Source organism: Bos grunniens, chromosome 8 (assembly GCF_055505025.1).
Source record: "Bos grunniens cultivar Pamir isolate PY7600 chromosome 8, Bosgru_T2T1.0, whole genome shotgun sequence".
NCBI classification, from domain to species: Eukaryota; Metazoa; Chordata; class Mammalia; order Artiodactyla; family Bovidae; genus Bos; species Bos grunniens.
The window spans coordinates 17,880,222-18,456,937 of NC_141172.1; the positions used below are offsets into that span (position 1 = coordinate 17,880,222).

A 576,716-nucleotide genomic window follows, 5' to 3' on the forward strand; every position below is an offset into this window, starting at 1 on the left:
AGAACTCTTTTTCTTCTTCTGGGTTATCAAAATATCCTGGTCTTCCTGCCAACAAATCACTCCCACATGACACTGCAATGTCATTTTGCAGCAACTCTCAAGAGGAGGAGTTCCCTTCCCTGACCATTTAATTGGGTCCTGACTCTGTGATTTGTTTTAACCAATAGAAAATAGTAGAACTGACATCAGTTTTGTTTTATAGTCAATTCCCCAGCATTTCAGATTGCTGTAATGCCTAGCTATTAGCTTTTAGGGAGGAACTTGAGGAGTTCACTTTGCCTTCCAGGCTTGCCTCAGTTTTCTGAACCTTTAGGAAATAGCTGTCTTACTGTCTGCAAAGGCCTGGAATGTCACAGAGGACTTCTTAAATCTCTCCTGGCTGTCTCATATTTCAGGCCCCTGCCTTGCTCTTCTTGTAGAAGGGCCTATGTGCTCAGCAGAAATATCATTCAAATTTCCCTTTCTCCTCCCAGACTTGAGCACAATACTGCATTACACTAAGTGACAACTCATGGGAAAGATTAAACAGGTGGATGAAGACCTGTGCTGTGTGTGACTGGGCTCTTCAGACTAAGTTTCATAAAGGGTAAAATAGTTTCTCATTACTGCAGGCTATGGTATATCTCTCCTCTTCTTAGTATCCACAAGGTATAAGAAGTAGTCAAAGCTTTTTATGTGCCAATTAAGGGCTCATTACTTTCTGAAACTTAGTTTATCATTTTTTTTTCCATCATCATCAGTTCTTTTTTTTTTTTTTTTCATCATCAGTTCTTAAATGGGTTAAAACCAAAACATTTTCACAGGACTACAATAACAACTATAATCCCCATAGTCTTCCAAAAGGTTTTGTTCAAGCAACAGTGGTATCTTTTGTAATTTTCCACATTCTAATTAGAAGTTAAAATCTTCCTTCATAGATTTTTGCTCACCTCTGATGATAGAGATTCTCAATGAGCAGGTGTATGCTTAGGGATATATTAATACATATACATATCACTCCTTGACAATTTTCATGTCTAGCTTGGTCTCTAAACTTAATGTTTTATACAGGAAAACTTAAAAGGGTTCCTTCTATAGATTCAGCTCTATTGGAAATGGGAGTTCTGGACTTAAATATCAATACTAAAGATTGGTCAAAATTTTCATTCCAATAATTCAATAAGCTGACAAATTCATATTAATTTGTTAATATGTTCATAGTTAAACTGCATAAGTAGCAACTACAGTATAGTCAGACTCTAGCAAAATGAGTTTTTTCAAAGTTACATTAAGTAAAGTAGTATGTGCTTTTTAACAATCCATGAGATCATAAACAGAAACTCTTTGAAATATTGCTTAAATTGAGACTGAGTCTCTTAAGAAGCTTGAACAACAACTAGTAGAGGAAACCCATCTGTTAAGAACCATTTTGTAGATCTGGGCCTAAAAAATATTATATGAAGTCTAGCATCTAATTATTCCTCTGATTTCATTCCTACCATAATTGTGTCCACTTATTTTGTCTTCTGCTTCCCTTTTTTCAAAAAATCCAAGTATGTTACTATCTTAGAACATTTTTGTAGATGTTGCTCTGCCTAGAAACGTTTCCCCTCAGTTACGACTATGCCATTTCAGCTCTTTCCTTCCTTAAGTCTCTGCTCAACTGGTACCTTCTTAGCAGAAGTGTACTCTCATGAGTATATTTAAAACTACACTGACATTCCTGTATTTATTATCCTCTTTACTTGCTTAATTTTTCTCCAGAGGAATTATTACAATTTAATATATTGTTTTCTGATTTATTCTCTTTATTACTTGTTTTCTCACAACCTTCCAATCACTTACCCACAGTTGACCATAAGCTGTGAAAAGTATGAATTAGATTTGTTTTGTTTTTTTTTTCACAGCTTCCCTCTAGTGCCTATAATAATCTCTGGCCTCCGCTCAGTCACATCTGACTCTTTGTGACTCAGTGGGCTGTAGCCCACCAAGCTTCTCTGTCCATGGGATTTCCCAGGAAAGAATACTGGAGTGGGTTCCCATTTCCTCCTCGAGGGGATCTTCTTGACCCAGGTATCAAACCCATGTCTACTGCATTGCAGGTAGATTCTTTGCCACTGAGCTGCCAGGGAAGCCTGAATGAAGAAACAAAGAATAAAAGCAGAGAGGAAGGAATAAAGGGTTGGAGGGAGAAAGTGGGTAAGGGGAAAGGAAAAGAAGAAAAACCTTAAAGTATGCCATCTGGAATCATATTTAAAAGTTTAAAACTTTAAGCTCTCTTGCTTACTATAAATTTTCTTTATCCTTATGAATCATGAATACAAATTCCATAGTCTTTATTTGAGAGGTTTTAATTTTTCCCATAAAAATTTTGTAACATTTAAATAAGGTAAAGCCTATATAATAGTCCCTGGAAAATGAGCTTGAGCTCTTTTGATAGAGATTCTTACTACATATGTTTTAAAAACTGAGAGGACACAATATTGAAGTAGAAGAACAAAACTGAAAGACAAATGCTACCCGATTTCAAGACTCACTATAAAACTACAGTCATCAAAACAGTGGGGCATTTTGAAAGAGTAAACAAAGGATGGGAAAGAATAGAAAGCCCAGAAACAGATGCATATATATACTCTAATGACAACGGATCTTTGACAAAGGAAAAAAGACAACATACTGGAGCAAAGAGAGTCTTTTCAACAAACAACCTTGATCTTCTAGACATCCACATTCTTCCCAACACCTCCTGCCCTGAAAAACCGCCACAAGAATCTGGGCACAGAACTTACACATTTTATAAAAATTAACTCAAAATGAATTATCAAAGATCTCAGTGTAAAACACAAATCATTAAAATTCCTAAAAAATAATGCAGGAGTAAATCTAGATGACTTTGAATACAGTAATTACATTTCAAGATACAATCCAAAGGCACAGTCTATGAAAAGTAATTAGTAAGACTTCATTATAATTAACAAATTCTGTCTGTAAAAGGCAAAGTCAAGGGAATGTGAAGATAAGTCACAAACTGAGAGAAAATACCTGCAAAAGGCATATTTGGTAAATGAATATTATCTAAAATACAAAAGAGTTCTTAAAACTCAACAAGAAAACAATCTGATTTTAAAATGGGCAAAATATCTGATGAGATGACTCACATACACACAAAATCAGGTTGAAAAACTAGTGTATGAAAAATGATTTCAAAATTACTTGTCTTTCAGTTCAGTTCAGTTCAGTCTCTCAGTCATGTCTGACTCTTTGCAACCCCATGAATCACAGCACGCCAGGCCTCCCTGTCCATCACCAACTCCCGAGTTTACTCAAACTCACGTCCATCGAGTTAGTGATGCCATCCAGCCATCTCATCCTCTTCCGCCCCCTTCTCCTCCTGCCCCAATCCCTTCCAGCATCAGGGTCTTTTCCAATGAGTCAACTCTTCGCATGAGGTAGCTAAAGTATTGGAGTTTCAGCTTCAGCATCAGTACTTCCAATGAACACCCAGGACTGATGTCCTTTAGGATGGACTGGTTGGATCTCCTTGGACTCCAAGGGATTCTCAAGAGTCTTCTCCAACACAACAGTTCAAAAGCATCAATTCTTCAGTGGTCAGCTTTCTTCACAGTCCAACTCTCACATCCATACATGACCACTGGAAAAACCATAGTCTTGACTAGATGGACCTTTGAAGGCAAAGTAATGTCTCTGCTTTTTAATATGCTGTCTAGGTTGGTCATAACTTTCCTTCCAAAGAGTAAGCATCTTTTAATTTCATGGCTGCAATCACCATCTGCGGTGATTTTGGAGCCCCCAAAAGTAAAGTCTGACACTGTTTCCACTGTTTCCCCATCTATTTGCCATGAAGTGATGGGACCAGATGCCATGATCTTAGTTTTCTGAGTGTTGACCTTTAAGCAAACTTTTTCACTCTCCTCTTCAACTTTCATCACAAGGCTGTTTAGTTCCTCTTCATTTTCTGCCATAAGGGTGGTGTCATCTACATATCTGAGTTTATTGATATTTCTCCCAGGAATCTTGATTCCAGCTTGTGCTTCTTCCAGCCCAGCGTTCCTCATGATGTACTCTGCATAGAAGTTGAATAAGCAGGGTGACAATATACAGTACTCCTTTTCCTATTTGGAACCAGTCTGTTGTTCCATGTCCAGTTCTGACTGTTGCTTCCTGACCTGCATACAGCTTTCTCAAAAGGCAGGTCAGGTTGTCTGGCATGCCCATCTCTTTCAGAGTTTTCCACAGTTTATTGTGATCCACACAGTCAAAGGCTTTGGCATAGTCAATAAAACAGAAATAGATGTTTTTTTGGAACTTTCTTGTTTTTCGATGGTCCAGCAGATGTTGGCAATTTGATCTCTGGTTTCTCTGCCTTTTCTAAAACCAGCTTGAACATTGGGGGTTTACGGTTCATGTATTGCTGAAGTCTGGCTTGGAGAATTTTGAGCATTACTTTACTAGCGTGTGATGTGAGTGCAACTGTGTGGTAGTTTGAGAAATCTTTGGCATTACCTTTCTTTGGGATTGGAATGAAAACTGACCTTTTCCAGTGTGGCCACTGCTGATTTTTCCAAATTTCCTGGCATATTGAATGCAGCACTTTCACAGCATCATCCTTCACAATTTGAAATAGCTCAACTGGAATTCCATTACCTCCTTCATAGTGATGCTTTCTAAGGCCCAGTTGACTTCACATTCCAGGATGTCTGGCTCTAGGTGAGTGATCACACCATTGTGATTATCTGGGTCATGAAGCTCTTTTTTTTTGTATATTTATTCTGTATATTCTTGCCACCTCTTCTTAATATCTTCTGCTTCTGTTAGGTGCATACCATTTCTGTCCTTTATCGAGGCCCTCTTTGCATGAAATGTTCCCTTGGTATCTCTAAGTTTCTTGAAGAGACCTCTAGTCTTTCCCATTCTGTTGTTTTCCTCTATTTCTTGCAAGGATCTCTGAGGCTTTCTTATCTCTTCTTGCTATTCTTTGGAACTCTGCACTCAGATGCTTATATCTTTCCTTTTATCCTTTGCTTTTTGCTTCCCTTTCTTTACACAGCTATTTGTAAGGCCTCCCCAGACAGCCATTTTGCTTTTTTGCATTTCTTTCCCATGGGGCTGGTCTTGATCCCTGTCTCCTGTACAATGTCACAAACCTCCGTCCATAATTCTTCAGGCACTCTATCTATCAGATCTAGTCCCTTAAATCTATTTCTCACTTCCACTGTATAATCATAAGGGATTTGATTTAGGCCATACCTGAATGGTCTCGTGGTTTTCCCCACTTTCTTCAATTTAAATCTTAATTGACAATAAGGAGTTCATGATCTGAGTCACAGTCAGCTCCCGGTCTTGTTTTTGCTGACTGTATAGAGCTTTTTTATCTTTGGCTGCATCTTTGGCAGAATATAATCAATCTGATTTTGGTGTTGACCATCTGGTAATGTCCATGGGTAGAGTCTTTCTTGTGTTGTTGGAAGAGGGTGTTTGCTATGACCAGTGCTTTCTCTTGGCAAAACTCTATTAGCCTGTGCCCTGCTTCATTTCGTACTCCAAGGCCAAATTTGCCTGTTACTCCAGGTGTTTCTTGACTTCCTACTTTTGCATTCCAGTCCCCTATAATGAAAAGGACATCTTTTTTGGGTGTTAGTTCTAAAAGGTCTTGTAGGTCTTCATAGAATTGTTCAACTTCAGCTTCTTCAGCATTACTGGTTTGGGCATAGGCTTGGATTACCGTGATATTGAATGGTTTGCCTTGGAAATGAACAGAGATCATTCTGTCGTTTTTGAGTTTGCATCCAGGTACTGCATTTTGGACTGTTTTGTTGACCATGATGGCTACTCCATTTCTTCTAAGGGATTCCTGCCCACAGTAGTAGATATAATGGTCATCTGAGTTAAATTCACCCATCTCAGTCCATTTTAGTTCTTTAGGGAATTCCAAATTAAAACAACAAAGTACAACTCTACATCTATTAGAATGGCCAAAACCTGGAAAACTAACAATACCAAATGCTGGTGAGGAGGTAGAGCAACAAAGTCTCACTCATCACTGCTGGAGACACAAAAGAGTATAGCCATTTTGGAAGTTGGTCCGGCAGTTTCTTACAAAGTGAAATATACTCTGACTATACAATCCAGCAATCATACTCCTTGCTATTTACCCAAATGATTTTTAAACTCATGTACTCATATAAAAACTTGCAAGAGTACTTACAGCAGCTTTGTCCATAATAGCTAAAATGTGGAAGAAACAAAGACACCTTTCAGTAAGCAGGTGGATAGATAAACTGGTACATCCAGAAAGTAGAATATTTTTCAGTACTAAAGAAAAAAAGATATCAAAATCATGAAATGAATGAAGGAAATGTAAGTACATATTACAAAATGAAAGAAACTAGTCTGAAAAGTTTATGTACTGTATGAGTATAACTGTATGACATTCTGGAAAAGGCAAAACTATGGAGACAGAAACAGATTAGTGGTCACCATGGTTGAGGGGAGGGAAGGATGAATATGTGGAGTAGACAGGATTTTTAGTGCAGTAAAATAATCTTGTATGACACTACAATGCTGGATATATGTCACTATCCATTTGTCAAAAATCCATAGAATGTACAACACCAAGAGTAAACCCTAATGTAAACTAGGGATTTAGGGTAATTATGATACATCAATGTAGGTTCACTGATCCTAGTGTAGAACTTTGATAGTGAGAGAGGCTATGCATATGTGGGGGCAAGTGATATATGGGAAATCTCTATATTTTCTGCTCAATGTTTCTGTGAACCTAAAATTCATCTAAAAAGTAAAGTGTATTTTCTAAAAAACAAATAAAAATCAAAATATTAAAAACAAAACATAACTGGAGACTTCCACTACTAATAATGGTAGGCTAGGTAATTTGAATTAACTTCCAAACAAAGGTCAACTAAGAAAGCCAAAACAAAATAAAAAGGCTAAACATTTTATTTTCTATGTTAAAACTTTGTAGATTTAATACTATACTCAACAATTAGGAAGTCAAGAGTCCAGAATAAAAGGAAATTAGTGTGAGAAGCAAAACTTTTAGGGCCATTTTCTTCCAAAGACAATTTCAAAAAAGAAAAATGAGAATCTGGGCAGCATTATTGAGAGCCCAATATTGGTGAGGCACGTTTTGGTTTGAAAATGATAAATTACAAGTAGAGCTTGTAGGAACAAAACTCCAGTTTTGAATCTTAATCCTTAAAGTTGGATTAAAGACTTTATATAACTAATGCAAGTAGCATCCAATCAAAAAAGTTCTCTCTAAAGAAATATATTATCTTAGTTCACAGATTTTTTTCCCATAAATAAGATCTGTCCCTTAATCCCAAAACTGTCAAGCACACGAATAAACAAGACCACAGAAATAACAACTAGGAACAAAAGTGGGCAGAAACAGACTCAACGGAGCTACCATTTGATCCAGCAATCCCACTCCTGGGCATATATCCAGAGAAAATCATAATTCAAAAAGATACATGTATCCCAATGTTCATTGCAGCACTATTTACAAAATCCAGGGCATGGAAGCAACCTAAATGTCCACTGACAGAGAAATGGATAAGGTAGACATGGTACACAAATACAATGGAGTATGTTACTGAGCCATAAAAAGTGAAACATGTCATAGGCAGTGACATGGACGGACCTAGAGATTGCCATACTGAGTGAAGTGCGTCAGAGAAAGACACAAATCATATATCACTTAGGTGCAGAATCTAAAAAAAAATGTTAACAAATGAACCTATTTATAAAACAGAAATAGAGTCACAGATGTAGAAAAAAAACTTATGGTTATTAGGGGTAAAGATGGGGGAGACAGGTAAATTGGAAGACTGTGATTGACAATATTGTATATAAAATAAATAATAAAAACCTGCTGCATAGCAAAGGGAACTCTACTCAATAGTCTGTATTGACCTATGTGGGGATAGAAATTAAAAAAACAGTGGACATAGATACCTAGATAGCCAACAAAACAGTGTGTGTGTGTGTGTATACACACACATATAGATAATATGCAGCTCCACTCTCTTCCCAGAGAGAAACAAGTAAGATAATAAGGAAGAAGCAATTTGGAGGAGATAATGACTGAAAGCATCTTGAAATTATTGACTATAAAGGTCACTACAACAATACTTATGGAGCAGAAAAGTGAAGAACAAACAAATTCTAAAATCATCTAGAAAGAAGCCTAGAGTAATATTTAAATTAATAGGTGATTTTGGAAACACTTGTTGTTAGAAGGAAATTTATTAACCTAAGGGGAAAAAAAAAAAAAAAAACAAGAAAAAAATTAAGATTTTTGCCTCAAACAGACTCACTAAAAGAAACAGTACAGGAATGTTGCTCAGGCAGAAGAGAAAGGCTCCCAGAAACAAAGTCAGAAATTGAGGAAAGAAAGAGAGCAACAGAATTGTTTAAAATGTGGCTAACTCTAAATAAGTATGGATTGTAAAAAATTAACATTTCTTTTAGGTTTAAAATACTCATAGATTTGAAATAATCATCAACAACAGCACATAGACAAAAAGATGCGAAATAGTGCAAAAGTGTTTTACGACCATTGCATTGTCAGGAAAAAGATAAACATGGAGTGTTTTGAGAAGTCAGGATTGTAAGTTTTAGTTTCTAGGATAACTGAAAGGAAGAGTAAAAAGTCTACAATGACCAAGCTAATAAACGAGTAAAGTGGAAAAAAAAATTAAAAGGCAAGAAAGAAGAGAAAAGATGATATAGAAGGAACAGTTAGAAAGTAAGCAACATCATGGTAGAATTATTTATGTCAGTAATTATATTAAATTATATTATTTAGAATAAGTATTCTAACTAAAAGATAATGATTATAAGACTGGATAAAACCCAACTATTCTTGCAAAGACTAATTAAACACAGGCATGCAAAACACTTAAAAGGAGAATAACGGAAAAACATTTTCATGGATGTTCTAACTAAAATAAGACTTAAATGGCTGTATTACTGTGAGACAATAAAACAAAATAAATTGATATCTGGTTCCTGGCAGAGTTCCTGAAATTTCCTAAATGATAAGAGCATTAGCAGCATCTTTTTTTCTTGTGTTTGCTCCTTGACTCTGATTCCTCATACAGGACCACTGAAATACTTGTATTTTCCTGGGTAACAGGAGGATACTTTGTTCTTAATGAGGCAACACTGGTTGGGCTCATGGAAGAGGCTATGCATCTGAAAGACCAATCACAGTTCGAGTCTGCAGCGTGCCCCACATCTCTTAAAAGAGGTTCATGCTAAGTCCCTTCAGTTGTGTTCGACTCTGTGTAACCCTATGGACTGTAGTCTGCCAGGCTACACTGTCCGTGGGATTCTCCAGGCAAGAATACTGGAGTGGGTCACCATGCCCTTCTCCAAGGGAGAAAGGCTCAAAGTGCAGTTAATGATCCATTACACCTACCTGATGAAGCTTCTGGTATTGTGCTAGGAGAGGGGTGCCCCTGGAGAGGGCATGAATTTTGGGGCCCCCTTCCCACATACTTTTTTCCAAACATAGCTCTTTCATTTGGATGTTCCAAACAATAAACACTATTGTTAATAATTAATAAAATAGAACAGTATGTGAACTTTTTTGCTGAGTTCTGTGAGCTGCTCTCGCAACTTAATTGAACCCAAGAAGGGGGTAATGGGAACTTCAGAATTACAGCCAATCAGTCAGAAGCACAAGTGACCACTTGGACTTGTGAATGGCCTCTGAAGTGAGACTTAGCCCACTTCAGTTTCAAGGTGAGACTGAGCTATCCCAAGGGGCACCTGAGGCTATCCCCAGATCGTGTCAGAACTGAGTTAAATTGCAGGACACTCAGCTGGTGTCACACACTGCCTATGGGGGAGGGGAAATCTCTACATATCTGGAGTCAGGAGTAATATGAGTATGACAACAGTATGAGAGTAAAGGAGACACACAGAAGGAAAGACTTAGATTTTCTAATGCAATTATCATCAAACAAAAATGAACTACAGCAAAAAGTTTTACAAGACGTAAAGAGTTCTTTTTCATTAGCATGAAGTCCATCATCAGGATGGACATTAGGAAGACATAAAATTTTAAACATGTATACACTCAGCAACATAGATGAAAAATTAAAAAAAATTAAATTTATTTTTAAAAAAAGATAAATCATGAGGTTTTCTTAAAACAAAATTGCTCAGCTGAATAACACAACAAAGAGACTGAAAAAATCAAGATCAAAAACTATTTAAGCAATCAGATTAATAGAATTGACCTAATTAAAATATGTGTATTAATGCACTAAATAAAACCAGCATACACATTATTTTTAAATGCAGATGGAACATTTACTCACTTTCAGCTTATGTGGGTTTTAAAAAAAAGGTATCCAAAAATCCAAAAGCTGAAAAATGTTTTCTGAGTAAAGTGGAGTTAAGATGAAGACTAAAAGATAGCAAGTAGAAATCCTGAACTTTGGGAGAGTAAACAATAAGCATCTAAATATCTCATGTATCAAGGTAGAAATCACTAAGGAAGTGAGAAAATATTTGAAATGAACATAATAAAAATATGTAATAAAGTGTGTAGAATGTAGCTTAAATCATGTGTACAGTGAAATTAATACCCTTCAATTCATAACATATAACTGAAGAACTGAACATGTTGAAAAGTTATCTAGAAATCATCCCATGAAACTATAAGAAACACAGCAAATTTAACCCAAATAAGGTATAAGAAAGTAAATAAAATATAATTTAATAAATTATTACAAAATAAATATTAAAAGGCTCAACAAAATCAAAGTTTTTTAAAAGATAATAAAATTGATAAATTTGTCGATTAACCTTGAAAAATAAGAGACAGAGAGAGAAACAAAAATAGGGAAAGGCAAGAGAGAAGAGAGATACAAAAGCATAATTTTGTGACTATAAACAGATCACACTACATCAAAAGTGACTTTACACCATTACAATTGAAAGTGTAAATGAAATATACAAATTCTGAGCAAAGCATACTAAAACTGACACACCAAAAAGTGAAACTCAAAATAGTTTATTTTTATTAAATAATTTAAATTTATAATAAAAACACTTTCACAAAGAAAACTTCAGCTCCAGTGGTATAAATAATATTGACACCCCAGAAACCCTACTTTTTGCAGAATAGAGAAATAAAACCCATCCTAACTACAGTTAATGATATTAGATTAAATGTTTTCCTTCTGATATTGGTTACTAGATAAAGATGCCTATCACTATAAATGATAAAATAAAGCAAGATAAAGAAATAAGATGTATGAATGAAACAAAGAAAAATTGTCAATATGTTTAGATCACATAATTGACAACAAACAGTTGATAACTTTAGAATCCAAAAGTAATTTGAGTAAAGACACTGGATACCATATAAAAATCAATTTATTTCTAGATATCAAGAACAATAAGGAAATTAAAATTTTAAATGCCATCTAATTAAAAGGTTCTATGTTGTAAATACTTAAATTTTCAAAAACTGTGATATAATATCAATTCAGTTCAGTTTCGTTCAGTCGCTCAGTCGTGTCCAACTTATTGTGACCCCATGAATTGCAGCACGCCAGGCCTCCCTGTCCATCACCAACTCCCAGAGTTCACCCAAACTCAAGTCCATCGAGTCAGTGATGCCATCCAGCCATCTCATCCTCTGGCATCGCCTTCGCCTCCTGCCCTCAATCTTTCCCAGCATCAGGGTATTTTCCAATGAGTCAACTCTTCGCATGAGGTGGCCAAAGTACTGCAGTTTCAGCTTTAGCATCATTCCTTCCAAAGAAATCCCAGAGCTGTTCTCCTTCAGAATGGACTGGTTGGATCTCCCTGAAGTCCAAGGGACTCTCAAGAGTCTTCTCCAACACCACAGTTCAAAAGCATCAATTCTTCAGCGCTCAGCTTTCTTCACAGTCCAACTCTCACATCCATACATGACCACTGGAAAAACCATAACCTTGACTAGATGGACCTTTGTTGGCAAAGTAATGTCTCTACTTTTGAATATGCTATCTACGTTGGTCATAACTTTCCTTCCAAGGAGTAAGTGTCTTTTAATTTCATTGCTGCAATCACCATCTGCAGTGATTTTGGAGCTCCCCAAAATAAAGTCTGACACTGTTTCCACTGTTTCCCCATCTATTTCTCATGATTGATGGGACCAGATGCCATGATCTTAGTTTTCTGAATGTTGACCTTTAAGCCAACTTTTTCACTCTCCTCTTTCACTTTCATCAGAGGCTCTTTAGTTGTTCTTCACCTTCTGCCATAAGGGTGGTGTCATCTGCATATCTGAGGTGATTGATATTTCTCCCAGCAATCTTGATTCCAGCCTGTGCTTCTTCCAGCCCAATGTTTCTCATGATGTACTCTGCATAGAAGTTAAATAAGCAGGGTGATAATATACAGCCTTGATGTACATCTTTTCCTATTTGGAACCAGTCTATTGTTCCATGTCCATTTCTTTTTTTTTTTTTTAATTGACTGAATAATTTTCGTTGTATATTCTCAGGTCTAAAACAAAACATTGTACATCTCCTATGTCCATTTCTAACTGTTGCTTCCTGACCTGCATACAGCTTTCTCAAAAGGCAGATCAGGTGGTCTGGTATGCCCATCTCTTTCAGAATTTTCCACGGTTTATTGTGATCCACACAGTCAAAGGCTTTGGCATAGCCAATAAAGCAGAAATAGATGTTTTTCTGGAACTCTCTTCCTTTTCCATGATCCAGCAGATGTTGTCAATTTGATCTCTGGTTCATCTGCCTTTTCTAAAACCAGCTTGAACATCTGGAAGTTCGCGGTTCACATATTGCTGAAGCCTGGCTTGGAGAATTTTGAGCATTACTTTACTAGCGTGCGAGATGAGTGCAACTGTGCGATAGGCACAAGCAATTCTTTGGCATTGCCTTTCTTTAGGATTGGAATGAAAATTGACCTTTTCCAGTCCTGTAGCCACTGCTGCATTTTCCAAATTTGCTGGCATATTGAGTGCAGCAATTTCACAGCATCATCTTCCAGGGTTTGAAGTAGCTCAACTGGAATTCCATCACCTCCACTAGCTTTGTTCGTAGTGATGCTTTCTAAGGCCCACTTGACTTCACATTCCAGGATGTCTGGCTCTAGGTGAGTGATCACACCATCATGATTATCTTGTTCGTGAAGCTCTGTTTCCTACAGTTCTTCTGTGTATTCTTGCCATCTCTTCTTAATATCTTCTGCTTCTGTTAGGTCCATACGATTTATGTCCTTTATCGAGCCCATCTTTGCATAAAATATTCCCTTGGTATCTCTAATTTTCTTGAATAGATCTCTAGTCTTTTCCATCATGTTATTTTCCTCTATTTCTTTGCATTGATCGCTGAGGAAGGCTTTCTTATCTCTCCTTGCTATTCTTGGAACTCTGCATTCAGAATCACAATAAAACTTTTACATGACCAAGTATTTTGTTTTGCTTTTTGTGGGATAGGAGTGAAGAAATAAAGTACTTCTAAAATTGATATGGCAGTACAACCAGACCAGAATAGGTAAGACTCACTAGTATCAAAGTAGGAAGTTTGTTCCATAGAACAGCAAACTTAATGTAAAGTTGTTGTTGTTCATTCACCAAGACATGTCCAACTCTTCATGACACATGGACTGAAGCATGCCAGGGTTCCCTGTCCTTCACTATCTCCCAACGTTTGCCCAAGTACAATAACTAATATCGTCTACTACTGACCCAAAATTGAACTATAAGACCAAAGGACCAAAAATTGAGTCATGTAAATATGGAGACTTGCTTTATTATAAATGGTAAAGGACAGTTAATAATAAATAAATTAAACATAGATTTTAAAGTTTTAATAATAATAAAGGGTGGGTGTTTAAGGCAACCCACTCCAATATTCTTGACTGGGAAATCCCCTGGACAGAGGATCCTAGTGGGCCACAGTCCAGAGGTCTCAAAGAGTCAGACATGACTGAGTACACACACAGAGAGAAAAACATCATTCCTCAGCTTCATATTTCACAGATCCATCAATACCTTGTTAACTCTAGATTTAATTATGAAGACTACTTCAACAAAGATGTTAGAAGGCCATACAGAGACTAGTTTTGAGGCTCTGGGTAAGGAAAGAATTTCTTAAGTTAGATACGGAACACTGACCACAAGAGAAAGAATGATAAATTTATCAAAATCCCAACTATGACACTGAAAAGGCAAGGCATCCAATGGGATAAGATATTCGCCATACATGTAACACATAAAATGCTCATATGCAGAATAACATAAAAGAATCCACAAATTGATAAGAAAAAAACCTGAAAATTGAATAGAAGAAAGGTGCAATAAAGTAAAAATTAAAAAATACCCCCCCAAAAAAACCCAAATACCTAATAAAACTTTGAAACAGGAACCAAATTCCAGAATCAGTACCTGTGAATTTCCCCCTGATATGGTTAAAATTAAAATGACTTAAAATGTCACATGATTTAAAGACTGTGGAGCAACTGAATTTCACAAACACTGTTGCCAGAGTATATATTGGTTAAATAATTTTGTAAAACTCTTTGCCATTATTAACTAAGTGGAATCAAATGCCGATGTTCTGACCTAGCAATTCTATTCCTAAATATTTATGCAACAGAAATTCATGCAGCGAATAACATGCCTGAGAATATTATTTATGTTTTATTCATAAAGCAACAACTTTAATGTTCATCAGTAGTACAAAAGATAAATAAAGACATAATTGTTTAATTTAGTGAATTATAGCTACATGCAATAGCATGAATGGTCCTCTCAAACCTTTTATTGATGAAGTAATTTAATCATAAACAAAATACTATTTTTTTTGGTAGCATTTAAATTATAAGTCAGTCAAAACTAAACAACAAGATTAGAAGTTTGGATGGGAGATATTTTCATTATGATACAATGAGAATTCTAAAATTGAAGGTTCAAAGCCATTACTTAAATAGCAGAAAAATTTCTGCTTTATTGACTATGCCAAAGCCTTTGACTGTGTGGATCACAATCAACTGTGGAAAACTCTGAAAGAGATGGGCATACCAGACCACCTGACCTGCCTCTTGAGAAACCTGTATGCAGGTCAGGAAGCAACAGTTAGAACTGGACATGGAACAACAGACTGATTCCAAATAGGAAAAGGAGTACGTCAAGGCTGAATATTGTCACCATGCTTATTTAACTTATATGAAGAGTACCTCATGAGAAATGCTGGGCTGGAGGAAGCACAAGCTGGAATCAAGACTGCTAGGAGAAATATCAATAACCTCAGATATGCAGATGACACCATCCTTATGGCAGAAAGTGAAGAAGAACTAAAGAGCCTCTTGATGAAAGTGAAAGAGGAGAGTGAAAAAGTTGGCTTAAAGGTCAACATTCAGAAAACTAAGATCATGGCATCCGGTCCCATCATTTCATGGGAAGTAGATGGGGAAACAGTGGAAACAGTGTCAGACTTTGTTTTGGGGAGCTCCAAAATCACTGCAGATGGTGATTGCAGCAATGAAATTAAAAGACGCTTACTCCTTGGAAGGGAAGTTATGACCAACCTAGATAGTGTATTCAAAAGCAGAGACATTACTTTGCCAACAAAGGTCCGTCTAGTCAAGGCTATGGTTTTTCCAGTGGTCATGTATGGATGTGAGAGTTGGACTGTGAAGAAAGCTGAGCGCTGAAGAATTGATGCTTTTGCACTGTGGTGTTGGAGGACTCTTGAGAGTCCCTTGGACTTCAGGGAGATCCAACCAGTCCATCCTAAGGGAGATCAGTCCTGGGTGTTTATTGGAAGGACTGATGCTGAAGCTGAAACTCCAGTACTTTGGCCACCCGATATGAAGAGCTGATTCATTGGAAAAGACCCTTATGCTGGGAAAGATTGAGGGTAGGAGGAGAAGGGGATGACAGAGGATGAGATGGTTGGATGGCATCATCAACTTGATGGACATGGGTTTGGGTGGACTCCGTGAGTTGGTGATGGACAGGGAGGCCTGGCGTGCTGCAAATCATGGGGTCACAAAGAGTTGGACATGACTTAGTGAGTGAACTGAACTGATATTAGGAAAACTGAAATGGACACAGTGGATTATATGCCAAAATTAATGCATGCACCATGATAAACTCTACTTACAATCAAACACTTGTCAGATCAATTTAAAAACAGTCTTAAAATATAAGGATTATTTGTCAGTCATGTGAAGGAAAAACAAATTTTTTAGCTTTGAAATCACAGAAGAGATCACCTAAACAATACTGAGAAATGTAAACATAAAAACTTAACTGTGTTCTTTTCAGAATAAAAGTTGATTATTATGAATCACTCCAATGTAATAGTTGAAAACATTTATCAGGAGAAAATGAGGGGTCTAATATAAGCACATGAACGGTTATGAGGAATTTTTATAAAAATAAAATCACTAGAGTATGTTTGTGTTAGTCACTCAGTTGTGTCTGACTCTTTGTGACTCTGTGGACTGTAGCTTGCCAGGCTCCTCTGTCTATAGAATTCTCCAGGCAAGAATACTGGAGTGGGTTACCATTCCCTTCTCCAGGGGATTTTTCCAACTTAGGGAGTGAATCTGGGTCTCTTCATTGCAGGCAGGTTCTTTATTATCTAAGCCACCAGGAATAACTTATGCCAATATAACAGGGAAAATACAAATGATCATAGTGAATGGACATAGTTACAATGAAATTGACTTCTTTACTTAGAGCTGATGACATTGAATTTTATGCATACCTTTTGGAAATTGCGATAAGAATTTATGTCAAATGTCTTATAATAATACATTCATTTTCTAAACCACTCCAATTTTAGGATTGTACCCTAAGGAAACAATTCAAAACAATTTCAAACTAGTATGCATGAAAACATTTGTTGCACCGTTATTGGTAATGCTCAAAAAAAGGTCCAAATTTTGAGGACACTTAAAGAAATACCTGGTGTATCAAAATGGTAAAATTATCCATAGTCATTAAAAGACTAATTAAGACCACCATTTATAATACTTAAGAGTAAAATTTTAAGAATGAAAAGAAATATATAACATGGTATCTACATTGTGATTGTGACTATGTTAAAAAGTATGCATGTGAAAGAGAATATATATAAATAAAAATTGATAGAATTATGGCTGATGTTTTAAATGTGTTATCTTTTAGAATTTAACACAATAATGTCTATAAGAAGAAAATCAATGAACCAAGTTTTATTATTCTATATTATTTGCAAACCTACAAAGTGCATAATAATGTATAGGACAGACCATTAGAATAGAGAACATCATTGACCTTCTGCTTGGGGAAGAATAAAATGACCTTTGAGATAGAGAAGGGGTAAAGAAAAGCGAACGATTATGCATTAACCAAGTAACCTTGTTAATATCTACCAAAGAAATGAGATGGGAAGCATGTACCATCTTTGCTGACCTTCCAGGTACCCATGACATAGTATAACTTTGAGGCCTCAAATAAAAACTGCAGTCTATTGTGCCTGACAGCAAGCTTTGCACTTTCATTATGCATATAATATCTAATAGATCTTTTGAAATCATTACCTGTCAAGAAGGGAAAAGAAGGGTAGAGGAAAAACCTTGAAGAATAGAGTTTGTCAAGGGTCAAAGTAAATGGCAATATACTTTAATAAGCAATAAGCTCCACATTATCTCTGGGTGGCCTATACACTCAGTGGACTGCGGTATCATAGACTGAATTGCAGAAAAACTTCTCAGTATCTGAGAATACCCTTCTGGGATATTTTCTATTCATCACTTTATATGTAGACCAAAAAATTTTAAAAAAACATCAATGTCACTGTTACTCTAAGTAATACATAATTGAGAAGACAGATTTTTGAGCAAATAAAACCTTAAAATGTACTATGTATTTATGATTATTATCCTTATGTTATCTACATTACTGTTTCCTTATGTTAATAGTAACACTGAGAACTAATCTTGTATTTATCATATTTTTAGTACTCATTATCTAAGCAATGTATGCAGGCTAATAATAAGACCACAGACTAGGTATAATAAAATGCAAATTTTATTTGCTAACAATGAAGGAAAAATATCTTTCAGGTAAATCTCTCTGACCACTGTACGCCAGCAAAACAAAGAAAACTTCCTTTTCACAAACAATCTTGGATCTAAGAACATGGAAGTTAATAATTCCCTATTCTCCTAGACATTCCATAGATCACATTCTAGTGGCAGAGTAATTGACATAGAAACAGAAATGAGCGGGAGTCAAATTACTCAGATTCTAAGTTGCACTCTATTGTAGAACACTTGCCATCATCTCGAAGTCTTGGATTTTTATTTTCTCATTGTATAAAAAGGAGTAAATATTGATACATAAGATGGTCTCCAAAGTTACTACCAACATTAGAGCCCTAATTCTAATCAGAAGCTAGACAAAAATTTCCCCTTCCTTTGAATCATGCATGCAAAAAGGAAGCAATGCAGCTGCTGTGGTAGCAACAACATCCTGAAACAGTCTGGCAAATTGTTGAAATCATAAAGTCAACAAAGTTTTAATGACACGTACTACAGAAAAACCACTATCCCTCCTCCAAACACTACAAAGTCTAATGGGAAAATTCCCCTTGCTGCCAGCTTGCAATGAAAAAAGAAGTACGGAATTGACTAGCAAAATTTGCCTTTAATTTGAAAGGAGAATAAACTCAAGGTTCTCTTGGGGTTTTAGAAACCTGGAAACTTCAGAGCACAGTTTGTGGTGTGTAAGTGGTTGGTTACCTTCTTCTTGCTGGACCTTTTATAGCTAAAAATACCACTTGGTTAATCCTAAGTATAAAGACAGGAAATCCTAATAATAACCAAATATATACTTTGGCCACCTGATGTGAAGAGCCGACTCACTAGAAAAGACCCTGATGCTGGGAAAGATTGAAGGCAGGAGGAGAAAGGGATAACAGAGGATGAGATGGTTGGATGGCATCACTGACTCAATGGACATGAATATGAGCAAACTCCAGGAGGTAGGGAAGGACAGGGAAGTCTGGCGTGCTGCAGTCCGTGGGGTCGCAAAGAGTACAACTCAACTGAGTGACTGAACGACAACGAATGTGAATTTTATGCAAAAATATTTACTGAGATACTCTTAAGATTTAGACTACATATAACACTTTTTTTTTTCATTTACAGTTTTCAAAGATGAACTTCAAGAACACAAGTTTTGCTTAAAAAAATATTATAGTTCATTGGATCCAGGTGACAATTTTAAGTGATACAAATGTCCAGTAATTTATCTTGGCAGTTATTTTTAACTCTAAATATTAAATATATTGGCACTCTAATAACTCATATGCTTGTACTTATATTTTAACTTCCTTTTAAAAGAAAATAGATATAAAACTTTCAAGTCTAAAACAAAATACCTTTAGGACTAACTTTAAATAGAGATATTTGTTAAATAGAGTTTAAAACAAATAATTTGACTTTTATTCAAAGAAATTTTGAACCTGGTGAAATATCTCCTTAACTTTCTTTCTGTCATGGAAGTTCTAGTTTTCTACCATCTTTACCAGGAATTCTCCAAAACATTATCATTCTATTACTAATTCCCTTATTAATTCAACTTATTTCTCTTTAATAATATTAATTCACTTAATATTTACTATCCAACAAATTAAAAATCAATATTGAATTTAATAGAAATTAGAATTCTAGCTACTAGGAATATAGAGAAGGCAATGGCAACCCACTCCAGTACTCTTGCCTGGAAAATCCCATGGATGGAGGAGTCTGGTAGGCTGCAGTCCATGGGGTCGCTAAGAGTTGGACACGACTGAGCGACTTCCCTTTCACTTTTCACTTTCATGCATTGGAGAAGGAAATGGCAACCCACTCCAGTGTTCTTGCCTGGAAAATCCCAGGGACGGGGGAGCCTGGTGGGCTGCCGTCTATGGGGTCGCACAGAGTCGGACACGACTGACGCGACTTAGCAGTAGCAGCAGGAATATAGAGGCTGGTAATCTCCTTTGAAAATATTTGTATAAATGAAACATAAAATTGCAAGATAAATAGGAGAAAATATGTTTTCATCATTTTGTACTATTAAATTGTGGAAATACCATAGAAATCACCTATCAGGATTTTGAACTGCCATATTACCAATATCCCTTACATTCAAATTGTCTCTGTTTTTTTTTCCCATGTGTTTTTCACTTTGTTTTAGATTGCATACCAGACTAGCGCTCTCTGTATCATTAGATATTGATCATATGTAATGTTATGTTCTAAGCTGACTCCCGGCCTGCCGCTGCTGCTGCTGCTGCTAAGTTGCTTCAGTCGTGTTCGACTCTGTGCGACCCCATAGATGGCAGCCTATCAGGCTCCACCGTCCCTGGGATTCTCTAGGCAAAAACACTGGAGCGGGTTGCCATTTACTTCTCCAGTGCATGAAAGTGAAAGTGAAAGTGAAGTCACTCAGTCCTGTCCGATTCTTAGCGACCCTATGGACTGCAGCCCACCAGGCTCCTCCATCCATGGGATTTTCCAGGCAAGAGTACTGGAGTGGGGTGCCATTACCTTCTCCGGACTCCCTGCCTATTCATCACTAAATAACATTAAGCAATTCTATCAAGAAAATTAGCAGAAATGACAAGCACAATACACTAATAACTGGATATGCTATAGTTCCCTGGGAAATGGACTTTTCTTAATGGTTGTCTACCTTGAAAAAAGAAATGTTTTATTTATATATTATAGAAAGGTAAAGGTATGTGTATAAATTATATGCTTGCATGTGTGTGAATATACAGTGATTTATATATGTTATATATATGAATATTTTGTATGTATATGTGTACATATATATAATTTTGCAGAGAGATTATTTGCTATGTATTTTTAAACATTTATACATGGAAAATTGTCAAAGGATTAGCTTGCTTTAAAAGTTAACTGTATATCTCACAAGAGGTAATATGGAATGCATGAAATTTTCTTCCTGACTCTCTATTTCAAACATACTATGTCACTTATTGTGTACTTTCGATTTCACATAGGTCAAATAAAAATTTTATGAACATTCATTTCTATGAAACCATCCAGTGTTAATTCACACCTGAGAGCTACTTCTCTCAGTCTTTATCCATAAAAGAAATAAGCATACAATCTATTCTTTGAAGAGAGTCTCTCAACATAAATATCCAAAAATTTCAGGGCCGTTTTATTATTTATGGGATCTACGTATTACAAAATATTTCTGGTGTAAAATTCAACTCATGTTGACTTTACCTTGGGAACATTTTATTTTGTTTTAGTAAGCACAGTTTCTGCTCACAGCCTACCACTCAGAGATCAAGATGCAGCGCCCACAGTTGTGGTAACATGTGTAAAGACAAAGTCATGATCAACTACCAAATGGGATATTTGGATATTGGCAAGAGTTCTTTACTTTCCTGGCTACAAGCTGACAAACTCCATCTTTCTTCATACGTTACTGAAACAGAGCAGCAAATATAAGACAGTCCTATAAGCAAAGACAGTAGACTGCCCACAGGAAGTCTCAAACTCTAAGGAATTGATATCTTATTCATTGAGTCTTAATTTTTCCCCTTACTTGGCCTTATTTTATTGTTATTGTTGCTGTTGCTACTTTGATTGTAGTTGTTTGGCACCAAGGTTGAGAGGAGTTAAATTTTTGGGAGGTTTAGTAAGCCAAGGTTTTCATTCCAAAATAGTTGGGGAAACTGTTAATGTGATATTTACCACATGATTTATCTTTATGGGTTTTTATTCACTCACATGTAAAACCATTGTTAAAAATACCTTACTTGACGGAATATTAAGAACTTAAAATAGCATATGAAAAGTGCTTATAATGTTAATAAGCACATAGTAGGTATTCAACTAATGGGACCTGTTAATTTTACCATCTTGTTCATAAGTTTCAGATCCTTATTTAACATCAAATAACTAGAAAACAGGTTGGCAAGGTTTGCTTAAAGGGCACATAAATATTTTAGGCTTTGTAGGTCAAAATAAAAAAGGAAAGTCAATGCTATTATGAAGATATTTACATAATTACTTAAAATATAACCATTAAAACTATATTTAGCTCATTGGCTATTAAAACAAAAAGACAAAGCAAAACAAAAAAAAATACAAAGTGAAGCCAAGTCAGGCCCACCAGTCATTATTGCTCATGTCTGAACTAGAAGATTAAAATTGAGAAAAGAAGTAAAACAATTTGGACCAATTTCAGCTATTTTGGTAAAAACAAAGCAAAAAAATAATTAGATAAAATAGGAATGATCTGGTAATTGTTTCTGTCCTTAATGTTACTATGCCTTAGAATAAAATTATGTCCTATGGAGTGGACCTCAATCTACTACACTGTCATCCAACAAAAGCTAAGACATGAAGTGCACACACATCATGGGAAAATTTCATGACAGGGAAATTACTGGGGAAAAAATGGAAAAATATTTCAAAAGGATTCTTTGCTGTTCAAAACCATAATACAGCCTGTCAAATCACAGAAACATTGAGACTAAAATATTCATTTCTAGATACACTAAAGCTAATACTGATCATGTTATCCATTTAATAAATAGCATGTATTGTGCACTGACTATGTGTCAGACACTATTTGAGGCCAGAGGATATACAAACTAAACAAAAAATCTTCCTAATCATCTTAAAACATATATTTTGGTATAGGAAATAAGAAACAGAAAGATACACCCATCTGAATGCAGAGTTCCAAAGAATAGCAGGGAGAGATCACTTCCTAAGTGATTGCAATAGATTGGGAAAGACTAAAAATTTCTTCAAGAACATTAGACACACCAAGGGAATATTTCATGCAAAGATGGAGACAATAAAGGACAGAAACAATAAATGGACCTAACAGAAGCAGAAGTTATTAAAAAGAGGTGGCAAGAATACACAGAATTACACAAAAAAAGATCTTCATGACACAGATAAGCACCATGATGTGATCACTCACCTAGAGCCAGACAATCTGGAGTCCGAAGTCAAGTGGGCATTAGAAAGCATCACCTTGAACAAGGAGGTGATGGAATGCCAGCTGAGCTATTTCAAATCTGAAAAGATGATGCTGTGAAAGTGCTGCAATCAATACACCAGCAAATTTGGAATATTCAGCAGTGGCCACAGGACCAGAAAAGGTCAGTTTTCATTCCAATCCCAAAGAAAGGCAACGCCAAAGAATATTCAAACTACTGCACAATAACACTCATTTCACATGCTAGTAATGTAATGCTCAAAATTCTCCAAGCTAGGCTTCAACAGAGAACTTTGGTTCTATGTGAACTGAGAACTTCCAGATGTTCAAACTGGATTTAGAAAAGGCAGAGGAACCAGGGATCAAATTGCCAACATCTGCTGGATCATCAAAAAAGCAAGGGAGTTCCAGAAAAACATCTACTTCTGCTTTACTGACTATGCCAAAGCCTTTGACTGTGTGGATCACAATAAATTGTGGAAAATTCTTAACGAGATGGGAATACCAGACCACCTTACCTGCTTCCTGAGAAACCTGTATGCAGGTCAAGAAGAAACAGTTAGAACCATGCATGGGATAACAGACTGGTTCCAAATCAGGAAAGGAGTATTTCAAGGCTGTATATTGTCACCCTGCTTACTTAACTTCTATGCAGAGTACATCATGTGAAATGCCAGGCTGAATGAAGCACTGCTGGAATTAAGATTGCCAGGAGAAATATCAATAACCGCAGATATGCAGATGACACCACCCTTATGGCAAAAAGCAAAGAAGAACTAAAGAGCCTCTTGACAAAGGTGAAAGAAGAGAGTAGAAAAGTTGACTTTAGACAACGTTCAAAAACCTAAGATCATGGCAGCCGGTCCCATCCCTTCATGGCAAACAGATGGGAAACAATGAAAACAGTGACAGACTTTATTTTCTTGGGCACCAAAGTCACTGCAGATGGTGATTGCAGCCATGAAATTAAAAGATTGTTGCTCATTGGAAGAAAGCTATGACAAACCTAGACAACATATTTAAAAGCAGTGGCATTATTTTGGCGACAAAGGTCCATCTAGATAAAGCTATGGTTTTTCCAGTAGTCATATATAGATATAAAATTTGAACTATAAAGAAAACTGAAGGCTGAAGAATTGATGTTTTTGAACTGTGGTTTTGGAGAAGACTCTTGAGAGTCCCTTGGACTGCAAGAAGATCAAACCAGTCAATCCTAAAGGAAATCAGTCCTGAATATTCATTGGAAGGACTGATGTTGAATCTGAAGCTCCAATAATTTGGCCACATGAGGGAAAGAGCAGACTCATTGGAAAAGGCCCTGATGCTGGGAAAGATATAAGGTGGAGGGAAAAGGGAATGACAGAGGACAAGATGGTTGGATGGATGGCATCACTGACTGAATGGACATGAGTTTGAGCAAGGTCTGGGAGATGGGGAAGGATAGGGAAGCCTGGCAAGCTGCAGTCTATGGGTTTGCAAAGTCAAACAGGACTGACTGACTGAATAACAACGACAATAAGGCAATAAAGAAACAGTATGTTACGTTAAAGGCTGCTGCTGCTGCTGCTGCTGCTGCTGCTGCTGCTAAGTCACTTCAGTCGTGTCCGACTCTGTGACCCCAGACGGTAGCCCACCAGGCTCCCCCGTCCCTGGGATTCTCCAGGCAAGAACACTGGAGTGGGTTGCCATTTCCTTCTCCAATGCATGAAAGTGAAAAGTGAAAGTGAAGTTGCTCAATCGTGTCCGACTCCTGGGGATCCCATGGACTGCAGCCTACCAGGCTCCTCCATCAATGGGAATTTCCAGGCAAGAGTACTGGAGTGGGTGATTGTGTGTGTGGAGGTGGGGGTGGGGTGGATTATGGGACAGGGAAGTTGCAATTTATGTAAGTAGTTAGGGAAGGTCTCGCTGATCCGAAACTAAAGAAGGTAAAAAAAACCTTTCCTTATAGTCATCTGGGGAACAAATATACTCAGTTCAGTTCAGTTCAGTCGCTCAGTCGTGTCCGACTCTTAGCGACCCCATGAATCGCAGCACGCCAGGCCTCCCTGTCCACCACCAACTCCCGGATCTCACCCAGATTCACTCACGTCCATCGAGTCAGTGATGCTATCCAGCCATCTCATCCTCTGTCGTCCCCTTCTCCTCCTGCCCCCAATCCCTCCCAGCATCAGAGTCTTTTCCAATGAGTCAACTCTTTGCATGAGGTGGCCAAAGTACTGGAGTTTCAGCTTCAGCATCATTCCTTCCAAAGAAATCCCAGGGCTGATCTCCTTCAGAATGGACTGGTTGGATCTCCTTGCAGTCCAAGGGACTCTCAAGAGTCTTCTCCAACACCACAGTTCAAAAGCATCAATTCTTCGGCGCTCAGCCTTCTTCAGAGTCCAACTTTCACATCCATACATGACCACAGGAAAAACCATAGTCTTGACTAGATGGACCTTTGTTGGCAAAGTAATGTCTCTGCTTAGGCGGAGGTAAATGAAAAGTCTGTAAGTCTGAAAGGTGCCTGGTATCAGGAGGAAAGTGAACGGAGGCATGTGACTGACGCTGACCACATGAAAGGAAGGACAAATGTCCTGTAAGATGGTGCTGTGTGAGCCACTCTAAAAGGAAAATGCTTTTATCCTCTGAGAGAATACAGAAACCATTGGAGGTGTTACACAGGAGTGACATGATATAACTTTCATTTTGGCAAAATTACTCAATAATGATTTGTTCCTGGGATCTTTATTGGTATTCAGTTTGACAATGAGTGTAGGTAAATTATGTTACCCTAGTGAGAGATGTTCTTCAGCCTGGAATCATTTATCTTATTTTGATTTTGTTTGTAGATTAATTTTTCTTTCAAAATAAAGATTTTCAATAATCAAATTATCAATTTACTCATTTATTATGAAACCAACAAGTGAAAGTCACTCGGTTGTGTCCGACTCTTTGTGACCCCGGACTATCCTGTCCATGGAATTCTCCAGGGTATAATACTGGAATGGGTAGCCGTTTCCTTCTCCAGGAGATCTTCCCAACCCAGGGATCAAACCTAGGTCTCCCACATTGCAGGCGGATTCTTTACCAGCTGAGCCACAAGGCAAACCCCAAACCAACAAAGATACATGTAATATACCTTAGGTGTTAGAGTCTCTGTGGGTCACCTGCAATATAAGAATGGTTCAGAAATACTAAAAGAGTCCATCCCCTACTGGGGGGATTGTAATTAAACAACATGAAAATACGGGAAAAAATTTACAATGAAGAATCCAATACAAGCTATAATACCTTCCGCATCTTATTGATATCACCGATTCTACTACAAACAGCACCAATCACAATAGTAATAAATTATCAATCAATGAGCAAATGGGTGGCTTCTTGGAATAAGTGCCACTAACTCTATATGTGATCCAAAGGACCTCAATTTCCATTTACATAATATTAGAAGGTATAGTATTCTGTATCTTCCCATATTTCTGAGCATTTGTAACTATTATTGTTGGTTCAATTTCAGAAAAGTGTCTGCTTTTCTACAGTTCATAGTCTTTATCTTGAAACCGAAAAGAAAAAGGTTTTTTTTTTTTTTAAATATCTAAGAATTATATGCTACCAGCTAGTAGTAATCAAGGTGCGACAAAATTAGAATTGGTAATCAATAGCATAAAATCATGCAGTAGTGTTGTATGGATTTCCAATGAAGTGTATGTGAAAAAAACTCATGATTGGACATAAGGAAAAACTTAATTCAAATGCTAGCTTTGTGACTTGCTGTTGTTATGGTCATGTCACTTTTATATCAAGTTAAATCTATTTATTGTCTTATTTATTTTCTTTCTATCTAGGATGAAATTTTATCTCAAGAAAATTAACTGACCTGACCATAAAGGAAGTCAGAACTATTGGGATTTCAGCACAATCAAATCTAGATGAGGAAGTACCTGAAATATTGGGTGACTGCTAACAATTGAGCTCAGGAACAAATACCATGGGCACTGGTTGATAAAAATCAAAAGAACAGTATAAACGGTGAAGACTGCCTAAGGGCTCAGAGGATATAAAAATCACAAATAGAAGGAAAGATCAGTAAAACTTCACAGAGGAGGTTGAACATACTCAAGAAAAGATATTTGAAGGGGAGATGAGGCTTAAAGAAAGGGTAACAGAAAGGGCATTCCAATGAAATGGAATAACTAGTGATCCTAGTTGGTGAAACATGAGGCATGAACATAGCAGGGGAAGATGCCTGAATTTAGCTGCAAGAGAGGACACAGAGAGAGGAAGAGGTAATACACTATGCAAGGAAAAGGAGTTTGTGGCCAAATTACAGGGATTTCAAAACTCAAATTTTTATGACTTTAAAATTTTGTTACCAAGCAATGAAGTATTTACCTTGCAAATCAAGTCTGTGTTATTGTACTTACTATTTCTTTTAGGCTGTCATCTCACATTTGATTCCCTGGTGGCTCAGATGGTAAAAAATCTGCCTGCAGTGCAGGAGACCTAGCTTTGATCCCTGGGTTGGGAAGATGTCCTGGAGAAGGAAATGGCAACCCACTCCAGTATTCTTGCCTGGAGAATTCCATGGACAGAGGAGCTTGGTGAGCTATAATCCATGGGGTCCCAAAGAGTCGGACATGACTGAGCAAATAACACCCACACACTCACACTTCATGAGATCATATTCCACATGGTTTTTAGGACAAACAATCAAAATACAAAGAGATCAAATTTTAATGCATATGGCCACGAGAATTGGTAAGAATGTTATTAAAATTTTCTATAATAAAAGAGCAAAGCATTTTTTCCCTATGTCTAAGCTTTTTAAGTTAAAAACTTTTAGCTTAAAGTTAGAATTGTGGGTTACAGGTTGCTTTATAGTATAATTTTCAGTTCAGTTCAGTTCAGTTCAGTTGCTCAGTCATGTCCAACTCTTTGCAACCCCATGAATTGCAGCACGCCAGGCCTCCCTGTCCATCACCAATTCCCAGAGTTCACTCAGACTCACGTCCATCGAGTTGGTGATGCCATCCAGCCATCTCATCCTCTGTTGTCCCCTTCTCCTCCTGCCCCCAATCCCTCCCAGCATCAGAGTCTTTTCCAATGAGTCAACTCTTTGCATGAGGTGGCCAAAGTACTGGAGTTTCAGCTTCAGCATCATTCCCTCCAAAGAAATCCCAGGGCTGATCTCCTTCAGAATGGACTGGTTGGATCTCCTTGCAGTCTAAGGGACTCTCAAGCGTCTTCTCCAACACCACAGTTCAAAAGCATCAATTCTTTGGTGCTCAGCCTACATCCATGCATGACCACAGGAAAAACCATAGCCTTGACTAGACAGACCTTTGCTGGCAAAGTAATGTCTCTGCTTTTGAATATGCTATCTAGGTTGGTCATAACTTTAAATTGATTGCTTAAGCTCAGTTAAAGCTTATTTTATTGAAACATGTAAAATATCATGTAAGAAACGGGTTGCCAGTCCAGGTTCGATACACGATACTGGATGCTTGGGGCTAGTGCACTGGGACGACCCAGAGGGATGGTATGGGGAGGGAGGAGGGAGGAGGGTTCAGGATGGGGAACACATGTATACCTGTGGCGGATTCATTTTGATATTTGGCAAAACTAATACAATTATGTAAAGTTTAAAAATAAAATAAAATTTAAAAAAAACTGAATAGTTTGGATTAGATGTCCTCTGAGGTCACTTCCTAAAGGAATATTTTAAATTCAAAAATTTTAGATTTTAAGGAAAAATTTTCATGTGAAGATTAATGTTAATATAATATAGCCAAGTCTAGACAACACATCCAGAAGGTAAATCAATTTACTATGAAGTTCCAAATAACAAAACCAATTACCCTTGTCATTTAAACAATTTTCAGTCTAAATTGTTGAGAAAGGATAGATCACAGGAATAATGGGGAAAGGATTTACTTTTTATATCAGGTACAAGAATTTGATCCTCAGTCTTAATACTCTTGTGACCTTGAATATGTTACTTAAACTCGATGAGCCTCATTTCTTTTCTCCACATAATGTGGCTAATAATAAATACATATATTCTCTATGCCAATTTGCTTTTAAAGTACTATCCTCAATCTTTACTGGCTTTGCCATTTACCTTTTTTTATTGGTCAGAATCTGAAATATAAGGCTGGTGGATCATATTTTCCTTTGTAGTTGATTTAAATTTGTCTATTTCAATTGGTTTTGATATTTTTGAAGAAAGAAATGACCTCATCAGTGAATTACATATAGAAATAGCATGTTTGATCTGGAAAGCCAGTCTATTCCTTTCATTTCACATGTGAGTAAACAGTCACAAAAAGTAAACAGCTTGCCCAAGATTAAACCACCAGATTAAAGAGAATGGTAAACCACTTCAGTATTCTTGCCTTGAGAACCCCATGAACAGTGTGTGTGTGTGTGTGTGTGTGTGTGTGTGTGTGTTAGTTGCTTAGCCGTGTCTGACTTTTTACAACCCCATAGCCCGCAGCCCCAGTAGGCCCCTCTGTCCATGGGATTATCCAGGCAAGAACACTGGAGTGGGTTGGCATTTCCTTCTCCAAAAGGAACTATAGAAAGAAAGAAAGTGAAGTCGCTCAGTTGTGTCCTACTTGCAACCCCTTAGACTGTAGCCTACCAGGCTCCCCCATCCATGGAATTTTCCAGGCAGGAGTACTTGGATGGGTTGCCATTTCCTTCTCCATGAACAGTATGAAAAGGCAAAAAGATAGGACACTGAAAGATGAACTTACCAGGTCGGTAGGTGCCCAATATGCTACTGCAGAGCAGTGGAGAAATAACTCGAGAAAGAGTGAAGGGATGGAGCCAAACCAAAAACAACACCCAGTTGTGGATGTGACTGGTGATAGAAGCAAGGTTGATGACGTAAAGAGCAATACTGCATAGGAAACTGGAATGTCAGGTCCATTAATCAAGGCAAACTGAAAGTGGTCAAAACAGGAGATGGCAAGAGTGAACATCAACATTCTAGGAATCAGCAAACTAAAATGGACTGGAATGGGTGAATTTAACTCAGATGACCATTATATCTACTACCGTGGGCAGGAATCCCTTAGAAGAAATGGAGTAGCCATCATAGTCAACAAAAGAGTCCGAAATGCAGTATTTGGATACAATCTCAAAACCGACAGGACGATCTCTGTTCATTTCCAAGGCAAACCATTCAATATGACGGTAATCCAAATCTATGCCCCAACCAGTAACACTGAAGAAGCTGAAATAGAAGGGTTTGGGGAAACAGTGGAAACAGTGTCAGACTTTATTTTTCTGGGCTCCAAAATCACTACAGATGGTGACTGCAGCCATGAAATTAAAAGACGCTTACTCCTTGGAAGGAAAGTTATGACCAACCTAGATAGTATATTCAAAAGCAGAGACATTACTTTGCCAACAAAGGTCCAGCTAGTCAAGGCTATGGTTTTTCCTGTGGTCATGTATGGATATGAGAGTTGGACTGTGAAGAAGGATGAGTGCTGAAGAATTGATGCTTTTGAACTGTGGTGTTGGAGAAGACTCTTGAGAGTCCCTTGGACTGCAAGGAGATCCAACCAGTCCATTCTGAAGGACATCAGCCCTGGGATTTCTTTGGAAGGAATGATGCTGAAGCTGAAACTCCAGTACTTTGGCCACCTCATGCGAAGAGTTGACTCATTGGAAAAGACTCTGATGCTGGGAGGGATTGGGGGCAGGAGGAGAAGGGGATGACAGAGGATGAGATGGCTGGATGGCATCACTGACTTGATGGATGTGAGTCTGAGTGAACTCTGGGAGTTGGTGATGGACAGGGAGGCCTGGCGTGCTGCGATTCATGGGGTCGCAAAGAGTCAGACGCAACTGAGCGACTGATCTGATCTGATCTGATAAAGACCTACAAGACCTTTTAGAATTAAAACCCAAAAAAGATGTCCTTTTCATTATAGGGAACTGGAATGCAAAAGTGGGAAATCAAGAAACACCTGGAGTAACAGGCAAATTTGACTTTGGAATACGGAATGAAGCAGGGCAAAGGCTAATAGAGTTCTGTCAAGAGAAAGCAATGGTCATAGCAAACACCTCTTTCAAACAACATGAGAGAAGACTCTACACATGGACATCACCAGATAGCCAACACCGAAATCAGACTGATTATATTCTTTGCAGCCAAAGACGGGGAAGCTCTATACAGTCAGCAAAAACATGATCAGGAACTGACTATGGCTCTGGTCATGAACTCCTTATTTCAAATTCAGACTTAATTAAAGAAAGTGGGGAAAACCACTAGACCATTCTGGTATGACCTAAATCAAATCCCTTATGACTATACAGTGGAAGTGAGAAATAAATTTAAGGGACTACATATGATAGACAGAGTGCCTGATGAACTATGGACAGAGGTTCATGACACTGCACAGGAGACAGGGATCAAGATCACCCCCAAGAAAAGGAAATGCAAAAAAGCAAAATGGCTATCTGAGGAGGCCTTATAAATAGCTGTGAAAAGAAGAGAAGTGAAAATCAAAGGAGAAAAGGAAAGATATACCCATTTGAATGCAGAGTTCCAAAGAATAGCAAGGAATGATAAGAAAGTCTTCTTCGGTGATCAATGCAAAGAAATAGAGGAAAACAATAGAATGGGAGCAACTAGCGATCTCTTCAAGAAAATTAGAGATACCAAGGGAACATTTCATGAAAAGATGGGCTCAATAAAGGACAGAAATGGTATAAACCTAACAGAAGCAGAAGATATTAAGAAGAGGTGGAAAGAATACACAGAACTGTACAAAAAAGATCATCATGACCAAGATAATCATGATGGTATGATCACTCACCTAGAGCCAGACATCCTGGAGTGCGAAGTCAAGTTGGCCTTAGGAAGCATCACTACGAACAAAGCTAGTGGAGGTGATGGAATTCCAGTTGAGCTATTTCAAATCCAAAAAGATGATGCTATGAAAGTGCTGCACTCAATATGTCAGTAAATCTGGAAAACTTAGCAGTGGCCACAGGACTGGAAAAGGTCAGTTTTCATTCCAAGCCCAAAGAAGGGCAATGCCAAAGAATGCTCAAACTACCACACAATTGCACTCATCTCACACGCTACTGAAGTGATGCTCAAAATTCTCCAAGCCAGGCTTCAGCAATACGTGAACCATGAACTTCCTGATGTTCAAGCTGGTTTTAGAAAAGGCAGGGGAACCAGAGATCAAATTGCCAACATCTGCTGGATCATGGAAAAAGCAAGATAGTTCCAGAAAAAACATCTATTTCTGCTTTATTGGCTATGATAAAGCCTTTGACTGTGTGGATCACAATAAACTGTGGAAAATTCTGAAAGAGATGGGAATACCAGACCACCTGACCTGCCTCTTGAGAAACCTGTATGCAGGTCAGAAAGCAACAGTTAGAACTGGACATGGAACAACACACTGGTTCCAAATCGGGAAAGGAGTATGTCAAGGCTATATATTGTCACCCTGCTTATTTAACTTACATGCAGAGAAATGCTGGGCTGGAGGAAGCACAAGCTGGAATCAAGATTGCCAGAAGAAATAGTAATAACCTCAGATATGCAGATGATACTATACTTATGGCAGAAAGGGAAGAAGAACTAAAGAGCCTCTTGATGAAAGTGAAAGAGGAGAGTGAAAAAGTTGGCAAAATGTCAACATTTAGAAAACTAAGATCATGGCATCTGGTCCCATCACTTCATGGCAAATAGATGGGCAAACAGTGGAAACAGTGGCTGACTTTATTTTGGGGGGCTCCAAAATCACTGTAGATGGTGATTGTAGCCATCAAATTTAAAGACACTTACTCCTTGGAAGGAAAGTTATGACCAACCTAGACAGGATATTAAAATAAAGAGACATTACTTTGTCAACAAAGGTCCATATAGTCAAGACTAATGTTTTTCCAATAGTCATGTATGGATGTGAGGGTTGGTCTGTAAAGAAAACTGAATGCTGAAGAATTGATGCTTTTGAACTGTGGTGTTGGAAAAGACTCTTGAGAGTCCCTTGGACTGCAAGGAGATCTAACCAGTCCATCTTAAAGGAGATCAGTCCTGGGTGTTCATTGGAAGGACTGATGTTGAAGCTGAAACTCCAATACTTTGGCCACCCGATGAGAAGACCTGACTTATTTGAAAAGACCCTGATGCTGGGAAAAATTGAAGGCAGGAGGAGAAGGGGACGACAGAGGATGAGATGGCTGGATGGCATCACCGACTCAATGGACATGTGTTTGTATTAACTCTGGGAGTTGGTAATGGACAGGAAGGCCTGGCGTGCTGCAGTTCACGGGGTCTCAAAGAGCTGGACATGACTGACTGACTGAACTGAAGATTAAACAGTTGTAATATTTCCTCAGTAATTCTACCCCAGCAGAATATTTAAAGTACTCTACATAGCCATTGTATTTTAACTCAATTTCTACAATTTTACTCAAATCAGTCTTACTGAACGACTGCAAGTTATCTATAAGGAAAACAAAACATGCAAAATATGTGAAAATTTGGACTCTCCAAAATGATTGACTCTTGAAGCTCAAATGTCATACTAGATTATATAAAATATTGTCATTTGGTAGGAAGTTTGTACAAATAAAAAATTAAGCTCGAAGTGATCTTTAGTTACCTTTTTATTCTAGTATTAATTATACCATGTCTTGGTCATGAACTGAGCACAGAGTAAGATAAGAAAACCTGAGCAAATGTAACAAAATGGAAATATGCAAAAGAAAAAAATAGCAAAAAAAATCACTTCTATATGACACTAATAATGCTCTGTATTTGCTTTATTCTCTCTTTGTATAGTCAAGATAATTTCCTGAAAACAGGACCTTTGGTTTCTGAAAGCCCATCTGCTCTTGATTTTATATATCCTCTAATGTATTGACTATTATAATTTTCATCACATACACTGGATTTATTGCAAGATGCAAGGCCCAGCTTAGTTCTCACCTGACATAAACTTGTTTGACCACTTTTAAACAGAGTTAGCACCTAATAGAAGACAACATCATTCACTCTGCACACTCCCTAGACTCAGTGAGTAACAAAATAAAGTCTTTTATCCAACTTCATATCGAAAAGGGAAAAGGTGAAATCAATGGAACAATAAAAACTGCAATCTCTTTTTGTCACATTTTATGATCTCATCACCAGCAAACTCCACAAGGTCATCACTCTTTGTATTAGTCTGTTAACAGTCTGGGCACAATCACTGCTACCTTTTGAACTGTTGTTTTTTTTTGTTTGTTTGTTTGTTTTTAACAATATTGCTTTTTATTTGTTTGTTTTATAGAATATTACTATAGGTTACCCCTTTTTGGTTAAAATGAACCTTAGTGAAGAATGCTGTCATGGACTGCAGTAAACCTATGCAAGTAAGATACATATGGCCTTCCAGCAGCATTCCACAAAGCTTCTGTTGCCTAGCTACACCATTTCTTTATCAAATCAAAAGCAAAAACAATCAGTGCCCTCAATATACAGCTCAATATACACAATCAATAACCTCAGATATGCAGATGACACCACCCTTATAGCAGAAAGTGAAGAGGAACTAAAAAGCCTCTTGATGAAAGGGAAAGAGGAGAGTCAAAAAGTTGGCTTAAAGCTCAACATTCAGAAAACGAAGGTCATGGCATCTGGCCCCATCACTTCATGGCAAATATATGGGGAAACGGTGTCAGACTTTATATTTGGGGGCTCCAAAATCACTGCAGATGGTGATTGCAGCCATGAAATTAAAAGACGCTTACTCCTTAGAAGGAAAGTTATGACCAACCTAGATAGCATATTCAAAAGCAGAGACATTACTTTGTCAATAAAGGTCCATCTCATCAAGGCTATGGTTTTTCCAATGGTCATGTATTGATGTGACAGTTGGACTGTGAAGAAAGCTGAGTGCCGAAGAATTGACGCTTTGGAAATGTGGTGTTGGAGAAGACTCTTGAGAGTCCCTTGGACTGAAAGGAGATCCAACCAGTCCATTCTGAAGGACATCAGCCCTGGGATTTCTTTGGAAGGAATGATGCTAAAGCTGTAACTCCAGTACTTTGGCCACCTCATGCAAAGAGTTGACTCATTGGAAAAGACTCTGATGCTGGGAGGGATTGGGGGCGGGAGGAGAAGGGGACAACAGAGGATGAGATGGCTGGATGGCATCACTGACTCAATGGTCGTGAGTGTGGGTAAACTCCGGGAGTTGCTGGTGGACAGGGAGGCCTGGCGTGCTGCGATTCATGGGGTCACAAAGAGTCGGACACGACTGAGCGACTGAACTGAACATAGCAGGGAAATTCTCTCAATAAGTAACAGAATTATGAATGAAAACTATAGATTAATCCATTTTGGTTAACAATGATTTGGTTGATTACAATCTCTGCTATTTTTTGATGTATCAGAGCCAAGGAGATTATATTTGGATTCAGGATCAAAAAAATTTCCTTGATGCTTTTTATGTGATTTACTGTAGAATTGAGTTTGATAGTGACTTTAGAAATCTGTTATGAGAAAATATTAGAAACTTAGGCAGGGACTCTCATAGAGACTCTCATAGGTTCTACAGAACCTATGAATTTAATTCATAAATCTGCTCTTTAGATTTAGCATCAATGTATTTTCTGTCCTCTCAATAACCTCTCTGGACTTGGCTTTTCTTCCCTCTAAATCTTTCTACTTTTAATCGGAATACTGGCTTCTTCCATCCTGTAGTTAAGAACTTATCCACCCTCCATCTTTTCACAGGAAGTTTTTCTTAGCTCTTGGTGTGACTGATCCTGACTTTGCTTCAGTTTCTATATTGGAAAAAGTCTTTAAACTCTGCCACTCTGGTGTCTCAGTGGTAAAGAATGCAGGAGACACAGGTTGAAACCCTGGGTCAGGAAGAACCCCTGGAAAGGAAATGGCAACCCACTCCAGTATTCTTGCCTGGAGAATCCCATGGACAGCAAGCCTGGTGGGCTATAGTCCATAGGGTTGCAAGGAGCTGGACATGAGTGAACGACTTAGCATAACTGCATGCATCTTCCTTTTATCTCAGGACCTAGATGTCATGTGAATATTCACTTGTTTCCTCATTGCCAATTCCAGGTCATTATTTTGCACCAACATGCCTATATGCCTCCTATTTTAAATTGCATGGTAACCTTATATTTATGTTTGTAACTCTCATATATCAATACCTTAGCAAAGTCTCTCAATTCACCAAGTGGGAACAGTTATACTTACCACTTTAAGCCTTCATTCTGAAAGTAAAACATGCTTTCAAACAATGCAGTAGCTAAAAATTTCCCCTCCTGTGGGCTGAAGATAAGCCTCACCTCCTCAGCTATTGGTTTTCTAGTCCAAAGTGGACTTGAAATGGACCTGAAATGGACTTTTCAAGAATAAAATTCTAAAGCTCTACTGTTTGTGCCAAGCTTTCCATCCTTCCCTATGCATTACTTAGCCCTAGCACAGTGTTTCCTACCCCATCACCATGGTCTTTATCAATCCCTTTCCCTAGTTTCAGAAAAGAAAGAAGTTTGCTTTTATCCTTTTCAGAGCTGGACCCAGATATCAGGTCTATCTTAATTACTTATGTGTCTAGGAAAAATATTTAGGTCTTTAAATTTTCAGTCTAGACTCTCATTTGTAAAATGGGGTTACTGAAACTTCATCAAATTAAATAATTAAATAAAATAAAACTCATGAAAGCTTAGCAAACTTCCTGGCATTTCAAGGATTCTAAAATGCAGTGAATATTTTATTTATTTTCTTTTTAGAGAAGCAATTAGATATGCCTGCAAAAATGTATGTCCTAGGACTGCAGCGAGGTGAATGAAGGCAGTTTCCATAATGCCACACAGTAAAGGTTAGGGGACAGGCTTTCTTAGGAGATTCGAGGGCCAGGCAATAGAAGAGCCATGGTTCATTGCATTAGCATCATCCTGCCCCCAACACTTCATCAATTCATAGTGTAAACTTAGAAACATACTTTAGTAGGGATAAACAGGAAGGACTTAGGCATCAGGTAATCTACTGGTCAACTCTAGGTATAAAGAGAATTTTCTTGAATTCTTAAAGTTAGCATTGCAGATCTTTATTAAATTCAGATTCAAGCTTCTAAGAAGAAGGCACAATTTGGTCCTGTAGGAAACTGAGTTCATTCAGACATTCCTACTGAAGAAGAGGGAGCCCTCTCTTCTGTTCACTCTATTGCAAGGCAACTTGATATTCTGGGACCAGTCACTCTAACACTTCTTATTGTTCTACAAGAGGATATTTGGTGAAATTGTGTACAAGGGTAAAATCAGACTCAATCTCCACTGGGTAACAGTTTAAATAAGGTAAGTGATATCCATTTGGTGGAAAATTATAAACTGAAGTCGCTCAGCCATGTCTGACTCTTTGCGACCCCATGGACTGTAGCCTACCAGGTTTCTCCATCCATGGGATTCTCCAGGCAAGAATACTGAAGTGGGTTACCATTTCCTTCTCCAGGGGATCTTCCTGACCCAGGGATCAAACCCAGGTCTCCCGCATTGGAGGTAGACGCTTTAACCTCTGCGCCACCATTAAAAATGTTTCTTACTGAGGATTTAAATTGTGACAAGGACAATAATTCAGAACTGTATCTTTTAAAATAGCCTATAAAACATGATAGGTAAGAGAATCCAGTATACATTTCAATTTTGTGGAAATCATAATGAATTTGCTTCTAAAGAAAAAGAAACAATATTAAAAATATAATATTAAAATTGACAGAAAAAAGCAAGAACAATAAAATTAATATTATATAAAATACGTGCACTAGTTAAGGCAATAAAGAGTCTTCTTAAAGAGAATTTAAGTACTTTTGATTAGTATTTTCAAATGCAAGGAAATTCTAAGATGAAGTTTATGTATGGTACCAAAACTAAATTAGGTGGGAAAAGTACAAATATACAAGTAAGTAGTCAACTTAACATCACTGTTAGTCCTATCAAATTATAAGATTTTGTGGAATTTTATTCATTTGCAAGTACATTATTCTATTTCTGTTCTTAAAGCCAATCTCAAATGCCAACAGTACTGAGAAAACCACACACACCAGAACCGAGCATCAGCAGGAGTAGCAGCATGAACAATGAAAGCAGGAAAGAAAAAGCCATAAACATCAATTTAGTTCACTAGAAGCCCCATTATCATCACTGTAATCTTCAAAGTTGGATCACTCTGCAGTAGCTTCAGATTTAATGTTAGAATCTTCTGCGACTAAATTGAAGAAATCAGTTGCTATCATCTTCTGAGCAGAGAAATTTATTCTGTGTAATTTAATGTAAAAGAGCTTTTTATATTTGTGACCATTATGCCCTTCCACATTAGAGCAATAGCAAGACACACTGAAAAGCCAAAAGAAGCTTTACAAGCTAGACTGCTTTATTGATGCCACAAAGAAATAGAGAAACTTGCAACCCAGGACACAATGCTGATGATATTTCGAAAGCACTTTTCCCCAGTTTGTACATTGATCCAAAATTGGATTTTTATACACTGAACTCAAACTAATGTTTATGCTGATAAGGGTCAAATGTGATGGTGAATTACAGACTCTCTTAAAGAGACTTGTTTGTACTTTGAGTTTGACCTTGGATGATTTTTACTCAAATAATCATTTTGACTCAAATAACCATTCATAAAAAGTCTCAGAATACTTATAATCTCCACAACAAGGACTGATAGGTAAGAACCAGTATCCCTTTATGTCTTACCTGCCGTTCATGTTGAGTGGGACCTAAGATCTCTACAGATGTTAGGTTTCATTAGCATTAAGACAAAATCAACATCTATAACATGGTCTCTAAAGTCTTGTAGGATCTGGGGTCTGCCTAATTCAAGAGCAACGTCTTAGGCTTTGCACTCTCTTCTTGTTCAATGGAAATTTGCTCACAAGAATTCCACCATAGTTCTTCAAACTTGCCAGGCTTTTTTTTTTTTCCCTGACTTAGGACCTTTCCTCTTCATCTTATCTGTGCTTTATATTCTGACTCAGAATTTCTCTGCTGCCCTCCATTCCTCATTTGTTAGTTGTTATAGCATCCTGTATTTTTCCTTTGTAGCACTTCTCACAATTATATTTATTTAATTATGCAATTATGGCTGAATACCTTCTGTCTTGTGCCGATCCACTGACATGCACATTTCAGGAAATTAGAGTCTATATACCTCTAAAGGTCTTTACGCTTCTCCCAGTGATTAGACAATAGCTCCACAAAGGCACTCTGTATGCATTGGTTGATAAATTTGGGGATGCCACTGCCAAGCTCTTTACATATGTCAATTAAGGAATTTGGGCATTAGCCTGACAGGGTTATGAAGTTAAGTGAAGTGATAGTCACTCAGTAGTGTCCGACTCTTTGCAATCCCATGGACTGTAGCCGGCCAGACTTCTCTGTTCATTAAATTCTCCAGGCAAGAACAGTGGAGTGGGTTGCCATGCCCTCCTCCAGGGAAGGGAATAGGAGAAGTAGGAGCCAGTGTATGTGGCCTCTGATGGACTATCAGTCCCCATCATTTTGGAAAAGACTGATATCTCTCTTTGATTGATTGTCAGATTCTCTGAGGAAGGAAAAATAAATGTTCTGATTGAGTAAGCCCTGAAGATTTCTATATGCAGACTTCAGGTTCTTGTCATCTACTTGGGAGAAAAGGTAAATATCAGTCTACCTGGTGTTGTCCTGCCATTAATCCATGTGTTCTCTCCATTCAAGCATTTTTACTGAGTGGGTTCTCCCTAATAATCTCTCAACTAACCTTAGGGTTTACAATCCATCAGGGCAATATAAAGTACAAGCATATACACTTCCTAGAAGTACTACATTTAGGCACACAGAAGATTTGCCAAAATTCTTCCTTTCATATTCACTATGGGGCCTAGGGTCACTCATAAATGGACACTGATGACCAGCTCTGAGTTTAGGTTCCTAAAGATACATAATCAGCTGTATATATTAATATTCTTGGCATCTATCAGAGTGAGATGGAGCAATGGCCTTACCAACATTTTTTCTTTTTAGCCTTGAAACAAAAATTTTTTTCTCACTCAAAGAGGTATAAATAATAAAACTGGGGTTCCCTGGTGGCTCAGACAGTAAAGAATCCACCTGCAATGCAGGAGATCTGGGTTCAATCCCTGGGTTGGGAAGATTCCCTAGAAGAGGGCATGGCAACCCACTCCAGTATTCTTGCCTGAAGAATCCCCACGGATAGAGGAGTCTAGCAGGCTATAGTCCATGGGATTGCAAAGAGTCGAACATGACTGAGTGACTAACCACAGCACAAACAATAAAACTAATTAAGAAAGTGGTATTATAGGCACTGTAAACATACTACAACGAAGCTAATAAAGGAAGTATAAAAGTATTTATGATATGCTGTGTTCTATCATGACTCAATAGTAGACTAATGACATAAAAAATGATCCCGTAATCTCAGGCAAACATTTAGCTAATATACTTGCTACACTACACAATGTAAATCTTTGAATTAAAAAAGAGCATATATTTTATAATGTAAAGGACAAAAAGCTAAGTTCAAGACCAATAATGTAAGAAAGACTCCAGAATTTTAAATTTCAAAACTGCAATTTGGTTATTTCATGTACCATAAATCAATGTCCTGTGTAATCAAAAAAGGAAAAATGAAAGTCTGTCTAAATTAATAACAGTTGAGCAGTCCATGTATATTAATCTAATCTAACAGGTTTTATTACTCTGCAGAAATTTTCTCAAGACTTAATATCTCTTATATAAAAGAGAAAGGATGATTGGGAATGATTAAAAAATATAATTGGGGAAAATGTTCATTTCAACTATAAATGAAAACTGGTAATGAATGAGCAATGAATGACCATGAGCTCTGTCATTGCTCAGTAATCATATTTAACAGAAAAATATAGTTCAGATTAAAATATGTTGAAATGGAGCTTGAAAGAAATTAAAAAAAAAAAAACACCTAGGTATTTTAATTTCTAATTAGGTGCCTTGAAGCAGTGAGCAATTTCACTGAAACTAAATTGTCCTTGCTACTTAAAGCCTTATAGCCAGATGACATGGTCTAACAATCCTAACACTTTTACAACTGAACTATGCAGGTTTTTGTATGCTTTAAAATGTTTGAATAAAGTTTTAAAATACAGTGATATAAGCAATAATTATAAAGGATTTCCAAACTATAAAAAACATAGATATTAAAAAATAAAATACAGTTTTGTGTATACAAAAGTAGATATATATGTGGTATATATTTAAAGTCTATAAAAATAATACAAAAAACAAAACACAACTAAAATAGGTAATAAACATTAGGCAAAAGGAAAATATTCACCCTAAAAAATTTAAATCTGATCTATTAAATCACATAATATATACATCAGTTGTTAGAAGAGGACTTCAAAATGGACTGAATTTCTTAGCCAATAAGAAAAAAATCACATCATATGATTCAAAAACATGTCAAAAACTATACCAGATATTTAGAAGAATTAATAATATGTAAAACACAAGGTTTAGTAGAGAGAAGTTCCCCCTACGGCTTATCACAGGGCATGGTCAAACAATGAACAATAACCACAGTGACTATAACACACTTGAATTAACTACTTATGAATTATGCTGTGCCAGGCAACCTGGGTAGTAGATATTTTAAAAAGTAAGTAAAGCAAAAAAAATCTCCATTCACTAGATTTTTATTCCAACTAGGAATGTCATAAAACAAAATTTAACTCAGTTTGGAAAATGGGTATGTTGGGGAAGCACCTGTTTACTATTGGAATGCACAGCTACCATGATAAGGTTGAGTCTTTTGTTTATAAAGGTATAAATGTACCTGGTTTAGATTAAATGCATCATACCAGAACACATTTCAGTAGAAGCAAGCCTTTTCTGGTACAGAAGAATGTGGTATCTGTGCAGAGTTTTTTAATGCTGTACTTTAATTAAGTCATGTCCACCATGAAATTGACAGCTGCATAACCTTCAGCCAGCCATCCTTGTTTTAGACAGGATAGGCCAGGTTACAATGTAGTAACAAACAGTCTCCATAACTTGATAGCTTAGAACAATTATGACTCATCTAGCCCACATTACACATCAGGCATGCTTGGTGTACATACTTTACAATGTGGATGATTACCACAATACAAAGACAGGGATGGCAATTTATATACTGGCTTTTAAATGCTTCTGTCCTGACAGAATGCATGTCACACATTTCTCTGACCAAAGTAAGTAAATGAGGGTATCTAACTTCAAGGGAAAAGACAAAATCAATCCTATCCTGAATAGAAATTGGTAATGAAAACAATACCTCCTAAGTAATGTCTACAAGGTCTAGAAGATGCTGAGAATAGCTGTGAAATTCTATTACCCAAGAAAGGAAGACCTGTAATTCCACTAGGGAACAACTAAAATCTTCCTATAAAATTTAAGGAGAAACAAAATCATATGAGAGGAGAAAGTGTCCATAAAATCTGACATTTTCTTCATAAGTTTGGGGATAATCAATTTCAGTTCAGTCGTTCAGTCATATCCGACCCTTTGCGACCCCATGTACTGCAGCACGCCAGGCTCCCTGTCCAGCACCAACTCCCAGAGATTGCTCAAACTCATGTCCATTGAGTCAGTGATGCCATCCAACCATCTCATTCTCTGTTTGTCCCCTTCTCTTCCTGCCTTCAATCTTTCCCAGCATCAGGGTATTTTCCAATGAGTCAGTTCTTCCCATCAGGTGACCATTCAGTTTCAACATCAGTCCTTCCGATGTATATTCAGGACTGATTTCTTTTAGGATGGACTGGTTGGATCTCCTTGCTGTCCAAGGGACTCTCAAGAGTCTTCTCCAACACCACAGTTCAAAAGCATCAATTCTGCGGTGCTCAGCTTTCTTTATAGTCCAACTTTCACATCCATACATGACTACTGGAAAAAACCATAGCTTTGACTAGATGGATCTTTGTTGGCAAAATAAAGTCTTTGCTTTTTAGCATGCTGTCTAGGTTGGTCATAGCTTTTCTTCCAAGGAGCAAGTGTCTTTTAATGTCATGGCTGTAATCACCACCTGCAGTGACTTTGGAGCCCCAAAATAAAGTCTTCCACTGTTTCCACTGTTTCCGCCTCTATCTGCCATGACGTGATGGGACTGGATGCCATGATCTCAGTTTTCTAAATGTTGAGGTTTAGCCAACTTTTTCACTCTCTTCTTTCACTTTCATCAAGGGACTCTTTACTTCTTTTTCACTTTCTGCCATAAGGGTGGTGTCATCTGCATATCTGATGTCATTGATATTTCTCTCAGCAATTTTTATTGTAGCTTTTACTTCACTCAGCCTGGCATTTCGCATGATGTGTTCTGCATATAAGTTAAATAAACAGGGTGACCATATACAGCTTTAATGTACTCCTTTCCTGATTTGGAACTACTCTGTTGTTCCATGTCTGGTTCTAACTGTTGCTTCTTGACCTGAATACATATTTCTCAGGAGGCAGGTAAGGTGGTTTGGTATTCCCATTTCTTTAAGAATTTTAAGTTTGTTGTGATCCACACATTCAAAGGCCTTTGCATAGTCAATAAAGCAAAAGTAGATGTTTTTCTGGAACTCTTGCTTTTTCGATGATCCAACAGATGTTGGCAATTTGATCTCTGATTCCTCTGCCTTTTCTAAATCCGCCTTTTCTAAAAAATAATACTATCTGCCTTTTCTAAATAATAATAATAGAATAATAAAGGCCTCAAAGTTCTGAGCCATATTGTATGGCCATGGTACTTTTAGCCTGTTTGTTTTTTTTTTTTCATATAGGTGATAACAGAAGTCTACCTGATCTACAGAAAAGTCTCAATAAAGCATTAGTGGGATTCCCAGAATGGTTACCAAAACAAACTAGTTACAAAATCTATGTTAAGGTAACTAAATGAGGATCTCATTGGATGGGTTTATTAGAGATAATTTACTTAAAAGTTGTGAAATGTGTACCCCACATGACTGATTTTAATTTGTGAACAGATTTAAAAATCCTTCTTTCTGGCAGTAGTTAGAATGGACAGAAACACCTCAAAAATCAACACAGATGAGGTTTGCCTAATAAGTCAATAAATAACACATCTTTCATTCTTTTCACAAATCCAAGCATGCACATATGCACAAGCACTAAACACACACACACACACGACCCTTAATTAAAGAAAATGCACTTAACACACTTGAAGATATTGGCAAACAGATTTAACGTGTAGGTAGAATAATTGCTTGGTTGAAAATATAGATTGCAGAGAATAAGTTCAATATTTCAGATTTCCTTTCCATGAAAGAGCATAAAGGCATATTTTCATTGAGTACTGCTAAATATTGCATACTAGTCGACTGTACCTTATATGGGAGGATGATTCTCATCTTTGATTAATCTGATAATTACTCAAGATGGTGAAGAACATCATCATCCAAACTGAAGATGAGATGAAAATGAGATGTAGATAAGGTTCAAGCTAAGATTATATTCTCAGTCTAATTTGTAAAGCCTCCATGTATTCCACTATACCCAGGTTAAAACTTGGCATATTCTTTCATTCTGGGAACAGGTATTGTAAACTCATTAAGGTTACGTTGACACTTCTATTTTCAACTAAAACATCTGTTAATTTATACAGAGGTTTTCTTGGTTTAAACCAACTTGTCATTACTTCCTCTCAATGAGAGATAATGTGCTTAGGTTTTACAAGTGCTTTAAGTGTGAACTGAAAAGATTAACAGTTCTTGCCAATGGGTACTCTCTGTTCATATTTTTACATAATAGTTATCAAGAAGTCACAGGGTCTTAAGATAATAAATCATCATTTCTCACAACATATCTATAAACAGGATCAGGATTAATGAATTTCCTGGCAGTTTTTGGTTTCAGTTAGCCCAAATTCAACTACAGAAGAATCATAACTGTCCAAAAGATTTGGATTGTGCTAATACAGATCCCAAACAACCACTTCTGTCAATTTAATAAAGCAATTGGTCAGCAGTTTAAAGTCAGCAGTTCAAGCAAAAAAAAAATTTTTTTAAAAAGAAAAAAAAAACTAAAACAAAAAACAATGCTTAAAAATTTCATCATCTTTTCTGTTTATTTCACTGTGGTTTATATCTTTAATCAAATCTCTTACTCTACTTACCTGCCTTTTTAACTACTTTCAATGCAATATCATTTATCTTGTCTCTTTATGTGTGTGTGTATGTATATATATATATATATATATATATATATATATATGTTTTTTCTTATGTGTTTTCTTACAGACCGGCCTGATTTTCCTATTACCTTTCTTATCCTGGACAATTGCAATCAGTCCTCAGCATGCTTTATCATCTTGGCTGTCACCTCCTCTCTGAAGTTCTCTCTTAACCTCACACTGGATTCTAACTTCCAATGATATTACTAAATGCCATTTGAGAAATTTTCTCTTGCTGGGCTGGAGTTGTATAACTGTTCATTATTTTTTCTAACCGGACTCTTGAAAAACTAACCTCTTGAAAAATTAATGGAACTTGCAAAGAAAGTATGTTTAATAGCCCGCTCTTAATGAAGTATTAGCAGTCTAGCTATCAGATTTAAAAAGCCTTTATATCATGTCTGCTCTTTAATTGAGAGATATAATATCTGTACCAATAAAAGAAATTTCCTCTGCTACTTGTGTGCTGTTTCATGCAGCTAGTTTATGCTGACGCCACTCATTCATTCCTATTCAACGTCTTCATTCCTTAAACTTCCCTCCCTGGTCTGAGAAGCAAGCACCCAGAAATTTAGCAGGAATTTCAGGAAAGATTTCTGAAGGAATACAACGTCCCCTTAGAGAGAGTGTCCCCAGAATTACAAAGTGGCTACATAGAGATTCTGCATTCGGAGGATTGGCATTTTGAAACAAAAGATCAGAAAAGTTCCTAAAAGTCAAGAAGATCTGGGTAGGAGCTGAGTATAACTTAGACAAGCAGAATCTCACCAGATGAAAACCTTTCAACAAAGGGGAATGAAAGGCATGTTAAAAGACTCTTTTACTCACTTCTAGACTTGAGAAAAAGTGAGGATTAGAAATCTTGTTTGGGTCAGGGTGAGAAGTTCTAGCGGTTAATGAAGGAAGGATAGGAAATGAATTTGCTTATGTTTGAGCAATAAAGTTGACTTACTTGTAAAGGATGATTGGAGGTAGATGAGGAGGCAAATCTTGACACTTCAGAGGTACTGAGATCTGGCTGTCTACGTGTTCCTCAAACTCTGTGCTTAGCCCCTGCAATATACAGCCAGTACTACCTAAAATGGAATCCCAACATACTCTGTAGGAGAAGGCACTGGCAAGCCACTCCAGTACTCTTGCCTGGAAAATCCCATGGCCGCAGGAGCCTGGCATACTGTAGTCCATGGGGTCACTAAGAGTCAGACACGACTGAGTGACTTCACTTTCACTTTTCACTTTCATGCATTGGAGAAAGAAATGGCAACCCACTCCAATGTTCTTGCCTGGAGAATCCCAGGGACGGGGCAGCATGGTGGCTGCCGTCTATGGGGTCACACAGAGTTGGACACGACTGAAGCGACTTAGCAGCAGCAGCAGCAACGTATTCTGTTGGATTTTTAGTTCCTATCCATGTTATGGTCCTTATGCTGAGGAGCTCCAATCCTCCAAGTATTTTATCTCATTACTGATGTTTTTCTTCTCTCTTCCCAAAGTTTTGATACTTAGTCCTGCCATTCCAGTTATAACATTTTTTTTATATCTTAATTGGTTTTTTTTTAATTTTATTTTTAAACTTTACAATATTGTATTGGTTTGCTAAATATCAAAATGAATCCACCACAGTTATACATCTGTTCCCCATCCTGAACCCTCCTCCCTCCTCCCTCCCCATACCATCCCTCTAGGTCATCCCAGTGCACCAGCCCCAAGCATCCAGTATCGAGCATGGAACCTGGACTGGCGACTCGTTTCATACATGATAGTATACATGTTTCAATGCCATTCTCCCAAATCTTCCCACCCTCTCCCTCTCCAACTTTCTTGACCGCAGTTTGGATTTTCCAGTTTACTGTCTAAACAATAGAACTCAGGGGAATTCTCTCGGGAACCAGTTTTGCTTCAGGAACCCTCGTAATCAAGTCAATAGCTGTTTCGTTGTTGGTGTTGCTGTTTCTTTCTTTTGATTGTTTTCCTTCCTTAACAGATTAAAATGTTATTGAAATGCAAAAGTTAAGTAAATTGAGGACCTTATTTACTAAAATCTTTTGACTCCCTACCAGTTTTAAAATCTACAGAAGGCAATAAAAGAGAGATAAGGTAAATTAATTTGTGACAGATCAGGGGTACTGATGTGTATGTTTCTGACACCAAATCTCCTTTTTTTTCTTTCCACTATGCTACTCTCTTTTCCTATGCTTATCATGTAGGATCATTAGAATTTGAATTCAAAGACACCTTCATCTAAAATATAATTGTCAACACACATTTTTGTTCCAGTCTATTGCTATACTCCTCAAATTAGTCTGTTACATTTCTTACTTAATATAATCTAAATATTTTTGGATTACCCATGTGTCTACCATTTGCTGTGTGCATTCACCTATTTTCCTCTAGGTTTTCTTCCTCCTTTAAATGTGGGCCTGTGAAAGGTTATTTTATTGAATATAGATATATAAGTTAATAATTATGTCCCATCATCACGTTGCAGATATTATTCTGAATTATTCAAGCCTTCATGATTGCCACTGAAAAGCCATTTACCTTTATGGGTCATGACTCATTTCATTCTGTTTTTTTTTTAATTTTTCTTATTTTCCCTAGACTTTCTCTGTTCTGTTGCATTACTTGTGTTTAGAGGTATATCTATCGCTACCAATCTAATACATGTCTGCTTTTGCTTCTTCACATTGTGAATGTGAATGCATTTTTTATTATGATATATTATTAGCCGCAAACTCTTTAAATATTGCTTTTCCCCAAATTCAAAATATTCTCCAGTAAAAATTTTATTCAGCCTAAGTTGGAATCTGTCATTTAATTGTTGTACATAAAAGAATTCTCAATTTCTTAAGTTTCTTAAACACACTGACATATTTGTATATTTTATACCTATAAACATAGATGCACATCACACATTTTATATTTATACTGCATTCTGAATTGCTCTCAAGTTTATTTTCTGAGACTATCTATGATTCTTGCTACACAGGTATAAAGTGTGGCTTGGCACAACTATTGAGTTGTTATTTTAATCATTCTCCTTTTATAATGTGTTTGCCTTCTCTTTTGTTTTTTTTATATTAGATTTTCTTTTTATCATAGTATATTTTTCTTCCATTATATATTTTATAACAGTTTTACTGAGATATAATTCATATACCTTAGCACTCACCTTTTAAAGTGTACAATACGGTGGTTTTCAGTACATTCATAGTTAGGCAATTATTCTCACTAAGTTTAGAACACTTTTATTACTCCACAAAGAAACCTTATATTCATTAGCAATAATGCTAGAAAGAAAGAGAATATCTAGATAATCTTGCCAAATCCCATTTAACCATAAATGTAAGGGTTTATTTCTGGCCCCTATTCTGTTCTGTTGATCTCTATCTATATGTTTACCCCTTTGCGGGCACTGCATGGTTTTGATTACTGCCCTTTTATATTAAGTCTTGAAATTGGGAAATGTAAGTATTTCAAATTTCATATTTGTTTTTTTTTTTTTCAAGAGCTTTTGGCTACTGAAGTTCTATTGCATTTCCATATAAATTTTAGGGAAAACATGTCTATATCCTCCCAAAGTTAAGCAATAATTTGATAGGTACTGGGTAGAAATAAACTTGGGGAGTATTTCTCCCTTGACAACAAATTTAATATTCAAAAGTACAAGTATTCTTTGAGTCTATAAATATGCAATGCCATTCCATTTATATACCATTTCCCTCATTTCTTTCAATAAAGTTTTTAGTTTTCAGCGTACGGGTCTTTCACTTCTGTTGAATTTATTCCCTATTCTTATTCTTTAAATACTTTTGGTGCAATGGTAAATGAAATTGTTTTTCTAATTTCATTTTTTTAATTATTCATTGCTAGTGTAGAGAAATACAACTGAAATTTGATAATGTTCTTGTATCTACTTTGCTCACACATTAGTTTTAATAATTATTTATACATAACTTAGGATTTTCAAAATACCATGTCATCTGCAAATAGATATAGTTTTATTTCTTATCATCAAATTAGAATGTCTTTTATTTCATTTTGCTGTCCAATTGTCCATACCAGCACCCCCTGAGCAGTGTTGAAGGAGTAGGAACAGACAACCTTGTTATTCCTGATATTAAGGGGGAACCATCATGGTTTTGTTGTCTTCTTTTGTGTAATTATCAAAATCAACATTAACACTTTCTTTTTAGTAGTGAATAGTACTCTACTGCCTGGATGTACTACACTTTATTTACACATTACCTCCTGAAGGATATTGTGGTTTCTCCCAAGTTTTGGCAATTATGAGTAAAGCTGCTATAAACATCTATATGTAGTGTGTGAGTGTATGTGTGTGTGTGTGTGTAGACATATATTTTCAACTTCTTTGAATAAATGCCAAGGTACAAAACTGTCAGAGCATATGGTAAGAATATGTTTAGTTTTGCAAGAAACTGCTGAAATGTCTTCCAAAGTGGCTATGCCTGCTTTGTATCCCTACCAACAAGGAATGAGTTTTGGTTGCTCCACATCTTCTCCAGTATTTGGGATTGGCAGTATTCTGGATTTTAGCCATTTTAACACATGTATAGTGATATCCCATTGCTTTAATTTGCAATTCTCTGATGAAATGTGGCATACCTTTCATATGCTAATTTGCCATTTGTACCTTCTTTTTTTTTCAATTATTTATTTTTAATCAAAGGGTAAGTGCTTTAGTATTGTGTTGGTTTCTGCCATACATCAACATGAATCAGCCGTAGGTATATACATGTGTCCCCTCCCTCTGAACCTCCCTTCCCGACTTCCTACCTCATCTCACCTCTCTAGGTTGTCATAGAGAGGACTGAGCTCCCTGGGAGATAGAGCAAATTTCCCATGGCTATCTATTTTACGTATGATAACGTATAGTCTCCTTGCTACTCGCTCCATTGGGCTCACCCTCTCCTTCTTCCATTGTGTCCACAAGTCTGTTGTCTGTGTCAGTGCCTTCATAGCTGCCTTACAAATGGGTTCACTTTCTTTGGTGAGGCATTTTTTGAGGTCTTGAGCTCATTTTATAATCAGGGTGCTCATTTTCTTATTGTTAAATTTTACAAGTTTTTATGTTTGCTTTTTTATATTAATAATTGTAGATGATAGTCCTTTATCAGATATGTCTTTCGGGAAGATTTTCACACAGTCTGTGGTATCTTCTCTGCCTCTTGAAACATTTTTTAACAGAACAAATGTTTATAATTTTAATGAAATCTACTTTATCAATTATTTCTTCCATGGATTGTGTCTTTGGCATTATATCTCAAAAGTCATCACCATACCCAAGGTCATCTATATTTTCTCTTTTTTATCTTCTTGAAGATCTATTTTTTTGTTTTATCATTAGGTCTTGATTCATTTTGAATTAATTTTAGCAAGAGGTATTAAAGTCTATGTCTCTGTGAAGATTTTGGTGGTGTTGTTATTCTTGCTTTGTTTTGTTTGCATGTGGCTGTCCAGGTTTTCTAGAATTGTTTGTTGAAAAGATGACCTTTGTTGCATTAAACTGTCTTTGTTCCTTTATCAAAGATCAATTTACAATGTTTATGTGGACCTACTTCTGGGCTCTCTATTCTCTTTCATTGATTTATTTATTTATTCTTTTAAAAATACTACCCTGTCTTCTCAAAATGGAGAAGGTGATGGCACCCCACTCCTGTACTCTTGCCTGGAAAATCCCATGGATAGAGGAGCCTGGTAGGCTGTAGTCCATGGGGTCGCTAAGAGTTGGACACAACTGAGCTACTTCCCTTTCACTTTTCACTTTCATGCATTGGAGAAGGCAATGGCAACCCACTCCAGTGTTCTTGCCTGGAGAATCCCAGGGGCGGGGGAGCCTGGTGGGCTGCCGTCTATGGGGTCGAACCAGCAGCAGCAGTCTTCTCAAAAAGACCCTGTTATTCATTTTGACTAGTTCCTCCAAAATTTACCAAAAATTTACCTCTTTAATTAGTATTTGTCAACTTTGAAACTGAACAAGAACGAAAATATTCATCTTATGAGTTCATTCCCTTTCTCTTCTATAGAAGGATCAATTTGCCCATGTAACATAGGAAAAATCTTTCTATTAGTCAAGAAGACAGAGAACAAAACATTTATCCTACAGATCAGTTCAATAGTCCTCTTGATATTCTTTTTTCTTTGTTGGTCTTTTTATAATAGGCATTTTATAATTTTATAGGCATTTTATAATTTTCCTAATGATTCTCTTATAAACTCCCATAACACAGAGACTCTTTAATTTTTCTACACACCAAGCATCATTTAGTATGGTGATAGGAAACATTGCTTCATCTTACTACTCTCAAATGTTTCCTTCTATTCCTCTTTTTAGTATAAAGCATTTGGAATTAAAGTAATTAATATTCTTGAAGTATTAACTCATACCTTCAGGAGACACATACTATTCTTTGTAGCAGTAAGTTTTTTCTACATAAAAAACCATCTGAAAACATTAAACAACAAGCATTTATAATTTCTAATAATTCTTCAGACAGCCTAGCCAGCTTTTCTGATTTGGGCAAGATTTGATGGTATCGAATTGTCCAAGAAGGCATCCCTTGCAATTATACAAGTTGTCAGGCTGGTTGGTCTAGGCTAAAACAAGTAACAGACCCAAGCTGATATTCAAGAGATGGGGGAAAAAAATATCCCATATCTTAATAGAAAGAATAACAAAGTTACATTTCAGCAGGAATGTAAAACAGTCAGGAAAGCATGTGCATAACCCTTCTATGGCAATATTGAGACTCACGGTAAGTCATTTAGAGATAATATAGTTTCAGATATAATAAAGCATTCATAGAGTATAAAATATATACCCATCATCCTGTTAGAATGGAAGGCCTCTCACATGTTATCAATAGTTAATACAAGGCTCAGATTAATGAATTAGTAACTGTGATCAAAATTATAAGCTATATTTTTACTACTGTTTCTTACTAAATATGGCTATAACATGCAGTTCCAATGATCTTGTCTGCATTTTAAATGTGAATCAAACCTTTAACCAAATAAAAGTTGAAAGTTACATTTTATATTCTTCAATATGTAACCTTGTCCCATATTATAAATGCCAAACTAAAAATCTTTTCTTATATTATAGATTATATAAATAATTAGAGAAATCCACTTTACTTTCACCACGGTGTTGTTGGTTAAAGCACAAAACTAACATGTATGCAAAAATATAAAATATCAGAAAACTTGCCTATGCTTCAGTCTAGGCAAAAGTATCAGGGACACCTCTGCAAATCCCTTTTGATTATAGGAAACAAAACCAGGGTTGAACCTAATTTTAAGACACTGATGGGTCTACCACAGACTGAATTAAGCAGTGCACAAGGCAGATAGTAAAAATGCTGGGTTATCTTGCTCTTGTCCAAGGCTTAAAATCTGTGAGGACTTTTAAAATGGACAGAGCCCTTTCAATCACTTTCTCTTTCAAAGACTTTTTATGAAGGTAGATGAGCCCATAATAAAAGAAAGAACATTCACTTTGTCTTTTAAAAGGAGTCTTGAAGGCAATGAGGCTTGATATCAAACTGGCATCGGATTGTACCCATTTCCATAATTTTCTGTCACCTTGCTACTAATCTCTCTCCTGGGTTCATTTAAAGATCTAACTCCTAAATTCTTTGCTTGATTCCTTCTGTAAACTGTATCCTAAAAGCTCATATTGGACTCTGGCTTCACTCTCTCTTAAATTGAAGACTGCTTTTCAAGTTTGATGGTTGTCACCTCAGCTAACAGAACCCAGCCTAGTTTTATTTTTAGTTTACAACACCTGGTCTACGTATAATCCTTTTCTTCCTGCTCACTAACTTTTCTTCAGTCACGCTTTTTTATGTCCAACTAAGATGTTCATCTGTCCTTGAAATACTGATGAACAGTTTCAAACATATTTGATCCTGAGTAAACACATCTTTGGGAAATAATCTAAGGATATTACAAGCTACAAAGAACATAAAACAATCCCCACCCCCACACACAAAAAAAGAAAAACCACACAGCAAACCTCTGTGCCTATGAGACAGGCAAATGTGGCAGGAGAGATGAACCAAATGGGATGATTAATATGTTTAGTTTTATGGGCCAGTTAACTTGTCTAGGCCTAAGAATACCCAGACAGTGAAAAAACATTACTTCTGAGCATCTGTGAGGCTGTTTTTGGAAGCACGTGAACTGTAGACTGGATAAAATAGATCTCCCGTACTAAAGAAAGAGGTCTTCATCCAGTCTCTTAAGAGCTTGGATAAAACGAAAAGGTAGAGGAAGGGAGAATTTAATTTTTCCTTGACCTGGAACTTCCATCTTCTTCTGCCTTTATACATCAGTGTTCTTGGCTCTTGGAATTGAATCTACACCATTACCCTTTCTGACCCTGATTTTGGGGTCTTTGGACTATAACTGAGACACAATCAGCTCCCCTCATTCTCAGCCTTTAGGACTGAAACATACCTGGCCTCTGGTTTTCCAGCTCACAGATGATAAATCACAGGACTTCATAAATTCCATAGTAGGGTGAACCAATTCTTATAATAAATAAAGAATATATAATTGGAGCTCTAATTATATTTATCTATCTCCTATTTGTGCTGTTTCTCTGGTGAATGCTGACCAATACAGGGAACTTTACAGAATGATTGGGCTGGACAAGGTAGTATATCTGGTCCTTTGCTTACACTGTCTTAGCTAGTGCTTAGCAAAAGATGAATTATTATTATTATTATTTCTATTTTAAAGATAGTTTTTGATTTCTATTTTAAAATATTATTATTTCTATTTTAAGGATAAGAAACAGTGACAGATTTTATTTTGGGGGGCACAAAAATCACTGCAGATAGTGACTGCAGCCATGAAATCAAAAAACATTTGCTCCTTGGAAGGAAAGTTAGGACCAATATAGACAGAATATTACAAAGCAGAGACATTACTTTGCCAGCAAGGGTCCATCTAGTCAAAGCTATGGTTTTACCAGTAGTCATGTATGGATGTGAGAGCTGGACTATAAAGAAAGCTGAGCACCGCAGAATTGATGTTTTTGAATTGTGGTGTTGGAAAAGACTCTTGAGAGTGCGCTGGACTGCAAGGAAATCCAACCAGTTCATCCTAAAGGAAATCGGTTATGAATATTCATTGGAAGGACTGATGCTGAAGCTGAAACTCCAATACTTTGGCCACCTGATGTGAAGAATTGACTCATTGGAAAAGACCGTAATGCTGAGAAAGATTGAAGGCAGGAAGAGAAGGCGACAAACAGAGAATGAGATGGTTGGATGGCATCACTGACTCAATGGACATGAGTTTGAGCAATCTCCAGGAGTTGGTGATGGACAGGGAACCTGGCGTGCTGCAGTCCATGGGGTCACAAAGAGTGGGACACAACTGAGCGACTGAACTGAACTGGTGAACTGTACTGAAAGACAAGAAAGTAGATCTAACAAGATGAAATACTCTTGTCCAGGAATGTAAATGGTGAACTGAATGTAAACTCAGATTTTATGACTTCATGGCCGCTTTTTGCATTGGACCATGCAATATTTTTTTTCATAAGAACACCTAGACTTATTATACTTCCTTAGACAATGCATTATAGGAAAAAAAAAAAAAAACATTGAAAGATCAGGTGGGCAGAAATGTATTAATAGTGATAGCAAGGGGAAGTGGGAAAAAATAGGGTCCAAATAGTGTTAGGTCATCTAATGTGAAAATCATGGAAAGTCAAATGCTAATTTTTATCACATAATTTCTCTTTTAAACATATCCAACTTGAGTTTTTTTAAAGTCATAGAGTTTCATATTATAATATAGCCTATTTTTTTAAAGACAAAGCTTATTAAAATTAAATGTTCTATAATAAGAGAGATTTCAATAAAATAAGAATTTGCTGAACTACAAAAATGTAAATATGACACAGAAAGCACCTTTCCTCTGTGAAGCAAACTACAGATATTGTGGATGGGTAGTCTCACTAATTTCATTTTATCTGAAATACATTTTTGAGTAGACCAAACCATTAAAATCAAAGCCAGCAATGTGAAGTTGATGTTGATGAATTTGTATGGCAAAAGCCATCACAAATTGTAAAATAATTCCCCTCCAATTAAAACAAATTATTTAAAAAATAAAATTAAAAAGAAGAGTTCCCACTACAGATACCTGAAGACTGGTGACAGTTACTTTCTCTATTTGTAACCCCCATCCCCTGCCCCCCCACCCGGCACCAACATTTAAAAGCTAAGACTTAACTAATGTTTTTGTCCCTGAGGATAAACCAAACTTTAACTTAAATCTACAACTGGGAAACAGTTATTAAATAGTAAATATGACCCCTGTTTTATTGTCAAATAACATCATTTGTTTTAAATAAGTTCTTAGCTAATATAGTCAGTTATTATTCTTCACAGCAAGAAGTCTTATGCTTATATTTTTAAAATATGAAATGTTAGATGTTAGCTAATGTTACATTTTATGAAGAAAGGATCCAAAGTAGGTGATACTGAGTTTATCAATAAGGCAGATGTCTTATTTAAACGATGTCTTATTGCAAGTGATTATTATTTGCTATGAATTTGAAAAGCTTTACTGTAACTAATACTTGTATAAATACCTATTAGCAAATGATTAGCAGTTGAAAGATTGATATTGAGTTCATGTTTCAGTAGTCTTTCTGTATACCATCCCCAGATCTGAGAAGGAAATTTTTCTTAAATTTAATAAAGAAATACAAAGGTAAAGACATAATAAGACATCTCTATACTATAATAAATCATCCTTTTTCAAGTTACCTTGGTTTATATCCATTACCTTAGAATTTAATTACATATAAATAGCATTTATAAGAAATGGAGACTGAAAGAAAGCAGCTACTGTTTCTGATACTTTCATACAGATATCACTTTGAATGACCTAAAGACAATTAGTCATTTTAAGATATCATGATTTTTAACCAAAATCTTTGAAAAAGATATGTCTCCTTACATAAAGCATATATCCCCATTACAAATTGAAAATGAAATACATTTTGCAAGTGAGCATGTAATGTTTATAGATACCTTCTTGATGTGTTTAATGCATGTGAATACAGTTGATATCTAAGGGTAAAAAAAGGAAGACTATCTGATTTGAATAAGAACCTGTAGTGGAGGCAGAAATGAATTGTGTAATATAGTTTATGGCATAAAATTCTATTCATATCTGGCTTTCACAGACTATAGACTTCTCAGAGGGAAATCTATCCAATACAATGCATTTTTAGGGAAGGTGTACTTTAATTTATAAAGGTGTAAAGTGAATTACAGGGTTTTCAAAAGAAAAAAAAGAACTTGTTTTAACAATAGCCTTTGAAAACCTAAAAATGCATTCATAAAAAAACTCCTTTTATAATAATCCTATTTTGAAAATAGCAATATAAACTCACATTTTCATCAAAATCACACAGATCAGTCCTACATTGGGTATATTCTTGTTTCACTGACAATTCAAAAAGAAAAATATACGTAACTTGCTGCTGGGTTGGAGAATTACAAATGTTATTGCAAAAACATACACTCCTTATTTACTACCAATGTTACCAACTTTTGAATATCTACTTAAAAATATCAGATTAAAGACACAGCTAGCCCCCAAGCTAATGGATAATCTTACCAATATATTTGGCTATGAAATGTGTTTTACATCTGTATTTGGAGCATATTTCTAAATATATTTCCCTTATACAAATTTAGGCTGTATTGTATCTAATTCATATTGCTCTGGTAAAAACAAACAAACAAAAAGAAACCAATAAGACCTGTTAACTCTTCATTAAGTAGCATGGTAATTATCAAAAATTGTATCAGATGTCTTATAGAATTCTAAAAGGGTCTATGGTACAAAACCACCTCAAGGACATTAAGACTGCATGTAGAGATCCACCAGAGTTCTCTGAATTTCTATGTCTATCAACATAATTCATGGATCTCTCAGATTCTGTTTAACCTTTTTTTTTTTTTTTTTATCTCTTTCACATTTATTAAGTGCCTATTTATTACATGCCAGGCATTCTTCTAGGCAGTTGAGTTTATGGTAGTCAACTAAACAAAGTCTTTTCCTTTGAATGCCTTATATTACAGTGGGAAGAGATAAAATAAGTATCACATGTGTGTGTGTATTTTGATAAGTACCATAAAGAAAAAGCAATCTGAGAAAGGAGGATAGAGTGTTGTGTATTTGTGGCACTGGTGATGAGATGTGGCACTGGCTTATTTAACACAGGGTGATCAGAAATAAGGTATATGAAAATGTGGCATTTGAGCAGAAACATGAGGTAGTGGAATGACAAACGAGGGTAATATTTGAAAGACAACATTAAAAGACAGAACAGCAAGAGTAAATTCCCTGAGTTGTGAACAAGTTTTTGTCTTTTTTTTAACCCATTATCAACTAGATTCTTCACTGTCTATAAGTACTATTTATATGATCTACTTATTTTAATTACTGCTTCCTCATTATGTCTATACTTCATAATGAGATAAGACCTTTAGTTTACCCCATTATCCCATTTCTCAATGTGTTCTTTTAGCTTCAACACCCACTGCTTAACTATGTGACTGCCCATGATTCCCAATTCAAATTATGAAAGGCAAAAATCTCATGAGCATAGTTTCTCTGGCTATTTATGATCCTTGCCTAGTTTATAAAGTGGATAGGAGAGTTGAGTTGAGTCATGTAATATCAAATATCAAGAATATGCCTCATCAAGAATTACAGATGAGCATTTGTCTTTAAAAGTGGCTAAAAACAAAGCAGAACTCAAACATTCAGTAACGTTACTTGTCTTTGCCTCATATTTAACATCTATTGAATAAGCCAGGAGAAATATCAATAACCTCAGAAATGCAGATGACACCACCCTTATGGTGGAAAGCAAAAAGAAACTAAAGAGCCTCTTGATGAAGGTGAAAGAGGAAATGAAAAAGCTGGCTTAAAACTCAGCATTCAAAAAATGAGTATCATGGCATCTGGTCCCATCACTTCATGGTAAACAGATGGGGAAACAATGGAAATAGTGACAGACTTTATTTTCTTGGGCTCCAATATCATTGCAAATGGTGACCCCAGCCATGAAATTAAAAGACACTTGTTCCTTAGGAGAAAAACTATGAAAAACCTAGATAGCGTTTTAAAAAGCAGAGCCATTACTTTGGTGACAAAGGTCTATATAGTCAAAGCTATGGTTTTTCCAGTAGTAATGTATGGATGTGACAGTTGGACCATAAAGAAGGCTGAAGGCCAAATAATTGATGCTTTGAACTGTGGTGTTGGAGATGCCTCTTGAGAGTCCCTTGGACTGCAAGGAGATCCAACCAGTCAATCCTAAAGGAAATCAATACAATCCTAAAGGAAATAAATCCTGAATATTCATTAGAAGGACTGATGCAGGAGTTGAAGCTGCACTACTTTGGCCACCTGATGTGAAGAGCTGACTCATTAGAAAAGATCCTGATGCTGGAGAAGATTGAAAGTAGGAAGAGAAGGGGATGACAGAGGACGAGATGGTTGGATGGCATCACTGACTAAATGACATACGTTTGAGCAAGCTCCAGGAGTTGGTAAAGGACTTGGAAGCCTAGTGTGCTGCAGTTGACGGGTTGCAAAGAGTCAGACATGACTGAGCAACAGAACAACAACAACTGAATAAGTCTCTGAATTTTCAGATTCTAAAATATTTAACATTCTCAACATATCTACATGTTATTACAGAATAGATGTATCAATATTTAGATTTTTGACCAGTTTCCTCAGATGCTGAAAACTCTAATATAGAGAATTGAACAGTGTCTCCCAAAAATACATGATCATATGGAATCTCCAAATGTGACGGTATTTGGAATGAGTCTTTGCAGATGTAAGTTAAAGTTCTTAAGACAAGATCATGCTGGATTTAGGTGGGCTCTAAATCAAATGATGGTTTTGCTTATAAGAGAAAGCAAAGGGAGATTTCAAACCACAGACATGAATACACAGAGGGGAAATCATGTGAAGATAGAGGAAGCAACTGGAGTGATACATTTATAAGCCACACAATGTCAAGGATTGCCAGAGTCAGCAGAGGCTAGGAGAGAGGCATGGAATAGCTTCTGTCTCAGAGGCTGCAGAAGGAATCAACACTATCAATACCTTAATTTCAAACCTCTAACCTCCGGAAAGGGGAGGTAATAAATCTGTCTTGTTTTAAACCCCCCCAACTTGCATTAATTTGTTAAGGCAGGCCTAGGAAACTAATACATTGACACATGTATTAGGATATCTAAATCAATGCAGATACCCAAGACAAAATTTTCAGAAAAGAGAGAAATCAACACATAGGAAGAATAGATTTGTTATCAAACTTTGCTGCACACCTGGACAACTAGTTCTAAGTAAGAGTTCATCTTTTTTATTTGTTTTGATTGTTTATTTTTCATTAACCACATGATGCTCATTTTCTCTCAGTTATACATATAATACATGCCTTATTTTAAAACATCGTCTTTTTTTCTAAAAGCATATAAAGAGAAATCAAGGTAAAGATAATAGTTTGAAGAGGTGTGTCAGAGAAGTACAAGGTAGTCTAAGAATCCAGTTTTTTAGTGATCTGAATGAATACAGATAATTAGCCTTGAATATCAGGAATAGACTCTATCCCCTTTAAGCATTAACTTCCTTGAATGATACTATCTCAACAAAGTTTTCAATAAATATTGAGTAACATAGCATTCAAGATTGCTGTTTCTGAATTATGACTATATTTCTGCTTTTTAATCCCAGTTGGAAAAAAAGCCCATACACTCTAATAAGCAAATGTACTGTAGGTAAAATTGTTATCTTTTTTTTTGAAAGCAGAAGAGTCTGATGAGGAATTTTAACCAATTATAATGCCATTCCACCTCTCTCTGAGTTGTGCCTGGAGGAAACAGGATTCTATTCTGATGATTGTTTTGGATTTGCTTCAAGCATAGATAAATGCATAGTCAAAACACTAAAATTCTCTGCTATATAGAATGGCTGACAGAGTTAAAGCATGAAAAAAATAAGGCAGATGTAATTATACATATACTTTGACTAAATTAAAATTTTAATAAAGTACTCATAGCATTGCACAGCTCTGAGGTATACTGCTTCCATCTGTAAGATATACATTATTTATTAAGTGAAAAACAATATTATATGATGTATCATGTCTTTAAAAAATTGTTACATTAAATATCATTTAATAATAGGGGAGGTGATAACTCTACCAAAAATCACAACACCAACTTTGTAATGGTTTAGCTTTAATTCTTCTTGGAGGCATTAATTACCTTGTATAGTCTACCGACTATTCAATTTATAAAAATATATATTATGCATATAAATAATATTTTTTCCAAACTAAAAAGGAAGAACAAGCACATATACTTTTTAAAATCTAGTATCATGTCATACAGAAAAATAAAATTTAAAAGAAGATTCCTGAAGCAGTCATTACCAGTGACCTATCTACATTTCTTCTGAATTCACCTCTATCTAACAAAGCACTTACTGTGAATGCCTAGAACTCTCTGCTTGAAAGACTTTGCCACCAGATCATAGGAGGCCTAATAGTGAAGCAAGCCATAAATGCCAGAAAAGCCATGTATCTGAAAGTTTTCCTTAATAATGAGGTTCCTGAGCAAGATATATGCACAGAAAGAAGTGGAGAAAAAAGCAACAATTAGTTATTAGCCAATACACAGTATTGAGCAAAGTTCCCCCAAATCCACAACTACCTGGAACCTCAGAATATGATCTTTTCAGGGAATAGGTTTCTTTGCAGGGGTAATTAGTTGAGGCGAGGTCATACTGGATTAGGATGAACCCTAAATCCAATGGATAGTGGCTTTGTAAAAAGATGTATACCTGAAGGCATTCAGTAAAGAAACCCATAAAACAAGGGAGGCAAAGATTGGAGTAATGAAGCTACAGTTAAGGAATACCAAGGATTCTGAGCAGTCACCTGATGTTAGGAAGTTAGAAAGAGGCAAGGTAGCATTCTTGCTTAGCACTTTCAAGGGAGTATAAGCCTGCCTATATCATGATTTTGGACTTGTCGGCTCCAGATCTAAGAAAATAAATTTCTATTCTTTTAAGCTACCAGTTTGTGATACACACACACACACAACACACACACATATATATTTATGGCTAGGATATAAAAACACCAGGTAAAGCAAAAGAAGCATGAATGAAGCCTGCAGTCTCAGACAAATCTAAAGAGCCTCCTCATTTTGTCACTCCCGTAAACACACCTACCCATGTTCCCTTCTCTGTCCAAATCTTACTTTTAGCACCTTCCACAGCCCAGATAGTTGCCTGGAAGGAAGAGCTAAAGAAAAAAATAGACTCTAGGAAAAAGGTGGCCTGCACTGGCCTAAAAAGTAGATTCTGGGTCTGTTTACTTGAGTAGAAGAAGACAAGAAAAGGCACATCCACATTCAGGCTGTCAATGAAAATTGACTCTATTTACAAATGAATTATACCAATCAGTGCTTTGAAATTTAGCTGGTTAGATTATTAGATTGGCACAAAGATAATTGCAGTTTCGGACTGTGAATTTTAAATAATTATAACTAGGCACAAACACATCTTTATTAATCAAAATAGGAATCATTTCAATCAACATATCTTTGCCAATGAGAAATAAGTTTTATCCCTGTAGTATAAAAATCTGTGTTTTGAAATTCACTAAACTCTTAGAAAGCATTTTCTGCCTCCTGCTGGTTGTGGAAGCATTTTCCCTGCAAAAAGTTGTTGAGATGTTTAAAGAAGTGATAGTTGGTTGGCAAGAGGTCAGGTGAATATGGTGGATGAGGCAAAATTTTGTATTCCAATCTATTCAACTTTTGAAGCATTGGTTGTGTGACATGTGGTTGGGCATTGTCCTGGAGAAAAATTGGGCCCTTTCTGTTGACCAATACCGGTTGCAGGCATTGTAGTTTTGAGTGCATCTCATTGATTACCTGAGCATACTTCTCAGATGTAATGGTTTCCCCAAGATTCTGAAAGCCATACTGGATCAGATTGGCAGCAGGCTACCAAACAGTGGCCATGACCCTAATTGGTGCAAATTGCGCTTTGGGAAGTGCTTTGGAGCTTCTTCTTGATTCAGCCACTGAGTTGGTTGTCACCAGTTGCTGTATACAATCCACTTTTTGTCTCACATCACAACCCAACTGAAAAATGGTTCACTGTTGTTGTGTAGAGTAAGAGAAGACAACACTTTAAAATGACAATTTTTTGATTTGCAGTCAGTTCATCCGGCACCCATCTATTGAACTTTTTCATCTTTCCAGTTGACTTCAAATGCCAAACAACCATAGAATGGTCCATGCTGAGTTCTTCAGCAACTTCTCATGTAGCTGTAAGAGGATCGGCTTCAATTATGGCTCTCAGTTTGTCACTGTCCACTTCCAGTGGCCAGCCACTATGCTCATCTTCAAAGTTCTCATCTCCTTTGCAAAACTTCCTGAACCTCCACTGCACTGTACATTTGTCAGCAGTTCCTGGGGCAAATGTGTTGTTGATTTTGTGAGTTGTCTTCCCTGCTTTATGACCCATTTTGAACTCAAATAAGAAAATCACTAAAATTTGCTTTTTGTCTAATATCATTTCCATAGTCTAAATAAATATAAAATAAACAGCAAGTAATAGTCATTAGCAAAAACATAAAGTGAGAAATGCACATTAAAATGATGTCTAATATAACCATATTTATTGATAAGTATTCCAATATCAAACAATAAATTTCAACAATGCAAAAACTGCAATTGCATCAACCTAATATTAACTTCTCCAAAGATAAGGGGAAAAAAGAGAGGATATTTCCTCAGATAGTCCTCTTCCACCAAAAGATGATTATTTCATATTTTGTTCTTTAATGGAGACTTTGAGCTTATTATTCAAACCTTTGGTTAACCAGAGCATAACTGAGACAGGGAGGACAAGAGCACAGCTATTTAGGAAAAGGATCAGGGACTGGTTTTGGGCAAAACAGGCCTTGGAAGCTAAAGAACAAAGGTCCCGTGGGCCCGGGTCCCAAGAATAAAAACCAGGCTCCCAGGAACAAAAAAAAAAAATTAACTTTTATCTCTGTTACACAAGCAAGTATACTTAGTTGGCACAAGATAAGAAACTCAACTATAAATTTTAACCTTATCTCTTCCAGTGCTTTCTTGCAGAAAATTCTCATGGACTCCTTTTGGAACAGGAGGGGAGGGGCAGGGCACAATCTGTAAAAGAATGCCACAGGACATGACAAAGACTTTTTGTGGCACTGGTGGCTGGGTTATTTACCATGCTACTGTATTACAGTGAGTGTATAAAGAGGCTCAGGGTCTACTGGGTCCAAGATGGTAGAAGAGCCGACTTCCAGTAGACCCTGAGCCTCATTATAACTCATTGTAATACAGTAGCATGGTAAATAACATAGCCACCAGCACCACAACAGTTCTGAGCTAAAAATAAAAGGCCAAAAAGGTGGGCAGGATGGCCCAATTTCTAGAAATCCCCATCCCTTCTTCCAAAATACCTGGAATAATTCTTCCATTCCTTAGCCTATGAAATTTCCTAGCCCATAAAAACTACCCACACTGTATTTTGAAGCTCTCTCAACTTCAGAGATGTCCCACACTCTATGGAGTGGGTTTCTCTCTAAATAAGTCCACTTCTTACCTATCGCTGTGTCCCTGAATTCTTTCACAATGAAGCAAGAACCTTAAATTCACAAGCAACACACTTTCCCCTCACAGAAGAATTGCCTATTCCTGATAGCCACCATGGGGCTACTGCAGATAATCAAATGAGTTTAATGATTTCTGGAAATAATCAGTGATCATGAGACAAACCCTCCTTTTTTTTTCTTTTTAACAAAAGCAACTCGCCTCTTCCACTCAAGAAGCAGGCACTTTTTTCCACCTTCTCCCTTTGAAACTGAGCAGGAACCTGTGGGCCTCCAAGGCACAAAAGCCTTTCTCTGTCCCTAAATCTTCAGTGTAGGAAACAGGCTTCATTCAGCCTCCAAGACCGTTCCCTGTTCCAAAGGGCAGGATCAAGCAGTTGCTAATCAGGGAACGAAGGGGATACGGAGACAAGGGGGAAACAGTCAAGAAAAAAAAGTGCAGCCTTCCTTCAGGGTCCTGATGGCCCCTCAAGAGATATGCATAACAATATCTTTGAGGCGTTTGGCAGATATTGAAACCCCCACCAGGTAAAAGTGATCTGCTGTCCACAACTATGCAGATCTCAGGCCAGATGGAAAAAAGTTGATGAAGTTGACTCCAAATTACCTCAGTTCAGTTCAGTCATGCGGTCATGTCTGACTCTTTGCAACCCCATGGACTGCAGCACACCAGGCTTCCCTGTCCATCACCAACTTCTGGAGCTTACTCAAACTCACGTCTGTCAAGTCAGCGATGCCATCCAACCACCTCATCCTCTGTCATCCCCTTTTCCTCATGCCTTCATTCTTTCCAGCATCAGGATCTTTTCCAGTAAGTCAGTTCTTTGCATCAGGTGGCCAAAGTATTGGAGCTTCAGTTTCAGCATCAGTCCTTCCAATGAATATTCAGGACTGATCTCCTCTAGGATTGACTAGTTTGATCTCCTTCCAGTCCAAGGGACTCTCAAGAGTCTTCTCCAACACCACAGTTCAAAAGCATCAGTTCTTTGGTGTCCAGCTTTCTTAATGGTCCAACTCTCACATCCATACATTACTAATGGAAAAACCATAGCTTTGACTATACAGACCTTTGTCACCAAAGTAATGTCTTTGCTTTTTAATAGGCTGTCTAGATTGGTCATAGCTTTTCTCCCGAGGAACAAGTGTTTTTGAATTTCATGGCTGCAGTCACCATCTGCAGTGATTTTGGAGCCCAAGAAAATAAAGTCTCTCACTCACTGTTTCCACTGTTTTCCCATCTGTTTACCATGAAGTGATGGGACCAGATGCCATGATCTTAGTTTTTTGAATGTTGAGTTTTAAGCCAGTTTTTCACTCTCCTCTTTCATCTTCATCAAGAGGCTCTTTAGTTCCTCTTCATTTTCTGCCATTAGGGTGGTGTCATCTGCCTATCTGAAGTTATTTATATTTCTCCCAGGAATCTTGATTCCAGTTTGTGCCTCATCCAGCCTGGCATTTTGCATGATGTAATCTGCATAGAAGTTAAATAAGCAGGGTAACAATATACAGCCTTGACGTACTCCTTTCCCAATTTAGAATCAGTCCATTTTTCCATGTCTGGTTCTAACTGCTGCTTCTAGACCTGCAAACAGGTTTCTCAAGAGGCAGGTGAGCTGGTCTGGTATTTCCATTTCTTTTAGAATTTTCCACAATTTGTTGTGATCCACACAGTCAAAGGCTTTAGCGTAGTCAATAAAGCAGAAGTAGATGTTTTTCTGGTACTCTTGCTTTTTCGAAGTTCCAACAGATGTTGGCAATTTGATCTGGTTCCTCTGCCTTTTCTAAATCCAGCTTGAACATCTGGAAGTTCTCAGTTCATGTACTGTTGAAGCCAAGCTTGGAGAATTTGAGCATTACTTTGCTCACATGTGAAATGAGTGCATTGTGAGTAGTTTGAACATTTTTTGGCATTGTCCTTCTTTGGGATTTGAATTAAAACTGACCTTTTCCAGTCCTGTAGCCACTGCTGAGTTTTCCAAACTTGCTGGCACATTGATTTCAGCACTTTAACAGCATCATCTTTTAGTCTTTTGGCTTGATGTCCACCAAGAGTCAAACTCAATTTTTGGGTAGTGCTCCCTCTTAAGATACAGGGAAAGAACAGAGCCAATAAAAACCTTATCAAAATGAGAAATTAAAAACCAAATAGCCCCATCTCTAAATCTGAATCCCTTCTTTTCTGGTGTAACATGAAACCAACTGACAGTGCTGAAGTTTATCTAAGCCCTGAGTTCCCAGAAAGTAGCAAAGTATGTTAAGAAATCTACCCCTGTCTCCACATACATTTTTGTGTTCCAAGAAATATTATTACTGTTTAGTTGTTAAGTCATGTCCAACTCTGTGACCCCACAGCCCAACCAGACTCCTCTGTCCATGGAATTTCCAGGCAAGAACATTGGATTGGGTTGTCATTTCCTTCTCCAGGGAATCTTCCCAATCCAGGCATCAAACCCACACCTTTTGCACTGGCAGGCAGATTCTTTACCACTGAGTTAGGGAAGCCGAGATCCAAGAAATATCTAACTACATAATATAATGGACCACTCTGCCCTCATATATATAATATCCAAAACGAGCCACGCATCCCTTCTCTCTCCATGCTTCAAAACTACTCACTTGTTTATCTGCCTCTTAAAACCTAAAGTTTTCTCTCTTTGACATGTTCCTCATGAATGAACACAATTCCTATTTTAACATCCTGAATAAAAGCATATTTTTAATAACTGGGGATATTTTGTCTTTGTTAGACTCAGTCAAGAGCCTACCTTGGGTTTGAGTCCCTTTAAGAGCAGGTTTAAGTTGAGTCATCACCACCACATGTGCTATTGCACATTCAAATCTGAAAGTTGGATTCTCTATCTGATGGTTATTAAGTCCTTTCATGGCTTCCTCCTTCCTCTTTCTAACTATTCAGTGGTCACTAGGATTCATAAAAATATCACGTTATACATTTCACAGATACAAAATCCAAGAAACATAGGAAAGTCTTCTGGCACCAAAATAGTTGCTATCCTAAGTACCAACCTCCTTAAAAAACACACAAACATATATTTTACAACAGAAAACAAAAGCTATGTTTCCTGAATTTAATACATATTTCATTCTCTACCCACACGTTTCCTCAATAACTCTGGAGGTCCAGGATCCCAATGTAGAAATGGACTAGAGAAGTTAATGAAGTCAATATATTTTGACAGAGACAAAAAGAGAAACTCAATACAGGTCAACTAAAAATGAAGTCTGCACAACCTTGCTTAGTCATCTCAGTTATTCTTTCCTGAAACCTCTTCTCATTCCTATAATTAATGATCAGTAGTTTTCTCATCAGCCTCTTATTTTAGCCAAGGCTTTTTCAAGGCAAGAAAATTTATAATTACCTTTGCATTTTATTTGATTTGAGAAACCATTTTCAAATTTCATATAGAATAACTATAATCTTCAGTAAAGTTTTATTAATTTATTTGGCTGCCTGGTCATACTCATTAAATACAACATTTGAAATAAGAGACTCATATTTCTTTATCATTTTAGAGTTAAAGCTGGATTTAAGATAAGGGAGGAGGGTTCAGGATGGGGAACACGTGTATACCTGTGGCGGATTCATGTTGATATATGGCAAAACCAATACAATATTGTAAAGTTAAAAAATAAAATATTTTAAAAAAAGATAACAAAATCGGCAGATATGGGAAAATAAGGAAAACTTTAAAGAACTTCTCAAATAATAAGAAGCAGAGAAATAACTGAAATCAAGTCAATTCATTCTTTTTGCCCTCTGACCTTGATACATATATAATGTATGCAAACAGCCTCTGAAGGAAGGTAGTGCCTGGTAAAAACAGGGGAAATGATACCTTCTAAATGATGTTAAGAAAGATGACAAGTATACATATGCTAACAGAAATACAGTCTATAAAACTGACTCCAAAGCACAGATGCCCTTGTCCTCAGGATGTTCCTTTTTATTCTGGCTGTGCCACATGGCATGTGGAATCTTAGGTCCCTGACCAGGGATGGAACCCCAGTCCCTTACAGTAGAAGCATGATGTTTTTCTAACCTCTGGACTGTCAGGGAAGTCCCAAGGACACTCCTTATTTTATACCATGGAGTAGTTTTCCTTCATTCCTGTAAGTTTTCACTGCTGCAAGCACCACAAAAAACTCCTTACTATAGTCTAGTCAATAAGTAATTTTCTACATTTCAAATATTCCTATAGTATCTCACACTATACTGGTAACATGAATGATGTTGAAGAAATATTTATTTCGAAGGAAAGACAGGGGGAGGAAGGAAAGAGGAAAAATAGAATATTGGAGAATATTGTAATAATGCATAATGAACAATTACATAAATACAAGAGGATGATGTACTGAACAATTACATTTGTATTCTTCACATTTTTATATCTATACATGAATCAAAAAAAATTGAATTCACATTTTTGGCAGATACCCTGCATCCTCAGTTATGCTGAACGTGATGTTCCCAGTTGTTTTAGTTACAATGAGAGCTTTAATTAGTTTTCTTTTGCTTTGGCATAGAATACTCTTCTGAGGGAAAGCTATGGTATGTGGAACTGTTGTTACTTTTCCAGGCAATATAAGAATGAATTCGTAGTGATGATGGTGACAGTGGAGTGCCAAAGAGGAGTAAATAAAATTCTTCCTAGAGGCATAAAAGAAATAACATCCAGTGAAAAATGCGCAAAATGTATCCAAAAAGACATTAAAGAGCAATCAGTAAATATGCTTCATTGCAAACAAAAGAAAAAATAAATTCTGGTTAACTGAGCAGAAAGACCATTTTATTCAAGCTATTGGAGTGTTCATTAAATCAAGAATATGGCAAACCAGGCTCATAAAAGAAGCCATAAATATAGTCATGGGGAGAATTTAGCTATGGAAAAGATGTTATTAGTGCTGCCGCCGTCAGACAGCATTGTCTAATAAGTCTGCTGGAATCTCAACTCCAACAGTACCTCCACCCATCCCAGTGGGCACTAGACTCCAGATACTAAGACCAGGGTAAATTCTAAAGGTCCCAAGAGTAGTAGCGGATTGACTAAGCCCTTTATTACCTGCCTTCTTCAGACCAAGAAACATAGCCTTAAAATTTCCTTCAGTTTGACTAAACTTTAGATAGGTTTCTTCCTGACTAGAAGGCCCTGATATCCCTTTTCTTAAAGAATTTACTTTAGAAAATTGCAATTGTAAATTCTCTGCCTCTTTGAGATGTAAATCTTCTCAGCCCCTTGCCAGTTTTACAACTCAGAAATGTCTTTTTCAAGGACTTGAGAACCATCTCTTTGAAATATCATCATCAAAGAAGATAGCACCCCTATCTCCCAGTCTTTATGGAAAGGTAGAAGTCTAATTTTGATAAGTGCCAATTAGCAAACACAAATGATCTAATTATATTTGTTAATTGACCCGCTCCCCAGTAACATCCTCTAGTAAGTTTACTAGCTTATCCCATCTTTCATTTTAGGAGTCTTGAGTTTAATCTCTTTCCTTTATTTCTGGACTTCCCTGGTGGCTCAGATGGTAAAGCATCTGCCTACAATGCAGAAGACCCTGGGTTGGGAAGATCTCCTGGAGAAGGAAATGGCAACCCACTCCAGTGTTCTTGCCTGGAAAATCCCATGGACGGAGAAGCCTGGTCAGTCCACGGGGTCACAAAGAGTTGGACACGACAGAGCACTTTCACTTTTTTCCTCTTTTTCTATAGTATTGAATAAAATCTTCCTAGTCTGTTGAACTTTTCTGATGCAATTTTTCATTGATGTGCCCCTAGCTTCTATGAGTCTTGACAGAACAAATGTCTGGTCTTTGACAATTTTCATGGGTAGAGGCAGAATCATCTCTTACCTAGACTCAGACTGTAAACAAATCCTTGGAACATAAGCAGGAAGTGTCCATGTTGGACGGCAAAAAAACAGACTAATAATCACTGTTTCTTTAGAATATAATGCCTCTGTGTTCAGTCACTTCAGTCATGTCTGACTCTTTGCAATTCAATGGACTGTAGCCCACTAAACTCCTCTGTCCACAGAATTCTCCAAGCATGAATACTGGAGGGAGTTGCCATGCCCTTCTCCAGGGGATCTTCCCAAAGATTGCAGGCAGATTCTTTACCCACTGAACCACCTGGGAAGCCCAGAATATAATGTCTACAGGAGGAATAATGTCTTTAGGAGGATTCTTCTTTCTTGCATACATTGAATACTAACATACTTATAAAATGATGTCTAAGGCTCTTTATCTGTTACACTGAATTTCTTGAATATCCTTAGCCTGGATTCTGTATCAGTAAGCAGCTTCCAAAACTATCTTGACTAGTCGAAATTTCATATGTTTGGTTGAACGTGGTAAGTGGTTCTCAGCACAAAGGCAGAGGAACCAGAGACCAAATTACTGGACCATCGAAAAAGCAAGAGAGTTCCTAAAAAACATCTATTTCTGCTTTATTGACTATGCCAAAGCTTTTGACTGTGTGGATCACAATAAACTGTGGAAAATCCTGAAAGAGATGGGAATACCAGACCACCTGATCTGCTTCTTGAGAAATTTGTATGCAGGTCAGGAAGCAAGAGTTAGAACTGGACATGGAACAACAGACTTGTTCCAGATAGGAAAAGGAGTACGTCAAGGCTGTATACTGTCACCCTGCTTATTTAACATATATGCAGAGTACATCATGAGAAACACTGGGCTGGAAGAAGCACAAGCTGGAATCAAGATTGCCGGGAGAAATATCAATAACCTCAGATATGCAGATGACACCACCCTTATGGCAGAAAGTGAAGAGGAACTAAAAGCCTCTTGATGAAAGTGAAAGTGGAGAGTGAAAAGGTTGGCTTAAAACTCAACATTCGGAAAACCAAGTTTATGGCATCTGGTCCCATCACTTCATGGGAAATAGATGGGGAAACAGTGGAAACAGTGGCTGACTTTATTTTCTTGGGCTCCAAAATCACTGCAGATGGTGACTGCAGCCATGAAATTAAAAGACGCTTACTCCTTGGAAGGAAAGTTATGACCAACCTAGATAGCATATTCAAAAGCAGAGACATTACTTTGCCAACAAAGGTCCATCTAATCAAGGCTATGGTTTTTCCACTGGTCATGTATGGATGTGAGAGTTGGACTGTGAAGAAAGCTGAGCGCCGAAGAATTGATGCTTTTGAACTGTGGTGTTGGAGAAGACTCTTGAGAGTCCCTTGGACTGCAAGCAGCTCAACCAGTCCATTCTGAAGGAGATCAGCCCTGGGATTTCTTTGGAAGGAATGATGCTAAAGCTGAAACTCCAATACTTTGGCCGCCTAATGCAAAAAGTTGACTCACTGGAAAAGACTCTGATGCTGGGAGGGATTGGGGACAGGAGGAGAAGGGGACGACAGAGGATGAGATGGCTGGATGGCATCACCGACTCGATTGACGTGAATCTGAGTGAACTCTGGGAGTTGGTGATGGACAGGGAGGCCTGGCGCGCTGCGATTCATGGGGTTGCAAAGAGTTGGACATGACTGAGTGACTGAACTGAACTAAACTGAGTGCTTATCGGACATTTAGAACTTTTAAAATCAACTCTTTTAAATCTTAGAATTTTTAAGATGTTATTTCATTAAGAACAGACATCAAACAATGAAAGGAAAAAGATCCATCAATTACTATCATCTCACAGGTTGAAGGTGACTCCGTGTCTATACTTGTAACCAGCCTCTATAGAAATAATTCAAAAATTTAAACCTTGAATGTATAGATTTGAACTTGGGTCTTCCTAACTCCAAAATCCTTACTTTTGCTGCAAAAATAAAAACTCTACTGAAAACATTAATATTGAATAGCCTATACAGTGCGCTCCTTTCCTGGAGAGGTTTAGTTGTCATCTTTTTTACTTCAGAGAAAAGAACACACATAATACTCCTGGCTGAACACTTTTATTATTCCTAATTCAGTTTAATATATAACTCATGTTAAAAAGGCTTTGAATGGCATACATACTGCAAGCAATCTTTATCTAAGAAATATAGCTTTCCCTTGACCCAAGTCTGTCTCACATCTCTCTCTTCTTAACAGCTAAACCCTTCAATATAGTTATCTGCCCTTCATGTCTCCTCCTCTCTTGAATGCAACGCAATCAGGATTTATTACCACTCCAACCAAAATTGCTCTTTAGAATGTAAATTCTTATTTATTTAAGCTTTGGTGATACTTATTAAACTTTTCCTTTTCTTGATTTTGGAACAATTTTGTTCTCTTGGTTCTCATCTTACCTCCCTGGCTCCCCTTTCTTGGGTTCTTCTGGTTGTTATTCTCCACTATCCTGAATCTGAATTAATTGAAAGTGTTAGGATTTAGTCTTCTGGTATCTTCTAAAATATATTACATTAACTCCACAGGAGAGTTCATCCAACCCAAGGTCTTTAAATGTTGCTGAAATTCTGGTAACCCACATATGTTTATTTGTATACCAACGTCTGCTTTAAACTGTAAATGTATCAATATTATATACCATATTGGCTACCCACACCTCCATTATAGGAGGCAGTTGCAGTAAGATATAAATAAAATTAGACACTATTTTTAAAAAGACAAAAATGTGTATCCTGCTGCCTATTCTCTTTACAACCCCATGGACTGTAGAGAGCAGGCTCCTCTGTCCATGGGGTTTCCCTGGCAAGAATATTGGAGTGGGTAGCTATTTCATTTTCCAAGGGATCTTCTCCACTCAGGGACTGAACCTGGGTCTCCCGCATTGCAAGCAGATTCTTTGCAATCTGAGCCACCAGGGAAGCCAGACATAATTAAAACTAGACACTATTTTTAAAAAGACAAAAATGTGTATCGTGTTGTCTACTCTCTCAATCAGAGTTGGTCTTAGTCTGTCCTATTTCCCTGTACTAAACAATGTTATATCTACTATACCGAGATGAGGGTGTACATCAAAGCAGGATGTCTTTACATAAGCCACTTGTTATGAGACTAAAGGTGACAAATTCATGGGTGTTTTTTCATAGTTTTGTTAAAGAGGACATCTGAGAAATGTTCTATAATGTTAAATAATGACCTACGAAACAAACCAGCAGGATGTGATTGTAGTAAAAACTTTCAGTATAGAAATAAACTTATAAATTTAAGGAGTTGATGTTGAAACAATCTGACTAAATTTGAAATAAATTTAATGTATGTAATTTAATGTATGAAATAAATTTAATGTATGTAATTATGAAATAAATTTAATGTAAGTTTAATTCATGTATTTTTCCTTCAAATTGTACAGTCAGGAATAATTGAAAATTATTTCCAATAGAAATAATTTCCAGTAAATTCCAATAGAATATTTCTAATATTTTTGGTCTCTCAAGAAATATCAATAGTCAGTTAATACATTGGTTTAACTATGTATTTTTTTATCAGTATTGAAAACTATATATGAAAAAGCCTGACTTTTAAAATGCTGTCTAATAATTCTAGAGTACCTGTCTATTTTCACCCCTGCTTTTTCTTTTTAAATGTGGTTCATATTCAAAAATCTAACCTAGCCTTGGATAATTATACAGAAAACTATTAGGAAATGGAAAGTGTAAGATAAGTATTTTCTGTCATTAATTAGTCAGGTTTGGCATACAGTAATAGAACTTATTAGGCATCAAAACAGCATGGAAATGAATTACACAACTTTGACTTTAAAAGTTAAGAAATCTTCTCCAGGGCTTCCCTGGTGGCCCAGTGGTAAAGAATCCACCTGCCAATGCAGGAGTCATGGGTTCCATCCCTGGTCTGGGAAGATTCCACATTGAGGAGCAACTAAGCCCATGTACCACAACTACTGAGCCTGTTAGTGGCAAAGAGAATAGGCAGCAGGATACACAACTCTAGCCTGTTGGCTAGAGTCCACGAGCTGCAATTACCAAGCCCATGTGTCTCAACGTCTGAAGCCCACACACCCTAGAGCTTGTGCTCTGCAACAAGAGAAGCCAGCATAAAGAGAAGCCCACACACAGCAGCTAGCAGCAGCCCCTACTCACCACAACTAGGAGAAGGTCCGTGCAGTAATGAAGACCCAGAGAGGCCAAAATTAAATAAATTCAAGTTTAAATCTTGTCTAGTGGGTCAGCTATCACTCAGAATTCTCAAAATATGCCAGGAACTTTGTCCCCCATTCCTTCCTTTCCTTGAGTTAGAATTCCAGAGTTTGACTTTTAGACTAAGTATTCCACAACATGGAACCCATTTGCTGTCAGTCAGGAGGAATTGAAGAACCTCCAATTCAGTGCATATGAGATTTGGAATCTACATCATTTCCTGATACTCCCACAGGAAATGGGTGCTTTAGATCTGAAGGCAGAACATTTTCTTCTGTGATGATGCAACTAAGGCTCTACCTTTTCACTTCATTTCTGGTAACTGGATTTCTACTTTGTCCCTTTATGCTTGAGCCCAGTCTTAAACTGTTTACAAACTTTGGAGCTACCCAAAGCCCTTTCCAGATCCCTTCTTTTCACCAAGAAACTGAACCCTAAGCTCCCTTTCAAGTAAAATCTAATTCATCTGCAAGGGATTTCCCAGGTCCTAACTTCCTTTATGCATATCTAACTGGGTCTTAATCAATTTATCTGATTAAAAATAGTGACTATTTTGACAATAACCACGCCAGGGTTTTGTGATATTGAGCCAAACTGATCCTGTGCTCCAAGAATCTTTATGAAAGTGATTCAATATTGGATCAGAGTTCTTTAAAGAGGTTAACTGTGCTCACCTTGCACAATAATAAGTGATTAGCAGAAAAAGCACCACAGAATAATGAGTAGACTGTGAACACAGTATGGAAATTCAAACAGTTGTCATGTCAAATATTTCATAGCCTTTATGAGAGGTGCTATTTGAAGAGATTTTTTTTTCCCTCCATGCTTATTTATTGAAGAGTGCTAGACCATGGTATAGCTGAATATTTTAAAATAAATGTATAGAGACTCCCAAATACAGTTTTTGGGTAATAACTCTCTTAGAGTCCATAACATTTTTGCTGTACACACAGACACACACACACACACATACACAAGTACACATACATACACACAAGCAGAGAGTTATTTGAAGGCATTTATGTTAGATCCACAATAGAGAGACCTAAATGAGCTCCTATGAAAGGCCATTTATTTTAATTCCCTGTCTTAAAAGTTCATGGTGGAAATTCATTGTAAAAAATAAATTGTGGATAATACTGTGGTAATAATGGTCCACAGTCCCCCCTAAAAGAAATGTGAATTGCTTTTCTTTCAAACAGTTTTATAATTAAAACTTTTACCTACAAGTAAAAGATACTGGAGGTCCTTTATTAGAAACTCTCTGCTATCAAGACTGCTTTTTTGGTGTGGTTACATTACCTAAGAGATGCCAACTAGCTCTAATTAGTACTCACTGAATCAAAAGTGTTTTGATAACTATATGTACAAATCTAACTTCCCGCCCACAAAAGCTGTCTTTCAATTTGTAACTTTTGCATGATCTATCAAGTCACCCTATTCACTGTCATCTTTTGCTTCTCCATCACCACCATTTTCTGACCCATAACCAGGTTTTTCTCCATTGTATATTCAATGGATTGTATAGAAAATTCATCTCTGACACAAGAGTGAAATTCTTTCTAAAGAACTGTAGAAATTCATCAACATCTGACTTCCCAAGGTGCCAGGGAGGTAATACTTATTTCCAGAAATAACTGGCCTCCTTCAATTTAATCTAAGAGTGAAATAAGAAATTTGAATTAATAGCTCATTGTTACAGAGTTGAGAAAACCTAAGAGTACATCAATAAGCTGGAGACGAACTGGAATATAGAGTATGGAGAAAAGGGAAAGTAGAATTACTTGAAGAAAAAGGAAATGGGAAGCCAACAAGATATACTAAAGCTGAGATCAAACTCATAAAAGAGATCAAAAGAGCTACAAGTGAGAAACTGGAATCTAATTGTCTCTCCTCTTTACACGCCATCTTGTAATGTTTCTACTGGGCATGGAATAAAGTCATGAGTAAAATTCAAAACTTAGAATTTGCTAACACAAAAAGTCATAACCTTCAAACCAAATCATCAATCTCATTAATCCAGATGAACAATACCAAGATTTCTTCCAAATCATTTTAGGGAATGTATCCTAAGGTCCATCATTATATACATTCCACCTTAAACACTCTTCCAAACTTTAACAGTACCATATTTAAGTAGTTAAAATAAATATTAAGAGGTTCAATCATGTATTAGCTGAGTCTTCTAGGCAGCAGAAGAAAAAAATTACTAAACCTCCACAGAAATTATCCTCCAACATTAATAACTAATTTATAAACAGTTAATTTGACCTAGTATCTTTTTTTCTGATCAAACTTATTGTTGATCTCCAAGTGTCAACATGAGATTTCCCTCTTCCCAACTCAAGCTCAGAGTATCTAGTCTTCTTAACTTCCATTCAGGTCTGACAATGGACTAATAATTGGACTCACAATTCTTTTATTTTGCTCAGTAATCTTGAATATTCTTGAAATTGTGATTAATTTCATGGTAATCTTATGATAGTTCTTCAGTATAAAGTTACACATAAGCCTAGTCAAAACAATGAGCATGACTCCTTTTAGTGAATAGCAGAAAGTATTTTACTTCTGGATCAAAGTGTCAGAACTAATAGAGAAAGTCCAGGATGGATGAAAGTCCATGGATACCACTTCAATAAATACAGAAATAGATCAGAAAAATAATTTTCCTATAAGTTTTCTACTATAAAGCCAGCCAATTACTTTATCATTCATGTGAGATGAAACATAAAATACTGCAAGGCAAATTTTATTTTTCGTATGGGATATTTCTGTTGGGCAAATATTTGATAAGACAGTTTGGGCAAAAAGCTGCATTTTTTCCAAAGCTGTCATTCAAAATTAGGGTTATGATATTGAGACTTGGCCTTTTTAATTATATCTTAGTGTTTATCATATTATATGTTATTATAAAGTGGTATTTATTGATTCTGAGATAATATTTTATTACCTTCACAATAGTACATGCACTTTCAGAAAGTATGAGGGTCACTAGTAAACTCTTCCAACTTAATCCAGAATATCCTGGACCAGTGAAAGCAATGGGCATGTGTTTGTTTAGGAGTCTTTTCCTGTTACAATATCTATTGCTAAATGTCTCTCTACTGCTTCTTCAGTTGACCAAATTATTGTACCATTTTCTTTCAGCCATCTGAAAGAATTTCCCATTATAGGATTTTTCTATCAGTATCCATTGAAAGTGCCCCATCTGCCTGGCTTTATATTTGCTATTCTACAGGAGTGTCAAAAGCAATCTGAGGGCCAGTGAATGATGAAGTCCACTGTGTGTAGTTATGACTTCTTCATTTTCTATCCTGCCAAATCTCTGTTTAGTTGTTTTGCATTCTCTTATTGTTCTCCTGGTATTTCTGGCTTTATTTCAGCTTATTCCTCTGTGGATGTTTTCAAAGGAGACATTCAATTAAATGGTTTTTATTTCATTCCAAATGGAGTTCATCTCATTCTTTTAGCTATTCTCTCATATTTTAAGTTTTATTTTAGTGATATACATTCCCAGAACTAGAACTAGATCAGCGATTTAAAATGTTGTCTTTTTTTTTCTGTGGAATATATTTAATGTTTACTATTACTTTGTATATTTATTTATTTCTAAGAATAAAGTGCTATTTTAGTCTTTGAATCAAATGTAAAGACTGAGTTGGTAGTTTATGAATCTTGTGCATTAGGTAGCCTCACCTCCGTGGAGCTAAAATTAAAGTCATAATAAGAGTAGCAAAATATTTTCTTCCTTTCATTCCATTCCTACCTACTACCAGAGAATTCCCTGGCACTCCAGTGGTTAAGACTCCACACTTCCACTACAGGGGGGCTGGGTTCAATCTGTGGTCAGAGAACTAAGATCCTCCATGCCACCTGATGCAGTCAAATTTTTGTTTAAAAAAATCATCAAATCTCTAGTACATTTTCCATAATGTTCTAGTCCTCTCAAGAGAATTACCTTGGGTCGATTTTTGAAGAGGTCTTTTTGCATCTTCCATCTACCATCTACCACATGCCCATTGCCCACAGGCCCATCTACCACAGTCTAGAACACCTACCCACTGATATTTTATTGTCTAATACTACTTTAAATTCAACTGAAGTTTTCCAGTTGAGGTCACATGGAAATAATAAACAAGTGAAATAATCCGTGTATTTTTTCAAAAGAGAGGGGTAAATTCACATTCCTTTCTAGCATTATGTTTAACATTGACTCTATTAGACCAGTGGGGAAATATCTTCAACAAAGAGGCAATCAATTTTTTAAGGTCCTATCTCCAAAAGAGAAGTATTTTATAAAATCTCTTCCACTGGTTTGACAGGGCAGATAAACTCATTAGTGCAAACATTAAGCTCTTCCAAGTGATGGTTTGTGCCCTCGTTTAATAGACTTAAATATACATTCTACCCCATTGACTACTGAGCCAAAGAACAGGCCAGTCAAAATCACCAGGTCATTCAAAACAAGGTCATAATGGCAGATTTATCCTAAATCAAGCATAAAGGTATTAAATTTTAGGAATATCAGATACTGCTAAGGGGTCCTTTGGGAATGAAAGTAGACACCAAAGACCAAAATATGCATGTTGGTGATTATTTTGTTTTTGGAATCTTCATTTTCAGGTCAATTTATTTCCTCACATAATGTAAGACGAGATTTCCTAAGGGAGGAGACAATCATTAGAGTACCAGATAATATTGCTTAATAAGCACTTGTCATTTGTGCTTCTAAATATAATCTGTGTACATAAATGTTCATCCTTTCAAGGAAAATCTCAGATCCTTTTAAAAAGTTCAGACTTTCATTTTAAGTGTAAAACATTCTTTGTCTTCTATGGAGAGTAAAATGAGGGGATCTTACCCTAATTGTGCAGTGGTTCCCTCAAATAGTCTGATGTTATACTGAGACACTGGTCATCCTTCCCCTTCAAATCTTCATAAGTAAAACTAATTTCAAATTTATCCTGTAGGCTGGGCCTACAGTTGAAACTAAATTGCCTATGAACATTGCTGTCCTGGTATGATGAAGTTTAGGCTGCACAAGAACAAAGATTATCTAACCATCAACTTATAGACTCTTGAATTAGAAGGGAGAGGTTTCCTTCCTTTTATATATGATGAGCCTGAGGTCCTAAAACAAGGTATTTCTGCTAGGACTTTGTCAGGACAACATGAAGAAGTGAGTTTAAGTTCTGTCTCCACTAAATTCTGTTAGATGTTGATATGCTATATTGTATCTATTAGCTTCAGTTTTTCCCTCACTGTTAAAATGATGAAAAATGAAGAAAAACTGAGGCTAACAAATGTTAAATAGTCTCTTCCTTTGTGTCATTTTAGTATAATGTGTCTTAAATAAACAAATGACTATACAATAAATTTAAAAACCCTATTGCTTATTTACGTGTTTCAAGCATGGCCATTATGAAACCTGAGTGATGAATTACTTTCTCTCTAGATTCTCCTAAATATCCAACAATATATCTGACATTTCCATGCAGATACCCTGAAAGGACTTCAACCATTACATGAACCTAAAACAACCTATAGATTTCCTTTCAGGGGTGACAGTTTAGTTCCCAACGATGTGACCCAAATTTCAATAAAATATATTAATAGCTCTCAATTTCTCAAACCTTGAACTATAACAAAGACCTGTTGCACTGACCTCCTTGACATCTCTAAAGCTTATACAATTTTTTTCTTTATGGCCATTATCCTAGTCTACATAAAATGCATTTCTTAGTTAAATTATTATCTTAATCAGCAAGAGGTGTTCCTGTCCTCAGTTTTGCCCATTTTAATCCTTTGTATAAAACACAGCCTTTGTGAGCTTTTGAAAATACAAATATGATTATTTCACTGGCCTGATAAAATAGTAAACTAACTCCACATTTTCTTTAGATAATATCCAGACTCCTTAATAGTAACATGTTATTATGAATTTGATGTCTGTGGCCCCCTCAAGTTCATATGTCGCAGTCCTAGCCCCCAGTCTGATAGTACTAAGAGGGTAGGTCCTTTGGGAGGTAATTAGGTTTAGGTGAGGTCACAAGGGAAGAGCCCACAAGACAGGATTAATGTACGTAAAAGAAGAGGAAGAGACACCAAAGCTTCCTCTCTCTACTTTATGGGGACACAGAGAAAAGATGGCCACCTTCCAGCCAGGAAAATGGCTCTTACCAGTAACCAAATCTGCTGGCTCCTTGATATTGGACTAACTAGTCTCCCAAACTGTTAGAAATAAAGGTCTGTTGTTCAAGCCTTCCAGTATATGGCATATTGTTATAGCAGTCTGGGATCACCAAGCCAACAAATGAAACCAAGAAGTGGAGATTGTGCTGCAACAAATACCTAAAAATGTTGATGCAGGTTTAGCTCAAGGTATGGATAGATGTTGAAAGAGTGCCATCTGAACAACCCTCTGCACCCTAAGATATGAATTTAGGTGGGGAAAGCATCACTCTAACATCAAGTGGGAAGGGTATGTAAGAGATCAGGCTCAAGCTAGTCCTGAAGACACAAGTAAATCGCATGAACCAATGAACCAGATTCACAGTGCTTACCCATACTTACTGCCTCTTCTCCCTCAACTTCCCCCTATGGCCTCATGTGGAGTTCTTTATGCCCAGTTGACTTAAAGAAGAAACATTTGGGACCCAGGTTTATAGATGATATTGTATGATATGCTGGAAGTCTGCACAACTACAACACAACATCCTCAGTCTTTGGGAAACCCAGGAGGACGACAGAGAAAGGAATGCTCCCAAAGGACAGACCTTTAAGCAGGCACACAGGTGTTCATTTTTACCTGAAAAGAAAGACAGCAAAAGACACAGATATACAGTGATTTATGGCTGGTGGCTAAGGTTAAGGCTGGGTGCTCAGGAATTGGAAATGAATGATTGGAAAACTGGTGACAGAGGTCTTACATTGACAGTACAGATGACTGAGACAGCCTTCCAAGTGGTCTATTTCAAGTCTGGCCCTGTTTTAATCCATTCTCTAAAGCATAGCCTGTAGGAATTTTTTTAAATGTCTATATGGGTATTTCACTCCCCTGCTTAAAATCCTAAAAAGGCTTCCCATTTCTCTTGGATAAACTCCAAATTCTTTAACACAACTTACATATTCTAACCACTTAATACCTGATGCCAGTGTTTCTTCCCAGTCTTATTTCATCTCTCCATTGGAAAAAAAGAAAAACTATATTTTAGTCTCCATTTATACATGATTATCCTTCTTCCTAGAATTCCCTTTACACACCCTAACCCTAACCCTAACCCTTTACAGGGTTTAGATATTATTTCCTCTGGGAAGACTTTTTTGACCCATCTATCTTCAGATAAATATTCATTTTATATTTATTTATTGCAGACCATATTTCTGTATAAATCTTCCAGAGGCAGTTCAACCGTAAACCCAGAACCAGTCAAGGCTTATTCATGCTTCAGATTCTAGGCTCAATGCTCCTTCTTGTTTAGAAGGATGGAGACATTTGTTCCTGTAGTCACTTCTCCCTGTTTCTTCCTGCCTGAAATTAACTTCTTTTCAAGACAGTTAAGAATAATGATTATTTTTTCATTAGAAACTACGGCAAAGTAAGCCCCATCATTTGGTTCTAACAAGGTAATCACTGAAAGCCCAACATTAGAACATTCCACACAATTGGGTAATCATGAATATCATAGTCCTGCCTACCACACAAGTACACCTCTGTACACGTGCATGTGCGTTGTGAATATACATTGTAGATATCATAAAAATCAAAGCTGAAAGGTATCTCAAAAGATACTCAGATCTGTTCTTAAGTCTCAAAAAATGCCTTCTAAGTGGTTATGCATTTATGCTTCAGTATCTCCAATCACTGAAAGTTCAATATTTCACTAAGACAATCCATTCCAAATTTAGATATTTCTGACATAGAAATATCAATCATATACGAAGTCAAAATTTATCCCTCAATACTTTAAACTCAGATATATTCATTAAAGGCTATATTGTCCAAATTTAATTCCTCTTGTGATAGTATTTGCAGTATACGCACACATATACACATACTAAGTTTCTAAAAATCACTGTTCTAACCCTTTCAAATAGGTGTCTTCATACTGCATATAAAGAAATCTAGTTGTTTTGGAAAAAGGAGGAGAAGGAGAGGTGAGGCCAGGGGTGAAATAAGAGTTGGGTATTTTTTTTGAATGAAAAAGGTTAAAAAGTCTGTATGTGAAGAAAACAGTTTGGGGTACTGTTTGTTTTAATCACCATAATTAAAAGACATTATGGCCTATGTCAAGGTTGCAGAAATTTTCCTTAAGAACTTGTTAAATATCTACTCAGAAACCTGGTACAATAACTTTTTTGCCTCTCTTAGGAAGAGGAAAAACAAGTTATTTTCTTTACATAAGTGATGTTTTGTCATTGCTTTCAGTTTTCATCTATCATTTCCCTCCCAAGCAATTGCTCTTAAATCTCCTTGATGCAGAGCACTAGTAAATTTTAGAAAAATAAAATCCAACAACTTTTGGATATTTTCACCTTTCATTTTTGGAATTTGTTTGGGTGACTTAGGGAAGCAGATGCTTCTTTACATCATGAATAGACCAAGCAGATTCAAAGCTCAGTGCAAATGGCCCTGCATATTCATCATACTCCCCAGTAATAAATGGCAAGGCAACAGTGATCCTGTTTATCAGCACTAAGCATTTGCTATTCAGGATCATGGTGAACGTATGGGAATGTTCTAGGTGTCCTTGAGTCCAGAAAATTAAGAGATGGTGAAAATAGACACAAAAGTGTCTTGTAAACAAACAAACAAAAAATCACCAAATGTTAATGCCAGCATCCATATTCATTTTAATCTCCTTTCATACACATTTATAAGATGTGATACAAATTAATGCATTTACCATGTGGTAACAAATTATTGCTAATATATTTCAGCAATATTATTGTGAAACAAATGTCCCCCTATTACAGGATCAGCCAACAAAACTTTGACATGATTCATAAGGATTGTTATGCTATTGACTGTGATGTCTAAAGAGCAAGCCATGGAATTTATCATCATCAAAATACATTTTACGGCATTAGAGTCAGACAGTAGGACTGTATAAATAACCTTTAAATATTTCATATACTATAACCAGCAAAGAAAGAATGAATTGATACCATTATTGCTTATTCTAGAAAATCTGAGGCACTGTAAAGAAATCTCTCCCAGATTACTTAAACGAAGGAAGATTTCAGAGAAACCTTAAGTCTTCTTTTCTATGAGAAAAATATGAATTGTTGTATATAAAAGTGACCAAATCCACCATGGAATATGGGCATATAAAGGCAACAGTTGATGGAAGGAGCATCTATGTGTCAGAGGAAAACTGCACTTTACTGCTCTTATATCCATGTTTTGAAATCAATGCTGAGACCACAGCTAAGCCAGTTTTGAATGTTTCTACACTTCTTGCTAACAGAATAAACATAATCAGGTTGATTATGTACCCTAAAAAGAGAGGGAAGACTCCTCATATCCCCACTACTCCAGACACTATTTACCATTCAGTCTTTTAAAGAGAAGAAAATCTATTCCTCTATTTTATCAAGAAATTATGAATTACTGAGTTAGACAAGGCTGTGGTCCGTGTGATCCGACTGGCTAGTTGTCTGTGATTGCCCTGTCCCTGCACCTAGCGTGTTACTTGGGTTTCTCTTACCTTGGACGTGGGGTATCTCTTCAGGTATCTAGTTCCAATCTGAAGGAAGGTGAATCACTTTCAGAGATGCTGAGACTAGATGATAGTATCAATGGCCCAGCAGTTCTGTATTCTCTCCAGCTACCCGAAGTTTTGGTGACCCACCTAAACACTCACCTAATTCTGACCTTAATTTTAAGCTCTGTTTTCATTCTCAAGCTCTTAATACCCTGATGGTATTAATTTTCTTTAAACTGTAAAATATTGTAAAAATTATGTTCTTGCATATGCCATGCACTGTGCTTGAATATGTTTTTATATAGTCCTCACCACATCCTTGTGAGATAGGTATTATGAGCTCACTTACTATGAGAGGAAATAAAAGCTTTCAACTGGTGAACAATAGAATAAATATCCTACAAATTGTAAACAGGGGGGCCAGAATCCAAACATGGGACTGTACAACTCCAAGGTCCCAAGCAGTATCTATTAGAGATCAAAGTCAACAATGCAATTCATTTATTTTACTGGGCCCAGAAAAATAAGAGATGGTACATATCTTACATCAGGAGTAAATAAACTTTTCTCTGTAAAGGGATCTATTGTAAATATTTTCAACTTTGTGGGACAGATAGTCTTTGTTACAATTAAAACTGCCATCACAGTAGGAAAGCAGCCATAAACAAATGAACATGACTGTGTTCCCATAAAACTTTATTTACACAAATAAGCAATGAGCCAGCTTTGGCCTATGGGATATAACTTGATGAACCCTTTCTCATACTATTTCACAAAATGTTCATCTTGATAAACAACCAAAAATTTATTACATGCAATAAAGTTTTCAATTAGAACATCATATACATAAATCATATAAGAGTTTTCATCACATTATCATATAAACATGACCCACATCAGGAGTCAACATGAAGGCCTCAATGCTGTTTGTAGAATTAGTCCTCAAACTTAAGTCAGAAACCCCCACTCTTGGCATGGATGGGGTCAGTGGACGGAGGCCACACTCAAGATACCTAAGGGTAGGCTGCGAATCATTCTAAGGTCTTTTCTATATAATTATACCCATGTTTTCATATATAATATACTATAATTGATCTCTTGAAATAAAACTTCTATATTTTAAAATATCAAGGTAGAATAATAGGTAAAATTTACCATTAGGCCTGGGCTAAAAAAGAGAGATACATAATATATATATGGATTAACATTTAGAAGAGACGTTAAACTGAGCGGTTGTCACAACTGGAGAAGGTCATTATTCATTCCAATACCAAAGAAGGGCAATGCCAAGATTTGTTCAAACTACCACAAATTTGCACTCTTTTCACATGTTAGCCATGTCATGATCAAAATTCTCCAAGCTAGGCTTCAACAGTACATGAATCAAGAACTTCCAGATGTTTAAGATGGATTTAGAAGTGGAAGATTAGAAATGGCAGATGTTCAAGATGGATTTAGAGCTGCAGCCGTGAGGGCGCAGGAGCTACCCCTCATCCAAGGTCAGGGGCTGCAGTTGAGAGGAGCTACCCCTCATCCAAGGTAAGGAGCAGCAGCTGTGCTTTGCTGGAGCAGCCCTGAAGAGATACCCCACATCCAAGGTAAGAGAAACCCAAGTAAAATGCTAGGTGCAGAGACAGGGCAATTACAGACAACGAGCCAATCAGATCACACGGACCACAGCCTTGTCTAACTCAATGAAATGAAGCCATGCCATATGGGGCCACCCAAGACAGGCAGATCATGCTGGAGAGGTCTGACAGAATGTGGTCCACTGAAGAAGGGAACTGCAAACCACTTCAGTATTCTTGCCTTGAAAACCCCATGAAAAGTATGAAAAGACAAAAAGATAGGATACTGAAAGATGAACTCCCCAGGCCAGTAGGTGCACAATATGCTCCTGGAGATCAGTGGAGAAATAACTCAAGAAAGAATGAAGGGATGGAGCCAAAGCAAAAAACACACCAAGTTGTGGATGTGACTGGTGATAGAAGCAAGGTCTGATACTGTAAAGAGCAATATTGCATAGGAACCTGGAATGTTAGGTCCAAGAATTAAGGTAAATTGGAAGTGATCCAACAGGAGAAGGCAAGAGTGAACACTGCATTCTAGTGTTCTGTTGCCACATATCTAGGTCTTTAGCAGTAGGCAAAGTTGTTACTGGCACTATCTTTTTCTGTTAATGTCCTTTTTTTCTTTTTAAGTCCAGTAAATCTAAAGCATGAAATAAATAAAATTCAAAACAGAAAAAAAAAAAAAATAGAATGCAGTAAACTAAAATGGACTGGAATGGGTGAATTTAACTCAGATGACCATTATATCTACTACTGTGGGCAAGAATCCCTTAGAAGAAATGGAGTAGCCATCATAGTCAACAAAAGAGTCCAAAAGGCAGTACTTGGATGCAATCTCAAAAATGACAGAATGATCTCTGTTCATTTCCAAAGCACATACTTCAATATCACAGTAATCCAAGCCTATGACCCAACCAGGAATTCTGAAGAAGCCGAACAGTTCTATGAAGACCTAAAAGACCTTCTAGAATTAACACCACAAAAAGATGTCCTTTTCATTATAGGGGATGGGAACAAAAAAGTAGGATGTCAAGAAATACCTGGAGTAAGAGAAAAATTTGGTCTTGGAGTACAAAGTGAAGCAAGGCAAAGGTTAATAGAGTTCTGTCAAGAGAATGCACTGATCATAGCAAACACCCCTTCCAACAACACAAGAGAAGACTGTACACATGGACATACCTAGATAGTCAACACCAAAATCAGATTGGTTATATTCCTTTCAGTGAAAGATGGAGAAGCTCTACACAGTCAGCAAAAACAAGACCAGGAGCTGACTGTGGCTCAGATCATGAACTCCATATTTCCAAATTTAGACTTAAATTGAAGAAAGTAGGGAAAACCACTAGACCATTCAGGTATGACCTAAATCAAATTCCTTATGACTATACAGTGGAAGTGAGAAATAGATTTAAGGGCCTAGATCTGATAGATAGAGTGCTTGATGAACTATGGACAGAGGTTCATGACATGGTACAGGAGACAGGGATTAAGACCATCCCCAAGAAAAAGAAATGCAAAAAAGTAGAATGGCTGCCTGAGGAGGTCTTGCAAATAGCTGTGAAAAGAAGAGAAGCAGAAAGCAAAGGAGAAAAGGAAAGATATACCCATTTGAGTGCAGAGTTCCAAAGAATAGCAAGGAGAGATAAGAAAGCCTTCCTCAGCAATCAATGCAAATAAATAAGGAAAACAATAGGATGGGAAAGAATAGCGATCTCTTCAAGAAAATTAGACATACCAAGGGAATATTTCATGCAAAGATGGGCTCGATAAAGGACAGAAATGGTATGGACCAAACTGAAGCAGAAGATATTAAGAAGAGGTGGAAAGAATACACAGAAGAACTGTATAAAAAAGATCTTCACAAGCCAGATAATCACAATGGTGTGATCACTCACACTCACCTAGACCCAGACATCCTGGAATGTGAAGTCAAGTGGGCCTTAGGAAGTATCACTATGAACAAAGCTAGCAGAGGTGATGGAATTTCAGTTGAGCTATTTAAAATCCTGAAAGATGATGCTGTAAAAGAGCTGCACTCAATATGTCAGCAAATTTGGAAAACTCAGCAGTGGCCACAGGACTGGAAAAGGTCAGTTTTCACGCCAATCCCAAAGAAAGGCAATACCAAAGAATGCTCAAACTACCGCACAATTGCACTCATCTCATACGCTAGGAAATTAATGCTCAAAATTCTCCAAGCCAGTCATCAGCAAACATGAACTGTAAACTTCCAGATGTTCAAGCAGGTTTTAGAAAAGGCAGAGGAACCAGAGATCAAAAAGCCAACATCTGCTGGATCATCGAAAAAGCAAGAGAGTTCCAGAAAAACATCTATTTCTGCTTTATTGACTATGCCAAAGCCTTTGACTCTGTGGATCACAATAAACTGTGGCAAACTCTGAAAGAGATGGGAACACCAGACCACCTGACCTGCCTCTTGAGAAACCTATATGCAGGTCAGGAAGCAACAGTTAGAACTGGCCATGGAAAAACAGACTGGTTACAAATAGGAAAAGGAGTACATCAAAGCTGTATATTGTCACCCTGCTTATTGAACTTATATGCAGAGTACATCATGAGGAACACTGGGCTGGAAGAAGCACAAGCTAGAATCAAGATTGCCGGGAGAAATATCAATAACCTCAGATTAGCAGATGACACCACCCTTATGGCAGAAAGTGAAGAGGAACTAAAAAGCCTCTTGATGAAAGTGAAAGTGGAGAGTGAAAAAGTTGGCTTAAAGCTCAACATTCAGAAAACGAAGATCATGGCATCTGGTCCCATCACTTCATGGGAAATAGATGGGAAAATAGTGGAAACAGTGTCAGACTTTATTTTTGGGGGCTCCAAAAATCGCTGCAGATGGTGATTGCAGCCATGAAATTAAAAGACACTTACTCCTTGGAAGGAAAGTTATGACCACCTTAGACAGAATATTAAAAAGCAGAGACATTACTTTGCCAACAAAGATCCGTCTGGTCAAGGCTATGGTTTCTCCAGTAGTCATGTATGGATGTGAGAACTGGACTATAAAGAAAGCTGAGCACTGAAGAATTGTTGCTTTTGAACTGTGGTGTTGGAGAAGACTCTTGAGAGTCCCTTGGACTGCAAGGCGATCCAACCAGTCCATCCTAAAGGAGATCAGTCCTGGGTGTTCATTGGAAGGACTGATGTTGAAGCTGAAACTCCAATATTTTGGCCACCTGATGTGAACAGCTGACTCATTTGAAAAGACCCTGATGCTGGGAGAGACTGAAAGCAGGAGGAGGAGGGGACAATAGAGGATAAGATGTTTGGATGGTATCACAGACTCAGTGGACATGGGTTTGGGTAGACTCCAGCAGTTGGTGATGGACAGGGATGCCTGGCTGCTGCGATTCATGGGGTCACAAAAAGTGGGACATGTCTGAGCAACTGAACTGAACTGAACTGTTTTATTGACTACGCCAAAGCCTTTAACTGTATGGATCACAACAAACTGTGGAAAATTCTTAAAGTGATGGGAATACAAGACCACCTGACCTGCCTCCTGAGATATCTGTATGCAGGTTAAAAAGCAACAGTTAGAGCTGGACATAGAACAACACACTGGTTCCAAGATAGGAAAGGAGTACGTCATGGCTGTATATTGTCACCCTCCTTATTTAACTTATATGCAGAGTACTTCTTGAAAAATGTTGGGCTGGAAGAAGATTGCCAAGAGAAATATCAATAACATTAGATATACAGAGAAAACCACCCTTATAGCAGAAAGCGAAGAAGAACTAAAAAGTCTGTTGATGAAAATGAAAGAGGAGAGTGAAAAAGTTGGCTTATACCTCAACATTCAAAAAACTAAGATTATGGCACCTGGTCCCACATTTCATGGCAAATAGATGGGGAAACAATGGAAACAAGGCAGACTTTGTTTCCTTGGGCTTCAAAATCACTGCAGATGGTGACTGCAGCCATGAAATTAAAAGATGTTTACTCCTTGGAAGAAAAGTTATGACCAGCCTAGACAGCATATTAAAAGAAGAGATATTACTTTTCCAGCAAAGGTCCATCTTGTCAAAGGTATTGTTTTTCCAATAGTCATATATGAATGTGAGAGCTGGACTATAAAGAAAGCTGAGTGCTGAAGAAATGATGCTTTTGAACTGTGGTGTTGGAGAAGACTCTTGAGAGTCCCTTGGACTGGAAAGAGATCCAACCAGTCCATCCTAAAGAAAATCAGTCCTGAATATGCATTGGAAGGACTGATGCAGAATCTGAAACTCCAGTACTTTGGCCACCTGATGTAAAGAACAGACTCATTAGAAAAGCTCCTGATGCTGGGAAAGATTGAAAGCGGGAGGAAAAGGGGATGACAAAGATGAGATTTTTGGATGGCATCACTGACTCGATGGACATTTGTTTAAGTAAGCTCCAGTAGTTGGTGATAGACAGGAAGCCTGGCATGCTGTAGTCCATGGGGTTGTAAAGAGTCAGACACAACTGAGCGACTGAACTGAAATGAATGCAGAGTACAATATGCGAAATACTGGACTGGATGAAGCAAAAGCTGGAATCAAGATTGCCAGAAGAAATATCAATAACCTCAGATATGCATATGACTCCATCATTAAGGCAGAAAGCAAAGAGGAACTGAAGAGCCTCTTGATAAAGGTGAAAGAGGAGAATGAAAAAGCTGGCTTAAAACTCAACATTCAAAAATCGAAGATCAGGGCATCCAGTCCCCTCACTTCATGGCTAATAGATGGGGAAACAATGGAATCAGTCACATATTTTATTTGTGGGGGCTCCAAAATCACTGCAGACAGTGACTACAGTCATGAAATTAAATAAACTTCCTCCTTGTAAGGAAAGCTATGACCAACCTAGACAGCCTATGAAAAAGCAAAGACATTACATTGTCAACAAAGGTCTGCATAGTGAAAGCTATGGTTTTTTCCAGTCGATATGTATGGATGTGAGAAGGCTGAGTGACAAAGAATTGATGCCTTTGAAATGTGGTGTTGGAGAAGACTCTCAAGACTGCAAGGAGATCAAACCAGTCAATCCTAAAGAAATCAATCCTGAATATTCTTTGGAAGTACTCATGCTGAAGCTGAAGCTCCAATACTTTGACCACCTGTTGCAAAGAACTGACTCATGGAAAAGACCCTGATGCTGGGAAAGATAGAAGGCTGGAGGAGAAGGGGACGACAGAGGATGAGATGGTTGGATGGTATCATTCAATGGATGTGAGTTTGAGCATGTTACGGGAGATGGTGAAGGACATGAACCCTGATGTACTGCTCCATGGGGTCACAAAGAGTTGGACACTACTGAGCAACTGAACAACAATAACAAACTATTATTAACTGGATAAAAAATTCATTTAAGAATTGTTATTGATAGTTTTTGTCAAATAAAAGAGGCATCTTCATTTGATGACACTGATTTGGAAGCTTTGCCTTCAGATCTGAAATATTTTTTACAAGTATAGAGTAAATAGCCAAAGCAAGTGTTCAGCTTAAAGGAAGATAACCTCAAGAGGAAGGTCAAAGGTCCCTGCTTCTCTGTGATGACCTAACTTTATATTCCCTTTGTCTATTTATTACCAGCATGATACATAGCTACACACTTAGGCATGCATCATATTCATGTAATTCCTTTCTATTTTCAGGTTCCAAAGTTTTTATCAATGTTAATAATATAATGATATAACCTTACAAAGACTTTATCATTACAGTTTTATAAATTTTTTCAGTACTGTTTTTCTAAAATCAGTAAGGTTCTTATTGGTCAGTTGAATTTTTTATGCATACTTTTCTGAATTTGAGATAAAAATCACATTTTGAAATTGACTTTATGGATTTATAAAATTAAGAATTCTTAGGGTACATTTCTCATGAGTGTTAAAAGGTATGTGTGTGTGTGTGTGTGTGTGTGTAAGCATTCAATGTACAAAGAAAGTTTCCATTGTGCTTCTTTCTTATACCTCCTTACACCGTTTTGTACTGATTTGTGACATACTGAGGTGCCTAATGAAACATGAAATGTTTAATTTACTGTCTAATATTATTCTTCCATGATAGATTAGAAAATCCATGAAGGTAGGAACCATATTTTTCTTGTTTCCTGCTGTGTCCCCAGGCACAAGTACAATGTCTGAGATGTAGTAACCACTTAATAAATAAATTCTTGTTGCCACAATAAATTAAATCATATTTTATTTTATTTAGAAGAAATATAAAAAGAAAATTGTGTCTCAGACACTCTTCACACAAATAATCTTCAATGGGTCTGTGAGGAGTGGATATCTCATTTTAAAGACTGAGGTTTACATTTATTTTCTAGAAGGTGCCGAAAACACCCTCACAGGCAAGCACCAGAGAGAAGAGAATGCTTTTGTCTACATCTTGGGCTTTGTCAGAGAGGAGAATCAGTCTTCAAATGCTGTCAGCTTAGATGGCTGCACTGAAACTGTTCAATTAAGCCTCTGATAGAGGATCAAGCAGACTGCCACTCTGGGCTCTAGATCAATAATAATAATTCCCTGTATTTGTCTAGCAAGCACTTAAACTTCCGAAAAGTACTTTCACATCTATTGTCTAATTTTATCTTTACAAGAACAGGGTCAGATATGAGGGTCAGATCACCTTTTCCGTCTCACAAATGAGAATAGTTCAGGACCTGAAAAGTTAACTACCATTGTCAGCAGAGATGAAACAAAGCATAAGACCCTAGCTTTCCTACATCTGAGTTAATTGCTCTGTTCACAGGATAACCCTGCCCCACGATATAACCACCTTTTACGATGTACACATACTTATATTTCAGTTCAGCAGCAGAAGTGCAGTTAACCATATACCTGCCATTTCTGAGAAGATATAAATGATGAGGATTAAAGCCAGGAATCCAATGATCTGCTACCAATCAGAGACAGCATCCCAATGGAAACACTGGTGGTACAGTGCACAGATCACAGCGTGCAAAGAACTTGTGTGTGCGTACTAAGTCGCTTCAGTTGTATATGATTCTTTGTGACCCTATGACTGTAGCCCGCCAGGCTCCTCTGTCCCTGAGATTCTCCATGAACACTGGAGTGGGTTTCCACACCCTCATCCATGGGATCTTCTCAACCCAGGGAGTGAACCCGCACCTCTTATGTCTCCTGCATTGGCAGGCAGGTTCTTTAACACTAGCGCCATCTGGGAGGCCCTTCATAGAACTTGGAACCAGACAAATACAGACTGTATCTATTCACAGCATTGGGACATACTAACCTTTACTATCATCTGCAAATAGGACTATTTACGGCTACTAAAGGATTTTAAGAATTAAATCTAACAATGAGTGTGTGAGTAGGCAGTTTAGCATCAAATCCATTTTTCTATACTTTGTCTGAGATTGCATTGTCCCAATGTCCATTTGTCTCTTCTATATTATCCATACTAACAACAAAAATTTCATTTAATAGTGGTAACACTGTATTCACTAAAACTCTGTTTCCCAGACTCCTGATAGAGGATAATCTAAAGGGTTTTGACCAATGAGAAGTAAAAATAAGTTGCTTTTCAGGATTTACATGGATGTCAGAAACAGCATGTGCCTTTTTTTTCTTTGCCCTTCTACCTCCTGCCTGGTACCTGAATAGGAAGGTGGAGCAACAAACTTGTCACCACAGAGGGGCACAACCCCAGGCTGAGGATGCCAGGATAGATCTCAAGCCCCTAATGACATCATGGAGCTACTGCATGACCCCTTGACCCCTATATGCAAATCTTCATTTTGTGACAAAAAGTAAACACCCTGTTTAAGTCACTGTTTGTGAGAATTTCTGTAAAAGCCAAACAAATTCCCATCTGATACAATGAATTTCCTTTCATTCAATTTCTTTAAAGGGTTTCATAATCCATCCTGAGTAGCACTGGTAGGTTAACATTTGTAAAATAAAAATAAATAACACATTGAAGACTCTGTCAGCTTCTATACTAAGAATACAAACATGCCTTAGTAGCAAAATAAGTTACTGGTGGAGCCAGAGTTCAAATTCGAGAGGTACACAATCAGACTTAGACTATGCACTGCTCCCTGTGATTTAAGGGCCTGGTATGGTATGAGTTTTGGTTTCCTGACTTGCCAATTGTGTGACATTGCCATACATAGACCGAAAGACTTGATTTGACCTTATATAATAAAACTAAATACATCCCAAGAGGTAGGGACCACTATTATCACATATTACAGATGAGGAAAGAAAGGTTTGAAGAGAAGAATTAACTTCCTAGGAGTACATATCTAGTGATGAGCAGAGCCATGGAAGCAGCTCACTGATTCCAAAGCCACATTTCTAATGAATACACTTTGCTGTCTTAAGTCCACGTATAGAATGTCAACATCCAATTTCTGCTATGAGAAATTTACTACTAAAAGCAGGAAACCTCTTCAGGAAAGTCTGAAAGCTTATATGCATACAGAAGCCTTTTCTTGTTGGAAATGAGGCCACATCATGTTAGATTTTCACTCTGTTCAGCTGTGTTTTAGAGGGCTCATGCTGACTAAATCCATGAAACACGATATAGTCTGCTGTTAAGTCACTAATAATATGACAGATTTCATATGCTTAAAGAGTCAAATATATTCCTCAGAATGTTTTGTTCTTGGTGGCAGATATTTACATGTGTAGGAAAGTCTGAGAATTAACCCTTCAATGTCTAGGGATAGAGATAAATCAGTCTCTACTCTCTAGTACAAAATTATCCGCCTTCTTATTTCATTTGGTTTTTAAATTCTCTCATGTGAAGCCAGACACCAGCATTTCTGTTTCCTTCCCCTTAGCATCTGGAATATCTATGATCCAGGAAGTATTTCTGCGAATTTAGAGCCTAAAATGTCACCACATGCTGCTGCTAATAATAACACATCATAATAACTGCTGTGAAAGTTCTTTAGCTGTCAGCTCTATTTTTATTTCATTTAAAAAATAATAATTTCAGTGCCCATTTCTGTGCTTCTGAGTGCATTTACAAACCAAAACCATATTTTCCATTTTGAAAAAAGTAAAAGAGCAACATCCAGCTCATTCAGATCTTAAGCCTCAGGCGAAAGAACTGCCTAGGCTTCCTGCAGACAAAAAAAAAAAAGTGGTGATGTTTAAGTGGCCAAGAACTGAACGAGGGTAGCAACAGAAGTTAGATTCATGGAATCCAGAAAGCAGGTATCCTTGAAGGTTATCTGAGTCAACTATCACCTGTTGTATTAACATTTCCCTCTTCATGACCACATATAAAAACGCAAATAAGATATCCCCGGAAATGACTGTTTACCATAGTATTTCCCTTCATTGATGGGAAATTCATTCTGAATCAATCAATTCCATTTTAAGTCTTTAAGTCAATGGCAAAATGTTTTTGTTTGTTTTTTTGCTCTTATTTGTCTTTTCTATTTTGTTTTTCTATAAGGACTAAACTACACTCCATGAGAAGGAAATGGCAACCCACTCCAGTATTCTTGCCTGGAAAATCCCATGGACAGAGGAGCCTGGTGGGTTACAGTCCATGGGGTCACAAAAGAGTCAAACAGGACTTACTGACTAAACAATAACAGTACTCCATAAAGCTTCTCGGAGAAGGCAATGGCACCCCACTCCAGCACTCTTGCCTGGAAAATCCTATGGACAGAGGAGCATGATGGGCTGCAGTCCATGGGATCGCGAAGAGTTGGACACGACTGGGCGACTTCACTTTCACTTTTCATGCATTGGAGAAGGAGATGGCAACCCACTCCAGTGTTCTTGCCTGGAGAATCCCAGGGACGGGGGAGCCTGGTGGGTTGCCGTCTATGGGGTTGCACAGAGTCGGACACGACTGAAGCGACTTAGCATGATGCTTCTACTCAGTAACTCTGCTTCTGAGTCTTGTAGCCAACAGACTAGTCTATCCATAATCTTTCAGTTATTCAAAGATGGCAAGCATTTCTTTAAGTCCCAAGACTTATATTATGCAAAACAACTTATATATAAATTTTAAGTGACTCTAAAACATTTAGAGTAGAACATATTCAGCTGACTCTTAAAAAAAAGTGTCCATATTCAAAATTAGCAAGAATTCCAGATGTAGTTTAAGGATGTATAGAACTGAAATGGATACTTGTAAGCCGCAATGATCTTTCCTATGAAACCCTTCCTCACTGAAGGCTATAAGGATGGTCTGGATACCTTCAACATCACTATCTTCAACACCAATCATCACATAAATGCTTCATTTTTTCTGAGAGTATGGTAGGTGTCCCCTTTTCCACCTTGTCTCTCCTTCTCACTTCTCATCTCCTCTTTACCTCCTACCTCCCACCTCCCTGGAGTTGCAATCAGCAGATAACTGCTAAAGGACTTTGGCATGTGATTTCTCCTATTGCAATATATTCTTAATTCTTAGTGTTCTTTCAAATGAAAATGCATTCACTGTTTCCCTGACCTCGTAAGTCAGATTTCATGTTACAGTCTCATAACACCATTGATCTCTACATCCACAATTTGTAAAACACATCAGCCATTGTGATTTTACATTTATTCAATAACCATCTGTCTACCCATTTAGATTATAAACTCCATAGGGAAGACAGATTGCTTTTGTCTTTGCTTATGTATCCTCAGCACTAAGCTCAAATCTTAGTTCATAGTGGATGATCAGTAAATGTTTGTTGAATAAAACATTGCAGAGATGATTGAAAGGAAAATGAAATAAAATTTTCATAGAGAGAAACTAGGTAGATTGGTGGCAATAAATTTAGTGGAACGAATAAGCTAAAGCCTCACTGACCCTGTGAATGCAAGTGTGCACACTCTGAAATCTGAGAAAAACAGTGTTCTAGACATTTGCAGATACCTACCAACCATCCTATCCTTTATCAGGCAATAATTATAATTTTGTATTTTATACGGCTCATGAGGTTCTCATGGCAAGTATACTGGGGTAGTTTGCCATTCCTTCCTCCAGTGGATGGAAAGAATACAAGGAAGAACTGTACAAAAATATATTAATGAACTGGATAACTATGATGGTGTGGGCAGTCACCCAGAGCCAGACATTCTGGAATGTGAAGTCTAGTGGGCCTCAGGAAGCACTGCTGACAAAAAAAGCTGGAGGATGTGACAGCATTCCAGCAGAGCTGTCCAAAACCCTAAGTTGACGCTATCAAAGTGTTGCACTCAATATGTCAGCAAATCTGGAAGACCCAGCAGTGGCCACAGGACTGGAAAAAAATCAATCCTCATCCTAATTCCCAAGAAGGGTAGTACTAAATAATGTGCTGATCATCAGACAATTGCACTCATCTCACATGCTAGTAAAGTCATGCTTAAAATCTTGCATGCTAGGCTTCAGCATTATGCTGAAGAATTCCCAGATGTCCAACCTGGGTTTAGATAAGGCAGAGGAAGCAGAGATCAAATCGCCAACATTCACTGGATCATAGAGAAATCAAGGGAATTCCAGTAAAAGCATCTACCTCTGTTTCATCAACTATACTAAAGCCTTTGACTGTGTGAATCATAACAAACTGTGGAAAGCTCTTAAGGAGATGGGAATACCAGACCATCTTACCCGTCTCCTAATAAACCTGAATGAGGGTCAAGAAGCAACAGTTATAACCCTGTATGAAAAAATTGATTGGTTCAGGATTGAGAAAGGATTTTGACTGGGCTGTCTGCTGTCACTTTGTTTATTTAACCTATACACTGAGCACATCATGAGAAATGCCAAGGTGGATGAGTTACAAGCTGGAATCAAGATAGGCGGGGAAAACATAAACAATCTCAGATATGAGGTTGATACCACTGTAATGGAAAAAAGTGAAGAGGAACTACAGAACCTCTTGATGAGGGTGAAGGAGGAGAATTAAACAGCTGGCTTAAAATTAAATATTAAAAAAAAACTAAGATCATGGCATCTTGCCCATTACTTCATGGCAAATAGAAGGGGAAAGTGTGGAAGTAGTGACAGATTTCCTCTTCTTGGGCTCTCAAATCACTATGGATGGTGACTGCAGCCATGAAATCAGAAGATGATTGCGTCTTGGCAGGAAAGCGATGACAAACCTAGACCATGTGTTGAAAAGCAGAGACATTTCTCTCCCAACAAAGGTCTCTGTAGTTAAGCCTATGGTCTTCCCAGTCATCATGTATGCTTATGAGAGCTGGATCATACAGAAGGCAGAACGCCAAAGAAATGATGTCTTCAAACTGTGGTGCTAGAGAAGACTCCTGAGAGTCCCTTGGGCAGCAAGGAGATCAAACTAGTTAATTTTAAGAGAAATGAACCCTGAATACACATTGGAAGGACTCATGCTGAAGCTGAAGCTCCAGTATTTTGGTCACCTAATACAAACAGCTGACTCATTGGAAAAGTCCCTGATTCTGGGAAAGACTGAGGGCAGATGGAGAAGAGGGTGTCAGAGAATGAGATGGCTGGATGGCATCACTGATGCGATGGACATGAACTTGGGCAAACTTTGGGAGATGATGAGGGACAGGGAGACCTGGCATGCATGGGGTCATTCCACAGGGTCACAAAGAGATGGACATGACTGGGCAACTGAACAAAACAACAATTATAACTTTGTATTAAAAATACCATTCCTCCCCTACTCTTAGTCCATGTGGATTCTGTGTGGCTGATACTACCCCCTTGCATAAGGTAATACATATGACCCAGATGCAGCAAATGAAGGCATTTAATACAATATGTGGTTTAGAAATAGGACCCTAATCCAACGGATACAACAAGATTGAAATACGAATCCACACAACTGCTAAACTCCTACACCATCAGCCTGGAAATTCTGCCACAATAAGCTGAGACACAATCAGAAAATGAAGTTACCACAAGGAACATTAACCCCAGAGAAGGGGAAAGTTGATGACTGATAGTAATGTTTGGATCCAGAAGCACCTAGATTTGAAGCCAAAAGCCAATAAATTCTTTTTTGTTGTTGTTGTTTAGTGAAAGTGACTTAAGCAAAAAATTGGCTAAGGCTTTAGGCTACTGAACAGAAATATTTTGAATTCTGACAATGTTGGAATAATAGAATGAAGTCAGAAGTCAAAGAGAAGGGATAATTTATTTGTGCTAATTTATTTGTATTTTCAGTATAAGTGATAGACTTAAAATTTAAAGATAATCAAGTAATAAAACATAAGTATATTGGAAGATACAGTTGTGACTCAAGAGCCAATAAATATATTCTGATGGTAGTATGTAAGTGAAGGGAAATTTTACCACCAAAATATAGTATGGTGGTAGAAGGGAGGGGAAGGAGAAAGTTGTAGCTATAGAAAAAGCTAATCAATATTATAAAAAACTATCGATTAATACCAGAAAACTTCTCATTTATTGTTTGTGGGAGTTTCTGTTACTCTAGCCTCTAAGGGGCAATTTGGAAATTTATCTATTTAAATTAAAAATGTGCATATTCTTTGGTTCAGAAGTTCTACTCCTAAAATTTATTATGTGAACTTAATTATACAAGAACACAATGAAATATGCAGAAAGATATTTAATGCAGGACTTTTATTAAAAAAAAAAAAAAGAAACAGGTTAAATATGAATCTATCAGTTCAGTCATTCAGTTGTGTCTGACTCTTTGCAACACCATGAACCGCAGCACACCAGGCCTCCCTGTCCATCACCAACTGCCGGAGTCTACCCAAACTCGTGTCCATTGAGTCGCTGATAAAATCTAACCATCTCATCCTCTTCCATAACCATCCATGTCGTCCCCTTCTCCTCCTGCCTTCAATATTTCCCAATATAAGGGTCTTTTCAAATGAGTCAGCTCTTCACATCAGGTGGCCAACATATTGGAGTTTCAGCTTCAACATCAGTCCTTCCAATGAACACCCAGGACTGATCTCCTTTAGGATGGACTGGTAGGATCTCCTTGCAGTCCAAGGGACTCTCAAGAGTCTTCTCCAACACCACAGTTCAAAAGCATCAATTCTTCAGTGCTCAGCTTTCGTTATAGTCCAACTCTCACATCCATACATGACTACTGGAAAAACCACAGCCTTGACTAGACAAACCTTTGTTGGCAAAGTAATGTCTCTGCATTTTAATATACTGTCTAGGTTGGTCATAACTTTCCTTCCAAGGAGTAAGCATCTTTTAATTTCATGGCTGCAATCATCATCTGTAGTGATTTTGGAGCCCCTCAAAATAAAGTCAGCCACTGTTTCCCCATCTATTTGCCATGAAGTGATGAGACCGGATGCCATGATCTTAGTTTTCTGAATGTTGAGTTTTAAGCCAACTTTCACTTTCATCAAGAGGCTCTTTAGTTCTTCATTTTCTGCTATAAGGGTGGTGTCATCTGCATATCTGAGGTTATTGATATTTCTCCCGGCAATCTTGATTCCAGCTTGTGCTTCCTCCGGCCCAGCATTTTTCATGATGTACTCTGCATATAAGTTAAATAAGCAGGGTGACAATATACAGCCTTGATGTACTCCTTTTCCTATTTGAAACCAGTCTGTTGTTCCATGTCAAGTTCTAACTGTTGCTTCCTGACCTGCATACAGGTTTCTCAAGAGGCAGGTCAGGTGGTCTGGCATTCCCATCTCTTTCAGAATTTTCCACAGTTTATTGTGATGCACACAGTCAAAGGCTTTGGCATAGTCAATAAAGCAGAAATAGATGTTTTTCTGGAACTCTCTTGCTTTTTCCATGATCCAGCAGATGTTGGCAATTTTATCTCTGGTTCCTCTGCCTTTTCTAAATCCAGCTTGAACATCTGGAAGTTCACGATTCCCATATTGCTGAAGCCCGGCTTGGAGAATTTTGAGCATTACTTTACTAGCCCGTGAAATGAGTGCAATTGTGCGGTAGTTTGACCATTCTTCGGCATTGCCTTTCTTTGGGATTGGCATGAAAACTGACCTTTTCCAGTCCTGTGGCCACTGCTGAGTATTCCAAATTTGCTGACATATTGAGTGCAGCACTTTCACAGCATCATCTTTCAGGATTTGAAATAGTTCAACTGGAATTCCATCACCTCCACTAGCTTTCTTCATAGTGATACTTTCTAAGGCCCACTTGACTTCACATTCCAGGCTCTAGGTGAGTGATCACACCATCATGATTATCTGGGTCATGAAAATATTTTTTGTATAGTTCTTCTGTGTATTCTCGCCACCTCTTCTTAATATCTTCTGCTTCTATTAGGTCCATACCATTTCTGTCCTTTATTGAGCCCATCTTTGCTTGAAATGTTCCCTTGTTATCTCTGACTTTTTTGAAGAGATCTCTAGTCATTGCTATTCTATTGTTTTCCTTTATATCTTTGCATTGATTGCTGAGGGAGGCGTTCTTATCTCTCCTTTCTATTCTTTGGAACTCTGCATTCGAATGGGTTTATCTTTCCTTTTCTCCTTTGCTTTCTGCTTCTCTTCTTTTCACAGCTATTTGTAAGGCCTCTTCAGACAGCCATTTGCTTTTTTGCATTTCTTTTTCTTGGGGATGGTCTTGATCCCTGCCTCCTGTACAATGTCATGAACCTCCGACCATAGTTCATCAGGTACTCTATCAGATCCATCCCTTAAATCTATTTCTCACTTCCACTGTATAATCATAAGGATTCATAATCATAATTCATAATCATATGAATCTATATGACATATATTAAATGATGCTATGAGGTCACCACAAAGGATGAAATAGTTTTATAGGACTGGTATCTAAAATATATATTTTAAGTGGAAAAAATCAAAGCGAATAATATGTAGAATATGCTGTTAGTAGAAAAACTGATACACAGATTCTTTCAAATGTAAAGAGCTTCTCTGCAATGAATTGCCAAGAAATTAGATTACTAGTAGACAAAGAATGGAGACTTGTCTCATGCAATTATTTATTTCACCCATTTATTCTTTGGATCCTTATTTTTTACAGTATGTGGAAATATTATCTATTCAAAGAATAAATGATCTTTTTTATTTTAAATTAGTAAAGCACAAGCAGAACCAGAAGACTTTATAAGTGAGATTGAAAAGGAATCACCAACCAAGATAGGGCAGAAACAATATGGATTGCTGCAGATCCAAAAGATTTTGAGGAAGAAGATGTGATCATTTCAAAGAGGTCTTATACACCCATTTTCAGGTTTTCTACACATGCATTTATCAAATCCCTGACACCCAGATAACTCAGTAACAGCTTGTAAAAAAAAAAAATTGTTGGTCTGGAGAACTATTTTATATCATGACTGAAAGATCTATGCTGCAAATGCCCATGGAATACAGAAAGGTGAGTAAGCTGTCAGTCCTCTCCTGAGAAAGAAAGAAAAATCTGCCAGTTATGCAGAAGATGTGAATATATATTTTTTAATCTAAATGTATCCCTAAGCATCCTCTCAGGATAACACTAGTTATTAAATCTCAGGTTACATTTTACAATTGAGCAAGACTTTAAGTGAAGGAGCCAAAGGATCAGGAATTACAATGCCTTTCATTCTGAAAATGTAACTGCCTCCAGTGTGCTATACTCTTCATACTCGAACTGTAGGGGAAGAAACTACTGGGTATGCGTCAAACCTTTGGCTGAATATTGTTTTATTAGCTTTTACTATTAATACATTATGTCTGTTCATAGTCATTTGCCAAAGTTTCCAATAAATGTTTCATCTCAAATATTTCATAAAATGCTTCTATATCTTGAAGTCATCAGGAAGATGCCAAATGTGCAGAGGGAACAGGGGGGAGGGGACACCTGATGGGTTTATTTGTGAGAAAATCATATCCTTTACATTTTTTGTCCAGAAACTTCTACACAACGATGTTAAAGACATCAAAATATTTAAACCATTTGTTTAGAATTCTCCACTGTTCCATCTGTTTGATGAACTCTAGAATGCAAACCACAGAAATCAAAATCAATGTTCCACATGCAAAAAATGTGGAAATATGATAAATTGATTAAAAACAGAATATCTCTCAAATATATCATTTTTCATCATGGGGACTATTCCTCCTTATGAATCTAAGACAATGGTGTTACAGAAATGTAGGGCTTATTACATTAGAATGCTTGATAGCAAAACTCACCTCCCTGTACTGTCCTCTTTCTGACCCCCCCACCCACTGCCAAGGTCTAGTCCAGAGCTGGGTTATATTTTGATATAACAGACACTCCACTTTCTATTATCCTCTCAACCACTGATTGGAAAGGAAAAGCTGTTCCTATCTTACTCATTTTTCTCAGCTACCTGGAAATATTAAAATCCTGTCACACATCTTTTTTTTATTGACAAAAGTGTTCATCAGAACCTATTAGGATGATAGGGTCCCTCGAGACAGACGTTTGTAAGAAAAAAAAAAAAATGTCATGTGTCAAGTATAATGACCCCGTAATATGCATGCCACTAACAGAAAACAAATTGTGTGGCTCATTTAAAGTTGATACTGCCCAAGTTTTCTGGTTCCTTCTTTCATGTCCCAAAAGGTGATCTGAAGGAAAAAAATCTAAATAAGCAGCTCAAATAAAATCCATGATACTTTATATACATAGCAGAGAACAGTGTATGTAAGTTTTCTCAAGGGGGTACCAGGAAGAAATTTGTTAATAGCAACGATGGCAGAAATCTTGATTATTATTTCTAACATTGGTATTGGGTTTGTTGTTTTAGTCACTAACTTGTGTCCAGCACTTTGAGACCCCATGGACTTGGCCCACCAGAATCCTCTGTCCATGGGATTTTCCAGGCAACGGTACTGGAGTGGGTTACCATTTCCTTCTCCAGGGGATCTTCCCAAACCAGGGATAGAATCAGTGTTTCCTACATTGGCAGGTGGATTCTTTACCACTGAGCCAACAGGGAAGTCCATGGTATTATATCAATAAAGAAGTTGGAAAACTTTATAACCTACATGTGATAAGTATTTTGGTTATATAAACATCTATTAATCAAGTTCATAATGTTTTACTGTTTTTTTTTTCTCAGTATTAAATTTGCTTTCTTGTAGCTCAGAACTTTTAGTAAAATTCAATAGAATCTTAAGGGTATTATATTCATATATGGTAGCTGTCAATGGAAGGGCGGGATGGCAGGTGAGAGCAAAAGCAAATACAATGCTAGACAATCATTTGACAAAACATTTAAATATAACTTCTTTAAAAAAACAATATAGGTAAGGTGGTTTTCATTGAAAATAAAGAATGGTATCTTCTAATAACTGTTGGCATTTATTAGCATTAAAAGTCATCAAATATTTCTACTTAGAAAAAATGTATATTAAGTCTTGGCTAGACAGTTTGAATTAAATAAAATAGGACCTTTTCTTTGGTTCAACATGTATTTTAATCAAAGGATTTGTTCATTTAGTTTCAGAATCTCTACTTGTTATCCTTTATCCTGACTACAGTTTTTTCAATTGGTTTGATAATGAAGATCATTTGAACTTCATTTTCCCCCATAGTTGTCCCTTTTTTGTTCTGTAAAGAAAAGAAAAGAAAGTGAAGGAGCTTAGTTATGTTTGACTCTTTGAGACCCCATGGACGGTAGCCTGCCAGGCTCCTCTGTCCATGGGATTTTCCAGGCAAGAATACTGGAGTGGGTTGCCATTTCCTTCTCCAGGGGATCTTCCCGACTCAGCGACTGAACCCAGGTCTCCTGCATTGCAGGAAGACGCTTTACTGTCTGACCAACCAGGGAAGCATGGTGAAGCTAGTTAAAAAAACATTTTTATATTTAGTTCATTTCAGTTCAATTGCTCAGTTGTGTCTGATTCTTTGTGACCTCATAGTCTGTAGCACACCAGGCTTCCCTGTCCATCACTAACTCCTGGAGCTTACTCAAACTCATGTCCATAGCGTTTGTGTTGCCATCCAACCATCTCATCCTCTGTCATCCCCTTCTCCTCCTGCCTTCAATCTTTCCCAACATCAAGGTCTTTTCCAATGAGTCGGTTCTTCGCATCAGGTGGCCAAAGTACTGGAGTTTCAGCTTCTGCATCAGTCCTTCCAATGAATTCCTTTAGGATGGACTGGTTGGATCTCCTTGCAGTCCAAGGGACTCTTAAGAGTCTTCTCAAACACCACAGTTCAAAAGCATCAATTCTTTGGCGCTCAGCTTTCTTTATAGTTCAACTCTCACATCCATACATGACTACTGGAAAAACCATAGCTTCAACTAGACATACCTTTTTGGTAAAGTAATGTCTCTGCTTTTTAATATGCTGACTAGGTTGGTCATAGCTTTTCTTCCAAGGAGCAAATGTGTTTTAATTTCATGGCTGCAGTCACCATCTGCAGTGACTTTGGAGCCCCCGAAAAATAAAGTCTCTCACTGTTTCCATTGTTTCCCCAGATCTATTTGCCTAGAACTAATGGGGTTGGATGCCATGATCTTAGTTTTCTGAATGTGAAGTTTTAAGCCAACTTTTTCACTCTCCTCTTTCACTTTCATCAAGGGGGTCTTTCATTCTTCTTTGCTTTCTGCCATAGGGGTGGTGTCATCTGCATATCTCAGGTAATTTTTTTATATTATATGCATTTATACATGCTTGTGTGCGTGTGTGCATGTGTGTGTGTGTGTGTTTATAGAACATGTAGTGTAAGTTGCTCAGTTATGTTCAACTCTGTGAATCCCTGGGACTGTAGTCCACCAGCTCCTCTTTCCATGGGATTTCCCTGGGCAAGAATACTGGAGTGGATTGCCATTCTCTTCTCCAGAGGATCTTCCCAACCCAGGTATTGAACCAGGTTTCCTGCATTGCAGGTAGATTCTTTACTGTTTCAGCTATAGGAAAGATCACCATAGTATATGTAGTTGTATGGTAACTTTCTTCAGATTATGCAAATCATAGAAATTTTATGTTAAGAACTTACTTTTAGTTCCATTCAATCTTCAGTTTTTAAATCAAGGTTGTTTTATAAAATTCTTTGAAACTTACACTAACATCACATATAAAGGTTTGAAAATTATCAGTCAACACTTTCTGGAAAGCCAAAAAAAAAAAAAAGAATTATAAAATAAAAAAACTCAGAATTCAACCTAGGTTTTTTTTCACCTTAGTCATTTGCTTATGAAGTTTGGTCAGAGGAAGGTCCCCTGGTCTTTTCCCCACTGTGAGTGGTGGGAAAATGTTCTTATCTTAGTTAATGCTTAGTTTACATATTATACAAGAGCACCATTGTAGACTATAGGCCAGCGAACCAGAAATGGCAAAACAAAACAAAAAAAGCCTGACCTGGGTTAACAGGAGAGTACTTACTAGATTTAAATTTACAAAGAATTTGATATGACATCCATGTTTCTACACAATACAGGATCTGTTTTCAGCCACATTTCACTCTGCCAATTAAACGCGCCATGAAAATTGATCCAAAAGTTTTATCCAAAACAGACACAGACATCACTGGTGATATTTTCAATATAGTGTGGGATGTAACCAACCTTTCTTGAAGATGATCTGGTTTTCTAGTGTGTGTATCATTTTGACAGCAAATGTACCATTCATTACTGTTTTAATAATTCCATAATATTAGAGATTAATTTTTAGAAAACTGATAGCCATGCACATAATTTATGTCTAAAAGCATTGCAAGTAGTCCTTGTCTAAGAGTATTTGTTGCAAGTGATTCTTCAACAGCAGCAGTTCAAATGATTTCTGGTCATTAGGGATAGTAATGCAAGGATTACTATCTCTTATTTAGCACACATTAACCATTAACCAGTCATATATTCACTAGCAAATTTATTTCTGCATTTTTTAACTGACAAACTAGAAAAACCCCAATTCCTCATATTCCTTTCAAACCAGGTTTAATATCAAACCGGTTCTTTCATTAACATTAATAAAAACTTTGACATATTCATCTTATATTGTTATGAGGGTCATGTTTTTAACTTTTTGAAAATTATACTTTAGCACTCTAACAAAAGTCTTTGACTAATAAAATAGCCCTCCAGTGATGACTAAAGGAACAAAAGGCTGATCACAGAAACACAGAATAAACTGGCAGGCAAATAGAAAATACTCAAATTTGACAGCAAGTTAAAAATCTACAGAATTAAACAAAGAGCAAATAAGGAATCTAGTTTTTTAGGGCAATACAAAAATCTTAGAGCTCCATGGCACCAATGCGGTGAGCAAGGCAAGCTTCTCATGAAGGAAACTGATAAAGAGCAGCAAGGTGGCTCACTGTGTACCTTCAAGTGTTGCTTCAAAAATAGACATAAAAATGAACATGGAAGAGGAACATGAGAGGACTACTTGTAAGTAAATGTGAAACATTTCCAGAAAATCGTGACTTATTTTTTTTTTAAGCTGTACCATGTCACATATGGGACCTTAGTTCCCCAGCCAGAAATCGAACCTGTGTTTCCTGGAAGCACAGAGTCTTACCCACTGGATCCCCACGGAAGTTCCAAAAATAGCATATTGAGAAATTAAAAGCACGGTTCCTGGATTACAGAGCATTGGGTTCAAATTATATCATCTCATTTACCAGATTTTTTATAAAATTACTTAAATTCTCTGTGCTTGTGCTTTCTTAGGGAAATCATTATTCCAAAGAGAGAATAATGATATTATCTATCTGAGATGAATATTAAATTTGAAAATGTACATAAAGCACTTAGCACAGTGTCACACACATACTAAAGTAATTTGATAAACGACTTATTACTTCTAATGACTTAGGAAGATTTTGAAAGGTGTAGATAATCTGCAGTGCCTTGAAGAAAAGATGCCATCAAACTTCAAACATTAATGTTGCGATCTTATTGTCTGCTGAGGCTGGTGGATCCAGGGGAATAACTGGGTTTGCTGAAGCTAAGATAGATACAAATGCTGGGTGCTAAGTCTGCCCTGAGTAATGGTATTTGACAAAGAGTGATTATAATCCACAAAGGAGACTGTAAACTAGAACACAATTCAGATTATACAAGATTAAGGTGACACATATTAGAACAGATGGAGAAAAATATAACCAAGCAAAAAAGAAGTAAAATTGAACAAGACCAGATGTGAAGTATTCAGGTTCACTAAGGATATTTCTATTCCTAATAAATTATAAGCCTGTATCTAAATCATTCTAATTATTATTTTAAAAATTTAGCCTACAATTGTGCTTACATTCACCAGAGAGAATATATGCCATCCTATCATGCCTCTATCAATTCAGTTGCATGCATGCATACTCAGTTGCTCAGTCGTGTCCAACTCTTTGCAACACTATGGACTGTAGTCCGCCAGGCTCCTCTGTCCATGGAATTTTCCAGGCAAGAATACTGGAATGGGTTGCCATTTCCTCCTCCAGGAGATTTTCTCAACCCAGGTATCAAACCCATGTCTACTTCATATCCTGCATTGGCAGGTGGATTTTTTTACCTTCAGTGATTTATTTCTAATTCTTGATATTCAGAAATACCACTCTGAACATAATTGGCTATCATAGTAGACAGACTAGTGAAAAGAATCTATTACAGAAAGGTGTGAGAAGTACCAAATACTGCAGAATATAAATTTCTCTTCTCACCACATATTCCACCCTTTTATCAATCGTAAAATAGCAATGTTGGAAGCATCCCATTTATCCTTCTAATCTCAGCCAAAATCTGATCTCAAGAACAACAGAAGGAGATCAATTGTTCATTTCTAACTGAATGAAATCTAGGATAAAAGAAAGAGTAAAATCTTCAGAAGATTCTTCCTATTGATGTCAGGCCACAAAATACACATTTTTGAGCACAAGACTCCAAAGAAGTAAAAAACATAACTCACTGTCATTCCTCCATATCTGTTCATAACCAATGGAAACACCAAGAGTCTTAGTTTGAATCTTCCTTCCAATCTCTTGCTTATTTAGTTTAAGATAAAGTAGAAGAAAACATGTTAATCGTGACCTCATTTGGCCCTTAAAGGAAAAAGTACTGTTATGTATTGTCACCAATGTATTGAATTTCTAATAGTCAATGTTCCTGAGAGCCAAGGGGCATAATGGGATCTCTATAGAATCAAAGGAGAATTTCTTTGAATGATCTAAGGGATTTCTATCTGAGGTCTTTTAGTATCAAATAGAGGAATATAAAATGCTTCTCCTTTTACATCTTTGAATATTGCTAGGTTTCATATTTTAACACATCATATTTTACAGTTCACTCATAGGATATTTTAAATATGCCTATGTGAAAATGGGGATAAAATGGTTATTGAGGTAAGGTCGGAAAAATAGATGTTAAAATAGTGTAACATTGATTTCACTCCTAATAGTAAAAACAATCAAAAGAAATAATAAAAGTTATCTATTTTGTAATCCAAAATAAATATCACATTTGAAAAACCAACAATTCTGGTATCAGCAAAATCGAAAGAAAATACATAAGAAAATAAAAACTTAAAAAAAAAGAAAATTGATAACCATAAAATAAAATGGGTAGGAAATAACAGTCAATTTGATGATTTTTTTTTTTAATTCCACCCTTCTTAAATATGAACCTTCCCTTTCTTGACAACAAATTTTGGAGTTCAGTTCAGTTCAGTCCCTCAGTCATGTCTGACTCTTTGTGATCCCATGAACTGCAGCACGTCAGGCCTCCCTGTCCATCACCAACTCCCGGGCCTACCCAAACTCATGTCCATTGAGTTGGTGATACCATCCAACCATCTCATCCTCTGTCATCCCCTTCTCCTGTCCTTGATCTTTCCCAGCATCAGAGTCTTTTCAAATGAGTCAGCTTTTTGCAGCAGGTGGCTAAAGTATTGGAGTTTCAGCTTCAACATCAATCCTTCCAATGAACACTCAGGACTGATCTCCTTTACGATGGACTGGTTGGATCTCCTTCCTGTCCAAGTGACTCTCAAGAGACTTCTCGAACACCACAGTTCAAAAGCATAAATTCTGCCCTCTGCTTTCTTTATAGTCCAACTCTCACATCCATACATGACTACCGGAAACACCATAGCTTTGACTAGATGGACCTTTACTGACAAAGTAATGTCTCTGTTTTTTAATGTTCTGTCTAGGCTGGTCATAACTTTCCTTCCAAGGAGTAAGTTTCTTTTAATTTCATGGCTGCAGTCACCATCTGCAGTGATTTTGGAGCCCCCCAAAATAAAGTCAGCCATTGTTTTCACTGTTTCCCCATCTGTTTGCCATGAAGTGATGGGACAGGATGCAATGATCTTTGTTTTCTGAATATTGAGTTTTAAGTCAACTTTTTCACTCTTCTGTTTCACTTTCATCAAGAGGTTTTATAGTTCTTCTTCACTTTCTGCCATAAGAGTGGTGTCATCTGCATATCTGAGGTTATTGATATTTCTCCCAGTAATTTTGATTGCAGCTTGTACTTCTTCCAGTTCAGCATTTTTCATGATGCACTTTGCATATAAGTTAAATAAGCAGGGTGACAATATACAGCCTTTTATAGACAGTACTCCTTTTCCTATTTGGAACCAGTCTGTTGTTCCATGTCCAGTTCTAACTGTTGCTTCCTGACCTGCATACAGGTTTTTCAAGAGGCAGGTCAGGTGGTCTGGTATTCCCATCTCTTTCAGAATTTTCCACAGTTTATTGTGATCCACACAGTCAAAGGCTTTGGCATAGTCAATAAAGCAGAAATAGATGTTTTTCTGGAACTCTCTTGCTTTTTCCACGATCCAGCGGATGTTGGCAATTTGATCTCTGGCTCCTCTGCCTTTTCTAAAACCATCGGAAGTTCATGGTTCACGTATTGCTGAAGCCTGGCTTGGAGAATTTTGAGCATTACTTTACTAGCATGTGAGATGAGTGCAATTGTGTGGTAGTTTGAGCATTCTTTGGCATTGCCTTTCTTTGGGACTGGAAGGAAAACTGACCTTTTCCAGTCCAGGCACTGCTGAGTTTTCCAAATTTGCTGGCATAGTGAGTGTAGCACTTTCACAGCATCATCTCTTAGGACTTGAAATAGCTCTACTGGAATTCCATCACCTCCACTAGCTTTCTTCATAGTGATACTTCCTAAGGCCCACTTAACTTCACATTCCAGGATGTCTGGCTCTAGGTGAGTGTAAGTGATCACACCATTGTGATTATCTGGGTTGTGAAGATCTTTTTTGTACATTTCTTCCGTGTATTCTTGCCACCTTTTCTTAATATCTTCTGCTTCTGTTAGGTCCATATCATTTCTGTCCTTTATTGAGCCCATCTTTGCATGAAATGTTCCCTTGGTACCTCTCATTTTCTTGAAGAGATCTCTAGTCTTTCCTATTCTATTGTTTTCCTCTATTTCTTTGCATTGATCACTGAGGAAGGCTTTCTTATCTCTTTTTGGTATTCTTTGGAACTCTGCATTCAGTTGGGTATACCTTTCCTTTTCTCCTTTGCTTTTCACTTCTCTTCTTTTCACAGCTATTTGGACGGCCTCCTCAGACAGCCAATTTGCTTTTTTTCATTTCTTTTTCTTGGGGATGTTCTTGATTACTGTCTCCTGTACAATGTACGAACCTCCATCAATAGTTCATCAGGCACCCTATCAGATCTATTTCTCCCTTTCTTGACAACGAATTTTGGAAAGGAAGGACTAAAAGAATTTAAAATGGTCTCATTCTCAAGTGTAAACTTTGAAGTGACTTTGAGAATAATGCTTTTTACATAAATAATAAATAAATAAAGCCCCCAACTACAATTAGCCAGGAAAAAAAACAGACATATTGGCTGTTTTGTGATTTAACTACATTATATTTCTTATTATGAGATCTGAAAGTAATATACCTGAGTAAAAATATTTGAGTATATTGTTCCTACACAGCCACCTTTGGACACTGTTTAAGCGGCAACATTCTCTGATGTTAGTGAGTGATTGAGGTTTTCTTTTGCTCTCTTAATGTATCTATTAAGTTTCTTAACAGGATAGAAAAAAAAAAAAAATCAAGGATTTAAGGAGGGCGGGGAGGGGGAAATAATATCCAGACAGCAGCTGCAGAAGATAATGGATGACTAACTTTTTTCATTTTTAATCACATGGACTAGATAAATAATTTAAAAACCTTAAATATATAATGCTTTCAAAGAAGGGAAATGGACCAGGTTTCCAAAGATATTGACTTCCAAAGTGCTATACAGAGTGGCAAAGTATTAAATTTTTAAATATTCTGATCCTAATCTTTACATTACGGACTCTCTGTGTATTGATTGGAGCAGTACGTTTTCTTTCTTCTACCGAAGGCCATTTACAGATATCACTTGCTGTCATTCTGGGAAATGCATTATTGCACCATCATTATCTCCCCACATAATCAGAATCTCTCAGAGTTTGTTTTATAAGTTTTTTTTTTTTCAAATACATAAAACTTGATGTGTGGTCTTTAGTTTCATGAAGAAAAGTTTCTTGTGTATTCATTTTTCACTGGAGTTACTTAAATACTATGATAACCATTCAATTCTGAATTTAAATACTGAAACTGGAAATCTACTGTTGCTGAAGTTTATTTTAAAGTGCAATGCAAAATCTGTTAACTTTTATAAGGACTGAGCTGTGACTAGCTGTCATTAGGTCAGCCTCCAAACAACATGGCATGAGCAACAAGCACTCTGTCTCCATGTGATGCTATTAGAGAGTGGGGATTTACTATGAAAGCATTTATTGATTCATATGATAAATACTACATATCCAATGCCTTCAATCACTTCGAAATTTCAGTTTTTAAGAAGAGTTCAGTTAATGTATCTCTAATTATGTATTCAAAGCACTGTCTACCATGTCAGGTATGAGTCAGCTCTGTCAGTGTTTCTACAAACAGGAAGGTTAGGGAATCAACTTCTATTTGTTTTTTCCTTTGCATGAAACACAAGCATCATGCAACATGTCACCTGATTTATGATATGATCATCAATTCGAAATAGTTAGCATTAGTTCATCCCTGTCCAGTGTTACAATAAGTGGTGTTTCAGTGAGTACCAACCCTTTAAAATGCTAAAATATATATTTAGATAAAAGGAAACAAATGTGAGAAGAACTGCTTTTTAACTTACAGGAAAAATGAAATAGTTCCATAATTATCTCTGGAGTCAAGAAGAACAAGGATCCCGTTGTTCAAAGAATACTTTGCTAATTTTGTCTTTTATTATATCATTATTATCCATCAAGATTATGCTCTTTCCTATTCCGGTCCTGACTCGAACTTGCTCACATCATTAACTCTGCCTCTCACCTCAGATCTCAAGTCTAATCTTGAGAAGCTCCGCGGAAGCTTTCCTCGTTCTTCTTAACTAACTAGCATGCAACTCCCAGCTCCATGTAGTTCTTTGTGATGATATTCACCACAGTTTCAAAGCGAAGCTTACTTCTGTCATTCTTTTTAATTCTCTGCTTAGCTCACTAGATAGTGAGTGGAAGGAGAGTTAGAACTGTCGCCCCCACCTTCTCCTGCCTCACTCTCTCTTGTCACTGAGACTCTAGAACTAAAGAAAGTGCTTAACAGCAGTCAAGTAAAACCTGTTGGATAAATGAACAAATGAGGGAATAAGGAAACCAGTGAAACTGTGAACCCTGAAGATGGATCATGAACAATTAAGTCTTTCAACAGATCTTATAACCATAGAAAAACGTAGCATCTCATATGAAAGTGATCTCTCGTGGCCAACCCATAATTTTACATGAAAGTTTTTCAAATGACTAATGGCAAAGATTCTTTGCACATCGTCCTGTGCATCGATACCAGTTTATTATTTAAGATTTTACTATTAATTCTTGTCATAAACACTATGTGCATAATGTCCACAATTACTCAAAAGGATGTCATTTTTAAGGAGTATTCCCAGAAACATATCTCCCAAATGCTTATAGTGCTAATAAAATGAGATGTAAACAATCTTCTGCCTTGAAATGTGCATACAAGCTAATGGTAAAGATACTTTTAACACTGTCTAATTTTTATGCAATGCATATGAAGATTCATATTCATTAAGGTCCTAATATCTAAAAGTTGTGTTATCTTTGCAGTCTTCTTTCCTAGATGCTACTATGACTCTTAAAGAACAGCAGAGTACCCTGCTGCCAGATCTAAAAATTCCATATATTTTAATGCATGCTGCCACCTGATGTTGTGGCATATTATACATCTTAAAAAAAATGTTTCATCTTCTTTCTCTGCTAGGAGGTGATTTTTACCCTGAAGGGGACAATTTCATGAATTCAATATCAAATATTACAGTAGGCCTAGAAGGGGCCTTGGGGGCTTTTCTCAATCTATTCTTGAATCTTCAAACAGGAGAATATCTTAACCATTACATAAACACATACTGGCCCATATGCTGATGCCTTAATGAATTCAGGACAGGACTAATGAGAGTTAAGCAGTAGATGTTAAATTTTAATCACATCTAACTCTTTAATTCCTTTCATTTTGATTTTTCAGTGGATGCTGAGTGTGACAGAATGCCAAAGTTTGCGTTGAACTGATTTAGAGATATAGAGAACAGTATAAAGAAATGTGAAAAGTTGTAATGGGAGCTTGAAGGTCCAGCAACCACCCTTTACCTTGATAAGAGCAGGATGCTGCACGCCTACTAGGGAAGCCATTGTCTCAGTTCACAAATTTAAAAAAAGAGAGCGAGAGAAATAAATATTATATTCTCTTTCAAATATCATCAGTGTATTGACATCAGCCACATGTCCAATCAAAATCTCATATTGCATTTTAAGGTCATTTTCTTGTCTAGTCTTTATCTGCATTTCCTGGATATTTTAATACTTCTTTTCCATGAAGTGAAAGTGAAAGTTGCTCAGTCACGTCTGACTCTGTGTGACCCCATGGACTATATAGTCCATGGAATTCTCCAGGCTAAAATACTGGAGTGGGTAGCCATTCCCTTCTCCAGGGGATCTTCCCAATCCAGGGATTGAACCCAGGTATCCCACATTACAAGTGGATTCTTTACCAGCCACCAGGGAAGCCCAAGAATACTGGAGTGGGTAGCCTATCCTTTTCTCCAGCAGATCTTCCTGGATCCAGGAAGATCCAGGAATTCCTTCGACCCAGGAATCGAACCAGGGTTTCCTGCATTGCAGGTGAATTCTTTACCAGCTGAACTACCAGGGAAGCACTGACCAATTAAAATTTTGTGACTGACTTTCAATCCAAATATCAATTCAGTTCCTACTCTAGATATTTGAATACAAACATGGGGAATATGAAAGCATACCTTATCAACTATACTGAAGGAAAAAAAAAAAAGGAAACAAAACCAAAAAAACTTCACCCCACACACTGGTAGCTATGTATGCTGGGACATACTGGCTACTTGGAAGACAAATTCAAACAAAATTATAAATACATCATAAAATATAACCAGGTTGGCTACATAATTTGAAAGGTCCAGTGTAAAATGAAAACATGAAGCCTCGTATTCAAAAATTACAAATTTCAAGGTGGCAATAGCCAAATATTAAACCAAGCATGGAACCCCTCTAAGTGCAGGACTCTGTGTGACTTCACAAGTTGCATACCCATGAAACTGGTTCTTAACAACATAACTTCCATCTTATATTAATTATTAAGGATGATACCTGTAATACGTGTTCTTTTTAAAGTGATGGAGTATCAATGACTCTAAAGGAAATTCTTCTCTTTGGTTAAAGTTGGCCTGTATCTGTTTGATATTTAACCTGGTTCAGATGATACTCGCTCTGTTAAAACAATATTTGATTACTATTAGTCGATTGATTAAAATAGGCACAAGTAGTATTTTTTATAAAAAGGCTTAATACATAATGCTTACAATCTTTCTCCGAGAAAATAATAAAATTCCAGGAAGTTTGAGGCCTTATGATACTTAGAAATGTTTTACACTGATAGACTAAGATCATTCAAAGCATTAGTGGACAATATAAGCATAAATTAAATTTTTATCTTAGCCCAAATAATGAATTTTGTAAGAGCTGAAAATGATCTATGGCTAAATCTAAGTGGAAGCAAGGGAGAAAAAAAAAAGAGAGTACGAATTTAAGCACAAATAAAAGTTAAGTTAGAAGCAAGGTGCCAATGCGTATTTAAGTGGCTGTTCTTCTCTGTTCCTGTTATGCTTTGTGCTTTACACTTAGACATGAAGTTTGATTACTAATAGATTTTTTGTTGCTTAAGCAAACATAATAACTGTATGAGGTTGCCGAATGATACAGCCCTGCTCTGTCTCCTGTTTAATGATGACTTGAATGGACGTGAGGCTACTGTGCTTCTTCACTGAGACATCACACATCTGCTGCAGACTTCTGAAGGAAACAAATGGCATTTCCAAAGTTAAAACTGGGTCCTGGACCTTTCCTGAAAGCAGGATCTCAGAATTACCACAATGATAAAGCTCACTGGGAGACTTACGGTAACAATGCACTTAAGGGTGCAGCATCTTAGAACTTCAGAAACTGTGATGTTAAAGCCATTTGCCATTTATTTAGGATTTTTAAAATCATTTTATATAATAGATTTGACTTTCAATCAGAAGCATCTCAAAATTACATATAATAAAAGGTGCATTACTGCTTTAAATGAGAACTTGAGTATAAAACAAGCATGGCACATGCCTAGGAGAAGGAATGAATCAATATACTTAATCCATTTCTGGGAAAACTATGCTGGGAGGGGTGGGAGGAAGAAAGAAGTCTTATGAATTGTAACTGATTCCTTGAAATCCTTAAAACTGATCGGTAATAACTTTATCTAAAAGAAGTAATAGGTTCTATTAGGGCGATTTACTAATAGGGCTCCATGTTCAAAGTTGTAAACTTCCGTGAGTCAGAAGATCCATTTAATTACCATCCTCTCTCAATTTATTCATCTGACCAAGAAACCGAAGTTAAATTTATCAATAATGTTCACTCACAAAACAGGTTGTGTTTCCAAAGATAGTTAAGTCTGTGAATTAAAACTGGATGAAGTCGCTCGCTCAGTCATGTCCAACTCTTTGTGACCCCGTGGACTGTAGCCCACCAGGCTCCTCCATCCATGGGATTCCCCAGGCAAGCATACTGGAGTGGGTTGCCATTTCCTTCTCCAGGGGATCTTCCTGACCCAGGGATCGAACCCAGGTCTCCCACATTGCAGGCAGACGCTTTAACCTCAGGCAGACGCTTTAACCTCTGAGCCACCAGGGAAGCCCATAGACTGATAGTTTAGCAATTTATTCAATAAACAACTTACTACTAAATACAGTAATATCCTGCTCACATTAATTCAATTGTCCACTACAGTTATAATAGAAACAGAATTTCAATGAGAAACATGACATTTCAATAGTTACTATGTGATGACTAAAAGCTTCACCCCAGACCACATCTGGCCATTTTCCCTCTATATCCAGCTTTGCACTCTAGGGCCTGTGCATTTGCTGTTCATTCTGCCTCAGATGCTTGTCTCCAGGCTTTCAGTGGCTGACTTCCACTAGTCACTTTCCAACTGAAATGTTGTAGAAAAGGTTCATTTGAGGATGAATCCATCTAAACATACTTATCTAAAGCAATGAAAAATTACCGTATTATCTTTGATCTACCGCTCATCATATCTTCATTATTTCATTCTGTAAGTTATCTTATTTGTGTATTTCTTACTTATTAACTTCCTTTTTAAGGTCAGAGAACTTCCATATTGTGCATTTCTATGTAACTGGGACATAGGACAATTCCTGACACATATTTGTTGAGTAAATGAATAAATGTATTAATTAAAACTTAACAGCAACCTTCAACCTTCAATTCTTCAAACATGTACTAATTTTCTTTATTTTTAGATGAGGGAAATTAAGTTCAAAGACATTAAGTAAGATGCTCAAGTTCTCATAAACAGAAAATGCTAGAGCTATGATTAAAAGCCACAACCGATTAAGCTTGAGAGATTGTAGAGTTAACTTCTATTACTTCAAAAGTATCCCTCCTTCTGTAAATAAGAGCTCAGTTTCTTTTCTTGTTCTCCAGATAGAATCTACTTTCATCTCTTACCAGTATTGAGAAATGGACTCAACAGAAGGATAGAGGGAAAATTTTTTTCTCTCTTACCCTATAGTTAATTAATCAAACATCATAATAGACTTATAGTCTCCCATCTTCATTTGATGCAATTTTTCCTTCTTCCTCCTCTGCTCTTCTTCTCTCCTTCCCTCTCTTATTTCCTCTTGCTCCTCCTCCTCTGCTGCTTCTCTTAGCCGTCCCCTCCCTCTCATGCTCCTTCTTCTTTCCTTCTTCAGAGAATTCAGGCCTTTTCAACATCTCTTCCAAATTAATATAAATATCCACTGAGGCAGTCAAGAAATAGTCCTCATAGAATCAGCACTTATCCCAAGTCAAGTAAACGTGAGAATTATAAAGGGGGAAAAAAGTGCTTCTAGTCACATCAGGGACATCTTGCTTGGGCACCTTAATAAGTATGTTAACTAACTCTTTTCTCTGTGGCATTTTCATTCCAAAGTGTTCTGACTCAAAGAATAAGAGAAAATGAGGCCTCCCTTCAGGTAGGCTCATAATATAGAAGCCAAGGGCAATACAGGTTTGGTGAGGTAATATCTTCAGTATCCAGGATAAAATTCTAGATGTATTGAGAGGTTTTATGCTGAATATGCCCTAGCACATGCATCTTTTTGTCATAAGTGGCAAAATCCGGCTTTTAATGAAATCTTTCCCATGGATCCCTGGAGAAGTCACCTTAGCTTATGATCACACTGTAGATGATTCCAAAAGTACTTTCTCTTGAATAATATACAGTTTAACTTATTTTGCCCTTGTTTTTCATTTTTCACTACCCAAAGAGGACAGTGTCCATTGTGTGGCTGAAGCTATTTTGAATTAATAGTCACGGTTCTGAATCTTGCCTCCACATATAAATACTACGAAATAGGATTCGTTTTAGAGAAAACGAAACTCAATAAGAAAAAAAAAAAAGAAAAGAAAATCAAGACCAACAAAATGATACATATATTTATAACTGCACAACCAGGCTTATGGCATAATGCATTACAGTTTTGCAAACAATCGATACAAATTATTGGATATAAAATTACTTTTTGATGACCACTGTGAAAATACAAGCTGTTCAAGTCATTCCTCACACTATTATTGATTTTACTCTACTTTTTCTATTGCATTTTTAAAGTACTTGGTGTCAATTTTTAAGTCTCTAGTCTCTAGTAAAATACTAAGCAAATTCACGTAGACTAGAAATTTCTAAGGAATATCAAGGAAGAAGAGATTCTTGAGAAAACTTTTGCTTTGAATTTCACATTCCAACAAGTATCTCTTTTTTTAAGATTCAAAAATGTCTTCAAAGTCACCCTCCAATAAACATTTGAAACTGTTACAGCATTTTAAGGCTAGCAGTAATTCTATTTTTATCATTTTTTTCCATAGTGTAACACTTTGTTGTTGTTGTTGATTTTTACTTGCTAGGTCATGTCTAACTCTTTTGCAACCCTGTGGCCTGTAGCCCACGTTGAATGGGACTTGTGTTTCCTGCATTGATAGGCAGATTCTTTACCACTGAGTTAGCCAAGTGGTTCCCATGAAGACGGTAATGCTTTCTCTCAAACATGAAATCACAGGCAATTATCATGTTTAAATACAGGATTTTCTGTAATTAAATCTTTATTTATCAATTAGTATTTAATATTAATTTAGGATCATTGAAAATTAGATAGAGCTACCTCTATGACCAAATTTTGATAAAGCTAGTAAGTTTCCAACAAAGTGTTTTAGGCTGGGGTCCAAGAAAACACGGCTTTCCAGGTGACTCAGCAGTAAAGAATCTGCCTGCCAATGCAGGAGATACAAGAGACTCGGATTCAAAACCTGGGTCGGGATGATCCCTGGGAGTAGGAAATGGCAACCCTCTCCAGTATTTATGCCTGGAAAATTCCATGGACAGAGAAGCCTGGTGGGCTACAGTCCATGGATCTCGAAGACTTGGACACGACTGAGAGACAGCACACACATAAACATCTTCCAAGGAAACAGACTCAGATCAGTTCAGTTCAGTTTAGTCACTCAGTCGTGTCCGACTCTTTGCGACCCCATGAATCACAGCATGCCAGGCCTCCCTGTACATCACCAACTCCTGGAGTTCACCCAAACTCATGTGCGTTGAGTCGGTGATGCCATCCAGCCATCTCATCCTCTGTTATCCCTTCTCCTCCTCCCACCCCCATTCCCTCCCAGCATCAGAGTCGTTTCCAATGAGTCAACCCCTCACTTGAGGTGGCCAAAGTATTGGAGTTTCAGCTTCAGCATCCGTCCTTCCAATGAACACCCAGGACTGGTCTCCTTTAGGATGGACTGGTTGGATCTCCTTGCAGTCCAAGGGACTCTCAAGAGTCTTCTCCAGCACCACAGTTCAAAGCATCAATTCTTCGGCACTCAGCTTTCTTCACAGTCCAACTCTCACATCCATACATGACTACAGGAAAAACCATAGCCTTGACTAGATGGACCTTTGTTGACAAATAATATCTCTGCTTTTTAATATGCTATCTAGGTTGGTCATAACTTTCCTTCCAAGGAGTAAGTGTCTTTTAATTTCATGGCTGCAATCACCATCTGCAGTGGTTTTGGAGCCCCCCCCAAAATAAAGTCTGACCCTGTTTCCACTGTTTCCCCATCTATTTCCCATGAAGTGATGGGACCAGATGCCATGGTCTTCGTTTTCTGAATGTTGAGCTTTAAGCCAACTTTTTCACTCTCCACTTTCACTTTCATCAGGAGGCTTTTTAGTTCCTCTTCACTTTCTGCCATAAGGGTGGTGTCATCTGCATATCTGAGGCAATCGATATTTCTCCCGGCAATCTTGATTCCAGCTTGTGCTTCTTCCAGCCCAGAGTTTCTCATGATGTACTCTGCTTAGAAATTAAATAAGCAGGGTGACATACATATACAGCCTTGACGTACTCCTTTTCCTATTTGGGACCAGTCTGTTGTTCCATGTCCAGTTCTAATTGTTGCTTCCTGACCTGCATACAGGTCTCTCAACAGGCAGGTCAGGTGATCTGGTATTCCTATCTCTTTCAGCATTTTCCACAGTTTATTGTGATCCACACAGTCAAAGACTTTGGCATAGTCAATAAAGCAGAAATAGATGTTTTTTTCTGGAAGTCTCTTGCTTTTTTGATGATCCAGCGGATGTTGGCAATTTGATCTCTGATTCCTCTGCCTGCACAAATTTTATCAGGGAGGGCCCTTAATAATATCTTCAAAAGAGTTAAATAGGCAGAATTGGGCAAAGAGAGAATTTTCCAGGTCATTGCTAATTCCTAATTCCAGGTCAATTAGGTCAACTAATCCTAGAGGTCAGAGAAGGCGATGGGACTCCACTCCAGTACTCTTGCCTGGAAAATCCCATGGATGGAGGAACCTGGTAGGCTGCAGTCCATGGGGTCACTAAGAGTCGGACACGACTGAGCAACTTCACTTTCACTTTTCACTTTCATGCATTGGAGAAGGAGTGGCAACCCACTCCAGTGTTCTTGCCTGGAGAATCCCAGAGATGGGGGAGCCTGGTGGGCTGCCGTCTATGGGGTCACACAGAGTCGGACATGACTGAAGTGACTTAGCAATCCTAGAGGTAGTTTGGCAGCCGGACAGAACCTCTGGACTTGTGTAAGTTAAGAAAAGGGGAGTCCATGCATTTGTATCACTGTTTGAATGACTCCTTAGATGCAAGTCAACCCAGGGAAGACAGAAGGTATGACCTCAGGGAGGACAACTACTTTCAAACAAAGCCAGTTTCCTTTAATAGCCTGTGAAGGAATGAATGCCTCTATCCTCAAAGAGACACCTGGATGCTATACCACAGTGTACACTCTGAGTAGTAAAGGGTATTTTTATATTATGAGACCACACAGTCTAGAATTATTTGCATATGAGAGCTTGGTAACTCCCTAGCCATTCATATCTTGCCTCTCTCTCGATGCCTACTTCTCTGAAAATAATTTTTACTTAGCTCTTTCATTCTACCCATTGTTTATCCCTCCTTGAGTTTCAATTTCTATCTGAACTTCTGTTGTTGTTGTTTTTTTTTACCTATTTCAGAATTTCAATTGAAAAACAGTGGTTTTTGCATATTTTGCTTGAGTAATGCTAAAATAATTTTCAAAATAACCATGGACCCCTCACACATTTTAAAGGTGATTTTTATAATTTTATAATTTATTTAAAAGCATGTAAAGGATATAATGTGTGATGAACTTTACATATTGAATATTATACAAATACATTCCATCATGATATTAAAAGTACTACATAGCATAAATATAAGAAATATTAATATAAGGCATAGTTCTTAGCCTATGGTATCCCAAATTATTCTTAGATAATTGAGACATAAATTTGAAAAAAACAATTAGTAATGAAAGGAAGGATATGACACTAGGGAAATGAGTTAGTGTGAATATTCAGCCTATTGTGAAATAAGATGGCCATTCTACTGCCTAAAACCTTTCAGGTCCTTTCCAGTGTCATTGGGAAAAGATGTAACTTTTCGGCCACACATACTATACTCACTTTTCAGCTTTTATTTCTGCTGTATATTTCTTTATATTGAGAGAGTAAATCCTAGGCAGGTAGATAAGAAGTCTGGAGTTTTCGAAGAGGAGATCAGTTCAGTTGAGTTCAGTCGCTCAGTCGTGTCCAACTCTTTGGAACCCATGGACTGCAGCACACCAGGCCTCCCTGTCCATCACCAACTCCCACAGTTAACTCAAACTCATGTCCATTGAGTTGGTGATGCCGTCTAACCATCTCATTCTCTGCAGTCCTCTTCTCCTCCACCATCAATCTTTCTCAGTATCAGAGGCTTTTCCAATGAGTCCGTTCTTTGCATCAGGTGGCCAAAGTATTAGAGTTTCAACTTCAGCATCAGTCCTTCCAATGAATATTCAGTACTGATTTCCTTTAGGATGGACTGGTTGGATCTCCTTGCAGTCGAAGGGACTCTCAAGAGTCTTCTCCAACACAACAGTTCAAAAGCATCAATTATTCCGTGCTCAGCTTTCTTTATAATCCAACTCTCACATCCATACATGACCACAGGAAAAACCACAGCTTTGACTAGATGGACCTTTGTTGGCAAAGTAATGTCTCTGCTTTTTAATTTCTGTCTAGGTTGGTCATAATTTTCCTCGCAAGAAGCAAGCGTCTTTTAATTTCATGGGTGCAGTCACCATCTGCAGTGATTTTGGAGCCCAAGAAAATAAAGTCTGACACTGTTTCCATTGTTTCCCCATCTATTTCTCATGAAGTGATGGGACCAGATGCCATGATCTTTGTTTTCTGAATGTTGAGCTTTAAGCCAATGTTTCACTCTCCTCTTTCACTTTCATCAAGAGGCTTTTAGTTCTTCTTCACTTTCTGCCATAAGTGTGGTGTCATCTGCATATCTGAGGTGATTGATATTTCTCCCAGCAATCTTGATTCCAGCTTGTGCTTCTTCCAGCCCAGAGTTTCTCATGATGTACTCTGCATAGAAGTTAAATAAGCAGGGTGACAATATACAGCCTTGACGTACTCCTTTTCCTATTTGGAACCAGTCTGTTGTTCCATGTCCAGTTCTAACTGTTGCCTCCTGACCTGCATATAGGTTTCTCAAGAGGCAGGTCAGGTGGTCTGGTATTCCCATCTCTTTCAGAAGCCCAGTTTTATTTAAAGATGGCTTTTGAAAGCCATCTCCATTTGGCACCTCAACATTGCCTTTGGGCTCTCAAAATGTTTTTCCAGCTTCCATCCCTCCTCCCTCCCTCCTCTCTCTTTCCTTTTTCTCTTCTCTTTCCCCTCCTTCTCACTTAACTTGACTTTAACCAAGACACCAAAAGTTCTGTGAGATGCCACTTCTCTTGTTTCCCAGCATCCCATATGCTCTTCTCTCTTGGTCTTTACCACACCTTGCATCATTACCTCCCTGTATCTCAAGTCAATTGCCAGGATCTCTGAAGCTAAGGGCCTTCTAACTTGTTCACTGTTATATATCCAACGATTAATACACCATCTGGTAAATAGTTCAAACATAATTAATATTTATTGAATAAATTAAATAGTTACTGAATGGTGAAATTAATAAAGTTAACTATTAGAGGAGATAATCTTTACGTTTTAAACAATGTATGAGAATTGTACTGGAAGACAAAAAGTAAAGGATTTCTGGTTTCATTTCTTGAAAGATGACTGTTTCTTTAGAAGCAGGCTACTTTTCTAGAACTACATCCTAAAACCTAGCACAATATTAGTAGAAAAATAACAAGTTATGCTCTCCTGGCAAATTTAAGTAATATATCTTTACTGACAAAATATAAAGATTACATTTCTCTATCTCATCCCCCTCTTATCCCTCCCAATATAGGACTTCCAGAAGATGGAAATAAGTTTTCCGTCTAGGAATTAAAACTTAAAACAAATACTAGATAAATAATAGATCAGAGTAGTGATAAGCAAATCCATTTTTAACCAAGTACTTTCTATGTTACAAGTAGGCTTTTTTCACACATTTTATGCCACACTTAATCCTGTGGCTAAAAAAACAAAAATTCTAAATTTGCTCTATCTCTTGGGTTCTGTCTATAAAATGTAAATATGTCTGGTTGATTGAAGTGTCCAGATGTTTTGGTGTGATATAAAAACATCTTTAGACTACCAAGTACTTCACAGCAATAATTGTACTTTAAATAGCTGATAGAATTATTTTATTGTTGACAGTTTTTGAACCTAATTTTGGTGGAATACTGTTCTCTTGGAATAAAACTATTTTCAGAGTCATTTTTCTTGCAGAATATAGTAAAATGTATTTGTGCCTCCAGCTGCTTCTTACTGAAACTGTTTGTAAGGTCTGCTGATATAAAACTTTCATATCTACACTGGCTATGAGACTACCAGAATTCTTTTTTATCTCTGCCACTGACCATTTGATTGACTCTGAACAAATCATCCTATGATCCTGGTCTCAGTTCTTTCATCTATAAAATTAAGACATCAGAGAGGTGATTGCTAAGGCCCTTTTCAGTTCTAGTATTCAATGACATTATAATTTCAAATCCTACCTAAAAAGAGATATCGTGACATTCTTAACTGAGTTACGAATCTATGGCTTGTGCTACAGATTTTGATTCTCCCACAGGTGAAGGGAGAGGCTTCTGTAATACAATATAATCTGTTCCAGTACATCTAGACTTTGCCCCTTATTTTCAGGAGCCTCTTAAATTTGATTAAGTTTACGATAAGGAGGGTATGGATTATTTGAGCATAAAGCCCATTTATAGCTCATTTATTTACCCATTTTTATTTCAGTCTGTATCATTTTCCTATAGGTATGACAGGTAAGCAAGAATGTAGTCACTCAAGGACACATATCTTAGCTATCATGTTGGTAACAAGAATAATGAAACAACAGCTGCAAGCATTTATGAAACAAATGATTATGTGTCAGACATTAGTAATGTAATGATCCTAAGAAATATGAACTATTATCTCCATTTTTAGTGATGAACAATCTAAGTCCAAGAGGTACTTACAAATACTGCTAAATAACAGGGTCAGTATTAGAAACTATTTGGAGACTTTTAAAGTATCCATTTCTAAGGGAAGCGTAGAATTTAGGGCCAATGAACACCGAATATTCTGTGTAAACTCCGTTCAATTTAACCCAATTCCACAACAGAAGTCACAAGTAAGAACAACTGGTTCTTAATATGGAAAATATTAAATATTAAGAGTCTGGAATTTTCAAGAAGGAGGAAAGGACATTTTCTTTTCCATATTCCTTAGTATTGAGTGAGTGAGTGAAGTCAGTCATGTCAGACTCTTTGAGACTGCATGGACTGTAGCTGGCCAGGTTCCTCCAGCCATGGGATTTTCCAGGGAAGAACACTGGAGTGAGTTGCCATTTCCTTCTCCAGGGGATCTTCCACCCAGGGATCAAACCTGGGTCTCCAGCATTACAGGCAGACACCTTACCCTCTGAGCCACCAGGAAGAACAGAGAAGAATCCTTTGTCTTAGTAAGAATTATATAACAACAATGTATTCTGCAAAGACGGGCTCGATAAAGGACAGAAATGGTATGGACCTAATAGAAGCAGAAGATATTAAGAAGAGGTGGCAAGAATATACAGAAGAACTGTACAAAAAAGATCTTCACGACCAAGATAATCACGAGGGTATGATCCCTCACCTAGAGCCAGACATCCTGGAATATGAAGTCAAGTGGGCCTTAAAGAGCGTCACTACGAACAAAGCTAGTGGAGGTGATGGAATTCCAGTTGAGCTATTCCAAATCCTGAAAGATGATGCTGTGAAAGTGCTGCACTCAATGTGCCAGCAAATATGGAAAACTCAGCAGTGGCCACAGGACTGGAAAAGGTCAGTTTTCATTCCTATTCCAAAGAAAGGCAATGCCAAAGAATGCTCAAACTACTGCACAATTGCACTCATCTCACACGCTAGCAAAGTAATGCTTAAAATTCTCCAAGCCAGCTTAAGCAATATGTGAATCATGAACTTCCAGATGTTCAAGCTGGTTTTAGAAAAGGCAGAGGAACCAGAGATCAAACTGCCAACATCCGCCGGATCATGGAAAAAATAAGAGAGTTCCAGAAAAACATCTATTTCTGCTCTATTGGCTATGCCAAAGCCTTTGACTGTGTGGATCATAATAAACTATGGAAAATTCTGAAAGAGATGGAATACCGAACCACCTGACCTGCCTCTTGAGAAACCTATATGCAGGTCAGGAGGCAACAGTTAGAACTGGACATAGAACAACAGACTGGTTCCAAATAGGAAAAGGAGTATGTCAAGGCTGTATATTGTCACCCTGCTTATTTAACTTCTATGCAGAGTACATCATGAGAAACGCTGGGCTGGAAGAAGCACAAGCTGGAATCAAGATTACCAGGAGAAATATCAATCACCTCAGATATGCAGATGACACCACCCTTATGGCAGAAAGTGCAGAGGAACTCAAAAGCCTCTTGATGAAAGTGAAAGTGGAGAGTGAAAAAGTTGGCTTAAAGCTCAACATTCAGAAAACGAAGACCATGGCATCTGGTCCCATCACTTCATGGGAAATAGATGGGGAAACAATGGAAACAGTGTCAGATTTTATTTTGGGGGGGGCTCCAAAACCACTGCAGATGGTGACTGCAGCCATGAAATTAAAAGACGCTTACTCCTTGGAAGAAAAGTTATGACCAACCTAGATACCATATTCAAAAGCAGAGACATTACTTTGCCAACAAAGGTCCATCTAGTCAAGGCTATGGTTTTTCCAGTGGTCATGTATGGATGTGAGAGTTGGACCGTGAAGAAAGCTAAGCACTGAAGAATTGATGTTTTTGAACTGTGGTGTTGAAGAAGACTCTTGAGAGTCCCTTGGACTGCAAGGAGATCAAACCAGTCCATTTTGAAGGAGATCAGCTCTGGAATTTCTTTGGAAGGAATGATGCTAAAGCTGAAACTCCAGTACTTTGGCCACCTCATGTGAAGAGTTGACTCATTGGAAAAGACTCTGATGCTGGGAAGGATTGGGGGCAGGAGGATAAGGGGATGACAGAGGATGAGATGCTGGATGGCATCACTGACTCGATGGATGTGAGTCTGAGTGAACTCCGGGAGTTGGTGATGGACAGGAGGCCTGGCGTGCTGTGATTCACGGGGTCATAAAGAGTTGGACATGAGTAAGCCATGGTACTGAACTGAACTGAATGTATTCTGCTTGAATATTTCTCCTTCTTGAGAACCTTTTCACTAATCCTGTTATCTTAAATTTTTATTATGGGAGTAGGTCCTGTAAGATCTTTCTATTGCTAGGTCCAATCCTGTCATCTTAAAATGTAAATTGCAGCAGTGGGTCTAGTAAGATCTTTACAAGCTTGAGAGAATCTTTTGATTTATTGTAGCAATCAATTAAAAAAAACTATAACTCTCTGGCTTACAGAGAAGACTGTATATTGTCACCCTGCTTATTTAACTTACATGCAGAGAACATCATGAGAAATGCTGGGCTGAATGAAGCACAAGCTGGAATCAAGATTGCTGGGAGATATATAAATAACCTCAGATATGCAGATGACATCACACTTATGGCAGAAAGCAAAAAAGAACTAAAGAGCCTCTTGATGAAAGTGAAAGAGGAGAGTGAAAATGTTGGCTTAAAACTCAACATTCAGAAAAGTAAGATCATAGCATCTGGTCCAATCACTTCATGGCAAATAGGTAGGAAACAGTGGAATCAGTGACAGACTTTATCTTTTGGGGCTCCAAAATCACTGCAGATGGTGACTGCAGCCATGAAATTAAAAGACTCTTGGTCCTTGGAATAAAAGTTATGACCAATCTAGACAGCATATTAAAAAGCAGAGACATTACTTTACCAACAAAGGTCCATCTCGTCAAAGCTATGGTTTTTCTAGTTGTCATGTATGGATGTGAGAGTTGGACTATAAAGAAAGCTGAGAGCTGAATAATTGATGCTTTTGAACTGCGGTGTTTGGGAAGACTGTTAAGAGTCCCTTGGACTTCAAGGAGATCAAAGCAGTCCATCCTAAAGGAAATCAGTGCTGAATATTCATTGGAAGGACTTATGTTGAAGTTGAAACCACAATACTTTGGCCACCTGATGCGAAGAACTGACTCATTGGGAAAGACCCTGATGCTGGCAAAGATTGAAGGCTGGAGGAGAAGTAGACGACAGAGGATGAGATGTTTGGATGGCTTCATGGACTCAAAGGACATGAGTTTGAGTAAACTCCAGGAGTTGGTGATGGACAGGGAAGCCTGGCATGCTGCAGTCCATTGGATCACAGAGTCAGAAACAAGTGAGCGATTGAACTGAACTGTTTCCCCACCTTCTTTCTTGATTAAAAAAAAATAATAATAATGAAAGAAAATAGATTCAGAATTCAAGGATTTTCTGATATCTTAGTTCCTTTAGAAATATTGCCTCACTTCCCTTAGCTTCAGAAACTCCATGTATTAATATGAAAACCTACAATGCTGATATTCTCTCTACTGATTCCAGTTGTCTTGTTCTCTATCTCCATTTCATTCATTTTCTCTAGGTCAAAAGTAAATGAACACTATAAGCTGCGAACATAATTATTCTTACATACCCAAATTATAGTATTAAATGACAGAAGAGGGGACAGAAAATAATAGTGTTTTTAGATGACAGAATACAACCTGTTTTCTCCAAAACTATGAAAAACTTGTTTATGTGTATAAACAATATAAGACAGTAGACTTGGGAAACAGCAAAAATAAATCAATAAATAAAACAAAACATAAAACATATCATTGCAGCTATCTACATCATTACTATCAACTTCTTGACTGAAACTCTTTCCAAATCATCAAAAACAATTTTTATAAATGTCTGTTCATTTCCATTACATTGAAATGTAGCATGCATAATTTTATTCCAAATTGAAATTTATTTAGCTTTGTGTAGATACATGCTTCACCTACAAAAATCAGGGATGTTAAATTTTACTAATTCTAAATAATTATATTTATTTATAAATAAACCAATATGCAACTTGGGCTGAGATTTCATTTCATATTTATTGACAACCACATATCTCTCTGATATTTAATTAGTGTTGTTATTTATCTTATAGTCACAGATACCTGAACCAAGCAAATAACTGAAAAGCATATCTTTTCATTTAGCTAGCTAGACAGTTACTTTAATATAAGCTTACCTCCCCTGCTTTGTAAAATGCAAAGATCTATCTTTCTTGTTTTTCCTACCTGTTTCATTTCATACAGAGGTTTCATGTTTGAATTCTAATTTGCTAACCTTGAGAGCTGGGGTCTTCCATATATTTAATGAAGTTGGTTAATAAATCTCAGTTCTCCTCAAGTAAGCAATCCTACTGCAGACTCAGCTCTCTCTCCCTTGACTTTTCTGGAGCCCAAATAAGATTTGTGCTCTGACAGGGTGAACATTTACTTTATCAGAAAGCATATTAGGGTGGGCATGTCTCAGCATAATGTGCACCAGAATCAGAGAGGATGACTAATTTGTTCTGCTATTAAGCGGATAATAAAATGATTTAGGCATGTAGATATGAAACAGCCAGCACTTTAAGAATTATATGTAGCATATTTCATCTTATATCTGGCCAAGACTAAAAATATTTTATGTATTAAGTGACATTTACAGGAAAGACAAGGCTTACCCAGAACTTAGAAATGTTTACCTAAGATGAGTTAAGAAGATAATAACTAAAAATTGAAGTTAGGCTCAGCTATGTGCATTTTGAAAATTTTATTTTATACTAGCTTAGATTTGCCAATTTCTTTCATGCCTAAATGTTTTTTAAAAACAGCACAATGTCAGGAAATACAAATCAATGCAGTATAAGAACATTAATTAGAATTTTATTCTAAATAGTAACCTGTTGATTACCAAGATAACTGCTAATGTGTATGCATGCATGTGGGTTTCTATGTATATAGAAAACACTAATTATCTTTAAAAATCCAGCTTATGTTTATAAGACAGGCAGTCTCTGCTAGAACTGTAAACTGGTGTACTCCTTCTCAAAATAATTTGAAAGTACATATGAAGAGCCTAAAAGATGCAAAAATTCTTTGAGATGGCAATTCTACAATGTCCAAGAAATATCCTGAAAAATCATCAGTGATCTGAGAGTAAGATGTTCATCACAGACTTTTATCATAACAATACTTAAGGAAATACTCAAAATATTTCACAAAGGAGGAATGATTAAATTTTAACATGTTCATAGAGTATCATGTTATCATTAAAAATTATATTTTCAAAGTTTTAACTGTATACAGAGAAATATATACAGCAAAATTTTAAATAAAATGTCAGATACAAACATATGTATCTTATGAGAGCAGTACAGAAAACAAAATATTTAAAATAATTGCTTTGTTTATATCTGGTTGAGAAACTTATTCTCTTCTTTAAATATTTCAGTATTTCCTATGCTACAATGAAAACATGCTTCTTAGTAATTAAAAAATAACAATTAAAAATAACCATCACATAAGTTGATTATACTATAAAACACTTTTTTACTGGTCACATTTCACTAAATCAAAGTATCTATTAAAGTTCCCAAATACCTTTTTGAAAAGTGATCAGCTATGTAGACTATGAGAGTCATAACTAAAAACAATCGTTGAAAAATACACACAATTTACCTGTGGTGTTTATAAGAAGTTTTATAAAGAGTTAACACTCAATACTTCAAGAACAAACTATCTACATTCAATTTTTTTCAATGATTTGTTTTTTCTTTAGTTTTCATACAGTTGTTCATCACTGTACAATAGTCATCATCTTTTTTTTTTTTTTTTAATGAAGTACAGTGGTTTCAAAGCAGTCTAAAGGGCCTATACACATAGGAATGAAACTTCATTTATAAGTCTAGCAAACTACGAAAAAGTGAAATCATGACTCTTGTACAAATATAAAAAGAAACTAGTCAAAGATTTTCTTCAGTGAACTAAGAAAACTAACAGGCTGTTGAAACTAGTTTAAATGAGAATTTGACTTACAGAGATAAATATTCTGTACCGGACAAAATTCATTTTCCTTGCTATGGTCAAGAATCATTTGCATTGCCCTCAGTTTTCCACAATTTACCCTCTACTCTTAAATAGTTTAAAATGAAGTGGACAACAGAAAGTCATTCAAAGAATCAGAATGTCCTATAGTCTCCTTTGTCCATTTCTAAGCCCTCTACAATTTGTCCTGACAGCCTCGAGTATTATTTCTCATGAATTTTGGTGAAACATTACAATTTTTCAGTTAAAAAAAAATGTACTTTATATCAGAACCAAAATTTCTCTCTCACACAAAAGCATTAGAGTTACCTTCCATAGATCATATACCTATTTGTTACCAGCATATGCCTCTGGGTTACTGTCTCCAACTTTGTTTCCTTTTTCCCTTTATTTAAGATTAATAGGGCATGGTTTAAATAACTGCCTGAGAAATATGGAAAAATCTTCCACAAGCATCTAGAATAAAAGCACAGACAGCGGTTTTGGGTGTGTCTGCTTTGTTTTTCAAAGCCATGTCACTGCTATCGTGGCTGGAGTACAGGACAAGCCAAATGAACATTTGGGGAATGAAAAAGGGAAGTCTAAGAAATCCTCTTTGTATCTGGACATCTTGATCCCTTAAGAAATAAAGTGTAGATGTTTTACATTTCCTGGAAACTGAGGACAATGCTCTTCATTTAAACTGGTGAGTAAAATACTATTCCACAAAGATTAGTCAATTGTAGGGAAAGGTGTCACTAAAACAGAAAACCTCCCCTGAGATAAAGAAGAACCAAAGCAGGGTAATCATATACCGAGGTTGGGATGGTTATCCAAAAGAATTCTGGTTATAAGACAAGTTTCCACTAACTTCCCCTATATCCTAAGCTGTGAAAAATCAGGAGGAATTTTCTCAAAAAAGGAACCACTAAAAAGCAAATAATTTAGGAAGGTTATGAGAAAGTGGTTTGAAAGTATGTCATCAGTATTAAGACTATGTAGAATAGCAGAAAACGCTCGGGGAAACAGTCTCCTTTTCTTTGGGACCAAAAAGAACTGTGGCCCGCAGTGAAGGAGGTGGTGCACAGTCAGTGATCTCATGACCCCTGAAGAGTAGAAAACTCATTACTGTAACATCAGACAGGAGCATGGGCATAAAATTAGTAGTGATATGAGTAACATTAGTGTACTAGGAGAGAGAGAAGCAGGAAAACCAGCAGTAGTGCCACCCCGAAGCCATGGAAAAGTGGCATCTTTCTCCCTCCAAACATTCTAGATAGAAATATGAATACAAAACTGGACATATGGAAGATGCTGGCCCATAGAGAAGTGGCTAATCCAATTTCATTTTAATGGTAGGGATAGTAGTCTCTATTTTTGGGGCCAAATTTTGATTTTCCCAGTGTTGGGTAGTGTAGAGGGATATAAGAGCTATAAGCATTCTCTTAGATGCTGTGGCCCATTTACTTTAAGTGACTGGGCCTGAAGATGTATAGAGAACAGAGCGAAAATGCAGAGCAAGCCAGTGAGCCTGGGCCTTAAATGCTGCATAGGCAGCAGCCCAAGGGCCATAAGTGTTTGTCTTTATTTCTATTTCCAAATCTAAAACTAGCTAATATCCCAGCATCACTAAGCCTCCTGAGCAGTGAAGGAAGGAATTTAGAGACTGGAAACCTGAAGAACTGCTATTCAAAGTCTAATCATTTTGATAATGCATGAAAAACTGCATGTGTTGATTGTCGAGTGCTTTAAATGCTAACTCCTGTTCTCTGTATCCTTTTATTTTCATGGAGACAATTTCAGCGGACATGGGTTACACACTTTCCCTGCGTTGATCTCTCATCTTAAATTTGAAAAACATAGTCTAGGAAGGAACTATACACCAGAATCATCTTTATTGTCCTCCAGATATTGAGGCAGATTGGCTAAAACACTTGTCAATATGACCAACTTTATGCTTCCTCTAGCATATATAGGCTGTTTCTCCATAGAGTAAAATTGCTGCTAAATACAAAGACTTAACATTATAGGATTTTTACAAATTCCCAATAAACTAAAAATCACAATATCTTTTACTAATATGTATCAATTTCCCAAACATACACATCCAAAGCCTATCAAATCAAGCCTTATATTTTAACATCAGATGTTCAAAAATCTCTTCAAATGGTCTTTTAAAATCATTCCAGTTTGTTATAATTGAATTGTTTCAATTAAGTTTTAATTATGCGACTTTCCTTATGATTCTTATGGTTATGGTTGTTGAAAGAATGATGGCAAGTCAAGGAGTAAATAAGGTAGTCCAGGTTAAAAATGTTGAATAGGTAAACCAGGAAGTCTAGGCAGGTTACGAAATTAACTGAAGCCAGAACCAGAATCAAGAATTAAAGAGAATGGGATGTGACTGCTGAGTAACAAGAAACCACAACAGAAATATTGCTTAAGATAAGAAGGAATGGAATAAGAAATCTTTTAGGGATGGACATTTTGTAAAAACCTAGGCATCTCCCAATAATTATTTTCATGTCCTATAAAACAGTCATTATTCTAGCTATTATAAAAAAATAATATAAAAGACTGATTATAGCTATTATAAAAAATAATATAAAAGACTGATTATAGTTTTTCATTCAAAGACTTTATCATGTATTGTGGGGAAAGAAAACAATGATCACTGAACTTTCAATAATGATAAAGCCTAAGTTTTAACCATGATTGTAACTTAAATGATGATTAAAGTCACAGAAATCAAATTTCTATAAATTCGGCAGCTGGGAAATAAATGGTTGGTAAAAAAGGATATTTGAGATCTTTCATAGCTCTGTTTCTCTTTAACATCTACTCTGAACTCAGGTGGTTGGTTACCAGAAACAATAAAATGGACAATGATATTGATTACAGATAGTATATCTGAAGACTGAAAAGAAGACAGCGGGGTTCTGACAGGGCAAATGATTTGCACGAAGACAAGTAAAAGCAGATTATAGGGAAGAAGTAAAGAAGATGCTTAGACATGGTGACCAGAGAGAGGGAAGCTTAGGAGAATCACCTGATGGAATAAATCACAGGATTCAGATTTAAGGACAGAAATTCAGATCTTGATCCCATTACTACAATCTAGGTCTGTAGTATTGAAGATGATAGTTATTTCTCTGACCTTAATTGGCGCTTGGACCTACCTTACAGTGTGCTGTGTGCTAAGTCGCTTCAGTTGTGGCCGACTCTTTGTGACCCCATGGACCACAGCTGGCCAGACTCCTCTGTCCATGGGATTCTCCAGACAAGAATACTGGAGTGGGTTGCCCTTTCCTTCTCCAAGGGATCCTTTCCAACTCAGAGATCACACCTGACTCTCTTATATCTCCTGCATTGGCAGGTGGGTTCTTTACCACTAGTGCGACATGGGAAGTTTTTTTCACAAACTTCTATAGCTCCACCTTACAGAAGTTTGTGAAAACAAAATGCTGTAAATATATATTAGTTACATTTGTGAAAGGGTATCTTAATTAAACATTTCTTACTTACTAAGATAATTGTATATTTTCCTCAAGAATAAAAGATCAATTTCTTTAACAAGAAAATTTAACAATGAATTTACTCAATTCATTTTATCATCATTTTATTTGTCTACATATATACGTGTTTGTGTATACATATATATGTATATATTTATCTTATAACTAGAAATGTCTGCTTGTTAAAAATGCTGATTCTATCTCATCACCACCAAATATTCTGATTCAAAATATTTAAGATTTAAGACTCAGTCCATAAATTTATTTATTAATATCTGAGGTGATTCTTAGAAAGCATCACTACGAACAAAGCTAGTGGAGGTGATGGAATTCCAGTTGAGCTACTTCAAGTCCTGAAAGATGATGCTGTGAAAGGGCTGCACTCAATATGCCAGCAAATTTGGAAAACTCAGCAGTGGCCACAGGACTGGAAAAGGTCAGTTTTCATTCCAATCCTAAAGAAAGGCAATGCCAAAGAATGCTCACACTACCGCACAATTGCACTCATCTCACGTGCTAGTAAAGTAATGCTCAAAATTCTCCAAGCCAGGCTTCAGCAATACATGAACCGTGAACTTCCTGATGTTCAAGCTGGTTTTAGAAAAGGCAGAGGAACCAGAGATCAAATTGCCAACATCCGCTGGATCATCGAAAAAGCAAGAGAGTTCCAGAAAAACATCTATTTCTGCTTTATTGACTATGCCAAAGCCTTTGACTATGTGGATCACAATAGACTGTGGAAAATTCTGAAAGAGATGGGAATACCAGACCACCTGACTTGCCTCTTGAGAAATCTGTATGCAGATCAGGAAGCAACAGTTAGAATTGGACATGGAACAACAGACTGGGTCCAAATAGGAAAAGGAGTACTGTATATAAAAGGATGTATATTGCCACCCTGCTTATTTAACTTCTATGCAGAGTACATCATGAGAAACGCTGGGCTAGAAGAAGCACAAGCTGGAATCAAGACTGCCGGGAGAAATCTCAATAACCTCAGATATGCAGATGACACCACCCTTATGGCAGAAAGTGAAAAGGAACTAAAAAGCCTCTTGATGAAAGCGAAAGAGGAGAGTGAAAAAGTTGGCTTAAAGCTCAACATTCAGAAAACAAAGATCATGGCATCTGCTTTCATCACTTCATGGCAGATAGATGGGGAAACAATGGAAACAGTGTCAGACTTTATTTTTTTGGGCTCCAAAACCACTGCAGATGATGATTGCAGCTATGAAATTAAAAGACGCTTACTCCTTGGAAGGAAAGTTATGACCAACCTAGATAGCATATTGAAAAGCAGAGACATTACTTTGCCAACAAAGGTCCGTCTAGTCAAGGCTATACTTTGCCAACAAAGGTTTGTCTAGTCAAAGCTATGGTTTTTCCTGTGGTCATGTATGGATGTGAGAGTTGGACTGTGAAGAAGGCTGAGCGCCAAAGAATTGATGCTTTTGAACTGTGGTGTTGGAGAAGACTCTTGAGAGTCCCTTGGACTGCAAGGAGATCCAAGCAGTCCATTCTGAAGGAGATCAGGCCTGGGATTTCTTTGGAAGGAATGATGCTAAAGCTGAAACTCCAATACTTTGGCCACCTCATGCGAAAAGTTGACTCATTGGAAAAGACTCTGATGCTGGGAGGGATTGGGGGCAGGAGGAGAAGGGGACGACAGAGGATGAGATGGCTGGATGGTGTCACTGACTCGATGGACGTGAGTCTGAGTGAACTCTGGGAGTTGGTGATGGACAAGGAGGCCTGGCGTGCTGCGATTCATGGGGTCGCAAAGAGTCGGACACAACTGAGTGACTGATCTAATCTGACCTGAGTCAAGGCTATGGCTTTTCCAGTGGTCATGTATGGATGTGAGAGTTGGACTGTGAAGAAGGCTGAGCACCGAAGGACTGATGCTTTTGAACTGTGGTTTTGGAGAAGACTCTTGAGAGTCCCTTGGACTGCAAGGAGATCCAACCGGTCCATTCTGAAGGAGATCAGCCCTGGGATTTCTTTGGAAGGAATGATGCTAAAGCTGAAACTCCAGTACTTTCGCCACCTCATGCAAAGAGTTGACTCATTGGAAAGGACTCTGATGCTGGGAGGGATTGGGGGCAGGAGGAGAAGTGGACAACAGAGGTTGAGATGGCTGGATGGCATCACTGACTCGATGGACGTGAGTCTGAGTGAACTCTGGGAGTTGGTGATGGACAGGGAGGCCTGGCGTGCTGCGATTCATGGGGTCGCAAAGAGTTGGACACGACTGAGTGACTGAACTGAACTCTTTAAAAAAGAAAATGAAGTAATTTTACTTTCTAAAATATAAATTAAATAAGTAGGAATACTGGCAATAAAGATACCTTACACCTAATCAGAAATAAGATCCTTTTTTTGTACCTATAAAATTTTCATTAGGAATTTATTTTTGAAAAATCTTTCTAGGAATACAAACATTCCCTTTTATTTAAGGTTCTGAACATTTATAAATATAAGGCATTAAAATTAGTTCCAAGTTAAAATTTCATAATAGCTACATAGTCTTTTCACTTATTTCAAATATCAATTTTCATCAACAATAAATAATGAATGTGGGAGGAGAAGGGGACAACAGAGGATGAGATGGCGGGATGGCATCACTGACTCGATGGACATGAGTTTGAGTAAACTCTGGGAGTTGGTAATGGACAGGGAGGCCTGGTGTGCTGTGGTTCATTGGGTTGCAAAGAGTCAGACATGACTTAGTGACTGAACTGAACTGAGCATGGAACCATGAAGTATATAAACTTTTGACACTGGTGGTTATCACTCTAAAGAAAGACCTTGAGATCCATCTAAATGGTAATGCGTTTATCAATAGTTTGTTCCTTTTACTGTATGGGTGTACCACAGTTTATCCACTCATCTATTGACAGTGAACTGAAGGCGAATTAAGTTCCTATTGGGCAATTTTGTATAGATCTGTCACCACCATCAATGTATAAGTTTTAGTGTAATCAGTTTTCATGTCTCTTGGATAAACACACAGGATTAAGATTATTGGATCGTTGAGTAGTTGTGAGAAACTACTGTATCATAGCTCAGTTGGGAAAGAATCCGCCTGCAATGCAGGAGACTCTGGTTCGATTCCTGTGTTGGGAAAATCTGCTAGAGAAGGGTAGGCCCCCCACTCCAGTATTCTTGGGCTTCCACTGTGGCTCAGCTGGTAAAGAATCTGCCTGCAATGTGGGAGACCTGGGTTTGATCCCTGGGTTGCGAAGATTCCCTGGAGAAGGGAAAAGCTATCCATTCCAACATTCTGGCCTGGAGAATTCCTGGACTGTATAGGCCATGGGGTTGCAAAGAGTCAGACACGACTGAGAGATTTCCACTTTCATTGTGCAACAGAAGCATTCTGCTTTCTCATAAACAAAAGAGTTGCCTATACTCCATACTCTAATCAGTCCTTAGCATGCTCAATATTTTTTATTTTATCCCTTTTAGAAGGTGTGCAGTAGTATCTTACTGTGGTTTTAATGTCCATTTTCTGATAGCTTATGACATTATACATTTTCTTTTGTGAATATGCCATTCTTTTGTACTCTTGTAAAGTACATATTTGGCTTTAGCTTCCTTGGGATTTTCTACAGATATTTTGTGTCTGAGAACAAACAATATGTATTCCTTTTAAATTGCTTTTTCCTTTCCTCATTGCACAGACTAAAACTTCTAGTGAAGGAGTAGTGAGAAGAATACTTTTGACTTATTTCCAATCTTGGGGGAAAAACTTCACATATATATGGTTTTAAACAGTTTCACTTCCCCTAGTTTCCTGTAGTTTCATTTACTTTGAAGTTGTTTATGGAGTGATAATTGCTCTGACTTTTCATATGGATTCTTTTCTTAGAAAATCAAATGAATTTATGTGTTATTGTCATTAGACATCAAGATTACTACGAGAAATTATATGGACCCAAGATTAAAAACTTTTAGTTCCAGACATGAGCTAGAAGGGAAAAGGCATGGTTTCCTGTGGAAATTGGACTGCTATTTACTGTTATGATGGACCAAAATTAGCAAGTGCATGTGTGCTGTCACTTCAGTCTTATCCAACTCTTTGCAACCCTATGCATTATAACCTGCAAGGCTCCTCTGTCCATGGGATTCTTCAAGCAAGAATACTGGAGTGGGTTGCCATGCCCTCCTTCAGGTTATATTCCTGACTCAGGGGTTGAATCCTCATATCTTATATCTCCTGCACTGGCAGGCATGTTCTTTACCCCTAGTGCCACCTGAGAAGTCCAATATTAGCAAGGGTCAGTGCCAGTTATCTAAGTTGATTAACATACATGAACATTAACTATTTGTTTGTAGTAATCAAATCAAATCAACTGTTGGAAAGCCACCAGGAAGAACTATGCCAAATTTAACCCATACCTTAATCCATACCTATTTATTATAAGATGACACTCAAATGGATATGAGAAACCACATCTGAGAGATAATTCTATTGATATCTGATCAGATATGAAAATTGAAAGAGAATGAGAACTGTGTTATTGTGTATGAGTCCAGTTCAGTTCAGTTCAGTCGCTCAGTCGTGTCTGACTCTTTGCGACCCCATGAATCGCAGAACGCCAGGCCGCCCTGTCCATCACCAACTCCCCGAGTTCACTCAAACTCACGTCCATCAAGTCGGTGTTGCCATCCAGCCATCTCATCCTCTGTCGTCCCCTTCTCCTCCTGCCCCCAATCCCTCCCAGCATCAGAGTCTTTTCCAATGAGTCAACTCTTCGCATGAGGTGGCCAAAGTATTGGAGTTTCAGCTTTAGCATCATTCCTTCCAAAGAAATCCCAGGGCTGATCTCTTCCAGAATGGACTGGTTGGATCTCCTTGTGTATGAGTAGCACTATAAAATTCACAGTTAGACAAGGCCATAGGATAAACATTAGTTTGTGTTATTTTGCTTCAATGGTCAGCTCATCACAACACTATGCAATTCATTTTTAGAGAACTCTTAATAGAAATGAGAATGATACACTAATGAGAATTTTCTTAGTATCTCACCTGATACTATACTATAGTATAAATATAAATTTATATTTATGTGATATATAATTTTTAAAATGTATTCCTTGAAAAAAAAACAATAAAATGACAATTGCCTATTATAGCTGTGTGTTGAATACAAAAGTTTATTATTTTATTCCCTTTACTTTGTGTATATTTGTTAATTTTCAAAATAAATTAAAAAACAATTTTCATGAAATCCCAAGATCCCAATAAAAGCTTTCCATAAACACCATATGTGTAGACTTTTATGAAATTCTAATATGCTTGTGTAAGTGGAATAATAAAATGTTACCCAAGAAATAATTAAGAATTTCACATGATGCAGCCTTGAAAGATTTGGCTCAAAAATGGGACAAATGAAAAATCACCCACCAGAAAAATAAGTTAAAATGAGATTGACATAAAAATTTTTTAAAAGCATGAAAGTGATAAATTAAAAATTTGTAAACAATGAGCAATATTTGAGCTATAGTATTTTAAAGTCAGACGTTTGTTTTCTGTGTTATTCACTTTATAAATGCACGTGGATGAACAAAAGTGAAAGTGTTGGTCACTCAGTCACGCCCGAATCTTTCTGACCCCGTGGGCTACAGGCCACCAGGCTTCTCTGGTCATGGAATTCTCTAGTTAAGAATACTAGAGTAGGTAGCCATTCCCTTCTCCAGGGGATCTTCACAACTCAGGGATTGAACCCTGGTCTCTCACACTGCAGGCAGATTTCTACCATCTGAGTCACCAAGGAAGCAATTGCATGTGGGTTATAGAGACTAAAGTAACTAAAATGGCTAGAGTCTACTTTTAATTCATTTAAAGAGCCAAACAATTTATCAATGGTAGTATTTGTTAAGTTTCACATTCAACCAACTGCTTTTTTGGCACAATTCACTGTAATGACCTATTTATTTGCAAGGGGATTTGACATATAAATTGGTGATCAATCTCCAAATAGCCAGTTTAACAGACAATATAGATCATTGTCTGTGCTTAGAGTCAGTCTGATAATAACAACTAAAATGTATCGAATATTTGTTCTAAGTCAGGAACTCTAATACATGACAGGAGCTGGAATTCCATTTACTCCTCACCACAGAAACTGCAATGTAGGTGTTATTATTCTCATTTATAACATAAATGAGAAAACCCAGGTTTAGATATCTTGCCTTCCATGTAGTTTTAGAAATTTGTGTGAGTGTGTGCTAAGTTGCTTCAGTCATGTCTGACTCTCTGTGATCCTAGAGACTATAGCCCATTAAGCTCCTCTGTCCATAGGATTCTCCAGGCAAGAATACTGGATTGGGTTGCCATTTCCTCCTTCAGGGGATTTTTCCAACCCAAGAATCAAAGAGCATCATTTGCCATCTCCTACATTCTCAGGAAGAGTCTTTTCAACTGAGCCCTTCAGAAGCTTGCTGCTGCTGCTAAGTCGCTTCAGTCGTTACCGACTCTGTGCGACGCCATACACGGCAGCCCACCAGGCTCCCCCGTCCCTGGGATTCTCCAGGCAAGAATACTGGAGTAGGTTTCCATTTCCTTCTCCAGTGCATGAAAGTGAAAAGTGAGAGTGAAGTCGCTCAGTCATGTCCAACTCTTGGCGACCCCATGGACTGCAGCCCACCAAGCTCCTCCATCCACGGGATTTTCCAGGCAAGAGTACTAGAGTGGGGTGCCATTGCCTTCTCCCTTCAGAAGCTTACCTTTGTTTAAATACAGAAATTAAAGTATGGAAGACTGACAAAGGAATGTAATGATAGTTTAACACTTATTGGTAAAAGCACTAATATTTTCTTATTCCTAAAGTATACTGTAATCTTTGAAAGTATTGCAGTAAAAAGCAAAATTCTAAGGAAGTTATTAAAAATTGAGTAGTCTCTGCTCATGTGGGAGTATAGATTCCACCTTCTGAAGGGAGTATTATGCATATCTCTAAAATAAAATGCAAATATCACACAGAGTGGCTGGATAGCCCAGTTGGGTTTCCATAAAAGTTATTACCTTGAAATCTTAAATACAAGAGTAAATGTATATTCAAGCAAATGTACAATTTTAAAGGAACATCTTAATGCAAGTTAGCAGAATTATGAAACTAAGTAATTAGCTGGATATAGTAAAACAAAGTGAGATGAGTGCAAGGTGGTAGAAAGATAAGTATAAAAAATGGAGGAGGGATAACTAACAAAGCAGAAAAGGACACTATTCCTTGAGTACAGGATTTATCTGGAAAAGGCTGAGGTCTTTCGTTATATGGGAAACAGAATCCTTTCACTTAAATTTATATTTTAAATGGAAGAGTAGATAATTTCTAATTTCTATAAACTCCAAAACCTACCTTCATTTAAGACCTACTTTGATCTAAGAACTTTAGTGCTAAGTTCCATTAAGCAGATTAAAGCATACCATGTCTGGTGTTCAAGTGCATTTTTTTCTGAAATTTTAACTCAGGAAATAATTTCAAAGATAAAAATTGATGACACAAATCAATTGCCTAAGAACAGCAAAAAATGAAGTATTTGTACTTATATAAGTCATATGTGTACTATACAAAAATGTTTGCATTTTAGCAAAGTGACTAATATTATAATAAAGATTTTCATATAGTTTGACAAATTCTTTACCTAATTAGATAAAATGAGCAGTTATCGAGATAGAGAGTTAAAGAGATAGATAGTATGAATCTATCTCTTAGTTAATTTCATTTTAAAGAAAATTTACCCATCAGAGTCAGTAGCAGCTCGACACATTAAAAATTTAAAACAATTTAAGATTAAAGTCAAGAATTTTACATATAATGTTCAAGCATTATATAAAATTATATGATAAATTATCTTCATAAAATATTTTACTGTTATCAGCATAAAATCACTATCAATTATATTATGGTTTACTCACCCTTGAAGAAAGTTTTGCCATGTGCAAACAGTATTTCTTAATTTTAATTTTCTCTCCCATTTTTCAATGCTGAAAGGTTATATAAAGAAAACTGAAAAATAGCATGATATTGCTCAGTTTGTTTAAAAGGTCTATTCAATTTAAACTATATCTGCAATCTATAGTGACAAAAAACAGGATTATATTATATGATAGAAGTATTTTAATATATTTAATTAAATGTTCTTCTCAATTATACACTTTTGCTTCCTTGTTATGATTTTCTTATATGAATGAAATGTCATATTTTACATTCATATACAATTAGGTTTAAATTTAACAAATCTCTAAAATGTATATGCATGCAATCATTTAATACTTCAAAAGTAGAACAGTAAACCAATTTTTTAACTGTTATGAGATTTTACTCATAACATTAATTATAAGCAACATTCATGCCAAATAAGAATGAATAATGCCACTTAAAAATGCTGCTTTTCTGTCAAAAACATGATTGGCTTCTTCTGAGAATTTGCTGTTGTTCACCTTAATTCTTCTATTATATTTCATAAAACCCAATATACATCTAATTGCTTTGCCAGTATTCATTTAGAATTCCTGTAGAGTACCCAACAGTGGTTGTAAGGTCAAATTCTATATAAGTTTCATCAAGAAATGTCATCTTTAGGGAAATCTAGGAATTACTGAATATTATCTTCCACTTGTCTGTAGGATGCAATTGCTATCACCATAATTGAAACCATTACATCTCTTGGTAAAAATTTAGTGCTCTATATTACACATAAAACTCATGACTTTTTGGGCAAAGTTCTGTCTTACATACTTTTTTCTTCATCAACTTTGTTACCTCCACTTTCATAGACTTTTCCTTAATAATGTTTTAAAATCAGTGCTTAAAACTGAAAACATTTTTCATTGCTCATATTAGTCTAAATCTGTACTTTAAAAAAACAAGTGTAAAACCAATAAAATATTCATTAAGTTTGATGTCTTTTTTTCCTGTTTATTCAAGTGTGGGATAAGAACATTTTTTAGCATGATTTTTATTTCTGCCGCATCACGGTTAAAAGACTTTTGTCTTTGGTCTAATTTAGTTGAAGAGAAATTACTCCTTATTTTATGTATAATTTCTTTCACAAATTATTACCTACAAATTAATGTATATTTTGAGCTCATACCTTTTATAGCAATTATTTTGTTATTTCTATTTTATTTTCCAAGTAAAAATAACTCAATGATATCTACTTTATCTATAAATTTGAAACACTGTGCTAATACCATGAATATGAAAACACATTTGGTGAAAAATGCTTGAAACAAAGAATATACTGAGAATAAATAAGGCTATTAAATAGTGACAGTAAAGTTATTTCATCAATTAGACATAATTAGAAACTTATTGAACCAAATAGCAGAACTTCAAGTACAAGAGTCAAAAACTTTAAAAATTTTGAGGGAAAGTAGACAAATTCACAGTTTTAGTTGAAAATTGCTCTTAGTAATAGAGAAAACATACAAAATCAGTAAGAGACTAGAACACATCAGTAAGAATGAAAAACACTAGCAAGTAACTTGACCTAATTCAACATTTATAGAACACTTCAGTCATATGTAACAGAATACACATTCTTTTCAAGAGTACACGAAATATCTACCAAAGCAAAACATACTACGGACTATAAAACAAGAATCACTAAATTCAAAAGGATTCAAGTCACATCAAGTATGTTCTTTGGCCACAGTGGAATTAACAAACTCAGTTGGATAAAGGTCACAGGAAAATCTTCCAAATGGTTGGAAACAGGGTTCTAAAAATAAACGAGTCAATGAAGGAACCATTAGCATACCCTAGATACTAGAAATATAAAACAAATTTCTTTAAGAACACCTGAGTACCAGTGTCACTGTGGATCCTGCACTTAACTCCACAAAACTCCACCCATATCCTAAAAATTCTACTACTGCAGAAAGCAATACTCAGGCATCTATAGAATGCTGCTCCACCTCATTTGTTCCATGTCCTCAAAGCAAAAGATAACTGGACTAAAATATCATGTTAGGGTAGTAGTTTGCTATAGTTTAAATTGGAGAATACTGCAGAGTACACCTTCCTTAAGACTACATTATGATATATTATTTTCTGGTATTGTTCTGTATCCATTTACTTGCTTCTTTCTGGATTTCTATTTATTCATGGTTCTGGAGCTACATATGAATTAATAGAAGACCTAAACAGACATTTCTCCAAAGAACACACAGAGATGGCCAACAAATACATGAAAATATGATCAATATTGCTCATTATTAGAGAAATACAAATTAAAACTAAAATGAGATATCACCTCACACTGGTCAGAATGGCCATCATTAAAAAAATCTATCAACAATAAATGCTGGAGAGGATGTGGAGAAAAGGGAATCCTCTTGTACTATTGGTGGGAATGTAAATTGATACAAGCACTATGGAGAACAGTATGGCAATCCCTTAAAAAACTAGGAACAGAATTACCATAAGACCCAGCAATCCCACTACTGGGCATACTCCCTGATAAAACCATAACTGAAAGAGACGCATATACCCTCAATGTTCCAATGTTTGTCGCAGCCCTTTTTCACAATCGCTAGGACATGGAAGCAGCCTGAATGTCCACTGACAGATGAATGGACACAGAAATTGTGGTACACGTATACAATGCAGTGTTACTCAGCTTTAAAAAAAGAATGCATTTGAGACAGTGCTAACGAGGTGGATGAACCTAGAGCCTATTGTACAGAGCGAAGGAAGTCAGAAAGAAAGTGAAGTTGTTCAGTCGTGTCTGACTCTTTGTGACCCCATGGACTGTAGCCTACCAGGTTCCTCCATCCATGGGATTTTCCAGGCCAAGAATACTGGAGTGGGTTGCCATTTCCTTCTCCAGGAGATCTTCCCGACCCAGTGATTGAACCTGGGTCTCCTGCATTGCAGGCAGACGCTTTACTGTCTGAGCCACCAGGGAAGCAATACGTCAGAAAGGGAAAGACAAATATTATATATTAATGCATGTGTATGGAATCTAGGAAGATGGTATTGAGGAACCTATTTGCAGGGCAGCAGTGGAGACGCAGGTGTAGAGAACAGATTTGTGGACACAGTTTGGGAGGAAGAGGGTGGGACGAATTGAAAGAATAGCATGGAAAGATACATTACCATATGTAAAATAGAGAGTGGGAATTTGCTGGGTTACACAGAGAACTCAACTCAGTGCTCTGTGACAACCTAGATTTATGGGATGGGAAGGAGGTGGGAGGGAGGTTCAAGAAGGGGGGGACATATGTATACCAGTGGCTGATTCATGTTGATATATGGCAGAAACCAGCACAATATTATACAGCAAATATCATTAATACAATTTTTTTAAATGTACCTTTTATAGTGTTCCAGTTTCTTTAATGACTATTAACACTGTGTATCCTTTTCCATCACTTTACTTTTTAATCCATTTGAGTCTTCATTTAAAGAGTATTTCTTACAGACACCATATAGTTGTCCCACTTTTTATCTACTCACAAAATCTGGCTTTCACTCTAATTTACTTTTACATTTCATACGATTGATATGCTTTGGTTTATGTCTATTATCTTACTGTTGTATATTTGTCGCATTTATTTCTGTGTTCCCTCTGATTATTTTTATGATTCCATCATATCTTCTTTGTTGGCTAATTAGATATAACTCTTTGCTTTTTACTGCTTTTGCTCTATTTTTTTTTTTTTTTTTTTAATTTTGGCCTCGCCACCAGAATGTTCCTTGACCAGGGACTGAACCCAGTCACAGCAGTGAAAGCACGGAATCCTAATCACTAGACCTCTGGGGAACTCCCTCTATCTGTTCTGTTTTTAATTGTTGGGATACATTTTTACTTATCATTATCTTTAAGCAGTATTATTCCACTTCACATATAGTATGAGGAACTTACAGTAATATATTTCCATTCCCCCACCAACTGTTATACTCTGTCATTCAGTATATTACATGTATACATAAGTACATAATATGTTGCCACTATTTTATATTTAAATCATTATTTTTAAAAGAGATGGAAATAGGAAAAAGTTGGCTTTACTGTAGATTTTCAATATGAAACAGTGGGGAAAATAAACCTAGCTACCTAGAGAAATGGCACATTTGACTGACTATGCAGTAAGCATATTAAAGAAGCTCAGATAACTTCTCATTATTAAAGTATAGCTCTTAGTTCTTTGCTTCCCAAAATCATAATTTCTTGCATATTATTATTTTAATAAAAATTCATATTTCTGTTTGTTTCCCATTTTCAATAGCTTGATCCCAAATTTCACGGTTTCATTTTCAAGTTGTCAGATGGTTCACACCTCCAGATTTAATATTCAGTTTTATCCAATAGCTCTTCTAATGTTGATAAGTATGCAAACTGAAAAAAGAAAAATTCATCCATATGCTGTTATTTTAATTGTCTTAATGGGTTGGTTAATACAGCTTTTCCATTCATTTATTTTGATATTTCCTGCCAGATTCTCAATAACTCTCAAATAAATCATTAACAGACTAGGATCAAGAACATAATATGAGATAAATCACTTATTTTTAAAAAACTGTGATAAAGATTTATTGTCAGCTTTCCAGATACACATTTCACATTTTAGAAGGCTGCAATATAATTCAATTTTTAACTCCATAAAGGTGAAGTCTCAACTCAAGCTATAATTATAGCTTTGAGGAGATAAAAGAGGTTCACATTTCATACGGAAAGACTCCTAGACATAGACACTATAAAGATTTATTCATATGTGTCAATAAATTGAGATGGTCAAAATATTCCTTATAGTTAGAAGTCAAGCCTATATCAGAAAATATTAAAATTTTGAACTATATAAATTGCATATTATCAATTAATTAACATTTACTAAAATTAAAGATATAACAAGACCAAAAAATTAAATACTACAGTAGGAAATAGGGTAAAAATTTAAAATCTTTTAAATCTCAGTGATGTGTTTATGTATGTTGGTATATTTAATTATCCATTATATAATTCTCTGAAATTTTGCTTAAAGATTGAAATATTTAATAATTTAAAATGCAAAAACAAAAATACCGTGCTTTATGGAAAGAATAATACTAATAGGAATCCCCAAAAAGTATTCTCATTATTAAACTCTCTGTCTTTTTAAAGATTTATCATGATGAGGTTGAAGATTTTGCTTTGGAAAATGTAACTTTGCTTCAGTAAAACTTTTCTTATGGTATATGGGATATTAATTATTGGTTCCTATGATGATTAAACCACTAATTAAAAATAATCAAAAGTTAAAGGGCAGCAACTTAATTGCCAAATTAGGTCCTACCCTACAGGAGAATATCTGCAATAGTTAAGGCAAAGGAAGAGAGAAGTGCTTTTCATTTAGACCTGGTTCAAAAAATACAAAAGTACACTCTACTCTAGACCTAGACATGGAGTATGCTCCTCTCTTAACATGGAACCTTAAGCAAAGTAGCCATTGCTCAAGTCCCAGAAATGCTCTTTCAAACTGTCTTTTCCATCTGCAACTTTGGGTCCTATCTTGTTCCTTGATTCCTCCTCATAGGTTAGGTATCCGGACCCACAGTGTTAAGAGGATTATATTCTTTACCTGTGGCTAAAAGGAAAAATCTTTTTTTTTTTTTTTTTCTTAATGGATCCAAGTTTATAACTATTAACTCTTGCAAAAATCTAGTTATGATAGATGATATAATGGTTTTCCAACACTTTAAGACCTTAAGATGCTACTATTATGACAAAGATTGCATGCTTTTGTAATGAGAAAACAAAAATACGATGTTACATTTGTTTAGAACTACAGTTTTATATAGTCACACATTTTAGTTTTTTCATTTTACCCTGGAAATAAGAGTATGAGATTGGAAAAAAAGCAATTCATTTTATTCATATTTTGCTGAAGAGAAATATGTCATGTAAGAGAGGTTAAAGGATTTGGTTGAACAAAATTCATAAAAGAATAAAATAAACTTGAATGTGAAAATTTTGGCTCACTGACAGAGGGAGACAGTAGAATCCAGAAAATATAGGTCAGACAGTGTCACTAAGCTCTTAGAATCAAGGTAGACTCAAATATTACAAAGGAGCTGCAAGTTTTGAATGATATCCATGGGAATCTGACCTATCTATGGGGATAATTATAAGAAATCAACATCCTTAGGGACAAGAGAGATGGACAGCCAACAGGGTACTGTTCATTCTATACAATCAAAAGAAATCAAGGACAGACAGTCAAGAAAGTAAGGCACCAGTCTCAATATAAACACAGTCCTTGACTCTTTTCCAGCTCCTAGCTAGAAACTATTGACTGAGGAAAAGACAGTCCAAGGAAGGAACAGCCTTGCAAAACTTCAGAAGGTGTACATGATAGGGACTGCCCTATTCCTTTCCCAAAAGGACCCATGACCATTCACTTGGCTAAATATACCAATTATATTTTATGGCTAAAGGAGAATACATAGATGTTTTGAGTGTGTGACTGCATATTTTAATTCAAGAAAACTCAGGCCATCCTAGTACCTAAACCTGGGGAATCATCTCATAGCTCAGTTCAGTCGCTTACTTGTGTTTGACTCTCTGTGACACCATGGACTGCAGCACTGTAGGCTTCCCTGTGCTTTGCCATTTACCGGAGCTTGCTCAAACTCATGTCCAGTCATCTCATAACCTCACCTTCAACAGCTCTGAAGTTCTACTCCCTCTGTCCAGCTCTACCCACTCCCTTACAGTTGCTTCTGTAGGCACTCCCCAATAAACTTTCTGCATGCAAGTCATCTCAGAGTCCATTTCCCAACTTAAGACAGATGCTAAACTTGGGTATTATTACAATGGCTTCATGAAAATGCAAAAGCACTATTGTTTGTTTCTATCAGAGTGTCAAGGTTAAAAGGTTAATGTGAGCTAGTATTGTACAGGAAGTGAAAACAGCCATCACGTTAAGGTGAGCTTAAATTGATACTAAATTTCTAAAGGCCCAGTTCGAAAAATACATCTATTCCAAGTGTATACACATTGATTCTAGGAATTTTTCTTTCAGGAATATGTTCAGAAAATTATGAGTAAGAGTACAGATAGTATACATATAATTTTTCATGTCAGCACTGTTCATAACAATAGATTATAATTCTATATAAAAAAATAAAGTTTTGTTATATCAATATTCTTAAATAGTAAGAATTACACTGTCACATGGTGTACATGTATATACATTTAAATGTTAATTTAAATAGTATAAATATATTAAGTGATTGGTTATACATATTTGGATATACTATGAACCCAAATGTATCTATAACACTAAAAATAAATACATATTACAGTATCATTTATAGTCTCACCATGCTTATGTGTTCTCTTCTACATTTTCTGCATTTCCTGACTTTTTAAATAAAAATTGATAATAAAGTTATCTTATTTAAAAATGATGACAAATCTGGGTCAGAATTTGGTTCTAAGTGAACTGATCTAAGTGACAAATTATGTTTATCCTTATATTTTTTATGTGAGATAACTTCCTAGCCTTGATGGAGTAGAAGAAAAAATCAAAGCAAGTATAAATGCATTATCTTTAGAGAGAACAATAAATTAAGATGTTGTTTACACTGTCTTCATCCATAATTTTTTTCCCCAATTGAGTTGTATAAGTTACAGGTAACAATAAATACCAAAATGGGCATATTTCTCTTTTCATAATCTTTCTCTTGTTCTCATTAAGGGAAAAGCCCTTTAATCTTTTTTCCCCTTTGACTTGAATTTGGACTTTTGCCTATCATTATCAGATCAAAGCTTCTACATTGATAAATTGAGATAATTGGCATAGCACAGAAGCGGCACATAGGAAAGCTGTAATATATACTAATTTTGTGGATTACAGGCATCATTAGCATTGTTTAATCTGGTTGGTGGGAAACAGGGTAGTCTTTTCACCAGTAACATTTCCGTGTCACTGTCCAATTATTTCTTCAGATATAGAAGTGCAATATACTGCTTGGTGTTCTCAGAATAATGCTCTCCTAAATCTTCCTGGCACTAACAACATAAGTGCATACTATAAAGTCCCAGTCACTGCCCACAGCAGTCCAGCAAGAAAACTGCTTAATGCGTATATCCTTTGTGCATGTTGCTTGCCATGACAGATGGGAACAAGAAAAAAGAGGAAGTTTCAACTACATCAAATTATGTCAGATATTGACAGTATAGAATACACACATATAGTAAGGGTGATGAAAAAAATGCCTCAGCAGTTTCAGAAGGAAATTCACCCTTAGTCAGACAAGCAGAGGGAGAATGTGAGTCCCCAGAGGTTATAAGACCTGAGAAGAAATGGATGGCTTGAAGAAAAAAGAGTAGTGACATAAGAAAATAAAGGATATTTCAGTCTCAGAAAGAAAATCAATGAAAATGATGAACTGCTATTCAAAGGAAATAAACTGATTATTCCAGTTTCCACAAGAAGGAAGGTGCTGTAGGTAATCCATCAGGATGAGCAGGATTTTGGAAGGTAAGGGAGAAAGCCTACATGCAATCATCTAACTATCTCTATTCTCATCTCCCTGAAAAGAGAATTAGTTAGATGTTGGAAGCAATTTAAAATTAATTTCTTTAGTTCAATGAAGCTCATATTGATACATATATATTTTTGAATTCTTTTCTATGCTTTTCTTTTATACTTTTAAAATAAAGTGTTGCAAAACTATTAAAGATACAGTAATGTTCATGAAAAGTTTAACAAATAATAATAAAACAAAGCACCCATGAACCCTCCAAACAACTTAAGAGAATTTATATCTGTATCTTAAAAGATGCCCGGATTTCCCATCCTGGCAATATTTCTCCTTTATGCCACCAAGAGAAAATAACCACTGTCCTGAGTTCTGATTTAATCACGTGTTTGACTTTCTATCAACTGTAAATACACACATAACCAACATATTAGCCAATGAAATCAAATCATATACATATACACTTACTTTGCTATTTTCATTCAACTTTATGGTTTGGGATATAATTATGTTTATTGTATATAGTCTTACTGGGGCTTCCCCGGTCATTCAGTTGTAAAGAATCTGCCTGCCAATGCAGGAGACACAGGTTCAATCCTTGGGTCAGGAAGACCCTGGAGAAAGAAACGGCAACCCACTCCAGTATTCTTGCCTGGAAAACCCCATGGACAGAGGAGCCAAGTGGGCTACAGTCATGGGGTCACAAAAGAATAAGACATGACCTAGCAACTAAATAACAAATATAGTCTTATTGTATGATATACCATAATTAATCTATTTAATTGATTTTTGAAAGTTTGTTGCATTGTTTCAATGTTACTACAAATGAGGATACCTTTGAACACAGGGATCTCGAGTATGTACATGTTCAAATGTATTACATAATAAAAGTTTTTTATAGAGATTTTTAAAATCAAAATTTGAACCCCATTACACTGCATCACATGAGAGTTCTCTTTGTTTTTCATCCTCGGCAAACCTAGTGTCATTCTATCTTCTAACTTGCCAATTAAGTATTCTCCAATATGGTTTTTATTTATATTTTCTTGAAGATTAATAAGGTTGGACACTTCCTCATAAGATATTCAATATCTATATTATCTCTTTTGTGAACTTCCCTCTCATGACTTTGCCACTATTTTGGTATGAATTTTACCTTTTGCTTACAGTTTTGAGCAAATCCTTCACATATTCTGGGTATTAAAACTATAAGTTGCTGTAACTTTGTTTTAGATTCTAACTTATTTTTTAATTCTTTTTTTCTGGTTTTCCTGTATGCAGAGAGATCCTTAATTTTAAGGTCACCAAACTTATCAACTGTTTCCCATACGGGTTTATATTTGGTGGTCTTGTTTTATTTTAAAAGAATTAAAAAAAAATACTTCTAACATCAGATAAAAAGAATAAATCTTCACTATTAACCTTTAAATTTTTAGATTCTTTACTTTTACATTAAATTTTTTAAGCCAGGTGCAAACCAGGAAGAGTTCCCCAGCAGACTGGATCTGCCAAAGACTTGCTTTTGAACTTCTCGGTCAAGAGAATTTGACAAACATATGTGTACTGTTTAAGCCACTCAGTCTGTGATATTCTGTTATAGAAAATCATATGAGTAGAGGAATTTTTAAATATACTCTGCACTTTCCTCTTATACTCAAATGCACTTTTACAGTAGTAAGGAATACAACATTTCCTCCTTTATTTACTTAAACAAAAATTAGCTAGTACTTCTAAGTTGAGTACTAAGTCTCCTGAAAGTAAATTGGAGGTTTACTCTTTCAGCTGCACATGTTAATATATAATAATAATTCATTTTAGGAGGTATAACAAAGTAAAAAAGATATTTCAAGTCTGAAAAAACTTATAGGTTCATTGCTGCTTTTTGAAAGAAATCCCAGAAATCCAGGACTATGTACAGAAAATGTCTTAGATGTCAAAGTACTTTGCATGTGTAGAATTAAATAACCTAGATTGCCCTAGCATTACTCTCTGTAAGACAGGTTGGAGGCAAATATTTCATAGAGCAGGTGCCATGGGCAAAGGGTACCTCTGAAATTCACTCAGTGCTACAAATTTGGTTAATATACTTGCTGTCCATTTGGCTTAATTCCCCAAATAATAACAATAACAATATCAATAATGATAATAATGGCTAAGATTTAACCACTTTCTATGTGTCAAACACTGTTTTAAATGATTTATGTTTATCAGCATGCTTAATACTTAAAACAATATTGCAGACTATTAGATAGCAAAGTGTATGCTTTCTTATCAAAATAATCTATAAATATTTCTGAGTTTAAAAGTACACATAAATAATATTTAAGAATAATTGCTTCCAAACTCCTGAGTTATTTACTTATTTTTTCAGGCCAAAGGTCATATATATATTGAAAGTGAAGTGAAGTTGCTCAATCGTGTCCGACTCTTTGCGACCCCATGGACTATAGCCTATCAGACTCCTACATCCATGGGATTTTCCAAGCAACAGTGCTGGAGTGGATTGCCATTTCCTTCTCCATGGGATCTTCCCGACCCAGGAATCGAACCCAGATCTCTTGTACTGCAGGCAGACGTTTTACTGTCTGAGCCACCAGGGAAGCCCAATTAAGCCTTCAAATTAGAACAATTCAGGCACGACTTGCTGTTGCTGCTGCTGCTAAGTCGCTTCAGTCATGTCAGGCTCTGTGCGACCCCATAGACGGCAGCCCACCAGTCTCCCCAGTCCCTGGGATTCTCCAGGAAAGAACACTAGAGTGGGTTGCCATTTTGGCTAATAATAACAACAAACATTTAAAAATTTAGAAGTTAGTATTAAACTACCTTTAGTATAGCTTAAAATGTAAGTAAAAATGCTTTTTATCCAAGACTAGAGTCAGAACAGAGACAGTTGATTAAAAAAAGTGAAAAATTCAACACTCCCATAGTCACCAGTCATCAACTATGACCTTCAGTTCAGTTCAGTTCAGTCGCTCAGTCGTATCCGACTCTTTGCGACCCCATGAATTGCAGCACGCCAGGCCGCCCTGTCCATCACAAACTCCCGGAGTTCACTAAGACTCAAGTCCATCAAGTCAGTGATGCCATCCAGCCATCTCATCCTCTGGCATCCCCTTATCCTCCTGCCCCCAATCCTTCACAGCATCAGAGTCTTTTCCAGTGAGTCAGCTCTTCACATGAGGTGGCCAAAGTACTGGAGTTTCAGCTTCAGCATCATTCCTTCCAAAGAAATCCCAGGGTTGATCTCCTTCAGAATGGACTGGTTGGATCTCCTTGCAGTCCAAGGGACTCTCAAGAGTCTTCTCCAACACCACAGTTCAAAAGCATCAATTCTTTGGCACTCAGCCTTCACAGTCCAACTCTCACATCCATACATGACCACTGGAAAAACCATAGCCTTGACTAGATGGACCTTTGTTGGCAAAGTAATGTCTCTGCTTTTAAATATGCTATCTAGGTTGGTCATAACTTTCCTTCCAAGGAGTAAACGTCTTTTAATTTCATGGCTGCAATCACCATCTGCAGTGATTTTAGAACCCAGAAAAATAAAGTCTGACACTGTTTCTACTGTTTCCCCATCTATTTCCCATGAAGTGATGGGACCGGATGCCATGATCTTAGTTTTCTGAATGTTGAGTTTTAAGCCAACTTCTTCACTCTCCACTTTCACTTTCATCAAGAGGCTTTTTAGTTCCTCTTCACTTTCTGCCATAAGGGTGGTGTCATCTGCATATCTGAGGTGATTGATATTTCTCCCGGCAATCTTGATTCCAGCTTGTGCTTCTTCCAGTCCAGTGTTTCTCATGATGTACTCTGCATAGAAGTTAAATAAGCAGGGTGACAATATACAGCCTTGATGTACTCCTTTTCCTAATTGGAAACAGTCTGTTGTTCCATGTCCAGTTATAACTGTTGCTTCCTGACCTGCATACAGATTTCTCAAGAAGCAGGTCAGGTGGTCTGGTATTCCCATCTCTTTCAGAATTTTCCACAGTTTATTGTGATCCACAAAGTCATAGGCTTTGGCATAGTCAATAAAGCAGAAATAGATGTTTTTCTGGAACTCTCTTGCTATTTCCATGATCCAGCAGATGTTGGCAATTTGATATCTGGTTCCTCTGCCTTTTCTAAAACCAGCTTGAACATCAGGAAGTTCATGGTTCACGTATTGCTGAAGCCTGGCTTGGAGAATTTTGAGCATTACTTTTACTAGCATGTGAGGTGAGTGCAATTGTGCGGTAGTTTGAGCATTCTTTGGCATTGCCTTTCTTTGGGACTGGAATGAAAACTCACCTTTTCCAGTCCTGTGGCCACTGCTGAGTTTTCCAAATTTGCTGGCATATTGAGCACAGCACTTTCACAGCATCATCTTTCAGGATTTGAAATAGCTCAACTGGAATTCCATCACCTCCACTAGCTTTGTTCATAGTGATGCTTTCTAAGGCCCACTTGACTTCACATTCCAGGATGTCTGGCTTTAGGTCAGTGATCACACCATTGTGATTATCTGGGTCATGAAGATCTTTTTCGTACAGTTCTTCTGTGTATTCTTGCCATCTCTTCTTAATATCTTCTGCTTCTCTTAGGTCCATACCATTTCTCTCCTTTATCGAGCCCATCTTTGCATAAAATATTCCCTTGGTATCTCTAATTTTTTGAAGAGATCTCTAGTCTTTCCCATTCTGTTGTTTTCCTCTATTTCTTTGCATTGATCACTAAGGAAGGCTTTCTTATCTCTTCTTGCTATTCTTTGGAACTCTGCATTCAGATGCTTATATTTTTCCTTTTCTCCTTTGTTTTTCACTTCTCTTTTTTTCACAGCTATTTGTAAGGCCTCCCCAGACAGCCATTTTGCTTTTTTGCATTTCTTTTCCATGGGGATGGTCTTGATCCCTGTCTCCTGTACAACATCACAAACCTCATTCCATAGTTCATCAGGCACTCTATCTATCAGATCTAGGCCCTTAAATCTATTTCTCACTTCCACTGTATAATCATAAGGGATTTGATTTAGGTCATACCTGAATGGTCTAGTGATTTTCCCTACTTTCTTCAATTTCAGTCTGAATTTGGTAATAAGGAGTTTATGATCTGACGTCAGCTCCCAGTCTTGCTTTTGTTGACTGTATAGAGCTTCTCCATCTTTGGCTGCAAAGAATATAATCACTCTGATTTCGGTGTTGACCATCTGGTGATGTCCATGTGTAGAGTCTTTTCTTGTGTTGTTGGAAGAGGGTGTTTGCTATGACCAGTGCATTTTCTTGGCAAAACTCTATTATTCTTGGCCCTGCTTCATTCCATATTCCAAGCCTAAATTTACCTGTTACTCTAGGTGTTTCTTGACTTCCTACTTTTGCATTCCAGTCCCCTATAATGAAAAGGACATCTTTTTTGGGTGTTAGTTCTAAAAGGTCTTGTAGGTCTTCATAGAACCATTCAACTTCAGCTTCTTTAGCGTTACTGGTTGGGGCATAGACTTGGATCCAGAAGGAAAGACTCTAATCCATTGATCTTGAAACTGATTGTAGACTTAGTGTCTACAACTTATAGACACACTCAAATCTAAATTCACATTTCTAAAATCAAAGGTTGAGGAAACTGGTATGGCTAATAATTCCTCATCTGATTTGTTAGCTTCTCTACATTTAATGAATAAAATCAAATATCATCAAATTATTCACTTAAGGAATCAACTTTATATAAAAGAATAAAATTTCTTAAAATAAAAATGTTTAGAAAGATGGAGACTGTATAGTTAATGTGATTATAAATCATATCAATGAAACAATAATTTGGAATAAATTTTAAGTCTTTACTAAATTTGCTGGGATCATTAAAAGAAACACTATAAAAGGCTATCTGGAGGGAAAGGGTGAATTGGGTGGTGTTTAATGTGTACAGATTTTCAATTTTGCAAGATGAAAAGAGCTCTGGATATTGGCTGTGCAGCAGTATAAATTATCTAACACTGCTAAACTGTACACTTAAGTTTGATTAAGATGGTAAATTTTATATATGCATTTTACCATTTTTTAAGTGAAAAAAAAAATAAAGAAAGAAAAAAATTGCCTTTTACCTCCATTGCTAGTAAGTGCCACTTTCTCCCAACTTTCAAGAGTAACAAATAAGCAAAGCAAGACCGAAGAATAGAAACTGGAAAATTAAATCAACATTTGTTGACTGACTAATCAGAGCTTGCAGTGGCAAGTACTATTAGCCTCTCATTTTTAGATATAAATTTAAAGTCCATAATATTTGTCCAATCTAATGCAACAAGTGTTAAAACTAATACATAAACACAATTCTGGGAAGATCGAGTTCTTTTTTATGCTAGATTACTTTTCAAAATATCACACCAAATGCAATTCTATCAGGCCAACAAAGGCTTTTATTGAGTAAGTGCTCAAAAAGAAAATAATGCATAATACCTAGTCAGAAATTCAATCAACTTCAGATAACATTGATCTTACTGGCAGTAATTATAAATGCCATAAATTTAAAGTCTATAAAGAGCTTATACATACATATATGTGTGTATATATATATACACATATATATATATATATAAAAACAGCCTTCCTTTATTTTCCAGGTTAACAATTTAATTCAATTCATCCTAATAAAAATATATCCCACACCAAGAGTTGGAAACAGATCATGACAAATTTAAACCTTCACTTCAGAGATGATAGGTTTAAAAGTAAAGATGAGTCTTCTCAGAGAAGACTATCTTTGTCTTAAATATTGGGTTAGCCAAAAGATTCATTTGGGCTATGCCATAATATTTTATAGGAAAATCTGAATGAATATTTTTGCCAATCCAATACATGTAACATGATAAGAATGCCATAGAAAACTGTGATAACACCTTCAATGAAAAAAAGTGGGGAGAAAAAAAAAAATCAAAGAGGGATATATATACACATGTCTTATTACCATGTTCCCTTTGTATTTGGGTCAAAGACTGGCCAGAGAGAAGAATGATTGAGATGACTGCTGTTTTCTAATGTTTACTAAGGGGAGAACAATAAACTACAGGGCAATTTTTCATTGAGTAAAACAGCAAGGAAGTCACTCTTTATCCAACCTCAGAATGGAGCTAAGGAGATAGACATGTGACTGATGAAGTGAAGAATGAATCATGAAACTCAAGATAGCCCTAGAAGCTAAAATACCCCACAATTTCTCATGTTGCAGTGGGAAAAGAATTTCTTGATTAACAATGAAGTTTCTCTTGCAAGGAACCTTTTGGATTATGAATATATTAGGTCTAGCTTGTGAAACACAGACTGGTTCCAAATCAGGAAAGGAGTACGTTAAGGCTGTATATTGTCACCCTGCTTATTTAACTTATATGCAGAGGGAATCATGTGAAATGCTGGGCTGGATGAAACATAAGCTGGAATCAAGATTGCTGGGAGAAATATCAATAACCTCAGATATGCAGATGAGACCAACCTTATGGCAGAAAGTCAAGATGAACTAAAGAGCCTTTTAATGAAAGTGAAAGAGGAGGGTGAAAAAGTTGGCTTAAAACTCACATTCAGAAAACTAAGATCATGGCATCTGGTTCTACCATTTCATGGCAAACAGATGGGGAAACAATGAAAATGGTGAGATACTTTTTTGGGGGCTCCAAAATCACTGCAGATGGTGACTGCAGCCATGGAATTAAAAGATGCTTGCTCCTTGGAAGAAAAGTTATGACCAAACTCAACAGCATATTAAAAAGGAGAGACATTACTTTACCAACAAAGATCCATCTAGTCAAAGCTATGGTTTTTCCAGTAGTCATGTATGGATGTGAAAGTTGGACTACAAAGCAAGCTGAGACTCGAAGAATTGATGCTTTTAAACTGTGGTGTTGGAGAAGACTCTTGAGAGTCCTTTGGACAGCAAGGAGATCCAACCTGTCGATACTAAAGGAGATCAGTCCTGAATAGAGCTAAACTTGAAACTCCAATACTTTGGCCTCCTGATGCAAAGAACCCATTTGAAAAGATCCTGATGCTGGGAAAGATTGAAGGCAGGAGGAGAAGGGGACGACAGAGGATGAAATCATTGGATGGCATCACCTACTCAATGGACATGAGTTTGAGTAAACTTCAGGAGTTGGTGATGGACAGGGAAGCCTAGCATGCTGAAGTCCATGGGGTCACAGAGTCAGACACGACTGAGTGACTGAACTGAGTTTGTGAAAGTTAATAAAGAAAAAAACTTCACTAAAATAGTCAGGAGGCCAGAGGGGGAGCTCTCATGCATATAACACTTGAGGTCAATACAGATCCAAAGAGGAAGAGGAAGAGGTGTACTTTGCTACCCCAGCAGGAAGGGACACTGCTGCTGCTGCTGCTGCGTCACTTCAGTCATGTCCAACTCTGTGCGACCCCACAGACGGCAGCCCACCAGGCTCCCCTATCCCTGGGATTCTCTAGGCAAGAACACTGGACTGGGTTGCCATTTCCTTCTCTAGTGCATGAAAGTGAAAAGTGAAAGTGAAGTCGCTTAATTGTGTCCAACTCCTCGAGACCCCATGGACTGTAGCCCACCAGGCTCCTCTGTCCATGGGATTTGCCAGGCAAGAGTACTGAAGTGGGGTGCCATTGCCTTCTCCCCAAGAGTACTGGAGTGGGTTGCTAATACCATTAAGAGAAAGCTGTTCTCCTTGCTCTGTAACAGCTCAGCCAAGAAAAGACTATCACAACTCAGCCAGTGAAAAGCCACTGTACTTTGAACTCCTAGTTTCCTCCCATGGGACTTTCGTTTATAACAGTCTGTCCCAACTTCCCTTTCTCCTCTCAAGAGTTTTCTCTCCTTTGTTTTACCCACACTTGCATGTCATCCACCATAATCACACAAAGAATTGGGTTGCAATTCTTTGCTGCTCCCAGATAAACCTGTTTTACTGGTAAAATAATGAGTCATTTTATTGTTTTAGGTTAATTAATTTATATTTTAAATTATATATGTGTATATACACTAATTATTAAAATTGTAGATCAAAAATATCCTTGATTAAATACACATAAGTTGATAATACTGAAGTAAAGCTAACAGTAGTTAAAATTTAAAAATCAAAACTAGTAGAAATAAGATCACAATTTTAAGTAAAACTAAGTATAAATTCACAAAATAGCCTTAAAATTTAATCTAGCTGTCAATTTCATTCTGGAAAAGATGGAAAACCATATATTTAGAAAAGTGTGTGTGTGCATGCATAAACTGAAAGTGAAGTCGCTCAGTCATGTCTGACTCTTTGCTACCCCATAGACTGTAGCCTACCAGGCTCCTCTGTCCATGGGATTTTCCAGGCAGTAGTACTGGAGTGGATTGCCATTTCCTCTCCAGGGATCTTCCCAACCCAGGGCTTGAATCCGGGTCTCCCGCATAGTAGACAGACGCTTTACTGTCTGAGCCACCAGGGAAGTATATAGGCCAGGTGCATGCATATGTATTTAGCAAATTTAGGAAAATATAAATTTCTAGATGTGGATTTATATTGGGATATAGAGTATCTCTTAATAAATCAGCCATAATAAATAATTATTTGTCTAAGTTAAAGCCACAATAAATGTAATGATTTAACTAATTTAAAGTCCCAGTAAGAAACATGACACATTTGTTAGGTAGATAGAATAGGGAAAAGGGGTCCAAAATGGCGGTGGCTAAAAGACAAGGAAGGGAAAAGCCCGCGAAAATAGAACAAAAGAAGGTCTGAGAACCTGAGTGAGGACCTCAGGTAAAACAAACAACACTCCTGGCTGGCCCAATTTACAAAGGACAGGCCCAGGGAGAGATAAACATATAAATAGAGGAGCCAAAGCTAGCTCTTTCTCCCTCTCCTGCGTGCTGGGGCGCTCTTCTCCTCGTGACTTTGGATCGATGTGCCCTCACACCTCGAAGATGGATTTTCCTGCTATCTTCTAAATAAAATAGAGCTGTAACACTGAGCTGTAACACTGATTTGTCTAAGAGCTATAACATGGTCCTTTCGAGACCTGAGAGCTATAACACGGTCTATCCAAGACCCAAGAGCTGTGACACGCCGAGGGGGTTTAATGTCTGTCATTCCAAATCCTTGTTGTGATGAGACAAAGAACCAACACATTCAAAATAAATAATGTGCTGAAGGGATTATTTAGAAGAGGTGGTGGTGGTGGGGGAGGGATCAAAGTAGAGTACCATGAAGTACCCTTGGGCCATGATCCGCAAGAAGAAACCAACTCTCTTGGGCCTAAAGGGGCCAGGGAAGGGATATACCCATTATGACCAACAGCTATAGGCAAAGGAACATTCAAAGGAGTTGTAGATATTTGTAGAGAAAAAGAGTGGAAAATAGAGTTGGTGGCAAACTGCAGATAGGCAAGGAAGAAGCCTGGGAGAAAGACCCCCTTGACATTTCCACCCTCCCTCTCTCTTACCTGTGACTGGTGTTTCCACCAGCTGGCTGGGGATCACAGGGCAAAAGAGCCTTGCTGAAGCAGTGCCTGTGACTCAGCTCCTCTGGCACAAAGCAGGGTGGAGAAAGGCAGATTATGCATCGGGAGGGCAAAAGCAGGACATTCAGCACACATTTACATACCAATTTCAGATTTTCAACAGCCATCTCCAGAAGCCCATTTAACTCAAACCATTTTCAAAGATAAATAGAGTGTTTTGCTTTGTTTTTTAAATTGAAGATTTTTAGAGTTTCTCAACACTGTCCATTTATATAGGTAACAGAGTCAGTAATTAAACTGTCTTCCAATTCCATACCCAGTATTTCTCAGGGTACTTGGATAAATCTAAATGTAAAAGAACTAAAGGGCTTAGAGAGATGCTTTTAACTCTCTTTTCTTCCATGCTGGGCCTTGAAAATGTTAATGTATAGCTGGAGTATGGAATAGAGATATGGAGTCCCAATAAATCTTCACAGTTATGCACAGTTTTTAATGGCCTAGAAGAATCACAGATGCTCCGGGAGTTCTGTGTCAATCTTTAAAGAGACCCATTACTGAAGTTCATGCATATGGTAAAGAATACAGCACAAGATCTAATGAAACCTTTTCACAAAGAAACAACAGAAGCTGCAGTGGAACGTTAAAACCCACATTTTGCTAGGTTAAGGAAAGTAACTGAGGAAGTTTACAGGACCAGAAAGCAAGCCCTCTGTTTACACACAGTGAGAATTCTAGCTTCCTGTACAACCCTGTGCCCTTAAAAGGTCTAGAGAGCTCTTTGATTCAAAAGAATTACACTACCTAAAGAAAGAAAGCAAAATTAACAGATCAATAGGAATCAAAATAGCCAGTACTTCTAAATTAGGCTGTGCTGTATGTTTTTAAAACAGCATTAGGAGAAAGAAATGGTAATCCCAGAAAGATAACGGAGTTCAAATAAACCAAGTCCTTCAACAAGAGTTCTGATTTAAGAAAGCATGGTGTGTGTGATGTATAATGCTTTGAGGTGTGCATTTGAGACACAAAGTGTGAGGAGTCTGAGGCAGACACAGAGAGTTTGAATGATAAGCCAAGGCTACTTCATAAATAATAGCAAATGAAAATTACCCTCCCCCCATATATTCTAAAACTGAATCCTAAGAGTAAATCTCTTCCGAGACAGTTCTGCAAGCATTTTGCAACCTTAGAAACACTGAGCAGCATATACATCGCATTAACAGAGGTAGAGAACTGCTGTTTTTTAACTGTACAAGCTGCATGCCATAAAGGTGCTGTATCATTCATATGATTTGTAATAAATCTTTTGTATACTTTCCTCACAATAATTTATCTGAAATAGAAGCCAACACCTTTCAGGTTACTAAGCCTAGCTATTGAATTAATTCATGAGCTGGACTAAAAAAACGGGCCATTCTTCACCACCAGGATCATGAATATTTTAATGTCTGAATAAAGTTAAAGCAACTCAACTTTGTGGAGATGCCACCAGGAGAGAAACACCTGTACCTCTACGCTCAGAATTCCACCAATTCAATAACAAAAAATATGTGTAGAACAATTCCCCAGACTAGAATTAGACATCTTTAGTATACAGGACCAGAACTGGATATGTGAAGAAATAAGTGAAAAATCCCAGAAAAAAAACAATGACTTTTCAAAACTTTTGGGCTTCTGCCAACCAAAATGATCTGCCAACACAAAGAGGAAATTGGAGAGTAGTTGATATAATTTTTCTCTGTTCTCCAACAACTTTGTCGGTTTATTTTTACCAAAATCAGAAAACATAAAGGAAAATAAACATTCATAGAAGATTGATGAGAAAGATGTATATGTGAAAGTGTGTGTAATATTTTAATAAACTATTGATTGCATCATTGTTTTCCTTGGTCAAGGAAGCAAATGGGCAATTGTATCTAACATAATCTGAACATGGCAGTAAACAATCCTTATTTCTGACAAATATTATACTATCTACAAATCCTCAAATCACCACTGCCAGAAAGTGATTAAGTTAACCCTCTAACTTTGTGATTCTCAACATCGACTGCATATTAGAGTTACTTGAAGCAGTTTGAATCAGAATTTCTGGGAATAGGAATGGGCCATCAGCATTTTTTAAAGGTCTCTGCAACAGTTAACTGTTATCCTATGCAAAGATGTTGCAAAGGGAATGTGAATTTCTTTGCAGTACTTTTATGACTTGAACATCATCAGTGTTAGCTGAGTTCCCTTACTTTGTTTGATCACTAGTACAAATCATGCCATTCTTATAATTACATCATAGGAACTTGCTGAGAATTCTTTAGTGAAAATGAACAAATAAAAATTTTACCATTTTGGTATTTTAAAGCAAATTTCTATTCCTATGTGACCATAAGCACACTAATTCTTAGTGCTTGTTAACATACTTGTAAAATGAGGATGACTGCATCTACTTTCTAGGGTTATGAAAGTACAAACCTATCATGAAACAAAATGAGTTACTACATCAGAAAAAAACTAATAAAATCTTTGCACAAAATAGATATTCATTATATAGTAGCTATAAACAAATAACTATAAATTGCAAGTCTGAATATGTTATTTTAGTTATAATTACAATTATGAGCTTAACTTTTTATAAATTTTAAAATTTATGCAACAAATATTTATTAAACACTTACTACAGCTAGACACTGCAAGCAGATATACAGGAAAACAAACAAAAATCCCTAGTTTTCATTAAATTTACTTTTAAAGGAGATATCAACAATATACTATATAATATAATAATAAGGACTAAGGAGAAAAAAAAAACATGTAGTGTGTTGGAGAAGCATTTGTGTTACATAGGATAACAGGGGTAGTTCTCATTGAGATAGTTACATTTGAGCAGACTGGAGGAAAGTAGTGAGGAAGATAACCATGGAGACAGCTAGGGGAAAGGCATTTTAGGATGGGGTAAGAACATACTTGGGGTGCTCAGGTAGCAGCAAGGAAGCTATTGTGGCAGAATTTAAATCAAGCCAGGGAAAAGTAATAGGCGATGAGGTCAGAGAGGTAATGTGGATATGGGAGGTGAGTTGACTGGATAAGGCCTTATGGATTGATTCTACCCCCCTTCCAATAGTCTTTTAGGTAGATTTCCATTTCCTGCTCCTCATGAAATCCCATGGACAGAGGAGCCTGGTGGGCTACAGCCCATGGGGTTGCAAAAGAATCAGACATGACTTGCCAGCTAAACAACATTTCAGTGTAACCATTAAAAGAGTACTGGACAAAGAGTTGTGATGAAAATGTGAGATGCGGTTCTTATAGACAAGAGCATGCAGTTGCCTCATCAGGGTAATAAGCATATTTGAGGTCTGCTCCACTGGTGTTTGTCCTTGGATACCCATGAAGGGTAGAACTCACAGCCTCCACAATGAACAGAAGAAGGCCGAAATGAACTGTGGTTGCTTAAACCATTAGGATCCTGAGTTGTTTGTCACAGCATATAAAGTATCCTGACTCATACATAACTCATACTAAGGACTTCTGCTTTCACTCTGAGTAAAATGGGAAAATGTGGTAATTTTTAAGACAGGCGCGAAATGATTTGACTTATTTTAGACAAGATCACGCCCATCTACTTTGGAATAGGCTGCAAGACGTGGGCAAGGGTAGAAGCTTACCTGGGCTTCCCAGGTGGTACTAGTGGCAGAAAACCACCTGCCAGTTCAGGAGACAGAAGAGGCATGGGTTCATTCCCTGGGTTGGGAAGATTCCCTGGAGTAGGGCATGGCAACCCACTGCAGTATTCGTACCTGGAGAATCTCATGAACACGGGAGCCTGGCAGGCTGCAGTCCATGGGGTTGTACACAGAGTTGGACACGATTGAAGTCATTTAATATGTATGCAGAAGCTCTAGATAAAAAGAGATACTATTGAGAACATTCATGTTCGGAGGACATGGGGTAGCACAGACATCTCTTTAATCAAACCAGAGGTGAAGTGAGGCAGCTATCCCGCTTTAGGGCCCACACGGTTTCCACCAGTTTACCTTCTATTCTCTTTTGGGATGCTATCTTTTCAGTTTTTTCTTATGTTCAACTTCCTACAGTTTAATCCTTACACAAATATTAATTATAACTAAAAGTAAATGATTCATTTAAAAATGCAGCAATATATATCCACATCTTCTTTGTGATAGAGAATAGAAATTTAAACAGATACAAATCCTTTCTCTTGCCCTTGAAGTCTCTTAATCTAGTTGGAACCTCGAGACAAATACAATGAGAGTACATATAATATTAATAGTAAAAGTACACAAATGATTTTTAAGAGTATGTGTGTCATGCTAGTTTAAGAAAAAAATACAGTGCTGATTTCATAAGGCATACAATATGGGCTTTAGACAAAACATGAGGCTGTCATGAATGAAAAGTTGGGAAGTCATTTCAATAAAAAATAAATATATAAATATGTTAGGAAGTGGTATATTATAGCAGTCATTTTCTGAATATATATGTAGATCATTTATAAAGGAGTAAAAAAATTTTAAAGGAAAAAATGGTAATTTAGAGAAGTAAATAAGTAACAAATTATAAAAGGCCTTTATTAACAGAATGAAGAAAGCACAGGATAGCCAAAGAGATATTTTTTTTTTAGTATTCATATAGATTCAACATGACCAAAGGGTGTTTATAATTTTAATATACATAGATGAAATGGCTGATTTAAAACATGGTTATTACAACATTCCTCATTCAATTATTCAACATACCTGATACAATTTTGCCCCCACTTAAAAAAAAAACAAACAGAATTTTGACTATTCACTATACATAATATCATGTTACTCTCAATCCAGGAATTACAGTGAACGCCTATGGCAATGAAACAGTTAAACAAGTTATTATATATTTGCTAGTCAAGGAGAAAAATTAAAGTAAGTAAGAAATTGTATTGAGGGTTAACAAAAATAATTTACTCTTAAAGTAGTACAAATGATGCTTACAAAACATTACATTATTCATTTACTGCTGCTACTGCTGCTGCTAAGTCACTTCAGTCGTGTCCAACTCTGTGCGACTCCACAGACGTCAGCCCACCAGGCTCCCCTGTCCCTGGGATTCTCCAGGCAAGAACACTGGAGTGGGTTGCCATTTCCTTCTCCAATGCATCAAAGTGAAAAAGTGAAAGTGAAGTCGCTCAGTCATGTCCGACTCTTAGCAACCCCATGGACTGCAGCCTACCAGGTTCCTCCATCCATGGGATTTTCCAGGCAAGAGTACTGGAGTGGGGTGCCATTGCCTTCTCTGACATTGTTCATTTAACTAAAAGTAATTCTGTGTAAGAAAAGAGCTTTTGAATATTTACTAATACACTACTATTTTCAAGCGAATTTCTAAAGTCTTAGAACAAATCTTATCATTTTTATTGGCGTAGTGTTCAGTTATAATTCCAGTCCTCAATAAAGGTCAAAGAATTTCTGGGGGAAAGAAAAAATTTGATCTAGTAAATAATTATTCAAAGGAAAATTAAATTAGAGGATATTTTAGAAAGGAGCCCATATGACCTACCAGTGCACAAAAGGATGTGAATAAAAGGTTTCATGTGTCCTTTGGGACCTATTACACTGCCACTGTGAAATATAAAATATTGTAATTGTGTTAATATAGTCATCAATGACAGACAATATAGAAGATTTTGATTCTCAAGCAAACACTCATATTTCAACCTGATCAGTGACAGTCTGGATTATTTAATTGTTTACATTTGAGGGTGTTTCATTCTGATGGGAAAAAAAGTATTTAATTTCTTTTAACATTAAAAAAAAAATTCTAGTTACTAATAATAAAATTTCAAGCCTCAGGACAAATTTAGAATCAACCAAGGCCTTGTTTAAAAATGAGCAGTGATTTCAGTTTCATGTGGAAGTATTTTAAAATAATTATTTTACCAAAAAAAAAAGTAATTTTGTGCTGAGAATTCAAACTTGTATTTTTTGATGTGAGTCCCAATTGGAAAACATTAATTAGAAAAAAAATGGCACTGAATAACAGGAGAGAGAAATTAAGAGATACCATGTATATAAACCTGTATTTTTACTTATTATTTAGGACTTGATAGTAGAACTGTTACTTGATTCTCTAATAAGGGTAGAAAGATAGACAGGAAGGGTAGGTGAGTGGGGAATACAAAGCACCATCCAATGCTGATCACCAAAGGAGAAAGTTAACTGTTACATTAAGACCCGAATGATTTCAGCTCTTTGGAGGATACAGATAACATAAAATGAGTCAATCAAAAGCTAATTAAATAGCTTGATACATAAAGGTATTATGTCAATACTGAGGGTTCATACTTGGACTACAATGTCAGAATGGGTGCTACCTTTGTACAGTTCATCCAACTCTACTCTTTTCTACTCAAATAACCCATTGCCCCAGATTGTAATTTGTTTTCTAATATAAATTCTTACCCTAGGCCAGTCTGTCTTCCTATATCTAGTACAATCTAGTGACTTTCTTTTATCATTCTTGGTGAGTACCATCCAATATACAGTAATGAAGCCTCCTTAGACATCATCAAGGAGTAAAGGAATGCACCATCCCCCAAAATATTTCCTATGGTACATAGTTGATATGTGTGCATGCACATGTGCTCAGTTGCTTCAATTTTGTCTAACCCTTTACAACCCCTATGTACTCTTTCCATGGGATTCTCCAGGCAAGAATACTGGGGGGGTTGCCATGTCCTCCTCCAGGGTATCTTCCCAACCCAGGGATCAAACGCTCATCTCCTGCATTTCCTGCATTGCAGGCAGATTCTTTACCACTGAGCCATCTGAGAAGCCCACGTATTCTACTTAGGACTTTTCAACTATAGTTAGTTTTTCCTCATACATGTTCAAGGAATCATATTCTAACTTCCTTCCATCTCCCACACGTCAGAGATTTTATATTAAGCACAAAATAACCAACAGAATTTAGTTTTTTTAAAAAACACTGGCTTGTGCTTTTGCTTTGTTTTCTCCTGCCCCCTTTTACTAGATCAGATAAAATAGAAGCCTTACGTGTGTACAGTCTGACACTCAGCTTTAAAACCCACGTTCCAGAATAGGTGAGGATGGTTTTGAATACAAGTCATTATGACTTAGAGGTCAGTAAACTTTTTTCATAAATGGTCATATATTAAATATTTTAAGCTTTCCAGCCACACAGGCCTCTTTCTCATATTCTCCTTTGTTTTCTTAAACAATACTTTAAAATGTAACAAAAATTCTTAGCACAGTAGGGAAAGTAGGGACTAGGATGGATATGGTCTCTAAGCAGGAGTAGATATGTGTTTCAATTGCCAAATGTTACTTAGGAAAAAAAGTGGCATTGAATGAAGCTCACAACAACAATTTACTTCATCTATGAGACAAGTATGAGATTTGAATAAGATATATAAAAAGCCTTGGCCCCATTAAGTGCTTACAAATTGCTGGCTATTATTGATGGTAATTTTCTTATTAGGATGCCTAGGAGTACTGAGTTAGTTAGGAAAGAATAATGTACTTACTGCCATTTGAAGTATTTGAATGTTTATAGATACACTGATTACAGATATTCTGAGAAGGAATTAAGTAAGTAAGTAAGTAAGGGTTAGTCACTCAGTTGCACCTGACTCTTTGCGACCCCATGGACTACAGCCCACCAGGCTCCTCTGTCCATGAGATTTTCCAGGCAAGGATACTGGAGTGGGTTGCCATTTCCTTCTCCAGAGGTTCTTCCCAACCCAGGGATTGAACCCAGGTCTCCTGCACTGCAGGCAGATTCTTTACGGACTGAGCTACAAGGGAAGGCCCCTATAAAAGTATATCTATTGCCATTACTGAAATGCAAAATGAAACCACATAAGATACCAACCTCTTTACACCACTAGGGTTACTATAGTCAAGAAGATAATAACAAATGGTAATATTTAATAGCAATGAGTGTTTACAGTTCAGTTCAGTCACGTCCAACTCTTTGCGACCCCATGGACAGCAGCAACCCAGGCCTCCCTGTCCATCACCAACTCCCAGAGTTTACTCAAACTCATGTCCATTGAGTCAGTGATGCCATCCAATCAACTCATCCTCTGTCATCCCCTTCTCCTCCTGACTTCAATCTTTCCCAGCATCAGGGGCTTTCCAAATGAGTAAGTTCTTCAAATCAGGTGGGCAAAGGATTGGAGTTTCAGCTTCAGTATCAGTCTTTCCAATGAATATTCAGGACTGATTTCCTTTAGGATGGACTGGTTAGATCTCCTTGCAGTCCAAGGGACTCTCAAGAGTCTTCTCCAACACCAAAGTTCAAAAGCATCAATTCTTTGGAGCTCAGCTTTCTTTATAGTTCAACTCTCACATCTATACATGACAGAGATGTGGGCAGACTATAAAAATAATAGCAAATTAAATCCAAAGTAACCAGAAGAAAGAAGTGATAAAGATCAGAATGTAAAACAAATAAAATAGACAAAGAAAAAATAACAAAGATATTAAATCAAAAGTCAGTTATGTGAGAATATACAAAAATCAATGAACTACTATCAGAAAATTTAAAAAGTCATAAATTACAAGTATCAATACGAGTAATGAAAGAGGTGATACCATTGGCTACTCTATAGCCATTAAAAGGATAATAAGAGAATATTATGAAAAACTTCATGCCAATATTGTTGACATCATAGGTGAAATGAACAAATGCATTTAAATACTAAAGTTACCAAAGCTCACTAAAGAAGAACTACATTAACTGAACAGTCCGTGTCTATTTTAAAATTTTGATTTTGTACTTAAAATCTTCACAAAGAATATTTGAGACCTATGTGACTTTATCAATGAATTTTAGCAAATTTACATAAAAATAATAATATCAATTCCATAAAAATTCTTTCTGAAAAATTAAGAGAATGAAGTAATTTCTAACTCATTCTATGAGATAAAGCATCCTAATACCAAAAGCAAACAAAGATATTAAAGGAAAATTACTGATCAATATCTATAAACAAAGATGCAAATATTCTGAATAAAATTTAGCAAGCAGAAGCCAGCAATATATAACTTGTAATTATCCTGTTAAAGTAAAACAGAAAAATTTTGTTAATAAATTAAAAAACAATGTGACATTATCCAACATTCACTGATGGCAAAAAAAAAAAAAAAAAAAAAATCAAGAAATGTGTAGGAAAAAACTATGCTAACATAACACAGACCTAAAAAATAGAGACCTAACATTGTAATTAATGGAGAAAACTGAATTGCTTTCCCTTTAAGATTAGGAACAAAAAAGGATGTCTGTCTTCCCTCCCTCAACATCAAACAGAACCACCTAGTCAGTATAGTAAGGGAAGAAAAAGAAATAAAAAGCAGTAAGTAGTAAAAAAGGAATTAAAGCTGTCATTATTCACAGACAATATGACTGTCTATATAGAAAATTCACTGGGATCTGCAAAAAAGCCACTAGAATTAATTATTAAATGTTACAAAGTCAATTAGATTTGTTACTGGTAATGGAAAAAATTAATAATTGAAGAATATAAGTTACACTAGTATACAAATATAAAATATTAATAAATAAATCTGCCTAATCTTAAAATTATAAAATAATGCTTCAAAAGATTTTAAAACATCTAAATAAATGCAGTAATATCATGTATATATGGATTGGAAGACTTAGACTATATAGATGTCAATTCTCCCCAAACTGATTTACAGCTTCAATACAATCTCAATCAAAGCACCAGTGGGTTTTTTTTTTACAGAAACTGGCAAGCTTACTGTATAAAATTTATATGCAAATGCAAAGGATCTAGAACAGCAAAATCAACTTTGAAAACAGAACTAAGGCAGAAGACATAAACTGACCAATTTCAATATTTAATTTAAAGCTACAATGGTCAAATAATGCAGTTGGCATCAAGACAGGCAAATAGATCAATGAAATACATAAAAAACAGAGACTAGAAATATATTCAAATGGTCAATTGATCTTTTTTTCCAATGGGTAAAGTGCAAAGTGTTGAAATGTTTATTTCTTCAACAGATGCCACAGGAACAACTGGATATCTATCTTACAAAATAATTGCTTTGATAGATAATTCACAAAATAATATAAATATACACACACACCTCAAACTGGATCACAGTCCAAAGTACAAATTCTAAATTTCTAAAAAAAATATCTAGAATATAGGAGAAAGTCTTTGTCACCTCGAGTTAGTCAAAGATTTCTTAAACATGACTCCTAAACCATGCTCCCTTCAAAAAGCATACACTAGATCTCAGAATATTTACTAATTTCTGCTCTTTCAAAGGTATTACTAAAAGAATAAGAAACACAGTGAAAATACATATAGATCCTATATCTGATGAAATGGATAAAAGATTTATATCCAGAGTATCTAAAAATGTTTCAAAACTCAATAAGAAAACAAACAACTCAAACTTAAAAATTAGTCACAAACTGGTATTTTAGCCAGGAAATCTAAGACTAATTTTGGAGCTAAACTTGGATTTGAAACTTATTTGAGAATTAAAACTACTTTTTTGTACTTGCTTTACAAATTTGTTATCAAATTTGTGTTGTTTGTTTTTTGTTTGTTTGTTTTTTTTTTCTTTGCCCATACCTACTCCCTTCTAAAACCTGTTCCAGGAGAGATAAAAGTTAAAGCCAAATAATAAAAAAGTTATGACATATGTATTAATTTACATATATTTCCTCCTCGCAATATATTACATTAGGGTTCACCAGATGAAAAGACAGAATTTACATGCTTTTTATTTAGAATATGAAAATAAGAAGTTTATAACTCCTATGGAATTTTTAAGAGATAAGTACATTTCAGTAGAAAATTGATAGTTGGATTTGTTTGAGAATATATAAGGAATGATTCCTGATAGAAGATGATTACATATTTTTTCTAGATTTTATAATACTTGGATATGCCTTCAGACATACATGGGCAATTATACTTTCTTCTGAAGAGTACAGGTAATTCACTGAAAGAAAATGTGTGTGTGTGTGTGTGTGTACATAACCCGCCACTTTCTGACTTTCTGTTTTTTCCTTTTTGTTTTCTTTTTTTTAGCAAAAAAAATAATGGAATGAACTTAGAGCAAAGAAGATCTAGGATCATATTCAAGATTTAATGACCTTTTAAAATAATGGGTAGGTTTCTTTATCTATAAAAAGTCTTCTTCAAAAGTAGCATGGGGATATTAATCCCTAACATGTTCATGAAAATTAAATTAGTGTATGTAAAGCACAAACACATGCCTGAGACTTGATAAATGTTAATTATATTCCTACTTTTACCTCTTTCCTTAACTCTATTGTTTACATCTACTTACATACCTTCAGACAAATATAAAGGAAATGAATGCAAATTAATATTTATAAAAATAAAAATACTTCTTAAAATTGTTCCATTTATGCTTTCTTAGTTTATTAGTTGAGACACTAAGGATACCTAATTTCTTTCCATAATACTTGACACCATGAATATGTATTTTAATAATACACACCTGATCCATTCTCAAAGATTTTTATGCTGGAAATGAAAAAAGAGGGTGATTTGTATTTAATCAATTATTTGGGAAAAATAGAAAAGTATTCAAAGTTATTAATAGAGATCTATATTATTTTAACATAATTAATTATGGCACCAATAACAGCAATCTGAGGAGACATAAAAGATATCCAAATTGGAAAAGAAGTAAAATTGTCATTGTTTGCAGATTACATGATACTATACATAGAAAATCCTAAAGCTGTCACCAGAAAACTATTTGAGCTCATCAATGAATTTGATAAAGTTGCAGGATACAAAATTTAATGCACAGAAATCTCCTGCATTCCAATACACTAAAAACGAAAGATCAGAAAGAGAAATCAAGGAAAAAATCCCATTCGCCACAACAATAAAAAGTATAAAATATCTAGGAATAAACCTACCTAAGGAAGTAAAAGACCTATACTCAGGAAACTGTAAGAACTTGATGAAAGAAATAACAACACAGATGGAGATATATACCTCATTCTTGGATTGGAAGAATCAATATTCTGAAAATGACTATACAACCCAAAGCAATCTACAGATTCAGTGCAGTTCCTATCAAACTACCAATAGCATTCTTCGCAGATTTAGAACAAAAGTTTTTTACAATTTGTGGAAACACAAAGACTCTGAATAACCAAAGCAATCTTGAGAAAGAAAAAGAGCTGGAGGAATCAGGCTCCCTGACAGCAGAATAAACTACAAGGCTACAGTAATCAAGACAGTATGGTACTGGCACAAAAACAGAAATATAGATCAGTGGAAAAGGGTAGAAAGCTCAGAGATAAACTCATGCACCTATGGTCACCTAATCTATAACAGAGGCAAGAATATACAATGGAGAAAAGACAGTCTCTTCAATAAGTGTTGCTGGGGAAATGGAACAGCTACATGTAAAAGAGTGAAATTAGAAATTTTCCTAACATCATATATAAAATTAAACTCAAATAGATTAAAGACCTAAATGTAAGACTGGACACAATAAAATTCTTTGAGGGAAACATAGGCAGAACACTCTTTGACATAAATTGCAGCAAGATCCTTTTTGACCTCCTAGAGTAATGAATATAAAAACAAACAAATGGGATATAATTAAGCTTAAAAGTTTCACACAGCAAAGAAAACCATAAACAAAATGAAAACACAACCCTTAGAATGGGAGAAAATATTTGCCAATGAAGCAACTGACAGGGATTAATCTCCAAAATATACAAAAAGTTCATGTAGCTCAATATCAAAAACAAACAAATAAGCAAACAACCCAATAAAAAGAGGGCAGAAGATCTAAATACATTTTTCTCCAAAGAAGATATACAGATAGCCAATAGACACACAAAAAGATGCTCAACATCATTACTTACTAGAGAAATGCAGATCAAAACTACAATGAGGTTTTGTTTCGCACCAGCCAGAATGGCCATCATCAAGAAATCTACAAACAATAAATGATGGAGATGGTGCGGTGAAAAGGGTACCCTCTTGTACTGTTGGTGGGAATGTAAATTGATACAGCTATTATAGAGAATAGCATGGAGATGCCTTAAAAAAAAAAAAAAAAAACTGAACTAAAAACAGAACTACCATATGACCCAGCAATGCCAGTACTGGGCATATATCCTGAGGTAAACATAATTCAAAAAGATATATGCACCCCAATGTTCATTGTAGGACAATTTACAATATCCAGGACATGAAACAATCTAAATATCCATCAAAAGATGAATGGATAAGAAGCTGTAGTACATATATATAAGGAAATATTACCCAGCCATAAAAAAGAAAGAAATTGGGTCACTTGTAGAGACGTGGTTAGACCCAGAGTCTGTCATTAAGAGTGAAGTAAGTCAGAAAGAGAAAAACAAATATTGTATATTAATGCATATATATGGAATCTAGAAAAATAGTACAGATGAACCTACTGGCAGGACAGGAATAGAGACACAGATATAGAGAACAAATGTGTCGAGATAGCAAGAGTGAGGCGGGGTCAGCAGTGAGAGGTGGGATGAATTTGGGAGATTGTAATTGATATATAAAATAGATAGATAGTGGGGACCTACTGTATAGCAGAGGAAGCTCAGCTTGGTGCTCTATGATGACCTAGACTGGATGGGAGGGAGGCTCCAAAGGGAGGGGTTATTTGCATACATATGGCTGATTCACTTTGTTGTAAGGCAGAAACGAACACATCATAGTAAAGCATATCACAATAAATTTAAATAAATATAGAAAAAAATGTATTGCTAGTCTAACAACAGACTTTTGTTGATGTCATTCTATTCATCTCAGCCTACATAAAATAACCTATGTTGTTAAATTGTGTGTGTGTGTGTGTGTGTGTGTGTGTGTGTAGAGAGAGAGAGAACAGCTTGAAATAAAATAATCAGGTTTTGAGTAGAAAGAAGTTTTGTGGAAAAGAGTCAAAGAAGAGAAATCAGCATTTCTATGGTCTCAGGGCCACATCTAACTAGGATGAAACAAATCTCAAAATGAATATAACATAAAAAACATAACTAACTAAGTGGATGTGCACAGAGATACATAGAAAATGGAGGAAGAAAGAAAAAATAAAAAGTTCCCTGGTCGCTAAGAGGGTAAAGCATCTGCCTGCAATGCAAGAGGCCCCGGTTCGATTCCTGGGTCAGCAAGATCCCCTGGAGAAGGAAATGGCAACCCACTCCAGTACGCTTGCCTGGAAAATCCCATGAATGGAGAAGCCTGGTAGGCTACAGTCCATGGGGTTGCAAAGAGTCGGACACGACTGAGCAACTTCACTTCACTTCACTTCACTTCACTTCTGCATTATTCCTCATATAACATCACCCTGTAACTCACACTGTGGGATGTAAGTATATTTTTTGTCATTTAAAAATTACTTCAAACTGCATAAAAAAAGATAAACATTTAGCTGGTGTATTCAGAATAAAGATGATCTTTAAAAACAATTCCAGAAGATAGTGATTTCTCATTTTCCCATCTGTTTACTAATAAGTATGGATCAGCAGACTACACAGTACAACCTATTTCCAGCTCACTCTGAAGCACTGTAAGCCAGTAACATTTACCGACAGAATAGCAATTACAGCCTACACAATTCATTACTCTTTTTAACAGGGTTCCTTGGTTTCATAGCAAAAAGGAAAAAGAAACCGTGAATTGGTACCTAGTCCTGTATTGCTAAAGCTATAAATTCTGTAGAATTATATACCAAGCTACCATTTGGTGCTACGACTTGAGGGTTCTGTTTATTTGTTTGCTGCTCTGTTTTGACTAAGGGAATAAGGACTCTTCCAGAGAAACAGCTTGCCTGCCTCCCCCTAAAGCTTACTTTGTTCTTTGAAACCACAGACTTATTTTTGTTTGGTCATGTTTTAAAAACCATGTCAAATCTGACTTTAAATTTGGAACTAAACATGAATTTTCAAGTTTTTTTTTTCCCCTTCTCTTGATTCTTGGTGAAATAAATTGTTCTCTAAGAATAATACAAATATAAAAGGTTTTCCCAATATCTAATTTTTAAAACATTTAAATAAATCAATACCATATGGATTTTCTTTCCCTTACAATATATGTTTTAAGAAATCTGTAGAAGAAAATGTCTTACATTTTTACCTAAAACAAAATCTGTCAAGAGACATCCTCAGTTGCTCAATACAGCACATTTATGCCCCTCTCCACGTGTTTAAAGCTCTTTTTGCCCTGCTATGAATCATTCATTAAGGATGGTTGACTATTTACTCCAGGTTAGAAAAACCTGGCAGCTGTGAAAATGACTCTAGAGCTACTAACTACTTTGAATAAAGTTTCTGAAATACTAGATAGAGAACATGTGGATAAAAATCAATGGCCTCTACACTATGCTTTGTTGTTTTTTTATAAAGACTGGAAAAAATGCTTTAATCTAGCATGCTTCTCTTAGGTGTTCAACATAAATTTAAACATGATGCTAAGCCAGGAAGATGGCACGGGAACCAGCCTTTCGAGAAACGTCTTGAAATAGAGTAGCAGTGGGGATCTTGACAAAATTCACCTATGCTCTCTTTCTTTTTCAGTTTTACAGAAAAAGAGAATTATGTGGATGGTACTTTCTTGGTTGCATGAGACAGACTTCTGCATTATTTCCAAAATTATGCTTCTGCTAAAAACAATCACACTGACTATATTTGTGTACTGTACTTATATGTCTTTTTTATTTCCATTTTATTCATTGCATCTTCTATTAATTAAAAAATAAAGGTAGAAAAACTTTCCTCTATAGCAGAAAAATCCACTGTGTACAACTGACGGTGGTGATAGAAATGATAACTTCAAAAATTGTCCAATTTTAGCCCTCCTGGCTCTGTCATTCTAAACTCTATTATGGATACTAAATTATACTTTTTTTTTGGTATTTAAATCAGATAATTCATGAAAAATCCTTAGCATAATGTCTGACCCACAATGACCATACATTATCATTAAATGGTGCTGTGCTTAGTCATGCAGTCATGTCTGACTCTTTGCAACTCCATAGACTGTAGCCTGCCAAGTTCCTCTGTCCAAAAGTTTTCTCCAGGCAAGAATACTGGAGTAGGGTGCCATGCCCTCCTCCAGGGGATCTTCCCAACCAGGGATCTAAGCCAGGTCTTCTGATTGCAGGCAGACTCTTGTCTGAGCCACCAGGGAATTGTTAATGTTAATTTGTATTTGTTGATACTTTTATTCTTTCAGTTACTAAATTGCTCTCTGCTGAAGTGAAATATGTAAACACCATCTAATATTCCACTAAAAGTATCAATATAGTAGTATAATAAAATGTACACTAGGAAAGGAGCATTCAAGAGCATCTGGTGCGATTCTATTATTTTATACCTCAGGCAGCTAAGAATCGGAGTGATTTAGTGTGTTGATTAATATTATTCACACACAGTTTGCAGTAGGGACGGTCTCCATGGAAGGCTGGTGTGCTGGTATGAGTGTATCTCTCTTTTGCTTTATTCTACCTCACGCGGCAGAATGTGAGAGTCTTAAAGTTTTACTGGCCCTCCAAATTGAGAATTCTTGGTTTTCTGAGTGCTCTAGTTTGACGACGTGTTAACAATGTTTTTCCTAAATATTCCCACATTGACACGTGGTAAACAACAATGACAACCATGGTCCCACCATCATTCTGAACTTTCCAAACCAGCTCCTATCAACAGCTGAGAATACAATCTGTTGGCATAGATCCAGTCAAAGAGCAATTACAGTCTTGAACCAAAACACAGAATTCCTGAACTCCTTCAGATCCTAATTTTGCCCTGCTTATGTTCCTACTGTACCACGTATAACCATATTTCCTGTGTCACAACAGTCTAAGGCAAACTCTAAACTTGAAAATAAGACTTGTAAAGTAATGTTTCTGACCTCAAGTATCTGCTCTGCAGGAAGCGTTGAATATTTCAAAGAAACCTTACATTTCATTCATGGATTAGTCTTCCAGGGCACTTTTTGAGATTCGTTTTGCTTCTCTCTTCCTCCAGCAGCTAACCTTTACTAGAAGCTCCATGTCCATTGCCAGCACTCAGCAGAAGTGAGCGTTGCATCCACCGCCACCAGTGGTTCCTGAACAAGTGCTCAGGAACACCAGTCTACACTGACTAGCAGGATCTCTTGTGACCACAACTGCTCACACCCCAAGAAGCAGGTTAGCTAGTATCTTAAATGACGTCAAGATTCTTATACCAAACAGCTCATTAGTTGAAATAAATGAAATTATAAATTCCTGATCATTTATGACCAATTATGTATGGTTCAATCTAATGGAGACTAGGCCAAAATACAATCTGAATGAAGTTCTGAGCTCAGAAGTCACCGCCTCCAATTCTGACCCATTGTCTACAACGCCCTCAGTCCCTTCACTTAGGAAGAATTATTTTTCAGAACACTGCTTGTTCCCTCATATTTTTTGTTGTTGTTTAGTCACTCAGTAATGTCTTACTCTTTGCAACCACAAGGACTGCAGCATGCCTAGCTTCCCTGTCCTTCAGTGTCTCCCAGAGTTTGCTCAAACTCATGTCCATTGAATCAAGGGTGCCATCCAATCATCTCATGCTCTGCCACCCCTTCACCTCTTGCCCTCAATCTTTCCCAGCATAAGGGCATTTTCCAATGAGTAAGCTCTTCGCATCAGGTGGCCAAAGTATTGGAGCTTCAGCTTCTGCTTCAGTCCTTCCAATGAATATTCAGGGTTAATTTCCTTTAGGACTGACTGGCTTCCTCATATGGGCCACTACCATGTAATATCCTGACACATATTTAAATACAAATATAATTATAGTTTAGAAATAAGAATTGTCTTTTGCTACATATAGGATCTCTGTGATTGGTTATTGTACATAATGGCAGTGGTTGAGCCACTTGTGATGCAGATGAGTCAGAATTCAGCCACAAGATATTACTCTCCATTTAAATATGCCCCACATATTTAAATCTGAATTTGTCTTACAGATGAAACTCTTAACAGTCCCTCTATTCTGACACCTCTAAATCTTTTTTTTTTCCTTCTTTAGTGTCACTGGCACTTCCCAATTTAGTAAACCAGTGAATTTAAGTAATGAACTTCTCACTCCTCCTTCTAGATCATTAACAAAGGCATTAAATAAAAACAAACATCACATATATCTCCACATCTTCTCACTGGTGGCCTCCTCCCAACAGTACACACTGCTGTACATTATTACTAATAACTTAAAATTGTTTAGCCAAAAGCAGTCTCAAATGGGCCCACTGATATGAATTTACTTCAGCACATAATCAACGTATTAGTAAATTTCCATCACTATGTTCATCATCCTATGCTGATGTATGAAACTAGAGAAAATATGCCTTATATTTAAGAACTATACAAAAATTGCAAACCAATATTCTCATCAATAAAAAACTAAGAAAAATTATGGGGAAAAATATCTCTTCCAGTCACCCTCTCTTTGTTTATAAAATCTTAAACCTAACCTTATTATTTATTTTTCTTCTCTCTTTTCAATACTAGCATGATCTCATATTTTCCCTATCAAAATTCAGTCCTGGGAAAAGATTTTGAAATCTTGTTTATCCATTCAACAAATTTTATGCCATTTCGAATGTATCTAGTACTGGTATAGGCACTGGACATACAAAAGTGATCAGGAGTCAAAATACCTATAGCAAAAGAACTTATGTTCCAGAAATAAACTTAGCTAGTAAACAGATAAATATATAGTACATCAGACCATGATAAGAGCTATGTAGAAAACTAAAGCAGGTTAAGAAATAAATGGAGTGTTAGGTTAGAGAGGAGAACTATTGTTATCAGATATTTGGTAAAAGGGTCCTCGCTGATAAGGAGGCCTTCAAGCAGAGTGCCAAAGGAAGTGAGGGAATAAGCCACGTGGTTACTGGGGAAAGAGCATTCCAGGCTGGGAGAAGGTTAAGTATCAAGGCACTGAGTCAGACCATAGCTGAAGTTCATGGAAGAGCAAGGAGACCACTGCAGCAGGAAGGCAGTGAAAGAGATGCATGGTAAGAGAGAAAGAGGGTTTCACAGGAGGTGAGATGATGCAGAATTTTCTAAACCTGGTTAGTATTTACAGTTGTATGTCTATTGAGATAGAAATCCATTTTTGAGTAAAGGAATAATATGTGACTTGAAATGTAAAAAGAATATTTTTCTTCGGTGTTTTCATGACTGTCATATATAGAAGAATCACCCCGGTATCATGGTAATATGAGCATTCTGATTCTGATTCTGTGGGTCTAAGTGCAGCCTGAAATTCTGCATTTCTGACAGGCTCTCCAGTCATATTGATATAGTTGGTCAGTGGATGATACCTTAAGTTCTATATCACAGGCTTTCAAGGAATAGTCCTCAAACAATCAGCAGTTATACCAACTGGGGACTTACGGGAAGTACAATTTCTGTGACCCTACTAACTGAATCATAAGCTCCAGAAGAGGAGCCCTAAAATCTATACTTGAAGACTTTAGGGTAATTTTGATTCATAGTGAAGTTTGAGAACCACAACTGAATGATATATTAAAATTGATGTAATGAGAAGGGGTTGAGTTGTGGATGTAATTTGAAAGTAGAGCAGATAGGATAGGTAGAGTATTACGAGATTGAAAATAATATAGGGTGACCCTGAGGCTTCTGTTTCAATAATTGGAAAAGTGGAATTGCCATTTACTGACTAAACAGATTGAAGATAGAATGGATCCAAGATAGGATAGAGTCAGGAGTGTGGTTTGGACTTGTTAAGTTTGAGATATACTTGAGATATATCATATGCAAGCTGAGATGATAGTAGGTACTGAAGATACAATTCTAGAGGTCAAGGCAGAAGAGTAGGCAAGAGATGTGAAATTGACAATTGAGGGTTGATGTCATTACAGCCACTGGAATGAATGAGATGACCTGGTAGTTGACACAAAAAGAAAAGAGAAAAGGCTAGGTTTTAGGGGTCTGGCAGATATGGAGCAACCAGGCAAATGAGCCTCAGAAGAAGTAATCTACAAATGAGGAGGAGAAATCAAGAAAGATAAATGAGGATGGCCATGCCTAAGCTGAGAGTTGTTCCACTCTGAAAAGTACAAAAGCTTTTTGGACTATCAGGCAACGTTTCTCAGACTGTGCATTTCAGATGAAGAGGTATGAGGCTCAGGTCAGTGGACAGAATTCTGGAGGTGACTGCCACATAGGTCACTGCATGACTGTGGTCAGTGCTATGCTTTGTTCTGATAATCTTTTAGATGTTATAATCAAACATGAGGAAGAGGACGAGACTTATATATCTCCATTGTTACAAATTAGATCATCCGTTCAGAAGGACTGCCAGTCCCAGGTGTCCTCCTTTTAATGTACTAATTAAGACATTTATTGCCAGAATATACCCGGCTCAGTGGACTCATCATTAATATCTGCTTCTTATATAGATTCACCATATGTACGCAGCCTTCTCTATACATGTCCTTCATGTGTCAGTCATGTGTGCTCTCTGTAGTAAAAGACATTCAATAAATACATTTTAATACATTTAATGTTAAATAAGTTGATTAAAGGGCAAGTCCACTAAACTATTTCTATCAGAAGGATATGCTTTTATGCATTTTCTTTAGCTTCATAATTATATAACTGATACTTGAAAAATGCTTTAAGCAATAGCTTCACATATATTGTTACATATGTTGTGTGTTTGTCACAACCCTCAAACATCCCTGTGATAAAGGCCAGGTATGCAACATTATTGCTACCTTATGACTGAGAAAAGTTAAGCTTCAAGGTCAGACATGTATTTCATGAAAAAACTAAGGCTACAATTCAGGGTCCCTCAGGTCTGGGCCATGTTCTCCAGCATAATACTCTACTGTTTCACATAGTTTCCATACACAAATGGGAAAATCAAAGTTCAAGTCTGATTTCCTTCTAAAATGTCAACAGATATGATTTTAAATATTTTCTCATTGTACATTATTTTTTCACCAAGGTTAGGCAATTTGCATTTGAAACTACAAATTTAAAAAATAAGATACAACTGTGTTTTCAATATATATGTATATTATCATATTAATTATATCAGTATGGGGGAACAGTTCTAGCAAATTGGCCCCCTCAAAGGGTGTTTTAAAGATTAATTAGAAATGATCAAGTGAGCTATTTGGACGCAAAAAAGCATTGTAGAAGTACTAAGCTTTGTTATCACTTCCCTTTACGATGAGTTTTGAGTTAAAAGGCAATCATGGTCAGTAAAACATTTCTGAAAATAATTCACTCTAAAGATATATGCGTTCAGATTTGTTTGTAAAGAAGATTTTAAATAGTGATCTCTTTGGTTTGATCAAATACAGTGAATGGAAAAACATTTGCTATGATAACATATTATAGATGACTAATTTACTCTGTTAAAGGATATGTTTGCATGCTATTTGTTTCATCATTTCCCACTTCCAATATGCAGGCATTTAATTCATATTATTATTCTCAGTATAAATTTTTCTTGTAATATACAAAAAATGTCCCTTGACAAAATCCCTATCTGTAAGAAAAACAAACAAGCAAAAAACATTCACCACATTAGGTAGCATTTAAAACGTTTAAGTACTTTTCTTGAAATGTGGTTTTGTTAAAATAGCTTTCATTTTAAAATGTCAAAACTTATCAAAAAAATTTAGCATGACTATAGATATTGCACCTAGAGATAAGGAAAGTTGCTTTTATGTAACACATTTCTTAATGCATGTTGTTACCAGGTAAGGCAATTCTATATAAATATTTCCAGATATTGTCTTCCTTTGGCTAAATTTGTTTTCAAATCTACATACCTTACTTATCTGTAAGAATTCATTTTAATAAGAAAAAGAGATGTTAGTGAAGAATAAAGTTGATGTTAGTGACCGTAAGATATTGACAATGGCAAATTTTGAAGTGGTTGTGGTGGTTTAGTCACCAAGTCATGTCTGACACTTGCAATTCCATGGCCTGTAGCCTGCCAGGCTCCTTTGCCCATGCGATTCTCCAGGCAAGAATACTGGAGTGGGTTGCCATTTCTTTCTCCAGGGGATCTTCCCAACCCAGGAATCGAACCCTACCTTTTAGGCAGATTCTTTACCAACTGAGCTACAAGGGAAGCCTCCCCCTAATTTTTATTAATAACAGGGCTGTAAGACAATAGTCAATAATTTCAAACACAAATCCCCAAAAGTATAATTCTATACATAACTGATATGGAAGGCACAATCAATTTCATTGAATACAGTAAATGAAATGAATCAAGAATTTTCTTGGGTAAAGAAGAGTTCTATATTTCTCTGATGTCAGAATCCTCAGTTTAGTTCACCAGCTCATCACACTCTATGAGAAACTAATCAATGGTGAGTTAATTTGTTTAATAGATTTTGAATAAATGGTTTGCTGACTGATTATCTTCCTCCAATTACTTCTAAAAGGCAAAGCAGAGCAGTTTTTGTGAAATACTAAATGTATTCTCTACTTTCTTTCCTTTAAAAAAAAATGCTTTAATAGGACATTTCTGGAAAAGACAGTGCCAACTAGTGTTTCTTTATATAGATCAAATCATTTTCAAAGTTGAGACAATATCTGGCAGTCCTTACACATGTATATTTCTTAAATCAATCCATTCCTTATCTTTTGCAATATTTAAAATCATTGCTTACCATTGCTTAACTGGTTTTCTGAGAATTAAGAAAAGCTCAAAAATTGGAAATCTTGCTCATGTATATTAGTTTCCATTAACTGCTATTTAAAAAATTAGGGAAATATATAGTATGATTCTTTGCATATAAATGTAACTCTATGGGAGTGTATTAACTGCTTTGGAAATGGATCATTCCACTCTCCCCCTTGCTTTTTTTTTAAACACATGCTTTCCATGTTTAAGAAGTGCCAGACAATGGAAAGACTGCGGACTGTGGAATCATTCAACCCAATAATCAAAATTGAGCTCCATTACTTACTGATTTTCTAACTGAATATAACTCTCAGAGCTTCAGTTGCTAGGTTTTTAAAGGACAATAATCAAACTCACCTTACAAAGTTGCTTTGCAGAATATGTGCAAAGCTCTTACTAAAGTACAACACTAAGTAGGCACTTAGCATACAATAGCCAGTACTCTTATTATTACTCTCTTGAAATGGGAAGTGATAGCACCTCAAGGTTCACTTAACCTGAAAGCACACAAACTCTTCTTAAACATGCCATTTACCAGTGGGCATCACTGATAATTGAATTGAATATAAATACACAAGTTTCAGACACAAGTGAACAGCTGAGTAGGAACAGGGAATTACTGTAAATGAATCAAGACAATGCTTAAAGGAAATACATTTACTATTTCCTATAAAGTTGTCAGTCTGCTTCAAATACATCACAGAATTTTTTAAGTTCTAGATGAATCATTATTCAATACCCTTTTCTTGATTAATGTATTTATATAAGCTTAATGCAATATTTGTTGGCATAACCCCATAGAGAAGTTTAAACATCTTCAGACACTAATATTCTTAAATGTTGCCTGTTTCTCTGTGAAAAAAACTGCAATTTCAGCATTGTATATCCTTTGCCACATGTAATAGCTAAAATACTTAATATGTCAGTAATTTTATATTCTTTCATTTTTATATATTTTTCAAAAAACAGAATTTATGGTTCAAACTGTACTTTCATTTTTAGCATCTTGCTTCACATAATGTATTTAATGAAGTAATTGGATCCCTACCAGTTAAAGATGAAGTCATTCACAGTCTCATCCATCTCCCAGAAGCTTCATACAGCCCGATGACTTTAACATCTTTATCTTTCCTGAGACTTTTTTTTTTTTTTTTTAATGTTCCAAACCTATTTGCAGCTTCCAATGGAAAAAAATCAACCTGGATGAATTCCAAGTATTTCCAGCCAACTGTCCAAAAGTTAACTTCTTGCATTTACCCTAGTAATTCCTTTTCTGATGTTTCTTTGTCAAGTAATGATACCACTGTTTAACCAGTCACTCTAGTCAGATCTGGTAGTGTGACTCTTTCCTTTTTATCTACTAGTCACTATATCAGATCCATTCTATCCTGGGCATCAGCTATTATCCCCAAAGTCTATCCCATTCTTTGGCCTTAGGGCAGACCCTAACTATCTCTTACCTAAGTTATTTCAAATTCAGCTTAATCTATTTTTCTTCTAAAAATCCTTTCCAATTGGGTAAATACCTCTCTATTGTGCCTTTGGATATGTATTTAGCACAGTGTTTTCCAACGTGAATTCTAATTCTAGATGTTACTAATAGGTATCGTATGAAAGGGAAGTTTTGCAGTCAAATATATTTGGAGAGACCCTTTCCAAAATATACAAACAACTCATACAGCTTAATGCCCCCCTTAAAAAAAATAAATAAAAATTTTAAAAATGTGCAGACTGAAATATACATTTTTTTTCAAAGAAGACACACAGATAGTCAACAAGCACATAAAAAAGAGGTTCAATATTGCTAATTAATCAGTTCAGTTGCTCAGTCATGTCCAACTCTTTGTGACCCCATGGACTGCAGCACGCCAGGCTTCCTTGTTAATCATCAACTTCCAAAGCTTATTCAAACTCATATCCATTGAGTCAGTGATGCCATCCAACCATCTTATCCTCTGTCATCCCCTTCTCCTCCTGCCTTCAATCTTTCCCAGCATCAGGGTCTTTTCCATTGAGTCAGTTCTTTGCATCAGGTGAAAAAAGTATTGGAGTTTCAGCTTCAGTCCTTTCAATGAATATTCAGGACTGATTTCCTATAGGATGGACGGGTTGGATCTCCTTACAGTCCAAGGGACTCTCAACAGTCTTCTCCAACACCACAGTTCAAAAGCATCAATGAGGATGAGATGGCTGGATGGCATCACTGACTCGATGGACGTGAGTCTGAGTGAACTCCAGGAGTTGGTGATGGACAGGGAGGTCTGGCGTGCTGCGATTCATGGGGTCGCAAAGAGTTGGACACGACTGAGTGACTGAACTGAACTGAACTGAACTGAAGGAGAAGTAATACTAATTTGAGGCTTCCCTGGTGGCTCAGACAGTAAAGAATCTGCCTGCAATGCGGGAGACCTGGGTTCAGTCCCTATATTAGAAAGATTCCTTGGAGATGGAAATGATAACCCACTCCAGTATCCTGGCCTGAAGAATTCCATGGAGACCTGAAACCTGGAAGGCTACAGTCAATGGAGTTGCAAAGAGTCAGACATGATTGAGCAACTTTCACTCACTTTACTCACTCACTCATTCCTATTTCCCACCTGAGCTTACCAATTTTACCTGAGTTTAACATAGCAATGAAAGAGAAACACCCCAGCATAGTCATTGGCATATAACAGATGTTCAAAAAATTTTCTTTCTCTGAATCTTCTGTTATTTCTACCTGACCATTTAATTAAAGAGCAGAGGGCACAGAATAACAGACTCTCAGACAATACATATCGCATTGTTGTTCAGTCACTAAGTTGTGTCTGACTCTGCGACCCCATGAACTGCAGCATGCCAGGCTTCCCTGTCTGTCACTATCTCCGAGTTTTCTCAGACTCATGTCCATTGAGTCAGTGATGCCATCCAACCATCTCATCCTCTGTGATCCCCTTCTCATCCTGCCCTCAATCTTTCCCAGCATCAGGGGCTTTTCCAATGAGTCGACTCTTCGCATCAGGTGGCCAAAGTACTGAGCTTCAGCATCAGTCTTTCCAATGAATTCAGTTTTCTAAATTTCACACAATTAAAAATCAAATGAGTCTCTTGCTTACTGTTGGATATTTTTTAAAGCCATTCTCAATTTTTTCATAAAAGTAATAACCAACACACTCCTTTTTAATTATTAGGCTCTTTATAGGATAGTGATCATATTCATGGGATGCGTATAACTTTTAACTCTACAAGTCTAAACTTGAAGAAAAAGAACTTCTCTTTGAAAGTATTACATTTATGCCATAATATTTATTACAAATGAAACATTTTATTTGTCTAATTTTACAAAGGACATTCTTAAAACCAACAGTATCAAAAAGCATCCACTAGACTGTTACGGTTTTTTTCTGATCAAAGTAAAAGTCTAGTTCAGGTAATTAATATTTACCCAGTTAACATTAGTGAAAAAACAAACATTCAAGCATATTAAATAATTAAGAACAAAGCAACAGAGAACAGTTGGCTTTAAAAACACAAAACAATGAAGTTCATATTGGTTTGGTGAGAAGAACACAGGCTTTAACTCCAAAGAGAACTGGTATAACTTCTGACTATACTACATACTAGCTATGAAAGCTGAACCAAATTCATCAGCCTCTTCAGCTTCACCTTCTCAGTTATAAATTGTAGATGGTCAATTTCAGGTTTTGTGTATATGTGAGAATCAAATGAGTGATGTAGTTCCTGTTACATTGCTTGGTAGATGAGAGTCTCCCAGATACTATACAAATAAAAATATATAAATTGTACAATATTTCAAGTAAAACATGAAAATAATACTCTTAGTACTTCATTGATTTCTCATGCACTCCCCAAATCCATTTTAGTACTCAAAATCTTAGTTTTGAACTATAGCATTTCGATTCTGTCATCCCAGCATCCCACATCCAAGATACTGCTGCAATCAGGATACAGAAAAAAGAATCTGACCCTCTGCCCCTTGGATAGATTTAACAAAGGTTTGTTTTTACTCAGGTGGTTAAATTCAGTATTTGACTTTTTTTGGCCAGAAATATGACTGACTCCTGCATTTCTTGCATATGTGGAATCTAACTCTGTATTCAGGCCTGAGGGAGGTGTACTATATCACTTTACAGGTTGAAGAAGACGAGAAGAGTGTCTGGTACTCTCCAGTGAGCCTACTGGCAACAGACCAGTTCCCTACTAGGGCCATCTGCAGGCACAGGTGGCACAGGTCCTACTAATTAGCAGGTTTACACAGTCTTTTGGAGAAGGAAATGGCAACCCACTCCAGTACTATTGCCTGGAAAATCCCATGGACAGAGGAGCCTGGTAGGCTACAGTCCACGGGGTTGCAAAGAGTTGGACGTGACTGAGCAACTTCACTTTCACTTTCACTTTTCACATAGTCTTTTAAATTTGTAAATACTAATATAAATAATTTGTGAATTTTTTTTTCTTTCACCTCTTCCTTCTTGTGCATTCCTGTTTCACAGTTAAGGAACAACCTCTTAAATATATTTTAATATTTGTTTATGGAATATGGTAAACAATACGGTTACCTTATATAAATAACTTAGTTTTTTTAACTTTATTTCTTAATTTTTTAACATTTAACAATGCTAACTGTTTTAACATGAAGGTTGCATTTGTATTTCATGGGTGGTAACCAATTTACATAGGCATTTTACCTCAGAAATCTAAAGAACTGTAAATACCAGAAGTTGTTCCTGTAAACTGGGCATATATGCTCTAGGTTCTTGAATTTATGAGAAATCTGTTGCTAGTGAAGTTATTTGAATATCCCACCATCGGGTGAGCTTCCCTGATGGCTCAGGTGGCAAAGAATCTTCCTGCAATACAGGAGACATGGGTTCAATCCCTGGGTCAGGAAGATCCCGTGGAGAAGGAAATGGCAATCCACTCCAGTATTCTTCCCTGGAAAATTCATGGACAGAGGAGCCTGGTGGGCCACAGTCCATGGAGTCCCAAAGAACTGACATGATTGAGTGACTTTCACACTTCCATGGGGTGAAGAAGACGACTCACATTTCTTTATGGAAAAGTCAGTGCCTTGATCAGCTGAAGAGATTACTTAAGACATACATTTGTGTTTTTTTAAGCTGAAAACTTCATACTCAATGTTTTTAAGAAGTCTTCAAGATCATGCTTCTCTTTCTTTGTCAAATGCCAGGTGGAAAATATTTGAGAGAGGTGAGTAATCATGAGTTGACTCAATAGAGTCTGCTTTGAAACAACACAAAGGAAATTTTACATAAAAAAAAAAAGTGTGTGTGTAAGCTTTGATTTTTTGGAAGCACACAACACTGACAATATTTTAAAGTTCTAAAAGTTGTCCAATTTAATACAAAATATCATGGGATTCTATAGGCAAGAATACTGGAGAGGGTTGCCATTTCCTTCACCAGGGGATTTTCCTTACCCAGGGATCGAACCCAGGTCTCCTGCATTGCAGGCAGATGCTTTAACCTCTGAGCCACCAGGGAAGCCACTACAAAATATCTAGTCTCCTGAATATTTCTAAGCAACTTCCAAAAGCAACTTTATTTGATGTTTACTGAATTTGATTATCTGTCTTCCAGTCTTCAAAGGCTGGAAGCCATTTGTCATATAGGCTGAGCCCATTCTTAGGAAATCACAAACCTGCCAGATATTCCAAAACTTTGCATTCCCTCTCCCAAGACTCTGATATGAAACTGTGTGTTCTCAGCCTTTCTCTTGCTACTTCTGAAGAATTCAGGGAATTCAGCCACCAAAGGGAGCAGCAAACAGACCCACAAACTAATTATAGGTGTAAGTCAATGGAGCTTGCATCATTAATAAAAGCACCATGATCCCCCTCAGGATTTTTCTCAAATATTCCTTAATTACTGCAGGATGACATATACATAAGAAAAAAGGGCCTCTTTTCAAGTAGAGACAACTTGGATTTTCCACTTTCTTGGGCAACTGCTGTCTCCTCCCTTATTTTCAGTTCAGTTGCTCAGTCATGTCCGACTCTTTGCGACCCCATGGACTGCAGCACGCCAGGCCTCCTTGTCCATCACCCACTCCTGGAGTTTACTCAAGCTCCTGTCCATTGAGTCGGTGATGCCATCCAACCATCTCATCCTCTGTCTACCCCTTCTCCTCCTGCCTTCAATCTTTCCCAGCATCAGGGTCTTTTCAAATGGGTCGGCTCTTTGCACCAGGTGGCCAAAGTATTGGAGTCTCAGCTTCAGCATCAGTCTTTCCAATGAACACCCAGGACTGATCTCCTTTAGGATGGACTGGTTGGAACTCCTTGCAGTCCAAGGGACTCTCAAGAGTCTTCTCCAACACCACAGTTCAAAAGCATCAATTCTTCGGTGCTCAGCTTTCTTCACAGTCCAACTCTCACATCCGTACATGACCACTGGAAAAACCATAGCCTTGACTAGACAGCCTTTTGTTGGCAAAGTAATGTCTCTGCTTTTTAGTATGCTGTCTAGGTTGGTCATAACTTTTCTTCCAAGGAGTAAGTGTCTTTTAATTTCATGGCTGCAGTCACCATCCACACTGATTTTGGAGCCTAAAAAAATAAAGTCAGCCACTGTTTCCACTGTTTCCTCATCTATTTCCCATGAAGTGATGGGACCAGATACCATGATCTTAGTTTTCTGAATGTTGAGCTTTAAGCCAACTTTTTCACTCTCATTTTTCACTTTCATCAAGAGGCTCTTTAGTTCCTCTTCACTTTCTGCCATAAGGGTGGTGTCATCTGCATATCTGAGGTTACAAATATTTTTCCCAACAATCTTGATTCCAGCTTGTGGATCTTGATTCCACCCTTATTTTGGTGAGTTTTATTTATTCAAATTTTCAAGGAGTTGACTCTATTTTGTATTATAGAATCATCAGGCCTAGATTAGCAGTATTTAGAAGAGTGTTCAATATGCTTCTACTCTCCATGTCAAATTGGTTTGAAAACTGTAATTTGACATCTCAAATTTTTTATTGATGCTGCTGCTGCTGCTAAGTCGCTTCAGTCGTGTCCGACTCTGTGCGATCCCATAGACGGCAGCCCACCAGGCTCCCCCGTCCCTGGGATTCTCCAGGCAAGAACACTGGAGTGGGTTGCCATTTCCTTCTCCAATGCATGAAAGTGAAAAGTGAAAGTGAAGTCGCTCAGTCATGCCCGACTCTTAGCGACCCCATGGACTGTGGCCCACCAGGCTCCTCCATCCATGGAATTTTCCAGGCAAGAGTGCTGGAGTGGGGTGCCATTTTTCCTATTTTATGCAATACAACTGATGGTATTTACTCATATATATCACCTGGAAAAAAATGCTCAGAAAAAAAAAAAATTAAATGTACTGTCTAAATCAGTTCTCCACAAAAAAAAAAAAAAAAAGCAATAACACATTGAGAATATATTTTAGAAAACTGTGTCTCCTCTAAATTTCCATGTGTAGAAGTAGAAATTCTAGACTTTCCAAATGTTTAATAATCCATTTTATTGTAATAGTTTTTGATTTTACATGGTACTAAAAAGTTTATTTTTTCTGGAGCATTCCTCAGAAATAAGAATTATATATATTGCTAAAGAATATTTCCTTAGAAATATCTTAGGAATAATTCCTTAGCAATAGTGATTCTTTGATAAAAACCCTCTGATTAGCTCTTGCTGCTGCTGCTGCTGCTGCTGCTGCTAAGTCGCTTCAGTCGTGTCCGACTCTGTGCGACCCCATAGATGGCAGCCCACTAGGCTCCTCTGTCCCTGGGATTCTCCAGGCAAGAATACTGGAGTGGGATTGCCATTTCCTTCTCCAATGCATGAAAGTGAAAAGTGAAAGTGAAGTCGCTCAGTCATGCCCGACTCTTAGTGACCCCATGGACTGCAGCCTACCAGGCTCCTCCATCCATGGAATTTTCCAGGCAAGAGTACTGGAGTGGGGTGCCATTGCCTTCTCAGCTGATAAGCTCTTGATATCTCATAAATGTTAATATTCTTTATTTATACAATTTTATATTGAAATTAATCAGTTGTAATAGGTTTTACATCTACAGGTTAATTCAGGGTCTCCAATATGTTTGGATTTTAGAATTTACAATGCATTCAAATTTAGTTAACCCATTAGAGACTGTTCAAAACTCAGTCCTCAAATCCAGTCACAAAAACAAGATTATTTTACAGAAAGCCTTTGTTAAAAAGAAACCCAGAGAAGAACAGAGATTGGCTTTTGGCTCATGCTACTTTAAGGGAGAGGCTTCTCTGTCAGTTTCTAGCCCACATGGGGTAGAAATTAAGGATCCGGCAGGTGATGGTTCACCTGTTCCTCCTTGCTGGTTCAGTAGATTGATAACAGGTAAATATCCAAGTGTTGCAACTTCCACTGGGATGCTTCCTTGCTATCCATTCTAATTCATATTTGTTATAGTAAAAGATACAGTTTACTAGCACAAAACAGTACTTTTTTCAAAGGCACAGTCACCACATTGATTTCCCAACTCAAAGAAAAAAAAAAAAATTTCATCAGGAGACACACAACCGACTGATTGCAAAAAGGAAAAGGTCAAGGAATTTTCTAGCTCATAGATCTTTTCAAGATTCCTTTCCTTATTAAAGTTTTATAATATTTTCCTTGTGCATTTGTTTCAAAAAAGAGAATTAAAAAAATTTTTTTTTCAGTTTGAATGTGTGTGTCTTTGTGTTTCTCTGTGTTTAAAGTTTTCTTCATACAAACCAATGACTTTTCTTCTTGGATAGAAATTAGAAGATTTTTTTAAACCTATTTTGTAGAGTCATTTTTATTCCCATAAGTGCTTTATACAGGAAAGATGCTTTTAAATAAATTTCATTTACGAACCTCCCAAGGGCGAATATAGAAGCTTACCTTCTGTATTTGCTATAGAACTGTAGCTGAAGCTAGAATTCTTCTCTCTCTTGCCCTCTAGTGCAGCTTGTCAATATAACATTGCTTATGCCTCATGCCTCCTTCAGAGTTTACCTATTTGATGCAACTGCTGTGTCTTTCGGTGGTGCTTTTCTATTCCGCCCACAGCATCCAAGGGCCCGAGAGATAATGAGATGAGATTGTGAGGGATGGAGATGGCACTGTGTAAAGGCACTGAGGGTTCAGGCGAGTAGACAACGCTGCCTAAAGACAGTTTGTGCCACTCTCTGTTTCTAATACTAATGCCTAGGGGAACATAAGAAAAGCACACAAAGTAAGAAATGTCTGTCTGGGTCCACTTTAGGGATGAAGCGAGTGAAAGAGCATATGCTCACAGAGAAACAGGACCTTCCACATGTCCCATTCACGCCCACGACAGACACATTTTAACTGCCAAATGCTATTTTTTTTTTCTTGTGAGTTTAAAAAGCCATGTTGTTATAAATATGAATATCTTGGAAAGTGTTGAATTTGAATAAAGGTAAGTAAATACATGATTTTCACAGAATTATCTTTCTTTGATTTTCATGTCTATTATCTCTGTCCTCTTATATTTAATATCTGTCATCTCTGGGGCATTGCTGAACCATGTGCACATTCAGTGACAACATGAAGATACTTTTTATCTTCCTTAAAAGGAAGAAAAAAAAAACCCTACCATCAATTTAGATGGCATTAGGTCCTTGTCTCATCTGTGTCCCAACCTAATCAATCATTTATAATGCCCTTGACTACATCCCAAATTGAACTGATATGAATAAAATACATGAGATTATATAACGAATAATATAAACTCAGAACTAATGCTAGCAAAGAAAGTTGTGCTACGCTAAAGTAATTATGCTTTTAGTCATCCACTGCAGCATTGATTCTCCATAATCCCTCTCATTTCCTGAAAATAGCTAAGTCAAAAGGTGGTACGGCACACAGACCACAGAATAACTAATTCAGGTCAATGGGAGCTTCAGTTCTTAACTACTTGGCCAATTTGATCAGGAGGCAATTATCATCCACTAGACGCTTATCTGTCTTAAAACCTGGAAAATCTTGAGATATTTCTACTATGTTACATTAAGGGCGGAGGTAATTTCTTTCAGTATAAGACCAAGGTAAATAAAATGGAAAGGAAACTGAGGCCATTTGGTATAGTTATATCATAACTTAAATTCTTGGAGTCTGAAGCAGTTAACTTAAATTACAACTTGCATATCTTCCAGAGAGTGGTTTGACTTAAATCATCTAAGCCAAGGTTTCTCAATCTAAGCATTATTGAAAATTTGAGCCAAATACTTCCTTGTTATGGAAGACTATTGTTTTGTCCTGTAAGATGTTCAGCAAAATCTCTGAGAAGGGGGTGACAGAGGATGAGATGGTTGAATGGCATCACTGACTCAATGGACATGAGTTTGAGCAAACTCCAGGAAATGGTGAAGGACAGGGAAGCCTGGCTTGCTGCAGTCCATGGGGTCACAAAGAGTCAGACGTGACTGAGCGACTCTACATAGTAAATTCCAATAGCACCGTCACTCATCTTGTGACAACCACAAATGTCTCCAGATATTGACAAATGTCTCTGAGGGGTGGTGGGCATAGCAAACCTCACCCCATTCTCATTTGAGAACCACTGTCTAGGCCAGTCGGAGAAGGCAATGGCACCCCACTCCAGTACTCTTGCCTGGAAAATCCCATGGATGGAGGAGCCTGGTAGGCTCCAGTCCATGGAGTCGCTAAAAGTCGGGCATGACTGAGTGACTTCACTTTCACTTTTCACTTTCATGCATTGGAGAAGGAAATGGCAACCCACTCCAGTGTTCTTGCCTGGAGAATCCCAGGGACGGGGGAGCCTGGTGGGCTGCCGTCTATGGGGTCGCACAGAGTTGGACATGACTGAAGCATCTTAGCAGCAGCAGCAGCATCTAGGCCATCTAGGCCAGTATTTTCATTTATATTAATTACAAGAAATATTCTAACAGTAATAAGGGAGGCAGCATCTTGAATAAACACAGTAGTGAATAATAATAGCTCTTATTATCTCTAATCCTTTATGCAATCTAATGTGGAGTTTCATGCCATTTTATAGATAAGCAATCAAGTGTATGAGACAGCATTCCAATATCATATGACAACTGGAAAAGACAAGACTTGAATCCAGGTCAGATAGATTGCAAAGCCAGTATTTTTCCACTGCTACTTTTTAATACTTGATGTTTGTCAATCCCCTAGTACCAAACATTATGATTATCTCCAACTCTAAATGTACCTGGTATTCTCACTTTATTTTTGGGGAAAATGCACACAAGCATATAAGCAATTCCAAATGACTTATACAAAGTCATATATAATACGTAACACTTTATCCTGATTATATCCAAATATATCACCAATTACCCAAAGATATGAGGTATAACATTAGTCTGGAGGGATACAGTGGGTCTGGAAGATCCCCTGGAAAAGAAAATGGCAATCCACTCCAGTATTTCTGCTTGGGAAATCCCATGGACAGAGGAGTCTGGCAGGCTACAGTCCATAAGTTCGCAAGGGTTGGAATGACTCAGTGACTAAACAATACCAGTGGTGTCTATTTAACTGATCCCATTACTGCACTAATATCCAAACTCTCAGAAGCTAATGTAGGACATACTTACTCTGCAAATAAAATGACCAGTGTAAGAGGCTTAAAATAAAACATGATCCCAACAGTTTTATGTAAAAATATTCCATCACCTCAGCTTCATGACCCAGAATTGGTGATGTAAATAATTTACAATAATATAAGTGAGATATCACCTGGTGTGTGTAGACTACAGATAAATTTAGGTTCAAAAATGAGTGTCAAAACCTATAATGAGTTGCAGAGGAAAAAGGTTATTGTAACTAGGGAAAAGCATATTCGATTTCTGACTCCTCTTTCCTATGACTCTTCACTAGTCCCAATAAATAAAAATATTTGAAGTATTTGATTGATACTAACAAACAGAAAAAAGCAAGCTTTTTAAGAGTCAGCTTTTTTTTTTTTTTTTTTTAGTTGTTGGAATTACATACAATAATATATAGGTAAACGGTATATGGGCTTACCTGGTAGGTCAGCTGGTAAAGAATCTGCCTATAATGCAGGAGACCTGATTAAATTCCTGGGTCAGAAAGTTCCCCTGGAGAAGGGATATGCTACCCACTCCAGTATTCTTGGGCTTCACTAGTGGCTCAGATGGTAAAGAATCTGCCTGCAATACGGGAGACCTGGGTTCGATCCTTGGGTTGGGAAGATCCCCTGAAGGAAGGCATGTCCATCCACTCCAGTATTCTTGCCTGGAGAATCCCCATGGACAAAGAGGCTTGGTGGGCTACAGTCCATGGGGTTGCAAAGAGTCAGACGTGACTGGATGACTAAGCACAGCACAGGACAGAACAGAAGAAGCAGTACAGGCACATTTGTTCATTGTTTTTTATTATGTTTGTTATAAAGAATTCAAAGTATAGAATATCACCTCTATGTACCACTCACCTTATGTGTCAGTCCAAACACACAATTATATATATTATTCTTTCATTAATTTATGTATTCAAACATTTACTGGGCATCAGCTATGAGTTATGAAACATATTAAGTGATCAGACTGCAAAGAAAACTAAGACAATTTATCACTTACAAGGAGACTACAGTATTCATTCAAGACTTTGTATTTTTCAAAAGCTTTCATCGTATAATTGCTCTAGTCCTTAGAGCAAAAGTGAGAAACGGATGGGATGAGTTACTGTTCAGAGATATACGGTAATGAGCATTCTTCCTATCACATTAGCCTCTATTTCCACTGTATGAAGGAAACAGTTTTATTTGCCTACTGAACCAGAAATAAAGATCTGCTTCTAGAGACTACCTGATATCAACAGGGACACAAATGAGACAAGGACCAAATGTCACTATCATTAATACTATGAGTTTATTCTTTTTTTCTAAGTGTGATAAAACTATCTTCACATTTCCACTGAGCAACTATCCATCTGCATTGATCTGAAGATTTCAAACTATAAATATACAGGGATGAAGATAGCAAACATGAAATCAAAGAAAAACATAAGACCCATTACTCACCTGAGCTTTAGAGATTCTGCCTGCTATATAAATGATTCTACTTTTTCAAAATGTAGAGGCATAAAGTGGCATGCACTTTAAAACCACACACACACACACACCCCTTTAATGCAAAGGAATTTGTTGATGCTCATTCCTATACTGTATATTATTCAAATCAATGGCAGAACAAGTGGAGAAAAGGCAGAGTAATTGTTTCTAAATGCCATGTTTTATATATTCAGAACTAGCTCATGTGAAATAAGAAACATACTTATATATATATACACACATATAGATTTCTCACTGAAAGAAACCTTAGCAAGTATTTAGTCTTATCGTTCTGAATAATTTTATCCATGTGGACATGTATTCAAAAGAACTGTTCAAAGGAAATCCTCCATGAAACACAAATAAAAAAAACAATATCAAAATTGCTCTGAGAATAGTGTCCCCCTGTTCTATATTCTCCTTCCTTCATCCTTACCCTATCTATAGTAGGGGTTCTGCAGAACCCCTAATCTTCAAGGGAACACAGTTTGAGTATCACTGATTCTAGTCCTGATCTCTCAGTTTAAAAGGGAAAACACAATGATGCTCAGAAAAGTGGTGAAACGCCCAAGATCATTCATTAGCTACACTCAGACCACATACCAAGGTGTGTTGACCATCATCATTGAAGGACCAGCATCAGCATAATGCTGAGATTATTTACTTTGTTGCAAACCTAACTCTGGGCTTCCCTCATGGCTCAGCTGGTAAAGAATCAGCCTGCAATGTGGGAGACCTGGGTTTGATCCCTGCGTTGGGAAGATCTCCTGAAGAAGGTAAAGGCTCCCCACTTCAGTATTCTGGCCTGAGGAATTCTATGGGGTGTATAATCCATGGGATCGCAAAGAGTCAGACACGACTGAGCGACTTTCACTTTCAAACCTACTCTTGGGGATTATGTGCCTATCAGATCACTCACCAGAATGTTTTATATCTCACCAGGGACCAAATGAGAATGGTCAAAATCATGAGAATCTTCTATTCTCCTTTATATCCAATTCCAAGTGTCTCCCAGGTCTAGAACTGGTTTCACAATTGTTTCTTAAAAGTGTAAGTACTCAGTAATGGAACCAGAGATAGTATTGATATCAGAAAGGTCTTAGAACATGGTTGCTTTCCCTTGCATTATATCATCTCTTGGGTGGACTACTATTTGTCTTATTATTTTAGGATTGGTTCATATAACTGACACAAATATTAAAGTTACTCTCTCACCAGTGAGGATAAATCACTCCAGAGGAATAAACATCTATATATAGCTAAGGAAAAGAATACAAAATACAAAAAGACACACAAAGTACACAAAGCTAGCCAGCTAAGATACAACAACACCTATTCCATGATTTTGATATGTTTGTTTTAACCTTTTCCAAACATAATGTAACTTGCTTATTGTTCAGGTTGTTCTGTTTGGTTCTAAGCAAACCTCCAAAACTAGAATTGATGTGTAGGAAATGAATATGAAGTTCAAGCTACTCCCTAAAGCATTTTCTTAGGGCAAGAGAAAAAACGCTAGGAGTTCACATCCTTGCATAGCATAAAATGTTCACTTTACAAATTGTCAATAACATCAAACCAAGTTATAAAGTGAGTAAAAACTCAATCCTTTTTACTACTACAGGATATTCTGAGTTGCTGCCATTGTGCAAAAAAGAAGAAAGCTCCGTGACTCTGTGTGTGTGTCCCATCTGAAGCTTACCTATTTTTCCTTTTAATTAAAACTGTCTTCTGAAGGTTTATTAAATTGCATCAGCAGTTAGACATACATTTTCTTTCCCAACGTTAATGTTAAGCAAAGTGCTTTAAAGCCCTCTAAAAGAATAATTTCCCATTACAGCCAGCACATCAAACTCTGACCAAATTCCAAATAAGCCAGGAAATACAGCCATTTTAGACAAAACAGTAAAGTAAGGAGAAAAACAATCGTTCCTTTGCACCCAAGAGGGAAGACAAAATGAGAGAGTATGAGAGAGTGAGAGGAGAAGAGAGAAAGGAAAGGAGGATTGAAGGGGGAGGGAGGGGGGGAAAAAAAGGCAATTAAGCTAATGCAAGTTGGGTGTCACAAGGTTATAGATATTTCAAGAGCTGAGCAATTTACCGTCTGGAAAAGGAGAAGAGCTCTTGCATAAAACGTCCCCCAGTTCAGATTTATTATGCTTTTAGTTGTGTTATATGTGATACAATTAGCAGGAGGTGCCAATAAGGCGTTCTCTCAAGGACGTGGTCATCCCGTGCCATCTGTTATTAATTGCATTGTCCTTTCTACATCCAGCTAGAGGGGAAAAAGTTCTCTGAGAAACACCTGCAAATTCTCTCTGCAAACGACTAGAATTTAAAAATAGTTAAAGAAAAAAGGATAGGTCAGATCTCCTAAATCTGCCCACCTTGAAATGAAAAAGAAAAATATATAATGAATCCTGATGCAACCGAATTCTGTTACTGGGACTGTTCCTCTGTCATTGTATTCTGCTACACTGATAGCTTTGTAGGCAACATAACACACTACACAAATGAAAATGAATAATTAGAACATTCTCCTAGAAATATAGCAATCCTTTGCACAGCTTAGAGAAGATTCAGTTTGTATATACAAAATCAGAAAACAAAGGTAATGAAAATTGACTGGAAGGTTTCTTTTAGATTTTGGCATTTGGGGTGATTCATATCAATCTTAAGAATCCAGTTCTGAAAATTAATACTCTTATAAATACACAAATACTTTCTCAATTTGGCATCTATTTTCATAGATATAATTTCAAAATGTGAATAATTAAAGAATGCTGTTAAAACACAAATATCTATTAAAACAATTTAAACTAATTTCAGAAACACTAACTTACTTTTAACCATCTGTGCTGCCTGTTCTGTTCTCTGATTTCCACTCGACTTGAATCTCTGAAGCAGGCAACTGCTACAGCCAGTCTTGTTCGAACAGGAATGGATACTCCCGATGCTACAGGGGAGAAGCTCTAATGCACTTCACAGGAATGTTTTAAAACTCCTTTATGACCAATAATTCAAAATACTTTTAACAACAGCATTGAAATTCTTTTGAAGAGCTGAGCTAAGGAAGTACTTTGAAAGAAATTAATGTTATTTGACTGATACCTTCCTGGTTAAAGAACAAAAATGTTATGTAGCCTAACTACCTACAGTTTGCTTGACAGTTAAATTACCTACTTCATCTTATGCATCTAGCTGTATCAAATTCAACTAAATTCAATTTACTATAACTTGGCAAGGGAAAATAAAATCTTCCTCAATAGAGTATCATAAGTTATGGCTAATTCAAGAATATATATATATAAAGGAAAGCATTTTCTTCACACAAGGTTTCAAATACTAAATTAGGAAAGTGTTCTATGCCTGTAACATATTGTTATTGTTTTAATATTGTTATATTAAAAACTTGCAGAAGAATTAATTTCATGTATCAAAAAAATCAACTAGTATAAGATTATTTTGAAATGTGGTTACGATTGATTCATTTTATTGAAAGAGGTAATTCTCTTGCACCAGCATCCTTAGAAACTGCTCACTTTGTGTCCTAAGCATACTTTTCTGTTTGAGCCTATTGATTATCTTCTCTAATTTGTTGGTTCCTTTGAGATATGCTTTGCTTTGTCCTCACTTAAAAAAAAAAAATCCACTTTCTGCTGTAATTCCCATCATGTATTTCATTTTTTAAATTTAAAGCATGTAATTTTATGGTTATATTACTAAATTAATTCAAAGATCTAGAATAACCATCTTCCAATGAATATGAGAGATGTAAAATTTCCCATTCTCTTAACCTGCACCCTAGATATATTTAATTGAACTGCATATGACCAACCTTCTTTATATTGTTATTGTCTTTCTTTCAAAAAAAAAAAAAGAGTGTATCCATTCCTTACCATTATTCTTTTAAAAGATATCAAAATAAAATATTGCATGCATGAATAAATTGCTTGAGTCAGTAACTACATTAATACTGTCTAAACAGCGATTTTTATTGACAAGAATCCTGCAGCTATCAATCAAAATATCAAACCACTGAAAATCCTTTCCTTTTCTTCACTTTCAAGCTTATATTCTGTTGCTATTTCATCCTACTTTTAATTGACAACAGAGCCAAGCAAGTAACTTTAGGGTCCCAGAAGTGAATTAGTATAGACTGAGCATGATTCTTTCCTAGGGGGAAGATTCACATTAGAGCAATGATCTGATAAATTCTTCCCTTAAGAATCTAGCCTTTGGGTTCTTAGTCACCAAGGTATCAGATCTTAGAATGTCCACTGAATAGATCATCTGAAAAAGATGTGTTTTAGTCAGCAAAGTTTAACATGAGATAATAGCATGCCATGTCAAAAATACTAATGCAATCTTAAATGGGACATACTCAGAAAGGTGGAAAAAACCTTTGACAGAATGCAAATTCAATATCCTTGCACTAGCAATTCATGTGTGAACCAGAGAAGTATATGATATGTATTAATTTACATGGCCATAACAACACTCTCATCGTAATTGAGACTTAAATGAAATAATATATTTAAAGCCCCAACTCTGGATTGATATCCTGTTTAGTATATAGGAGTCTAATCAACTACTGAAATTCTAATACTTAGGGAATTTCTTTTCAACTGCCAGTAAATCCCTAAGGTTTTAACCATATCTTTTAGGAATACAAAGATTTTTAGCATGGTGAACAAAAAAAAAAAGAAAAAAAAGGCAGAAAATAGAGCAACAAAGTAGAGAGGTGAAAGCTCAATTTTTTTTCTGTCAGAGAAGACCAAGGTTTGAGATCTCTCTCTCAGTGACTATAGTAATACAGAAGTAAAAATCACTCAATCGTATCCGACTCTTTGTGACTCCATGGACTATACAGTCCATGGAATTCTCCAGGCTGGAATACTGGAGTGGGTAGCCTTTACCTTCTCCTGGGGATCTTCCCAACCCAGGGATCAAAGCCAGGTCTCCTGCATTGCAGGCAGATTCTTTACCAGCTGAGCCACAAGGGAAGCCCTTGGTGACTATATCCAAACCTTAACACTGGTTATATGATTGGCTGAACCCCAGTTTCTAAGTAGATGATGGTAATGAAATCTGTCTTCTGAGTGTTCTTGACAAAAAGAGAATCATTGACAGCCTTACTATAGCATATAACAAATGATAAATCCTTGTTAGCTGAGGTGATAATAATGTGTGTGTGTGTGTGTGTGTGTGTGTGTGTGTGTGTTAGTCACTCAGTCATGTCCAACTCTTTGTGATCCCAAGGACTGGAGTCTACCTGGCTCCTCTGTCCACGGAATTCTCCAGGAAAGAATATTGGAGTGGGTTGCCATTTCCTACTCCAATAATGTAAGATAATAATGTAAGAGCAGTCATTAATAATTCTATTGGGCACAACTCAAACCTTTCTGGAATTTCTATTTTGTCCTGCCCAAAATACATACAGGGATACATCAAATTGAAATGGCTGAATAATGAGTTCTTGAGAAAATCAAGTCAATTGAGAACAAATGAATGTTTTACCCAGAAAGTAGTCTGTTTAAGACTCTTAATATACCTGAAAGCTAATGTTTAGTGTTACTGTACAACAGAGACTGTAGACCAGTTCTGTGAAGCATCAGCGCTTAATACTAAAGAGCAAAAGCTAAACCTAGTCACATTTTTTATTTTAAGGAAAATATATTGCAATAAGACAATATAAAATCCATCTGTACAAGTAAAGAACTGCCTGATTAGGTGAGAGTATACTAATTAACTTCTAATTCTAAATTTCTAAAATTTCCTTGAATCTTACCTTTTATATTGCTATGGACAGTGTAGTCATTTGCTAATTCATTGAGCATATGCTAAGAAAGGGCCTGATGTTAGATGTGTGTCATGTTAGAAAATATTAATAATTCTATTAACATTAATATTTATTGTGCACTTACTATCAGGTATGTCTCAATGTGTTACATGAATTACTTCCCTAATTATCACAATATTCCTATTACTATGCCCATTATAAAGCATTCTAGGTATTTTTGCCATCAGCATCTTTACTGTAGACATCTTTGTCACAAGGTTTCTGCCACAAATATTTTTGTCATATGATTAATTGACTGTAAGGCAATTTTGCTATGAAATGTAAAATAATTGATTGGCAGTCTGATTTCAACTGGTTGAAATGAGTTAGCATTTTCTCCAGTAGCAATATTATAGATAGCTTTATTGATCTGACAGATAACAATGATTTGCCCCAAGAGTTAGTTCCTCATTCTGAAACACACCACACTGGAGGAGGAAGAGGTCTCCACGGTCTTGAAGGCACACAGTAGAGCTCACATTTCCTATAGAACTTTGGAATATCTGTTAATGACCATGTGACAATATGGCAACAATGTAGAGGCTTTCATGATGCAATACAAAGTTCAGTTACAAGATGAACCTCAGTACTTGGAAACTGATACCTCTCTTAACAAAGGAAGTAATTTTAGCAAGATAGAAAAAGTGCAATGCTGAATGAGAAAAAGAATCAACAAGCAAAAATAAAAACACAAAGATATAAGATGCTATGAATGAAAGACTTGGAAGAAAAGTACTTAGGTACAACTCATGAAATAAAATCAGTTACTTGCACAGTACTGCCATGAATCTGTAACACTTTAAAAGTATTCAAATATTTTGTGTTTCATAATATAGCTTTGAGTTATTTAATTTCTATGTTTAATTACACCTTTCTAATGTGTCTTTCACTTTTTAAAAAATTTATTTTTAATTGGAGGATAACTGCTTTACAATGTTGTGTTGGCTTCTGTCCTACAGACACATAAATCAGCCACAGGTATACATATGTCCCCTCCTTTGTGAACCTACTTACCACCAATTTTCTTTTTTTTTTTTAAATCAGAGAATTTCCCTAAGGTTGATCAATTATGTGGTAAAAATGTTTGTGGCAAAGATTTCTATGGCAAAGACACTTCCAATGAAAACACTGAACATAATATTAAAGATGCAGACTCTTAGGCACAAAAAGGTTAAGTAGCACCTCGCCCAAGCTAGGTGATCCCAGACTGGGATATTTTATTGGAAAAAAAAGAAGACCCTTGTCTCAAAGTTAATGTATAGTAATCTGAACAGAAAATACCAGTTCTCCTAGCCTCAACCTACACTTAATATGGAAAACTAATAATTAATTTCAATTTTCTTCTAATTTAGTTTCACTTTTCCCCATAGATGTTCACTAAAGAAATACTTTTGGTGTTAAGTAATCTCTTAATGCACAAAACCACATTGTTAAAAAATCTTTTTTGAAAACAGTTTTCTAAGACTGTGTTAAAGTTCCATTTTCTTTACTGCATGAAATGTCATGATCCCATGGACACAATGGCTTCAGACACTTCATTACAAACATCATCAAGGAAACAAAGTACCTAATATAGTTAAGACCCTCAAAGGTTTTTGAAAATTTTTCCTGAATTTTCAAGATTTTGGTGACTTTATACTTGGTTTTTCAGTTGAAGCACAATGGAAATAGAGGATTTTGATTGAGCTTTTATTTGAAATGCTGAAAACTCTCAGTATCCTTTGCTTTTCCAGTTAAGTCACTTTCTGAATCTTTGGGCCTCTTTTGTCATATTAATAGTAAGTAGGTTATAAAACTTTCGTTTCTCCCTTCATATAAACTGTATGCAAGCTTAACTTTTTACTTCTTCCATACAAGTTAACTATTGAAGCCAACTAGAAAAAGGGAATAAAATAATCTCTATGTCTGAATAGCATCAAAAACTTTATGAAATTTTCTCAATTCTCAGGATTCAATTCATAAAAATTTTAGACAGTTTTGGAACAAATCTGTATATTTTAACCTTTTCCTCCAAAAATTAAAAAAAAAGAAAAAAACTTGAAAAAAAGATATGCTTCTGTCCCAGATGAAAAGATCAATTAAGGACAAGGTAAGGACTAAGAGAGGAGAAGAAAAAGAGATCAATCAGTCCATTAACATAGAAGGAGCAAGTGCAATAATGTACCACGGTGAACGTGCCACGAGGGAACAGAGGGGAAGACCTCTCTGTTAACACAAAATAGAGCAAGCAGCTTGACAACAGAAATACACTGAGATGAACAGAAATGAAACAGATCATGTCCCTATCCTAACCTTAACCATACACAAAACCCTAATCATAGTTCCTTGTACAATAACCCCTCATTCTAACCCCGACAGAAATGCCAGCTTCCTGAATTGGAACACTGATTTCCCAAACAGATGTCAGACATTAGCCACTGGCCTTAGCTGCCATCAATATTAATCAGCTAATCTTAACATTAGCAAAACATATGCATCTTAAGGCTGAACCTGTGCTGCTATCATGCGCAAGAAAATTATTAGCAGATTTAAATAATTAGGATGATGTCAGCACACATATTGTCAATTACAATAAACTTTAAAAAGAAAACACAGATGTCTTTCCTTGTTTTATTAAGGACATTATTGTCACTTAGAGTTTAAATGCTTGAATTTACCAAAGACAGGGTAATGACATATGTAACATTTCTTTCCCTCAATCAGTAAGGCTACCTTCTTAAGTTATTAATCATCTATCATAATCAAGGTTTTAAATTACTAATTTGCTAATGGTGATTATTTATGTATTGATTTCCAAGATTGTAGCCAGTATACATACATTGGCATAAAATTTTCTAGATCGTTTATGCATAAATTGGGTTTTTCTACCTTTTTTTAGTAGTTGGACAACTACATAAAAATTGTTATAAACTTTAAAGTAAAATATTATTTTCTAAAGTGAAATTTTATGTTACATCGAAATTTTTTTCTTAATTATGATGTAAAAAAAAGGGCCAAAATTCTGCTTTTTGTCTGGTTTAGTATGTTTGAGTCTACAACTCAGGGATTTATCAAACCCATTAAATTTTGTGCTTTTTCATCTCTTCATACACCACCACATTTATCTCCATGGACAATTAAACATTACCAAGCACTTTTGTGGTTATTGCTTTAAGGGCAACAACAATCAAAGCAAATTATTTCCTCTCAAGATGCACCATGCATCAGATCCTGGTGCAATTCTCAGACACACCCCTTAGGAACTGGGCTCAAGAAACGGCCTTTGTTATCTGGAAGTTCAAAATGTCATGAAATCACAAACAGTTACACTCATTCAACAGCAAATATGTACCAAATGCCTACTGGGTGCTAGATACTGTGCTGGGCTCTGGAGACACACTGTTTATTAGGACAAAGCTGCTCCCTTTACAAGACAGTCTGTGTACAGAGTAGAGATTAAGCCACAAATACAGCCCGGATATCTCCCATTCTAAATCTATCTCTATTAGGAATAATACAAGAAAAAGCAGATATAGAAGGAATGTGAAGAAAGCTTGTATACTGGGAAGTAAAAATGAAGAAAGGGGGTAATAGGTCAAAATTAAAAAAAAAAAAAGAAGATAGTGGTAAATTAGTGTATATTCATGAATCTATTCCAGACATGGAGTCTGCTGCTCAAATTAAAGCAAGGTCTTGGAATAAAATGAAGGTCAAGTTATAAGAGAAAGGACAGACTGAGGAGGCTTTGGGGTTCTCTGCCACAATGAAGTTTTGGGCCTCCTATGGTTTTCACTTATGCTAAAAATGCAGCCTCAATTACCAGAGTGATAATTGAGAATTGGTTTTATCCATAAGCATTGCAAGAGTCATTAAGAATGGTCATAGTCACAGGATGGTAGCAATACTAATTTTGGTCCCAGGTATATAGCAAAAGCTAATGGACTATCTCTAGAGTATGTCACCTACATCTGTGTACCTAAGTTGAATTTTTAGAAATGAAATAGATAAACTTCATTACTGTGGCTTCAGTACTGCTTTATTCTGTTTCCTTTATCAGGAATTTGATTTCAAACTGGAGTTCAAAGACAGTTAAAAAAAAAAAAAAAAAAGGATCAATGGGATATTCCAGGCAATAAGAAAACATAGGTTTATATAAGTGTTCCAATTTATTACAAATATACCAATAAATTTTCTACTCCTGAGGTATTTTCACTTGCAACATGTATAATATTTATACATATTTATTTACTCTTACTCCCAAACTGGTAACATTTCCTGCAGGAAAATACTTAGAATATTTGTCTTGTATAATTGTTTTGATGTATCAAGGGTATAATAATAAGTACATACCTATAAGGGCAGATTTTCTAAGTCATGCTGGGTTATATGGACATTAGTTCAAAGACCTAAATCAAATTAGAATTCAGAAGTTCTTCTTACAAAAATAGTGACCAAAGTAATCTTACAATTTTTCTGAGAAGCGGACGTTCATCATGCCAATGTTGTCATAAAAGTGCCCGACTAAGGATGCTGAGAAATTCTAATCCTACAAGAAAGACAAAAAGAATATCCAAACCTGTTTCTGAATTCTTTATGAAGTATTTCATAATCATCTGTCTATGTTTTTCAAGAATTCAAGTATACAAACCTACCTGACAGTAGATTTGTTCAAATAAAAGATGGCTAACTATCTTCTACCAGTGCATACAGAGGGTGACTTCTTAATTCACCACTACATATTTAAGAGACACAGAAATAAAAATACAGTTGACTTTCCAAATATTCAGGATAGAGAAAAATAATTACCTCAAAATACTTAACAGTGGTACAGAAATGTGATCTAGATACCCTAGAAGTGGATAAAGAAGTGTTCTTTGGAAAGACTTATGTATTGACATAAACAGCCTGCCAAATCTGGTAAATCAATTTTGAGTAAGGCTAATGGCTTCCCTGGTGGCTCAGAGGTTAAAGCGTCTGCCTGCAATGTGGGAGACCTGGGTTCGATCCCTGGGTCGGGAAGATCCCCTGGAGAAGGAAAAGGCAACCCATTCCAGTATTCTTGCCTGGAGAATCCCATGGACGGAGGAGCCCAGCGGGCTATGGTCCATGGGTTTGCAAAGAGTCAGACACGCCTGAGCAACTTCACTTTAATGAAACTGAAGTCGGTAAGTAACAACTGTCCATTTGTCTGTGCACCCTGCCAGATCAACAGAAAAGTCTGCCATGTTTCTCTCTGTACCTCTGCGATTTCTATCTTTTAGATTAGAAACATAAGAGCTGTTAGACATCTAAATACTTCATGAGTATTTCATTTTGAAGGATACATTCATTCATCAGTTCAGTTCAGTCATTCAGTCATGTCTAACTCTTTGCGACCCCGTGAATCACAGCATGCCAGGCCTCCCTTTACATCACCAACTCCCGGAGTTTACCCAAACTCATGTGCATCGAGTCGGTGATGCCATCCAGCCATCTCATCCTCTGTCATCCCCTTCTCCTCCTGCCCCCAATCCCTCCCAGCATCAGGGTCTTTTCCAATGAGTCAACTTTTCACATCAGGTGGCCAAAGTATTGGAGTCTCAGCTTCAGCATCAGTCCTTCCAATGAACACCCAGGACTGATCTCCTTTAGGATGGACTGGTTGGAACTCCTTGCAGTCCAAGGGACTCTCAAGAGTCTTCTCCAACACCACATCTCAAAAGCATCAATTCTTCAGTGCTCAGCTTTCTTCACAGTCCAACTCTCACATCCATACATGACCACAGGAAAAACCATAGCCTTGACTAGACAGCCCTTTGTTGGCAAAGTAATGTCTCTGCTTTTGAATATGCTGTCTAGGTTGGTTATAACTTTCCTTCCAAGGAGTGTCTTTTAATTTCATGGCTGCAATCACCATCTGCAGTGATTTTGGAGCCCCCCAAAATAAAGTCTGACACTGTTTCCACTGTTTCCCCATCTATTTCCCATGAAGTGATGGGACCAGATGCCATGATCCTAGTTTTCTGAATGTTGAGTTTTAAGCCAACTTTTTCACTCTCTTCTTTCACTTTCATCAAGAGGCTTTTTAGTTACTCTTCACTTTCAAAACATATTTAATAAGTGCTAACTATATGCCTGGCACTGTGCTAAACCATAGGTGATGAAGACAGCCACACATCCTCCCTTCTTTGACATTACACTGTACTTAACAGAATCAACAAATTATACTTCTGGTAAAACATGGCTAAATGTCTACCTGAATTTATCTCATCACTCGTCCAAGGTTTCACCAAAGTGATGGTAAATGATTATAAACCTGAAGACAGAAAATGAGAATAGAAAGCGACAGACAGTCTAGTTCACTTGTTGGACAGCAGGAAGCAAGTGGAGAAGTGATAACTGGCTTTTTAAAAGCACAAGACAAAATTATATCAGTGCCTATGGAGCAAGGAAATCCATGGGCCCACCTCTTCTCTTTGCGGAAATGAGCCGGAGCCTCCAAATTCATGGTCATTGGTCCTGTAAAGGCAGATTTCAGGATCAGGGCCGAAGACAGAGAGAAAATGTATAGCTACATTTTGAATTGCAGAATGCTAGTTTCTTTTTCCCTAACCTATCAGAATCCTGGCAGCCAGTTGTTAATTCCCTCTCCCTAATACCTGATCAGGTTCACCAAAGCAATACACACCCAGGAGGAAGACTGAAAATTTGACAAGAAATGAATGGCACATGGGAAATAAGAAAAACAGACTTACAGAGAATTTCAGTTTCCTCAATGAAAAGGATGACGCAACAGCTTGTCATTCTACCAAAAAGCTCCACTGTCACAAAGACCCATTTCATCTAAACAAAACTTCCATCAGTAAAATGCTCAACTTGAGAGCAAAGATCCCCAAATAAACAAAGCACACAGAATTTTAAAAATCCATAACATGAAGAATAAAATTTTATAGATAGATCCTCACTGCTCTCAGAAGAAGCGATGAAAATGAAGCCACAATATAAAAACATGGTGATTTATAAGACACATTCAAATAAGAAGGAATACTGGAAAATTTAAAGACAAAACTGTCTTTAAATTAAAAAGTGGTGGCAAGTTTAGAAGATAAAGTCAAGAAAATGCTCCAGAATTAAAAATAAAATATATGAGAAAAAAAAAAATAAGTAAACCAACTGAAAAAGTATAACATTCAAATGACAGGATTTCCAAAAAGAACAAATAAAATAGAATGAGGTCATTACACAAGACAAAAAAATAATAATGCAGAAAGTTCCTGGAAATAAAGAATTTGGATCTCCAGAATAAAAAGGCCCTTTCATGAACTTAATACATGAGAAAAGATTCCTAAAAATGTCCATCATTGCAAAATTTCAAGGACTTGAGTTTAAAGAGAAGTTTTTAAAATGTCCCATGTGCTGTGCTGTGCTTAGTCACGCAGTCATGTCTGACTCTTTGTGACCCCATGGACTGTTGCCCACCAGGCTCCTCTGTCCATGGGGATTGTCCAGGCAAGAATACAGGAGTGGGTTGACATGCCCTCCTTCAGGGGATCTTCCCAACCCAGGGATTGAACCAAGGTCTCCCACATTGCAAGTGTATTCTTTACTGGCTGAGCCACCAGGGAAAGGGGGAAAATTGTATGCTCTCAAACAAATGAACATTCTGAGGAAAAACAATTTTTAACCTAAACTTTCTCTTATGTTTCAACTATTTTCACAATAATGTCCCATTACAAGCTTTGCCATAATTCAGCAGCTTATAGAAACAAGTATTTTTCACCTATGATTTTAAAGAAACTGGGAATCAGAAACTAGCAATCTATGTTTTAACAATATCTCCAAGTGATTCTGAGACACACTAAAGATTGAGGAAACACTATGCTAGAAGATGCACTTTGGAAAACATACAGAAGAGGCAGAATTTAGAAAGGGAAGAATACAAGATAGGAGAGAGGAGAGAGATGCACAAATACCATCTTGACATCAGACCTAGACTCCAACCAACACCTACTGAAAACACTTGTGCAGAAATATATCTAGGAAGAGGAAATCTGGTAGAGTGACCGACTGATACGTTTAGAGTAAAATGTGTGCGTACATGCTAAGTTGCTTCAGTCATGTCCAATTCTTTGTGCCCCTATGGACTGTAGCCCAACAGGCTCCTCTGTCCACGGGATTCTCCTGGCAAGAATGCTGGAGTGGGTTGCCATGTCCTCCTCCAGGGGATCTTCCCACCAAGGGATCAAACCCACATCTACTGTGGCTCCTACATTGCAGGTGGGTACTTTACTACTGAGCCACCAAGGGAAGCCCTTAGAGGAAAATACTCATTTATATATAGAAAACTAATATAAAGAACCAATTACTAACTACAGTGTGTAAGGGATGAAGGGAGTAATGGGACATAAAAGGTCTTCAAAGCATACCACATCATTTGGAAGTGAACTGTATTTACAGTTATAACAATGAGAATAGATTCTGTTTATCTACTAATAAATTTAGAGATATTGAGATCAAAAAGACGAGAGATGATAAAGTAGAGATGTGAGTGTGGGTTGAAAGCTAAATCTTCATCTATGGTAACAGGAAATCAATAGTTACTAAAATTAGTAAATAGAGTGATTGAAATATAATCCCATTATTTAGAAATATGTAAGTAAATTCTACCAAAAAAAAAAGAGATGGAAAAGTGATATATTCTGGGGAATAACGAGTAACTCTAGAAGATAAAAAGATAAAATGCTGATGACTGACCTTTTTTGACATAAAACCATGTAATATAATTTCAATTAAAAAATAAGTACTTGTATGGCTTTGTCAAAATTTGAAATTAATTTAAAATGATAACCAATGAATTATATGTACAAAATAAATTCAGCACACTATGAGATTGAAGAAAATTCCAATCAGGGTTGGGTTCCAAACTTTACAGTGGTCCCAAACACTCTCATATTCCATACATATGCTATGCTATGCTATGCTAAGTCACTTCTGTCGTGTCCGACTCTGTGCGACCCCATAGATGGCAGCCCATCCAGCTCCCCCATCTCTGGGATTCTCCAGGAAAGAACACTGGAATTCCGTACATAACCCATCAGCAGTTCCTACTGACTTAAAGTTCAAAGTATATCCAGAAGTTAACCATTTCTTCACTGTGGCCATCCACCCACAGATCTCACCCAGATTTTTTTCAATACACTTGGAACTAATAACCCTAAGTCTCTTAACTCTGTTTTGCAAGTTCTCTCCTCCCAGGCACACTTCTGCCTCTTCTACTGTCTGTCCCCCATGTGCCCTTCTGAGAACAGAAAAGGCAGAGGGCTCATGTGGCTTTATTCACCCTCTTTGGGGTTCACTCTCTGGGCCGTTCTGCTTGCCATTCTCCCTTTTCTTCCTGATCCCGCTCTCCCCTTAGAACCCACTTTCCAGAAACAGTTCTATGATCTATTTTTTCTGTCAGTGCTCGTAGAACTCAAAAATATGAGTCAAAATCCTGCTTTTGCCTGAATGGGTAAATGTTTGGAAGTCTTATATTCTTTCTTAGCTAGATTATCCCAAAGTATACACTCAGTGAGGGTGCAAAAGGGAGTTCATTTGAACACAGGGCAAGCCGATTTAACAGCGTAAATAGCATCCATATTTTTGTCTCCATTGTTCTGATTCCTTTGTCCACCTCTGTTCCAAACATGTGTGATGAATTATCACTGCTAAACCTCAATAGATATTAATTGTGATGCTCACCAGTTAAACTACCATGTTGTCTGTATTCTAAATAAAGCAGAGCCAAAAGAAGTAACAACTGAAAACAATATCCAAAAGACCTCATAAAGGTAGAACTTTTATTTAAGAGGTTATTTTATGTGGTAATTTTCTTCTGTTCAATAAATATAGGTTTTGAAACATTATATAGTTTATCCACTTTATGCTTTGCTAAGGAATGGAGGTAAAATTTAATTATAATTAATTTATAGATACTAATAAATAACACTAGCTAAATAACCATTTAATTCCCAAAACACAAGTATAGTAGAAAATGTAAAGCAAGAAGGAATCTGATGCCTGACTCTGAAGTGTTTACAACTTACTGATGATAATAATAGCAATTTATTAAAATTCAACAATATATCAGACTGTTTTAAATGACAGAAATTATGTTATTTTGTGAAGTTCTCACAACCAAATGTATAATTACCATGAAAAACCTACCTCAAAAAATATCAATTTTGGAGTTTGATAACTGTTTGAAACTCTAAAGTAGCTAATAGTAAATTTCAAGACTATAATATTCAGGAAAGAATAAGAGAAGAGGTGAAGACATTGAATCAAAAATGACAGAGATATAATGCGAAGACATAGAGAGAAATTATGCAGAAAAAAAGTAAGCCAACTGCAAGAGAAATCTTTTGCCTTCAGGGCATTTTTTATCTAGTCAGTCCGTAGCTATGTCCTGTGTAAAAAACTTGGGGAAAAAAAGAGGAGAGAAAAATAGGAAGAGCCCATAGGAGATTTCCAGATAATGTAAAAGAAACTATCTTTAAATCACCACATTGCAAACATAGTATAATAACTGCTTTAAAATATGATTGGCAAACAATATAAAACCATCTCATGAACCATTATTAGAGGAGGCAAGGGCTGGAAAACCTTCTCATATTTTTCAAAATGATATGAACAAAGAGATTTGGCAGTTACCATCCCCAAGCAAGTGGCCTAACATCACCACCACCACCCATGTTGAGTCTAACATGATTTACTGCTAAGAAACAACCAGAACTATAAAATAGTTTTGCAATAATCTTACAGAGGAAAAAAAATCTAATTAGAAAACAAAAACAGACGAAAAAACAAAATCAGAATATTTCACAAGTCAGTTAGCCCAGACTCCTCAAAATAGTAAAGATCATGAAAAACATAAAAAAGGCAAGAAGAACCTTCTTGATTAAAAGACACTAAAGAGACATAACAATCTGAAGCAATATGTAAACCTTTACTGGACTCTGGATTAGAAGAAAAAAGGCAGTTATAAATTAGTTCAACTTTTCTTTAGGTTTAAAACTTAAAGACTGGGGAACTAATTTACTTTAAATTAGTTGAAAAAGTTTCAAATTTACTGATAACAATTATTAAAAATTAGGTTAGTTATTAAAAATCAACCTAAATTTTTCTAAAGACAGAGTTGAAAAAGTCTATGAGAATCCCAGCAATTCTACATTGAACACTTTGGCTTCCAGTGTCAAACCACAGTAGGAGTTAGAAGAAAATGAAGTGTTAACACACTCTGAAGGTAAGTCATTCAAATTTCTGAAAGCAATTTGGGGCATATATTTGATTTACTGACTTTGAAATTCACAAGATTACAAAGAAGTATATTCACTACGCTGTGAAGATCTAACTCAGGATTTCAGGTGACATTTTACCTTTCTTACCCTCAAGAAACTTCAGTTTAGGTAAGACTATCTACTGTACATCCAACTGTTTCTCTACTTCAGCAGTCCCCAACCTTTTTGCCACCAGGGACTTGTTTTGCAGAAGACAATTGTTCCACAGATAGGGGTAGGGGGATAGTTTTGGGTTATTCAGGCACATCACATTCATTGTGTACTTTATTACTATTATTACATCAGCTCCACCTCAGATCATCAGACATTAGATCCTGGAGGCTGGGGACTCCAGCTACAGTCTGTATCTTCCCTAAAGGCGATGAGGTAACTGTGCCATAGTTAAAAAGTTCATTCCTGGAGCAAGAGATTCTGTCTATGATACTTTAAATTATGACACATTTAAGAGATTTTGACAATGACTTTAATTCTGAGTAGACAGAATTAGACAAACCAATTATTTTTAATATTGAATATTCAAGATTATAAAACAAGTACAAAGAATTTTAGAAGCAAAAAATAAAATAACCTGTGTATCTATTTAAGGACCATGCCAACCCCCTCACCTCAACAACCTTGCCCTTTTTCAACACTGCCTGTGACCAGGCCCCACCTTGGCTTTAGTCTTAAACATTCAGAGCTGTCATGCCCGTTTATTTCTTTGGTGTAATATTCTGAATGGCATTTCTAGCCTCAGCAGTTAGTGGACCAACAAAGACCCAAGTTAACTCCCTAGACATTACTGCTCCCATACTCCCTTATTCTTTACTACAATCTGGCTTCTATTTCCTGCTTTCTTAAAATTTTCTTTATGTTCAAAAATATCCTCAACCTGCCAAAAAGAATAGGTATTCTTATCTTACTACACTTCCCAAATTGCCTATTCTACTTTGACCACATACTTTTTGAAATAAGCACCTGTGGCATCACATTCTTTGATGATGAAAATAGTTCAAATCTCTGCCACAATTGGCTGGAAATGAAGAGACAATCAAAAAGCCCAGTTTACATGATTAGAATTTTACAGGACATGCTAAGCAAATTAAGACAATTATTTTCCCCCTCTTATTGCTTAAGGACATTGCATAACTATAGTTATGAGTAATCAACAAGTTACATTTGAGATGATAGGATTTCTGTCTGGAGCAGATTCTAGAAGAACTGGAGGAATAATCTAATTACTTGGAAATCATGGACTCTGAGAAAAGTACACCATGGCTGTATATTGTCAGCCTGTTTGTTTAACTTATATGCAGAGTACATATGTGAAATGCTACGCTGGATGAAGCACAAGCTGGAATCAAGACTATCAGGAGAAATGTCAATAATTTCACATATGCAGATAATGCAACCCTTATGGCAGAAAGCAAAGAGGAACTAAAGAGCCTCTTAATGAAAATGAAAGAGGAGAGTGAAAAAGCTGGCATAAAACCCAACATTCAAAAAGCTAAGATCATGGCATCCAGTCCCATCACTTCATGGCAAATAGATGGGAAACAATGGAAACAGTGACAGACTTTACTTTCTTGGGCTCCAAAATCACTGTAGATGATACCTACAGCCATGAAATTAAAAGACACTGGCTCCTTGGAAGAAAAGCTACGATAGACCTAGGCAGCATATTAAAAAGCAGAGACAAGTGACTGATGCACTGAACTACAGATTAGGACACTAGCCAAAGGGGCTTCTCTATGTGCCTGATGTGCTGAACAACAGAGAGGACCCCAGGCAAGGGAGTCCTCTAAGTGCCTGAACCGGTGAAGCTACAGAGAAAGACTGGCCAAAGAGGCCTTCTGATGGCCAGCTATAAGATGCTCAAAAACAGACTCTGAGAGGGCCATAACTCCTGCACTGGAGGCAGTCCGTGTCCCTACAGACTTGGTGCTGCCAGGGTCCCCACAAGTCAAGCATCTGCACCACCTTCTCGCTCAACTCTCACTGCAGCAGAGCTGCCACAGCCAAAAAAAATGTCTTGTGTCTATCCATGCAGAGTCACTTCGATACTTTCCAACTCTTTGTGACCCTGTAGACTGTGGCCTGCCAGGCTTCTTTGTCAGACAGAGGGCTCTCCAGGCAAGAATACTTGAGCATATTGGCCAATACTGGTTGCCATATCCTTCTAGAGAACTATATTTCTTGCTTCCCTAGCCACCAACCCCCCTGAGTACCTGGTGCTGCCAGAACCCCTGTGACCCAAGCAGCTGCACCACCTCCACACCTGGCCCTCACAGAAGCAAACCCAAGGCCTTCAGGGCAGCCCCAGGAGCTAAACCCCAGTGGAAGACCCACATGTAGAGGTGGAAATAAAACTACAATTGAAACACAGGGGCATATGTGGCTAAGGAAGAAGACCCTAAACTTTCCCACCAGCTGTACAAGCTTCAGATTAAATCCACACAATCAACTAAGAAGACTCTGTGTCTATGAAATATATAAAAGGCCACTGAGAGCTCCCACAAAAGAAAATGCACTAGCTCTGATAGCTGCGGATGTTGGAAGCAAGAATATCCAGGAGTAGGACAATATTATAATCTGACCTACCCCAACAGCAGGTCCAGAGATCAGCACAGTGTTGGAGGGCATCCTAAGGAGAGGTCAAGCCCTGAGCCTTTGGAGTAGGAGCACTAATTCCAAGACCCTATACTACCAAAGAACTAACCCTAGGGAGTATCAAATAGTGAGAATTCACAGAAAGGAAACCACTTGAATACAAGACCCTGCATCACCCAACCACCAGCAGCACCCTGTTCAGGATGCCTCATCTAAACAACAAATAAAACAAACATACAAACCCAATCATCAGCAGACAGGATTATCACCTCACTCAGCCATGCCCAACAGAGGAAAAACAAACAAAAACTCAACACAAATCTCATACTATACAAAGCTCACACAAACCAGTGGACCAACCTTAAGAGGGCAAAAAAAAAAAAAAGGAAGAAAGAATTCAACCTTCTTCAAGGAAAGAATTCAACTGTCCTTGAAGCCTTGGAAAAGAGACCTCAAACAGAGTAACTTAAAAAGAAAATAATCAAGAGGCAGAGAAATACTACATAAATAAAGGAAAAAACTAGAAACACAGAAGTCCAAATAAATGAAGAGGAAATAGACAAATTACTTGAAAAAGAATTCAGAATAAGGGTAGGAAAGATAATCAAAAACCTTGAAAACAAAAATGGGGAAAATGCAAGAATCAATTAACAAAGACCTAGAAGAATTAAAGAATAAACATTCAGAAATAAACAACACAATTACTGAAATTAAAAATACTCTAGAAGGAATCAATAGCAGAATATCTGAAGCAGAAGAATGAATCAGTGAGCTAGAAGATAAAATGGTGGAAATAACTTCTGAAGAGCAGAATAAAGTAAAAAGAATGAAAAGAGCTGAGGACAGTCTCAGAGACCTCTGGGACCATATGAAACATACCAACATTCAAATTATAGGGGTCCCAGAAGAAGAGAAAAAGAAAGGGTATGAGAAAAATTTTAAAGAGATTATAGTTGAAAATTTCCCCAACATGGAAAAGGAAATAGTCAATCAAGTCCAAGAGGCACAAAGAATCCCATACAGGATAACTCAAGGGGAAACACATCAAGACACATACTAATCAAACTAACAAAGACTAAACACAAAGAAAGAATATTAAAAGCAGCAAGGGAGAAACAACAAGTAACATACACCAGAAACCCCATGTGCTTAACAGATGACTGTTCAGCAGAAACTCTGCAGGCCAGAAGGGAATGGCAAGATATACTTAAAGTACTGAGAAGGGAAAAATTTACAACCAAGATTACTGTAGCCATCAAGCATCTCATTCAAAATTGATGGAGAAATAAAAAGCTTTCAGACAAACAAAAGTTAAGAGAATTCAGTACCACCAAACAAGCTTTACAACAAATGTTAAACAGACTTACATAGTTAAGAAATACAAGAGAAGAAAAAAGATCTACAAAATCAACCCCCCAAAATTAAGAAAATGGCAATAGGAACATATATATCAATAATTACTTTAAATGTAAATGGATTAAAGCTCCAACCAAAAGACACAGACTGGCTGAATGGATCCAAAAACAAGACCCATATATATGCTGTCTACAAGAAACCCACTTCAGACCTCAAGACACATATAGGCTAAAAGTGAGAGGATGGAAAAATACATTCCATGCAAATGGGAAGCAAAAGAAATCTGGAGTAGCAATCCTCATTTCAGACAAAATAGATCTTAAAGATTACAAGAGATAAGGAAGGACACTACATAATGATCAAGGGATCAATCCAAGAGGAAGACATAACAATTTTAAATATCTATGCATCCAACATGGGATACATACATACATACATACATACATATCTATGTATGCTCAATACATAAGACAAACACTAACAGATATAAAAGGAGAAATTGTCAATAACACAATAATAATAGTATGAGACTTTAACACCCCACACACACCAATGTACAGATCTTCAAAACAAAAAAATTAATAAGGAAACACAAGTCTTAAATGATACATTAGATGAGATGTATCTCATTGATATCTTCAGGACATTCCATCCAAATGTAGAAAAATACACCTTCTTCTCAAGTGCACATAGAACATTCTCCAAGATAGACCACATCTTGGGTCACAAATCAAACCTCAGTAAATTTAAGAAAACTGAAATTGTATCAAGCATGTTCTCTGACCACAATGCTATGAGACTAGATATCAATTACAAGAAAAAACTGTAAGAAACACAAACATATGGAGATTAAATAACATGTTTCTAAATAACCAACAGGTTACTGAAGAAATCAAATGGGAAATTAAAAAATTTCTAGAAACAAATGACAATGAAAACATGACAACTCAAAACCCATGGGATGCAGCAAAAGCAGTCCTAAGAGGGAAGTTTATAGCAATACAATCCTACCTCAAGAAACAAGAAAAACATCAATAGACAACCTAACTCTACACCTAAAACAACTGGAAAAAGAAAAACAACAACAACAAAAAACAAAATTGGTAGAAGGAAAGAAATCATAAAGATCTGAGCAGAAAGAAATGAAAGAACCAATAGTAAAGATTAATAAAACTAAAAGCTGGCTCTTCGAGAAGAAAAACAAAATTGACAAACCTTTAGCCAGATTAATTAAGAAAAAAAGAGAGAAGAATCAAATAAAAAAATTAGAAATGAAAAAGGAGAGGTTACAACAGACAAGGCAAAAATACAAAGGATTATAAGAGACTATTATGAACAACTATACGGCAATAAAATGGATAACCTGGAAGAAATGGACAGATTCTTAGAAAAGTTCAATCTCCCAAGACTGAACCAGAAAAAATAGAAATTATGAACAACCCAATTACAAGCACTGAAATTGAAGCTGTGATCAAAAATCCACGCCGGCCCATAAAAAACCTCAGGACCAGATGGCTCCACAGGAGAATTCTATCAAACATTTAGAGAAGAGCTATGCCTATCCTTCTAAAACTCTTTCAAAAAATTTCAGAGGAAGGAACACTTCTAAACTCATTCTACAAGGCCACCATCTCCCTGATACCAAAACCAGACAAAGACAACACATAATATAGAAAACTACAGGCCAATGTCACTGATAAACATAGATGCAAAAATCCTCAACAAAATTTTAGCTAACAGAATTCAGCAAAACATCAAAAAGCTCATATAACATGATCAAGGTGGGATGCAAGGATTCTTCAATATATGCAAATCAATCAAGGTGATACACCATATTAATACATTGAAAGATAAAAGCCAGATGATCATCTCAATAGATTCAGAAAAAGCCTTTGACAAAATTCAGCACACATTTATGATTAAAACTCTTAAAAAAAGGGGCACAGAAGGAACCTACCTCAACATAGTGAAGGCCATATATAATAAGCCTACAGCAAACATCATTCTCAATGGTGAAAAACTGAAAGCACTCCCCTAAGATCAGGAACAAGACAAGGCTGTCCACTTTTGCCATTATTATTCAACATAGGTCAGGAAGTCCTAGCTACAGCAATCAGAGAAGAAGAAATAAAAGGAATCCAGATCGGAAAAGAAGAAGTAAAGCTCTCACTATTTGCGGATGACATGATACTATACATAGAAAACCCTAAAGATAGAATCAGAAAATTACTGGAGCTAATCAGTGAATTTAGCAAAGGTGCAGGATACAAAATTAATACACAGAAATCACTTGCACTTCTATGTATTTCATAGCTGCATTTCACTAACAATGAAAAATCAGAAAGAGAAATTAATGAATCAATCCCATTCACCATTGGAACAAGAAGAATTAAATATCTGGGAATAAACCTAACTAAGGAGACAAAAGAACTATACACAGAAAATTATAAGACACTAATGAAAGAAATCAAAGATGACATAAACAGATGGAGAGATATTCCATGTTCTTGGGTAGGAAGAATCAATATTGTGAAAATAACTATACTACCAAGCACAATCTACAGATTCAATGTGATCTCTATCAAATTACCAATGGCAATTTTCACAGAACTAGAACAAAAAATTTCACAATTCATATGGAAACACGAAAGACCCAGAATAGCCAAAGCAGTCTTGAGAAAGAAGAATGAAGCTGGAGGAATCAACCTTCCTGACTTCAGATTATACTACAAAGCTACAGTCATCAAGACAGTATGTTACTGGCACAAAAACAGAAATATAGACAAATGGAACAAGATAGAAAATGCAGAAATAAACCCATGCAACTCTGGGTACCTTATATTTGACAAAGGAGGCAAGAATATACAATGGGGCAAAGACAGTCTCTTCAGTGAATGGTGCTGGGAAAACTGGATAGCTACATGTAGAAGAATGAATTAGAACATTTCCTAATACCATACACAAAGATAAACTCAAAATGGGTTAAAGACCTAAATCTAAGACCAGAAACTATAAAACTCTTAGAGGAAAACATAGGCAGAATACTTGATGACATAAATCAAAGCAAGATCCTCTATGACCCACCTCCAAGAGCAATGGAAATAAAAACAAAAGTAAACAAGTGGGACCTGATTAAACTTAAAAGCTTTTGCACAGCAAAGGAAACTAACTATAAGCAATGTGAAAAGACAACCCTCAGAATGGGAGAACATAATAGCAAATGAAACAACTGACAAAGGATTAATTTCCAAAATATACAAACAACTGGTACAACTCAATACAGGAATACCAATACCAATCAAAAAGTGGGAAAAAGACCTAAACAGACATTTCTCCAAAGAAGACATACAGATGGCTAACAAACACATGAAAAGATGCTCAACATCACTTATTATTAGAGAAATACAAATCAAAACTACAATGAGTTATCACCTCACACCGGTCAGAATAACCATCATCAAAAGTCTCCAAACAATAAATGCTGGAGAGTGTGTGGAGGAAAGGGAACACCCTTGCACTGTTTGTGGGAATGTAAATTCACATAGCCACTATGGAAGATGGTATGGAGATTCCTTAAAAAACTAGGAATAAAACCACCATATGACCCAGCAATCCCACTCCTAAGCATATACCCTGAAAAAGACACATGTATCCCATTGTTCATTGCAGCACTATTTACAATAGCTAGAACATGGAAGGAACCTAGATGTCCATCAACAGATGAATGGATAAAGAAGTTGTGATACACAATGTACACAATGGGATATTACTCAGCCATAAAAGGAATGCATTTGTGTCAGTTCTAATGAGGTGGATGAATCTAAAACCTATTATACAGAGTGAAGTGAGTCAGAAAGAGAAAGATAATTACCGTATTCTAATGCATATATACGGAATCTAGAAAAATGGTTCTGAAAATTTTATTTACAGGGCACCAATGAAGAAGGAAATGGCAACCCACTCCAATGTTCTTGCCTGGAGAATCTCAGGGACGGGGGAGCCTGGCGGGCTGCCGTCTATCAGGTCACACAGAGTCGGACACGACTGAAGTGACTTAGCAGCAGCAATGGAGAAAAAGACACAGAATAGACATATGGAGGTGTGGAGAAGGGAGGAGAGGGTGGAAAGAGTAACATGGAAACTTACATTACCATATGTAAAATAGATAGCCAACAGGAATTTGCTTTATGGCTCAGGAAATTCAAAAGGGGGCTCTGTATCAGCCTATAGGAGTGGGATGGGGAGGGAGATGTGAGGAAGGTTCAAAAGGGAGGGGATATATGTATATCTACAACTGATTCATGTTGAGGTTTGACTGAAAACAGAAAATTCTGTAAAGTAATTATCCTTCAATAAAAAAAAAAAAAAAAACAAGCAGAGACATCACTTTGCCAACAACAGTCCATCTAGTCAAAACTATGGTTTTTGCAATAGTCACGTATGGATGTGAGAGTTGGACTATATAGAAGGCTGAGCGCTGAAGAATTGATGCTTCTGAACTGTGGTGTTGGAGAAGACTCTTGAGAGTCCCTTGAACTGTAAGGAGGTCCAACCAGTCCATCCTAAAGGAAATCAATTGTGAATATTCATTGGAAGAACTGATGCTGAAGCTGAAGCTCCAATACTTTGACCACCTGAGGAGAAGAACTGAGTCATTGGAAAAGACCCTATGCTGGGAAAGATTGAAGGAAGGAGAAGATGGGAACTACAGACATAAGATGGTTGGATGCATCACTGACTCAATGGGCATGAGTTTGAGCAAGCTCCAGGAGTTGGCATCCCGAAGTCTTTGGACATGACTGAGTGATTGAACTGAACTGAGAAGTCATCCTGTGATATCAAATTTGGATGTAAATTCTGGGAGTCAGTCACATATACCTCCTTTTGTGAATGAAGTGAATGTATGTGTGCCTTAGTCATGTTAGCCAGGACAACTTTGGAACTGAGGGGTTCATATTATTTATTTCAGCTAAAGCATGGTATGTTTGAATTAGTACAATTATTGTGAAAATCAGGTTTCTTAACTTGGTTTAAAAAGACAGTTTATTATCAACTGCTTAAGCTGGATAAACCCACACTTTTTGACCTACCAATTCTAGCCCCCCAAATATAGTACCTGAGAAAAACATATATATGTGTATATCAAGAAACAGAATAAAAATGTTCTTAGCAGCATTATTAGTGTTAGTTCCAAAAGTCAAACATAATGTCTATCAATATTAAAATAATATAGTACACTCATACAATGGAATATTATAATAAAATGAATAAATTGTAATGAATTAAAATAATATGTATTAATATCAAAAATATTGTGTAGAAGAAACCAAACCAAGAAAAATATATATATATATATATATATATTATGTTTCCATTTATATATTCTTCAAACTAGACCTTTCTAGGCAAGAGTACTAGAGTGGGGTGCCATCGCCTTCTCCCCAAACTAGACAAAATTATAACAAATAGAGTTTGTAGATGTACACACTTTGGTGGTAAAACTTGGAGGGAAAGCAAATAACTTACTGGCACAAAAGTGAGGATAGAGAGTGCCTTCTAGTCAGCAAAAGAGGTAGGAAGAGGCACAGTGGAGGCTTCTGGACGTTAAAGATGTTTTATTTCCTGATCTAGAGTTTATCTGATTGTTCCTGTAGTGACAACTTATTAAATGTGACATCACGTTTCTATAAATGTGTTATATTTCACAACCCAAGAAAAACTTTAAAACATGGTTTTAAATGGTTCCATTTACTCTTTTCCCTTTTTTTCATAGAAAGATTTAAAAGAGTTGACTAAATATAAGATTTATTCATGATTCATAATGTACATGCCTGAAGAACTCTATTTCAATTAAAAAAAAAAGCCAATGGAATACATCTTTGGTTACTTCTTTATAGTTATTTGAAATCTCAACAGTTATTTCTATATTCCAAAGGAAAGTGAAAGTGATGTCGCTCAGTCCTGTCCGAAGCCTACCAGCTTCCTCCATCCATGGGATTTTCCAGGCAAGAATACTGGAGTGAGTTGCCATTTCCTTCTCCAGGAGATCTTCCCGACCCAGGGATTGAACCCAGATCCCCCACATTGTAGGCAGACACTTTACCGTCTGAGCCGCCAGGGAAGTCGAAAGGAAGACATTTTCAAAATTTCCAAATATATTCACTATTTATAGAATGTGCTATTTTAGTTATTTCTAGACTTCTCAAAGTATTTTAACCATGTTTTAAAAGATGTAATAGGTTTGCAACAAAAAATTTTTTAATCAAAATATAAGCAGCCTCACAAATAAATGCAAACTTGGGGAAAGTATAGCTTGTAATTGAAGAACATGAATTTATTATATTTTTAAAATTTAGGTTCTTTATTTAAGTCAACTGATATGAGACTGAAATACTTTTAACAGACTAAATTGAATCACTTGGTATATATGCAAGAAATTATATATGTAGAAACTGTACCCTTTGGATAAATATTCCTCTAAAAGTATGAAATTTCACATTGATCTTTAGCTAAATTATGAGTAGGCAAATGCCTACATGAAATATGAATTACTGGCATTCAAATTAATACTTTGACTCATCAAGGAATGTATTCCTCATCACCACAGAATTTGGTTATACTACAGTGAACAGTATGGAGTGTCCTTTAAAATAAATTAGGAATAAAATTACCATATGACCCAACAATCCCACTACTAGGCTTATACTTTGAGAAAATCTTAATTGAAAAAGATACATGTAGCCAAATGTTCACAATAGCACTCTTTACAGTAGCTAGGACATGGAAACAACCCAGATGCCCAATTATAGATGAATGGATAAAGAAGATGTGTTACATATTTACAATTGAATATTACTCGGTCATAAAATAGAATGAACTTGAGTCACTTCTAGTGAGGTGGATGAACCTAGAGCCTGTTATACATAGTGAAGCAAGTCATAAAGAGCAAAACAAATATCATATATTAATATATGCATATATATGGAATCTAGAAAAATGGTATTGATGAATCTATTTGCAGGGAAGGAACAGAGAGTCAGATATTGAGAATGGACTTGTGAACACAGTGGAGGAAGAAGAGAGTGGATGAGTGGAGAAAGTAGCATCGATACACACACACACACACACACACACATGACCATGTGTAAAATAGAAAGCTGGTGAGAAGTTGCTATATAACACAGGGAGCCCAGCCTGGTGTTTTTTAATGACCTAGAGGAGTGGCGTAGGAGGAAGGGAGGGAGGCTTAAAAGGGAGGTGCTGCTGCTGCTGCTGCTAAGTCACTTCAGTCGTGTCCGACTCTGTGTGACCCCATAGACAGCAGCCCACCAGGCTCCCCCATCCCTGGGATTCTCTAGGCAAGAACAGTGGAGTGGGTTGCCATTTCCTTCTCCAATGCATGAAAGTGGAAAGTGAAAGTGAAGTCGTTCAGTTGTGTCCAACTCTTAGTGACCCCATGGACTGAAGCCTACCAGCCTCCTCCGTCCATGGGATTTTCCAGGCAAGAGTACTGGAGTGGGGTGCCATTGCCTTCTCCAAAAGGGAGGTGATATATGTATAATTATGACTGATTTGCATTATACAGCAGAAACCAACACAACCTTGCAAAGCAATTTTCCCAGTTTTTAAAAAAATAAAGCCCGAAAAAAAGCACAATATACAACAATGCTTTACTTTGAGATAGTAAATGCAGTCAGCAAGCAATTAACCAATAAGAATTCATGGGTAATAAGGGTAATAACCATCTGTGTCTAAATAAGCACAACACTTGAGTAACTATATATGTACACATACACATGCACACACACATATATTTGGGTAACCATAAATAAGCAAATTGTAAGCTGGAGATAGTTAAAAAAAAAAAAAGCTTGTCTTTTTAAAGTTGATATCCCTCACTAGAAGTAATTCAATAAAAATTAACTTTTTCTTATTGCATTAGGAAGAAAACCTCCAACAAAGTGATGAATATTTTCTTGACTAGAATTATTATTCTTGGTAATGAGCAGTGTTCTGTGAAAATGAGGATTTAATATGTAACTGATTATTTAAAAAATTAAGCCAATTACCAAACACAATTTTCCTTGTTAAACATTAATTAAATTCTGTAGTATTTTTAAAAATGTAATAAAGAAAAAATGAATTAAAAGAAAAGGTCAATTTAACCTATTAATCAAAATAGAATTTATCATTATATATAGATGTAGTTTTATCAGAAAAGTGATACACAGGATAAATTACTTATGTATTATTTTAAGGGCTAATTCCCTATTTTAAGTTTTAGTCATATTTTATACAACAGAGAAACTGATGGTTTAGTTGACATACAACTAAATATTACATGGAGTAAAACAGCAAGGTGATTAGTGAAGACTGGAGGAACATGAATACTAAATCAAAATTGTACACTCAGGTTAGTGAAAAATATGACATAATTATAAAGGTCAAAGATACGTTTTTGGAATAAAGTGTATAAATATAGCCATACACAAACATGTACATAATACAAATACAGATATACATTCCCAGGTGATGCTAGTGGTAAAGAACCCACCTGCCAATGCAGGAGACATAAGAGATACAGGTTTGATCCCTGGGTCGGGAAGATCCCCTGGAGGAGGGCACAACAACCCACTCCAGTATTTTGCCTGGAGAATCCCATGGACAGAGGAGCCTGGCAGGCTACAGTCCATAGGGTCACAAAGAGTCGGACATGACTGAAGCAACTTAGAATGCACATACACAAATTCACATATATGCACCCAGAAATTAGTTTATGAAAAATATTTTAAAAATCTATGATCAGAATCAGTGGTTCCCAGTTCTAACCATTAGAAACAATTCGGGAGTTAAACAGCGTGGGTCTGATAAAACATACCAATTCACCAGGCCCTCCTCGAGGAGGAGGAAGGAAGACCCCATCTCACATATTCAAATTCACAGGATAAAGATTATGACTGAGTCAATGGATCAGCTGCTCGTCTCTAGTCCATTAAACTGGAGCCTAGGGTAGCCTGACTCTTGGTTGCCCACCTAGCAGAAGTAGCGGGAGAGAGGATACGAATAATGCAGATATCTTCTGTCTGCTACATCATCAAAAAAGAAAAATCATGTTACCTACATGTGAGAAAAGCAACAAAACAAAAGCAAACATAAAGAGAAACACATATTTGATTATAGATAGCACAAATAAACTAGAAGAATAAACCTTTGCATTGTGCCTACTTCTGAAGTAATTAGACAGATGACCTTAAAGCAACACCTAGATGTACCTCAGTTATTTTGTGTAGAAAACAGATCTCCAGAGAGATGGCTAAGGCAATCACCCCCTGAAAATTCCACTGATTTTATAATCCTATGGCAGAGAATGATGAAAATGTTCACAAACTGATGACTTTTGAAAAGAAGGAAACTGAAACTCTCTGTATATAAAAGTACAAGATAAACTACGTTCTATTAACTTGCTTTTCTATACCATACCTGTTGTACAAAGGGATTAAAAGGACAATATTTTGGAAATATATACATTTCATTTTATAGCTCAATGATATAACTATTCCCCAGCAGTTTTAATAGTATATTTCTGTTTCTCAGTTTTAATTTATAGTAGTGAGTTGTTTCTCAGCAGATTTGAATCACTTTCAATATTAGTAGCTTTTACGGTCAGATGAATGACAATTATTTTGTTCTGAGACCAAATTAATATGGAAAAATGGCTGATTTCAGTAAAATAAGAAACAAATTAATCTATCAAAAATTGGATTGATTCAATACACAATGGAAATGTTATGGAGAATATTATCTTAGATGTTAATAAAGTGAAAGTGAAGTGAAAGTGAAGTCACTCAGTCATGTCCGACTTTTTGCGACCCCATGGACTGTAGCCTACCAGGCTCCTCTGTCCATGGGATTTTCCTGGCAAGAGTACTGGAGTGGGTTGCCATTTCCTTCTCCAGGGGATCTTTCCAACCCAGGGATCGAACCCAGGTCTCCTGCATTGCAAGCAGACGCTTTACCATCTAAGCCACCAGGGAAGTCTGGTGGCTTCCCTAGATGTTAATAAGTGATATTCAAATACTATGCAATACTTTGCTAATTAGAACTTTAAGAACAGGAATTAAAGTGTGATAAGATCTACCTATAATTGGCATAAAAAAACATTAAGAGTAAGTGAAGGAATGGCTGGAAACTTTTGAGTCAATTAAGATTAAATATTTACATCTCACTGAATGCTAACATTTTGGAATACTAAATGTTTGCTTACTATATAATAAAGAGTGCATTTATAAGAGAATAACTTGTAAGTTAACTTTTGAAACAATAACTAAGTGATAGAGGTAAGAGAGGTAGAGGTAGCATACTGCAAAGATCATACTCTTAATTTCCTGAATGTGATTATTGAATACAAGAAACATTATAATTAATTTTGAATTTATTGCAGATATCAATATGGAAGCAGAAATGGGGATGAGTCAATTATGAGAGACAAATGGTTTCTTTTTTTTTTCAAGGATTTTACTCTTTGAAAGTTTGGACCGTGTTATTATTTTCCATTCATAATGTTTATATTTTAAAGAAACACAAAAGCAATTAAAATTTAAAATCTCCATCTGTATTTCATATAATCGTTAGTAATCATTTATATGTGTAAATTAGGTAACCTTTCTGCTACAGTTAGAGGAAAAATATAGATTTTGGTATTCAAATGTAATTAAGATTAAGACTGAAAATTGTTGATATAAATCTTACCAAAAGAATTAAAACATTAGGCCAATTTGCACTATAGAAATTCTGAGGTAACTACATATGGAATATGAACTGGAAAACAACTTCTAAAAAGAACCTGATTAAATGTTATTTCTGGGTTAATCAATGGAGTATATTTAGGAGCAAAGTGCTTATTGAGTGAAAAGACAGAAAATATATAGTCAACTATTCTCTTTTATTTACCAACAATCTCTAACACCCCCCTGCCAGCCTGTGGCTTACCTGGTAGCTGTTCTTTGTAGAAGTTTGCCCCATCAACAAGCTATGGTCAAGACATGACAAAACAGGTTAATCTATAGAGGAATTCAGCAGAGCCGGTAAATAACTTGCATGTGCAAAGTGCTGGCTTCCCCACCACAAGGAATACCCCATTTTATCTCTATCCTGTATTATTCACTCAGTCATGTCCAACTCTTTGAGTCCCCTGGACTGTCCTGCCAGGCTCCTCTGTCCATGGAATTCTCCAGGCAAGAATACTGGAATGGGTAGCCATTCCCTTCTCTAGGAGTTCTTCCTGACTCAGGGATCAAACACCAAGACTTCTGAGTGCAAGCAGATTCTTTACCAACTGAGCCACCAGGGAAGCCTATATTATCAAATATTATCTTCTAAAAGATTTAAATCTAAAAGCTACCTGGATTCTTATGCTTGGTATTAGATTTCTCTGTTTCCATATGGAAATACCATTATCCTAAACATAATTCATTAAAAAAGATTAACTTTTCCCTGCGGTTCTGCAGTGCCAACATTGTAACCAAATGTCCAAAAAAACCTGGCTTTATTTCTGGACTTTCATTTATTTTGATCTATCTTCCAATTCTCATAATATCAGTGTCTTAATGTAGAAATACCAGTATTTTAATACCTGATAGAGCAAGTCCTTCCTATCTATTCTTCAAATGTCTTTGTTATTTTGGGAATTTTTATATCTACATAAATTTTATAGCCAATCTGTACTCCAACAAAAGAAGTTATGATTTGGACTGGGATAATTTAGATTTTTGCAATACTGAATCCTCCAACTCATGAACTAGATTTTCCTCCATTTTTTTTTTGTTTTTTGGTTGACCCCTTTTTTTACTTTCTCTCAACACTATTTTTACAGTTTTCTATATACAGGTCTTTGGAGAAGGCAATGGCACCCCACTCCAGTACTCTTGCCTGGAAAATCCCATGGATGGAGGAGCCTGGTAGGCTGTAGTCCATGGGGTCGCTAAGAGTCGAAAACGACTGAGCAATTTCACTTTCACTTTTCACTTTCGTGCATTGGAGAAGGAAATGGCAACCCACTCCAGTGTTCTTGCCTGGAGAATCCCAAGGACAGGGGAGCCTGGTGGGCTTCCATCTATGAGGTCGCACAGAGTCAGACACGACTGAAGCAACTTAGCAGCAGCATATACAGGTCTTACACATGTTCCAATACATTTCACATTATTTATGCTATTAAAATGTATCCTTTTATTTCATTTTCCAGATTCTCATTGCTGCTATGTGAAAATACACTTGTTAAACTCATTTGTTAATCTAATTGTTTATATTTAGATTCTTTGGGATTTTCTATGTACACAGTTATATTAAATGTAAATAAGCACAATTTTATAGTTTCCTTCTCAATATCTATATTTTATTTCTTTTTTTCATCATAATATTCTATAGTGACTTCCAAAATAATGTTGACTAGAAGGGAAAATAGTGAAAAGAAAAGCTTCTAAATTTCTTCTTTATCTTGTTATCAGCTTAAGGTCTTTGGAGATACATTTTCTTTTATTCCTAGTGAACTAAGAGTTTCATTTTAATGAATTTAAATTCTATTCAAAGCTTTCTTTCCCTGTGTCTACTGAGATCATGTTATTTTTCTAATTTATTCTATTAATGTGGTGAATTCCAATCTCATCTGGAATTTTTGTTTCAAAATTTGTGATTGATCTGCACTTAAAATGCTATCAAATTTGTCAAATTTATGCTTGTTTCATGAAACAAGTTGGAAGACATTTCAGTTTTTAGCAAAATTTACTCATTTGAGACTCAAAGGTGTGTGTATTAAAGTGTATAAAGAAAGAAAATTATTTCATTAGTAATTATTCAGATTTTCTACCTCTTTTAGCTTTAGCAGTTTTAGTTTATTAAGAATTTTCTTATTTCTTCACCATTTTCCAATAATGATCATAAAGTTGTTCATAATATTCTCTTGTTACCATTTTAGAATCTCCAGATAGGTAGTAATGATTTCATCTTACATTTTGGCTATTTGTGTGTTTTTTTGTGTGTGTGTATATATATTTCCAGTTTTATTGTATCAGGTCAGATCAGTCTCTCAGTCGTGTCCAACTCTTTGTGACCCCATGAATCGCAGCACGCCAGGCCTCCCTGTCCATCACCAACTCCCAGAGTTCACCCAGACTCACATCCATCGAGTCAGTGATGCCATCCAGCCATCTAATGTAACCACATCCATTTTTTTTTTTTTTAACTGAAGTATACTTGTGAAGTGAAGTCGCTCAGTCGTGTCCAACTCTTTGCGACCCCATGGACTGTGGCCTACCAGGCTCCTCTCATGGGATTTTCCAGGCAAGAGTACTGCAGTGGGTTGCCATTTCCTTCTCCAGAGGATCTTCCCCACCCGGGGATTGAACCCAGGTCCCTCACACTGTAGGCAGACGCTTTACTGTCTGAGCCACCAGGGAAGTCTTAAGTATAGTTTATATACAGTATTATTTAAGCTACAGGTATATAATTTCTAAACGTTATACTTCATTTATGAAATGAAGTGAAGTGAAAGTCAGTTGTGTCTGACTTTTTGCAATTGCCATGAACTATACTGTCCATGGAATTCTCCAGGCCAGAATACTGGAGTGGGTAGCCCTTCCCTTTTCCAGCGGATCGTCCCAACCAAGGGATTGAACCAAGATCTCCCATATTGAAGGCAGATTCTGTACCAGCTGACACACCAGGGAAGCCCCTTCCATTTATAATTATTGTAAAAACTGGCTATATTCCTTTTGTTATACAATGTATATCCTTCAAGTTTATTTTATATGTAATAGTTTGTTCCTCTTAATTCCCTCTTTCTATACTGCCTCTCCTACTTCCCTCTTCCTACTGGTAACTACTAGTTTGTTCTCTGTATCCTTGAGGCTGTTTCTTATTTGGCTATATATACTAGTTTGTTGTATTTTTATATTGGTGCCATATAATATTTGCCTTTCTCTAAATTATTTCACTTAGCAAAATACCCTCTAAGTCCATCCATGTTCTTGCAAATGGCAAATTTTTTTTTCTCTTTTTTTGGTCTGAGTAGTATTCTATACCACATTATACCACAGTATATATATACCACATCTCCTTTAGCCATTCATCTGCTGACAGACAGGTTGCTTCCATAACTTGGCAATTATAAATGATGCTACTATGATTTTGGGGTCATATGGGGTACATGTTTAAGTAGTTCTGGGAACACTGAACCACTACATGTAAAAGAAGACAATTAGAACATTCTCGAATACCAAAAACAAAAAGTAACTCAAAATGGATTAAAGACCTAAATGTAAGGCAGGAAACCATAAAACTCCTAGAGGAAAACATAGAACATTTCAACATAAATCAGAACAGATTTTTTTTTTGGATCTGTCTCTTAAAGCAAAAGGGAAAAAAAAAAAAGTAAAACTGGGATCTAATCAAACTTAAAAGCTTTTGCACAGCAAAAGAAGTAATAAACAGAACCTATTGAATGGGAGAAGATATTTGCAAATGATAAGATTGATAGAGGTTTTGTTGTTCAGTCACTCAGTCATGTCCAAACATTTGCAACCCCATGGACTTCAGTGGTTAATGTCTAAAATATATGAACAACTCATACAATTCAACACCAAAACAACAACTTTATTTTAAAATGGGCAGAAAATCTGAACAGAAATTTTTGCAAAAAGGACATACAGATGCCCAACAAGCACATAAAAAGAAGTTCCTTGATATCACTAACCATCAGGGAAATGAAAATAAAACCACAATGAAACATCACCTCACCCCTGTGAGAATGGTATCATCAAAATGATCTCAAATAACAAATGTTGGCGAGGATGTGGAGAAAAGGGAACTTTCGTACACAGTTGGTAGGAATGCAAGTTGGTGCAGTGACTATTGAACACAGTACGACAGTTCCTCAAAAACCTAAAAATAGAACTACGATATGTCCCAACAATTCCCCTCCTGGGTATACTCTCTCTCCTTTGTCTTAATTTACCTTGCCAAGGGTTTACTATTCTATTGTATTTTTTAAAATATTCTAATTTGCTAATCCTCTCCACTGTTTATTATATCATTCTTTTAATTTCTACCTTTTCTTTGTCATGTCCTCCATTTGACTTTTTTTTTCTTTTATTTTTTAACTTTACAATATTGTATTGGTTTTGCCATATATCAAAATGAATCCTCCACAGGTATACATGTGTTCCCCATCCTGAACCCTCCTCCTTCCTCCCTCCCCATACCATCCCTCTGGGTCATCCCAGTGCACCAGCTCCAAGCATCCAGTATTGTGCATCGAACCTGGGCTGGCAACTCATTTCATATATAATATTCTACATGTTTCAATACCATTCTCCCAAATTATCCCACCCTCTCCCTCTCCCACAGAGTCCAAAAGACTGTTCTATACATCAGTGTCTCTTTTGCTGTCTCGTATACAGGATTATTGTTACCATCTTCCTAAATTCCATATATATGCGTTAGTATACTGTATTGGTGTTTTTCTTTCTGGCTTACTTCACTCTGTATAATAGGCTCCAGTTTCATCCACCTCATTAGATATACTATAGTTTACTATTCATTTTCTAGATGCCTTAAGATACCTAGTTACAGATTTTTCAGCCTTTTTTCCCTTAATATATACATGTAAGTCTATAAAAGATCCTCTAAGCATGACTTTTCTGTCATTATACAAGTTTTGATTTCTAGTATTTTTATCATCCTTTAGTACAACATATCTTTCAATTTCTATTGAGATTCATTGTTTGAACTATGGGTCATGAAGCTTTGGGTTTATAAAATATAATGGTTTCAAGAGAATCTGAAAACTTTCAAACATTATTTCTGCAAATATAAGTTTGGCATCTTTCCTTTTCTCCTCTTCTTTTCACACTCCAATTAAACACACACAGAGACACATCCAGACAAATAGATAAATATGAGAACTTTATACTATATTCTCTATTTGTCATATATATTTTTTATTTGTCATCTTTTTGAACTTTTGACTTCATTTTGAATAATTCATTTATTCTTGTATCATCTATACCTCTTCATTGATAAGTTCATTTTTTTCTAAATGCTATTAACTGTATTTAACTACTGTCTATCAAGGAAAGACGGAGAAGGCAATGGCACCCCACTCCAGTACTCTTGCCTGGAAAATCCCATGGACGGAGGAGCCCGGTAGGCTGCAGTCCATGGGGTCGCTAAAGTCGGACATGACTGAGCAACTTCACTTTCACTTTTCACCTTCATGCATTGGAGAAGGAAATGGCAACCCACTCCAGTATACTTGCCTGGAGAATCCCAGGGACAGGGGAGCCTGGTGGGCTGCCATCTATGGGGTCGCACAGAGTCGGACACGACTTAAGCGACTTAGCAGCAGCAGCAGCAGCAGCATCAAGGAAAGAAGTGCTTTCAGACTCTCAAAAAGCATGATCTCTTGCCAAAATAGGAATACATTACTAGGACAAACTCCATGTTCATTTCCCTAGACTTCTGTCTTCTTAACATCTTAGTTCTCAAATTCTTCATACATGGTTAGATTTGTGATATCAGATGTACTTCATACATTGTCCTGACTTTCCAGCTACACTCTGCAAGAGGTATCCTCTGAATTTTCAGAAACAGAAAGAAACCATTTTTAAAGGGTCCTTATATGCCAGGCTGAGGAAATTAAAGTTAATCCTATAGGTACTGGTAGGCTGCAGTCCATGGGGTCGTGAAGAGTCAGACATGACTGAGTGACTTCACTTTCACTTTTCACTTTCATGCATTGGAGAAGGAAATGGCATCCCACTCCAGTGTTCTTGCCTGGAGAATCCCAGGCACAGGGGAGCCTGGTGGGCTGCTGTCTGTGGGGTTGCACAGAGTCAGACACGACTGAAGTGACTTAGTAGTAGTAGTCATAGTAGTAGTAGTAGTTGTAGTAGCATAGGTACTGAGTAGCCAAAATATGGCCTGTAATTTTCTAGATAAAATATGTATACAAAATGATTTCAGAAAAGGACTAGGACAGCAACTGTATTTTAACATTATCAACAATAATGGTTTAAGTGGTAAGTGTAAAGGACAGATCAAAATCAACACTCCAGAAGGAGATCCTATAGATTGTGGATATAGATGAAGTGAAATTTAACAAATTTTGAATTTTTGTGACCAAGAGAATGAGAAATCAAGGTGAATCACTAATAAATGTGTGGGGCACCGATATTTTAATGTTTATTAAAAATATTTTAATATATTATGTTTCTAATACTACTGTAAATGTCTCTGTAGCTATGTCAGCAAGCAATTGAAAAATAGAATTTAGAACTGGGTTCTCAGATCCAAAAATTATTACCTTAGACACAAGAGTTAAAACCATAGAAATGAGAATCTAGTTTTAGCTCCAGCTATGCCTCTGAACCTGGAGAAGGCAATGGCACCCCACTCCAGTACTCTTGCCTGGAAAATCCCATGGACAAAGGAGCCTGGTAGGCTGCAGTACATGAGGTCGCTAAGAGTTGGACATGACTGAGCGACTTCATTTTCACTTTTAACTTTTATGCTTTGGAGAAGGAAATGGCAACCCACTCCAGTGTTCTTGCCTGGAGAATCCCAGGGACAGGGGAGCCTGGTGGGCTGTTGTCTATGGGGTCGCACAGAGTCAGACGCGACTGAAGCGACTTAGCAGCACCATGCCTCTGAACCACCATAGAACAAGTTTTCCACAATAATTAAGTCCATGATAAAAGTGGGTTCCATTACTCTAATTCTTATTAACTCACCTATAAAGCAGAATTTGTGACTTTAATCCACAAGTAATATGCTTTCCTTAGTATATCAGAGCCAATAAAAATCAATATTACTATTGTACAAATCATAAGCAATAGGAAACATTTCTATTTCAAATCATGTAATTCTGTGTTGTGTTGTGAGACTATGTAGATTTGGCATCATAGATCCTATCATGCCTTATAATCTCTTTTCCATCTACATTTGGCTTTATAGCTTAACCACAGCATATATCAAATAACAGATTTCTCTCTCCTTCAAAGAGCTCCTGTCTCTTTTTCACAGAAAGGTAGCTACTATTTCAACAAAATTCTATTTTTAAATGAAGGACTGACTTTCACAGTGGTTAAGGGACTTGGTCAATGTCCTTAACTGATGAAAATTTCAGCCCCTTGCCTTGTAAGTTTATGTATTTTCTATAGTATCAGTATAACAGGGGGTGAGGTGATAGTAAACATTAATCAAATAATTAAGATTTCTTGGGAACTTTGTACATCTTATTTATTTCATCTTTTAAAAATGCTAAAATGAAGTAGCCATGATTAACATTTTTTATCTCTAGAAAGTTCATTGGAAGGACTGATGTTGAAGCTGAAACTCCAATACTTTGGCTACCTGATGCAAAGAGCTGACTCATTTGAAAAGACCCTGATGCTGAGAAAGATTGAGGGCAGGAGGAGAAGGGGACAACAGAGGATGAGATGGTTGGATGGTGTCACCGACTCAATGGGCATGAGTTTGGGTAAATTCTGGGAGTTGGTGATGGACAGGGAGGCCTGGTGTGCTGCGGTTCATGGGGTCGCAAAGAGTCGGACAAGACTTAGTGACTGAGTTGAACTGATCTCTAGAAAAAAAAATAAAAATAAAAACTTTAGAAACTTTACCAAAAGGAATGAAGTAACATGCTTAAATCTATAATATTATGATAGGAGAAGAATTAGAATTCAAATCATGATTTAAATGATTAGAAAGCCCAAGCTCTTCTAATGATTTATGTTCACAAAAACAAACTGACAGGGACTCCCCTGGTGGCCCAGTGCTTAAGACCCCTTGCTTCCCAGTGCAGGGGCATGAGTTCAATCCCTGGTCAGAGAACTAAGATCCCACATGCCATATGGCATGGCCGAAAATTTAAATTGATCTTTAAATAAAAATTAGACAACAAAAAAATGAAATAAAAAACACAAACTGATAAAAACACTTAAAGAAAATTAAAGAGTTTACAAATTTCAAAACTAAAATTGTGAGATAAAATTTTAAAAACTGAATATGCTATTTATATGTATTAATTTTTTAGTTTCATGCACATATATGGTTTATATCACATATATCTTATATATAGTGGCACACAGTATACTCCATAGTAACATACATATCACTGAATCGGTTGAGTAGTACTACTTTGAGTAGTTCAAAGAGCAAATATAAAAATGTCACCATATGGTACTGGCACAAAGACAGAAATATAGATCAATGGACAAAATAGAAAGCCCAGAGATAAACCCACGCACCTATGGACACCTTATCTTTGACAAAGGAGGCAAGAATATACAATGGAGAAAAGACAATCTCTTTAACAAGTGGTGCTGGGAAAACTGGTCAACCACTTGTAAAAGAATGAAACTAGAACACTTTCTAACACCATACACAAAAATAAACTCAAAATGGATTAAAGATCTAAACGTAAGACCAGAAACTATAAAACTCCTAGAGGAGAACATAGGCAAAACACTCTCCAACATACATCACAGCAGGATCCTCTATGACCCACCTCCCAGAATATTGGAAATAAAAGCAAAAATAAACAAATGGGACCTAATTAAACTTAAAAGCTTCTGCACAACAAAGGAAACTATTAGCAAGGTGAAAAGACAGCCTTCAGAATGGGAGAAAATAATAGCAAATGAAGCAACGGACAAAAAACTAATCTCAAAAATATACAAGCAACGCCTCCAGCTCAATTCCAGAAAAATAAATGACCCAATCAAAAAATAAGCCAAAGAACTAAATAGACATTTCTCCAAAGAAGACATACAGATGGCTAACAAACACATGAAAAGATGCTCAACATCACTCAGTATCAGAGAAATGCAAATCAAAACCACTATGAGGTACCATTTCACGCCAGTCAGAATGGCTGCGATCCAAAAGTCTACAAGCAATAAATGCTGGAGAGGGTGTGGAGAAAAGGGAACCCTCTTACACTGTTGGTGGGAATGCAAACTAGTACAGCCACTATGGAGAACAGTGTGGAGATTCCTTAAAAAACTGGAAATCGAACTGCCATATGACCCAGCAATCCCACTGCTGGGCATAAACACCGAGGAAACCAGAAGTGAAAGTAAATGCAGCACTGTTTATAATAGCCAGGACATGGAAGCAACCTAGATGTCCATCAGCAGATGAATGGATAAGAAAGCAGTGGTACATATACACAATGGAGTATTACTCAGCCATTAAAAAGAATACATTTGAATCAGTTCTAATGAGGTGGATGAAACTGGAGCCTATTATACAGAGTGAAGTAAGCCAGAAAGAAAAACACTAATACAGTATACTAATTCATATATATGGAATTTAGAAAGATGGCAACAATAACCCTGTATGCGAGACAGCAAAAGAGACACAGATGTATAGAACAGTCTTTTGGACTCTATGAAAAAGGGAAGGGGGGATGATTTTTGAGAATGGCATTGAAACATGGATAATATCATATAGGAAACAAATCGCCAGTCCAGGTTCGATACAGGCTACAGGAAGCTTGGAGCTGGTGCACTGGGATGACCCAGAGGGATGGTATGGGGAGGGAGGTGGGAGGGGGGTTCAGGATTGGGAACACATGTACACCCGTGGCAGATTCATGTTGATGTATGGCAAAACCAATACAATATTGTAAAAAATAAATAAATAAAAAATGAAGCACTCCCCCCAAAAAAGTCACCATAAAAAGTACCATTTATTAACTAGAAAACCATGAAGGTTCATTCAAAATTTGATCAACTCTAACTAGCAACTACTGAAAGATGTTCTTTGGATACAAACATCACCTGTTTTCTAGAAAAATATTAAAGATAACATGCCAAAATTAATGAGTTGGTAGTTTTGCTTTACATAAATGCCCTCAAATTTAAATGTGATTTCTATGTAGCAGTAAGGTCCACATCTCTGGGTTAATAATTACTTGCATTATAGGTGCCAAGAAACTAACTATTCTCACTGTCTAGAATAGTGACCCTTATTGTGCCTTAAAAAGTACATTTGTGAAATGGTGGTTTTGATGTAAACCTCATAGTTTAAGTAGGTTACCCTTTTTAAACACCATGATTTTAAAAGTTTTATATAAAATTTACTGCCTCAGTCTAGTCCCATCGAGAAAATTAGTTTTTACTGTACTAGTAACTCAAAACAAATTAGCGTCACTCTGAAAACTTTTTAACACTCCATCAGTTTTTACTGAGGACTGTTTTTATAAAACTTGGTTCTAACTTAGAATTTTGCTTAAAAGGAAGAGAATATACTTACATTAATTGCCCCTACTGTGTGCCAAAAGCAAGTATTAGGAAAGGTAAGTAGGCATCTTCATAAGTATAAGGTTGCTGAGGTGTAGTGTTTGGAGATCTACAGGGTTAAAGTGTTGCAGAGAGTTACTCAGTGCACTGTGTAGCCTGAATCCATCCAGGATGGCTGCACCCAGTTTTGACATCATTTTATGGCTATAGAGGCATTAGAAAATGAACCAAAGACCCACAGTGTATCTCATACTTGGTAAACCATGTTTTATGGATAACTTTACAGTTTTCCCAAAATACTGATACATTTCAATATTTTGAATACATCAGTGTTAATTTTGAGTTGCCAGAGGTAATCTAACCAACTCCCATTATGTTTTGGTACTAAGGGATATACCTTTCAATAAAGTTACTGAAATGCAAAAAAAAAAAAAAAAAAGAAAGATGTTCTTTGTTCTGGACAATCCACTAAGCAATGGAGAAATAAAAATGAGTAAGAATTTACATGTAGGCAGAGAAAGAGGCCTTTAGGCAATGGGATAAGTATGACTTAAAGTGCTCTGGGAGCACAGAAGTACTGGGAGGAACAAAAGCTTCAGAAAGGAGATAAGATTTGCACAGCACTTTAAAGCCGCCAATGGGTTTATCATATGGAGGGACTAGAGCAGTGGTCATCACAATGGAGGAGACTACACGAGCAAAGGTGGGCATGCCTGCATGAGCACAGCACGCTTGGGGGCGAGGGGCTGTCCTCAAAGCGCAGGCCCATAAAATGCATAAAAGCAACACTTGCAGGACTTACCTTACTGCCTACTTTAAACTGTAGGTTGAAACATACATGGTAACTAAAAACAATGGAAGTACCCTTAAAAGAGCAGGAGGGAAACATGGATCTACTTTAGCTAAGCTGTATATCTCACTTACTTCAACCTTCTTAAACATAAATTTCAAATTCAACCTTTACCCATATACTCAAGAAGAGGCAAGAATGGAGAAATCAATCACTTCCTCTAATTTTTTTATTTCATCTCATTTTCATCCTAGAATTAGCAGATTAGTGTTCACGATTCTTCAATTCTCTTTCCTTCCTGACATTTGATAGCAACTTACTGTTCCTGTTCAAAAGGTGGTGAGCAGTTAAGACTTCTCATCTGTTTACTTCTGACCCCCAACTCTGACTCTGAATTGCACAAGTATACCAGGTCAACAAACTTTCTCCAGCCTGCATTCTCACAGATCTGAAATGGTTTGGAGGCCTGTGTTTCTCTTTCCTTTATCCTCTTTGGGTTTACTTTGGAGGATAAATCACAGTTTCTCATACCTTATGGCAGTGTGTCATAATAAAATATTTCATACCTGATGACCTTTGAGCATTTCTTATTCAAGATTCATGAAAGCTTAGCATGAGATATGTCTAATGATCTCTGTGTAAACACACTGAAAGCTCCCTCCTACAAAGACACAGGCAGGTGGAAGACATATTTTCGACTCTCTGTCTTCAATCTGAGTGTCACTGGCAGTGGCTGACAGGTCTCATTTGCTAAATAAAGTACAATGTGTCAATTTGAAATAAATGTAAATTATCACCTTTCTTCCTTGTTAATTAACATCTGATTAATGCAATGCAGGCAGTTGTTGCAAGTATAGTAAGAGAATGGCTTTTGTTACAAAAACAAAACAAAACCCCTCAAATATAAATCATGGTCTGCCTCATCCATTGAACTTTGGGTTAGAAAGGTTATTTGGAATGATTTGTTCAGTTCGAACCTGGGCAGATGTTCACATCTCAGGCTCTTGATAAATGAATCCCAACAAGTGAATAGTAAAAGGTACTGATACTTTAGAGGTAAGAGATAGCAGTGGAAGGACCTAGACTCATGATAAATCATGAAGGACTAAATGCTAGGCTCTGTTTCATGAATATCCAAGAAAACTAACTCAACAACTATGCATGTTACTTAAGGAACAATTTTGTAGGCTAAAAGATGAACTTTCACATGGACCTCCCTCTTCTAGAGATTTAAGAAATGATGTATGGGTACAAGTAAAGGTTTACAGGATAAAAAGAGTGATGGAGATAATTTAGAAGGCATATCATAAAATGACAAAACTTAATTCATTATAACCTAGAACTTCATTTGGTTAGTTGAGCAATTCCAGTTGAGCTATTGCAAATCCTGAAAGATGATGCTGTGAAAGTGCCGCACTCAATATGTCAGCAAATTTGGAAAACTCAGCAGTGGCCACAGGACTGGAAAACGCCAGATTTCCTTCCAATCCCAAAGAAAGGCAATGCCAAAGAATGGTCAAACTACCACACAATTGCACACATTTCACACGCTAGTAAAGTAATGCTCAAAATTCTCCAAGCCAGGCTTCAGCAATGCGTGAACCATGAACTTCCAGATGTTCAAGCTGGTTTTCGAAAAGGCAGAGGAACCAGAGATCAAATTGCCAACATCCGCTGGATCATGGAAAAAGCAAGGGAGTTCCAGAAAAACATCTATTTCTGCTTTATTGACTATGCCAAAGCCTTTGACTGTGTGGATCACAATAAACTGTGGAAAATTCTGAAAGAGATGAGCATACCAGACCACCTGACCTGCCTCTTGAGAAACCTATATGCAGGTCAGGAAGCAACAGTTAGAACTGGACATGGAACAACATACTGGTTCCAAATAGGAAAAGGAGGACATCAAGGCTGTATATTGTCACCCTGCTTATTTAACTTCTAGGCAGAGTACATCATGAGAAACGCTGGGCTAGAAGAAGTACAAGCTGGAATCAAGATTGACGGGAGAAGTATCAATAACCTCAGATATGCAGATAACACTACCCTTATGGCAGAAAGTGAAGAGGAACTAAAAAGCCTCTTGATGAAAGTGCAAGAGGAGAGTGAAAAGTTGGCTTAAAGTTCAACACTCAGAAAACTAAGATCTTGGCATCTGGTCCCATCACTTCATGGGAAATAGATGGGGAAACAGCGGAAACAGTGTCAGACTTTATTTTGGGGGTCTCCAAAATCACTGAAGATGGTGACTGCAGCCATGAAATTAAAAGACGCTTACTCCTTGGAAGGAAAGTTATGACAAACCTAGATAGTATATTTAAAAGCAGAGACATTACTTTGCCAACAAAGGTCCGTCTAGTCAAGGCTATGATTTTTCCAGTGGTCATGTATGGCTGTGAGAGTTGGACTGTGAAGAAAGCTGAGCGTTGAAGAATTGACTCTTTTGAACTGTGGTGTTGGAGGAGACTCTTGAGAGTCCCTTGGACTGCAAGGAGATCCAACAGTCCATTCTCAAGGAGATCAGCTCTGGGATTTCTTTGGAAGGAATGATGCTAAAGCTGAAACTCCAGTACTTTGGCCACCTCATGCGAAGAGTTGACTCATTGGAAAAGACTCTGATGCTGGGAGGGATTGGGGGCAGGAGGAAAAGGGGACAACAGAGGATGAGATGGCTGGATGGCATCACCAACTCAATGGACGAGAGTTTGAGTGAACTCCGGGAGTTGGTGATGGACAGGGAGGCCTGGCGTGCTGCAGTTCATGGGGTCACAAAGAGCTGGACACGACTGAGCGACTGAACTGAACTGAACTGAAAGTAGCTACCAATAGTTAAAGAATCTGTTACGTAATGGAATTTTTAGAATTAAAAGGAATATGGATATTATCACACGTAGTTGAGATTATAAGAGGTAAAGTTATTTTCATAAAGAACACAGTTATTTAATGGCACAGTCAGGTATAGAATACAAGCTTTCAGACTCTCAAGTACAGTGTTCTAATTTATTTCTAATTTTTCTTCCCCTTCTTTTATAAACATTCTTCATATATGTTGATTTCCTAAAATAATACTTTTGAAAAACTGGAAATTTTCTAACCTTTCACAAAAATATCTTCTTTTAAATACATGAGTCCACTTTTTTAAACATGGTGTTTTAAATGCAATAATTAACTGATTCTTTCATTTGTCAATATTTTTGAAGGGATAAAAATGTGAATTTTGACACCACAAAACTATTAAGTATTTCTAACAATATTTGGTTGCTATTTTTTCTGTGTATATTTCATATAAATTCTAGGAATTATGCTCATATAATTTTGAAAGTGGCAAAGACAGGTTTTAAGATTCAGATCTTAACAGTAACAAGATTTGGTTGCTGTTTTTTCTGTGTATATTTCATATAAATTTTGGGAATTACATAATTTTGAAAGTGGCAAAGACGGGTTTTAAGATTCAGATCTGTTTGAATTCAAAGGTGATAAAACAAATGGTCTCACTACAACTAGAATGGATCATACTTTTACAATGTCTGAATAAGAATTGTATTCATTTATTTATTCAACATATAGGGCTCTAATAACCAGACAATAAAAAGGGCCTAAAGTTCTAGAAAACAATCAGTTGCAAAATTAGACAGTATGCAAAGTGTAAATACTTTTACTCTCTAAAACAATATCAAATACACCCTTATCTGCTTTCCTTAAGGCAGTCAGAAGTAGTGAACACAAAAGACAGTTGTCATCTGTTCCACAAAGAGATATGTATATGATGATGGTAACCCTGTAATGAGCCCTCCATTTAATCTGATTGCCTCTTATTAAGTGTGTGGATATAAGATGAAAAAAAAAATCACAGATTCAGAATCTTCTAAACTTAAAGCTGATTCTCTTTCTATAATGGCACTAGACTCAATAAGTAAGAAAGTTGATAAAGTTAGTAAAGTGTCTACTAATAATGATGTTTGGAAGTGGTAGACATTTCAGTCAGTAATCCTAAAAACCTATAACTTCACAGGCATAAGTACCAGAGAACGTTTTGAATGACCCAGCAATGTATAGTCAACAAATCCATCCTATGCCTATTCTTACAAATCATTTAGAAAATATCATGGTGCTCTGGAAAGTGTACAGACTATAAGATAAGAGACACTGATGAAGTACTAATGTTGTAGTTACGCATTCTGGGAAACAAACTCACTCAGAAGGACAATGCAGATAGTGGAGTGCAGTTTATTACACCGGCGGGCCCAAGGCAGAGTCTCCTCTTAGCCAAGGACCCGGACCAGTTTTTGTGAAAACCTTACGTACCCTAAGTGTAGGTGCACAAACCCACCTCCCAAATTCCCTGAAACTAGTCTGAACAAAGGAAAAAGAAAGATACAATCAAAATTAACCCGTGATTCATGTTCCTTAAGAATAGGTAGTTAACAGCGGACAATTATCAATAGGCCCTTGGTCATACCCCGATAAGCATAACAGAATGTATAATTATATTTGGTTACACAGATAATTAGGGTATTCTTTTAGGCAACGGAGAGCCCTTGGGCTCTTCCTTCCAGCGGCCTGGTTTTCCAGTTGGTATGTCTTTTCCATAGATGCTGGGCATATAGCTCAAAGTCCACAGTCCAGCCCAAGATGGATTCCTGCTTTCAAGATAGTCTGTTCTGTTTCCTCCTTCAATGACTCAACAATTCATTTCTACCATTCATAAACTGAATCCACAAGAAAATTTCCTAGAGGAAAAACTCATCAGATGAATGCTTAGAACTCTGCATTTATGTTTAATGCTCTAAAATACATTGCAAGGCTGGTAGTACTATTAAAACTTTAACAACAGTACTAAGGTTCAAATGAAGTTTAACAAATCCATTTAAGAGAGTTGAGAAGGAAGATACTATGAGTTCAGGGCCTACCTCTTCTACTACACTTGTCTTTATATAAGAAGGACAATACTATATAACTATATAACTCTGGAGTTTGCTACAGGACTACATTTAAGACAAAATTTTTTTTATTTTTAATTGGAGGATAAATTGTTTTACAATGTTGCATTGGTTTCTGCCATATAACAATATGAATCAGCCAGGACTACATTTTTCAAAATGCAAATGACAAGTGTTAACATCTTTCTACTCTTCCTCAATCCATACTCAAATCCACTCATCTTGAAAATATGGACACTGCAGTAAAATCCGATATAACAAGTAAACAGTTGTTTCTTCCCTGAGGACAGAATGTGTGGATTGAAGAATTAAGTAAGAGAATATAATGCTAGAAATTATCAAGATACTAAGGCAAAAGGAGAAAAATAAATGTTTCACAGTAGCCAAGATTCTTAATATGGTTGAAAAATTCTGTATTGAGGATCTAAACACAGGAGACTGAGACAGAGTCTCTTGGATGAAGAACAATAAAAGTAGGCTGTTTATCTAACATGCTGGGCTTTTCTTCGATTATCTAATTCAGATTTTTAACTTATCATTATGCCTTAAGCCTAGGTAGTTAACAGTGGACAACCATCAATAGTTGGTCATACCCCAATAAGCATAATAGAATGTATGATTCTATTTGGTTACATAGATAATTAGGGTATTCTTTTAGGCAATGGAGAGCCCTGATTTTTTTTTAATAAAAAACCAATAGAGATTTATTATGCCCCATATATGTGATAAACATTTTTTAAAGAGGAAGAAGATATGTCTCCCTGCTAAAAAGTCCATATTAGAAGCCAAAAGTAAGTCAAAATGAATCTATAAGAAGATAATGAGCCCAATTCTGGCTATTAAGAAATAATTTATATTGGATATGGACTTCTACTGACTGTAAAAAAGAACACAACATCAGACACAGCTGTTTTTAGGCACTGAACATCAAACAGAATGATGACCTTGGAGATAGAAAAAAAAAAGTGAACATTCATCCAATTTTTCTAACTGGAAGTACCTTCTCTACAAAAGAATGGAGGTGGAGCCTATGAAGAATTCTGTCTTGTTAAGCTAAGGAGAAAGTTATTGAATCTGCTGGAATATGTAAGTGAAAGACAAGAAAAAGTTGGCAGCGATAAGGAGCGTGGAAAACTTTTAGAGTTAATGATATGTCATTTGTCCATGTTTGGGTTGCAAATGTGTAAGTGAAAACACTATGAAAACTATCAAAGGGACATTCTTTCAGTGATAGAAACTGGAAAAAGATTCTTGAAGTCTCACCATGCTGGGAGATATTGAAACCCCAGTTTTGCAAGAATAAAGTGATCCCTATGAGCCCTTTATGCATTCAATGCCATCAGAACCTGGAATTGATGAGCCCTTTGTGCATTCAAGGACATCAGACCACGTCCTAAAGTAAGGGACACACTAGCACTAAAGACAAAAACAAAATATACTCATTCTCATATAGAGTAAAACCAAACCTACCCTAATAAAAAAAAAAAAAAACAGGGGCAGGAGGAGGGAACCTCATAAGATGTTAATATCTTTTCAGAATCAAATTCACAAGTTTCTAAATGAAGATAACATAATTCATACTACCTACATCAAACCATTAACAACAACCATTATATAATAAGTAGTCATATGTGAAGCAGCAGAGAAAAGAAAGCCAAAGTCAAAAATGAAAGCTATCAATAAAGAAAAAGCATAGAAAAGAAATCTGGAACACTTAATATAAATCTGTTCAAGGATGTAAAGGAAACTCATTATTCACAACTGGTTCTTTTAATATATTTTATGCTTATATGTTTATTAATAACTGTAGTCTGGGACAGCCAATGCCAGCAGGTTTGCATTGTAAGAAAAATAGTGGTTAATTCTTCAGGCTGAAATAAAATAAAATCCAGATAAACATGTAAACCCACTGAGAAAAGTAAAGGGATATTTATTCTCTTAGTTAATTAAAACTAAAATATCAACAACATATTCTGAAATTTATAACATGTATAATAACATAGCAGTAGAGAATCAGCCTGCCAATGCGAGAGACATGGGTTTGATCCTTGGGTCAGGAAAATCCCCTGGAGAAGGAAGTGGCAACCCACTCCAGTATTCTTGCCTGGAGAATTCAATGTACAGAGGGACCTGGTGGGCTACAGTCCATGGGGTCTCAAAGAGTTGGACACGACTTAGCAACCAAAACAACAATAACAGAAAAGGAGAAGTGGCTAATGAAATTAAACTGTTGTATAATTCTTAAATCTTACAAGTATTGCAATGCAAAATGTAAGTAGAATGTGATAAATTAAGTTGCATATTATGCTGCTGAGTCAACAGACACACAGACACACTACAGAGTTGTAAATTTTAAAAAGAGCAGAATAATTAAAACTGAGTACTAAAAATATAAGAGTATTCCATTAATCTGAAAGAGGGTGGAGAGACATAGGATATGTAGAAAGTAATAGCCTGACGGTTGATATAATCACAAAAATATCAATAATTATTGCATATTTTAAATTGCCCAAATTCTCAGTGAAAGCTAAATTATAAGATTAAAAAGTGATACCTAGTTTTATGCTGACTACAAGAGAAGTATAAAGACAACCATAGCTTGAATTAAAGGGATGGAAAACTTATGCCCTGCAGACATGAAATATAAGATCTGGAGAGACTATAGTAATAGTAGACAAGGTAGGCATTTCAAGAGATGGAGAAGGAAATGTTATAATGCTGAAAGGGTAAATATTTCTGGAAGACATGAAAATAACAAATGTGCACGCAACATAAATAAAGTTTCAAAATAAATGAAGTAAAACCTGACAGAATTAAATGGAGAAATAGATAAATCTTTAACCACAATAAGAGTTTTTAGCAATTCTCTCTCAGTAATTGATAGGGAAATACAGAAAGGATGTGTAAGATTTGAATAATAATGCCAATTAATTTGAACTAAAGAAATTAACAGGACAACATCCTCAATAACTGCCAAATACATATTAGATGATGCTGTTAAAGTGCTGCACTCAAATAAGCCAGCAAATATGGAAAATTCAGCAGTAGACACAGGACTAAAAAAGGTCAGTTTTCATTCCAATCCCAAGGAAGGGCAATGCCAACCAATGTTCAAACTACTGCACAATTGTACTCATTTCACATGCTAGCAAAGTAATGTTCAAAATTCTCCAAGCCAAACTTCAACAGTATGTGAAATTAGAACTTCCAGATGTTCAAGCTGGATTTAGGAAAGGCAGAGGAACCAGAGATCAAATTGCCAACATTTGATGGATCATAGAAAAAGCAAGAGAATTCCAGAAAAACGTCTACTTCTGCTTCATTGACTACTCAAAAGTCTTTGATTGTGTGGATCACAACAAACGGGAAATTCTTAGAGATGGGAATACCAGACCACCTTACCTGCTTCCTGAGAAACCTGTACGCAGGTCAAGAAGCAACAGTTAGAACCGGACAAGGAACAATGACTGACTCCAAATTGGGAAAGGAGCACATCAAGGCTATATACTGTCACCCTGCTTATTTAACTTATATGCAGAGTACCTCACGTGAAATGCCAGGCTGGATAAAGCACAAACTGGAATCAAACTTGTCAGGAGAGATATCAATAACCTCAGATATGCAGAAGATATCACAGTTATGGCAAGGGTGTTATCAGCCAAGAGAAATTAAAGAGCGTGTTGATGAAGGTGAAAGAGGAGAGTGAAAAAGCTGGCTTAAAACTCAACATTCAAAAAATGAAGATCATGGCATCCAGTTCCATCACTCCATGACAAATAGGTGGGGAAACAATGGAAACAGTGACAGACTTTATTTTCTTGGAGAAAGGATTCATTTAAACAAATCATGCTGGAACATCAAAATAAATACATGGAGAAAAATGTACTTTGACCTCTACCAAACACCAAAATTTGAGATCAGGAAAAAAAAAACAGAGCTAAATTTTGATTTTTTACAAGAAAACTAGAATAGTTTAATGACCATCAAGTAGGCAAATATTTCTTTATTTTTTATTTTTTGAATGTCTATTTTATTTATTTTTATGTTTTTAATTTAAATTAATTTTATTTTTAAACTTTACATAATTGTATTAGTTTTGCCAAATATCAAAATGAATCCATCACAGGTATACATGTTCTCCCCATCTTGAACCCTCCTCCCGCCTCCCTCCCCGTACCATCCCTCTGGGTCGTCCCAGTGCACTAGCCCCAAGCATCCAGTATCGTGCATTGAACCTGGACTGGCATCTCGTTTCATACATGATATTTTACATGTTTCAATGCCTTTCTCCCAAATCATCCCACCCTCTCCCTCTCCCACAGAGTCCATAACACTGTTCCATACATCAGTGTCTCTTTTGCTATCTCGTACACAGGATTATTGTTATCATCTTTCTAAATTCCATATATATGCATTAGTATACTGTATTGGTGTTTTTCCTTCTGGCTTACTTCACTCTGTATAATAGGCTCCAGTTTCATCCACCTCATTAGAACTGATTCAAATGAATTCTTTTTAATGGCTGAGTAATACTCCATTGTGTATATGTACCACTGCTTTCTTATCCATTCATCTGCTGATGGACATCTAGGTTGCTTCCATGTCCTGGCTATTATAAACAGTGCTGCATTTACTTTCACTTCTGGTTTCCTCGGTGTTTATGCCCAGCAGTGGGATTGCTGGGTCATATGGCAGTTCGATTTCCAGTTTTTTAAGGAATCTCCACACTGTTCTCCATAGTGGCTGTACTAGTTTGCATTCCCACCAACAGTGTAAGAGGGTTCCCTTTCCTCCACACCCTCTCCAACATTTATTATTTGTAGACTTTTGGATAGCAGCCATTCTGACTGGTGTGAAATGGTACCTCATAGTGGTCTTGATTTGCATTTCTCTGATATTGAGTGATGTTGAGCATCTTTTCATGTGTTTGTTAGCCATCTGTATGTCTTCTTTGGAGAAATGTCTATTTAGTTCTTTGGCCCATTTTTTGATTGGGTCATTTATTTTTCTGGAGTTGAGCTGGAGGCGTTGCTTGTATATTTTTGAGATTAGTTTTTTGTCCGTTGCTTCATTTGCTATTATTTTCTCCCATTCTGAAGGCTGTCTTTTCACCTTGCTGATAGTTTCCTTTGATGTGCAGAAGCTTTTAAGGTTAATTAGGTCCCATTTGTTTATTTTTGCTTTTATTTCCAATATTCTGGGAGGTGGGTCATAGAGGATCCTGCTGTGATGTATGTCGGAGAGTGTTTTGCCTATGTTCTCCTCTAGGAGTTTTATAGTTTCTGGTCTTACGTTTAGATCTTTAGTCCATTTTGAGTTTATTTTTGTGTATGGTGTTAGAAAGTGTTCTAGTTTCATTCTTTTACAAGTGGTTGACCAGTTTTCCCAGCACCACTTGTTAAAGAGATTGTCTTTAATCCATTGTATATTCTTGCCTCCTTTGTCAAAGATAAGGTGTCCATATGTGTGTGGATTTATCTCTGGGCTTTCTATTTTGTTCCATTGATCTATATTTCTGTCTTTGTGCCAGTACCATACTGTCTTGATGACTGTGGCTTTGTAGTAGAGCCTGAAGTCAGGTAGGTTGATTCCTCCAGTTCCATTCTTCTTTCTCAAGATCGCTTTGGCTATTTGAGGTTTTTTGTATTTCCATACAAATTGTGAAATTATTTGTTCTAGCTCTGTGAAGAATACTGTTGGTAGCTTGATAGGGATTGCATTGAATCTATAAATTGCTTTGGGTAGTATACTCATTTTCACTATATTGATTCTTCCAATCCATGAACATGGTATATTTCTCCATCTATAAATTGCTTTGGGTAGTATACTCATTTTCACTATATTGATTCTTCCAATCCATGAACATGGTATATTTCTCCATCTATTAGTGTCCTCTTTGATTTCTTTCACCAGTGTTTTATAGTGGTGGGCACAAGGGTGCCCACTTTCACCATTACTATTCAACATAGTTTTGGAAGTTTTGGCCACAGCAATCAGAGCAGAAAAAGAAATAAAAGGAATCCAAATTGGAAAAGAAAAAGTAAAACTCTCACTGTTTGCAGATGAAATGATCCTCTACATAGAAAACCCTAAAGTCTCCACCAGAAAATTACTAGAACTAATCAATGACTATAGTAAAGTTGCAGGATATAAAATCAACACACAGAAATCCCTTGCATTCCTATACACTAATAATGAGAAAACAGAAAGAGAAATTAAGGAAACAATTCCATTCACCATTGCAATGGAAAGAATAAAATACTTAGGAATATATCCACCTAAAGAAACTAAAGACCTATATATAGAAAACAAATATTTCTTAATAGGGTGACAAAATGTATCTGAAAATGATTAATTGTATTTCATCAATATTAAAAACATTATCAAAATATCATTTAGAAAGTAGAGAAGGGGTACAGACCCAGAGGAAATACTTAAGATGTGTACATCTGACAAAGGGTTTTTCTGGATTATATAAAAATAAATCTTACAAGTCAATAATGAAAAGACAACTCAGTAAGAAAACAGATTAATAGGAATAACAGAAGAAGCAAACAGATGATGTATATATCTTCACAAAAGAAAATATAGAAACGAATGAATATAAGAAAAGACATTCAGCAATATTAGTCCCAGGGAAATGCAAAATAAAACCAGAATGAGATTCCCCTTCACACTAGCAAGGCTAACATTCCAAAGATTGTCAACACCAATGCTAGAGTTGCTAAAGATCTGGAGGAAATAGCATATATCCAGGATGAGATATAAAATTATACAAAAACTTTTGACAACAGTTTATAGGTGTTGTCATGCACCTAACACAACCCAGCAATTTTCTTTCCTGATAATTATCCAAGAGAAATAAAAACATGTGTCCACAAAAACACATATCCAAAAATACATAACTGCTACAATCTAGAAATAATCCAAAAGTCTACCAATAGAATGGAGACTCAGCATGTAATAATATATACACACAAATATTGTGCTGTGCTTAGTCACTCAGTCATGTCTGACTCTTTGTGACCCCATGGACTATAGCCCACTAGACTACTACTGCTGCTGCTGCTAAGTCACTTCAGTCGTGTCCGACTCTGTGCGACCCCATAGACGGCTGTCCACCAGGCTCCCCCATCCCTGGGATTCTCCAGTCAAGAACACCGGAGTGGGTTACCATTTCCTTCTCCAATGCATGAAAGTGAAAAGTGAAAGTGAAGTCGCTCAGTCGTGTCTGACTCTTAGTGACCCCATGGACTGCAGCCTACCAGGCTTCTCCACCCATGGGATTTTCCAGGCAAGAGTACTGGAGTGGGGTGTCATTGCCTTCACTCAGACCAAAAAAATGAACTACTGAGATATGCAACAATATGTACGAATTTCAAAACCATGCTTAGCAAAAGAAACCAGATACAAAAAAAAAGTCTGTAAGCCCTGATTGTGTTCAGATGAAGTTCAGTAACAGGCAAAACTAACCTATGATGATGCGAATCAGACCAGTGGCTGTCTCGGCATTCGGGTGAGGTACTAATTAGAAGGGACACAAAGGCACTTTCTAAAGAAATGAACATATTCTATATCTTGAATGAGGTACAGCTACATTTGTGTAGAGATGCATATTTAAGAAATAAACACTTAAGATCTGATATTTTTTTCCACCTCTGTGTTCCATGATAACATTTTGGTAGCTTGAAATTGGATGTGATGGACTTATACATGGAAATCAGGAAATTCCACAAATCAAGGTTTATTTTTCAACAAACCACTGCCAAAATCCCTTCCTTTCAAAGTGATTCATGATATAACAAATAAAAGTCTTAGACTATTGGTATCCAGCTATTCTGTGGACTGAGCCAAAGAAATCCTACCTGCAGCAAGTGAGAGAAGAGAAATAAAGGAGATACTCAAAGAAAACCAAAGAGGCTGAATCAAATATCCAACAGATCAGAAGAAGGATAGCACCACTGATAGAAAGAGGATGAACAGGGAATTCCAGTTCAATGACTTTGGCTAGCTGCTATACTTCTAAACTCACTGAACTACCTCTGAAGAGGTAGTAAAAGGTAAATTTCAAAAGAAGTAAAAAATGCTGGCAGTATAAAGTTATCAAATGCCATTATCAAAATAGCAAAGAAGCTAATTTTATTTTGGTCATTTCCTTCACAGCACCTACCATTTCCTAACATAATATCACGTATTTGCTCATTTTATAGCTGTCACCTCATTATAATGAAGGCCAAATCTTTGTCAGACCTTTCAGTATAATAACGCCAGCACCTAGACCATCTAACATGCTGTAGGTGTGTGTGTGCATGCTAAGTCACTTCAGTCATGTCTAACTCTTTTGCAATCCCAAGGACTGCAGGCCACCAGCCTCCTCTGTCCATAGTATTCTCCAGACAAGAATACTGGAAGGTTGCCATGGCATCTTCCCGACCCAGGGATCGAACTCATGTCTCTTACATCTCCTGCATTGGCAGATGGGTTCTTTGCCACTAGCACCAACTAGAAGCCCAACACACTGTAGACAGACAATAAATATTAGAGGAATAAATAAATAAACAAAAAGAAACAGATTTCTACGGAAGATGGGGTTAATGTTCTATTTTCCAGTAGGTCAGTAACTATAGAAAGAAGAAATCTAGTCATTGATAAGGGACTCCTGCTGACTTTGAGATGTAGGCAGGATAAGTCTGGCACAAATGTATAGAATGCAGCAGACTCTGGGTTTGACTTTTTAGGGGTAACAGAGTATAGACACATAAATCTTCAGTAAAGGTAGTAGTTATTGCCTAAAAGTAGCTTTAGGCCAACGTTTTAGTTTATTTTTACTTGTCCTTTTATCCCTATGCCACTTGAGCCTAAGTTCATTATTTTATCCAATTAAAGAGAAAACATTACGAGCATATACTGATGTGAGAAAAGAGCTATCAAGTGGTTCATAGAAGGAAAATTTTAACAACAAAGAACAGGATCTAGCAGCACACACATTCACAGAATTACTCATCTTCTGTGAACTCTAGTGAACACAGACCACAACAGAATCACTGATTCTGCAAACTTGAGCTTATGTTAAAAGTCGTAATGGAGGAGCCTGGTGGGCTGCAGTCCGTGGGGTCGCTAAGAGTCGGACACGACTAAGCAACTTCACTTTCACTTTTCACTTTCATGCATTGGAAAAGGAAATGGCAACCCACTCCAGTGTTCTTGCCTGGAGAATCCCAGGGATGGGGGAGCCTGGTGGGCTGCCGTCTATGGGGTTGCACAGAGTCGGACACGACTGAAGCGACTTAGCAGCAGCAGCAGCAGCAGCATTTTCATTAGTCTCAAGTGAGGCTATCAACGTTCACTTCAAGCATAACTTCATTTCTTTACAAAGAGAAAAAAAAAAAAGTGAAGCTTCCAAATTTTCAAGCAATGTGGAAAAAGTTCAGTGTTTCCTGTTCCTCACATCCAATGTGATCGCCTTCACAGAAAATCCCTCAATAAAAAGAAGTCTACCCTCCCCCCAAAGATCTCATTGATCACAAGTTATGTTCTTGATGTAATTTGTTCATTTTCAGTAAAGATGTCAAGTTCTGCCTGAAGGAAAACTGCCTCAAGAAAAAAATTAGAGGAAAAAAAAAACTTAGAATGGAATCGTTTCATCTTGAATAAATAATCTTATATTGAAAACAGCATAACTTTCCTGGGCAATGTACAGATTTTATTTAATAGTACACTTGTGTTTTTCATAAAAACTCAATGGAGATGGGAGAAAAAGTACATCTAAGGTTTCATTCCACCACATGTTCCCACATTTACAATGGTGATAAGTGAAAGGCAATTCAGATCCTATATATCCTTTCCCTTTATCCCATTCAGTAAGACAGGTCAGAATGAATGGACATTACCAACCATCTCTGAGTCAACTTCATAGGAAATTTCACAGATGATAGCTCAATTCAATCCTCACAGTAAGCATCTGAGGTAGTTCATCAGAGATCATGTCAAAATGGTGGTGTCTTTTGATATATTTTTACAAAGGGAGATGGCAGAGACCCAGAAGCCCTGGAACAGAGCTTGGTCCACAAGCAGCTACCCCTGCTACCACTGGAAAAGCATAAACATACTGTCATACCATCAGTAAATAACAAAAAGAATATGCTATTAATAGGTGGACCTTGGATTCCTCCTCCAGTATATATACCCTAGCTGATCTAAACTAGTTTCATGTAGGCAGGCATTTTTGCCTAGACTAAATGCAGAGACAGAACAAGCCAGAAGGAAAGATTCTTTACAATCCTGAGCATATAAATATGCCCCTTGACCTATGAGTTATATCAGACTCCCTTTATCTATATATTAAAACATGAAAAAAATGCAAAGAAAGTCAAAGATGCCCGGGCTTCTATCCAGGAAGAACTGGGTATTTCTCTGGCTCACCTTTTGAACCTCTTAAATATAAGAGCAACAGAGAGGGCAATGGCTGTGCCATTTCTAAGAAACAGAGATTTCTTACATTCAATTTCTTAAAAATAAGAGGCTTGGAAAATTGGCACTCACTTACAAGCTAAATTTTAACTCTTTCCATTAACACAAAGGTATAAATAGTTAGGATTGTTTTCATTTTTATTACAAGCAACACAATCACTGGATTGCTGAAATTAAGAACATGTGTTTGGGCTTCCCTGGTGGCTCAGATGATCAAGAATCTGCCTGCAATGCAGGAACCTAGGTTCAATCCCTAGGTCAAAGAGATCCCCTGGAGAAGGGAATGGCAACCCATTCCAGTATTCTTGCCTGGAGAATTCCATGGACAGAATCTGGTGGGCTGTAGTCCAAAGGGCTGCAAGAATCGGAGATGACTGAGCAACTAACACACACACACCCCACATATTAATTCATTGGAAGGACATTTCAGTATCACATAACACATAGCCAAGACTCAAGAAAAGATGAAATAGGTGGTTTGCCAGTACCCTAGTCCCACACAAGTTGCTCTATAGTTTGACTTTCCCATATCCACACTTTAATATTTTTCCCCAAATACATGGAATTTTTTGTAGCATACCAAATGTTCATTCGGAGAAGGCAATGGCACCCCACTCCAGTACTCTTGCCTGGAAAATCCCATGGACGGAGGAGCCTGGAAGGCTGCAGTCCATGGGGTTGCTGAGGGTCGGACACGACTGAGTGACTTTACTTTCACTTTTCACTTTCACGCATTGGAGAAGGAAATGGCAACCCACTCCAGTGTTCTCGCCTGGAGAATCCCAGGGATGGGGGAGCCTGGTGGGCTGCCATCTACAGGGTCGCACAGAGTCGGACACGACTGAAGCGACTTAGCAAATGTTCATTGTGCACTTCCAGCCATTGCACTAACCCTTGGCTTTTATTTCCCAATTTTTCTTGATTTTCTAATCCATACTCATCTTTCAAGCATCAATATATAGACTATGTTTCTATTTACAAGTCTTCTGTGACATTTCACATCCAATGTCCTTTCTCTTGTCGTATCACCATGTGAATACCTTTATCATATAATGAAAGTGTGAGTCGCTTAGTCACATCTGACTGTGACCCCATGGACTGTAGCCCACCGGGTTCTTCTGTCCATGGAATTCTCCAGGCAAGAATACTGGAGTGGGTAGCCATTCTCTTCTCCAGGGGATCTTCCCGGCCCATAGACTAAGCCTGGTCTCCGTCATTAGAGGCAGATTCTTTACCATCTGAGCCACCAGGGAAGCCCACATAATAACAAACACCTACATCAATGAGAGTGCAGGTTAACCAATCATATGCCAGTCTCTGTGATAGTTAATTAAATCATTTTATCTCATCTTTGCAGCATATCTGTTTGATGCTGTGAGATGGAAATACTCATTTGATTATTTCTTCCTAACAAAACCTTTCTTATTTATTCCACAAAATTAAAGGCCAGGTAAGTATCACATGTTCAAGCTTTTCATCTACCTTACCCATATTTTCCAAGTACCAGTTCACACCAAAGAACAAACTTCCAAATTCCTATCAGCACTGTCATAAAATGTTGCTTTATAACTCAACTTAAATTCATGTGAGAATTAGTTCAACCATCTCAGTGGTGTACACTTTTGTTTTATATTCTCCATCACCCACATGAAAGTAAAAGTGCTTTCCCCTCCACTTTTCGTTCCTCCTGCATCCATTTATTTTTTTGATTGGGTTAAGATTAAATTTGCATCAAGATAGTTATTTACGTAATCTAATGCAGCTAGGTATGGACGCCAGAATTAGACCCCACCTCTTGCCCTCACAGGACACATAAGCTTTGACAGGTCATTTTTCTTTACTTAATAAATGCAGAACATCAGACTTTTGTCTATCAGATTGTCATGAAAATGAAAATGTTTGACACATATCAGGACTTCATTAAATACTTAGGATCTAACTCTCCATTGCTAATATTGCCAATAAATATACAGAAAAATCAAACAAAAATTAGCTTGAGGGAGTATACGAGTGTTTCCCTATTTATAATCTGTTGTATCACACTTTAAGTATAGTTTCTTTACTTCTGACTTTTAATTAGTTAGCAAAAATGTGATAGAAGTTATTTGTTCATTATTGAGACTCACTAAATATTTTCTTTTAGCCTGGGTAGAATCAAGTGATTCCACTGCTTCCTGGTCATATTAAAATGGAAATTTTAATTTAACCACCCTACTATTTATATTTTTCTGTTCCTTTAGTTTCAGCTCTTCAATACACTGCCTAGACAGACAGTGACTAGTGCATAGTTACAGATGCGGATTTGAAAATTGTACCTGAGTAATACTTAACAAATATAACTTACAAATTTTAGTGGAGTAGATCTGATCATTGAAATCAGTGCTAATTAGGTCATTAACACATATTGTTTAATTACTTGACATTTACCTCTGCAGACAACACATGTCTTCAACACTTAAACTGTCTCTTCCAAATTATCAACCTCCTGAGCTTACTAGGTGTATCTTAAGAAGTAGAGTTACATATTCAAATTTTTCAACTCCTCTCTGAAGTGTCCCAGTATGCATATTCCATTTTTATGAAATCTCAATTAGCATCTAAGAACATACTTTGAATAATGTTAATTTAGAATGCTCTACTTTCAGAAAGTAATATACTATGCACTGACCACGAAAAAAGTTTCGTGGTCCAAAAGAAAAAAGTTTCTTTGCTATTTTGTGGGCATGTTATGAGCTTCCCTAGTGGCTTTTTACATCAAAACTCCAAAAGTACGGTAGGTTTCAAGTAAAGCTTGATCTATAGTTCAAATTATATCACCAGTACTCATTTTCTCTCAACTCTCCACTGGCCTCAGACTGTCTCCCGGTCTCTACACTATCGACTCTCTGAAGCTACCTCTGGAAAAAAAGAGAAAGAAAGGAAGGGAGGGAGTGAAGAGGAGGGTGAGCAAAGAAGGGGAAAGAAGGGAAGAGAAAGGAGGGAGGAATAACGGGAAATATTAAAGGAAAAGAGAGAGAAAAAAACAAACCTTCATTTGTATTTGTGATATCTATGGTACAAACACTCCCAAGAGGGCCATGGCCATTTCAAGCTATTAGTGTGATGTCATTGAATGCAGGTTAGGTTATACAATCAGCTCTCAGGAGGCAGTTAAGGGCCAGGGCCATCTCCTCTCTGTTAGTTGTAGCCCAGTATTCATATTTTTATATCACTAAGTCTTGGGGTGTAAAGTTTCTTCAGGTAGTTTCTGAGAAAAAAGAAAGGCTTTCTCCCCAAAGCCTTACACTAGTTTGCTAGTATCTCATGAACTCTGATTGGTTTATTTACCCATGACATTTCTGGGGGACTGAAATATATTAATTAGTTGAAGCTAGTCTGGAGCTCACTGCTCTGTGAACCATACCACCCAAATATTTCTCCATTTGGACACAGAAGAGTAAAATCCTCATTCAGAAACAAGGGAATCATTAATTGAAAAAAAAAAAAAAAAAAAGATGGGAAGATAGATGGAAGGAAGAAAACCAAAATAAATAAATAAATAATGCCAACAGGGAACATAAAAGAAAATCCCTTTAGACTAAAACATCAGCACTATACTTGAATGCAAGCTCTATAAATACAGAGGCATTTCTGTCCTCACTTTATTTTTGTTGATACTACTGATAAGTGTTCAATGAACACTTGTTGAATGAAAGTTAAATTGGAGGGACTCCAATATTTTTGACTGTATGAAGGAGAAAAGTTAAAATCTTTATACAAATAACTTGGCTTTTCTCTATTAAAATAGTCCTTGGACTTTGATACATGCAGTTGTATCAATGTCACTAGTTTTGTAAATGGTCCTGTCACTTAGAGTAATTCATATCTTCCTAAATGATTCAGTCGTATTAAATTCTAGCCCTTGAAGGGTTATGCTGAGGTACTAGTGTATTTTTCTCATTTTAACTATGAAAACTGGCCCCATTATCACGCACCAAACAATGCTGTTATCATAAAGGAACCCATTTTAGGATGTTAATAGGTATTTCACTACTGTACCATCCCAACTAATGGAGCATATAGGAGGACTATACAGGATGTTGGAGAATATAAAGATCTGCCAGATAAAGACCCATCTGTGTTCATCCATAGGTACTGCTACAAACATCAGCAGGTCATTGCTGACTAATTTTAGGGCATTTTCTATCTTTTTGAGGAGAACTGAAATATTTTACAAGCAGCAAATAGACAAGCATCTTCTTTTTAGTTTCTCTCCATACAGTGCTTTTGCAAATATTAAAATAACTAGTCAATTGTTTTCTCCCTAGTGTCCTGTGTATTTTGTGGACTATGCAGAGATTAATAGCAGCCTGCAATAATCTGTTGTCCTTTGTGGGGAAAAAAAAAAACTATGCTGCTGTTTCTGGAAAGAAATAATTGGTACATAGCTTATAGAGTCAACGTCTGAATTTAATGGAGCATAAAGGGGTGGTATTTCTCATGAAGGAGGCATATTATCTGTTTAAACAGCTTTCAGTCTTGCACATAAATTAGGCCTTCGACAAGCTTTGGAAAAAGAGAAACCACAGAGTAATGAATTAACATGCTTGCATATTCCTAACAAAGGAACCATCTCTTCTGAAAAGAAGAGAAAGAAAGCTCCAGCGTCTTGGCTACATTTGGAAATCTAAAATTAATTATTGACATTTCCATATTGTTTGCAGCCACTTTGCTTGCTCATTTATTGTAAAATGTATATATGCTAATTGTTTTACGGGAGCTCATAAAACTCAGACTATAAATGAGATAATGTATGACCAATTTATTGCGTTTGCCCTTCAGACATAGAGCTAAACCTGGCATAAATGAAAAGTGGTCAATGCACATTTTGTCAAGGTCTTTCCTTACTCCAGAAAGAAAATGAAATGGTAAAATACTCAAATAGCTGCAGTTGAAAAACATTTTATATTTCTCTCTAAACTATTTCCTTTACCAGCTAAAAACCAATTTGGGGTAGTTTCTAGAATCCATCCTGGTGAATATATTTATGCCAAAAAATGATGAGAATTTATAGACTACAGAATCCAACACTCTTTTCCCATTTACTACAAGTAATACTATACTTCCTATTCTTTGAAAAAGAAACTGAACAAATATCTGCTGTTAAACTTGCACTAAATTTAAGGAAAAATTAATATGAAATGTACTATTCAAGTTATCATTCTCTGTTTATGATAGCACCTATGTCAGCTTGGAAGAACCCATTCAGTTAAGCCCAAACCCCTAGGCAAGACTGCCAATATAAACAAAGGTGACCACTAATCTCCAGGAAAGAAGATTCCAACCTTCTTTGGTAGCTCATTTCCATAGCTAAAGTTAATAACTATTTCACAAAGTTCTTCTTTCTTCCACTGAATTAAAACTTTCCTGCCTTAGGTCAGACACATTCAGTTTCCTTTTATGTCAGTTAAGTTCAGTCACTCAGTTGTGTCTGACTCTTTGTGATCCCATAGACTGCAGCACGGCAGGCCTCCCTGTCCATCACCGACTCCCAGAGTTTACTCAGACTCATGTCCATTGAGTTGGTGACGCCATCCAATCATCTCAATCTGTTGTCTCCTTCTCCCCCCACCTTCAATCTTTTCCAGCATCAGGGTCTTTTCAAATGGGTCATTTCTTCACATCAGGTAGCCAAAGTATTGGAGCTTCAAATTCAACATCAGTCCTTCCAATGAATATTCAGGACTGATCTCCTTTAGGATGGACTGGTTGGATTTCCTTGCTATCCAAGGGACCCTCAAGAGTCTTCTCTAACATCACAGTGCAAAAGCATCAATTCTTTGGCACTCATCTTTTTTTATAGTCCAACTCTCACATCCAAACACGATTACTAGAAACACCACACCTTTGACTAGATGGACCTTTGTTGGCAAAGTAATGTCTCTGCTTTTTAACATTCTGCCTAGGTTGGTCATCACTTTTCTTCCAAGAAGAAAGCATCTTTTAATCTCATGGCTGCAGTCACCATCTGCAGTGATTTTGGAGCCCAGGAAAATAAAGTCTGTTCCTGTTTCCACTATTTCCCCATCTCTTTGTCATGAAGTGATGGGACCAAATGCCATGATCTTAGTTTTCTGAATGTTGAGTTTTAAGCCAACTTTTTCACTCTCCTCTTTCACTTTCATCAAGAGGCTCTTTAGTTCTTCTTTACTTTCTGCCATAAGGGTGGTGTCATCTGCATATCTGAGGTTATTGAGATTTTTCCTGGCAATCTTGATTCCAGCTTGTGCTTCATCCAGGCCAGCATTTCCCATGATGTACTCTGCATATAAGTTAAATAAGCAGAGTGACAATATACAGGTCCCTTGACATATTCCTTTCCTGATTTGGAACCAGTCTGTTGTTCCATGTCCAGTTCTGACTGTTGCTTCCTGACCTGCATACAGATTTCTCAAGAGACAGGTCAGGTGATCTGGTATTCCCGTCTCTTTAAGAATTTTCCAGTTTGTTCTGATCCATATAAAGGCTTTGGCATAGTCAATAAAGTAGATGTTTGCTGGAACTCTCTTGCTTTTTCGATGACCCAACGGATGTTGGCAATTTGATGTCTGGTTACTCTGGTTTTCTAAATCCAGCTGGAACATCTGGAATTTCACAGTTCACAGACTATTGAAGACTGGCTTGGATAATTTTGAGCATTACTTTGCTAGTGTGTGAGATGAATGCAATTGTGCAGTAGTTTGACCACTCTTTGGCATTGCCTTTTGTTGGAATTGGAATGAAAACTAACCTTTTCCAGTCCCGTGGCCACTGCTAAGTTTTCCCAATTTGCTGGCATATTGAGTGTAGCACTTTCACAGCATCATCTTTTAGGATTTGAAATAGCTCAACTGGAATCCCATCACATCCACTAGTTTTTTTGGTAGTGATGCTTTCTAAGGCCCACTTAACTTCGTATTCTAGCATGTCTGGCTCTAGACGAGTGATCATACCATCATGATTATCTGGGTCATGAAGATCTTTTCTGTATATTTCTGTGTATTCTTGCCACTTCTTAATATCTTCTGCTTCTGTTGTGTCCATAGCACTTCTGTCTTTTATTGTGCCCATCTTTGTGTGAAATGGTCCCTTGGGATCTTTACTTTTCTTGAAGAGATCTCTAGTGTTTCCCATTCTATTGCTTTCCTCTATTTCTTTGCATTGTTCACTTAAGAAGGTTGTCTTATCTCTCCTTGCTATTCGTTGGAACTCTGCATTCAAATGGGTATATCTTTCCTTTTCTCCTTTGCCTGTTGCTTTTCTTCACAGCTATTTGTAAGGCCATCTCAAAAACCATTTTGCCTTTTGCATTTCTTTTTCTTGGGGATGGTCTTGATCCCTGCCTCCTGTTCAATGTCACAAACCTCCATCCATATTCCTCAGGAACTCTGTCTATCAGATCTGATCCCTTGAATTTATTTCTCTCTTCCACTGTATAATCATTAGGGATTTGATTAAGGTCAAGTGGTTTTCCCTACCTTCTTCAACTTAAGTCTGAACTTTGCAATAAGGAGTTCACAATGTGAGCCACAATCAGCTCCTGGTCTTGTTTTTGCTGACTGTATAGAGCTTCTCCATCTTTAGCTGCAAAGAATATAATCAATCTGATTTTCATATTGACCATCTGATGATGTCCATGTATAGAGTCTTCTCTTGTGGAAGAGGATGTTTGCTATGACCAGTGCCTTCTCTTGGCAAAACTCTATTAGCCTTTGCCCTGCTTCATTCTGTACTCCAAGGCCAAATTTGCCTGTTACTCCAGGTATTTCTTGACTTCCTACTTTTGCATTCCAGTCCCTTAAAATGAAAAGGACATGTTTTTTGGGTGTTAGTTCTAGAAGGTCTTATAGGTCTTCATAGAACCATTCAACTTAGCTTCTTCATCATTCCTGGTTGGGGCATAGACTTGGATTACTGTGATTTTGAATGGTTTGCCTTGGAAACAAACAGAGATCATTCTGTGGTTTTTGAGATAGCATCCAAGTACTGCATTTTGGATTATTTTGTTGACTATGATGGCTACTCCATATTTTCTAAGGGATTCATGCCCACACTAGTAGATATAATGGTCATCGGAGTTAAATTCACCCATTCCAGTCCATTTTATTTCACTGATTCCCTAAAATGTTGATGTTTACTCTTGCCATCTCCTTTTGACCACTTCCAATCTGCCTTGATTCATGAACCTAACATTCCAGGTCCCTATGCAATCTTGCTCTTTACAGCATCAGACCTTACTTCCATCACCAGTCACATCCACAACTGGGTATTGTTTTTGCTTTGGCTTCATCTCTTCAGCCTTCTTGGAGTTATTTCTCCACTGATCTCCAGTAGCATATTGGGCACCTGTTGACCTGGGAGTTCATCTTTCAGTGTCCTACAATTTTGCTTTTTCATACTGTTCATGGCGTTCTCAAGGCAAGAATACTGAAATGGTTTGCCATTCCCTTTTCCAGTGGACCATGTTTTGTCAGAACTCTCCACCATGACCCATCCGTCTTGGGTGAACCTACATGGCATGGCTCATAGTTCCATTGAGTTAGACAAGGTTGTGGTCTATGTGATCAGATTGGTTAGTTTTCTCTGATCATAGTTTTAGGTAGTCAATAAGTGGACAGTAAACTTTTTGAGACTCTTTTTCAGAAGACCCTGCCAGATATAACAGAACTTATTAAATTTCTGGTAAGAGAATCAATAACCCAATAGAACTAAAATAGTTAAGTGAGGCTGCATTTAAGCAGAAAATAATTACTTAGCATATTATTAAAAAATTAAGAGAAATTCACTCATTTCAAGATGACAAACAGTGCTGTGCAAATAGCTGCTGCCGCTACTGCTAAGACACTTCAGTCGTGTCCGACTCCATGTGACCCCATAGATGGCACCCTACCAGGCTCCTCCATCCCTGGGATTCTCCAGACAAGATCACTGGAGTGCGTTGCCCTTTCCTTCTCTAACTGTGCAAACTGAGAAAGGTTCAAATGTAATTTTGATATTAATTAGAGGGAGTTTAATGAAAAGGAATTATCAACAATAAGATTAAAGGGTAGTGATCATGTAGGTAAATTCACTAAGAGTTGCCCCCTTCCTTATACTTTTAAGAGAAATCCGTTTCTATGAGTGTCAGAATTAGACCTGAGCATGGTGTCATACATTACGTCACAAGGCCTCACCCACAAAATGTTAGTAATTTTGTCAGTAGACTCTGCCTGTCAGTAGTTCAGCACTAATTCCAATACCTAGCTTCTCCCATTAGTAAGCAGGAAACAACTCTAGAGTCTTCTGGACCCTGACTCCACCCAGCAAACCAGCACTAGCCCCAGTGCTCCACAGGCTTCTGAAGTGAGCCGTCTCATGACTAGACCCTGCCAAACAGTGGCGAGCAGTTCCACATAAGGCAGAGTCTGGCAACCAGACTCTGCCTTACCAGCCAGACTGGGAGTCAAATGAGCCTACAAGACGATCTAAATAGCATGTTCGTTACAACAAACAGACCAATGCAGCCCTTAATAGTAGAACCCCTAGAGTACATAGCTCTAGTGAACAAAGAGAGGAGTCCCCTGCAGAAACACATAGGATGACTCCTAGATAAAACCATTTCTCCAAGTTCAGGAAATGTAACTAACATACCAAAGATGGAAAAATACAAAACCAACTTAGTCAAAATGAGGCAGAAGAGAAACATGTTCCAGACAAAGGAACAGGATAAAACTAAGTGAAATGGAGACAGACAATCTACCTGAGAAAGAGTTCAGGGTAATGATAAGATAACCAAAGAACTCAAGAGAAGAAAACATGCAAACATTCAAAACATGCATGAGAAGTTAAAAGTTTCTAACAAAGAGTTAGAAAATATAAAGAACAACCAAACAGAGATGAAGAATACAATAAATGAAATGAGGAATCAAGACTAAAGTAAATGATAAAGAGGAATGATCAGTGACCTAAATGATAGAGTAATAGTAAATCACTGAAGCTGAAAGGAGAAGAAAAAGAATGAACAGAAATGAAGACAGCTTAAGGGACCTCTACAACAATATCAAGAGCACACCAATATTCATATTACAGGGGTCTCAGAAGTCAGAAGAGAAAAAGGGTCTGAGAACATACTGAAGATATAATAGCTGAAAATATCCCTAATCTGGGAAAGAAAACAGTCAAGTCCAGGAAGTATAGAGAGTCCCATATAGGATTAACCAAAAGAGGAACACACCAAAACACATTGTAATTAAAAGGAAAAAAATTAACAATAAAGAGAGACTATTAAAAGCATCAGTGAAAAATCAAAAAATAACATAAAAGAAAGCTCCCATAAGGCTATCAGCTGACTTTTCAGCAGAAATTCTGCAGACCAGAGCAACTGGAACAATGTATTTAAAATGATGGAAGGGGGAAACCTACAACCTAGAATACTCTACACAGCAAGGTTCTCATTCATTTTGGTGGAGAGAGAAAAAGTTTTACAGAAAAGCACAAGCTGAAACAGTTCAGCACTACCAAATGAACTTTAAAACAAATGCTAAAGGAACTTCAACATGAAAAAGAAAAGGCAACAACAAGAAACAATTAGAAAATAAAAATCCTCATCAGTAAAGGCAAATCTTTACTTCACTTTCTTTTCACATGCTAGCAAGGTCATGCTCAAAATCCTCCAAGCTAGGCTTCAACAGTACATGTACTGAGAACTTCCAGATGTAGAAGCTGGATTTAGAAAAAGCAGAGGAACCAGAGATCAAATTCCCAACATCCATTCAATCACAGAAAAACAAGAGAATTAAAAAAAAAAAAATCTAGTTCTGCTTCATTGACTATGTTAAAGCCTTTGACTGTGTGTATCACAACAAACTGTGGAAGATTCTTAAAGAATTCTTAAGAATTTCTCTTAAGAGAATGGAATACCAGATCACGTTACCTGCCTTCTGAAAAACCTGTATGTAGGTTAAGAAACAACAGTTAGAACTGAACATGGAACAACAGACTGGTTCAAAATTGGGAAAGGAGTCCATCAAGGCTGTATACTCTCACCCAGTTTATTCAACTTACATGCAAAGTTAATCATGCAAAATGGCATGCTGGATGAAGCACAAGCTGGAATCAAGATTGCCAGAAGCCTTTTTTTTTTTTTTTTAGAATGGTTAAAATTTTTTTTTGGTAGTTTACTTTTATTTTTTTTATTTTTTATTTATTTATTTATTTTTTTAAATTTTATTTTATTTTTAAACTTTACATAATTGTATTAGTTTTGCCTCTTGATGAAGGTGAAAAAGGAGAGTGAAAAAGCTGGCTTAAAACTCAATGTTCAAGAAACTAAGTTCATAGTATCCAGTTCCATCACTTCATGGCATATAGATGGGGAAACAGTGGAAACAGTGACAGACTTTATTTTCTTTGGCTCCAAAATGGGCAGATGGTGATTGTAGCCATGAAATTAAAAGATGCTTGCTCCTTGGAAGAAAACTTGTGACCAACCTAGACAGCATATTAAAAAGCAGAGACATTACTTTGCCAACAAAAGTCCACATAGTCAAAGCTATGGTTTCTCCAGTAGTCATGCATAGATATGAGAGTTGGACCATAAAGAAAGCTGAGCACTGAAGAATTGTTGCTTTTCAACTGTGTGTTGGAGAAGACTCTTGAGAATCCCATGGGTTGTGAGGAGATCAAACCAGTCAATCCTAAAGAAAAATCAACCCTGAATATTCATTGGAAGGACTGATGCTGAAGCTAGAGCTCCAATACTTTGGCCATCTGATGTGAAGAACTGACTCATTGGAAAAGACCCTGATTCTGGGAAACATAGAAGGCAGTAGAAGACAGGGATGACAGAGGATGAGATGGTTGGATGGCATCACTGACTCAATGGACATGAGTTTGAGCAAGCTCTGGGAGATGGTGAAGGACAGGGAAGCCTGGCATGCTGCAGTCCATGGGGTTGCAAAGAATAGGAAATGACTGAGCAACTGAATGACAACAACATACATAAAGGCAAACCTATACTAAAGGTAGAAAGTCATCCACATACAAAGCTAATAGAAAGTATAAAGACAAAAGTAGTAAAATCATCTATATCCACAATAAGCAATTAAGGGATATATAAAACAAGTAGAGTAATAGATGACAGAAAAAGACAGTAATGACAAGGGGAGGATAGTGTAAATTGAGGGTTTTGAAAATGAATTTGAAATTAAGAGATAAGCAATTTAAAACAATCACATTTACAGAGAGAATGCTACATAAAAACCTCATGGTACTCAAAAACAAAATTTATAATACAGATATAGATACACACATACACTAAAAAGGAAAAGGAATCCAAACATAACATTAAAGATAGTCATCAAATCACAAGGGAAGAGAATAAGAGGGGAAAAAAAGAGTAGCCAAATGAATACAAAAACAAGACCCATATACAGGCTGCCTACAAGAGATTCACTTCAGATCTAAAAACACACATAGACTGAAAGTGAGGTGATGAAAAAATTATTCAGTACAAATGGATATCAAAAGAAAGCCTGAAGAGCAATACTTCAGTTCAGTTCAGTCCAGTCACTCAGTCATGTCTGACTGAGTCTTTGCAACCCCATGAATCACAGTATGCCAGGCCTCCCTATCCATCACCAGCTCTTGGAGTTTACCCAAACTCATGTCCATCAAGTCGGTGATGCCATCCAGCCATCTCATCCTCTATCGTCCCCTTCTCCTCTTGCCCCCAATCCCTCCCAGCATCAGGGTCTTTTTCAATGAGTCAACTCTTCACATGAGGTGGCCATTATATCACAGGAAATAGATATGAAAACAAAGACTTAAAAGAGACAAAGGACACTAAATGTGATCAAGGGATCAATCCAAGAAGATACAACAATTATAAATATTTAGCACCCAACACAAGAGCACCTGAATATATAATATAAACATTAACAGAAATAAATGGAGATATTAACAGTAACATCATAATAGTGGTAGACTTTAACATCCCATTTATATCAAAGGACTGATCATCCAGACAGAAAATCAGTATGAAAATATTGGCCTTAAATGACACATTAGAGCAGGGGGCTTAATTGATATACAGAAAGCATTCCACCTGAAAGCAGCAGATGACACCTTCTTTTCGAGTGTACATGGGACAATGCACATACTTATCTTCAATTAATCTACAACAATGGAAGCCAGACTATACAATGGGGAAAAGACAGTCTCTTCAATAAGTGGTGCTAGGAAAACTGGACAGCTACATGTAAAAGAATACAATTAGAACATTGTCTCACATCATATACAATAAACTCCAAGTGGATTAAAGGCCTAAATGTAAAACCACAAACCAGAAAATTCCTAGAAGAAAACATAGGCAAAACACTTTTTGATCTAAATCATAGAAATAATTTTTTGAATCTGTCTCCTAAAGCAAAGGAAATAAAAGCAAAAATAAATAAGTAGGATCTAATTAAACTCAAAAGCTTTTGCTCAACAATGGAAACAATTGACAAATTTAAAAATCCTACTGAATGGAAGAAAGTATTTGCAAATAATATGACCTATAAGGGGTTAATATATATAAACAGCTCATACAAGTTGACGTCAAAGAAAAAAAAAAAAAAACCTGAGTGAAAAACAGAAGATCCGAAAGAACATTTTCCTAAAGAGGTCATGGAGATGCCCAACAGATGGCCACATGAAAATATACTTAACACTGTTAATCATCAGGGAAATGCAAATCAAAACCACAATAAGATGTCACCTCTCACTTGTCAGAATGGCTATCATCAAAAGGACTACAAATAACAAATATTGGTGAGGGTGTGGATTCTTCTGTTGGTAGGAATGCCAACTGGTGCAGTCACTGTAAAAAACAGTATGGAGGTTTCTCAAAAAAAAAAAAAACTAAACTAAAAGAAGAATTACCATATGACCCTGCAATTCTACTCCTGGGTACGTATCCAAAAAAACCAAAAGCACTAATTTGAAAAGATACATGCACCTCAGTGTTCATGTGTGTGCTTAGTCGTGTCTGACTCTTTGCAACCCTGTGGAATGTAGCCTGCCAGGTTCCTCTGTCCATGCGGATTCTCCAGGCAAGAATACTAGAGTGGGTTTCTATGCCATCCTCCAGGGGATCCTCCCAACCCAGGGATCAAACCCAGGGCTCCCACATGGCAGGTGGATTCTTTACTGTCTGAGCCACCAAGGAAACCCAAGAATACTGGAGTGGGTATACTATCCCTTCTCCAGGGGAACTTAGCAACCCAGGAATTGAACCAGGGTCTCCTGCATTATAGGCAGATTCTTTACCAGCTGAGCTTCCCAGGAAGCTATGCCAATGCTCATAGCAGCACTATTTACAATAATCAGGACCTGTAGGTAACTTAGATGTCCATCAACAGATGAATAGATAAAGAAGTTATGGTACATATATACAATGGAATATTACTAAGCCTTAAGAAGAATGAAATTGGGTCATTGGTAGTGATGTAGGTGAATCTAGACTCTATCAAACATGGTGAAGAGGTCATAAAAAGAAAATTAAATCTTGTATGCTAGCAAACATATATGGAATCTTGAAAAATGGTACTGATGAACCTATTTGCAGGGCAAGAATGGAGATACAGATGTAGAGAATGGACTTATGGACACAGCAGGGTAAGGAGTGGGGGGACGAACTGAGAGAGTATCATTGCCATATACACACTATCATGTGCAAAACAGACAGCAGTGGGAAGCTGCTGCAACGCGCATGAAGCTCAACTCCATGCTCTGTGAAGACCTAGACGGGTGGGCCGAGGAGCTGAGGGAGGTTCAAGAGGGAGGGGAAGTATGTGCACTTATAGTTGATTCCTATTGTTGTACAGGGCTTCCCTGGTGGTTCAGAGGTTAAAGCATCTACCTCCAATGCAGGAGACCTGGGTTCAATCCCTGGGTCGGGAAGATCCAACTAACACAACATTGTAAGGCAATTATCCTCCATGTAAAAAAATAAATTAAACTGAAAAATACCTTCCTAATCATTGAAAATCCAGCCTGTTTTAACAAACTATGAGTTTAACTATGGACTCAATCCATCTTGCCCAATACATTAAAATGAACTATTTCTAGTACTTAAAACCCCTGCATTTTCCTTCTTAGTGAAGTAGACACAGACATTTTTCTCTGATGTGTATTCTCTTGCATGATTTTTTTTTTTTTTTTGAACTTTGAGGATATCTGCTCCATTCTCTGACAATGTTTTGGTATCTTTATGTAAGGTTGGTACCACCCCACTTCTGATCTGCTTGTAGTGTTAGCTGAGAAACTGCATGTGGAACACTTTGAGTCTGTTCTCTATTTCCTCTGGGTCTAGTGGCTTTTCCTAACAATTTGGTCCCAGCAAGGCCAGAGGGCTTGGTGCAGATTTTTCTTCCTTTTCTGACCTGGTAGCTTGCTCTCCAGATCTTAGACAAGGGACCCTTTACCTAGAGCTTTAATGATACTAACAGATTCCCCCAGATCCTGAGTTCACTTATATACCCTTGCCTAGTAGCCAGTAGGAACATACTCCGTTTTGCATGCCATATGGGAAATGGCACTGTCCCAGGAGTACCTTCTATTACCCAGTCCTACAGGCTTTTCCTTAGCTACTACTGTCCACGTGTGGGCAATGGTATAGCTTTCAGAGCCCTTAAAGGGTGCAGGGCAAAAACTCCTCTTCTCTCATTATTTCTTTTAACCGAACATAGCTTCCCTTCTGGGACCTGCCCAGAGAGAAGACATTGTGACAGACATCCTCTGCTTCCTTTACTTCTCTCCCCTCCTTCTTCCCACAATCCCTATTAATCGGATCAACTATATTTTAGTTTGATTTCCTACCAAGTAGAGATTTCTTCAAAGACTTCTAGGCTCAAATCTTATGACTCTTCCTAAATGATGAGCGGAATATGGAAACATTGGCTTAATAACAATGGAGTATAAATGAACAGGAATACAGAAAATAATGAAATTATTTTACTGTGAAACATGTGGCACATAGTAATTATTTAAACATTTAAACCTATGATTATTACACTACCTAGAAAGATACTTTACAACATAGCCAAAGAGCAATTAATAGCTTCCAAGTCTCAGTTTTCAATCAGGAAAGAGGTTATTATTGCCTGACAGTGAGAAATACCCAGGTCATCTGCCAAACTTGTAAAAAGTCCTGTGAAGTGATAAGAAAAGCAATGCAGCAGGGCACAGCTGGACAGATAAACTCTGCAGGATGCTTGAGCCACAGAGATTTGTTATTTTTTTTTTCCTTTGCAAAATGCCATTGTCCAATTTTATTTTTTAAATATACTCTATGCTGCTAACTCACTTCAGTCGTGTCCGACTCTGTATGACCCCATAGATGGCAGCCCACCAGTCTCCCCCGTCCCTGGGATTCTCCAGGCAAGAACACTGGAGTGGGTTGCCATTTCCTTCTCCAATGCATGAAGGTGAAAAGTGAAAGTGAAGTCGCTCAGTCGTGTCCAACCCTCAGCAATCCCATGAACTGCAGCCTTCCAGGCTCCTCCATCCATGGGATTTTCCAGGCAAGAGTACTGGAGTAGGGTGCCATTGCCTTCTCTGGAGATTTGTTATTTTTATTTTTTGTATGGATCTGGGATCTACCAGAGAATGTGGGCAAATTACTGTAACAGCTTCTTGCTCTTCTTTATGCAATCCGTTCTTCAGATTTTAAACCTCAGGGCATTATGTTACAACACCAAGGCCAAATGTTACAACACCACTGATCCTAGCCCTTACAAGAGGGACTGTCTAATTCAGGGGTCCCCCAGCCCCAAGCCTCAGACAGGAAGTGGTCTGCAGCTTGTTAGGAACCATGCCACACAGCAGGAGGTAAACAGCGTGCTAGGGAGGGAAGCTTCATCTGTTGCTCCTCATCGCACCCATTACCACCTAAATCTCCCTCTCCCAGCTTCCATGGAAAAATTGCCATCTATGAAACCAGTCTCTGGTGCCAAACAGGTTGGGGCCACAGCTCCAACTGATAGTGCTGTGTGATCAAAAACAAAAAATACACAACACTGACCATGAATACTTTATCTGTGTAAGAACCACCAACAGGCAAATATATATTTGGTAAATTATTATGAATGCATATGCTATTATGCATCTGGACTCAGTCTTTCTATAAAAAATTGCTCCAGACTCAGTGCTCTTCTGTCTTCCCCTGCCCTTAGTGTGTAATCTTCACCTTTAGCACACACTGTTGTCATCTGCCTACTGTTTACTTCATGAGGGTGATACTTCCTCCACTATTTTACCTTCTATATTTACCCTTCAATTACAATCTCTGCCTGTCTTTTTTAGGAAATGGCTTGCTATTTCCAGACTTCCCAAGACTACACAAAAGCCAAATTATTTTTTTTCTCTCATCCTAAAAGTCTTAGATTGCAAATTAAGCTGGAAAGGTAAAGCAAAAATAAAATGGTAGATGGGCTACTAGGTCAGAGTCAAGAAAATATGCCATGGATTGAGGTAGAGTTATTCAGTAGTATGATAGAGCATTACGAATCCAATCCAAAATGAAAAGCCTGTAATGTTAACTGGAAGATAACTATAATATGTATTTTTCTCTTTTGAATAATAGCTTTTTCTTGGCCACCTGCCTGCCAAGTTTCTTAACCTTTTTAGTCTCCAACTTTGGTTTCCAAAGTTACTTTAATCCCATTAACACACATACCTTCAGACCTCAGCCTTTGAAAATCTTTTGTGGGTCATCGAAAGATGAGATCATTGAGCCAAGGGAACATAAAGCCAGATCAAAGAAGGGCCAGTTTTTGAACATGAAAGAATTTGAATTAAACACCCCCCATCTTCCAATTTATCAAATTCCAAGAGACTGCTTTCTGTATTATTCCAGAAAATTTTGAGAGGCGATAGTTAATGTATATAGAGTTTGAAGTTAAGCAGAATGAGTTTGAATTCAGATCCCTAATCACTCAATTATTTTGATCCTCAGTTTCTTATCTATAAAATGGGAATAATTTCTCAGAGTCTTGCTGTGCCATGAGGACTTGGGAGATTCTATCTAAAGAGTTTCCAGCACAAAGTTGGGCACATGGAAGGCACATTATTAGTGGTAGTTCTTTTAACTTCCTTCACAATCTTCTACTCCAGGACTTTGCCATACCTTAGGTTTCAAGTCTGCTACCAACCCTTGAGGATCCCAGGGTTTCCTAGTTTCCAGGGAGTCACAGCCATACATGCAATATATTAGAAGAGGCAACTAGTCTGGGAAGTCTGCAAAGCAACATTAATTTCTTCATATAAGAAAGAAAATTCTTATTCAAAAAGCTTTAAACCAAAGGAAAAACATGTTTATTAGGTCATTTTCCATGGCAATGGCTGGAGAACACAGCCCATGGTAATTGTGGTTGTATTCTTATAAGTTACATGCTTTATCACGAGCACATTCAAAAGGTGCCTGTTTAAAGGACCATGAATTTTACTGGAGTCTCACTTATCACCATGTATTCCTCAACTGATGTTCCTAGTCTTCTGGTTCCAGGTTCTCTAAAAGAACAGCAATATCTAAATAGGTTATATAGCGAGTCTGGAGAAATATTCCTGCTGACAAATGTAGTCTAAATTTCTGAGATTATCAATTGTATCAAAACCATTAGTATCTATGATAATTATATGTAGATTCCCATTTCAATTTTCAACAATATTTTTCAACAATACTGCTACCATAAAGGATTGGGGCCCTAAGCACATCAATATTCTGGGTTTTCTTACCTCTTCTATTAAAGCAGACCTTGGGTTAAACAAACTAAGGTCCTAAGATACCTCTTTCAACATCCACTGATATGATACTACTTAAATGATCAGGAGGGGTGTGGGCATTTACTAAGAATACAAGTAAGAGAAAGGGTCAACGACTGTTTTCTGAGCTGTCTCCCTGCACAGAACTCTGCTTGTGTGAGCTCAAGACTTCTCTCTCTCATTCTGGGTTCCACACTCAGAACTCAGGTATCTACTCCCCAGCTGGTAGTTCCCTCTCTCTGGAATGAAGGACAAAAGTCAGAAACCAACCAAAGATCCTTAGAAAAATGAGATTGCCTAGCAGTGGGATGGAAACAGAGGGAAAGGTGGGGTCAGACTACCCAAGACAAGGCTCTCACTGCTGGAGTTTTGAAGGAAGGGGAGCTAGGTGAACCAGTTGCCAGGACAACCTGCTGTTGGGGCAAGGGCAGTCGGGGCAAGGATATGGGAGACCTGTGGCTGTTCCTGCTCCTGCCCCTGTCCCTGGCAGCCTTCCATGGGGTCAAAGGCTGTTTGGAATGTGATCCCAAATTCATCGAGGAAGTTAAATCCTTGCTTGGAAAGCTGGTACCCCCAGAAGTCCCTGGCCGAACTCATATGCTTGAACGGCAGATGAAGGAGATGATCCGTTTAAGCTTCAAGGTCTCCCACAGGGACAAGATGCTTCGGGTGTTGGGTGAGGGAAGCCTAAGCCCCTAAGAATTTTGGGAGCTAAAGGGAGAAGGGAGGTAGGGAAGAGAGTACCTGGGGCCACATAATTTGCTCTGTGAATGTAATTAACCCCCACATGTTCCTTTACCTCTCCTCTCTAGCTGTTCAAAAGGTTGTCGATTTGAGAACATGGCTGAAGATCGAACTTGATAAACTGAGCAAGGAAAAATGGAAAGGTGAGGTACTGTTTCAATGTTAAAAGAATGTGTTGCCCAAGCAAGTTTGAGAACAATTCACTGGGGGAAACAAGGTAAAACAATTAGGATTAAATTATGAAGGGAAAGGCCACCTCTTTTTTCTGATGTCCATTCCACCCCTTTTCAGGTGTCTTTATCCTTCAAGGCAGGCTTCTCGATATCCGCAAAAACTTGGACTCCAAACTGGAAAAACTATTAAAGAAATTCTCTGAAGTTGGTAATATCAGATGTATATCTAACACCACTGAAATTATGTGAAAGGAATAGGAAATGAGGGGTGAGAGGAGGAATAGGGATTCATATTAAAATAATCCAGAATGGGTGGAGGGGTAGCTGGAAGGTAATGGGTAACCAAATAAATACAACTTGAGTATAAATATGACACACTTTAAGTTGATCCTAAGCTCATTAGATCTTTCTGATTCTCTTTTAGCTTGTTCTGAAGATTGTGGTAAGTACAGTATATGTAGTGCCTGGAGGTTTCAGAGCATATTTTCCCGTCTCCTTTATCTCCTCTACTTGTCACACTGAGAACATAATTCCTAAAGCTCTCAGCTACAAGGGGGAATGTCAACGATCTGTGACAACAAAATCTAGCTTACGAAATCTCAATCACTCCATATAATTTGACGTGCTCAGAGGCCTTCTATACCAGAGTTTTTAATCCATAGCCCCAAAATAAGCTGAGGCATCATTTTCCCACTTCTTCCCAGAGATTGGGCTTAAAGTTTTGATCAATCTCTAAAATTGAGGGCTAGGGGAAGAAGAAAGTTACAACAATGTAACCAGTGGAAATGCCCAAGATCTAATTCATACTGGTGTCTAAGCTAAGGAAACTCCATGCTGTGGCCCCCTTCCAACTATCTTCCTTCTTCTCTCCATCAGTCGTGACTGAAGGTCCTATCCTGGATTGTTGGACATGTCTTCGCATCACCTCTCGATGTTTCAGAGGAGAATATTGTGAAGGTAACAAAGATTGTTGTGTAGCACTTTGAAAGGCCAGGGATCAAGGAGTTTCTCATTGATCTAGTCAACAAATAGTTGTTGATCATTTTCTATGTAGGCCATGCTAATGCTACAAATAAGAGCTAAGATGCTGGACAAAATTTGTGCCAGAATGAATTATTGGGCACTAGGTAACTGAAGAGCTTAGAAATGAAAAAGTGTACTAAAGGTAGAGAAATTAGGCTGGGGGTAGTAGGGGAAAATGTTTTGTAGAGCCTAGGAGTCTAAGAAAGAGCAGAATAACCAGGGAACAAGATATAAATGGTGAACAGAGCAATTTTTAAGGTTAAAAATTGAGAGGTTTATGGATAAAGCTCTCAAGTTACTAATTTTCCCCTCCAGCTCATGTTTTCCCCTTTTTTCCTCCAGAGGATGATCCAAAGAAGGCTGAGAGTCGAGAAATTGGACTATTTCTGATATTATTAGCAGAAGGTGTAATATTGGGAGGTGTTTTGCTACTGTGAGTTTTCCTGCTTTCAAACACACACTGGGTCAAGCATTTCTTTGGCAAAGAGACTGCCCAATCTTCCCCCTTCTTCCAATGGAAATAAGGGGAAAGAAGTCATCTCAAACTTTGGGATATCTTACTAATAGGTATGAAACATAAAAGTTTGATGGGATAAAAGTTGGAACATAGGAAATGGAGGAAATGTGATAAAGTATGAGAAAAATGCTTGTAGAGGAATTCAAAAAAGGGAGAAAAAAATAGTTACAATTTTTTAAAGAACTGGGCTACTAATATTTAATTTGGGATTATCTTATTTCTCTAGATTCCATTTTTGCATCTCTCACCAGAGGAAAATGAAGGCAATACGAAGGTCATTAAAGACATACTTGGAGAAGAAACTTGAAGAATTAATGGGGATAAAGGATGAGAAGGAGAAAGATTTCAGAGGCAGAGAATAAATACATAGACACAGGCAGGAGGTCTTTCATAATTCTCTTATGTGTTGACTCCGAGTAGAAAATCAGGAATTAAGCTCTTTTGCAGTCATAAAGTCAAAGTATTCTAAAACTGAACTTAGTTTCTCTGGTAAAGATCCTTTCTGATATCCTGAGGGCAACGCAAGCAAACATTTTACTGGAAGTTGGACAGAAAGCAATGCTGGTATGTAGCAACACACATGAAAGATGATACCCTGCATAATAACAAAGAGCGGATGGTAATCTAAGATTCCACAGAAAAGGTAATAAAGACGTGCTTTTATTTCTCAGTCTATCAGTCTAAGCATCCAAACAATGGACTTAATGTGTGTAACTATTACCAACAAAATTTTAAGTATGGTTTTGGTTCTTTTGTTTAAAAAAAGGCAAAAAACAAAAAAAAAAGAAGTGGAATCAATTTTCTGATAGTGTAGACTCCATTTAGGATAATGATGAAATAGATGAAAAATTTATGCTTGCAGAACAGAACTTGTCATTTTTCTAAACTTGTTTTTTTCTATGATGTCAACCCATGTTCAACTTACTATAAATAAAGTTCTTTGTAATCACATTTTTAAAAAGAATGCATGGTTGGTAACTCTCATTAATGTCTTTAATCAAGATCACTTTCAAATGTCTAGGGCTGTTTTATTTCCATCTTTCATTTAGTAACTGTTTCCATATTTATCAGTAGGTTCAATGCAGGAAATTTTCTTTGACATTACATAGCATTTAATCTTCATCATGATACCACACACACACACACAAGTCCAAAATATGGGTTCTGAGTTGAGATTTGTCCCAATCATTTTCCATAAATCTATGTTCTATGATTGAGTTGGATATTGTCTTAGTCTAGATGTTCTTATTAAACACTTCTAATGTGTATATTAAATCTTAATTAGTGTTTTACATCTACTATCAAACTGAACTCTCACAATAATCTTTTGAGTAATATTGTTATTGACCTCAGCACTATGAATGAGGAAACAGGAAAATATCTAACTCAAGGTCCCACAACAAGTAATTTAGGCTATGACAAACTCCCCTGCTGGCTAACCTTACTCATACCATCTGATTGAAACTGACATCTATAATCATGGAGATAAATGGAAAGATGGTAAGTGTGGGTTTACTGTCAACATATTCTTGATTATAGACAATGGTGGCAAAACCTGGAATAAAACTGCTGCTGCTGCAAAAAAAAAAAAAAACTGCTGCTGCTGCTGCTGCTAAGTCATTTCAGTCATGTCCGACTCTGTGCGATCCCATGGACGTCAGCCCACCAGGCTCCCCATCCCTGGGATTCTCCAGGCAAGAACACTGGAGTGGGTTGCCGCTTCCTTCTCCAATGCATGAAACTGAAAAGTGAAAGCGAAGTTGCTCAGTCGTATCAGAATAAAACTGAGGCCTGGCTAACTCTAAAACACATGAACTTTCCACTCTGTTTTGTTTTGTTCTATTCTGGAAGCTTATTTCGAAAGAATAACACTACAGTTTATTGGTAGGAAAATAGGTCCTGCTTCAGTGGCACATGTGTGCATGCTCAGTTTCTCAGCTGTGTCCACTTCTCTGTGACTCTCTGGTCTATAGCCCACCAGGCTCCTTTGTCCATGGGATTTTCCAGGCAAGAATATTGGAATGGGTTGCCATTTACTCCTCCAGGGAATCTTCCTTACACAGAGATTGAACCTGTGCCTACTGTCTCTCCCACACTGGCAGGTTGATTCCTTAATGGTAGGGAGAAATAATTTACAAATTTTTCACCCACTGTAGATCTGTGAGTGCTTGTTTGTTGTTGCTGCTATAATAATGAAATATTGAATGAATCTGAATATATTTCAGGAAGACCTGAACATTAATATCTCTCAGTTTCTAAATTTGAACTTCTTGTTAAAAATTACAGGATAAGCGTATCATTGGCATCTATGATTTCTCAATAACTTAAGCTTTATCTCACCAAAAATTCTTGAAACATACTAACTTCATTCATGGTCTTTATTAAATTACTGTGTTTATATTGCTTTCAGTTCAGTTCAATTCAGTTGCTCAGTCGTGTCCTACTCTTTGCGACCCCATGGAGTACAGCACTTCAGGGTCCCTGTCCGCCACCAACTCTCTGTCCACCACCAACTCTTGGAGTTTACTCAAACTCATGTCCATAAATTCAGTGATGCAATCCAACCATCTCAATCTCTATCGTCTGCTTCTCCTCCCGCCTTTAATCTTTCCCAGCATCTAGGTCTTTTCAAAAATCAGTTTTTCACATCAGGTGGCCAAAGTATTGGAATTTCAGCTTCAGCATCAGTCCTTCCAATGAATGCTCCGGATTGATTTCCTTTAGGATGGACTGGTTGAATCTCCTTGCAGTCCAAGGGACTCTCAAGAGTCTTCTGCAACACCACAGTTCAAATGTAGCAATTCTTCAGCCCTCAGCTTTCTTTATAGTCCAACTCTCATATCCATACATGACTACTGGGAAAACCATAGCCTCGACCAGACAGACCTTTGTTGGCAAAATAATGTGTCTGCTTTTTAAAATGCTTTGGGAATCACTTTTCTTCCAAGGAGTAAGCATCTTTTAATTTCATGGCTGCAGTCACCATCTGCAGTGATTTGGAACCAAAAAATTAGTCTCAATGTTTCTACTGCTTCCCCATCTATTTGCCATGAAGTGATGGGACCAGATGCCATGTCTTAGTTTTCTGAATGTTGAATTTTAAGCCAACTTTTTCACTCTCCTCTTTCACTTTCATCAAGAGGCTCTTTAGTTCTTCTTCACTTTCTGCCATAAGGGTGGTGTCATCTGCATATCTAAGGTTATTGATATTTCTCTTGGTAGTCTTGATTCCAGCTTGTGCTTCATCCAGCCAGGCATTTCACATGATGTACTGTGCATATAAGTTAAATAACTAGAGGGACAATATACAGCCTTGACTTACTCCTTTCTTGATTTGGAACCAGTCTTGTGTTCCATGTCCAGTTCTAACTGTTGCTTCCTGACCTGCATATAGATTTCTCAAGAGGCAGGTCTGGTGGTCTGGTATTCCCATCTCTTTCAGAATTTTAAACAGTTTGTTCTGATCCACATAGTCAAAGGCTTTGGCATAGTCAGTAAAGCAGAAGTAGATGTTTTTTCTGGAATTCTCTTGCTTTTTCAACAATCCAACGGATGTTGTCAATTTGGTCTTTGATTCCTCTGCCTATCCAAATCCAGCTTGAACATCTGGAAGTTCACAGTTCACAGATTGTTGAAGCCTGGCTTGGAGAATTTTGAGCATTACTTTACTATTGTGTGAGATGAGTGCAACTGTGAGGTAGTTTAAACATTAATCCCTTTCTTTGGGATTGGAATGAAAACTGACCTTTTCCAGTCCTGTGGCCACTGCTGAGTTTTCCAAATAAGCTGGCATATTGAGTGCAGCACTTTCACAGCATCATCTTTAAGCATTTGAAATAGCTTAACTGGAATTTCATCACCTCCACTAGCTTTGTTCGTAGTGATGCTTCCTAAGGCCCACTGACCGCATTCCAGGATGTCTGGCTCTAGGCAAGTGATCACACCATCGTGATTATCTGGGTTGTGAAGATCATTTTTTGATAGTTCTGTATATTCTTGCCTCCTCCTCTTAATATCTTCTGCTTTTGTTAGGTCCATACCATTTCTGTCCTTTATTGTGCTCATCTTTGCATGAAAGTTCCCTTGGTATCTCTAATTTTCTTGAAGAAATCTCTAGTCTTTCACATTCTATTGCTTTCCTCTATTTTTTTTTGTGTAGATCACTGAGGAAGGCTTTTCATTATAGAAAATTATATTAATAGGATCACATATTTGCCAGATTTTGTGTGTTGCTTTCGTGCAGCCTTTTGAATTTCTTGTTGTTTCCTCCCACTCCTCTTCTACTCCATTCTCATTACTCTCTTTTAGAAAACCTTGGTTAACAAGGATATATCTTTCATTATTTTATCAAAACCTAATTGGTTATAAGCAAACAGATACACACACAAACATATAAATACATTTATACACGTAATTGCTTGTTATTAAGAATTATACACAGTTCTGCATATTGATTTTCATAGTTACATATTTTGGGACAATTAAGCTAACTGATATCAAAGTCTATTCACATTTTGGTGGTTGTGCACAATACCATAGCATGATGGTGCCATAATTATTCTAACATTCCTCTATTTGGGTATTCTTTTCATTAGCTTTTTTTTTAGTCAGTGTAAATAATGCCATCATATACAGTCTATAGGTTGGAGACCCAGTGTCATAATTCACTTAGAGTCGAATGTCTGAGAACCAGGAGGAATCTGGTATGAGTTCAAGAGTTCTAAAGCCCAAGAACCTAGGAGATCCCCTGGCTGAGGGCAGGAAATAACAGATGTCACAGTCTGTTGATTGTGTGTGTGTGTGTGTGTGTGTGTGTGTGTGTGTGGTGTGAGAGAGAGACAGATGGAAAGAGGGGGGAGGGAGACAGGAAGGGAGAAAATGTGCCTTTCTTCCAACAGCCCTCAATGGAGTGAATGATGCTACATACTTTGGTGAGGACAGATATTTTTTACTTAGTCTACTGATTTAAATGTTAATCTCTTCCAAAAACACCCTGTCAGACAAACCCAGGTACAATGTTTTGCCAGCTATCTGGGCTTGCCTGAGTCCAGTAAGGTTGAACACATAACAATAACAATCACAAAACATTACTTATCAAATCTTGTGAAGAGTGGCTAATTATATGCATTTGAGACTGTCTATTCATATATCATACAGAATATAAAAATACTGAATAGGGCATTCTAAGTAGCTAGGAAAAGTATATAGTAAACTCAAAACATGTACAAAGAGGGAAGTTAGACTGTATCTGAATGAAACAAAAGGCAGAAATTAAAGAGACAATAGCAGATGCTAATAAAAGTCTTCATCCAAACACTTAACAAAATTTTTAGAAGATACATTAAAAAGTTAGAAATAAGAGAATCAAAGCTACAGCAGAATTTATTTTTATCTTAAGAGACTCTTTAAAACAACTAAATGGCAATAACATACAAAACTTGGATAAAATAGATATTTTAATAAAAGCACAAATTAACAATAATGACAAAGGAAGAAAAAAATAACCAGGTTGCCAAAGTTCTTTAAAGAAATTTTAAAACAGTATGAACACTACAGAAAAATGCTTAAGGAAAAACCTGAAATGAGATATAACATGCTGCCTTTGATTTTTACCCAAACAGTGAAACTCTGGTTTCCTCCCACCTTAAGTGCATGGTGCTTGGTTGTTCCTTCACTAAAGTAAGTAAGTGGTTGTTGCTGCTTAGTCACTAAGTCATGTCCAGCTCTTTTGCGACCCCATGGACTGTAGCCCGCCAAGCTCCTCTGTCCACGGGGTTTCCAAGGCAAGAATACTGGAGTGGGTTGGCGTTTCCTTCCCCAAGGGATCTTCTCCACCCAGGGATTGAACCTTCATCTCCTGCATTGGCAGGTGGATTCTTTACTGCTGAATCCAGAGGGAAATTCAAAGAAATACAGAAGGAAAAACAGTTTTGAAGAAAAGGGCTGAAATTTAGTTTTGAAAGTAAATATGAACCTTGTTGGGGCCAAAAACAGACATCTATTCAAGTGTTTGGATTTATATATATGAACATAGCAATAAGATCAAAGCTAATGAAACACATTTTAAAGCACTTGAACAAAGTAAGTAGTGAACCTGAAAATACGACTGAGAAGATCATCCAGATAAAAAGATAGAGAAGTGATAAAAACCAAGGATAGAATACCAAAGATCCCTGCATGATAGTAAAATTAAAATACAGCTTTAAGTGGGCTAAGAGAAGCAGCCAGCAATTATTATGTTATTAAGACATCTATAATCTTGAGAGTCCCTTAGACTGCAAGGAGATCCAACCAGTCCATTCTGAAGGAGATCAGCCCTGGAATTTCTTTGGAAGGAATGATGCTAAAGCTGAAACTCCAGTACTTTGGCCACCTCATGCGAAGAGTTGACTCATTGGAAAAGACTCTGATGCTGGGAGGGGTTGGGGGGAGGAGGAGAAGGGGACGACAGAGGATGAGATGGCTGGATGGCATCACTGACTCAATGGACGTAAGTTTTTGTGAACTCTGGGAGTTGGTGATGGACAGGGAGGCCTGGTGTGCTGCGATTCATGGGGTCGCAAACAGTCGGACACAACTGAGCAACTGAACTGAACTGAACTGAATATTCAGATACAAATATTAAAATGCCTAAGAATCCAACCTGTTTTCTATCGTCTTACTCCTTGGAAAACTTTTGAGATGCTGGCTTTGGGCTGAATTCCCATTATCTATGACTATGTGTTTCAAATTTCTGACCCTTCCATGTGCACAATTTACTGAAACTACTTTATAATATAGATCCACAGTCTGTTTTAATTTCTAGAATCATGAACACAAGGAGAGGCTGGTTGTTTGTGATTTTATGTGTTTACAATATGATGAAATGAAGATTATCTAATTGAATTATATGTTCATCTACTAGGAAAGGTCCTATGGTACTTGATTTCAAGTGTAAAATACAAAATTAATTGCTTACAATCCTAATTTAAGCTTGTTGTTGTTCAGTGTCTAAGTGTGTCTGACTCTTTGTAACTTCATGGACTGCAGCACACCAGGCCTCCCTGTCCCTTACTATCTCCTGGAGTTTGCCCAAGTTCATGTCCATTCAATCAGTGACAGGTCAATTTAAGTTTGAGCTAACCATTAATATATATTTTTTAAAGGATCTGTAAAATCACCTTTTCAACAAGCAAATTCTCCACTCAAACCTCATTTATAGCTTAGTGAAAGAATACAAATAATTTGATTACTGCAACAATTATTCTTTAAGAACTAACACATAATCCAATGTCCTGATGTCAACCCTACATGAGTTTATTTTGAACATTTCCCTAGGATATACAAATCATAGGAGAACGCATTTCTTTGAGTCTGCCAACCTGATGCAAATGGTACAATTTCTGACATTTCACTATTCTTGTTCAGTTCAGTTCAGTTCAGTTGCTCAGTCATCTTCGATTCTTTGTGACCCCATGAATCGTAGCACACCAGGCTTCCCTGTCCATCACCAACTCCCGGAGTCGACCCAAACCCATGTCCATTGAGTCGGTGATGCCATTTGACCATCTTATCCTCTGTTGTCCCCTTCTCCTCCTGCCCTCAATCTTTTCCAGCATCAGGGTCTTTTCAAATGAGTCAGCTCTTCGCATCAGGTGGCTAAAGTATTGGAGTTTCAACTTCAACATCCGTCCTTCCAATAAACACCCAGGACTGATCTCCTTTAGGATGGACTGGTTGGATCTCCTTGTAGTCCAAGGGACTCTCAAGAGTCTTTTCCAACACCACAGTTCAAAAACATCAATTCTTCAGCGCTCAGCCTTCTTCACAGTCCAACTCTCACATCCATACATGACCACTGGAAAAACCATAGCCTTGACTAGACGGACCTTTGTTGACAAAGTAATGTCTCTGCTTTTCAATATGCTGTCTAGGTTGGTCATAACTTTCCTTCCAAGGAGTAAGCGTCTTTTAATTTCATGGCTGCAATCACCATCTGCAGTGATTTTGGAACCCAGAAAAATAAAGTTTGACACTGTTTCCACTGTTTCCCCATCTATTTGCCTTAAAGTGATGGGACTGGATGCCATGATCTTAGTTTTCTGAATGTTGGGGGTTCCCTTATCAAGACTCAGTATTTTCTAAGTTGTTTGTTTGTTTTTTTTCAGGAAAAAGAGGTCAGAACTTTTGCTGAATGAAAATTCAATAATTCATTTTATCTGGAGATAACATTAAAGATGGTAGCCAATCAAATTAAGTTACTCAAAACATAAATTATTAGAATATAAAAAATAAAAGCCAACTAACAGGATCTAACAGCATAAAACAGTAGCTGGGTTAACACCAAAAGTTTCTTAATTTCTATTTATTAATAGTCTTTTTAACTTCACTCCCTTACTTCCTGACTCAAAGGGAGATCGTACCTTCTTCCACCTGAGGCAAATGCTTTCTTTTGGATTTACATTTCCTGATCTGCAGCCTCTTCTGGAATATTCCTTCATTATTTATCTCCCATCATTTATCTCCCTTTTCTTCTTCAATACTAAGTCTTTACTTTTAGTGTCTATTACTATATATTAAAGCTTCTTCATCCTTTGTCCATTTCTAACCTCCATGCCAAACTTCTTAAAAAGCATTATTTATTTATTCTTGTCTTCCTCTCAATTCACCACAATCTATATTTTGCTCCTCGCCACCAAATGGAAATTGCTCTACGGTTGTCACTCACCCCTCATTTGTTACAGTCAGTTTTCTTTAGTCTCCAGTGGAATAATTTGTTTATAGAGAATTAAGAAAATCTTAATAGAAAAACAAAATGCATGACTCAAGTCATCAAGACAAGTACAAACTTGTTTGGGTTTAGACCAAAAGGAAAAAGAGAACTCATCTTTGTAGCCCCAGAAAAATAAGAATAAAATCTACCAAAAGAGTTCTCTTTATTCCTCAAGTTGCTCGTCAATTCTAAGACTTACCAGGGTGCTAATGAGGTCCTTCTTAAACTACCCCTCTGTACTTGGCAGGTTTTGTGATGTCAAAGGTTTTGTTCCTATTTTTCAAACCATGCTTTAGTTGCTTTGGTGGGAGAGGGAGGGCTCCTCTTCCTCATCTGCCTACTTATTTAGAAATTGAACACCAGAGAACTGACTTCAATTTTTTTCTTACTCCATACCTATAGAATCTCATCCACCCATGTGACTTTAACCATCATTTAGTAATTGCATCTCCAAATTCTTAGACAGTTATTTGCCCTCCCCAAGTCCTGCAAGTCAATTTCTGAATACATACTGGATATATCTATATAGACCTAAAATATCAATTTTAAACTCAGGATGACTAAAGCTGAACTAATTATCTTGAACCATTTCTGATTCTATGCAATTTATCCTTATCCAGAGTGTCCTTTAGTCCTCCTGAAGGAAATATGTGTTGCATGTAGGTTATAGACAAACTAGATTACTGAGCATTTTTATAATTACCTTCTCACAGATCCCACAAAATTACTTTAAATAATTTTTTGTTTAGAGGAGGCTCTGCTGCTGCTAAGTCGCTTCAGTTGTGTTCGACTCTGTGCGACCCTATAGACTGCAGCCCACCAGGCTCCCGCATTCCTGGGATTCTCCAGGCAAGAACACTGGAGTGGGTTGCCATTTCCTTTTCCAGTGCATTAAAGTGAAAAGTGAAAATGAAGTCGCTCAGTCATGTGCGACTCTTCACGACCCCATGGACTGCAGCCTACTAGGCTCCTCCGTCCATGAGACTCTCCAGGCAAGAGTACTGGAGTGGGGTGCCATTGCCTCAGCAAGTTTAATTTCTTCCAAGTGGTGACTTGGTAAGCAAAGGAGCCAGGATTCAAAACCCAATCTGAAGCTTTTCCACTAGCCAGCACTGGCTCCATGGATACCGTATATTACCCAAAAGGTAGAAATCTCAGTGTATTCTGGGATCCTCTCTCTTTCATCTATTCCAGGCAGTCTCTTCAATTAGCATTGATTTTTACTCCTAAATATCTCTTAAATCACCCTAGCTACTGCTGCAGTTGAAGCCCTTCCCTCCTTTCTAAGGGCTTATGGCCATGGCTTTCTAATTAGCCTCCTGAGTCCAGCCTCTTGAAAAGCCAAAGCCATCCTTCCTTTTGCAATCAGAACAATCAGTCTTAAAACACAAATTTATTTCAAACTCCTAAGTAAAGTACTCCAATGACTCCTAAAAGTGTAAACTTCTTCATACAACATTCTACATGGCTAAAATTTTACCATCCGACTCTATAATCTCACCTTTGGCAAAATGCATTCCTAGGCCTTCCTCTTTACCTAGGGTCTGCCAAACATACTTGGCTTTTTCATACTCCTAGCCAATACTTGCTCAATTCTTTTCTTGATTGCCTGATAGTCTTCCCCAGCCTTCAAAACCAGCATCTGAAATCATCTCATAAAGTATTTTCTGAGATGGTCAGACAGCATTAATCACTCACAACCTTCAGGAGCCATTAAAACTCTTTTGCTTCTATAAAGCACTTTTCACAAAGGACAGCTATTATAGGTTTGCATGTCTCTTTCCTAGACACGAAATCCCCAGGAACAGGGACTATGCTATCTTCATATACCCATGCTATCCCATATTCCCCATGCTATCTTCATATTCTTTACTCCTAACAATGTATCACAAAATTGCATCAGCTTAAATGCCCCTTAATTGAGGAATTTCATATAAGTATGAATCAATGTCTGATTCCAAGAGGTTAGAAATCATGTATACTTGTTCACAGAGATCATTGTTAATAATGGTACTAAAACTGAGTATTAGCTAGATGAAAATATAAATATATAAATTGATTAATGCTGTTATTTGAAACTGCATAAAACTGGCTTAAGACTCAACATTTAAAAAACTAAGATCATGGCATTGGGTCCCATCACTTCATGACAAACAGAAGGGGAAAATGTGGAAGCTCTGACAAATTTCCTCTTCTCGGGCTCTAAATACACTGTGGATAGTGACTGCAGCCATGAAGTTAGAAGACAATTGCTTCTTGGCAGAAAAGCCATGATAAACCTAGACAGTGTATTAAAAAGCAGAGACATTACTTTGCTGACAAAGGTCAGTACAGTCAAGGCTATAGTCTTTCCAGTAGTCATGTACGGATGTGAGAACTGGACCCTAAAGAAGGCAGAACACCAAAGAATTGATGCTTTTGAACTGTGGTCCTGTAGAAGACTCTTGAGAGTCCCTTAGACAGCAAGGAGATCAAACCACCAGTCAATCCTAAAGGAAATCTACCCTGAATACTCAATGGAAGGACTGATGCTGAAGCTGAAGATCCAAAACTTTGGCCACCTGATGTGAACAGCTGACTCATTGGAAAAGACCCTGATGCTGGGAAAGATTGAAGGCGGAAGGAGGAGGGCAACAGAGGATGAGATGGTTGGACAGTGTCACTAATTCAATGGACATGAATTTAGGCAAACTCTGGGAGGTGGGGGAGAAGGCAATGGCAACCCACTCCAGTGTTCTTGCCTGGAGAATCCCAGGGACAGGGGAGCCTGGTGGGATGCCATCTATGGGGTCGCACAGAGTCGGACACGACAGAAGTGACTTAGCAGCAGCAGCTGGGAGGTGGTGAAGGACAGGGAAACCTGGTGTGCTACAGTCCATGGGGTTGTGAAGAGCCGGACATGACTTGGTAACTAAACGACAACAACAAGGCACTAGATATTCTTAATACTACCATATATACTTAGTCTGTTATATTGCCTGTGGAAGACTCAGTGCGTATCTTTAAAAGCCCTTGCAGCTTGATGGACAACACTGCCATAGAATACTGGCTACATGAACACTGTTTGGAGCTAATAAATTCCATGGAACTTAGGTCAAATTGGAGTAAGCAATTTGGCTAAGCAATTTGGGCTTAGTTCCCAAATCAAGTGCACAGGTTCCTAGCATGAAACTGAGCTCAAGGGCACCTATAGGAAGTTCACAGCAGTTCCATTTATACCTAAGGGCAGTTCAACGGGCTTTGTCCCACCAGCCTGTCTTAACTGCCGACTGGACCAGAAATCTGAAGAACTCTCAAACTTTCTAATAGTCTTCATGACTTTTGGTATTGATCTAAATTGGGAACTAATCTCAGAGATCAGGAGACTGCAGCATATTCCCCTGAGTTATCCTGATTATAGGGATAAGGTGGGCATTGGGTAAGGGGCAGTAAAGATATTAATATTTAATTACCTAATAATATTTAATTACCTAATAATATTAGTGTTAATGAACACAGAAGTTTCTGGAACATTACCCTGAGCATCTGCTTTTCCTAACTTCAACATGCATATTTTAATTTTTCAACTCACCTAAAAATAGGTTGCAGAAAGACTGAGTAAAACTATAGTAGTGAGAGTAAAGCCAGATAATGGAAGTAAATTTCTGAGGAAAAGAATGACACCTTGCCCTCCACTTCATCTCAAGGAGCTTACATAACTTCAGGTTCTTGGGTTTGCATTCCCAGATTCAGCACTACTAAAATCACCATGCAATATTACATCTGCTTGCACATCTTCCCCTTACAGAGAAAACAAATACAAATGACTTCCAATCACAGGGCAGCACTGGCAGGCAGGCACGTTTGTCAAGCATCACTTTGGACCATTATGGGCTTTCTGTGAGGCAGAGGTTTTCCTACCTAACGGGGCTTCATCATTCTGCCTGATGAGATAGCCCTTCATGATTTCTGCTGAAAGTACTAATAATCATGGGCTCTTCAGACTCAGAATTCATATTTTCTTTTCCATCCACACTCTCTTTATCTTACTAATAGTGTCAGAAAATGTTCAACAAGATTTTTCTAGTGAATAAAACACTTCCTGGTTTTATCTTTGGCACTTTGGAAATCTATGTGAATAATACTTTCAGGCCAATAGGGCATCATTTATTAAGTTGTTGTTTCTATACCTGATAACCTCAGTTATCAGTTCTGGGCTATGAAAACAGTCTAAAGAGAGTTCAAATAAAAGGTTGAAAAATATTAAACACAGAGTTTGTGATGCAGAGCTTATTAAGACATACTGAACCCTGTATAAAAACTGGCTGCATTTTCTTGAAAGAAAATGCAAGGGAAATTTACAGTCATTATCTCTGGGTAGTGTAGGTTACCAGTGATTATTATTTTTTCTCTCTCTCTCTCTTTTTTTTTTTTTTTTGCTTGTTGGTGTTTCTGATTTTTCCACAATGAGCTTGCATCTTACTTATGTAGGGAGAAAGGCTATTTGACTTAAACTTGAGGGCAATAAGACTTCAAAGCAAATATGGTTTAATACAATTTGTTACAAACTGTCCAATGAAATAATTTAATCCAGTACTTATTTGATGAAATAGATTTTACATAACAAAGTAGCCTGGGTTACTGCTTCATTAAATTTCTACCCATGGAAATGAAATTTGGTTTAACATTCTTTTTCTTATCCTATAATTCTAGTATATTTTGTCTCAAAAGCTTAATGGGGCAAAATCCTTCCAATGACTGTATGTAATGTACTCAATACCATGTGGGAGACTTAAAAGGAGATGGAGTGCAGTGACATTTTAAAAAATAAAAATGGTATTAAAATTATTATTACTAAAGCAACAACCTATTTATCACTGATGTGCGTGCTTAGTCACTCAGTCACGTCTGACTCTTTGCAACTCTGTGGAATGCAGCCCACCAGGTTTCTCTGTTTTTTCAAGAGGGAATACTAGACTGGGTTGCCATTTACTCCTACAGAGGATCTTTCCAACCCATGGGTTGAATCCGCATCACCTGTATCTCCTGCACTGCAGGGGGATTCTTTACCTGCTGAGCCATAAGGGAGGCCCTTATGTTGATAATAAGGCTACAAAAAGTTGAAGTCGTGTTTTTAATTCTAAGCCATGAGCCAGCTCAGGCATTACTCACTACTCATCTGCTCACACTAAGGTCAGTAAGGACCTGCTTCTCTTTTATTTGCCACCTACTCTTACGATCTTGTCATTAGATTCTCACTTTTGTAACCTGATCCCATTTATGATAAGGTAATTCCCATGTGTTTTCCTCTTTGTTTTAGACAGCACTGTCTAATAGAAATAGAATGTAAATAAGTGAATATCAGCATTTTAGGAACCAGTGAACTAAAATGGATGGGAATGGGTAAATTTAATACAGATGACCAATATATCTACAACCGTGGACAAGAATCCCTTAGAAGAAATGGAGTAGCCCTCATAGTCAACAAAAGAGCCTGAAATGCAGTACTAGGATGCAGTCTCAAAAATGACATAATGATCTCAGTTCATTTCCAAGATAAACCATTCAGCATCACAATAATCCACATCTATGCCCCAACCACTAATGTGGAAGAAGCTGAAATCTACTGGTTCTATGAAGACCTACAACACCTTATAGAACTAACACCAGAAAAATATGTCCTTTTCATCACAGGGGACTGGAAAAATAATTTTAAAAAAAAGGCAAGAGACACCTGGAGTAACAGGCAAGTTTGGCCTTGGAGCACAAAATGAAGCAGGGCAAAGGCTAACAGTTTTGCCAAGAGAATGCACTGATCATAGCAAAAAAAACCCTCTTCCAACAACACAAGAGACAACTCTACACATGGACATCACCAGATGGTCAATACTGAAAACAGATCAATTATATTCTTTGTAGTCAAAGATAGAGAAGCTCTATACAGTTAGCAAAAACAAGACCGGGAGCTGACTGTGGCTCAGATCATGAACTGCTTATTGCAAAATTCAGACAAATTGAAGAAAATAGGGAAGAGCAGTAGACCATTCAGGTATGCCCCCAAATCAAATCCCTTATGATTATACGGCAGAAGTGACAAATAGATTCAAGGGATTAGATCTGATGGACACAGTGCCTGAAGAACTGCGGATGGAGGTTCATAACACTGTACAGGAGGCAGTGATCAAAACCATCCCCAAGAAGAAGAAATGCAAAAAGACAAAATGGTGGTCTGAGGAGGCCTTACAAATAGCTGAGAAGAGAAGAGAAGTGAAAAGCAAAGGAGAAAAAGAAAGATAAACCCATCTGAATGCAGAGTTCCAGAGAATAGCAAGGAGAGATAAGAAAGCCTGCTTATGTGAACAATGCAAAGAAATAGAGGAAAAAGATAGAATGGGAAAGATTAGAGATTCTCGCCAAGAGAATCAGAGATAGCAAGAGAACATTTCATGCGATGAGGGGCACAATAAAGGACAGAAATGGTATGGACCTAACAGAAGCAGAAGAACTTTAAAAAAGGTGGCAAGAATACACAGAAGAACTTACAAAAAAGGACTTAATGACCTGGATAATCACAATGGTGTGGGGTCACTCACCAAGAACCAGACATTCTGGAGTGTGATTCCTTGTTGAGAAACCAAAGCTGGGCATTCAGTTGACTTAACCCTTCAGGTATTGTTACTTGAGTCGGCCTTAGGAAATATTACTGCAAACAAAGCTTGTGAAGGTGATAGAATTCCAGCTGAGCTATTTCAAATCCTAACAGATGATGCTGTTAAAGCACTGCATTCAATATGCCAGCAAATTTGGAAAGCTCAGCAATGGCCACAGGACTAGAAAAGGTCAGCTTTCACTCCAATTCCAAATAAGGATAATGCCAAAGAATGTTCAAACTACCATACAATTGTGCAGGACATGAACTGGAAATTCCAGATATACAAGCTGGATTTAGAAAAGGCAGAGGAACCAGAAATCAAATTGTCAACATTTGTTGGATCACAGAAAAAGCAAGAGAATGCCAGAAAAAAAATATTTACTTCTGCTTCACTAACTACACTAAAGCCTTTAATTGTGTGGACCACAAAAACTGTGGAAAAGTCTTAAAGAGATGGGAATACCAGACCACCTTACCTGACTCCTGAGAAACCTGTATGCAGGTCAAAAAGCAACAGCTAGAATCAGGTATGGAAAAACGGACTGGTTTAAAATTGGGAAAGGAATATGTTAAGGCTGTATATTGTCACCCTGCTTATTTAATTTATTTGGAGAGTACATCATGCAAAATTCCAGGCTGGATGAAGCACAAGCTGGAATCAAGAGTGCCAGGAGAAATATCAACAAACTTGGATATGCAGATGATACCACCCTAAAGGCAGAAAGCGAAGAAGAACTAAAGAGCTTCTTGATGAAGGTAAAAGAAGAGAGTTACAAAGCTGAATTAAAACTCAACATTCAAAAAAATAAGATCATGGCATATTGTTCCATCATTCCATGGCAAATAGATGTGGCAAAAAGGGCAACAGTAGCAGACTTTATTTTCTTGGGCTCCAAAATCACTGAGGATGGTGACTGCAGCCATGAAATTAAAAGGCGCTTGCTCCTTAGAAGAAAAGTTACGACAAACCTAGGCTGAGTATTAAAAAGCCGAGACCTCACTTTGCCGACAAAGCCGTACAGTCAAAGCTATGGTTCTTCCAGTAGTCATGTATGGATGTGAGAACTGTACCCTAAAGAAGGCTGAGTGCCGAAGAATTGATGCTTTCAAACTGTGGTGCTGGAGAAGACTCTTGAGAGTCTCTTGGGCAGCAAGGAGATCAAACCAATCAATCCTAAAGGAAATCAACCTTGAATATTCATTGGAAGGACTGATGTTGAAACTGAAGCTCCAATACTTTGGCCACCTGATGCAAAGAGCCGATTCACTGGAAAAGACCCTGATGCTGGGAAAGATTGAAGGCAAGAGGAGAAGGGGACAACAGAGGATGAGATGGTTGGATGACATCACCGATTTGATGGAAATGAGTTTAAGCAAACTCTAGGAGATAGTGACAGACAGGGAAGCTGGCATACTGCAGTCCATGGGTTCGCAAAGACAGACACAATTTAGTGACTGAACAACAATACATAATTTTAAACTTTATACTAGCCACATTAAGAAAAAGTTTTAAAATAGATGACATTAATTTATGTACTCTAACTCAAATATCCAAACTGATATCATTTCAATGTATAAGCTATATATATATATAAAATTAAATACTGAGCTATTTTAATTATTCTTTTAGGTACTAAGTACTCAAAATTTGTCTGGTATTGAATATTTTATACCTTCAGTACATCTCAAATCGAAAGTTTTTAATTGGAGATACGTGATCTGCATTTATATATCATAAAGTGTACAGTTGAAAAAGAAGACCCAAAATTGTTCCAAGCATGCTTAAAACTTTTCCAATCACATAATCCAGTGTCAGCTTTTAAATTTATCATAAAGTTGAAGATGAGTAAAAGTCTCATTCTCAGTCACATTGGCTATATTCCAAGTGTTAACCAGTCCACACACGGTAAGTGGCAACCATATTGGTGAGCACAGGTTTAGCTTCCACTAATTGTTTCTGCTTAAGGCTTTCAAAAATTGAACTTTTTTCCAGAACTTTGAAGATCAAACCTCATATCTGACCCACACCGAAAGCCCAATGGTGGCCCTTAGAGACACCTTTCACAGGAGACCTTTTTAGGCAACAGGCACCCCCCACATACACACCTATAGAGGAGAGACACTTCAGAACACATTCCCATCTGATGGTGACTCCTGGCATGTGAGAGCTCCCTGCTCAGGGACTAAGTATTGCATTCTGAATTTGGAGATAATTTTTAGAAAAGACATAGTATTTTAAAAATACAAATGAAGGGCTAATCTTGGAAAATGCAAATGAAAGCGTAAATGACTTACTTCAGAATACACATAAATTATTTCAGGCAATACAGATTTATTAAAAAGAAGATTGATTTATTAACTTATTAACTCAAAGGTAGACTGTTGTAGTAACCTGAAGCAATAAATCCTGAGAGTCACTTATTGTGTTGCTCTAGCTTATGACTGCATTTGGGGCTTTCTCCCCTCTTATGGATCCTATTTGTTGACAAATATATACCTTAAAAGAAAAGAAGGAGGTGGTTTATATGGCCTTTTTGTGGAAGGAGTACTGTTTTGTCTTATTGCAAGGTGAATAGAAGAGCTTGGGCAAAGATTCTTGTGCAATTTTGCATAAGTCAATTATAATGTAATTGATGTCAATTAAAAGCCTTTAGTGAGAAAATAAATTTTCCAGAAACTTTCAGATTACCAAGAGGAAGAGCTTCCTCTGTAATTACATCTATATTAATATGGTTGCAGAAAGTACAAGTAGGATCTACTCCACGGATAAGAAATGGGTAACAAAATGGATATTTTGACATTTTATCTTGTGCAATATTATCTTCCACACATACATAATTGTAGTCTATTTTTCTGGTGCCTTTTTCTAATGCATAATGTATTTTGAATTACATGGTTTATGTACAACCATATACACACGACTTAAAACAACTAATTTTATGCTCAGAATGTGACCCAATTTAATATAGTTCTGAAGAGGTCAAAATTCTTTGTTTAGAATTTTATTTTCTTTATCAGTGGTTTACTTCATGGGTTCCCTAAAACATCACCGTCCAACAGATAAACAATGCAAACCATAAACAGAATTTAAAATTTTCGTATCTCCATATGAGAAAAGTAAAAAAAGGCATAATTCATATATTTTTATTAAACCTGAAATATCCCAATGAGATATTGTACCGTCTTTTATTTTTTTATTTAAGGCATTGCATCTGGTGTGTTTTTGGTACTTATAGTCTCTATCGATTCAGACTAGCCACAATTTCAAGTACTCAATAGCCACATATGGCTAGTGGCTGCCATTATTGAACAGTACCAGCAAAGATAATATTCACAGTGAAATTTTGGTATAAGTTACTGAATATATGTTACCCTGTCCGGCAAGATGGAAACCCAAGACCTAGCCAAAATTATGTTTAGTAATCAGTTAAATGTTTAATTTTCATATTTATTAAAACAAAATTCACAGAAATCTGTTATGATCTTCTGTAAAAAGTATTACTTCACCTACAGAATACAGCACTTTTATTTTTTTCCTATTTGTGCTGTTGGCAAATTTTCAGGCTAGGTTCAGCACAGACGGTTAAAAATCCTTGATTACAGTTTAAACTAGTCTAAGAATTAGTTCACATAATTACCTGTCAGTGGAATCTGTCACTGGTTTTTCCTTTTTCAAAATATTTTTTTAATCTAACATCTTCAGAGTTTCTTTAGAAAACTGAATGAAATATTAGAATGACTCAGTCTGAGTGAAAAAAGTTAATTTCTATCTCACCCTTTCATTCAAATGTATGATTTATTTTACAGTGTTGAAAAATCTGTAGCATTAATCTCTGTGACTTAAAGAATTACAGTACAGCTCAGTAAGATACTAGGAAAACTGCAGACATATTTACAAAAAGAAATATCCACAAGCTATTACACTGTCATACACTGGTGCACTTGTCTGCCTACGTGATATTTTTCTCCATGTTCAATGGTGCATATCAAGTTAACAACCAAAATTTATTATCTAATGTATTGTGTGATTAATAGGATAGCTCATATTTTAATCAGCCACAGGTTTCTTCTCAATTAGGTCCACTTGCCTTAAGCACAATATATTCATTCAGTCTTAACTTTTTACAGTAGGTTTTATTCTACTTTCCTTTCTATTTGTTTTTAACAAAAAATTTCATGTGGATGCTTCTAACAGACTTAATAAATCATTTTGTGATACCATTGTATTTTTAAAAACCTATTTGTTTGACTCTGCAAGAGTGCTCTGTATTTAGTTATTTTAAATACAATAACTATATAGTCTATTGATCACCTCCCACTAAGTCAGCAGTATCTCCCTTTGTATCCCCTGCTTGACTATAAGCTACTTAAGAAAAGTGATATCATATCAATTTTCCTATTTTACAAAAATAGTATCTTACCTGTAATAGATGCTTCATAAAACATATGGACTTTATGAATCATTATAAAGCTGTAACCTCAGTATTAGTCTAACAAATGACTTAACCAGTCCAAAACAAAACATGGAGTCATAATAGCTATATTAGCCATTATATATTATATTATAATAGGAATATTCAACAGTTGCTCTGTTCTAGGCACTATATACATTAGTTGTGATGTTTTAATTATCCTATAGGTAAAGGATCTGCCTGAGATGCAGAAAACTCAGTAGTTGCTGTGGGGTTTGATCGCTGGGTGGGGAAGATGCCCTGGAGGAGAGCATGGCAACCCACTCCATATTCTTGCCTTGGAGAATCCTATGGACAGAGAAGCCTGGCGGGCTACAGTCCATAGTGTTGCAGAGTTGGACATGACTGAAGTGATGAGAAAGCAAGCACATAGTCCTTAAAGTTATGACCAACCTAGATAGCATATTGAAAAGCAGAGACATTACTTTGCCAACAAAGGTCTGTCTAGTCAAGGCTATGGTTTTTCCAGTGGTCATGTATGGATATGAGAGTTGGACTGTAAAGAAAGCTGAGTACTGAAGAATTGATGCTTTTGAACTGTGGTGTTGGAGAAGACTCTTGAGAGTCCCTTGGACTGCAAGGAGATCCAACCAAACCATTCTAAAGGAGATCAGTCCTGGGTGTTCATTGGAAGGAATGATGCTGAAGCTGAAACTCCAATACTTTGGCCACTTCATGCGAAGAGTTGACTGATTGGAAAAGACTCTGATGCTGGGAGGGATTGGGGGCAGGAGGAAAAGGGGATGACAGAGGATGAGATGGCTGGATGGCATCACTGACTTGATGGACGTGAGTCTGGGTGAACTCCGGGAGTTGGTGATGGACAGGGAGGCCTGGTGTGCTGCAATTCTTGGGGTCACAAAGAGTCGGACATGACTGAGCGACTGAACTGAACTGAACTGATAAGGATAATTATCATACAAGGATAATTAAATACTAATATGAAGTATATACTATGAATAGCCCCATTGCAAACCAGTAAAATTGAGGTTCTAAAAGAAAAGGGTACTTGTCTTAGAGCAGAGTGACTGAGTCAGGGTTTGGATATACACTGCCTGATGGCAAAATTCGAGTTTTTAACCACTGACATGGCCTCTAGAGGCCTCTGGTTCTGAGAATCTTAGATGACAACACCTTTAAACAATGGAGTTCCTATACCAGGGATGATTTCCACTGAATGATACACATTTAGATACAATAGGCAAATACAAAACAAATATATCATTCCTAAGTATAAGAATATTGAGACCAACTTACTGAATAGCTGTAATCCTTTGTTACTTTTTTTATTTATTAACTTTTTCATTATTTTTCTGAGTAAGCTTTATGTACCTACCATGTAACATCCTAATTCTCTTTGAGGTTTTGATTCATTTTTTTTCTCCTAGATTCTGACATATTTATGTTCAACTGAAAGACTTTCTGATCTTAAGAATATGTTCAAGTATGTTGGTTTATATCTATACTAAAATTTAGAGTGACAACTGCATATTTTTAAACTTGACTAAATAATTGAATTTTCTCACTGACCAGAAGCTATTAAGAGTTTATTTGATTAGAGGTACCTGCTTCATTTTTGTTCTGGGTTGAAAGATCACTTACTATCAACCCGCTATGACATCTGTTAAAATATGTTTCTTAGGGAAATAAAATTTTTAAAAAGGTAAGAGTACACAAACACACAGAAAGTAATTCTCCAATATTTTCATCTTAACATATATCTCAAACTTGTTTCCTTGAGAAACTGCAAAATGTCCTTTTCTTACAACTGCATTTTTAGTTTTATATGTGTGTGTGTATAAACTAAATATATTTTATATGTTTGGTATGCAATAATAGTATAAACAAATAAATATACCCACACTACAAAGCTACTTAAGAACATAGGTTAAAAGTTAAGGATAGACACTAGGCCAAAATGGCAGAGTATGAAGATCCTGAGCTCACCTCCTTCCATGGGCACACCAAAATTACAATTATTTACAGAGACACTATTGATGAGATAGACTGGAAAATGAGCAGAAAGATTTTCTACAACTAAATATATAAAGAAAAATCAGTAATGAAATGGGTAGGAGGGGTAGAATCAAGGTACAGTCAAGACCCCATACATTCAGGGTGACCCATAAACAAGAAGATAATTCTAATTAAGGAGGTTTACCCCAAGGAGCAATGGGTCCAAGCCCCATCTTGGGCTCCCCAGCCCACCTATTTCACATTGGAAAGAAGAACCCCCAAGCATCTGGCTTTGAAGGCCAGTGGGGCTTACTTTCCAGAGAGCCAGAGTACTGTGGGAAATGGATACTCCACTTTTACAGGGCATACACAAAACATTACATGCTCCAGGACCCAGGGCAGAAGCAATAATTTGAAAGACCCTGGGTCAGATCCATTTGCTGATCTTTGAATGCTTCCTGAAGAAGCAGGAGGCTACAGGAGATCACCCTGGGACATAGACACTAATGACAGCCACCCGGGGAGCTTGTTGTACCATGGCCACTGGTGCTGGAAGAGCCACTTTGAAGTACTCCATCTAGTTCATCACCACTGGGACTCACCTCCAACTACCAGCCTGTAGGCAGAAGCACCAGGACACCTACCTGCCTGTGAGCACAAGCACCAGGACCCACCCAGCAACTAGCCAGAGGGGGACAGAACCCCAGCCACCAGCAAGCAGGCTGCCTTAAGACCCTCTGAGACCACAGCCATCTCAGGATACATCCCAGTCTGGTGGGCCCAGGTCCAGGCCCCCCACACCAGCACACCACTCTAGCCCCAAGCCCCAGGACCTTGCAGCCAGAGACTCTGGGATTCAATTCTGCCCACTGGTGACAGGAATCAGTCCCCAAACCCCTGGACTCCAGTCCTGCCCACCAGAATGCAGATGCATGAACTTTGGGATCCAGCTCCACAGACAAGAGGACCAGCCCCAGCCCTGGGAATAGCCTCACACATGAGTGGGCAGGTACTATCCCCAAGAACCCTTAGGCCATGGCTCTACAGATCACAGATGGACACCAGCCCCAAGATCACTGCAGCCCCACACCTGTCATAGAAGAACCCAGCCCCACTCACGAACAGTCCAATACCAGCTCTTAGACCCAGGGTCCCTACAGTCATAGATCCCAGGACCTGGCTGTGTCTGCCAGTGGGTAGGCCCAGCTCTAGAATCCCCTGGGCCCCAACCCTGTCCTCCAGCAGGCAGACACAGCTCTGGAACAACTTGGGTCTCAAAGCCAGCAACCTCAGGACCTATTCCGATTCACTAGAGGCCAAATTCCGATCAAAGACCCCTTGGACCCTTCACCACACTGGGATCCAATCTCATTCACCACTGGGCCAACATGAGCTTTGGCACACATCAGAACCCACAGCCAGTTATGTCAGAAACTGACCCTTACCCATGAGGAGACCAACACCAGATCCAAAAACTTCAGCCACATAACTGCCCAGCAACTGCATACAGCTTTGCCCACGGTTGGTGATCACTAGCCTTGGGATTCCCCCCAGGATTCCACAACCAGCCAGCCTGTGACACAGTGCCAACCACCAACCAGTGGCAGGCACCTCCACACAAGGCAGGGCCTGGCAACCAACCAGACCAGGGGTCAGCCACACCTCAAAGACTGCACATAGTGGTCAACTAGCCACAAGAGAAGGACCCACACAGCCCACAGAGGAGGCACCCTGAGAGCAAACAACTCCAGTAACCAGAGGGGAGTGTACGGCTGGGACACAGAGGACATCTTCTGCAAAAGGACACTTTTCCAAGGTTGGGAAACAAACGATCTATTAGAACACAGAAATTAAAACAGCAAAGTAGGCAAAATGGAGCACAGGACATGTTCCAAATAAAGGAACAAGATCAAACCCCAGAAGAACTATCTTTTTAATCTGCTGAATTCTTATACAATAGAACCAATCCCATTTACCATTGCACAAAAAAGAATAAGATATCTAGGAATAAATCTACCTAAAGAGGTAAAAGACAAGTATTGAAGATGACATAAACAGATGGAAAAATATACCATGTTCATGGATCTAAAACATTAATGTTACTAATATTACCCAAAGTAATCTGTAGATTCAATACAATCCTTAGAAAATATATATGGTGTTTTTCACAGAATTAGAAAAATAATTCTAAAATTTGTATGGAAATATAAAAGACCCTGAACAGCCAAAACAATCTTGTATAAGAAGAATAAAGCTGATGGAATCATGCTCCCTGACTTCAGACTATACTACAAAAGTTCAGCAATCAAAACAGAATAGAACTGGCGCAAAATAACACACAGATCAACAGAACAGAAAAGAGAACCCAGAGAGAAACTCATAAACTTACCAGAAGTTCAGTCAGTTCACTCACTCAGTCATGCCTGACTCTTTGTGACCCTATGGACGGCAGCATGCCAGGCCTCCCTGTCCATCACCAACTCTTGGAGTTTACCCAAATTCATATCCATCAAGTCAGTGATGACATCCAACCATCTCATCCTCTCTCGTGCCCTTCTCCTCCTGCCTTCAATCTTTCCCAGAATCAGGGACTTTTCAAATGAGTCAGTCCTTCGCATCAGGTAGCCAAAGTATTGGAGTTTCAGCTTCAACATCAGTCCTTTCAATGAACACTCAGGACTGATCTCCTTTAAGATGGATTGGTTAGATCTCCTTGCAGTCCAAGGGATTTTCAAGAGTCTTCAGCACCACAGTTCAAAAGCATCAATTCTTCAGCACTCAGCTTTCTTCACAGTCCAACTCTCACCTCCATCCATGACTACTTGAAAAACCATAGCCTTGACTAGATGGACCTTTGTTGACAAAATAATGTCTTTGCTTTTTAACAGGCTGTCTAGGTTGGTCATAACTTTTCTTCCAAGGAGCAAGCATCTTTTAATTTCACGGCTGTAGTCACCATCTGCAGTGATTTTGGAGCCCCCAAAAATAAAGTCAGCCACTGTTTCCACTCTTTCCCCATCTATTTCCCATGAAGTGATGGGACCAGATGCCATAAACTTGGTTTTCTGAATGTTGAGCTTTAAGCCAAATTTTTCATTCTCCTCTTTCACTTTCATCAAGAGGCTCTTTAGTTCTTCTTCACTTTCTGCCATAAGGGTGGTGTCATCTGCATATCTCAGGTTATTGAAATTTCTCCCAGCAATCTTGATTCCAGCTTGTGCTTCTTCCAGTCCAGCATTTCTCATGATGTACTCTACATAGAAGTTAAATAAGCAGGGTGACAGTATACAGCCTTGATGGACTCCTTTTCCTATTTGGAACCAGTCTGTTGTTCCATGCCCAATTCTAACTGTTGCTTCCTGACCTGCATACAGGTTTCTCAAGAGGCAGGTCAGGTGGCTTGGTATTTCCATCTCTTTCAGAATTTTCCACAGTTTATTGTGATCCACACAGTCAAAGGCTTTGGCATAGTCAATAAAGCAAAAATAGATGTTTTTCTGGAACTCTCTTGCTTTTTCGATGATCCAGTGGATGTTGGCAATTTGATCTCTGGTTCCTCTGCCTTTTCTAAAACCAGCTTGAACATCTGGAAGTTCACGGTTCACGTATTGCTGAAGCCTGGCTTGGAGAATTTTGAGCATTACTTTACTAGCATGTGAGTTAGTATGATAAGTTAACCTCCAACAAAAAAAAAATAAGAATAGATGATTGAGCAAAGATAGTCTCTTCAATAAGTGGTGCTGGGAAAACTGGACAGTTACCTGAAAAAAAAATTAAATTAGAACATTTCCCACACAATTAAAAAAATGCTGGAATAGATTAAGGACCTACATGTAAGAATGGATACTACAAAACACCTAGAGAAAAATATAGGCAGAATACTCTTTGCCTAAGTCAAAGCAACATTGTTTTTGGATCTGTCTCCTAAAGAAAAGAAAATAAAAGGAAAAATAAACAAATGGAACTTACCTAAACTGAAAAGCTTTTGCACACCCAAGGAAATCATGAAAATGAAAAGATGGTCTACTAAATGATAGAAATACTGGCAAATGATATTAACAATAATCTAAAATGTATTAAAAAAAGCTCATAAAAATCAACATCAAAAACAAACAGTTCAATTAAAAATGGGCAGAACCTGAATTAATATTTTCCATAGAGAAATGGAAATGGCCAACAGGCACACAAAAAGATGCTCAACACTGCTAATCACAAGGGAAATGCAAATCAAAATCACAATGAAATTTCACCTCATACCTGTCAGAATGGCTATAATCAAAAGATCACAAATAATAAATGTTTGCAATGATACGGAGAAAAAGGAACCCATGTATACTGTGGGGATGTAAAGTGGTGAAGCCACTATGAAAAACAGTATGGAGTTTCCTCAAAAACTAAAAATAGAACTACCACAGCTACATGATCCAGTAATTCCATTTCTGGCTATATATCTAAAGGATATGAAACCACTCAAAAAGATACATACATCCCAGTGTTCACAGCAAAATAAGATTTACAAAAGCCAAAATATGAAAGCAACCTAACTCAGACATAAAAAGAATAAAATTTGGCCATTTGAAATAACATAGATGGAACTGGACAGTACTAAGTGGAATTAAATCAGAGAATGACAAATATGGTATATTATCACTTATATGTGGAATCTAAAATATAAAACGAATATATAAAACTGAACAAAGGTCACAGATACAGAAAACAAATTAGTGGTTTCAAGTGGAGAAATGGAAGGGAGGAGAAGCAAGATAGGAGTAAGAGAGGGAATATTAGGGTAGGGGATTAAAAGGTAAAAACTGCTATGTACTATGGGCTTCTTTTGGTCTCAGCTGTTAAAGAATCTGCCTGCAATGCTGGAGCCATGGGTTCAATCCCTGGGTTGGGAAGATCCCCTGGAGAAGAGAAAGGTTGCTACTTCAGCAGTACACGAACCGGGAACCTGCAGATGTATAAGCGTGGTTTTAGAAAAGGCCAAGGAACCAGAGATCAAATTGCCAACATTCGTTGGATCATAGAGAAAGCAGGGAATTCCAGAAAAACATCTACTTCTAATTAATTGACCATGCTAAATATTTGACTGTGTGGATCACATTAAACTATGGAAAATTCTTAGAGAGATGAGAGTACCAGACCACCTTATCTGTCTCCTGAGAATCCTGTATGCAGATCAAGAAGCGAAGTTAGGACCAGACATGGAACAATGGAATGGTTCAAAACTGGGAGAGGAGTACAACAAAGCTGGATATTGTCACCCCATTTATTTAACTTATACGCAGAGTACATCATGTGAAATGCCAGGCTGGATGAATCACAAGCTAGAATCAAGATTGTCAGGAGAAATATCAACATTCTCAGATATGCAGATGACATCACTCTAATAGCAGAAAGCAAAGAGGAACAGAACAGCCTCTTGATGAAGGGTAAAAGAAGAGAGTGAAAAATCTGGCTTGAAACTGAACATTCAAAAACCTAAGATCATGGCAACTGCTTGGCAAATAGAAGGGGAAAAAGTGGAAACAGGGGCTGCTTTATTTTGTTGGGCTGCAAAATCACTGCAGATGGTGACTGCAGTCATGAAATTAAAAGACGCTTACTCCTTGGAAGAAAAGCTATGACAAACCTAGACGGAATATTAAAAAACAGAGACGTCACTTTGCTGACAAAGGTCCATATAGTCAAAGATACGGTTTTTCCACTAGTCATATACGGATGTGAGAGGACCATAAAGAACACTGAGTGTAGAAGAATTGATGCTTTTGAATTGTGGCTTTGGAGAAGACTCTTGAAAGTCCCTTGGACAGCCAGGACATCAAACTAGTCAATCCTAAAGGAAATCAACCCTGAATATTCTTTGGAACAACCAATGCTGAAGCTCCCATACTCTGGCCACCTGATTAGAAGAGCCAGCTCACTGGAAAAGACCCTGATGCTGAGAAAGACTGAAGGCAAAAAGATAAGGGGGTGGTAGAGGAAGAGATAGTTAGATAACATCACTGACTCAATGGACGTGAATGTGAACAAACTCCAGGTGACAGCAGAGGACAGAGGAGTCTGGCATGCTACAATCCGTGGGGTCGCATAGAGTGGGACACTACTTAGTGACTGAGCAAGGACAACTATGTATAAAGTCAATAAGCTGCAAGGACACATCACACAGTATAAGGAATGTGGCCAATATTTCATAATAACTTTAAATGGAGTATAATCTATAAAAATTTTGAATTACTAAGTGCAGTTCTAAACTGAATAATGCACTTGAATTCTGGAATCAAAGAGGTTTTCAAGTACTTTGAGTTCCTTTCTTTAATGTAGATGGAAAACTGGATATGGAACATATTTTCAGCTTTGTGACTTAATCTGCCTCCACAAACTGAATGGACAAATGGTTTTAACCAAAGAAGTATTTCCAAGTGAGCATAAAACAAATTGTCTGCCAAAGTTCAAATTTCTTTCAAATGGGGCTTTTAGATTAATTATTACCCACACTCTTGATTGACTAGGCCTGCAAAAAAATAAACAAAAGAAAAATATGTGTGATTTACTTTTCTGATTAGAAAACTCTGAAATCTCCCTTTTAGTAATGATGTCTTCAGTATGCAAGTAAGATGAGATGGAGGCTCAAAGGTCCAGAGGAAAAGCACAAATTTTTCCTGAGAAGAATTATTTTTACCCAAAATGCCATCTTGTCATCCTCTGCAGCCGTTCAGTCAGGCTCATAAGTTAGTTCAGCTGCACATGCGGCTCATTCCTTATCTAATGGAAAATGATCTTAGTCTGACTGCACTGCTCAGCAGTTGAGAAGCTCTAATTGTTTCCTGTGCAGTCAAAGTTTCGTGTTTTTAAAATGTCTACTTGTTTTTCTTTCCCACTGTATACCCCTTTAATTAAACATCGTCAGCAACTTCAGCATTGAGATATAAAGAATTCTTGGGAGAAACAGATTCCATATGTACTCATTTCAGTCATCTTCTGGGCAGTTTTTCTGCTCCAGTGACCCTCTTTTATTATACTGCCGCTTGGAATAGCCACCACTTTTATTATACTGTCAGTTGGAAGAGCAGCACTACAGTATTCTTGGCTAGCTGTCTTACGTACACGGTCCTGAATCTCCACCAAAAATCTGTGCCAAGAATTTAGTGTGACTTTACTTGTACAAGCGAGAACAAAGGCTCATACTGTTTGACTAGCTAAAAATCATGATGCTCGTGAGTGAAAGATCTAAGGTAAATGTCCCTTTAAATATTAACAGACACATCTATTAACCCTTTTATAATCAGAGACCGACAAGGAATTGACTATTCTAGATTTTACATATACTTCCTTGTTTTAGACTGAGCCCCTCCACTGGATTGTTGGGATGTAACGCTGTTTGAAATATATTCCAGCATCACTCTGCAACTGATGACTTTAAACAGATATCTCAGAAACATAAAACCAACTTCCAAGTAGTCTATGCGACCCAACCTCCATGCCAGAGGATACAATGACACACACATAATTTGCCCCATTTCCTAAAGGTGAGATTAATTTGATAGAAACAAACAAAAAATAATCCTGAAGGGGAAAAAAATCACCACCACCACAACAAACCAACCCACTTAATCTGAATTCAGAGGTTCTGGCTAGTTCAAACAATGAATAAAGAAAATGGGAAGAATACAATTTGCAGCAATTTTGCAAAAGAGAACAACAACAAAAAAACCCCTTACTTTACAAATAGCTCTGGCTTCATATCTAACCAAGCAAGCAGCTAGGCAGAGGCAGATAATAATGTGATTACTCTGGTAATGATATGCATTAGATACATTATGGGAAACAATAGTGCTCCCTACTGAATGCAGTCAATCCAGTTATTGATTTTTCTTAATGTTAAAAGCGCTACTCTAAAACTGAAAAGAGATATCCTTTATTTATTCTCTTTCCCTTTCAGTTTCCAAGTCCATAGATCCTTTGATGCGAAGTAGTATACCAAGATAATGGAGTAATGTATATCTAATCTGACACCTACTGGGCCAGGCTAATGTTTCAGATAAAAACTGCTAGGATACTGCTGCTCATGAAAAAAGCAATCCATGATAGGAAAAAATCTGAACTTCCTTTTCATTTTTCTTTAGGTTTGTTTTCTAAATCATCCTTGGAAATCAAGCATACTTTTTTCTTTCAAATCATAATGGTAATAATACTGATTAGTCCACAGATCAGGTAAAGCTCACAGGTCTACATTAAAATGCTCTCTCCAGTATAAGTTTCATCTATTTAAGCTTTCAATACATTATCATTGTATAGTAAACAGGGACATATGTACCTGGACACACTACCCTTTTAAGCCTCTACCACTACAGTTTAAATCACTTGCTTCTACAAACATAACACACACAGACATACTCATCTCCTACCTTGCCCTCTTCTTAATGCTTCCTCTTAAATTAATATTCAGTATCCACAGGGTTGCAAAGTATCCACAGTTGCAAAGAGTCAGACACAACTGAAGTAACTCAGCACAGCACACACACACACACACATACCTGTAGCTAAGCACGTCTAATAAACATGAGAACAAATATTTCAATAAATAGAAAACAATTGGCAAATTTCAACTTTCCTTTTCACTTAGCAGATATGGTATTTTTTCATCTTTATTAAATATGATTTCACACTGTCTTTGTCAAGAGAATAATTAAGTAAAATAGTGGACTGGTGCCAAAAGCTCCTTTTATGACTGATTTGTTCCATCAGAAAAGCCACACAGTGTATTTGCACCCATCCTCTGCCTGATGCCTGATACTCATTTCCTTCATTCATCTCATGCCTCTATCACTTTTTTTTAATAACTCTAGAGGATAGTAAGAAATTTTTCCTCTTGTCATTTTCACTTGGCCAATTTCATTTAAACTGCCCCCAGAGGATCTGAAACAGCATGTCCAAGGTGACAGACCTAAGATCAGTAACAAAGGAACTAAAAAGCATTTCAATACCCTCAATTTAATCAATGCAAATCATATGTGCATTTCTATTGAACTTTTCCATACATTTTAACAGTGGAGAATCAAAACTAAAAAGTAATTCAGTTTTATCAATCTACCTAAAACAAGATCTTCCCTACGTCTGTTAAAATTACTAAGATGAGAAAAATTGCTTAATTTTTAAAGATTTTTCCACATGACAAACTTTTCATTTAGTATATTGCTTACTTGGCCTAAAGCCATGTAGGTGAATGCAGTAAAACATTTTGGCCTGGTATAGAAAAGCAAACAACATCAGAAATTAATTATTCAATTTTTCTAAATGGCTCTAAGCCCAGTTAAGATTATTTCCTCCAATTATTAACATGGAAATGTAAAGTACAAAGCACTTAGGATGAGAAATAATTCTGTTTTTCTTTTCCCTATTTTCCCTTTTCTATCCAATAATCCTTTGGGAGAGACTAATTCAGATAGGTTGTTATTCAAATGGCTTCCCAAGGATAAATCTTTTTTTCACGTTTTCTCTTCCACTTTACACTAAAATTTTCTTCCGAGAGCTTTCTATGACTTCTTCTTTGGCTAAAAGAATTTTGAGACCTCTTATGTACCTGAGTTGGCCAAAAAGGCTTTCTGCATATAGTTTCTTGAACATTTGCCAAATCTTGTGCTATAGATATTAGAAGGCTTTTAAGTTACTACAAGAGGCCTTTACATCAATATGTTTATCAAAGGTTATCTGTACCCTGAATATAGTTTATGTCCTACACTATACATTCTAATTTTTATTTTAGTTATGCAGTAATGTACAAAATAGAAACTAATTTCAAAGCACTATCAAATTAAAAATGGTATTTGATCCTACTTTCTTCTTTGCTAAAAAAAAATATTAAGTAGATCTGAAAAAATATCTATTATAAAAAAGTGTGAAATGTTTAGGGAATAACTGCTCTGGAGTTGGTATAGACCTGTATAAAAAGTAGAAACCATAAACCTTTTAGCAGAAAGTGTCAATGGTAATATATCCAAATGGATTACTTTTGCTTTACTTACTCCTTGTCCATGCTTAAAGTTTTCATAAAATGGAGAAACTAACATAACCATAAATTATTTCCATCTAGAAAAGCATATAATGATGATTTTATTAAAAATAGGTATTCTAGGAGTTCCTTGGTGGCTTAATGGTTAGGATTCCAGGCTTTCACTGCCATGGCCCACGTTCCACCCCAGTCAGGGAATATCCCACAAGCAGTGTGGCACATGGAGAAGGCAATGGCAACCCATTCCAGTACTCTTGCCTGGAAAATCCCATGGATGGAGGAGTCGGGTGGGCTGCAGTCCATGGGGTCGCTGCGAGTTGGGCACGACTGAGTGACTTCCCTTTCACTTTTCACTTTCTTGCACTGGAGAAGGAAATTACAATCCATTCCAGTGTTCTTGCCTGGAGAATCCCAGGGACGGGGGAGCCTGGTGGGCTGCCGTCTATGGGGTTGCACAGAGTCGGACATGACTGAAGCAACAGCAGCAGCAGCAATGTGGCATAACCAAAATAAAAATAGTTATTCATTAGTTTGTTAGTTTGATGAGTACAAATACAATATATTGCCTTATACTTTAATGTCCATTTCACACACGTGTATTGTATTGATGCTTTTGAACTGTGGTGTTGGAGAAGACTCTTGAGAGTCCCTTGGACAGCAAGGAGATCAAACCAGTCAATCCTAAAGGAAATCAACCCTGAATATTCATTGGAAGGACTGATGCTGAAGCTCCAATACTTTGGCCACCTGATACAAAGAGCTGACTCATTGGAAAAGACCCTGATGCTGGGAAAGATTGAGGGTGGGAGGAGAAGGATGTGACAGAGGATGAGATGGTTGGATGATATCACCAACTCAACGGACATGAATTTAAGCAAACTACAGGAGATAGCTGCAGTATATGGGGTCACAAAGAGTCAGACATGACTTAGTGACTAAACAACATTACACTGAATTTTTACAAGAGTCACAAATTTTTTCAGCCTTGATTTCTTAATTGTAAAATAATAATATCTATCAAGTTGGCCTGGGGTTTAGACAGTTTATGCAAATTACCTGTAGCAGTGCGTGCTCAGTAGGAGGTTTCATAAGTAAAAGCTTCTTCCCCTAAATATCACAACTCTTGAGTGAAAAACAAAAGGGTCATCAGCCACTACCGTACAAGCAACAAAAATGAAATGCAAAAATAACTGAGAAGATGTTCCATGTTAACACAGTGAGTAAGGACTAGGACCCAGGCATTCTGCCCCTAGCCTAATTTATTCATTCACTTACAATCATATTTTACAGGTTATGGGGATGTAGCAATAAAACAGACAAAATTCTAGCTCTCATGGATCTTATGCTTCAATGAGAAGAAAATAAACGATCAGCATGTCATGTGACAGTAAAGCAAAATAAAGCAGACCAAAGGGATGAAAACTGATGGAGTTGACAAGGGTGCGTCATTTCATGTTGGATCTTGGGAATACACCTCTTTGATGAAATCTTACTTGAGCAGAGATCTGAAGGAAGTAAGGGAGTGAGGCATGTAGGTATGCAAGGATGATTGCTGTATTTTAGAGACAGCAGGGCAGTCAGTGGGTCTAGAGCAGGTAGGGTATAAAGATGAAATCAAATAGTCTAAGCAGACAGCAGATACTTTTGGTGCGGTGTAGTCCTTTGTTCGGAGAAGGCAATGGCACCCCACTCCAGTGCTCTTGCCTGGAAAATCCCATGGATGGAGGAGCCTGGAAGGCTGCAGCCCATGGTGTCATGAAGAGTTGGACACGACTGAGCGACTTCACTTTCACTTTTCACTTTCATGCATTGGAGAAGGAAATGGCAACCCACTCCAGTGTTCTTGCCTGGAGAATCCCAGGGACGGGGGAGCCTGGTGGGCTGCCGTCTATGGGGTCACACAGAGTCGGACACGACTGAAGTGACTTAGCAGCAGCAGTCCTTTGTTCTTATTACACTGCATCATGCTTTTCAGTGAATCACTGTTGTTTCGACTGTGGTACACGAACTCTTTTCTAGTATCTCTCTTCTTTCTCTTCCCACCATTAATTAGTAGGCTTTGTCAATACTCCAACAATAACATTGCAAAAACTGAAGTTTACAATGCCTTTGTAAATACACTGCTTGTCAGTCATCGCGGTGAAGGTGTTGTCAATTACAATTCACAGATGAGGGAATGGAGACACAGAAGCCCTGGCTTGTTTCTACAGAGCCATAATTTCATAAAGCAATATGCTTAATTTTGAAATGCTAATCCCACTGCACCATGCCTCTAACCCCACTATTCTACTTCTCAATATGCTCCTAGAATAAAAGCTCCATTTAGAGTTTTCTCTGACAGTAGGAAGGTTTGGTTCAGAAAGAGGTAATATCTCAAAATCACAAAATGCACTTAAATGTAACATGTGTGAAATATTTTGTATCAAGATGCTGAAAAGAATAGGATTTGCTCAGAAGAGAAAATCAGCTATTTACTAGAGCTAAGTTTTCAACAGAAAATAGTCAATATGATGTCTTAGTAAAAATGTAGTTTATTGCATGGATTGAATGTGGTTCTTCTTAAGTTTACTTTGGGGAACATGATTCCTAACTTTGTATACATATATACACACACAGAGAGAAATACATTAAATTAAAAAATAAATAAAATTTCCATCTAAGTTTTATATATCAAGTTTGCTTGAAATCAAACATCTTTAAAAGTACATTTTATGAAATATCTTCAGTAACTTAACCATACCTTTGTTGTTAGTTGCTAATTTGTGTCTGACTCTTTTGCAACCCTATGGACTGCATCCCACTAGGCTCCTGTTCATGGGATTTCCCAGGCAAAAATACTGGAGTGGGTTACCATTTCCTACTCCAGGGGATCTGCTTGACCCAGCAACTGAATCCTCATCTCCTGAGTCTTCTGCAATGGTAGGAGGATTCTCTACCACTGAGCCACCTGGGAAGCCCCAACCATACCTTCAGTTCAGTTCAGTTCAGTCACTCTGTTGTGTCTGACTCTATGCGACCCCATGAATCACAGCATGCCAGGCCTCCCTGTCCATCACCAACTCCCGGAGTTCACTCAAACTCATGTCCATCGAGTCTATTCCATTTTTCTGATTAACCATTAATAGACAAGCATCACATAACATCAAGGAAACAAATAATTTATCCCTCAACTCCATACCTAAAGTTAGAAAATTTGGGTGAGTGACATAAATTAACAGGAACTTCCATAGGTATTTTGTTCATAGCCAGAAAACATTCAAGATTTCTCCATAGCAGAATTAATCTACATGCTGGCCAGCCATCATACTTAATTAAATTTGTAAGGGTCACATCAGAGGTAAAGAATATTATCCACATGGGTAATGCAATAGGAATACTAATTCACTCAAAGGAGTCTCAGTTGCCCTTTCAGCTTCACCTTTTCTTATAGAAATTCTTATTGTGAGAATAAAAATACCAAGCTAAGCACATCTACTAACTCACACCCTTGTTTGGGCCCAATTTAAATGTCTCATAAAATCATCCATTACTATGGGCAATAAGTATTTATATTGAGGCTTCATCCATCTGTTCTCATTCAAATAAAGGAGGATATTATTTGTCTACAGGAAAAAATTCTGTCTCAAGGAAATGTGTCTTAGCTGTTTGCTCACCACAGTGATACTCAGAGTACAGTAGTTTTTGTGTGTCATTCCTACTGGGCATAAGTTACTGATTTAAATATTACAATTAGCAAAGCTAGAGATCGTTATCAAAATTCGCCACCTTACTCTTGTAATTCCTTCAAGCAGATTGCCCTTTTATGGTACCTTCTTCCCATCAACCAGCTACAGACAAGCTGCTTCTTGATGATTAAAGCTCAGATTCTATCAAGGACTAAGACTGTTCATAATTTTCTAACAAACAGATTAAGCTCATATATATTTGCCAGTTGCTTATTAATGTGCCAGAATCCTTCTGAGTTGCTTGATTTATTAAACAGAAAGTCAATGAAAAAGAGCACAGAACTTTGGGAATAAGCAGACATCAGCTAAAATCCTGAATCTTACAAATGGTGTGAAATCATGCAGGTTGTTTAACCTCATTGAGCTTCAGTTTTCTTAAGGATAACATGCTGATAATACTCTACCTCAGAGCATTGTTTTTGATTCAAATGAGATAATGCTCAGAAAGTATTCAATAAGTATGTATAAGCATTATAACTATATAATACTTATTTAATTATAAAAATATTATATGTGCATATGCTCAGTCAGCTATTTCAGCATTAAGTACTACATGCATTAAAAAACTTGGTTTAGTCTTGTCCCATATCTTCAATCCGTATCATTCATAACCCTGACTTCCATCCCATACCATTCATAAAAAGCATTTCTTAGGTCCAAATTAATTTGACTCAATAAATACAAATTGAGAATCGATTTTACACAAGATAGTCCTAAGTGCTGAAGAATGGAGAAAATTTAAGAAAATATTTCCTCCTAAAAAATAAATGACTCTACTTTGGAAGTGGGCATTCACATTATACCACATCACTAATATCAAAGGATTATTCATATGAACAGATGCTTATCAAAATTCATCATCTAACTCCTTCATAATGATTTGAAACCCGTGCTGCAATAATAAAACAATAAATAGTATAATTAACATGGTTTAGAAGAATGAACAATACCTTAACATAAGAGAATTATAGACTCTACTATTCTACTGCTCTAGATCTCAATTCACCTATTTGGAAAACAATGAGTTTGGAGTATCCAATTTGTCTTATAATTATTTTCCCCTGATTTCAAATATTTATCCAATTAAAAATGTAAATTTTTTAGCCCTTGGCTAGTTAAATGTTTTAGTTATCACAATCAAACATGTTGACCAGTTGTGACATTTATAGCTACTTTTAGTATAAAATTAATGTCAACTCATTAAAAACTTAAGGAAGTCAAATAAAACTGGAAACAAGGGCAATATAAGATTTTTCCACAAAAATATTCAAGATAAGTATGCTGAAGTTTCTCCTATCTAAGTGTGTTAGGAAATGTGGGTGAATCCTCACACACACAATTTTTTCCCAAATGGTTATAATCCTAACTATTTTATGCAAAAGATTTCTTAAAATTCACTTTATGATCATCTGATACTGGGAGTTAGAATGGAAAATGTTTGCTGGGAATTTTCTTAGAATACATATAGGATAAAAAAGTACTGAACACATTTTAAATGTAAATAAGTCAATTTACTGAACTTAATTTGGATTGCAACTCAGATAAAAGATGTGCTAGAATAACTTCATCATTTTCATTTTCAGAATAGACAATACAAAATCCTACTACACAGTTTAGGGTAAACCTGGCCAAGATTAGGTTCCATTTAAAGATAAATTCTTTCCCAACTGCTAAATCTACCACACACACATACCATATACATGCCTCAAAATTGTGAGAGAGACAGAGAAAAGGTGTTTGCATATGTATATGTGTATTTATAGGGTGTGTGTGTAGAGTGTGTGTTTGGCTGGTGGTTAATATAAAGATAAAACTGCCAGGGAAATATTTTTTACTCATAAGCTTTGGGTAGAGTGACTGTTTCATTATACTTGCAATTGTCATTTCAAAGCTCTGTCTCTAGTTTCTTACAGCTCTGCTAGCTCTGTGATATAACTAGATGGAGATCATTCTACTGTGACCAAGTTACATCTCAATATAGAACCCTCATTTTTCATGTCTCCTGCTTAAAAACAAACAGCAAGCTCCAGAGAAAGACATGCAGCTAACTGATATGAACCTGAACTAGAACAGTGGCATTTTCAGAAATGAAATGAACAGTTCTCAAAGGATTCATATCTTAAATTTTTATCTGCAAAGACCTTTCTAAAATCTTGCTCTTTGAGATATGAACTAGTTTTTCATCTCCCGAGGCAGGTCAGCACTAAGCTGTGTGTGATAGTGGTTGCATGGCAATTTGGGGGGCAAGAATTATTTTCTTCTGAATTTCTCACCTAATAGCTACATTTCTTGCCTCTCACAGGAACATTTGTGCTTAAGATTTTTATATTCAGCAAGAAAAATTTCGGAAGCCATGCTTTATAATAAGCTAATGATTCACATGTAACCAAAACATTGAAAAGAAATGACATATACGATTTAGTCAAATGTAAGTTTATTTTTGCCTCCTATTGTCCGTATAAAATGTATCCAATGAAGAAAGAAGCTCCCTATACATTTTCATATGGAGAATTCTATAAAAACTTTAACTTACAAAGCCTAGTCTTACTTCAGTAATTAAACATGCCCAATTCAATTTATCAACAGTTTAATGATTTTTTACATATTTTCTTTCTCTGGAGCTAAGACCTGTAGCTAGCCTGCTTGCCTTCAGGGCAAAGGTATAGTTGATGGACTCCTTTCTTTTTCTGCTCTGTTTTTCCACCTCTTTCTCAAATCCACTGCTGTATTTTGAAGCTCCCTAAGGTCAAACATTGGCGGCCAAGAGAAGTCAGGGCAGGAAAATGCTTTCTTGCTTGTTCTCTGGGCCAGGAAGATAGCAGAGCCATGCATATTCCTCCAAGAGCCCCTCAGTGTCCCCTGGTCTGCCTCTCTGGCTACTCCTTCAGGCGCAACCCTGGTTCCTGGGTTGTCTGCAACCTCCACATGCTATTGGAGTGCTCTGGTGCCCTGGGCAAGACTAAACTTCAGTTCACATCCCTCTCTACTGTACTCAGTATAAATTTGGCTACTTTCTGACAGCAGCCTCCTACTTTGTTGGCTTCCCTGGTGGCTCAGCTGGTAAAGAATCTACCTGCAATGTGGGAGACCCGGGTTTGATCCCTGGGTTGGGAAGATCCCCTGGAGAAGAGAAAGGCTACCCACTCCAGTATTCTGGCCTGGAGAATCCCATGGGTTGTATAGTCCATGGGGTCGCAAAGAGTCAGACACAAATGAGGGATTTTCACTTCCTACTTCCTTACTTTGCTCAGCCAGATTTGGCTTTATCCCTCCCCCATGTGGTCCTTCAACTGCAGGGAATGAATATCAAGGGAAGTTCAGTTGATATATTTAAAGTCCAGTTGAAGCTCTATACCTGTCAAAGTAGAGAGATGATTTTCTCTCAACCCTTTGCTATAGGAAGAAATGTTCACCAGAGCCATGGAAGCAATTCTCATATATCTAATTTTATGATTTCTCTAAGGTGGTCTCACATTTACCAGAGGACTCAACAATTTTGGTGTTTGGTGCCTAAGCTGAAAGGTTAATTTTATCTTGTTACAGTTACACATGTAAAACATATCTGATATATACAATATGACACAATATCTTATCTGTAACATATGCTTACTTAATGGTAGTTGTCATTATTACTGTCACCACCATCAATATAATACTTATCACCAATGGAGAAGTGTATCTTACTCACCCAAGTCTTAAGTTTTCACTTATATTCAAATGTATCAGTCAAGATCTGGAAACAATCTAGATATCTATTAACAGGTAACGGATAAACAAATTTTGCTATATTCTTAAAGTGCAATACTACTCAGCAATAACAGAATGAACTACTGATATAAACAACACGTGTTTAGCTGCTCAGTCATGTCCGATTCTTTGCAACCCGAGGGACTGTAGCCTGTCAGGCTCCTCTGTCCATGGGGATTCTCCAGGCAAGAACGCTGGAGTAGGTTGCCATCCCCTCCTCCAGGGGATCTTTCCAACCCAGGGATTGAACCCAGGTCTCCACATCTGAGCCCTCAAACAACATAGTTGAGTCTTAAAATAATTATGGTGAGTGACAGAAGCCATATTCACAAAAGAGTTCATGCTGTATCATTCTGTTTATATAGAATTCCAGAAAATAAAAAGTATTCAAAAGATAGATAAGTTTTTGCTTGGGGAAGTGGGTGATGGCAGAGAAATAAGGGTGATAAGTATTACAAAAGGCATGGGAAACGGGGGTTTGATGAATGTGTTTACTATCTTGACTCTAGTGATGGTCATATTTGTGTATATATACATACACACACGCATATATATATAATATATATATATACAGGAAAACATAAAATTATACACTAAATATATTCAGCTTATTGTATGTTATTTATACCTCAATAAAGCTCTTTATAAAATATTTAAACAACAAAAGTGTGGACATCCCACTAAGTTATCAGAATATTAATGAGCTTTCATCAAAGTCTTCTCAGACTAGTTTGTGATCATTGCATTTCTAATTTATATCAGGAACTTTGTTTATTTCTCAATTGATCCACATAGTCAAGATTAATATCTTGTGAAAGGTTATGTTATTCACTTGACTTCTAGCCACTTTTATATTTTTCTGTCAATTTGAATATAATATTTTTTCTAAATATATTAATCTGTTTTGATTTACATATTATATATGAATACAACTAAATTATGTATTTATTTTTAAATTTGTCATTTGCTGGAAATTCATATAAATTCTATTAGCTTTTCAGTGTTCTCTCTTGGGTTTCAGGGCAATCTGTTTGGAATTTGTAACTTCTAATATATTTAATTGGGTATTTTCATTGAAATATAGAAAGAGGAATGTCTGCCATCGCCATATCACAAAACTTTGACCCAAAATCTACCATGTTTTTAATCACAATAGTTATATTCCTACAGATAAGCTGATAGAAAATAATTTGCCCTACATGATATTGTACACTATTTTTAAGACCAACTGTCTAAATTCTCTATAAGTACCTCTCTGTTACATGGATATTAAAACACAAACATCTACCTTGCATAAAAGCTGTGAAATCTGCAATGCTGTTTTTAGGAGCTATGAGTTCCTTTTAAGAAATTTTAAGTAACTTTTCACTTAGTTTTTAGATTGAAGCACAGTGCATCAGACAGAAAATCTGGCTAGTCTTTGTTTTGAAAGCCTTTATGGTTTAGAGTCTTAGGCCACAGAAAACCTGTGTGAAATGTAGAGAGATTTCCCAAATGCCCCCTGCCCCAGTAGACATACGGCCTCCGCCATTATTAACATCCTTCACCAGAGTGGGACATTTGTTAAAAACTGATGAACCTACATTGACATCATTGTCACCCAAAGTCTACAGTCTACATTAGGGTTCACTCTTAATAGGCAATGCACATTCTATAGGTTTGGATAAATGTACGACAGGTATCTATCATTACAGTATCATAAAGACTAGTTTCAGCACCCTGTAAATCCTCTCTACTTGCCTTTTATACTATTTATCTCTTGTCCCTACACCCTCCCTCAGCCTCTGACAACCACTGATGTTTGTACTGTCTCTATAGTTTTGCCTTACTGCTGCTGCTGCTGCTAAGTTGCTTCAGTCGTGTCCGACTCTGTGCGACCCCATAGACGGCAGTCCACCAGGCTCTCCCGTCCCTGGGATTCTCCAGGCAAGAACACCAGAGTGGGTTGCCATTTCCTTCTCCAATAGTTTTGCCTTACTAGCAACTAACAATTAAGAAATTGTATTTAAGGAAAGAATAAGTTATATTTATTTGGGTAGTATCAAAATTTTGAAAGCACTTTCACATATACTGTACAATTTTTTCCACAGAACATCCCTGCATTATGAGTCAAAGTTAACAAAATATGAAATCACGTAGGCACTAAAACGATGAACTTATAAACTCTCAATTTCATGTTTTTTCTACTAATCTCTGGAAGTATAGATGGTATGGTAGGTAAGTGTAAGTCCTGGAGTTGGCCTGCTTAAATCTTAAACCCACCCCTAGTTACATAACTTTAAACAAGTTTTCTTGTCTGATCAAGCCATATTTTTTACCATCTTTAACACAAGCACAGTGACAGTATCTTCATTACTAGACTGTCATGATGATGAAGTGATATGATGTACACAAAGCTCTTCACATCAAATTTTATCATAGCATGTGCTCACTAATTACTATATTTTTAGTATATTTTAAACGTATGAACAGTAATAATTTTGCAAATCCCATTTTTTAAAAAGATGAGAAAAATGTAATGATAAGTGCATTCATTGGCTGTCCAACTATGATTATGGTCCATTTTTCTAGTGACCTTGATTGGCAAACAAGCAATTTTAAAATAGGATTGCTTGAACGTATAAATTTACTGCAGGATAAAGATTAATAGATAGAATGAAAGAGAATTTTATTTTATGCTGCACAAAGCTTGTTATTTTCTGTGATAAGTTATTCAACATTCCATTGATACCAGAACATAATAGCAAATTCAAACATTTCAATGAGAACTTTAAAAACAAAAACTGGAATATAGTGTATTAAGAAAGGTCCTATCATTATACCCTGTGTCATCTGCAATGTAACTATGACATACAGACACACCCACGTACACAGGAGCACACACCATGAAAGTCCAGAAAAATAAAATTAGGTGCCTGAGGGCTTGATACCTGAATCTGAACAATTCCAATAACCCTTCAGAATGCTGCATTTGGAGGAAGACTGCTCATTTCAGCTTCAATCACTTCACTAGTAAAATAAGGACAACATTACTTCCACTGAGAGTCTTATGTCAGGTACATGGCTTATAGCATATGGCTCCAGTCTCCTAACTATTCTGAAGGCTCAAGCTCCATGCTTGCCTGTTCATCAAAGAAAAACCACTCGTACAACATGCTTTACACATTCCTGACCAAAGAACAAATTCCTACAAAACTTGAAATCATTTAATCATTTATGAGGAGATTATGTTATTTCTTATAGACATGGATAAAGAAAGTGATCCTATGTTTTAATTATAGGGAGAATAGACAAAAATGCTTCGGATGGGCAGGGAACGTGGAGAATACTAGCCTGGTAACTCCACAACTTGGCACTGAATTCGAAATAATTGATGCCACAACATGCCAGACCTTGCTGAAACAGTAGGTAGGCCAAGCAGAAGATGGAGGGAATGAGACACTGTGAGTTAGAATGACAGAGAGAGGAATCCCATGTTTCATTCATCTTCTCATGTAAAATATTTCCTAACTGGAAGAACATCTTTAATCAGAAGTAACCTTCTCAATGAGGCCCTCTCTGACACTCTATTTAAATTACAGTTATCTTCCTTTCCTGATATATTTTCACCATTGTAATTATCAATTCTACTTTTTTAGATCATTATCTGTCTACTCCTACTAAAATGTGAGCTCTATTGAAGGCATGGATTTCATGCTTTGCTCCTGATTGTGGTCCTACCACCTATACCAATGCCTGACAAGAGGAAGCTCCTCAGTGAATGGTGAACTAGCCATGAATCATGACACTGCGGTGAGCCTGGGGGAGCTGAGGAAAGAGTAATACAGCTAGATTTGTGTTCACTCACAGTCTTCTGTGTCTGACTGCTAATTAAAGAAAGAAAAGTCTAATTCTGGCACTTCATACAAAGATGATCCTTGGGATGCTATTTCCAAAAGAAACAGACATTTGCACCTAGATTTTTTTTTTAACTTTTAATTTTGTATTGGGGTTTAGCTGATTAATAATGTTATGATTGTGTCAGGTGGAGAGCAAAGGGACTCAGCCATATATACACACATGTATCCATTCTCTGCTCTTAGATTTTATCAAGTCTTAATTCTAATGCAGTCCCCTTTTCTGGGCAAACTTCAAACTCATGGCAGGAGCTCCGCAACTGACATACTTCTGAATGTTTCCTGTTAGAAGGGTACTCAAAGTTCCACATTTTACTGGTGAAATGTCAAAGCAGTTTTTCATTAACATCATTTTTAAATGCTTTGTAAAAAAAAAAAAAACTATGTACAGCTTCCAAATACTTACTAAGTTCTGGAGCTAGCAGTGGTTGACTATAGATCTTGGAACTGGGATTCCATTTTCTCTTCCCTAATCCTGGAAATGGTATCTGAATGCTGTGGCTTTCTGTACAGTATGGATTCACACTGCCTCAGTCTTCATTCTAGATTTGACACTTATTAGACCTATTGAGGCAAGTTACTTAATATTTCCAGCCTTAGTTCTCTCACCATAGACATGATAACAGTATCTCCTTCATAGAGCTGCAATTCACATAAATGGTGTGATGCAGTCTGAACCTCTTGGCATGATGACTGGCAGTTGTGTGTGCTCCATAAACACTGGGCTTCCCTGGTAGCTCAAGTGGTAAAGCATCTGCCTGCAATGTGGGAGACCTGGGTTTGATCCTTGGGTCTGGAAGACCCCCTGGAGAAGGAACTGGCAACCCATTCCAGTATTCTTGCCTGGAAAATCCCATGGATGGAGGAGTCTAGCAGGCTACAGTCAATGGGGTTGCAAAGAGTCAGACACAACTGAGTGACTAGCATTTCCACTTTTCAATGAACATTAGGTATTGATGTCATCAAACTTTAAATGTATGAAAGGTAATAATTTATTTTTTCTGCAGGCTGGGTAATCAGTAAGAGGAATGCAATGATAAATGTGTGCATTATCTGCCCAACTCTGACTGCTGGCAGTTTTCTGATAATCTTGATCAGCAAGCCTGTAATTTAAAAATGGAATAATTTGGCCACATGTTAAAGGTATCTCAGTGGCGTGAAGTTTATTTTTTAATGTGTTTCTTGAAATGTCTGCATCTAAAGTATATCATGGATTTCATTTGCATTCTCTTTCCTTCCCACTCCCAACTGTGAAGAAAGTAGGTGGGCAAAACTAGAGAGTGATCAGGGAATGACAGGACTGGTCAGGGGAGATTTCTCTGAGGGAGGGCACACCGTACTGATTCTATAAAGAATGACTGTTGCATCTACCTGAGAGAGAGGGGAGGAGAAAGCATAGAGAACGGGCAGAGAGGTCAAAATCTCTCAAGAATCCCAAAGGCAATATTGCTTCTGAGCTAAATGGGGTGATAGCAAAATCCATCCTGCCTTTCTTCAATCATGTGAATTATTCTGAAACTCAGTCTTTCCAAGTATTTCCTTTATCAAATATAATCACCTGGTGACAGGTTTCCACGTTCAAGGCTGCATCTCTCAAAGTCATCCCATATTGGACAGATGAGAGAAAGAGGCCACATCCTGTCACTTTGTGAGATGTCATTCTAGTCTTTATAAAGTAATAGAGGTTACCTATTTCCATATTCCTCAAGGTCTAGTCATTCACATAAGAATGGTAAGCATTTAGCCTGTAACTCTTTACCTCTAATGCCACCTGAGCTCTCATCACCACGTACAAACCAGCAGCCCCATCCACCATCGCTCGCCTTCCCCACCACCCTGCTCTGTATTCCTCCATGGCGCTTATTACTACCAGACATATTATGTAATAATTTGGTTGCATTTATTTTCTGCCTTCTCACACTAAAAGACAGTCTTCATAAAAGCATGACTTGCTATGTTGTTCACTCTTCCACTTCCAGCCACTAGAAGTATACCTGGTACAGAGCAGGCATTCAACAGATATATAAACATGAATTAAAAATTTCAGGAAACATGAGAAAATTACTCCAATCTTTCCCTTCATAAAGAAACAGTTCTTATGCTTTTCAATGTTAGATAGTTCTGCCAAAGAATTATTTCAGTATAAGGCAGAAAAAAGTAATGAAAATACTTAGGAAAAGTTTTTAAAGAATCAAAAATACCAAACTACAGTGCATGGCTCCCTATCAGTATCATCACTCAAATCATTAATGAAATTAATGATTAAATACATTTTTAAAAGATTTTAAAAATCTAGTCATCTTGCTTGCTTTCTTATAAGAAATAAGATATTTAGAAACATCTGGAGAGTTTATTAAATTTCTCACTTTTACCTGAATAAATGAGATCATGCACAGATAATGACTAGAACAACAATTAACAATACTTGTGTATTTTGAAAAATGCCTTTTTCTAATGATGGTAGTAAATCACCACCAACACCTATGTTTTTTCCCTACATCTTTCCTTTTCCAACAAACACCAGTGGGGGTGGAGGGAAAGGCCAATTTGTCTTGTAAAAGGTCCAGGATTGTAATTTTAGCAAAATAAATCCCAACTTGCTTTTCACTGAGGTGTCACACTCAGCACTGGAATCCGTCCTTGGTCCGTGCGGCAGAACTGAACACATGCCGCTCCATTAGCATTACAGTTGTCTTGCACACATCAATCCCCCGGCTGTCAGTGATAGAGCAGACCCGATAGAAGACACTTGCTGAACAGCTGGAAGGATTGTGTCAAAGTTGTCCTCTACAGCATGCCTGTTATCCTCTCATTAGTCCCTTTTGTGCTCAGAAAGTAAAAAGATCTTCTCAACCAAGATAATCACGATGGTGTGATCACTGACCTAGAGCCAGACATCCTGGAATGTGAAGTCAAGTGGGCCTTAGAAAGCATCACTACGAAAAAAAGCTAGTGGAGGTGATGGCATTCCAGTTGAGCTATTTCAAATCCTGAAAAATGATGCTGTGAAAGTGCTGCACTCAATATGCCAGCAAATTTGGAAAACTCAGCAGTGGCCACAGGACTGGAAAGGGTCAGTTTTCATTCCAATCCCAAGGAAAGGCAATGCCAAAGAATGCTCAAACTACCGCACAATTGCACTCATCTTACACGCTAGTAAAGTAATGCTCAAAATTCTCCAAGCCAGGCTTCAGCAATATATGAACCGTGAACTTCCAGATGTTCAAGCTGGTTTTAGAAAAGGCAGAGGAACCAGAGATCAAATTGCCAACATCCGCTGGATCATGGAAAAAGCAGGAGGGTTCCAGAATCTATTTCTGCTTTATTGACTATGCCAAAGCTTTTGACTGTGTGGATCACAACAGACTGTGGAAAATTCTTCAAGAGATGGGAATACCAGACCACCTGACCTGCTTCTTGAGAAACCTATATGCAGGTCAGGAAGCAACAGTTAGAACTGGACATGGAACAACATACTGGTTCCAAATAGGAAAAGGAGTACGTCAAGGCTGTATATTGTCACCCTGATAATTTAACTTATATGCAGAGTATATCATGAGAAATACTGGACTAGAAGAAGTACAAGCTGGAATCAAGATTGCCAGGAGAAATCTCAATAACCTCAGATATGCAGATGACACCACCCTTATGGCAGAAAGGATGAAGAGGAACTCAAAAGCCTCTTGATGAAAGTGAAAGAGGAGAGTGAAAAAGTTGGCTTGAAGCTCAACATTCAGAAAATTAAGATCATGGCATCTGGTCCCATCACTTCATGGGAAATAGATGGGGAAACAGTGGAAACAGTGTCAGACTTTATTTTTGGGGGCTCCAAAATCACTGCAGATTGTGACTGCAGCCATGAAATTAAAAGACACTTACTCCTTGGAAGAAAAGTTACGACCAACCTAGACAGCATATTGAAAAGCAGAGACATTACTTTGCCAACAAAGGTCCATCTAGTCAAGGCTATGGTTTTTCCAGTGGTCATGTATGGATGTGAGAGTTGGACTGTGAAGAAAGCTGAGTGCCGAAGAATTGATGCTTTTGAACTATGGCGTTGGCGAAGACTCTTGAGAGTCCCTTGGACTGCAAGGAGATCCAACCAGTCCATTCTGAAGGAGATCAGCCCTGGGATTTCTTTGGAAGGAATGATGCTAAAGCTGAAACTCCAGTACTTTGGCCATCTCATGCGAAGAGTTGACTCCTTGGAAAAGACTCTGATGCTGGGAGGGATTGGGGGCAGGAGGAGAAGGGGACCACAGAGGATGAGATGGCTGGATGGCATCACCGACTTGATGGACGTGAGTTTAAGTGAACTCCGGGAGTTGGTGATGGACAGGGAGGCCTGGCGTCCTGCAATTCATGGGGTCACAAAGAGCCGGACACGACTTAGCGACTGAACTGAACTACACTGCACAACAGAGCTTCACTGCAACAAGCATAAAGTAGCAGGGTCTGAGCCCATCTGAAGTCTCCCAAGATACATCTTCTAGATTTGGGAGAGCTCTATTAATCATATAAGTGTGAGGCTACATGAGACCTTAACAATGGACTTTTTCAGAGATGTCTTTGTTTTTATAAATATTAAATATTTGTAGTGTAGATTTTACCTCAGGTCCTTCTACCAACAAAGAAAAAAATGCCACCTGCCTCACAGGAGAGCAGCATCATATGGAGATGCTATATGGAAGAGACCCAAATCCTATTCTCCACTAACGATGGCAAAGAAACCAAAAAGTGTCTTGAAACTGTGTTTCTAATATCAAAATTTTGAGGCTAAACTTAAAACATGACCGTAAACCATATAAAAGAGACAAACTCCAAAAGATGAATGCACTAAAGAAAATAAAAATATGTCTCATCTCTTCTTTGGCCAAGAAAACCAGATTTTAACATGGCCTACATTAGAAATCTGCCTTACAATATTAATTCACTAAATTAATGTTCGACAGGAAAATTTCAAGAATATGTATACATAATAGTCATTTTGTAGAATATGCTGAAATATACTTCAAGCATTTACCTTGAAATAGCTATTCAACAAGAGAAGATGCATAGCAGTATTCAGAGACTTTTGACCTAGGTTAAAATTCTTGGCTCTGTCATTTATGAGCTTTGTAACCTTGGAAAATTACCTAACCTCTCTGTATCAGCTTTATCACTAAGAAAATGGAGCTAATGGCATTATTCAAACTTCAAGTTTCAATGTCTGTCAGAGAGGATACTCCATGAGAAATTTTGACATTCATTACTTGGTCATCACTAAAGTCATGATAAATAAAATTTAAGTGTTTTAGAGAGAAGAGTACAGAAACAACTGTGTTTGTGCATAAATATGTATCTCTATGAATCACAAAGATGTGTGTATGTGTGTGCAAATTTAGAAGTATATGCATAACTATGTAGCATGAAAAACTAGTTTTTAAAATATTTTAAAGACATCGTATTTATAGGGCCAAAATTATTAAATAAAATATGAAGAAATCATAAATATGTAACAACCTCAAACTATGACTCCTTCAAAAACTAAACAGTATAAATATTGAAAATTTTTAAAATAAAACATCGTTTACAATAATTTGAAATAAAGTTGTTAATTCCATGAGTAAGAAAAATCACTTGGAGTCACTGAACATATTTTTTATTCACATTTATTTCTATTAATCCTAGGAGACTTCAAATCTGGGGGCAGGGAAGTCTCTACTAAATCACCTGGCCAGGTAGTTTCTCACTTTGTAAATCAGCTATTTAGCTCTTCCTAACTCTTTGTTCTAAGACTTTTCCCCATCCTGACCCCCATCATGGTAAGCATTTCATTCAAAATCAATATACTCCCAGAGCTCATTTCCCAGGGAGCAATTCTTACGAAAGCCATGAATTCCCAATGTGACTTGAACTCTGAGTACCAAAGTGCAAAATCTACCATGTAGTTAAGCCTCATGACTGAAGCCTGCAATCCTGTCCATGGTATTGGCTACCCTTCTGTAATTAAGTCGGTGCAGGCTTATTTCCTGTGTTTGTCTTTCAACAGAAGGGGATATAATGCAATAGCTTGAAAAATGAAAGACCTTCTCATTTACACATGAAAAACCATCTTATGTGGTAGCTCCACGGGGCTGTCTGCAGAGCTCTGCATATACGTTGCATTTAAGGGCTTAGATCTCTCCACACCTGCTGTGTCACTACAGACCCCCACTAGTTTGAAGCCTGTTAGAGCAGGAGACTTTTCAGGCTGTGTCTACAGGACGCCAATACAGTTGGTCAATTCAATTCATTTGATGAGGGAAAAAAATATCAGTCATTCTAGTACGGGAAAATTCATCAAGCCATTTCTTTGGTGTTGTGTAGACAAATAAACTGGTTACCCTCATTTTCCACTTGCCAACTGTTCTATAGGGCTGTATAGACCCTGCTCCAGGCCCATCATTTGTTTTAACCACACTAAATGCAGCAGTGAATCAAGTTTCCAATCTGAAAGCTGCCATCTGCTCAACTGCAGAGAAGAGATTTAGAAGATGCTACCTAGTTGCAGCCACACAGAGGCCTGAGGCAGCTCTTGCCAATGAAAGATGCAGTACTGGTTATTTTTTCTGTGAGACTGCCCTTAAGAGACAAAGTATTTTGTGTATTACTATACAAAGAGGTTTGTGTCACTGATCAGTTGTTTATAATGCAGACATAGTGTTACTGAGTTGATAAAAGGACAGTAACCATTATCCAGTTAATAGAGTTATTAACTAGATCCAAATTGGTTCAATAATCTGAGAGCAATAGGGATTAGCTCAGAAATTCTTTGACCACCCACACACTATGAAGGATTTTAAGGGTAGTCACATAAATGGTCTACAGGAAAGCAGAGAATTTTAATAGGACAACACATAGCATATTTAGATCTTATGCTCTGGATTGACTATGAGTTGCTTGTAGTGTATCTCTCCCCTGGAAGATTTCTCCCCAGCAGCCTCCTACTAGCATCAGCTCCTAGGAGCAGGGAACTTTAGGTTGAATACTAACACACTAACAAAAGTGTATTATTATTTAATATAAAATCTAAATATATATTATCTATATTTCATGAATTTCTTATATTACAGTATTTAATATTTGTATAAAAACTATTTTACAATATATCTGTTTATATCAATCATATTTTCTACAAGAACCTGTGTGTAAGACCTAACCATTTGTTTCCAGTAAATAAGATCTTCTGTGTCCCTAAATATGCGATTGTTTATCATTATATAAGATAGGAAAGAATCAATAGTAAACATCTGTCATTTAAAAAATCATGTAGCACTAAGCTTATGGTTTGGATGGCAATAATACCGTCCCACAGCCAGAGCAATAGGGATGTTTTGCTGCAGAATTTCCACATTAAAAGACAATAACTAACGCTGCAAGTTGTCTAAAGTTAGCTTGCAAACTGGAGTTCTTTATTTTGTTCTCAAGATACCCTGCTATGTTAAGATGAAAGTTTGTTTTCACCCTCAATTTGAAGCAACCTAGACCAGAGAGTGACTGTGAGAGAAAGAGCAAGAGCATATTGTCCAGCTGGTATAACAAAGCACCTCCCCCCAAAACAGACTTAAGTAGCAATTCAAGAGATTTAACTGAGACATAAAACAAGACATTCTTAGTAGTGGAGAACTGTTAAGTGTTAGGATGGGTCAGGTAGGAAAGAATAAATTTTCTTGTAAAAAGCAGATTTTAATTTGTCTAGAATGTTTAAGCACAATCCTGCCAGAAGGTAAAAGGGTGAATTCTCGGAGTCTTGCTGACTAATTAATTTGCTCTAACATAGCTGGCAAGTAACTAAGAACTATAAACATGCAATATTTATTAAATATGAGGTATACTGCATTTTTTAAAAAAATAGATATTCTAAAGACCAAGTCCCCGCTTTCAGTAAGCGTGTATCCTTCAAACATGAGGGATGTTGGGGCGGGGTAAGGTGATGTGCCCCTGCTTTGTGATAGTTTAAACAAATACCTACTTAACAAAATGAATGAATACTCTATGCAATAAAAACACCAAAACAATGTACTAGGTGCATGGATCTGGGCTAAAAGTAAAATAGAGATGAAGTCTTTACACAAAAAGAATTAAAGGGACTATAACCAGATAGATACATGAGTCGAGATCCTTTGCTGGACGTTGAACTGAGTCACACAGGCTGATAACAATTTTCATTGTAGGAATGAATGATACCAGTTTTCAGAGTAGGTGATGTTTATGATTGTTGGTTTATTTAAGTCTTTCATTTTTCTAGGTAGGCATCAACACTCCCTCCCAATCCCTTTAACAGGACTGTAAAAGTTCTCCACAATACTCTGCTACTGCTTGGCAGCCCACCAGGCTCCCCCGTCCCTGGGATTCTCCAGGCAAGAACGCTGGAGTGGGTTGCCATTTCCTTCTCCAATGCATGAAAGTGAAAAGTGAAAGGGAAGTCGCTCAGTCGTGTCCAACTCTTCGCGACCCCATGGACTGAAGCCTACCAGGCTCCTCCATCCATGGGATTTTCCAGGCAAGAGTACTGGAGTGGGATGCCATTGCCTTTTCCGCCACAATACTCTACTCCACCAATATAAGTTGTCAATTGTTTTGCTTCTCAGGAGTTGTCCTTCCCAATACACTCTGTCTAGTATCCTGGACTGATTTCTCTCTTTTAAGACGCACACCCTCCTTCCTGGGACTTCCTCATCCTTACGTGTATCAAAACTCCTGTTTTCTCAACCTGATCTGTTGTTATTGTTTGTTCCCCAGTGGTAGGAGAGCTTAACTTCCGAAGTTTTCTAATAAAAGATACATGGAAAGTAAATTTTGACAGTCACGTTTGTTGAGAAATGCCTTTATTCTATACTCAGACTGATTGAAAGCTTGGCTGCATATAGAACTATATGTGGAAAATGCTTTATTTCAAATTTTTAAAGAATCATCTTCTAGCTCCCAGTTTTGCTATTGAGAAGTCCTATGACAGTCTTTTTATGAGCCATCACATATAAGCCATTTTTCTAAGAAATCTAGATCCATCTCTTTATTTCTGACATCTGGACATGTGGTACTGCCTTGGAGTGAGTGTTTTCTCGGCTACTTGGTTAAGTGCTTCTCGGACTTTTCATTTTAGGAACTCATACCCTTCACCTTCCTAAAAAAGTCCTCTCATTTCTTTGACATTTATCCTCAACCGATTCTTTGCTCCTTTGTCTTTTTATCAACCTATTAGCTGAATATCGAAATTTGTCTCTTTTTTCCTATCAAAGTTACAGCACTTTTTGTTTTAATACTTCAATTTTAACTACTATATTTTTAATTTTAAAAAACTCATCCTCATTCCCTTATTGTTTCTTTGATTTATATAATACTATTTCTGTTTGATGAGTATAACATTTTCTATCTCACTGAGAATATTACAGTTTTATGCTGCATCTTCCATTCCATGGACTCTATTTCCACTGATTTTTGTCTGTATCTCCTTCTCTTATTTGAAGTTTTCATCCAATTTCTAGTGGTCCTCAGCTGTTCACACATAGTGAAAAATTCAAAAACTAAACTAAAACTCGGTACATGGGCTGGGCTCATGAATTCATGGGCCGACCTACAAGTCAATAGAGTTTCTAGCCATATTATTATAAGGATATTATTCTCAAATGTTTGTTAAAGAGATGGGAATACCAGACCACCGTACCTGCCTCCTGACGGGCAGGTCAAGAAGCAACAATTAGAACCAGACATGGAACAATGGACTGGTTAAAAATTGGGAAAGGAGTATAACAAGGCTGTATATTGTCACCCTGCTTATTTAACTTCTATACAGAGTGCCCCATGTGAAATGCTGGGCTGGATAAATGACAAGCTGGAATCAAGATTGCCTGGAGAAATATCAACAACATCAGATATGCAGATGACACCACTTTAATGGCAGAAAGTGAAGAGAAACTAAAGAGCCTCTTGATGAAGGGGAAAGAGGAGAGTGAAAAGCTGGTTTGAAATGCAATATCCAAAAAACTAAGATCATGGCATCTTGTCCCATCACCTCATGGCAAATGGAGAAAAAGTGGAAACAGTAGCAGCTTTTATTTTCCTGGGCTCCAAAATCATTGTGGACCATGACCACAGCATGAGAGTTGGACCATAAGGAAGGCTGAGCACCAAAGAATTGATGATTTTGAACTGTGGTGCTGGAGAAGATTCTTGAGAGTCCCTTGAATTTCAAGGAGATCAAACTAGTCAATCCTGAAGGAAATCAAGCCTGAATATTCATTAGAAGTACTGATGCTGAAGCTCCAATACTTTTGCCATCTGATGCAAAGAGTTGACTCATTGGAAAAGATCCTGATGCTGGGAAAGATTGAAGGCAAAAGGAGAAGGAGTTGGTAGAGGATGAGATGATTAGATAGCATCACCAACTCAATGGACATGAATGTGAACAAACTCCGGGAGACAGTGAAATACAGGGAAGCCTGGCATGCTAGTCCATGGGGTTGCAAAGAGTCAGACATGACTTAGCAACTGAACAACAACAACAAATTATCAAATGTTTGATTCAAGAATGTCAATGCCTCCACTACAGGAGCTAGACAAACTAAAAAGATGGCCATTCTCATGATTAAATATACAGATATTTACTTAAGGGCCCTGTTTTCAGGAAAGAAGCTCATCCCACCTCTACTTTTGCATGATTCAAAATTCCTTTTAAGTCAATTTCTCTGTAAAATAGATGTAATTAGTCCTTCTGGGAAAGGACTGGAAAAGCAGAAACTGCCTGGCTGTTAGAGATGGGAGGGCATCTGACGCTTCCAAAGGCTTCTTTTACAAAAATAAACAGTATGCTTGATTTTGTCTCCCCCAGATTTTGCCTGTCAGAGAACCTGGTGCCTCTAATCCCTTTAAATACCTGGGACTTTCCAAGGTCCAGTGGGAACAAAGTAACTTTCTCCTTTCTGGTTTCCTTCTCTATAGGTTCCTAGGGTTCCATGTCTGCTCTGCCAAATCATTTACTCATCCATCTGCTTTGATCTGAATGTTGATGTCATTTATCAACTGCTGTTGTCTTCACTCCTGTAGATTTCACATCCTCCCCCTCCCCAACACCCTCACCCACACTTATTCCTTTTATCTTAGTTGGGTTTCAGGAGGCAGTGAACACTTTCAATGCGCCAAATTTAACCAGACTCCAATTCATATTTGTTCAAGTATGAAATGATGAAGAAAAATGGTTATCTACAGACTTTCAGATGCCAGAATGTAAATCTCAGAGGTAAGAGGACCTTATATGCAGGGAAAGCTTGAGCAGTGATTTCAGATGGGGACAGACAGAAAGGGGGAATCTATAGAAATGATCACTGTTTTCCTACCTCTGAGAAAGGAGCAACTAAAGTCAAAGAAGTTTGACCTCCAAGAATGTAAGCTACTCACACAGAGACAGTGCCAGCAGGCAGAAAGCAAGGGGAAAGATTCAAGGAAAGCCAAGAAGACAACTTTGAATGCATTAGCATTTACAGTGTTCTCTCCAGCCCAGGTTCAAGGACAAAAGCAGATTCACGAGCAGAGGAAACACGTGATCTGACTAAAGAAAATAACAGAAACGAAGAGGTCAGGAGCAGAGATGGTATACAGAAATAGTTGTGGCAGGACACTGGGACTCTGGAAAAAATAAAAACAAACAAAACTAAAGGAGACATCAATAAAGATCAGGAACAACCAATTCTAAGTATGTTAAAACCCAAAGGCAGCCATTCAATTTTTAAGAGAAAGTCAAGGAATATTTTTTTTATTCTAGAATCTAAACAGCTAATGAGAAGGAGATTTGACAATACTCCAAGGGTCTGCATTTGGAAGAGTTCCACATGCTTATTTTAATTGCATTTTCCCTTATTTTGCATTACAAAACATGCTCGATTTTGAAAACTCTAGATGGAAGCATAAAATCTTCTATGTAGTGCATTTTTCTGCCAACATATGTAACAATCGACAAAACTTTGGAAAGGCAGAATTATAACAGATAGCTACTGCCACAGATTTGGGATTGTTTTATTTATTAATTCATTCATTCCGTCACACAACTATTATTTCTGAGTGTCTACTTATGTGCAAGGAACCTAGAGATTAAAACATTAACAGAAAAGTTTCAAAAGAACTCACCAGAATTCTGATAGTAGGGGGAAAAATACAATTTTAAGTTATTCTATGAAACAGTTATTTTCAAGAAAACAAACAACTTGAAATATAATGTTTCTTGTACCTAAAAATCAGATATTGCTATAAAACTCCCTGAAGCACAACTGTATAGATACCTTATAAGGAGGTATTTTGCAGGAATCCTTTTAAAACATTTTCAAAATGCATACACTAGGCACTTTTGCATTTGAAAAGAGCCATGAATTTCACAGCCCTGCCCAGACACAAGTTCATACAATAGCAAACTGATAGAGAAATAGCCAGAGAAAAACAAATTCAAAAGATGAAACTGTGCATGTCGGATCAAAAAGCTTCAAAAATGGAATATTTGGCAATTGCAAACAAACAGGATGACTGTGTAAATTAGTACTTTATCTCTGATACAAAAAACTGACCATCACCTAGCCCACTGACTTCCTATATCAGATATCCAGGAATTTGTTGGGTGAACTGATGAATTAAATACCAACAAATCTGTGTGGATCACTGTGGGATAAAGAAGCACATCAAGGAATCATGCAAATCCAAAAACATGAAAGATTACAGGTACCACCAAAGCTACTTTTCTCTAAATTGTTACCATAACATTAAACCCACATTATTTACAGTTGCTGCACACCTTCTAAGACTTAAACAATTAAATAAATAATTTATTTGTTTCATGGTTTGAGTTCCCTTCTTTTTAACAAATTTTCTTGTCATCTTTATAAATGTTCCAGTTAAAACTATTCTTTCAGTTAATGCTAAGAGGAGCCATCTAAGTGGATAGGCTTGCAGACATTTGCAATCATAATCAGGAAGACTATAAATTTTGATTCAGTTTGACTGTCATGGAGTCTAGAAATTTGCCCCTTACAAGGAAGGAAGAATGAGGAATAACTTAAGAACAGCACACTTCAGCAGTGGCAATCTTTTCCAGGGAACCTTCCTTTTAAAGTTACAAGCGCAGTTCAGTTGCTCAGTTGTGTCTGACTCTTTGCGACCCCTTGGACTGCAGCACACCAGGCCTTCCTGTCCATCACCAACTCCTGGAGTTTACTCAAACTCATGTCCGTTGAGTCGGTGATGCCATCCAACCATCTCATCCTCAGTCGTCACCTTCTCCTCTCGCCTTTGATCTTTCCCAGTGTCAGGGTCTTTTCAAATGAGTCAGCTCTTTGCATCAGTTGGCCAAAGTACTAGAGTTTCAGCTTCAGCATCATTCCTTCCAAAGAACACCCAGGAGTGATCTCCTTTAGGATGGACTGGTTGAATCTCCTTGCAGTCCAAGGGACTCTCAAGAGTCTTCTCCAACACCACAGTTCAAAAGCACCAATTCTCTGGTGCTCAGCTTTACAGTCCAACTCTCACATCCATACATGACTGCTGGAAAAACCATAGCTTTGACTAGATGGACCTTTGTTGGCAAAGTAATGTCTCTGCTTTTCAATATGCTTTCTAGGTTGGTCATAACTTTTCTTCCAAGGAGCAAGTGTCTTTTAAGTTACAAACTGCTCCCCAAATTATGAAATGGAAATGCTGGCTCAGCCAAAATAAAAATAAAAGTTTTTTTTTTTTTTAATGAATTTAGTTTTAAATTTTGTTTATACTAGCATGGAGATACAATTGATAGATAAAAGAAATAGACAATGACCAAATTCCTAGTGGTGGAACCAGAGTAGCATTCGATTTTAACCACACAAAAGGAACTTATTTTAGCATCGTTCTTCCATATATTATCATGATGTCACTCTTAACCATTTCAGCATACTATTTGATACTGTTTTGTATCTATGGACTTGAGTTCCAGTTCTTCCCTTCTGAGCATTATAATATCATTTTTCTTGCCTATAAATTTTAAGTATAGGGTGATTTAAATGAATATGTGTGCAAAATATTTAGCAGAATACTAATACCAGGTGAAAAGGGAAAATGAAACCAACCTATTGAGTTTCTTTTATAAAAAATAAAGCAACAGATATGGAATGTGAAGGAAAAGGGATTTCCTTAAATCAAAATGTTAAAGAGAAAAATTATCTTTAAAATCAGAAAATAATTATTGGATTGGGTGATGAAGATTTAGCATTTTCTCAATAAAAATATAAATCAGTGTTAAGGATCAGTAAAGAATTAATATCATTTCTGAAATCTCACCAAGAGTAGATCAATATTTTTTAATGTATCAGTTTATTAAAATAATCTGAACTACCTCATTCCCCTGATACCTCACTACTCACTTTATACCTTCAACCATTAAATCAAGCTTCATTCATTCAATGATTTTTGTTTTTTTCTGATACACAGAATACCTATAATTCTCTGCTGTTATCTGGGGATGCAATGAAGATACACATCTCTGCCTTCATGAGAGACTAATTCTAGCAAGTGATTAAATGAATGATTATCAAAATGTCGTAAATTATGACAAGTAAAAACATAAATACTTAAGCTGGCAAGAGACAGGGGAGAGCAAGACTATACAGGATGATCAAAGAAGTTCTCCCAAAGAAAATAATTTTGAGCTGAGAACTCAAAAAGGAGAATCTATCAGATACATGTCTTCCCTGATAGCTCAGTTGGTAAAGAATCCACCTGCAATGCAGGAGACCCTGATTCAACTCCTGGGTTGGTAAGAACCACTGGAGAAGGGATAGGCCACCACTCCAGTATTATTGGGCTTCCCATGTGGCTCAGCTGGTAAAGAATCTGATACTTTAAAAATAAGAAGAACAGAGCATTCCAGGCCCAGGCCTGCAGGCAAGAAAGGGTAAGGACAAAAAGAAAGCGATAAAGATGGGCACACAATAAGGGAAAATGAAAGTGGTCATGACCTGGTTGTAGAGGTAAACTAGAAGCAGAGTATACAGGTATACAGGTATACAGGGGGTATATAGGTCATATGAAACAATATGAATTTTATTCTAAAAGTATAGGTAGTAAATGCTTTAGAAATTGAATGCAGAGCTCCAAAATAGCAGTGAAAGATAAGAAAGATCTCCTGAGTGATCAATGCAAAGAAACAGAGGAAAACAATAGAATGGGAAACACTAGAGATCGCTTCAAGAAACTCAGAGAGAACAAGGGAACATTTCATGCAAAGATGGGCTCGATAAAGGACAGAAATGGTATGGACCTAACAGAAGCAGAAGGTATTAAGAAAAGGTGGCAAGAATACACAGAAGAACTATACAAAAAAGATCGTCACAATCCAGATAATGATGATGGTGTGATCACTCACCTAGAGCCAGACATCCTGGAATGTGAAGTCAAGTGGGCCTTAGGAAGAATCACTATGAACAAAGTTGGTGGAGGTGATGGAATTCCAGCTGAGCTACTTCAAATCCTTGATGCTGTGAAAGTGCTACACTCAATATGTCAGCAAATTTGGAAAACTCAGCAGTGGCCAGAAGACTGGAAAAGGTTAGTTTTCATTTCATTTTCAAAGACAGGCAATGCCAAAAAATGTTGAAACTACCTCACAACTCATTTCACATGCTACAAAAGGAATGCTCAAAATTCTCCAAGGTAGGCTTCAACAGTACATGCACCAAGAACTTCCAGATATTCCAGCTGGATTTAGAAAAGGCAGAAGAACTGGAGATCAAATTGCCAACATTCATTGAATCGTAGAAAAAGAAACAGAATTCCAGAAGAATATCTATCTACCTCTGCTTCATGGACCATGCTAAAGCCTTTGATTGTGTGGATCACAACAAACTGTGGAAAATTCTTAAAGAGATAGGAATACCAGACTACCTTTCCTGCTCTCCTGCGAAACCTGTAAGCAAGTTAAGAAGCAACAATTAAAACCTAACATGGAACAATGGACTGGTTCCAAATTCGGAAAGGAGTATGTCAGGGTTGTATATTATAACCCTGCTTATTTAACTTAGGTGCAGAATGCATTATGCAAAATGCTGGGCTGGATGAATAATAAGCCAGAATCAAGATTGCCAGGAGAAATATGAATAACCTCAGATATGCAGATGATACCACCCTATGACAGAAAGCAAAGCAGAACTAAAGAGCTGCTTGCTAACGGTGAAAGAAGAGTGAAAAAGATGGCTTAAAACTCAACATTCAAAACATGAAGATCGTGGCATCTGGTCCCAATGGCATGGCAACTTTTGGCAAATGGATGGGGAAACAATGGAAACAGTGACAGGCTTTATTTTCTTGGGCTCCAAAATCACTTCAGATGGTGACTACAGCCATAAAATTAAAAGACGCTTGCTCCTTGGAAGAAAAGCTATGACAAACCTAGGCAGCATATTAAAAAGCAGAGACATCAGTTTCCCAACAAAGGTCCATATAGTCAAAACTCGAACCGTAAAGAAAGCTGAGTGCTGAAGAATTGATGCTTTTGAGCTGTGATGTTGGAAAAGACTATAGAGAGTCCTCTTGAGAGTCCCTTGGACAGCAAGGAGATCAAACCTGTGCATCCTAAAGGAAATCATTAGAATATTATTGGAATATTCATTGGAAGGACTGATGCTGAAGCGGAAACTCCAATACTTTGGCCACCTGATGTGAAAAGCCAACTAATTAGGAAAGACCCTGATGTTGGGAAAGAATGAAGGCAGGAGGAGAAGGGGATGAAAGAGGATAAGACAGTTGAATAGCATCACTGACTCAATAGACATGAGTTTGAGCCAGCTGCAGGAGACAGTGAAGGACAGGGAAGCCTGGTGTGCTGCAGTCCATGCAGTCATGAGTCAGACACGACCGAGTGACTGAATAACATCAATAGGTAGTGTTGGCATGCATGTGTGTTGTGTGGTAGTGGGGATTATGATTTCACTAACCTTATGGAATAAAATTACTCTAACTGTTATATGGTAACAAACTGGAGCAGCACACTAGAAGAAGTAGTACTAGATAAAAGCCACCTGAATTAGCTCAGATATGAGATAGTTGTTTAAACCAAAGTTGAAGAGTGGATATCAATATAGTAGACAGATTCAAGTTATATACCAGATATAGAGCCAATAAATTCTGTTAAATTCTATTAAGGAGGTTTAGGAAAAGGTAATAGTCAAACATGGGCTTCCCAGATTGCACAGTGGTGAAGAATCTGCCAACCAATGCAGGAGATACAAGAGACACAGATTCAATCCCTGTGTTAGGAAGATCCCCTGGAGGAGGAAATGGCAGCCCACCACGGTATTCATGCCTGGATAATTCCATAGGAAAAAAATAAGCCTGGAGGGCTACAGTCTATGAGCTCACAAAGAGTCCAACACGACTGAGTGACTGAACATGCATACTCAATAATCAAGGATACCTGTTACAATTCTGGCTTGATGAACTGAGTAAATAGTAGTGACAGTTACTGACATGGAAAAGAATGGAAGGAATAATTTGGGAGGAAAGTATCAAATGTTCTATTTTTAATCCATAAAATTTTAAGTACTTACTAATTGAGATATCAAATTAGAAGTTAGATATATTAATATCAGTTTGAATTGAGGAGAAAGTTCTTGGCCAAAGGTATACAATTGAGGGTCATCATTTTATAAGTAGTATTTAAAACCACGAGGATGGATGAAATCTCCTAGCAAACAAGAGTAGAGAGGAAAGGAGAACCGCGACCAAGACCTAGGACAAGTCAATCTTTACAGATCTACAGAGGAGGAACAAACATCAGAGGAGCAGGGAAGGAGTGGTCAGTTCAGAAAAAAAAAAAAAAAAACAGAAGAGAGTGGCATTTAGTTTGTGACTAAGGAACTTCCTTGAGATTTTCAATGGCTTTTTTCTATGACTTAGACTTTCATTTCACTGTTCCTGCTCCTCACAATCCCAAATACAGAGTCTGGACTCATAGAAAGCATGAATTTTAGTTTAGACTACATTAGAAAAAGGCATTTAAGTACTCTTTATCATTGTAGCTGAATTTTGGCAGTCTACTTAAATTCTCTGAAGCCACACTCTCCATCTACAAGATAGATGGGGAAAAACAGATGATTGAGAGGATTAAAACAGGTAATATATGGCAAGCCCTTAAAACAGTGCTTGGAATAGGAAAAGCACTATTTATCATTGAGTAAAGATAATGTTACCTGAATTTTTATCATTTCTCAAAACCTCTCTTCCACACTACTGACCATAACTGTTTGAACTTGATCACTGTCACAGGAAAAAATACTAATATGATAACAAAAATAAAATAATTTATTGAAATAAAGGACCAAGATATACAAATGAGAGAAGCATATATAAAGTTTACATAAAAGAATATGAAGGGGCATTTACTTATGGATCATGCATAAACCTATTAAAATTTTTCCAAAACAAAATAAAGAGGCATAAAAGGAGGAGGAAGAAGACAAGAGAAAAATTACACTGATTTTTCAGGGAACTGTATCTCAAAATATTTGTAAATAAAAACTTTTATTTGTTCCATGAAAAAGGAAACAAAGATAAGTAAGAAATTTAAAGAATACATAAAAGGCTACCTTTATAACTTTAGATAAAACAAATTTTGAAAGGTTGTGGTATAAGTGGCAATGTAAGTATAGAGTGACTCAAGAAAGATGGCACTCAAGGAATGTGTCTATTATTGGCACAAACAGATTTATCACAAAATTTAGGTCTTATAGGAAGACTTTGGCAATAGTCATCAACACAGTTCTGTAAGTGAAGAAAAGAGATTGACTCAATGACAAAAGGTCTATTGATTATTGTGTTTAAGAAAGAGCAGGGCAGGACTCCAGAAATTGAAAGCTGTTAACACTGTTGAATTGAGACCATAAAATATTTGTGGGGATTCTACTGCAAAGACAAATGGTTACATCCACCACAGTGATATGTGAGATCCAAATCTGCGCAATACAAGGAAAATGGCTGAGTGTCTAGTCTCTTCCATAGAGTTAGTAAAACACATTGCAAGGGTAAGCTGGTTCAGTTACCAAGTAATCCCACATTAGGTAATTGCTTTTTACTAAAGACAACAGCGTATATATTCAGTGATAATATACATATAAGGGTAGCCATCTTAATGTAGGAGATATATGAGAATAGTATTTACAATGTGATTGGTAATCCAGTGAAAAATGGGTGGAACTGACAAGATATAAATATGAGCATGTCTGTGACAGATACAGATGCATTGCTATAGGCTTCTACTGTACACCGTGTCAATAGGTGGAGATAAATATCTACATGGCATCATTCTTAAATGATTATGGAATGCCATCGATAAAGACATCATAATACTGAAGTCTATTATAGACATTTGGTTGCCACTATTCTCTTTGATGGAGAAGGCAATGGCAATCCACTCTAGTACTCTTGCCTGGAAAATCCCATGGACGGAGGGGCCTGGTAGGCTGCAGTACATGGGGTCACTAGGAGTTGGATACAATTGAGCGACTTCACTTTCACTTTTCACTTTCATGCATTGGAGAAGGAAATGGCCACCCACTCCAGTGTTCTTGCCTGGAGAATCCCAGGGACGGGGAGCCTGGTGGGCTGCCATCTATGGGGTCTCACAGAGTTGGATACGACTGAAGCGACTTAGCAGCAGCAGCATTCTCTTTGAATTATAGCTATTCTCTATGACCTCAATTGCTTATCCAGAGGTGGGTTCTTAATCATTACTTGCAATTCTTTAATGCCCAGATAAATACTAGTCTAGAAAACAAGGTCCATTACTAGCCTACAGTGTGAATTCCAATGTTCTCCTATAGTCAGAAAGACTGTGGATCTCTGGATTCTAGTGAGAGGCCCTGAGAAACACACCTCAGAGATCACTTCTAACTCAGAACTTTACCAGTTAAATTAAGAAACCCCAAATCTAGATTCTAGCACAGGACATAGGAAAATATTAGCAGGCTTCAGGTTTCTACAACATACCTGACTCCAGAGAAGAAAATCTTGGCAAGAATAAAGCCTGCCAGCCCAACTTGCTTCAAATGCAAACAATCAGAATCCATTTAAGAAATGCTTGTTGGAAAAAAAAAAAAAAAGAAATGCTTGTTGAACATGTGTTTTGCTTAAAATACAATGATGAACAAGATAACATTGTCTATGGCTTAGGTCTAGTCTTGTGAAGGAAATGGAGACATGATGAAGAATCCTCAATGCAATGTAAAAGGACCCATGACATAGGTGATCGTAGACTGAGAGGCACAGAGCAAGTGTTCTAAAGCCAGAGTTGAAGAAAAGGCTTTTCTTGTGTAAAAATACTGAGGCTGGAAACAAAAGATTGAAGAAGAAAGCAGACATGACAACTGAAGCAGTGAGAAGACTGTTTCAGGCAAAGAGGGCAACATGTGTGAAGACCTGGGAGGAAGAAAGAGCAAGGATTAAAGAGACCTGGAGTTAGTTCAGGAGAGCTGGAGCGCAGCCTCCGACAGCAGCTGCAGTAACGTGAGAACTGTGAGGAGCCATGCAAGATTTCTGAATTCAAGTGAGAAATACTGGTTTTAATTAATTAATAATAAAATAAAATATATACCGTAAAAATAAATCACCTCTATTTCCAAATCTCTCTCTCTTTACAGTATTTTGAAGTTGTCACATAGATTCAGAATACAATGATGAAAAGTAAAGTATGATATCAGATAAACATCAGAACTGCACAGAAAATACTTAGAAGTTAAATTCATCAAGTCATGTCTAAGACTGTTCCCTCAAGTAAATTACTTTACAATGCTTTTAGGTACATATACCTTACTACCAACTATTAAATATCATATCTGTTTTGAGCTTATTTTTACAGACTCAATTTAGTTCAATTTCATAAATTTATTGACTATTTCATATGGCCAGTTGTGGTGGAAAATAGAAGGAATACTTTAAAATATATGTCAGGTTAAACTGTTATTACCCTTGTTAAAGGGAGAACATTAGAAATGAACCAAAGGAAGGACAGATTTTGGCAGTTTTAGAATGGACAAAAACTCATAAGATGACCAACTGTTCATGTTTTATGTTTAATTTTATTTGCTTTATTTTCCTGTTTGTTTTTATGTCAGAGATTCTTAAAGTTGTCAGTATAATAATATGTACAAATACCTTGAAGCTCCCATGTGGGGTTACAGTCTGATTTGATCATGAAACCATAGATACTTTCTCTCTGTGAATCTTTTATGAAGTAAATTTTCTCTAGAGCTTTGTTTCTCAAACTATGATCTGTAGTCCAAGAGCATTTGCATCATGGGAGCTTATCAAAAATTCAGAATCACAGACCTAACCTGAGACATACTCAATTATTAAACTTTCAAAAGCACTGGTCTAGAGAAGGAGTCAGCAAGCTTTAACTACAGAGGGCCAGAAAGTAAATATTTGTGGCTTCAGGGGACACACAGTCTCTGTCACAACTATTCAGCTCTGCTATTTTATCACAAAAGCAGCCAGAGACAACTGTAAAAGACTGGAACTGGCTATGTTCCAATAAAACTTTTTTTAACAGAAACAGGTGGCAACACAAATTTGATTCCAGGTAATTTGCCAAACCCTAGTTTAGAGCATACAGTATGTATAAATGAAGAAAGGGTTCAAAAATGGAAAAAAAAAAAAACAACAACAACAACATATAAATAATCCATTAACAACGCCAGAGAAAGCAGCTTTTAAAGGAGTGTGGCCAAAGTCTCAGTCTAATTTTGCAGCAGTTAAGATAGAAGTAGAAATGGGGTACACTTGAAGATCCTTAGAGCCACTTGGGCTGTAAGCATCATGGCCTGAATTAGAGGGATGGCAATGAAAACATAAAGGTGAGTGGAAAAAAAGGAGAAATCCTATAGGTCAAAGAATCTGATTAGATGTAGAGTTAAGTCAGAATCACTGGATATAAGGAGTCAACATTATTTTTGAGCACCTGGGAGAACAGGAGTACCACTGTGAAGAACTGGACTACTCAAAGAAAATGCTTGTATTGGATTGAAAAAACTGATGTTTTATATGTTGAGTATAATTGGCTAATATTTTATCTAAAGAAAGATGTCTTGGAGGCAGTCTGTTGTTAGGTCAAGGGACATATGTCAAAGAGAGCTGGAAATTATTCATGAAAAATAAAAGGAAGAAAATACCTACTGAGCAGATCTACAAAAGAATTTGGGAGGTGGAAGCAAAGGAAGCTTAAAGAGAGACCCTTAAGTAAGGCCTTCATTTAGAAGGAGATGACTGAGAAAGCAAGCAAGTAGAAATAGTTCAGGAAAGCACAAACCAACAGAGTAACTACATTTGAGAACAAAGGAGAAAATAAACACAGCAGATAATTTGAGATCCTAAGGTTCTTATATACAGTACATTTAAAATACTAACAAATGAATGCCATCAGTAAGGTTTTCCTATATATTTCCACAGAGTAAATATTCTAACACTATAGTGCCAGGATCGACCAAGGCAGGAGCCAGACAGCATGGCTCTACATTTCTGGAAAAATCAAATTTGCTTTTATTTGCTCAAAAAGCACTGCCTTTTTTTTTTTTTTTTTTTTAAAAACATACGCTTGCCATTAACTATCCTGCTGTTTTCCTTGAATCTTGTTAATACAATTCAAAATATTCAGAATTGGAAAGTTGAGCAAGGACTCGAGATTGTATGACAGATAAATGGCAGGAACAGAACATCTTAGATCAACTTAGGTATATGCTACAAATATTGCTCAATAAATTTATATGAATTCATTCCAGTCTCTAGACCAACAGGTTTATAATATGCAACGGGTTCTGGGAATTAAAAAGAATTAGAATAAAGATGATCTTCGCTGTATTTTCTATTTTGAGTTTATATTGAAAATGACATAACCATTTTTTTTTTTCACTAAATACTTTCTCTTTCTTAGCATCATAATGGATTGTACATATCAACAGGTAGGCTGTGAGTAGTCAATACTCAGTAAGGTGAAAGCGTGGGCTTTCTGGCTTGAGATTTTCAATGGAATAACATGGATATCATAAATAGCTGCATTCACATTTCCTTTGCTTTCTGCATGCAGATACAATTTCACTCTCTGGTTGACAACTGAAGCCTAGGTTTACTGTAGAAACTGTAGAGAGAGTAATAATAGTAGTTAACATTAATTAAGAGCTTATTATGTGGCAGGAGCTCTTAGACAAGATCTAGATGTATCAATTCACTCTTGCCTGGAAAATCCCATGGATGGAGGAGCCTGGTAGGCTGCAGTCCATGGGGTCACTGAGAGTTGGATACAACTGAGCAACTTCACTTTCACTTTTCACTTTCATGCATTGGAGAAGGAAATGGCAACCCACTCCAGTGTTCTTGCCTGGAGAATCCCAGGGATGGGGTAGCCTGGTGGGCTGCCATCTATGGGGTCGCACAGAGTCGGACATGACTGAAGTGACTTAGAAGCAGCAGCAGCAGATGTATCAAATCACTTAGACCTTTCCAGTTTTGCAGATAGTAATTATTACCTGGAAAGTGTCTTAAAGATCAAGTCCCCAGCTGCCTCGATTTTTTTTCCCATGTTGTATTTCTGTGCATTGCCACTGGTCAGTAGCTTCAGCCCAAGCAGCTTGACATCAGAGGCATGGCTTTTGCTCGATGGGTTCTGGCCAGCAACACAAATGTTGTGCTGCATGTATTTTGATCACCTCCACCCCATGGAGCACACATGTAATTGGCCAGATCGGCTTAAGGAGTAATCAGTTCATTTTCCCAGTCTGACATGATTCAGGGGCAACAGCTATACCATTAAGGGGTATGGAAAGATGCCCAGAAGCGGCCAATTAAATGGTGGCAAATACACTGTCGTTGTTGTTTAGTCACTAAGTCATTTTCAACTCTTTGCAACTTCATGGACTGTAGCCCACCAGGCTCCTCTGTTCATGGGACTGCATAAAATTTAGTTTTACCTGTGCTTAACTTAACTGTTTTACTGAGTACTCACTGTTTCAGCAATCAGCATAGTGTAAAGTAATTCTGACAGGCAGAGATTAACAAACATGCCTAACGCTGCTTGTGGCTGGAATTTTAGAATAACTAAGCCCCATCACTACTTTAAAACTGTTTAAAAGATTTATTCTGTTTGCATTTTGTGTTTGTAACTAGTCCTTACTCCCAACTCTTTGTGTTCTTTTTTTTTTTTCTTGTTAAGATCAGACAGTGAGCTTATAGCTCCTGTTCCTCAATCAGATAGTGCCTACATCACTGACACGTGTTTCCTTTGCTTCTTTATGCACGTACATCAAAGCCCGTAGTTGACAGGATCAGACTTTTGAAAAAAATCACTGATCCCAAAATAAAACGCAGGTGATTTCTGCCCCTATATGATCCCTTACATCTGTGATCTATCATTTCCCAGGTGTCAGTTACTGACTGAAGAAATAAAAATAACATTTAAATGATGGCTTTCAGACTTAATTAATTCATAGTGGCAAATAAAAAATATATGGTTAAAAGATAAGTTTCAATTTATATAGAACTTCGCTTTTCAACCATATTAAAGATACAAAAACAAAAACAAATGATCTATGCATAATAAATGCATTTTTTATCCTTCCAGATACAAAACTGTCAAGGAAATTCAATTTGCTCCATAAATCATGACACAGTATGTAATGCCTATAATTTCTGATTTTCTTTAAAGATTAAAAGAAGAGAAACCAACATTAAAATGCTGGGTACTACACTAGGGGTATCTGCATATATTAGTTCACTTAATGCTCACATGAACCTTGGAACACTGACATTATAATCTTCAATTTACAAATGGAGAGAGTGAGTTTCAAAGAAGCAAAATAACTTGCGCAAAACCATAAAGTCAGAAAATGGCAAGGACAGAATTTGAACATAAATCTTCTGGCTTCATTTTTCCCCTTTGCCATTCTTCCTGAAAGAAATAACTCTCTATGAGTTGCACTTGAGTATGTAAAGAAAAGATGGAAGAGGGAGGAGTGACAGAGAGTTAGAAATGGACAAAAGATAGAGACACGAAAACGGGAACCGGGTCCTTGAACAAACAATATATTCATTTTCCATTTTCTGCACTATTTAAATACAAACTAATCTCACTGGTTTCATGGGCAAAATTTAGTTCGGATGATTACAAAAATGTTTCTGTGGGGACTGAGTAAGACAGCTGCTGTAATTCTAAACTGCTTTCTACTATTTCTACTTTGTAGCAGATATTAGAGTAAAGTTAAGTATACAGCAGTCACTGACTTCAAATTAAGTGGTAATGAATGCAGATTTCCATGAAGATTCCACGAGTTAGTAATTACAGTTTTATTGCAATTTGAAATGGTGAAATAAACTCAGTCTCCACTGTCCCATACATGTAATTGATGAGTTAATTTGTCTTCAGCACTCTCGCTGTTCTAATATTTCTCCATTGATGCCATGAAAATTAATAGGATGCAAAATGTATAAAACTACACCCACTAAAAAAAAAAAAAAAAGCACTGTACAGTACCAGGGAGGCATATTTATTTCATCTGTGGATGGTACAGGGTCACCATCTTTTTTTCCCCTTTCCCAGTGACATTTTCAGATTTGACATTCTGTGACATTTTCAGTTTAATATTGCTAATACCCTGACTGCAGAATTAAAAGTACACCCTGAGGAAGGGTTGAATGCAGACACATCAGAAAAAGTATAACTACTTGTTCCCCTCTAAGAAATGTTTACTTGTAAACAATATACTATACAGATTAAGAAACACAGAACAACTATATTTATCATTTCTTTTTGCAGGGAGTGGGGGCATGAACGGTCAGTTCTAGGTTCCCAGGGGTTGACTCTGTTGGTATAGTGATGTGTGATAACACAATGTGAGACCCTGTGCCTGGTCGCTCAGTTGTGTCTGACTCTTTATGACACTATGGACTGCAGACCGCCAGGCTCCTCTGTCCATAGGGATTCTCCAGGCAAGAATACTGAAGTGGGCTGCCATGCCCTCTTCCCAACCCAGGGATTGAACCCAGGTCTCTCACATTGCAGGCAAATTCCTGACCAGCAGAGCCATCAGGGAAGCCCTACCAGCATGTTGCCCAGGGACTATGCAACAAATGTCTAAAATAAAGATTTTATGACAGGTGCTCGACATACAGTAGGTGAGGCATCCTCATCTAAAGACAGCTCAAGAAAGGTATTTACAACTAGGATTCAGGAGCCCTTACACTATGTATCCCTAACTGATGAAAAACCACAATGTTAATTCAATGTTAGCAACATCGAATAACATTTATACAAGGCTCTGGTTGATGAATGAAAGATACGACTCATTTGCTTAAATGTAGTTGATAAGTTGTCTGATTATCCCATGACAATACCTATTATGGGCTCCTACTGCATTCCAAGGATGCCACTCATCTCCCTAGCCCAGGCACTGCTTACTTCCCTTCATCCAAGTAGTACACTTTTTATAGAGAAGGAGAATATCCTAGTAAGATTCAACCATGGCAACTGAGTAAAACAAAAACAGAGGTGATCTGAGCTATATGTGGCTCTAATTATCATTTACTTCCCTGGTGGTTCAGACGGTAAAGTGTCTGCCTACAATCATGGTCATGGTGGAGAGGTCTCACAGAATGCGGTCCACTGGAGAAGGGAATGGCAAACCACTTGAGTATTCTTGCCTTGAGAACGCCATGAACAGTATGAAAAGGCAAAATGATAGGATACTGAAAGAGGAACTCCTCGGGTCGGTAGGTGCCCAATATGTTACAGGAGATCAGTGGAGAAATAACTCCAGAAAGAATGAAGGGATGGAGCCAAAGCAAAAACAATACCCAGTTGTGGATGTGACTGGTGATAGAAGCAAGGTCCAATGCTGTAAAGAGCAATACTGCATAGGAACCTGGAATGTTAGGTCCATGAATCAAGGCAAATTGGAAGTGGTCAAACAAGAGATGGCAAGAGTGAATGTCGACATTCTAGGAATCAGCAAACTAAAATGGACTGGAATGGGTGAATTTAACTCAGATGACCATTATATCTACTACTGAGGGCAGGAATCCCTCAGAAGAAATGGAGTGGCCATCATGGTCAACAAGAGTCCGAAATGCAGTACTTGGATGCAATCTCAAAAATGACAGAATGATCTCTGTTCGTTTCCAAGGCAAACCATTCAATATCACAGTAATCCAAGTCTATGCCCCGACCAGTAACACTGAAGAAGCTGAAGTTGAACAGTTCTATGAAGACATACAAGACCTTATAGAACTAACACCCAAAAAAGATGTCCTTTTCATTATAGGGGACTGGAATGCAAAAGTAGGAAGTCAAGAAATACCTGGGGTAACAGGCAAATTTGGCCTTGGAATATGGAATGAAGCATGGCAAAGGCTAATAGAGTTTTGCCAAGAGAACACACTGGTCATAGCAAACACCCTCTTCCAACAACACAAGAGAAGACTCTACACGTGGACATCACCAGATGGTCAACACTGAAATCAGGTTGATTATATACTTTGCAGCCAAAGATGGAGAAGCTCTATACAGTTAGCAAAAACAAGACTGGGAGCTGACTGTGGCTCAGATCATGAACTCCTTATTGCCAAATTCAGACTTAAATTGAAGAAAGTAGGGAAAACATTAAGACCATTCAGGTATGACCTAAATCAAATCCCTTATGATTATACAGTGGAAGTGAGAAATAAATTTAAGGGACAAGATCTGATAGAGTGCCTGATGAACTATGGAATGAGGTTTGTGACATTGTACAGGAGACAGGGATCAAGACCATCCCCATGGAAAAGAAATGCAAAAAAGCAAAATGGCTGTCTGAGGAGGCCTTACAAATAGCTGTGAAAAGAAGAGAAGAAAAAAGCAAAGGAGAAAAGAAAGATATAAGCATCTGAATGCAGAGTTCCAAAGAATAGCAAGGAGAGATAAGAAAGCCTTCCTCAGCGATCAATGGAAAGAAGTAGAGGAAAACCACAGAATGGGAAAGACTACAGATCTCTTCAAGAAAATTAGTGATACCAAGGGAACATTTCATGCAAAGATGGGCTTGATAAAGGACAGAAATGGTATGGACCTACCAGAAGCAGAAGATATTAAGAAGAGATGGCAAGAATACACAGAAGAACTGTACAAAAAAGATCTTCACAACCCAGATAATCATGATGGTGTGATCACTGACCTAGAGCCAGATATCCTGGAATGTGAAGTCAAGTGGACCTTAGAAAGCATCACTATGAACAAAGCTAGTGGAGGTGATGGAATTCCAGTTGAGCTATTTCAAATCCTGAAAAATGATACTGTGAAAGTGCTGTACTCAATATGCCAGCAAATATGGAAAACTCAGCAGTGGCCACAGGACTGGAAAAGGTCAGTTTTCATTTCAATCCCAAAGAAATGCAATGCCAAAGGATGCTCAAACTACCACACAATTGCACTCATCTCACACGCTAGTAAAGAAATGCTCAAAATTCTCCAAGCCAGGCTTCAGCAATATGTGAACCGTGAACTTCCTGATGTTCAAGCTGGTTTTAGAAAAGGCAGAGGAACCAGAGATCAAATTGCCAACATCCGCTGGATCATGGAAAAAGCAAGAGAGTTCCAGAAAAACATCTATTTCTGCTTTATTGACTATGCCAAAGCCTTTGTGTGGATCACAATAAACTGGAAAATTCTGAAAGAGATGAGCATACCAGACCACATGACCTGCCTCTTGAGAAACCTATGTGCAACAGGAAGCAACAGTTAGAACTGGACATGGAACAACAGACTGTTTCCAATTAGGAAAAGGAGGACGTCAAGTCTATATTTTGTCACCCTGCTTATTTAACTTCTATGCAGAGTACATCATAAGAAACCCTGGGCTGGAAGAAGCACAAGCTGGAATCAAGATTGCCAGGAGAAATATCAATCACTTCAGATATGCAGATGACACCACCCTTATGGCAGAAAGTGAAGAGGAACACAAAAGCCTCTTGATGAAAGTGAAAGTGGAGAGTGAAAAAGTTGACCTAAAGTTCAACATTCAGAAAACGAAGATCATGGCATCTGGTCCCATCACTTCATGGGAAATAGATGGGCAAACAGTGGAAACAGTGTCAGACTTTATTTTTCTGGGCTCCAAAATCACTGCAGATGGTGACTGCAGCCATGAAATTAAAAGACGCTTACTCCTTGGAAGGAAAGTTATGACCAACCTAGATAGCATATCGAAAAGCAGAGACATTACTTTGCCAACAAAGGTCCATGTAGTCAAGGCTATGGTTTTTCTGGTGGTCATGTATGGATGTGATATTTGGACTGTGAAGAAAGCTTTGCGCCAAAGAATAGATGCTTTTGAACTGTGATGTTGGAAAAGACTCTTGAGAGTCCCTTGGACTGCAAGGAGATCCAACCCATCCATTCTAAAGGAGATCAGTCCTAGGTGTTCTTTGGAAGGACTGATGCTAAAGCTAAAATTCCAATACTTTGGCCACCTCATGAGAAGAGTTGACTCATTGGAAAAGACTCTGATGCTGGGAGGGATTGGGGGTAGGAGGAGAAGGGGACGACAGAGGATGAGATGGCTGGATGGCATCACTGACTCGATGGGCGTGAGTCTGGGTGAACTCCAGGAGTTGGTGATGGACAGGGAGGCCTGGTGTGCTGCAATTCATGGGGTCGCAAAGAGTCAGACACAACTGAGCGACTGAACTGAACTGAACTATCATTTTCTAATGCCAAGTAAGATCCAACTGACCCAATGCCAACTGATCCAATCTTTGTTTTCTCCACTACCACTAGCACACGATCTGTCTTAAGAACTGAACCCTTCCCCATCCTCCAAATATGGATACATTTTAGGTGGTATTTGATATGATATTTGAACATGAGATGAAGACAAAGGACCTGGAATGAACCCAGAGGACAACTGGATCTACCAGGTCAAGTGAAAAAATGAAACAGCTTCTGGGTTTTGTTTTTTTTTTTTTTTTTTAGATTTATTGAGATATAATTGACAAACAAAAGTGTATATATTTAAGGTATATAATGTGATGATTTAATATAAGTATATGTGAAATGATAACCAAAATCAAGCTAATTAATACACCCATTCCCTCACATGGTTACCTTTTTGTGTGTATGTTTAGAACACTTAAGATCTACTCTACTAGTAAATTTCAAGTATATAGTACACAGTATTATTAACTATAGTTACCACACTGTTCATTAGATACTCAGAACTTAGTAATCTTATAGCTCAAGGTTTTTACCCTTTGACCAACTTTGGAAATAAGAACTTGTACCTAAATCCATGTTGATGCTAGTTCTAAGTGTCCCTAGCTGGTCTGAGTGCTCTGCTATGGGTCTTCAAATTACACTGTGGAGCAGACACAAGTTCCTCCCAATAGTCCAACGTATATAAACATACATGAAATAATTTAAAGCAGGAACACATATATTTGTACATCCATGTTCACAGAAGCATTATTCCAATGGTCCAAAAGCAGAAGCAATTCAAGTGTCCACTGATGAGTGGATAAACAAAACGTGGTATATACCTACACTGGAATATTATTCAACCTTAAAAAGGAAGGAAACTCTGACTCATGCTACAACAGCGATGAATTTTGAGGATTATATACTAAGTGCGATGAACCAGACATTAAAGGACACATTCTCTGTCATTCCACTTCTATGAAGAGCCTAGAGTATTAGTCAAACTAAGAATGATGGAAACTAGAGAAATGGCTGCACCAGACTCGGGGGAATGAAGGTATGGGGACTCACTGTTTAATTGGTGCAGAGTTTTAGTTTTAAAGGATGAAAAGAGTTCTGGAGACTGACAGTGGCGATGGTTCTATTAATACAATAATGTGAATGTACTTATGAGCATACTTAAAACAGTAAACTGTATGCTGCATTTCACAAGCTTTTAAAAAAATTTAATAGTTGAAAAAATGCTTAGTAAACTGATAATGGGAAGAATTCACTTTATTGATAAAACATATACAAAAACACCTAAAAAACATTTTATTTAATAGTGAAATGTTGAGTCACAAAAAATTGAGCCTATTGTTTGAATTGAAATGGGAAAATAAAACATTGTTCATATGACTTAACTGTGTTTAAAGAAAAACTTGCAGATTTTAGAACTAAATTATTGGCATAAATTAGCTTACAAAAGTTGTGTGACAATGCCAACATGCAAAAATTAATTACATTTTTATATATCAACTATTAAGACATAAAAGATGTCATTTACAACATCATAAAAATTTAAATAACTAGAATTAATCCACCAAAAGATATATGATACATCTATATAGAGAATTACGAAACACTATTGAGAAATAAGACCAAATAAATAGAATGATGAACTGTGTTCATTGACAGAAAATTCAAACTGTAAATATATAAATTCTAGTGCTAATATATGGATCCTGTCTCAGTCAAAATCTCAACAGGTTGTGTATATTTATACATTGGTATGTAGATTCCAAAATTATTTGGAAATATCAATGTTCAGAATAACCAACATAATCTTTAAGAAGTTTGATGGGCTTATTGCACTAGATGTTGTGACTTATTTTAAAGCCACCATAATTTAAAAGTTATGGTGTTTGGGAAGAGATATAATTATAGAAAAACAGAGTAGACAGCCCAGAAACAAACCCATGAAAATATTGCTGTCCATTGCTGATGAGAGTAAAAACTGGTATAACCACTTTGGAAAACGGTTTGGTCTTACCTAATAAAGTTTAAGATATGGAGACTCTATTATCCAGTGATTACACACCTGGTTATATACCCAACAGACATTTATGCAGTGGTTCCCCACAGGACACAAACGAGAATGCACACTGCTGCCCTGTTGGTAAGAGTCCAAAACAAGAAGCATGTCAAATGTTAATCAATAGTATAAATTTTTTTATAACCATACAAAGGAATATTATACATCAATGAAAATAAACAGTCATATGTGACATCTTGGACGATCTCACAAAGTAACATAAAGAAAATTAAGCCAGACATAAACAAATACATATTGTATAATTTCACTTAAATTAAGTTCAGAAAATCGGTAAAAATAAACTAGTGTTTAGCTAGATGATGAAATCATCAACAAAATTAAGGAAATTATTAATATTATGAGGAGACATGATTAATGACTGGAAAGAGCTGTGAGGGGGTCTTCTGCCACCTTGGCAGTGCTCTATTACTAAACAGTGTTGTGTAAAGGGAGACAGCTTTGTGAAAAACAAAGCTATACATTTGTTTAATTTTGCTATCATTAACAATAAAATGGCTAAAAATTAATTGTAGAAAAATACGTGTTATTCAAGTCAAATGAATGTCAAAAGAATGCCTAAATAGTGTCTAAATAATACAGGGAAATCAGATTCTTCTACTAAAACCCTTTGTTATGTTTTATCACTGGTCCTCCTGGCTATTAGAGAAGCTGAGAGACACTGGTAGAAATTTATTGATACCTGAAAAACACTAATGTCCTAAAATGGCATCAATTTTGCTCCAGGAATGCAGTTAGATTTCACAGTAAATGACTGGGAATGAAGATTTAAATATCTTCTGCTGCTGCTTCCTTTCAGTTTCTTAATTGTGAATACACATTTCTGTTTCAAGGTACAAAGAGATGATTTTGAAAGCCCCTTATTCATTTTGTGTGGGATTTAGCCTTCATACCCTCAGCCAGTTGAAGTGGAAGACCCCTGTTCTTGGTTTACAGAGTTTACAGCACTGAATGGTATGTAGTGAGGGAACTTAGCTTACACATAAGCATGCAAGTCTTCCAGTTACACACACAGCTGGCAGAAATGGGACCAGCAATGAACAGCAGGAAAGTTGTCAGAAATACAGAGCATTATGCTTCCACTTAATATATCCACTTTATCAAAACCTCCCCTCTCAATGTGAAAAGAACATGGATTGCAAAGCAGATATGCTGCCCTACTATCTCTCCTCAGGCCTTATCCCTTCTGATATTATTTATATGAGTCATACTCTGTTTAGTACAAGTCCAAGACTTAGCGCTATTCATACTTCATGGCACAAGTCTGCTCAAATAGATGTTCAGATATGCTGCTCCCCAAATGAAGACAAGGCAAAGACTTCAGGCCCAAGCCAACCGCTGCCTCCAACACAGAAAGATTCACTGATGCCGTCCTAAGCTGTGATGATAAGCGGGAATGGAAAACTCAGCTTTCAGTCAATTAGAATAAATGTATAAAAACAAAAGGAATGTGTGTGTGTGTGTGGATACTACGTGAGATGATGTGTGGTATGGTGAGGGAGGAAGCACAAAAACAGAATTGATCACAGACAACCAATCATATGGAAGTCAGTGGCTTATAATAATAGAAATCATTTTCTACAAGGTAGGGTGATGGGTGACTCAATTTTACAAACCCCCTGGTCTACAATGTATTCTGAAACAATAACAGGGGTAAAATCAAGTTAAGAATGCCCTCATTTGTTCAACAACCAGAAATATGTTCCTTTCTTTGGGGCAACCCTATGGAGGGTTAAGCTGATCTGCTGTGCTGAGCAAACAGAGGGCTGCTCACCAACAGCATCTGCTGGGGACTTGAGAAAGCTTTTCTCTCTTAATAGATACCATTTTCCATTTTTATTTCTTCTGGTGTGTAAACTCTTAAAGAAATGATGCATTGCATGGAAATTCATCCACAGCTGAGAGTGCAAATAAGGGAAGAAAAACAAATTATAAAAGACATTAAAAGGTACATTTCAGAAAGCAAGTTTACTCAGTTTCTTAGGCAATGAAGCATTCATGTTTTCAATTTTAACAGAAAGGCAGAAAATATAAAAACAAAGTGATTCCCAGGGAAAAGATGCGCTTAACACAGTTGAGAAAAGTTGGTTATTTTTAAACTTTTCCCCTTAAGAAAAAGGGAAATTGTATAGCTGCAGATTTCAGTTGTCTCCTAAGAGTGTTGGCATTCCTACATTTGTGTGTGGGAGGCAAATATTTGCTAAACTATTTGGGAAAGAAAGTGCACATACGGTAAAGCAGCAGGAAGTATGTATTGATACTGTATTGCGTTTACCAATCTTATAACCAAGAGTACCTTGTTAAACTGTAGCACCTCCTCTGTCATGCACTGGCTGATGATGGCGAAATATATTTTGAGAAATCAGCAGCTATGGTTCAAAACTAATTCTCTGAAATTCAGACTATGTTGCTGAAAATGCACACTTTTTTTGTGTTTAGGTATATTTAGATGTTGGATGTGTAATTATAGCATGTTGGTCTTGAGAACACTCATCTAAGCGATTTCTTTTTTGCCAGGGGAATGAGGTTCATGAAATTTCCAGACATTAAAGCATTTTCTCTGCACCTACTAACTGATGCGTACTGATTGAGAATTCATTGATCTCTGCAAAGCTTAAACATAAAATGAAGAATGATAAAGCATCTCCTTCAATCTTTTGTTTCAATCTTTTAAGTACATAGGTGACCTTGTTTTTTTCAACTAAAAGTATTTTAAACACGCATTTATGGCATAAAGAACTAACTGGAAGTCATCAATTTTTAAATTGGTTTTACTTGCATTAGTTCTGAGAATCTAGAAATATATGCTGAGGCAAATATTCCTTGTATGTAGCTTTTACAAAAATTATATTTTCTAGTGAATAAAGTTTCCTATTACACAAAAGTGTATTGGATTTATTTACATGAATAATTAATAATATATCACTTAGAGTACTTTGTTGGGTCTGCTTTATTTCTCTTAATTTGTGTGCCTGGGTCAGTTGAGTTAATGCAGTACCTTGTTGCATGTGAAAGCATCATGTATTCAAGTAATAATAATAGCTATTAACACCTGACAGATAATGTTCATTGAAAGCTTATTTTGGGCAGATACTGTGCTAGAAGTTTATATGCATTGCCTCAACAAATCTGTACATCTATAGATTATCACTGCCCCACTTGGGAAGTTTAATTTTCCAAGATCAGCATATAAATAGAGGTAAAGATGGAATCTGAACCTAGATTTGTTTGATTCTAGAGCCTATGCTCTTAAATTATATAATATTATCCATGCTTTTATCAGGAAAAAACAAACAAACAAACAAAAAACTCATGCTTATCATGAGAAGAGACTGAACCTTGAGTTGGGTGTGCCCAAGCACCAGTGAGACTAAAGCCAGCTTCATGTCAATCAGATGGCCCAAATTCACTGAGGGCACCCTCTGCTCCAAAGGAGACCAACAACATGTACAGTGAGGATGCAGATCTATTTTCAGTGACCAGCTGTTTACTTCCAAAAAAGTTACAATGCTTATTGTTCCAGCAACTAAAGCAAGTGTCAAAGATGAGAGATCGTATTCAGGGATTTGGTGAGCGGTCCCCAAAATGTCTGATCTTGGCACAAATTATGAAACAACTGGAACTTCCACAATATTCTAATTCCTTACTGGACATGAAAAATCTCCACAAAATCAAACCAAATTGCCAGAGTGATTGGATAATCTTTCCTACTCTAAAAGAAAACAGTGGTAAGGAATCCAATGAATATTAGAGAAACATGTTTGGCTTAATGCTCCATTTCATCTCTATCTTCTACTTTTGTAATCTTTATCAAACAAAAAATTCAAACATTCAAAGGAAGCTATATTATCTGTGCATTTTGTACTTAAAGGCAAGTAAAATAACTTGTGTTGGAAAAGATTATCACGCCAGTTACAAGAGCTGTACAGAATTTTTTTCTTGTGGTCATTATTGTTATTAACTTAATCTTTACAAAGAATATTTAGTTAACCAGAATATCTCCCTTCTCACAAGTGATGGATATTAGGTTTAACTTTTCTTGTGGTCATTATTGTTATTAACTTAATCTTTACAAAGAATATTTAGTTAACCAGAATATCTCCCTTCTCACAAATGATGGATATTAGGTTTAACTTTTTAGTGAGGTCAAAATATGCCTAGAAAGTATACAATTCATAGGTCACAGTTGAATGAATAATCATAAAAGGAATATATCCATGTAACTACCATATAAATCAAGAAATAGTACACCAACAATGATCCAGAGCCACATCCAAAGCTACTAAATCCTATATTGTTAATATTTTGCTTATTTTAAATTTTTTCTATAAATGGAATCATATAATATGGATTTATTTGCTATGTCTGTCTCTTTTGGTTTAATATGGTAGGATAACGACATAGTACTGCACGTTGTTCACACATTTTTATTACCATATCTTATTTCACTTCCATGATTATACCAAAATCTCCTTACCCATTCTACTGCTGATTGAAAATGTGAGTGGTTTCTAGTTTGGGGATATTATGAGCAATGTTGATATAGCTGTTATTTTACATGTCCTTGGTATATAAAAACACTCACTTAAAATGGATACACAAGAAAGCAAAACTGTTAGGCAATGGGATAACTGTTTTACCAATTTTGGAAGATAATGCCAGTCTTCCAAAACATGTGTGCCAATTTGCACTCCCACAAAATTTCATGAAAGTTTCAGTTGTTTTATGTTCTTACTTCAGGTTGTTAGTCTTTTTAAAGCAGTTAAATTGTATGCTGTTTTTAATGAGTATGAATAAAAAGGTAAATTTAGGATTAGCATTTTAGTGTATTAATTTACACTGGCAATCACTATGATAAAGAAAGAAATCCTAATGCTTAGAGGTGCATATTTGAGAGTCTAATGCTGTTTGACCAGTCCCTGCTGCTTCTTATCTTTGTGATGGTAAACATATTTCTTTGCCTTGCTAAACCTTAGTTTTCTCATCTGAATAATATATAACATAAAAGCGTTATTATTAATTAAAACAGTCGAGCTTGGTATAGTACCAGGAACTCGGAAATCATTCTAAAGGCATCCGATACTGCTACCTAAGAGCTCTATGACACTGGCTGAAATCAACAAGCTACCATAATGTTGTCTTTTGCCAGCCTATGCTGATTTTTTTCAAAATTCAAATTCAAAATCCTTTGTCTTCCTCTGCTCATGATTCATAACATCAGATCTATATGTAATTTAAACAGTCCTCAAGTTCCTGGACCCATTTCCTTAACTTTGAGTAGATAAATATTTATATCACTTAAGAAAAGCAGTTTTTTCTTTCTCTCATCACTTTATCTATAAATATACCCTCTTTCTCTGCTACATTTTAACTCTTTCTTTTCTCTTCCCTACCCAACATAGAGACTTCAAAGAATCTTTCATATAAGAAATTATCAATAATTATTAATCAAATTGCCCTCATTTGTTCGTATCAGAAAGCCTAAAGCCACAAAATACACCCAGTATACCACAACATATTACTTTAATACGTAAGATGAATATAAAATTCTCTAAAAATGCCAATGAGAAGTATGGTGATAACAATAGCAATCAAAGTTACAACATTCAAAAACCACTAGATTGCTGAGTCTTTTACAAATCTCTCATAGTTTCCCAAATTTCTTTATTTTCCTAAAACTTGGAAATTGTGTTTTGCCTAAGATAAGCCAACATATTTGGGCATGTTTCATAATTCTGTACAGATGAATTACAAGTAACTCAAAACCGGCAAAACACATCCTTCTGTGCCTGATGTATCACTCCTGTTCTATGAATGAAGAAGATTCAAAAAGTGAAGATCCAAATAACCAATGGAGGTACTTGTGCTTTGCACAACAGCAAAATGAGGAAGAAATAAAACAACATAAAGTTCCTTTTTCTTCAGTTTTATTCCTACCCATCTCTCTATAGTAAATATTTTATATAATTATTACATTATTCATGCTTTCAACAAGCATTTAGCAAAGAAGTATCTACTCTGTCCAAGGTACTAACCCAAGTGAGCACCATAAGGATGGATCAAAGAACTCCATGCAATAAAAAAAACCCTGCATTTTAGTGGGTAGAAAAGGCATGTGTTTAAACCTAAGACAAGGAGTATCATATACAGAAAAACCACAGTTAAGATGTTATGACAAATCAGAGAGATCATATTTTACCGAGGGGATGAAGAAAGATTGTGTGGAGCAGAAAACATGCAGCATGGGTCAAGAAATAGAGGGAAGGTTTTACACCCACACTGCACTCTTTCCCTGACTATGTGGATGACTCTAAGCTTTCCTATTCAAGCAAGTTGGGATTTCATTTTCCAGCAATGATCATAGTGATGCGATGATCTGTGTGGGATTTTAATTTGACCCTGATGCCCACCATTCAAGGAAATGTGTATTTCACTTAATAACTAGGCTTGTGTTTGGTGACTCTGGTCACGCATAGTAAATGCACAAATGAGTGTTTGGAACAAGACTGTACTTGTGGAAAAATTACTTACTTAGCAATTAATGAGCCTATTTTCATTGATGCCTGAGGCACTTCGAAAAATGATGGAAATAAATTGAAGCAATTTATTTAGAAAATGCAAAATTGTACACATGGATAGTATTTGTTATCTACCACCGTTCATAATGAGACTCTCTCAATATACTTTAGAATATAGTGGAGGTGACTATTTATAGAATTAAAACATCATCAAAGATACTTAGGAGGAACTATTACCCAAAAAACCCCCCCAAAACCTATTTGACCTAATACTTCAAACCTAGAAGCTGTGATGTGGTGTGTCTAAAAAAAGAACAGTCCTGCATGTGAAGATATAATGAAGAATGGACTGGGAAGAAATGGGAGAGCTTTTTCCTACACAAATCAAAATGTGGAATGGTATACAATATAAAGAAGAATAATAAATAACAACAATATTCTTGATTATATTTTAGAAATATCCACAGATATTGACAGGATAGATTGAAAATAAAAAGATTTAGATAATGGAACTAAGCCACTGCTTTGTAAATTCCCTAATAACTCACATACATTTCAGATATAAAAATGGTTTTAAGAGAATCATTCCCATTATCTAATCTAAAATCTAATACATATTTTTTTTCTTTTTAAGTACACAATATTCTTTCCAGAAGAGGTTATGAGATACTAAATTACACAATCCAGTTCCAGGCCACAGTAGCCAGGAGTAGATGTTGCTGAATGTATCTCAGGAGGGAATCATGGCTTTGCATGTTTATGTTTTTGTTTTGATACATTTAGTAATGGAAAATAACTTTCAACATTCAAAGGTGAAGTCGGAAGTTAAGGTTGAAGTACTCTCACCAATCTCAAGGTGTTGACAAAAAAAAAAGTTCACTGATTTCAGCAGCACAGGCAGAAAGTCCTTTCTTAAATATTAGCCAAAAATTCTACAGAACAATGTCAAAGAAGTATTCACCTCTTTAGAATCATCTGTTTAACTTCTAGCACTGCCTGAATCCAGGCTCTAAGCAATCTAAAAAGAAATAACTAAAGCTCTTAAAATAGAGTAGACAAAATCTCTTAAATTTGAAATACTACAAGGAAATTACTTGAAAGTTCTCCTGGCTCTGATTCAAGAAACTGTTTCAACACAGATTACAAAAAAAACACGGAAAAGTTTGACAAAAAAGGGGATCAACAATCAAATTCCAAAACTAGACTCTTAAAAGCAGATAATTAAGATAAAAGTACTGAACTAACTCTAGTCAGACACATTTCTATTATTCTAGATTAAGAACTTTACAAATTCCTAGGACATACTGGTAAACTAATGCATCACACTGTTAACATATCTACAATGAATTTTAATCCATTGGGGATGTACATATGTAAGTATAAAGATACACCCAAGAGACTAATTTAGAAAGGAAATATCTCAGTTCCACTGTCAAGATTCTCAAACACTAAGTCACTGCAAGTCTATTGGGGAGAACTGTGATTCACGGGTCTCTGATTCATTTGCAGGAATATTACGAGGAAGATAAAAGGGTTTTCCTCTTATATAGGCAAGTACCTTTGCAAATTCTTAGTCTCATTTGGTTGAAGCTGAAATATTTAAACCTGTATTTTGAAGCTAAGTTACATACTATTATTAAAGGTCCAAGATTCCTAGAAATTTGTCATTACTTCCAGACACAATTATAAATTTAACATACTGCTATCATTTATGCAAGAGCCTTCAGTTATATTTTAGCTATATTTTAGTAATATTATAGGAGTTACATTCCACAGTGACATTTACAAATTTGTATATTTACAAATGTTTAAAGCACATACTGTTCAAAAATGTCAAAATGGCAAGAGTTGTACAAGAGGGCTTATAGGTTTTGTAAAATACAAAATTGTGTTTGTAATCAAGATTCTGGTTCCTAGACCTGGCTGACTAGGTCATCAAAAACCTTTAAGCGGTATGGCTAAACTAAGCTCATGTTCACAACATTGTTCCTTAAATTTTACTCAGATTTAAAACAATCTGCAGTATCTTGAACCCAACCACTTTGCAGCCAAAGCAAGGAGTATATGTCAGCTTTGCCCATACTATTCTTTGTGCCTAAAAGTCTGGCACAGATCATGTATCTGGTGCTGTAAAGGTCAAACTCTGTGTAAGAATGACCAGCTTCTGGGAAATTATCAGATAATGCAGTGATATCACAGCTTAATGCCTGCTTGTCCACTTAATATCATGGATTTGAATTTTTATATCCAGAAACAAATGATATAATGGAGGCACTGGGCAAGAAATGTTGATTCTCTAGCAGCTGCAGAATTTGATGGTCCATTTCAATATTCCCATAAGGTTTTCATCCCAGCTTTTCACTGTGAGAAAGCTGAGCAAAAGGCACATCCAGTCTATGCCATAACTGCCAAAAATACAAAATCATTTAGTTAGTTTCTATTCAATTTAGAATAATTAGTTTTAGAATATGGGAAATATTTATTGTGGGTGCTAGTTGGTACTCCTTGCCTTTTCTTCTATAATCTTTCTTTTATCCTTTTGATCTGTTAGGAAGAAAAAAGAAAATGCTCAAGGATATTCAGAGGTGTGTGTATATGTCCCCTGTATTTCGAAGTTAAGTTACATACTATTATTAAAGGTCCAAGATTCCTAGAAATTTGTCATTACTTCCAGACACAATTATAAATTTAACATACTGCTATCATTTATGCAAGAGCCTTTAGTTATATTTTAGTAATGTTATAGGAGTTATATTCCACAGTGACATTTACAAATTTGTATATTTACAAATGTTTAAAGCACATACTGTTCAAAAATGTCAAAATGGCAAGAGTTGTACAAGAGGGCTTATAGGTTTTGTAAAATGCAAAATTATGTTTGTAATCAAGATTCTGGTTCCTAGACCTGGCTGACTAGGTCATCAAAAACCTTTAAGCGGTATGGCTACACTAGGCTCATGTTCATGCATGAAGGGTTGGTTGCTCAGGTCACAGGGTTGCCAGTGGTCACAGAAGTGGGTCCTGGCAGGGTCACTCAAAGGCACAATTCATTTGGACCAATTTCCCTCCATTAATGGTAATAGGAGCCATAGTTGGCAAACAACAGATTTCCATGCAACTCCAACGATCTGACTAGTGTGGAAATTTTTAATAAGCAATCAGTGTGTTTCGATTTCATGATGTGCCTACTGAGGCTCTATGCTACATTCTCTGTTAGGGAGTACCTAGTTTCATGGAACACAGGTCCCTGAAAGGTGAAAGATTCATTTCCACTCCTCAAGAAAACCTGTTTATTCACCTCTGTTTACAAATGCAGGCACAGACATGCTCAAAGTATGTTTGCTTATTTTTCTTTCCTGATGTAGATAGAACATCTGTTTTCTAAAACATCATTTTATTTTCAGTAACATTTGGTCCTGAAAGTATCATCAAGGAATTCCCTTCAAGCTTACATCCTAGCTGTCAACATCACCCAGAAGCCTTGCCATCTAGGTGCATGTGAGAAGATGAAAAAGAAAGCATCTGGTTTATTGCTCAGATTCTTCCTTATAATACATAAATAAAACGGAACTCCAATATATAGTTCAAATAATAACCATCACAAGAGTTTTAACTGATTTTTAAAAGTTTTCATATAGCTTAAGATAAAAAACACAAAAGAAATGAACCTTTAGTTAATAACAATTTTATTTCACTATTTATCCTACCATATTTCAAAATTACAAATTGAAATTATATCTGAATTCATTTGGCAAGGCTCAGAAAATTAATGTGCATATTCATAACTGTAAAACCAAATCTATTGTCTACATGCAGTCTAACTTTCATTTTATCTATAAAATGATCAGCCTTACAAAGAATAGACATATAATGAAATTGCTTTTTTCATACTAAAAGTAGACAGTTTTATCATGCTGAAAACAAAGAAACCTACTACCATACTTAAGAAAGATATTAATTAAATCAATGCTAAATTATAAAAAATTCTATCTTAATCCATTATCTAAATTACATAACACTCTAAAAATGTGATAAAGACTTCTAACTGTTTATGAACATACTTCTGCAAAACAGCCTTTAAAACACAATAGGAAAACTTCAACTGCCTACTAGTCTTTTAATAATCTATAATATGAAAGACAATAGCTTGCAAATATTAAACTTGCTTTCAATGCATATTAATCCATCTTACCAACATAAACTATATATCTATAAAAGTTTGTAATATCTATTTTATTTACTCTGAAAAGATTTAAAATTTTCTATTTTTAGTAAAATTTACAATCAAACCTCTTTATTGGTTTACTTTATCAAAAAATTAAGACAGAGGTAATCTGTCAATCCTCAGAGCATTTTATTATGACAGGTAACAAGTAATTATTTACTTTCTAATTGAAAAGGAATTTTATAAATATGTGGACAAAAGATGTTTCCATTACTACAGTCATAGCTAAACATTTTCCTTAGATAAATTCAATTACAGGGTGTGATGAAGAATATATCCAGTAATGCTTTTACCAATATGATAGACCAGTTTTGCAAAGAAACCATCTCTCCAAGCACACAGCAAATAATTCTGGCTAAACATAGAAAACATTTTTTTTCTTTAAGTATGGATACACTGAGAATGAAGAAGGGAAAACTGTAAGGCTTCAAATTATGCAAAAGTTTGAAATTATATGAATAAGCAATCAATGGAGATAGTACTTGCCTTAAAGGCATGCAGAAATTTCTTGTGGTCTACAATTTGACTTCAACTGGCCACAGGCATACAGAGTTAAGAGACAAAGTATGAGTATTTAGGGCCGCCCAGGTGGCACCAGGGGTAAAGAGCCTGCCTGCCAAAGCAGGAGATGCAAGAGACCTGGTTTGATTCCCGGGTCGGGAAGATCCCCTGGAGGAGGGCATGGCAACCCATTCCAGTATTCTTGCCTGGAAAATCCCATGGACAGAGGAGCCTAGTGAGCTACAGTCCAAGGGGTCATAAAGAGCAGACACAACTGAAGTGACTTAGAACACACACAAAGAGGAAAACTCTCACAGCTTTGGCATAAAATTAAAGTAGACTTCTATGAGAATTTCTAAATATAGGAGCATACTAATGATGGTATTTGAATCAGAAATCATACTTCTTATTGTAAGTAAAAAGTTCCAAGGTGAAATTTTACTTTAGAGTATTCTTAGGTTGATAATGCACTCAAGTGCCCATGAGAAGTAAACATATTTCCTTGTACCAGGAAAACACTTTCAAATACAGGCCTCAAAAGCTCCCAGAAAAGTATTTCCAAACGACGTAATTGCACTTTCTGCTTTTGAAATAACTAAACAAATCCTCTATAAGCAAGAGCTAGTGGAAACTAATTGCAAAAGTAAAGACCCATGAAGAAAATAAATACTGAAAATATATGGAAGAATAGACGGCTATAAAAATTAACCAGGCAGATTGGGAAAAAGTAACAGAGAAAAATGCATTAAAAATAAAATTTTAATTGATGAGATAAAATGGAGATTAGACACCTGAAAACTTAGTGACCTGAAAATTAGATCTGAAGAAGTTACTCAGAGGGAGAATATAAGACATACAGACAAAAAGACAGAAAATCTGAAAGGTTAGAACATATAAAAGACAGAGGGAGGAGGTCAGGAGTTTGAAAATAAAAGGAATATTTAAATGTGTAATATGAAAAAGAAGTTACCAAAATTGTTGAAAGACATCAATCCTTTGATTGGAAGACCAACAAATCAATCAGGACACAATTAAAAAAAAAAAAACTTGTATATATCATGGTCAAACTATAAATAGATGGACAGACAGACAGACAAAGCAGAAGCCAGGTGGCGGAAAGAAAAACAGAAGACTGCCTACTACAAAAGGATGACAATTTGAGTGATGCTGGCTTCTCAAAAAATGGAATAACAATGAAACAGAATCTTCAAAACACGAGAAAATTTTATATCCAGTGACATTGTTTTCCAATACTAAGGTCTAAGTAACAATTTACCAACAGTATTCTTCACAGAGCTAGAACAAATAATTTCACAATTTGTATGGAAATACAAAAAACCTCGAATAGCCAAAGCGATCTTGAAAAATAAAAATGGAACTGGAGGAACCATCCTACCTGACTTAGGCTCTATTACAAAGCCACAGTTATCAAGACAGTATGGTACTGGCACAAAGACAGAAATATAGATCAATGGAACAAAATAGAAAGCCCAGAGATAAATCCACACACATATGGACAACTTATCTTTGACAAAGGAGGAAAGAATATACAATGGATTAAAGACAATCTCTTTAACAAGTGGTGCTGGGAAATCTGGTCAACCACTTGTAAAATAATGAAACTAGAACACTTTCTAACACCATATACAAAAATAAACTCAAAATGGATTAAAGATCTCAATGTAAGACCAGAAACTATAAAACTCCTAGAGGAGAACATAGGCAAAACACTCTCTGACATACATCACAGCAGGATCCTCTATGACCCACCTCCCAGAATATTGGAAATAAAAGCAAAAATAAACAAATGGGACCTAATTAACCTTAAAAGCTTCTGCACATCAAAGGAAACTATTAGCAAGGTGAAAAGACAGCCTTCAGAATGGGAGAAAATAATAGCAAATGAAGCAACTGACAAACAACTAATCTCAAAAATATACAAGCAACTCCTACAGCTCAACTCCAGAAAAATAAATGACCCAATCAAAAAATGGGCCAAAGATCTGAATAGACATTTCTCCAAAGAAGACATACAGATGGCTAACAAACACATGAAAAGATGCTCAACATCACTCATTATCAGAGAAATGCAAATCAAAACCACTATGAGGTACCATTTCACACCAGTCAGAATGGCTGCCATCCAAAAGTCTACAAATAATAAATGCTGGAGAGGGTGTGGAGAAAAGGGAACCCTCTTACACTGTTGGTGGGAATGCAAACTAGTACAGCCACTATGGAGAACAGTGTGGAGATTCCTTAAAAAATTGGAAATAGAACTGCCTTATGATCCAGCAATCCCACTGCTGGGCATACACACTGAGGAAACCAGAAGGGAAAGAGACACGTGTACCCCAATGTTCATCGCAGCACTGTTTATAATAGCCAGGACATGGAAGCAACCTAGATGTCCATTAGCAGATGAATGGATAAGAAAGCAGTGGTACATATACACAATGGAGTATTACTCAGCCATTAAAAAGAATACATTTGAATCAGTTCTAATGAGGTGGATGAAACTGGAGCCTATTATACAGAGTGAAGTAAGCCAGAAGGAAAAACACCAATACAGTATACTAACGCATATATATGGAATTTAGAAAGATGGTAACGATAACCCTGTATACGAGACAGCAAAAGAGACACTGACGTATAGAACAGTCTTATGGACTTTGTGGGAGAGGGAGAGGGTGGGAAGATTTGGGAGAATGGCATTGAAACATGTAAAATATCATGTATGAAACGAGATGCCAGTCCAGGTTCAATGCACGATACTGGATGCTTGGGGCTAGTGCACTGGGACGACCCAGAGGGATGGTATGGGGAGGGAAGAGGGAGGAGGGTTCAGGATGGGGAACACATGTATACCTGTGGTGGATTCATTTTGATATTTGGCAAAACTAATACAATTATGTAAAGTTTAAAAATAAAATAAAATTAATTAAAAAAAAAAAAATAAACAATTTCAAGAGTTTACCAAAGAAGAAATGGGTGGGACAATCTGCTCTGCTGTTGCTGCTGCTAAGTCACTTCAGTCATGTCCGACTCTGTGAGACCCCATAGCCGGCAGCCCACCAGGCTCCTCTGTCCATGGGATTCTCCAGGCAAGAACACTGGAGTGGGTTGCCATTTCCTCCTCCAATGCATGAAAGTGAAAAGTCAAAGTGAAGTCGCTCAGTTGTGTCCAACTCGTAGCGACCCCATGGACTGCAGCCTACCAGGCTCCTACGTACATGGGATTTTCCAGGCAAGAGTACTGGAGTGGGGTACCATTGCCTTCTCCACAATCTGCTCTACCAGATATCAAAACATACAAATAAGTCAGATAATTAAAGAATGTGGAACGAGCACAGGAATAGAAAATTAGACAAATGGGACAGAAATGATACCTCAGAAACAGACCCACCCATACATGGTATGAAGATTCAAACAGCTATGCTGGAGTTAATTGTAATTCATATGAGGAAAAGTGAAATTTGATCCCTGCCTTATTACACCATATACAAAATCAATTCCACATGAATACAAGACTTAAATGTAATAGGTAAAATTTTTAAATATTTAAACACACTGTTAGAGCCTTTCATTTATCAAAGTAGAGATGTATGCCTTAAAGAAAATATAAAAATCACTAACCCCTAAGATTTTAAATATTTAAAAACATTTAAATTAAGAACTTCTATTCTCCAAAATACTCAATTTAAGACAAGCTACAAAGGCAATAATAATAATAATAATCACAACTTATATAATGAATATAGGTCTATTATCCTTTTTATATAAAGAACTTCAACTCAGTAAGACACAGACACTCCAATAGAAAAGTGGGATAAAGTATTTCACAGAAGAGGAAATACAAAGGATCTATAAGCATATGGAGAAATATTCAACCCATTTAGAAATGAAGGATATTACAAAAGAAATAAAATGTAACTCACCACAATATTACTTTGAAAATGTAAAAGAAAAGTTTATACACTCCTGTGGCGAGATTGTAGAGCAAGAGGAATCTTTACCATTGTTCATGACAGTGCCAATTGGTTCAATCATAGTTTTGCATTATCTAGTAATGTTGGGAATAAGCCAGACCTGGCAATTTTACTCCTAGATATAGGCTCTTAAAGAAATTTCTATACGTGTGTATTCAGAAATATATATAAAAATCTTCAGAGCATCATTGGTCATAATAGGAAAATCTAGAAACAACCTAAGTATTCTATGATACATGTATGTATACAAAACATCTTATAGAAAAATCCAAACAAACTTTTTGGCAAGGCCAATACATTAACATATATGTGTGTGGGCTGCCCTGATGGCTCAGATGGTAAAGAATCTGCCTGCAATGTAGGAGACCTGGGTTCAATCTGAGGGTCAGGAAGATCCCCTGGAGAAGGAAATGGCTACCCACTCCAGTAATCTTGACTTGAGAATTCCACGGATAGAGGAGCCTGGTGGGCTATAGTTCATGGGGTTGCCATCTGCACGAACTTTTTGGCCAGCCCAATATATTATATATATATATAAAATATATATTATGCATTATATATACATAATGTATTATATATTGTATATTATATATATATATATATATATATATATATATATATATATACAATGGAATACTATACAGGCAATGAAAATAAATTGCTGCAGATAAACAAATCAAAGTGGACAAATCACAAACATGTTATGCTGAATAAAAGAAGCAAATTACAGGAAAGTACAAGTACTATGATACTATTTATGTAAAATTTTAACACAGAAAAATTAAATACTATATTACTTAAGGAGATATGCATATATGGTTAATTTACAGAGAAAAACAACTGATTCACTATTGTAAAGATAAGGTAATTATTACTTCTAACAGGGAAGAGGAAACTTTGATCAGGAAGTTCACAGGAATATCAAAATTTTTCATATTGTCTTATATCTTAAGTTGGGTAGGAGGTATAGAGATATTTGCTATTAAATATTAAACTAGATATATTACATACAATTGTGTATATATATATATATATATATATATATATATATATATATACATGAACCGTGAACTTCCTGATGTTCAAGCTGGTTTTAGAAAAGGCAGAGGAACCAGAGATCAAATTGCCAACATCCACTGGATCATGGAAACAGCAAGAGAGTTCCAGAAAAACATCTATTTCTGCTTTATTGACTATGCCAAGCCTTTGACTGTGTGGATCACAATCAACTGTGGAAAATTCTTCAAGAGATTGGAATACCAGACCACCTGATCTGCCTCTTGAGAAATTTTGTATGCAGGTCAGGAAGCAACAGTTAGAAGTGGACATGGAACAGACTAGTTCCAAATAGGAAAAGGAGTACGTCAAAGCTGTATATTGCCACCCTGTTTATTTAACTTCTATGCAGAGTACATCATGAGAAATGCTGGACTGGAAGAAACACAAGCTGGAATCAAGATTGCCAGGAGAAATATCAATAACCTCAGATATGCAGATGACACCACCCTTATGGAAGAAAGCAAAGAGGAACTAAAAAGCCTCTTGATGAAGGTGAAAGTGGAGAGTGAAAAAGTTGGCTTAAAGCTCAACATTCAGAAAACTGAGATCATGGCATCTGGTCCCATCACTTCATGGCAAATAGATGGGGAAACAGTGGAAACAGTGTCAGACTTTATTTTTCTGGGCTCCAAAATCACTGCAGATGGTGACTGCAGCCATGAAATTAAAAGACGCTTACTCCTTGGAAGGAAAGTTATAACCAACCTAGATAGCATATTCAAAAGCAGAGACATTACTTTGCCAACAAAGGTCCATCTAGTCAAGGCTATGGTTTTTCCTGTGGTCATGTATGGATGTGAGAGTTGGACTGTGAAGAAGGCTGAGCGCCGAAGAATTGATGCTTTTGAACTGTGGTGTTGAAGAAGACTCTTGAGAGTTCCTTGGACTGCAAGGAGATCCAACCAGTCCATTCTAAAGGAGATCAGCCCTGGGATTTCTTTGGAAGGACTGATACTAAAGCTGAAACTCCAGTACTTTGGCCACCTCATGCGAAGAGTTGACTCATGGGAAAAGACTCTGATGCTGGGGGGGATTGGGGGCAAGAGGAGAAGGGGACGACAGAGGATGAGATGGCTGGATGGCATCACTGACTCGATGGACATGAGGCTGGATGAACTCCAGGGGTCGGTGATGGACAGGGTGGCCTGGCGTGCTGCGATTAATGGGGTCGCAAAGAGTCGGACATGAATGAGCGACTGATCTGATATATATATATATACACACACACATTTATAGTAGTGGTGAGAGTGGGGATCCTTATCTTGTTCCTGACTTTAGGGGAAATGCTTTCAATTTTTCACCATTGAGGATAATGTTTGCTGTGGGTTTGTCATATATAGCTTTTATTATGTTGAGGTATGTTCCTTCTATTCCTGCTTTCTGGAGAGTTTTTATCATAAATGGATGTTGGATTTTGTCAAAGGCTTTCTCTGCATCTATTGACATAATCATATGGTTTTTATTTTTCAATTTGTTAATGTGGTGTATTACATTGATTGATTTGCGGATATTGAAGAATCCTTGCATCCTGGGATAAAGCCCACTTGGTCATGATGTATGATCTTTTTAATGTGTTGTTGGATTCTGTTTGCTAGAATTTTGTTAAGGATTTTTGCAACTATGTTCATCAGTGATATTGGCCTGTAGTTTTCTTTTTTTGTGGCATCTTTGTCAGGTTTTGGTATTAGGGTGATGGTGGCCTCATAGAATGAGTTTGGAAGTTTACCTTCCTCTGCAATTTTCTGGAAGAGTTTGAGTAGGATAGGTGTCAGCTCTTCTTTAAATTTTTGGCAGAATTCAGCTGTGAAGCCGTCTGGTCCTGGGCTTTTGTTTGCAGGAATATTTCTGATTACTTTTCTATTTCCGTGCTTGTGATGGGTCTGTTAAGATTATCTATTTCTTCCTGGTTCAGTTTTGGAAAGTTGTACTTTTCTAAGAATTTGTTCATTTCTTCTAAGTTGTCCACAGCAAAAATAAACAAATGGGACCTAATTAAAATTAAAAGCTTCTGCACAACATAGGAAACTATAAGAAGGTGAAAAGGCAGCCTTCAGAATGGGAGAAAATAATAGCAAATGAAGCGACTGACAAACAACTAATCTCAAAAATATACAAGCAACTCCTGCAGCTCAATTCCAGAAAAATAAATGACCCAATCAAAAAATGGGCCAAAGAACTAAACAGACATTTCTCCAAAGAAGACATACAGATGGCTAACAAACACATGAAAAGATGCTCAACATTACTCATTATCAGAGAAATGCAAATCAAAACCACAATGAGGTACCATTTCATGCCAGTCAGAATGGCTGTGATCCAAAAGTCTACAAGCAATAAATGCTGGAGAGGGTGTGGAGAAAAGGGAACCCTCTTACACTATTGGTGGGAATGCAAACTAGTACAGCCACTATGGAGAACAGTGTGGAGATTCCTTACAAAACTGGAAATAGAACTGCCTTATGACCCAGCAATCCCACTGCTGGGCATACACACTGAGGAAACCAGAAGGGAAAGAGACACGTGTACCCCAATGTTCATCGTAGCACTGTTTATAATAGCCAGGACATGGAAGCAACCTAGATGTCCATCAGCAGATGAATGGATAAGAAAGTCATGGTACATATACACAATGGAGTATTACTCAGCCATTAAAAAGAATACATTTGAATCAGTTCTAATGAGGTGGATGAAACTGGAGCCTATTATACAGAGTGAAGTAAGCCAGAAAGAAAAATGCCAGTAGAGTATAATAATGCATATATGGAATTTAGAAAGATAGTAATGATAACCCTGTATGCAAGACAGCAAAAGAGACACAGATGTATAGAACAGTTTTTTGGACTCTGTGGGAGAGGGCGAGGGTGGAATGATTGGGAGAATGGCATTGAAACATGTATACTATCATATATGAAACGAATCGCCAGTCCAGGTTCAATAAATGATACAGGATGCTCAGGGCTGGTGTATTGGGACGACCCAGAGGGATGGTATGGGGAGGGAGGTGGGAGGGGGGTTCAGGATGGGGAACACGTGTACACGCATGGCGGATTCATGTCAATGTATGGCAAAACCAATACAATATTGTAATTAGCCTCCAATTAAAATAAATAAATTTATTTAAAAAATAAAAAATAATATATATATACACATATATAATTCTAAAATAATATTTAAAGACTGTACCATTTGTTTTGAGTTGTCCTTGTCTCTTCTATTCCTTCTTATTTGGGGACTGCAAATCATAATGTTGCATCTAAAAATAAAAATAGATACATTTTATATTACTTCTCAAATATATTGGCATTATGCATTTCCACTTATATTCAAGGGACACTATTTTATAAAGCACTTAAAATACATACTGCTTGAAATGTTACTGCACCTTGAGCTATATTGCCTTATTAATGACAAAGTATGCCCTAATACAAGTAATCTTACATTTCCAATTCTAAAATCCTGTTCATTATACATGGTAATGCACCATATACTATTTTAATTTTAAAAAGCAGAATATATTTTGTTTTTGAAGTTAAATGTGAGGATGATTTATTTGTAAAAGTCATTTTATAATCACACATATCATAAGGCATATTTAACTAGCAACCCTGAATTTTTTCCATATGGTCTATACTTTTTTGTTTCCCTTGATCATAATCCTTGAAGAAACACAGCTTTCCTTTACCAGGTACTCACATAACCACAGAAATATTTCAACAAATAGGATTGTAATGATAGTGGAGGATGCACTCATACCAATCAGGATTTAGATATTCATGCCTATATTCATGGAAATTATTATTGAAGCAAGACTTTTGTGTTTGTGTGCACATTCGTATGTACGGGTGTCTATGTGTGTGTTTACTTTATATTAAACTATAAGGATCTAGATCAGAACTCAACTTTTTCTGTAAAAAGACAATAAATATTTCAGGCTTCACGGCCATGGAGTCTCCTTCATGAGTTAACTGCTGTTGTAGCACAAATCAAGCATAGAAAAGAGTCATTGACTATACATGGCTGTCTTCTGACAAAACATTATTTACAAAACCAAACAATGGGCCAGATTTGACCTGCAGGTCATATTTTGCCCACCCTGATCTAGATAATTATCTAAACTTATCACTTGGCTGAAAACATAAAAACGTTACATGTGAATTGTGCATTGGCTGCTAAATAATTTCAATTAAGCTTTTTTGAGGTAGTTGAACCCCTCCCTCATCCACTCTACTACAAAAATGCTGGCCTCTTATTCTCAAACAAAGCTAATTCTTTCCTGATCCTGGCTGTCACTCATTGACACTGTTACCTTTAATGGAAAACCTTTCCCCAACTCTTAACCTAATTAATTCTGAATACTCATTCTTAAAGTTTTGATTTGAATGTTACCTAGTTAGACAGGGCATCACAGCACTCACTCTGTTTTTGTGTGTGTATACATCATTTACTTATTGTCTAATATGTTCTTCCTTACTAGATTTTAAGCTCTGTGAGGGCAGGAGCCATACTTATTTTCTTAATCACTGTGTGTCAAGTACCTAGGATAATTCTTAGGAAAACTTAGACAATAAATATTTATGGAATGAAAAATAAACTCCTTTCAGAATGATTTGTTCTAGAATTATAAATATATCATCAGTTTTCCACTTACAATCTCCCCCTACCTTGAATTCTTTATACAATAATGTATAAATTCCTTAGAGTGGCAAAGAAAACCAATCTGACAATCTTCTAGCCTCATCTCTCACAACAACAGAGTCTCATTTCCCAGCCTTAACACCACATTCTACCTCGGTGTGCAAAAGCTTATAGAATCTGGAGTTTTTACCTGCTTTGTACCATAAGGTCAGCTTCCTCGGTGGCTCAGCAGTAAAGAATCTGCCTGCAATGCTGGAGACATGGGTTCTACCCAGGAAGAACCCCTAGAGAAGGAAATAGCCACTCCCTCCAGTATTCTTTGCAAAATCCAACAGAGCCTAGTGGCCTATAGTCCATGGGGTCGCAAGAATCAGACATGACTGAGCGACTCAACAACCACAATAAAGGATGAGGTCATCTCTCTACTTCCTCAAACTCCCCCAATGTTTATCCTATTTCCCTAAAAAAAACTCAAAAAATTCTGTCAAAACTCAATTCCAAGAAGAGTTTTCATACAGCTGACCAACTGCCCAGACCCCTCTTCCACAGTTTCCCACTCTCTCCTACAGAATCACTTTGGAAACCATTATGCGTTGCTTTTTACTGCTCTCACGTATCTGCTTCTCCATGCATTCAGACCATACTCTACGTTCTTCAAGGGCATGAGACTTTGATTCACTCATCTCTGTATCCCTAGTACATGCATGGTGTTTGTCACATATAAAAGAAAAATTGTTCCTAAACCTCTTTTAAGGAAGAAATAATTTCATGATGAACTTTAGCCAAATATAATTCCATTACACACATCTTATTAGGACTCGTTCTGGGAGATGAACTGTGTCCCCTGACTAGTGAATCACCAGTAGTCACCCCCAAACTCTAATCATCTTTGACTGGACATAATCTTGTTTTTGCGCTTAGCTTAAATATTACTTGGAGAAGGAAATGGAAACCCACTCCAGTACTCTTGCCTGGAAAATCCCATGGACGGAGGAGCCTGGTAGACTACAGTCCATGGGATCGCCAAGAGTCGAACACGACTGAGCGACTTCACTTAAATATTACTATGCAGTCATGCTATTTTCTTAGCAAAAGTTTCTACTAAGAATGAAACTTTGAACTGGCCCACTAGAGGCCTTTATCCCCACAGCAAGACTGTAATGATGTGATTGCAACATGTATATTCATAATTAAATTTTCTGAAGAGTTCCTTAGTAGAAAATCTTGGTAGGGCCTCAATAAATATTTGTTGACCAAACGAACAACCTTCTCACAAGTAGAACTTTTCTGAAGTTACACATGTTCTACCAAACCAAAGCCCAGGAAACACACACAAAACCTTGAAAACATTGTTAAACCCGCAAAGTCACATCCTGCAGTCTCTCTCAGGATGACAAAAGGCTCTTCTTCCTGACAGACTGAAGTATTTATGCAAAAATTACCCATGCTCAATAGCACATACCATACGAAAACCACTTGTGGACAAAACTGAAAAGTCAACTTAAATTCAGAAAGCACACCAATTCCAATTCCTCTATTAACTTCCTCACCTTGTGAAATTATTCTTATTGGTATTTTAATTTCATAAGTCTGAAAGAGAGAGAGAAACCTAGCTACTTGAGCAGATGGCAGTCACAGACTGCATACCACAATTAAGAACTAGTGTACAAGCAGCAGCAGCCTGATACAGTAAAAACAGTTCCTGAATACCAGTGCCACCTAAGTTTGTCTTAAAGGAACACTCAAGACCAGTTGAGGAAATAATAGTTCTGTCATTTTCTGTGGTCACCTGAAAATCTGGCATGAGGGTTCCAGATAAGGGGGAACTGCTTGCTTCCTTTGCTTTCAAGTTTTGCCCATCTGTGCTGCCTGTGGTGTCACCAACCGTGTAACCATGTAGGGGCCCCCAAGGGTTGCCAAATGTTCCAACATATGCAACGATTGATATATCCAAGGAAGGACATTCCATTGACACAGCATGGGCTCCAATCAATACAGACCAGGTGTCCATAGGATACCCCTGAGCTAAACTGCAATCTAAGTGAAGTACATTTTCCATACCACCTGAGTCACTGTTCTTCACTCTTAGCCTTCCTTTCAAGGGTAAAACCTCTGCCAACACAACCTGTCTCCCTCCTCAATTAACATGCTTTTACAGAAAAAGATCTGAAATCAGGCTTAGCAGAAATCTCAGCTATTGTGTCGTCTCCATCAGAAGTCATTGTTTTTAAGTCTTTTCTCTAATACAAAATGAAAGAAAGGAAAATTCCTCCATGAACACACGGTAGGATTAATTGATGAGTAATAGAAGGAATTTTTCTGATATTCTCAAAATATTATTGTATCTGCACTGGTCAGAGTAAGTTCTAAATTTTATTCTAGAATTTATTATTTTTAAGATTGAAGTTTTAAAGGCTCTCAGATACCCCATTTTTCTTTAGGATAAGATTCACAAATTTCTTGAAATAGTTATATGATGAAAACTGGTGGTGGGGGCGGTGGCTGCAAAAGACCTTGGAGGCTTCGAATGAGCAGTGTCTCTTTCTGGGGTCCCAGTTTACTCATCTACAAAATGGGAAGAAAAATACCCATCCTGATTATATCATAAGCTTGTGTTGTACTGCTCAAACAGAGAAAATTCATGGGAGTGGATACTGAAATTAATTAAACACTAAGTATGAATGAAATGCAATTACCATAGTGTCTCATTTAAAAAAAAAAAAGTGAAAATTCAAGTTTGAAATTCAACAGTCATGCCCCTGGCTCCCACACTCATCTTTCTGTAATGCAAGGTTTTCTAAAAAATCCAACTGAATACCTTTCATTTTTCTTATTTTCAAGTGAGATCTATGATTTGGGGCTAAGGTGCATTTTTCTTGCTGTGACCTTATGCCATTATGCGACTTCACAACACAGCAACACACCATTAAGAACATCTCAAGAAAGAGGTGGTAGCAGTCTTTTGGCCCTTAACAAAATTTCTGTATCTGTGTCACAGAAGTTGGTGACTAGAGGTCCTTCCTTCTGGCTGTACCATTTTTAACCCTGTTAAAGATCCGAGCAAGTGAGGTGGGTTTGGATGACAGTAAAGGAGACAGAAGAAAAAAAAAAAAGTTGCTAAGGAAGTACATTTTCTAGAAACAGAAAAGAGATCTTGAGATTATAGGTTCAATAAAGTGATAACCTTTAGATATGGCCTGGCATGTAAGTTCGGGCCTACCCACTACACATTTACAATGGGCCCAATGTCCAAATGTAGAATTCCTGAAAAACAATTCTAACTTATAAAATTAGAGGGCCTTACAGAAAGGATCCTCACAGGACATTCATTTCCTCCTCTTGCATAATATGATTTGGTATTTAATTTCCAAAAATTTAAGAGGCATGTGAAGGGATGGGTTGGGAGGGATAATCTTACTCTATTACAAAACATGAATCCAACAGACCAGGTAATCATTTGCTAAAGCCTCTCTCTGTAGGAGATGCTATTCACAAAACTACCTAGGCTCTCTTATCCAAATATTCGCTCTGATAGACAGCATTATCATTGCTATTTAGCATATATATTGCTCTTCACAATCATATATTGCCTAATCTTAGCAACACATCCCCAGTGAGCATTATCATTTCTATTTGCAGATGAAAAGAATACAACATACAAAGGTTAAGTGACTTACCCATCATGAAACAACCATTCAGTGCTGAACAAGAAACAGAGCTAAGGACTGGACTATAAAACAACAGGCACTCCAGCTATTAAATTGTAAACAGAAGACTCACTTCTTGAACATATGAGAAAGAGCTTAAGTTCACGTTTTTAATGCCTTGTCTCAAAGGGAGAATTAAATCATTAAATCTTGGCTTATCCTTTCCACTTTTTCAAGGTATCTCCTTTTATCTCAGGCTGAGTAGAGCAGTAATTCTTTCAAATCTGCCACAGAATCATCTGCAGGTTTAGATCAGACCTGTTTCTAAAAGCAAAGATTTTCTCCAGTCGCTGCAAAACCTACCACTCGTGCCCGTTCTGCGAAGCACAGTATTCCCCTTTCAGTCCTATGTTGCAACTGAATAATACCATTCATATCAAATTGCTTCAGAACCCACACACCCTTAGTTTGAGGATCACCACAAATATACTTGCACGTACGTGTGTGCACCTGTTATCTGTTACTTGCAGGGAAAGGATAAGGATAGAAGTCCTTTGTCTCTTATTTAACTCTCCCGTAAGATTATACAATTAGAAAAGGCAGGAATTATACTTCTAATTCACATTAAACCCTTTTCTAGAAGGCATATTATGGATATTTAAAAAATGAAAATTTCCAATTTCTATTCAAGTTATTCTGAGGACTTATTTTCATGCTTCCTTTTTAATAGTCCTTAAATAATGCCTAATAGATAGGTTCAAACTCATAACTAAGGTCACCATACCTGGTGGTTTTTACCTGACCTGATACATTTTGGCAAACACAAATTTCCAGCTGTTTAATTTGTTTGAAAAAGTGATTCTTGGGAATCATGAAGTTAAAGGAAATTCACAGGGCATCTAGTCTATCTAAGTTGATTAAGGCAGGATACAGATGAGTTTTATTACCTTTAGCTTATCACTGGACTAGTATACATTTTAATCTCACAAGTGTTATCCTCCAATCCCTTTAATAATCTCAGTGAAAGGAAATAGTTCTTTTAATAAGTCTAGACAGCATATAGGGTGATATATTTTGCAACATGCATTTGTAGTTTATACTTTTAAAATTCAGCCAACAGTTGTTGTGATATTTGACATTATCTTTCTAAATGGTTTCCACAAATATATGGCTTCGCGATTTTCCATCAAAAACCCCAGTCATGTTGGTGTATTTTTGGCAGGAAGCCTTATTCCAAATCTGAGACACCATATACATGCTTTTAAGAGATGCCGTTAGATGGGTAAGTATTATTTCCCATGAGAAATGGCTGTTTCAGTATCTGCCCATCTCTGAGTTTCAGGTAACAGAAATATAATGCTACATTAGAAAAAAAGATATTACTTTTTTTTTAAACCAAGTGAGAGGCTTCTGAATTTTCAATAGCAATGGAAAATGTATTATCCCTCTGATAATATCAAGGCAACAATTTTAGTCTGTATCTATTGGTGAATCCCAGAATCAAGAGAAGAGCAAAATAAATATTTTAGAACCAGCCATTAGTTTAACAAGCCCACAATGTGTACATCAAGGATGATCAAACCTCTCTCATAAAAGTACTCCAGTATCTTTCTTCCTCAGCATATCACACTCAGCGTATCTTCCTCAGTGTATCATAACAGCTGATTTACCTGATTTCAACATTTCCACTGCATCTTGATGAGCTTTGGAGAAGTTTTGTGAAAGGATCTTTTCCCTTAATACACAAATGGAGATTGGCAAGAGGACAGAAACAATCTGTTAAATCTTACTGGCAATGCTTTCCCCACTCCTTAATTTCATAAAGGTTAAAGACACTACTCTGAACAAAGGCCTATTAAAATTCTGAAGGATGGAGCCTGCCCATCACAAATACCAAGGTGGTGGGTGAGCAAAAGGAAGAAGGACAAAAAAAGAAAGAAATCCCACCCCTTTGTACAAGGTTAGATCAGCCCTTGTGTACACAGAGCTATCTGAGGGGAGGATCAAGCTCTAAAGATTTTAATTTCAGCAAAGTCATACAGAGCTAATGGAGCCACTGGCGATCAATAGCTCCCACTCTCCTGTGAGAGAGAGAGATTTATTGAGCTCTCCCCACTGATCCTGCATCAAGTAGAACCAGCAGTGTTGATCACTGCACCCCCAATTCCTGCAGTGTGAGAATGACTGATTCCATTCCTAGCAGCAGCTCAGCTTTCACAGCCAGCAGAGTTCTCTGATAATCTCTTAATATGTCCACTGTTATAATATCTTTATGATGTTCAGGCTGAGAGATAAGGGAACCAATAAATCACTCAATTCTCTCCAAGTTCAGACCCAATTTCGGAAAAGACACAGGAAAAGGATAACAGCAATCCAAGTAGCAGTTTTATTGCTAGGAACCCAAACCTGTTGGTCCTACCCCTTCTCCAGTCCCTTGGACTCTAACCTACAATAACATTTGGTCAGCACCACACTCACCCAGCAAGGTGCCTCATGCTCAAACGCAAAACTCGGACAATGGCTGTTAGACCCTCACTTCACCAATCAGACAAAGCTATGTTCTCTGAATGAAAGTAACAAGAAAAACCAAAACTACCTCTTCTAATACTGGAAGTTCTCACACAGAACAGGGTTTTCCCAAACACTGCAATCAAACTGACATGCTTTGTATTACTGGACATTTAGGAGACATCTATATTTGGAATTATTAATTTATCAAATGATAATCACTTACAGGCATTAGAGAAAATAGTAAGGCTTGTTCCTGACTACTTCATTTCAGAGTGATTATCTCTGCTGGGAGCAGACACAACTGCTGTTTTATTCATTGCTTCCAAAATCAGGAATCCCTCTTGTCCTCCACAGAGAGAAGCATTACATGCTGGCAGACATTCAAGTGGCAGGCACCAAGTGTTATGCACGGTTCACAGGCAATGGGTTAGGCTGTTGCCCTTTGCACATGAAGAAGTCAGCTCGGGTGTTTGCCACTCCCATTAAATCAGATAACAGTTTTCAAGAGTGAAGCTGGACTTTGACAGTCGGACACGACTGAAGCGACTTAGCAGCAGCAGCAGCAGTTAAAACACTACTGCAACTAACGTCCACTAAACCACCAGAGAAGGGCCATGGAAGAATCCATCAGCAACCAGATGGTTCTCAGATCCAAATATATTTGCACTGCATATCTCTATTCCTTCCCTTATATATACACCCTTTCCCACTCCTTCTGAAGTCATATACTCAATGCTATGTAATCAGCTCCATTAAAATCTTCACTTCCCAGGTGACTCAGTAGTGAAGAATACGCCTGCCAATTCAGGAGATGCAGGTTCTATCCCTGGGTTGGGAATATCCCCTGGAGAAGGAAACGGCAACCCACTCCAGGATTCTTGCCCGGAAAATCCATGTATGGAGGAGCTTGGCAGGCTACAGACCATAGGGTCGCAAAAGGGTCAGACACAACCTAGTGACTAAACAACAACAACAACTAAAACTTTATTCCAGATTTGTACATCTAGAATGCTTAATTAACTTGAACTTACTACTAAAATAAAACCAGTGTTCCCAACTTTCTCAGAATCACAGATCTCTGAAACAAAGGATAAAAGCAAGTTTCTTAGGTTGCATTCAAAATGATTACTTTCATTTCTTTTTATCTTTTGCATTTATTAAAAGTGCAAGATCAAATTGATGTTTTAAAAGATCAGATAGTCACCTTATGCTGTTCCAAGCAATTAAAAACATTAGATCAATGTGCTGTCTATTCCCGAAACAAAATCTTCAGATCAAGGGCAAGTTCACTGAACAGAAGACACATCACATCCCAGGTGTGACAGCCTACAAAGACCACATAATCAGGTATATGAACAGTGTCTTTTTTCTGTTTGTTTAATTTATACATAAATACATGAAACATTGACAGGAATTTGCTAGTAAAGCAGAAGATAAAGAACAGACTTAATTCCCAATCTTCTAAGAAAGTAGAGAGTTTCAATAAAAACTCATTATTTAATGGGTGACTGTACTGTGTTTAGACATTGAGCTAGCTACTATAATCCCTATTTTGTAGATTTAGAAATTGAAATTCAAGTATGTTACATAGCTGTAATAATAGTAGTAAGTGATGGAGCCAAGATTTAACTCCACATACTTTGATTTCAAAGGCCATGTTATACTGACCATTATACAAGGTTGACCATTATCAAGTTGCTGCATGGCTCATTAAGTCAGATTCTGTCTCTGTTTAAATTACTCCAAAGGAGGAGTAAGAAAGACACTCTTATAAGTGGTATGGTGTTCCTGTTCAGGCGTTAAGTCGTGTATGACTCTTTTGACCCCATGGACAGCAGAGTTATTTGGCAAAACTAATACAATTACGTAAAGTTTAAAAATAAAATAAAATTAGGAAAAAAAATAAATAAATAAAACATATTTTTAACATAGAATTATGCATACTGAAATATATAGTAATATATGATTAAGCAAATACTTTATGGAAATAATTTAATTTTTGAAAAAAGATACATTAATTCACTTAGTTTTCAATCAAGGTCAAGGAGAAAAAGTCTACAATAACTGAAAATTATCAGTTATTGAAGACCTACAATGTGACAGGATCATAATAGTCATTATCTTATTTAATCCTCGTGTAACTTTATGCTACAATGCATTATAATCCTTGTTTAACAAAAAAGAAAACAGACTCATAGTGATTAAATGACTTGACCAAAATTAACACAGTGAGGGGAATCAAAGGTATTCAGATCCAGTCTGTTAACTCCATTGCTTAAGCTTTCTTCACTCTAACATATCAACATTTTTTTTGAGATAAAATTTGTATACAACATTATATAAGTTTCAGGTATACTCCAACACATAAATTCTTAATAATTAACAAGCACCAAATACACAAAAATACATAAGCATGCATGTGCTTACTTATATAACACCATCACTGGCTTAAAAGTTAAAAAAAAAAAAAGTGTGTGGCAAATAGCCAGCTTAAAATTTGCTTACAATAAGTATTTCTTAAATATAATACTGATAGGTAAGGCTTTTTACTAAACAGTATTTTAATGACACAAATGCTATGCAAAACAATAATATAATACTTTTTCCATTTTTAAGAAAGTATATAAATTCATCCTATTTCAAAAATGGAAACAGCTCCCAATGCAACATAAGAAGATTAGACAGCATATCATTAATTATTAATAAGTGGCAGAGACTTGCATTACCCAAAGAATCATATGCACACATGCTGTGGTTATAAAAATTAAGCTAGTGGCACAAATGTAAGAGTTTTTCTTTAAATTATGCTTTAATCTTATGATCAATTTTCTAATTATGGTCAGTGATATTAATTTTTTATAAAAGCATTTGTTCCATTTTAAAAACAATTTCTCCCTGATTAATAATTTTGGAATACAGTATTTACTAACTCTGAACATCTTCTGACCTAGCAATTCTATTCCTAGGTATATGCCCAACAGAAACATATTCACATATGCATCAAAAATAAACATAAGAATATATTCACTGTAGTAGTATTTGAAATAGGCCTAAGTTTTAAACTAACCAAGTGGCTATTAACAGTTAAATAAATAAATCCTGATATATTCATAAAATGAGATATAATCCAGTAATGAAAATGACTATATCTCACAAATATTTAGAGAAACAAGCCAGACATAATACCTAAAAAAGGTTTTTGAGTATTGAGTATTGAGTATTTAGTGGTATTGCTATTATTTTTATTCATTTCTCTAGCACTCCTGGGAAAATCCTTCCTTTCTTAAAAGCAGTATAATATTGTCCTCTTGGGGCACTTCATTACACTCTCCTACAAGAAGGGATACTACTGTCTTGATGGTTAATGAATTTATATCAGACATTGTATAGAGTGAAAAACCAAGTCTGCATATGCACGAGTATGGCTTCTTAAAAAAAAAAAAAGAAAATCCCATTAGACTCATAAGATCGGCAAAGAAGCTCTCTCTTTCTCTACTATGTACTCCTTGCATTCCTTACATTGGAGAAAATCCAAAATGCAAATGGAAATCACAAAAAATAAAACAATTAACCCAAAGTGGAAAGAAGATAATCATAAAGCAAGGTAAGAAAAGAAACACAATGACCACATCAGGAATATTAGAGGAGATAACATTACAAAACCTACGTATATTTCAAAGGATAATGAGGGAATGTTATCAATAAATTTATGCAATAACTCAAAAACATAGAACATTAATTAGATCCATCATTGAAAATCTTTTACAAAAAAAAAAAAAAAAACAAAGAAAACACCAGGCACACATTTTTTCACAAATGAAACCAAACACTTAAATAAATAATACAAATTCTATACCAATACATAAATTAAAGAGGATAAAATATACCCAAAATAATTTGATAAAACCAGAGAAAGCCTGACAAAACCTAACAAATATATAACAGGAAAAAAAAATTAGAAATCAATACCCAGCATGCACCTAGACTCAATGATACTTCAGTTCAGTTCAGTTGCTCAGTCATGTTCGACTCTTTGTGACCCCATGAATCACAGCACGCCAGGCCACCCTGTCCATCACCAACTCATGGAGTTCACCCAAACTCATGTATATCGAGTCGGTGATACCATCCAGCCATCTCATCCTCTGTCGTCCCCTTCTCCTCCTGCCCCCCATCCCTCCCAGCATCAGGGTCTTTTCCAATGAGTCAACTTTTCACATCAGGTGACCAAAGTATTGGAGTTTCAGCTTCAGCATCAGTCCTTCCAATGAACACCCAGGACTGATCTCCTATAGGATGGACTGCTTAGATCTCCTTGCAGTCCAAGGGACTCTCAAGAGTCTTCTCCAACACCACAGTTCAAAAGCATCAATTCTTCGGCGCTCAGCTTTCTTAACAGTCCAACTCTCACATCCATACATAACCACTGGAAAAACCATAGCCTTGACTAGACGGACCTTTGTTGGCAAAGTAATATCTCTGCTTTTCAATATGCTATCTAGGTTGGTCATAATTTTCTTTCCAAGGAGTAAGCGTCTTTTAATTTGATGGCTGCAGTCACCATCTGCAGTGATTTTGGAGCCCCAAAAAATACGGTCTGACACTGTTTCCACTATTTCCCCATCTATCTGCCATGAAGTGCTGGGACCAGATGCCATGATCTTAGTTTTCTGAATGTTGAGCTTTAAGCCAACCTTTTCACTCTCCTCTTTCACTTTCATCAAGAGGCTTTTTAGTTCCTCTTCACTTTCTGCCATAAGGGTGGTGTTATCTGCATATCTGAGGTTACTGATATTTCTCCCAGCAATCTTGATTCCAGCTTGTGCTTCTTCCAGCCCAGCGTTTCTCATGATGTACTCTGCATAGAAGTTAAATAAGCAGGGTGACAATATACAGCCTTGACGAACTCCTTTTCCTATTTGGAACCAGTCTGTTGTTCCATGTCCAGTTCTAACTGTTGCTTCCTGACCTGCATATAGATTTCTCAAGAGGCAGGTCAGGTAGTCTGATATGCCCATCTCTTTCAGAATTGTCCACAGTTTATTGTGATACACACAGTCAAAGGCTTTGGCATAGTCAAAGCAGAAATAGATGTTTTTCTGGAACTCTTGCTTTTTCGAAGATCCAGTGGATGTTGGCAATTTGATCTCTGGTTCCTCTGCCTTTTCTAAAACCAGATTGAACATCTGGAAGTTCACAGTTTATGTATTGCTGAAGCCTGGCTTGGAGAATTTTGAGCATTACTTTACTAGTGTGTGAGATGAGTGCAATTGTGCGGTAGTTTGAGCATTCTTTGGCATTGCCTTTCTTTGGGATTGGAATGAAAACTGATCTTTTCCAGTCCTGTGGCCACTGCTGAGAATGACACTTAGTAAACAGCAAACTGAATGAGCAAAGTACAACACCATTTCACCAAGTGGCATTTACCCAAGAATACAAGATTGTTTTATCATTCAAAAAATCAGTCAGAATAATTCTCCACAGCAACAGAATAAATTACAAAGCCTTATGATTATGTTGTTGTTCAGTTGCTAAGCTGTGTCTGACTCTGCAACCCCATGAACTGTAGCACGCCAGGCTTCCCTGTCCTGGTGAGTTTGCTCAAACTCATGTTCACTGAGTCCATGATGGCTTCCCTCATGGCTCAAATGATAAACAATCTGCCTGCAATGCAGGAGACCAGGTTCAATCCCTGTGTTGGGAAGATCTCCTGGGGAAGGGAAGAGCTACACATTCCAGTATTCTTGCCTGGAGAGTTACATGAAGAGAGGAGCCTGGTGGGCTACAGTGCAGGGGTTGCAAAGAGTTGAAAACGACTGAGTGACTAACACTTTCACTGTCACTATGATTATGTAAGTTCATAAAAAAGCATTTGACAAAATTTAACTCCTATTCACAATAAACCTCTCAGCATACCAGAAAGAGAAGAAAATTTCTTCAAACTCAAAAAGGCTATCTATGAAAAATAGTAAAAGACTAGATAACTTAACACCTAAGACTGGGAACAAAACATACTCTCCTACTACCTGTATTCAAATATATTGGGAGTTCCTGTGTAGTGCCTTAAGCCGGGAAATAAAGTCAAAAGCTTGGAGAGGAAGAAAATACTACTATTGTATATAGTACATAGAATATAAAAGAGTTTGTATAGAAAATCCTAAAAAATATACAAAATAATTATTAGAATTAAATGCATTTATGAGGGTCACAGGATTCAAGATCAATACAAAAAAAACAACTGTATTTGTAAATATATGGTGGTAGCAAACGAAAATACTGACTTTTTAACATATCTCACTTACAAGTGTTAAATAGTTAAATAATAAGTAGCTGGAAACATAAAGCATGTAAAAGCTTAAAAATACACAAATGAAAAGACATCAACACTGAAAAGTGTACATTACTGAAAGCAAATAAAGACCTAAATAAATGAAGAGATATATCATGATTATAGTACAAGACTCCATATTATAAATATTCCCCAATTTATCTATAGTTATATGACAATCACAATTCAAATCAACAGCCATTTTGACAAACGGTCAAGTTGATTGTAAACAGTATATGGAGAAACAAGAATCTATATTAGACCAAATAAACTTATTCAAAAACAAAGTTGGAAAATCCACTGATTAAAAAATATGGAATACAGAATATATATATAGAGAGAGAATAAAGTTACAGTAATCAAGATAATGTGTTGTTTTTTTGTTCTTTAGTCGCTCAGTCATGTCCAGCTCTCTGTGACCCCATGGACTATAGCCGTGGGATTCTGTCCATGGGATTCTCCAAGCAAGAATACTGGAGTGGTTGCCATTTCCATATTCAGGAAGATAATGTGTTATTGATAAAAATGGACATTGAAGAGTGAAACAGAGTTCAGGGGAAAAAACTTATAAAAATATTGCACTAATTTTCACCTAATAATCTCAGGCTATCAAAATGAGAAAAAGTTTTGCTTTTTTATTGGTACTAGAACCATGCAACGAATACATAGAAGAAAATTGAACCTTGACTCCAACCTCAGATCATATATAATATTAACTCAAGATGGATCTAAATACAAAAAGCAGAACTATACATTTATAAATTTTCTAAAAGGAAACACAGAGGATGGTTACTGTAATTTTGTTACAGGCAGGAATTTCTTAAGAAGATCTCATGCATGTGTGTGTGCTCAGTTGCTAAGTCATGTCTGACTCTCTGCAACCTCATGGACTATAGCCCACCAGACTCCTCTGTCCATGGAATTCTCCAGGCAAGAATACTGGAGTGGTTGCCATTTCCTTCTCCAGGGCATCTTCCTGACCGAGGGATCAAAACTGCATCTCCTGCATTGGCAGCTGGCTTCTTTACCACTGAGCCACCAGGGAAGTCCCCTCATACACGTAAATCTGACAATTCCACTCTCAGGTATATGGCCCACAGAATCAACTCAAGATGTTCACCAAATATATGTACAAAATTCTCAGAACATTATCTACAATATTCTAAACTAGAAACAATCCATATGCCCATTAACAATAGAAGAGGAAAATAAACTGTGGCTTATTTACACAAAAGTATTCAAAATATCAATGAGAATAAATAAACTACAGGCATACCTAGAGACACTGAAGATTTGGTTCCAGAACACCGCAGTAAGCAAATATTGCAATAAAGTGAGGCACACAAATTTTTTACCCGTGTGTATAAGTGATGTTGACATTATACTATAGTCTACTAAATGCGTAATATCATTATGCCTTAAAAACAATGTAGATACATTAATTAAAAATACTTTACTTACAAGCACGCTAACCACCATGTAAGCCTTCAATGATTTATAGCAATAATATCCAAGATCACTGACCATAGATCTCCATAATAAATATAGTAACGAACAACTTTAAAATATAGTGAGAATCACCAAAATGTGATGCAGAGACACAAAGTGAGCAAATACTGTTGGAAAAATGGCACCAATAGACTTAGTCCATGCAAGTTTGTGACAAATTTTCAATTCGTTAAAAAAATAAAGAGTACATCTGAAGCAAAACGCAAATAAACAAAGCACAATAACATGAGGTATGCCTGTAGTATGAATAGATTACGAATGGATCTCATAATGTGAGTGAAAGAAGACTAAAAAGGTCTAAGACTAGAGGTAAGATTTCATTTCCAAAATAGACAAAATTAATGCCTAGTGTTAGGAATCAAAAGTGGTTATCTTTTGAGACAAGTGTCTGCTGCTGCTGCTGCTAAGTCACCTCAGTCGTGTCCGACTCTGTGCGACCCCACAGACGGCAGCCCACCAGGCTCCCCCGTCCCTGGGATTCTCTAGGCAAGAACACTGGAGTGGGTTGCCATTTCCTGCTCCAGTGCATGAAAGTGAAAAGTCCAAGTGAAGTCGCTCAGTCATGTCTGACTCTTAGCGACCCCATGGACTGCAGCCCACCAGGCTCCTCCATCCATGGGATTTTCCAGTAGGAAGGCCAAAAGAGTGCCTCCTGAAGCTTGAAATATGCTATTATATATCTTCATCTGGGTTTTTATTACATAGACACATTTATTTGTGAAAATTCGTTGAGTTATACACTGCTGCTTTGAACTTTTTATGTATGCTACATGTCAACTCCAAAAGTTTATTTTTTAAAAAATCTATGGTAAACCAGAGAAATACATTTCACACTTTGGTCATGAGATGTCATTCAAAACTGCCATGGACAGGCCTAATGGTAAAAGTGATAGAAGAGATGTGTGGTTTTAAAACCCTATTCGCCATGTACTTCAGAAATAAGTTTATTTTCATTTGAGCATCTGGTTATTTCAGGTGCCCCTGGGGCAAGACCAAAATTTATAGTTCTGTGGTTATATAGGCCACTTGTTTATATCGAGAATTTTATGGCTTAGTTCCCCAGGCTTATGTCAGTATTGCTGCTGGAGTTTTCTCTGTTAATTACCCTCCGGGACTTCAGTGTGCACACAGATGTCAATTCAGATGGGCCAGCGTGTGTCTTTCTGGAAGCAATGGACTCTGAGTTTTAACCAGATGGTTGAGGCAAGTTCCCTTAAGACCAAGCTCATTCTAAACTTTGTCTACAGACTTAATTTGTGAAGAGGGTTCCATTTTCAATGTCTAATCTGATTTACCCAGTCATTAGCTCTTTAAATTTCTTTCTTATAAAATAACATTTTAAAATTTCATGATAAATGCCTAGATATAAAGGCAAACATTTTTAAGAATTTACTGTGTGCCAAGCAAGGTCTTAAACCTTCTATATATAATTAATTCATCTAATCACTACAACTAATTTATACAATAGGAACTATTAAAATCATCCTCGTTTAAAAGAACGAAAATGAAGTACAGATAGATAAAAAGCTTGGCCAAGTGACATGGAAGGTGTAAGATTTAGTGCCAGGTAGGTAAGTTCCAGCCCGAATCCATGGGCCTTAATGATGAGTACAAGCTACAGAAGGAAGGCGTGGTTTTTAAAATCTTGTTTACCATGTACTATGGAGCCTTTAGTTCTGTGCACCCAAGTCCACCAACCATGAGAACTCCATACGACCACTGTGACTAAATGTTAAGCAAAACGGAAAATGCCAGCATCTATATTCTTAACCATTCTCAAGGCAAGGATTAAATACTTGTAAACGTGTAGAATTCTCCACTCTCATTGCTGCAAATCTGTATTCTATCTTGGTCAACTTATTTATACCTACGTAAGTCTCAGATTCCTTATAGACAGTGTGCATAATACCTACCTAAACAACAGCATCAGCATAAAATTACATGCATTTAAAGTACATGCATTTATGGTATTACTGTTCCTGGGAACTATTAATAAAACCTCTACGTTATTTACAAATGAGGCAGTTACGAAGAAATTGGAGGGTGGAGCCCCAGCAAAATGCAAAATTTCCTCAGGCATTACACATCATTAAAATTACCGCTGTGCTTCTCATTGGCAAGCTCACCCACTTCCAGATCAACGTCAGCCAAGAGAATGATGGAGCCTTTGGTTCTGTACATCCACGTCCTCCAACCATGGAAAGTCCACGCTATCTTGTGACCATGTGTTAAAACAATGGAAAAATCTCAGGAAACTTTTTCCAGAATTCACACTTTTCTTACTTTACTTTTGCCCTTTGGATTACTTTTCAACTTCAGCAGAAATTAAAGCCAAAGGACTATTTTTTTTTTTTTTTTTTTGGTCACAAGTTAAATTCCACCTTCTGCAGAAAAAAATAATTCAACATGTAAGTTTATGTGTAAACATGACATTCCAAATCATCTTCACATTAACATTTACTTCACTGAAAAATAAACGCAAATACATGGTACTTTTTCTTGGGAATAAAAGAGACTGTGGATTCTCTTTTACTAGCTGTAAATGTGCTCTGGGGAAATTCTCTGCCAACTTTATGGATAATACAAACAGGTCTGTTAGCAATGCTGGTGTACTGTAGACAGAATGTAGAATTCACCTTGCAGGCTCAAGAGCCCGCTGCAATTCATACATGCACAGCAGCTATTAAAGGGTAACGGCAATGCTACGGATGGTTAACACTTTCCTCTTTCTGCCTTTCCTTTCTTGTTATCTTCAATTTCTCTGAAAAGGATAACGAGGCAAATAAATATATTTTCTTTTAAATACCTTCTTCAAATAGTTTCCATGAATGATGTCAAAAATGGTATCCCTCACTCCCCCTACAGGGCTGGGAGTCAAAGAAGCACCTCACCATTTTTGCCCTTGTGGTCATTATTATTACCAGCTGGAGGGAAAATACAATAATCTGGAAACTGTTGCAGGTCTACTTTATACACTTGTCTATTGTATCATCACAGTAACCTTACTAACTTACTGTCATTAAACATTTCAAGTAACCAATACTCAGAAAAGATGTATGACTTCCTCAGATGACACAGCAGAAACTGGAAGATATGGGATATGGACCTAGCACTGCTTGATTTCAAAGAAAATGTTTGCTTTTCCTCACTGACAAGCCTAAGTTCTTCAAAGCTAAAGTTCGAGTGAGTGGCAATAATATTGTTTGCTTTAGAATGTAGGACTCCAAACTGTGATCAATATAGCAAGAAGTAAATTTCTGTCTTATCTCTTCTGTTCGTCACTGTCGTGAGCTCAAAGCACCCCAGTACAATTTTCCTTCTTCTTACTTATGTTCCATAAAGAAGGCTATCAGCCATGAGATGCCAGAGCAGTATCGTACAGAACCACGAAGCAGGGAATCCCTTTGCTCCATCCATATCACACTTCACTATCGGAGGCTTTAATCCATATTGTTACTCTACTCTTATCCCAGAGTCTGGATTTTACAGAGCTCCCCATGAAAACCTTCCCTCTAGAGGTTATACATTTAACTATTCTTTCGAAAAAGAATCCAAACCCACAGAAGAGGCTCATGAGTGCAGAGACTACCCTTCATTATGTCTTTGCCACTGACCTTAGATCCTCACTCTTTTTAGGTTCTCTCCCTGAGGTCCCTGTAACAGAAGAGACCATACCAATCAGCACAGTTAGTCCCTTTCTGGTTCAACCAAACAAGTCCAGTTGTGTTTTAGGCTCAGCAAGAATTTCTTCCATTCCATCCATGTTCCCAAAACTTAACATGATGTCTGATATATATATGGGTTCATTGGGCTGATTTAAAACAATTTCTCTGAAAATGAAACCATAAGTTGAGAGTTACTTTTGTAAACAACAAGTGGATGTGAAAGATAAGGAAAAGTGCAAACAGGATGTCCACACTTTGGACACTTGGACATTATATCATTAAGTTTAACTATGATACCCTCAAACAAGATTGAGATTTCAGGAAAAAGATCATGTGTAAAGAGAAGTAAATGGTAGTGAGTTCATATTTGGAAATGCTGATTTTTGAGATGCCTGTGGGACATCCAGGGTAGGAAATCCAACGTACTTTGGAGCCTAGAATATAAACCAGATCTGGAGAAGTAAATTGGGAATCATTACCTCTCAAATACTATTAAAAGTCACAGTTGTAAGTACATGTTCGAGAGAGAGGAAAAAGTGTGGAAATCAAGAGCAACAGAAGTAAAGCTAGGATCTAGATTTCTCAGTGTGCTTTCTACTAAAACTTCAGAAGGGAACCGTATTTCAAGACTCAAGTAAAGAACATGTAAGTATTAAACGATTAATGATGGCACATCGGACATCATCAAGCAGTCAAGCCTTTAAAACACACTTTGCTTCCCTGTCATGTATTCCATTGAATTACAAGCCAGTTAATTATCCTTTTTGCTTTATTTTCCTCCATAATATTTATCACCGTCTGATGTGCTATATATCTTCAATTCAGTTCAGTTGCTCAGTTGTGTCCGACTGTTTGCGACCCCGTGAATTGCAGCATGCCAGGCCTCCCTGTCCATCACCAACTCCCGGAGTTCACCCAAACTCATGTTCATCGAGTCGGTGATGCCATCCAGCCATCTCATCCTCTGTCATCCCCTTCTCCTCCTGCCCCTAATCCCTCCCAGCATCAGAGTGTTTTCCAATAAGTCAACTCTTCGCATCAGGTGGCCAAAGTATTGGAGTTTCAGCTTTAGCATCATTCCTTCCAAAGAACACCCAGGACTGATTTCCTTTAGGATGGACTGGTTGGATCTCCTTGCAGTCCAAGGGACTCTCAGAGTCTTCTCCAACACCACAGTTCAAAAGCATCAATTCTTCAGCACTCAGCTTTCTTCACAGTCCAACTCTCACATCCATACATGACCACTGGAAAAACTATAGCCTTGACTAGATGGACCTTTGTTGGCAAAGTAATGTCTCTGCTTTTGAATATGCTATCTAGGTTGGTCATAACTTTCCTTCCAAGGAGTAAGCGTCTTTTAATTTCATGGCTGCAGTCACCATCTGCAGTGATTTTGGAGCCCAGAAAAATAAAGTCTGACACTGTTTCCCCATCTATTTCCCATGAAGTGATGGGACCAGATGCCATGATCTTCATTTTCTGAATGTTGAGCTTTAAGCCAACCTTTTCACTCTCCTCTTCACTTTCATCAAGAGGCTTTTTAGTTCCTCTTCACTTTCTGCCATAAGGGTGGCGTCATCTGCATATCTGAGGTTATTGATATTTCTCCCAGCAATCTTGATTCCAGCTTGTGCTTCTTCCAGCCCAGAGTTTCTCATGATGTACTCTGCATATAAGTTAAATAAGCAGGGTGACAATATACAGCCTTGACATACTCCTTTTCCTATTTGGAACCAGTCTGTTGTTCCATGTCCAGTTCTAACTGTTGCTTCCGGACCTGCATACAGGTTTCTCAAGAGGCAGGTCAGGTGGTCTGGTATGCCCATCTCTTTCAGAATTTTCCACAGTCTATTGTGATCCACACAGTCAAAGGCTTTGGCATAGTCAATAAAGCAGAAGTAGATGCTTTTCTGAAACTCTCTTGCTTTTTAGATGATACATCAGATGTTGACAATTTGATCTCTGGTTTCTCTGCCTTTTCTAAATCCAGCTTGAATATCTGGAAGTTCATGGTTCACGTATTGCTGAAGCCTGGCTTGGAGAATTTTAAGCATTACTTTACTAGTGTGTGAGATGAGTGCAATTGTGCAGTAGTTTGAGCATTCTTTGGCATTGCCTTTCTTTGGGATTTGAATGAAAACTGACTTTTTCCAGTCCTGTGGCCACTGCTGAGTTTTCCAAATTTGCTGGCATATTGAGTGCAGCACTTTCACAGCATCATCGTTTAGATTTTGAAAGAGCGCAACTGGAATTCCATCACCTCCACTAGCTTTGTTCATAGTGATGCCTTCTAAGGCCCACTTGACTTCACATTCCAGGATGTCTGGCTTTAGGTCAGTGATCACACCATCGTGATTATCTGGGTCGTGAAGACTTTTTTGTACAGTTCTTCTGTGTATTCTTGCCATCTCTTCTTAATATCTTCTGCTTCTGTTAGGTCCATACTATTTCTGTCCTTTATCGAGCCCATCCTTGCATGAAATGTTCCCTTGGTATCTCTAAGTTTCTTGAAGAGATCTCTAGTCTTTCCCATTCTGTTTTCCTCTATTTCTTTGCATTGATTGCTGAGGAAGGCTTTCTTATCTCTCCTTGCTATTCTTTGGACCTCTGCATTCAGATGCTTATATATTTCCTTTTCTCCTTTGCTTTTGGCTTCTCTTCCTTTCACAGCTATTTGTAAGGCCTCCTCAGACATCCATTTTGTTTTTTTGCATTTCTTTTCCATGGGGATGGTCTTGATTCCTGTCTCCTGTACAATGTCACAAACCTCCATCCATAGTCCATCAGGCACTCTATCTATCAGATCTTGTCCCTTAAATCTATTTCTCACTTACACTGTATAATCATAAGGAATTTGATTTAGGCCATACCTGAATGGTCTAGTGGTTTTCCCTACTTTCTTCCATTTAAGCCTGAATTTGGCAATAAGGAGTTCATGATCTGAGCATATCTTATTTAATGTTTTTTGCAGTCTCTATCTCTCCATTTGAATAAGTGCATACCACAGGAGAAAGGAATTTGTTCTACTTTGTTCACTGCTTAGAACACTGTAAGTACTCATCAAATATGTTATTAAAAAAAAGGAAAAAAGGAAAATTATAATAAATGCTTGCTATCTTTGGGTGGTAAGTAGTACTGAAATGTTATATGAAATTTATCAAAACTTATTTGTCCTGTCTTATTTCAACTAGAGTGTTAGAAAGGAGACAAGCTTGTGGAAACAATTAAATCCCATCATATTAGCATTGAAGCACACAGTCAAAAGTCATTCTATTACATAGTTTCTTTATTCTAATAGAGAAGCTATCAGAACATAGATAAAGAGAATTAGCTGGCTTGTAATTAGACTCCTGGGACAACTACATGATAACTGTTTCATTTCCACAGCCTATACTGGATACATTAAATATACTGCATTGCACTGACAAATGAAAAAAAAAAAAAAAAGTGGAATTAGCACGCACTTAGAGCAGTACATGTTTGTTAAAAAGTTCCCTGTTCATCAGTGCTACAAGCTGTTTACATAGTACTTCTGCAAAATATCCCATCATAATTCATAGCACAGATGAGAGACATCCCTTGAAGGAATTGGCATTCTAGAAGCAATGTTTCTAATTGGTGATTATCCACAGTATTGACCCATGTACTGAAATGTTGAGAAGCTGTTTCAGGTAATTGTAATAAACTAATTTGTTTTTGATGATGCTGTTCCTTAGTTCAATATGCTTTTCTTTGAAAGGGGCTGGGTGTGAGGATGATCAGACTGTATTCTCTGACACAGTAATCCCCAGGGTCCTCTGATTCTCTCTCCAAGCTCAGAGCTCCAAGACCAGTCTTCCAGAAGCTTCAGGCATGTATCTGATGCATTCGTAGATAAAGAGCTATTCTTAGAATACCCACAAAGAGCTAAGAACACTGGATTCCTCCTAGCTTTTGCTGAGAAATTATTAATGTTATGCCAATAGAGCTACATTTTGACCACCTCCATGGTTGCCAGGCCTGCCCAAGACTTCAGTATCTCCTTCTTGAGCCAGTGTGCTTCCCAGCGTCTGTTCTGTCTCCAGTAGTCTTTCCTTCACACATGCAGAAGCCAGATGTTACTATGTTTGATAAAGCCCTATGTGATCAAGTCTGATTCTACCTCTCCCACCTAATTCTCCAACAGCAACATGTTCCTCACCCATTCCTAGCCTTCCTGCTATTCCTGAAATTTTGAAAAACTCATTCTGGCTTCAGACATTTCTGCAGTTGCTGTTGCTTCTCCCTGAATACACAAAATTATCACTGCTCTTCTTCAACAGATCGTATTCCATAAATTACCCTTTGTCCATCATGCTTACTTTGCCTTTCATACTCTACCTCTGTATAACTCAACTCTGGGCTGTCTTTCACTGTTGCTTCCCAGAGAGAAAGAGAAAGAAAAACAGAAGTAGAGAGGAGAGAGACAAAAGGAGGGAAGAAGAGAAGAAAGAAGGAGCCATTCCCTCTTTGAGAATATCTTTTAAGTATTGTGTATTTCTTCATACATTTGAATATTAAGCTCCAACTCTCTTATACCTCCCCTGAGATACACATTTTCTACCCTCCACCTTCCCAGTATAGTTATATGGTCTTTTATATGGTTTTATTTTAAAAATTAGGCTTTGGTATCCACACTAATATAATTACATGAATAAAATTTATTGGTGAGCTACAAGGTACACTTGAACTATAAAGAAAGCTGAGTGATGAAGAATTGATACTTCTGAACTAAGGTGTTGGAAAAGACTCTTGAGAGTCCCTTGGACTGCAAGGAGATCAAACTAGTCAATTCTACAGGAAATCAGCCCTGAACATTCATTGGAAGGACTGATGCTGAAACTCCAATACTTTGGCCACCTGATGTGAAGAACTGACTCCTTGGAAAAGACCTTGATACTGGGAAAGATTGAAGGAGGGGGAGAAGGGGATGACAGAGGATAAAATGGTTGTATGGCATCACTGACTTGATGTACATGAGTATGAGCAAGCCCTGGGAGTTGGTGATAGGGAAGCCTGGCATGCTGCAGTGCATGGGGCCACAAAAAGTTGGACACGACTGAGCGACTGAACTGTCAAGGTACACTAGGAGTATATTCATTTTCTTATAAAATTACTTTCTCTTGGGGACAATAATCGTCTTGTTTTCTGTCTTCTTAGTTTTCTATGTACTTGTCTCCAATTTATCCCCAGGCTCCAAACAAAACACTGAGACTCATTTACATTTAGTCAAATACCTTGAGAATACATTTACCATCTTGAAGCATCCACCCTGCAGTCTTTCCACATCCAGTCAGGATCGCTTTCTTTTCAGATATTCCATATAACCGTTATCCTGGTAGTCATCCTCGGGAAACTAAAATTCCCAGGGAGGTGAGAGGGGGGTTCAGGATGGGGAACACGTGTATACCCGTGGTGGATTCATGTTGATGTATGGCAAAACCAATACAATATTGTAAAGTAATTAGCCTCCAATTAAAATAAATAAATTTAAATTTTAAAAAATTTTAAAAGGCCTAAAAAAAATAAATTTATATTTTTAAAAAAATAAATAAAATTCCCTTCCCTCTCTCCTTTGTTAGACCCCAGTTTCTTGGGCCAGCTTCAGGAAATTTACATTAAAATTCTCAATTTTTAAAGACATTGGTTCATCATGCTCCAGTTTCCAATATTGCCACCGAGAAGTCCAATGTCACCATGACATTAATTCTTTACATGAAACTATTTTGTTTGTCTGATTGTTAGACAGAGCTCTCTAGAATCTTTTAGGACCTCTTTCTCTCTGTTTTCTAAGAATTCACAATAATGAAACTTGTTTGAATATCCACTGTGCAAGGCATTTGGTTGGCCCTTAAAGTCCTAGAAACACATACCCTTCAGTTCTGGGAAATGTTATCTATTTTTGTTTTAACTTATGTTTTTATTTGGAATTTAATTCAATCTTTATCATTAGTTTGATTGCATTACCTTCTAAGCCAAATCCCTATGTACACAATGCTGGAAAATTAATTTCCTCTGTACATGGCTCACCCTGTTGAGAATAAACAAAAAACTCCATCCTGCAAGAATTCTACATTTCACCCCTTCCTAACATATTGAGATGCCCACACATAGCACCATCAATACAACATGCCTGACTTTGAGCTCACGGACAGCAAATGCACGTGACATCGAGGGCTGGGCCTTGCCCCCTGGCTGCCAAGAGCTCTGGGAAGGCGGAGACAAGTTTAAAGGCAACCACACACCACTGGTTCACAGTGCCATCCTTCCTGGTACCAGTGAGCACCACCATCTGGGGTCCTTGTGTTCTTTATTCATGCTTTTCTCTCTTTAATAAACACCTGTTTATATTAAAGGAGCTGAATACTGATAAGCAGAGTCATGTGAAATGCCAGGCTGAGTGAAGCAAAGCTGGAAATAAGACTGCTGGGTCCATTTAGTCAAAGCTATGGTTTTTCCAAGTAGTCATGTATGGATGTGAGAGTTGGACCATAAAGAAGGCTGAGCACCGAAGAATTGATGCTTTTGAATTGTGTTGTTGGAGAAGATTCTTGAGAATCCCTTGAATCAAGGCGATCAAACCAATCAATCCTAAAGGAAATCAGTCCTGAATATTCATTGGAAGGACCGATGCTGAAGCTAAAGTTAAAATACTTTGACTACCTGATGAGAAGAGCTGATTCACTGGAAAAGACCTTGATGCTGAGAAAGACTGAGAGCAGGAGGAGAAGTGGACAACAGAGGATAAGATGGTTGGATAGCATCACTGACTCAATAGACATGAGTTTGAACAAACTCCAGGAGATAGTGAAGGATAGGGAAGCCCAGCATGCTGCAGTCCTTGGGGTCACAGAGTCAGACAAAATTGAGTGGCTGAACAACGACTCACTATGTAATTTTAGATATTTTCATTACTCTAGTATTTATATCCACCTATCAAAATATTGTTTCTTAGAATTGTCTTTAGTTATTATACCTAAAATTATTCAGTTCAGTTGCTCAGTTGTGTCCAGTTCTTTTTGACCCCATGGACTGCAGCACACCAGGCCTCCCTGTCCATCACCAACTCCTGGAGCTTATTCAAACTCATGTCCACTGAGTCAGTGATGCCATCCAACCATCTCATCCTCTGTCATCCCCTTCTCCTCCCACCTTCAATCTTTCCCAACATCAGGGTCTTTCCAAATGAGTCAGCTCTTTGCATCAGGTGGCCAAAGTATTAGAATTTCAGCTTCAGCATTAGTCCTTCCAATGAATATTCAAGACTGATTTCCTTTAGGATGGATTGGTTGAATCTCCTTGCAGTCCAAGGGACTCTCAAGAGTCTTCTCCAACACCTCAGTTCAAAAGCATCAATTATCCGGCACTCAGCTTTTTTTATAGTCCAACTCTCATATCCATACATGACTACTAGCCTTGACTACACAGATGTTGGCAAAGTAATGTCTCTGCTTTTTAATATGCTGTCTAGGTTGATCATAACTTTTCTTCCAAAGAGTAAGCGTCTTTTAATTTCATGACTGCAGTCACCATCTGCAGTGATTTTGGAGCTCAAAAAAATAAAGTCTGTCAGTATTTCCATTGTTCCCCCATCTATTTGCCATGAAATGATAGGACCAGATGCCATGATCTTAGTTTTCTGAATGTTCAGTTTTAAGCCAACTTTTTCACTCTTCTCTTTCACATTCATCAAGAGGCTCTTTAGTTCTTCTTTGCTTTCTGCCATAAGGGTGATGTCATCTGCATATCTGAGGTTATTGATATTGTTAGTAAAATTTATCTATTATGCTACTTTTCCCCAAGATTCTCAGCTGTTTTTAACTTTCTGTATTCCCAGATAAACAATAGCAAAACTTTTTCAGCTTCCAAAATAAACTATGTTCACTTTTATTTGAATATGTTAAAACTTAAACTAATTTAGGAGGTACTCACATTGTCCAAACTCAGTGTACCCCAAATATGTTTCACAATGTACTCAAGTCTTGATGAAGTCCATCATTAGTTTAGCTTTTAATTTTCCTCACATAAGTGACAAATCTTTTTAAAGCTGTCTGTATGTTATCATTAATAGTTTACTATTGTATTTAATAATAACACATTAAGCAACATGTTGTTCCATCCTAAGTTTATGTCCTATTTCCATATGGATTGCTAGAACTTCCAGAGTAACATTTAACAAAGGGTATATTGGTAAGAATGTTTAACTGGTATAATGTTTCACAATTCAGGTAATACTGTCTTTTGAAGGGACATTATAAGGCAAGTGCCCTTACTTTGGTTTTACTTTTGAGTACAGAGACTAGTTTTGTGACAATTATACACATCTGTCAATATGACACATTGGTCATATTTTTGTTGATTTTTACTCTATCTGCTTTTTGTTATGATTAAATTCTATACTTGTTTTAGCGATCTACAGTGATTTAAGTGAGATAAATCATGCTTTTTCCTACTCTCAAGTATCTTCAAAATTATCAAATATATATCTAAAATTGTATTACTTAATCTAAAAATAGTTACTATTAATTAAGCATTTACCTCTTGCTACTAACATAATAGATATCAATTTATCTCATAATCTTTGCTAAGCATCATTGCTGTAATTTTTAGCAGGAAAAAATAAGTTTAAAGAATGAAAGTTACAGATCTCAAACTATCTAAGAACTACAGGTCAAATTCTTATTGGTCAGACCCCAATATGCAACATGGGAAAGTTATGAATTCTTATATATTCATTCTATTCTCAGACAACTCTAAAATTTTTTGTACTAACTGTTCAATTTTTTTTCAGTTTTCAGGTAATAATAAAATTATCTTCTAATAATGGTCATTTTATCTTCCTTTCCAAATATTTACTCATGCTTTTCCTGTTTTATTAAGTAAAATAATATTATATATTAATTCCAATAGCAGGAATTGTTGTTATAAACTTGATTTAATAGGGCTTTCTTAGTGTTTCATTTTTAAACAGCTCTTGCTGAAAGTTTGACAAAGAGATAATGTATCATATTGAGAAAATATCCTGTATTATGAGTTTCATAAGAGATTTTATTTTTAATGAGATGAATATTGAATTTTACTAATTACCCTTTGGATGCTTTCAAAAAGTGACAAATATTTCTTTTACATTTTAATGTTATTAAAGCTTAATAGATTGATGAATATAACTATCATTACATTCTTAAAACATTCAAAAGTCAATACGCATTGACCAACATGTTTCAAAATGTGTCAAATGAGACAGTAATTTTTACCTTTAATTTCTCTTGCCAAGTTTTGGGATTATTATGCTAGTTTCTTAATTGTACAGTTTTACATGTACTTTTTACTTTTACTTTTTTTTTTTTTTTTTACTTTTTACTTTTCTGTTAAACAGTTCAGATAAAGCAAGGCATTGTCTATTACTATAAAATTTGAAAGAACTTCATGATTTTAAAATATCTAGGTTTAAAAAAATATCATACTCTCCAAGCAGGAAAATAAAAAATATCAACAAAAGAAAGATATTGATCCAGAATTTGTTAGGAGGTATTTCCCTGATAATTTCTTAATTTTTCATTTACCTTATTATTCTGATAAGCTTCACACCTTCTTTTTGAGAGAAGTTTGAGTATTTGTGTCTCCTATGAAATTATAACCTATTACATAGCAAGATTCCAAATTGTGTGCTAACTACCTAGCTTATAAAGTTTCCTCGATGGCCCAGAGGTGAAGAATCCGCCTACAGTGCAGGAGATGCCGAACTTCCTAGGTCAGGAAGTTCCCTTGGAGAAGGAAACGACAACCTGCTCCAGTATTCTTGCCTGGAAAATCCCATGGACAGAGGAGCCTGGTGGGCTACAGTCCGTGGAGTCCCAAAGAATTAAACACAACTTAGTGACTAAACAACAACACAGCAACAACATAGCTTATATATATTTTTTAAAACACCCTGTATCTGTAGTAAAATTCCTTTTCATATATATTTTATCTATATTCTTAAAATGATTAGGAAGATTTTCTTTTTCTCCCCCAAGAACACACCCTTAAATCTGTATTGTTTTCCTTATAAATTTTTTGTCCTGCTCTTATATAATTGCCCCTTCCTTCATTGAGTTGATTATACTAATTAATAGTTGTTTTTTTCATGATAGTAGCAAGCTAATGAAAGTGATAAATTAGTGTCTAGTATAAAACTTTTATATTTTAAAGATAACCTTTATATAAGATGATCCATTTTATGTTTTACCTTAAACAGCCTTTGTTATCATATTTTTTTTTGTCTTATATTTAACCAGTAATTTTCCCATTCTTTTATTTTTAAGCTATCTTGCTCAATTGATTTTTGTTCTATATCTCTCAGACAGTACACAATTCGATCCAATCTGAAAGTCTTTTTTTTTCCAATTGGGAGAACTTAACATATTCATATTCTTTGCAAGGTAAGTACATGTATTTTTCTTACATCATATTTTATTTGCCTTTTTTAGTGTTTTCTATATTTCTTGTTTTAGTTTAGATTCCCCTTAAGTAGCTCCCAGTCAAGTTTATTTGGGAGGTGATCACAGGAAGCACAAGTGAGAAAGTGAGACTAGAACAATTTTTTTTTTTTTTTTAAGGCAGTTAAGAGTCACATGAATTCAAGCAGTACCTGTGTGAGCAAATGAGACTCCATGTCACTGAAAATCCTCTGAGGAACACACAGAGGACCTTAGGACTGTTCCACTGAAGGACAGGGAAGCTGGAGATTTTATCAACTGATTCCGTATACTCACTGGAGAAGATCTGCTTCCAAGGTTTTTAAATTCCTGGCACTCTTAGGCTGTCTTCTGAGTGAGCTGATGAGGTCCCTGTAGTTCCAGAGAAGGCACTCAGGCAAAGATGGAGGAAGTCGAGACACAAGAGTGTTTGTGGTGGAAAGCTGTCAGTGGGTGAGGGGACTACCCACTGCAGATATGGGAAACCCAGCAGTAGGCCAGGGGAATATGGGGCATTAACAGTATCTAGTACACAGGATTATGGAGGGTGCCCCACATTTCACTCTGCTAATATAAAATGTATACATCTTATCTTTAATTCTAAAAATATTTATCAACATTTTAAAATACTTGACTGTGTACATTTCCAGTTGTCACCATTAACAATAAAGTACACACTTTGGATTTACCAGAATATAACCACAACATGAAGGGCATATATTTTAACACTGCCCACCCTCCTCTCTACTGCTATGCCTCCCTTTTTGGAAGAAACAGAGACGATAACCTAAATTTTTAATATAACCCACTTACTATTAGTATAATTTTATTTTTATAATATCTTTCTCTTTCATTATAATTACTTAAAATATGGGCAGCAGGTTAGATAAACCATAATTGCAACAATTCAACCTAATTCTTTATGCTCATTTAGTTTTTCAGTAGGTAAAAATGTACCTATAAACATTTAAATTAAGTACATGTATTTTTCTTTATCATATTTTATTTTCCTTTTTCCAGTGCTTTCCATATTTTATTCCCTGTTTTAGTTTAGATTCTCCCTAAGTATCTCTGGGCCAATTTTATTTGGGAGGTGATCACAGGAAGTACAAGTGAGAAAGTAAGACTGGCTTACATGGTCTACAAGTGGCTTATATGGTTTATAAATGCCCTTATATTTTAACATATTAATGACACTTTAGTTATTTTTTGTTGCTGTGAGTGAGTGAGTGAAGTCGCTCAGTTGTGTCCGACTCTTTGCAACCCTGTGGACTGTACACTACCAGGCTTCTCCGTCCGTGGGTTTCTCCAGGCAACTGGAGTGGGTTACCCTTTCCTTCTCCAGGGGATCTTCCCGACCCGGGGATCGAACCTGGGTCTCCCGCATTGGAGGCAGACACTTTAACCTCTGAGCCACCAGGGAAGCCCTTTTGTTGCTGTAGATAATCCTATTCCTTAATTATTTACATATTATTGTTATCACTCATAGTTCAGAATAGTTATTAGACCAAAAACACAATTCTGATTTTCCTTCTTTGATTTTCTTCCCTTACTGAATATCAGATTTTTTTAAACCCAGAAATCTATCCTTCTCCACAAAATAGATGACAGTCTAATAAGTACCTTTTTAAAAATTAATATTGCTTGCCATATGATGACTGCTTTCAAATTCAGAGCCAGGGTATTTTTTTGCTCTGTTTGAATATCTATAAAGTTTTCTTTTAGTACATCTTTTTATATTATTTCTATTAATTTTATTTTGGCCTGTTCTTCAAAATTATTATCCAACTTTCAGGTCTTTATTGACTGCTCTTTCCCTGTCTTTCCTATTTCCATCCCTTTCTTCCTTTCCATATACATTCTATCAAAGCTTATTAAGCTTTTACCACATATAACTCATCAGAATTTCTGTTCTTATTTTGTTTCTATTACATAGTTAATTTGGCTACGATATTTTTTCCCACAGTAGCAGAATGAACTAGTGGGTATGAGTTCTTCAGAGTCCATATTCCTTTGACTTTCATAAGAGGTTTATATACGTTTTAAAAAATATTTCACTCCAGTATTTCTTTTCTCAAAATTACTGTCTTCGTCTATCCTGTGTTACATTTATCTTCTTTTATATGGAAGACTCTTTTTAGGGTTTTACTCTGTTTACACATATTGAAAAGAAGGCACATTCTAGACCAGTAGTTACAAACTACTTCTACTTTTATCATCTGAGTTTTTCTCTAAACTATTTAAAACTCTTATAGATCTCAGGCTAAAAACTGGTTTCATTAAAGTTTATATTATCTCTTTTATAATTGAATTGCCTGCCTAATTTATAGCCATAATAGCTGTATTGTTACTAGTGAATCTCCTGTGAAAGGAGCTAACTTTTAAAATTATTTTTCTATGGCTTATTTTCCTTATTCCCCATGGTGTTCTGTCCTTTCTGGGACTCCTCCTCCTCTGTCTGCCACTCCTACTCCTTCCAAATATGAAAATATCCTGCACTCATTTCCTGTTTCAAATGAGTTTCAAAAAACTCATATCCTGTTTCAAATAGGCGTGCTTACTCTAGATCTTCCTAAGCAAACTAATTCTGAATTCAACTGATATATTTAGTAAATACTTTCTAACATATTTCCCTCCAATATATCTTCAAATATAGCCTTAATATAACAGACTAAAGAAGTATTAGTTTCTTTCTTAATCATCTTTGCTTAGCTCTTATAAACCCATAATACTTTCTCTGGAAAACATTTGTAAGGAATTTCCCACTGCTTTCATTTAATATCCCATGCTTGATTTTTCTGGCATATGGATAGCATCCTCCCATATTTTCCATCAAAAATGCTAAATTTTCCTTCTGTTTTTATAGTTTTTTGTTCATTTCATGGTGATCTGGAAAAGAGAGTGTCAGATTTATGTACTGATGCTCCAGTCGTTTCTCATCCATGATTCCTGTCTAGTCCATATTTTAGGTGTCACCACACAGATGTCTCCTAAAGTTTCCAGCTGCTTCTTATAAAAAGTCATTTTCAGATTTTTCTTTTTTTTCTCTCTATGTCTTCAGGGAAACGTTCTCTTTCCCTTTTGTTACCATATTATTTCCCTTTCTTAGGCTCTGACCCCACACCTTTTAACGGGGAAAATCGGTATCAGTAACGTCCGATGGCAACAGTGTGAACCAAGTGTCATTTCTCCACTTTACTCTCCACGTGAGAGACATTCCAAAAGCTTCCCCATCTCATTTCTCATCTGAATACCGGGTTGCTCAGCCCTCATCTATTGCAGTTTGTGAAACCTAACAAACATTCATCAACTCTGATCCATAGGACTAAAATTAGATCCTCTCTTGCTCAAAATGGCAGTTTTTCTGATTAAGTTAAAGAGTAAGATGCAGTTGTTCCATCTTGTAGCAGCAGAAAGCACAAAGACCTCATGGCACTTAATCCCAGCCCTCTTCTGTCCCATCTGCTTCTGAAGCTTTTCTACATGTTATTAAGCACCCACGTGCCCAGCAAGCTTTCTCCTATCCCCTTCTCTTAGTTCTCATTCTGGAAAGTTAGTCTCTGAATGGGTATAGAAAGAGATGAACCACCCATGATAATGATCATGGACTAGAAATCTTGGTTCTAACCAAAGTAAGTTTTTATTGAATTAAAAGTTTGCCTAGTTTACCAGGTACAGTTACTCTGCATCTTGGGTTTTTCCAGACCTCAGAATAGAGCGATGAAACAATATAGTTCTATCTTCTTTTTAAATAGATCATTCAGTTCAGTTGCTCAGTTGTATCTGACTCTTTGTGGCTCCATGGACTGCAGGACACCAGGCCTCCCTGTCCATCACCAACTCCTGGAGTTTACCCAAACTCATGTCCACTGAGTCGGTGATGCCATAAAACCATCTCATTCTCTGTCATCCCCTTTTCCTCCTGCCTTCAATCTTTCCCAGCATCAGGGTCTTTTCCAATGAGTCAGTTCTTTGCATCACGTGGCCCAAGCATTAGCGTTTCAGCTTCAACATCAGTCCTTCCAATGAACACCCAGGACTAATCTCCTTTAGGATGGACTGGTTGGATCTTGTTGCAGTCCAAGGGACTCTCCAAGAGTCTTTTCCAACACCACAGTTCAAAAGCATCAATTCTTCGGCGTTCAGTTTTCTTTATAGGCCAACTCTTTCATCCATACATGACTACTGGAAAAACCATAGGCTTGACTATATGGACCTTTGTTGGCAAAGTAATGTCTCTGCTGTTTAATATGCTGCAATCATTGGATTTAGATTTAAGTGTTGTTTCCATGTTTTGCTTTTTTATATAATATAATGAAAGTCAAAAACAAGTATATCAATTACCTCTAGTCTGGCCTATGGAACCCAGAATAGTTCAACCAATTTCTTGCCATTTCAGTTTTGCCCTTTAGCCATTTTTACAGTCACCTGAAAAATTAATTATATAACCACCACACATCCTTCGTATGTGATGTTCTGGACATAATAGGATAACTAGTACCATTTTCTTTAAAAGACTTAGTCTAGTAGGAGGAAAGAACCTGTATATAAACAAGCTGCGTGCTCTTGCATGGCTGTTACAGCACAATCCATTATGCTAGATTTTCAAAAGAAAAAACGGTCACTTCATGCAGGTAAAATTTAGAAAAGAGAGGCAACACTTGAGCTAAGTTTAAAAAGAGAAACAAGTGCTTAAAAATGTCACAGTGGGGACAACTGTAGTCAGAGTCAGATATTTCAGGTGATAAGAACAATGTCTGGCATGATATTGCCTGGCATACTGGATGAACCAAGAGTAACTTGGCATGGCTGAATTATACGATGGGAGAATAACCTAGCTGCCATTAAGACTGCAAAAAAGTGGTCCAATAAAAATGTGAATCCATAAGTCCAATATATAATTTTTATGATCCGTATATAGTACTATCAGGTTATTTTTACACTTCCCCTCCAAGATTGGTCTGTTGTAATAGTTTCTACCTCCTTTTTTGTAATTATCACTTAGGAGGTACTCGCTGTATAAATCATATTTATGAAACATTCTAAATGTTCCCAGTTTGTTATTTCAGTTTGAATGACTAGAATTCCCTCTCTTACACTGCCCTTCTGTAACCACACAAAAATCTAGAAATACAAAAACATCCTAGCTCATTTTTTTTAGGTAAAATAGGTCACAGATATTTAACACAAATATATGGCTATGTATTTTCTAGACCTTAAATAGCACAGATCACAATTTTCCCTACATTGAGAGACAAATGTTATGCACTGGCTGAAGTAGCAAAGCACAGATGTATGGCATATGGTACACAGTTAAGAAACTTAAAAATGCTTACACTGAGAAGAGGTCATAATCTAGTGGGCATAACCAGAACCTAGAGGGTTCATTCCGTTACTGGAATGTCAAGCAAGAGAATGGCAAGAGAGTGTATCATACATCAAAAGTATTTACAATGCCAGAGAGACACAATTTGACAAGGAAGAGCGAAATGGTAAAGTACTTCGGCTTCAAAACGCAAGGAACAAAAACTAAAGAAAAAATTATGATGGTTACCTGCAACAGACCGTTAGCAGGAAAGGTGAGTGACATTGAAAAACTGTGAGTCATCACTTTGTGCACTAAATTGCTCTCTTATTCAAAGGGGATTTTCAATTCTCCTATGTTCTGAGGTGAAGATAAATAATAATAGCAAACAAGCAAACAAGCTTTCCTAAATTATGTAGAAGACAACTTTATGACTCATAAAACAAAGGATCCTAGAAAAAAAGACTGTATTATATCTCTTACATACCTGGAAAAAAATATTTGGGCTAGGATCATAGGCATGACTGAGTGACTTCACTTTCACTTCTCACTTTCATGCATTGGAGAAGGGAATGGCAACCCACTCCACTGTTCTTGCCTGGAGAATCCCGGGGACGGGGGAGCCTGGTGGGCTGCCGTCTATGGGGTCGCACAGAGTCAGACACGACTGAAGTGACTCAGCAGCAGCAGCAGCATCATAGGCAGCTATAATTGAGAATGGTTTTAACAAAATCTCATGCCACATTTTTGCTGAATGCCTAGAAGCCAGGCACCACCTGAGGCACTTGTCATCATACACCAATGACCAAAACAGATGAAGTTTACCCAAATGGAAATTAATAAACATAATAATTAGGTAAATCATATTTTGTATTAGTAGTGATAAATGCTACAGAAAAAAGAAGTAGTTTGGGGGAGTGGTTTAGCTGTCAGGGTGGAGACAGGGGTAGGTTACAATACTAGATAGGTTAGTCAGAGTATGTTTTGTTAGGAAAATTGGGCCTGAGTAAATATTTGAAGGAGATGAAGGAATAAAAGTGATCTTTTGTGAATGGATAATGGTTCAGGGAGACAGTAGCTATGGAGTTTGTGTTCAGATTTCACACATATTTTGACGGTTTAGTCAACATGATTTGCTGGTAATTTGGAGCGTAAGAGAAAGAGATTAATTAGGATGACAAGTTTTTGTACAGAATGATAGGAAGGATGGTGCTGCCATCACATGAAATAGGGAAGGCTCCAGTTAAGCTGAATTGAGGGGAAGCTTACAAGTAAATTACCAAAAGGAGTTTAGGATATGTTGGTTTTGAAAGGATTATTAGATATCCTAGTGAATGTATTTGGAGAAGGCAATGGCACCCCACTCCAGTACTCTTGCCTGGAAAATCCCATGGACGGAGGAGCCTGGTGGGCTGCAGTCCATGGGGTCACTAAGAGTCGGACAGGACTGAGCAACTTCACTTTCACTTTCATGCATTGGAGAAGGAAATGGCAACCCACTCCAGTGTTCTTGCCTGGAGAATCCCAGGGACGGGGGAGCTTGGTGGGATATCATCTCTGGGGTCGCACAGAGTCGAACATGACTGAAGTGACTTAGCAGCAGCAGCAGTGAATGTATTAAATATATAGTTTGGTATAATAGTCTGAATTATGAGATATAGTTGGTTGGATATACAAATTCAGGCATATCAATAAGTAGATAGCAATGAGACAAAATTAGATCACTAAAGGAATGATTGTCCACATAGAAGATGACCAAAGCCTGAGCCTTGAGATACCAAATATTAAGAGGGTATAGAGAAGAGAAGAACCCAGGAAAGGAGAACGAGGGTACCAAGAAGTAAGAGAAAAACAAAAACAAAAAAAAAGTGTGATATCCTAGCTGATAAGTGAAGAAAGGGTGCCAAGGAGGAGTGATCAACTTTACCAAATGCTTCTAAAAGTTCCAGTAATACTAGGGCTTCAAGCTGACCATTTGATTTAGAAATGTGGATACCATTTTATACTCTGACTCAGTTATTCTGTGGAGTGATAGAGACGAAAGTATGACTGGAGGAGATTAAGAAAGAATAGAAGATCTGGAGAAAGCAATTATTGACAAGTCTTTCAAAGAATTTTGATTCCAAAGAAAAGCAATGATATGTGGTGGTAGCTGATAGAATTTTTGTTTCCACCTTCTTATTAAGAGTAATATCCTGGCGGCTCTGACAGTAAAGAATCCATCTGCAATGCAGGAGACCTGGATTTGCTCCCTGGATTGGGAAGATCCCCCAGAGAAAGGAACAGCTACCCACTCCAGTATTCTGGCCTGGAGAATTCCATGGACAGAGGAGCCTGGCAGGCTACTCTGGGGTTGCAAAGGGTCAGACATGACTGAGCGACTTCACACTTTCAATCATATATTGCATCAGTCAAGATTCAAACAGGGAAGCAAAACCATTAAGAGTATAATAGATAAGTGATTTTAAGGACAAGATCATTGACCATTTATGTGCCAACCTGACTTTACCTAGATAGCTGATAAACCATTTCTGAAAAGAGTAGTCTCTGAGAGTACTTCCACAGGAGACTAGCATTTGGATTGGTAGACTAAGTAAAGAAGACTGCCCCCACCAATGCAGATAGGCCTCAACCCATCTGCTAAAGGCCTGAGTAGAGTAAAAAGCAGGAGGACGAAAGAATTTTCTCTCTGCTTCAGCTGTGACATCCATATTCTCCTGTTTTCAGTCATCAGTGCTCCTGGCTGTCAGGCCTTCAAACTACACCAGACTTTCCTTGTTATGCAACTTGAAGATGGCAGGTCATGGGACTTCTCAGCTTCCATAATCATGTGAGCCAATTCCTATAATATATATTTAAATATATGTGTGTGTGTGTATACAGTATCTGTGTATGTGTGTCAAACAAAATAGGATACATATATTTATCTATGTATAGCTATATCACATGTACATACTAAATATTATATATAAATATCATATTTACATATGGATAGATAATAGGATAGATAATATTTAATATATAATATGTATATAATATATATGCTATTATATTGGTTTTATTTCTCTGGAAAAACCTGATATAACTTTATATATTTGTGGGAGGAGCTCAGGAAGTAACTACAAAAGCCAAAAGGCAGAGTTGGAAGATCAGATAAAAAGAAACTAAATTACTAACCAGATATCCTAAAACACTGAGGCGGTTAGGTATTTGAAGCTTGAGAGGATATCTGGAAAACCAAGCATGACCAGGTGTCAGAATGGGACCATTATAAAGCTAATGGAGAAGATCATGACATTTGCGGTTTATGAATCTAAATTTGGGCCTGAAGTTACTATTGGTCAGTAGGGAGGACACTCAGGGAGCCATGCCAAGAAGAGGGAAGAAAGCTAAAATCTGCCAAAACCTCTGTTCTGTTCCACATCACTAGGGAAATAAAAGAAAATCTAGAACCTATTGGTTTCTATGCACCTGTCTTACACCACATCTGTCCCCACTGACCTTCAGAGAAAAATGTCTGCTGCTACACTTGAACTGCCAAATCTCCTGCAAATTTCTCTTTTGGCCAACTCTAACCTGGAGCTATACAAGAAGAGGTTTCTGGGAAACTTAGTACAGCTAAGAGGTGAAGGGAGCAGCAGAGCATGAGATGCTTAGATCACATCACCAACTCAATGGATATGAATTTGAGCAAACTCCAGCAGATGGCGAAGGACAGGGAAATCTGTTATGCTGCAGTTCATGGGGTTGCAAAGAGTCAGACACAACTTAGCAACTGAACAACAACAACAAAAACAACACATATGCTGATCCAGGACAGAGGAAGAAACTGATGATGCAGGCAACAGAGAGGAGTAGATCTGTAGTTATAACCTTGAGTAGGCACGAGGGTACATTATAGCTCATATACAAGGAGAGGAACTACATTTAGAATAGAGCAAAGGTGTTTGGGTTAACAAAAAATATATTTCCAGGAAATGACAACCATCTCTGAATGCACTGATAACAAACATTTTTTAAATTTATTTTATTTTATTTTTAATATAAATTTATTTATTTTATATTGCTTGGAGCTGGTGCACTGGGACGACCCAGGGGGATGGTGTGGGGATGGAGGAGGGAGGAGGGTTCAGGATGGGGAACACATGTTTTAAAATTATTAAAAAAAAATAAAAATAAATAAAAATAAAAATAAATTTATTTATTTTAATTGGAGGCTAAATTTATTTAAAAAATAAAATAAAATAATTTTTAAAATGTTTGTTATCAGTGCATTCAGAGATGATTGTCATTTCCTGGAAATACATTAAAATAAAATATTAAAATCATCAAGTTAGAAAAACTTTGGTATCTTTTAGGAGATACTTACTACTTGCTGCTGCTGCTAAGTCGCTTCAGTCATGTCCGACTCTGTGCGACCTCATAGACAGCAGCCCATCAGGCTCCCCCGTCCCTGGGATTCTCCACGCAAGAACACTGGAGTGGGTTGCCATTTCCCTCTCCAATGTATGAAAGTGAAAAGTGAAAGTGAAGTCGCTTAGTCGTGTCTGACTCTTAGCAACCCCATGGACTGCAGCCTACCAGGCTCTGCCATCCATGGGATTTTCCAGGCAAGAGTACTGGAGTGGGGTGCCATTGCCTTCTCCAATTACTACTTGGCTGAATACAAATCTTCATATGTTAAGTCACTAATAGTGAAAAGTGTGTTTGTTAGTGTAGCTCAATAACTTTATGTTGTATGAAACGAAAATGAAGATACAAAATGAAAAATATAACAGATTTATTTACTTCTAAATATTAAATGACCTCACACTTGGCCTTGATTTCATTAGCCATATATAGTCTCATGAATTCAATCTGTTTTCCCTTTGTCTCTACATAGATCACTCTTTTGGTCAGTCTGCCCAACTGCCTATTTGACAACTCCACCCTAAATTCTTCAAGGCAACTCTGATTCAACCTGGCCAAAACTTAATCCATGGTTTTCTGTATCCCATACCGCCTCCAATTTTGGTCCTTCTCTAATCATAAAAACCAATTTTTCAAGCTGGAAATAAAGTAGCTCTCCTCCCTTCATCTCTCTCATCTTACTCAATCACCCTTTAACTGCCTTGCCCTGTTCCTTTGTTTCTAGTAACCGCCACTTGTCTCAGTTTACAACAAATTATCTAATCCATGCAACCTAAACTTTTCTCCTGGAGAATAAAAAGAGCCTTGCTGTTAATCAGCATCATATTTCTTCACTCTCACCCTAGTCCATGCTCCTGAAGTGCTGGATTCAAGTGCTTACTTGCTCAGTCATGTCTGACTCTTTGCCACCCTATGGACTCTGGCCCTCCAGGCTCCTTTGTCCATGGAATTTTCCAGGCAAGAATACAGGAGTAGGTTTCCATTTCCTTGTCCAAGGGATCTTCCTCACCTAAGGATTCAACTTTTGTCTCCTGTGTCTTCTGCACTGCAGGCGGGTTCTTTACCAATTGAGCCATCAGGGAAGCCCCCACTCTATCTAATACACTAGTTTGGCGTTTTGTTTAAATGACTGAATCACTTTTCAATGCTTGTTTTTTATAATTCCTCTCAAAATAATTACCACACTCTTTAACAAGAACTACCAATTTATGCGTGCTCTACCTCTTCTATCTCTTCAAACAGGAACAGTGGGAGAAAAATGAAGGTACTATGTTTTTATGTAGTAAGGATATATTTTTATATTAGTAGAAGGGGGAAACATTATCTTTTAAAACATATATGTGAAACCTTCAATTTAATGATTGACAAAATTTCTGTATAGAAGTCAAAACTAGTAGATTCTAGAGTCTACAAAAGGCATCATTGGATTCCTTGAAAACCAAAGAAAATGGTTAGAAAAACATTAAACAAAGGTTTGCAAAGTTAATGGGTTTATTGCAGAGTGTCTCAGATCTTACAATATACTAATATTAGTTATAAATGTCAAGTGTGTGGCACTGCACAGACTTACTGAGCCTTGAACCTTTTTGTTATGAGTGCGCCATAGAACAACTGCTCTGCAGAACAGTTTTGGGAATGCTGCCTTTGCCATTTAAGAAGAAAATGGAGGGCTGAAGAAGTTGGGGTTGAAGTCGAGAGAATATATCAAACAGAGCTTGAATTGCTCTGTGGGTTTCAAGTAGGGGAATCTCACATAGTTAAGGAAATTTTGTTGGACAGAAATAAAGTAAGACAAACGGGAGTGGAACACTGGACAGAGGAGCTGAAGATGTGCGAAATCACTGAACCAATTTTGGAAGGGGAAGAAAGTTAAAAAAGACCTCCAAGTATTCCCTAAAGTATCTGTGTACTTATGAAAAGAAAGTCAAGAGTTGTGTTTCCTGGCATAAATAGTTTGACACTTGGTTTTATGACTTATGCATCTGTATAAGTTCTAGCCATCATATTCATTATCTTATTATTAGTTTGACCAAATCCAGATTATCCAAACTAACTGAAACACCAGCAGACATTTTTTAAAGAGGAAAAGCAATGCAATACACATTTTTTAAAAAGGACAAGCATTGCAAATAGCAAATTATAATACTGAATTAAAAACAGGAAAATAAAAAAAGAACCTTGGTCTTTTGAGGACATTGTTTTGAATATATCTGAAAGGAAAAGAGCAAAACTACTTTTCACCTAAGCAATACATTACCAAAATATTGTTGAAAAATAATTTGAGAACTTTGTGTTTTTAATTCCATATATCTGGGACAACAAAAATATACATTGACTTTTAATGAGAAGTATGGGCCTTGTTAAATTTCAGTGGCCCTTTTAGAGTAATGAGTTGGATGGCCTTCTAGAAATTCTCTGATCAATTCTTTTTGATAAGAATTTTATACTGTAATGTATAATTATGAAAAAAAGAACTTAAATAGGACAAAGACAATTCAAAAAAATCTTCTTTACAGTATAGCAATTTTTGATTCAGGATCTAAGGACAAAAAAAAAAAGGTTTGCCCCTTTTTCTTGTTTCACACATGTCTTAAAGCCCAAAAAATGTAGGCACTGCTTTCCACACTCTCTTCTTAAATTATCCCATGAATCATAAATTACACCTTCCACCAGTGTTCAAATTCCATTTTCTCTGCATATAGAAATATACCACCCGCCAATCATTGATATCAGAATATAAGAAAGATCTACAGGAAGTCCTCTCCAATCAAAATACAGAAATAAAGGTACATGGGTTTTTAAAAAATATTATTTAAGCATACTGTTTATGTGTATAAAATCAAATTTCAGAACATATTTTATCTATATTGATTACAACAGGAGAAAAAGAATGAGTTATAATAGAGACAGCCAAAGATGAAATAAAAATGTCTTGAAGTAAAAGACAGATATTTGGGTAAAAATTCCAAGAAGGGCAGCTCTATTTAGCTCACTGTGCCCCTACCCTTCTCACCAACCAGGTAGTCCTACCACAAACAACAGTATTTTGTAACTTATCAAACAGCATGAACTCAGCTGTACCTGATATTTTAAAAGGCACATCTACATGTTTTTAAGTTATTTTTATGAAAGAAAAATCAGAGATAGATTTTGTTTCCTTAGCCAGCTTTCTCTGTGAGAAAACCCTAAATGTTCCAAGATAAATGATACAAGAAACAATGAGTAGTAACACCCACATGTAGACAGCATAGTCCAGACTGCATTCCACTAGTTTTTACTTATCACACTTCCCTGAAACTTTTTATCAGGACTACTAACAAGTACAAAATGACAAACCCGAGTTTCACCTTTGTTGTCTCCTCAAAGTACCTTTTTTTTTTCTCCAGACGCTCTAATGAGCAGTGAAATGGTCCAAAAGTAGACATCAAGAAGCAAGAAGAGAAGAGGTAATGGCCTGTATAACCCGAAAACTATAGAATCAGTTCCTGGGTAATTGAGTGTTGGTGGGACTTGGCAAAAAGAGAGCCACCAGCTGTAATTCATTCAGACTTAAAAGAAGCTCTCTTTCCAGTATCAAAGCATAATGAAGAACTGAGTGCAAAATGCACTGCCAATTTATGATTATAGCATTCAGTGATCCATCCAAGGACTAATGCTGTATAATCATGAATATGAGGGAAGGGCATATGATGGGTACAAAGAGCTACTCTAAAGGCAGATCTGCAGGAGACAATTACAATTAGAGTGTATGAACTGACACCAAAAACACTTTTGCTTTAGGTTTTAATAATTATGAATCAGTTCGATAGAGTCTTTCCTTTTAAGGAGGTGGTGTGGTTTGGTGGGTACGAAGATATATTTCTGCCTTTGAAATTTTAAAACAGAGTGGGGAATAGGACCATACTCTTAAATAACTTCAGTTAAGGGAATACTGCGGAAGTTCAGAAGAGTGAGCAATTAATTCAGAAAAACCATTCCTATGTACTTTGCCATGATTGTTTGAAGGTCCAATAGTATATAAAGCATGTTAAAGTCCTTGTATAAAAGCAGGAAAAAGTCATAAGGAGAAAAATTGCCAATCCATTCATTGAAAAATAATTTTAGTTGGGAACCTACTATGTGCCACATATTCTGCTAGATATGAGGATAAAAAGCAATGAGATATTACCCCTATTAACAATCCACTTACTGTGTAACAGAAAAAGGAAATGGGCAGAAGATATACACACCATTATACAAATAGAAAGATTACAAATCTAAAGGACTTCTCACATAATGTTTGTTTTATTTAGCTGAATTTTCTAAATGGATTGATAAAGGTATGATTCTCTCTGCTATAAACTGATAGAAGCATAAACAAAATAATTCACAAATGGTGTAGGCTAAGTGATGCAAATACACTGCAATTCTCAGGAACATCTCTGTCATTACCCAAGAACTCAGTCTGTAGTATACAATCTTCCCAGATTGTATAGTCAACGATTCCCAAATGTGGCTGCAAATTAGAGCTGTTTCAGTCAGTTCAGTCGTTCAGTCATGTCCAACTCTTTGCGACCCCATGAATTGCAGCACGCCAGGCCTCCCTGTCCATCACCAACTCCCGGAGTTCACTCAAACTCATGTCCATCGAGTCAGTGATGCCATCCAGCCATCTCATCCTCTGTCGTCCCCTTCTCCTCCTGCCCGCAATCCCTCCCAGCATCAGAGTCTTTTCCAATGAGTCAACTCTTCTCATGAGGTGGCCAAAGTACTGGAGTTTCAGCTTTAGCATCATTCCTTCCAAAGAACACCCAGGACTGATCTCCTTTAAAATGGACTGGTTGGATTTTCTTGAGCTGTTTAGACAACTTTAAACAATTACAGATACCTAACTCTAGCTACAGTCACTCTGCAACCACTTTTCAAACCACTGGCCTTGACCATGCGGAACATCTAAATTTAGGCAAGCCAAGAGTGACTACTGAAAGATAAGCTAGCTTATGGGTTAGAGAGGATCAGGAATCACAGGGAAAGAAAGGATATCTTTGCACATCATCATCTAAATTCTCTCACTCAACTCTCTCCCCACACTTCTATCCTATTCTGTATTTCCTCTATTTGTCCTCTCCTCCCCTGTGGGAGATCTGAGAGCCATACTTCATTGACAATTAAAGGAACAGAATGACAGTTCAGGTTAACATTATTCTATACACTAAGAAATATCCCTCATATGAAAACACAGACTATAGAAATTCTTTGGGAAAAAAACAGATGTAAAGATTATTCTATACTTCCATTAAGTTCATTTGGAAAAGTATAAACTTATTAAGCATAAACAGGGGAGGTGGATGGAGGGAGAGAACAGGACTGGTTAACGGATTAAGTGGAAAAATTCAGCAACATCATCCATGAGTTCTAGATTTTTAAAAAATTCAATAATTCAAAGAATTTTTAGCATCAATCTATGCTTAATATTATTGAGGATTACAAAAATAGGAAAAGAGATATCTCTATGTTAGCATGATTATACTAATCACTCTATATTTGATTTAATATTTGGTTTCATTTTCATTTCTTGGTTAAATAAATAATGGGTAAGCATTAACCATGGGCCAGGTATTGCACTAGAGATAATATATTCCAGGCTGAGTCCTTGCTTTCTTGGATAACACTTTCTAGTAAGATAAAGACAACCAAGGAAACTATATCATAATGTGATAAAAATAGAGAATAGGATCATTACGAGGACACACAAAGCCAACTTCAGGAGGCTTGCAGTCAGCAAAGAATTTCTGGAATTTAGCATTCAAGGTAAGGCTTGAAGTACATGTAAGAGCTTTCCAGTTGGAAAATAAACTGGAAAATAAAATTCTCTCAGAAATGTACATGCACAGTTTTGAAGGTAAGGTATACGTTCAGGCAACTGCCAAATAGTTCATGGCAACGTACATTGTGGAAGATGGAGAGATGTGCAGAAGACTAGAAGGGCCAGATTTTAAATTGTGAAGTCATATTAAAAAAGGTGGACTATATATTAAGAAGAAGCACTGAAAATATTTTAGCCATGAGGACTCTAATTCAGGTTTGTCTTTCAGTAAATTCACTCAGCCTTCCAGTTTAAAAAGACTCAAAATTTAGACAGAATCAAGACTAGCACTAGAGAACTGAATCAGTTAGGAAGCCAATCAAGTACTTCGGGTGACATGATGAAGGGTATGGCCTGGATAATGAATAGGAAAATGTAATGAAGTGGCTGAAATGGGGCAATAGGAAAGTGGTAACACAGAGGGACTTGGTGATGCTTTAGATGTGAGTGTAGAACAGGGCAAGGTGATGGTTCCAGATAAACACATAAAAGGAGGAAGAGGTTACAGAAAATATTTGGGTCTTTTGACTTTTCCATGATAAGGCAGACATCCAAATCAGGTATCAAATAAGTAGCTGGAAGTGTGGGTCTAGACTGAAGTTTAAGAGGGAGAACAAACTGCAGAAAAAAGTTTGGGGAACTTAAATCTATGAGCTTCTCTGGTGGCTCAGACAGTAAAGAATCTGCCTGCAACACAGGAGACACAGGTTCAATCCCTGGGTTGGGAAGATCCCTTGGAGAAGGGAATGGCTACCCACTCCAGTATTCTTGCCTGAAAAATCCCATGAGCCTGGCAGGCTGCAGTCCATGGGGTCAAAATGAGTCAGACATGGCTCAGTGACTAACACTTTAACTTTCAATCTATAGATTGTAATTGGAATCATGGAAGTTAACAGCATTGTTCAATTTTAGTTTGTAAATGCTGTATAACAGAAACAAAACCAACCAAGGAAGAGGACCCTAAAAACAATTAAGGAATAGCCAGAGAGGGAAGAAAATTCAAGAATGTGGTTGAGAGGAAGCCAAGGAAAGTTTATCAGGGACAGAGTACTCAGTTTTGCTGTAGACTGGTAGAATGTCAAATTAAAAGACGTTGAGGGGTCTTTGTTTGCTTAACCTCCTACAAAACACACTCTCCCTTCTCGTATCTTGAAATGTTTATCTATGCCTATTCTAGTCAGAAAATATGTTTTTTTTAAACTTCACAAGGGTTATTTGCATGTTTCCTCTTCCACAATAAAGGTGTTACTACCTACCAATTAAAATTGAGTTTTTAGTAATGCCTATTCTATAACCAACTTAAAGGAATGATCATGGTCTTGCTGCTGCTGCTGCTAAGTCACTTCAGTTGTGTCTGACTCTGTGTGACCCCATAGACAGCCTCCCACCAGGCTCCCCCGTCCCTGGGATTTCTCCAGGCAAGAACACTGGAGTGGGTTGCCATTTCCATCTTAAAGTGAAAAGTGAAAGTGAAGTCGCTCAGTCGTGTCCGACTCTTAGTGATCCCATGGACTGCAGCCTACCAGGCTCCTCCATCCATGGGATTTGCCAGGCAAGAGTACTGGAATGGGGTGCCAGTGCCTTCTTCGTGATCATGGTCTTAGGTACCATGCAATTATTTCTCTGAAAAAGTATTCATTTGTCATCAATTAGACATGCCAAGCTAGGCTGAAATCCTTATATGACTTTATAGCTATAAGCTCTATGAGGGCATGAAATGAACTTAGTTTCTCCATCATTGTACTCACCATTATTACTGGCACAAATTAGATGCTCAAAACACATTTCTGAATGAGTGAATAAATAGATTAATGAACAGAGTACCTGAGTCGAAAGCCAGAATGATCTGATATTTACATTATATAGTCTGCAAAACGGAGATGATGAATTCTGGTGAAGGAATCAACTGAAATGCACAAAATAAATATTAACTGATCTTCTGGGAAAAAACCCAAGTATAGTTTCACACTAATTAGCAGAAATAAAAATCCCCTGTCCAACCCTTAGATGCATTCATGCATATATTAGCCAACAAAAGTATTTAGCTCGCTAAACTCTGTTAAGGGTTATTAAAAAATACAAGAGCCAAAAATAACTGAACAAGTAACTAATGTGACAACAACAAAATCAGCACTTGACAAGGGCAAAACAGTGCCATGTGGAAGCCACAGTATAAATGACTCATTCATGATAACATGTCATGGATTAATACCAGGTGCTCAGTAAATCATTTTCAGTTACTTTCTTTAAAGCACTGGTTACTAACCACTACAGTGAGCATCATTCCTCTCCCTCTCATTTTTTCCACTACAAAACACTAAAGATAATAACGGCTATGCTATGATTGCAAGCACTGTACGTCTTCTGTTTCCTGTTTCTTTTTACAGTATATTCAATTAAGTGATTTGAGTTAATGCATATTCTGAGTAGACAGAACTACTGCTCCGATCATTAACAGGAAGTAAAACTTGGAACTAAAAGTTACCACCCATGCCCACCAGCCAGGTCCCTCAACCCAAAACCACCTTACATAAGCAACTGCAAGCATGTTGGAGGGGCCTCTAGGAATAAATAAAACAATGCCAAAGGTCAGTGGGTAGCTACGGATGGACAAGGTACAACCTTTTCTCCCACTAGCACCAAAGGAGTCGACCAGGACACTTTAAACAATAAGGAAAATTATCTCCCTCCACACAGATCCAAAGACAGGCATTTCAGGAATTGGTTCAGTGCCTAGGGATTCAGGTTTTTCATTGCCCTACTTTGCCATCCCACTGGATTAGCGTCTTCATCCTTTGCCTTCCCTACCCATGTTGAAAGACAACTGCCACAATTTCAGAGATCTCACATAGATAAAATAAAACTTAAGGGAAAGTTTTCTCTTCTGGTTCTCCCTTTTGGGGAGATAAACATTTCCCAAAAGTCTTCCAAAAGACTTTCCTTCAAAGTTCATTATTCAGGGGTAGGTCACATGAACATATCCTAGGTGCCCTCTAAACTCAGGCTCAGCCAACAGGGCAGAGGGAGATGAGAAATGGCAACCAACAGTGTCATTCCTTTCTGTTGGCATTCTTCACACTTGGCACTTTCTTTCCTCAACCTCATTTCTCCCACTCCACTTTTCTAAGCTGACTTCATTGCCTTTTACATAAGCCCGACTGAAGGTAGCATTTTGTCTCACGTTGAGCTCATGTATCAGTAGTACTGCAATTTCTCTGTGTAAAATACTTGGTCTTTTGGATTTTTAGATTGTGATTGATTACATTTACAAATAATATATGAAAGTCAGAAAACTTAATTGGAAAAGCAAGAGAAAAGTTATTCTTGTACACAGAAAACTGATTTCTTTTGTTGGCTAAATGGACCATAAATATTTTCAGTGGTTTTAATAATAGTTTACTTACAAAGCACTAAATTTGGGGTAAAAGAAAAGCAAAGTTTAATGTGTCTTGATTGGGGAAAATGAAAAATCTTATCTATAGGCTTACTACTTTAAATTAATGACAAAAAAAAGAACTACTCTACTTTTTTGGTACATTAGCATTGCTCTCTACACTAAATACTGAAGACTCCCTCAAGTCTACTCTTAAGGAGGATCCAGGCTATAAAGCAGAAAAGCCTTGTAACACAAAAAACAGGATGTCCGAGGTACTGTAAAATCATATAATTTTAAACTCAGAAGAGATGACTAATTTAAACTCCTTGTTTCACAGATAAGAAAATGGAAACTCTGAAGTATGAAGCCCAGGGTCATCAATAACTGGGAAACAGAGCTGAGACTTCAAGTTGTCTAACTGAAATTTCTACTTCTTTCCTATTTTAAAATTGCCCTTTCCACTAATATTTAAGTATATTCTCAAATGTCAGTCTAAAAACTAAATGATCATAGACTAAGTCAATTTGATTAACAGAAAGTTAATCAGAATATCCTTTTTGTTTCAATTTTGATTACCAAAACTTTCTTCCTTGCCTTATTAAATAGATTGAGTACTACTTAATGAGTCCCTGAATTGTTTTTGATCTGGAAAATCTAGATAACTTCACAATAAATATCATATTTTTATTGTTTTATGACCAGATTTCATGTTTATAAAATTAAGCTGGATTTTTTTTATTATTGGCCCTATATCATTTCCTGGACAATGCTAAGTTGATCAGTTTTATGTTCACATAGTTATTTTGCTTCTAAAACAAAGATATAAGCTCTTTTCTTTAGACGTCCAGCACAGAAAATAATTCTGACTGGTATTTTTATGTATTTTTATTTTGACTTTCCATAGTTTTAATATCATCCAGCATGAGGAAGTGGCAGATCAATGATGAATGACTTGAGGATATGAAAGATTTAGTCACTGTTCTCATTCTCTGACCTGATAATCCAAGACCAGCATTAATAAATGGCATCAGGAAGCCTCCAAGGGTTTATTGAGGGAAGAAAAAGAGCTGTTCTTTTCTTTTGCACGGAAAAGCATAAAGCCCTTCTACTTTGCCTCCTTAATTAAATTAATCCAGTTGTGTGAAACTTTGAGCATTCTTCTAGAGGTGGAACAATTATTCTTGTGCACACGTGCATCATTTTCTGTGCTTCTTAGGGAACCAACTGTGCAAACACCTAAACTGGGAGCTCCAAGGACTGCAGATTCAGAAACAGCTTCTCTTCTCTAACTCCACTTATACCTGGAGTCAGGCTGGAACAAGAAAAATAGTGCAGAGCAGGGCACAACATAATAAGACCTGATAAACTGGGAAGTATTCCAAAACTGTGCTCTCCAAATACTTGGGAAAATATCTCCTCACAATGTATAATTTAGTCAATAAATAGTATTTAAAATAATCATGAATATACTTATTTTAAAACAGCAACTCCTAGTTAAATTTTTGCCTTCCATGCTTTCACTATGAGACTTACCTATAGAAAAGACAGAGTTAAAATTAAATCCTCTTCTCATTTTGGCTACAAAACATAAATAAGGTATAAGATGCATCTGTTTCAAATTAATTACAGCATAAGTTGAACACTATTTTAGAAACAATTTAGCATATCTCAGCAAAGTGAAAATGAAAGATGATAGTATCATTATTCCCAAACTATATGCAATGTGACTAAGTACCAGTGTGGCTGAATCATAACCATCAACTGATGACTGAAAACCCACTGAGCTCTTAATATCATTCAACATATCATGAGTTCCATAAACTACAATTTCTAAGATACTGCCTGAAATGAACTCAATAGGATTCACCAATATAGAACATGCATTAGCTCTGAGTATTTTTGAAAGTTTTGTTATACTTCATAAAAAGTTCTAATTTTTCATTTCTAAAAGCATGTGTTAACTCAGTAGTTTGCTCTGTGATTACTAGAGCATTATGTGTATTTTCTAGCTTTATAGCTATATCTTAATTTCTATATATTTACATATTTGTCCCATATTTATTGCACATTCCCAAAGACATGGTTGATTTTTAGGTGTACATCAATAAGAGCCATGGTAAAAATTAAACATATATATATTTTCACACACACAGTAGTATATTTATATACTACTGCCAATCTTAATATTCTTTAAAACTTTCTTTTTAACATCTTTTAAAATACATATTAAGTGCATGTTAGGAAAAGGACATATTATACATATTTATGCCTTCCTACTCTACCTCTATACCTGGAACAATTTATTTCTGCAACAATGGCTGAAAGAGTAGTAATTTATAAATGAGTTTCATTTTAAAACTTTAAAAAATCAATTCCTAAAGGAACAATTTCTTCTCATAATAGATATCAATAACTATCAAGCCAAAGACTGATAATAGGCTTTTATCAACAACTTGAGGAGTGACATCAGCAAGATGGTGGCACAGGAGGTTCCAGCCCTTGCCATCATGTACAAACACTGATTGTGGCAACCTCCTTAAGATAAGCATGCCTTCTTAAAAAAACAGTGTTGGGAAAACAGGATATCCACAGGTGAAAATATAAAAATGGATCCTTATCATATACCATACATGAAGTCAACTCAAAGGTTTAAATTTGGGGACTGAAACCATAAAGTTCCTAAATGAGAGGGGAAAATCTCCATGACACTGGTCTGGGCAATAATTTTTTAGATATTGCACCAAAAGCCTAGACAACAAAAGCAAAAACAAATATCTGAGATTACATCAAACTAAGCATCTTCTGCACAGCAAAGAAATCCATGGACAAAATGGAAAGGCAATCTACACAACAGTAGAAGGCATTTTTATGAACTAAATGACATATTTCTATGGCAAATCATATAGCTGATAAGGGGTTAAGATCCAAAATATATACAAAAGTCATACAACTCAATAGTAAAACTAAGATAAAAATAAAAAATAACCTGATTTAGACATTTTTCCAACAAGGGCCATGAAAAACTATTCAATACCACTAATCATCAGAGAAATTCAAGTCAAAACCACAATGAAACATTCTCTCTCACTTACATGAGGATGTCTATTATCTAAAAAGAACAAATCTTGCCAAAGAGGAGAAGAAAAAAGAACCCTGACACACCAACACATGTTGGTAGGAATATAATTTGGTGCAGCCATTACAAAAAACTGTAAAGAGATTCCCCAAAATATTAAAAACAGAACTACATTTTTAATTAGTAATCCCACTTCTGTATACTTATCCAAAGGAATTGAAATCAATACCTCAAAGAAATATCTGCATCCCCATATTTATTGAAGCATTATTCACATTATTAAGCATTACCCAAGCCAAAATGTGGCAACAACCTCCATGTCCATCACTGGCTGAATACATAAAGAAAATATGGTATATACCTATGATGGAACACTAGTCAAGCTTTAAAAAGAAGAAACTCTTGCTGTTTGTGGCTTCATAGGTGGTCATTATACTAACTGAAATAAGCTAGATGTAGAAAGACAGCACCAGATGGTCGATACCAAAATCAGATTGATTATATTCTTTGCAGCCAAAGATGGAGAAGCTCTATACTGTCAGCAAAAACAAGACCGGGAGTTGACTGTGGCTTGGATCATCAACTCCTTATTGCCAAATTCAGACTGAAATTGAAGAAAGTGGAGAAAACCACTAGATCATTCCGGTATGACCTAAATCAAATCCCTTATGAGTATACCGTGGAAGTGAGAAATAGTTTTAAGGGACTAGATCTGATAGACAGAGTGCCTGAAGAATTATGGACAGAGGTTCATGACATTGTACAGGAGGAAGGGATCAAGACTATCACCAAGAAAAGAAATGCAAAAAAGCAAAATGGCTGTCTGAGGAGGCCTTACAAATAGCTGTGAAAAGAAGGGAAGCAAAAAGCAAAGGAGAAAAGGAAAGATATACCCATTGAATGCAGAGTTCCAAAGAATAGCATGGAGAGATAAGAAAGCCTTCCTCAGCGATCAATGCAAAGAAATAGAGGAAAACAACAGAATGGGAAAGACTAGAGATCTCTTCAAGAAAATTAGAGATAGGAAAAAAAAAAAAGAAAATTAGAGATAGGAAGTATTTCATACAAAGATGGCCTCGATAAAGGATAGAAATGGCAAGGACCTAACAGAAGCAGAAGATATTAAGAAGAGGTGGCAAGAATACACAGAAGAACTGTACAAAAAATATCTTTATGACCCAGATAATCATGATGGTGTGAACACTCACCTAGAGCCAGACATCCTGGAATGTGAAGTCAAGTGGGTCTTAGGAAGTATCACTATGAACAAAGCTAATGGAGGTGATGGAATTCCAGTTGAGCTATTTCAAATTCTGAAAGATGATGCTGTGAAAGTGCTGCACTCAATATGCCAGCAAATTTGGAAAACTCAGCAGTGGCCACAGGACTGGAAAAGGTCAGTTTTCATTCAAATCCCAAAGAAAGGCAATGCCAAAGAATACTCAAACTACCACACAATTGTACTCATCTCACATGCTATAAAGTAATGCTTAAAATTCTCCAAGTCAGGCTTCAGCAATACGTGGACCATGAACTTCCAGATGTTGAAGCTGGATTTAGAAAAGGCAGAGGAACCATGGATCAAATTGCCAACATCCAATGGATCATGGAAAAAGCAACAGAGTTCCAGAAAAACATCTATTTCTGCTTTATTGATTATGCCAAAGCCTTGACTGTGTGGATCACAATAAACTGTGGAAAATTCTGAAAGAGATGGGAATACCAGATCACCTGACCTGCCTCTTGAGAAATTTGTATGCATGTCAGGAAGCAACAGTTAAAACTGGACATGGAACAATAGACTGGTTCCAAAAAGTAAAAGGAGGACGTCAAGGCTGTATATTGTCACCTTGCTTATTTAATTTATATGCAGAGTACATCATGAGAAACGCTGGGCTGGAAGAAGCACAAGCTGGAATCAAGATTGCCGGGAGAAATATCAATAACCTCAGATATGCAGATGACACCACTCTTATGGCAGAAAGTGAAGATGAATTAAAGAGGCTCTTGATGAAAGTGAAAGAGGAAAGTGAAAAATTTGGCTTAAAGCTCAACATTCAGAAAACGAAGATCACGGCATCTGGTCCCATCACTTCATGGCAAATAGATGGGAAAACAGTGGAAACAGTGGCTGACTTTATTTTGGGGGGCTCCAAAATCACTGCAGATGGTGATTGCTGCCATGAAATTAAAAGACACTCCTTGGAAGAAAAGTTATGACCAACCTAGACAGAATATTAAAAAGCAGAGACATTACTTTGCCAACAAAGGTCCGTCTAGTCAAGGCTATGTTTTTTCCAGTAGTCACGTATGGATGTGAGAGTTGGACTGTGAAGAAAGCTGGGCGCCAAAGAACTGACGCTTTCGAACTGTTGTGTTGGAATAGACTCTTGAGAGTCCCTTGGACTGCAAGGAGATCCAACCAGTCCTAAAGGAAATTTCCTAAAGGAAATCAGTCCTGGGTGTTCATTGGAAGGACTGATGCTGAAGCTGAAACTCCAATACTTTAGCCACCTGATGCGAAGAGCTGACTCATTTGAAAAGACCCTGATTGAGGGCAGGGAAAGATTGAGGGCAGGAGGAGAAGCGGATGACAGAGAATGAGATGGTTGGATGGCATCACGCACTCAATGGACATGAGTTTGAGTAAACTCCGGGAGTTGATGATGGACAGGGAGGCCTGACGTGCTGCACTTCATGGGGTCACAGTGAGTCAGACACAACTGAGAGACTAAACTGAAATGAGAAAGACAAATACTTCATTATTTCAATTACATGTTGAATCTAAATATTCAAACTCACAGAAATAGAAATTAAAATGTTAGTTGCTAGGGGATGGGGGAGAGGAAAATGAAGAGGTGAGACTTCAAAGATACAAAGTTTCAGTTATGTAAAATAAAGATACTATGGAAGTTCTACAATAGAGTGGTACACTTTTTTTTTTTTTTTTTTTGACAACTGGCATCACAACTGTATCTCACAATAAAGACGTTATGCTGTGTTTTGAATCTATTCAGTTGTGTCTGACTCTTTGAGATCCTATGGACTGTAACCCACCAGACTTCTCTGTTCATGCGATTCTCTAGGCAAGAATACTGGAGTGGATTGCCATTTCCTCCTCCCAGGGATCTTCCTGACCCAGGGATCCAAACCTGCATCCCTTCTGTCTCCTGCATTAGCAGGCAGGTTAGGCCCAAACACCCGAAGGCAGAGGAGTGTATGCTGCTTCAGTTAAAAGGATATTCGTCTAAATCAAGCATAACAATTCATCTGATACTACCTCCACTAAGTATTCAAGTTCATTACTACTAAAGTTAAGGGTAAGGACACTGAGGGAAAAGGAGTTAGGAAATTAGAAAAATGACTACGAATAAAACAAAATTATAGCAATTTCATTTTGATGTGATTATAAGCGACAATTGGTGCTTGCATATATTATAATAATACTGGGCATATGTTGTGAGAGCAATTCAGATTCTTAGCATAAAAACTAGAACAGTGAGAAACTTCATTAGTGCAGGAAAGCCTATCTTAGTGAAATAGCTATTTTAGTACATTTATGTTACTGTTGAAAGCATAAACTTGATCCAAATCATTACAATTCATAGATTTAGACTAAATTTCTTATCCAATGGTTAGATGAGGCCCAGAAATAATGTTTTATGCAGTATTACTAACAAATAGTATACGGATAATAATAATTTTCAAAAACAGCTAAAACACTGGAAGAAATATGTATGCCAGGTACTGCTTAAGCACTTAAAGAATCTTCCTGACCAGGGATCGGATCCCAGTCTCCGATTGCAGGCAGACTGTTTACCATCTGAGCCACCACGGAAGTCTACTAACCCATTACCATTCACCATTTCATGATGCAGGCTCCATGAGTACCACACCACCACTTAATGGATGAAGGAGATGAAAGTATATACTACTTTTATCACTGTTTTACCCACAAGGAAATTGAGATCACACAACTAGCAATTTGTAAGATACAGGTATGATCTAATAATGATTTTCAGTCTAACAAATGTTTAAACAGCCTGTAGAACATATTTTCTTTCTCAATCAAAGTCACTACAGAAATCTTATTAAGACTTTTACTATTGTTAGTAAGATATTTTGGGAGGTGACAAGAGTAACTAAATTTCAGACAAATCCCTTGGAAACAATCCCAAATCAAGAATAAGCAGGTCTGGGCTCATGAAACATTATTGCATTTGCAACCACCCCTTCAAGCATCAACAGCACCAGAAGAGACATAAGAATGGGTCACAGATAGCAATACTGTCAGCTGATATCATAAATCAGTTCAAAGAAAAAATATAAAATTGCCAAGAAACTTTTCTTCTAGTTTACATAACAGAATCTTTTAAATACCACTGAGTCATCTTTTTAAAAGGGGGTTTCATCTGAGTCATCCCAGCTAACAAGTCACAATATTCTCAGTAAAATTTAGAAGCAAGTCTAAGGGTAATTGCACGCCCTCCTGAAAACCTGGTTCCAAGTAGGGCTGAGAAAGCAGCTATGAACTGTCATTCACTGGAGTTGATAGTGGTTGAATTTTTGAAACAGATTTTTTTTTTTGCAAAAGTTGAGGAAATAAAATTGTCCAGAATGTCATTGCATAGTATCTGGTTTTGAAGTAAGAAACTTGTACAGCTTAATGACCCTCAAGTAATGCTTCTTAGGATAATATTCTCTTAGTAGGATCTTCAGAGAAGGCAATGACAACCTACTCCAGTTCTCTTGCCTGGAAAATCCCATGGACAAAGGAGCCCGGTAGGCTGCAGACCATGGGGTCGCGAAGAGTCGGACACAAATGAGCAACTTCACTCTCACTTTTCACTTTCCTGCATTGGAGAAGGAAATGGCAACCCACTCCAGTGTTCTTGCCCGGAGAATCCCAGGGACGGGGGAGCCTGGTATGCTGCTGTCTATGGGGTCGCATAGAGTCGGACACGACTGAAGTGACTTAGCAGCAGCAGCAGCAGCAGGAGGAGGATCTTCATGGCCAATAGTTTCAGGTTTCAAGCCATTAGCCAGTGAATAAAGTATTGAATATCAATTATTTACCATGGTACTAGTATCATTGGCAAAGCAAAGGACATGATTGCTTTACAGAAATAACTCATCCTACCCATCAAAAGCTTTCCAGTATACAACTGGGTAGGCTGAATTTCACTTCACATATCTAGTGAATAAAATGTCCAGCAGAAACCTGTATGCAGGTCAGGAAGCAACAGTTAGAACTGGACATGGAACAACAGACTGGTTCCAAATAGGAAAAGGAGTACATCAAGGCTGTATATTGTCACCCTGCTTATTTAACTTCTATGCAGAGTACATCATGAGAAACGTTGGGCTGGAAGAAGCACAAGCTGGAATCAAGATTACAGGGAGAAATATCAATAACCTCAGATATGCAAATGACACCACTCTTATGGTAGAAAGTGAAGAAGAACTAAAGAGCTTCTTGATGAAAGTGAAAGAGGAGAGTGAAAAAGTTGGCTTAAAGTTCAACATTCAGAAAACTAAGATCATGTCATCCGGTCCCATCACTTCATGGGAAATAGATTGGAAAACGGTGGAAACAGTGGCTGTCTTTATTTTGGGGGGCTCCAAAATCACTGCAGATGGTGATTGCTGCCATGAAATTAAAAGACACTTATTCCTTGGAAGAAAAGTTATGACCAACCTAGACAGCATATTAAAAAGCCTAGACATTACTTTGCCAACAAAGGTCCATCTAGTCAAGGCTATGGTTTTTCCAGTAGTCATGTATGAATGTGAGAGTTGGACCATAAAGACAGCTGAGCGCCGAAGAATTGATGCTTTGGAACTGTGGTGTTGGAGAAGACTCTTGAGAGTCCCTTGGACTGTAAGGAGATCCAACCAGTCCATCCTAAAGGAGATTAGTCCTGGGTGTTCATTGGGACTGATGTTGAAGCTGAAACTCCAATACTTTGGCCACCTGATGCGAAGAGCTGACTCATTTGAAAAGATCCTGATGCTGGGAAAGATTGAAGGCAGGAGGAGAAGGGGACAACAGAGGATGAGATGGTTGTATGGCATCACCAACTCAATGGACATGAGTTTGGGTAAACTCCAGGAGTTGGTGATGGACAGGGAGGCCTGGCGTACTGCAGTTCATGGGGTCACAAAAAGTCGGACACAAGTGAGCAACTGAACTGAACTGAACTGAGTTTTTGGAGAAATACTCATAAAACATCTCTCACATAGGATTCTCTTAATTCAACCTAATTTTCTTTTTGTATTTAAGACCACTAGCCACTATTAAGAGACAGATGAAAGATACTGGTAAATAATATATATCATTTAATCTATATAAATTACATAAGTATAGAAAATAATTGGTTATTGTCTCACCAAAAATCAGTCCCTGAAAATTTTCAGGTAGGAACTACCACATGTTTAAAAGTACACATCATTAAATCAGTGAGAATTATTAAAGCAATCATATTGTAACAGCCTTTTCTGATAATTCTAGCAAACTTGAAAGTGAAATATGACTTTCACTGCCAAAATGCACTTGTCCTTTTTAATTGTAACTATTTCATGTAAAATAAGTTGTATAGTTTCTGCAAGTGCCAAAAACCTAGACCGTGTCTTTTTTTCTTTTTCTGTCTTCAAGCCCTCAGTCTAGTCCTTGTGTGCAAGTAGGTTTTAAAAACAATTTCTTTGTTGATGTACAGCAAAACCAATACAAAATTGTAAAGTAAAAAAAACAATAATAATAAAATTTAAAAAAAATAAAATAAAGACACAGCTTTGAGCTATGAAAAAAAATAAAGGCAATTGCAGTATAAGCTTTCCCTAAAAAAATAAAAACTATTTCTTGAATAAATAACAATAGATGGACACAAGTGATTATGCAAAGTTAAAATATTTAAACATTGTAAAACTATTATGCTTAGGTCAGCATCTAGTGCAGAGAGGGGATGACTGTATCTTAATTTCTACCCACTCCTCGTTAAGAGATTATCGAATGGCTAAAGAACCTGCATGTATTAGTGGGACGCTTCATTATAATGGCTGAGTGGTATTGTCTTTTTCTCCCCAAATCAAAATGTGTAATAGGAAACAGCAAGTTAATTTGGACATGGTAAGTCTGTGTTATGGAGAACAAGTTTGTGAAGACCACATCCATCCCCCTTTTTACCAGCAAATAAGAGTTGGAGAATTCAGCTTCTAAATCAGCAGTTTCCAAACAGTGTTCCATGGACCCCTAGAGGGTTGCTAGGGTTAATGGCATCTGGGCTTCTCAACATTACCATTCCCTCCACCAAATTTCAGCAAGAAAAAAAGTGTTTTTCTCTAAAATGATCTTTGGAATAAAAAAAAATTGGATATTAAAAATTGGAGATCATTTATCTAAATGAGTTCTGTTTCCTCTAAAGTAGTGAGATTCAATGATTATACATTTATTGCAGTGCTGCAGCCATTCAAAACATTTTGGCAACTTCTCTGGAAAGTGCCTTTAGACAAGACAGTCCAAACCTTTTAGCTTCTTTGACAGAAAATATTCCACTCTTAAAAGCTGACCTTCTTACAAAGCAGTCAATTTATTCAGACCAGTTCTGATGTTCAAGATAAGAGTTTAAGCTGGATAATTAATATCATGCTTGATCAAATGTGACTGTAGAGCAATGAGGTGTTCAATTCCCACGTGGATGGGGGCCAGAGAGGCGCTGGGAGACGGAAAGATGTCATTCAGCATTGCTCATGTACTTACACAGATGGAAATCCTGGATGGGAGAGTTTAATGTTAACACACCAATTATTCTAAATCTTCTGCTGGCCCAACATGTGTGCGTGTGTGCCCATGAGTATGAGAAAGCGAGATGAAGAGGGAAGGATGTTCATATTTCCTTCTAAAGAACCAAAAAGAATTTAGCAAATGTTAGCTATCCCCTCGTTATAGATTTCACTAATTCATACTGAACTGTGATTGGTCCTTAAAATATACTGCTTTCTGCCAATGGAATCTTTTAACTTCATTGTATGTGATCAAGAGCATGACTAATGACCTTCACTTATAAAAACAAAGTGATTATGATTTGCTACAGGAGTTTGCTGCCCACCCAGAAATTTTCAGCAAATTAAAGGCAACTTTAGCAACAGTAAAGTTAGATATGTTTAAGCAGAATTTTAATTACAAACAGATTTATTAATAACGTGTGTTTGTAGTAATAGCAGTTCCCGTTTTTCAGTCCCTATTCAATTACATGTAATAGGTCCTTTCCCCAGTCAATCTCTACAACAAATCTTGCCCACAATCACATGGCTTATAAGTGGTAGAGGCTAAGTAAATACACTTGAATTCTCCATTCAGGTCTCCACTCAAATCTTGCCTTCCTAGCCTCTGACATTTTCTAACCCAGAACAGTGTTGTTTTCACTTACAGTGTTTATCCTCTCCTAACAAATCAAATAGGTTTGTCTCCTCCATTCCCCAAATATAAGGGCAGTATTTCTTCTATTTTGTTTACTACTAAATTTCTAGTTCACTATAACAGTTTCGGGCCCATCAGAGGTCCCTGATAAATTTCATTAAATAAAAAACAGTTGCACGAACATTTGATGAATGAAAAAAAAAAAAGGGGCAAATAGACATAGGTTCCTCTCTCCTTCAACTTTGTGTTTTTTTTTACTATTTCATACTGCTTCACAAGTTCAAAGGCACTACTATATATAAATTAGATAACTAATAGGATCTACTGCATAGATAGGAAACTCTACTCAATACTCTGCAGTAATGATCTATATGGGAAAAGAATCTAAAAAAGAGTCAATACATGTACAACCGATTCACTTTGCTGTTCAGCAAAGTGCACAGTACATGCCACATTGTAAATCAACCATACTCCAAAAAAAATCAATTTTTTAAAAAGGCCAAAAAAGTCAAAATAAAAAAAATAAATAAAGATAGCAAACTCACTTCTCCCTATCACCTTGAAATCCTTATTTCCCACTCACTGTCCACCATGTAATAACATAGGACAGGAAGGCTAGATCTCTAGCTGGAGGTTGTAGGATAACATCAAGGACATCAGCCATGTTCTGCTGGCATAGAGGGCCACAATAAGGACTGGGGCAGTCGATGCCCTCCGAGAGTCCCCCTCACATTTCCTAGGACTAATGAATTAGAACAGAAGGTTGCTACTTGAGGACAAGAGCTAAGCCTGAGTTCAGAGACCAGAAAGTACTCTGTGATAGACGAAATAAGGGAGCAGTGAGCATAGCCCCAAACTTGCCAGTATTGTCAATTTAACCCACCCAAGAGTTGATAGGCAGGCCATCTGTTGTTTCCTTTCTTTTCAGGAAAAAAATTTTGCCATACAGAGAAAAATTGAGACACTTAAGGAAAATGAGAACTATTTTAGAAAACAGCAAAGGGAAAGTTCTTAATGGAGGAAAATGAACTAAAGGGAAGGACAGTACAGAGACTGAAAAGAAGTTTTTAAAAATAAAATATACTCAAACCAAAAAATAAAGAACATATTTGCAACATGTGGAAGGACAATCAGATATTTATAAAATAGAATTATTGGACATGAAGGATAATATTTTTGAAATAAATAATCCTGTGAGGTAGTAGAATGAATACATATAAAATTGCATTACTTAACTGAAAAACTGGGTCAGGGAACTCTCCCAAAAGCCATGAGAAAAAGACAGAGATATAGAAGGGGGGAAATAAGGGGAAAAGACAAGAACGCTGGAGAAAAGAAATAGAGATGTCAAAATCCACTGAGTTGGAAAACCAAAAGAGAAAATAAAGACTGCAGGCAGGGGATAAAATAGTGATAAGATTATAAAGAAAAGTCTTTCAAAAATCGAAAAAGTCTTTACATTAAGCTTCAGTCTGATAGCATTTTATGACAGAGACAAATCTTTGTATCAAATTGTTTCACTGACCTCCTGGGCACACAGAAGAATATATTTTCCTTCCCTTCCCCTTGTATTTAGGTGGAGCTAAATGACCAATTCTAGATCAAAGAAGCCAGAGTATAAATGACCGTATGGAACAACTACCTGCCAAACAGTTAGCTGCGGCTGTGAGGAGAGTGAAAACCATATCTTTACAGATTTTTAAGCACCTAGATTTTAGTGTTGTTTTTCATAGTTGTCAGTATAGTCTAAGAGTAATAGTGCACTGAGATAGATGGGGAGGGAGGAGGGAGGAGGGTTCAGGATGGGGAACACATATATACCTGTGGCGGATTCATTTTGATATTTGGCAAAACTAATACAATTATGTAAAGGTTAAAAATAAAATTAAATTAAAAAAAAAAGTCACACCAAGACGTATCCCTACAAAGACGCCAAAACCAGATTACATACAAAGGAATTTTTAAAAAATTCATAGTAACCTACCTCTTCAATAGCACCATAAAATGAAAATATTGAAGGAAAACAAAATTGAACCATTATTTTAATATTTATCTGAGTTAATATACACATTTATTGGTAAAGTAAGGTTTTAACATAAAAATTCTCAGAAATGTTTACTACACATGTATTCTTTTTGAAAGATTTTTTAAAGATACAGTACTGTAAGAAGAAAATGAATAGAAAAATAATTAAGTGTTATATTGCAAATAAGAATAAAAAATCTGCATTGTAACTAAAAAAGGGATGACAGTACAATCCTAAAATTCCTTACAATAGCAATATGTGCAAAAGAATTCCTTTGGGTGAAACAATAGACATGGAGAGAAAAAACATAGAATTATGGATCTCAAAACTAACAGGTAATTTTCTGGCTGTCATAAATATTTGTTATAGCTAATGGCAGAAAAAATTAAAAACCAGAAGCATGGTAAATAAAGGTGATCAAAAATTACAGAAACAAGTCATAGAAAAACTGAAATTACAGCAAATAGGTTAAACAAACGTACTCAGTTTGAATTTTTAAAAGACAAATCAAACCTGAAAAAACACAGAAGAACCTTAAACGAGCTCACTACAGCTCTTCCTCTGTCCCACAGATGTGATCATCATTTTTCAATCACCAATGCCATGGTCACTCTGATGCCATTTATACTGTTGGCCAGATACTTATCTTTCTACTCTTCTTTCTTCCACTTTCTTTCCACTTTTCTTTTAAATTTCTTCCCCTTTTGAATCCTAGATCCTGTATCACCTTTCATTCTCTAAATTTTCTCTTATATTCCCATGCTTTTATTTCAAGTGAATCTACTTTCACAGCCAGCATCAGCCAATTTGGTCAGGAAACCACTTGGGTTTTTCTGGGAGTGGCTATCAGGTTTTGGTCTTACCTAAGGAAACAACCATTCAGAGCACCAGAACTGGAATTAGAAAAGAAATAAACATTTCAGACCTACAACTTAATAGATGGATAAAACTAATCAAAGTAACTGCTTTAAAGTTTCATTTTTCTTTCGTATTTAAAAGTGATTAATAATAACAAATCTCATGAGTCAACTGCACATAAAACACTTATCTCAGTGCCTAGATTATCAAATATCTAATATTCCCAATAACTTTAATCTTTAACTTCAAACAAACTATCAGAACAACAGACTGGTTCCACACTGGGAAAGGAGTACATCAAGGCTGTATATTGTCACCCTGCTTATTTAACGTATATGCAGAGTACATCATGAGAAATGCCTGTCAGGAGAAATATCAATCACCTCAGATATGCAGATGACACCACCCTTATGGCAGAAAGTGAAGAAGAGCTAAAGAGCCTCTTGATGAAAGTGAAAGAGGAGAGTGAAAATCTTGGCTTAAAACTCAACGTTCAGAAAACTAAGATCATGGCATCTGGTCCCATAACTTCATGGCAAATAGAAGGGGAAACAATGGAAACAGTGAAAGACTTTATTTTCCTGGGCTCCAAAATCACTGCAGATGGTGACTGCAGCCATGAAATTAAAAGATGCTTGCTCCTTGGAAGAAAAGCTATGACCAACCTAGTCAGCACATTAAAAAGCAGAGACATTGCTTTGCTGACAAAAGTCCATCTATTAAAAGCTATAGTTTCTCCAGTAGTCATGTATGGATATGAGAACTAGACCATAAAGAAGGCTGAGCACTGAAGAACTGATGCTTTTGAACTGCAGTGTTGGAGAAGATTCTTGAGACCTTTGAGTCTCAAGAAGATTCAAAAATCAAGAAGATTCTTGAGTCCTTTGGACTGCAATGAGCTCAAACCAATAAATCCTAAAGGAAATCAGTACTGAATATTCTTGAAAGGACTGATGCTGAAGCTGAAACTTCAATACTTTGGCCACCTGATGTGAAGAACTGACCCATTGGAAAAGACCCTGATGCTGGGGAAGATTGATGCAGGAAGAGAAAGGGATGGCGGTGGATAAGATGGTTGGATGGCATCACTGACTTGATGGACATGAGTCTGAGCAAGCTCCAGGAGTTGGCGATGGACAGGAAAGCCTGGCATGCTGCAATCCATGGGGTCACAAAGAGTCAGACACAACTGAGCACCTGAACTGACCAACTGATTTTTTTCTGGATTCTATAATGCTTCAAGTTTCTAAAACAGTCAGAAATCTTTCCAACCAATAAACTGAGATGTTCAAATGTAAATGGTTAGTTTTTAGCCTTAAACTTTGAAATCCTTTTTATCTTTTAATAAAATTGCTGCTGCTGCTGCTAAGTCGCTTCAGTCACGTCCGACTCTGTGCAACCCCATAGACGGAAGCCCACCAGATTCCCCCATCCCTGGGATTCTCCAGGCAAGAACACTGGAGTGGGTTGCCATTTCCTTCTCCAATGTATGAAAGTGAAAAGTGAAAAGGAAGTCACTCAGTCGTGTCCGACTCCTAGCAACCCCATGGACTGCAACCTATCAGGCTCCTCCATCCATGGGATTTGCCAGGCAAGAGTATTGGAGTGGGGTGCCATTGAAATTAGACAATGTATAATGACCTTAAAATATTTTTGAAGCCTCCTAAAATTTAACCACCAACATAAATATGATATTTCAAAAATGAATAAGCAAAATAAAATGTTATTCTACACAGATTTCATTATGGTGACCAATATATATTTTCAAAAACAATATAATTTTGAATAGTATAGTTTAGGATGCTGTAAAGCTTTATTCCAGTGAGATGCATATATGTCTCCCAGCTTATACACCCAGAACTAACTATATTTAATACTAGAATAATATTTGAGGAAAAATTAAATTATAAGACATAAATCTAATCTCAACAAATCCACAACTGAGTCTGAGAAAGAATGTGTGATGATTTATAAAGTTGGGGACTGCGTAATCTTCAACTTAAACTGTGGATCCTTTCAAGTTTACTTCTCCACTATATAATATTTGCAGATCTGGTGGCTCAGATGGTAAAGAGTCTGTGTGCAATGCTGGAGACCTTGGTTTGATCCCTGGGTCAGGAAGATCCCCTGGAGAAGGAAATGGCAACCCACTCCATTATTCTTGACTGGAGAATTTCTTGGACAGAGAAGCCTGGTAGGATCACAAAGAGTTGGACAAGACTGAGCGACTAACACACTATATAATATTTAGAATTCATGGAGGAGAAAACATGGTGTGATTTTTACCAGACTCGGTGCCATTCTACTGTTTGGGAGAGAAAATTAAAATTAACTAAAATTTTCATGAAAACTTACAGACATCTGAAATTTGGAATATCTCTAACATTTAACTTCATAAGCAGACAGAGCTTGTCCAGAAGTTCTTGTCTTAGTGCCAAGAGAACAAAGGTCATAGATGTAACAGCAGAGAGAAGAGTGAAACAAGGTAAAGATGGTTACTACAGTGTGCTGAACACATGCTGAACATGCTGAACATCTCATATACTGGGATATTCTCGGTTCCAATTTAGAGGAAACATCCCCTAATTAAATCCCAACACCTTACTGATAATTTAAGTGAAAGAAACAAGTTTTACAGGGCCTGTCTCAGCTCTGGTTTACCCCCCAAAACAGATCTAACACAAAGGTGTCTGTGTTTGCAATTTATTTGGGAATGTGATCCCAAGTAACAGGAGAGTGCAATAGGGGAATGAAACAAGGAAAAAAAGAAAGAGAGCCAACACAAGGATATAGTTGGTTACTATAAAGGAAAACAGCTTAATCCCTTAGTGGTCATCTGAGAAGCTTAAGCAGTATGTCAAGGAACCCCCTGTTCGGTTGTGGAAAAAAAGTGGGGAGACACCTATATGCACTTATACGCTTCTACTGCCACATACCTCTAGTTTGTACCTGCAAGAGTACAAAGGAGTTCCCATAAGTCTCCTGTGATGTGGGATCAGAGAAGATCTGAACCAGGAAGGCAGAGACACTCAGTTCAGGTCAGAGACTCTGAGATGTCCTGGCAAGGTGCTATTAGGTTCACCTGCACGAAAACACTGAAAGCCTACAGACTACTTCTGCAGCATGGTTGGAATAGAAAGTATGGTCAGAGGATTTTAAATGATGCATGAAAGGCATCCATATTAATCATCTTCCACAGAGGAAATACATGATATTCCCATAAGCAAATTACTTTGCCAATCTGTTAAGTCGGGAACAGCGTTATGTTTGGAGAGTTCTGTAACTCAGGAGATGCTTTGGAGCTGGGAGGTGGATGTTTTAAGACATAACTCTAAGTACTTGGATTTTTAGTATTATCATTTTTGGAGAATACCAATATAATGGATTTCATTCTCTAGTCTTTAACTGAACAACATAAAACTAAGCAATTTTATTAAACCAATCTTCAGTTTGAGTTGGTCCCACATGTTAATTTATTAAATGCCTTTGTATTTTCATTGAAACTCTCTTCCACGCTGTTAATTTACATCAACATACTTGATACTGAATAGTTTATGTCAATTTCATTTCTGAATCACCCAGCAGCTTGGAGCAAAGTAGTAACCAATGCCTAGCAAGAGGAAAAGTTACATAAATAAAAAGAAAGACAAACAAAACCAAACATTTATCCCAAATGCCTCAGTTTCACAATTAATATAAATAAAAACATGTTAATCTGTTCTCAAGTATAAATAACACCAATAGATCATTCAATAGCTCACAAATGCAATTTCACAACAATAAAGGAGGAAAACAAGTTTATCACAGCACGTTTCATATTTCAAAATGAGTAAGTTGCTGAGACTTTAAGAAAGGCAATTCAAAAACTTAAGTCTACATGGGAGAAATGAAATCAGTTCAGCTCTCCAAGAAAAATAATAGTGATCCTATTTATTAGGCTTTATGATACCTTTGAGAAGGCAATGGCACCCCACTCCAGTACTCTTGCCTGGAAAATCCCATGGGCAGAGGATCCTGGTAGGCTCCAGTCCATGGGGTCGCTAAGAGTCGGGCATGACTTAGCGACTTCACTTTCACTTTTCACTTTCAAGTATTGGAGAAGGAAATGGCAACCCACTCCAGTATTCTTGCCTGGAGAATCCCAGGGACAGAGGAGCCTAGTGGGCTGCCGTCTATGGGGTCGCACAGAGTTGGACATGACTGAAGCAACTTAGCAGTAGCATGATACCTTTTAAAAATCAAAAGGAATTCTAAATATTTCTCCTCACTCCCCATCTTAGTAAAAAGACAAAGATTGTTTAAATGCAAAAAATGCATATATTCATATTAACTTGAAAAGCAAAATGAAGTCAGTGAAATAATAGTTACTATCATTATTACTGATGATTGACAACATTGACTGACATATTTTTGGTGAGAATTCAGCAAATATTACCTATTTTCAATCCAAAAATATGTCTACAAATCCTTTATTAACTCTTCTCTAATAGAGAGAAGAGGTTTATTTTCCCTCCCCTGGAATTTGTGCTAGCTTATGTCTACTTTAACCAATGAAGAACAGAAGTGGCTTATGCCAGATCCAGGCCTACCATTTAAAGGGGATTGCCAGTTTCTGCCTTGCATATGAGAGGAGGTTGAGAGGAGGTTCAGGAAATTGGACAGGAGGCAGGGATCAAGACCATCCCCAAGAAAAAGAAATGCAAAAAGGCAAAATGATTGTCTGAGAAGGCCTTACAAACAGCTGAGAAAAGAAGACAAATGAAAGGCAAAGAAGAAAAGGAAAGATATACCCATTTGAATGCAGAGTTTCAAAGAATAGTAAGGAGAGCTAAGAAAGCCTTCCTCAGTGATCAGTGCAAAGAAATAGAGGAAAACAATAGAATAGGAAAGACTAGAGATCTCTTCAAGAAACTTAAAGATACCAAGGGAACATTTCATGCAAAGATGGGCACAATAAAGGACAGAAATGGTATGGACCTAACAGAAGCAGAAGATATTAAGAAGAGGTGGCAAGAATACACAGAAGAACTATACAAAAAAGATATTCATGACTCAGATAACCATGATGGTGTGGTCATTCACCTAGAGCCAGACATCCTGGAATGTGAAGTCAAGTGGGCCTTAGGAAGTATCACTACAAACAAAGCTAGTGGAGGTGATGGAATTCCAGTTGAGTTACTTCAGTCCTAAAAGATGATGTTATGAAAGTGCTGCAATCAATATACCAGCAAATTTGGAAAACTCAGCAGTGGCCACAGAACTGGAAAAGGTCAGTTTTCATTCCAATCCCAAAGAAAGGCAATGCCAAAGAATGCTCATACTACCGCACAATAGCACTCATCTCACACACTAGCAAAGTAATGCTCAAAATTCCCCAAGCCAAGCTTCAACAGTACATGAATGGTGAACTTTCAGATGTTCAAGCTGGATTTAGAAAAGGTGGAGGAACCAGAGATCAAATTTCCAACATCCTTTGGCGCATCAAAAAAGCGAGAGTTCCAGAAAAACATCTATTTCTGCTTTTTTGACTACGCCAAAGTCTTGGACTGTGTGGATCACAACAAACTGGAAAATTCTTAAAGAGATGGGGATACCAGGTTACCTTTCCTGCCTTCTGATAAATCTGTATTCAGGTCAAGAAGCAACAGTTAGAACTGGACATGGAACAACAGACTGGTTCCAAATAGGAAAAGGAGTATGTCAAGGCTGTATATTGTCACCCTGCTTATTTAACTCATATGCAGAGTACATCATGAGAAATGCCAGGCTGGATGAAGCACAGTTGGAATCAAGATTGCCAGAAGAAATATCAATAACCTCAGATATGCAGATGACACCACCCTAATGGCAGAAAGTGAAGAACTAAAGAGCCTCTTGATGAAAGTGAAAGAGGAGAGTGAAAAAGTTGGCTTAAAACTCAACATTCAGAAAACTAAGATCATGGCATCTGGTCCTATCACTTCATGGCAAATAGATGGGGAAACAGTGGAAACAGTGTCAGACTTTATCTTTTGGGGCTCCAAAATTAATGCAGATGGTGACTGCAGCCATGAAATTAAGACAGTTGCTCCTTGGATGAAAAGTGATGACCAACCTAGACAGCATATTAAAAAGCAGAGACATTACTTTGCCAACAAAGGTCCATCTAGTCAAGCCTATGGTTTTTCCAGTAGTCATGTACGGATGTGAGAGTTGGACTGTGAAGAAAACTGAGTGCTGAAGAATTGAATTGATGCTTTTGAACTGTGGTGTTGGAAAGACTCTTGAGAGTCCCTTGGACAGCAAGGAAATCCAACCAGTCCATCCTAAAGGATATCAGTCCTGGGTGTTCATTGAAAGGACTGATGCTGAAGCTGAAATTCCAATACTTTGGCCACCTCATTCGAAGAGTTGACTCATTTGCAAAGGCCCTGATGCTGGGAAAGATTGAGGGCAGGAGGAAAAGGGGATGACAGAGGATGAGATGGTTGGATGGCATCACCGACTCAATGAACATGAGTTTGAGTAAGTGCTGGGAGCTGGTGATGGACAGGGAGGCGTAGAATGCTGCAGTCCATGCGGTCGCAAAGAGTTGGACACGACTGAACAAAATGAATGATGCCAGATCCAGGCCTACTATTTAAAGTGGACCTCCAGTTTCTGCCTTGCATAGGAGAGCACTGAGGCACCACACAAGATGTTCAATTGACTTGCTTGAAAAACTACAGGGAGGAGTCCAGAACTGTAGAAGAGAAAGAGGGGTTCAGTTGTCCCCACCAAGACACCAATGAAGCCATCCTGCATGCTCCAGATAGACAGAGTCTCCAGTTAAGTATCACTAGGTAGCTCTCGCTTGGAAAATCCCATGGACGGAGGAGCCTGTTAGGCTGAAATCCATGGGGTCACTAAGAGTCGGACACGACTGAGCGACTTCCCTTTCACTTTTCACTTTCATGCATCCGAGAAGGAAATGGCAGCTCACTCCAGTGTTCTTGCCTGGAGAATCCCAGGGACGGGGGAGCCTGGTGGGCTGCCGTCTGTGGGGTCGCACAGAGTCGGACACGACTGAAGTGACTTAGCATAGCATAGCATAGGTAGCTCTCATCAATCTAGATGGTACAAAAGAATGCCCTGCAGAGTGCTTGATTTTTTGATCCACAAAGTCATAAGATATAATAAAAGTCATCAGCCAGTAAGTGTTGGGATAGTCTGTCATTCAGCAATAGATATCAAGAACAGATAGCCCTTTTCTTCCTACATCTGACTAATCTACAAACTAGCTACTTCAACATAACATAGCAGAAGAAGTTAGTCCCATTGTTATTGTATGTTTAATGTGTATGACTTGCCTCCATTCTTTGGATATTCTTATTCAAGAGATCTAGAACAGAGTCTAGAAGTACAAGCACATCTTATATTTTAACATGAAAAACCTCCCTTGAAGAAATTCCCTCTGAAACAAATGTGATAGTTACCTAGTCTCTGCTTGAACATTCATATGATAGGGATACAGCCATCTCAAAAAGCAAACCCAGTGTTAATTATGGAAATGCTTTTGCTGAGGGCAGAGGAGAATGATTCATAGGTCAAATGTCTCTGGAAAACTCTATGGCAGGAATTCATGAACCACTTAGACTCTTCTATTAATCGATTCAACTGCATCACATGCTTCTTTTGATCCAGCTTTGAACTGAGACTTTTGATTAAAAGTCATAAAAGAAAGAATCCATTTGGCTTAGTTTATCTATCTTTGGGCAGAACAATTTAGGCTAAACCTTGTCGTAGGTAACTGACTAGCCCAGAATCTGTTGTCCCTAGGTAAAGTGCCCACCCTGGTCCAATCAGCTGTGGCCATGGAATTAGGTCACATACTTCAGACCATGACTATGTATGGTGGTATAGGGTCAGACAATCTCCAAGAAGGAAATATAAGGAAACCAGTCATGTGAAGCATAGCTAATGTATTTTCTTTTCGCATGCAAGTCTTTCATGTTTGAAAAATTGTATTCATCAACCATACTCCATCATCTACTCATCTCCAGTTGTTATCATCAGGATTCAGGCAGAAGATAAAAACCACACAAGTTATTTTAATAGAATTTAATTAAAAGAATCATTACCCAGGCATTAGAAAACTGAAAAGGCAAAAGGTAACACTGAGGTCTTTGCTGGTACTGATACCCCAAGAACTTGAAAGAGAGAACTTAAGAGACTAGGGCACACACTTCTGACAACGAGGTGCTCTGAGTATTGCTAAATTAGTGCAACAACAGAATTAAAACAAATAAATAAAATCTCACAGAGCTATTACTTCATTTGTTCAGGCCACTATCCCTATCACAGACATGGTGACAACCATGATACACTGTAAATTTCTGTTCAGTGAACAACAGGAGATGATTTTTTCATATGAACTTACTGTACTAGGTTTTACCCAACATTTGCTTAGATGGTTGACTATTTAAACTCAGATGTTAGATTACAGTTTATCACAAAAATGTTATGCTTTGTCTTGATCATTTTGCTGAGTTTTTTTCCCTTTGTTTTCATCTCTGTTATCCAAAATACTTACTGTCTTCCCCAACTTAATTCAGAGCAACATCTCAAGTCACCCTTTACAGAAAACCACTTTTCCATATCTAATCTCAAAAACTATCTAATAACTTAAGAAAAACAGATTCTGTCCAGTCAAATGATTCTAAATAAACACTTCCATCTTGGATAATTAACAAAACTTGTTACTGAGAATTTCCTACTAGATAAAGTATTAAAGTGGAATTATTTTTGTTACCAAAGTGACTGTATTCTTGATTTTTTGGTTTTAACAATTCAAAAATTAATGAGGGCCTATCTGTCCTGGAACGGGTTGCCATTTCCTTCTCCAATGCATGAAAGTGAAAAGTGAAAGGGAAGTCGCTCAGTCGTGTCTGAGTCTTAGCAACACCATGGACTACAGACTACCAGGCTCCTCCATCCATGGGATTTTGTAAGTATGTGCAAGTGATTTGAGTTTCAGTTTATTAATCTGTAAAAAAGTAAAAAAAAAAAGAATCAGCACTTTTCACAATTTAGGTACTGAAGTATGGATGAAATGTTCAAGTTTGTAGTAGATATACAATTTCCTGGTTTTATTACTTAATACTATGATCATATGGAGAAGGCAATGGCACCCCACTCCAGTACTCTTGCCTGGAAAATCTCATGGATGGAGGAGCCTGGTAGGCTGCAGTCCATGGGATCACTAAGAGTCGGACACAACTGAGCGACTTCACTTTCACCTTTCACTTTCATGCATTGGAGAAGGAAATGGCAACCCACTCCAGTGTTCTTGCCTGGAGAATCCCAGGGACGGGGGAGCCTGGTGGGCTGCCGTCTATGGGGTTGCACAGAGTTGGACACGACTGAAGCAACTTAGCAGCAGCAGCAGCAGCATGATCATATATTAAGTAATAGTCATTGCGGAAACAAAACTGGGTATGATGTGATTCTTGTTCCCAAAGAGTACAGTCTCGTAAAATGAAAGACTGTTCCCTTCTCTGAGTCATACTCTCACAAACTCCTTAGAAGTCTACAATTTAGGTATTTTAATTCGTACTACCATAGTAATCACTCTCCATCACTAGAACAACCATAACAACTTATTTTCCCAGTCATATTGGGATGAGACTGAGGACAACTACTCTCTGATCCACACATCTATGAAATCACTGGCCTGACCCTGAGAAACAGCTATCAACAATTATAATAGGAGTTTGGGGGTGCAATGTAACGATTCGATATTTGTATATATTGCAAAATGATCACCACAATACACATCCCCAAACACACGTGAAGGAAGGAGAATCTGTACCTGAAGCTGATTCAGAAAACTACCCCTTTAATGGGTTGTTACCTAGAGTCCAAGGAGAATGTGCCTTGAGAAACATCATCGTGAATCTGCTGAGCATCCACACTCACAAAGGCAGGAATCATCACCACCTCAGAGCACACCCACTGCAGGCAGGTGATGAAACTCCAGAGGAGCTGGGTCCAGTTGACAGGATTATTGTGGAGGCCAACAACCCGGCCTATCCACCAAACCAAACTGGATGGAGGAAGGGCAGAAGCACTGGCCAAGTCGGATCTCAAGTTCCCTGAATCCTTGAGGAGAGGGGACCAAGTCCATATTCCATCAGGAAATCCAACAGCCCTCTGGTACTGTGAGGTCACCAGGGAGTAAAGCATGCTCTTCTTGTCTAAGTCCCCTAACAAGCACAGTTGGCTGTACCTGAGGACGCAGTCTTTCACTGATGGCCAAGCAGAGGACACTGACAAGGGTGAGGTGCCTGCCCGCCAGGAGCTGGATTAGTGGGCCAGCTCCCCCGCCAAGAAGTGCAAGTGGGATATGGCCGAGGTCCACACACTGTGGTGCTCTGGGCTGGCCAGCACTGATCCCATCACCTTCACAGAGTCACCAAGGGTACGCACTACCTAAGGAGGTCAAGGAGAGCGAGGTGGCTGGCTTCCAGTGGGCCAGCAAAGCGAGGGCACAGTGCAAGAACACGTGCGGCTTGTGCCTCCACATTCGGATGTGATGCTGCAGGAGGACAACATGCAGAGCCACCTGACGCCTGGCCCTGCCTCCACGCTCGGCGCTGAGCCACTGCGCCAACTCCCAGGGCCCAAATTCCGGATCCAGAGCCCGCAAAAGGATGACGGCGTCTCTAATTTCCTGAACAGGAGGCGAGTCTAACACATTAACGAGTCTTTGGCTTCACGGCCAAGGGTGGCCGTGTGGGTGGCTAGGCTTTCCCTTGGAGCAAGTCTGACCCCTCGTGGACCCAGTCCACAGATGCCCTCTACACCAGTAGCAGCCCTGACCAGGTCATGGGGTTGATCCACAAGCATAAAGTCCTGATGGATGGCATCCCAGGCCCGGAAAAGTGACAGGACAGATTGCAGGCGATCTCCTGCAGCCTCTCCCTGCAGGCAGGACCCGGCGCAGCACCCACGTGCAACTGACTGATCACTTCCCAGAGCCCTGCGTTCCCCTCAAGACACCTCCCTAAGCTGTTCTGACCCCACGATGCTCCGCCTGACAGGTTTCTCAGGCCCACTCTGTGCCATCACTCAAAGTGAACACCTGATGTCAGTTCTTCTTATATTAATTTCAGAATTACAGGGAGAAGAGAAATGTGCTTGCAACATGGACTTATTTGGCCTGGTCAGAATGAGGGAGTGGGGATGTGACGCTCAACATTATTTGTTTTTTTCCGTATCTTCAGAGTGAAACTCAAATGTCTCCTCAAATTTTAGAGTAACTACATTACAAGGCTTAAAAAAAAAAGTTTCATAGAAATAATGTTCATTTATAAAAGGATATAACCTATAACACAATATATTTTTCCTCAGTCTTGTTTGTTTTAATGTATTCTTTAGCATGTCTATAACTTTTGTCTTTAAGATCATAAGCATTCTTTTGCTCTCTTCAACAATTTAAGAAACAAATAAGGTGTCTTCATAGAAGCGATTTTGTTTTTTTAATTCTTGCCCTTTGCTTTTTTAAATGATTCAGATAACTTGTGAGCTCTGTCACTAATCCTCTAAAACCTTTAAATAGAATATAATAATTGTGGTTAAAAAAAAAAAGACACATAGTTAACTACAGAGTTAATTTGAATATTCCAGATTTGCATCTGCTGTGGGCCCTACTAGCAAAATGTGAGCCTGTAAGTCACAAACATTAAATGTAGGAAATATCTAACCTGCAGATGACTGGGGAATTCTTTAAGCGCATGTGAAATATGTATTTACAGCTTGTTTTTTGTGAGGAGTTAGACAAAACATAATAATAAAGTAGCCATGGGTAGTGCTTCAGCATTTAGCTTTTCCTTTATGAACTCAGTCTTTTAGTCTTCATCAAAATGAAGTAGGAGTTTAGAATAGTACAGCCACTTAGGAAACAGTTTGGCAGTCTCACAAAATGTTAAACAGAGTTACCATATGAAGGCAAAATTTCTATATGAAGCAATTTCACTCCTAGGATTCTACTCAAGAGAAATGAAAACATATGTCCACATAAAAACTTGTACACAAATGTTCATAGCAGAATTATTCATAGTAGTTAAAATGTGGAAACAATCCAAATGTCCATCAATTGATGAATATGTAAACAAAATGTAATTTATGTATGCAATGGAATATTATTTGGCTACAGAAAGGAATGAAATATTGATGTCATAACATAGGAGAACCTTGAAAACATTACAATGAGTAAAAGAAACCAGTCACAAAAGACCATACTGATGTATGATTCCATTTATAGGAAATGTATATCATAAGCAAATCTATATTGAAAGGTTTTAGGGTTGGGGGTGAGGAGAGAAAAGACAGGGGTGGTGAACAGTGACTTGCTAATGGCTACGGTGTTTCTTGGAGGTAATAAAAATGTCCTAAAATGAGATTAGGTGGTCATCCTTGCACAGTACTATAGATATACTAAAGACTATCCAATTGCGTATTTTAGATGGGTGAATTTGGTATATGTACGTAAAAGACACACAAACACAACTGCTTAAAAAAAAAAAAAAACAAACCTTTGACTAAGGTGCCATTCTCCTTTATAAATGGAGACTCAGAAGATAATTGTCTGTTGAAGTTTCAAATTCCAGAATTTGCTAAAACAGAACTCAACCTCTTTGTTCAAGTCAAATGGTACTTAAAGTCTAATCCTACTTCTATTATATGAGCATTTGCTTCATAAAATGGGAACTAAAGTTTATTACAGAGGCTTCTTGGGTATTGGAGGGGCTTACAAACATTATCTGTGAGGAAAAGTTAAAGGGGTTAAAGATGATAGAAAGACAATTACAGTAACATTTAATGATTTGTAATAATGTTCTGTGGATAAAAAGGTAGAATCATTTTGTTTTACTGCGAAAGACAAAACTAGATTCAAAGAGCATAAAGCTTGGGACTAGAATACCATAGGGTCTAAAACAAACTTTACAGTAATAAAAATCTGATGTAAAACAGCCTACCTAACACTGGGAGTCATACATCTTTAATCCTCAGTGGATTTGTCTGATATAATATTCCACCTGATTCTAAAATAAATAGAGATGTTCCTTGGGTGTGTGTGTGTGCTCAGTCACTTCAGTCGTGTCTGACTCTTTGTGACCCCATGAATTCTAACTGCCAGGTTCCTCTGTCCATGGGGATTCTCCAGGCAAAAATACTGGAGTGGGTTGCTGTGTCCTCCTCCAGGGGATCTTCCCAACCCAGGGATCGAACCAGCATCTCTTCTGTCTCTTGCATTGGCAGGCGGGTTCTTTACACTAGCACCACTGGGTCCTTTAGTAACATCTAGTAGATATGAAGAATGCTTAATGACAGGCACCACACTTGCCCTAAATGAAAGAGTCTAAATGAAAGAGTCCAGACTGGAGATACTGCTAACCCCAAATATCAGAGGTCATTTTTTCCTGCTAATATGCTCAAGAGAGCACACAGGTGACCCTGACCAAAATTATGACATGATGGTTAGCTCTTACAGAGATCTGTGCAGCCCCTCAATTTATAATAGAATTCAAAGAGACATAGTGGAAACTATCTTACTGCTACACTTCAACTGATAAAGCTTCATTAGAAAAAAGCCACACACATTAAGTCTAGGAAATAACAAGAAACCCACAGGAACTGCAGATTCCTTAAAATACATGTTATTTATTTTACTGTTCAGTTTCTGGAAGGACTTAGACAAAAGAAAATAAACATGAGGGAAAGAAGAGAGAAAACTTTGACTACAACATGAAGATGACCTCACCTTCTATTTTACAAATAGAAATGAAGCCACTCTAATTCCTGTTGCAGGCACAAACCACATATCCTCGTGCATTCCATTCTTGCCTCCCATATATATGAATCAAATTTCTTCGTCTTGTTAAAAACTAATCGTTTTATGTTCTGATGAGATGAATCATTTTCTCTCAAAGGAATTCTTTTTTCCTCTATTTCCATCTTCTCTTCTGGTGACTTTTCCCTCATCATATACAAAAATTCTAAAGTTTATTTCCCTAAGGAGGAAAAAAATCATCTTCATTTCTATGCCCCTTCTCAGCTGAGCTACTTGACAATAGTCTTTACTTGTCTTCTCTTCATTTTATTTCATCTTTTATACCATTGGAATATATTCATGAAGATCACCAATAAATTCTGAATTTTGTTAACAAATCTCTTTCCTAACAATTGTTTCTTCCTTTGATTCTATAACATCTGATTCTTTCTCTACTTCTGGTATATTTCTTATGTCTTTTTTTCTGTTTTTTTTTTTTTTCTTCTCCACCAGCCCATGAGAAGGTGATGATTGCTTCCAGTTTTATCCCCACCCAGCAGACTGCCTCTGTCCTGCCCATCAAATCTGCTCCTTATCTTTACCAATAGCATGATCATTCACCCAACTGGCCCAAACTTCAACTTGAACATCATCCTGGACCCCTCTAGTCCTCCTTTCCAGACAAATGATCCTCCAGCACTATCAATTCTTTCTCTTAACTGTATGTCAAATGTGTTCCTCCTTTTCTATTTCCATAGTGACAGTCTTAAGGATATAATCAAGTTGTCAAGTTACCAATTACAAAAATCTACAGTGGAAGTGAGAAATAGATTTAAGGGACTAGACCTGATAGATAGAGTGCCTGATGAACTATGGATGGAGGTTCGTGACATTGTACAGGAGACAGGGATCAAGACCATCCCCATGGAAAAGAAATGCAAAAAAGCAAAATGGCTGTCTGAGGAGGCCTTACAAATAGCTATGAGAAGAAGAGAAGTGAAAAGCAAAGGAGAAAAGGAAAGATATAAGCATCTGAATGCAGAGTTCCAAAGAATAGCAAGGAGAGATAAGAAAGCCTTCCTCAGTGATCAATGCAAAGAAATAGAGGAAAACCACAGAATGGGAAAGACTAGAGATCTCTTCAAGAAAATTAGAGATACCAAGGGAACATTTCATGCAAAGATGAGCTCGATAAAGGACAGAAAAGGTATAGACCTAACAGAAGCAGAAGATATTAAGAAGAGGTGGCAAGAATACACAGAAGAACTATACAAAAAAGATCTTCACAACCAAGATGATCACGATGGTGTGATCATTCACCTAGAGCCAGATATCCTGGAATGTGAAGTCAAGTGGGCCTTAGAAAGCATCACTATGAACAAAGCTAGTGGAGGTGATGGAATTCCAGTTGAGCTATTCCAAATCCTGAAAGATGATGCTGTGAAAGTGCTACTCTCAATATGCCAGCAAATTTGGAAAACTCAGCAGTGGCCACAGGACTGGGAAAGGTCAATTTTCATTCAAATCCCAAAGAAAGGCAATGCCAAAGAATGCTCAAACTACTGCACAATTGTACTCATCTCACACGCTAGTAAAGTAATGCTTAAAATTCTCCAAGCCAGGCTTTAGCAATATGTGAAACATGAACTTCCAGATGTTCAAGCTGGTTTTAGAAAAAGGCAGAGGAACCAGAGATCAAATTGCCAACATCCACTGGATCATCGACAAAGCAAGAGAGTCCCAGAAAAGCATCTATTTCTGCTTTATGACTATGCCAAAGCCTTTGACTGTGTGGATCACAATAAACTGTGGAAAATTCTGAAAGAGATGGGCATACCAGACCATCTGACCTGCTTCTTGAGAAACCAAACGCAGGTCAGGAAGCAACAGTTAGAACTGGACATGGAACAACAGACTGGTTCCAAATAGGAAAAGGAGTACGTCAAGGCTGTATATTGTCACCCTGCTTATTTAACTTATATGCAGAGTACATCATGAGAAACGCTGGGCTGGAAGAAGCACAAGCTGGAACCAAGACTGCTGGGAGAAATATCCATAACCTCAGATATGCAGATGACACAACCCTTATGGCAGAAAGTGAAGAGGAACTAAAAAGCCTCTTGATGAAAGTGAAAGAGGAGAGTGAAAAGGTTGGCTTAAAGCTCAACATTCAGAAAACGAAGATCATGGCATCTGGTCCCATCACTTCATGGGAAATAGATGGGGAAACAGTGGAAACAGTGGCTGACTTTATTTTGGGGGGCTCCAAAATCACTGCAGATGGTGATTGCAGCCATGAAATTAAAACATGCTTACTTCTTGGAAGGAAAGTTATGACCAACCTAGATAGCATATTCAAAAGCAGAGACATTACTTTGCCAACAAAGGTCCGTCTAGTCAAGGCTATAGTTTTTCCAGTGGTCATGTATGGATGTGAGAGTTGGACTATGAAGAAAGCTGAGTGTGAAGAATTGATGCTTTTGAACTGTGGTGTTGGAGAAGACGCTTGAGAGTCCCTTGGACTGCAAGGAGATCCAACCAGTCCATTCTAAAGGAGATCAGTCCTGGGTGTTCATTGGAAGGACTGATGCTAAAGCTGAAACTCCAATACTTTGGCCACCTCATGGGAAGAGTTGATTTATTGGAAAAGACTCTGATGCTGGCAAGGATTGGGGGCAGGAGGAGAAGGGGATGACAGAGGATGAGATGGCTGGATGGCATCACTGACTCGACGGACATGAGTTTGAGTGAACTCCGGGAGTTGATGATGGACAGGCAGGTCTGGCGTGCTGGGATTCATGGGGTAGCAAAGAGCTGGACTCGACTGAGCGACTGAACTGAACTGAACTGAGTCTCACGTCTTACCTTCCTCTAGCTAGCATTCTAATCTATCCTCTACGTTGAATAGGGTATTTCTAAAATGTAAATCTAACCACATTAGTTTTCTTTTAAAAAATTATTTAATGATTTTCAATGCCAATGTGATTAAGGTCTAAATACTTAAGTCTCTCACCCAGGGCTCTTTGCGACCTTACCCTTTACCTTACTCCTAATTACATACATGGCCCCACCAACAGTTTGCTGAGTGGGCAAACTATCTCAAGGCTTTCTACTTTTCAAATGCTATTTTTGCTGCCTGAGACGTTTTGACTTTCTTTATATGTATAGTGAAATACTGTTTCTTCTTTTAGTCCTTCTTCAAGTCTCAAGTTGCAAAAGACAAAAATTATATATACGTAAGTCTCATTTCTCCTATGAAAACTTCCTTGGCAGCTCATGATGGAGTTCTGTAGTCCCTCCTCTTAAACAAATTTCTAATTTATACTTATGGCAAGCAATATTTAGCAGTTTGTAACTCATATAATAATAATAGTAATATCAATAACAATCGACAAAAGTACCCAGAATTTTTTGAGATGTATGTGTCGGCATCCCTCTATTGCCTTAGAGGCATTGCTGCTGCTGCTGCTAAGTCACTTCAGTCATGTCTGACTCTGTGTGATCCCATAGATGGCAGCCCACCAGGCTCCCCCGTCCCTGGGATTCTCCAGGCAAGAACACTGGAGTGGGTTGCCATTTCCTTCTCCAATGCATGAAAGTGAAAAGTGAAAGGGAAGTCGCTCAGTCGTGTCCAACTCCTAGCAACCCCATGGACTACAGCCTACCAGCCTTCTCCGTCCATGGGATTTTCCAGGCAAGAGTACTGGAGTGGGCTGCCGTTGCCTTCTCATTTAATAATCACATAAGTCTTAAGGTAACATTTACCATGACTCTCATTTTACAGATGAGATCATTAAGACATAAAAAGTGAAATAATTTGTCTAACAACTAATAAGTTGTAAGGAAAAGATTCAAAGTAAGGCAAAGTGGTGACAAAATCCACACTCTTAACTACCATTTCAAGCCTGAAGCTTGTGAACTCTGAATAGTCAGGGTGTTGGAAAGACTCTTGAGAGTCCCTTGGACTGCAAGGAGATCCAACCAGTCCATTCTGAAGGACATCAGCCCTGGGATTTCTTTGGAAGGAATGATGCTAAAGCTGAAACTCCAGTATTCTGGCCACCTCATGTGAAGAGTTGACTCATTGGAAAAGACTCTGATGCTGGGAGGGATTGGGGGCAGGAGGAGAAGGGGACGACAGAGGATGAGATGGCTGGATGGCATCACTGACTCGATGGACATGAGTCTGAGTGAACTCCAGGAGTTGGTGATGGACAGGGAGGCCTGGCGTGCTGCGATTCATGGGGTCACAAAGAGTCAGACACGACTGAGCGACTGATCTGATCTGATCTGATGTTTCACTCATCTGAATAACCAGGGCCTAGCATACTGTCTGCTACATAGGTAACATCCTATTACTATGTGTTGAATTAAGGTCAAGCCCAAGAGAAGTTATGTGAAATTCCAAATATAGTTTCAAGTGAAACTGATTTATGTATTTGTCTCCAGTGAAATCAAGTGAAAGCTGTTTTATATAAATAAATTTAAGAACTTGTAAAAATATTTAAAAAATAATTTACAGCTGGCAAGAGACAAAAATATATGCATGTAGGTATTAGTCATTGCACATTGACACAGTAAGAATGCATCACAAGACAGATAGCAACTTCGAAAAGTCATAGGATTATTGATCAGGTAGGCACTGAAGCAGAAACTCCGTTACCCCACTGGCCTTCAAGGACATGAAATAGGAGTTTGTGCCATGAAGCATTTCTGCAAATACACTATGAAATATGGTGTTCCTCTAAGTAGCAAGATGCTTCAGTCCAGAATCATCATCTTAAATCACTCCTGGGTCTTTCTTTCTCTCTTTTTTTTTTTCCCCATCTTATAAGCATTAAAATTTCAGAAAAGAGAAACTGCTTCAATGGACACAGCATGAAAGGGGTGACACACCTTATAGGAAGGAGCTGCTGCTGCTGCTAAGTCGCTTCAGTCGTGTCTGACTCTGTGCGACCTCAGAGACGGCAGCCCACCAGGCTCCCCCATCCCTGGGATTCTCCAGGCAAGAACACTGGAGTGGGTTGCCATTTCCTTCTCCATTGCATGAAAGTGAAAAGTGAAAGTGAAGTCGCTCAGTCGTGTCGGACTCCTAGCGACCCCATGGACTGCAGCCTACCAGGCTCCTCTGTCCATGGGATTTTCCAGGCAAGAGTACTGGAGTGGGGTGCCATTGCCTTCTCCGATAGGAAGGAGCAAATAATGTTAAAGAAAATAGTATTACAGCCTTCACAGACCAGCCAGTGAGGACCAAAGCAATTGCCAGCCCTGGAAATGCTTTATTCGAAAAGTAAAATTGTATAAAGTTCTGTTTCATTTGGAGAAACTGTATCAGTGAGGAAAAAGGCATTGACTACATGAATTGTAACTAATCAAATTTCAACTTACTTTGGTGGGGGTGGGAGGCAATCTTTGAATTCAAAGTCCTGTCAACACTGGTTTTCGAGCACTGCAAAAATTTTCTGGAAGTCAGCCATGGTTTTTAAAAATGTATGTATAGATAGAAAAACTGAGAAGTGTACCTTCCCTCTGTCTCTCTTACTCAGCATAGGACAGTGGAGAGGGCACAGGCAAGAAAGGCACATGGATTCTCATCCACCTCTTTCATCTGCTAAATTACATGGTTAGTTACTTTGTCTCTGTTTCCCTTTTTTTTTTTTTCATTTTAACATGAAAGTACTTTCCTCACAGAATTATTTTGAAAATTAGAGGCATTTATAAAGTGTCTTTCCTCATAAAGAATCTTATGTGCTTAAACACTGGTGTTATTATTCTTAATGAAGAATATTCAACATTAATGCCGATGGGCATGAAGATTCTAAAAGAAGACCCTTCAAGAAAGGTAACTAAAAATGAAAACCATGCATGACAGAATAAGAGAAAGGAGAAGGGCAGACATAAGAAAGGGGACAGAGGTGGAGTGAGAGGTCCCACAGTGTTAACAGCAGCATGTGACAGAGCAGTGAGGTAGGAAGGCTGGCCTTAGACCCCAGCCCAGGCCTTTCTAGAGACCTGCTGAGAGAGACCTTGGGCCTTTTGTTCTATCCCTATCACACTGGATTCACACAGACATGTAAATAACTGATAAAGGTTCTACCTGCTCTGTGGTCTTTGCATTTTATTGTGGATCAGAGCTTTGGATCCCTGTGCTAACAGTCTAAAGATCCTTTGTGTTGGCAGAATAAAAACAGACAAGCATCAGGCTGCAAAGAGTGCTTTATAATATTATTATTTTAATGTTATAAAAAGACTGCTGAGCTCACTCTAACATTCAAAACGGTCACCTATCACTCCAGGAACACAAAAACTTCATCAGGTGTTCCTAAGGAAATAATGCCATAAGCACCACAACCCACTTAAGACATTACACACAGGGATTTGAGTTCTAGACATGGCCCTGTGATGTTTTTGAAAAATTAAATAATAAAACAGCAATTAGATAAACCAAGCAAGAAACAGGTCAGTCTACTGACTGAGATTATGTGGGGAAAAAGAAAATCTAGACATTCAAGCAAAAGATGAAAGGAATTATAAAGAATTAAAGCCAGGAAGTACAGTGAACTTAAATGTTATGTGCCAATAAGTTAATAACCATGCATAATTGAAAATGCCCTGGCTAATTCCTTAGAAAGGTGCCATAGAAGAGAGAAACAAGCCATCTCTCAATAAGTCTCACAAAGTCATTTTCCTCCAGCATTGGAACTAATCAGTGTTTATTTGAGTGAGCTTGAATTTGGGATCATATAATATAAAAAATATATATGTCTTTAAAACAATATGAGTGGACTCATTATGGGGAGATGCTCCCAAGATGAGTCAGATAGAAGTATTCCTTGAATGGAAACACATGTATAATCAGCTATGCAATTTAAACTTTTTAAATTCATGTTCAGTCCCTTTCTTTCTTGCTCCCTACTGTGTATTTACAGTTAGAATTTATTTAAGTTAAAAATTCCCATGATAGAAATCCATTACATCTAAGAGAAAATCGAAAGAGAAGAGAAATCAGTCTGTAATTTACCAAATCTTTCAAGAAATCACAGAACACATTATTGTGTCTGCATTAATGTGACATATTTGACCCTCTATTATTATTAAAGTTTTTACTCATTTACGTATACACTAGATTTTAGATCCTAGGAAAGGCACTGACAATGATCACTTATTAAGGGAATCCTAAAATAGGTGTAGGACTATGAAACTATGACACAGACCATGCAGGGCCACCCAAGATGAACGGGTCATCGTGGAGAGTTCTGACAAAACACGGTCCACTGGACAAGGCAATGGAAAACCACTTCAGTATTCTTGCCTTGAGAACCCCATGAATAGTATGAAAAGGCAAAAGATAGGATACTGAAAGATGAACTCCCTAGGTCAGTAGGTGCCCAATATGCTACTGGAGAACAGTGGAGAAATATCTCCAGAAAGAATGAAGAGACAGAGCCAAAGCAAAAACAGCACGCAGTTGTGGATGTGACTGGTGATAGAAGCAAGGTCCGATGCTGTAAAGAACAATATTGCATAGGAACCTGGAATGTTAGGTTTATGAATCAAAATAAATTGGAAGTGGTCAAACAGGAGATGGCAAGAGTGAACATCGACATTTTAGGAATCAGTGAACTAAAATGGACTGGAATGAGTGAACTACTGTGGGCGAGAATCCCTTAGAAGAAATGGAGTAGCCCTCATAATCAACAAAAGAGTCATAAATGCAGTTCTTGGGTGCCATCTCAAAAATGACAGAACGATCTCCGTTTGTTTCCAAGGAAAACCATTCAATATCACAGTTATCTAAGTGTATGCCCCAACAAGTAATGCTGAAGAAGGTGAAGTTGAATGGTTCTATGAAGATCTACAAGACCTTCTAGAACTAACACCCAGAAAAGATGTCGTTTTCATTATAGGGGACTGGAATGCAAAAGTAGGAAGTCAAGAGATACCTGTAGTAACAGGCAAGTTTGGCCTTGGAGTACATATTGAAGCAGGGCAAAGGCTAATAGAGTTTTGCCAAGAGAATGTACTGGTCATAGCAAACACCCTCTTCTGACAACATAAGAGAAGACTCTACACATGGACATCACCAGATAGTCAATACCAAAATCAGATTATATTCTTTGTAGCCAAAGATGGAGAAGCTCTATACAGTCAGCAAAAACAAGACCAGGAGAAGACTGTGGCTCAGATCATGAACTCCTTATTGCCAAATTCAGACTAAAATGGAAGAAAGTAGGGAAAACCACTAGACCATTCAGGTATGACCTAAATCAAATCCCTTATGATTATACAGTGGAAGTGAGAAATAGATTCAAGGGATTAGATATGAATGGAGGTTTGTGACATTGTACAGGAGGCAGTGATCAAGACCATCCCCAAGAAAAAGAAATGCAAAAAGGCAAAATGGTTGTCTGAGGAGGCCTTACAAATAGCTGAGAAAAGAAGTGAAAGGCAAAGGAGAAAACGAAAGACACACCCATTTGAATGCAGAGTTCCAAAGAATAGCAAGGAGAGATAAGAAAGCCTTCCTCAGTGATCAACACAAAGAAATAAAGGAAAACAATCGAATGGGAAAGACTAGACATCTCTTCAAGGAAAGTAGAGATACCAACGGAACATTTCATGCAAAGATGGGCTCGATAAAGGACAAATGGTATGGACCTAACAGAAGCAGAAGATATTAAGAAGAGGTGGCAAGAATACACAGAAGAACTGTACAAAAAATATTTTCATGACCCAGATGATCACGATGGTGTGATCACTCACCTAGAGCCAGACATCCTGGAATGCAAAGTCAAGTGGGCCTTAGAAAGCATCACTACGAACAAAGCTAGTGGAGGTGATGGAATTCCAGTTGAACTCTTTCAAATCCTGAAAGATGATGCTGTGAAAGTGCTGCACTCAATATGCCAGCAAATTTGGAAAACTCAGCAGTGGCCACAGAACTGGAAAAGATCAGTTTTCATTCCAATCCCAAAGAAAGGCAATGCCAAAGAATGCTCAAACTACCGCACAATTGTACTCATCTCACACACTGGCAAAGTGATGCCCAAAACTCTCCAAGCCAGGCTTCAATAGTACATGAATCATGAACTTCCAGATGTTCAAGCTGGATTTAGAAAAGGCTAGGAACCAGAGATCAAATTGCCAACATCAGTTGGATCATGCTGCAGTCCATGGGGTCACAAAGAGTCAGACATGACTGAGCAACTGAACTGGACTAAATAGGCGTAGATAGGCTCTCCAGCTGGCTCAATGGTAAAGGATCCACCTGCCAATGCAGAAGACACGCGTTTGATCCCTGGGTCAAGAGAAGGCCCTAAAGAAAGAAATGGCAATCCACGGTTTCTGGAGAATCCCATAGGAAAGAGGACTTGGTGGGCTATAGTAGGTACATGGGGTCTCAAAAGGAGTCAGACATAACTTAGCAACTAAAACAACAACTAGATGTAGACACTCTGGTAACTCATTTAACCACATTATAGGAGGCATTTGTAAAAGGAGGCATTCTCCTTTTACAAATAAGGAAACTCACTCAGAATGAGAGCTAACATTCCAGGTCAGAGCTTGCAAGGAGCAGAGCAACTGAGGGAATTCCTATCAGTCTGACTCCCAAGTGTACACCCCCCACTCCCTGAGTCAGGAAAGCAATGAGCCCCCAAATCATGCTCAGAGCAATCACACATAATTGAGCAAATCATTGCCTTCATCACAGATGTGGCCTTAAGAAATCTTCAGCATTCTCTAATGATATAACTAAAAAGGCATAAAAAATGAAACCTGCGGGTCATGCTGACTACCATGCCGGGACAAGACTATTCATTCTGGTGCCTCAATCAGGCCTAGGGATGCTACAAATATTTGTTGAAAGAATGAATAAAGTACGAATTCTTAAAGAAAGAAAACCAAGTTTGGGAACAAAAATGGAATAGAAAACTTAACAATACATACAAATAGAAAGGAACTCTTTTGTTCATTTCATGCGCATTGGGATTTGCATGAAATGAATAAGCTGAATAGACCAGAAAACTGAATTTTAGCAGTGGTTTAGATTCACAACAGAAACATGATGAATATTTCAATCTAAAGGCTCACCACATTTACTTGGAATATTGCTCTTCTTAGATGACCTCACTTCCATGCTTTAAAAAAAAAAAAAATAGAAAAGGTCAGAGTATTTCTGAAAACACTTTCCTCTAGGGAAACAACATTTCTTAAAATGACAGCCCTGCCAGGCTGCATAGCATCCTGAAAGTCTGGTGGCAACTGCAAGTCTCTTTTTGGCAATAGGTTATTATAATTTTCTTCTCAGCTATCTCTGTAAATTTGCTTACCGATTCAGGAAAAATCTTTCTGAAAACAATACAGTTCTTTCATTCTTTCTAACAATCTAGATTGATGTGAAGTTTACTGGAAGTTGACAGGGGGCAGGTAGATTGAGATAAAGGATTAAAATAGGTTGGGTATAATTTCTGTGTATAATTAAAGTGAAATAGTGATAATCATCTTTTCAACTAGTATCTACCTTGTAGCTGATGTGTTAACATTGATGAGTTTCAGGCTCAACAGGAGTTAAGTGTATATCCAGAAAAATGGAGTATATAGTAAAATTTCTTTTTTCTTTCATTAGTTCAGTTCAGTCGCTCAGTTGTGTCCAACTCTTTGTGACCCCATGAACCGCAGCAAGCCAGGCCTCCCTGTCCATCACCAACTCCTGGAGTCCACTCAAACTCATGTCCGTTGTGTCGGTAATGCCATCCAACCATCTCATCCTCTGTCATCCCCTTCTCCTCCTGCCTTCAATCTTTCCCAGCATCAGAGTCTTTTCAAATGAATTAAACAGTCTCTAAAATCAGTTCAGTCAAGTTCAGTTGATCAGTCATGTCCGACTCTTTGTGACCCCATAGACTGTAGCACACCAGGCTTCTCTGTCTATCACCAACTCCTGGAGCTTGCTCAAACTCATGTCCATTGAGTCAGTGATGCCATCCAAGCATCTCTTCCTCTTTCATCCCCTTCTCTTCCCGTCTTCAATCTTTCCCAGCATCAGGGTCTTTTCAAATGAGTCAATTCTTCACATCAGGTGGCCAAGGTATCAGAGTTTCAGCTTCAGCATCAGTCCTTCCAATGAATATTCAGGACTGACTTCCTTTAGGATGGACTGGTTAGATCTCCTTTCAGTCCAAGGGACTCACAAGAGTCTTCTCCAGCACCACAGTTCAAAAGCATCAATTCTTCGGCACTCAGCTTTCTTTATGGTCCAACTCTCACATCCATACATAACTACTGAAAAGACCATAGCTTTGACTAGATGGACCTTTGTTGGCAAAGTAATGTCTCTGCTTTCTAATATGCTGTCTAGGTTTGTCAAAAGAAAAATTTTGGAAGAAAGTTATTTCTCTTAAATAATCTCCCCCAATGCATACCTCAGTCTTTTGCTTTAGACAGTTTTTAATCAATTGCAACCATTACCTATCATAATAATCAAAAAAGCTTAATACATATTCTAAAGTGCTAGCTTTTCTCCAGGCCCTGGGCAGGTATGGAAGAAACATAAAATGCAAGCATGAAAACCATGAATTTGGTTTTCAAAGATGTGGTAAACATATTGCCTAATGCAATGAAAGAAAATATTCTCCTCTGTGGTTAACATCCCAGGGTATGGAGTGGAGGAGCAGGGAGCAGTCAAGTATGGTATTCTGGCCCCTTCCTCTGATAGTAGCCATCTACTTCCCTCTCCACTCACACTGTGCAATTAGCCACAACAGTATCCATATCACCACTGTGCTTATTTGCTAATGTGTCCTTCTTCCTTTACTGTAAACACTTGAAAGACAAGAGCTTATCTCAGGCATCATTTTATTCCCAAGAGAGTCACTGGTTCATAGTCCTTTCTCAGAAAGTGTCAGTGCAACGTTCTTTGTGGGATGGCTACAGCATCATCGAGGTCACTAAGTGACCTGTGAATGGAAAGGACTGAATAAAAGCCTCAAGTGTTCTCTCTCCCAGGGTATTTATACTGCACCAGATCCCTAGGTCCTACCTTATTCCAACCTAACATGGTGGTTGAGGTTTAGTTGCTAAGTTATATCCAACTCTTGCAACCCATGGACTGTAGCCCACCAGGTTCCTCTGTCCATGGGATGCTCCAGGCAAGAATATTGGAATGGGTTGTCATTTCCTTCTCCAGGAAATCTTCCAGATCCAGGGATCAAACTCAGGTCTCCTGTGCTTCAGGCAGTCTCCTGCATTGCAGGTAGATTCTTTACAAACGAGCCACCAGGGAAACCCCAACTTAGCATAATCTCCCCAAAACTCATTTCTGCCTTAGAAACTCAAAGAGAGGAGGAGGAAGAGGAGTACAGCAACAGTGAAGTACATGTTCCTCTGGTGTCCTAGTTTGGGGGGCCAGGGTTGATGGGGCAATGTTAGAGCTGCCTCAGCAGTCGCCTCTCTTCTATGACTTATTCTATCAGGACTTAACCTTGACACCCTCCAGTGTCAGACTGCTGTGACAGAAACTACAGACAAGTCACTAAAGTCCTGTCTCTACAGAGACAGGAGAGACACCTGTCTCTCCAGGTGTCAAGCAGCATCTTTCTATTCTGCTATTCCTTTCTTTCCATATGCTCATCCTACATACACAGGGAACACGAAGTCCAAAGATTCTTAAATTACTGTCCCATCCCATCACTGCACAGCATTTTAACACTGAAAGGAACAGTGTAACCTGAAACTGCTTTATTGAAAAAAATAAATATTCTGTCATTAAATTTCTTTAAAACCCAAATCATTATATCTCCAGGAATCTATTCCCATTCATGAATATTCCATGTTTATTATATCACAAATATCACATTTATATTTCAATACACAATGGAATGTTCCTTTGTGGGGTGGGGGTGAAAGGGAAATACTTCTGTCTTTATGGTTTTATTGTTTTTCTACCAGATGATTAGAAAGCAAAAGTATGAGCTTTATAGATGTCAGAGGCAATCCTTTTCTGTCATTTTTATGCACATGCTGACTCAATGTCATAGAATAACTGTGTTGCTCTCTGCTTTCCCTGACAGTCCAAAGAAAGAGTAATGCATACAAATCATTTTACTGTTTAAAAGTTTTGAATAAAACATGCTAACCTTGTCATACTAAGTGACAGACAGAAATGTCACCATTGTTTGCCAGGGACAAATAATCCATATATTTCATGTATAATTCATTTGATCTTTAAGAATGTTTAACAATATTGAATTTAGATAAATTTCAATGTTATGATGCACCAAACTTCCTTTATCAATTTACACATGTGCCTCATCAATTTAAGTCTTCATTTGTATTACTCTCGTTTTGTATTAAGTATGACAGATCAAGAGGCTATTCTTATTTCCAAGAAAAATTTATAGGTGCATTGTCCATATTATAGCTGCCTCCCTACATCCCTTGCTCCATCAGGTCTTAACTTGGAAATCTCAAATAACCCAAGGGTTTTAAATCTGCCACAGAAGCCCCAGTTCCAAATACAGGTTTCTACAAGTCTTTTGAAATAGATTCTTTGGTCTCCAAACAGAGATTGAAAAACTCAAAAAGGTAAGGTTTCAATCCCTTCTAAAATAAGATTTCAATGGTTTCCCAAGCCTTTCTGTCAGTCAAAGCTAACCAAGGGCAGGTCTAAAAAATGAGTTGGCTTGGGGGTAAAATAGATGGACAAGGATATTTTGAACACGCTTCCAAGTGAACTGGAATTCCCTTTATGCTGTGAATCAAGAAAATGATGTTGGTGGTCTACTGCTAAACACGATCTTATGAGCAGCTGCCAATGCAGATAATCTTGTGGTTTCTCTGAGTCTGAAAGGACTTCTCCCTGCCATCACCATGTAAACATAATGGCTCAAAGAGGAAAAGAAACCATTTGGTTGATGATGCCCTCCACATGGTTAGAAAATAACATACTACAGAACCATTTAAGAAATGATTCACTGATCTTAGGAATGAATTGAGAAAGTAAATGCAAACCAGCTTGAAGTCTCCAGAAGCATCTTCTGAACAACCCTATTTCCTGTTCTAGGAAGAGCTACCAATCATTTCAGAACAATTTGATTTTGCCTAAGGATCATCCCGTTGTCCCCATCTCCCCTGTCAGAATATTTTCCTCCTCTGAAAGCCTCAGAAAGTTCTTTCTGCCCTTGGAAATCATTTTACTTCTACTAAGAACATCTGATAAAATAATAAAAACTGTCATGATTCAGAGGTTAAGAGTTTTGTTATTGCTGCTATTGTTTTCAAAAGGAAGTAGAAAGCAGGGAGCTGGCATATCCATACATGTTGCATCTTATCAATTAACAATCCATATAGTCTCTTTGGGGTCTTACCTACATACCTATGGATAAGCCAAGTCACCTTCTCTGAATTACAGCTAGGGGTACACATGGAACACACAATTTAGTTATGCTTTTTCTTTTCTTGGTACCTTGGACCAAGGCAAGCCATTTTTTACTAGTTGCGCTAACTCCTTTGTGACCCATTCACAGAGTAAAGAAAATTATATGAGAAACTCACTTAAATCTTCAAAGGGGGATAAGTCAGTAATATAAACAGAGCTGGGTAAATAAACCTATGGGAAATTATTTAAATTTATACATTAGACTTAAGAAAAGAGCTTCCTTTTGAGAAATACTAAAAAGCATTAAAGGAGTGAGGAACTCCTCTTTCAAAAACTATTTGGAATAGGACCTTTTTTTTTTTTTAAATTTTCAAACTGCTTCTAATTTTTGCATAGTATCTTGTTTTCCAGGGATGAGTGTCTGTAGTTTTCATCTGATCTTTCAGAGGGTCATGACATTCACCAAAGACATTTAAGAATCACTGTTTGTCAGGGTGGGGGCTCTTATTTCTGTAGAAGGATTTGAGTTACCTCTACTAGGAGGTAGGAGATTACACCAGCTATAATATAGAAAATCAAGCTTTACTGGTCTAGAAGATTTAACGTTGATTTTTAAATAAGTAATTTACACCAGATCCTACTGACAAATTCACATTTCAGTCACAGTATACATATGTCCATAGATTTCCATTATTTTCCAACAGTTCTAATTTCATTGTGGAACATTTATCAGATGGAAAGGGGCCATTTTATGGGCTTTTGGCAGGTAAAATGAAGTTGGATCTGCTAAATGAAACTCCCATGTTTGAGGAGCCCATGAAATTGGCAATAATTGACTTTTGAACAGAGAGAATCTTAAACCTGCTTTTATTTGCAACAAGACAATAGATTCCTTTGAAGAGATTTTTGTTAACCCTAAATTTTTTTGTTGTTTAATCTGGACTTTTAACTAGCATCAGTTTGTATTAAAAAATGTATTAAATGAGTTCCAATACTCATTCTCATCACTAAAACCACCATTATGATCATTCATTACTTTGTTTATGCTATTAAGTGATTATTTAAAGGATGGAAACTGTAATTCATCAAGTGATACCTTGGAAAGCTGTTTTCCAGAGTACTTTACAGAAGTGGCAAATGAAATGCTCTGATATAAATATATATATATCTATATGTGTGTGTATGTGTGTGTATATATATATCAGTTGGATGGCATCATAGACTCAATGGACATGAGTATGAGTAAATTCTGGGAGATAGTTAAGGACAGGGAAGCCTGGAGTGCGGCAGTTCATGACGTCATAAAGAGTCAGACACGATTGAGCAACTGAACAACAACGTGTATATGTGTGTGTGTATACACACACACACACACACACACTTATATCCTATATGTGTAATGAGTTCTTGCTGAAGTTATTTATCCCCACTTCATAGAATTATTATTTCTTCTCACTGACAACAATTTTCTTTCCTTTCTGCAAGTTTTTGAAGGGTTTTATAAATCCTTGTGTTGTGTTAAACCTCCCTCTTCCTCTACTGTCTTCTTATTTTGGAGATTCAGTAAAATCTTTACTATTTTTTAAGACAGATTTAGGGTTAAGACTGGTGTATTGTCCGTATGGAATCTTCCCCACTACTTTCTACTTACACAGTTGTTTGTATTTCTTTTTCCACTTAAAGCCAGCTGGTTAAAAAAAAAAAAAAAAAAAGAGTAGGGGAAAAATAATATTAACCTCTAAATGGAAAGAAAACTTTAACCAGGCCAGTGCCAACAGCTCAACGAGAAGCTGACCGACTTCGACTATGGGTTTTGTGCGTGTATGCACTGTGTGTAAGCAACAGGGCAGTGTGGAGAAAAATGCATTGCAGCCATAATTCTGATAAATATAAGCAAGTTTAATACTTTTTAAGATATGAAAGAGCCAGGAGGATAAAAGGTGATAACAAAAGACGCTTACTCCTTGGAAGGAAAGTTATGACCAACCTAGATAGCATATTCAAAAGCAGAGACATTACTTTGCCAACAAAGGTTCATCTAGTCAAGGCTATGGTTTTTCCTGTGGTCATGTATGGGTGTGAGAGTTGGACTGTGAAGAAGGCTGAGCGTCGAAGAATTGATGCTTTTGAACTGTGGTGTTGGAGAAGACTCTTGAGAGTCCCTTGGACTGCAAGGAGATCCAACCAGTCCATTCTGAAGGAGATCAGCCCTGGGTGTTCTTTGGAAGGAATGATGCTAAAGCTGAAACTCCAGTACTTTGGTCACCTCATGCGAAGAGTTGACTCATTGGAAAACACTCTGATGCTGGGAGGGATTGTGGGCAGGAGGAGAAGGGGAAGACAGAGGATGAGATGGCTGGATGGCATCACTGACTCGATGGACGTGAGTCTCAGTGAACTCTGGGAGTTGGTGATGGACAGGGAGGCCTGGCATGCTGCGATTCATGGGGTGGCAAAGAGTCGGACACGACTGAGTGACTGATCTGATCTGATCTGATGGTGAAATAAAGAAAAAAAATAATGAAACTTCTCCTTTCACTTGAAGGCATACCTCCTATTAACCAAATTCTAAGAGAAATGTTCACAGGAATGGTTATATCAATAGTTTGCCTTTCATCTATAATGATTAAAATAGTGTTTTTCAAAACCATAAGCCCCATGCATGTCAACAAAATTTATAATATGAATTTATTTAAAACTCCTCATTGTTCATGCTGTTCCAACAGCATGATGAGATCAATTCACTTAGTGCATTTTACGAAATGAACTATGTTGGCCAAGAAACACTAAGCAGGCTGCTTTGCTTTTCTTTCTCAACTCCATCCTGAAAGTCCAAGTGTTGAAGCTACATTTCCTGTGCTCACAATGGTATGTGGGGGTGTGGGCAGAGGTGGCGGAGGGAGTGGCACCGAGGTTGGTTCAGAAAGTGTTTCTTAATAAGGACTTCAGATCTTACAGATAAGAATACTTAAATAGGATAGGAAAGGCTAAAAGGTAAATAATCAAGAGGAGAATGAGAAGAAGGAAGAGGCAGTTTACAACTAATGTAAAAACATGGGCCATGTGTGACTGCCCTTTGCAAGGTAAACATGCATTGCAGCATAGCATGACCCTGTACCACTGAGGGGAAAAGTGTTATTTCTAGAAAGTCACATAATGAATCAAATGGTGAGAATTTTAGTTTCACAAAACACCTTGATGGGTGGTTTTAATGTGGAAAGATTAGCCCACAGAAAGGACTGGGAAGTAATGAAGAAATGAGGGAGATCTGAATTATTTTGCAGATAAAAATAAGCTAGACTTGGGAGTTTGAGGCTTGGGGGAAGTTTCAGGGTTTCTCAGCTAAATATCAGAGCAGATTTCTCCTTGCCAATGCCCTCTATAATTAGTTGGCTCCTCTAAATAAGAGATTTAGAATTTTAAGACACAGATAACCAGTAAAAAACATTTTTCATTAAAGTCTTTTTAATTTTTTACTGAAGGACTATTAAAGAATAATCAGATACTACCAATAAAGCTATCCCAGTAATGTGCCAGGAAGATTCCTTCCTTTTGTTTACAAAAGTCCAAATAGGGACAATCCCTGCCTTCTGAATTAAGGTGGGCAAAGAGACATCCTCCATGGTCAAAGTCCATGAACATAACTTTCCCTGATGGTGAGGTGATTCAATATTTTGCTTTATAACCAAGATAAATGTACAGAGCATCTTTCAATTACAGCTTTTCATTTCTCATGTGGGCCACTGAGAGACTTGCTGCTTTATTTCCTAAAGAAATAACTCAAAATAGCAAGCCTACATAATTTCTCATATCCTAGAGGAAGATGTAAACATTTTCCAGGACACTTTGTGTTTTCACTCTCAACTGGAACTTACATAAGCTTATCTTTTGGAAATGGAACCATCCTAGTTCTATGAGCATTAATGATAGTAGATCAAGTTGTATATTGGAGAAAGATTGTCATATTATGACCTCACAGCCTGGTTTATTTTTTCCTCAAGAGTCCACCCAAAGGACATGGAAAAAACTTGAGGACAAACTAAGAATTTGGGTAGCTGTGGCATAATCTAAGAATGCAAACTACCTGTCCTTCAAGCAAAAGGCTGAAGACCCTGTGATAAAGTTAATCACTAGGAAATACTGGTGAGGGTAAAGCCTGAAGATTTTAAAAACAGGGACATCTAAAATACAAATGCAGTTTGTTGACAGTGCTGGGAGACAACATAACAAACTCCTGATGCCCCCAAACCCTCAATAAAATCTTCAAGTGCAGAATGCCTTTGCTAATGTTATCTTGGCAAAAGTGCAAAAATAGTCCTGATAAACATAAAAGAAACATTGAAGGAAATGAAATGCACAAAAGAGATTTTACAACTCAGAGGAAAATAAGAAACCAAGGCAAAAACTTAAATTATCCATGAATTCTCAGGGGTGGGTGAAGAATGGGATTTCCACCAAAACGGGTAGGTTGGCAGTTCATGATTGTGGTGGTAGGATGTCTGTTTGTCAGTTCATTTTGATTGCTTCTTTATAATATTAAAGGGCATACGATATCTAACCAGCTGATATTTGGGTAATGTATATAAAACAGATTTATCCCTTACTCGGATGATCAGAACAATCTCACAATAGCATAAGAGAGATGAGCAAACTAGAGATGGTAAAAGGAAATATATAATATGCCATAAAGAATAAATAAAAATGGACTCCTCTGTTACATTGTTGTCACTCGATGTCACAGAGTGCTTATTTTTTGTTTGTTTGACCTTTTTATATTTTTCCTGGAGGTGATAGGTAGAAAAATTGCATTTGGAAAGGGTAAATCCAACAAGAAATCCAAATGTCTAAAGGGAGAAACATATATAGGATAAAAATGAAGAATGATAAATTCGGCAACTAATAAATTTAATGCACTGACATCACAGTTAAATAAGATTCTTGTGATTCTATCCACTATGAATATTGTAATTTTTTTGCCCATACCCTTGCTTTAAGAAAAAAAAGATTAGTTGAGAGGCACACTAACGAGTAACGTGGGCATCGATGTCCTGAACAACATATTTTCCTCAGAAAGCAATTCGATCTTTCTTTCATCCATCTAGACACAAATTACAGAGCCTTTCCTTCAGTCCATTTTTGAGGGAAAGCTATTGAAAGCAGGGACTCTGGAAAAGTACAGTTCTAGGCTGAGTACAAAATGAAGCAGGACAAAGGCTAACAGAATTTTGACAAGAGAAGGCACCAGTCATAGCAAACACCCTCTTCAAACAACACAAGAGAAGACTCTACAAATGGACATCACCAGATGGTCAATACCAAAATCAGATATTACATTCTTTGCAGCCAAAGGTGGAGAAGCTCTATCCAGTCAGCAAAAACAAGACCAGGAGCTGACGGTGGCTCAGATTATGAACTCCTTATGCCAAAATGAAGCAAGTGGGGAAAACCACTAGACAATTCAGGTATGACCTAAATCAAATCCCTTATGATTATACAGTATAAGTGACAAACAAGATTCAAAAGATTAGTCTGATAGAGTGCCTGAAGAACTATGGATGGTGGTTCGTGACATTGTATAGGAGAGAGTGATCAAGACCATCCCCAAGAAAGAGAAATGCAAAAAGGCAAAACAGTTGTCTGAGGAGGCCTTACAAATAGCTGAGAAAAGAAGAGAAGTGAATGGCAAAGGAGAAAAGGTAAGATATACCCACTTGAACACAGAGTTCCAAAGAATAGCATGGAGAGATAAGAAAGCCTTCCTCAGTGATCAGTGCAAAGAAATAGACGAAAACAATAGAATGGGAAAGACTAGAGATCTCTTCAAGAAAATTAGAGATACAAAGGGAACACTGCATGCAAAGATGGGCTCAATAAAGGACAGAAACGGTATGGACCTAACAGAAGCAGAAGATATCAAGAAGAGGTGGCAAGAATACACAGAAGAACTGTACAAGAAAGATCTTCATGACCCAGATAACCATGACTGTGTGATCACTCACCTAGAGCCAGACATCCTGGAATATGAAGTCAAGTGGGCCTTAGAAAGCATCACTACAAACAAAGCTAGTGGAGGTGATAGAATTCCAGTTAAGCTCTTTCAAATCCTGAAAGATGATACTGTGAAAGTGCTGCACTCAGCATGCCAGCAAATTTGGAAAACTTAGCAGTGGCCACAGGACTGGAAAAGGTCAGTTTTCATTCCAATCCCACAGAAAGGCAATGTCAAAGAATGCTCAAACTACCGCACAATTGCACTCATCTCACACGCTAGCAAAGTAATGCTCAAAATTCTCCAAGCAAGGCTTCAACAGTACATGAATCGTGAACTTTTGTATGTGCAAGATGGATTTAAAAAGGCAGAGGAACCAGAGGTTAAATTGCCAACATCTGTTGGATCATCAAAAAAGCAAGAGTTTCATAAAAACATCTACTTCTGCTTTATCAACTACACCAAAGCATTTGACTGTGTGGATCACAACAAACTGTGGAAAATTCTTCAAGGAATAGGAATACCAGACTACCTGACCTGCCTCATGAGAAATCTTCATGCACTCAAAAAGCAACAGTTAGAACTGCACATGGAACAACAGACTGGTTGCAAATTGAGAAAGGAGTACGTCAAGGCTGTATGTTGTCACCCTGCTTATTTATCTTATATGCAGGTACATCATACAAAATGCTGGACTGGATGAAGCACAAGCTGGAATCAAGATTGCTGGGAGAAATATCAATAACCTCACATATTCAAATGATACCACCCTTATGGCAGAAAGTGAAGAAGAATTAAAGAGCCTCCTGATGAAAGTGAAAGAGGAGAGTGAAAAAGTTGGCTTAAAATTCAATATTCAGAAAACTAAGATCATGGCATCCAGTCCCATCACTTCATGGCAAATATATGTGGAAACAATGGAAACAGTGACACACTTTATTTTTGGGGGCTCCAAAATCACTGTTGTTTGTGACTGCAGCCATGAAATTAAAAGACACTTTCTCCTTGGAAGAAAAGCTATGACCAACCTAGACAGCATATTAACAGAGACATTGCTTTGCCAACAAACATCCATCTTGCCAAAGCTATGATTTTTCCAGTAGTCATGTATGGAGATGAGAGTTGGACTACAAAGAAAGCTGAAAGCTGAGCACCAAAGAATTGATGCTTTTGAACTGTGGTGTTGGAGAAGACTCTTGAGAGTCCCTTGGACTGCAAGGAGATCCAACCAGTCCATCCTAAAGGAAATCAGTCCTGAATATTCATTGCAAGGACTGATGCTAAAGCTGAAACTCCAATAGTTTGGCCACCTGATGTGAAGAACTGACTCATTAGAAAAGTCCCTGTTGCTGGGAAAGATTGAAGGCAGGAGAAGGGGATGACAGAAGATGAGATGGTTGGATGGAGAAGGGGATGACAGAAGATGAGATGGTTGGATGGCATCACCAACTCAACAGACATGAGTTTGAGTAAGCTCCAGGAGTTGGTGATATACAGGGAAGCCTGGCGTACTGCAGTCCATGGGGTCACAAAGAGTTGGACACCACTGAACGACTGAACTGAACTGAGGTTTAATCTAAATGTGAAAGTGAAAGCTGCTCAGTCATGTCCACCTCTTTGTGACCCCATGAACTGTACCATCCATGGAATTCTCCATGCCAGAATGCTGGAGTGGGTAGCCTTTCCCTTCTCCAGGGTATCTTCCCAATGCAGGAATTGAACCGGGGTGTCCCACATTGCAGGCAGATTCTTTACCAGCTAAGCCACAAGGGAAGCCCAAGAATACTGGAATGGGTAGCCTATCCCTCCTCCAGCAGATATTCCCAACCCAGGAATCGAACCGGGGTCTCCTGCATTGTAGGCGTATTCTTTACCAACTGAACTATCAGGGGCTACTGTTTAATTCTGTGACACTGGAGTAAGTTGCAGTCTATCCAGGCCTCAGTTGCTACTCCTACAGATGCTCCTCATCTGTAAATGGGGAACATAACAGTCTCAAATTTTAAGATTATTTTTAAGGACTCAATAGGTTAATACATAGAAACTACTTAAGAACAATGCCTGGCAGATAAAAAGACCATGGAAGTGTTGGCTGCTACTATGATTTTTACTCATATAAAGCCAGCAAAATATTTGTCACATAGTAGTTACTAAGTAAAAGAGAGTTCTATCTTTCTCATCTTTGGGTAAGAGGTACCACTCTTCCTCATTTTTAGACAAATATGGTCACTACCTAGCCTTCTTTTCCATCTCCACAGTGACTGGCACACTCCTTATCTCTAACAACCACACTAGTACTAGTTTTGTTTGTTTTTTTTTTTTCATTTATAGTGTTAGTTGCTCAGTCACATCTGACTCTTTGCAACCACATGAATTGCAGCCCACAAGGCTCCTCTGTCCATGGAATTCTCCAGGCAAGAATACTGGAGTGGATTACCATTCCCCTCTCTAGGAGATCTTCCCAACCCAGGGGTTGAACCCGGGTCTCCTGCATCACAAGCAGATTCTTTACCATCTGAGTCACCAAGGAAGCCCTATGAGAATGCAAATGTACATCACAGATTGGAGACAAGCCATAAATGAAATACTGTAGGGTTATCAATCTCAGTGCTTTGAGCCTTAAAATTTTAAGACAAAAAGGGCTTCAGACATCACTGATTCCAAATCTGTTATCTCCTTTTTATTGTCTTCAAGTATTTCTATTTAGTTGATTTCAATACTCTATACCCATCTATACTTTTCCCCTACATCTGACCTCCCCAATGGTGTACAGTAGTTCTCTTTCCTGACCACACAGTAGAATGATGTGAAACTTTAAAAATACCAAATTCTTGATATTAGTTTTCTAAAAATGGCTGACCATTAAAATCCCTAGGTAAGTTCTTTAAAACTACATATTCCACCACTGACCAAGAAAATCAATACATATGGGGTGGGGCCCTGGAAATTTATTATTTTTTTTGGAAGCACCTAAAATAGTTCTAATATGCATCTTAGTATAGATACCACCATTGTACTGAGACATATGATGCTGGCCTTCATCTCATCTCATCCAATCACACCTCTCTTGAACTGGAGTTAGGGAAAAGAGGAGCAAAAAGCCATCATACTAAGAGGGGGGGAAAAGGTGTATTTTTTCTTCTTTTTTTTAACCTTGATATTCATTTTATGTTTTCGATACGATGACTAGAGTTTTATACGTAGGCCCTACTTGCTTGGGAAGGATTTCTATCCCTGCTAGGGTAGCTTTTGGAATAATTCCGACTTCTCAGGGATTCTAACTAGTCTCACTTCTACTCCTAGGATATCACCAAGTGCTTTGTGTGCTGCCATTTCTCAGAAATCTATTAAACAAAGAGAATTCCCCTCTGTCTTGAAAGAACATTTATGGACAGGAATGTGACTGAGTGTGAACATTTATGGACTGAGTGTGAAAATTGCAAATCAACATGCCTATAGCCATAATAAACATGAAAGCTAATAGTATCAAAAGCAAAAGCGCACATGACAAGCACTGAAGGATGTACCCATACTAAATAAGACCTTTTTTTCTTCAGCCTATTTCGCATCTCTCACCTCCTCCTTCAAGGCTTATTTTTGTACAAATCGCATTCTGAAAGGAAATCAGCTATTCTGCCAAATGGGTACTTGGTAGCTGGCTAGTTGCCAGGAAATTGTGTGTGTGTGCGTGTATAAGATTTTACTTTAGACTGGATAAGTGCTATTGGAATATATTTCTTTGTGTATGTATTCACTTCCTATTACTTTGGGGATAATTACTGAGGATAGAGTGGTGAACAACCTTAATATGAACCACTGAAGACGTCCAATTCTGGGGCACAGGGTCTCACATCTATATGGCTATTCCCCACCCCTGGTTTGGGAATATTCAACCTAGGACACAAGAACAAGAGTAAGATTTGCTCACCCACACTTTGTTTCAGGCACAGGTAGACTTCTTCACTAGGGTCTTCATGTGAGTGTGCAAAAACTCTCTTTCTTAAGGTTTCATTTGATTTATAGACCAAAGTCCATGAAGCAGCCCATCTGATTTTCAAAAGTCAAAGAACTAAGCAACAGAAAAAAAAAAAGATATTAATGAGGCCTTGAGAATCATAGACTATTTAGGGCCTAGAATTGTAAACCTCATATTAGGATTTCTCTAAATCATTTAAGTATTACGGCATCAAGAACAGAAAAGAGAAATTTCCCTTGTAAAGGACACTCTTAGAAAATAAAAACCTGAGTGATGAGTAAATATTTTTGTCCTCAGAGCAAGCTGTGAATTCTGCTACCACAGGCCTCGTCAAACTGCTTACCTAGTGTCTACCTGTCCCGTGACACTGACACAGCTGAGGGCCAGAGACCACAGCCTGCCTGGAACACTGACATCCACAAGCACTTGCTGGATCATTGACTGTAATAATCCCTCAGCTGAGTCATAGAAAGGAGAAATGAACTAAGAGGGCAACATGTGCTTTCTAGAGCCTGACTGCCTGCATTCAAATCCCAACTCTTCCACTTATTAGCTGGGTAACCGTGGCCAAGACGCTTAATTCCTCTTTGCCTCAGACTGCTCATTCTAAAAACAAGATAATGGCACTCACTTCACAGGGCTATTATAAGGATTAAATGAATCAATATATGTAAAGCACTAGGAGCAAGCATATACTGAAGTGTTAGCTCTTGGCATATGCTCCTTCAATCTTTCCAACAATTATCTGAGATAGACACTATTATCCCACTTTATGGATATGAAAACTGAGGCCTAATTAAGCTCTCAATTGGCAGATGTATTATTTAAATTGGTTTTACCTGCTTCCTAAGCTTCTGCTCTTTGGCTCCAGGGTGTCTGCTTTTTGAACTTCTGTTTAATTCAGTTGATCTTAGTTCTACTGGATATAAGGTATTGTATGTGGTGCCACTTAGAACATGGAAAGGCAAGCTAGGTATGGTGTCTCTTTTCAAAGGGATTAAATTTTTTTAACTTAATAAAATTAACACTGGAGGAAGATGTGGGTACAACTAATATTAGTAAAAGGAAAACTTTATAAGTAATTTAACAGAATATCAAATAGGGATGAAAGACAGAGGGAAGATTCTGATTAAAGGTAGGAAAGGCATCATGCAAGAGGTGGTTTTCAAATGGCTTTGTGGGTGGAAATGGCAGGCTGCAGTGGGAGCAGGGAGGGGAAGGAAGGGAAGACCTATCAGATGGAAATCATCATATGTGCAATAGTAGAGAGGCCAAAAATTAGACAGATACACACTCTGCTCAAGGAAAGTGAGATTAGTTAAGTTTGCAGCTGTGAAGTGTAACAAAGCTTAGAGAAGTAGTACATGTCAACTTTGGAAAGGGCCTAAAAGTTGTGCCAAGAATTAAAACTGCTTTATAAGTCATGAGGAGTTAGTCTAGGTTTCTATAAAGGCTTACAAGGAGAAGGGTATAGAGGTTGTCATATGACTGAAATTCTATCTTAGAATATTTCTTAGGATATGTTGTTAAGGGAAAGTAGATAAAATGCTAAGAAGCAGGGCCAGGGAAAACAATGCAAAGGAAAAAAAATGATATCATGAAATAGGACAGTAATATTGAGAAAAAGAAGAGGGAAAAGAAGGCTAAAAGATATAAAAAGCAGGAATTAGAAAATTACTAGAAGTAGAGAAAAAAAAAAGAAGGCTAAATATGATTTTAAAATGTAGAGCATTTACACAGTGCCTGGAAATATACTACATTATTTCATTAAATTCTCACAACAACCTTGCAAGAGAATATAATGCCACTTTTCACAAAGGGAAATAGAGGTCTGAGTTTGAATATTGACTCTTGGCACTTACTGAATGAAATGGGAAGAATTACTTAGCCCAGGACTTTAATTTCTCATATGTAATATGTAAATAATAATAGCTGTCCTGTGGTGGTATTGTGAAAATTAAACTAGATTATGTTTATAATTTGTCTTAAAGGAATTAGCATATATTATCTAGCTATTGCTAATTGCAATATTACCTATTGCTCTTATAGTAATATTGGTGAGAAAAATTTTACTCTGTAAGAGTTGTTAAATTGCCCACAGAGACGCTGATGTATAGATCAGTCTTATGGACTCTGTGGGAGAGGGAGAGGGTAGGGAGATTTGGGAGAATGGCACTGAAACATGTATAATATCATGTATGAAACAAGTCGCCAGTCCAGGTTCGATGCACGATACTGGATGCTTGGGGCTGGTGCACTGGGACGACCCAGAGGGAGGGTATGGGGAGGGAGGAGGGTTCAGGATGGGGAGCACGGGTATACCTGTGGTGGATTCAATTTGATGTTCGGCAAAACTAATACAATATTGTAAAGTTTTAAAAATAAAATTAAAAAAAAAAGAATCAAAGATAAAATTCAACCTCATATCCTTATAATTCCAAAGTCTATCCATTTCCTAACACTCTATGTTTCACCTCTCAGTGTAGAGGAATGACTTATGTCTTTGGAGTGGGGGATAGGAACAAAAATAATAAATAGGAAAATGAGATCACTGAAGTCCTCAAATGAGTCCCAGATCAGTATTTTATTAAAAGATTGTTTTGTTCTCAATCTGAGTATGAATGCCATTTACCAAATAGACTCTTTATAAATTATATACCATTCCGTATATAAAAATTATCATTCTAATACAGAATTAGAAAATTAGGATTCACTACTTAATATGTAACTTGCCAATAAAAGTTTCATGAAGCATAGAGCACTTTGGGGAAATCTTTTTAATTGGCAATATCCATTCATCAGAGGTTGCCTTATTTTTCAACCCCATTAGCTATGTAAGATTATATGGAAATATTTGACAAAAATTTTAACTATTCAATCCAAGGTGTTATTAAAATAGTAAAGCTGGTATTCACTGCATACATCAAATCTTAAAAAGGGAACACCTGTCCTTTAATGGATGAAATGACATCTGGAATTTTCTTTTTTGCAGACATGCAACATTCAATCTGATTAATTTTTAATTTTCTAATTTCTAAAAGGGCAAATTTTAAAACTGGATTTTTTCCTCACAATACTGAAAACGCAAAAATGTCAAGATCATTTATCAAATAGCCATAATTACAGAAGGGTATGACTTCTGCTTTAAATCTAAATCACTTCAGGCTGAGTAATTGATGTTTGGATAACAGAAAGCCACGCAACCACTTGGACACCAGAAGGAAAGGGCAACCATAGTTTTAGGCAATTATGATTAAAAGGCATAACTTTCCTGTTTCATCTTACTTGGCCTCATTCCATTTTCATTTTTTTAAAAGAAGGTAGCCAGTTGGAGCCACAATTTCAGCTCTATCTTTGATAGTATACTAAGGGTTATTAGATGGCAGAAAAGGTCCCACAGGTAGCTAAATAGCACACCATATGTTGTATAGAACCATAGTTGTACTTTCTTCCTTCATAAGAGCACTGGAAATAAGATATACAAATGAATCTAAGAGGAAAATCATTATTTCTTTTCAGGTGAAGCCAAGCACCAAATAAGAACAAGAGTAAAAATATTCTACTCCCAATCAACCAACTGATAAATCCACCATCAGTGGATGACAAAAAAATAAATAAAAAGGAGGAAAAAGCCAAGAAAGTGGTTTCATTACTTAATAAAGCTTTCCTTCATACCAAGGCGATGTTACTGACCTTCCATCAGAAGCACTGTTCACGTGCACGTTACATTCAAATTCAATCCTATTCTCTAGCCTGTTCCCACTGAAATATACCACACATATTTATAGGATGACTGGCCAGAGTCAAGACCAAAGTCTCCAACTCCAGAAAAAAAAAAAGCAAACCGCCGTAACCAACATTAGTAACTGTCTAACCAGATACTGGGTCTTCCTTAGTGGTTTTCACCTGCCGACGCAGGAGATGTGGATTCGATCCCTGCATCAGGAAGATCCTTGGAGAAGGAAATGGCAACTCACTCCAGTGTTCTTCCCTGAAAAGTCCCTTGGAGAATGGAGCCTGGTGGGCTACTGTCCATGGATTAAAAAAGAGTTGGACACAACTTAGCGACTGAATGACAACCACAAGAAACTAGATAGTGAGCAAAGGAGGAAGCAACTTCTCTGAGAGAAAGCAAGGCAGCTTGAGGCATTATGGTCGAGAAGCAGTAAGAGGGGAAAAAGTCACTGAAGGAACTTTCTTAAAGTTCAACCTGAGATGGAAAATATTTTAAAAAATAAAAGTTTCCATGTTGAAATCTGTATGATTCTTCTTCAATAAGTTATGCTGCTGCTGCTGCTAGGTCGCTTCAGTCGTGTCCAACTCTGTGCGACCCCATAGACGGCAGCCCACCAGGCTCCACCATCCCTGGGATTTTCCAGGCAAGAACAGTGGAGTAGGTTGCCATTTCCTTCTCCAATAAGTTATATACCTTAGTAATTAAGACACCACACCTCCCCCCACACTCCAAAAAATGAAAAAGCATCCATTTTCATTCTGACTCCATTTGCCTGAAACCAAAAATTTCTACACAGAATAAATGAGAAAGTTAAGGTGAAGACAGTCTTGAAAAAAAAAATCTGTTTCAGCATGCTTTTAAATAACAAAATTACAAATGCATTTGCTTAATATTATTACTCACTGTTTCTGCTTCTCACGTAGCTCAACTGTATATCATTCTCTTTTGCTTCAGGATCCGGGACTTCGTCAGTGTCACAATTGGCCAGCCTGGAGGAGGCTGGACACAGACGTTAGGCTATCCCTTGGAGGCCAAGCCAGACAAACCAAAAGAAAAGTTTCTCGGCTTTTGTGGGGAAAAGCCTAGAAGCAAACTAAAGACTGCGGGGACAGTAAAGAAAGTTTGGGCAGACAGTTGTCAAGCATTAAAGAGGTCGAGAAGTAAATAACACCTGCAGATGAACAGAGTTTATCATTAGCAGACTCTGATGGCCGGCGTTCAGCCGAGGGTCAATCAATCTGATAGATGGCATCTGGGGATCTAGCTATCATGGTGGAAACCCCAACCATAGCAACCAAAGATGAGTAGCAAAGCCCAGCTCAGAGATCCAGAACCAAGCCCCAAACCAGAATTGACTCAAGGCAGAGCCTAACGCTTCTGGTTGGAGAAAGTCTAATAGTTTCCACACCAGGGTAAAGTTTTTCCACAGGAAAGGGTGAGGATCCAAATGTGGAGGATAGTTTCCGTGAAGTTCATGAGGTATCTGATACCTCATCGTAATCCCTTAAGCAGAAAACAATTTCATGAAGTATAAATGCATGCACATATTTGACCAAATAAAATTAAAAAAAGGAAAAGACTATACTAGGCTCTATTGGGATTTAACTGAAGATAGGAAGCCCATGTTATTTCATGAGGCTCATCAACTCCTGACCCTCAACCACTAGCAGCAAGAAAGACTCACACCTGTTCTTCTGGAATCTGGCCATCAACAAATAAGGACAGAGCTAATGAGCTGTCTTTTACTCAAACCAGGTAGCAGTGCTACAGTGTGTTGCAACTTTTGCAGCTGTGGGACTCTTAATATTGGAGGCGCCACCCCACGTCGTTTTAAATGTGATAAAACACACTCATATATAGCCAAAAATAAATCTATAACAGTTCAAGAAATGAGTGGAATTGCATTTGACTACACAGCACTGTTACATTTTATGTATCTACTTAAATATTCATTAAGTTTTATTCTATAGGTTTACAATTATTTTCAGCTGTGTGTTCCCCCGCCCTCCCCAACCCCATGCAAGTATCATGGTATGCTCTAGGCCTGCTGGCTCTATGTTTTGTTTCTTTTTTTGCTTTGTTTTGCTTTTCTAACTGGCAGATTTTTGCAGTTTCCCAAAAAAAGTATTTTAGTTTTATATGAAAAAAAGGATTTAATGTCTAAAAAAGGGTCCTGAGCAACTTACAGGCACATTTGGTCAAGACTCAGTAAATGGCTCAGATGCTGCGGGTAGTAATTGCTTTGAAAGAACTGGTTAGCATGTGCAGTTCAGTACTTATTCATTCAAAATACAGTGAGTGTGCACTCTTCCTGAATACTGTGCTTAAGATAAGAAATGTAGGAGTGAACAATTAGACATGGTTTTCTGGTTATGAAGTTTTCAAACTATCCACTCAGATACCCAGAAATACATGGCCCATGACTTAATTATATCCAGTGTTTCTCCTTAAGTGACTATTGTTTCTGCAGAGTCCTTATTCACCTGGTAAAATAGCATTTATTAACTTGAATCAACACTTGGAGTGGCATTAAAATGTACATAGCATAAAGTTTTGGTTCTTCTTTGGGACACTCTGAAAAACTGTGTCCATAATTTTAGAGAAGCCATATAATAAAGCCATGATATATGTCACCAGAGTAGGGCTTGAATCCCAGTTCTACCATTTACCTGGTATGCCCTTAGGTAAGTTATCTAACCATCTTGAACCTTCCTTTCTTCTTCTAAAAAGTAGGTATCTACTTTATGGGATTGTTGTGATTATTAGTTCAGTTTAGTTCAGTTCAGTTGCTCAGTCATGTCTGACTCTTTCAGACCCCATGAATTGCAGCACTCCAGGCCTCCCTGTCCATCACCAACTCCCGGAGTTCATCCAAACTCACGTCCATTGTGTCAGTGATGCTATCCAGCCATCTCATCCTCTGTCATCCCCTTCTCCTCCTGCCCTCAATCTTTCCCAGCATCAGGGTCTTTTCAAATGAGTCAGCTCTTCACATGAGGTGGCCAAAGTATTGGAGTTTCAGCTTCAACATCAGTCCTTCCAAAGAACACCCAGGACTGATCTCCTTTAGAATGGACTGGTTGGATCTCCTTGCAGTCCAAGGGACTCTCAAGAGTCTTCTCCAACACCACAGTTCAAAAGCATCAATTCTTCGGCACTCAGCTTTCTTCACAGTCCAACTTTCACATCCATACATGACCACTGGAAAAACCATAGCCTTGACTAGACGGACCTTTGTTGGCAAAGTAATGTCTCTGCTTTTGAATATACTATCTAGGTTGCTCATAACTTTCCTTCCAAAGAGTAAGCGTCTTTTAACTTCATGGCTGCAGTCACAAACAACAGTGATTTTGGAGCCCAAAAAAATAAAGTCTGACACTGTTTCCCCATATATTTCCTGCCATGATCTTCGTTTTCTGAATGTTGAGCTTTAAGCCAACTTTTTCACTCTCCTCTTTCACTTTCATCAAGAGGCTTTTGAGTTCCTCTTCACTTTCTGCCATAAGGATGGTGTCATCTGCATATCTGAGGTTACTGATATTTCTCCTGGCAATCTTGATTCCAGCTTGTGCTTCTTCCAGCCCAGCGTTTCTCATGATGTATTCTGCATATAAGTTAAATAAGCAAGGTGACAATATACAGCCTTGACGTACTCCTTTTCCTATTTGGAACCAGTTTGTTGTTCAATGTCCAGTTCTAACTGTTGCTTCCTGACCTGCATATAGGTTTCTCAAGTGGCAGGTCAGGTGGTCTGGTATTCCCATCTCTTTCAGAATTTTCCATAGTTTATTGTGATCCACACAGTCAAAGATTATGAATTAGCATAATGTAAAAATGGCGTGGAACATTGGAATAAGTATTCAGTTTGGAGTTGCTGCTGCTGTTGTTGATATCTCCACAAATGAAGTTGATTCACCTTATTCCAAGAAAAGGAAAGTAAGAAAGACCATTGAAAGGGCATTTGAAACTATTCAGTTGAATAAAGCTCTTATAGAATTATTATGTAAATACACATTTCTCTCCTATTGAGAGTCTATGGCAATTCAAAAAGAATAATAATGTTATTAATCTCAACCTTTCAAAAGTCAAGCAGTGATAATACCACTTTGTGGAGCTCTTTTAAGAAAAATAAATCAAAATATCTATGCACAAAACAAGTCATTACAATGTTATTTAAAATGTTGAGAAGTTGCAAACAGTCAATGACCAACAATAAGACATGTTTAGCAAATAATTCCATATATATTATCAAGATAATATTGATACTTTGAAAACTCTAAATTGTGGAAGTATTTCTGAAATAGTATCAAGGAAAAACAAGTATGTTAAATTACGAATGCAACTATTTTAAAATACATGCAAAAAATAATTTAGAAGAGTTCACATCAAAATGATATTAGATGTGTTACTGCAGTGGTGTAGTAGTAATTTCATTTTTCTTCTTTTTTTTTTTTTTTTGCCATTCCATAATGTATTTCTACACTTAATACAATCTTAAGGGTATTTCTACACTTAATACAATAAAACTCATATTTTAAAAGTAGCCCTGTACATTATTGTCCTAACATTAAAATTTGGCAAAATTTAAGAGGGCTAAGGAATCTTCTGAGCATTTGAAGGGCTGAGGAGGATGGAATTATTTCCAACATCACCTCATATAATTATTGTGATCTTCTTAGCATCGATGGAAGGTAAGACCAACATATTACCCAGACTTGGCTCTGTAAATTACACCTATGCCAGTTAGCAGAGTAGGCTGGAAACAATCAATTTATCTACATAATGAACAGACATATTCAGTCTCCAATAAGATTCTCATCCACGCTGAATTCGTATTAGCAGAAGTGCCACTGATTTGCCAATATCCTGAAGATTAATTTTATTCTGGTCCACATTTTGTTAATTATTAATTGACTGATGACACACATGCCAAATTTGTCAAATGAAATTCTCCCTGCAAAAGAGAAAAGGAGAGATCGTGGAATAACCTTTTTACATTTTTTGAGGATGTATTCCTCCTCTGAGTTAACTGGGGTGGCAAGAAGAGAGTGAGGGGTGTAAGCTCAGAGCACTTTGGAGCTGAAGGTGCAGAGCTGAGCAGATTTGGAAAACAAATGCATGTGTTAATTACCAAAGTGATTTTAAGAGCAGAATCCTGGAAGGACAACCAAATAAAATTAATCCTTTAAAGTGATAATGCAAAATTTTAAATCACAATGGCGAACTCTAAGAGAATGTTTCAATATTGCATGTGTTGTTGTTGTTGAGTTGCTAAATAGCATCTGACTCTTTGGCGACTTCATGGACTGTAGCCCGCCAGGCTCCTGGGTCTGTACAATTTTCCAGGCAAGAAAACTGAAGTGGATTGCCATTTCATTCTCCAAGGGATCTTCTCAACCCAGGGCTGGAACTTGCATTTCCTGCATTGCAGGCAGATTCTTTACCACTGAGCCATGAGGGAAGTCCCAATATTGCATGTATCTTGAAGCTAACATGGACCGGTGCGTCCATGATTTCTGACAATTATAAGTTCACATCAGGAAGTGTGTGTGTGAGAGAGAGAGGGACAGAAACAGAGAGAAACAGATGGAGAGGAGAGGAGGAAAACAGGGAAGACAGAGAAAGAAGGAAATAGGAGAAGGAAGATTTCTACCATCCATGATTAATATCATCCTAAAGCAATAAAGTGACGGACACAACTGATCAACTTCACTTTCACTTTTCACTTTCATGCATTGGAGAAGGAAATGGCAACCCACTCCAGTGCTCTTGCTTGGAGAATCCCAGGGATAGGGGAGCCTGGTGGGCTGCAGTCTAAGGGGTTGCACAGAGTCGGACACGACTGAAGCAACTTAGCAGCGGCAGCAGCAGCAAAGCAATAAATGGTCCCATCACTTCATGGCAAATAGATGGGGAAACACTGGAAACAGTGGCTGACTTTATTTTTTTGGGCTCCAAAATCACTTCAGATGGTGATTGCAGCCATGAAATTAAAAGACGCTTACTCCTTGGAAGGGAAGTTATGATCACCCTAGATAGCATATTCAAAAGCAGAGACATTACTTTGCCAACAAAGGTCCATCTAGTCAAGGCTATGGTTTTTCCAGTGGTCATGTATGGATGTGAGAGTTGGACTGTGAAGAAAGCTGAGCGCTGAAGAATTGATGCTTTTGAACCGTCGTGTAGGAGAAGACTCTTAAGAGTCCTTTGGACTGCAAGGAGATCCAACCAGTCCATCTAAAGGAGATCAGTCCTGAATATTCATTGGAAGGACTGATGTTGAAGCTGAAACTCCAATACTTTGGCCACCTGATACGAAGAGTTGACTCATTTGAAAAGACCCTGATGCTGGGAAAGATTGAGGGCAGGAGGAGAAGGGGACGACAGAGGATGAGACGGTTGGATGGCATCAATGACTCAATGGAAATGGGTTTGGGTGGACTCCAGGAGTTGGTGATGGACAGGGAGGCCTGGCATGCTGCAGTTCATGGGGTTGCAAAGATTCAGACATGACTGAGTGACTGAACTGACCAAAAGCAATAAAGGAATTTATCATCCATCTTTGTGTGTATGTGTGTGTGTACATGCAGAGCTGTAAATCAATATGTAAGCTTACAACGTTTTATCAAAAGATCACTTCTAAATACCAATAGTTTGCAATAAACAATGTAGACAACAGAAAGCAGTAATGACTAATTCCTATGCTTGGTCAATGAAGGTAACAGGAAAACCCAAACATGAAAACTGTTCTTCAGCTATAACATAATTAATAATAGATTACTGCATAGTTGCTGTCCTTTGCAGATTTAAAAACCTTAAAATTAAGAGAAAATATTAAAAGGCAGTAAGGTACTACAGTCGTGTCCAACTCTACACGACCCCATGGACGGCAGCCCACCAGGCTCCCCCGTCCCTGGGATTCTCCAGGCAAGAACACTGGAGTGGGTTGCCATTTCCTTCTCCAGTGCATGAAAATGAAAAGTGAAAGTGAAGTCGCTCAGTTGTATCAGACTCAGCAACCCCACGGACTGCAGCCTACCAGGCTCCCCCGTCCATGGGATTTTCCAGGCAAGAGTACTGGAGTGGGTCTACAGACAATATGAATTCTCAGTGCTCACGAAAAATTAGCTATTCCATCAGCTATCAAGTATTTATTGTTACTACATGCCAAGCACCCTGTTAATTTCACAAATTTCTGTCTTTACAGACATGGTCCCTACCCACCTAGAGCTTTCAGTCTGGTGAGAGACAGGTATCATATCTACATTTAAAGAAAAATCATTATAAACCATGAGATGTGAAGAACTGACTCATTTGAAAAGACCCTGATGCTGGGAAAGATTGAAGGCGGGAGGAGAAGGGGACGACAGAGGATGAGATGGTTGGATGGCATCACTGACTCAATGGACATGAGTTTGAGTAAGCTCTGGGAGTTGGAGATGGATAGGGAAGCCTGGTGTGCTGCAGTCCATGGGGTCTCAAAGAGTCGGACACAACTGAGAGACTGAACTGAACTGATACATATACATATGTATATATGTATGAATATATCCATTCTCCCCCAAACAACTCTCCCTTCCAGGCTGCCATATAACATTGAGCAGAATTCCCTGTGCTATACAATAGGTCCTTGTTAGTTATCCATTTTAAATATAGCAGTGTATATGTGTCCATCCCAAACTTCCTAACTATCCCTTCCCCACATCCATCCCTCCTGGTAACTATAAGTTCCTTCTCCAAGTCTGTGAGTCTGTTTCCATTTTGCAGTTAAGTTCATTTGTATCATTTCTTTTTGGATTCTGCAGTAACTTTGATCTGAGATATGAAGGACCAGTAGAAATTCACCACGTAAAGAGAGGAAGAGCACGGGCACAGCATGAGCATAGGCTCTGTGCCAGGATGGAACTCAGCCTCAGTGGATTACCCTATCAAGGTCACTGCCGTGGTAAGCACTGAGTTTGGGATAACAAGAAAGGTTACTAAGACAAAAAAAAAAAAAAATAGTTTCTCCTTTCCCATCCTGACATAAGGAAAGAGGGGCCCAGAATTATTTATTCAAAGGACTAAGTAGTCTTTTTATCTCCACCTCCTTGCCCTTTCCCTACACCTCCACACCATCAGGTCCACGACGAGGGGTTAGACTAGAGAAGGGAAGACATTACGGGAGGAGGTTGATAACCTTGCATGACAGCAGAGTCCCAGGTCTTGATTTCTCACTGTAGGACGTCTATAGGAGGAGGACAATATGAATCATGCCAGGAAAACCACAGTGAGAGCTCCTGTGGGTGTGGCCAAACACTGCTGGCCCAGAGGCTTGTGTGTGCATGTGTGTTTGTATTAGTCACTCAGCATCTGACTCTTTGCGACCCTCATAAACTGTAGCCCACTAGGCTCCTCTGTCCATGGAATTCTCCAAAAAGGAATACTAGAGTGGGTTGCCATTTCCTCCTCCACAGAGGCTCCTGTGGATGTGGCCAAACACTGCCTGCTCAGAGGCTGGGGGAAGGTAGTGGGGGAAGGCAGTGAGGGCTGCCATGGCAGCCATGCCATCTTCACTTCCTCATGGCCAGTACTGTACTTAAAGCTATACTAGGATTACCTCATTATGACTATCTGTAAGTTGAAGACTATTATTATCCAATTATCCAAGAAAGAGCATGAGAGTTTAAGAGATAAGTAGTTGCTTAAAGCATATGTCTTATAAATTCATTGTTTGAGCTCAGAGAGTCTGACTCCGGCCTTCCTGGTCTAAATCCACTGTGCTGTCTGAGGTTGAATGTCCCAAGGCCCAGGGTAGCTGGGTCCTGAAGCACATTTAATTTGTTTATAGAAATAAAAGTTCCTAACACTCCAGTGTTGGGGAGAAGAATCTATACCAGCTTCACTAAAAAGATTCATTTTGAGGAATGAATAGGAGAGAGGAAAAATTAAGTTAAAGACGAAAATCAGTTATGACTCCGTTAAAAGCCTAAGGAGAGATTGGTAGCTTGGCCTAAGCTTAAGCCTAAAGTTGCTACTAGTAAGGCCAGAGTGATACAGTCAGATTTTGGAGATATTTAGGAAGTAAAATCATGGTACATGGTGATGAGTTTTTGTAGGGGGGCCAGGGATAAGCAAGTATCAGAGATGATGTCTACATTTATTGCTTAACTCCACTTCAAATATCCTTTTGTATTAGTATCATATGTTCTGGAATTCAAAGAAGACATAAATTTTGAAGCTGACCATCCAATGATGAATTCCAATTCATATTTTCAAATGGTCCTTTTCAACTATAAAAATGTGTTACAGCTAATTTTATAAAAATGTCATTGCTAAAACCTTCTGGTGGAAGAAACAAAATAACAGGTAGTATAGTTCTAAATCTAACTTTAAGGCAAGAATATGGAAATACCTTTTTTCACACTAGAGTTATCTGTGTATTTTTCAAAGCCGAGTTTGAAAGTGTAACTGGATGACTCATCACCAAAGTGGGTCAGTTGTCTGCAAACTGAATGGAAAATATCAGGACAGTTATGCACCCAGTGGTAGTCAGCTTCAAACATAATTTCAACTATATGAGTCTTTTATCGTTTTCTTAAAAGCCAAAAGTCATGTCTTCTGACATATCTTTTTCTTTAAAAGGATATTTCCTGTGGTTGATAGGACTAAATTATTTACCATAATATTAATGCCATTCCAAAGTAACTTACTCCAGCAATCAATGCTCTCCTTACCAATACCAAAAATAGACTGTCATCTACCTGATATAATACTAGGAGAGTAGAATGCTCTACCATATTACTTCTATTTCAAAAGATCTCCCTCACATTCTCCTTCATATTACCAATGACTATTTAGAAAGAATTTTGTTCGTCACCATCCTTACATTCTCATGCATTAGCTTTTCTAAAACGGATTTCACCTAATCCAAGGACTGCCTAAGTTTCTAAAGGATAAGGAGGAGCTTTTGTGATAATAAGTAAACAAACAAACAACAAATAAGACTAAGAGAAAAATCAAAGAAATACATACCTATGCTACGTTTCTGCCACGTTTCAAAATCATAAATCTAGACAAATAGTAGTTCAATTAAATTCTTCTAGATCAAGAAGCTATGTTTGCATTCCATGGCTAACTAACAGGCTCAGTCCTTACCTGGACTTCCAATTGTTCAGAGAGAACCTGTTTTACTTGAGTACTATAGAGACAAATTGATTATTCAAAAAACGCTTTTTAAAAAAACCACTATCTTAGTCAATTCAGGCTGCTATAACAAAGCTCCATTGACTTCATGGTTTACAAGCAACAGAAATTTATTTCTCACAGTACTACAGGCTGGAAGTCCAAGGTCAAGGTACCAGTATGACCACGCTCTAATGAGTGATCTCCTCTCTTCTACAGAGGGTCATCTTCTTGCCCTGTCCTTGTACAATGGAAAAAGCAGCTAGTTTTCTGGTCTTGTCTTCTAAGGCATTAATCTTGTTTATGAGGGCTACCCCTTTGGGATCTAATTATCTCCCAACTGCCCAACCTCTAAATACCGTTATATTAAGGACTAGATTTTAACAAAGAAATTTGGTTGGGGGAAATTTTAGTCCATAACACCCACATTATAGTACATTTCTGGGTTGGCAGGTATGCATTACTCATGACCCAGGTCTATGCCCACATACAGAGCAGACATCACTAATCAATTACTGCTGTCTTTCCCTCAGGTACAGAATATAGCCTAAAAATCCTAAGCAAAGCACTACAGACAGTCACTACTTGTTAATCAGATTATAAGATGTGTGATAAAACTCACTTGCCATCCCTGGAAATGTGGGAAAGTACTGAAGATGTTTATTCCAATTTACATATTACCACTTAACAGAGGGGTATTTTGACAAGTTACATAACCTTTCTGAGCACACAGGTCTTTCCTACATCACAAGGTTGTTGGAGAGAAAGAAATGAAATAATGTTTGTAAAACTGTTCTTCAAACATTTAAAAGTGTTGTATAAAATTATTTCTTTTTATTACTTTTTTTTTCTAGAACTGCAGAAAAAATGGGAACATAATGAAGTAAAATTTAAATAGACCTAACAAAGCCTTGATTCAATGTTCCTGGGATACAGTCTCTTCACTTGAAAATGCATATTCCAGAATTCAGTTCCACCTGAGATGGCAGAGGTTCTGAGAACCATCTGGGGGTTTGATGTGATGTGAACATTTCTTTCGTACTGTTCCTTTTTCCTATTTGCATTTATGTGATTGACCATGTGTGCACTAAGTAAACAAATCTTTCTGCAAGTGTGTTCCTTGATTGGTGTATGCATGCTCAAAAGAAAATGGCACTGAGTAAATAGGCATTTTAGCTTCTGAAATGAAGATACAGGAAGGAATCAAGGAGAAAAATCTCTGCTTTGAAGAGATAAAGAAAGCCTATAATCAGAGTTATCCAGGCAAAGGCATTACCTGTGGGAGGCTGCTCTACTTTGTACTCACGTAGCACCTTTCATCCAGAAAGCTCAAATCACATACCATTTAGTAAGCCCCTTCATGTACAGGGACCTCATTGATCCTCCCAGCAGGGTTATAAAAGCACATTATGGACCCCACCATGTGAATATGAAAACTAAGGCACTGGAAAGTGAAGTGCCTCATCAAAATGCATAGAAGTAAACAAATGAAAACAATTAAGAATATAAGGATAATTATGGGTGTGATTCGCTTTCTTTAGTGTCAGCCCAGATTTTTAACTATTTATTTCCATTAAAAGGCAAATACTTCCAACAGCAGCCATCCGTGCAACAGAGCATCTCTGTGGGTTAGGGACACCTTTTATTAAAACAATCTGTTACCTAGAACACCCTTCACCTCTTTTCCATTCAACTGAGAAACCTATAAAATGTCTAAGGCTTTCAATCAAGGGGGAAAACTCTACCAGACCCCTCCCCAAAATTTAAAAATTAAATTTATTTACTTAAACACAGAGGTAAAACAAGGACAAATGTCCATAAAACACTCTGGCCAGCTTTTGCAAATAGCAATTGGCTCTTCTGACATAATATGCTTAAAAACCCAGCAGGTACATTAAATCAAAACACAAACAAAGCAGGCTCTGCTGCTGCTATATGTCAAACCTTTCCCACCTCAGAGTTTCTGCTATTTCCCAAAGCATTTCTGACACCTTCAATCAAATTGATACAGTTATTCTTCTTTCACAGCAAACAAGATCTATAACACTATGCCCACCTTTTCTTAAGCAAGAAAAGGGACAAAAACAAGTCTTCTTTCCTCATAGAAACTGATAAAAGAGGATAAATATAGTTCTCTTCAGTTATTCTTGTCTCTTTTGGTCAAAGGCAAAAGGTCTCAGTGTGGCAAGTTGAGTGGTAAAAAACTTTTGAGAAGGAAAGGGAATTCAAAATTAGGGTTATTTCATGTCTATATTGACTGCTGACTTGAGAAATTCATGTTTTCCCTTCATTTAGACTCCCATTGTGATCAATAACCTCAGTGACAAAACCCTGAGCTAATTGTCTATTCCTTGCACTTTAAAAACAGGGTGTACTAGAGTTTCTCATAAACATTTAATAAATCTTTCTTTTTCTTCTTTCTACATACATGATTTATAAATTAAACAACAAAAAGGCACATTTACAAAACAGACCTCAAAGCCTGTTGATCCATACCAGGCAATTTTTCTTGTGATACAATTTCCAATTCTGCTGAAATGTGCTTTGGCAGGATTTATAAAGTTTTCATAAATAATATATATGCAAAATAAAATTAAACACTGTCAACAACAACATATTCTGAGGTACTCTTGCTACTTATTTCCTGGATGGTAATTATATCTCTTTTTATACATAAATATACCACAAAAACATACACAATGACATACCAAAAAAAGAAAGCAGTTTATAACCCAAAGAGAAGCCTCCACTAAATAAAAAATAATATTATAATCACTAATCATATGGACACATGTAACTTGAAAAAAAAAGAAGTTAAAAAAATCAATACATCATTGGAACAAAATCTACTTATGCCAAGTACTTCTCAAATTAAGCTAATGTTTTTCAACAATAAGACAGCATGCTTGGCTTTCAGAATGATGTTGCTAGAAATTAATAAAAGCCAGAAAGTTTATTTTGGATTAGAAGATTCACCTGAATGAGAAAAACTCACAAAAAGACTGCAACAGCTCTTCATGCTCAAATTTAAAATCTTATAGACAAAGCTGAAAGAAAGGCAAAAGTGGAAGGGGAATAAAAAAATGCTCAGTCTATTTCTGGCAATTCCCGTGGGTGGCTTGATTTCTCCACCTAGATTTATCCACTCCTACTTGTTTCTACCTAGTTATGACTCAGGACCCTCCTCTCCCCATACCTTAGCACCGCAGAAGTTAAAGTTTTAGTGTTTTAAAATGTCAAAACTCAGAATTATGTGCTTCAACATGAATACTTTATTGTACACAGGCATAGGTTTTTGTCAGGGAAACAGATACATGGGGTCAAGATTGGAGATCAATAAAAATGGGTTATTATCCGTCTGGAAATAGCAGAGCTACTTAGAAATTTTGAATATACACAAGACGAAGCCACCCATGGGCAAATGAAAGTGATGAGATGGATAAGCCAAGGTCTCCATAACGTTCTAGGATTACAAGAGTAATGTTTGCACATAGATAAACGTGAAACCATTCTTCCACTTTAAAGAAAAATGGAAATCACAAGGCAAAATGCTTGAACCTCTTTTTTTAAAAAAAAGAAGCTGAAAATATATCAAGTCCCATAGTTCAGTTTCAGAGTACAAACTCAACCTCTATCAGAAAGGAAAGGATTCAGAAGAGTGATCTCTTTGTGGATAACTAAATGTCCTTGATTTTTTTTCCCCACTGTCTTCATTAATCTTGTCCATATTTATTGCTTATCATCTACTCTACACAAGAGTAAAGTATAATTTTCTCAGTTAAGATTTTGATAGAATGCTACGTTGTTTGAGGAGGTTGGAACTTAGAAACACAAATTACACTTTAAAGTTGTATAGAAATTCATTTCATCTGAGGCACTATTTACTATTATATTTTTTCCTTTAAAATTGCTTACTTTTCAACTAAATAGCTACACCCTGTTATCAAACTTGTAACACCTGCATCCCCTTCTCACTCAACCTGTGGAATTTCCCTTCTCTCTCACTAAGAGAAAGGAGGCAACCAAAAAAGGACTTCTACAGGTGCCCACCACCACATCCTGTACCTGCACCTGTTCTTCCTGACTTCCTGCTTTTATATAAACTGTCTATGGATAGCAACCACTACCTCTACCTATCTGGGCTTCCCAGGTGGCTAGTGGTAAAGACCCTGCCTGCCAGTGCAGGCGACAAAAGAGATGCGGTTTCAATCCCTGGGTTGGAAAAGTCCCCTGGAAGAGCACATGGCAACCCACTCCAGTATTCTTGCCCAGAGAATCCCCAAGGACGGAGGAGCCTGGAAGGTCACAGTCCATGGAGTCGCAAAGATTCGGACACGACTGAAGCAACCTGGCAAGCTTACACACATCCTTTCAGTTAGCTAAGAATACGGTACCTTTGCAGAATCACCAGTTTTCCTTCCTACTAGAGCATTCTAATTTATATATACACATATATAAGGAATTGGCTCACATGGTTATAGAGGCTGAGAAGTCCAAAAGACCTGTATTCAAAAGGCTTGAGTTCCAGGAGAGCCAGTGGTATAAGTTCCAGTCCAAGTTCAAGTCTGAGGGCAAAAGCAGACTGATGTCCCAGCTCAAAGACAGGCAGAAAAAGAATGAATTCTTCCTTACTCAGGTTCTATCCAGGCCTTCAGTGGACTGAATGAGGCCACCCAAATTTGGAGTGCAGTCTGCTTTACTCAGTCTACAGATTCAAAAGTTAATCTCATCCAGAAACACCTTCACAGACACACCCAGAATAATGTTTAATCAAGTATCTGGATCCCGTGGCACAGTCAAGTTGACCATTAATAAAATTAACCATCACAATCTTCCACCTGAAAAAACAAAACAAAACCTCTCTCCCTTGACCTCCACATCCTCTCCAATTACTCTTTCATCTCACTCTCTTTTACAGTGAAATTTATCAGAAGACCTTTGCCTATCTACTATGCTTCCCCCGTCAAGCCTGTCCACTCAGCAGGCCAATGAAATGACAAACTCTCCCTCAATGCCCTTACTGTACTTAATTTATCTCCACATAAATTATCACCATCTGACATATTTGCCTGTTTTTTGCCACCTATACTAGAATTTAATACATGTGGTGGATGCTCAATATGTTCAATGAATGAATGAATAAACACAGAAAGTACTTGGAGGTACTCATGAATATCTTAGGGCTCATAGTTATTTTAGAGCACAGAGTAGGTGCTCAATGTTTCAAAATTTTTATAAAAATAAAAATCCTGGAACAGGCACAAAGCAATGGACCCTGCAGGGCCCTTCAGGGTACAAAAGCCTCTCCCTGTCCCCATTTCCTGTTTGTTGAAAAGGCTTTTGCCTCCTAGGCCTTCCCTGAGTTCCGAAGAGCAGGCACAGGCAATGACTAATGAGGAGAATAAGTGAAGGAATGCAGAAACAAAGGAAAAGCAGTTAGATAAGAAAAGTAAAGCTAAATAAGTAAAAAGTAAGGCAGTTAAATAAGATAAGAAAAAGATAAAGAATGCTGAGTACCGAAGAATTGATGCTTTTGAACTGTGGTGTTGGAGAAGACTCTTGAGAGTCCCTTAAACTGCAAGGAGATCCAACCAGTCCATACTAAAGGAGATCAGTCCTGAGTGTTCATTGGAAGGACTGATGCTGAAGCTGAAACTCCAATACTTTGGCCACCTGATGCAAAGAACTGACTCCTTGGAAAAGACCCTGATGCTGGGAAAGATTGAGGGCAGGAGGAGAAGGGGATGACAGAGGATGAAATGGTTGGATGGCATCACCGACTCAGTGGACATGAGTTTGAGCGTGTTTTGGGAGTTGGTGATGGACAGGGAAGCCTGGCGTGCTGCAGTCCATGGGGTTGCAAAGAGTCGGACATGACTGAGCGACTGAAATAAACTGAACTGAAAAGAGTAATGCCAATAGTTTCAAAATAAAGCAGAGTTCTAGTTCCTACTCAAGGAATATACGTAACAATCTGTTGGATAAGTCGTTCTTTAGGAACTAAGACCTACCCACCTTTCCCACTATGTTCCCTACCAGCCTCTTGTTTGTAGAAGAAGCTTGCCATCTCTGCCTCTATATTTCATCTATCTTTTTCTGCTGCTTTAACCTGAGTCATAAGACTCAGCTTAGCCCTACACATAGATATGTTAGCCACTAAAGGAGATCCAACCAGTCCATTCTGAAGGAGATCAGCCCTGGGATTTCTTTGGAAGGAATGATGCTAAAGCTCAAACTCCAGTACTTTGGCCACCTCATGCGAAGAGGTGACTCATTGGAAAAGACTCTGATGCTGGGAGGGATTGGGGGCAGGAGGAGAAGGGGAAGACAGAGGATGAGACGGCTGGATGGCATCACTGACCCGATGGATGTGAGTCTGAGTGAACTCAGGGAGTTGGTGATGGACAGGGAGGCCTGGCGTGCTGCGATTCATGGGGTCGCAAAGAGTCGGACACGACTGAGCAACTGAACTGAACTGAAAGGAATTTTATTCCACTTTGGGGTATAGGCGGTAGCCTCCTTCCAAAGAAAGTGTCTCCCCTGTAATGACAAGGAAATGTGAACAAGAAAAATTAACATTTGTCTTATTGAGTTCTGCAGGACTATCATGATCAGACTCACCTCAATCAAAGTCAACTTACCAAGAACAAAGGGTTTTCACAAACCTCCTTGGGTCCCTGCTGGCACCCAGATGTTTGTGATTATCTGTCACTTCCTGACCTTAAACTCCTCCTGCTTTCCTCTTCCCTGACATAAAAGAGGCTTGAATTCTACCTTGAATTAAGATGATTCTTCAGGCCATTAGTCTGCCATCTTCTCGCTTTGGTGGCTTTCTGTTAGAAGTCACTTTTCTTTGTCCCAAAACCTTGTCTCTCAACTCACTGCCTGCTATGCAGTGTTTGGACTTGGTAATAAGGACTCATTCATTCCTTGTATTTTCACTCCTAAAATAAAGCCAAATAATGAGACAGTGCTGCTAAATGTATCAGACCACCTTGACAGTGCCTCTTAGGAGCAAGCATACCTTTGAAACAATTCCAATTCACCCAGAATTTCCAGAGATGAGTAAGTTTCACAGAGAAAGCAAATTTTTGCCTCTCAGAAACTGAGACATAGGAGAAAACCACTAGAGCTGAGAAGGAAGTTGTGTGGGAAGTCTAGTTTTGTTGCTGCCTAGCTGTGGAAATGTATCAAATTTATTTAAATTTTTTTTTGAGCATTGTGTTTCGTTTCTATATGAGAGTGTCACTATCTTGAGAACTGTTTGACTCATTTTCCCATACTCTGGGAATTTTGTTTAATGCTTTCCCCTTCTTTCTCAGTTTTCCAACAATCTGTCTCCCCATAGTACACCCAGCCAATAACTTCAAACATCACAGAAAAAAGTAAAAGCAAACAAGGAACTGCCTCACCCTACTACCACCTCATGTACAACTCACAGAAGTACACAACCACCTATTTCCCATCTGTCTGTTCCTAAAGCCCACTTGCACACATGAGCTTTTGATCTCATTTCTTCTTGCCATCTCAGGAGCTTTATTTCTACTCTTATTTTCTCTCTGTGCTGTATCATCTATTCAGCACTTTCTTTTCAACTCTTTACACCAGCATGCTAGCATCTTCTTATACCACTAATCTTAAAAAAAAAAAAAGAAAAACAAAACACTGACATTGCAACACTATAGCAACAACAGCAGTACAATGAGAAGCTTTGCATTGCATAAATATATTACAATTCATTTCATCTTTCCCATATCAACAAAGCAAATATTGGGGCTATTTCCAGATTTGGGTTTTTGTGGGTTTTTTTTTTCATTGTTTAACCTATAAACATTTCAGATATTTCTTCTAGTGAACATGCATCAAAGTTTTCCTAGATCAAATACTTAGTAGTGATATTACTGAAGCCTAGGTAATTTTACTAGGTAACACCAAAATATTTTCCTAAGTAACTATACTAGCTTGCATCCTAAAAACAGAATAAATTGCTCCATATTCTCCCCAAAGCTTATTATTGTCAGACATTTTAATGTTTGCTAATGTACTGAGTATCAAGTGGCTACTGATTATAATTGGTATTTTCATAATTATTAAGAAGATTGAGTAACTTTTAGTAAGCTTATAGATGACTTATGTTTTCCTTCTGTGATAGATGGCTGTTCAGGTCTTTTGCCCTTTTTTCCTATGAAATTCTTTGTGATTTTCTTTCTTTTTAAGATCTGTCTATATATTCTGTATATATTCAGGGCTTCCCTGATAGCTCAGTTGGTAAAGAATCTGCCTGCAATGCAGGACTGGTTCAATTCCTATGTCGGGAAGATCCGCTGGAGAAGGGATAGGCTACCCGTTCCAGTATTCTTGGGCTTCCCTTGTGGCTTAGTTGGTAAAGAATCTAACTGCAATGTGGGAGACCTGGGTTTTATCCTTGGGTTGGGAAGATCCCCTAGAGAAGGGAAAGGCTACTCTAGTATTCTGGCCTGGAGATTTCCATTGACTGTATAGTCCATGGGGTCACAAAGAGTCAGACAAGACTGAGTGACTTTTACTTTCATATATTCTGTATACTAATCATTTTGATTGGTTTCATGCATTATATATATATATATATATATATATATATAAAATGCACACACACACACACACTCCTGGTTTGTGGTTTGTGTTTTTTTTATCTATGATTACTTTTGATGAAAAATTTAAACTGTGTATTCCAGTCAATTAGTATTTTGCTTTGTGGAATGTACATTTGTTACGGCTTAGACTAAGGAAGGGATGGATGCTGGTTAAGCACATGGTTTCAAGAGCTGGACTGCTGGGGTTGGGTCCTGGGTCCATATCTTACCAGCTGTACAACCTAGATTCAAAATCTAATTTATTCAAAACTGTTTACTGGTATGTTAGTTAATGTCTTTGTGTCTCTGCTCCCCATCAGTAAAACTAATATAGTAACACTTCTTAGAGTTATGCATGTGTGCATGCTAAGTCACTTCAGTCATGTCCAACTCTTTGCAACCCTATGAACTGTAGCCTGGCAGCCTCCTCTGTCTATGGGATTCTCCAGGCAAGAATACTGGAGTGGATAGCCATTCCCTTCTCCAGAGGATCTTCCCAACCCAGGGACTGAACCTGGGTCTCTTGCATTGCAGGCAGATTCTTTACCATCTGAGCCACCAGGGAAGCCTGGTGGGCTGTGGTTCATGAGGTCACAATGAGTCGGACATGACTTAGCAACTGAGTACAGCACACTTCTAATTGATTATCATTTTATTGTGTTGTATTTTCCTCATTGCACTTTTTTTTTTTTTTTTTGGATTTTGGATTTTTGTATGTTTCTGCATTATCTATCTGCTACTACTGGAAGTAAGCTCTGTGAGGACAGTAGCACTGTATTACTTTCATACTCCCTAGAGCAGTGCCTGACACACACAATCAGTTCTCAATGCCTCACTATTGACTAACTGTCAGATATTGTTCTAAGACGTTTATACACACTACTTCATTTCACTCCCCACAGGACATATGTAATTTCCATGTTACGGATAATGAAACCCAGACACAAAGTTGTTTTTTGTTTGTTTAGTCACTAAGTCATGTCTGACTCTTTTGCAACCCCATAGACTATAGCCTGCCAGGCTCCTATGTCCATGGGATTTCCTTGGCAAGAATACCAGAATGGGTTGCCATTTCATTCTCCAGGGGATCTTCCCGACCCAGGGATCAAACTTGCATCTCCTGCTTGGCAGGCAATTCTTTACCACAGAGCCTCCTGGGAAGCTCAGACACAAAGTTAGTAAGTGGACAAAGTGAAATTCAAAATTACCTCATTTGCCATTTTATCCCCATTGTTTAGTATATTGCAAGATAATGAATAAAATTTATTTAAAAGAGAGATGCATAAAAATATCAAAGAGAAACATTCAAAGGAATGTAACAAAAAAAGGAAAGAGGAAAAAAAGCCAGAGAGTGCCATTTTTAGAGTCTCTCGCACCATCAAATGAACCATAGAAGGTCAGAACTGGGTTTCAGAATTCACACCCCAATAGGATCTATAGAAGTTGCTGTTGCTACTTCCTGTGAAGTGCCTCAGGATACAATGGTTGTGAAAAATGCTATAAAAATGTAAAATTGTTCTTCACACCTTGACGTAGTGCTATTGTCTCTGTTTGTCAAGGTGCAGCCAACACAAGACCACAAAGCTTTACATAATTCAAGCTTAGAGAAACATAAATCTGATTTGTCAGAGAAAAAGAAAGGAGACTTTCAGAAAGAAAAATCCAAAATTCAGAGATCCCATCTGTTGTTTTCTGTGCATTCATATGTCTGAAATCCTCATGGTATCTGGACCCTATGGCAGTTGGTGACTCATCTTTGTCCAGAACCCACTCCCACCAGGGAGTACAAGTAATCCAAGCTGGAACTTCAATGCAGTGAAATCCAGAAAAAGGAAGGCCCCCAAAGTACTCACAAAAGGAATCAATGCTCTGAAAGACAGAGATCTGGCTGGCATGTAAGAGGCTCAGTTTTATTTTTATCACTGTTAAATTTTTTCATAAGGTTTAAAAGTGTTTTTTCATAAGTTTAAAAATTTTTTAAAGTTTCATCAATTACAACATATGAGGTCACTTTCCTAAATTCCTGGTTCTGAAGTTCTAATTCTAGAAGGCTATTAACCCTTCTAGGAAATGGAACTGAGCCTATCAGTTCTCTTGCTGCCAAGCTGCAGGGCAACTCAGCCCTGAGACCTGAGGCTGCTAAATGAGTCAAGAGTCATCAGAGGCAGACTAGTGTAAGGGAAACAAAAAGAGGCAGAATGGGGTGATAGGAAAAGCACCCAGGCATCAGAGAAATCTCTCTCCGAACTCTACCCTTCATAACATCATGGCTTCACCCAGATCCCCCTAGATTCTTCTACCATCCTCTGAACCCCTCTCCAGCTGTGATGTTGGTTTCGTCTCCTTCCTGCCCACATATGCAACTCTTCTTCCTCAGGCTACCCTCAGTTGCCTTGAGGCTCTTGTCCCTAAACACAAGGCTTCATAAAGTGCCTGGAAGTTTATATCCCCCCTTCTCCAAGGATGGAGAATGAATGGTGAGGCAAAGTGTAGCTTCTATGCCTCAGACTCGGATAAACCCTGAGGTATGCCCTACACTCCAGAGATCCCCTGTAGGACCAAGCTGAAGTTACTTTCTCTGAGCCCTTACCCAAATCTTCAGTCTTGCTTGCTTTCTTTCCCTGACCAGAATTGCTTTCCTCACATGCTTATTGTTTCTCCTGGGAGTATTACCTTAAAAATCATTTGCATTTGAATTCTTACATTACAGATTCTTACATCTCTGCTTCTGAGAAACCCAGTCTAAGAAAATAAACTGCCTCAAAAGTTTGCATTGAAGATTAAATGATATATTATTGCACCCAGGAATGGACATATAATAGGTCTTCCCTAAATGGTAACTACCTTTGTTATTTCAGGAAGGGACCTGAAAGTCTTCTCACCTCTGTAGCCTTTTATAGATCTAACTAGGGGCTCTTATGATGGTATATACCTAACAAATGCAGCTATTCTCCAGAAAAAGTAATAGTTCTGGTTATTTCCTAGAAGTCCCTTTCTGTAGGTAACATTCTCCCCTCCAAAATAAACCACATGGAAGAAATGCAGTAAATCTGAATAATAAAATACCACTGACTTCGGAGCCATGTTTATCTGAATTTTGAATTTGTGGGTGACATTTACTCATTTCCCTTGTAGCTCAGTCGGTAAAGAATCTGCCTGAAATGCAGGAAACCCAGGTTCGATTCCTGGGTCAGGAAGATCCCCTGGAGAAAGAAATGGCAACCCACTCCAGTATTCTTGCCTGGAGAACCCCATGGACAGGGGAGCCTGGTGGGCTACAGTCCATGGGGTTGCAAGAGTCAGACATGACTTAGTGACTAAACCACCACCACCATTTACTAGCTTAATTATTTGATCACAAGTAAATTGCTTAACCTCTCCTAGTTTTGGGTTCCTCTAAATCTATAAACTTCCCTGGTGGCTCAGACGGTAAAGCATCTGCCTGGAATGTGGGAGACCTGGGTTCAATCCCTGGGTCAGGAAGATCCCCTGGAGAAGGAAATGGCAACCCACTCCAGTATTCTTGCCTGGAAAATCCCATGGATGGAGGAGCCTGGTAGGCTACAGTCCATGGGGTTGCAAAGGGTCGGATATGACTGAGCTACTTCACTTCACTTCACTAAGTCTACAAAATGGAGAGAAAAAAATCCCATTGACTTTGCTGTACTGTGAAGGTTATACAATATTTACTGAATCAGAGACAGCTTATTGTATTAAGCTGTCTTAATACAATTAGTTAAGAGCAAGAATACTAAAGGGAAAATGCCCTGACTCCAAGCTCTGCCTCTTGTGCTAGTCAGGATTCTCCAGAGAAATAAAACCAACTGGAGATAGATGACAGATAGATAGATAGGATGGATGATAGGTAGGGAGACAGATAGGTAGGTGAGTAGGTAGATAGATAAATAGATAGACAGAGGGACAGATAGATGATAGAGATTTTTTATAAAGAATTGGCTCACATAGAAGGTTGACAAAACCAGACCCAAGAGAGCAGATGGTGTTACCTCCAGTCCAAGTTTAAGTCTGAAAACAGGAGAGAACTGATGTCCCAACTGAGAGACAGTCAGACAGAGAAAGAATTCTTTGTTATTCATCTCTTTGTTCTATTCAGGCCTTCAAATGATTGGATGAGCCCCACTCACAATGGAGAGGACAATCTGCTTTACTCAGTGTATTAGCCCATTCATGTTCCTTTAGCAAAAATACTATAGACTAGGTAGTTTATTAACTATAGAAATTTATTTCTGGAGGCTAGAGAGACCAAGATCAGTCTTGAGAAGTTTCTGGTGTCTGGTGAAACCTCAGTTCCTAGTTAATAGATGGCTGTCTATTAACAAGTGGTAGAAGGGGCAAGGGAGCTCTGTGGAGTCTCTTTTATAAGGGCAAAAATTCCATCCATAAGGGCTCCACAATCTTGACTCACTTCCCCAAAATCCTATCTCCAAGTACCATCACATTAGACATTAGGATTTAGCATATGAATTTTGGCAGAGTCACAAATATTGTTTATAGTGCTCAGTCTATTAATTCAAATGTATGTTAACCTCACCTAACAACACCCTCACAAATACATCTAGAAATAATATTTAAATAAATAATATTATTTAAACAAATATCTGGGCATCCCATGCTTATCAAGTTAACACATAAAGTTAACTATTATGCTAATTGTGCCAACTTCAAGAAATAATCCAGCCACGTGATTTTTATTAGGAGATTGAAAACAGAGGGTAGCTCTAGAAACTGAATAAGTTCAAACATGTTAAGTACATGTAACAGTCTTTGCCATATCAGATCAGATCTGATCAGATCAGTCGCTCAGTCGTGTCTGACTCTTTGTGACCCCATGAATCGCAGCACGCCAGGCCTCCCTGTCCATCACCAACTTCCAGAGTTCACTCAGACTCACATCCATCGAGTCAGTGATGCCATCCAGCCATCTCATCCTCTGTCGTCCCCTTCTCCTCTTGCCCCCAATCCCTCCCAGCACCAGAGTCTTTTCCAATGAGTCAACTCTTCACATGAGGTGGCCAAAGTACTGGAGTTTCAGCTTTAGCATCATTCCCTCCAAAGAAATCCCAGGGCTGATCTCCTTCAGAATGGACTGGTTGGATCTCCTTGCAGTCCAAGGGACTCTAAATACTAAAAAAATGTTAGTAAAATTTCCTCTCTAGAAATTTAGGAAATGGTAGGTCACTTCCCTTTGGAAGTAGAGACTACGTATATTAAGTGACCAGAAATTTGAACACTATTCTTTTACAGACACTTTGGAGAGAACATGACCAGAATTTTAATTTTCTTTGAGTACAGAACAAGAAGAGAGGGTTTAATCTCCAAGTAGGCCACAGTACTCATAGAAACACAGAATTTCAGGCAGTAAGTGTAAGTAGATGTCAAAATGGACTATTCTATCCCATAGAAGGCTATGGGATCTCCTATTTCAGGAGGTCTTTAAATTAAGAAATAATATCATGTGTCTAGAATAGCTTGAATCTAATTTTCCCTAAAGGTAGGAAGAAGAACTAAATTACAACCCACTCACCCCATATTTCCTTCTGGTAATTTCATTTCTTCAGCTTCCTGAAAATCTGAGCAAAAACTTTAGAATTCTACATAATGGAGAAGAAACAGTCTCTACAGGAAGCGCTGTCAGGAAAACTCAACAGCCACATGTTAAGCAATGAAGTTAGAACACACTTTCATACCATACAAAAGAATAAACTAAAAATGGTTTAAAGATTTAAATGTAAGATATGACACCATAAAAGTCCTAGAAAATAGTCTCTGACATAAATTTTGCCAATGTTTTCTTAGGTCAATCCCCCTAAGATAGTAGAGATAAAAGCAAAAATTGGTTTGGGCTGAATGAAGCCTATAAGCTTTTGCACAGTGAAGGAAACCATAAACAAAATGAAAAGACAACCTATAGGTTAGGAGAAACTATTTGCAGATGATGTGAACTACAAGGCCTTAATTTCCAAAATAGACAAATAGCTCATACAGCTCAATAACAAAATTATCAAACAACCCAATCCAAAAAAAAAAAAAGACTGAGTACCTAAATAGACATTTCTCCAAAGACATACAGATGATCAATAAGCATATAAAAAGATGCTCAACATTGGTAATTACTAGAGAAACACCATTCAAAACTACAATGAATACCACCTCACAGCAATCAGAATGGCCATCATTATAAAGTCTACCAAATGCTGGAGATGCTGTGGTGGAAAGGGAACCCTCCTTCACTGTTAGTGGAAATGCAGATTGGCACACTCACTATGGAAAACAGTATGGAGGTACCTCAGAAGACTAAAACTAAAGTTGTCATATGATCCAACAATCCTACTCTTGGGCATGTATCTGGAGAAAACTTTATTTTAAAAAGATGCACTCACTCCAATGTTTATAGCAACACAGGGAAGCAATTAAAATGTCCACCAACAGAGGAATGTATAAACAAAATGTGGTATATAAATATACAATGGAATACTACTCAGCTATAAAAAAAAGAAATAATGACATTTACAGCAACATGGATGAACCTAGAGATAGTCGTACTAGGTGCAGGAAGTCAGAAAAAGAAAGCCAAATAGCATATATCATTTACTTGTAGAATCTAAAATATGACAAAAATGAACTTATTTATGAAACAGAAACAGACTCACAGACACAGAAAACATAGTTACCAAGGGGAAAGCAGGGGAAGGATAAATTAGGAGTTCAGGATTACCAGATACACAACCTATGGAAAATAGATAAATAATGTGGTCCTACTATAGCACAAGGAAATATATTCGTATCCTGTAATAAATGATACTGGAAAAATAATATATATACATTATATACATACAACTGAATCACTTTTCTGTACATGAGAAGCTAACACAAGACTGTATAACAACTATACTTCAATTTTTTTAATATTAGAATTCTATTTGGGTAACTATGCTCTTACTTCTTTATGGGGGTTAATATTTTTGGAAGCAAGTAATAAACTTCATTAAAAAAAAAATCAGAGGGTTATCCCAGCCTCCCACCTATGAATAGAGCAAACAACACTTTAGGTTATTGCTCCAGTGCTTGCTATCACAGACACCTCCTACAGGTGTTGCATCCTCCGTAATGAGGTGGTTGGTTCTTCAGGTATTTTATAATAGCTTTGTGTTATTGCAAACCACAGTCTGGATCTCTATTCTGACATGTCTGAAAATGTCCTTACCTAATGTATACTTTTTTGATGTGATATACTGATACAACATAAAGCTTTCTTTTAAATTATAAAACGGTATTATATCATTGCAAGGATGTTAAGAAAATGGGCTCTCATCTAGAAGGAGCTTTCATTCTCCACTAGCAAATATGGGACAATTTGAACATCTAAGTAAATAAAGAGAGAAACAGATTATAGACCACTGAATAAAGAAGAAAACCATGTCTCTAAGTGACTTGCAATTTTAATCTTTAAAGCAGCTTCTTAAGATATTAGTATCTCCATTTTACACAAAGGGAAACAGAACCCAGACTGATTGTCGAAGTGAGTTTCCCAAGTTCAAACAGCTAAAAGTAATTCTTTTCTTCTATTAAAAAAATCAAATTTACAGAGAATATGTACATATAATACAAAGAACTGTTTTCTTCCTGAACAATTTGAGTTGTTGACCTGATATCCCATCACACCCAAATACTTTAAAACAGGAATGCTTTTACACATAACCACAAGAGGACCATCAGTATCAGTGGCTACATTAGGCTAGTGTAAAGAAGCACCAGCACAGAGTAGACGTTCAGGAAACCTATGCAGTAAACATGCATGTAAATATTTCATCCATTATACCTCAAAATTAAGCTCTAATGATATAATATGTTGCTATTTATTCTATGGACTGTTATACCCATGCTGGGCTGGAAGAAGCACAAGCTGGAATCAAGATTGCCAGGAGAATATCAATAACCTCAGATATGCAGATGACACTACCCTTATGGCAGAAAGTGAAGAGGAACTAAAAAGCCTCTTGATGAAAGTGAAAGTGGAGAGTGAAAAAGTTGGCTTAAAGCTCAACATTCAGAAAATGAAGATCATGGCATCCGGTCCCACCACTTCATGGGAAATAGATGGGGAAACAGTGGAAACAGTGTCAGACTTTATTTTGGGGGGCTCCAAAATCACTGCAGATGGTGATTGCAGCCATGAAATTAAAAGACACGTACTCCTTGGAAGGAAAGCTATGACCAATCTAGATAGCATATTCAAAAGCAGAGACATTACTTTGCCAACAAAGGTCCGTCTAGTCAAGGCTATGGTTTTTCCAGTGGTCATGTATGGATGTAAGAGTTGGACTGTGAAGAAGGCTGAGCACCAAAGAATTGATGCTTTTGAACTGTGGTGTTGGAGAAGACTCTTGAGAGTCCCTTGGACTGCAAGGAGATCCAACCAGTCCATTCTAAAAGAGGTCAGTCTTGGGTGTTCATTGGAATGACTGATGCTAAAGCTGAAATTCCAATACTTTGGCCACCTCATGCAAAGAGTTGACTTATTGGAAAAGACTCTGATGCTGGGAGGGATTGGGGGCAGGAGGAGAAGGGGACGACAGAGGATGAGATGGCTGGATGGCATCACCAACTCAATGCACGTGAGTTTGAGTGAACTCCGGGAGTTGGTGATGGACAGGGAGGCCTGGCATGCTGCAATTCATGGGGTCGCAAAGAGTCGGACACGACTGAGCGACTGAACTGAACTGATACACATATAGAAGCACATAGGCTAAATTTAAGTGATTATAAATTGTGACTATATTTTCGTCTAAAGTACATAAGTAGAGTGTAAGAACCTTATCATTCCCGGATATTTAGCAGACCCTTCTGCATTTATAAACTAGCTTACATATTACATTTATTGGGTTACTTTAATTTTGTATTTTTGTATACGTATATAAAAATTTTTTGTAATAAGACTTCAATCTATAGAAAAAATACATAAACCATCAAAAAATGTCCATTCAATTATACAACTTTTACTTAACTTTTGTAATGGTTTCAGAGATATAGAAATAACTGCATAATTCTAAGCTTATGCAAATTTCTACTGGGCATGGGCCAGAGCAATTTTTCAGACATGTATAACCTCATTGCTCTTTAATATTTAAATTTATATGCAGTGAATTTGCTGCATTTCCAAGTCTCAACTTCATTCATGTCAACAGTACTAGGTGCTACTTAATTTCAAATATAACAGGGTTCCTGACTGATATTCAACAAAATCCTCTACTGTAGTATTTGTCTGGTAATGTGTTCCTTATTAAAGCTTTTACATTAGATTAGTTTTCATTCTTAAACAGCATACAGTCTGAAGATACAAAATCCAAAGTGCCTATGCCCGCACAACACAAGAAGGTGAAGGGAGGGAGGGAGAAGATGTGGGTGTTGAGAGACATAATTGCAGTGCTCAGGGGACGGCTATGAATGGAAAGCTATAAATAACTCAGCAGTGAGAAACAGAGACTCAACTTTAGAAGGATAGTTTCTCAATGGATCCTCAGAACTTATTGTGGAGTGTCATAAATGGGTCATTTTCAAAGCCTTGAAACTGGTCAGAGATAATAAAATGAAAGGGAGGAGAGGTGTACCGAAAATCAAAGAAAAATTCTATAAATCCAATTGTTTACTAGAAAAAAAGAAGCTGAAAAAAAATTGTAAGAAATAAGATTCTAAGTCAGAATGAGAATAAATCTCTAAATGTATCTAATCTAAGAAGTATGGATTGCACTTTAGATCATATAATCTCTCTTAAATATCTACATGTGTGTGGTCTTTCTAGATTACTAAAATTAATATTTCCTATTTTTTCAAATAATCATCTTTATTTATGGTCTGAATAGTCTAGAACAGTACTGTCCAACAGAGGTATAATTTAAGTTGCATTTATAATTTTAAATTTCTGGTAGATACATCAAAAGAAAGCAAAAGAAACCAGTGAGATTGAGTTTAATAATGTATTTTTAAATATATATCCATTTAGTCAGTGATGCTATCCCACCATCTCATCCTCTGTCACCCCTTCTTCTCCTGCCCTCAATCTTCCCAGCATCAGAGTCTCTTCCAATAAGTCAGTTCTTCGCATGAGGTGGCCAAAATATTGGAGCTTCAGGTTCAGCATCAGTCCACCAATGAAGATTCAGGATTGATTTCCTTTCAGATTGACTGGTCTGATCTCGCTGCTGTCCAGGGGACTCTCAAGAGTCTTCTCCAGCACCACAATTTGAAAGCATCAATTCTTCAGTGCTCAGCCTTCTTTATGGTCTAACTTTCATATCTAAACATGACTATTGGAAAAACTATAGCTTTGACTACATGGATCTTTGTCACCCAAATGATTACTCTGCATTTTAATACACCGTCTAGGTTTGTCATAGCTTTTCTTCCAAGGAGCAAGTGTCTTTTAATTTCATAGCTGCAGTTACTGTCCACAGTGATTTTGAAGTTCAAGAAAAAGAAAACTGTCACTGTTTCCATTTTTTCCGCATCTATTTGCCATGAAGTGATTCGACTGAATGCCATGATCTTAGTTTTTTGAATGTTGAGTTTTAAGCCAACTTTTTTACTCTCCTTTTTCACCCTCATCAAGAGGCTTTCTAGTTCCTCTTCTGCCATAAGAGTGGCATCATCTGCATATCTGAGGTTGTTGATATTTCTCCTGGCAATCTTGATTCCAACTTGTAATTCATCCAGCCTGGCATTTTTTCATGATATATTCTGCATAGATGTTAAATAAGCAGGTGACAATATACAGTCTTTTTTTTTTTCCCTCTAATTTTATTTTATTTTTAAACTTTACATAATTGTATTAGTTTTGCCAAATATCAAAATGAATCCACCACAGGTATACATGTGTTCCCCATCCCGAACCCTCCTCCCTCCTCCCTCCCCATACCATCCCTCTGGGCCGTCCCAGTGCACCAGTCCCAAGCATCCAGCATCATGCATCGAACCTGGACTGGCAACTCGTTTCCTACATGATATTTTACATGTTTCATTGCCATTCTCCCAAATCTTCCCACCCTCTCCCTCTGCAACAGAGTCCATAAGACTGTTCTATACATCAGTGTCTCTTTTGCTGTCTCGTACACAGGGTTATTGTTACCATCTTTCTAAATTCCATATATATGCGTTAGTATACTGTATTTATGTTTTTCCTTCTGGCTTACTTCACTCTGTATAATAGGCTCCAGTTTCATCCACCTCATTAGAACTGATTCAAATGTATTCTTTTTAATGGCTGAGTAATACTCCATTGTGTATATGTACCACAGCTTTCTTATCCATTCATCTGCTGATGGACATCTAGGTTGCTTCCATGTCTTGGCTATTATAAACAGTGCTGCGATGAACATTGGGGTACACGTGTCTCTTTCCCTTCTGGTTTCCTCAGTGTGTATGCCCAGCAGTGGGGTTGCTGGATCATAAGGCAGTTCTATTTCCAGTTTTTTAAGGAATCTCCACACTGTTCTCCATAGTGGCTGTACTAGCTTGCATTCCCACCAACAGTGTAAAAGGGTTCCCTTTTCTCCACACCCTCTCCAGCATTTATTATTTGTAGACTTTTGGATCGCAGCCATTCTGACTGGTGTGAAATGGTACCTCATAGTGGTTTTGATTTGCATTTCTCTGATAATGAGTGATGTTGAGCATCTTTTCATGTGTTTGTTAGCCATCTGTATGTCTTTTTTGGAGAAATGTCTATTTAGTTCTTTGGCCCATTTTTTGATTGGGTCGTTTATTTTTCTGGAGTTGAGCTGTAGGAGTTGCTTGTATATTTTTGAGATTAGTTGTTTGTCGGTTGCTTCATTTGCTATTATTTTCTCCCATTCTGAAGGCTGTCTTTTCACCTTGCTAATAGTTTCCTTTGATGTGCAGAAGCTTTTAAGGTTAATTAGGTCCCATTTGTTTATTTTTGCTTTTATTTCCAATATTCTGGGAGGTGGGTCATAGAGGATCCTGCTGTGATGTATGTCGGAGAGTGTTTTGCCTATGTTCTCCTCTAGGAGTTTTATAGTTTCTGGTCTTACGTTTAGATCTTTAATCCATTTTGAGTTTATTTTTGTGTATGGTGTTAGAAAGTGGTCCAGTTTCATTCTTTTACAAGTGGTTGACCAGATTTCCCAGCACCACTTGTTAAAGAGATTGTCTTTAATCCATTGTATATTCTTGCCTCCTTTGTCGAAGATAAGGTGTCCATATGTGCGTGGATTTATCTCTGGGCTTTCTATTTTATTCCATTGATCAATATTTCTGTCTTTGTGCCAGTACCATACTGTCTTGATAACTGTGGCTTTGTAGTAGAGCCTGAAGTCAGGTAGGTTGATTCCTCCAGTTCCATTCTTCTTTCTCAAGATCGCTTTGGCTATTCGAGGTTTTTTGTATTTCCATACAAATTGTGAAATTATTTGTTCTAGCTCTGTGAAGAATACTGTTGGTAGCTTGATAGGGATTGCGTTGAATCTATAAATTGCTTTGGGTAGTATACTCATTTTCACTATATTGATTCTTCTGATCCATGAACATGGTATATTTCTCCATCTATTAGTGTCCTCTTTGATTTCTTTCACCAGTGTTTTATAGTTTTCTATATATAGGTCTTTAGTTTCTTTAGGTAGATATATTCCTAAGTATTTTATTCTTTCCGTTGCAATGGTGAATGGAATTGTTTCCTTAATTTCTCTTTCTGTTTTCTCATTATTAGTGTATAGGAATGCAAGGGATTTCTGTGTGTTGATTTTATATCCTGCAACTTTACTGTAGTCATTGATTATTTCTAGTAATTTTCTGGTGGAGTCTTTAGGGTTTTCTATGTAGAGGATCATGTCATCTGCAAATAGTGAGAGTTTTACTTCTTCTTTTCCAATTTGGATTCCTTTTATTTCTTTTTCTGCTCTGATTGCTGTGGCCAAAACTTCCAAAACTATGTTGAATAGTAATGGTGAAAGTGGGCACCCTTGTCTTGTTCCTGACTTTAGAGGAAATGCTTTCAATTTTTCACCATTGAGGATAATGTTTGCTGTGGGTTTGTCATATATAGCTTTTATTATGTTGAGGTATGTTCCTTCTATTCCTGCTTTCTGGAGAGTTTTTATCATAAATGGATGTTGAATTTTGTCAAAGGCTTTCTCTGCATCTATTGAGATAATCATATGGTTTTTATTTTTCAATTTGTTAATGTGGTGTATTACATTGATTGATTTGCGGATATTGAAGAATCCTTGCATCCCTGGGATAAAGCCCACTTGATCATGGTGTATGATCTTTTTAATGTGTTGTTGGATTCTGATTGCTAGAATTTTGTTAAGGATTTTTGCATCTATGTTCATCAGTGATATTGGCCTGTAGTTTTCTTTTTTTGTGGGATCTTTGTCAGGTTTTGGTATTAGGGTGATGGTGGCCTCATAGAATGAGTTTGGAAGTTTACCTTCCTCTGCAATTTTCTGGAAGAGTTTGAGCAGGATAGGTGTCAGCTCTTCTCTAAATTTTTGGTAGAATTCAGCTGTGAAGCCGTCTGGACCGGGGCTTTTGTTTGCTGGAAGATTTTTGATTACAGTTTCAATTTCCATGCTTGTGATGGGTCTGTTAAGATTTTCTATTTCTTCCTGGTCCAGTTTTGGAAAGTTGTACTTTTCTAAGAATTTGTCCATTTCTTCCACGTTGTCCATTTTATTGGCATATAATTGTTGATAGTAGTCTCTTATGATCCTTTGTATTTCTGTGTTGTCTGTTGTGATCTCTCCATTTTCGTTTCTAATTTTGTTGATTTGATTTTTCTCCCTTTGTTTCTTGATGAGTCTGGCTAATGGTTTGTCAATTTTATTTATCCTTTCAAAGAACCAGCTTTTGGTTTTGTTGATTTTTGCTATGGTCTCTTTTGTTTCTTTTGCATTTATTTCTGCTCTAATTTTTAAGATTTCTTTCCTTCTACTAACCCTGGGGTTCTTCATTTCTTCCTTTTCTAGTTGCTTTAGGTGTAGAGTTAGGTTATTTATTTGACTTTTTTCTTGTTTCTTGAGGTGTGCCTGTATTGCTATGAACTTTCCCCTTAGGACTGCTTTTACCGTGTCCCACAGGTTTTGGGTTGTTGTGTTTTCATTTTCATTCGTTTCTATGCAAATTTTGATTTCTTTTTTGATTTCTTCTGTGATTTGTTGGTTATTCAGCAGCGTGTTGTTCAGCCTCCATATGTTGGAATTTTTAATAGTTTTTCTCCTGTAATTGAGATCTAATCTTACTGCATTGTGGTCAGAAAAAATGCTTGGAATGATTTCTATTTTTTTGAATTTACCAAGGCTAGCTTTATGGCCCAGCATGTGATCTATCCTGGAGAAGGTTCCATGTGTGCTTGAGAAAAAGGTGAAATTCATTGTTTTGGGATGAAATGACCTATAGATATCAATTAGGTCTAACTGGTCTATTGTATCGTTTAAAGTTTGTGTTTCCTTGTTAATTTTCTGTTTAGTTGATCTATCCATAGGTGTATGTGGGGTATTAAAGTCTCCCACTATTATTGTGTTATTGTTAATTTCTCCTTTCATACTTGTTAGCATTTGTCTTACGTACTGTGGTGCTCCCGTGTTGGGTGCATATATATTTATAATTGTTATATCTTCTTCTTGGATTGATCCTTTGATCATTATGTAGTGACCTTCTTTGTCTCTTTTCACAGCCTTTGTTTTAAAGTCTATTTTATCTGATATGAGTATTGCTACTCCTGCTTTCTTTTGGTCCCTATTTGCATGGAAAATCTTTTTCCAGCCCTTCACTTTCAGTCTGTATGTGTCCCCTGTTTTGAGGTGGGTCTCTTGTAGACAACATATGTAGGGGTCTTGTTTTTGTATCCATTCAGCCAGTCTTTGTCTTTTGGTTGGGGCATTCAACCCATTTACATTTAAGGTAATTACTGATAAGTATGTTCCCGTTGCCATTTACTTTATTGTTTTGGGTTCGAGTTTATACACCGTTTTTGTGTTTCCTGTCTAGAGAATATCCTTTAGTATTTGTTGGAGAGCTGGTTTGGTGGTGCAGAATTCTCTCAGCTTTTGCTTGTCTGAAAAGCTTTTGATTTCTCCTTCATACTTGAATGAGATCCTTGCTGGGTACAATAATCTGGGCTGTAGGTTATTTTCTTTCATCATTTTAAGTATGTCTTGCCATTCCCTCCTGGCTTGAAGAGTTTCTATTGAAAGATCAGCTGTTATCCTTATGGGAATTCCCTTGTGTGTTATTTGTTGTTTTTCCCTTGCTGCTTTTAATATTTGTTCTTTGTGTTTGATCTTTGTTAATTTGATTAATATGTGTCTTGGGGTGTTTCTCCTTGGGTTTATCCTGTTTGGTACTCTCTGGGTTTCTTGGACTTGGGTGATTATTTCCTTCCCCATTTTAGGGAAGTTTTCCACTATTATCTCCTCAAGTATTTTCTCATGGTCTTTCTTTTTGTCTTCTTCTTCTGGAACCCCTATGATTCGAATGTTGTAGCGTTTAATATTGTCCTGGAGGTCTCTGAGATTGTCCTCATTTCTTTTAATTCGTTTTTCTTTTATCCTCTCTGATTCATTTATTTCTACCATTCTATCTTCTAATTCACTAATCCTGTCTTCTGCCTCTGTTATTCTACTATTTGTTGCCTCCAGAGTGTTTTTAATTTCACTTATTGCATTATTCATTATATATTGACTCTTTTATTTCTTCTAGGTCCTTGTTAAACCTTTCTTGCATCTTCTCAATCCTTGTCTCCAGGCTATTTATCTGTGATTCCATTTTAGTTTCAAGATTTTGGATCAATTTCACTATCATTATTCAGAATTCTTTATCAGGTAGATTCCCTATCTCTTCCTCTTTTGTTTGGTTTGGTGGGCATTTATCCTGTTCCTTTATCTGCTGAGTATTCCTCTGTCTCTTCATCTTGTTTAAATTGCTGAGTTTGGGGTGTCCTTTCTGTATTCTGGCCGTTTGTGGAGTTCTCTTCATTGTGGCGTTTCCTCACTGTGTGTGGGTTTGTACAGGTGGCTTGTCAAGGTTTCCTGGTTAGGGAAGCTTGTGTCGGTGTTCTGGTGGGTGGAGCTGTATTTCTTCTCTCTGGAGTGCAATGAAATGTCCAGTAATGAGTTATGAGATGTCTATAGTTTTGGGGTGACTTTGGGCAGCCTGTATCTTGAAGCTCAGGGCTGTGTTCCTTTGTTGCTGGAGAATTTGCTTGGTATGTCTTGCCCTGGAACTTATTGGCCCTTGTGTGGTGCTTGGTTTCAGTGTCGGTATGGAGGCATTTGATGAGCTCCTGTCAATGAATGTTCCTTGGAGTCAGGAGTTCCCTGGAGTCAGGGTTTGGACTTAAGTCTCCTGCTTCCGATTATCGGTCTTATTTTTACAGTAGTTTCAAAACTTCTCCTTCTATACAACACCATTGATAAAACATCTACATTAAAGATGATAAGTTTCTCTACAGTGAGGGTCACTCAGAGAGGTTCACAGCGTTACATGGAGAAGAGAAGAGGGAGGAGGGAGTTAGAGGTGACCCAGATGAGATGAGGTGAATCAATAGTGGAGAGAGTGGGCTAGCCAGTTGTCACTTCCTTATGTGCACTCCACAACTGGACCACTCAGAGATGTTCACGGGGTTATACAGAGAAGAGAAGAAGGAGGATGGTAACAGAGGTGGCCAGAAGGATAAAAGGGGGGAATGAAAAGGAGGGAGACAGATCCAGCCAGTAATCAGTTCCCTAAGTGTTCTCCACCGTCTGGAACACACAGAAATTCACAGAGTTGGGTAGAGTAGAGAGGGATTAGGGAGGAGACACAGGCGACCTGGTGGAGAAAAAGGAGGGTCCAAAGGGAGAGAGAGCAGTCAAGCCAGTAATCTCACTCCCTAGTGAAAAATGGGTCCTGAAGATTGGGTCCTTAAAGTTACAAAATTGGTAACAAATACATAAAAGCAAAAATTAAAAATCTAGAGTAGAGTTTGGAATTTCAAAAATACGACGTTAAAGAAAAGAAGGAAAAGAAAGAGAGAAAGAACGAACATACAAAAACAAACAAGGTCGCGAAAATTATAAAGAAAGTACAGGTACAAAATTGATAACTAATACCAGAAAGCGAAAATTAAAAATCTAGAGTAGAGTTTGGAATTTCAAAAATACAATGTTAAAGAAAAGAAGAAGGAAAAGAAAGAGAGAAAAAACGAACAAACAAAAACAAACAAGGTCGCGAAAATTATAAAGAAAGTACAGGTACAAAATTGATAACTAATACCAGAAAGCAAAAATTAAAAATCTAGAGTAGAGTTTGGAATTTCAAAAATACAATGTTAAAAAAAAAAAAGAAAAGAAGAAAAATAAAGAGAGGAAACAAACAAACAAATACGAACAATGTCACAAAAATTATAAAGAAAATACAGGTACAAAATTGATATCAAATACCAAAAAGCATAAATTAAAAATCTAGAGTAAAGTTTGGAATTTCATATGTACAATGTTATATAAAAGAAGAAGAGAAAGAAACAGAGAAGAAGAAAAAAAAAAAAGTCACAGAAATTATATAAAAAAAAACTATAGGTACAAAATTGATAACATATACCAAAAAGCGAAAATTAAAAATCTAGAGTAGAGTTTGGAATTTCAAAAATACAATGTTAAAGAAAAGAAGAAAAAAACAAAAACAACAACAAAAAAAAACCAAGGTCAAAAAATTATAAAATATATATATATGAAGTTTGCTGAAGAAGAAAAAAATAGGGTCTTTTTTTTTTTTTCCTTTTTTTTTTTTTGCAAAGTAATAGGTTATAAAAGTGAAAATTAAAGGAACAATAGAGGACTTAAAATTTTTTTTTTAATTAAAAAAAAAGAAAGAATGATCATAAAAATAATAAAAATATATCTAGGACTTTTTTGTTTTTTTTTTTTTGTGGGTGTTGTGGGTTCAGTTCATTTTTGGCTAGTTCCTTGGTCAGATTTATATTTCTCAAGATCTATAGGCCCCTTCCTATGTAGTCCGTAGTAACCACAGGGTTTTGATCTATTGCCTGTAGCTTCCAAGGCGTTTCCCTCTGTTATATCTTCTTCTGTTTGCTAGTCTCTTCAGTATCTGGTTTCCGCCCTGACTCAAAGGGCACGGTGGAGGACACTTTTTTTTTTTTTTTTTAGGCTTACTTGTTCAGTCGCGCTGTGGGGAGGGAGGGAGGGATGCTGCAAACAAATAACACTGGCGTGGGCTCGCAGTGCCTCAGCCACCCTGGGTCTGCCCCCGCTCACGGCGCGTGTAGCCTCCCTGTCCACACTGCTCGGACTCTAGGTTGTTCCGCCGGGAACAATCCGAGGCTGGCCCTGGGCTGCATGCACCTCCCAGGTCCAAGCCACTCAGGTTCAGGCACTCGGGTAGTCCTCAGAGGCGCAGACTCAGTTGGGCCTGCGTTTTGTGCTCTTCCCAGGTCCGAGCGCCAATTTGCTCTTCCCAGGCGAGCGCCAATGCTGCGACTTATCGCCTCCCCGCCACTCGGTTATCTGGATGTAAAACCGGCGCACCTTCTCAGGCAGATGTTGACCGTCCAGACCCCCAAGAAGTTTTAGTTAGCAAAGAAGCCTGCTTACAATTTTATAGATAATGTCTCTCTGGGGCTGCGATTGCCCCCTTCCGGCTCTGGCTGCCTGTCACCGGAGGGGGAAGGTCTGCAGCCGGCTATCTCTGTTCAGTCCTTTGTTCTGTGCGCGGGCCTGGCGGTCTTAGGTTAGGGCTGGCTTTTCCCGTGGTAGGTATCCCACAGTCTGGTTTGCTAGCCCAAATTATTTCGCTCAGATAGCGCTCAGGGTATTCAGGCCAGATTCTTACTCTCAGCGATGCAGCCCACGCCGCGCCTCCCTGCCCAGCCCCGGTTTGCTAATGGCGGATGCAGGCGTCTGCGCTGCTTCTCTGCTGAGGGAGTTACTGTAGGGCTCGCAATCTGCGAGTTTTATTTTTTTTTATTTTTTATTTTTTTTACAGGGAGGGCGCGGCGGCGCGGAGACCAGCGACGGCAGTACCCAGGACGCGGGGCACGCAGCGCAGCAGCTGGAACATTTTCGCAGCGGAGGCGGTGGCGAACACGTGCAGATTCGAAATACAACTCTCGCTCAGAAGGACAACTCCTTGTCGCTGCGCCCCCTAGATCTGGGACCGCCGCCGGAAGTCCCGCCCCACGGCCAATCTGCGAGTTTTAAATTGTTTATTTATTTTTTCTCCCTGTTATGTTGCCCTCTGTGCTTCCAAAGCTCGGCACAGATTCGGCAGTGAGAAGGTTTCCTGATGTTTGGAAACTTCTCTCTTTTTAAGATTCCCTTCCCGGGACGGAACTCCGTCCCTCCCTCTTTTGTCTCTTTTTTTTTGTTTTTAATATTTTTTCCTACCTCCTTTCGAAGAGTTGGGTTGCTTTTCTGGGTGCCTGATGTCCTCTGCCGGCATTCAGAAGTTGTTTTGTGGAATTTACTCGACGTTTAAATGCTCTTTTGATGAATTTGTGGGGGAGAAAGTGTTCTCCCCGTCCTACTCCTCCGCCATCTTGGCTCCTCCCCCAATATACAGTCTTGACATACTCCTTTCCCAATTTGGAACCCATCTGTCTTTCCATGTCCAGTTCTAACTGTTGCTTCTGGTCCTGCATACATGTTTCTTAGGAGACAGTAAATTGATCTGGCATTCCCAACTCTTGAAGAATTTTCCACAGTTTGTTGTGATCCACACAGTTGAAAGTTTTAGCATAGTCAGTGAAGCAGATGTTTTTCTGGAATTCCTTTGCTTTTTCTACTATCCAGAAGATTTGGCAATTTGATCTCTGGTTCCTCTGCCTTTTCAGATTGTTCAGAAATCCAGATTGTTCATCTGGTTTCTCAGTTCACATACTGCTGAATCCTAGTTTGAAGGATTTTGAGCATTACTTTGCTAGCATGTGAAATGAGAGCAATTGCATGGTGGAATGAACATTCCTTAGCATTGCCCTTCTTTGGGGTTAGAATGAAAACAGACTTTTTCCAGTCCTGTGACCACTGCTGAGCTTTACAAATTTGCTGACATAAATTGAGTGCAGCACTTTAACAGCAACATATTTTAGGATTTGAAATAGCTCAGCTGGAATTTTATCATCTCCACTAGCTTTGTTTGTAGTGATACTAACACTTTCTAGTTCCATGCGAGTGATAGTCACTCATTCTTGTCTGAATCTTTGCAACCCTATGGACTATAGCCTGTCAGACTGTCCATGGAATTCTCCAGGCAAGAATACTGGAATGGGTTGCCATTTTCTTCTCCAGGGGATCTTCGCAAACCAGGGATTGAACCCTGGTTTCCTGCATTGCAGGCAGATTCTTTACCATCTGAGCCACCAGAGAAACCCTCCTAGTTCCATGACCTAGGATCAAACCTGGGCCCCCTGCTTTGTGAGTGCAGTCTTAGCCACCGGACCACCAGGGAAGTCCCTCTTCCAATCATTCTACTTGCCTACTGTCATACATGATCAGGTCCCTGCATAACTCTCAGGGTCATCTTGTACCACTATATCTTTTTCTCACTTTTTCTCCCTGTAATATTGTGATTTATAATATGAAATACATATACTTGGTGTTCCTCTCTTTCTGGCACTGCTGCTGCTGAGTCACTTCAGTCGTGTCTGATTCTGTGCGACCCCATAGACGGCAGCCCACCAGGATGCCCAGTCCCTAGGATTCTCCAGGCAAGAACACTGGAGTGGGTTGCCATTTCCTTCTCCAATGCATAAAAGTGAAAAGTGAAAGTGAAGTTGCTCAGTCGTGTCCTACCCTCAGCGACCCCATGGACTGCAGCCTTCCAGGCTCCTCCATCCATGGGATTTTCCAGGCTAGAGTACTGGAGTGGGTGCCATTGCCTTCTCCTTAAACCTTTGAAATTTGGTAAGTGAGAAGAATGATAAAAGTAGCTTTAGTTATGTTAATGAGGTGACTTTTGGAAAGACCCTAGGTCACCTAAGGATACAGGCTGGTTACCAGAGAAACCAGAGGATTAGAGAGTTTTAACTTTCAGTTCTACTCCCCTGACCTCTGGGGAGGGAAGAGGGGCTGGGGGTTGAATTAATTGCCAGTGGCCAATGATTTAATCAATTGTACTTGTGTAATGAAGTCTTCATAAAAACCCAGAAGGACAGGATTGGAGAGCTTCTGGATTGGTGAACGCTTGGAGATTTGGGGACATGACCTGCTTAGAGAAGACACAGAAGCTCTGCATCTGTTCTCCATAACTTGCGCTATGTATCCTCCCATATTCTTTGTAATAAACTGGCTTGTAATTTACTGTCTAGTAAATAAACTGGTTTCCTGAGTTCTGTGAGACCTTCTAGCAAACTAATCAAATGCAAAGATGGGGAAATAGGAAGCACCGATTAATAGCCTGTGAATAAGAAGTGCAGGTAACAGTCTGAAGTGGGGAACAGTCCGATGCTTTCTTTGGGTAGAGAGTGTCAAATTCTCTCTACACACAGCTAGTGTTGGAGAATTGTTTGAAGGCATGGGGGAAAACACAAATGTTGGAATGCGTGACCAGAATCTTAGCCCCCTTCCCTCAATCAGTCTAATTCGGTGGTTCTTTCCCTTTGTTTCTTCAGTCTGGAATGGTCTTCCTTTACCTCTGATCTTTACATGTAAGATCCATCTCACCATGTAGGTTTTAGGTCAAATGTCAGCTCATCAGAGAAGACTTTCCTGACCACTATCTCTAATGTTACTCCCTTATACCACCTTTCTAGTCAATGTCTATAGAGTCACTGCTTTATTTCCTTTGGAATATTTGTCTTTACCTATAACTATTTATCTTTCTTGTGTGATTTCCTCGCCTGTTACTTGCAATCATCTCTAAGTTTCAGGAAATCAGGGATCTTGTCTGTCCCACTCATGACATAACCCAAGGGTGAGAGAAGTTCCTGGTATAAAATAGGTACTCAATAAGAAACAGCTGTTATATAAATGAATATCTTGGCAGCATGTAAAAAAAACACCAGAATGAAGAACCTTTTCTCAGCCCATGTAAGAGAGAACCTGGTGTCATTTCCAGAAATAATTAGGGCATGATTTAAGGAGATCCATCATGCTACTATTAACTCACGCCACTGTAACAAGGATAGTAAAGGAAATAGACATCATTTTACATTACAGACAGCCGAAGCCTAACTATACTGGTTGTATTTGCAATAATTTGAGCAGGTGGATGTTATTATCTCCGCTTTAAAATATCAATATGAGGCCCAGAGAGATATAATAATTGGCCCAAATCCACACAGCAAATAAATGATGAAGGTGGGATTCCAACCCTTGTGTGTTTGAGTCCGAGGTCCATGTCTTTCTTTGCATTCTAGAAATAATAGACTGTGAAGCCTTATGGGGAAGTATTTTCTTTTCTGCAAACATTATTGCTATTCATGAGCCCAAAGGGGAGTTAGTCCACAGGGTTAAGAGGAAGAGGGAAGGAAGAAGCTATATGTATAAAAAATGCAGCTGGTGGGTGTCTTTTCAAATACTCTGGTGTTTCAATAGGGCCTGTTGAATCACACATACACATAATCAGTGTAATTCCAGGAGCAAGCCCGCTTGGCTCAGCAGTTTTAATATACAGATCAATTTTGCATTACCTCCTTCTGGCTGTGAGTGCTCATAGAGGGAGGTCATAAAACATTTATTGGGCCAAGGATGCAAATTGAGCAAAGAGTGAATCTTCAGTCTGTGGACAGGTTCTTGAAAGAGATTTGTCAGATAAGTCTGTGATGAGCATTTGCTCTGCCCTACACCCTATGAAAATTTTATTTTCATTTCCTTTAAAGAATTCACCTCTTTAGGGGGAGGAAATACGCACACACACATAAACACACATACACACACACAGACATACATTTCACAATACACAGGAAAGTAGCACAATAAACTGTGGATCATTTACATTTGTAAAATAAAAATGCATGTGACATTTAGACTATTAGGAAACCAAAAGCTGAACTTGAAATAGTATGACAGAATTACGACAGAAATTCTCCAATTATATCCTATGGGTGAAACAACATCTGAAGACATCAAGGCAAAGTACAGAATGACCGTTCATTTCTACCATGAACTAGGACTCTAAGCCAAAAGTCTTCATTGTGGCACAACATCCAGATCACTCATTGGCATAGGGGGATTTCAAGGCCTGAATCGGAACTCGGGGAAGTGAAGCACCCAGGATTATTTCCTTACTTGCTCTTTTACATTTAATTACTCTCAGGATGGCATGAAGGCTGCTGCTGCCCATCTTAATCCACCTCAACCATTTTTCCTAATTCAGCTAACAAGAAATGAACGATGGGTCACCATATGACTGCACCAAATGCAGTCACCTTGGCACACAGAAGGCAAGAAGTAAAAGAAAAAGGCCAGAAAAGGAAGGGAAGGCAATTCAATAAACTTGGCTAGTCTAATTCCACCCTTGAAAACCCTGGCCACATGTAGGGCTTTATTTCTGGACATAACTAGAAGCTTTCCTCCACCAAGCCTCCTCACCTGCCAGTTCCAGGTAGGGGTGATTGCCTCATTTTCTAATCTCCTAGAGAATTTAGATCTGAAATAGTCTTTAGGACTAATTGAGACTACCTTGTATCATCGTTCTTCGTTTTAGGAAACACCCTGAATAACAAGGTAAGAGAGGGTGGTCACGTGGTCTTATATTATTTGCCTAATTAATGGCTGCAAAGTGTGCCACAGAGAGCAAGCGCTTAATGGATAGATGTTAATGAGGGTGACACTTGATGTTTGTGTCACTTTCTTAGCAGATAATTACATTTTTGATGATGGTCATATCACCCATTGTTGGATATCTCCTGCCCTGCCAGATAAAATATAGTACAAATTGGAGGAAAAGAAACAGTTAAGGAAAACTAGTTAGGTTATATATATGTAAGATCATCGCCATCCAGGCCATAAGCTTCTTGGGGATAAGAACATGGTTTTCTTTAGTCAGTATCTCTAGTAATTAACACAGTGTCTGGTCCATAGGTAGTTGCTCACTATAACTCAGACACACACACACCTTCAGAACATTTATAGAGATAAATTTTATATTTTAAGAAGGTACAGTATGTATATATATATATATATATATATATATAATGACTTTATGACCATCAACCATAATTTCTTTGGACACATTAATGGTTTTACATGTTTTCAAGTTGATAGTTGTTTTATTTCATTCTGCTCTATCCAATATGATTTTTATTTCTTCCCTACTTGAAAGCCTCACCTAAATGCCTACTGCCCAGATTTTCAGTTTTGCCTGAATTCAGCTTCTGTCCCATAGAGCCCCACAGGAGCAACTACCCTAGCCTACTCTTTCTCAGCAAAGACTTTAGTAAAAGAAGACTCAGGCTACCCTAATTTGTCCTCTTACTATGGAGTTCCCAAAACGCCAAAGGCAAAAGCTGATACAATGCAAAAAAAAAAAAAGTTTGTCCCTAATCACACCCTTTCAAATCATTTGATCAGGACACACCTAGAAAATACTGCAATTAATTGTCAGCGAAGCAACTAATTGTCACAAGCTGTCTGCTAAAGAGGAGACAAACGTATTGTCCGGGGAGTGTGCACCTCGGACCTTTCTTTGTTCTATTTTCTCAGGGTTTTCCCTTCTTTGTCTTTTAGTCACCACCATTCTGGACTCCTTTTTCCTATTGTAACTACCCAACAGTACTATAGTAATGTAAAATGTTAACAATAGGGAAAACTTGGTGAGGTGTATAATGAGAACTCTGTACATGTTTTACAATTTTCACTAAATCCCTGCTCACAAGTGCAGACCAAATGGAGACCTGATTGAGAAAGGACAACGGTGCCGCTCAGTCAGACTCAGGGAGACAAGACAGCACTCTAAGGGATAATCACTGAGAGGTGAGAAGTGAGATTCAGTAGGCCTTACCAGGGCTTGGGATGGAAGCAAAGTTAAACTGAACTTGAACTTAACCAGTCTCTCCACTTCCTGTCTCCAGACTGCTTACACACCTTTGACAGGAGAGAGTCACTCCACTGAGATAATTGTATTCAAGAGAGCTGAATAATAAAATTAAATCATCTGTATTACATCCTGTAGAAGAAATATGTCCAGAAAGAGAAAGGCTTCTCCATAAAGGTCCAAAGGATAGATGAATAATGGCAATCCTAGGGACAGGTGAAAAGAGATGGTGAAGATGGATGACCCACCTTGGAAGACAGAGGGTGAGGGCGAGTCAGAATCCTAGTTGGAGAGGAACCTGAGACAGGCAAACTGGTCCTGGAAGAATGGGCATTACGGGACATGATATCCAGGGTCTGTGCAAAAAATAAAAGAGCACTGCAATGACAGAGGACAAGAGCAGTCATCAGTCTTGGTGAGAAACTCCTTAAGTGACCTTACCTAGGACCCTATGGTTTTGGGGACCGAGAGGAAGTTTGGGTTATTTTGAGATATTTAATGAGGGGATTTTGGAAGTCTTAGAACTCTAGCAGCATTGGTAAGAAGTCATGAAATTTAGGAATAATGCTAATGGACATGTTTATTCAACTTCAAGTGAAACTGGGCTCTTTCAAGTTTCATTATATATCTGAATGAAGCTTATACACAGCCAAACCATGACAAACAAGGCTGCCTATCGGCCTAAGAGAATCCTAGATTTTTACAGACCTTGTGGAGCCCCAGTTAATCTATAATGTAAGGAGAAGGTGACTGCTGCTGCTGCTGCTGCTAAGTCGCTTCAGTCATGTCCGACTCCGTGCGACCCCATAGACGGCAGCCCACCAGGCTCCTCCGTCCCTGGGGTTCTCCAGGCAGGAATACTGGAGTGGGTTGCCATTTCCATCTCCAGTGCATGCATGCATGCTAAGTTGCCTCAGTCGTGTCTGACTCTGTGCGACCCTTTGGACAGCAGCCCACCAGGCTCCTGTATCCATAGGATTCTCCAGGCAAGAATACTGGAGTGGGCTGCCATTTCCTTCTCCAGAGAAGGTGACTAACTATGCCTTTAATTTCTTATTAGTTACAGACAGAATTTCAATAACAGCCTACAATAACAGAAGTGCTGGGTTCCTGAGGTTAGACTAAGCTATCCATGAATTTGAATTCAGGGACAAAAAAGACTCCAGAAGGACATGCAAGTGGTGGAATCTTCCCCACATGAGACATGAGAAAATGATATCCTAATGTAAAGACATTTATGGATGTGAGAGATGGACTATGAAGAAAGCTGAGCACCAAAGAATTGATGCTTTTGAACTGTGGTGTTGGAGAAGACTCTTGAGAATCCCTTGGACTGTAAGGAGATCCAGCCAGTCCAATCCAGAGATCAGTCCTGGGTGTTCTTTGGAAGGAATGATGCTAAAGCTGAAACTCCAGTACTTTGGTCACCTCATGCGAAGAGTTGACTCATTGGAAAAGACTTGATGCTGGGAGGGATTGGGGGCAGGAGGAGAAGGGGATGACAGAGGATGAGATGGCTGGATGGCATCACCGACTCGATGGACATGAGTTTGAGTGAACTCCAGGAGTTGGTGATGGACAGGGAGGCCTGGCGTGCTGCAATTCATGGGGTTGCAAAGAGTTGGACACAACTGGGTGACTGAACTGAACTGAATGTGAAGACACCCTATCTTGCCAGATAGTTAGAGGCTAAACCCGGAAATGAATTAGTGAATCTTGTTTCCCTTTTAGAAGTCAAGATGTCAAAGCTGTTAAATTATAAAATACATTTTAAAACACTGCATGTTTATTCTCCTAAAAAAAATCTGAGCTTAATGCTGTTCCAATCCACAAGTTAGAATCAGCTATCTGGAGAATCTTTCTCCCTTCTTTAAGGAGCAAGAAAGGATTGACACTTGGACTATCCCTACTGTACGCCAAAAACTTTTAAATTACCATTAGGTGACAATTAACAAAGCAGTGCCTTATAAAAGTTTTCATACAGAACTATACAGAATAAAGAGTAAACATCTTTATTTTATTCTCACTCTCCAGGATTTGCCTGCCACTGTTAACAATTCAGAGGCTATGTTCCCAGGCATTTTTCATGTGATTATAATCATAAAAACAAACATTTTTAAGACAAAGAGATTATACCCAATATTCTACTTTGCAATCTTCTTTTGGCACTTAAAACTCTCTTTACATATAGAATCCTCTGACTATATTATGACATAGGTAATATATTTATTTCAAGAATGAGTAACGGTGCCTCAAAACCATTGTGTATTCTGCCCAAGTTCACACAAGCAGTAAATAGGATTCAAGCCCAAATCTATTGTTTCTCTAAGGCAAGCTACATGGAATAGAATTGATATATGTTCAGATAGCTTAACCTCCATTGTTTAGTTCAGAAATAGGCAAACTTTTTATGTAAATAGGCAGAGAGCAAACATTTGGAGACTCTGAGTGCCGCATAAGGTCTCTCACATATTCTTTGCTTTTGGAGATTTTTGTTTGTTTTGTTTACAACCCTCTAAAATGTAAAGGGCATTCTTAACTTGGAGGGACTATATAAAAACAGATCTCAGATGATGGAGATTTGGTCCAAGGGGCTGTGGTTGGCTAATTCCTGATATAATTCCAATTGCACTATTTAATAATACGGATTTTTTAAATGCCCAAATCTGCTTCCTTACCACTGAATGTATCTTTCCTTTCAGCTAGACATATGCATTCTTAAAATACAAATCAAGCTTTGGAAAGTTTGGGATCACTGACTCCATCCTTGTACATGCCACTCACCACGACATCATCCATCAGGCAGTAAGTTACAAGGCTTCACAGATTCCATTTAGGTCAAACTGAAGTGGAGATTTGATTTTCCTGAAATTAACACTTTGGGAAAATAAAAAGACAGAAAGTATAATTCCCTCACATAGAAGTAACAGTAGAAGCATACTTCAAACTGTTCGTATTTTGCTTCTTTCTTGCCAAGAATTTGCCACCACCAGAACAGAATTCTTTATTTTCAGACGCTAATGAGCAGGCCACCAGAAGATTGGCTGCCATTTTTTATTACAATGAGGTCTTACTGCTTCATGTTGTCAAGGCACTGCTCCTCCTTGCTCATCCTCCTACCCTTAGTAGAAAAAGGAAAATAATTTGGTGTGACATTTATCTCTATAAAAAAGCAGCAGGATGTGTTAGGAAAAAATAGGCTTTTTGGAGACAGACTTAAATTTGAATATCAATGTCTTTATTTATAGGTGGTTGATATTGGGCAAGTTATTTAAACTCTCTGGGCCACAGTCACTTTATCTCGAAACAGTATGGTTGTTAAAGGAAAGATAATTATAAATACATATATCCATAATATTAAAAACAATATAATATTATTCTATTATTACAAAGCAATAATTAAGCTGCAGATAAATATAGCAACATCATCTCAAATAACAATGCTTAGTTGGCCTATGAGACACAAAATCCAGTGTATTCTTTATATCACAAAAATTATCAGCATAATTGCTTTTATAAGTCACTAAAATTCCCAGGGAACAGGAGAAAGATTTTAGAGAATTTGTGAGATCATTCTTTGCAATCTAGTGTTAAGATATACATTTTCTTACCTAAAACCAACCAAAAGTACAAAGTATCTTATTAGAAATCTTGTTCTATTTGTTGTAATTATAATTAGAAAATACAACTTCTTCTAACTATATCTAACACATTTTTTTTTCTCCATCGACCTGAGCAAGAACAAACAATGGGAACACAATGTCTATTCTCTGATTAATAATGGATTCAGCAAAGGAAGAATACATCCTAAAAGATTAATAAGAAGCAAATATCCAGGACAAAGACAAACAGCAGAGTAGCTGTTTTGCTTAACCGCCTGTCAGTAAACATTCATGTCTGGCTTTGGTCTTTCTCAGGGCCCATGCTACCAAGCTTGGCCTTGGTCTCAAATTTCTGTCAATAGCCTAAAGGCTGTATTCAAACAAACATTCAAATGTGCTCCAGCTTTGTCACACAAACTGACACAATGGGTTTCCATTTTAATTAGGGAGGCTTCTGAAATGATTTCCATCAGAACTGTCCAGGGCGCAGTAGCAAATGATAAAGTTGAGGACTTCCTTATATATTTATATTGATGTATTCTTAAATTGTGGGGCAGCAAGGTTTCAGGGAGTCAAAAAGCAAAAGGTCAGAACATAGAATGTTTTAAGTAATGTGAAAATCATCTAAAGAACTCAAATTATTCAAACAGATCAATTCTCCTAAAAGTGAGGGTTTTCAAACCATTAGTATTTCTCAATCCATTCAGATTCATTAAAATTCCCATTTGTTGGACTTTTTCCAAAAGCAAACAAACAAAAACAAAGAGATGACTTTTAATCAGAGATGGTATTTCTGAAACACTTGAGCGTCACCTCTTAGCAGACTGAGAATGTGCTCCAACCTGTCTCACAGTCTAGAGCTTTCCTCTTTTCAATCTCCTTTCTGAGGTTTCTCAGAGCAATCTTACCAAATAACAGATATTTTCCCTGACACATACACGCAACCATTTCAGTGGCTCCCCGACTACCTACCAATTTTTTGCAAGGTACCCCTCAACCCGTAATCTGGTACAATCTATTTTTTCTACTCCATTCTGCCTCTCTTCCACGTCTTGGTCATGCTTGCCATTCCCTGAGAATACTACACACATTTATGCCTCCATTCCTTTTTTTCATAGCGCTTCCTTGGCAAAACTGCAAGAGTAAAATTAGTAGCATTTCAAACGAAAATAGTGTCTGCAGGAATTCTCTTCTGAGATAGTCAACTTTCACCATTTTTGCATATGCATGGAAATTTATGCCCAAGGACCAGGAGTAAATGTGACTTGAAAAAATATTAGTACATCCTTCTTTCCATCTATCAGCACCAACCTGGAACATAAATGAAATTTTAAAATAATACACTGAATACTTAGTACTATGTAACAAAGAACTCTCTTTTTTTCTCTATCCCTATGCCACCCACCTATGCCATTAAATAGAACAATTCTTAAAAATAAAGGACATCCTACCCACATACTATATAGTCTTGTGGGATACCTCCTACACACTGGAATTTTATTATTGCAATCTTGTGGTTATTAGAAATTTTGTGCTACATTCAGAAAAAAAGCTTTGACTTCAGTTGTAACTGAAAATCATTCACCTTGCTGATTATTTAGGGTAACGACAGAAATTACATGTTACTTTAGGTAAAATCTCAACATAATGAGGCTTTGTTTGGCAACTCCCAGACAATATGTGATCCCTCTATGCTCTCACAGAGGCGCACATTTACTTTTCAACAATTTTCACAATTTGTAGTTTCTATTTTTATGCCATTTTATTAATATCTTTTCCTACCCTAGAACCGTAGGCTTCATGGAGACAGTGACCACATGCTTTTTGCTCACCATAGTATGCCTAGAATAGCATAGAATCTGGCATGGAGTTAGCATTTGACAGATACTTGTTGAATGAATGAACAGCTCTTATACATTGAGAATCTGTTTATGTGTTTAGTCACTCAGTCCTGTCCATATTTTTGCAACTCTCTGGACTGTAGTTCACCAGGCTTCTCTGTCCATGGGAATATTCAGGCAAGAATACTGAAGTGGGTTGCCATTTCCTCCTCCAGAGGATCTTCCCAATCCAGAGGTCGAACATAGGTCTCCTGCATTTCGTGCAGATTCTTTACCTGCTAAGCCATCAGGGAAGCCCAAGAATCTGTTTAAATGATGGCATCTAGGTAAATCTACAGCATTAGCCTAAGAAGTAAAATGGAAGAGGGTCTTAGGCTTAAATGGGTGAAATTTTTCATTTTTACTTTAATTTTCTTGAAATTTTTATTGTATTTATTTAAAGTCTGTCTAGTATCTCCAGTATCTGTCTTACCAAAGACTCTGTTTTATGTTTTTCATTTGGCTTTTGATTACATGCTCTTTAATTTCGGTATACCTTTTGACTGGATGCTGGACACTGTGTACAAGCATTTAGGTGATATCTTTCTTCAGAAAGGATTCAGTTTTCTTCTCATAGACAAAAAAGGAAGGACCAATCATTGCTAAAGTCTTGGTTTCACCCATTCTTAGGGCAATTACCTTTTACCTATGGGATAGCCTTTCGGGGACTCATGTGAAATTCTGGAGTTTTACCAAGAATGTTTATATGTATGTATGTATTTTTAAACATTTTAAAATAAACAAATGTGAACTAAGTCTTTTTAATTGTTATGGTTGACTCCTAAATAAAGAATTATACTATAATACGACCATTGCCCATTTAAGCCTAGGATCCTCTTCTATTTTACTTCTTAGGCTAATGCTGTGGATTTACACAGGAGACATATCTTACATCAGTTCTAGAATTGAAACAGAAACAAAAGCAATTGAGATTAAAAATTTAATAGATGGCTTTAATAAGGAAATCTAAATAAAGTATGGATTTCTGTTGATAATGTATCAATATTGGTTCAGGAATTGTAACCAGTGTACCACACTAATGTAGCATGTTAACTGGAAACTGGGTAAAGGGAATATGAAAATTCTCAGAATTGTCTTCCTAACTCCTCTGTTAATCTAAAGCCAGTCCAGGTTCAATGCACGATACTGGATGCTTGGGAATGACCCAGAGGGATGGTATGGGGAGGGAGGAGGGAGGAGGGTTCAGGATGGGGAGCACATGTATACCTGTGGTGGATTCATTTTGATATTTGGCAAAGCTAATACAATTATGTAAAGTTTAAAAATAAAATAAAATTTAAAAAAAATAAAGCCATTCTAAAAAAATTTTTTAAGAAAATGGCAGGCAGAAGGAGGAAAAAAAATGAAACAAAAATTAAAATTCTCTTCAAAGGGCATAACTACTGCTAACTTTTCATCAGAAACAATGAGAGCAAACAGCAACAACAACAAAAACCCATTTCTTGAAAACAATTTGAAACTTAAAGAAAAGAAACCTGCCCATCTAGAATTCACTACATCAGCAAATATGTGCTTCACAAATGAAGGCAAAAATAAACATATTTTAGACAATAAAATGTCTAAAATAAATCTGAGATGCATCTTTTTAAGATGCATACACTGAAATTAAAAAGGAAAGGAAATTTTTCAAGTATAAGAAAAATCCTAGATAAATTTTGATAATATACATATGTATGAATGATGTCAGAAAGATCAAGATTACTGAAGAAATATCTTTAAAAAATATAATTTTAAAGGGAATACAATATGATTTTAAAGGAAATATAGTTTTAAAATATAATTTTAAAGGGAATACACACCCAGATATTAAGATTTCTACTGTAACTATAGTAAAACTAACACATTGCAGTAATGGTACAAGGTTAACAGGAAAGAGAGCCCAGAATCCTGCTAACACAGTCACTTGCTTTTCCACAAACATGCTGTGGGTGAAACAGTGTTCATTTTAAATCTGCTGCTAGAACAACTGGAATAATGAGAAAAAATTAAGCATGTAGAAGAAAACAAAAGAGAGTATATCCATACCCGTGAGTCAAAGATTTCTCAAAGAGGAAAATGTTCTCTAACAATTAACAAAATGCTGATAAATTAAATTGCATTAAAATTAAAAGGTTTTGGCACTCAAAGACACCATTAAGAGAATGAAACTGCAAGCCTTAATAGGATAAAGATATGTGCTGAATAATAATAAAGATATTATTCACATATGAATAATAGGTGAGTATTAAAGATGTGTACTGAGAACTACTATACATTAGTAAGAAAAGACTTCTACAAAGCAATAAGGAAAAAAGATGAACAGGTAATTCAACAAGGATATCAACATAACCAATAAGCGTATGAAAAGGTACTTTAAATCATTATTATTCAGGAAAATGTGAATGAAAATCTCTATGAAGTACCATCGAATCCACTAGAAGAGCTATATTTCTTTTTTTAAGTAATGACAATGACCTCACCAAATATGAAAAGAATGTGGAGTTCTGGTACTATCGTCCTACTGGGAGCGTGACTTAGTCTAAACGCTCTAGAAAACTGTCAGGATTTGTTTACTAAACTTAACTTTACTGAAGTTAAGTTAATGTGTTAACTTTAGTAAAGTTAACATGCACATTATTTCAATTATAATTAGTTATAATCAAGTAACCCACCCTAGGTATAAAACAAGCAGGAATCAGTTCATATGTGCACCAAGAATGTTCATAGAAGCTTCATCTGTACTAGCTGAAATTAGAAATGACCCAACAGTATTGTCCCTAAACAAGTAGTGCCCTATCTAGCAATGCCTCAAGAAGCCTCATGCTTTGGAGTGTCATTGTTAAAACTTTCATCTCTTTCTAGTGGGCAGGATGACCTGGAGTTGGAAATGCCACCCATGTGGTGTGTCTGAGCCCAGACTAGGACTCACATGGGTGCTGGTCCTATTTTCTCCCTCTAGGTACCTTCCAACCCTCTATGCCACTCATGAGGTTGACTAGTCGCTCCAAGGAGATCAAGAACTTCTTGGCTGGCAAATGCTGGATTTGTTGTTGTTTTATTGTGTCAAATGAGACTGAGTCACCAGAATAGTACTAATACACTAATTTTGGGTGACACATGATAGATTCCAGCTCCGGGCTACCAATAGTCTGCTCTCAACCCTTGAACTTGAGTCACCTTTGTATGTTCGCGCACCAGCTCTTACCTCAGTGCCACCTCTAAGCTATTATACTTTGCAGTGATGGGTTTTGCAGCACCCATTCCACCCGGAACACATAGTAGAACCTCTCCACAGAACGTACATGACATATCAGCCAGTCCTCTAGGACTAGTCATGCCTATGTCCTCCATAGCCATCCAGGCTGATACTATGTAATGCTCACTGGTCCCCTCGATCTGTATCTCTTCTTGCTTCAACAGGTGGGACAACATAATGCTTCCCTGGATGGGTCTTGAGATGTACTGAACAAGGCAAAGACATCCTTCATGTACGTGAGACCACACTGTTCGCTCTACTGACAGATTCCTAGCCTCTCTTTCCCAATGGTGAGAGGAGGCAGAAGGCATTGAAAGATACCACATTCTAAGACTTTAGTGATCACGGTCAAAAGAGTTCAAGGTAAGACACAGTTATAAGATGTGTTGATTTACGTTTATCTTGCTCCTAAGTCACTTCAGTCGTGTCCAACTCTGTGCGACCCCATAGATGGCAGCCCACCAGGCTCCCCTGTCCCTGGGATTCTCCAGGCAAGAACACTGGAGTGGGTTGCCATTTCCTTCTCCAATGTGTGAAAGTGAAGTCGCTCAGTTGTGTCCGACTCTTAGCGACCCCATGGACTGCAGCCCGCCAGGCTCCTCCATCCATGGGATTTTCCAGGCAAGAGTACTGGAGTGGGGTGCCATTGCCTTCTCCATGTGTTTATCTTATAAAACGATAAATGGTAAATTTAACATGACTAGAAAACGAATTATTGTCAACTGTTTTCTACATATTATGGATAAGACTTACATTTGTGATCATAATCAACAAAGTGAAGTTACATTCTTTGAGTCATTGGAAGCCGGTATTCACAGATGGCACAGTGGATGATGCAAAATCATGAGTAAGGAGGTAACCAGCATTTAATAAAAGCTACTAGGGTAATGCAAAAGCAAGAAGATCTATATTGCTTCAATACCAACAGGTCTGAAGAGCCAAGACATAATGGATAGTAACAGTGCTGTTATCTTTTCCTTATGTCATGAATAAGGATACTACTAGCCAGGAATAGGAAATTTGATGATAAAGAACATAAAGATACAGTTCCTAGGCCTGAACATTATGAGGAATCTTTATGTCTACTGCTTGAACAATAGACAGGTAAGTACCTCTTCTCTATTTATGCTTTCAAACATTTATTGGTAAATCATCCTATGCATATGGGCCCACAAATTTGTAATTAGTTTTTAACTGAATCATTTATACAGGCAAAAAACAAACATTTTCCAGAATTCTTCATACCTTAGGGGTGGCCCAGCAAACCTAATACCTTCAAAAGTAAAATTAATAAATATTGATTAGTATAGTCACACAATGAATAGTATGAAGACTATTATCAGTGAGAATGAATATACTAAAACTAAATGTAATGACGTGGGTGAATCTCATGGATGAAAAAGCAAAGATATAAAAGAATATATACTGTATAATTCCACATGCATAAGTTTCCAAAACTAACCTATGATGGTGCAACTATCAAGATAATAGTAACCCATGGGTATGGATGTGTGTGCACATGTGTGTGTGTGTGTGTGTGTGTGTGCATGACAGAGTAGTCATTAACTAGAAGAGGGTTTGAAACTTAAAAAATTATTGCAAGCAAACAAAGTTGGTTGAATGGACTGATATTCTTTTCTCTATCCTTAAAAGGCCATTTCACTGTCTTAAAAAATATTCTAGGCCATCTCCTTATTTTGTTTTTGTCCTATAGAAGACATGTAAAGGTAACTCACAAAAATATTTTTCAGTGTTTTCAAGTTGTGTGAGAGAAGACTTCATGCACTGATCAGCTCTTCCAGAGATAGTATAGTTACTGTATGCTTGTTGAAAGATACATTATGAAAAACACAGAGATTAACTTTCTGCAGTCTCTCATGCTACATTATGTTGAGATCATATATTTGAATCTCTAAGTGGCTTGATTCTCCAGTGATAGTCTATGATCTAACAATCTCCTTTATGAGAAAGTACTAACCTTTTGGAACTCTCCTAGGCTGTTGGTGGGAATATAGATTAGTGCAGCCATTATGAAAAACACTGTGGAAATTCCTTAACAAACTAAAAGTAGAGCTACAATACAATCCAGCAATCCCACTCCCAGGCATATATCCAGAAGAGACAAAAACTCTAATTCAAAATGATGCATGCACACCAATGTTCATAGCAGCACTTTTTACAATAGCCAAGACATGCAAGCAACCTAACTATCAACAGATGAATGGATAAAGAAGATACAGTATATATACCCTATGGAATATTACTCAGCCATAAAAAGAATGAAATATTTCCATTTACAATAACATGGATAGACTTAGAGATTATCATACTAAGTGAAGTAAGCCAGACAATGACAAATGTTATATATCACTTATGTGTGGAATATAAAAAATAATACAAGTGAACTTACAAAACAGAAACAGACTCACAGACATAGAAAAGAAATTTATGATTACCAAAGCAGAAAGTGGTAGGGAGAGGGATAAATTAGGATTAGGGATTAACAGATATATATTCCTAAATATAAAATAGAGAACAAAGATTTACTATATAACACAGGAAATTACGGGGAAGGAAATGGCAATCCATTCCAGTATTCTTGCCTGGAGAATCCCAGGAGCTTGGTGGGCTACAGTCCATGGGGTCACAAAAAACTGGACATGACTGAGCACACATGCATACACAGGGATCTATAGTCAATATTTTGTAATAACTTACAGTGGTAAAAAAAATCTTGTACAAAATATTTGTAACTGAACCAATTTTCTGTACACTGGAAACATGCAATATTGTAAATCAACTGTAGTTCCATAAAAAAAATTTTAATTACTAACTTTCTACCTCTCTCTACCATTGCCAGTTTAAAAACTGGCAGGGGGTGGGGGGGGGTGGTGGAACAGAAAATAGAGAAGGAAATGCTGAAACACTAACACTGGAAACATTCTAGTGGTTCAGTCACCTACATTGCTAATTTTTCACCTCAAACTAATTATAATCTGTAAACATGCCTACTGGTATAACATTGTTTAGAATTATGCATTTTTTACTTAATTATCTTAAAAACATAAACATTTTAAATCAATTGCAGTATTTGCAAGTGCTAAAGTGAAACCTTTAAGTCTTCTGCAATAAAACCCCCATTTTCTACTACTTATCAGTCAAGATAAAATTGTCCTTCCGGGGACTCAATCAACTCCATGTTGGCCTCAGGCTCAGGGCAAATATTTGGCAACATTAAGGCAAGACAAAGTCCTCTAAGTATAAATATATTGCTTAAAAAGCAATTGAGGACATTATGAAGTTACAGAAAACCTAAAAATCAATTGGATTTTAAGAGATAAAAACTTTCCAGTTGTTCAATTTAGGATAAGGAATAGTCTCTTGGGAATTTCTGGGCAGAAAAAAATATGTTTTCTAAAGAGTACCATAAAGTACAACTTAAAAATGCAATTAGAAGTTTCCAGAGCCTATCTGTAGTTTATTTAAAGCTTCCAAACTTGCCCTCCACTTCTTTGATATTCATGAACATAATATTAATAAATACATAACAGGGCCATAAGAAGCCTCAAAGACCCACGTTGCCTCTGAAGCACTAGGAGGATTTGGGCAGCAGGTGCAAGCTGACTGCAGTGCTCTGGGCCAGGCTTAACCACTTCAGTTGGAAAGGCAATCTCAGCTGGCTACTGTTGAATTGTCAGTACCTCTCAGCCCGAATCAATCAGAATGGTCCTACTGTTTCTTAAAAGGAAATATTTCTGCTTGGGCCATTTGACTTTTTTTCTGGCATACAACTGAAAGAGATATATTTAAAAAGCTAGAGATGTGATTGTTACTGGGTTTAATATAAACAAAACGTATCGGGGTGCATTGTTGTCTAAAGGAAGTACATGAAATGGCCCTGGCTGGTTCTTCTGAAGTGGATCCAAATTCCCTGTTACCTGCAAGCTTGAAATCATAATCAACTTTGTTTAAACTTACTGGAACTCAGTCTACCCATCTGTAAAGTGAGAAGAATTATAATTAACTCAACAGAGATTTAGAGATTGGAACTTAATCAGGATAGTACACATTTAAAATTTAGCACATTATCAGCCACACAGTAGGTGCTAGAAATTATCAAAGTGTGATTTAAATGATTGTGTCTATATTTATGTATGTGCACATTTAATTAACTCTCTTAATCAGATTTTAATTACCTTAAAGTTATAGTATTCTATTTATCTTTATCAGTGGCAGTTTGATTAGATTTTTCCAATAATCTGGACCACTTCTTTCCACTTATTTCCCTTCCAATTAACTTCAATTTGAGTACTGAACATCTCATTAATATCACCATCATTAGATAGATCTGTGATAATATGGAAAAGAAGCTCTCAACTCTAGTCTGCCACTAAAATTTAATTAGATGATATGTATGAAGGTGCTTCACACTGTGAATTATATATATTTTAAATATTCTTGTGGGGATGGTTGGTTTCTGAAAATGGAGGGCATGTCTAGCAGAATTCAACCAAGGTTTTCTGTAAAAAGCTAAATATAAGTGTTAAGGTTCTGATGGTCCCTAATGGGCTTCCCCAGTGACTCAGCCATAAAGCATCTGCTGGCAATGCAGCAGATCTGGGTTCGATCCTTGCGTTGGGAAGATCCCCTGGAAGAGGAAATGGCACCCACTTCAATATTCTGTCCATAGGATTTTCCTGTCATTATTCTTGCCAGGAAAATCCTATGGACAGAGGACCCTGGCCTGGGGTCGCAAAGAGTCGGACACAACTGAGCATGACATGGATTGTCGCTATCACAATTATTCAACTCTGACTTGCAGAATGAAAGCAGCCATCAACAATATGTTAATAATAGCTGAGGTTTTTTTTTTTCCCCCCAATAAAACTTCATTTACAAAAACAAGCATTGGGCAGGATATGTCCCATGAGTCATAGTTTGCAAAACCCTGTCCAACCCTCTTACTGAAGACAAACAAAATAATTAGGTTGCCCCTATCTCCCTCCAAAATTTCTAGAAAAAACATTAAAGGGAGTGGGTCAAACGTTAAAGGGAGGAAGTCAAAGAACATTACAGCTGAGCCCTGATTCTGTGCTGGAGATTTTACACATTGACTGACAGAAGCTGAAAGGTAGAACTGTGCTTTGAGTGGACTCACTGAGCAGAGGGTAGCATATAGTACCCACCAAGACAGGAAATTTGGGCGAGTCATCATTCCTCTGGGTTGGGGTCTGGAGGTTCTCCACCCTGACAGTAAGTGACTGGACTATATTTCTCATGTTCCAGAAAAAACTCAAGCCTTGGCCCCAGCAAGGAGCCTAAGAGAAGAGAAAAATACATCCACTATAGTTGCTATCCACATTTGCTCTCCAGAGCTACTTTCTACCCTTATCTTCCCTGCTCTTTGCAGTATCACTGACCCATAACAAACTGCATTGTCCAGACTTCCTTGTCCTCTGGCTTCTGGTTGGTTTTGGACAAAGGGAAACAGGGGCAGAAGATCAGAGGGTGGGAGGACAGAGACATTAGGACACTGCCTTCCCCACCCCCATTCCTGCTTTGGGGCTGCAGTTCTGGCAATGGCTGCCTCCACCTATAAGTGAAGGCCTTCAGTTGGCCTCCCTCCACTGAACCAGCCTGTGTCCCTACAAACTCAGACTAGGGGACTCAACACCCTTTGTTGGTTTTCTAGGCCACAACGCTTTGTGAATAGTCCTCAGTCTTTTCGAGGGAACACTGTTTTTGCTCTGGCCCTGACCATTCTGTCTTCTCTGGAAAACAAATGCTATTTCAGGCCTCAAATTATGTCAGAAAGTAATTTTTGAATATAATGCCCAACAAAGAAAGAGAATGAGACACATAAGACAAAATGAGTCAGATCAGGAGGAACAATAGAAAACCAAAAGAGACAACTGGGAATCCAGATGCTGGAATCAGCAGGTATAGACAATAAAATAACCATTCTCACTACATTCATGGAGATTTAACCTCAGAAGTGCAGGGAGGTGTGATGAGCAAGGAAAATGGTACATATGCGGTAAATTTAAATGAGCACTGATTATAGAAACTAAAATTAAAAGTCTCTTGTGGGACTTAATATATAGAAAAATAATTAAAATACATAAAATAATAGCATATAAATTGGGAAGAAGTAATTGAATATTAAAGTGTGCTAAAATCTTCATTTTCTGAAAGATAAAGATAATTATCTTTTTTTCAGGTAAAGATAATTATTAACCCTTGATAAATTATCAGTGCATAAATGGAAGCACTTAAAATTTTGGCAGTTAAAAAACTTATAACTTCTAAGCTCTTAAATATTTGTGTGTGTATGTGTATGTGTGTGTGTGTGTGTGCGTGCAACAACAAAGAAAACATGAGAATATAGAACAGGCAAAACAATTACTAATCACATAAGAATATAATCAATTTAAAACCAAATATTTTGGTAATTTCATTAAATGTAAACTAACTACACACAGGTTTGAAAGCACTGACTGTTATACCGGTTTTTAAAAAATAATAACTAATCCTAGCCCTTTATAATATACACATTTGAAGTTGACATTTACAAAAATCTTGAATGTAAAATGATTTTTGAAAACTCAATCAAACAAATTTCTTCCAAAGCTCAAATGCAACTATAGTAATATTAAAGGATGAACCTGGAACCTATTATACAGACTGAAATAAATCAGAGAGAGAAAGACAAATATTGTATATTAATGCAAATATATGGAATTTAGAAAGATGGTACCGACAGTCCTACATGAAGGGAAGCAAAGGAGACATAGACATAAAGAACAGACTTTTGGACTCAGTGGGAGAAGGCAAGGATGGGATGATTTGAGAGAATAGCATTGAGACATACACAGTACCATATGTAAAACAGATGACCAGTGCGAGTTCAAGGTACGAAGCAAAGAAAACAAATCTTAAGATAAGAAAAATGATTAGAGAAATGGTCTGAACCAATAAAAAATGTTAAATTCAACAAAAATATGTATTTACAAACACCAATACTTTTGACCTAGCAATTCTACACCTAAGAATGCATTCTACAGCTGTGCTTCCCCAAGCGTGGACCCCAGATTGGCAGCATCAGCATCATCTGGGGCAAATGATAGGATTCAAATCTCCATCAAGACCCTCTGAAACAGAAACTCTATGGTTGGGTCCCAGAATCTGGGTTTTAACAAGGCCAGTGAATAATTCTGAAGTGTGCTAAAGTTTGAGAAGCACAGTTTCACAGAGAAGTGAGATTATATGCATCAGGAAACATGCATTATTATTTTCATAATTGCATAATTTGCTATAGCAAAAAACATAATGGAAACAATTCAATTCAACAACATGTCTAACATAGTAGAATGAAAAAATAATTTATTGGTTTTCATTAAATACAATATTACATAGAAATAAAAATGAGTAAACCACAACCACATGCAAAATGCAGATAAATCTTAAAAATACAGTTAATGATTTGAGAAAAGTGGGTATGCATATAAACAGAAAAGAGGGAAATAATAAAATAGACACAATAAATATACAATGTGCAATCCTGAATATATAAATTCAAGAACAGGCAAAAATAGTCTAAATTGCCTAGGGGGGATGTGTGGCAGGCAGATTCCTAAGGTAGCCCCCATAATTCACAGCTCCTGAGATTCCCACTCTTGTGTGATCCCCATCTCTGGAATCTAGGCTAAACTTGTGACTCTCTATTAACCAAAAGGATACAGCAAAAGCGATGAGATGTACTCAATTATGTATATATGATTATGTTACATAAGACTAACGTCTGTCCTTCTAGAGTCTCTTTTCCTTTCAAGTTTTGATGAAGCAGGTTGCCATGTTGGGGGACCCATGCAGCAAGGATTTACAGTTGAATTCTTGCAAGTGTTCCTAGCTGACAGCAATAAGATGAAGCTCTTATTCCTACTGGAAGGACGTGAATTTCATCACAACCCAAGTGAGCTTGGAAGTAAATCTTTGTGGAGTCAAACTTTCAGATGAGATCCCCACTTGAACCAGCATCTTGACAGGAGCCTTGCAAAGGACCTGGTTAAGCCACATCTGGAAGTTCTTGACTTCCAGAAACTATGAGTTTAAATATGAATGTTGTTTTAAGACACAAAATCTGTTGTAATATATTATACAACAACAGGAAACTAATACTGGAGGTGTCCTAACTCCAGTTCCCTAGCATCAGAACTTGAGACAGAGATTCTTGTTCAAGGATTCATTATTGGACAAGTGCTGTCAGGAGAAGGGGAATACAGGAAGCAGGATAAGGTAGGGGAAAGAAGCCTGCAAGAACAAGGTCTCAGCTAGAAAGTAGCATCAGTCAATCCCAAAGTGATATCCCAGAGCATCACACAATTAGAACCTTGAGTTTCAGGGTTGCCCTTGGGGGCCATACTGCCAGTCAGTCGGTACTGGGGCTGCACAGAAGAGACACAGTTTCCCAGGTAGCAGTTCCCATCTGGCTCAGGGCAGTTCTCCAAATAAGTGGGCAGCTGTGAATTCTTGCCATGCAAAACTCACAGGATCTGCTAAAGGAGATGTGAGAGGTAGGGTAGAGAACAAACAGCATCCACTACAGACCGCATGATTGATACGAAATTTAAAGGAAAGTTAGGAAGTGGATAGCATAAATGTCACCAAAGTTGGGACAAATAATATAGAGATTTTTCTGGGATTCTGGCAATGTTCTGTTTCTTAACCTAGGTGGTAGTGACATGGATATAATGTTTGCACCCATATTATTTATTTTATGCATTCTTCCATATGTCCATTACATTCATAATAAAATCGACTTTTATAAATTGTGATTGGGTACAAATAGAATCTCTAAGCTAAGGAAATTTGGGGGATATCTGAGAATTTCATATACCTCTGATACAGTGTTCTCTTATATTGCATCGTCTGTGGCACATCTGATACATTTAAAATTTTTTCTACCGGCATTCTTTCCAGGACAAGAATTCAGTAATGTTGTCACAATAACTATCAGGGAAACAAAGTAGAGATCATATCCTATTTCAGAGGATGGAGAACTGGATGTAAAGATGCACCAAATATAAACATTAATTAGAAAACAAAAGATAATTCATGATCATGCAAACTGCTGAACAAGGACAGATGAATGAAATTGCTGGCACTCATCAAAAAGGTTTTTTGGGGAAGTTATTCTTTACATCTTATTTTAATTCTCTAATAATAAAATGGGAGAAAGCAGAGAAATAAAAATTAGACAAAATAAAGCTGAAGTTTTCAGCTGGAAGTTCTTCACAAAATAAAATTTAAATCACAAATCCCAGTCTTCATATTAAAAATGAAAAATATCACACAGGATCCAGAGAAAGCCTCTCAGGTCACTTTAGGTTGAAATTCTTAGTCGTTTCCTACTATTCCTCACAGTTTTCCAAATAGTACGATGTAACCCCACGAGACAGATTCTAATGTGATGACCAGCCATAATCCGATAGTCCCTGGAAAATTCTGAGTAGTTACCATCAATTATAGGCAGATAATTATCTCTCAGTGACTTTCATAAACCATGATTTTTCTCCAAACACAGAAAAGGAATTAAAATGGTAAAAGATAAGGAATATCTAAGATAATGAATATATGAAAAAGCTTCAACATATACAGCAAATAATCAAGGAGATTTTGCATCCTTATAATTTTTTCAACTGGATCATCAGGTTAGAATGAGTAGATAAAACAGAAAAAATATTTTAAATGAGAGAAAAAAATAAAGAATATTAGAGGTAGTCAGTTCTCATAGAAAGATTCCAAACTTGGAATCAGACAGTACATCTTGGGACACATAAGAGTTGAGCCAGTGTAGACAAGTTACCTCTTACATCTCTTTTATGGAACCACCATCCATCAAATAAAATTATCTGTATTTTATGGAACCACCATCCATTTTCTGAACTCTTCTAGTCTATAAAAGCCAAAGGCATTTTTGTAGATTTCCTGAATTCACTTTTAGTTTATAATTTGAAAAGAAAACAGATTTTTCTAAACTTGTAAGTCTTACTTCAAACTATTTTAAATGAGAATACTAAACAACAACAACAAAATTAATTGTGAAGCTAAGTCAAAAATTAAGTTTATGGACAGCACTAGCTTTTCACCCAAAGGCATCAACCACAATATTGAAAGCATGGGGAAAATATTTCTACTTCAGAATATAGTGAAATTATTCCAAACCACAACCCAGGACAAAATGCTATAGGAAAAGATAACTCTCCCAGGTAAAAACTTTTTTCTTCTCCCCTAACTGGATCATGAATCAGTTTTAGCCTCTGGTGTTCTACTCCATTGAGCCCAGAACATCCAGCAGCTTCCGAAATCTGCCAAACCATCAAGCACAGCAGACAATTCCCTTTAAGCCGATTCAAGTGCCGAAAAGTAGTGGGCTAGAACCTTTCCCCAAATCTGGAGTTCAATGATGTGAAGGTCTCATTTTTCTTAAGAAAAATAATTCAGACTCTATACTACTTTTGCAGGGTTCAGTTAAGATATATTTTTAATTTAGGTACTTTTTATTCTTTTATTTCTAGGTGAATATAGAACATACTGTTGAAATTCTGATGGTGACATTTTTGTTCTTCGCTTTCTAATTTCCCTTCAATTTTATATTTGTAAACCAGTTTCTCTGTTTTATTTGAACAGGGTATCAGGAAATAGAAAAGAAGTAAAAAGGTGATAGTCTAAAGAGTTTAAAATAAGAAAAATGTCAAATTAGGTGTAGTGCTAGGCAGTAGTTATCAAATACCCAGTGATTATACATCACACTAGTGATACACTACCTATACACATTTTGTGTGTGTGTGTGTGTGTGTGAGTATATATATACTCATACATACAAAGAGACAGAAGGATAAAGAGAGAACTCAATATTCATGGAAGGAATAGTGGATTTAGTGGAATTCAAACAATAATATAGAAATATAAATGCAGTATGGTTCTAATAGAATATCATACCATAGAGGAGGGATGGTCATTAGCTGAATGGGAAGTGTAACCCTAAGAGAGATTAGAACTCACTCTATACCCAGCTAAGAAAAAGAAAAAAAATGCTACAAGCCACACATGGAATAATCAACATTTTTTGGCTGATATATAAGGATTGCTGTTATCTATTATCACCATTTCCTTTTATAGTGGATATCTAACATCAAAATTGAGATAAAACACTCAAATTTTTATAAAAACTGAATTTAAATTTATGGAGAACATACCACATTGCTTTTATTTTTCTAATATCTTGGCTGACCAGAAACGGCAGACTCTCTTCTTTGAGTTATCATCTTATTTTGGAAACAACCGTCATTAACTATATGAGATATAAGGTCTTGAATATAAGAGTTAATCAGTGACTTCCCTAGTGGTCCAGTGGTTAAGAATCCACCTGCCAATACAGGAGACACAGTTTCAATCCACGGTCCTGGAAGACACATACCATGGGGCAACTAAGCCCACGCGCCTCAGCTACTGAGCCCACATTCTAGAGCCCATGCTCTTCAACAAGAGAAGCCACCACGCCCTGGGGGATGAGTGAAACAGATGAAGGGGATTAAGAGGTACAAACTTCCAGTTATGAAGTAAATAAGTCACGGAGATATAATGTACAGCCCAGGGAATAGAGTCAACAACATTGTAATAACTTTGTATGGTGACAGACGGTCACCAAAGTTACCACAGTGGTCATTTTGTAATGATAAAATATCAAATTACTGTGCCATAACCTCAAACTCGGAGAAGGCAATGGCACCCCACTCCAGTGCTCTTGCCTGGAAAATCCCACGTACTGAGGAGTCTGGTAGGCTGCAGTCCATGGGGTCGCTAAGAGTCGGACACGACTGAGCGACTACACTTTCACTTTTCACTTTCATGCATTGGAGAAGGAAATGGCAGCCCACTCCAGTGTTCTTGCCTGGAGAATCCCAGGGACAGGGGAGCCTGGTGGGCTGCCGTCTATGGGGTCGCACAGAGTCGGACACGACTGAAGCGACTTAGCAGCAGCAACCTCAAACTAATATACTACTGTAAGCCAATTACATGTCAATTAAAATATTAAATAGATATAAATAACCAAATAATTAAAACATTTCATGCATTAAATAAGTTTCTGTTTAAATTTATCTTGGAAAGTGTAAAAATCAAATATAAGATGAATCTTATTTCCTGCTGTTTTTCTTTCCTTTTCTGCCAACAAAAAATGTCAAATCTCAAACAAAAAAAAAAGAAAAGAGAAGCCTGAGCACCACAACAAAGCAGGCCCCCACCCACCCACAGCCACAACTAATGAAAGCCTGCAGGTAGCAATGAAGACTTATTGTTGCCAAAAATAAATAAATTATTTTGTTTTTAAGAGAAGAGCTAATCATGCCAGCTGAGATTCAAGAACTCATCTGTGAAACAGTCCTTCTGTTTCAAATACATGGCCGCACTGAAATGTATCAATAGATTAGAATTTTAGAGGTATAGAGAATTTAGACTTCCCTATGAAAAGATTTATTTTATGCTTGTCATATGCCATTTTTAATTATTAGTAAGTTTCTAATCAGATAGTTACTTAGTTAGTATGCTCAAATTTTATTTTATATATGCCCAGTTTTCTAGAAGGGTAAACTAGGTTAAAATGGTCAAAGTCCATGAAAAAAGTACTGGGGAAATCTAAGAGTGCATTGACATGTGTAAGATACCTATAATCTTCAAGTCAGTTTTGAATGAAATCCACTCAACAGGGCAGTTTCTTTCAACACTAATGATACAGATAAAGTAGTGTGTCCTTTCGGTCATGTCTGACTCTTTGCTACTCTATCGGCTAGAGCCCTCCAGACTCCTCTATCCATGGGATTCTCCAGGCAAGAATGCTGGAGTGGATAGCCACGCCCTTCTTCAGGAGTTCTTCCCAACCCAGGGATCGAACCTGCATCTCCTGCATTGGCAGATGGGTTCTTCACCACTAGTATCATCTGGGGAGCCCAGATAAAGTGTAGCCGTGACTAAATGACTTAATATTCAAGGTGCCATTTTGGCAACCAATATTAACTACAACACATGGCAAAGCAAATGAAAATTATTTGGTTGTCTTTGAAGAAAATTGTTGTTAAAAAGCTCTGACTTTTTCAATAAAATGTTATTTCTGCTTTATACTATGAATGAAAGTACTAATGAAAGTTATGAAATTCTCTCCTTCATTATATAAAGAAAACAATCATCATAACAGTTAATATTTACAGAACTTTTGCTATATGCTTGGCAAGGTATAAGATACCTTGCCTGCATTTTACAATGTAATCCTCACAATTATTATAAGGTAAGTAATACTGTCTCCATCTTATACATGATGAAACCGAAGATCAGAGCAGTTAAGCAGCTTGCCCAAAGCATTCCATATGTCTTCATTTTTTGCTTTATATAATTATTTCATTTATTTGACAAATATTTATTGACCACCTAGTAAGTATAAGGCCTTGCATTGCTGTGGGTATTTCTAACAGCGTTTAAGGAAGTATCTGCCCAAACTAGATAATCTGTTCCTCTGCAGACCACCTGCCTCCACTCCCATTAGCAACTGAAGCATAGGGATATTCATAAATTTTCAAAGAAATGACATTCTCTCTGAAATTTCACTCCCAAGTCAAACTGCTAACTATATAGAGAAGTAAATTTGTAGGAACTGTGGGAAGCTTGACCTAACAGAAACAAATCCTTCTGACCTGACATTGAGAAGCCATAAGGACCACAAAGCAACAAAATTACTTTTGTGCAGCATTTGCGCTGAATGTCATTTCTTAAATCCGACCCCTATCTCCCTTCATATGATCTTCAATTTGTTTTTAAGTTTAAAATGTTTTCATATGCTTGATTTAGAAGGAAACATATTTGTCACATCTAAATCTACCAAATGCTCATCTAAACCAATGTGAATCATCAACTTACATTCATCATTATTTTATCCAGAAATGTACCTTTCCTCTCACCACACATATATATGGGAAATAAACCTTTTTCAGTTCTTCTTGGGTGGCATTGGGTTTGACCCCCGTCTTAAAATATTCTTAGTGATACGATAAAGACTGAGCACAATTTGGCATTTGCAAATATGCCCAGCAGACAATGAGAGAAAAAACTTATGTCTGAGAGCAACAACTGTATAAATTTATCTCTTTGTTGATTACCAGCAACTGTTGCAGTGACCTTTTTATAACTGCAAATAATCAACCTTCATTTCAAGAGAGTAGCTTTGGTACTTCAGATTTCCCTGATAAGTTGCCATTTATTTGAAATTGCCCTTAAAGTTATTCTTCTGTAAAAATAGTAATAAAGTGAAACTTTCCAGAACGCTCAGTGAGAGGCAGAGGATCGGCAGCTGCCCGAGCTGTGCACAGCAGCATGCTCCTTCCAGGTCCCCCACACCGGCATCGGCCTGCTCACCAGCTGTAGAAAATGGTTAAAGAAACCACTTTACTATGATGTTTTGGGGGTCAAACCCAATGCCACCCAAGAAGAATTGAAAAGGCTTACAGGAACTTGGCCTTGAAGTACCACCCTGATAAGAATCCAAATGAAGGCTAGAAGTTTAAACAATTTCTCAAGCTTATGAAGTGCTCTCTGATGCAAAGAAAAGGGAATTATATGACAAAGGAGGAGAACAGGCAATTAAAGACGGTGGAGCAGACATTAGTTTTGGCTCCCCCATGGACATCTTTGATATGTTTTTCGGAGCAGGAGGAAGGAGGCAGAGAGAGAGGAGAGGTAAAAACCTTGTGCGTCAACTTACAGTAACCTTAGAAGATTTTATATAATGGTGCAACAGAAAACTAGCTCTGCAAAAGAATGTGATTTGTGACAAATATGAAGGCCGAAGTGGTAAGAAAGGAGCAGTAGAATGCTGTCCCAATTACCAAGGTACTGGAATGCAAATAATAATTCATCAAACGGGACCTGGAATGGTTTAGCAAATTCAGTCTGTATGCATGGGGTGCCAGGGCCATGGGGAGCAGATCAGTCCTAAGGATAGATGTAAAAGCTGCAATGGAAGGAAGATAGTTTGAGAAAAGAAAATTATAAAAGTTCATATTGAAAAACGCATGAAAGATGGCCAGAAGATAACATTCCATGGTGAAAGAGACCAAGAACCCGGACTGGAGCCAGGAGATATTATCATTGCTTTAGATCAGAAGGACCATGCTGTTTTTACTCCACGAGGAGAAGACCTTTTCATGTGTATGGACATACAGCTGGTTGAGGCACTGTGTGGCTTCCAGAAGCCAATATCTACTCTTGACACCCGAACCATAGTCATCACTTCTCATCCAGGTCAGATTGTCCAGCAGGGAGATATCAAGTGTTTGCTAAAGGAAGGCATGCCAATTTATCATAGGCCATATGAAAAGGGTCACCTAATCATTGAATTTAAGGTAAACTTTCCTGAGAATGGCTTTCTCTCTCCTGATAAACTCTGCTGGAAAAATTTCTGCCTGAGAAGAAGGAAGTAGAAGAGACTGATGAAATGGACCAGGAAGAATTAGTGGACTCTGATCCAAATCAGGAAAGATAGCGCCATTACAATGCAGAAGCCTATGAGGATGATAAACATCATCCTTGGGGTGGTGTTCAGTATCAGACCTCTTAGTAGGGCCCGTGAATAGCACTCACTGCTGGTGTTTTATTTACAGTATTTCATGTGTGTTCGTTACTTATTAAAAATAAAGTAGTTTAAATAAATAAGTACATATATTTTTTAAAAGCAAAGAGAAGATTACTATACTGACAATTATTTAGAAGTTTGCCACTAACCAGTACTCCTTTATTCTCCACACATTCTCACATGTAACCAGTCATAAAAAAGGAAGCATCTGGATATATTTTTATACCATTATCACTACTGCCAACATATGCTATTTAGTAATGTGAACAGCATTACCACTGTTACATTTTTATTATTTTGAAACAGGTCAAAAGTTGTATAATTGTTTGTATTTATGGAGTGCCTATTTTATGCTAAACGGTTATGCTCAGAAGCATGTGTAAAATTTGATACTCACAATAAATCTATATGGAAGGTAATATGACCTATGATTTTGGATGAGAAAATTGAGGTGCATAACACTAGTGAGGATCTAGGATTTGAATCAATGTCTCTCTGTCCACTAAGCTTTATTACCACTGTTGTGCACATTTCATTTAGAATATATTAATTTGATTATGTCCCACAATTCCTATTGCAAATATATATATCAGCCCATCAATGATTCAGTGTCATGCAACCTTCAGTTTTCTGTGGTATGGTGTGGAAGGCAGCAGATAAGCAAGTAAAGTTGTTATAGGCATTTTACCTTCATACTACCAGAGCAGGATTTATTCTGCACTACCAGGGTACAAAATTACCCAGAGTTGAATAATGTAATTCTGAATACAGAAAGTCATGCTTAGTCACTCAGTCGAGTCCGTCTCTTTGTGACCCCATGAACAGTAGCCCACCAGGCTCTTGTGTCCATGGGATTCTCTAGGCAAGAATCCTGGAGTGGGTTGCCATTTCCTTCTCCACATAAACAGAAAGTTTACCTGTAGCCTGAACCCTATCCCTCAGTTCAAGATTGGCACATCTAACTACCTCATCAATATCCCCAAGTGGGTGTGAAATACACATCTCAGACACAACATATTCAAAACTCATCTCCTCTGCCCATGCCCACCTAAGCCTGTTGCACTCAGAGTCCTCCTCATCTCTGTCAAGGGCAGCTCTATTCTTCCAGTGGCTCAGCGATAGCTTTCTTTTCTTTTCATCTCCCTTTCTCTACTTTCCTTTCCTTTTCTCTCCTGTCTCTTCCCTGTCCTATATCCAATCCATCAGCAAACGCTATTTTCTCTATTATCAAAATATACACAGAATCTAACCTTTTCTCACAAATTCATCATTAGTTTCTCCTCTGGTTCCAGTCACCATCAACTCTTGCCTACGTTACTTTAAAAAACTTTTAGGAAGTCTTCTTGCTTTAATCCACACCCTGTCCTATCTATTCTCTGTTCAGCATCCAGAGTTATCCACCTTAAATATGTCAGATAGTACACTACTCCCATGTCTGAAAACCCCCTAATGGCACAGGACAAAGCCCCAAAGCTTACAATTATCTACAGAACTTGAATTCACTATCTCTTCAACTTTATCTCTGCAATCTACCCTTTCCCTATCATCTAGCCATCCTGCTGTCTTTGCCAGTCTTAAAATCTCTCCAACCTTAGGACACTTGATCTTTCTTCTGCAGGGAGTGCCTCCCAGTACCCAAGTATCTACATGGTTTTCTCCATCACCTTATTCAAATCTCTGTTCAAACATTCCTCTCTCCACAAATTTTTCTAAGACCACCTATTTCAAATTCTAGCCCTGTTCCTGGCGCTCTCTGTCTCTTCTCTGGTTTATTTCACACCACAGCTCCTATTACATTTTAATATACTTTATAATTTTTTGTTATTATGTTTATTGACTATCTTCATCAAAATGTAATTTCCATGAGGGTAGGGATCTTTTTTCCTATTGTTTTAACTTCTGTTGTATTTTTAGTTAACTGACAGATAAACATTTGTTGATAGACTGGATAAATAAATGACATCTTCCAAACCATATTCGATGAAACACTATTCCTGTGAGATGCTCTGCTAAAAAGCAGGGTAGGACAGATTTGTGATGAAATAAATTTGGAAAATTCTGCCCACTATAATCCCCTTTATATGTCTGCTCCCTCTATAAATATAAATAAATATACATATAACAAACATTTATAAATATTAATATTATATTGTTCTGTAACAATATAAGCAAACATATACAACATATATAAACAAATATATATTGTCTGTTTAAATATGTATCTTTGCATATTTTTATGCAAGTGTTAAAACAGTGTTAATGGTTGAAAAGACAGATAACTGCCTGAAGGAATAACTGAAATTAATTATGAAAGGTAGGAAAGAAAACTAAAGATTGTGAATGTGCTGATAGATTGCAAATAAAGTACTGAACTAATTGAATAGGACATAAAAAATGAGGAATTACTAAAGACATTAGAGATGGAAAGGAATATTTAACAAAATTGAGTAATCAAAAGACGTGATGGTCAAAACAGTTTGAAACTATACAGAAAACATTTTAAGAAAAAAAGTAGAAGGAAAACACAGATAACAGACACCTAGAATTACAAAGTTCTAGGATGTACTCTAAATTTTTCTTTACTTTTCATGAAAATTGTTATTTAGTTACTTTTAATAAATTTGCTATTTAGAATGTAAAATTAGAGAAAATAGATTGCATACTCTGCTTGTCAGTTCAAGAAAATTTGCTATTTTCAAAATTAGACATACATAGGCATAGAATTTACAGGTAGATTAGCACATTACCCAGGGAAATTTAGGGATTTATGTTCTTTCCAAATTATGCTATCGCTTTAAGATACTAGACATATGAAGTGATAACCGTCTTGCTTTACAACTTATCCCAAACCTAACCTGTCTTAGATGCATTTCCATTAACATTAGTAATTTTCATTTGCCTTGAATGAAAAGTGTTAGTCACTCAGTTGTATCTGACTCCTTTGTGACCCCATGGACTGTAGCCCACGAGGTTCCTCTATCCATGGAATTCTCCAGGCAAGAATATAGGAATGGGTAGCCATTCCCTTCTCCAGGGGATCTTCCTGACCCAGGGATAGATTCCAGGTCTCCTGCATTGCAAGCAGATTCTTTACCGTCTGAGCCACCAGGAAAGCTCCCTGAGTAAAAAGGCCTTGTGGCGGCTCAGACAGTAAAGAATCCACCCGCAATGCGGGAGACCGGGGTTGCGGGAGACCGGGGTTCAATCCCTCAGTCAGGAAGATCCCTTGGAGGATGGCATGGCAACCCACTCTGGTATTCTTGCCTGGAAAATGCCCTTGGAGAGAGGAGCCTGCTGGGCTACAGTTCATGGGGTCATAAAGGAGTCAGATGTATCTGAGTGACTAAGCACAAATAGATTAGAAACCAAAAAGCAAGAAACTTTTCACTCTCCATTCCCCATTTAGTTCAAAGGGAGACATGAAAGCTTCCTTGCTCTTGACAGAAATCTTGACCTGATGCTAAACATAGCCATAGTATGCATTTATTCTAATTCTATATCGATATAGGTAGTAAGTGTTTATCTAGGCTATAAAATGAACTCTATCTACCACCTGGGGGTTTAACAATGGATTTAGAAAAGTTGTTCACTTAAAGACCAAATAGTACTTTAATAGTAAAAAAGAGCTTCAGTTCAGTTCAGTTCAGTTCATTTCAGTCGCTCAGTCGTGTCCGAATCTTTGCAACCCCATGAAACACATCACGCCAGGCCTCCCGGTCCATCACCAATTCCCGGAGTTCACTCAAACTCACGTCCGTCGAGTCGGTGATGCCATCCAGCCATCTCATCCTCTGTCGTTCCCTTCTCCTCCGGCCCCCAATCCCTCCCAGCATCAGTGTCTTTTCCAATGAGTCAACTCTTTGCATGAGCTGGCCAAAGTACTGGAGTTTCAGCTTTAGCATCTTTCCTTCCAAAGAAATCCCAGGACTGATCCCCTTTAGAATGGACTGGTTGGATCTTCTTGGAGTCCAAGGGACTCTCAAGAGTCTTCTCCAACACCACAGTTCAAAAGCATCAATTCTTTGGTGCTCAGCTTTCTTCACAGTCCAACTCTCACACCAATACATGACCACTGGAAAAACCATAGCCTTGACTAGACAGACTTTGTTGGCAAAGTAATGTCTCTGCTTTTGATTATGCTATCTAGGTTGGTCATAACTTTTCTTCCAAGGAGTAAGTGTCTTTTAATTTCATGGCTGCAGTCACCATCTGCAGTGATTTTGGAGCCCAAAAATATAAAGTCTGACACTATTTCCAGTGTTTCTCCATCTATTTTCCATGAAGTGATGGGACCAGATGCCATGATCTTCATTACCTTAAGGAAATCATAGGATCAGTTCAGTTCAGTTCAGTCACTCAGTCATGTCCAACTCTTTGTGACCCCATGAACCGCAGCACATCAGGCTTCCCTGTCCACCACCAACTCCTGGAGTTTACCCAAACTTATGTCCATTGAGTTGGTAATGTCATCCAACCATCTCATCCTCTGTTATCCCCTTCTTCTCCCACTTTCAATCTTTCCCAGCAACAGGGTCTTTCCAGATGAGTTAGCTCTTCACATCAGGTGGCCAAAGTATTGGAGTCTCAGGTTCAACATCAGTCCTTCCAATGAACACCCAAGACTGATCTCCTTTAGGATGGACTGGTTGGATCTCCTTGCAGTCCAAGGGACTCTCAAGAGTCTCTCCAACACCACAGTTCAAAAGCATCAATTCTTCAGTGTTCAGCTGTCTTTATAGTCCAACTCTCACATCCATACCTGACTACTGGAAAAAGCATAGCCTTGACTAGACGGACCTTTGTTGACAAAGTAATGTCTCTGCTTTTGAATATGCTCTCTAGGTTAGTCATAACTTTCCTTCCAAGGAGTAAGTGTCTTTTAATTTCATGGCAGCAATCACCATCCGCAGTGATTTTAGAGACCTAAAAAATAAAGTCAGCCACTGTTTCCACTGTTTCTCCATTTACCATGAAGTGATGGGACCGGATACCATGATCTTAGTTTTCTGAATGTTAAGCTTTAACTCCAAATCAAAGCCCTTACGATTATACACTGAAAGTGAGAAATAGATTTAAGGGACTAGATATGATAGACAGAGTGCCTGATGAACTATGGACAGAGGTTCATGACATTGTACAGGAGACAGGAATCAAGACCATCCCCAAGAAAAAGAAATGCAAAAAAGAAAAATGGCTGTCTGAGGAGGTCTTACAAATAGCTGAGAAAAGAAGCAAAAAGGAAAGGAGAAAAGGAAAGATATATGCATTTGAATGCAGAGTTCCAAAGAATAGCAAGGAGAGATAAGAAAGCCTTTCTCATGTAGAATATCATGTAAGAAACGAGTTGCCAGTCCAGGTTCGATGCGCGATACTGGATGCTTGGGGCTGGAGCACTGGGACGACCCAGAGGGATGGTGTGGGGAGGGAGGAGGGAGGAGGGTTCAGGATGGGGAACACATGTATGCCTGTGGCAGATTCATTTTGATATTTGGCAAAACTAATACAATTATGTAAAGTTTAAAAATAAAATAAAATTAAAAAAAAAAAAAAAAAGAAAGCCTTTCTCAGCAATCAATGCAAAGAAATAGAGGAAACAATAGAACAGGAAAGACTAAAGATCTCTTCAAGAAAATTAAGAGATACCAAGAGAACATTTCATGCAAAGATGGGCTCAATAAAGGACAGACATCGTATGGACCTAACAGCAGCAGAAGATATTAAGAAGAAGTGGCAAGAATACACAGAGGAACTGTACAAAAAAGATCTTCACGACCCAGATAATCACGATGGTGTGATCACTCACTTAGAGCCAGACATCCTGGAATGTGAAGTCAAGTGGGCCTTAGAGAGCATCGCTATGAACAAAGCTAGTGCAGGTGTTGGAATTCCAATTGAACTATTTCAAATCCTAAAAGATGATGCTGTAAAAGTGCTGCAGTCAATATGCCAGCTCATTTGGAAAAAGCAGTGGCCACAGGACTGGAAAAGGTCAGTTTTCATTCCAATCCCAAAGAAAGGCAATGCCAAAGAATGCTCAAACTACCCCACAATTGCACTCATCTCACACGCTAGTAAAGTAATGCTCAAAATTCTACAAGCCAGGTTTCAACAATACGTGAACTGTGAACTTCCAGATGTTCAAGCTGGTTTTTAAAAAGGCAAAGGAACCAGAGATCAAATTGCCAACATCTGCAGGATCATCAGAAAAGCAAGAGAGTCCCAGAAAAACATCTATTTCTGCTTTATTGACTATGGCAAAGCCTTTGACTGTGTGGATCACAATAAACTGGAAAATTCTAAAAGAGATGGGAATACCAGACCACCTGATCTGCCTCTTGAGAAACCTGTATGCAGGTCAGGAAGCAACAGTTAGAACTGCACATGGAACAACAGACTGGTTCCAAACATGAAAAGGAGTACGTCAAGGCTGTATATTGTCACCCTGCTTATTTAACCTATATGCAGAGTACATCATGAGAAATGCTAAGCTGGAGGAAGCACAAGCTGGAAACAAGACTGATGGGAGAGATATCAATAACCTCAGATATGCGGATGACACCACCCTTATGGCAGAACGTAAAGAAGAACTAAAGAGCCCCTTGATGAAAGTGAAAGAGGAGAGTGAAAAAGCTGGCTTAAAGCTCAACATTCAGAAAACGAAGATCATGGCTTGGGTATGATTTACTACTATATGGTTTACTACATATATTAAACTATATATACTATGGTTTGTGTGCATGCTAAGCAGCTTCAGTTGTGTCGAATTCTTTGCATCCCTATGTACAATAGCCCTCCAGGCTCCTCTGTCCATGGGGATTCTCCAGTCAAGAATACTGGAGTCGGTTGCAATGCCCTTCTCCAGGGAATCTTCCCAAACCAGGAATTGAACCAGCATGTCTTACATCTCCTGCATTTCAGGTAAGTTCTTTACTAGTAGCACCACGTGGAAAGCCCAGGGTATGGTTTACTACTGTATTAAATACTATGTACTACTATTAAAAAACAAAAACAAAAACTACTATTTGCCACACTTTTGTTATAGAATTGAGTATTAATTTTTAAAAGGAGAAGATAAACGTTAAGTGTCCACATTTGCCAAAAATAAAAACAGGACTATGTCACAAAAAAATAATCCAGATTTAGAGGTCATGGCATTGATCACATGACTCACTTTCTTAAAGACTTTGGAAAAAACTGCAGAACTCAGTTCAGTTCAGTTCAGTTCAGTCACTCAGTCGGACTCAGTTAGAAGGGCAATTTATTCTCCCAGTAAACCCCCCCAATAGTGTACTGAGAAATGCCGAAATAGAAAGGCACATAAACTATGTCCTTGAAACAATATCAGGGCTTGAGGACAAAACAAACAGACAAAAAGGAAAACCCAATATGTACAAATCATCAGTTAGCTTGAATCCCCTACCAATGAAAATACATTTGGACTCATTTATTCATTGAGGACCTTCTATATGGTAGTGACCTGAATAAAATAAGACAAATGGATAGAAAAAATAATGACTGTTTTAAGAGAAGTAGGCTGGACAAGATTTGATAATGACATAGAACATATAGAAGAAGGATGAGTCTCCTTCGTGAGTTGCTAGACCAGTAGCTGACTGCTGGCCTCATTCACTGACGGTGAAGACCCAGGAGAAAGCTCACTTGAAGGGAATCAGGGTAAGAGGGTAAGTTCATTATTGGAAACACTGAGATTTGGGTTTCTGTGAGATATCCAAGTGGAGATGTCAAGAAAATATATATTAAGAGTCTGACCCTAACAAAAAATCCAGCTTTCAACATTACTTGGGGGTTAATCTTCATTGATAGTAATTAAAATCATGAAAATGGATGAGTTTACTTAAAAAGTATGTTTGAAGATAGAAAAGAGCCTGAGATAGTGATGAGAAATAGCAATGAAAACACAAAAATAGGAGAATCCACAAAGCAAAACTGAGCCAACTTAAATTGTGCATGGGGAGAGAAAACTCATTTTTCTGCTTTTCCAAAAATAGAATTATAGAAATTATCTCACTGTCTTGCCACTATGGGTGGCCTTAAGTGTGTACTTAAGTGTGTGAGGCAAGGGTCATTTAACCAGGGTTTTAGGTGGCTTAGAGAAATCCTTTGTACACATCCGTAGACAGCTTGAGAAGCAGTGGCAGATAGCTGCAGTGCTTGCTACCAGAGAGTTAACTGGTTGTAGAAGGGAGATTTTTCAAGTTGCTCTCAGCTCTCAAGGTTAAATGATGAGAGGGCTTTCTTCATTGCACCTTCTCAAGAAGGTGAAATTGGGAGATTTAACCTGAATAATTCACGTGAAAATAAAACCATTTGGGGCTTGTCATTGCTTAATGTAGAAATCCATCATTATTTTACACAACTGGATACACTTAGTTCTTCACTTTTATCACAGAAAATCAGGAGGCGTGTAACTACATATTCATTCTCAGTAAAACTCTTTGTTGCCAAGATGAAGTACAAAAGTGGAGAGGTCAGAAAAAGAGCGTGCGTTCTCCCAGTATGTTTCAGTTTGGAGGTGACCTCACCGAACTGCAGAAAACTTGACCCTGATCACAACTGGCCTTCACAACAAGGCAGTGTGAGGCTTCAGATGTATTGAAGTGATTTCCCAGAAGTTTCCCATAGTCCTTTGGGATTTGAAAGAAACCTAACCTTTGAATGAAGTGAAACATCCTTTGCCAGAAAATTAGCATCATCATCAGGGGTAGCATTGTAAGAATGCAGTACCATTGTAAGAATTCAGGTACCAAAAGATACACAATCTAACTGGAGTTAAAGATATCGACAGTTCCTCTGTTATGGTTTTCCAGTAGTCATGTATGGCTATGAGAATTGGACCATAAGGAAGGCTAAGCACCAAAGAACTGATGCTTTTGAAATGCGGTGCTGGAGAATACTCTTGAGAGTCCCTTGGACTTGAATCCCCTACCAATGAAAATGGTAGCAAGGAGATCAAACTGGTCAACCTTAAAGGAAATCAACCCTGAATACTCATTGGAAGGACTGATGCCGAAGCTGAAGCTCAAATACTTTGGCCACCTGATGCAAGGAGCCAACTCATTGGAAAAGTCCCTGATGCTGAGAATGATTGAGGGCAGGAGGAGAAGGGGATGACAAAGGATGAGATAGTTGGATGGCATCACTGACTGAATGGACATAAGTTTGAGCAAAGTCAGGGAGACAGTCACAGACAGGGAAGCCTGGCATGCTACAGTTCATGGAGTTGCAAAGAGCTGGACACGACTGAGTGACTGAACAACAGCTACAGTTCCTCTGCAAGGGGGAAACTTGTCCTGAAAGGTCCATGACCTCCTAGAAAATGCTCCAGCAACTGACATTTTCCTTTGGTTACAAGATGGTCTCCTAATCCACAAGAATTGAAGTCTATTTGAGGTTCTACATACTAAGATAAATATTATTTAGTTATAAAGAAATAATTTGAATTTAGGCCCAAATGCTGTGTCTGAATCATAAGAGAATGATATAGTTGATGGATATTACATCAGAGGACCCTGGATTACCTGCATGCATCTGTAGTCCATCTCTGAAATCTCTCTCTGCTCTCTAAAGAGCAAAAATTATACTCAACTTCAGAATGTGAACAGCCCCTGGTCTTCTCCCTAGAGCTACTGAACACAGCAGGACATGTTTCTTTCCAGGCTATCACTATTTGAATCTGCAGGGATGTGCTAAAAGAAGCCCTCTCCCGGCTCTGCCTGGAAAACATTCTAATATCAGCATGTACCCGCCTGTGTGGTGGGAAGCTGAGCCCTCTTCCCCTCTGAGATGGATGAGAAGTGGGAGTTGATTGCTCCCGCTAAATAAGCTCTTAGGGTGTAAGTCTCTGTTCTTTGTCTCTTCAGTTGGAGGAAAAGACCTGTTCTTAGTTTCATCTTCAGACTTAGGAAATGAAGTTTCATCTTCAGTTTTCAATCAGACCACACCAGAAGCATGCACGAAGTACACGAAGGCAGAGAGGAGGTAGGGAACTTCTCTGCATGGGACAGGCAGAGAACACTTCATGGAATAAGTGACTGAATCTGCTCTTGAGAGTAAGTAGATGTTTTCCATGAAGGCAAGACAGCAAGAGTATATTTGGCAAAGGAAGTAGCATGTGTAAAGTCATAAATAAAATGGTGATATTTTCTGGATAACTGCCAAGAAATTAATGAAGTCTGAGGTATAAGAGGGGCTTTCCTGGTGGCTCACAAAAGTATAAGAAGTAGATGATGAGTCTAGTACATAAGAACCTCAATTGTGAGCTGCATGCATTGCAAACAGTCCTGGATTTTATTCTCTAACGGTGATGAGTTTCAGTGAAAAGTTATAGGCAGGGAAGGGCATGATTTGATTAGTGTGTACCCTGACTGTGAAGACAGTCTCAATCATCAGGCTCAGGGAACAGTTTCTCAGAATCTAGGGCCAACTGTGTTTAACAACTCTTTGCCTTGCCATCTACTTTACACAGGAAAGTGCAATGATTATATCACTTACAATATCAAAAATAGTCTAGACTTACATACACATGTCCTTTGGTCTCACTTCAGCAGCTAGAGAAAGAAGCAATCTATAAGAAATACCAGCAAGCAGATTTTTTTGGACAGAGAGGGGTGACATTTGTGCACAAGAAAATGCCAGGGTAAATAAATTAGCACCATCTCCTCCTCTCAGCAGAAAAGCACAGAATATATATTCACTTTAAAGTGATAGAAAGTCAAGAGATTTTAATTTTATACTAGGCACCACACTCTCCTTAATTAACAACAATAATAATATCACATGTTTCTTGGATATTTATAAATTATAAACTATTTTCAAATTTAGTATTTCATATAATCAACACAGCATCTCTGTAAGGAGCTGGAGAGCTAGGCAGGACCTATCCTTTTATCTCCCATATATATATATCAAAAGGAGTAGTTCCAGAATCCAAATGCTATAGCATTGGGCTTATTCTTTTTTCCATTATATTCAATACTACATATGTAGGAGATAATAGACATGTGTACATTTTTGCTATAATAAAATTCCAGAAAGCCAAGCTAACTAGTTTCTAATGGATTGGGCAAGGTCATCCTAAACTCTCCAATCTGTTCTTGCACTCAGCAATTGAGGAGAGTCAGGTAAAGCAGGACATGACAGAGATAAATCCCATGAACGCCCCCTATGATCTCATAGCACTTTTTCCTCGCAAATCTCCCCTTTCCATCCCATCATCTCCTGTGGAATTCCGTTCTCTTAACAGGCTAATTATACATTTCAGAGTTTGAGCACAGAAATAACAACAACCTTCGGTTTATATAGCTTTGTTTTTTCTCATTCTGTTTTCAGAAGCCCAGAGTACTGTTTTAATTGCTTAAAGGGTAGGGAGGTCTTGTGGTGAGCCTGACTTTCCCTTTATGTTAAGTTGCTTGACTCCACAGTAATTTCCCTTTTTGACCACCTGCCTCTACCAAAAGGTAAAAGATGAAATGGAAGAAAAATAGAGCATGGCATATGATCACCACAGAATTAAAACCCTGCCTTTTTCTTCTATCATACATGGTTTATGAGTGAGGAATGCCTAAAGAGCTGGATAGGAATTCAAAAATGGGGTAAAAGTAAAACACTGAGCAGTTCAGTTCTGAGTTTGCCTGTAGGGAGGTAACCATCACTCTTCTGTCTGCCACTAACACCAGTGTGTAGTATAAAAGAGCCACGATAGCTAGCGTTTGAATTACACAGTAGTCAAGCTAGATAATTAAATTTCCCTTCCAGAAAGAATATGTCCCTGCTGAGGAAACCTTATTGCATGCTGGCGTTCATGGTGGCCATTATTAAATTTGTAGGACATGTCTTTGTATTATAACGATTCATGTAAAAGTTATCATTACATAACCCAAAATGGTCAGAAAAAGGAGCAAAATTTCAGCATGGTTTGAAAAAGGATCTGAAATCTCTCCCAAGATTTACTTTAAAAAGTGCATCCTAGCTCTGCACCAATAGCAAAGAGAACAACTGCCCAAAGTATTCTTGCTTTTCCTTGATGAATGGTAAATGGGGAAGCTTCTGCTATAGGAAAACTACATCCAATCCCTCAGAAACTTCTTCTAGACTGTTCTTTGAGGATATTTCAGTGTCCTAAGTTGATGTGATATAGGAGGAAAGTGTGATGATGACCTACCAATATGAAAATAAGTTCTGTTCATTGTTAAGGGATTCCAGTTTTAATACTGATTCCAATTTTGTGTATATGTTGTTGCAAAGGTTTCCCTCAGATATTAATTGGGCATACTGATGTATTTTTTAATAAAGTTTAAGAATGCACTACATAAGACACAAATATAATTTCATTAGACTCAAAACAATCTCTCCTAAAAATCTGTGCTATTGTGAATATCCCTTGTGTTTTCTTTAGAGAGACAAAAAGAGAGAAACAGATGTTACTATTATACTATTATGTGATCCTAAAGGGCATATGTGTCTCTCATTTCTATTTGGTTTGAATTCAGTGTAACATGTATGAAACAGTTATCTCTATCTTATGCCTTTTTCAACCCCCCATAGTACCTAGCTCAGAGTTAGTACTCAAAAAATTTTGCAAATAATTTGTCAATCACCAAGTAATTACTGAAAATCTGTGTAGCATTCATGATGTTTTTGCTCTATGGAAAATAGAAGTATGAACTTTGCCTTAAAATAACATAAACTTTTTGGAAAAACAATAATATTGACATTTCAAATGTTCCAGTATTTTTTAAACAAGTTTCAATCCTGAACATAATCATACATGTAGTATGGGTCTTTAAGGGTCTTTACTTCTTCCTTTGAGTTTATCATATCAAACATTTATTTCTCATTCATCCTTTCTACTTCTCCATGTTCTTCTAGAAAACAGGTGTTGTTGTTGTTGTTTTTTCCCCCTGTCAGTGAAATTGACTTAAATGAGTGTAGAATAAAGTGAAAGATAGAAAGGTACTATTCATTTAATCAATATAGGTCTTCAATAAAATTTGTGTTCTCAAGTATTTTTCCTACTCTATAGTCAAATACCTCTTATTGATGGAAGAAAGGGTATCATATGTTTAAAGTGCTAATATATATTACTGACAAATTTGCGGATGGGAATTCAGATACGGTATATTTTCAATCACTGAGGAAACCTCAGTTGGCTACTTCAAACAGCTGCTTTTTGGTTTTATCATTGCAATTTTGTACTCTACCAGAAATGCATCATATCAGTCCCTTCTTAAACATCTCACCTAGCTCACCGTCATAAAGGACAGGATCCGTGCATTTTATCTTGGTAAAATAAGGCCTTTCATAAATGAACTCTTGTCTGCCTTTCCAGTCTCATTTTGGGTGGAGGTAGATGGCAATTTTCTAGGTTGACTTTGAGAAAGCAGCCAAAGAGGGTCACTTCTATTTCAGATTAGAAAGCATTCTCAACATTTTGGAAATTTATTTTTAAAATGGCTTATATCTATACTTGACTCAAAAAAGAGCATTTAACATTACAACAATAAGCAAGGAAGCTTAGGTGTTAGAATTGAGCAAATTCTGTAACCGATTGCTTTTTATTAGAATACAACATATATCAAAGGAGTAGAAATTCCAGACAGCTCATTATTAAATAGAAAGATGAATAAAAGCAGACTGCATTTTATCTAAGTTATCCAGCTGATCAATCCATTCAAATGAGTCTTTCTATTACAGGGATATCAGCCAAACTGGCACTCCAATCTCTGATTGATAGCTGAGAGTAGGATTAATTTGGGGTCATAAGAAAAGAATGAAACAACCATTCCCTTTTTTTATTTATAAATCTCATAAAGAGATGATAGGTCCTTAGACAGTTAGATAAATAAGCAAGCATATCTATGGTATTCTTTTTTAAAATTCCAGACCACTGTTTGTGCTATTTAGGTGATAATAAGCTGTCATTTAACACTCTTTTAATCATCCAAAAGAATTTAAACTCTCAAAGACTCAGTCCCAGGATTTACAATCCATGCCAGAATCTATGCTGGTAGCCTCTGCCTTCACTTGTCATACTGGATACTCAAAAACCATGCAATGGTGTTTGGGCTACCCAAGATTTTGGCTAGCTTTGTGCCTCCTTATACGTTCTCTTGCCCCTTTGACTAGCTTGAAGGTCCCAGGGATGTTATGTTGCTCTTAAATGGGCATTTTGAAATGTGCTGCAAGTGACAGGTTATGGTCAGGAGCCAGCTGTTCACATATTTGATCAGCCAGCGGGAAATCTTTCAGCAGTTCTTAAATAAAAAATACGGGATGGTGTCGGTGTTTGGTGACACTGTTTTTAATCTTCACATTTCTCACTGACAGGAGGTAATGGTTATCCATGGGAGACCTGTCACATGACAACAGCTTCTTTACCACCAGGAGAGTCACAATATGGCCTACGAAACTACCTTAGCAGTCATAGCATTTGGTGCTACTCTTTCTGGAAAGGCTATATTAGGCCAGAGAGGTTTAAAAAAGAAAGACTATATTATCACTAGAATTTCTTTTACTTCTAATTGTCTAAATTAGTATAAAATGCCTTCTCTAATAATATTAATATAATCACAGAAATTAAGGTAGGGCATAAAATTGCATTTCAATTCTGATATTCTTAAAGTTAGACCATAAATTGAACTGATTTACTGACAGGTCAAATTGATCAAAGAACTATCAGCACAAGACTGACATCTAGCATTCCCGTCATCATCTGTGGCAAGTAAAACTTTTACTTTGCTGCTGATTGGAGTGAAAGAAAGGGATGGGTTTCATTAGAAGGTCATGTTCTAAGGAATGTTTTATCTCAAATTCTGGAATTGTTCCAGGAGTATCTATCACCAATTTATAGAAGAGCCAGAGAACACTTCATCGTATTCTACAATCACTAAAAATTAGTATGTATAATAATAATACAAAGTATCCAGGTACAGAGGAAATACAAAGACAAAACTTGATCAATAATTTTTTAAAAGAAAACTTCAAGGCAAAGTAAAGCATTAACTTCAGTCAAGATCATAAGAAGCAACGGTCCTTTTCTTTGTGACCACCAACTTGAGCTTTGCTGATTTCTCTTCATGCAGTGATGATGGACTATTAGATACAATATAATTTACAAAGGTGTTTGCAATGTTTATGATAGAGAAGGTAATGCAGGAAAGCTTATTTCTGATATATGTGTGTTCATTGGAAGGACTGATGTTGAAGCTGAAATTCCAATACTTTGGCCATCTGATACGAAGAGCTGACTCATTTGAAAAGACCCTGATGCTGAGGAAGATTGAGGGCAAGGAAGGGAAAGGGACGACAGAGAATGAGATGGTTGGATGGCGTCACTGACAGAATGGACATGGGTTTGGGTGGACTCCAGGAGTTGGTGATGGACAGGGAGGCCCGGCATGCTGCAGTTCATGGGGTTGCAAAGAGTTGGACACAACTGAGCAACTGAACTGGACTGATGCACACATATTCATAGGCTCTACAGTGTAACTGCAACATGCAGACTAAATGTGGAATATAATCCTTTTTCCCTGGTGGCTCAGATGTTAAAGAATCTACCTGCAATGTGGGAGACCCAGGTTCAATCCTGGGGTTGGGAAGATTCCCTGGAGAAGGGAATGGCTACCTACTCCAGTATTCTGGTCTGAAAAATCCCATAGACAGAGGAGCCTGGCGGGCTACAATCCATAGGATCACAAAGAGTTGGACATGACTGAGCACACGTGCATATGCCCACACAGGAATTCCTTCAAAATATCTAAAATTCAGGGTTTCCCAATCTCAGCACTATGGACTTAGACCAGATCATCCTTTGTTATAAAAAGTTGTCCAGTGCACTGTAAGAGGTTGAGCAACACCCCTAACCACTACCAATTAAATCCTTCCTCCACCCACATTGTGACAACCAAAAATGTCTCCAGTCATAGCCAGACATCCATGGAGGGCAAAAATTACTCCCATTGAGAATCACTAGTCTAAATTGTTAAAAATTATTTCCTTCCCTTCTTCTACCCAATATAGGGCAAGCCTTGTCCTTAATTCTTCACATAAAAACTAAGACATCATTCTTAAAGAAGCATCTTTGAAAGCTTGTAAGTTTAAAATAAAAGCAGCTCAAGAATAACTTAGGACGATTATATGTAGCATTTCATGGTCCTCCGATTCCCTTACTGGGCGTCATTCTGATAGGCTCCTCCTGTGTGTTTCTCACAAAGGAACCACCTACTCTCCTACCACTACCAGTGTTACAAATACATTTACCCTCAGAAACCAGCCTTGCAAAATGCTCAAAGGGAGGAAGAATTTCTTATCCACCCATCGACCCCCACACCACTCAGGGCTGCCCTTTCTCTTCAGGGCAGCTAACTGACATCAGTGACACCAAGAAGGTGCTAAAGACAGACATCCCAGCTGACGCTCTCTAAACCCTTTCATTAGTTGTGAATTGAGTCCTGAGTTTAGCGACTATAAAAGGAGTTCTATGACTTCTCAGAAGTACATGAATAAAGATAACTATATTATAAGCTGTTTATCACCTTCGACCTACCCATTTAGTTATGGCCTAAGTCTGTGGACATAATATCCAAACCAACAGACTATCATTACTCTGTTATAGATTATCCACTCGTTACTAACACTCTGTGTAGGATTTTAACATCCCAGTTCCTTTCTTAGTTTTTAATTTAGCACGAGTGAATGGCACCTCCAGTTCTCTCCACCTGTACTCATCATCGTTCATCAAACTGAGACAAATGAAAAAATATCCAAAACTCTGCTTGAATAAGTCATGGTTTGCATATGGCACAGTGCATTCTAAATACATAGAAAGCCAAAAAAAATTTTTTTTAAATATCTCCACCAAAAAAAAAAAAAAAATGAATTGAGGGAGCTGACACATATAGCACACCAGCACAGTTAACCTCTTGTGTGAACTGGAAGCATTAGCACTGGTACTTTGCACTCAGGATGAATTGAAGGCTCCAGTTCTGAAAGATCAAAACTGCTTAGAGATTTGAAAAGGTGGCTTGTAGAGCCCTAACTTTTCAGATTTCAAAAATCATCGGGGCCGATTTCAGTCAAGGTGCCCCATTCTGTTTGTGTGTTGCAGAAGGATATCAGTCAAGCTTCATTCAAAGTATTTATTCACTATTAATGTACATTGTGCAGGTAGCAAACAAAACTTTTAGCATATCAATAGTTGTGTAAATACCTTTGTTTCTGAGCAATAGGAAACATGAAAAATAAATGCAATGAGGAAAAGAAAGACATTGAAATTTCTAGAATGATGTAAATAGAGAATTAACATAAATTTTTTAAAACATGAAATGTGGATATTTACCCACATTATGTGGTTGACCCCCCAGCTCTAAATGCAACTTTATTTTGGTTACTCTTGCCTATAAGTTTTAAATTACTTATATTTACTAGGCTTTTTAGTTATTTGCTTTTAATATATATATAGTGCTTAGAAATAGAAGAGTATAACAGAAAGCTAAAACTACTGGAAAAGTACAAAAATTAATCATATTTGATAAATATGTAAATCTTATTATTGTGTCATTTGAACTGTATTGCTCTGTTCACACTCCAACTTTTTCATTTATAGTGGTCCATAACTGCGGTGTTGGAGAAGACTCTTTTTTTTTTTTAAATTTTATTTTATTTTTAAACTTTACAATATTGTATTAGTTTTGCCAAATATTGAAATGAATCCACCACAGGTATACCTGTGTTCCCCATCCTGAACCCTCCTCCCTCCTCCCTCCCCATACCATCCCTCTGGGGAGGTCCCAGTGCACCAGCCCCAAGCATCCAGTATCGTGCATCGAACCTGAGCTGGCGATTCGTTTCATACATGATATTATAAATGTTTCAATGCCATTCTCCCAAATCTCCCCACCCTCTCCCTCTCCCACAGAGTCCATAAGACTGATCTATACATCAGTGTCTCTTTTGCTGTCTCATACACAGGGTTATTGTTACCATCTTTCTAAATTCCATATATATGCGTTAGTATACTGTATTGGTGTTTTTCTTTCTGGCTTACTTCACTCTGTATAATAGGTTCCAGTTTCATCCATCTCATTAGAACTGATTCAAATGTATTCTTTTTAATGACTGAGTAATACTCCATTGTGTATATGTACCATAGCTTTTTTATCCATTCATCTGCTAATGGGCATCTAGGTTGCTTCCAAGACTCTTGAGAGTCCCTTGGACTGCAAGGAGATCCAACCAGTCCATTCTAAAGGAGATCAGTCCTGGGATTTCTTTGGAAGGAATGATGCTAAAGCTGAAACTCCAGTACTTTGGCCACCTCATGCAAAGAGCTGACTCATTGGAAAAGACTCTGATGCTGGGAGGGATTGGGGGCAGGAGGAAAAGGGGACAACAGAGGATGAGATGGCTGGATGGCATCACTGATTCGATGGACGTGAGTCTGAGTGAACTCCGGGAGTTGGTGATGGACAGGGAGGCCTGGCGTGCTGCAATTCATGGGGTCGCAAAGAGTCGGACACGACTGAGTGACTGAACTGAACTGAACTGAAGTGAAAGTTAAGTCGCTCAGTCATGCCCGACTCTTTGCGACCCCGTGGAATTCTCCAGGCAAGAATATTGGAGTGGAATGCCATTTCCTTCTCCAGGGGATCTTCTAGACCCAGGGATTGAAACCAGGTCTCCCACATTGCAGGCAGATGCTTTAACCTCTGAGTCACCAGGGCAGACCACATAGTGGTCGATAAGTCCTGTTTAAAATGAGATAGTAATACAGAGCTAGATTAGACTGATAGATAGATTTAAAAGCTTGCTATTTTCTCTTTTGCATTTCCAGGACACGTGCTTTCCACTATGATACTTGCAGTAGTGAAAGGGCATTAAAAAAGCAAGGAAATAGTTCTGACCCACAGCTCAAAAAAATCATGGACAAACTATTAGCAGCTAATTATTTTTTTTAAAAAGAAACGATCCACTTCCATTTTTCCACTTCAACATGTAAAGAGCTTAGAAGTCATGACTTTTAGTTATATAAGTAAAGTTGAACAAACTGAAAATAAATGCATGATAGCAATATCATGAGGGAGAGGAGTAAGACGTTGGGCATATTGGATTGGCCAAAAAGTCATTAGAGTTTTTCCATACCTAAATGAACTTTGGGGGCAACCCAATAATTTCTTATAAATTACTGCACTACACATTAAGCAATTTGATACTATTTGAATAGGAATTAGAGATACCAAGGGAACATTTCATGCAAAGATGGACATAATTAAGGACAGAAATGGTATGGACTTAACAGAAGCAGAAGATATTAAGAAGAGGTAGCAAGAATACACAGAAGAACTATATAAAAAAACATCTTCATGATGCAGATAACCACAATGGTTTGATCACTCACCTAGAGCCAGACATCCTGGAATGTGAAGTCAAATGGGCCTTAGGAAGCATCACTATGAACAAAGCTAGTGGAGGTGATGGAATTTCAGTTGAACTATTTCAAATCCTAAACGATGATGCTGTGAAAGTGCTGCACTCAATGTGCCAGCAAATTTGGAAAATTCAGCAGTGGCCACAGGACTGGAAAAGGTCAGTTTTCATTCCAATCCCAAAGAAAGGCAGTGCCAAAGGTTGTTCAAACTACTGCACAATTGCACTCATCTCACACACTACCAAAGTAAGGCTCAAAATTCTCCAAGCTAGGTTTCAACAGTACATGAACTGAGAACTTCCAGATGTTCAAGCTGAATTTAGAATAGGCAGAGGAACCAGAGATCAAATTGCCAACATCTGCTGGATCATCAAAAAAGCAAGAGAGTTCCAGATGAACATCTATTTCTGCTTTATTGACTATGCCAAAGCCTTTAACTGTGTGGATCACAACAAACTATGGGAAATTCTAAAAGAGATGGGAATACCAGACACCTGATCTGCCTCCTAAGAATCTGTGTTCAGGTCAAGAAGCAACAGTTAAAACTGGACATGGAATAACAGATTGGTTCCAAATCAGGAAAGTAGTACATCAAAGCTGTATATGGTCACCCTGCTTATTTAACTTATATGCAGAGTACATCATGAGAAATGCCAGGCTGGATGAAGCACAAGCTGAAATCAAGATTGCTGGGAGAAATATCAATAACCTCAATATGCACAGGACACCACCCTTATGGCAGAAAGCGAAGAAGAACTAAAGAGTCTCTAGATGAAAGTAAAAGAGGAGAGCGAAAAAGTTGGCGTAGAAGTCAACATTCAAAAACTAAGATCATGGCATCTCGTCCCATCACTTCATGGGAAATAGATGGGGAAATAATGGAAACAGGGAGAGACTTTATTTTTTGGAGCTCCAAAATCACTGCCAATGGTGAATGCAACCATTCAGTTAAAAGACGCTTACTCCTTGAAAGAAAAACTAACCAACCTAGACAGCATATTAAAAAGCATAGACAGTACTTTATCAACAAAGGTCCATCTAGTCAAGGCTATGGTCTTTCCAGTAGTCATGTATGGATATGAGAGTTGGACTATAAAGAAAGCTGAGCACTGAAGAACTGATGCTTTTGAACTGTGGTGTTGGAGAAGACTCTTGAGAGTCTCTTGGACTGCAAGGAGATCCAACCAGTCCATCCTAAAGGAAATCAGTCCTAAATATTCATTGGAAGGACTGATGTTGAAGCTGAAACTCCAATACTTTGGCCACCTGATGCAAAGAACTGACTCATTGGAAAAGACCGTGATTCTGGGAAAGATTGAAGGCAGGAGGAGAAGGGGATGACAGAGGATGAGATGGTTGGATGGCATCACTGACTCAATGGACCTGAGTTTGAGTAAACTCTGGGAGTTGGTGATGGACAGGGAGGCCTGGTGTGCTGCAGTCCATGGGGTTGCAAAGAGTCAGACACAACTGAGTGACTGAACTGAACTGAATACGCACTTAGATTAGATTAAAATGCGTATTGCAATCCTAGAACAGCACTAAAAATCTTTTTTACAGTAGTATAATTGATATGCAAAGAGAAGAGACAAAATGAAATAGGGAAAAGTACTCAATTTTAAGGAGAAAAAGCATAAAAAGAGGAAAAATAACAGAAACAAATCTGAATGCCATAAATAAGAAAATGGTTTCAAATATAAGTTATATAATCTGTGTTAATAATCCTTCTAAATATGAAAGATCTAAATATGCCAATTAAAAGGCAGAGATTATCAGAACACCTAGAAGTAAAAGATAAGACCGAACTATTTGTTATGTACAAGAAACCTACTTTAAAAACTCAGAGAGGTTTAAAGTAACGGGATAGAGAAAGTTGTAGCAGGCCTACATGAAACAAAAGAAAGCTGGATTTACTATAATTATAGACAAAATATATTTCGAAACAAGAAAAATTACCAAGGATAAAGAGTGGCATAATATATGATAAAGGGGCCAATTATCCAAGGAAACGGAATGCTCTTTAACATATGTGCACCTAACAGTACTACAGCAAAATATGTGAGGCAAACTCTCATAGAACTGCAATGATAAAAAGACAAATGTACTCTTACTTTTTTCAACTTCAACAGCTCTCCTTCAAAAAAAATTGGTAGATCAAACAGGCATAAAACCAGTAAGGGCATAGTTGTCTTAAACAGCACTATCAATCCATCTGATCTAATTTACGTTTATAGAATAGTCCATTCAATAAGAGAAGAATGCATATTCTTCTCACATTGAACATCCACTAATACATACCACATTCTAGGGCATAAAACACCTTAATAAATTTAAAAGAATAGAAATCATACAAAGCATGTTCACAGACCATCATGGGCTTTAACTAGCATTAGAAAAGACAGCTGGAAAATCCAAATACTTGGGTACTAAATAGCATAGTTCTATAAATATAAGGTCAAAGGAGAAGTTTCCAGGAAAATGTTTTTTTAATTGAACTAAATGAAAATAAAAATAGAATATATGAAAATTTGTGAAATATACTGAAAGTATTGCTTAGATGGAAATTTATAGCATCAAATGCATATATTAGGAGAAAACAATGATCTACAACTCTGAGTTTTCATCTTAGAAAACTAGAAGAAAAAAAGTAAAGCTCTCACTGTTTGCAGAGGACATGATACTGTACATAGAAAACCCTAAAGATAGAATCAGAAAATTACTAGAGCTAATCAGTGAATTTAAAAAAGTTTCAGGATACAAAATCAATACACAGAAATCACTTGCATTTATATATACTAACAATGAAAAATCAGAAAGAGAAATTAAAGAATCAATCCCATTCACCATTGCAACAAAAAAATTAAATATCTAGGAATATACTTACCTGAAGAGACAAAAGAAGTGTACACAGAAGATTAAAAGACACTAATGAAAGAAATCAAAGATGACATAAACAGATGGAGAGATATTCGATGTTCCTGGGTAGGTGGAATCAATATTGTGAAAATGACTATGCTACCAAACGCAATCTACAGATTTAATGTGATCCCTATCAAATTACCAATGGCATTTTTCACAGAACTAGAACAAAAAATTCCACAATTCATATGGAAACACAAAAGACCTTGAATAGCCACAGCAGTCTTGAGAAAGAAGAATGGAGCTGGAGGAATCAATCTTCCTGATCTCAGATTATACTACAAAGCTACAGTCATCAAGACAGTATGGTACTGGCACAAAAACAGAAATACAAACCAATGGAACAAGATAGAAAATCCAGGAATAAACCCATGCACCTATGGATACCTTATTTCTGACAAAGGAGGCAAGAATATACAATGGGGCAAAGACAGTCTCTTCAATAAACGGTGCTGGGAAAACTGGACAGCTACATGTAAAAGAATGAAATTAGAACACTTCCTAACACCATACACAAAGATAAACTCAAAATGGATTAAAGACCTAAATGTAAGACCAGAAACTATAAAACTCTTAGAGGAAAAGATAGGCAGAACACTCAATGACATAAATCAAAGCAAGATCCTCTATGACCCACCTCCTAGAGTAATGGAAATAAAAACAAAAGTAAACAAGTGGGACCTGGTTAAACTTAAAAGCCTTTGTACAGCAAATGAAACCATAAGCAAGATGAAAAGACAATCCTCAGAATGAGAGAAAATAATAGCAACGACACAACTAAAAAAGGATTAATTTCCAAAATATACAAGCAGCTCATACAACCCAATACCAAAAAAACAAACAACCCAATCAAAAAGTGGGGAAAAGATCCAAATAGACATTTCTCCAGAGAAGACATACAGATGGCTAACAAACACATGAAAAGATGTTCAACATCGCTCATTATTAGAGAAAGGCAAATTAAAACAACGAGATATCACCTCACCTCAGTCAGAATGACCATCATCAAAAAGTCTATCAACAATAAATTCTGGAGAGGGTGTGAAGAAAAGGGAATGCTCTTGCACTGTTGGTGGGAATATAAATTGATACAGCCACTATGGAAGACGGTATGAAGATTCCTTAAAAAACTAGAAATAAAACCGCCATATGACCAGCAATCCCACTCCTAGGCATATACTCTAAAGAAACCAAAATTGAAAGAGACACATGTACCCCATTGTTCAGTGCAGCACTATTTATAATAACTAGAACATAGAAGCAATGTAGATATCCATCAACAGATGAATGGATAAAGAAGTTGTGGTACATATACACAATGGAATATTAGCCATAAAAATGAATGCATTTGAGTCAGTTCTAATGAGGTGGATGAACCTAGAACCTATTATACAGAGTGAAGTAAGTCAGAAAGAGAAAGATAAATATCATATTCTAACCCATACATATGGAATCTAGAAAAATGGTATTGAAGAATTTATTTACAGCAGCAATGGAGAAACAGACTTAGAGAATAGACTTAGGACATGGGGAGAGGGGAGGAGGGAGTGAGATGTATGGAAAGAGTAATATGGAAACTTATATTACCATATGTAAGATAGATAGCCAACAGGAATTTGCTGTATGGCTCAGGAAACTCAAACGGGGGCTCTGTATCAACCTAGAGGGGTGGGACGGGGAGGGAAATGGGAGGGAGGTTCAAAAAGAGGGAGATATATGTATACAAATGGCTGGTTCACATTGAGGTTTGACAGAAAACAACAATATTCTATAAAGCAATTGTCCTTCAATATTTAAAAAAGTAATTTAAGCCTAAGGCTAGCAGAAGAAAAGAAATAATACAAAACAGAGCAGAAATCAATGAAATTAAAAATAAGAAAACAATAGAGAAAATCAGCAAAACAAAATACTGTTATTTGAAAACACCAATAAAGTTGCTAAACACCTAGCTAGGCTAGCCAAAAAAGGAAAGAAAGAAGACGCAAATTATCAATATTAGAAATGAAAGAGGGGTCATCACTACTAATTACATGGACACTAAAAGTAAAATAAATTAACACTGGAAACATTATAGCCCAAAACATCAATAACATGGATAAAATAAACCAATTCCTTGAAAAACACAATCTACTGAAACATACAGGAAGAGAAACAGATAACTTCAATGAGCTTTATATCAGGTTTAGAAGTGGAACCAGTAATAATCTCCCATAAATAAAAGACTAAGCCCAGATGGTTTTCCTTGTGAATTCTATCAAATGTTTAAGAAAGAAATGATGCCAATTTCCCACTATCTCCTCCAGAAAATAGAAGCAGAAGGAATACTTTCTAATTTATTCTTTAAATTATGTTACGCCAGCCACATTGGTCTTCTTGGTTTTACTTAACTAAACTAGGAATATTTCTACCTCTCGGTCTTTGCACCTTCTGGCCCTTCTATCAGGACACTCTACCTCAAAAGTTCCTATGGTCCATTTCTTTACCCCTTTGAAGTTTTTATTCCATGAGATCTGGCATCTATTTAAAAGAGCAACACCATTGCACCTCTACCATCACTACTTATTCTCTTTCTCTGCTTTGTTTTTTACCTCAGCACTTAATTGTATCTGACATATTATATATTCTACTAGTCACTTCCTATTTCTCCTAATGGAAAATTCCATAAAGATAAGAGTTCTTGCGTATTTTTTCCACTGTTGCATCTTCAGTAGAAAAGTGCCCCATCATAATAGTTGCTCAATATACAACCATAATTGCTGAGTAAATGAATGGTTGAATTATGCAAAATAATGTTTGACTTTTTTCAAAGCCTGGTTTACACTGAAAAGCATAACTCAAGAGCTGCAAATAATTCCTTTTTTCTTTAGGAGAGAAGACAACAAATCCTACAACAGAATTGATTCCACATTTTCTCCTGCTGAACAGGTGATATAAATGCATATGCATTTTAGGCAAAAGGAAGAGTGCAATTCATTAACCTATTGAAATCACCAGACTTTTTTTTTTCCTTTTGTCCTTAGAATTTTTCTTTTTTTAATTTGGTTATTTTTAATTGGAGGATAACTGGTTTACAACATGGAAATCAAAACTGAAAAAGACACTTGTACCCCAGTGTTCACTCCAGCACTATTTACAATAGCTAGGACACAGAAGCAACCTAAAATCATAACACTTTTAAATTTAAATCATTCATGTGCCATGCAATTATATAATTTCTTTATATCTAATATTATCTTATATTGCCATTTAAAATCCAGTATGCTTTAGAGTGTTAATAAATGTGATGCCATATAATTGCTTAGCACAGATTCCAAGCACTTATAATTTCTCAGGAAATGTTAGCTATTATAAGTTTGTCCTCAGGGAACATGTGCCTGCTATTTTTATAAATAGTCACCAGATGGCATTCTGGTTCACTTTGGGTGAACACTATTCATGAATTTCTCTTGGAAATATCTAGAAAATTAAAAAATCTTAACTACCATCTTTTGCTAGTCAAGCTCTTTACAGTCAAACACTGAACATCAGAATTTACATAACTTATCATTTATAAGTACTAGAAACAAAAATCCGTGACCATCATAACCATTTCAAATGGTCACACAAAATTCCTACATTCTTCAATGCTGAAATACCATTTAGTATTTATTTATTTATTTATTTTTACTTTACAATATTGTATTGGTTTTGCCATACATCAACATGCATCCATCACGGGTGTACACGTGTTCCCCATCCTGAACCCCCCTCCCACCTCCCTCCCCATACCATCCCTCTGGGTCATCCCAGTGCACCAGCCCCAAGCATTCTGTATCCTGCATCAAACCTGGACTGGAGATTCGTTTCTTACCTGATGTTATACATGTTTTAATGCCATTCTCCCAAATCATCCCCCTGCCCTCCCTCTCTCACAGAGTCCAAAAGACTGTTCTATATATCTGTGTCTCTTGTGGTGTCTCACATACAGGGTTGTCGTTACCATCTTTGTAAATTCCATATATATATGCGTTAGTATACTGTATTGGTGTTTTTCTTTCTGGCTTACTTCACTCTGTATAATTGGCTCCAGTTTCATCCACCTCATTAGAACTGATTCAGATGTATTCTTTTTAATGGCTGAGTAATACTCCATTGTGTATATGTACCACAGATTTCTTATCCATTCATCTGCTGATAGACATCTAGGTTGCTTCCATGTCCCGGCTATTAGAAACAGTGCTACGATGAACACTGGGGTACACGTGTCTCTTTCCCTTCTGGTTTCCTCGGTGTGTATGCCCAGCAGTGGGATTGCTGGGTCATATGGCAGTTCTATTTCCAGTTTTTAAAGGAATCTCCACACTGTTCTCCATAGTGGCTGTACTAGTTTGCATTCCCACCAACAGTGTAAGAGGGTTCCCTTTTCCCCACATCCTCTCCAGCATTTATTGCCTGTAGACTTTTGGATCACAGCCATTCTGACTGGCGTGTAATGGTACCTCATTGTGGTTTTGATTTGCATTTCTCTGATAATGAGTGATGTTGAGCATCTTTTCATGCATTTGTTAGCCATCTGTATGTCTTCTTTGGAGAAATATCTATTTAGTTCTTTGGCCCATTTTTTGATTGGGTTGTTTATTTTTCTGGAATTGAGCTGTAGGAGTTGCTTGTATATTTTTGAGATCAGTTGTTTGTCAGTTGCTAAATTTTTTTATCTCTAATTCTGCATGCTAAATATCTAGAAATCATACTTGACACTTTTTTCTTACCCACCACATAAATTCTATCACCAAATTCTGTTGACTTTATTTCCTTTATATTTCTCAAACCCATCCATTTCTCTTCCTACTCTATTGCTCTTGTCATAGAAAACTAACATCCACTCTTCCCTGGAGTAAATCTGGTGACAAACATGATTATACTAGATATGTGATGAAAAACATTCAATTGAATGCTTCCTACTAGTACCTTAGAGCCTCTACCACACTGCTGCCTCTTCCTGAAATGTCTCATTCTCAACCACATCCACTATTTTCACCTATTTAACACTCTTTGTAAATTAAATGACTTTTATTTCTTTGCAGAAGCCTTTTCAATCTTTCTCCACTGCAGGTTCTACTGTTATTTGCTATCAGAAAGCTATATTCCATTTCTTCATTTATATCACTTAATAGTTTTAATTAACTTTATGAGATTTTGATTACAGTTTTCCTCTCTCAGTAATCTATAAGTATTTAAGAGCAGAGATTATGTCTGATTTTGTTTCATTTAATCGCCAACCTCTCCTTAGTGTCTGGAACATTTAAAGCATTCAATATATATTTGTTGAATGAATGAAGGAAGGAAATTTCTCTGTTGATTATATGACTCAGTTCCAACAATTCTCAGTCTCTTTCTGTCTCACATTCCAGTTTCTGAAAGATAAAATCTGACTATCCCTGCCTAGATCATACCCAAATCCTGGATCAACAAACTACGGCCAGAGGTTTAGAGTTAAGAGTAGAAATGTCGTCACAGAGAGCTCATATGTATTTCTCTAGAAAAAGGGAGATTACTTTGAGTCAGCATCTCACTAAGAATTATCTACTGTAAATCCCTACCTCACTGGGTTGTTACAAGGAGTAAATTAGAAGTCATATTTACAGATAGTGTCCTGCCCTGTCTGGACTATATGTTTGGCACTTCAAAGACCTTCTTTTGCTTTAAATTACCTTTTCAAGTATTTTACATGCAAAAACAAAGATTAGAAGCCTGCCTCAAATATTTCAACATAGATTTTTTTTTCACTAACTCATTTAAGATTATAAAATCTTCAATCAGATAAATAAATGTTTTAAAGCATGTATTCATAACAATTACCTGGCATAAACCATAAAATAGTAACTCTTCATTTCCAATCATATATTGAAAAGCAATTATTCACAAAGCATTGACATTAATAAATAGTGGATAAGTAAGCTTCACACTCAAAGAGCTCATAGCCAGGGTGGTAGAAGATATGCAATCGGGATGCAATGAAAAGTCTTATGTAAGAGCTGAACACCAAACACCACAGCAGTACAAAGGAGAGAAAATGCCACAGAATAGATAAGGAGATTTCTGAAATGATATTTAAATATATACATGAAATATTCTTCTTCACAAATTGCTATTGTGTATTTTTATTCCTTCACAGGAAAAATGTGGAGGCTATTCTGTACAGGCTTTCAGGTGGTGCTAGTGGTAAAGAACCCAAATGCCAATGTAGAGACTTAAAGAGGTGCTGGTTCGATCCCTGGGTTAGGAAGATCCCTTAAAGGAGGGTGTGGCAACCCACTCCAGTGTTCTTGCCTGGAGAATCCCATGGATAGAGGACCCTGGCAGGCTATGTTCCATAGGGTTGCAAAGAGTCAGATATGACTGAAGCGACTTCATACACATGCACACATTCTCCTGTTCACTTGAGGAGCAATATATAAGCCTTTCAAATTCATAACTGCTGAGTGTCATTTAGTCATAGAAAATCCAGACTCCCATGAACATTTCCCTTTTCTGACCTACAAAACCCCATTTTCCTACCATTTAATGGTTAGAGAGCTTCCCTGCTAGCTCATATCTTATAAAAATTAGAAATGGGAGGCAGATACTGACAAGTGGGGACTACACTGTTGTATTTCATAACTTTTACGTATCTACTATCCCTTGAATTCCTTGACTACTAAGACTCCACAATGAAACTGAATTTTTCCCACAAGTGGTTGATACTCTAATTTTCTCAGTTTAGAGGAATCAAACTAACAAAGCAGTTCAAATATCAACTGAAAAGCAATCATAAAATCATGGAGCAGAGGAAGAATGTGAATTTCATCATGGTCTGGTTCCAAGTCAGTTGATTGAACATAAAACATTTTATACACTTGCAAGATTTCAAGATTTAACCTGTTTATACATTCTCCTCTCTTTCACAAATTGGATTAGACCTAACCTTAGAGAAGCTATAGCTAATCTCACTGAGAGAGTACCCACAACCCTGAGGAATGAGTTCTTCTTCTATCTTTTAGTAAGCTGAAGTTCTCTCACATACCCTTAGTTATTTTAAATTATTTGAGAATAAATTATAAAGGTTAGAGGGCTAATTCAGAGAAGCTAATCCTCTTTATACCCATCCTCAAGACAAATTCTATTTATTTTTATTATCTGCACTCCTCCATGTTTCTCCTCATCTTATATTTTTTCACTAAATGCTGCTTAGTAAGCTTTTCTTCAAGTAATAAATTCACTTTAGAATAAATCTGTTATGCTGTGCTTTGTTAACTCATCATGCAAGAGTAGGAGAGACAAAGCGTATTTCCTTCAAAACTTCATTTACCATGGAAATACAGTAACTTCAAACAGTAAAAAATAAATAAATAAATAACATCCCATTGAATATGATATTAAACCGAATGTGAAGAGCATATACTAAAAATCAAACTCAGTCAATGAACATACTATCCTAACATGATCAAAAGCACACACACTGTAGCTCAGCTCTCTGACTGAATGCACACATGTTAAGAGCAAACACTCATCAATTTGCATTCTCATCTGTTACTCTATGGATCTGGCCTCCCCAAAATGCCTTCCTTAGAGACAGCAAGTCAACAATATTCAGAATGGCGAGTAGAAATAAACTACAGTTATGTATCATCATAGAAAGAAAAATTTTATACAGTTAGAACAATGAAGTGGACTAACATGTGTACACAGAAAGATCCAGAATAGCATACAAGACAAACTCTCACACCAAACACACAAGTGACACCAGTAATGAGAGTAAAGGAGCTGTTCTGACAACTACATCTGTTACCAAAATAGATACCGTGACAAATAAAAATAGCAAGAACAAGCCCTGTAATGGGATTAAGACAGAGCATAGAAAACTAATGACTGAGGATAAAGAAAAACGTGGTGACAATGGCAGGTAGTGTGACAAATGAAATGCTTGGATAAGCAAAATTTGGGAAACCAGACAGCTGAAAGACCTAAGACCAAGACTGAGACAAATCTGTCAGCAATACAGATAGCATCACGCTGTGCCAGAAGACAGTGCTAAATTATAAATGTTAATGATAGATGGATCCAGCAAAGCCACAAGCAGAACAAAAGAAATGAAATGGAAAAACACCCCTGCTGCAGTGTTTGATGTAGGTCTTCATTTTAAGGAAGATATAATAGCCACGTTCTCTTATGAAGGGCTATCTTTGATTTCACATACACTGGCAACATGCTATTAAATGCCACCAACTCTTTTCTACCTTTTTCCTTTAGTCTTTAGAAAATGTTCACTTACATACAGAATCTTAAACTCAGCAGTGAGTCTTCATCAGGCAAGATGAGAGAAGGAAGAAATGAGAGATAGAGAACAAAGGAAAAAGGAGAAATATGAATTTTCAGAAAAAGAGAAATAAAATATGGAAAAAAGCTAAGAGAATTTTTTTTTAATCAACTATTCAAGTACGTGTTGTTGCTAGTGTTTATTCACTAAGTCGTGTCCAACTCTTTTTTGACCCCATGGACTGTAGTCCACCAGGTTCCTCTGTCCATGGGATTTCCCCAGACAAGAATATTGGAGTGGGTTGCCATTTCTCCCTCCAGAGGATCTTCCTGACCCAGGAATCAAACCCACATCTCTTGCATCTCCTGAACTTGCAGGCAGAATCTTCACCACTGAGCCATCTGGGAAGCCCATTCAAGTGGGCTTTATTGAGCCACTATTGTGTGACAGACCCTGGCTCCAGGTGTCAGAGGCAAAGTAGTGGGAAAAAACCAGTCTGGTTCCCGGCCTCATGGAGCTTATAATTTGGTAGTAGAAAAAGACAAAGAACCACACAAAGGTAAAGTTGAAATGTTGGTAAGCATAATGAAAAGGGGAGCATGATTCTCTGACAGCATAATAACAGGGATTATTGGAGGGCCAGAAAAATCTTCTCCAAAGAATTGATAATGAAGTTGAAATGTGAAGCGGCAAAGGCTTGAGGGTGTAGCTGGACAGTCCTCTAGGTAGTGAGACTGGCACACACTAAGGCCCTGTGGTGAGAAGAGCAGGAAGAGAGAAGGACTAAAAGACCGTGGGGTGTGGAGGTGGTGGTGGGTTGTGTCTGGAGCAGAGGGAATTTAGGAAAAGATGGCATGCCTGATGAAGCTGGAAGACTAAGCTTTCATTCAAGCTCTTGCATCTTCTTCCTAAGAGCAGTAAAAGCCACTGAAAGGTTTAAGCATAAGAGTAGAACAGTGTCCATTTACTAAGCAGCTACCACACCCACAATAATGGGCCAGCCCATTTGTCAAACTCACCTCCTCAGTCACTGCAATCACTCCATTACCCCTGGAAGTCTTACTCTTCATCCAGCATGCCAGACTTGTTCTCAATTCTGCATCTGCTATTCACTCAGCCTGTAGACCATTTTCCCCAACATCCACGTCTCACTCTACACTTTACCTCAGTTCTCTGCTCAAATGTCTTCTCATACAAACCTTTTCTAGGGCCCGCTATTATCATTCTCCTTTATCCTCTTAACCTGCTTTATATAGTTTTACCGTTCTTATCACTAATAGAAATTATGTTCTAAATTTATTCTTTAGCTTTATAAAACACACACACACACACAAACAGAATTTGACTGTAAGAAGGCAGGGAGTTTATTGCTAATTATGCCCAGTACATGGAAGTGCTCAGTGAGAGCTGAGTGAATGAATGAATGATTCATAACTAATATTATCACCTAGATTACAAACACATAAAAGATCTGCCTTCTGGCCTGGTAACTTTATTATCTACATTCTTTCCACTAGGTCATTCAAACAAAAGAGCCTCCAATTCAAAAAGAACGATCAGTCAGAAACACTTACTTTTCTTTCCTACTTGCATCAGAATACAGTGATATATAGGAGATGTATATAAGATTATTCTACATCAGGCATGCGAAAGAGGACACATGTGCAACTTCACAGGTAGAACCAGTAGGATTAGGGATATTATTTGAAAAAATAGTGTTGCTG

The 576,716-nt window shown here is 37.4% G+C and overlaps 1 protein-coding gene, 1 long non-coding RNA gene and 1 pseudogene across 47 annotated transcripts; 2 read left to right on the top strand and 1 right to left on the bottom strand.

The window, feature by feature from the left end:
* Window positions 1–67,856: 67,856 nt before the first annotated feature.
* LOC147366712 (uncharacterized) lies at window positions 67,857–477,826 on the bottom strand. 46 transcript variants are annotated; one of them, XR_015168999.1, is made up of 9 exons: window positions 477,063–477,826; window positions 472,376–472,516; window positions 421,447–421,491; window positions 401,275–401,349; window positions 380,205–380,326; window positions 371,391–371,460; window positions 164,930–165,162; window positions 161,259–161,340; window positions 143,291–146,710 (listed from the first exon to the last, which is right to left on the bottom strand). It is a non-coding gene; the product is annotated as an uncharacterized LOC147366712 (long non-coding RNA). The 46 variants fall into 46 exon arrangements; XR_015168982.1 differs by lacking the exon at window positions 421,447–421,491 and adding an exon at window positions 207,345–207,424 and having other exon boundaries at window positions 143,295–146,710; window positions 477,063–477,823; XR_015168983.1 differs by lacking the exons at window positions 143,291–146,710; window positions 421,447–421,491 and adding an exon at window positions 67,857–68,665 and having other exon boundaries at window positions 477,063–477,821.
* On the top strand, window positions 274,871–277,849 carry IZUMO3 (IZUMO family member 3). The gene is made up of 6 exons (XM_086414232.1): window positions 274,871–275,117; window positions 275,254–275,328; window positions 275,477–275,578; window positions 276,235–276,315; window positions 276,724–276,814; window positions 277,125–277,849. The coding sequence occupies exons 1-6, from the start codon at window positions 274,886–274,888 to the stop codon at window positions 277,258–277,260; spliced, it is 717 nt and encodes a 238-aa protein (XP_086270358.1). The 5' UTR covers window positions 274,871–274,885; the 3' UTR covers window positions 277,261–277,849.
* Window positions 477,827–543,620: 65,794 nt separating the features above from the next.
* On the top strand, window positions 543,621–544,339 carry LOC147366714 (dnaJ homolog subfamily A member 1 pseudogene; annotated as a pseudogene).
* Window positions 544,340–576,716: the final 32,377 nt, after the last annotated feature.

Excerpts from the sequence above, each read along its gene's own strand:
- IZUMO3 (XM_086414232.1), top strand. The coding sequence starts at position 274,886 with ATGGGAGACCTGTGGCTGTTCCTGCTCCTGCCCCTGTCCCTGGCAGCC. Across the intron at positions 275,329-275,476 it reads GAGCAAGGAAAAATGGAAAG|GTGTCTTTATCCTTCAAGGC; the intron begins GTGAGGTACTGT and ends ACCCCTTTTCAG. Across the intron at positions 275,579-276,234 it reads TGAAGTTGGTAATATCAGAT|TCGTGACTGAAGGTCCTATC; the intron begins GTATATCTAACA and ends TCTCTCCATCAG.